Genomic DNA, 552,035 nt, shown 5'->3' on the forward strand with positions numbered 1-552,035 from the left:
ATGCATTTTGGGGGCTCTGACGTTTTTTGGTATTTCTGCATGCTTAATATGTATCTTTTTTGATTCAAATGCCAATGTTTTTAAATGTTAGTAAATTTCAACAAATTAAATTGTAAATCTAAATGTACAATTTTATTTTGAAAAATCGTGTTGTTGAAAGTGCAACAAATGTCTGATGATTGGGTTCAGATCCTTCTGGTTACTTACCAAGTGTGGTCTAGAATTTTAAAAATAAAGTCCTTTTTAAAGAGTGAGAGATATTTGTAAATAATGCCAAAGTTTAAGTTCAATAGAGATAAGCTGAAAGCCTGTAAATTAACAAAGGCTTATGAAAAAAATTTTTTTTCCTTTCTAATGAGAAGTTAATAATGGACAGAAGTTAAGATTTTTAGAGTTGGTATAAAACTTTATCAAGAAAAGAATATTTTAAGTAGCTTGTTTGAAATGGATGAAAATGTTGTCTGTTATGAGCATGAATTCAAGAAGCAAATCAGTTTAGTTTTCTTGAGTACTGAAATTCTTTAAATGACTTAGTTACACATGAGCATTTTCTGCCGTTGCTATCTCTAATCTCGAATATAATTTTGTATACCGTGTTTTGGTTTTCCTTAACAAGTCAGGAACCAAATTAAGTACTGCAATGATGATGATACTGAACATAGACTCTGCATCCTTCATAGGAGCACTTACTGTGAAAGATAACTGATTTTTTCTGAACTGCAGCACCTTTCTCCTCAAAACTCTTCAGTAATTGAATATTAAAAGGAAATAGATTAATTAGCTTGTGAATAAGTATTCCTCAGTCACTTTGGGAATCCCACTGCATGATTCTGGAAACTGGCATTCTGTACTAATCTACAAGAGCAAAGGTGGGTCTTAATTTTCTTCATTGTCTGTGGTGTTGAAGATTTTGTTCATTTCTGGAAACACTAAGACTTATATTGGAATACTCTTATTTGAAAACTACTACTACATTACGCTAACCTTGTTATTTTAAGTACACAACCGAATCAGTATAGTTTGTATTTATTTTAAAGTAAAGTGTAATAAGTGGGTTTTTTTTTCCTCCCCCCTGCTTCCACCTTCACTTAACAGTACTACTAATCAGTCTTTTCCAGCTGCATTTGCAGCTATGAAAATCAAGATGGCTAGGAGAACTTTGATATTTTAAGTGAAAGACAACTTCTTAATATATGTGAAGAAAACTGAAGTCAGTCCTTCCAAGTCAAGTATTCTGCATAGATACTGTTTGATCTGCAGGGTTATTTCCCTTGCTAGAGTTGCACCACATTGACTTAGGTGTGGTGCAACTTTCATATCATGCTTTTACAATATTCCACTATTGAAATAGCTAGGTTTACTGCTACAGCTTTCTATTCTTAAGTAGCATGAGTCTTGCACATCAGCCTTTGGAGTTGGTGCCCACGTCAGGGGAGGAATCCTTTTCATAATCCTAAGGTTTATGGGGGTTTTTCGTTTTGTTTTTGTTTTTTGTTTTTGTGTTTTGTTTTTGTTTTTTCCAGATGTATCCCATGTCTGTCACTCCCACTTGCATTGTTATGAAGCACCTCCATCCTGAGCAATTTTTGATGGGGGTAAATACTGACTAATAAACCATGAATGTGAGCCAGTTGCTACTATTTCTGTCTTATTTTTTCTTACGTTGTTTGAAGCTTATTGTACATTAATTCTTAAAGTAGTAACTCCTGTCAGTCAAATGTAATTTAAAAATAGTCACCCTTAACTCATTCATCATTAGTTAACTATGATAAAAAAGAATTTCATGTGCCTGTATGTAATTTTTTTCACTCATCTGTTTAGACAGCTGTTGTATGCTTAAAGTTTTTTTTCTAAAACATTGTAAACAATCGAGCTCCCTAAAGCAGTCCTGATAACTACTGGGTTTCTTGGTGGCTGCATTTACTTTAGGTTTCTGGGTTTTTTAACACTGTTCCTAACCCATCCAAGGAACCTTCCATTAATAATTGGAGTGGAAATGTGTAAGAATAAAGACTTGTCTGAATATCCGTTTGCTTCTGATTCAAGAATTTGTTTCAGGAACTGATGGAGTGACCCTGATTCAAAAATCAGCGTTGCACTTCACATGTATGAGCCACTTCTTGAGACCTCAGTGAAACAGTACCTGTCAGTTTACATACAATTGGGAAGTTCTGACTTATGTGCTCTGCCTGAACGTCGGCTATTTTGAAGAGTGTATCAGCAGACTGTAATTTCTATTACCTGATCTCCGTAATTGTTTTCTAGATTGTGTTTGTTTTGCATAGTGAGCTGTGATAGATAATAGGATAAACTCTGTTTTAACTCAAGGAAGATAAGAAGCCTGTAACTTGGTCTTTGCTCTTTTGTGGGCTGAATTTCTCAGGAGTTAACTCCGTGTGGCTTTTTTCCATTTTCTTAAATGGGTGGTACAGGTACCACATCTGTACCGTTTGCTGAGAGCGATGTCGCGGGTAACAGGGAGCCATTGTGACAGGCTTTCCTGTTCCCGTGTTCTGTCTTGCCTAACAAGTCTGCAGCTGCTACGCTCTGGATAGCCGTAATCTTCCAGTTCCAGCAGTAGCAGAGAAGATAGTGAAAGGAGAAGCATGTAAGGGGCAAAGCTAGAACCTTTAAATCTGCCTTGTTTTTCCCCATACTTGGAGAATGTTTCCTCTCTTCCCATTTCTCCCAAATAGCATTGCATTAGAATAGGTTTCCTGAAAACAAGGTTCAGTTTTGCTCCTTCTGACTTGTCCACTTAAGAAATAACTTCACACTTAAATCCCAAAGCAAGGTTTTTCTTTGGGACAGATAACATACTTGTATGATGTTCTACAGAACAGGTATGTTCTAACTGCAGGAAAGCATTCCACACTTAGCAGGAGTACAGAGAGAACAGCTTTGTCAAGGGGCAGTATCTGTATGAAATGCAGTCTTACTACTCTCTGTATGATACTTAGGAAAATGCGATTCTGCTCCCTTACCAATACTAAATATTTAAAGTAATCACTAGGTTTAAGCTACCTTAGCTACTAAATATGTATAGTAATTGGAAAAGATCCTTTAAAGGAACAGAAACAGATAGCAGCCAGGCAAACTCAGATACAGCAACTGGCAAAGCAGTCTTTAGGAATCAGTTTTGGGGTATAAAAACTCATCTCAACACCTGCTGCTAAGTTACTGTGGATGACTTAAGAAAAAAAATATTTAAAAATCCTGTTAAGTGGTTTTTATCAAAAGCATCTCATACTCTTCTAGTGTTAGAAAGACTGAATAATTCAATAAGCTAAGTTAGCTATCTCATAATTTTCCAAAGACTGTTGCTGCTTAAGCAGCAACAAATTGGCCTTAAACCTGGATTAAAATAGTTAGCTAAAAGTGATTAATTGTTTAACATGTTAAATAGCTAGCTCTAGGGTACTTTAAAGGAAGCAATTTTGGGGCTAATCTCTGTTTGAGGTGCCTCCAGTTAAGTTCTCTTAAGTGGCTAATTTCTTCAAAATCGGTAATTATTGCCCAATTTTATTTTATTTTTTTTTTTACTGGGTTGGGTATCCTTTTTAATGTGAGAAGATGGCAGTCCTGCTTTGTGCAGCAGTCTTCTGTGATGTTTGTTACAGACAGTAAATACAAAGTAAAAAATAAGTTTACTTATACACAACTACATATTCATTATTACTACTGGTTTTATTGCAGTAATGCTGCAAGGAGTAACTGGCACTCATCTTCTGTGGAACTGTGCGATTCTGATGTTCCATAGCATCGATTCAAGTGAGTATTGCAAGAAGTATTTTTATAGAAGAAACATAATTTTACTAGCAGGAAATTAAGGTTGCAACTTTGTCTTGGCTATCATTGAAAAATACTGAAAAACGTTACCGAGAAGGAAATATTCCACATGGGATTGATTAGTCCTGAAAAATACAGGAAACTTACCTTTTTCCTCAAAGCATGATCCCCATTTCCCTCTTTATGCATCTGTGAGAAATATACTTGTTGTTCCATCCCTGGTAGTGCATCTTGTTACTGTTTTACCTTGATTATAGATTCTTTTCCACTTTGGACTCCCCCTCCCCCAGCCAACAGTTTAAAATATTCTTGAAATCTGTAGAGGTTTTACATACTTACTATAGCAGGTAGACTAAAACAGTTAAAAGATTTGTCAGGCTGATAAGTTGCGCTCACACTAGAAGTTAATTTCGGTCATCTGAAATTGTGCATAAAGGGTCAGCCTACACACTCAGCTTGCATTTGATCCTTTGTCTCAAGAAGGCAGACTTCAGAGGTAACATTTTCAGATCCTGGTAAAAGGCTGTCTCTTGTTCCAAGAGTTATTGTAAAATGTTTCTGCAATATCTAGATGAATAAGGTATTCCGCTTTCAGGGTGTGTTTGTGTGCCTTTAAATCCTCTTGAGGGAGTAACATACAGGACAACCATAGTCATCTTTTTAGATTCTTCTAAACAAACTGCCAGATGGCTGATCTCTTACAAACTTGCTTCGAAACCTTTATAAAATCTTCAAAACTACTTCTGTTGTGCCTTGACCACCAAGGACCATGACATAACTGTTAATCTGAACTTTGGAGGTTGTATTTCTGTTAATGTGGGTTTCACATTCTCTATTTTGACATACATTCGATTCTCCCTGCTCAGATACTACTTTTCCTCAAGGCAGTCCTGTATGGCTCAGAAAAAGCAAGTTGTATCCCGGGATGAACTGTGGATTTGTACTCCTGTTGCTCTTAATTATCTAAAACACCAGCAAGTTTGTTCTATATTTTAGTTTCTTGGTTAGACCATGATATCTGTCCTAGAACTGAGACATGTCTTTCAAAAAATTCCGTCACTGAAAGCTGTTAAATAAAGCTGTGATGGGGTGAGTTTCTTATATGGAGCGGGAAAAAAAATGCAAGGAAGAGCAAATAGGAATTTAATACTCAGGGTAAGGGAGGGGAGAGGGGGTTGTCTCAGCTGTGATGTGGTTGATTTGCTAGTGGAGTCCCACTGTGATTTACACCTTAATGGAATCACAGGATGATGGGATGACTGAGATTAGGAAGAACCTCTGGAGATCATCCAGTCCAACCTTCCTCTTCCCCCCCCCCCCCCCCAACTCAAGCAGGGTCACTTGGTGCATGTTGCACAGGATTGTTTCCAGGCAGCTTTTGATTATTTCCGGAGAAGAAGACTACACAACGTCTCTGGGCAACCTGTTCCAGTGCTCTGTCACCCTTACAGGAAGGCTTCTCCTCATGGTCAGGTAGAACTTGCTGTGTTTCAATTTGTGCCCGCTGCTTCTTGTCCTATTGCTGAGCACCACTGAAAAGAGTCTGGCCCCCTTGTCTTGATGCTCTCCCTTCAGATACTTCTGTGCATTGCTAAGATCTTCCTCTCAATCTTCTCCAGGCAGAACAAGCCCAGCTCTCTCACGCTTTCCTCATCTTCATAGCCCTGTGCTGGGCTCTCTCCAGTAGCTCAGTGTCTCTCATATTGGGGAGCCTAGATGAGACCTCCCCAGGGCTGGGTAGAGGGACAGGATCGCCTGCCTCAACCTGCTGATGACACTCTTCCTCATGCAGCCCAGGATACCGTTGGCCTTCTTGGCCCCAAGAGCAAGTCGCTGGCTCATGGTCAACTTGCTGTCCATCTGTGCTCCCAGGTCCTTCTCTGCAGAGCTGCTTTCCAGCAGGTCAGCCCCCAGCTGTACTGGTGCATGGGGTTATTCCTCCCTAGGTGCAGGACCCTGCATGTGCCTTTGTTGAACTTCATGAGGTTCCTCTCTGCCCAGCTCCAGCCTGTCCAGGCAGCACAGCCTTCTGGTGTATCAGCCACCCCTCCCAGGTTGGTATCATCAGCAAACTTGCTGAGGAGGCACTCTGTCCCTTCATCCAGGTCACTGAGTAAGTTTGATAATACTGGAGCCAGTACTGACCCCTGAGGGACACTGCTTGCTACAGGCCTCCAACTAGACTCAGTGCCACTGATGACAACCCTCTGAGCTCTGCCTTTCAGCCAGTTCTCAGTCCACCTCGCTGTCCACTCATGTAAGCTGCGCTTCCTGAGCTTGCCTGTGAGGATGTTAAGGGAGATGGTGTCAAAAGCCTTGCTGAAGTCAAGGTAGACGACATCCACAGCTCTCCCCTCATCTACCCAGCCAGTCATCTCATCATAGAAGGCTATCAGATTGGTTAAACATGATTTCCCCTTGGTGAATCCTTTCTTGTCCTTATGTGGAGATGGCATCCAAGATGAGCTGCTCCGTTGCCTTTCCAGGGTTCAAGGTGAGGCTGTCAGGCCTGTAGTTTCTGGGGTCATCCTTCCTGCCCTTTTTGAAGACTAAAGTGACATTTGCTTTCCTTGATACGTCTCCCAAAGAGAAGTGTATAGTGAGACTACAGTGTATAGTGAGGCTACAAAACCTATTTGTGCTATGTTTCAGAGGAGTGAAAAACAAAAGGTCATTGAAGAGTCCCAGGGACATAACTAGAGTTTGGGAAAATATCCCTGTGTGTGTGTGTGTGTGTGTGTGTGTATATATATATATACACATATACATACATATATACATATGTATACATATATCTCCACCTTTCTCCCTCCCTGCCCCCCCCCTTTTTTTTTACCCTTATAACAACTGTTATTGATCACTGAAACAGGGTACTGGACTAGATGCACTGTTTGTTGTATCTGACAAACCCACTTCTTATTCTGTTCTCTTTCTGTGTTTTGGTTCTGGTCTGATCTTGGTCTAAAAGAAAGACCAAAAGTTCTGCTCTCATATATCATAGAAAAAAAAAGTAAAAAACCAACTGTAGGTATAAAAGTTTTAATGTAACCTGTATCTGGTATGTGAGCAATAGTGTACTATGTCTTGATAATTTTCACTTAGAAGGATTCTTTAGTATAATCTAAATTTCACAGCTTTAGTTCTTTACTCACTTTGGTTCATGAAGCAATTTGAAGTAATAAAATTGAGTACAAAAAGGCGTTTATGTTTAACCTTGCTAGCCATCACTAGTCACAGTTCATAATGACTATAAATGCCTTCATAATGAAAGATAATCAGTATGAAAATGTCATTGCATTTAATTAATTATGGATATTTTGATGGTAATGAGCTAGTCATTATGAGCTTTCAGATTTTGCATCACCAACTCAGCGTGTTTTAGAAAAAAGTGAAGTGACACCCAGCGAACTTAAAGCAAAACTGAAAGATACATCAGAAGCTCTTGTAAACTTCTTCATTCCAGTAAGTAAGTGTCATTTTTATCACTGCAGTATTTTTTCCCTCTTCCTTCTCCTTTCCTTCTGCTTCACCTCCAGTCCACACTTCCACATGTACCTGCCTGTATTTGAAATCCTCCATCCAGTATTGTAAAATTTGGTAGATTTCATAAAAGTCATTTTGTTAAATACCTGTTTGGAACAAATACAGTTTTCCAATTTGCTTCCGTTGTGTTTCTGCTGTCCTATAAAACCTTTTATTCTGAGTGAGGTTCTTGTGCTAGAAATGCTGGAGACTTTGGGGTAGGATTCACCTTATCTACCTTTGCTGCATCTGATGTGAACTATTTTTCTAGATTACTTCTATAAAGAAAAGAAGGAAAGAGCAATTCAGCACATCATAAATGGAGGAAGCGTTTTGCCCTGTAGTGATCCTGTTTTCCCGCTTCTCACTTCTCATTGGCTAAAAAGGGATCCAGCTTAGACTACACTGCTCACCTTTTAGGCTACCGAAGATAAATGACAAGAACTACATTATTTCAGAAAACCAAAGAAAAGGAAATAGCAATGGAATGCATTTGATAATATTGATATAAAAGATAATACCCATGAATGTGTAGAGGGCTTGCTGTATACAAAGGCTGCAAGCCTGGTTCCATAATTAGGTCAGAGATAAACAGAAGGAAAGACAGAGAAATTGGTCTTCCCGTGGTATGTTGTTGCATTACGTTAGTAAAAGCAGTGGAGAGGCACTGATGTTTGCCACTTAGCCGTAAGTAAATAAAGAGTTCTCATGAAGTGCCTATTCCTTCATTTAATTAAATGAATTTGGACTTTGACCAGCAGTTGTGTCTATGATAAAAGTGAGATTGAGAATGCAATCAGAGTGTGGTTGGAAGTAAATAATGTTTTGCAACTGCTATAAAAGCATAATAAAAGAGATACGACACCAGATTTTACAGGAAGTCGCAGATTCTATATGATATCTACTTATTTTACATATTTGGGCCCAACCCACAGAGTATCTCATGATTCCTGAAAAATCTATTATTAAATAGCGATTTTAAAGTACATATTTAAATATTACTATGTTCAGTTGGACTGAATGCCTTAAATTTTGTTACTGCCAGCTGAAAACTATCTGCTTGTAGAAATACACAGTACCAGATGGAGAAATATGTAGTTGCAATATACTGTAATAATTGTGTGTTGAGTCCTTCAAAAACTGAGAAATTTAAATTTTCTCGACTTCTGTGTTGGTGGTGATGTTTGAGTTTTTTCATTTGTTTTTGTTTTTATAATGAGAGACAGTCCAGTTAGATAACAGCTTTTCTTTTCTGATTATTTTGCAAACCTAAAAAAAAAGTGGCACAACAGTGTTTAGATTCTGTTTTTATTATTGTTTGTTACTGACACAATACTAGTTATTTCTGTATGTTTTATGACATGATTTTAGCTTTTCTCTTAGTTTTAATGTAAAGATGCTCAATTTTTGTGAAAGAACAGGCATGAGAGTCAGTGACACTTTCTATGAGCTTAGTCTATCAAAGTATCTTAGGGACACAAAAATGGTAACTTCCTTTTATTTGTTTGAACATTGGTCTTTCGAATGGAAATCTTACATTTCATTTCTTTTGTTGAAGCATGCCGTCACAAAGACAAGCAAGCCTTAATCCCTTGTCGCGTAGGAGAGAGCATTAACAGAACAGAATGCTTGGAAAATAAGTGTTGTCCTTCCAAAACCAGCCATGAACTGAAATGTTATACCCCATTGAAAGACAGTAAGTATGACTGTGTAAATTCTTGCCTCTTAGCTAAATGCTGCTTCTGGTCAGACAATGTGATTTTTCACTTCTGTTTCTTTCCTTAGTTTTTCAGGTCACTGCTCTCTTCAAAGCAAGTGAAAACTTGCATTTGTTTCTACATATATTTTAACACGGAAAACAGCTCATTGATTCAAAATGTCTCATTAGCTTGTCAACCTCAGCCTAAACAAAGAATGTATGATGCAATACAACTAAGTATAGTTGTGTACATTAGTACAAAGAATGTGGTGAAGGCTTTATTTGTAGGAAGGAGTAGTGACTCTGTGAAAGTGGTATGAAGAGAAGCTGAGCTCAGTGGCTGAAGAGAAGGCTAAATGATGATCTAATAGATACTGAAAACTATTTGAAGGGACATTACTAAGATGACAGAACCAAACTTTTCTTGGTAGTGACATGCAATGCAAAGGGGAATGGCTGATTATCAATGCTTGGAAGGTTCACAGGTATTAGGAGAAAAAAATAAAAAGGGTGGTGCAACTCTAAACCAAGTCATCAGAGGTGGGAGAGTCTCTGTTCCTTGGAGGTGTTCAGAACTTGGCTAGAAAAGGACATGGCTCACTTGACTTAATATTGGTGGTAGTTCTGTTTCAGGCAAGAAGTTGGACTGCCTGACCTACAGAGGTCCCTTACAACCAAAATTTCTATGATTTCATGTACTTGAATTCTAGCTTTAGCATTGTATTTTCTTTTCCTCCCCTTTGCCTTTTTTTTCCCTCCCCTTGCCCCTCTTTTTTTTGCCCCCTCCTATGAGCATAGACTTAGTGTGGATAAGTTTTCTGTTTCACGTATGGAAGAATGAAACCTTCTATTGTTATGCATTCCCCTCTGTACATAATTCTATGGTAAGTTCTCTTTTACCAGAAGAGTTGAATCAAATCTTATTTTTTATCATTATGTTTTCTTGTTTGCGCAGCTTTATAAAAACTGCTGTTGCTTTTCATTATGAAGATATTTCAACAAACTGAAAGAAGCAGAAACTTAGAAGCTTTTATTAGACACAATCTCATTGCTCCCTATCATGTACAATGTCAAAATATTAGAATGATTTGGGGATATTTGTGATAGAATTAAATAGGAGCAGAACAGAGCACTAGTTATGTTAGTTTTTTTTTTTCAACATAGCAGTTCCTGCTATATTGTATCTTATTTCACCAATAGTTAAGCCTTCTCAGACAAAGCCTAACATAGAAGTTAGTAAAAATAAACTGTAAGTATAACCTGATGGTCTAGGTCTTCAGCTGATGCAATTCAGTGTATTTTCATGGGTTTCAGAGATGATATCCAATTTTCAGGAAGAATTGGCTTAATATGAACATGAAGCCCAATGGGAATATTTGTAAGCTACCATGTATTACTCACTTTTCACTTATTTGCGCTTGCTCAGATGCAAGGCGAGATCAGGACCAAACTTTAAAATTTTTCTTGTTTCCATATTTCCAAACCACGTTTAAATGCTAGGATAGCCATTGATAATATATTAGTTGTGATAGAAGGAAGTCCCATTCAGCATGAGGCCATCAGAATCTATCCATTAATTAGGGGCATATTTTAGAAATAAAGTGTTTTAATAGTATTTGGTCCACAATTGGAGTTTTATATTATATATAAAGATATATCTGTAGCAAGAAGAAAAGCTTTGCAGTGAAAATTGTAGCTTTTTGCTCATTTTAGGACATACACTCAAGCAAATATTAAAATTAAATATGCTTATTCTGCTGAAACTGCTTGATTTCTCATTTCACTTAAGCTTTTATTGTTTGGAAGTAAAGCTCGAGGACCGACTATTTTACCAAATTATCTGTTCATAGATTAATTAGCTACTTTAGTGCTCCAGGATGTACAGCATATGTCCAAAGAAAATACACAAACTTACTGCGGTGGGAACACATACTGTTTGCCTCATAGCAATCTGTTGGCAAAACAGAAGCATTTAACAGGCATTAGGCTCATGGCACTTGGGTTTCCATAAAATGGTCCTAGGCTGCATGCTAGAATGGTTCTTGATCTGGGAGTTTTGTCTTTGACTTTAGTAAGAGTAAAATGAGGCTTTAAGAGAATGCTTCAAAAGTTACAAACTGAAATAGATGAATAGTGATCACTTGCATGATTTTTGTCTCCGTTTTTAAAAATGCTTTTAAAGGAAAATGATTTTCCTGCCTTGGGCTTAACCGAACACCAGTTGCTTCTGAAACTAACCAAATACGTGGGCTGCTTGAACTCAGGTCAAATTTAAGACCTGATCTTTCTCATCTGAGCTCATTTCTAACACCTGTTTTAGTCCATTGTGTTGCTGACTGAATTATGTAGATGTCTGTTTCAGAGGCTAGTCTCTGACATCCGTACCTCAATGTATACTTCAGGATCATTCATAACTAACACAAACTTCTACTGATTCTACAGATCTGCAGCTGACATTTCGATTGTTTGTGCTTGGAGCAGGAGGATTATTTATTTTGGGGTGTCTACCATTTTGTTGCTGTGCCTGTTTGCAGAGGAGGTAAGAATTAGTGAATGATCAGATCAAATTCATGATGCAGTGTTTCTAAATGTGGAAATTCTGGACAACTGACATGTTTAAAATCAGTGAGGAGAGAAAAGATTAGAAAGGCAAGAAATTACCATGCAAAGATGAAGAATGAGTCCTTTTGAAGCTACATAAAATGGCTTAAGTAAAAAAAGATGTGTGTTTAATACCCCAGTAGTCGTTGAAAGACTCAGCTATTAGGAACTTGGACTTAATTCTGCAGCTGTCCATTTGGGAAGTCATATGTAAAACTTAAAGACTGCCTCCAGGTTAGTAAAGAAGTCTGCACATTAAGCTCTGAGTGGGGCTTGAACAGTGGTGCCTAGACTCGAGTTGAGCTCTTGAAGTAGATCCTATGCTGGGCAAATATGCTGAGGTGTGGAAGACCAGATCTTTTGCGCAAGTGCTTCTGCAGTTTTCTTCCACCCACTCTACTCATGCTTCCCACGAGAGACTAAGTTGTCTTCAGTATCTTTCTGTGCCTCCTTATATGTTAATGCACTTCATCTCTATTTCTTTCCTCCTTGGCAGTAAGGTGATACCGTCAACTACCAATTGTGAGCAAAAGGTAGCAAATGAGTCTAAAACCAAATGAAGACAGAGGGCAGCCTGTAACACTGCATACACAGGGTACGCCTTGCGGTGTCGCAAAGCATACAGCATATTCTGTTCTATCCAGAATAGGGTTTTAGGACACAGTGAGCTGAGTGCAAAGAAAATCTGGAATTTCAGTAAAGAAGTAAAGGAACAATTTGGGGAAAGGTTCATCTCACTTTGTAACATAAGGTTAAACAGAAAAAAAAATTAAAACTTCCTGCCACTTGCCTTATTTCTCAAGATCACAGAGAGGGGAGAGACAAAATCTGTTCCTTCACCACTGCTTTGAAAGATGCTTGTACAAAAGGACAACATGAATTACTGCAAACAATTCTCACTGCTGCACGGGAAATGACATGTACAGCCAGAAATTACCTGAAAGATAATAGGGAACAAATAAATGAGAAAAAACAATGTGTAAAGAAGAACAGATAGAAATGTGTTTCTCTGTGGGGTATACCTGAAATTATTCAGTAAGACACAGCGCTGAACAGTAAAGTAGTAGGCCTGAAGAGAGTGAGAAAGATGGGCTAGGAGCATATGGAAAAAACTGAATGAATTACCCGTAATGCTGCTAATGTGCAGTGGGTTTTTGATGTGTGAAGCACATTAAAGCCTGTGAATGCGATGAAAGTAGTATATTGTTTGATACTACTACGAGTTTCAGCATGTGTATATACTGTTACGATAATGGGGAAAAATGAAAGGTCCACAATACCAAAATCATTAAACTAAGATAGAATATATTGATATAAATGTACTTTATTTTTCTGAGGTGATAGTTCATATTGATTAACCAATGCTCTAACTTGGTTAATATCACAGATTTTTTTGTTCTTGAAGGCTTTCCTTTTCTCTGAGTGTTAAACTTTTGCTTTACTAAGATAATAGCTATGTGGGATCATGTACATGTGCATGCACACACCCATACACTTCACTAATGTGGCTGTTTAGCAGATGGCCACTTGCTATGGAGTTCCACATTTAGACAAAACCTGCTGTGCAGTTCTCCACATTACATCTTACACTGTGCTCAGCAGCTGATGTTCAGCATACAGATAGCCTCACTGAGTCATCGGTGACTCTGAAAACAGGAGGCAAAGAATTAGCATGAAATTATCATAAATTTTCTGGAAAATGAATTAATATGTATTCATTTTGAGAGAATTCACATTAATGTTTAAATGATCATTTTGTGTTTTTTTCATAGCCAGTGAAACTAGGAATATTGTTGTTCTGCTATGACTTGGGTTTTTTTTTCCAATGCAGTGATTAACCAGATGCTAAGTGGTTTTGATTTCTAGGATTGTATATTTGTGTTCTAGGAAAGAAGCAATCCTATAACGTAGAACATAGTAACTTCAATTGAGTTTTACCAGTTTCAGGGACTGCTGATAAGAGTATATGGCTTTGAAAAGCATTCCTTTAATGAACCTAAGACCTCCTCTCTAGGAGGAAATTCTGTTGCTTTTATTAGTAGTATTGTATGTATGTAGCAGCATTGTATGTATGTGTTGTAGTAACATTGTGTGATGAACTCAAGCATGATGTCAAAACTGTACTGCAAAGAACATGCACAAAAGTAAGGATTGTTCTATAGAGCTGTCAAAAAGTGCGACAGCTTCTGCTGATGAAATTTGGGACAACTAGTGAGTTGTACTATGCTTCTTCTAGAACAAATTCCAAGATTTCCCATTATAGTCTGTAAAGAACCAGTCGAAAACCAGGCTACTAGCCATGGAAGGGCTTTGCAGGCATTTGTGCCATGTAGTTAGAGGTGGCTGTCTATGCTCAAGATGCCCAGGAATAAAATAGTAAAGGTAATTCCATAACGTGCCCAAACTATAAGGGTTACTGTCGTCATTTGTTACTTGCTACTTTCAGCATTTAGCTAGTTGCAGTTAAGAGCACCTATATGTAAGAGTCTGGAAATCCTGTAAAACTGATAGAAGGAGCTGTTTATTTCCTTTCCACAGGTTGAGTTACAGCAGCTCAATCTTATTCTGCATACTCTTCCCTTTGCCACACTTTAATTAGTACTAGTAATTGTCAGTCAGTGAGGGTTAGTTGCTTTACTTCCTCACCAATGAACTCTGTGTTTTGCTTTCTCTCTATAGAATTTTTCATGCAGGAAGCAGAATCTACTTATGTTAATTCTACCTGTTCCCTGTGAATCAGCAGCTCCTCTTGTGTGCTGTCACCATAGTGTCTCTCTTCTTGAGTTCCATTGTCCTTTGACTTTATGTCCATCACTGTGCTACCTTGCCTTCTTTCTCATACTGTTCCATCAGTGTCTTGTCTTCATTAACCACCCCATGCCAGGATGAGTGGGTAGGAAAGGTGTGCTATATTTGAATAGCATTGTGTAGATTTTTAAATAGAGCATAAACCAGGAAAGCCTTCATTTCATTCTGCTGAATTTCTAGTACTCTTGTGAGAAGCAGGCCACAGATTTTGGTTGACTGGCTCCTAGGGAATTTTGTGGTCACAGTTGTGTTGCTCAGAATCACCAAGTCTGCTGAAACTCATGAAGAGAATATAAGAGATGGGGAAGTGCTTATCCAAATGCTTTTCATAGCCTCAATCTATATTCTAGTGATGAAATCTTGTGATGCAGCTGTGCCCTTTTCTTCACTGGAGCTAAGATTTTTATGGCGAAAGTGCAGGTGAAAAATGCTCCTTTGGAAATCAGTCAATTTCAGCTGTTGTTTTAATGTGTTGCAGTCAATGCTTCAATCCTTTACGAAGTGCAAATAAAGAAGTAGAACGAATCGTGCAGAAGAAAAGAGCACAGAGTGAAAATAACCATGGCTTTTTATCGAATTTACTTAAGAAAACCTTCAAGGATCGTAAGAGCAAGAAAAAAGGTAAACTAAACTGTATCCATTTGTCCTTCCAGTTTAGTATTGTTGTTTTACCATCAATTCTATATAAAATACTAGACATATACAGTGCTAAATATCTCTTGACCCCCAGTCTGGCAGATTTTGTCAAAAGGCACTATTTATCAGGGATCACCCTCATTTTCAGTTATGGGAGACACAATGAGTCTGCAAGAACTTGATTCCTGAATGGCACCAGAGCAAGCTATGGCCAGTATTAATTTGGCAAAAATGTCCCTAAAGCTAATTAGACTCAGGTTTTGTTTTTGTTTTTTTTTTTCTCTTTGGTGTAGAGGGACATCCAGCTAATCTCGAAGACCTCAAGCAGAACCAGGACACAAGGCTTACTTAAGTACGCCCTAGAAAATGAGGTGTTTTTTTTTTTTCCTAGTGTCAAATGAATATAATGTTGTCACACTTTGATATTGTGATTGATTTTTGCACTAATAAGTTCTTCATTCTTAATTCTTCATACTTACACCATGTCTTCTGTAGAAGACTAGTATTGCTAAAAGGCAGAAATTGCTTTTGGCAATTCCTGATTGCTGGAGCCATTCTACTATTATTAATATAGCATCCCTGTAGAGGGCAAATAAGGATACCAGTTAAGTGACTGTCCCAATTAATAGATCAGTCTTAGAGTATTGTCTGGATTAAGAGAAGGTAGTTGTTATTCATCATATCAGTAGTGAGTAGCAAGCTTACTGAGGCAAACTTTAGTATTGGATGTCAGCAGAGTAATACTACTCCTAATGGGATGCGAATGGCTTATTCTTTACCAGGCTGCAGAGGATTTAGGCAATCTGTTGGGCAGTTGCTTTAGAAATATACTTAGAGATTGTCAATAGAAATCAGTATCGTTCATAACGATGCAATCACTGGTGGTTGTTCTTTGGTTCTGTAAAATCCATGTAGCCTAATTTTCAACAGTTAGAACTGGGAGGAAAGGAACTTTGCTGCTAACCTGGAGAATAAATACTGTGAGTGATTCTTAAAAACTCTGTACTTGCAGGATTCCCCGTTTAATAAAATTGTGTCTGAGTTACATCAATCCTAAAATAGGCATCACTTAAAATCCAAGTGTAATAGGGGTGGAGTATGCCTCATGAAATTTCCAGTGAAGTTACTGGTGGTCAAATGTAACTATATGCAGAAGCTTTAGAGCTCGACACTGAAATCATTGCCAGTACCATTGCATCAGAAATGATTTAGGTAATAATTTTGTAAGTAAAAGAATCTGATGTTTTTGATGTGAAAGAGCAGAATGATGGAGACTGAATAAGGCCGTTTGCCTTCCAAATCTGATGTATATTTGCTGGTGCTTGATGTTATTTTTATGAATTGTGAAGTGTGTCTATAGGCATTTTGACAAAGATGAAAACAATTTCCTGCTACATGAATTTGGGAGCACTGTCACAGCTGAAATGTGCATGCGACAAACCACATAGATCCTCATGGCTGGTGATAATAGAGAAAGAGTTGCGCTCTGAAGAAAGTTAGGTTTTCATATGGTGCTTCATGATTTTGACTGAAAGGTAATAAATTCCTTTTTTTTTTTTTTTTATTTATTTTTTTTTACGTGCCTTTGACAACACAACTACTTTCAATAGTGTGTAACATTCTGACCAAGGGAGACATGCTGATGAAGCAACTGTGTTTAACAGTAAGTAATCAATGCGTCTGCAGTAACAGTGGCAGCATCAGACAAAAATGAGCATAAGCAAAATACATGCACTGCAAGGAGAGAAGGAAAGATTGAAAACGCAGCGAGGCTTATGTTACCCTTACTGATGGAATAGTCAAGAGCATAATGCATTGACTAGGCCCTGTCCCTTTCCATGTAGCAGCTTCATTGTAAAGATGTTCTAAAAAGCTAGAAGTTTTCGTTTTGATTGGAGAAGTCAAAACCTCTCATTTTAAATCTTTAAGTTCTGTACTAATTTTACGGTTCATTGGATCAATACCTGTCCAGTATTGGTACTGCAAAATAACTGCTGGCTATGTCAAAAATGTCATAATGTCTGTTTCATTATTACTGAGGGTCAGGATTGTCACCTTAAGGACACATCACTGATATTCACAAGTCTGCGAATGATAGTATCTATTCTGACTTCATCATATAAAAGCAGGCCTTTTGATCAGCTGCTTACTCCTACTAGTCAATATTCAGCAAAATAAGTTTGACTACTCTTATTTCGTAATATAATACATCTGATTATGATTTTATTTTTTTGGTTTTGATCTCCTTGACCCCAGTCTTGACAGAACAATTTCAGTGTGGAGTTACTTCATACCTACCTAGAGCATATTTTTTCCCAAGTGCCTAAACTGCTAGTAAATATTTTGTGTACCAAGCTGCATGTTTCTGAGCAGTTTTGCTTTGTCTGTTCTGTCCCTTTGAAGAACTAGAGTAGGGACCAGGTAGCCCAGGAAAAGCATAAGCATCCTGACAAGACCCCCAAGGCCCCGCTTTGTCATTGGTGACAAAAGCTGTCTTGCACTGCATGCTGTTTCTCATCTAAATTTGTGGGCCAGGCCAGCAGAAAAGACCTTCCAGTCCCAGAGAACCTTCAGTACTAACATCAGGGACCACAAGATGGTGCTGCAGGAAAACATTTTTCCTTCAGTGGAGAACTTTATTGATTTTTATAGTGTGGTTCGTCAAGTCCAAAGAAGGCAGATACTGCACAACAGAGCATTGGTCACTCTGTTTTTTTTAAAAAAAAAAAAAAAAAAAAAAAAAAAAAAAAAAGAAGAAGAAGAAGAAACAGCATATGATGACAAGGCTTTAGAAAGGCTTTCACAAAATATACAAACCATTGTTTGTGGCTTTAAGTCTGCCCTTTCTTCTATTAAACTGATACAGAATGAAACAAAAGAGCTGTCAGTGAACATCACTCCTTATCTTCACAAAGATTAAACAAACACATAGCAAAACAGTCAGCCTCGTTGTAGCAGTGTCCAAGACTGGATGCAGTCATCATAGAGATGGGAGCTATGAGAGGGCTTGAGCACCAGTAAACTCTTTCATTGTGTCACCCAGAGCTTGCATCATATCTAATAGCAGAGGGTGGATCTCACATTCTGTTCACTCTGAAATCCACACTTGTAACCACAGCCTGTAATGTAAGGAGAGAGAATTGAGAAGATTTTTGAAAGCTTTAGAGTAAATGAAATGGATACATTACACCACAGGCAACTGTGGCAGTATCTGGTACTTTTTTTCTGTCTTTCAGAAAGCTTTCAAAGTCAATAGAATTGAACTTAAAAATAAATACAATGGAATGAAACCCAAGCTTCTCAGACTTATGGTGAGAAAACAGATTTGAACTATAAAGATCAAAAAAACTAAAGCTAAATACAAAGTTGTATTTAAGCAAAAATCCGTGTGATTAGGGAACTCATCTCATTTTTGAAGGCTTGATGTTTGGTTCTGAGATAATTTTTGTCTAGCTGAGCTTCATGCAAGGCCAGATAGAGTAGATAAAGCAGGAGAATGTACTTCATTGCTCAATAAATATTTTTTCTAGCTGTCTCTTTATAAGGAATGCAAATTTGAAGTGTTACGGGTTTTTTGATCCTTTTTGATCCTTGAGGCTTGGATGCACAGCTAAAATGAAGTGCAAAGGTCCACTTGGGAAAAAATGTTTCGTGTTCTGCACAGGCCCAGTAGTGTGAGTAGGTCTGTCCCACTCAATTTTGCTCCTTTTCTTTCTGCCTCAAGACTGTTTTTGTTTTCACAAAACTTTGGAAAAATAAAAAATGGTTCAGTCAGATGAAAGGAATAGAACTGTCCACAGTTATGCCCTTCTTGCTTTCTAAGTTTCAGTGTATTACTTACAACTCCTTTCACAAAAGGCAAGTTTCTTACTGCACTCCTTCCTCAGAAAATCCACTGTCCTGTGTATTTCTGTCATCCAAACTTGACGCATTATATGTATGTATTCACCTGTGTACAGGTTAGAGGAATAGAGCTTTATTTTTCAGGTGTGTTTTTTTTTGTTTGTTTGTTTTTGTATAGCATCAGCCATTAACACTATCCTGGTATTTTGCTGTCCTTGATGCAGCATGGCATATTTTGACAGTGTCAGCTGACAATCAAGCAGTGTGGGGAAGATGATGGTAATTCTACAAAGAGCTACCCTCTAAAAGAGAGCATGGTTATGTGTTTTACAGAGTCCTGCTGCATCCTGTCTCCCTGATTTCCAACTATTTGATTTTTCAGTCTGTAAGTCTAGAGCTGTTCAATATTCTACCTACGCTGATCATCAGCTGAGCTGAAGTGAAATGAATAAAACAAATTTCCTTTAGAAAAGATGTTTTGCCTGGCCTGCCATTTAGCACTGCACCCTTTCCTAGGCTGCTGTTACAATTTTTGTTGACTCTCTGAGCTTTTACCATTTACTTATTCAAGGTGCTCAGTCCAGCACTAACACAAAAGATCCAAAAGTGGGATGGAGAAACTAAGCCAACTAAAAGGAAAGGTAACATTCTGTGCTGAGGGTCCAGTGCACTGCTTGGAAATCTGGGGAGGTAATACACAGATGTAAAATGCTCTGGTGTGTGTTTCCTAATGGGAAAGTCCTGTTTCAGTGAAATGCACCTGGCAGGTAACAGCATTACTGAAAGACAATTTCTTAATTAAATGTGACCTTATGAATTGCAGTAGCTAAATGTACAAAAGAATGGTGGGTTGGCAATGTGCTGATAAATGGAGAGAAAGGAGGGAAGGCCTTTTCATATGAAAAGTTCTGCTAGGGAATGATATGAATAAAACTTGGGACCCCATCGGACTAGCCACCTTCAGAATAGCTAGGGCACTGCCTCTTTTTTGCCTTATCTTTACAAAACACAGAGGTGAAGACAATGGTGCTCTCATGAGAGGTGAGGAGGAATTTTTGCCTGCAGTCTGAGGGAGACGAGAATGCAGATGTGTCTTTCCCCATCATTTTCAAGGAAGGACTGGGAAAAGTTTATTTGTGTTCCTAAGACTGGGTATCCTTTACAGAGGTAGTGATATTTCAGGCTAGAAGACATTTTTTGAATATATTTTACTTTCTAAGCTCATAGAAAAGTGTGTTGGTTAGCCAGTCCTACTCTTAAGATTTAGATTTCTTAAAAATTCAGTTTTCCCAGATACCCAGCTGATAGTTTTAAAAAAACAACAGGTCTCAGTTTGAGGAGAGGGAACTCTTATCAAAGATGATTTTTATAAGCAACTATCAGAAGCAAGGAAACCTGAGAGCCTGGTGAAAAGCAGTTACGAGGTAGGTGTTGAACAGTTATTTTGATAATGCAGTAAGCGACTGAGAGCTAGCTCTTGAACAGAGAATGAGTATGGCAAATTACCGTTGTGCTCTCCCTAATCCAACACATTCCTAGAATACTATAAAATGAGTATGGCTGAACTGTGAAGCTTCTAGGGTGGGGCATATTAGCTGAAATCTGGGCTGTGGAGTTAGAAGGGAAGAGAAGGAAGATCCCTTGATCTCATGGAGGAGATGGTCTTGAGAAAAATGACCTTGGACATTTTTACCAGAATGAGGGAGAATCTCATTCCCATTTGGCTTTCACAATTTATTTTTAATATGTTCACATATGAAAGGCTGTCACATAACTACTAAAAGCATTTTTTTTTTATCATCGATTGGCTGGTTTAAAAAAAGCAGAACTACATTAATCATAGCTCATGACTGCAGCTAGCTAGGAAGCAAAAGGTTAACAACAAACTCTGTTTTAGTGGTTAAAAATGCTACTATAACAGCATTTGCTCAAATGGTTGTTTTACACATGCAGTGGCGTCATCCAGTTTAAATCCTGCTGTGTTTCTTTGCCAACAACTGCTAGTGAACATTTGCCCACCTTCCCTGCTGCTGAGTAGTATCAGGATTAGATGCAGGGAGGCAAGCAGGCTTACAACTTCATCTGTTGGCACCACAGGAATGCAGGAGCAGAACAGCATGGCAGTAGGGAAAACTTACAAAATCATCAATTTTAAGGTCTTGCCTCAAAATGGCTATTTCTTGGCTGGGGGAACAGATATCTTTCCCCACATGCAAAAAAGCAGGAACAATAAAATCTTCCTCAAATAAAGGCAGAGCGGGCATTTATTATCCACTCTAGTAGGTGGGTGGATGTTTGTAAAACTGTACCAGGAAGTAGATTTTGACATGGGAGGAGTGCCTGTCAAGAAAAAACTAAACTTATCTGGCTCTATTGAGAATTAAAATTTAGGGAGCTTTAGTACATCTTGGAATTTTTAAGATGATGGATAGCTTGTAGCAACAGGCATTTTCCTCCCCTCACCAAAGGAAGCCACTTTTCCCTCAGTACTTAACAAAAGTCCCTTTGAATGGCATGGTTAGAGATAATCCTGTTTTGAGCAAAGCAAATAGTAGAGGTAGAGCTGAGTTTTCTGAGCATTTATTAGCTTTTTGTCCATGCTTCAGATCAGTTGAAATTTGCTTTCTGAACTCCATGCGTTTCTTACCTGCAAAGTGAAGTCTCTATATGTACGTGTTGGTCAACCACTTGTCTGTATTTATGGGGCAGAGGAGAAGGAAGGTGAAGTACCAAAGGGCCAGAAATCAAGAAAAGGAAATGGTGACATCTTTCTTAATTGACTTCCTGTGCTGGAAACAGCTATTTAGAACCAAAGTTCTTGCTGCAATAAATGTGCAGCATTTGTTGTCCTTATTCACAACAGAGCTGTCTCCCTTGGCTAGCAGCAGTCAAACTGGGAAATGAGGTTAGCAAACAGATACGGATTTTTAACTATAAATGTTACCTTAATCGTTCCTCATATTTTTTTTTAACTAGCTAAGTACAGCGTTAAGCAGAGGAATAGTATGTCTCCAGTCCTATCTCTCCTTATTGTTTGTTCTCTCTAAAGACAACAAGTATTTCTATTACTAACTGATACGATTCCCCTATGATCCATCTGAAGATAGCAATGCCTTTGTAGTTGCTTTAGTCCTTCACCTCCTGTGCTCAAATAAGGCTGAACTATTGTATCAAACCATAAGCTTAAGTTGTTCAGTGGCAACTACAAAGTAGTTGGGGAAAGGGGGGTCAGATTAAAATAGGTTGTGGCAAACTAGACTGATGGTTCCAAAGTAGCTATTATGGTCTGTGGTGGCAGTGGTGCACACTGAAGAGCCCTTGACCACGTATTTATGCAATAGACCTAATATCTCTAAATAAGCTTATGATCTAGTAATTAATGTGCACAGCTAAAAATGCAAGGATAAACCTAAAGGAATTATTTTGATCTATTGCAGCAATTTTCATATTATATTACTTCAGGAAACATTTTTCTTGAAACGGTTGTTTTTTCTGTTTGTTTATGCTGTTAGAAAGCATATAGCTAACAGTGAATGACATAGTTAGAATTTTCAAAGTCTGCACAAAATATTGAAGTCAGTTTAAAACTTCATCTGTCACTCATTTTGACAAGTTAGAGTAGTTACTGCATTAATCTCACCTATATGCAATTACTTGAAACTGCAGCAAGAAAGGTAACAAGTAACACCAAATTTTCCTTGTTTTGTGAGTGTATGTACCATTCAGTGCAGTGTTTTTTACTCTGTGATTTCCTCGTGGTCTGATGTTTAATGCAGTAGCAGCTTTGTGAGTAGAGTAGCTACTCTAGCACTTACCTACATCAGTTGTTTAGCTGCTTTAGCAATGCTACTTTTGGAGCTGATATACTGCTACCTTGAAGATCTGTCCTTTGCTATACTGCAAGGAGAGGCTTCACCTTCCTGCTTTCCTTAAATATAATCTGCTGTAGTTTAATTCTCTCTCCATTTATCACTTCTCCATGCATAGGCATCCTAGTCACATAGGAAGGAATGATCAATGAGCCAGGTATATGATGACTTTTTCTTTCCCCTTGCTATAAAAGCCATTTACTCTTTGCTTTGTTACTAAGTCTGCTATAGGTACAGCAACTTGATGACCACCATGGAATAGGATGTGTGGGTCATAATTATTCTTAGTACACCATGCATTCAGACTTTCCTAAACCATTACAATCTGTGATAACGTTTCCTCGTTATTGCAGGGTAGGGAAGGTGCTCTCTGGTCTTGGCCTGAAGTTACTACAGTCAGTGGCAGTCTAGTTGTTTTCTCTTCTACTTTTTCACTCCTAGTTTAAGCAGAATTTGCTCATACTTCCCAATGAATGAGAATGACACTTTTTTGAGCCAGACGGTTGCTGGCAGGCATCTCACAGCTCTCTAACTAGTGCCTTCCATGTCCTCATCTAGTTATTAATTATCTTCTAAATTATCAAGCCGAAGGGACTACTAGATCATCTAGTCTGACTTCCTGTATCTCAGAGGTTGTTATACTCCTCCTAGATGTCTTGAATTCAATGACTTTAGTTAAATAAAACTCAGGTACTTAAGAGACCACTGTTTTTATATCATGAGCAAAACTGAAGAGAGGTTGAGATCTTCCTAAAACCAAGACTCCTCAGGTGGCAAGGCGCTGCCCAGACATGGTTTACCCACATTTCCTACTGCTGAGCAAGGGGGGAAATCTGCTAAACTAGCTAAATGTAATCTCAGTGAAAAAAATAATTACTTGATTCATTCAGACAACCAGCTGAAAAAGATAAAGCATTTGATTGTCTCTGTGCAAATGTTCTGGGCCTATTGAGAGCTGTACAGACAAACTAAGTATTAGTTCACTATTCTGAGTTTGTGACAGCCTTCTTCTGTGCAGGTTGTGGTTTTATAGACTGAAAAAGTACAGTTAGAAACTGGATCATTCTTTGGAGGAAAGGATACAACTTAACTCAATACTGGACTTATCTAGAGGTGGCAAGGCTTTATGGAATTTTAAGGAATTTTTGGATACTACTTATAATCCTAGGTTTTTCATTTTATGCTCCATTTTTGCATTTTGTTTGAATATAATAGACTTTGAGTTTTCTGTGTTAATCTTTGGTATTGTGTCTTTGAAGGTATGGTGGTTATATAAAAGTTTTCTTGAAAAAAGATTTTAAAACAGCTTGGAAAAAGAGATTGAGAGTGCTGCATGGAAAGTGTGGTGGTTGGTCCAGGTGAAGGAGATGAATCTAATGATTAGGCCACTGGGTCTGAGTGAAGAGAAGGTAAAGATAAGAGCAGAAACAGAATAGAATGTGCAAAATTTTCAAGGAATACAAGTAATGTGAAATGACATTCAAGGTAAGTGGAATAAAATACTTTATTTTGGGGTCTGAGAGCAGTATCTTCTGTATCTCCTTATCTTTGAGAACTTTGTTTAGGACCTGTAGGAATGGATGTAGTAAAGCTGATGAATTGGGGAGAGAATAGGGCTATGGCTGTCCCTCCTTCTTGATAACTGGACTGCGGTAGGGAGGAGAGTAAGTTGTGCAATCTCATATTGCTTAGTTTAACCATATGCTTCTCTGTAGTTTCTTTATTGTTTCTGGAATAGCATGTTACTTGCTTTATTCCTTCACTGCTTCACAAAGAGGCAGTTTGTTCAGTGTTTGCTAGTTTGTGTGTTTGGGCTTGTTGTTTTGATAGAGCAAATTACAGTGGGAAGAAAATAAACCCATGGTGGGAAAAGAAAGAGAACCCCCTCATTGAAGGATGTGGCAAGGGGAAAGCTCTAGTAAGAGATACAACGATGACGTGTTATTGTAGTGTAAACTCTTGCATGGGATAGATTGCTGGGGGAGGCTCTTCTGACTTGCTTATGTAGAAAGCTGGAGTGTTAGGTCTTTGCTGAAGAGGACTTCTATCTCATGGGTGAAAACGGAACTTAGATGGTATATTTGAGGAACAGCAAGGGCATCTGAGGGTGTTTAGGGCTCTGCTCTCGGGCTCTTGTATCAGGCAGTCAGCTCCATGGTGTAGCACAAACTAGTTTGTGATTGTGGCAAATGCGGATTAGGAAAATCTGCTGCTCTTATCTGTGACCTGATACTTTATACCATCTCTGTAAGTGGTCCTCCAAGTTTCTTGATGCTTTATGGATTGTGATGGGTAGCTCTGAAATTAAAATCAATTGAGGGAGAATCTGAGAAGATAGAATATGAGGTAGGAAATAAATATTTGTATTTCTACCATTATCCAAACAAGAGTATTATAAGTCATTTCCTGTCTCTTTTATGCCATACATAAGAGTTCGTGCATATCCGTTTCTGCTATCAGCTATTAGCATCAGTTGCTTTGCTTAAAGAGAAGGGGTCTGGGCTCCCAGACTACAATGGCCAGGGTTCAGACATTGCAGATGACTTGTCAGTAACATCCTGAAGTATAGCGTTCTGCAATAGAATATGTCATTCACCTAGCCTGGAGAGGATTTTTCAAATACAACTTTTACATACAATTCCACAGGGAAAAGAAAATAGAAATGTAGACCATCAAAGCTGTTGCAATTAGGATTTAACTCTTGGTCCAAAATATTTAGGAATTGACACGGATGTTGTAAGCCTGTTACAAAGCACTTATTCACAAGTTTGATTACTTAAAAAAAAAATGCCATTTACAGAAAAATAAGTTCTGAAGGCATCAAATTTTGTACAAGAAACCCTCAAAAACAAGACCACAAATGACAAAACATACTATTTAGAGCCCAGATGGCTGCATAAAATAAATAGCCATTTCCTCAGTGGAAGCATAGGCAATTTGGCTGTGTGAAGCTGCAATTCCAGCAGAGATCCTTGAAACAGATGTTGATATTGCTTATACATTGAAACCTTTACTTAAAAAAAAAAAAAAAAAAAAAAAAGGCAAGATGTTCAGGTAGCATGAATGTATTGACTGGCAACCTCAGATTTCTTTGTCTGTAGGAGACATGCACTGAAGACCAAAACGTGACCATTGTAGAGCTTAGAACATAAATATCCTTTTACATATTTGTTCCAGTAAGCTAATGTATTTTTAGTCTGGCTAGAATACTTGAGAAGTTTTGGTAATTTTCCTTTTATTGTAACTGATAGCCCAGTGGAATATTTTTAAACAAAGAAAAGTTCAAGCTGAACCTCAATATATAGATAGATAGGGAGATGTAGATATATAGGCATAGATAGCTGTAAGGGTATAATGTCTCTACCTGTATGTAAAAGAAAGAATAAATTAATCACTTCTGTCTTCTTCATGTCAGTTTAACTTAAGAACTGTCCTGGGTCAACTTGTTGTTTTTTAACAAGTTTTTGTCATCATTTCTGATATATGTGGTCAGCTTAAATAACCCCCCAATTTTATTAGGAGCAAGGCACTACTCATCTTTTCCTTAGCTGGATACATTCTTGATTCAAGTTGATCCAGAGAAATGTAAATGCCGAAAGTATGTTTTCTGCAAGCAGTTCTACGAGTTTCTCACTGATGCAAAATTGTCACTTTCATTGCTTACTATATGGAGAAAATATGTAAGAAGTGTGCTTCCAGTTCTTCAGAATTCCTAATGATTTACCATTAGTAAGTTTAGTACAACAGTTTGGTACAACAATCTTCTAATTAATTTGACAGCAGCAAGGCATGTGTTTTGTGGTTTGCAGTTGTGTAATGTTTTGCTGATTGTTCCAGTAGAATCATATTCAATGGAGACTGTGAATACAGAATTTAAGTAACAACTTATTGTGTTCTTGAGTGGCCAGTGGGAATATTGTCGTTTGTTCCATCAACAAGATCAGGTTGCAAGGTCCTTAAAGCAATAATGAGCTGCAGAGCTTACAGCACCTATGGAAAAGGCAAAATCTTAACATGGATGCGTTAATATTGCTTAAGGGAAAGACTGCCATTGATTCAGTAAACTTAATGGAGCCATTTTGGAGACCACTGGGTGGTAATAAAGCTTGACTTTGGTTTATTTCCCCCTCCCTGCCTTTGAAAATACATCCACAAGGAGAGCATGCAAGTTGAGCGCTTTACATAACAGCCAGAGGTCAGTGTGATCCAGAGGTGATCCAGCTCCCAGCAGGTTCTTCTGACACGTGAGTGTTCAGAGGAAGTCCATTTTTTGCACAGTTCTAATCACAATTTAATGAGGAAGCACTAGAGTTCATTGCAGTAGAGTCAGCATTTGCATTAGTGTTATTAAAATGTAGCCTACACCAAGGTTCAGTCAGTAAGAATTTTGTGTTCTTGGATGTGAAGAAAACAATTTATGCTGGAAGCTGTCAAATCCTTGTCAATAGCTCAGTATGCTCATTGTCATGGATGTCCTAGGCCTTCTGCCAACCTCCTAAGATCTGGACTGATCTCAAGAGGTCCCTGAGGCAAAGCAAATGCAAAGCATTTAGCAGTTTTCTGAATAAGAGAGGAGGTTTTGCCTTTTTTTTTTTTTTTTTTTTTTGTTCTTTTAGGTAAGGAATGTGAAATTCTAAATCCAAATTTTTATTTCATCTCCACTAGACCAATTTCAATAGGAAACGATCTTGTCCTTCCTATGTGGTTCAGAACAGTAGATCTGTCACCTGTGTATGTTCACTGACCTCAGGATACCATCATAATTTCTCACATCAGACTAACTTAACTTACTATATAGAAAAAAATTCTTTTCTGTTAATGTATCTTCAAGTACCAAGGTCCTTTCACCTTTAATCCAAATAGTGTACATAAAGCTATTGCAAGAGATAAAATGTATAGCAGAGAGCTACTTTCAGTTCCAGCTGAACTTGAAATTGCATCCTTTGTTGTTTATGCTGAAACATCTCTCCTCTGAACAAGCAGTAGGCATATGTTCTTTTGATACAGGAGATTCTGGATTCTGTCCCCCAGATTATAGTCTGATCCTGAGTCATCTTGTTGTTCAGCTCAGTAACAACTACTGAGCTCTAAAAGGATACCGTTTATTGGAATCCTAAAAGGCCTTTATTTTCTAAGACTTAGTGTCTCTTGGTTAGAGCAGGGAAATGAGAACAGAGCATCATAATTCAAAATTCTAAATCATTTACTTGGCCACTCTCCTGAATAGCTCCATCTCCACTATGTTTTCCCCATCTGTAATAACAGATATATACTTGTGCAGGAAACAGAAATCTTCATCTAAAAGACTAGTATAGAATATACATTTTCTAAGAAAGCATCAGAAATATTTCCGAAATGGAGTAGTTTTACTTCATGCTAAATTGCTGCAGTGCCTCTGCTATCGTACTCTACTGCTCCTCTAATACACCTAAGTTAGCTGAGTCAACAAGGTGAACACCACATGTGCTAGTATTAATTTCAGCGATCTTGACACCTCTGTGTCATAGTGTTACTCTTCTTACTTAGTTGTGAGCAGATAGTAAATATGATACTAAGCCCTGGTCTGTGTGGGCTGACAGTACCATCATAAGGACAGTATTTAGTATGTTCACTCTGGGCAATTCCATTTTTATGCTCTCTCTATGCTTATGATAATAGTGGGCTGGGTTTGCCACTTTTATCAGTTAATGCTTAATGCTAATACTGTAATAAACAAACATTGCTTTACTGATGTACCCTCTGTGAAGAATCCTTTTGTTTGATATAGAATGAGAAAGCTATTTCTTCAGCTTCGGAGGAGACGCATCTACTGGTGACTTCTGCAACTGGGATACCTGTTAGGCTGACCGATAAGACAATAAAATCAGACTCAAATTGCTTTACTCAGTAAACATAAGTAGATAAAACCACAGAAAATAAAGTCAGAGTAAAGTAAATTTTTGCTCCATTCACAGCTGTTAGTTTAATGGAATTGCCTTTCTCATGAAAAGCACAGCTGCTCCAGCCCTGCCTGCAGCACACCCATCTGTGTGGGCCGGGAGGGGGCTCTAGAGCTGCAGCAAGACTTCTCCTAAGCAGCCAGGGCAGCCTTCAAAAGTGATCCAAATTCAAATATGTATAAAGAACTGAAGCAAGCTACTGGGTGTTTTGACCAAACCAGGCAGATGCCCCAGCATTTGCTGACATAGGCTGTATTTGATCTTGTGGAACTTCCCATATTCTGCCCCTTAGTAACATCAATGTATTTCCTTTGCTGTAAGTGAGCATGTGTCCTGATAAGCAGATAGAGGTTTGCAAACTAGGCTGTTAACCTTGGTGCACAAGTGTTTTTGACATCTTGTGTTTGTAAATAATGCCCACTCATTGTAATTGTGTACAGAAATGCAATATTAGACGTTGATCTAATTCTCTGATACGTGAATGTGATCGGCAGCAAAACATATTGGGCTATTTTTTTTGCTGCCAGTACTCACTTGGCTTTTATTGTGGAGCCCCTCTGTAAGTTTATGCCACAAATACACAATAGGATCTGTACCTTAGTTTGCCCCTAAATGAGAATAATAAAATCCCTTGTCTCACAGGCAAACTGCTAGAATAAGTCAATTAGTGTGTTTGAAATGCTCTACAGTGGCAAACATGAAGAGACAATGCTGGTTTTAGAACTTGGTTTAAATAGTATACTAAAAATAAGGCCTCTAGACCAATAATGAACAGTGACAGAATGAGAAGTTATTCAATTGTTGCTCATTTGGTGAACATGATTCTTGCAGTGCAATGGATGAAACTGGGGGAATGGGAAAAATGGGGAGACTAACATAATTCTTATAAGCAGAAGAATGGCTTAGGGTTGCAGAGGCAACCTTAAATCTAGCATTTTCTCAGTTTTGAGTGATCAGGGTGGCCATTGAAAGATATCTCAGAAAACTGTGTCTGGGTATTTAATTTGGGTGATTTTCCTAGCTTTTGAAAACGGAACTGAAAATGTGGCAGTTCTGTCCTGAGGCATCGTGCTAATATCTAGCGGATGTGGAGTAGATTTCCATCACTTCAGCTAAGAGTAGCAGACTAGATGGTTTATTATCACTCTCTGTGTGGGGAAGTGTTACGGAGAAATATGTTTTGTCTTTGAAACTCCATTGGATTATGATACTAGAAGAGGGAGTCTACAGTGGAAGTTGTTGTATTCAGCTGGACAGTCAGTAGAATCTCCATCCTGTTTTTTTTTTTTTTTTTCCCCACTTGATGCAATCAAAGAATGAAGCTGAAAGACTTAGCACAGCTTTGATAAATAAATTGGAATGTGAAAAATAGAAGGGACTATAACTTCCTAAATGCAAATGGATTTTCAGAGGATCAATAAGTACGTTTCAAACCCAAAGTTTACCTTGTCTTAGATTTTCAAACCTTTTACAAAATGTGTTTCTGGAAGGAATGTATTTGGTTTTTAATGTTCAAGAAACAATTGCTAGAATTTCTTGACATGGATGAAATATTGTATTTTGCCTTATCTTGTCCTTGGAAAAGGCAAAAACACTTTGGCTGAAATTCTCTCAAATGCCCACTGTGAAAACTTCAGCCTAAGTATTTATAACTTAGATAAAATCATTCTTTCAATTGTTTAGAACTTATAACTAGAAGTGTCAAGGAATGTTAATAATACATGTTATTTCTAGCCATGCCTATTATAATACATGATAGGATATTTAAGGTAAAGAGCTGCAAAACCAAAGTGAGAGGCAAATGTATGCACTCAACTTTTACTGTTTAATGGAACTAATTAATGAGGCTGGCTTGCCTTTGAAAATACTTCAATTTATTCTTTTATTAAAAAGTAGAAGACTCATTAGTATAAAAATATCATTTCTGAGTTTTATACTTCTAGAGTGTATAAATTAGATCAGTGCTGATATAAACTGGGAATTTCAAAATTGTTTACATTGCACACTATTTTAGCACCATTCATTGTGGATTTACATCATAATTAGTTTGCTCTGTTTTCCCTGCAGTGAGCTTGACTTGAAATGATGAAACTATGAAACTCCTCTGGATTTAACTGCTTCACCTGATTACCTTCCCCCCCCCCCCCCCCCAGACATTGGCTGTAAGCCTTGTCTGTCTGTGTCTACCCTTCTCACAGAAGGGAAAAATCTGTTTGTGTTTGATTTATCACCTGACTTCAGTTTTATGTAAGATGATCTTTACATTTGTGGAATGGTATTTTGATTATAAAACACTGCTTTGGCTAGCTTACAGTTCTGTGCATATATCTTAATTTATGTTTTTCTCCTAGAGAGCTCACTTGAGGAAAAAGCATGTAGTATAGTAGTGTCTTTTTAATGCCAGGTTCTGTTATTAGTATCTTCCACCTACTTAATATTTTATCGAAATTGTGAGTAAATAGTGTGCAGAGGGAAGTTTCTTGCCAAAGTTGCATTCACGGAAATAGCAGGAAATGGCTCCAGAGGGGGAGTGTAGTTGCATCTTTGGATATATGCATGATCCTGAACTTAATTGCTTCACCCTGATGGATTAAATTCTCTCCAGGCCAGAGGGTTTAAGAGGTCTTTACATTAGCTTTAGCTCAGGATGTTTTAGTAAAATTCTACCACCTTCAAAAATTTCATCTAGATGATAAAGAATTCTAATGTCATATGTTGGTGTGAAGTGGTCCCATAGTTCCTACGTCAGCCTCTGCCCTTCTGTGTGCTGTTCTCACCTCCCAGACAGAGCAGGGCTGTTGTCCAGCCATGACTCCCTGTTTTTGCATTCTTACTGGCCAACGCTTGCATTTCTTTTCTGCCTGGTGTTTGCAAAGAAATGAGAAAGAAGTATCTTCTAGATGTAGGCAGAAGCATTCCTGCTTTCTGCCAGTCCACTGGGCTCTGCATGTTATCCTTTCTTGCATCCCTTGAAACCAGCAGAGAAGTGAAGGGGATAATGGAGTGGTTTCTTTCTGACTGCTGAGCTCAACCTCAAAGCAGCATTAACTGCTGCAACCTGGACAGGGGGTTATGGCTTTTAAGCAGTCCTTTTTCAGCTTTCTGCTTCAAAGGTTCAGGCTGTGAAGTGAAGTTGCAGCATTCCCCTCTCTTGCTTACCCTTGTAGTGTGACTGGGAAGATGTTTGCTGTAAGAGAGGAAAATCTTAGCTCTAGAAAGGTAGGATAAGATCCAGAGCATCTTGTTGACTAAGTAGAACAGATGGGAAGCATACCGCTTTGCCCTCCTCAGCAGGTTAGAATCTGGCTGCTTGTGTATTTGTATAGATTTAATGTGAATATGAATAAATAATAGAGAGGAGTGGGGAGTAGAGAGACAGAGAAATATTTACTCAAAAAAAGTTTACAGAATTATATGTTCTACTGATAAATCAGTCCAAAAATATTTCCTCATCAAGACTCATTTTTCAGCTCCTTTGACAGTAGCTTGTGCCCTACTTTGAAGGACTCCCTGCAGAATTTTACTCCCACTATCCCTCCCTTTCACTGCAATGTTACGTCTCCCAGTTTTACTAATACGGAGCTCTGCCTCTTGTGAGGAAAATAAATTAGCAATTTATAAAGGTTGACCAGAGATAACCCATCAAAGCAGAGTAGAGAGCTGTGTGAGTGGCAGCACTATCTTACAAGCTCCATAAATACTTGGTGTCACCCCATGCACATCTTTCTGGGACTTTGCATTTATTTCTCTCTGCATTATACACCAACATGGGTAGCAAAATATGAAAAGAAGAGACAGAGCAGAGATTAGGGCTGGAAACATTTTCACAGCAGTATCTTGTCAGCTTTCCAGCACACTCTGACTTATCGAGATCCAAACACTCACAGCTGGTGCATATTTTAATGCCAAATGACTGGCATGGCTGAAATTGGAATTCACAGTCTCTCAATGCACCATACTAGCTCATTTAGTCAGCACATTGCTTTTGTGCGACTCTTTTAAAGTTAAGTTACATTTCATTGAGGGCATTTTTATGGAGGCACTGTGAACTTGCATGGGAGAGTATGTGGCTTGGTGTGCCAAGTGGCTATATGTCTGATTAAAATTAGAAGTAAAACAACATGAAAAACCCTGCTAATTTACTGCCCTAAAATTGTCAATTAGAGCAGTGCCAAGCAGTCTGGCAAGAGCTTCATCTCTTCCAAAAGGCAGAAGAATGGTGCCAACTCCAAAGCAGAGGAAAGCGGAGGAAATATTTGTCAACTCTGTCCAATAACCGGTCACATAATAATTGGACAGTAAATTCTCCAACCTGAGTTGCTTGCCTGATAGTTGGAACAATGCCTGGTTTGGTTTTGTTTTGTTTTGTTTTTTTTTTTAATTTTCCAACAGTGCATTCTTTTTCATTGCTATTGTGATTTGATGCTGTGTAACTTAATGCTTAGCTTCATGTTCTACATTGCCATGTTTCATGAACTGCCCAGTATATAATGATGCATTGTATAGGAAATTTAAAATAATCATCCATTTCCTACAACGAGACTAGGGGGGAAGAAGTGTTTTGGGATACTTGGGACGCTTCAACAGGATGATATTCTCAGCTAGAGTAATTCAACCCTTTGAAATTCAGAAAAAAGACCATATCTCATTTAGAAAGCACAGTTCAATTCTGTAGTTAGATCTTGCCTTGATTTTGATTCCCCGAATACAGCTAAGTAGTCCCACCACAATGTGAGGGTCCACCTGAGAAGCTGTCTTTGGGATCATCCTTCTAATAGTGCTGGAAAGGGTTGCATCGTGCAATGCTGTGAAGTTTGGGAGCAGGCTCTAATAGGTTCCAAACTTAATGATGTTCCAAAGCCTGTCTTAAGTCATTCTGGAGTCATGGAGCAACTCACACTTCGTTAATTAAAATTCTTAAGACACTATGAAATGAACTGAATCTAATTCAATTCAATAGAAGCAAGATCACATGGTGAGAGGTGCTTTTAAACTCTCCAGACCTGCAAGAGTTTTCAGGGGTTTTTTCATAATATCCATGTGTTTGCAAGCAATTTTTATGCTGGGTAAGTTTGGCAGGGAGGGAGGCAACAAATAAGTCAGAACTTCTATTATAACCCTCATTTTTAGGGGCTCTTCTGTGACACAGAATACACAATCTGTCTGTGTGAGACACAGACGGTTACAAAACAAGGTATTTTATCTATCGGACTTGAAAAAAGTTTGTTAATTAAACATCTGAGCCAAAAAAAAAAAAAAAAGCATGGGAGGGAAAACAAAGCAGAAGGTAAGTTATGACTCTATCAAGAAGCAGAGCCATGTCTGGGCAATTATTGAAGAACATGTGGGAAACAAAATGAGCAACAGGTGGAATAGGGCATTAAGTGAGATAACAGAGGTACCCAGGCCAAAGATGTCACATGGACAGGGTGAATAATCCTGGCCATTAACTACTTTCCCTCCTTCTGCAAATCTGTGCCAGGACTGAAAAAGATGTTTCAATCAGTAACAGGAGGATATGGTCAAACCCTGAAGCAGGCAGGAAAAAGACAAAGAGAAGACTATAACTTGGGGAAAGCATAGTGAGGGGGGCAGTTCTTTTTCTTTTCTTTAATGGGCTGGGCCAGGAAGAATGAGAGTTCTTGTGTCAGGAACCAGTGTGGCTCATTCTCCCCCCCACCCCTTCGCAAGATTCAAAGCATTTGCACCTTCTAGTGGCCTTAAGAAGAGTTTCACTATTGCCTTACATGGAAGCAGAATGAGACTGAGAACAGTGTAGTTTACTGTTATTACAAAATATCCTGCATAAATACCATATGGAAGAGAGAAATGCCAGTCCTATAATAAGTGGCACTTAGCCTACATTGCAGGCTTATACTGCTGCTTTCCAGTATTATGGAAAAATTTGTTAAGGTATTAAATGGTAAGATGAAATTGTTTCATCATTTTTCACCCAGTAGTTGTAATTAAATATATATATATATATATATATATATCAATATAAATATATATATATATATATCAAGTTTGAGCTCTTTCACAGAGATGTCTCTGATTACGAAAAGCTGAGGTAACAGAAGGACAAAACTGTCCATGTTCTCTACTTGCAACCAGCATGTTTGTTTCTTGCAATCCCCAGCCTAGTTGAGTGCAGAAGTAATTATTTATGTTCAAAAGATCAGAGCTCTACCAAATAATCTGGGACAACTGTATGTTTTGGTATTAAATTCAATGAGAGCAAGAACAGGGCCATGATGGGTCAATACAAAGTGAAATCATGTTTTGGCTTAAGCTTTTGCATTTACCCTTCATTTCGTATTCATGTTGCCTTCGTAAAGTTCTCATTCGTGCACTGATTCAAAGATAGGATATATGCCAAATGCAGTTTTTTTGTATGTCTCTGGTATTGCAGGTATTTAATGAGTTTTAACATAATTTATTACCAGTAGAGAGCAGTCTGAGATTAGAATTAATATTGGGCTTTGCGTAACAAAAATATTCTGGTTGAACCATAAATGCAATACACAGTACAGAATTAAACTGATTAATTTAAGTAGGCATCATATATACTTGCAAGTAGCTTATTTTTGCTATTTGAGTCTTTAAAGAGCAAACATTTGAGACTTCTAGCTACAGTCTACAAATTAAAGAAAACATAGCAGTGTTCACTTAATGTAGTATAATTTTTAAAGATTTGACTCCTGGAGGTCATACTTCAGCTTTCCTCTTATGTCTTATTTAAAAATGGTTCTGTTGTAAGTAATATTCACAATTCATGGCTCTTCCTTTGTTTCTAAGCTTGAAACTTGCTTTGCTGAACAGTGAGTACAGCATTATTCTGTTGCCTATTTTTATTAACTTACAGATTGTAAAAATAAAGCCTGTTCTTTGTCAGTAACTTCATACAGCATTTCATTCATAGTGTTGAAAGATGTAAGAAATAGAAATCATTGCCAAAATTAATAAACTCAAGTATTGACTTTCAATCTTTTCCTGTTTAGAATACATTAATCTACATACTAAATCACATAATTGTTACAATTCTGTCCATCTAGCAGATTTCATCATTTTTCTTACCATGTCTTCCAATTGCACTAACCTTTTTGTATTTAAATTGCTTGTTTTCAAGTGCTGCTTTTTTGTTTGTTTGCTTCACACTATACCATAGTCAATGTATTTTTATTCTACTCTAACCAGCCCTCTGCATGCTGGAGGGTTCTACTTTCACTGTGTGATTCAGCAGACAGATGGGACTTTTAAGGATAAATCTCAATTTTTAACATCAGAGGTTTTTTCCAGAGGAAAAAGCAGCAGCTTATCTAGCCATACCCAAAGATATGTTTATGCTGTACAGTTAGCCCCAGTACTTGGAGCTGGTCTAAACAGTTTGATTTTGTTTGTTTGTTTTTTTCCCCTCCCAGGCCGCTGTTCTCTTACAAGTGCACCTCACCTCTTCTGCACTTTGTTGTGGTTGTGTGGTCACAGTAATGTCCCTGCAGTTCTCTGTGCCAGGATGCTCTGTCATCCTCTCCCAGCTGGGCAAGAACTCTCCTGCTTGCTGAGACCAAAGTGTGGACAAGACCTTGGAGGGTCAGGCTCAGCCTGTCTCTTCTATGCAAACGAGGGAGAGAGTGGATAAAGCTGAAATGCCTGAAACACAGCTGAGACTTAGAAACTTGGGAGGTTACTTGGGAGGTTTATGGATGGGTAGTCAGGTGATTTAGGTAAAAGAAAACATGTAGGAACAGAGCTGAACTGAGAGTATAGACATCTTTTGAGAGACATGAAAGGGTAGGTGTGAACTGTATATATTAATTATTGTATGAGCAAATAAGCATGTGACCCATCCCTCCGAATGCCTAATCCAAGTCAGTTCCTTTCATCACTGAAGAGCCTTTTAAGACCTCACCAACAAAGTTCAATATTGTTTTAACTTCACTAGGCATCAACAGACCAATGTGAGTCTACAGGAATCTTTCTTTCTAAGTGTAAAGACTTACTGATAATGACAACTCCATTAAAATGAAATCATTTAGCCCTAAAAGTCTTGGAATGTATGTGTGGTCTGCGCTGTGCCAGAGCACAGTTAGCTTACTCTGTGAGAGTGCTGTGAATGGGAGAGCAAGGCATTGAATTCACATACTTTATGATGTTAAAAAAGCAAGAGAAATCAAACATAAATAGGAATTTGATTTGTGCTGTGGCTGTCTGTAGACCGCAATTCACCAGTTAGAGAAATAGCATAGATTAGAGCCATGCTGAAGCTGTGTTTTTTAACTTTATATCATGGTGTCTATTGAGGAAAAAATACTTTGGAAGCTGCTTAATTTTAAGGGGGCAGTGAAGTGAAATACACTAAAGGAGTATAGTTCTAATGAAAAGAAATCCCAAATGTTAGAGGAACTAGCAGGGTTTTGATTTCAGAACGATTAGTTGCATTCTGAATCAAAATTCATAGTTTGGCCCAGCCATCATTTTGTACTTTGTTCCTGTACACCAGTGATGTACTATGCCTGATATTTGTGTTAAATTGGTAGCTATGCAAATAAGAGTTTCACATAGCAATATCTTTTTGCCTTACTACCAAACTGGTATCTCTGGGAGGCAGCGATACCAAGATTGAAAATTTTATACATTTTAACTGTGTCCACAGCCTTGCGCTAATGTGCTTATTAGCCTTTAATTAGAAAACTGGTTTTATCACTTTCTATAAGGAACATACATGGTATGCTATTTTTAAAATCTATACAGAGAATTAAAAAGATAATTGCTAACTACTTTTGATTCCAGACTTTTTGTTTGTTTATTAGTAGGTTTTCCTATTTGAGTGATACAAATAACCAAGGCAGAGACCCAGCTCACAGCAGCCTATCTGAGTCTTTATCACTGAACAGAAGCTGTCACTTCTTGGGTGTGGTTCACTTGTTTCTTTCATGTATTTCTTGCTCTAGCGTCAGCCAAGCCTCATCCCATGAGAACTTGTGGTTGCTGTTTTTCTCAGTGCTTCCTTATCTCAGGTTCCAGGATTGTCTTTTTTTAGCTCTCCTGTTGTGTTGCAGTCTCTCCATGGACTCCTTGAAACACAGTGCAATGGGGCATCTGGGGGGCGTTGTTTGACACTCCGTATCTTAGCTCGGATATGTTTTACCTCCCTGGCTTTGCGGGGGAATTGGTCATCAAAGACGAGGGGCTTGTCACTGTAGAGTAATGGAGGAACACTTTAAAATCAGAAAGCAAACATCACAGAACTCAAGAGGAAATGAAATTTCAAGAAAGTCCATAGTATTAATCACTCAATTTTTTTCTCTTTGTGACAAAAATAATCTATATTTTCTGTGGTTGCATATGAATATTTACATAAAATCAGTGTACTCCTTTAACATAATATCATTTTAATGGCACTGCTGTAAACTAGATATCTCTAAGATATCTCACCTTAGGAAAAAAGATTTATATCTAGATTTTCCAGCAGTAAAATAGGAATATCTGTTTGAAGAAATTTGCCTAAATTTGATGGGTGATCTGTAGATTATAAATTCTTAGAGATTGCCTGTTATTCTGTGCTGGTAGGGTACCTAGAGCAATAGTGTCATTACAAGTGACTGTAGGTGAATAGGTATTGAAAACTAGTACTTCAACAGCAAAGGCACTCAAAATATGTTTTGAAAGATGATGTATAAAGGCTCTATTGCAATCTATAGTTTGTAAATAATATAAAAATAAAAAATATGATATTTGTCTCTCTAGTACCTATACAGTGTTTTAAAAAAAATGAAGGGAAATAACAGCCTAAACCTAGGAAAACCGATGTTACAAAATACTCTCCTAACAAGAATTAGTGTGTCGTAACTTGGTTTCACTCTTGTGTATATATGTGTACCTTAATCCAGCCTTCAGTGAAGGCTGAATTTCACATTTTCTTATTCGTGCATGTGAGATAACATTGCAGTGTATGTTTACTATAGCTTTGTGTTGAATATGGAATGTAAATTGTGCATATAAAGGCAAAGTTAATGGCAGGAATTATTGTTCAGAGTTGGATAATAACACATTTTTGGAGATGTGGAATCTGACTCAGTTCTAAGGTCTGCTCTAGGATACAAATATTGTACCTGAAATAGCATCTAGCTGGAAAACGTGTAGTAAACTTGAATAACTCCTTTGCTGCTTTTGCTCCTTCAGTTAGCATCTCGTTTGCAAATCACTAATAAAAGCTTGGAGGAAAGCAGAAGAGAAAGAGCAAACAGGTTACAAAGGCGCTTCCATGGCAAAAACTTCCTCCCCCCATGTATCCACCTGAATATAAGCAGAAGCTCTAACCAGCTCCAGTGGTCATGTCAAGACTGAGCTGAAGAGCAGCTGCTACATGCAGCCTGCTCCTCTGGCAGCGTGGAGAAAGTCCAGGAAGAAACATGCCAGATTTATTGTAGCAACACTTCTGCTTCCCTTCTGTGGTATCTATCCTTGTCGAGGGTGGCCAGCCCCCTTCATGGTGATTGGCCACACGGGAGCTACTTGTCTCTGGAGAATCGCATCCGTCTCCTTCGTCTCCTTCGAGTCTCTCCAACTCACACTCATCTATTAGCATGCCAGTAAGTTTTTATCTTTACAGGATATCATCCTTACAGACTGCCCTTTTGTGTATGGTACTTCCCGCTTCCTTGGGCCATGCAGCCTTCCCCCCATGTATGCTTTTCCTTTCCTTCCTAAGGAGTTTCCCTAAACAATGAGTAGAAACAGGAAGCCACTTACGGCCTCTCTTCACTTCCCTTTCACTGAAAAGCATTAGGGCTCTTTACATGGTGACCTTGAAGTAGCCTTCCTTTCCCAGCTCAGACTGCCAGTGATTGATGTAGCTGTGTGTATGGGGAAAGGCAAAGAGGAGCTGAAATGCTGAAATTAAAAAAAAGAAGAGGGGGGAGGGAAAAGAGACTCAGAGGAATTCAGAAAAGAAAAGGGTTGGGGGGAGGGCAAGGAACCCAGCTCACCTGTATGGGATTGAATGGCTCTGAATAGCTACCCCATGGGGGTGTGATTGCTCTGTATTATGCTCTGTAGGTCAGAGTCACTGGGTGACTGAGAGCTTGCAGACAGATGCCTGGGGCTTCCTCTTCCCACAAAAGCAGTAGGGAAAGAAACAAGTTTTTTTAAAAACAGAAAATTACAGTTTTTTTCTATAGGCTTATCTTAAAATGTTACTCCTATCAGTATCAATGGAAGAGACTTGAGTAAATTATGGCCATTTTCAGGAGTGCACACTTATCCAAAGGTGTTCAGCTTCACTTTTTCGTTGAGTTCCTGCTGACAAAACTGCACTATGTAATGGCTGAGTGTCAATCACCAGCGGATGCTGTCATGTTCGGCAGAAAGTACTGAGCAGCACTCCAGAGAAAGTGTTAAAAACATAAGCAACCTCAAGGAATATACAGCGTATGTTCCTTGAGATTTTTGACTTTGGTTCCCTACTTTATTTGCATGTTAATTCCACCCTTAAATTGCATTATATAAAAAACTTTTTTAATGCATCTGTTGAAACGTTATGGTAATGAGCACATCATACAGTTTCAGAGCATGTCAAATATCAACATATAACTCAGTTTACTATGTCTTTGAGGCACTCAGTAATTAATCCACTTACACAGGTGAGGATGGTGCTATCTGAATGACTTTCCAATACAGGAATATAAGCAGCTTTTGCCCTCAGATGTTTCCCTCACAAGAGTTCTGCTTGTCTTGTAATCTACCTGTTCATCATCTTGACATGAATATGGGTTAAATACAGTCTTTTACATTTTCTATAGAGGATCTCATCTATACTTTCTTACTTTCATGGAACTGGGCTCTTTGGCTGGCTGGTTGGGTGGGTTTTTTTGGTTTTTTTTTTTTTGTTCCTCCCCCCCCCCCCTACAGTATCCTGCTTTGCTGGGTCTGTGAAGGCTCCTCTGTGCTTTCAAACAAACCACTGCATTCTGAAAGCAAACAAGGAAGGATCGGTCCTTTTTGCCCCCCAAGCCGCAGAGATACAGAATCAACTGCACTAAGAAGTTTACAAGCTAAGTGAAACACTTCTGATTTTCCCCTCCGTTCCTTTGCTATTCTAGACCTGACAGACAGCCTGCTCCATACTATTTTCATTAATTGTTCTGGATTCTTTATTTATCTGTTGTAACTCCTAGCTCTTTTATAGGGGAACTGTGGATGATGCTGCTAAGCTCTTGTTGGAAATACTTCTCTACAGTGCAGCCAGTAGGTTCAGCTCCATTCACACCTGGCTGGGAAGTCTCAGACCAGCACCGTGGATTTAAAAGCATGTAGGACCAGAGCCAAGAGAATATCCTCCTGAACTTAAATACAAATGAGGCTGTCCCCATGACAGCGTGAGAAGTTTATTTGAATCATTGAAACTGGCTCCTTTTGAAATGCAAAGAACATTCATGTGGCCATGAGGCATGCTCTTCTCTTTCCTTCACAGCTTGCGTTTTTTACATTTGCTTCATTCTGCATGCTTTGTGCAGAACCCTTTGGATAACAATTGTATGTTATCTGAGATGATATGACAAATGCTGGATAGAATAGCTTCTAACTCATAAAAAGCATAAATGCCTCTTTCATTGGTGCCTTGTATTTCTTGCAGCTTTACATCTGAATGGGTTTCCTCATTGTCACTGAACATTAAGTTCAAACCTGTAGGGATTTTTCCATCAGACTCCAAACTCTTTTTGGGTTAGTTTAGCAGCTGTTTTCCTTCTGCATCTTTCCTAATCACCAGAGGTATTTGTCCTTCATCACTCCTGCTAATTCAAATTCCTTCTATGGGACTCTAAGCAAACCAATTTTTGCTCTTTCAATTTTAGTCAGTCTACCCTTATAGTGAGGGCCTCCTCTGTTTCTTTTAATCTCCTACCCTCATTCTTGTGAAGGAGGGATGCTCTGGAAACTTTGAATACTTTCCACACTCATCAATATGGCAATGGAGATTTCTCCTCAGCAGAAGCAGTAAACTCTTACTGCATATAGTGATATTTTATTGGTATTCTTGTATGCATCTCACTTGTGGTGAAATGTTTACCTCATTTATGCCAGCCTGTTATAATAAAGACTTGAAGTCATCATCATCATCAGAGTTTCTCTATATGGTTACAGCATAGTGACGAATTATCCCTTTTCTTGCTTTTTCTTTCTTTTCTTTTATTTCTAAGACCATTGTTTCTCATCTCAGATATGACCCAGCAATTTCTAGCTATCAGAGTTTTTGTCTGTGAAATCCTAAGGCTCCTTTGCATCGCTTTCAATATATTTAAACGTTAGCCTATCACAATTTTCTCATTGCTAAAGTAGGCCAAGTGAGGCAACAAGGCAGTTTAAATATACTTCAGTGGTGTCAGAAGATGCTTTCCTGAAACAGGTGGTGAGCAGACCTCTCATCATTTTACAAAGAACAATGAATTCTTCTTCTGAACATCCCCCAGAGGCAAGAAAGCTTTATGCCAAAAAAAAAAGGGGGAATCTGGAGAGATTAATGGATTTGGATGGATTTGGTGAAGATTACAGGGGAAGTAGTGGCAGAGAGGTGCCAAAGCTCTGACTTCTTAGCTCCCAGTCCTGTGCTCACATAAAGAGTCATCTTGCCAGGAAAAATTGCTGTTTCTATTAGTAGCGGTAGGTTTGCTATTTAACACTGAATATAGCCCATGTGGCTTCCCATAGAGGAAAATAAGAAACAGACTGTTTAAGGCAAGTACAGAACTCAGTAGTAGATGTTGAGTGAGTATGAACTCTGAGTTCATCCTGCAAGTTATCTTGTAATAATGGACATATAGGTCAGTGGCCCAGACAGCACTGAGAGCTATCTATGTGGCGATTACTGCTCTACTAGCTCCTTGTTTTGGTATTGTATACAGTGGGCCAAATATTACATGCAAGTATAACACCTCCACCATGTTTTTTTGATTTGTGGGGATTGTTTTCATGCTCAGGATAAAGCTAAATTCTACCTGGCACCTGCATACCTTGAGCCAGTGGAAGGCAAGAGTCTTCCCTCCTCCCAGCTCATCAGGTTGTCCTGGGTAGGTACTCAGGCACATCAGAGGTGATTCCTATAGTAATACAGAGAAACAGTTCAAGTATTATTTATACATCTCTGAGATGTTTTATTCTAATGTATTTAAAAGTGCTTTTCTCTGTAAAAGGACTTTATCATTTCTCAACTACCACTATGCTGAATACAACTTAGTACCATGTACAGACAGGGAATAAGGGTTTAAAATAGTCTCTGGTTATAATCTGCTGTGATGTGTCAGTAAATCTTGTGACCCTCCTTATTTACACAGTATTGTTTCTTTTTGAGGGCTGAGGCATCATAGGAACACCTTTACCTTCCATGGATTTTGGAAGACAGGATTAGGCTCAAGTGATGCAGTCTACTTCATGGTAATTTTTAAATGACCTTTTCAAGAATATCCAATTAATGAAATTTATTTCAACTTATCCTGTATCACTGATTGAAGTGAAGAACTTTATTTTTGCCTTGAAGCTGGAATATGTACTAAACAGTCTTTGTTGAAAGTTTTAATCTAATTTGAATAGTATTGCCTTCCTTCTGTACTGGCATTTCTTTTTTAACCTTACAAATGTCCCTTGGGTGTTAACTTTTTGATTGCCCTTTTCTGGGGCCTCCTGGAAATTCTTGATATTGAGTGGCAGGTTACTGTGACATACTTTGGGCCATCTTTGCCAAGACAGGAATCTGTCAAACAAGTTAAAGACCCCACTGAATTCAAATGCAGAATTTAGAAATTAGTTATGTAAAGTTCAATTCCTCCTTGGCAATTTCAACAGTTGCAAAGAGGCAAAATTTCTCTATGCTTAGACTATAAAATAAATGACATTTGCTCTCTGGACTCTGCAAGTGACTGCTCCAGTATTGGTAATGTATCTAGTCAAATACAGCAAACAGATCAAGTCTTGTTTTATGTAATAGTGAATATCAAGTGTTAACTTTGCTGAGAGGTAGATATGAATGTAGATGTTCTCAACTGAAGATAGCATCAATTTCCCCTAGCTTTGCCCATCTCATTAAAAATTAGCAAAAACAAATGAGGCCTGTGTTCTGACAATACCTTCATTTCTGTAACTTTTTTGATGCTAGATGAGATCATTTATGATGTTCATATTATTATCCTATACAGTATTGCCTGAGTGAATTCTACAATATTCCTCTGTAATTCTTTCAACATTTAGGTTTTGATACTTTTACATGCAATGAATTCTTTCATCAGTTTATGCATTTCCTCCTCTGCATCTTACATCAGGGATACCAACCACCACCACATCCCTTAGTCTCCATACTCGCTGAGTTTTCTCATTTTATTTCTTCTACAATTTTGCTTTTCTCAGAATTTTCTAGGCAATTTTTTTTTTTTTTTTTTTGGGGGGGGGGGGGGGGGTCAGCTTAGTCAACTTGCCAAACTTTATTGTAGCTTATTTCAGTGTCAGCCTGATTCAGATGGAGCTTTCATTTACTAGCTCTGCTGTCCGGCAGTTAATTTCTCGGCCACGATCTTTACCTTCTTTTCAACTGAGGTTATGGACTTTTTTGTTTCCCCTCCAGGAAGTGCATCTTGCCCTGAAGTACTTCTGTACTTTACCTCCAGCTGTCTTCTGGTTTATTCCTATGCACTACTGTTGCTTCTTCCAAAAATGGCACAAGCAGATTGTGTTGTGGTCCTTGTGCCAGAACAGGGTGCAAAAAAGGATTATGATTTGATGTTTTCCCTCTGTTCTGTCTTCCTAACATTTCTTTCTTGTTTTTGTTCATTTTTCATCTTTGTTCAATGTTTTAGTTTTTTCAAATGCGTCTCACGACAGAAATGAAGAATGTGTTGTGTACACAAGGCCAAAAGCTGAACCGAGCTGGCCGGGTACTTGCCAAAACCACTGAGCGTTCGGGAGCAAGGCTGTTACTCGTCCGTATCCAGACCCCTTGCAAAGAATATTGAGGGTCAGGGGGATTAAAAAAAAAATAGCCGTGGTCTCCAGGGCTCGGCTGCGTCTAGCTGCGTGCTGGGCCGAGCGTCGCCCCCGCGCCGCGCAGCTGCCCCGCCGCCCCTCGGGCCCCGCGCGGCGGCGGGCGCTGGCCGAGGTGCTGAAGGCGCCGCCGCGCTCCGCGGGGCGCGCAGGCACCGCTCGCAGCGCGGGCGCGCACGGGGGGCCCCCGTGACGGGCCGTGAGTGGTGCCGCTGCCGTGCGGGAAGGGTCTTCCTCGTCTCCTACCACGTGTGACACTCTGCGCACCTGATTTAGCAGGGATTGGGGAAAGATCCTTAGGAAATTCAGGTGCTCCCTGGTGTATGAGCAAAAATGAAACACTCTTGTTTCTGGACCCATCTCCTAGTAGATGAAGTACCTGATTCTTTATTCTAGTATTCTGAAAGACATGATCATTGCTTGGTGAATGTCAAGTACAGTCTTATGCTATTAAAAGGTACTTTTAAATTATTTCATTCAGTAGAAAGTATGTATCTAAGATATAAGAAATACTAAGCTATTATCACCTTTTATCCTATTTTTTAACCTATTTAGAGAGATTTTTTCTGTAGGGAAGGAAGGGGAAAAGGTTGTGCATTAGTAAGTGTTTACCTAAAATATTTCTCATAACCTGTTTTTCAGACTCGATGAAATAATAAATCTTTTAAAATTTCTAAGCATATGACAATAGTCAGAAGGTGAAGCATTATAACTGACTATGAAAATGATCCATTTAGTTATTTTTAGAAAACCTTTATTATATATGGGTACCCTCTTTTTTTCAAATATCATGATACTATTGGTGCTAATATAAATCTGTAAGTAGGAAGCAGAAATCTAGCAGTAGAAAGTACCAGATTCAGTCATCCCACTGCCCTGTGAAATAGTTTTGTCTTCACATCTGATCATGGTGGTGTGATCTTGTAAATGCTTAATGTCGCAAAATAATTACATGATACTACAAAACAAGAACTCAACATCCTAAAGTATGTTGAATATTCAGAGGAATATTGACTCGCCATTCCTGTATATGTTGTATAAATGGGCCTTTCAATCCAGGAAGTTAATTATCAACTTGCCAACACTCAATTTATACCTTTCTCAGCCAGCTTGAGTGATTTGCTTTATTATACTGATCTTGCATGAAGATGTGATGGTGACAGAAGAGTGGTAAAATGACCTTCTTGTCAATCAGGGGTGCTAGAGGGGTTAGAACAGCTCTATTTTGGCCCTATCTTAGGTAATGTCACCTAATTACTTTAAAACATAGCACCTGTGATCGCAGTGCATCAGTAGCAAAATGGGAAATAGAAGCCTGACTCTGAGATTCTTCTGCTTTACTAATTGCATTTTCACTTTGTAATAAAAAATGTATATGAGGGAGCTGTAAATTTCCCAGTCTAGCCAATAATTTTTGATTCTCGATGAGTGTATTTATACAGCTATAATTCTGTCCTGAGCTTTGTAATTTTTATTTATCACTATGCTTATTTGTAAAAATGAGAAAATCAATCGAGTGTTGGGGGAGGGAGAGGAAAGGGAAAAAATAATCATTCAGAAGCACTACAGTAAATTTACTGCAGGATAGAAAACTCCAGAGACAAAAAATAGATAAATGCCTGATGATAAAGACTGAAGGCAAAATCTGAATCACTCTTTGATTCATTGGGTCTTTTCTTCAGTACTTATAGAGTGCCAAACAAATAAGATAAAGGGTAGAGATAATCCCAGTAGCCTAATGAGAATTTTACAATCATCATAAAGACCTATGTTCTGAGAACATACTGATGTGTTCCAAAGATTCATATTTAATAAGAGACAAGAGGGTGAGCCCATTGTAGACTCATCTGGGCATTAGATTAGTTTAACTATTTTGGAAAAAACTTATCAATTATAGCCTGAACCAACTCGACCATCTTGAGTTTTCTTTTATTTTGATTTTTTTTTAGCCTCATTTGTTTCAGAAATGACATGATGTGACCATTGTCATGGGAACCTCCAATTTTTTCCTTCTACAATTAGCTGAATGTATTGATTGTCTTAATGAAATGTAATAGAAAAATAGGCAATGAGACAAGTTTCAAATTTCATGAAAATTCATGCTGAGGAAGGCCATGTTGCTTACCTCACTGAAAAAGGGGTCTGGAATCTGACTTTGCCTTTATTTATATGCCATGATTTCTAGAAAGGAGGGATAAGACAGTTCTAGTTAAAGTCTACATCTTTGAAAGGATGACATATCCATAGGAAGTCAGTCTTCATTAGTTCTGCTAAGCTAACAGTTACAGTATTATTTGGGAAGACTTTGGGTTATTTTTGGTGGTTGTGTTAGAGGAACTTGTGTATTTTTGTTTTTTAGAACTAGCTTGTCACTTAGGGAATCATACTTTCCAAGAAGGTCAAAATTCAGTATGTATTTGTGCACATAGATTGGCATTCCTTTTTACTGAGGTGACATGTGTGATCATCAGAGTAGTAGACAATCCTTGTCTTGAAAAGCTTGCAGACTACAAAAACAGAAAACCAAAGTAAGGAGGAAAGGGTAGGCTCAAAGATACATGACCACTACAGTAACGATGGAGTTCTGTTGGTAGTTAGTTTTTTTCAGTGGAGCGTGGCCAAATTGCAGTTTTTGCTTGTGAACAAAACAGCAAGAAGGGACAAAATGTTACTGGCCAGTGCAAGGATAGGATTTTCCAAGGAGAAAACTGCTGGGAACACTCAAGTGAACACTCAAGTGAAGTTATCCATATTGTAAATCTCTTACTGGCTATTCTATTGCTGTTCTACTGGTTTCAGTCCCTTGTCATGCATTTTCATTTTCCCAAGTCCACAAGGAGTACCTCTAATGTCCTGGAAAATTAATGAATGGTGCTTCTGAGAGACACTGGTAAGCATAACTGTCTTTTGCTTTTGTTCTACATAAAATATGCTGCCATGCTAGCTTCACTGTGACATGCTAGCTCCCTATAGGTCCTGCCCCTAAGGAGTGTAGAAGGTGGGTGTGTCAGTTTCTCAGGAATGAGTACTGTTTTGCATGGAATAGTTAATAACATTGAGCAAACATCTTGCTCTCCCAAGGATTTTTTTTTCCTTATTCTTAACATACTCTTTTTCTCATTATCTGTGCTTGGCTTTTATTTAGTAAATTGTTACTAGTTTAGGGACTGGATCTAAGAGGCTCCTTATTTTCCTTGCTTATACACCCTGATTCTACAGCTGAACCAAAGCTCTTACTTTCCACAAGATTTAAATTGGATTTTTATTCAACAGTCAAATAATTTAGAGAGTTTCTTTAATCTCTGCTATTCTGGCTCATTAAGTGCAAAAGAATTGTCACTTCCACTCACCCTCATGGAAAACCAGCTTGTAGTAACTTTGCATATAGCTTGAAGGCTGTTTTTGTTCCCCTAAATGAGTTTATGTTTAGCCTATATTAGTTATTCCCCTAGATACCATGTCCCAGACAGCCCAGTATTCAAGAATCCTTGCAAATACAGAAGAATAAAACCAAAGACTCTCTACAAAGACTTCATTGTAAGACTAAAAGGATTTCCTGTGAATAAGGGCTACGCATGGACTTAACACTGCTGGGAGCAACAACATACAAGGAGAAACCAACTACATAGTGAAGCCAAGACATTACTGTTTTTAGTGATTTCTTTGTAGATAGGAAAAAGAGATCTTTTCCCAAGGAGCTCGTGATTATACAGTGTAGCCAAGAACACAAGGGTGAATGTTGTGAAGAAGGAGAAAAGAGAGCCTTGAAGGAAGAGAGGAAGCTCTGAAGTTTCTCCATCTTTCTGTTCTTTTCTACTCATTTAGAAGAGGTGTGAATGTTACTGATAGGCAATGCACATTGCATCTTCTGCAGAAAGGGATTCTAGCAAGATACAATTATTTCTTAGTCCTGTCTTGTGGTGCCAGTTCAAAATGGTAGCAGAGCACAACTTTAAGCAACATCATTCTTAGGTCTTATGCCATAGAACTACTCACTAGAGCACAGAAAACAGATGACTGTAAGAAATCTCTAGTAACTGTTTCTAGAATTCTAGAATGGAATGAACTTATATGAAATTTTCCTCAAGAAATGAAAAAAACAGTCTTCTTGATTTAGAACTTAAAAGTGTCTTTCCACAAAAAATCTATTTATCTAAAGCTTTATCCCTCAAGTATTTTCTCACATTAATGTTCTCCTACCTTGAACGGCTTTAAATAAACTCACGTTTTTCTTTACTGGAAACTTCATTGTTATCATACACCAGTGCAAGACAGCAGCCTGAAAATCTGTGAGGGAGAGGAGGCTGGGGTCAGTGTGCAATTTTGGAAAGGATTAGTCCTCATCTCAGTGCATCTGAGATGGTAGAGGGAAAGTGAGGTTCTTTCCATAGTGTTTTTAACATGAATTAAAAAATAATGTTGCATGTCCTGTTCAATACAGACTTAATTGCTCAGTTCTTCAAATAAGGGTTAGTCAAGTGTTGGTTTCTTATCCACAGAGTGTCCCGGAGTAGCCTATTACTTCTGAAGTACGACAGGAACTGATACTCACTTTGCTGAGTAAAGACCCAGAGCAGTGGGCTTGTTTGTCCTACTCTTACCTTCTCTTTTTGCAAAGTAATATAGAAACAGCTGTGTTGCTTCAGACCAAGGGCCAACTTGCCTTTTATCCTGTCTCTGACTATGAGCCGTAGGAGAAGCTTAGGAGGAGGAGTACAGCTATACTGTACTCTCTCACTTTCAACAATATGCAGCTTAGGGGTTTCTTGAAAGAGATGGCAGTGTCTACTAGCCTGCATTCGGATCATCTCTCTATTCCTCCTGATCAGTAGGGCCTTTGCTTCTGTTTTATCTCTGAACTTGTATTTGGCTAAAGCTAGCTCTAGAAGTAATGCTCTAGAGCGTGTAGGTATTTTTGCAATCAGCTAAGATTAGCTTTGTTTGTTATGTTTTATCTAATTACACCTTGTTTGTGTTTTCTCTTCCATAAACCCTTAGTGATGAATTCTGTTGGACCAACCAGGTTACACGCTGCACCACACTGATGTAATCTTGCTCTTTCTCTTTCCTTGACCTTTTCACCTTCTTTCTCTATGCGCTCATCCGACCATTTTTATAAGAAAACCCAAAAGCTACTCATACTCTAATCATAGTGACCTTGGAAATCTCAGCTGGTGAGAAACTGCTTCATTTTGCATTCTGAGCCACAATTAACGTCTGTCAATGTCAATGGCGTGAGAAACAGTAACGTGCAGGAAAGGTCAGAGACTGGCTGTTTCCTAGGCTCAGCACACAATGGGAATAGGTAGGTGTCCGTTAACTGAAACTTGTGTATGTGAGTAATCTAACAGGATACTCGACCTCACCATGTAGTTGCCAGGTACGATTTCAGATCATAGTTTTTTCACATTACAGTATTAGTTTTGATAACCATGCAGAGACAGATGGCATTTTGTCGGCTTTCCAAAGCACAGGAATAATTTGCCGAGCTGTAGCTAGTGTAATGAGAAGCCAAGTAAGTTGAAGATGAGGTAAAACCAAAGCATCTGTCGGTCCTTGTGTGCCAGCTTTTAGATGCCGCAGACAAACTAATATTTCCACACAAAAAGTAGTGACTATTATAAATTTGTGTGAAAAAGATGGCATTTGATAACAATGCCACAACAGATGTCGTTGAGTCCATGCTTGATTTTTACTACTGCTCTGTGCATTTTTGGAAGAGATGCTTGCTCTGCACAGCTTGTATGGAGTATGTTCATTATAAAATTTTATTTTTCAGGAAACAATGAGATGGAAAATTTGTAGCTAATCTGATATTGTCTCTCTTTATCATGCTTTCTTAGTGGTTAGGGAGGAAGAGTTTATTCTTATTTGATTCCTTCTCAATCCTTTTTATGTGAGAGAAGTGTCTATACATATAACTACATACTGTATATAATATAAAAATCTTAAAAGAGAACTCTCTCTTAAAATACAATGAAAATTTTGAGGTTACTTGCATTATCCAATATTACATTTTCCAGCATGTGTCATGGAAAATATGTAATTATATCTTCCCTATTCAAAGAAATCCATCTCTTCACCTTAATCCTATTCTTTCTCATCTTCTTTGATGAGAGAGAACAATGTTTCAAAAGTTCCCCTTTAAGAGCAAAGCTCGTAAAAGAAACCCATAGAATACTATAGCCTACTTGACTCTTTCTCCATGGTAATAGATGTGGCAATTTAATAAAAGGAGCTTCTATGTAGGTCAAAATTATTTAAGGCATGCATGCTTCTCCTACAACATATATTTTTATTAAATATCTCCTATGATGTAGTACCTTCTGCACAGTCTGCATTATGTATTGAGAGTGTGAGGGGCCCAGTAGGAGTGGAGGAAAGGGAAGCATTTACTCCACAAAGGAGGAGAAACAAACAAATCAAAGCATATATGTCCAAGCCCTCCTCAGAAGGAGAAGCAGCAGAGCCGTGGGACAGTGAGAGGGAGGCAGAGGAGGGAAAACCAATCACTTGGAAGAGGTGGAAAAGGAAAGCAGGTTGCCTCCAGGTGCCAGAATGTCCCACTATAACCTGCTGTGTGGTTGGGTGTAAACTGCAAACAGCTTTTGCATCAAAGGGATCCAAAGCTAAGCAGGTGTTTATTTTTGTTGTGTTCTTGCTGCTTGTTGTTTTACAGCTTGTGAGCAGTGGTGCAAATGTTGCTTTGCTGGGTGCAGGGGTGGGGAGGAGGGAACACAGGTGTAGCTTTGTGTTCAGCAGGCCACTTCCTCGGAGGAAGCTGCACTGGCCTTATCTTGCCAAAATCTGTAGGTAGAACTGAACCATAACTAAGAGTTCAAAATCTAGTTTGGGGCAAAAATAGCAACAAGTAAACTGGACAGAGATGTAATCTGAGGGGCAAAGACATAACCTGTTGGTTGGAGAAATGTATGACAGTTCTCAATAACTTCTTTCCACTACCTGAAATCCAGAAGTAGGGAAGAGTGAAACCTTGAGATTATGAAGTGCTTTAACCGTAGGTTAGCAGATGCTCTCAGCCAAGGGAATGCTCTTCGACCTTGCCAGTTCTTCAAATCATTTTCATTTGCCCATGACCATTACCTCTGCTTTATACATGTTGAACCAAAGTCTAACGTGCTTTCATCTACTACCCTGTTCTTGCCAAGTATTGTAACAGCAAACGTTTTTCTCAAAGTGAATTCAATTCACTCACTTTCTCCCCTTTGCATAGCATTTGAGAGGGTGCTTCAAATACCGGGTTAAAAATTAAAATACATTTATCATTGAATTTAAATAGATTATCATAATGGAAACTGCTGTTTCTAAAACTCTGACGTTCCAGTTTTATAGTGTCTTTTGTAGGTTACTGATGCACTACATCTCTTGCATATTCTGTTTTCACTGTGCTTTTTCCTTGTGAATGTGAAAGACTATCTCACATTGTTGGATGTTTAAACCAAACCCTCTGAAGGATTGTGTTCAGTAGTAAATATTAGTACATAGGAAGCCAACTAATGTGTAAGAAAGCAATAAATACATCTGAGCTAGAGAGAGAAAAAATAGCATCCATTTTTTTATGACTACATCTGTACAGGAAAATCTGGCTCATTCCACGTCCTTTATTTACTTGAATGTTCATTTATTCAATATGCCATCTTATTCAATATGTACATTGCTTCCTCCAGGATGCTCCACACAAAACTTTCATTTGCTAAAGGTAATGCTGCTAGTATCCTGGGATGTTATCCTTAGAGATGATTTGGGATTCTTTGTATGGAATAGTTTTAAATGTTTATATATGGCTAGAAATCACAGCAGGTTAGACACCTTGGGTCTTTGTGGTATGAGTAGAGGTGTTCGTGGTGATCTAGAGGAAGAAATGATCCTGTGTGCTGAGGCACAACAAATCTGGTTTCCAACTCTCAAGCTGTTCAAAGACTTCTTGTGGAATACTCAACATGTCTTTTATTTTGTCTATGGCTTTAGCTCTCTATGTGGATTTTTTTCTGTTGTTCATTTTGTTTAATTGGGAGACAAGTAATTTTTTTCAGTATGGTAGAATGAGATGCTTAAAAACAATTGATAGTTATGAAAGACTTGGATCCAATGTCAAAGACCAGGCTTTTACTATAACAAAATGCACTACAACCTCTGCCTTCCTGGAACTGTCAACAATGTAGGTCGAATATGAAAACAAATGACTAAAAGACATAAAGGCAAAACCAGCAAAATTAACTTACCATAACGGAAAAGAGTAATAATTGGAATCTTCAATACAGAAATTCTAGCAGATCAAAATACAGACTTTAGATTTGCAAGTTTAATCAGTGTAAGAATATTTTTAGAAGATAAGAAGATAAGCACATAAATATCATACTTTACATTTGGATCATTAAAGATGATCCAAGAAGCTAATAAAATTTTGTTCTGCATCACTTTCCTTAAGTGCTATTTTGCTTTAATACTGAGCATAATAGATGACTACACTTTGGGTATAGCATAGATTACATCTGTTAGAATAATATTCTGATGAGCCACTTGTACAGTGTCAGCTTGAAGTAGATTTAATTCTTTTTCTTGAACTGTCTGTTATTTTTCTGCATGTTCTCTGTGCTGTGGTTTCCACTGACCCCTGTTTGCTAATGATACATTTTATTAGTGCCAGTTAGAATAAATTGGTCTGTTAGGTTTAGTGCAAAGATGTTAAAGGTGTTTTCAACCTTAACACAATGAATATCATGCAAATCACTATGCATACTCTTCAGAATACAGGGTCACTTGAATCCATGCAGTTTCTGCAATTTATGAGTTTGGCGCAATATTTTATTAGAATACCACTTATAAATCATTTTGTCATGCAGAATGCATTATGTCCTTTTACAGCTGATGACTTTCAGTCACTGGAGCATCCTTAGTACAAGGACTGGTTTAAAACAACAACAGCAGCAGCAGCAAAGATTATAGTTATGGGCTGCAATGGTCTTCCCTTTGCTCCTGCAGATTCTTGAATTGCTACCAAAATAGCCATTTGCATAAGCAAAAAGAGCAATATCTGACATTCTGTTCTCATGTATTCATGCAGTTGAGAAGTAATATGTGAGGGTGAAGACTAGGCCTACATCTTGATTGACTCTGTATGACTCAGGGAAATTATATGCATTTGTACTAACTGAATCTATGGGCAGAATTTTCAGGCTATGTATCCAGAGATTTAAAATAAAAGGAGGAGGTCCCATTCTATAAAAAAACAAACAAACAAAACCTGAAAATCTCTTGTGTAGAGTATTGATTAAATTGCTAACTTCTCCCACCAAAACAGAAATTTGCTTGTGTCTGTTTTGCATTTTTTCTTTCCCCCAATGGACTATATTGCTTTTATTGGCACTATGGGAAGGTGTCATTGCATCTGATAGCTAATCAGTTAATAGTCTGAAGGATGTAAAGCTATTTCAAAGTACAGGGCCTAGCTTTCAGCAATGTAAGTTGGTAGCAGCTGAGTTTAGCAGCATGATGTTATTTACATGAAGTGATTTCTGACACATAGGTTGCAGTTCTACTGTTTTGAAGTATTCAGATTACAGTTCTTTCTAGTTCCAGGTGTAGTTCATGACATTCATATGAAATGTATTCAGCTAGGAAGCAGGCTAGGTTCTTGCATCTTCTCTACTGAGGTCTGCTGGTAAATCTTTCTGTGGATTCTGCTGGTGGACTGCACAGAATGCCAGAGAGCACTCTGGCTTGCTCTCCTTGCCCTGATTTCCCTCTCCTGACTTGTTAGGATCATGATCTCCCAGCACAGCAAACGACAGAGGATATCTTTAGATTTTCAAAGCTATTTTGGGCCTAAGGGTTGTGTGGTTGTGCACTTGGCATTTCTTATGCCTGGATGAGCCAGCAATGTGCCCTTGCTGCAAAGAAGACCAACAACATCCTGTGCTGCATTAGGTAGAGCATCACCAGCAGGTCAAGGGAGGTGATCCTTCTCTTCCAATCAGCACTGGTAAGACACATTTGGAGTGCTGTGTCCAGTTCTGGGCTCCCCAGTACAAGAGACATGAACATGCTGGAGTGAGTCCAGTGAAGGGCCATAAAGATGATTAACGGTTTGAAGCATCTGACATGTAAGGAGAAGCTAAGCAAGCTGGAACCATTCAGCCTAAAGAAGAGAAGACTCAGGGGGATTTTAGTGCTGTATATACACGATGAAGGAGGGTGAAGAAAATGGAGATAGGCTCCTCTTAGTGACACCCAGAGACAGGACAAGAGGCGATGGGCACAAATTGAACTACTGATAACTCTATTTAAACATAAAACTTTTTCACTGTGAGAGTGGTCAAACACTAGAGCAGGTTGCCCGGAAAGGTTGTGGAGTCTCCATCCTTGGAGATATTTAAAACCTGACTGGACATTGTCACGAGCAACCTGCTCTTGCTGACCCTGCTGGAGCAGAAGGTTGGACTAGACCATTTCTAGAGGGTCCTTCTGTGACCTTAGCCATTCTGTGATGACACCTCAGCCCCTGCTACTTTAAGTACACTGCACATGCAATACTAGATCTCTGGCATCCTCTCAGCTCTCATGCCCATCTGCTAGAATGGCATTATGCCCACTCAGAAGGTGCTCTGCCAGTTTCAACAAGGCACAGGTGCCAACCAAACATAGATTTAGAAAGATGCCCTGCAGAAGATCCTCCTGGTAGTAAGTAATGCCAAATTAGGCCCACATGCTTCATTACAAGGGATCACATCTGTTGAGGCTTGTGGGCATTGTACCATCAATTACAGCCTTTATCTTCCCTTTCTTTTTTTTCTGAAAGCTTTAGTGAATGGAAAGCAAAATTTATGATCCAGTCAGGGAATTTGAGAAAATCAGGGCTTTTCCATAGTGATCTCAGTTTTGAAATTTCAAATTTCAAACTGCTTCTGTTTATATCCCTCTGTTAGACACAATAAAGTATTCACCAGCTTTTTGTGAAGGCAGCAAAAGACATTGAAAACAGTATTCTCTATTGTCATTTTATGCCCTCGGAGAAGGTTTATATGCAATTCATTTGATACCTGTTACGCTCTGAAGCATTATTTGTTCTGGTATGTTCATTTAGTAAAAGAAAATATGCTACCTGGTTGTTATATTTACATTTTGCATCCTCAAATTCTCTGATACAGAGTAATTTCACTTAGGCATCCAAGATATCACAAGTCTCGATCTGCTGGTCAGAAGGGTTCTTGTTTTATGTTGTCTGTTGTTGTGTGCGAGACTTAAAGAGATTATATGGCCCAGTGCATACTCTGAGAAGAAATGTTAACCTAGGAGGAAGCTCTCTTACTTCAAGAAACTGAGCTGCGTAGACTGGTGGCGAAGTGCTAACATAGGGCTGGCTGGCTAGCTCAGGCTTGAGCCAAATTCTGAGAACACAGGAGCAATTGTCTGTGCTTTTGGTAATTTATAGGATATAGGTCCTTCATGGCCTGTAGGCTAACTTGGGCATTTGTTATGCCAGGAAGACGCTTTCTGAGGTTAGTTTGATCAATGTTTGGTGAATTTCCTTCAGGATCTCGCTGGAGTTTGTGATTTAGCATGAGTTAAATGAGTTAAGCAGGACTGAGTAATCCTGGAGTGCGGGTGGAGAACACAGTGCAAGAAACTGTCTAGAGCAGAGCAGATAACGTGATTAGGGTTGACAGTCTGGATGGCGGTGTTTTGCGACTTCCTCAAGGCGTAGCTGAGGGGAAGGGGGCTCTGCTCAGTACCTGTCTACACCTCACGCTTACCCTGATGTGAGCTGGCTTGCATTAATTGGCAGTCAGCTTAACCTGAGTTACGCCAGCAGTAAAAACACAAGCCCAGACAAAGCGCCGTGGTCTGTCAGTGTGTGCTTGCTCCTAGCTCAGCCAGGAAGCCGGCTAGAAAGCGAAGGGCTGCCTTCCACCCCGCCTCGGGAGGAAGCCCTGCCGGCAGCGTGTGGGGTCGCGGCAGCTGGAGGTCCAGGCGCCAAGCTGCCGAGTGGCGCTGCGTTGCGCGCGCTAACTCTGCCGCATGCCTCTCCGGATGATGGGCAAACCAGCTGTAAAGTGCACCGACTATAAAAAAACCCGTAATCTTTATAGTTTTTACTCCATGCTTACAACATTAAGAGAAGTAGTTTAAAATATTGGTGATTCTTACAGACTGAAATTTAATCTCATAATGATACAAATATTGATATCTGCACAGTCCATTATTTATGCACCGCTAGGTATTTCGGTTGCAGCCTTTTCCCTCATCTTTCCCTCTGAACCCGCAGAACATGCTCTGCCATATGATTCGGCTATTTATTCTTTAAGAGTTAAAACAATAAAAATAGCTCAGCAGGGCCTTGTCCATAAACAATGGAAACATTGCTCTAAATTCAGTACTATTTCTGTTTTTATTATGTGATCGCTTCTTTGTTGTTAATCACTTGCCCTACTTAATTCATTCATTATACTCAAAAGCTTTGAGATTAAACCCCCAGGCAGGATAGCTTTATATGAATCCTTTCTTTTTTTATCTGTTCCAAGTTAGATTAAGTCTAGGTCCTGTTTAATGAGGTGCCACTTGCTGGCTTTTCGTGCAGAAAGAATTCCTCATACTCAGCGGTATGTATATATCATATAAATTATAATGTATTTTACATTTTTTGCTGAATTTCTAACTAATATGTCCTGCAGAAAACACTATTATTACAAGTTTCCTGGGATATGGGTGGTTGGCTATTTTTGATTTGATTTTTTTTTTCCTTTAAGTGATGAATCTTGCTGTTCATTTTTGATTTATGTCATTTAGTTTTTATTTAAATTATGACATTTCATAGTGATTTTTTTATTAATGGTACTGTTAAGATTTCCTGTTCGTCTGTACCTTCAATTCAGGAACTCAATCACTGGAATGTCTCTACCTGCCGCAAGATGTTAAAAGCTTGCCCATGCTTAGTAATGTGTAAGGCCAATGTGGCTATGTCACGAAATGCTTTATTGGCAATAGCAGGTAGGGGCATGTGATAGGGCTCTCACTTCAGTCTAAATGATGAAGTTACTTTTATGTTACTCAGGTTGGCTGGGGTTAGGCATTATTTAAATGTCTTAATTGCTATACTGTTGTGCTCCTTCATGGCTTCTGTCCTGTAATTAACAAATCCATCCCATATTGGTGGCTTCCTGATATTAGTAGGATTTCATCTAGGGTGCATGGATGTGCTTCTACTGATCCACTTCTGACTATAAATTCCATGCTGGACCCATACTCATGTTTTTGGCTTCTGTGGATTCTGATTTTCTGACACCAAAAAAGTTGTTTGACTGAAAAGGTCGTGCTAAGCTGTAGTGTTATCTGATATCTGTATGTTCATGTGAGTTGCAGATGACATTTTTCCTTATGCTAACCATGAATGTTAATATATACAAGGAGAGTCTGCCTACGTTACCAAATTCCATCTTTCTGATAGCAGACCTATCTGTTTTCACATGTTTTCATTTCAAGACAAGGAAGCGGAAAACAGAAACAAAGTTTAACAATCTTTATAAAAGCCTGCTAAAAGTAAGCGGTAGGTTATGTTAACAATGAAACAGCAGCTTTGACCTGAGAGAACGCGATCACAAATAGTCCATGTGCTAGAAAGGCTTTTCTTTCCGAATTCGAGACTGGTGTCTCACAAAAATGGGAGGCAGTGGTGATGACGGGAAAGGACCATGTTCCACAGTCTCTGGAGAGTTCTTGTATTCACTTTTGCTGCTGAGTTAACTCCGGAATAAATCTACTATTGAAAGGTTATGTTAGTTTTGCTGAATTAAGCATTAGTTATGCAGACTAGTTATGCTGAATTAAGCCAGTTTAGGCAGTGATTTTGTGGAGTTTCTGAATGCTTCTACTCTGGCATAGGGAAGATATATTGTAAACCCAAACCTGGGTTTCTGATGACACTTGACCAGCTTGACTGGATAAATGTAGTCATAAAAGGTCTTGACTTCAGACCCACTTCAGTACTATTTTACCCTGAGCTGTTGTGAGGCTCTTAGAAGAACTCTTCTGAATACCTGTGTGTAAGTGGAAAGTATGGCTTCTTCATGTGTGCCACTCAGGTTCATCCATCTGTCTTGACATTTTTATTGATGCAAAATTTTTGATTATCTTAGCTTAGAGATGTTGGGAATCTAATGTTAAGGAATTCTTATATAGCAAAAATAATAGCCAATGAACAGAGAGGATTTTCTTTTAACTGAAATACAGAATAATTCTGCAGATAAGAGGGAAAATGAAAATGTTGTTATCAGGACTTCTGCTGATATTCCAAGACAGAATCAACATCAAGCTTGAAGATTTACATTCAGGAGATTAAGAGAAGAGGGACATCAAAAGGGTTTTCAGCAGGTGACCGGTTTTGAGTACAACACAGACAGATTCTTAGACAGGAGAGAATAAAAAACCGGACTTTGACTGTACCTAAATATTTGGCCTCTTGTGCAAGACAGCAATGGCTTACAGCTTATTCTTTCTTTTGGAGGAGTTGCCAGTCAAAAAGGATCAATATTAGCAGAGTAGAAAGGATATTTGACTTGGATGGAAGAGTAGACTTCTTATAGGTATATTTTTATTAATGCTTTCCAGAATGGAGCATTGCAAACTCCCTAATTCTCATTTTATGTAGATGCCTGTGCACATGTGTGCACCCCCACACACACACACACGCACACAAAGAATATGGCAGAAGCAAATGGCTCAACATAAGTAAAACTTAGAGCAAAAATTTTGCTTTTCTGCCATGCCTACAGATACACAAGAGAAGGCAAGCATTGTGAATGCAAATACTGATGTGCAAGCATAATCTCCTAGTAGAAAATCAGCGTAGCTCCATTTTGATTCAGTGTGAAGATTTATATGTGGACACTGTTGGCCTTAAAAAGTTCAAAGTAAGAAACAAATTAACCAGTTATTTTCTTCTTTCCTGTCCTCCCTTCCTAGATTGTACCTGTGAGACATCCAGACCTGGAATGGAAATAATAACAAAGGGAATTGCAGTGCTCTCAGTTCAGGGGATTGGTGGTGTTTCGCAGTAGGTTTGCTCCCCACAGCCAGCTTTAGAGAAGAGATCGGTAGCTTTTAAACTGCATAGTGTGATGTTATCAAATATTTTGAACTGTAATCTCTCAATTGCTATTAATGTTGCATTAAAAGATTATTTAATGAAGAAGATCATGCAGAGAACAAGCAATATAATGGCTCCAAGCAGCTTGCCTCCCACATACCTGGAAAAAAATCCCTACTGCTACAGAGGGAGGAAGAACAGCTAGTGCCAGTTCTAAACAATAGGTTTCACACTATATCTGTTGAGACCTGTTGCTTTTGGCAACAAAAAGTGACTCAAAGGCATGAATTTAAATTTTAAAAAGTGGTACTCGGTGATTAAAGACAAACAGAGAATATTCTAGTTTCTGCTGTGCATTGTTTAATATTCAAGGGTAGTTGCGGAGCTTTCCATTCTACCAGGTATTGTTTAACCTCTATGTGCATTTCGGGGCCTGATCTTGTTCTGTCAAAAACACTGGTAATTCAGCAGCAGTGACGCTGATGTAAAACACGTTTGAGTAACAGAAGAACCAAGGCTGTAGTTTTACTTTAGAACTGAAATATGTTTGATGTTTTAAAGGTATGTATCTGTTGCTTTAGTGGGCAGGATCTTAATATAGCATCTCACTTTGGTATCTATGAAAGTGACTGTATGGCTTTCCTTAAGCCTTTTCTTGATGTATCTGTTTTTCTCTTTCCAACATACTGAAAACTGAGTAAAGCGTGATGATGTTAATGCATATCTAAATTCAGACAAGCTGCTAGTTGCACTGGGAGTTCTAGATTGCAGATCTTTTCAGAAATTGGTGCACATTGAGGAGCACGTGAAAAGATACATTATAAACAAGGTAACAGTCCTGCAATGTTAAAAAAAAAATGTCAAAAGAAAAGGTTACTGGGTCTGGTGGAGCTAGAGCTATGATGATCTAGACTCAGGCAAGGAAGAGGATTTTGCTTTCTTTTTATCTGCTAGTGTAGCAGAAGTGGACAAATATTCCTTGTGTCATGTTTCACTGGTGTACTGAAGGAAAATCCTTTAATGAAATGGGTGTTGGAGCAGGTCAGTATATTTGTGGCTTAGCAGTAACCTTTCATTAGGGCTGTGAGGGTGTCTGGATTTCTTTCTGTAAACTAAAGAATGTCGCTAGGCTGTGACAACGTGAGAGTTTTTATATACGGATTGAATTCCTGCTGTGTTGCTTGTCAGTACTTTACTCTATAGACTGATCAGATATCTGAAAAATAGTGTCACAGCAATACAGCTGAGACTCTGCCTACTTTTAGATAGTCATCCCTCTCTGTTTTACAGCAGTTGCCTGTAAACATTAAATCATTAATATTTGGAGTTTCTCTGTTTGCTAATTGTGGTTTGCTTTGTCTTGCTTTTTAAATATTTGTGGGGTTATGGAATTCAGGGACAAGATATCCAGAACACCACGTTTCCGTCTATATACAGGATGAGCCAAGATTATAACTTGTCTTTAACTCTTCTTGACATAGCAGGAGGCTGTATCCACTCTGCTGGTGCACAAACAACAAGTCCAAACCTGGATTTCAGCCTCATGGATATCCATAGGGTTGGTGCTGAGCAGTCATCCTGTACAGCGTAAACAGAAAATCATTAAAAAAATATTGGCCTCTGTCACTTTTTTTCACATCAAGAATTTTTTTCAGTTTTATCTTGCACTCTGCTCTCTATTAGCAAAGATGAGCTATTTACACGTTTGTTACTAAGCAAAAGAAAATCTGACAAAACCTAATTGTTTCACTGGGGATATAAAATAATCTGTGATCATGTCCATTTCTTTCTACCTGTTTGAAGTTCAGTGCATCCATCCAATTGGTTGAACAGTAAGTCTGCTTTTCTTTCATCTGTATTCATGATTGCATTTATAAGCCATGAATAATTAGAAAAATATTTGAAACAAAGGCTTTTAGGGGCTATATTAATCAAGGAGAAAAGTGTTACTCATGAAAGTTTATAGGATGAGCACAGCTACCAACAGAATAGTATTTCTGCTACGCTATTATTCTTTTCTAGGACTCCTAAGTACTTTTGTAGAAATACAATATTTTCTCAATGCATTATATATATTTTTAAATGAAAATAATACTGCATTTAACTTCACAATGACTTTGGGAGATTAGTGTAATTCAGCTCTCTTACATATGTGGGAATTGCCTAAGTGATTTTCAGGGCATATGGCCTAGAAAGGGAACTACATTTCTTGAATGGGCTCCAGCAAATTTCTTCTCCTTTCACTGCGTCTTTGTTGATATGGAGTGCAAATTAATTCAGTCTTCCAAGTAAGTAAACTGCAGTAGATTGAAAGCCTACCTGCCTCTTCCTCTGCAATCATCATTTTCCATGGTACCTCTATTCCACGGGGCATCGAAACCCTCAAAAACAGCCAGAAGTTCATGAGCACAGGAGGGAATTTTTCTGAGAACTGGCCAAACCTTTGGAATACATTACTAGAGGGCAAAAAGAGTGATCATGGATTTCAGTATGTTGAAAATTATAATCCAATTTCTTCTCAATTTATTCTTTTCTATGGTAAGTTTTTTCTCAGTAAACCATTGCTGGCTGTACATCTGCCCTTTCCCTCTCTCACCTCTATAGATTAAATAAATGAAACAGAAGAAGGAAGTGGAAGAGGATAGCATGTTACAGAGGAAAAAAAGGCATAGAAATACATAGAGTTAGAGGAGAACACATAAGAAACCAGTAGCAGAAAAATAATTTTTACCATCTGTTTCCCAATTCTCAAGCTTAAACAGAACGCATAAAAAGTACATAGCAAAGAGTAGCGTTCTGTGAGTTTATGGTACTGCAGCATTTCTTTCTCTGATCAAGTCAACTAAGAGAAAGAGTTGGGCTTTTTAAGTAACTGTCTGTACAATACGTTCAACTTCAGGATGCCACATAGCCCTTGTTCCTAAGCACCATCTAAGCTCTTAAAGGCTTTTACGAATTAAGCTTGAATGTTATCATTCACTGCTATCTGAAGTGTAACATATTACTGCTAACAGTTCCTCCTCCTCTTTGGATTGTCACTCAGATTTTCTCTACTGTAATGATTAAAGATAGTCAAACAAAATAAGCAAATGAAACAACTGTTTCCAGCATGCAAACCTTGACAAATTTATCAGTTATAAATTCACAATACAAATTTATGTTTTAACCCTGTTTAATTAACTGTTTTAACCCTGTTGGTTATGTTACTGGGAATCTGAGTTAACTAATAAATGTTCCATTTAGAATTTATTTTCTAAGCACACTAAACTTTGTTGGAAAATTGTGACTGTATGACAGAGCTATTTTAATATGGCTGTGGGTATGTGAGTAATTTGTAACTATATTCACAGATTAGGCAAAAGAAATGAAAGTCCTAACACTGGTTCTTATTTGAGTAACACCTGTTTAAAAACATCACTTTCTCCATGAACCGGTTCAGAGGTAGACCGTAAATATTTTTCTATAAATGTTCATCTAAAATCCAAGTTCAAATTAAGTTGCTGAATCCAAAAGAAGTAAAAATAATCTTTCCTCCATTCTTTAAATAAAAATATGGTAATCATATGTTAATTAATCACATAAAATTTAAGAGGAATCATGAAATTATACTTCATAGATGCAAAATTATTAGCCAAATTTTCATTATTATATACAAGTGAAAACTAAACTAGTTATCATTATTTATTATTAGCTATCATGCAATACTTTGTTTCATAGTTTGCTTAACGTTGGAATGAATAAGGAAAATCTTTACATTCTATTGGTGTTTTAATCACTTTTCTGTATTTTCATCTGCAATCTGGGTATGTCTTCTGTTCTACACGGAGGCTTTGTTCTCAGTTTTTTGTTCTCAAGAGTTGTGGAGCTGAGATGCGTAACTTCCAGCTATTACTGAGAAGCAAAGCCAGGAAAGTGAGTTTCTTGAACTTTGGTACAATGTACTTATGTCAAAAGAAAGTATTTAGTATCCTTTAAGTTCAGGCACGCTGAACTGGAAATCTGATACGTGCACATGAATTTATACATACATATTCAACGTATGCTGCTGTCACTTCTACATTGAAGCCAAATGCAACAATCACAAATATTGTGCTCGGATCACCAGTATAATTATCAGTGGAATGGGAAGGAGTGCTTGACTGGAGGAGGAAAGTTTATGAATGATGTAAAACTAAGAACCACTGGAGTTTAGGTATATATCATGTTACTTTTGCCTTCTCCTTGTGGGTGTGGAAGCTACAAGCAGGTCAGATGACACGCATGGGATACCAGCTTGTTCAGATCAGCAGCTTGCTTTCAGCATGCTCTGAAATCCACAGATAGAGCTCTCTTGCAAATGGTTAAAATTAATTCAGCTACGGTCATTAAAAATAATGACTGTAAAACAGATTTGCTTCAAAAACCGCGTCTGTCTAGACTCAGACAGATCTTGCCATAGCATAACTCTGAAGCTTCACTATGTGTTCGGGTTCTGAGAATTTTGTACTCATGTAGTAGAGTGGGTGATCACTGGCAAGTTTGTTTTTCTTAGTTTGGCATGTCTTGCGCTTTTCTGTAAATGAGTGAGACTCTGAAGAATCACTGGCTGTAAGTATGAGCAAGTTTTTAAATGTGCATATTTAAACTGAGCGCTGAAACGTCTTACAATATGACTTTTGGAAAGATCTAGAAACTTCTGAGTGGAGTTCATTGCAGTCTTGGTTTTGGTGCGGTCAGTAAATACGAATGCTTTTCCCTCTGTGGATGGAGAGATAGCTGGAAAAGTCAAGTATTACTGCTCCGCTGGTTCTGCTTTCTGTTGGCACGCTCTACAGACCTTTGTCTTCTAAAGACCCTGTGTCCTTCACGGCCGATCCTTGAGTTGTTTGCGAGGGAACACGGACCCGAGTGGTGTGCAGGCGGGCTCCCCTGGTGTGTGAAGGCAGAGTAAGTTTGTAGAAAATTTTGTTTACCTTCTAAACAAACTTTCAGTATGGAGCACTAATTTTCCTGAGAAAGTGGGTCAAATTTGGCCTGAGAAGAGATCCAGCAACCGAAAACTGGAGTTTGGCCTTTCCTCTGTAGTCGTAGAGGAAGTTGTGAGATTTTTGGCTTATATTTACCAAGAGAAGAACCCTGGCGTAAGAGCATTTTACCCCCCGGCCTCGTCCGCACCCCAGCCGGTTCGGGCCCGAAGAGGGCCCTCGAAGCGCTGAACCGCGCTTTGCGAAATACTGACTGGCGGTCGCAGGCGTCGATCTCGCAGACGCCGAGTCCTGTAACGTGCCTGTTTTACGATCCTCCTTATTATGTCCGTCGTAAAAGATGCCTCTAAAGTTACGAGCTGCCTTTTTACCCCTTTTGTAGCTTGTGTGTACGGTATTTTATATGCTTCTCCTACTATTTCTTCACCACTTCAGTAGCCTAACCTGCATTTAATTGTAACCTAAGTAGCTTGCTTTCCCACTGCACACATTAAAGAGTAAATTCTGAATGACTGGACGTAACTAGTACTTATCATAGTAAATAGCATATTCATCTCTTTCACAGTGGGACAGTTTCAAGCTGTGAGGCTTTTCCGCTTTCTGAAATGTCACCACTTAAACTGTGGCATGGTTTTCCCATGAGGACACATTGAAAAGGCCTTTGCTGAAACACAGCTTGGAAATGTAACCTGCACGTTGTATTTAAGCCAATTTTATAGCACTCAAAATTGGATGAACACATACAATGCCCACACAATAGAGACACGGAATTTCTTTCTTTTTCTTTCTTTCTTTTTCTTAATTTCTTTCTTTCTTTCTTTGGGAACTGGTCCAGAGTTTGACAAGTTTCTTCGGGTTTGAATTTGGTTTAATTTAAAGTCATTTGCCTGTTTTGTGAAAGCATTTCTCTATTATTAGGCTTCACAACTGCAGATATCATTAGTTTTGCCTCTCTCTCTGAGGTGATATTCATCACAAGAAAAACTCAGGTACTGTATATATCATTTCCTAACCTTCAAGTGAATGATACTAAAGCCATCCTGAAGTTTAATAGTTTCTTGGATCCTGACTTTGCAGGAGGAAATCTCTTTTACAGGTAAAAGATTATGGAGTGTTCTTTTGGGGAAGAACTTTAAGAATACAGAAGAAAAGGAAAATAAATTATCGTATTTAATGTGTTCAATGCATTTATTTAAGTTCTGAAATAATGCATACCGCAGTGGGTCTGCAGGTAGACACATGCATCACTGTACGCAAAGGAGATATCCTGAAAAGCCTCCTTTCATCTGCAGTGCCGTATTTCATAAATCCCAGAGGAACTACCGGAAAGAATTCTGAAAAACTCACCAGGATGAAAAAAAATGATGAATTAATTAAAAAACATAGAATGAATTAAAAATATAAATTGTGCAATTTCTGTCAGCTTCTAATGTTGACATTGGACGGATGGGCAGCAGAGCCGGCAGCACGGCTGCTGGATCCCTCGCGGGGCCTGGGGAGATGCTAGCACAACCCTGGCTAAACGTGACCTCACCCGCTGCCAAGTAAGGCCAGGAGGGAATTTTTTTTAGAAATGCTAATGAATGCCAGATTGAGCCAATAAAGGATTTCAGTCTAGAACTATCCATCATATTTGGGCCTTTTTTGTTTGAAAAACACCTGACCATATTTCTTCTGTGTGATAAAACTCGGGAAGCAGACACTTTTCAACGATTTTTATTTGTAATCGATAGAATTTGAGTCACTATATTATTTTTCAATAGCATTAAAAAGGAGGAGGAATGAACCTGCTTTCTCTGTGGTATTTATAAACTTCAGCTAGATTAATGAGCAGCTACCAATTATTGCACACAAAAATATGACTTAGTTTGGACTGCTCTGTCAGCTTGTTGCTTTGGGGCTTGGTTTGGTTTGCTTTTATTGTGGTGGCAGACAATGGAAGAGTTATTTGTAAAATCGTGTATGAAGAGCTTATTCACTGTATGAAGACAGCAACATGTCATGTTACATTTAAGTGAAAAGGGAAAAAACTGTGCTTTTATGTTATGTACAGGCTGCAAAGGCATGGTTGAATAAGTGAATGTATTTCATAAAGCCTGAATTACACCTAACACATGGAGACCTGAAAAGGGCAAAACCATATGTACGTGTTTTGGATTGATGGTATTCCAATATACCTACACTGGTGCAAGTCAGTATACTAAAACCGGCAGGGGGCTGGTACTCGTGGATGCCACGCTGGGCAGAAAGCCCTGCCCAGGAGCGGGCTGCGCTGTGATGCTTTGAGCTGCGCCGGTGACATCTGCAGTGCCTGCCCGAACGGTCGATCCCTGCGTGACCGCGTCGGTGTCACCTGGGGTGGTTTGCACAGCGGTGCGTGCCCGGGCACCGGCAGCCAGGGCGGGCTGAGCGCCTTGGAGGAGCGCTGGGCTTCAGGCACCCTGCACCACCTGGGGCCAGCACTGGTTGAGCCTGTTCCCTTGGGTGGCTTGGAGCCCTTCATGCCTGACCTCCCCTGTTCAGCTTCTGTCTCCTCAGTAAAATCCAAGGAGAAGTCAGATTAATGACTTTTACTTGTTTGTCCATTTTTGGCAGGAAGCAATTACAGCTGGCAAATACTGCACGGCGTCAAACGTGCACTTTCACTTGGTGTTTATGGTTACCAGAGGAGATTTCCTCTGAGCACACTTCCTTTCACTAAAGGAAGAACAGTCTGACATACAGTTAGTCTTTGCTGTTTTACTCATTTAGTGTTGAAGCAAGCACTGCAATATAGCACTTATTCGTTTTATCTGGATTTATTTCTACTTTCCTTTGTGCCGATAACCGAATACCTCCAGTTGCATGGTTATGTTTCATTAACTGGAGTTCAAGCCTTTAGTGTTCATGGCTTTAATGGAGAATCCAGTACTGAAAACACAGAGGCCCCGATCTCCTTAGGAGCCTGGGAATCAGTGTGTTCAGAGCTTTTTTAAATTAAAAAAAAAAAAAGAAAAAATCTTCACAGAGGAATTCTTAGGGATGGCAGTTTAGCCACAGGGTTTGAAGGACGCCTGTATGCTCATGAAGTACAAATTATGGGTGAGGTTTCCAGAAACACTAAATCCCACTGTAAGTGAAAGGTGCTTATATTTTTGAGACTACCAGCCGTGAAAGCCATACAGCTATTGCCAGCATGACACTGAACCTGAATTAATAAGCCTTTCTCAGAGACTTGGGTGGCAATGAGCCCCAGTGCCAGTGGCTTGCCTGCTAAAGGTCACGATGACATGCTATGCTGTCCTGCACCCTCAGAAATCTTCCTGCTCTCTTGTAATGCCCATGGAAATTTGGCAGACTTGGCGCTGGCATGGCCTTGGTCTCATTCTCCAGAAAATGTACAGTTGTATTGAGAAGCAGTTTGCACTATGTTAAAAAAAATTAAATTATGCTATTCACCAAATAGTTTCATTAACCATCTTAGAAATTTGATGCTGAATTAAATCAAGGATAATGCTAGTTTCTGTATCTTTCAAGGTTAATCCGCCTAAGGAAGCGTGTTCTCTGTGGTGGTAGATAATGTGACTGAACTAGGTCTTTAGAGTCCAAGACTTGACTGTCACCTGCAAAATAGAGACAGATGCATAAACGCACCTCTGTGCCTATGTAAATGAGTGTCTGTGTGTGTACCTATATTCACATACAAAAGTGAGCCAAATTGTTGTGTTTTGAATGCATGAGTTGGGCTTGGAATGCAGATAACCAAGCCACAACTTAACAGTGATTGCACCGATTGCTGTAATCTAAACAGGCTCCCATTTTTTCCTTCACTCATCACTGTATTTTCATTTCCCTGCATATGAATAGGTTGACTAACTTGTGATAAAAGTCGTACTTCTTCACTTTCTTAAAAAAACTTTTTTTTAAAATGTATATTATTTTGCTTTTTTATTTTTTTCTTTTTAAGTTTGCTTGAATGATGTAATCAGTGTTCAAAACAGCAGCAATAGTTCCAGTTTACACTGGTTGCAAATCTAGTTGTGCAAACAATTGTGAACCTTTTTAACACAAAAAATATTTTTTCCTCTGAATCACAAAACAACACTCAGGAAAAAAAAGAGTAGAGGGTGGAAACATGTCGGCCTGATTCTGCTTTCGGTGTGACCCTTACCAAAATTTCTGTGCCAAAATCATCACGGAGCTTGATGCTGACAGCCAGCGTAAAGTATGCTGCATTTGAAGCAATTGAGTTAATGTTCAAGACTCTGACAATTGGAGAAGTAGGTTGGCATAATTACGTAAAGATATCTCAAAAAGTGTCATGTACTTTGCAAGATTGAATTTTAAACTGTTAATTTAAATTAATAAAGATTCAAGAGTTTATAATTTGTTTATTTATTGAAATCAAATGCAGCCCATGTTTCTAACTAATTGAAAAGTATACTTGCGATAGAGAAAGTATTTAATTTGGGCAGGCAAGCTACCAGACTTCCAAATAAAGATGATGAATTGCAAATTCTCAATCTTAATCCCTGTAGGCTGACAGTTACCCCTTTAAAAGCAGCATTTGAGTGATATACTATAGCTGGTAATAGCACACAGCTGCCGAGTAGGAAATCCCATTGCTATTTTGCAAAGCTTTTATTTTGCCTCATTCATTTATTTTTCAAAATGATACTTTCTTTATTTAGAATAAGAAAACTTTTTGCCGTTATGGGTGGACTGGATCTTTAACAAACAATTGCCTGTTCGTTTGTCAAATGCAAAAATTCATAGTGCTCAGTTCAGAATTTACTTTGCTGGCATATAGCATTTTCATGAGCATAAATTTATTTGCAGTTTTGCACTCTCTTCCCCCTCTAACTGTAAAGAACGCATTTCTGTTATATATCCTGGCATTCAGAATACAAGATCAAATGCAAAGAGGCTTTTTCTGTTTTTAATGTATAAAGCATGTGTCCAACAACAGCAACAAAATCAGTGCCAGAAGAAGCAGTCCATAGGGAGGCAGTAATTTGTGTGTCTGCACATTATTCTGTGTCTATGCACATATTAACCCTGGTATACAGTAAATTGTGTTACCATGGCAGCCCTCACATGGAAAGTTATATACTAGTAGGGTATCTCTAACAACCACCAACAGGGAATACGCATGTTCTGGCAAATGCAGAAGGGTGTAGGGCTTTTCTTTTCCTCGGAGGAAGCAATGCACTATAATTAAGGATGGGAAAATTGGGTTGTGGAAAGGAAGAAACAACCCATGTTTGCCCCAAACATAAGGCCATGGATCTCAAAAGCCCTCCCTCTCTCCCTTTTCCCATGCATAACCACCACCGTGACTCCCAAGGGCTGCAGTGCTGTCGCCTCTAGTCAGACAAAGCTGCCATTAAAATCCTGTCTTATGGTTTTCATTCTGTATATTTTCATTGAGGCATTTACAAGGCATTTCGCTTACGTTAGCTTTTGTGTCCAATTTTGAGATCGAACTTCTTTCTTTATGATGGAGCTAGTTTGTCAAGGGCGAGCTGTTATCAATGATGCTTACAGTTCCTCTGCGCTGCATGTTATCATATGCTATTTTATATTTATAGTTGTACATAAAACTTTGCCAAAATTCAGCTTTTGGGCTGACATTTTGAAACGCATACTGTTTGCCTTAAAAAATTTTTAAATATGTTTAAGCAAAAATGATTCAGCCGTTTAAGGGAGGCAATTAGAGGAAAAATTTTATTTAATCCCATTAGGAGAAAAAAATTCAACAGTTTACTGGGGTATTTAGCACCTGCTGTGTGAAATGGAGTCTTGACATTAGTGATAGGGAAATGATACCAACACTCAAAGAGAAAGTGCAACAGAAATGAGAGGAGATGGTGTTAATGTTTTACCATGCAAAAAGCAACACTCATGAGAGTGAATTAGGGTCGGCACTCTGGGTCAGGCATCAGAGGTTCAGAAAAGAAGAAGAAAAGAAAAAAGACAAGATAGACACTCCCAAGAGCTATAGGCTCATTGTATTGGCTGACGTTTAATGGAAAAGCAGTGCTCCTGTCAGCTGGTGTACTACATAATAATGTTAACACCACTACAAACAGGTTGTGGTTTATTGCTTCAATTTCTTATGTACTGGCAAGAGAATTAACAAGATTGATGCATTAGGATCTTAGATCTCAGTCAAATTAGGTGACTAAGAGGGTGATGAAAAAATGCTTGTTCTTTGAAGGAGCACAACTCCATCAGAAACTTGTTACATCCTAGCATCAGGCCATTTGATGAGCTGCTGATTTAACAGCACACTTAGCAGGCACTAGTTACATTGATAGGGGCAACTACTTAATCAGTCCTTTAAAGATATTACGTTTAGAGTGATTTAAAGGGATATTGTGCCTTAGTAAGTGTGCCGTGAGTATGAATATATTCTGCAGTGAAGTGAATGCAAAAATGAGGATGCGAGTGTCATGTATACTGTCAATGTCTTTCTTTGGGCGTATGTTTAAAAAAGGAAAAAAAGCTGGTAAATACAAAACAAATGCTAACATTTTGATTATGATATTTACTGGAAGGAAATAACAGTTAGTGGAAGTGCACAGGGAAAGAGAGTACTAGCTATCACAGTCTATGGATTTTCACTGCAGAGAAAGAGAAAGAATAATGAAGTGCAGTAAAATATAGGAGAGGATATTTTTGAAGATGCAACAGTGAGTAAAGTGCTTGATTTCCACTGTCTGCCTTCTATGACTTGGAGGATTTCTCTCATAATCACAGATGTATCCGGGAATGTTGACTGCTTTTCAATACCTGTCTCGTATAACAAGTGGCTTGAGGAATAAATCTTGCATATCACACCAAACAAGGGTAAGCCAGCTTGGTACAAAAGGATCTGTCAGTGCTTGTATATGTGATACTGCATTTTGTATCTGATAAATATCTGTGGAGGATCAGCATGGGAATTGCTTTCTAAAGTGTCAGAGACAACATATAAAATAATTAACAACAAAAAAGGGGGAGATGGTATTAATGTATTTGAAACATCTGATGTCAGAGGATGACTGAGGTACAGGGTGTTTTATGTCAGCTGGCTGATCCAACACTGAAATGACTGCAGCTCTCACATAGACGATGCCATTCATTCTGGGCTGGTATTTGTACTGCATAGCTTATCTGCCTCAGTTTACAAGGTTCTGCAGATTACATGGGGGCAGAGGATGAGGATATGCTCCATCTGGTAGTTTTGTCCTCCTCACTGAGGTTGCTGCCCTGTAGGGCTAACATGTGGTGTGAACATCTTTGTTGGCCCACGAGCACATCCCTCTCTCTCCCTGGCATTAAGATGTCTGAAATTCTCTTTCAGCTACCCACAAAATGCCACAGTTAGGCAAAGGGCCACCATTATTCTGGCTGGTTCTTTCCAGTAATACTCCAGTTGGTTGGTGGAGCAGTATAACGCAGTCAGTATAGCTAAGAGTCTGGTGTCCCCCTGGATAGCTGTGACGTTGTGGTGTCTCAAGCAGAAGGCATAGAGCTTTTCGCCAGCATAGAGTTTATTAACTTTTGAAAACAGCTAGATCTTTAGGGTCCATCACAGCAAGCACAAAAATAAAGGAGTGAAAATAAGAACAGGCTTTGCTTAGGGCATGGGAGCTATTCATTTTGTTCAGGAGAAAATGAGGCAAGGCAGAGTCATTAGGAGGGCTCCTTATGAAAGCAGGAGTTGCTTGGGAAATTACAGTGCCATTGACTAGAATATATCAAGTACAAAAGGGAGATATAATAAGAAGAAAGCAGTTATGCACCTAAGCCCTGAAATGTAGCATTACATTCATCCTGAGAGGTAACATTTCTGTCATTACTGAGCTGTAAGATCACTCAGTCCTAGCATGGTAGAAATCCAGGAGCTCAACACATCAGTCAGGTAACTTTTCATAACCCTCTGCTTCTGTGGAGCTGGAATTCAAAAAAAGCATATAGTGACGTTGAGGCAGTCAGTCATTCTTATGGTTTCTAGCAAACCTGATAAGTAATGACTCATAGGCCTCCTTAATTGAAATAAATTCAATTTTCTTTTCATTACTACTTTGAAGAGTCATCTGAAAGTGCAATGGTTCTTGCTCAGGAACAGACCTATTGGTACGTGCAGTTGTGGCTAAAGAACAGAAATTTTGGAGACACATGATAAATGTTTTGTCACATATTTCTAGCTTCTCTTGGGTCACTGCTGATCTCCCTCTTAATTGCTGCTATTGTGTTTCGTTTTATCTGAATATATGATCTATATCATATAACTAAGCCATGCTTATGCAATTAGTGTAACAGAAGTGGCAGGTATCACACTAACAGAGTGGTGATAAAAGTGGCCAGAGGTGATTGTTAATAGAGCAGTGTTAAGAGATACGACATACTGTCTATGCTAGAGTCACTGGCAGTACAGAAATGAAGAGTGCTCGGTGTCTGACCACCATGTGCGGCCACTAATGACTTTCCCAGGTTTAATCATCAACATCATGCCCTGCGCAGTGCTGTAGAGCCCATTCAGATTGTTCCTAGTGCTATCTTACAGATCGAGGACATGACAGCCTGACTTGGATAAAAGGTCCTGCACTCTATCTGTGAAGCAGCCAGAGAAATAGAAAAGTAAATGTTTGAGTTATTTACCACGAAGTTTGACAAAATACAGAACCTTCTGACATCTCTAGAGGATAAAACTCTGCCAATCCCTGCCAAAGAGACAGTCATGGAGAATGAGATGGAAAATTGTACGTTTCAATGAAAGATTCAAAGTGAAACCAAAACAGAAAAAATACTGCACAACGGTACAAATAATTGTGGATTTGTCACAAAAGATGCACAGATTCTTAAGATGATATTGAACCGTTCTAATGACCTTAAGATACCTGCACCACCAAGTCGCAGAATTTTCCTCATTCACTTCTGTGTCCTGTCCTTGCTCTCTGACTGTCCTAGAGCACATCCTGCACAGTCAGTCTATACCTGAAGAATTCGAGTGCTAGAGAATTCACTACAACTGTAGATATGTAGTCGTATTGCTCTATTATCCTCAGTATTTATTACCAAAAATGTAAAGGCTTCTTTCCTCTCTCCATTAAAACCTAATTTCTGTTTTCACTAATGCCTCTTTCTGTTAACTTGTCCCCATGTTCATAGTGAATATTCTTCCTTACTTATGTACCATGAGTAAATCACTTTTGACCTTCATGGCGACAGCCAGCGTTTAGTGAGTCTCCAACTGCAGGACAGGTTCTGCAGTCCTGAAATCTTTGCAAATCAGTTTCTGAATCATTTCCAGCTTGTCAACAAGTTCCTAAAATATGTAGGTTGAAAGTTAGGACTTATCACAGTGTCATAGGGCAATCTACTATTTTGTGTATATTCTCAGGGGAAGCATTAATAAATATCTTGGCTGTATCTGTCTTTATCTCCTGGGATGCACACAGTATAGTCCAAGCTCTCATTCACCACCACGTATAGATCAAGCATCTGCTCAAAACATGGAGTTTTTGTTCAGTCTTGGCAAGTGTACTCACGAACCTAGAAGTGCCTGCCCATCTGGTAATACACACATAGTGCCTGTTGCTTTCGAGTGCAAATCCTGTTCGTTTTATGCCTTATGCTAGAAAGAGAGAATTTAAATTTTGCTCGCATATTTGTAGACTGAAAATAGTGAGAAGCCTGCTCAGCTGGAGGAGGAAAAGCAACTGTACTGAAGCTTAACTCCATAAATGGGGTCATTCTTGGATGCTTGTCATCACTGCAGGTAGGTTTTAAGGGCTTGACTTTGCAAGTGGAATCTGTGACTGAATTACAAGCTTAGCCTGCTTTGCATGGGCACCTGAGAACGGAGTCTGCAACACCCAGGTCATTGAGCAAAAGTTTCCTATGGCAGCCCTCCACTGAAATCACAAAGAAAGTGTCTTAGCGTCTTAGCTCCCCAAAGTGATGGGATTTAACTCTATGCTTCAAGTAAGCCCCTATATCACTTTTTCTCTAACCTCTCCAAAGATAATCTGGTGTAAAATGTCTGAACATTTTTGGGAGTGTGGGCTAAAAGTGCTGCCCCACCTTAGGGTGACTAAGTTACGCATGATCTAGTTTTTTCCTCTGGAATAGAGATTTTTTTCTGCACAGTGGTGCAACTTCAATTTTAAGAGTGGAGAAACCCAGAACCCAGACTCACTGTTACATTTGCAAGATGAGAGAGAAGATTTTAAACTCCCTTTCCTGAAGGATCTTTAAGCCCAAACCTCCTACATTATGTGTAAGAGACTGAGCAGAGCCAGTATAGAAAATATGGGCACCACAACCCAGCTGAGTGAAAGTTGCCATCTCTACTACGGTTCTGTACAGAACTCATGTATGTCAGTAAATGCCAAGTTTGATTTAGGTGTCTTGGCGTGTGTGGAGATTTGGACTAGTCAGAGAGCCCCAAAACAGGTGAGGTGATGACTTGCTTTGCTATTCTGGTAGGGCAGCACTTCTGCACAGGCAAGTTAGATGCCTACAAACTTTAGAAATGCAAATTTAAATATCTAGGGACTCCATTCAGGCTTTACATTAGGCATTTTAGGAATTATGCTCTTGTATATAAGTGCCTATATTCTATCCATGCCCTACTTCATGTATATTAGTCCCTCTGCAAATTTAAGCTTGGGAAAATAAAAATCAGGATGCAAGAACCACTGGATTATACTTAATAATAAATCTCTGAGTAGAGAACACACAGGCTTTGATTTGAGAACCAGGCAAAACTGGAGTCAAATGAGAAGAGAATATGCATGTCTTTGGGGACTGCAAATCAGTGAATTGATGCTCAACAGAAAGAGAGCAATAGAAGAAGAACCTGGGACAGAAGAGGAGTCTGGAACTTAAACAAACCTGTCCACTCTCTCGAAAGGCTTGCCAAAATTTTCTGCAAATGTGGGCTATTAAAAACATGCACTCAAAGATGTTGTTTTGTTTAGTTTGGTAAAAATCTCAAAGTTGCAATTTTGGTGCATGATGAATGCTAAGTTAGAAATTATCATATAACATTGAAAACATTCCCACCTGCATTTCATGCACACCTCTTTATACAGCTGCTTTCCACCCAAAAGGTTAATGAGATGAAAACTTGGAGCCTCTTCTCTCGAGGAAGGAGCTTCCTATTTCAATGGAAAGACGGGGCCAAGGTCACAGCAAGGTCACTGGCTCTGGTCACCCACTGCTTGGCATGGAGTAGATCTAATCCAACCACATGTACCCACCTGAAGTTTTCCATTTGAAAGGAACTATCCAGTTTGTATTCTCTCTGTACAATCCTAAGCATTGTGGTCTATACCTCTGTCAACTGCCTGCTTAATTGGGACTGGGAACATCTCTCAGATCAAGAGTGACCTTCCCACCAATCCCCTTCTCCCCTTGCCTTTCAATGTAGTGAAATGGTAATAATAGTAATAATAATAAAATATATAGATAATCACCATACTAAGACCTCTGTTTATCTCTACATGTAAGTTTTCACTGTGTTTCTACTTCACACTGATCAGTGCTTTAAACTACAAATGGACTTAAATGAGAGTAATTGTACTGAAAGATATTGCTTAGACTGTAGGCCCAGTGGAACAGCTACTGTCTCTCCTCAGTTTCTGCACATCACTTAGATGCACTAAGGTCCGTGTGTCCTCTAGGGGATCACCATCTGTGCTGAGATAAACTCTAACTAATCAGTGAGGCTTAATGCCATCAGCACTATGGAGTCTGTTTTCTCTCCTCATTTCTCCTACTGCCATTTATTCAAGGATCTTAAGCAGTGACAGCAACAAGCGTATCAGGTTTTGCAGAGGAGCTCTTTGTTGGGTTTTTGAAGAGTTGACAAAAAGAGATCATCTTCAGCACTGTACTTTCAGTCCTCATCAGTTTTCTACAACTGGTTTCTTCCTGAGAGAACCTGGAATAACTAGGCAACTCTTTCCCACCATGACTCTGATGCTGGATTCTCAGAAATTTAAGAGATAAGAGAAATATGAGAGAAATAATTCCATTGCTAAGTTCTAAAAATCAGTCAGAATCATCAGAGATGTTTGAGGAAAAGAAATTGCTGGTTGTCCTGGTCACTGGAGAATCATTTAGAATTTCTTTCCTTCTTTTTCTTTCTTTTCTTTTTTTTTTTTTTTTTTCTTCTTCTTCTTCTTTTCTTTTTTATTGTGATGCCTGCCTGTTGTGTGTTTTTCAGTGATTGATAGAATAATTCTTTATGAGGAAGATATTGATTTTTCTCACCAAAGCAAGGCCACATTTCAGCCCTTTTAACCAGTGAAGAAGAGTGTGAATGTTGGAGGCATCATTTCCTTTCAGTGTTCAGGGTACTTCTCTATACAGGAATTAACATTGTACTTTGCAACTGTTCTATTATGGTCATAGATCCATGCTTTATTGCTGCAACACTGAAATTCAAAATCAGAGAAGTTTTGTTGTTGTCTTCATAAATACTTGAGTTACGGAACCACACACATGTTCTAGAAAGGACTGGAACTAAATTGTCTGGGTGCTGAACAAACATTGGATAGAGATGATTAAATTCTCATCCTCAATATGAGTCCATCTAAGGAGAGAATAGAAATAATTTCCTTTAAATGACCAAGTGACCAGCACAGCTTAAATCTCAGATATACTATTGTGGAACTGATCTTCACAATAATAGAATGTAAATAAGTAAATGTGTATAAATATGTATATATATAGTCAAGTTAATTCAATTGAATGATTGAAGAAAATCACAACCTGTTTACAAATATTCTATGAACAGAAAGTCAGGCTATATTAAATCATGTAAATTATTCTCTGAGAGCTGTTTACTCTTTCCCAGTAATGACGTTGTTTGTCACCCCAAGCCCCTGTATGTGGATGTAAACCAAAGCACATGTTAGGAAAAGGCAATAGCTATACACAACGTGAGCTTTTCCTCTGTAGAGAAGTCTTGTGCTGCCCATTTACATTGTGGCCTTAATTAAGCAGTGATTGATGCTTATTTAGAGAGGTGAAGATAATTGCTACCTTCTTCAGTATGAGCTAGCTGCTCATTTGACCTAAATATTTTAGTCAGAAAAGGTTGTGAGGAGTACACTTCTCTTTTTAATGGTAAACAAAAAACATTCTTTCCTGCTCATGTCTTTGGGAAGTTTTGCTTCTCAGGACAGGATTCCGTCTCCCTGCCTAGTGGGTGTATCCTGGGACTCAGCAGGAGGGAAAAGTGCTTTGGGATGGTACCTCCTTTATTATAAAGGAAGATCTGCCCTACAGCTGCTCCCCCTTCAAACAGCGACACAGTGGGAGAAAGAGGAAACAACCCCGTTGTTGCCTGTTGCTTCTGCCAAGTATCTGAAGTATCCTGAAGGTTGCCAGGGCATACACAGACTTAAAAGATAGAGTTTCCATTTCCTTTGAAGGAATATCCTTGAGCCACTTCACCATAGCTGGATTTTTTGCTTTAATATAGCTGGATTTTTTTGCTTTAATACAGAGTTATGTTAGCCTCCTGCTTTTATAACAAAAAGGGAATAAGTTAAAAATTAGGCGCGTGCCTTCTGCTCTCCACCTCTGAATGTCGATCTGTTCACTTGTTGTCAGCAAGAACTTAAACTCCTCTCAAACACAAGTTTTTCCTTTTTCCTCATTCTTTTCCTGTGTTGTTTTCCATACTGACACCTTCTGATGTCCTACAGTGGTGATCTCCAAAACTGTTGAGCTCCTTGGCTTGTCTTGATTTACATTACATATAGCTAGGCAGACTTTAAATTAAAACAGCCATCTGGAGAAATTTAACCACCTCCAGCAGGCTTGATGCTTCAAATAAAATATGGCAGATACCTGAGCCAATGATCTGATGGCACATTTTATCATTCCAGTGGGCATTTCCCATTCTGATAACAGCAACTTCACAGGCGCTATTGGGCCATTGAGAGTGAAGACAAAATTAATTTCCATTCTGTCCAAGACAGTGGAATGGGTTTTTTTGCACAAGCTATAAGCAGGTTAATTGGCTTCTGGATATCTTACAGACACATAAGAAACCTTCATGTTAGATATTTTATTCCAGCATGTGGTTTGCATACTCACTCCACAGTAGCACCTGCTTGCTTTTCTGCAGTGTTGTACTGACAATCTAAGAAAACACCTCTTTTCAAACCACCTTGGGAGATTTTAAACGGTGTGATAAAGCAACTGTGTGATAGAAATTAGAAGTCATGCAGTACTTAGAAGTACTCAACTGTGGGTGTTTAAAAAAACATGAAAGTGTGTGTGTATGTATATGGCATCATTATGAAATATCTGAGTCACTTTCAGATTTTCCTCATTTTTTTAAAGTACCACATTCCTCATTATATTCCTAAAATAAGCAAATGGGAGCAAGAGCAGCAGATCCCATCCACAGTTAAGGAACTGCCAATTGCAGCGCCATCTCACATAAGCAGAGGATGGCAATTGCTTTTTACAAGCAATTAGAGGAACTTCTGGAGTTTCCACATGCACTCTACAATTTAGCAGAATGGCAGAATCTGAGAGATTTTAATGTTAGTGCTGAAAGATTGTAAAATCATGCCTTGCGATGTAGAAAATGGAAGTTCCCTCGAAAGCTGCATTAATGAGCTCATTTTACTAAACTTCATTAAACCAGCCATATAATCTGTGCAAACTTAACCTGCTTCTCAATTACATGAAAATGGAGTGTGCTTTGAAGAGTTAGGAGCCAGTGGCCATTACTGATTGTGTCATGCCAGGGCTGCTGAACTATTGCAGATGTCTTCTTTTATGATTTTTTGAAGTCACAGGTGAAGAATTATTTGACTGAGAAATGTGGCATGTGGTCGTGGATTGATAAGAAACCTAGGGGGTACAAGGTTGTTACGTGTGGGGGAGGTGGAGACCAAACTGGCAAATATAAGCAGCTCCACATTCGTGTCAGCTGTCACGCTAGCTCACTGAGCCCTGCTTTTAGGGGTAAAGGTGCACATGGATGCTTCCACTGCGTATCAGAAATGAGCTCAGACCTGCGAGGGGACGAGTGAGATTCCCAAAGAGGATGGAACCATCCAGCCTACCTCTGAGAAAAACAAGACAAGACGTGCTCAAAATTCCTGTACAGCAAAAAAACAAAAACAAGAACAAACTCCCCCCCCCTTGATTTTCCACTCTTGCTCACAGGGAGAGGATGTGCAGCTAAAGCCAAAAAAGACCCTAAATCACACTACTGTGAGAACAGAACAGGAAACTCTGTTTTTAAATCCCCTCCTTCTTCCACGGGAAGTAATATAGTCCTGGCATGGTACACATTGGAGTATCTCCCTCCTGCCATAAATCCCTGCTGTCTTCTCCTTGCGTATTTGAGAGGAGGGAGTCTGTTCTTTGCACATCTCAGTGGGCGTGAAGAGCAGGAGAATCGGGGTCCCGCCAACATTGGACTCTGCTTTATGGTGAGCTCTATGGTATAGAATTTTCCCATAAAACGTTGTTTCATTTTGCATCCTTGGAAGCTGCAAGTCATCAAATCCAAAAGGTTTAGAAAAGAAGATCAGTTTTAGTGAATTTTCAGACTCAACATGCTCTTGTCAAACTCTGTGCTCTTCCATTAGTGTTAATGATGTTTTGTTGTGACATTTTGGGGATTAACTTAAATTTAAAAGTGGAAAGGGGGAGGTAAAGGGTGTAAAGGAAAAGGAAGGAGTGAAATCAAAATATTTAACTTGTCTGAACAAGTTTTGTGGCTTTCTATTTTTGGTTAGCAAACAATACTGACAATTTAATTTTTAATTCCATTTCAAGGATTTATTTGAAACCCATGATATGAAAAGCATCAGAAAGAAAGCACTGAAAAAATCAGGGACCTTAAGAGGAGTTGTGTAGCCCTGTACCAATTGGCTAAGCAAACTAAAATTTTGCATTGCACCTTTCCATGACTTTTGTGCAATTATCTGTTTATTCAATTTTTATTCCAAATCTGCTGTGTATATTTTAATTACTAGCCAAAGAGTCTATTTGTCAGAGCAGATGTGGCTCCTAGGCTGCTTTCCCTTTCATTGTATCAACCTGTCCTTCCAGTGTCCTGATGTTTTTCTTTTAATTATGTACCAGTGGTGTCATATTCTGTCTTGTGGGACGCAATGTGCTATAACAATTAAGACCAGAACATCAAAGCTGACTCAGCTTTTATTGGTGAGGGGAAAGTAATATAAATGATAAAACAGCAGATCTGGGATACCACAGACCTCTTCCAGCCACAGTCAGTGAAACCAGATAGAAAAAGAAGAGAGGTGTTGACTTACTCCTTTTCTCAATGTCTTTCAGTGTGACTTACAGGTCAGAATTTTAAACCTGATGCAAGTGCTTTAAATATATTAATAAGAGTGGTATTTAATGTGTATAAATCAGCTAACGATTTAGAAATCCTAACTTGTGACATTCAAAAGGGATATGGTTTTCAGAAAGTGTTAAGTATCCATCCTTCAAAAAATTTGCCATCACTACAGTACTTAGACAATTTGTGCCCTCGTGGTGGTAAGAAACATTGAACAGGGTCAGGTGATTTATAATCCTGGTAGACGCAGCGCCATTAGAAGCACTGAGAGATTTACTAGAATGCCACTAGTCAACACAAATGACATATTCCTGCAGGCCATGATCCCGCAATAATGTATTCAGGATGTGGCATAAAAAGCTCCCTATGAAGGTTTATTATTTCTGTCCTGCATATGGTCTCTCATAATATCACAAAAAAAAGGTGTAAATGTGGTTTGATGTGATGCGAATGTTTAAATGAGAGCTTGTGATGAGGTCGTGTAAATGAACTTGCTCTGCCTGTTCTGCCTGCATGTAGCCTGATTGGCTCTAGCCAGCTTTATTTCCGAAGGAAGGATCATGGCCTATGAAAAGGTTAAGAACAAGGATGTGTTTTAGGCCTGACTGCAAAATCTATGTTGTTCTGCAAGCCCACACGATGCGTAACACTGTAGTAGAGCTGTATGACATTGATCGTCACATTAATGCTAGGACAGTAACAGCAACATACTTTGTAAGTAACGCCACGACACTAATAGCACAAGAGGAACTACAAAATGTGCATACAGCACCATCTTAAAATCTTTCTGTAGCTGGGTTCCTGTGCACGGTTGTCTGTGGAGGAAGTACGGGAAGGCAGTCTAAGGGAAATGGATATACAGAAAGGCCGAGAGCAAGAGAGTGTAAATGGATAGCTTCTCAGTGAGGACAGCGTAAATGGAGCAACATCTATTCTTCCTTAAATGACTCAGGGTTGAGCTGGGCCTGGCACAGACAGGTGGATCAAATGAGGAAGCTCTAACTTGTTCCTGATGCTCCTCCAGGCTGAGTAGATCTTATTCAGAAAAGGTTCTGGCTGAGGCAGTAATTATCCAATAATTAAATGGTGCTGTTGCACATGGTAGATTTCCAAAGTGAGATTGTCCTGGATGAATATAAGCCTGTATGTGAAGAAGGTGAGAAAAATCCAGCCATAAGTCTTCTACATGTTTTTGTGTGTTTGTTTTCTGTAATATAAAGCCAAAGTTAAGTGAAACTACATAGTGAAACTATCCACTATCTGGCAGTTGTTCAGGCAAGAAATACTTTTTAAAAAAATTATATTAAAAGCATGAAACCTGCTCTCTAAGCAGTTGCATTAAGGGAAAAACAATAGCTATAAAGCTAATAGCAATTGCATAAGAGGCAAAATAGCACACAAAACTGAGTTCAGAGTGAATAAACTCTTCAGAAGCTGATACAGAGGTTGAGGAGTCATAACAAAATATTAAGACCCATCAGGAAAATCCTTCTACAATTTTCCAGTGCCCTCTTGGAATAAACTCTTTTTTTGCAGCAGCAAGACATGTTAAGATTCAGGCTAGCAATTATTTTTGAACACAGAAAATAAATTTTCTCAAAGCAATAAGATGTTCAAAAGCTGGTCTCAACCTGCCATTAGAGCATTTACTGGGTGCTTTGTGATTTTTGCTTTTGTATTGTAGAAAGAAAGTAAAGTTTACATTAAGTTTTCATAATATGTTCCATTTTGTGTCCTTTCTGCATAAATAATATACCCAACTAAATGTTACTAAATGTTCTTTATATATGTTTTTTTAAACATTTTAGGCTATAGTTTGTCTGTCACCCTAAAATACAGCAGGATTTTCCATCATTATTGAATCTTTTTATTACCTTTGAGAGAAAGTGTGTGCACGTGGTGATAGTGGGGGTGTGATCAGGAGAAGAGTTAAGTTATTCCACTGGTGGAGTCTGAGTCAATGTTTAGAAAATTCTGGTCCAATATGAGTATTTAAATGAAATGTTTTCCCTGAGACCAGAAGCTTTTCAATAATAGGGCAGTTCTAAGATGAGTCATTGGGGTTTAGAAAAGGCTGACTGAAGAGCATCCAAACCATGCTATGGATGTAAAAGTGTGCGTGTGTGTGTGGGGGGGGGGTGATGACAATATGGGTTTAGAAATAGAAGAACACACTTTTCTCCAATCCAATTTTATTCCCAAGAAACAACACTAAAATAAAAGCTTTCTCAAGAGGTTTATTTGTTGTTTCTATCCAAAACAAAGTGGATATATTGCTACTGAATAAAATTGCTACTTCTCCCTTTTTTACATTCTTCAGTAAGGTTTTAGTTTCTCAACCAGTACAGCCCACATTCAGTTAAGAGATCTTTTCTTCAAGTGTTGGCCATAGATGCTTTGCTCCTTATCATCCATGGATCTCCATCCTACTTCAAAGGGACGAAAACAGTTCCTCTCTAACCCATGGGATGCAGCCTTGCAGTTTCTTCTTTGTTGCCATGCAGAATTTGTGAAGGCCTGTTTTTTGTAGTCCAGTGTGATAGAATACAGAATATGCCATTTTGGGGGGTTTTCTGTGGCTCTCACCCTGAAAAGTGCCTATTGATATCCCGTTTTGGGTGAAATGGAGGGGAAACAGAATTGGGGCAGGAGGTGGCCTAGTTCTGCTCCAGGTGATCCTCCATAGAGAGCAAAACTCAGTCAGAACTCCAAAATCAGATTACATATGCCTGCCTTTTATATTCAAAATGTTGTTTAACTGAATGGCAGTAAAAATTTGATTGATTTTCTCTGAAAGCCTTCTCTTGATCCACCCCTCTTTCTAAAACTCCAAATGCTTGTCGTCTGGGTCCCAGAGGCTGGAGATTTGTCAGCATGCATACACACAGCTCAGGTAGGAGCAGGGTCGGTGGCCTCCAGGAGAACTTCCGTGGCTCCCCAGAGCGGTAGATGGAGGGTGGTGGGATGTGAATGGTAAAGAGGAGTGGGCTGTGAGTTTTGCTCAGCCCTCTGTTAGAGAAATGATGGTTTCCCTGGAGATTTAGGGAAATGAATTAAGCTTTCTGAATTCTGAACTTCATTTTAAGACTGCTTCCTGCTAGTTATTTTTGCTTGAAGAGTGAATCTGTACAATTAATTCTGGTGCAATATTTTTTGTTGCTGTATTTTCACTGGTGTAGCTTAAAAAATCTAGCCTTGTAATAAATAACAGCTCAGTAAGCCCTGAGCTCCATGTCAGTGAATCTCTTTTAGTGCCATCTGATTCATTTCTAAGGCTCCAGTTTCTCATTGTGGCTTATTATTACATTTTACTGTTCTGAAAGATGATGTAGGTAATTGCACTGGTCCCTTGGCTAACTGTAGATTCTTTTTAGTTACTTAATAATGATGAAATTGCCATAGATGCCTTATAATATTTTTTTTCAGAAATAAACATTTAAGTAGAGGTTCACACAAAGTAATCCTAGGCTGCCCTGTGGCAACAATTATAATTAAAATATAACTATTTGATTATATAATTGAAATTACTTCCATTTGATTAGTTTGGATCCTTTCCATAGCCATACCCCCTTTTTTTTAATAACTCAGCCTCTGTACTCTGTGCTGCAAGAACATTGACACAGATGCAGTCATGGGCTGAAAAATGGACATCTGTTTCAATCTACAAGTAAAGAAAACATTTGACTGTAATATTAATAATTGAAAATTTCTGGTTTGTATGTAATTACATAGTTGCACAATCCTTCTAGAAATCCAGGGCTAACACTAAAAAAGAAAAAGAAAAGGAAAAAGAAAACAAACAGCAAAGATCTGAATTCAGGTCTCCCCATTCCTTGGATGACCAATCTAACCACTGGCTTATGGAGTCATGCTCAGTCTTGTTTGTGGGTGTTCATTTTCTTGTGCATGTTTGTCATCAAAATAGGTCTAAAGAGGACCGTGAGAGCTCATCTTGTCCATTACTCTGTCCAAATGGCAGAAAATGTGGGGTCCCTTCCTGCAATTAAAGTAAGGAATTGGACTTGCACCTTCCTCGTTTTATGCTGAATATCTCAACCACTCCAGTGTACAGGAGAACTGCCTGGATTTCTTTCAAGTGTGCCCTGAGAATACCCTTTAGGGATGGGATGGGGTGGGATGGGACTTCCCCTGCCGTGGAGCCAGAGAGACAGCTGTCTGCTTTGTGCAGAGGAGGGAAGGGAGAAATATAAATATATTCCTTCTGGGAAGACTGAAGCATTTCTGGCTGCAGAGTGCTTTCCTGGTGAAGACTAAGTGGACATTACATTCCTCTTAAATAGTTGTAACTATGTGGTGGTGAAAGCATACATGTTTTAGATGTAGAGGCATGAAATGGCAATTAGGCCAATATAACTCACCAAAAGTATCCATGGGAGTAGCAGCAAAGAGCAATTGCTATTCTTTTATTACAGTATGTGTGAGCTTAGAAGCTGTGAAAGGGCATAGCACATATAAAGTAACTGATTATTTAATTTATACAGTTTGCAATCAAGATTGGTTTATCTGGTAGCAGAAACATAAAGCAGCTCTAAATATTCCTAGAAATGCACAGAAGAAACAAAATAAATTTGACAGTATAATTACAGCTTCCTTTTATGATTCCATCAATGCTATTTAAATGCACGTGAACCTGGGCTTTTAAAAAAAGCTCTATAAAAGTCCCAAATTGTATTGAAATTCAGGAGAATGAGAAAAGTCGCATTCCACATGTTTTGATTCATTCATAATGAATAAATGTGGAGCCCTATTGTAGTGCATTGCATACAAAGCATGACATTCAATTAAAGCATTGGTTAATGATTTCTTCATTTAGTGACAATCATGTAAACCGCAAAGTTAGAACAACAAATTAAGAAAAAGACTGTGGAATAAATTTCAACCCAGGTTGAAATGATTGAATTGAAATGTCAAGTCAATCATTTAAAAAATTAGAATTCAATAGTTTAAAATCATTTAATCATTTTTATAGTTACTTCATGACGTGGAAGGAGCAAAGGGTCAAAACACAAAGCTGTGAGCATATTTTGGCTAATGTGAATATTGGAATGAACAGTTTAGCTGTGTTTCACCTGGAGTACATTAGCAACTTTCACAATGATTATTTTTCTTGCTTTCAAGGAAATTAAATAATCAACCAGCCAAGACAGTTTTAAAATAAGCAAGTGACCTGTCACAGGATAAAGGGATTGATTATTCCATAGTCTTCATTTCACTTTACTAAATACACATCAGAGCAGAATTTCAGAAGTGTCTAAAAGTTAATTCAGCCATTTGGAGCCCCAGCCTGCAAGGCTGTGTCCGTTCAGCTCCCACTAAACTATATAAAAGTGAACCATGGCTAATTAAGTATCAAGCCCTTAATTCCCTTCAGCTGGCACATGCTACGTAATCCAGCTCTCTATGTTCAGGTGGGACAGGGTGACTGTGTCATGAGCACCTAAGTCCTTCACTTTAGAAACATGAATATTAACAGTTTACAGCCATGTTATGAACAAGCAAAACTGCTACAAGATTCACTTGGTTTCTTATTTATTGGTTACTGTCTTCCAAATACAAGAGGTGACTAATGGAGTGACAAAAGGGTTGGCTAATCTTCACCACAAGAGCATGGGAGAAATACCTTGTCAGCAGGTTGAACTCTTATTATGTGCTGATAGTTTCCCGATGTTAAGCTCAGTAATAGCTAGAGCTCTATTTTTAGCGAGGACATTGATAGTGCTGCAAAAGTCCTAGAAGCTTATTTGTGTTTTGTCAAAAGCACAGAGGGAATTTATTTCTGGTAGGTGCCTGTGTAAGAAAAAAGGGTCAGCCACAGTGAGATTTGTTCAATCTCTGCTCCTCATGCAGGACTCCCAGTGAATCCAGAGGGAGTCCTGTGAGGGACCAGGTGCCGAGCTGAGTTTTTTCAAGGGCTCCCTGGGCCCTCCAGTGTTTACAGAAGAAACACCAGAGTTAGGTACATCAAATGATGCTTTGGTTTTGTTATATCTTTTTTTTTTTTCCTTAGGAAAAAAGAAAATGCAATTGTTGTCTAAATAATGTGATTTCTGACTACAGCATTTAGTGCTGGTGGTGATACTGGGTTTCTGTTAACAGCAGACAGTTGGAAAATAGTCTGCTTGCTTCCTGGTACTGTACAATATAATTAAGGCTATAACCACACGAAATAATGGTCCTTGAGGACAACTGGGTAAAGCCAGACTGGTAGCATTAGTAGCCAAGCACAGGAGCTGACCATATGAGACAATAAATAGATGATTAGTCCAAGAGAGCCCATCAGATACTGCACCACATGCCATCCTTCAGCCCAAGAGATTCCCACTCCCAGGGGAAAGTTAAATACTGTTCTACAAAACCACACTGACCAACAGCCACAGAACTGCCTAAATTCATCTCAGTGTGCTCAGCTTTTGGTAATTCATGTATCTTCTGCAAATACTTATGACATGTGACAATTTACGAACTGCACCTAAGAATCACAGGGATTAAAGGTGGAAAGGTAGAGCTAGCCTTGGCCCTGCAGAACTGTTCTCCACTTCATATTTTGATGCAATGTGCTGCTGGCCCATTCCAGATGATCTGATAAAGATGTGACTGTTACTTTTCTTCTTAGTCAGAAGAGCTCATAATTGAAGGTGGAATAGATTATATTGCTGCCAATAAGAGAAGGACCTGCTGAAAATCTAAGCACAACTCTATATGTTCTTTTGGAGAAGAAATGGCTTAATTGTAAGGCTAGAAAATTACCATGGAATAATTAATATGCATGGTATTTACACTTTGGAAAGTGATTTTAATGCCTAAAATACAGTATTAAATTGGAATCAGCTACACTTATTTCAGTTACTAATATAGCCGCCCTCCACACCACCTCTTGTGGGACCTCTCCAACATCTGTTTGAAGAAATGAAACCAAATCAGCCCACAGTTTCTGCATGATCTAATTGTAAATCTCCAGTAACTTCTTGGGCTTCATCCAAAACAACATGAGTTCCAATTTTTCCAGTTATTCCTTATGCTGGGAAGTCAACCACTCATGTTATTACTGGGAAACATGACCCTGTGTTATGTTCCCTCACTGAGGTCTTTGAGTCAATAATCCCAGCAGTGCCTTAGCTTTTTTAGAAGTCCTGTTCTCTTCTTTCAACACACTTTATTCTCAACAGTGCCAAATGTTACAACAAGTTTTGAGAGGTGCCAGAGTTACAATAATTAATGCTAAGAGAATTGCAGAAAGGATATAAAAACTCATACCTCAGAGTTTCAAACACTTTCCCACTCTTACAGATTAAGATGAACCTATCAAGAAGGGTAGATTATTCCCTATTTGTCCAAAACAGGATTTCTTATGTTTTTTTTTCCAAGGCATCTGGTTGTGGCTGCTATTAAAGACAGGAAACTGGACTAGGTGGACCCTAGCTCTGATCAAGTCTAGCAATTCAGATTCTGGGGGACAAAAAAGAAAGAACAGGATTGTTATGCTGTTAGTTTGTTTTTTCCTGTAGCATAATCAAAGGGGAGATCAAGTTTTAAATACACACACTAGCACTGTGGTGGACATGGCAGCTGCTTCCACAGGGGGGAAACAGGGTCGAACAAGGGTGTACCGAGCCACCAAGATTTCCAAAACGAAACTGTGAAGCGTTCAGATCAGTACTTCTGAATTCCCATTTTAGCCACATGTTTTGCATATTTAAAAGGCTACACTAACAAGTCAGCAACTGAAAGTAATGCTATGAGAAAACAAAGCCTGGCTGGATTTTGCACAAGTGTAGATCCTGTACAGCTTGACCTGAGTCACAGCTGTGATGCTCTTTTTCTGAAGCCACTGGTGCCTGCTAGTACTGGCGTCAGGGTTGCGTGCTGGTGTGCACCCTCAGCGATAATTGCTCACTGTGAGTTTGCCTTCAGAAATAAAGCAAACATATATTTCCTGTTTGTATTTCTACTCTGTGTCTGTCTTTCCAAGTGTCAAGCCCCAAAGTAGCTTCTGGTGAGATGCAGCCGTTTGTATGGTTTTGATGAGAAAGCTGCAGCTGCCTTGTGTGGCCTCATGTCCATGTGCCAGTTTGGGCTTGCTGGCCCCAGTGCTGGCCCTCCAGACTGAGCTGGCCTTGGCAGCAGTGCATGGTGTGGAGCAGACCCTCCGTCTCGGGCTGGGGTGAGGGGAGTTAATATTTTTTGGAAGATTTTTATTTTATTCAAGGGTGAGTTCCAGCAGTTTTTCAGCATTGAGAGAAAGGCTGTGACCCTCTGACAAAATTTTGGCTGCAAAATGAAATTTCCTCTTCAAACAGGAAACCGCTGGAGAGAATATTTCTATAATACTTCCATTCAAATAAATCCAGGTATTCCAGTAATTGTATGGTCTCCAGTAAAAATATCAAATAAACCTGTCATAGACTTTTCTCCCAGATACTTAGATACTGTCTCCTTTCAGTGTGCACTCGTGTCCCACAGCCTGAAATGCTATGGGACATCCAAGGTTGTGCTGCTGTGGTTCAGCCACCACGGCTTGTCCCGAGAGGAGACAACGGTTTCACTGTGCTCTGGGGTCTGTGGTTCAAGAGCTCGCCCAGTAAATGAGGTCAGAGTGGCTCTGGCTCCTAACATCTTGGGGAACATGGCCTCTCAGAGAGTGCAGCTGGAATGTGATGCCATCAAAGCTTATAACTATTCAATTTATTAACTTGCTTTGTAAGGCAAAAAATTACATGACATAGAAAAGGTGTACTCAGTAAGGAATATACAGCAGCCACAACAGTGTAACTGTCTAATAAAATGTTTGTGCTGTTGCAAAGGTTTGCTGCAGAGAAAGATAAAAGACAAAGATCAATAAAATGTAAAAACCTTTGCTTGGAAGTCTTCCGTCTTAAGAGGAAGCAGGTCTGCTAAGCCAGTGCCCGGAGAGCTCGCGGTTCTCGGGGCTGCCTTTGTGCCGAGCCTCAGATCTGAGCGCTGCAAAAGCTTGTTGTCACCCATGCCAAGGCCTTCCACTGTCACCCCTTGATACAGCAGTCTTTGATACAGAAAGATTTAAGTGACTGTTGGTCATTCACTTCAATTTGCCTCTACAGCAAACCTTTGTGCTCATCCACCCAGATGCAGAAGGGCGCTTGCAGCCTTTTATATGCAGCTCACAGCCTCAGCACAGCACCATAGACTCAAGTTCCCCAAACATTTTAAACAAACCAGAGATGAAACGCTAACACAAGTAGTAAATCTCAAAGACAGCTCAGTGATAGCATGTGCCGCTTTAGCTATGACATACAGTAGCTTAAAAAATTAGAATTAGTTACGAATAGTAGATTTCTCACACTGCCAGACTGTATCGTTTATCTTGCATAATTTACTATATCATTTTCTCTTATAAACAGCTCAGAAGCCCAAGACTCAGTTAAAAAAAAAAAAACAAACAAAAAAAAAAACAAACCAGAAATGGATTTAATATTTAACTGTTCCCAGGGGACCAAATTCACTCCTGGTAGAGCAGAATGAGTTTGACCCATTCTGTGCAATTCCCATCAGCTTCGACAGACTTCCCTCATGGCTAGGCTCCTCCCAGTCTGGTTTTTTAAGTCTTCTCTGGATGACACTCTATTAAAATTAGAGTACCTTGACCTCCACTGGCAAGAGAAAAAAGCCCAATGTATTTTTCTTATTAATTGGTGCATACATTGTGACTTTCACTTTAATGCAAGCACTTTGGAAATATGAATTGACAGGTAGCAAAGCTCATCGATTAGAGCTTCTGCACAGGCGCCTTTCCTCTTGGTAGTTTTTGCACATACTCACTCAGTGGTAGCCAGTACTTGCTTATCAAAAAGAAATCCAGAAATGTAGGCTGAATATCTATATGCAGGAAACATTTATCCAACCACATAGTTGAGCATCAATTTTACATACAGGAAGAGGGATTTCCCTTTGAACGATGATAGTTCCTGTAACAAAGAGATGGATCGGTTTGAATAGTTTGTACTATTTATTATTATGAAATGGGCAGGAGAAATTGAGTGACCTTCTGGGTTAATAGGAATTTTGAGCAACGTTTTCATTGAGATATAATTCAGTGTTCAGGAAGCATAAGTCTTATATCTTAATTAATAATATATAGATATTTAAAAATAACATTTTAGGAGTATTAAATCTATTATCACAATAAGACACTTCAGTGTGTGAACTCCTCGTGTGAATTAATTCACACCTAGTTGTATGGATGGCCCTTACCCCTTTGGCCCCATACTTGACAATATGCTAGGCTTGAATTAATGCACTGTAATTCACAGCTTGTCATGTCTTATTGCTGAAGCGTATCCCTGAAGTGGCTTCACCAACAGATAGGCTGATTTCACACTTTCTCTCAGAAGAATGGCTTCCGTTCCTCCTAGCCACAGCTACTCCAATACCACACCCTCCGAGGAAGGTGTCACTGCCTTCCCACTGCCATCAGCCGGCATCCTTCATCTTCTCAGTGCCTCACACAGAGCACACAGCTCAGGCACGGGTCTTCACAGAGCAAAGCAAAGGAGCTTCACCTTCATCTCTTCTTATGTGCTGTTTGCAAAACCACAAACTTACTGAGAGAGAGAGCATCCTGTAACTTGGGTGAGATGTGGAGTAAAGTGCTGTATTGCATCAGCATGGTACTCAGCATATGAGAATCACATGGAGTGTAGAATAAGATTTTTCCTCCATTCTTGCTTGACAGACATAAAACTGAATAAATCATCCAAAACTCATAGTGACTCATCCAAGGCAGGAATTGCTTAAGAGAACTTCATTTCAATGCGTGGGAAAATATTACCCTTGTAATATTGTTACAGACTGCATCATCTTGATTTATCTTCATTCGAGAAGTGCAAACATTATTTGTTGCAACCACCTGGATGATGGCCTCATATAACCTGCTTAGTTTTTTGCTTATTCATTTGTTTGGTCAGTTGGCTGGTTGCTTTTCAGATGCCTATGATCCCATTTGGCATTCCTGTTTTAGAGCTTTATGTTGGAATCCCAGCGCTGCTCCAGCACCCCAAAAAATTATAAAGAGCCCCAGTTTACTGAGTCCTCAGAAAAGCAGCTCAGGAGATGAAGAGGCTTGGGGAGTCAAAAAGAAAAAAGAGCATATAAAAGAGAGAAGCGAGAGAAGCTTGATAGGTGTGGTGATAAATCTGAATAAATAAATGAGAGTTGCTGCAAGACACGGAGGTAGCAGTTTTGCTGAGCTGTGTTGGAAGAAAGCCCTGACTGTGTGCCAAAGCGAGAGAGCAGCTGCGAAACGCTGGGTGTGGGTACTCAGCAGTAATCTGCTTTAACCCTGTACATAATGATATAATGCAACGTCCAGCCCATGTTCAGTGAGTGGTAAAACACATTAAGTAGGTGCCACATAGGCATAAAATATGCATAACCTGCTTCTTTCTTTCTGCAGTAATCTATATAAAGTCGGTACTGATTCTTCTGTCCGTATTAGAAAGCATAAAAAGACGAGCAGAACTCTGAAGTCTTGGCATGATCGAACACTTCTCGACAGACCAGGCCACATGGCTGTATCCGTTCCTGTCGTCATCCTCGTGCTCTTGTCAACCTTTCCTTTGCATAAATTCCTACAGCAACTTTTCAATGGCAGACTGAAGACAGCTAGAAAGTAGTAAAATACAATAACAACAAAAAAGTAGTTTATTGAGCTGCAAATTCTTCAGAAATATGTGTTTCCCAGGAAAATCTGGATGATCTCAGTGGAATTATTCTAAAACAAGAGCATTCCTGAGGCTGTCAGCTGTTTTTTTTTTTTTTTTTTTTCGGGCATTAAGATAATGTTTTCAAATGTGGGTATCTAAAATAATTTATCAGCATGTTAATATGGATGATTTTTTTGTTTTGAAGGGCTGAGTACAGTTACATGCCATAGATGTCAAATGGAAGTAACTCTCCTCCTCAGGGAAAAAAAAAGACATATTTTGTTAAACAAATTAACTATACATTTAGGAAGATGGTATCAAGCATTTAAGTTTGAAAATACTGTCAACATTTTTTCTGTTTCGTGCTGTACCTTGGCTAATATAACATGCATATACAAAAGCTGGTAAGTAACTATATACATCATGTCTGAAAGTATACAGAAGTTCAATATTTCTATTTACTGAGTAAAGTAATGGAGTCAGTCTGATCTGAGAGAGGTTCGGTATGCAATTTAAAGGAATCTATGTTTAATTTAATAGGCCATGTATCTGTCTCAACTGGGGATTACAGTATCTGGTTTAAAGTGATCTACAGTATCAGGCTTATTATGCAGCTTTTATTTTTAGCAAGGAATGGATTTAACAGTTGACATTCCTACTTAAGTACAAAATAGATCAAATTTACTACCCAGGGCAGGTTCAGCCTGCTGGCTGAACTAGACACACTAGTTTACAAGCAACCTTGGGACCGTCACTCGCCGGGTAGTCAGGGGCATTGCGGAGTAGCGGGCTGGAGGTGTAAAACCACCATGATCTCGCAGCCGCCGGGACTGACCTGCGGAGCGGTGTTGTCGGCGAGGTGATAAAGCTGATTGGAGGGAGGGTTGATCACTGCACTGGGAAAAGTTATGGAGCAAAACAGAGTAAAGGGAATCGAGAGTGAACAATAGTTCATGCTTGAATGCTGTGGAAAAGTGCATCATATGCTCTGCTTTATATCTGATGAGCATGAATGGGGCTAGGTAGCGGCGCCAGCAGAGCTAGCCTTTAGTACAGGAAAAAAAACAAACAAGCAATAAAGAAATAACACGAATGTAAGATTTTTGAGGACTGAAGGGGACTATATAAAGGGTCGCAATTCAGGCTGAGGCAGCATGAGGGTTTTGGGGCAACATTTTTGCTGCTGATCACAGCGTTTAAATGATTTAGGTACACCTGAAGGTAAAAAAGATTAGCACATGTCCCAAGATGAGCAGCTATTCCCCTGATCTCTCCTTTTTTTCTCTGCACCTGCCCATTCTTCACTGCCTCCACCACTGAAGCTGCTTTCCAGTTAGAAACCAGTAGCAGGAAGCTGCGTGCTGGGAGTTTCTAGCATAATGGGACTTTCACTTTGCTTATGTATAAAGAATGGCAAAAAAAAAGAGAGAGAGAGATCATAATGAGCTCATCTATATTCAGATTAACTCAACTTTTGCTTCTGGCCTGGTCTGTAGGTTTTCTTGGCACTAGAATGAATCTTCTCTGGTGAGGAGAAAGAGAGGTGTAATCTCTAGTCGTCATAACCACACCAGCGGACGCTCCTATATAAACAGAATTGTTCCACTAAAACTGCACTTCTCCTAGGAAGTTTTACTTCTGCAGGTGGCTTTGCTGGAGTGATGCTAAACTTGTACAGCTTGATTTCACAAGGGCTGCTGTACTACAAAGCAGTACTAACATGCCTGTGTGAGCAAAAGGCTCCTACAGCAGAAATAGCTTTGGTCACTGAGATAAAGCTTGGGATTTTTTCCCCCCTTTATTTTAACTCATTTATATCTAGCTGTAAAATCAATATCTCATGACCAGAAGTACAGCTGTAAAAATTCCAATAAATCCATCTTCAGGTGCAAGTTTTACTCTTGAAAATGATGCTATAACACAGCCATCACATGGTGCCATGTCTATTGCCTCTCAGTAACCCCAGAACAAATCTGCTTCATTTGCAATTAAAAGTTACTTTTTCTAATTGCCAGCCCTAGCAGCTCTCCACCTGAGCCCTGGCAGCCCAGCTAGGGTCAGCCTTCCTCACACATCTTTACCAGCCTAATGACTTTGCAAGCTAAATTCTGCACTGTGCTACACTGAAAACTCCCACAGATGCACTGTAATGGTGAGCACGGATGGAGGCATAATTTGGACAGTAGAAATTATTTAAGTACAGAAGTGAGAGAACCTGGTTCAAGTGAGCGAATGCAGGTTGAGTTGGCCTCTCTGGCCTTTAAGATTTTTATTCACTTACATATTCACTCATGTACGCTCTCTGACTGCCGCTGACTCTTTGGGGTGCCAGAAACAAGGAGGCCTCGCTATGACCACAAAACGACCACGGGGTGGTCATTTTGACAAGGTCTGCAGTGGAAATCTGGAATCTTTGTTTCTTCTTCGACTTCTTCTTTCCTAGGGGTTACAGTCCTGAACTAAGCTCCAATTTCCCAGCCACTGAAGAGCAAGTTGGTTATTGCTATAGGTAAGGTGGCAGGCTAGTGGCAGGAGGACACTGCTAAGCAGTTGATGTCCAGGGAAGTTTAATTGGCTTCCCACAGGTCCTATATCGCTTTTGTAATAAATCCAAAGCGTCACTTGTTAAATAACCCAAGACCTTTCCTATAATCACACAGGATTACATTAGAACATTAAATCAGACATAATTGGACTGTCCCATTTAGACATAATTTTACGGTAAAAATAAAAAAAATCCGACAGTAGTGTATTATATGTAATGAGAAATTTATTGCAGTTCCAAAAATACCTTCATCAAAAGTATAAAAGAATTTATAGGCTAATTTTTTTTTATGGATATAAAAAGGACTAACTAGAGTGTTTTAATCTGCAGCCACTGAAGTAAGCACTCTTTCTCTGACACAAAGGGTTTGCTTTTACTAACAGTAATTAGATCTTAAGTCATGTGTAGGAGAAAATATTCAAAGACTGTTCTTTGCTGGTCTTGTTATCGCTTTAAATTACACTTTCTACTTGCTGTTGAATTAGCATCAACATAACTTCATTGGCTTGGGTATTGTGGCATACAATCAACCTCACAACTGATTTCTCAAATGAAGGGCTAAGAATTAAACTGGAATCTGTTGAAGCGAGATGTATAAAAATATTCATTTCCTTTCTGTAAGCTTTATTATTATTTGTAGTCAAATATATTCACGATCAGAATGCTTTGCTGCAAAAGAGACTGGAAAAAGTCAGAGCTACTATCCATAGCCACTTTCCAGGAAATTTATGTTCTGCAGATGTGTTCAGATAAGTTTTCACTGAGGTTTCCCATCCCAGAAAGTGAAGATGATCAGGCACAAGGAAACAGCCATGGCTGCACGCACATGCTGCCCGCAGGGCAACCCCGTGGCTCGTGCGCAGGCACGCAGGACGTGAACTAGTAAAGAGTCGTATGTGGGATGTACACAACCATTTCACGCCAGTGGTATTTCCTCCCAGGGCCAGTGCTCAGTGTCCGTGTATCAGGCTGGGGTAGGCCGGGTTTCCTGAGACGGTTCACACTGTCTAGCAGCGCAACTCCGCAGCCTGCGGGGGTTGCGCCTTTGCACAACAACGCAAAACCCATATGTGTACCGGGAGGTTTTGCTTAAGATTTGATGAAGGTTAAACATTATATTGGCATTTTTGTATGCCAGACAGTCTCTGGTTTTAAATGATTTTGCACAAATTAGCCTCTCAGAAAAAAAAATGCTTCAGGAAAGAAGGTTCAGTTTGAATATTTCAGTCTTCATTTCTCATACTAGCTTTTTTTGGTGTGCTTTGGGTGTGTTTTAAATGAGATGGATTGGAACTTATGGATAGTGTGCTCCCATCTGTGTTTTATGGTTCTAAATGCATACACTTCATATTTATGTCAGAGTGGACTCCAATAGCATTGTATTATTATCATTTATTTCATCTTGACATAAATCAGGAGCCAACTGAAAGAGAGGACAGGTTTTTCTGTGTTTAACTAGGTTGCTTCATGTTGCTTGACATTCTCCATGACTTTATTTAAAAGCTTCTCTCCAGCTTCATTAAACTGACTTTGACAGGCAGTAGCTTAATATACACACGCACACACGCATATGTATATGTGTATTCATTTGAATCTAGGCTCTTTCTTCTGGCCTTTGATAATTATGATTTCTGTCTGAAAGGATGAACTGTCTAAAAAATAATAAATTAGAAGCCAGGAGAATTGAAAACCAGTGTTCAGGTTCATCTAGAAAGAAATTAAGCAAATCAAGATCAGGTTTATAAAAGGAAGCAAATTACCCTAAGGTCTCTACACACTGGATCAGAACTGACTTGGCATACTTAATTATGTTGCAGGTTCCTGCCCTTCCAAAGAGAAAAGCAGCACTTTCACTACAAGCACATAGGGAGGTGACAACGAGGTGATCGGGCAGGCTAGAAATGCTGCAAGGGCTCCTTGAACTCACTGAGGCAGGGAGGGATCCTAGTGATAACAACACATCCTTATGCAAACAAATTAATGCCCAGCTGGCCAGTAACAACCTGACCCGGTCAATTGAAAGCTTCTGTCATTTGTAGATGTGAGTGGGAGGAAAGTGTTTTGTGAGGATACAAGGTAAGAAAAGATACTTGAGAGGCAGGAGGGTGGGAAGTTGTTGCTCATGTCAAACATGCCTTTGAGGTAAATGTGATAGCCTTCGTGGGATGGAGGAGACCACCTTTCCTTGCTCCTCTGGGTTGAGGTTACCAAGACTGCTGGATTTACAGTCCATTCGCTAACGCAGATCTTGGTATGCTGGGAATGATGCCTACACAGAGTTATGCAAAAGAGATGACTCAACACCACTATGATCATGATCCTACAAGCAGCTTGGGGATTTGGTCTTGCTGGCGAGCCAATTATTATTTTATCTCTTACCAAAATGCATAACTCACAGCAGTCAAATGTTTGCATGTTTTCTTTGTAAGCCACTCTTACTATGTCATTAGTAGCTGTGCAAAAAGAGAAAAACAAAACTATTTGTCCCACAAAACTATTTATTTCTCTTTCTTGCAGACTACTCTCAGTTCTGTCTATTCCTCTACAGGACCCCAAGCCTTCTTGAAGGGTTGCATTTTTGTAATCACTAAACAATCCATTTCAGCTGGATACAGAAAACCACCTTTGATTTCAACTTCCCCTTAAGTGATTTAACTAGATCCCCAGGCAAGAACAGACTTTGAGAGGGGTCTGGAGTGGTTTCTGAATTCAGCCACCCAGATGGGAAAACCAAATTTAAGGATGTTTATGTGTGCACAGGTCCCAAGGAACACAATGCACCTTGCACACCTGCAGCTAAAAGCTGAAATGAGAAGTCAATTGCCAATGCACCTGCAGGTGTGCTGCTCCTGATAGGCTCAGGAGCTTTGAAATCGCTCTCTCATGGTGTGCTAAAGCTTTGGGCTTGCTTTGGTAAGAGCTTTACTAGAATGAAGTAGGTAAGTGAGGTATTGGTGGCATATACTTTTGCAGTTACCTGGGGTGAAGTCCAGATTCTGGCTGCTTATGAGTTTGATTCTTACATGGCTTTTCTTGGGTGTTTTCAAATTATGGCATAATGTGTTACCTGAAACAACGAAAATATGAATACTCAGGTAAGAACTGATTTTCTTTGATTTGAATGGAAGGAGGAACCAGACAGAGTGTATGTCATGTTCTTTCTTTCGGTTACTGATTCTAACATCTGATGATAGCTTCTTTAGGCTGAGAATATATAAATTAATGGCTACTGGTACTTATTGCTTTCACAGTATTTACATGTGGTTATGGCCACCTAATGCTCAGTGGGGAAGTTTTTGTCCTGACCAAGTGTTTTGGTGCAAGACAGATTTTTGTTGTTGTTGCTGCAATTGTTGTTGGCTGTGTTAGTTCAGTAGCCAAATCAATAATAGTTCATAATTTTATCTCCAGAAGCATAGGCCTGAAATCTTATGGCTGTAGTACAGGTGGCAGAGCCTGTGCAAAGGGAGGGCTGGTGAAGACTCATGCCTGTTGATTTTGTTGTTGTTGCTGTTGTTTTTCTCCCCTCCCCCCTGCTCAACCACACACTTGATTTGTGGTCAAGTTCAGATAAGGTCAGGCCATATATGTAATTTTTGGATCACTGTTGCCTTCTCTGGCTTTTTGGTTAAACTGTGTTGTGATACCATATGTGCTGTGGGCTGCCTGGGGTAGAAATTAGGAGGCTTTTGCTTGTCTACTTAAATTTTGGATATTAAAGTTCCTTTTTTAAAAAAAAGTGCAAAAACAATCAAACAACTCCTCTGAGGTCATACATGACCTGCCTATTCAAGAAAATACACTGAAATGATTCTTCTAAAGCAAAACAGTAGAGTCCAGGGAGAACACAAGTTTCAAATGCCGTTCAGTAGCTCAGGGATGATCTTTCCAGTGTTGAAGGCTGAGTTTGGAGGAGCAGTCTGTAGCAAAGGGGCTAGGTCTGCAAGTGCGTGGTCAAGCCACTGACCCAGTGAAATGTTGCAGTTCCAGGAGACTAACCCAAGCCTGAGGCTTCACAGCTCCAATGCTCCTAAAAAATACTGTGGGTAGTATTGCCAGGTTAGCTGTGGGCAAGTGGGGATGAACAGGTGAATTCGAGAGGGTGCTTGTGGGAGGCCATGAACACCAGGTGCAGCAAAATCAGCCTTGTTGTCCTACAGAACAATTTTTTCTCTCTTGTGCCCACTCTTATTATTATCATTCTCGATTAAAAATTAATCGAGTGTGCTGACAGTAGTGCCCAAGTAATTGTACATTTGGAAGCATGAGCAGATGCCTTTACAGTGTTACCTAGAAACATGTGAATCGGCGTCGGCTCCCCAACCCACACAAAGTCTATCCCCTACAGCAACGAGCAGCAACAGAGCTGGCACCGGGATAATGCCGAAACCGCCAGGCGGGAGGTGCCGGAGCTAGAGGGAGAAGGGGAAGGGCAAATGCCGCTGGAGTAGCACGTCCTGACTACTGGGATACCCAGCGTGTGTTGCATGGTCCTGATGACAGGCCAAATCCTGCCCGCCCTGGGTGGTTAGGAGAGCGCAGGGGCAGGCGGGTGGGATGGGTCTGCCGTGAGCTATTAACGGAAACATCATTTGTCTGCCTGAGAACTCGGGAAAGCGGTGGTACAAATGCACCGACGGCCAGAGAGGGTGGAAACGCGCAGATCCTTCTGAGAATTAGCCTGCTCTTTCCATCCGCTGGCTGCCACCTCCAAACAGCTGCGAGTCCTGTGCCACTTCTTTTTGTGGGTTTGTTTTGGAAGAATAATTATATATTTGTTTCTTAAGAAATCAAAGCAGAGGTAAAATAGTTGTCTTCTCGGCAGTAAGAGCCAAATTCTGCCCGAATTAGTCTTTCAGCTAGTCCCCTAAACTTTATGGTTGCTGTATCCTCTGTCTTTTAAATTGTTCCTTTGGTTTTGGAAGGTAGGTTTTTTGGAGTGAGTTTGTTTTTTTTATATATATATTTTATTTTTGTTCTGAACATTGCATATTTTCACGCTCGTGGATAGTGACAGTTACTAGACGTTCCTCCTCTGCTAACAAGTGATGCTTTCACTTTCAAATTCTCTATCAAATTGTGCAATACGCTCTCTTTATGAGACACTGAGTTAGCAATTAAAAAAAAAAAAATTGGCAGTGGAAAGACCGTTATAGCTGTGTGACAAAATTCAAATTGGAAGGAAATAGCTCACAAAAGCATGAATTAAACATCTAATTAAAAGTGTTAAGTCTCATTTTAATTTTGTTTAAAACACCAATGACAGAAAGACATTCTCTGCCTGCCTGGAGAATGAAGTATGATAGGATCCAGTTGGGGTATGAACTGATATGGAGAGTTCAAGGAAATGAATTTATTTATGAAATTGTGGATTTGGGAGATCCTTGAAGAACTGATTTCTCAAAGGCTAGATCTTTGTAATAACTACTTATGAAACAGGATCTCGAAGTCAGAGTGACATGTGTGTGTTTATATGTATTTATATCTCATACATATATATGGGATATATATTTCTAGTTTGTGGTGAGCAAAATATTTTTAAATAGCTGCTTTTTTTCTTTTTTTTAATTAGTGGGTGATACTCCTATTCATCCTCTTATACCATGCCTCTAACTTTGAACTAATGGGTTCAGAGGGATCTAACATAAATGGACTTATATTTTTAAGTGACTACTTTGGAGAGATGCAGTTGTCTCAGCTCGAGGTTGCAGTGTCCCACAAGCAGTGGTTCAAAGATGTTAAGAAATACTTTGGCTCCTTTTCTAGCTAGAACTACAATTCTAAGTCAGAAAACTTTGATTAAAAAAAAAAAAAAAAAAAAAAGCCTTGTAATTTTAGAAGAATACTTCATCTTCAACACTACGTATCTATTTAAATAGAACATACAACATGACCTAGGATTTTTACCTATTGTCCAACTATGTAACTGGACAGTCTAGTATTTGTTCCACATATATAAAAATTGGAACATTAAATTGCTTGGGACACTTCATGTGATTACGGGGGAAAAAAGCTGCTCACCTAATTGCAATTGTAATTCAAATGGTGTTCTAAGATACTAAAAAGTTATCTGCACTTGCAAAACTCCTCCTAACCAGAAGGAAATGTGTCGCACTGGTGTCCCTCCCTGCAGGCCATCATCCATTGGGTGCAGTGCAGGGAAATCGCGTTCCAAGCAATGAGCCGTGAAGCTGCGCGACATGAAGCGCTTGCCTTGGCCCCAGACCTGCAGACAAGGTCCAGGAGTGGTTCTGGAAGCTGAAAGAATAGACTTGGCTCTGCCCTCAAAATTAGAGCGGCTTTATGTAAGAGTAACTGGTGTGATGGAGCTCCTGGCTTGCACCACTTGATAAGAATTAAGAGTGGGCTTAGAAGTCTGAGGTTTTTTCTTTTATTTTTGGGTCTGCCCTGATGCCGGGATGGCCCCGTGCACGGCTTCCTGCGGCGTAGCTGGTGCTCCGGAGGAAGCAGGCTCAGCAAGGGCTGTGCACGGCGCTACAGAGAGCCGAAGCCTGCGCGCAGGCTAACGTGGGAGCCGCTGCGCTTGTGTGCGGCCTTTCTGCGTGGTAGGCAGTTTCTTTTCTGATCTGAAAACACTTTTTGCTGCTTCTGTTTTGGGGAGGCTAAAAATGTTTACCACGAAAATGCTGGGCGGGTTGTTAGGCACATGCGGGGGAAGCAGTCTGATCTCGGCTTGTGTGAGCTTATTTGCTTTCATGTGATTAAAAGTTGTAGGCTTAAGTTTTTGTTTTTATTTTATCTCTGGAAAATATCTGGGGCCTGATTAAAGCACGCAGCTGTGGCACGATTGCAACAGCAGCTCTAGGTATAACTTCGGCTGGGTTTTCAGGCTCCGAAAGCCAGTGGACCGAGCTGTAGGGTTATCGCGTTGCGCGTCTGAGAAGCGGGGAGCAGTGCTGCCCCGGTTCCCCTCTCCCGGGGCCGGCGTGGCCGCGGAGCTGAGCAGCACTCGGGGCAGACGTGGCAGGTGGAGACGGTCAAAGCCGCTGCTTTCGCTATAGAGCCCCCGGGCGCTAGTCTGGACGGGTAGCGTTTGCGCGTTAAAATGCGTGTAACGTGGCTGCGGGCCGTTCTTGGGAAACGCGCTCCGATCGGTCCGGATCTGCGAGGACTGCCTTACGGCGGAGCTGGCCGTCGTCGCCCGTGCCGTGGATTTTGCGAGGAGGGAGGAGGATGGTGGTCTAAGAAAAAAAAAATCAGTGAAATATTTAAGCAGAAGAAAGTAATTTTGTCTCTTTGATTTCATCTCGTAGCAATTGAAAATACATCTTAGGAGTCTTAAAAGACATCTAGTTTCTCATTCAGAGCCAAAAAAAAAAAGAAATTTCTCTGCTATTCATAAATACAAGAGCAGAATGAAGTGGTTACTCATCTATTCAATATATTATTGCACAACAGTGTTGTAAAGTGAGAGGTTTAGAGGGGCTGCAAATACAAAGCATTGAAGTATAGCAATGGTAATATTAATTTGCAGAGGGCAGACGTATGCGACTGTAACAACTGAAAACTGGACAGGAGGAAACGGGGATTGGATTGGATAACAAGATTAGGAACCTGCAAACTAGAAGGGGGGGGAAAAATGGCATCAAGAAAAAGAAATTGGAGAAGGTGCAGCTGTTAATCCAAACTCTGAGCCATGACCAAGAAGGTGGGGAAGTCCCTCGGTCGTGGCTGGAGAAGGGGAAATGAGCTAGGAAACTATGGCAGGAACGTTCACACTGCAGTGAAACAGGATTTTCCAATTTTAAAAACAAATCGGAATCAGTAAGACTCTCCAACCCTCACCCCTAAGGCCCGGAAATATTCCTCTGTGTAAAAAGGATGCTCCTGCGCACGCCGAAGCCTCTTCCACGCGCAACGCGCACGAAGCCTGCCCCGACTCCTGCGGGGCCACGTCTGCCGCCGGCGCTGCGGCTCCCGAGTGCCAGTCCATCGGCATAAAGGCTCCCGTGTGCGGCTGACGGGGGGTTTTGCACGTGCCGCATTTAGGTAATGCCAGTTTTTGGCAGAATGGTAGTGTGTTGTGGAGGCAACTGGGGCAGGAGCAACGCAAGTAGCAGAGTGAATGAGGTGAGATTTCCGTAATGGTTCCCAAAATGAAGATGGCTGGTGACTGCTTGTACCTGGTTGGGAATTTACCTATTTATTTTTATATTGAAGTTAGATGATCCTGATAGGTCTGTGCTGCCCACCTTTGAAAAGAGTAGCAACTGGTCCCAGTTAATAAGTAGCTGGAGAAATGAAACAGATTGGAAGTGGTTAGCATCTGCTCTGTAGCCAGTGCTTTCCAAGGAACTTCACCTTTTTAAAGAAAGGCATAGGCGGCTCTGTACCATTTAGCACTCTTCTATACAAATAAGTGTAGTTGAGGATTGCGGTTATTAATGTATTCTTAATTGAGAATACATTGACTAGGCAGAAAGAACTGTTTTGCTCTACAACAACGCTACTGGCACTCTCTTCTCCACGGAGCATCAACCAAGAGGGAAAAATGGTGGCATAACAGTTCCATAACTTAAAGATTAAATTTTTGAAATAGACAATGAAATTCAGGACAGGGCAATGAAAGCAAAAGTTCCTGTTGTGTTGTCTTGCTCAGGGTGTCTTGAAGAGAATAGTGCAGGCGCTACCCAGGGAGCGGAAAACAGTCGAGCACAAAAATTGCCCAGCACTGTACTATATTTTGTCATACAGTTAGTTTCTGTTCTCCAGCAACAGCACATTGTTCTAGCTTTCTGCCTTCAATAATACACAAATATTCAAATATCCTACTCCCATGGAGAATGGGGTATGTAAAAGCTAGTCTGGACTTCTCTGCTCTGCTGCTTATTGCATGGTGCATGCACACCTGAGGTCAGATTTTTATGCCTGTGTAACTGAGAAAGGGATTTTTCTTTAGTCCTTCTAATTAAGGAATTACTTCAGTCAGTTTACGGAAATGTAAGTATTTTATATATTCCATTTTGACATCAATAGCTGTGAAAATAAACCTTGAAAATCATTCATCTTCTATGTGTCTCAAGTCTTGTCTCACATGAGAGAAGAAGTCTGTGTTGTTCTTTAAGAAAAGAATATACTTTAGAAATACAGATTACTTTGGATGGTTCTAGTTTTAAGTGGTGGGAGATTTGTAAGATCATATTTTTCCAGTCTGGAAAAAGGAGACGGTTGAGTTGTCCTTGGTACAAACTTAAGTTTCAGATAGGCCACCAAAAAGTGTTATTATTTTGCTTGAACTGTAGGGAATAGCAAAATTCCTGGCTAAGATCTGTGGGACTGGGTATAGGAAGAGGGAGAGGTGTAGGCTGGGCATTAGGATGTTTGGGTTTTTTTTCCCCATGTGTCAGATGGGCAGGAAGTAGATCTCTCGTAGAAGATATTTGTGCTTTCCCTTTCCCCTCCCACCAGTGAAACAAGTAATCACCTTGTGTACTTCAGAAATTAGGTTTCAAGTGAGACACCACAGTTGCAATATAAAAGCAGGGTAAATAATGGAAGGCAGGAAAAGGATAAGCTTTTCTTCTGTATTCCTGAGCTCTCCTCCAATCCTGTGTCCCCTACTGAGGCCACCGTGTCTTAGTATAGGGCTCTCGGTGGGCAGACTCGCTCTCCAGATAAGATACTTGAGCAAAATGCACGCTTCAAAAACAAACTGGTCCCACAATTCTTCAAAGGTGAAACTACCTACTGTGACCAAATCGCAGTATATGTGAGCAGCCCCTCAGCAGCTAGGTGCTCACCTCCAGAGGCCAGGACCTCTAGAAGCGGGTTGATCCAAATAATTAGCACTGGTTCTGTGTGCACAAACTGGTGAATCAGCCCATATAATTCTCATGAGAAAAACAGTTTCTCAGAAGGATAATTTCTGTGCTCGATCGTGCTGGGCATATGCAGAGTTGGCCATGAAGCGGGATGGGACAGAGTGCTTGATACAGTATGCCAGCTGTTCAACACTAAAAAGCTGTGCTAAAACTGAAAATGAATGCTTTGCTATGAATCACATGGCCCCAAATCAGAATAGCATGAAAAAGGAGTACTTAAGGGATACTTAAGTGGGACTTGAAGGAAGTAAATAACTCCAGCAATGGAATAAAACCTAATCAAGTGGAAGAGTTTTGCATCAATGTAAAGAATAGTTTCAAAATTGTCACAATATTTGTTTAAGTGAGAACAGGCCCATTAACACAAGAGAAGAGAAAACCCTGGGTTTGTTAATTAAATCACTAACTGGATGACTGGGGGGGGATGTTTGTTTTGCCAAAAGAGATTTGGGGAGATGTGGAGGGAGAGAAGGAAAATAGATTATGCCAGCCCACATCCACTGCAGAAAAGCAGTTTGTTTACTCTGTTCACCATTTGCTGCCTTAGTGTCGGACGTCTTAAATATAGCCATATCTGCCCTTCTTTTGGCTTTTACAAAGTGCCATCATTTCAATCTGCAATTCTGTTTTTAAGCAGCTTTCTGGGTTTTGTTTTTGTTTTTGTTTTTTTTTTTTTTTTTTTTTAACCAGCTGCTGCCCTCTGTTCTCCTGGAATTGATTCGTCCACTCTGATTCTGTAATTCTGTCAGAAAGGAATTTCATGCATATAACTTTTGGCCTAGGATTAACTCTGGGTTACTCTGATTTACAGGAAGGACAGCTAGCTTACCCACATCGGTCTAAAGGGAGCAGCGAGTAGCGTCTGTGTGTCTCGGCTTTCGAGGGCCCTGCTGAGAGCAGGGCGATCAGCAGCGTTGGTGATGGAGGGCTCTGGCAGGCCCCCCAAAACTTATTCCAGTGACAACTCCGCTGGCCAGCTGACCCCTGTTCTGACTCTTCTGGTAGTGCATGGGGATGCACTCAGTCACACGTGTCTTCATGACTCTTTTCACTGCTCTGTATCTATCTTCTGGCCTAAAACAGCAGAAGGTGAGATAAACAAGAGGTTGATCACCCTAGCCAGTGCTGCGGGACTGAGTAGCTAAGGGAGGTGCAGTGAGCTGATGCTCTTTGCTGGCCCGTTCTTTTCCATGAGGTGAAATTTAACATTATGCTCAGGTGTCTAAAGTCAATTTAGTAACTGAGGTACTGTTGGATGGTTCCAGAGGAGTCGGTGCTTTGAGAAGTTATGTGCAATTAAAAAAGCTCAAAATGCTGAGCAGACTGATGGGACAATGTTGCCTTGTAAAGAATCAGTTTTCTTCCCCATAATGCTAATCTGAAAATATTACCGGGGCTTATTTTTCATGCCATTATCCGTTACATTTAAAAAAAAAAAAAAAAAAAAAAAAAGGTTTTCTGAAGCAATAAAAGGGTAGTCATACGTTTGACAGTGGGAACACATGAAATGATGTGTCAATGCTTGCCAGAATGGTAAAATGCAAGTTGGCATCTCTAGCAGTGCTTTGTGTTCTATATGACAGGTAAAACTAGGCATGATGCTATGAAAACAATAAGCTGGCTTGCATTTTGCCATAAACTTCATCTGCAGCAGTTTTGCATCCTAAAAGATTACAGTGGAATTATGGAAAAAAATGTACTTCATACAGTGTGAATGGAACTACTAACATGACTAGGTAATGTAAAGTCACAGTCATAGTCTCCCGAGAAGCTGAAGTTTTAAGTCAAGAAGTAAGACACTTGAAAAGACTATCAAAATTAGGAAATTATAAATCGATCAATAATGTCCCCAAAATGTCTTGTTATGACTTCAGTTGCTACTTTGAGCATAAACAAGATAATCAGCTACATTTCCTGTCTAGAAATAAGATCATTGTCAATTAACTTAGGACTTAATTAACTGTCTAAGGTACTGAACTTTAGATGCATCATATACTGTGTCTTAACATTATTATTAGTTATTACAATGACTTTAGTACATTCTTGATTTATTGTTATTATTATATAACTATTACACTTACACTTATGATGCTATTAAAAAACAAAGCCCTCAATATTAAATTAAAGTTAATGCCAGATAAAGGACAGAGGCATTCAGTAAAAGTAGAATTAAACAGCCAAGTAAGTTTCTATTTGAAATCTACCAGTCCAACTTCTCTTCTTTGCTGGGAGGCATCAGGATAAGAGTTTATATGTTTGGAGGTATCAATTTTCCATTGCCCAGCTGTAATTGCTCTTTATTTCTGGTCATGAGGTATTGGATTTGCCAGCCCTTTGGCAGCTCAGAGAAATCACAGAATAGCACAATAACGTGATCTCTACCTCCTTTTGAAGATCCTCCCTATTTGTCCGTTCTATAACAAAACTCGGGATCATCATCTTGATGGGGTTTAGGGTTTTTTTTTTTTCCTCTTTCTCTCCATACAGCAAGACAGCAATTTCTCCTTTCTGACACCTTTGTGATCTAGTTTTCTTCTCTCTCTTCTTTTTCTTCTTTCTCTTTTTCTGTTCTAATAACTACAAGCTGCTCTTTTTTTCCAAGACTCTGAGAAGAATTTGTTCTGTGTTTGCTAGGAATAAACAGTCCCACGGAACAAGTGTTCTGTCTGCTGAAGGCAGGATTGAAGAGAGAAAAAGTTGGATACGCAGGGACATTTAAAGCTGTTCCTTTGCTCAAAGTGAGTGTTAACACTAATTGTTCAGCGGTGTATGATAAATGTCTCCAGAACACCAAGTGTCTGGAAATAAACCTACACTATAAGTAATATGCGAGTGTAGCTATCGCCTCACAAGCTGGCAGTAACAACACCAGCATGCGCCTTTTGTAAATGGGTATTTTGTCTTTTTTACGACCCTAAAAAAGCCACTACAAAAGTATTCCAATCTTTATTTCAAAAATACTTTCACCTTGTCTATAAGTCAAATCCTTTTTGGGTGCCTTTATGTGCTCCTTCCATCAGGTAGAAGAGTATGAGCTGGTCTGCACCTTCAGCTATGCCGCAGTTCTAGCTGGCATCTGGGAACTGGCTTCTTTAACATGTTATGACTGAACTGGACAAATAGGTCAAGGAAAGCCAGTATACAGAAAGAGTGGGCTAGCAGCAGTATTTTGTTTCATGAAATATTTTATTTCAACTTTAAGAAAAGGTCGCAGCTTCTGCGCATGTTGGCTTGGGGGGGTGGAGGTTTTGCTTGTCTGCTCTGCACCACCACCACCACCCCCCAGTGTCCAAACTCAGGAAGCAAAACAATCTGGTACCTGCTTTGAATCTGGTAACACAGACGAAAGTGAGTTTAGGATTTGCAGGGCTTAGTTTGGGAAAGAAACAAACTCGCTGAGGAGCCTTTGATAGGGCTGACCCCCCAATTCCGTTGTAGTATCTGCATATCAGGGACTTCCTTGTCCAGACACCCACCGGTACTTATTCTGTGACTGACTGGCTAGTGATATATGTGTATATGTGGTGGTATTACCAAAAGTCAACCTGAAGGTTTGTATGTCTCCATCCACTGCTCCTAGGGTGTGACTGCAGTTCAGATGTTAGACTCCTCAGCATTTCTCAGAGCGGGCTGCACATGCTTTTCAGTACTTTCTGCACAAGTTTTCTTCTAATTTTCTTCCAGATTGGTCATACGGGTTTAATATTTTACCTGGATGTAAGAATAAGCCCCCTACAACTAAGGGGGGTGTCCTGTGCAGTGGAGTTGATTTGGCTGTGATTTGTGATTTTAATTAACAGGTTAACTATTGTTTTTCAATAGGTTAAAGGAATCAAAAATGAGACACTTCTGGAATAGAAATATCCAACCTAGGAGTATCCTTTCTGGAAGTCAGCCAGGAGTAGCTCCCTAGAGTAACACACTGAGGACTAGCCCCTTGCTGCTTGATTTCCTTGAAAATGTATGAGGACAAAGTCTTAGTGTTATAGATAAAGATGTGACTGTTTTACCATAGAGTTCTTTTTCTCAGAATTGCTTTTAGATTTTGACTGCTGTATGAAAAGGAGTTGTGCTAGTAAGCACCATTTCATAAAACTCCTAGGTTATCCAAATTCACCTAAGTGCATTTTCCACGGAGGCCTTGTTACTGTTTCTTTGCAGGAAAAGAGCAAGGAATGAAGAACTCCCTTTAATATACCTTTTCCTTCTCAGATGTAGTCCTAGCCACCAAGGTTATATGCCCAAATAGAGTAATGCCATCACAAGACAAATGGTGCATTTCCCACACGTGCACCTGCATTGCTCTGTGTGCAGGCTGGTGGCAGACATGAGGTCGCAAGGAGATCAGAAGAGACTCGGTGCTGCTCCAGGCACCTTCTTGGCCTCCTAAGGCCCGAGCATGGTGAGCTCACCTGAGACTGAGCGAAGGGCAGGCCTGTAAAGCAATCCCCATAGGGAGCGGAAACGATGCTGAACTGGTTTCTTTAGTGCCAGGAGCTCTTTCTGTGGTGCCCATCGTTATGATGTCTTTGTCCCTTCCTCACCATTCATCGTTTCTATTTCCCGTGGTAAAACCCGGTCTAATTCCGGGATAACTTTGATCCTCGTAGATGCTGAGGATCGCATCACATCCCACCTCGTCTGTTCTTATCCTCTGCAGTTCAGCTACTACTTTGCTTCTGCTTCACCCAGAAGCTAAGCTGACGGGCTGCTCTCCGAGGTGCGAATCGCTGTGTTGGCTTGTCAATGGCTTCTGATGTATGGCGAGGGGTGGGAGGGGAAATGATGTTATTCCTGTGTCTGGGGTAGTGCAGAAGGACAAACATCTTCACAGGTACTGAAGAACTGAGTTGTGCTTGGGTGTTTGCTGGTTATGTACTTGCTCGTGGTTGAGCAAAGAGCCCGTCTGGAGCTGGAACAGGGCATGTCCCCTCTGCCTCCCTTTCCTGTGATTTAAAGGACACTCCTAATCATGACTTTATTATGCCTGCCACACACTGCTTAAAGTTCTGAAAGGAGCTTGACTGAGAGTACTGACATTTCTTAATGATATTTTGATCATTTTCCTGTAAATTATATTGTTAGAAAATTATATTGTGAGGAATACAGGAAGGAACAGAGAAGTCTACTTTCAACCAGACTTAGATGAGTAAACTTTACCATAGTCCTGAGTGAATCTGTTCATGATATTTCTCAGATGTGCTTAAGATATTAGGGGCTATGTTAAGCACTTCTATAGAATTTAAATATGCTTTGGGTTAGATCCCGATCATTTTATTTATTTATATTTAAATATAGCCTGTTACTATATTGCCTTTATAGCCTTTTTGTGGTTTCATGAACAACAGCTATGTCACAGTTCCTGTTACTCAGGAAAGATGATTGCAGTGGGTACAGCAGCACAGAGTTAGAAGGAGATTAACCTCGCTGTGTTGAGCGGAGAGGGAGGCAGCTGGTAACGGGAGGTCAGCATGGTGGCAATTAATGGCCTTTTCATCACATTCAGGTACTTTGCTATATTCTGGTAGCTGGTGGCTTAGGCAGGAGAGATTAAACTTCTGGGAGATAAAATATAAGGGAGGGGATGGGAAGGAGAGAGGGGGGAAGAAAAGAAATGTGTGACACATTGCAATGATGCGATTATCTTGGCAGCTCATGAATGACAGAAAATCCCAGGCACTACAAACAGTGTTAATTCTGCAGCTGTGATATAGACACCCGTGTTCAGCCTATCCAGATCAGAGGCTCCATCACCAGTAATTGTAGCAGACAGAAGCCTTTGCTGTTAAAAACAATCTGACAGCAATGGGAGGTATGAATGGGGCTTGCAGTGTCATGGGAAGGTTTTCTTTTTCATAGTCTGCTCCATGACGTTGTGTGGCACTGCACATGGCCGGGAGTTTAGGACTCCGTTCCTGGATTTTCCACCTCCCCAACCCAGCAGTCTAACCCTGGTGCAAAGTGGCTTCTGAGCTGGAGGGGAGGCAAATCCCCACTCGCTGGAGCAACCCCACAAATCGGAGGGAAGCGGCTAAGGGGTCCTGTATCAGTAGTACACACTGGATGTTAGCAAAAGTACAAACCTATCTGAAATAAGTAAAGATAATCTTTTTTTAAACCCTCCTTCAGCATCACCTTGAGACTGGGATTTTATTGTTAGCTTAATAAAACAGTCTTTTGTTTTCATGACATGATATACAGGACAGACTGCGCAAGCTTACCAGGGTTTTGGTTGCAGCCTGCACAGCCAAGTCTTCGCTGCTGCTAGCACTGGAGTAACCAGATTAAACCTGGCTCAGACAGGTTGATGCATGCTGCAGCCACGGTTCTGGCTGCTCTATGGGCCAGCACTCTGTAGCGTGGGAGGGTTTGATTTACCTAGTGTGTTCTTAAATCTAGTGGCAACAGTATAAACCTCACCGTTTACGTTCCACTTCTAGACACTTCTATAGAACTGTCCAGCTCAGGCGTTCCTACTAAAGCTGTGTCCTTTTGCGGGGCATTTAATTCAGCTTATTTTTGGTTTATATGTTTTCCCTTAAGCAAAATGCTAAACCTCTTAGTTTCCTCCAGGAGCGTGTTCTTGCAGAGCTCCTTTCTGAACTATGGACCACAAAACTCAGAGCCAACTGCAACTCTAACAACTAGCTGAAAATTACCGAATGTAACTCCTAATGGATAAGAATGGATATCACACCTGTTTCCTCTATCCTTAGTTAAAGTACCCATTGCCATTTGTAAATGTTAGTTTAGCCTTTCTGCTTATTAAAATTCCCCTGTGCTTCAAAAGTCTTCAAACAGACCACACAATCATAAATTGAGGTTATTTGAAATATCACCCCTCCGCTTTTTCCTCTAAAATCTTTAAAGATTTTAAATGCATGTAAAGTTGAGCTTAGCCGAATACATACAGTTATCAGTGACTAGAGCCAAGCCATCAATCTTGGAATCATCCCTGGAGTGCACTAGCATTTCCTTCAACATGGGTGCTTTCAGAAAGCTAGTAAATTACTTGTTTAGAGAGATTAAGTGAGCTAGTGTACTAACCTGCAAACTATAATTTAAAGGAGTCAGAAGCCTTTTTCTCCTCACCCCCTTTCACAGGAATTAACAACTCCAATAGCATAATATTTTTTTTATACAGCTGCTCTCTCTCCAGTAAAATATACTTTATTACTATTTAGAGGTTTTATCCCTTTATGACAACCAATATCAGGAGTATTATTACACCAGTAACTTGATTTGCTGAGTATTAATACAAGGGAAATTATGCTAAAAGCACTGTGTGAGTTTAATTGCAATTCACACTTTAATATTTTGATGCAACTGTAAAAATGTAGAATGAGAAACATTACAATTCTATTAGGTACTAATAAATTGTGTTGTGAAGGAGGATGTGAGCTGTACTCACCATAATGAAGCATGCTCTTCCATCTCTCTGTTTTGGTCTTGCATGTGTATGATTCCATAGAAAGGTTCAATAAAGGTGCTTCAGGACAAGAAAGAAATGAATGCTGGGTTATGTATTTTTATTTCCAATAATCAGGAACTAAGTGAAAGTAACGTAAATCCTCTTGCTCATGGAGTGTTTATGTCAAAGGCTTCATTTTCTTCATGTAAAATGTGATATTCCTCAGAATGAATCCTACCAGATTTTAATATTTTTTCTTTTGTAGTCTTAAGCTTTATGAGTTTGGATGTCTAATAAAATGGTATTCTGAAAGATATTCAGATACTGATCACCTTTCATTTCTTCCTAATAGAAATAATATTTTAAAATTTCTATCAATTTCTCTTATTTCTATTCATAAATGAAGGCTGTATTGTGGTAGCAATGCTTCCATGTGGCTAAATCTTGCTGGCCCAGTTAGTCCTGTAGCATTTCTCTAGGTACCCATTTGCCAAAAGCAAAGGTAGATTTGGCCCTGGGGTTGTAAGTTCAGCACATTTATCACAGTGTTATGTGCAAGATGTTTAACATTTGACACCCTCAGTGTCAAAACCAGCCTCGTGGTGGTGGTGGAGTGTTTTTGACATCTTTTTGGAATATAACTAGTTATACCTCAGTAACTCATGTGCTTTCAATCAGCAATCTATGCCCTAGATGAGTTGCTACAAAACACACCTGTACTCATGTTCAATAATTTTAGCTTTCAGAGAAGATGACCAGGATCAAGGATATTTGTACTAGACACAGCATATAATGATAAAAGTTATGGTTCCAAGTCAAAGAACTTCCAATTGGAGAAAATAAATGACACTCAAAGAGCCCTAATTTTCGTGTGTTGCATACTCTGAAGGAACTTGTGTGTGTTCAAACCTGTGGGTTTTTGTAATAGCAGCAGCAACTGAGAGGAGACAGAGATAAGACTTTTGTCTTATGCTCTAACGGCCTGATTAAAATGTGTAGATCTAGATGACTGGGCAAATCACTCAATCTCCTCCTGGCTTCTGTTTAAGTAGCTGAGAAGCAGAAGTAACAATATCAATCTCCATCTCAAATATATTGTCCTGATTAAATAAGAAGGTATTTACAAAAAGGAAGCTTAGTTATTTGAGTCCATTTTTCCTTGGACTCTGTTTTCAGTGACATGTGCATACAGATGGAAATGAATTTCTTAGGCACCTACTTCTATGCTATTGACACAGAGGGAGTGTTGCCTCCTACAGCAAAGCCTTCCTTGAGTTGTCAGTAGCAAGGAAAACCGTAGCCACAAAATATTTACGGATATGAGTGCTTTGGTGTCACACTGCTGGCTCTTTTGCAAGACCTCATGGCAGAGCTGATAAAGACATAGCTCGCATCCTCAGGCGAGGAGTGAGTAGAGATCTGCTGATCTCTGTCTGCTGACCAGCTGCTTGTACTTGATGTTTAAAAAAAGTTTTAATGTAATTTTCTCTTTGAATGTGTGAGAATCATTGCATTGCAGGTAAAGGCTGATGCCAAACTGCCTTTTAACTTGTGTTACCTATTCTTATCACGCTTGATTCTCAAAAGTCAGCGTAGCTTTCCATTGGCCTCGGTAGATTTTTTGGGGGGTGAGAACAGTTTTACCAACCTGGTCTTTGGAAACCACCTTGTCAGCTCAGGTAGCCTCACCAGCAAGTTATGTCCTTATATATTTCCTAACTTGTAACATCTCGCCCTCACTCGTACAATTCTTTATGGCTCTTCTGATCAGGATATTCTGCTGCATCTGATTCTTTGCCTTCTGCCTGCTCTTTGAGTCTGAGCACAGCCAACTGCGCATTTCCCTCATTCCTGAATCTAAACCCATCCATGTGTCTTGAGTGAGATGAGCAACTTACCCAGGGATCTTCTCAATTAAAATGTTCACAGAGTCATTAAACTAACTAATGGTGGAAACTTCAGTAGAAATAATGCTGTAATGAGACAAGCTTTCATCATGTCGCTGAGGAAAACATATTTCACTTGATTCAGATAAATTATATGCCCCGACACATTATGATCAATATTTTAACAAGACTTATCATTTAGCTATGTCATTTTTGAGTAATGAATAATCATATTCAGTATATGAAAAATGAGTAATGACAGATATCACTGGATGGGTACATTTTCTACTTCTCAAAACTATGTTTAAATTTTTACAAAAATATTGTATAAAGGATTCAATGACTCAAACTTGTTCCTTCTAATAGGTATCTATCATTTAATACTGTGACTGCTCTAAGTACAGTTTACCATAACTAACTCTAAAATACCTTAAAATAGTTGTATATTTTGACCTAGGAAAGCTGAACTCAATTGTCATGAAATGTGTATGAAAAAATCAGATTTCAGAAATTAAAGGCTGAGCAGGCCACTTAAATTCCTCAGTCATGTTGCATAATGACAGTAGTATTTAATAGTTCATGGCTATCTCATAAATGTGATACTTTAAAATACATGAGATGTAAATTATTTCTATTAAAATTATCTAAACTAACGATTTTTTAACATAATGTGCGGAAAACAGCAGCTGTCCTGACCTAGGTATGCTCCAGTTTGCCTTATCCATTTGCCTTTGTTTACTGTATCACATTTCTTTTATTGACAGTCTTCCCACCGGCTTCTGCCCTGATTTTAAGGTGTTTATGCTTAAAATTATTTTCTTAAATGCACACACCAGGACTAAAGGAACTGTTCTGATTTTCCTCTAAAAATGCCAGTGAGATTTCAAGTACCTACTTAAGAAAATCTTCATCTCTTCTAAGTACTGTTGAATGAACCATCAGTAAACGTGTGCAGATCTTTGAAAGATCAGCAAGTATTTTTCATTGTAATCCAAAAGGAAATCTCACTATGCATAGGATACTAATTTTTTCTCAGTCAAGTAATCAGTCACTTGATTACATTGATCTGTGGTTGGCTTTTTTTTCTTTTTCTGACTGATCTGCCATTCAGTTTTAAGGTTGCAATTGGGGTGATAGATATTGTTCTATACTTCCAATATCCTTAGGCTGTAGTTGGCTGTTCTGCTGTTGACTGACCTCCTTTTTCATGATGTCTAGTGAGTGCCTATAACTAATTTACAAGCATGACCATAGATACGGTGACTTGCATCTATAATTGGGTTCAGTGGTGCAATATTGTAATTCTTTTTCTTCTAAAAATACGTGGTAGCATTTATGAGTATGCAGTATTTCTATTCTGTTGAAGAGATATATCATTGGCCTCAATTGTTATTTTTGAGCCTTTAAGATGAGATAAAATAGAGTGAACAAGTAACAGAAGGGTCTGTGATCAGTTAAGTCAACTCTTGTGCTGAGTAGCTCCCTATACGGGTTTGCACTGATACCTGTAACAAGCACTGTTTGGTATTAGTCATCCTTAATTTTCAGGTATGTTTTTATTTCTAACATAAAGCTTTTCAGGTGTCCCCTCCGTGTAGCTGCCTGTGTGATTTCCTTTCAATGGTTGATTATTTTACTGTAGTCCAGATATATTTCTTATGTTTCTGCCATTTTAATGGAAGAATAATGTCAAAGACATCAGCTCTAATCTTTTCGTTATATTTGCATAAATACGAGGCTGCTTTTAAACTCCTTGCCAAACGCAGCTTTTTCGCTCAGGAAGTGAAATTCTCCCTTTATCAATATCAGTGTTTTCCTCAGGGATGACACAGCTAGTAATCTGTAGTATGTTATAAGAAAATTCACATTAATATCATCACAGGGATGATGATTACTGACTCTTATAGGACTAGTTTTTAGGACTGATAGAAAGGCGTTCTAAAATGCATTTTCATAAATTAGGTCATTTAAAGCTGTTCAATTTGGAAGTCACAGTAGCAAATTTTGTACTTGGCAGCTCTTCATTAGGTAGCATGGATTAATTCTGATTTAAGAATTCTGTTGAGTGGTTTGCTATTTTCTTTGCCTCAAAATCTCATTTTCAATAAAAGTGATGACATCAGAAAACAGCATGACATCACTTGGGGCCATGTACCTTTTCTAGCTGTGGCAATGACTTGTGGCACAGTCACTGTAAACAGCAGAATGACTACAAATGAAGCCAATAAGTGACAGGGCAAGAGTGGGGTTTTTTGTATGTGTTTTTTTTTTTTTTTTTTTTTTTTAACCAGGAATGAGGGTAAAAAAGTGGGAGTGCAATTGCACCGTAGACCCAACGCTGGAAGTAAATGGAAATTTTAGCACTAACTTCTGGAAATAGATTTTAGGCACATAAGTCATTTAACCACTTTTAAAGATTTTACTGCAGGGTGCCTCGGTGCTAGCACGGTATAAGCACATGGTAAAAGACAGCCTGTGCCCCAGGGAGCTTAATAGCCCCCGCGGTGTCCCCCCAGCAGTTCCATTCTGCTCTTGCTCTTGTAGGATGAAGGCCTCTGCCGCCTCCTCTTGATTCTTTTACCAGACCTCGAGTCAGTGCATGGAGTGAACCCCCTAGACTTTGCCATCAGCGCATCAATCCTTTCAAAGCTCACCTGGCAGGTTTCCCAGAAAAGCAAGACATGGTTGTTTAAGCTGGTTGCCAAGAAAAAGGCTGAATAATACTCATTCGAGCCATTTGTTTGGGATACAGGTTCTCACTTTATGAAATAAATATGCTACACATTCATCACTTGAATGAGAAGAAATTACTGCAATGGTCTTGTGCTGTTTGCAGCAGAACGCTTCTACAGGCTCCCAAAGGCATCTGATGGCCCATCTCAGACGCTCTGATCCTGACGCTATCTCTGTGCGGAGTATCTGTTTCGTTAGGTCTTCCACAGCTTAGGCGGAGTTTGAGCACTGAGACTTCTCCATCGTCGTCTCATAGCTGGGTCTGAATACCTTTATCCTCATGTCAAAATCATCTTTTACCTCTTGGAAAAAGCTGAGGTGGTGGTGGGGAACCACCCAAACCCGCTACCTGCTGTCGAATGCAGTATGTTTGCTGAAGGCTGGAAATGTGGGCTGGTATTGCTAGCATGTACAATATTTCGTAACATTCGTACAGCATAGCAAGCCAGAATGCAACCAGTTTATGGGATCTATCCATTAGCGTCCGAAGTATGTGGCTGGCTGGCTGTGTCTGTCCATGAAAAGCAGACGCTGCTGGTTTTCTCACAGCACAGCAAGGAAGACTCATGAGTCAATTTGTTCAGCCTCCCCAGACAACAGTAAAATGCTGCCTAAGCCCTGCAAAACTGATCAAATTTATGAACAAAAAATTCAGGTATCTTCAACCGGGTACATGTTTATAAAAACAGTGATCCTGCAAAATTTAGTTGAAGTACTATGTTAATTTTTTTTTTTTTTTTTTTTACTTTAAAAAGAAAAAAAGGAGTGTTTTGTTAGTATTTATCATCTTCCTTTTGGAGGAGTCTCTCCTTAAATATATTTAAATTTTGTCTGACCTCTTCACTGTATACGTGGACTATTTCATATATGTGGATGCTATTTGCCCTTTTTAATGCCTCGTATCATCAGATGTTTGGTATTGAGCATCCAGACAAATAGATGTTGCTTGGATGTTGTTTCCTTATAGTTAAACCTGAACAGCTACAGATTCTGCTCTCAAACAATAAATTTGTTAGAAATACAGTTTGTCATGTTCTAATATTAGTGGAAGACAGGAAAGGCTATTTTTCTGACACAGGAAGACCAGACAGTTGAGGCTCCAAAGTATGAGTCTAATAGAGCAATCTTATCAGAGAAATAGAAGTAACATGGAGATGGAATATCAGACACGAAAGTTGATCTCTTGTTCACTTTCTTCCCCATCACCCTCCTGTCTGCCATATATTAGTCTTTTCCATTCCTTCGTAGGAAGCTTTGCCTAGTCTTAAGTTTCTGAAAAATGCATTAGAGAATATCATCATAAAAATCACTGAAGACAAGACAACATTTTAGCAACTTTATATACAGATATTGCTGCTGTAAAGTGCTTCTGTCTTTTGAAAGCAACATGGCAGAAAGAAGGAAACTTGATGTGAAAAGCCTTTTTACCATGCTTTTGCGTTTCAATTTTCTGGATGTATTTGTTTCAAAATTGGTGCAGTAGTTTGGTTTTATGCTGCGTGTTAGCTTTGGTTCTACTTGTAAGGAACATATGGTCACGCAAGCGGTTAAAAACCTACTACGGGGATCGCGTCTGCGTGCCAGGCTGGAGACAGCAAGAGCCGCGGTAAGGCTGTAAGTGATTGGTTTGGTTAAAGGAATGGATTACGACAGATGGGCTACTGCTTCGTTGCTCGCTTTGGGCCATCGTTTACAGTCGGATGGTGGGCTCGAAATAAAATTTTGTTCCTTAAAACATGTAAGAAGATGGCCAGCTGCTTTAAAAACTCCAAAACGAAGTATCAGTAATAGATTTAAAGAAAAGAGGAGGAGGCCGAAGGAACAGATTATGATGAGTCGAGTTTTAGCCTAATGAAATATCTATTTGAGAACAAAATTGTTTTTTTCTTTCATAGAGCCTTTGTAATGCCAATCAAGATGCTTTCTAAGCTCCTCGTTCTGCAACCGTCCCTCATGACTTGTAAAAGTGATTTGCATCTGTTTTCCAACAGATCTTTTTGTTAACTTGTTTCTGAAAAGCAACTTTCTCATAACTTTTGCACATGCTGTGTCTGTCTTGCCTATTTTTGAAAGTTTAGAATATCCTAACAGGACAACAGCCACTTAGCGTGGCTAAGAGCAACAACAATAAATAGGAATGTCGTTATAATTGCCTTTCCTCCCTTCTCTTTATTTCTTCTGGCTGTAGAAAAACACCACGGTGAAGCTGTGCCTCAATCAGGTGGGGCCAGAGTGTCACAGCCTAAGCGCGGCAGTACTTCCAGCGCGATTGCTGGGTTACCTGCGCGCATCTCGGTCGAAAGCATTAGTCTGCAACGTGCGTTAGGAAGGGCTTTCTCACCTCCCTGACGGTATTCTTGTGGCTTTTGCTGACAGGGGTTCAACGTACGGAGAAAGGCACCAAAGGAGGGAATGGAAATCCCCTATGTCCAGCCCTCACCTGGCTATCGAGGGGCCTTACAACAACATCCCACAATAGCTGTAAATGTCATTCGGTGCAGATGGCAGAGACCAGTGAGCTAGGACCAGCTCCACAGTCCTAATATTAACTTATCACACTGCCCATCTCATACTAGCAAAGCTGGACAGTGTGACCAAACTCCCTGTGTCTTACAGTTAACTGTGGACACTTCTTACGGGATCTGCACAAAATTTAAGAGCTTACCATTGCAAACTGTGTCATAAAAATACAAACACAGTGTTTCCTAAATAAGTCTAGGAAAACTTACTGTATGAACAAATGTTCAGAAGGACGTGAAAATGTTTCCCCTTCTCACAGTGAGAACATTTGTCAATATATTTTCAGAAATGATTATTCTATTAAATATTTCTTGTTTCATAAAGCAGGAGAAACTAGAACAGAAGAACAGCTATGCTCAGTTAAATAAATCAGACGGCACAGAGATGATAATTACAATTGAAATAGCAGAAAAATGAAGATTACCTATACATACACACTGGAAACTTCCAGTAACTAAAACTCATACTTCCAAATGGAAAATTTAGCCACAGAGGTGGTGCTTGTTGGGTTCTTTCTTCATATACGCACATCTCAGTGGTGATGGTGTTTCCTGTTTAGCAGCTTTAGGATACATAGGATTTATGCAGCTGTGTCGATGGTATATTCTTACAGAGTAGGCCTAAACATTCTTGTGATAGCTTCAGATATATGCTAATGTTAAATTAATTTTCAATTTATTATGTAATTTGTGTCCTTCATTTAAGGCATTGTAAGTTTTTTCTGTATACATGTTTAGTGCTATATGAATGAGATACAGAAAGAAAAATCAATCATTGCTTCACATAGAAATATGAACTCTGTTAGCTTCATTTTTCACACTGTGAAAATGACTTGACCTTCCTTTCCTCAGAAATCCAAATATCTCCAATCTGTATTCAAGAGCATAGCTGGTCACAAATTTTCCATTAACATTTCTGGATAGAAATTTGTGACTTCATTTTTGTTGTTTCATGAAAAATAGGATTTTTCAGGTGAGGGGAATCAAATATTGAATATTTTTAATAGAAAGGGTTTCCATGCCACATCGCAAGCGCTGCAGCACGGTTGCTGCTCGGCTCTGTGGTCTCGGGCTGTTGGCCGGAGCCCCCTCTCCCACCGGCCGCCGCGGCCGGGGACCCGCTGCACCATCCCTAAGAGCGGGGACACGCGGCGCCCGTAGCGGCTGCGGCCCGACCACGCGCCTTGCCTCCGCGGGGGACGCAGACCGAGGTGCGCGCGCTCGCGCTTTCTCCACGTCTTCCTCGCTGCTTCCCCGCCTGCCTCTCCCGGACGCGCGTGCGGCATGGCCGTACCGTGCCTCGGGCCGATGAGGCTCCGTGGCTCCTGCAGCACGTCGGAGAGACGAGCAAACGGGCTCGGACGCTGCTGGTTGGGAAACCTGCTGGTTTCGGCACGGTGCTCTCCCCGCACGGCGCACGCTCCTGCCGTGGCTCTGGGCCCGCAGCTGCCCGGGGGGGCGGGCATGGGTCCCCCTCGAGGGGTGCTCTGCCAGACCTGCTCCTCTGAAAGCCCTGACCGGGGGAACTGCTGAGGAAGCCTATTTTCCTTGCATCCGGCCCCAAGGGCAGCTCGGGGTTTGCAGGGCAGAAGCAGCAGGAGTAGGAGGGCAGGGGAGCAGGGGCTGGCCTGGAGCAGAGGGTGAGCTCGCACTTGCAGCCTAGACGGCAAAAAGGGAGCCTGGCGCCGGCTGAACCAGCATTGCCTTCTGCAGGCGGCTGCAGGGCTGTGTGAGTGGGGCCAGGAAGCCTCCCTTATCTCCTCATCCCTGTCCCGCTCTACTGCAGGTGTTGGGAAGTGCAGCTGTATATCCAGTTGTAAATGTTAAAGCAGTTGTGCTGAGGATATTTTATCTTTCTATTCCTGGTAGGTCTAGTAAGCGAATCCGTAGCTATTTAAAGCCGGCGCCGGGATGGTTTCATGCTTGCAGCACCTACAGCACTCGTCTCTGAGCCTGCGGTTTGCAGAGCCTGTTGCTAGACGCCGAAAGGGGACCAGCAGCAAGGTCGGCCAAGGGAGCCCCGTCGCGCCCGCGCTGGCCGTTTGCTCCTTGCCCAGCGCTGCCTGCAGCCTGCGCGCTGCAGCGGGGGAGCGCGCTGGGGCAGGCTCGGCGCTCAGCCGGCCTCGCTCCTTCCTCCCCGCCGCTCCCCCCGACCCGCTGAGCCCCGGCGGCAGAGCGGCGCGGCGCAGGCAGCCGGGCTCCCCCCGGCACGCTCGGCCCCGCGGGACGCGCCGCGGCGGCCGCGCAGCCTCGGCTCGCTGCGCCCGGGCAGCAAGCGCCGGCGCTGGCGCCCACCCACGCGGTCCGGCGCGGCCGAGGCGCCGCGCGCTGGGGCTCGGGTGTCAGAAACGGAGGGTCTCCGGTGCTGCCCTTAGTGGGAACGGCAGGATGGCTTGCTCCCGTGAGGTTTCCCACCCTCACCTCCAACAACACCAGCTCTGAAAGCCTTTTCAGAGAGGGATTTGTGCTGGTTTTGTTGGTTTCTGAAGAATTCAAAGAGTTTAAGAAAGTGAAGTTGCTAATACTTGGGAAGTGTATTTTTTTTGTTTGTTTTGTTTTCTCTTCTTGTGTGTAATAATAGTTCTGTTCAAAAGATCCTGTCTGTGCTGGGGAGCGGAGGCAGCCGGGGCTGGACGTTGCTGGAGCCCTCTGCCTGAACGGCCAGCGAGCAGCACTGCTGACCCTTGCAAATCCCAGCCTCCGCAGTGCTCTCCCTGGCCGTTCAGTTCAGCCTGGTGGTTCAACAAGCTCCACACTCTGAAAGTAGGTGAGTTGCTGAATGTAGTGATGAGGTGGCAGCCTGGGCTTTTACTTTTATTACTATTAAAAAAAAAAAAGAAAAAAAGATAACTGTTACTGTTTTTTAGAGAAAATGTTTAGAAAAAGCAACCCAGCCTATCTAGCTGGGTCTGGGAGGAAAAAAAAAAGAAAGAAAAAAAAAGAAAAAAGAAAAAAGTGAGGCAGGCCTGAGTCATGATACTGTAAGCTTGGGGGCCAAGAGGAGTTCATAAGAGCCCGTTTGTGGAGGGGGGGGGCAGAAAAAGCAAGCAGATAGGTGGTTAGAAAGGAAATGCTGTGTGCACCTGCTTGCCCACAACGGGGGAGAACAGCAGCGCATTGGTTTTGCTGGGTAGAAGGGTAAATCATCAGCAGTCTAGCTTTCACTGAGCTCTTCCCTTTTGGGGTCTGCAAGACAGAGCTGATGTAAATGCTAATCTTCCAGCAAAGACCGAGTAAGACTTCAGAAGTCTCTGTCAAGTCTGACTTTCAATGATAACAGTTTCAGAGTCTTTCCTCAGCAGTATTTTAACCCACTAGTGCTTTTAAAACAACTGTACGCTCCTTAGGGAGGCAAAAATTGCAGGTTACATTAGCTGCTCTGCCATTGACGTGCCTTGTAGCTTTGGATTTGTCTCATAGCTCTCAAGAAGCCCATAAAGATATTTTAAAAACGTTTCAGGAGAGCACTGGGACGTTCTGGGAGTCCATCCTTGGGCCTGAGACCTGGCAGCACCGCTGGGGTGACCAGCCACTTTGGAGGACAAGAGGCGGTGGGCCAGCAGCCTCGGTCCGGGTGATGGTGGGTGATGGTTTGGCACCACGCATGCAGCAGGAGTGCTATGGGTTTGCTCGCCCGCTGTTAGCAGGCCAGCTGGGAGCCGGGGGGTGGGCGCCCTTCTGAGGAGCTTGGACCCCACCACAGGGAGCACCCACGTCCCATCCCAGCGCACAGGTAAGGTCAGGTGTGCGAGCGGCCCCATGGAAAATTGCAGTCCAAATGAATGTATCCTTGGTCTTATCCTTGCAAATACCCCTTTATGTACTTGTTTGCTCTGTGTGTGCGCATATGTACTTGGAAATTTATAGATTGGAGAAAAACAGATGTGGAAAGTCATAGGGTTCTGGTTACTGATTAGAAGGCCTCTGGGTACAGCAGTGCATGGGCCTGGGTAGGAGTGAGTTGATTTGGGGGACGGAGTGCCTGGAGGGACCAGTGCGGCCCCTCGGCCTCCCTTCGGCAGCGGGAGGGAGCTCGGGGCTCTCCTGCAGCAACTGTGGGGTGTGCAGGATGCTCTGGGCAGCGTGCCGGCAGCCTGGTGCCCACAGGGCAGCCTTGGGCTTGGCGCACCACGTCCCGTGTCCCGTGGCAAGCTGAGCGCGGGGGCAGCAGGAGGGGAGCCGGCGAAGCCGGTGCGCAGGGGCGACCCTCGCGCTGGGGCCTGCGCCCTCCTCTGCCCCGTCCCCTGCCCGCCGGCCTGCGCCCAGCCCAGGGCGCTGTCCCAGGCACCTCGCCGGCACTTCTCACCCAAGTGCGAGCCAGGTTTGTTTACTCGCAGGAGTCTGCCCGAACAATTAAACCACAGGCGCCTGTTTTTTATTTTTTTTTTCCTTTCACCCTACTTGTCTCCCCTTCCAAGTGCAGCCAGGACACTCATGTTCTTCCCTGGCGTGCACGGTGGGGAAGCCCGATTGCTCCCCTTCCTCCCTGCCTTCTCTCTCGCTCTTTTTTTGTTCTTTTTCTTTCTTTTTTTTTTCTTTCTTTCTTTCCTAGCAAAACTTCCCGTGCCCCCGGGGGGGGGGGGGGGGGCGGTGAGGCTCCGCCAGATCCCGGCGGTGCTGGCGCGGCGGCTCCATGCCGCGGCTTCGGGCCGCCCCGGCTCCTCCCCTCGCGGTGCGAGTGTGAGTGTGTGTGTGTGTGTGTGTGTGTGCGCGCGCGAGTGTGCGCGCGTGTGTGTGTGTGTGCGCGTGTGCGTGCGCCGGGGCCGCCGCCGCCGCCGCGCCTGCCTCTCGCAGCCAGCCGCGCCGCCCCGCGCCGCCCCGCGCTGCTGGCGGCGGCCGGAGCGGGCGGCGGCGGCGGCGGCGCTCCGCGAGCCCGGCTCGGCGCGGCTCGGCTCGGCGCGGCGCGGCGCGGCGGCGGCCGCCGCTCCCCGGGGCGGCGCTGCCCATGCCGGCCGGGCAGCCCTAGCCGCGCCGGCTCGGCTCGCCTCGGCGCGGCTCGGCGCGGCGCGGGGCGGGGAGGGGGCACCACTTCTCTGAGTCTCGCCACCACATCGTTATGGACCTATTCGACTTTTTCAGGGACTGGGACTTAGAGCAGCAGTGGTAGGTGCTTTTTTTTATTATTATCATTTTCACTCCCCTTTGCCCCCGGCCCCCTTTCCCCCTCCAGCCCTCTCCCTCTTTTAGCAGCGGTCTCCCCCGTCCCTCTCCTCCTGCGCGCTCCCCGCTGTTTAGCCTTTGTTAAGGGGGCGAAGCGGCCGGTGCCCGGCGCGGAGCGCGCCCGCGGGCAGCCGCCCCGCTCCGCTCCGCTCCGCGCCGCCCCGCTCCGCGCCGCCCCGCCGGGGAGCACCTCGCGCCCCGCCGGCCGCGGGGCGGGGTGGGGGGGAAGTTGGCCGGAGGGCGAGGAGAGGCGGGGGAAGCGCCGAGACCCGCCGCTGTGCCGGCAAACCCCGCCGCCCCCAGCGCACCCCCCTCCCGAAAAGGGGGCGATTGCAAGAGGCGACGTTGTCCGCGGGATCGCGGCTCGGCTCGCGCTGCGCTCGCGGCTGTCAGTGACAACGCTGCTCGCGCGGGGAGCAGCGCGGCCGTAGTTCCGCTGTGTTGCACAGTTCAGCCGTAGCCCTGTTCGGGGGTGGGGGGTGTGTGGCGGGGGTCTGTTGCTGTTTTTGCGGGTCTCCTATTCCGGATAAAGCGTTATTGAAGTTAGTCTTGGAAGCGGGAAGCTCAGTACCCCCGTGATACTATAACAGGTCCTTTCTGTCTGTCTGTCTTATTTCAAGAGTGGGGTTTTAGGTCTGTATCGGTCTGCAGATAGCACGGACCTTGAAAAGGTCCGTGCATCGGCTTAAGTATATTATAAACTTGTTACCAAAGTAAATGTTAAGGAATTTTCGGTGGGTGACAAGTAGCTAAGCAAGTTAGCATCTGGGTAGATATTTAGTTGCTTTGAGACTGGTTAATGAGGTTATGATTATTCATTATGACTGTTTTTATTGGTTCCTATTTTACTTTTCAATTTAGTAAAGATAGTAATAATTTTTTAAACTATGCACGGTAGAATTCAGATGTTGGTTACTACTTTATTGAATGCTTTGGGGCTAAAGTACAGTTTGCCAAGAAAGAAAGATTAAAATACTGTATTTTGCAGTCCTAATCTCTAAATGTCACACAGATTATATATGTGTGTATGCATGTGGATAGGGACCTCGTGTTTTGCAGAAGGGTTTACTTTGTTGGAAATATAAAGCTGTGTCTAGGAAAAAGATCATATATTTAGTTAATAACTATCGTTTTGCCAAATGCAGTGTAGCAGCTATGGTTGCAAATCCAAGATAATCAGAACCAAATACCTGTCACGTTTTATTTTACAGCAATTTAGAGTAAATCCTTGGAACCATAAATTAGACTGTATCAATATTAATCTGTAAGCAGGCGTTTTGGATCCTGTGTACATTTTATCAACTCTGCAGAAACCATCATATTACATCTTTTAATAACTATTCTGTTGTTATTTAAAAGTAATAATCACAATAAAATTAGTGCTCAGTTAAATATTGTGCTTCTACCACACTATCTTTACTCTGCTACACTAATTTATTTTGCAAACAACTGATAACCACTGTATTACTACTCAAATAATATTTGCATACAATTTGCCTAATTTATAGTGTGGGTAACATCATTAATTTAATAGAAGCTGTTACAACTGAATATGTGGGTGTAGTTCAAATACTAAGCACATTATAGGTATTGAGTTTTAATCTTTGCTTAATAACTTACTTTCATTTGACTCTGATTTTATACGAATTTAGAGGTGTGCATCAGAAAGAAGGGAACTCTTGTGCCTCTGTTTTTCCATAAAATATTAATATACTGCCACTTGTTCTGTGAATTCCACTCACTCAGTTTCTTAGGGTGAAATTTACTGTTTTTAATGTTTTTAGGGTCCATGAGGCAAGAACATGCTTTACTTTGTGACTGTTTCTAAGTGTTTGCTATCTACACAAACTCGCTATATGACACAGGCATTCATACATGGGTGGATTACTTCTTGCACAGATCATATTGGATTTAGTTTTGAATAATCCAATAGGTGTGTGCTCGTGCATATATGTACATGATATATAGGTATGCAATCTACACATATAAACAAACATTACTTAGATTTTTATTACATGTATAAAGATTTCTGCATTACTGCTTGTCTCTCCCAGGAGAAGTAATGGTTTTGCTTAGAAGAGATGAATTTGACTCATCTATTGGTAGATAGGTGCATGCATGTTTATATATGTAATTTATGTATGCATGCATAGTCTCTGCACACCCAGAGGGATGCGTGCTTACCCATCAAAATTTAAGTCATGTCCATGTATCCGATATGGTATATTTACTATATAATACTTACGAACAAGTGTATACAACATGATATGGGAATTTGTGCTTCGTAGTTTGAAATTGTGCTTCTGACTGTAAGCTGGCCTTTGTAAAACATGTGTTTCATAACCATTTATAAGGTAATTAGAGACCCTCTTCTGCATTCCTTGTAAACCTAAAACTTCTGCTAATCTGTGCTACAATCGGAAAGAAGGCAAGTTCAGGCCTACAGTATGTACGTGGGTGTTTGTATGTATTATCTGCATACAAAGTACAACAGAAACATAGTTAGCCTGAGATATATATATATATATATATATATATAATATATAAAATATATATTTATAGCTTGAGATTTTTATCCGATAAGAAGGTATAAGGGTAACACTTGCTATGAATTAGCATTATATCAGGAAATAACTCCCCAAAGGTTTTGGGGTGAGAGGAGAAATCCTGTTTAATTTTTTTCCCCTCTAAAGGAGGTAATACTTTGTGTTGTCTTCTTGAAACATATTTTGTCAAGAGCTGTCAAAGTTGCAGCGTGCGCTGCCACTACATATATTCTTAAATTCTCGCCTTGCATCAGGATGATTAGTGGGAGCTTTGTCTTGATACAAACTGCAGAACCAGCCCTTTAGTTTCCTCTGTGAGGAGTGATCACAACAGCAAAGGAATGAGGTGTTTTAATGAACCTTCATCAGGAAGGTTGTTGGGAGGGTATCCGAGGGAATTTCTTAATTTTTATGTGGTAACACTTGGGTTCGAGTTAGTGAAATGTGTAAAATAAGGCCACAAATACCTCTGTGGGTATTTTGCCATATTTGAAAATCTGCAAAAAACCAAAAACATTTTAAATGAATCTAAACTCTGGCCTAGGTTGAAGGGCTAAAGCTGAAGTCTGCATGAATAAAAACCAGTCGCTTGGCCTTGCATTTAGTACGAACCTTTCTAGGAGGGAGATGGATATAATGAAAAGCCGGAATGCCTGCGTGCACCGAGGGGACCACTTGCTGTTAAAAATCAAATTTTGTCTTTTAAATCGCTTTCTATGCTTGTCTGTGGTAACCAAGTAAATGAAATCCCAAAGCGTCCTGGGACCGTGCGGCTGGGTTTGAACCTGCTCCCTGAGTAAGGTGGGGCCATTAATCAACCCAATCCAACCCAACCCAACCCAACCCAGCGAATCCCAACCATCCCCGAACATACAGCTCCTCACAGCGCAAGCAACGGCGGAGAGATGCACGGTTTATGTTTTATTTATTGTTGTTGGCATTAATATCTTTTTTAAGTCCTCCAGTCTTTAAAAAAGCGGAAGGGGAGAAAATACGTAGCAGGAAAACATGTATAGAGGTATATAAAATAAAACCTGGCAAAGGGAAGTAAAATCAGCAGGTAACGCTGCCGTCAGAGCTGTGTGGTTGTGATAGGGGAGACTTCACACTGCAGGGGAACGAGCCTCTTGTTTTTACTTTTTATATTATGTATCACAAGTAGCCTAATTACAGCAAACCCAGCAAACTGCCAGTTATACAGGAAGAGGCTTAAACTCACTACACTGTTATATAAATAGAAAGTTCAAAGGTCTGTTTGTGGCTGACGAAGCTGAGAACAGGCCATCTGCGGGCCAGGTTTCTCCCCTGCGCGCGGGCGAAAGCGCGCCCGGGGCCCCACGGCGAGCCCCCGCCCGGGGGGCCCGGCCCCCCAGGCCGGGCTGGGCTGCGGGGCCCCCGCGCCGTCGGGCTCGCGCCCCGCGCTTTCGCCGCGTGCCGAGCGCGGAGTCTTCTGGGCACTGAAGCCGTGTTGCGTTCCTGATGGGAACGTGTGAAGTGGAGTAGCTAGACTCTTGCGAGCTACATATTTTTTATTATTATTACTATTAATAATTTTTCCTGGGGGTGGGGGGAGCATTTGAATAGGAGAAAGACAAAGTCTGAATGGATTTTTTTTTCTTTCTCCCTCTCCTTTATTTCTCCCTAGAAATAGTACAGTTGAATTGCAGTTATTTTTTGGATTTGTATTACAGACATCCCCAAGTAATTATTTGAAAGCGTTTCATGTTCAATTTGCTTTGGAAGTGTAAATGGAAGGATCGTGTGGCTGCTGGTGGGTGGGTGAGGGGAATTAGATGCTGTCAAAACAAGCAGCTGAGAAGGACCAAAAATATTCTTGGGCCAAAACCTGTACTTTAAGTACATCCTGATTTAGTAATTCTTCCCTGGCTTGTGTTGAACTCCATGGAGTGTAAATCTTGTAAGAATTTAGTCATTTGCAAACATTAAGCTCACATTTATCTGATGAGGCAAAATTACAATTAGTTTAACAGCATTTGAATTGTTTTTCTGATGATTCATTCAAGAATTTAATGACTTTTAAAATATACAGATTGATATGAAGAGTAGATACTTCAGATATTGTTCAGGTGTGCCGAAGCCAGGGAGGACTTTGGAGCATTTCAGCACTTTGTGCACAAATGCAGGTGACGTTGTTTGGGGACTTGTCCTTGAATAAGGATGGTGTCAGGATGCAGGTCCTTCAGCCGAGCAGAATGATTCCTTTTTTGCCTCCGACAGGTCTACCACTTCAACCTGGAATTTAACCAAATAACCACATTCTGTAAAGTGTTAATTTAAATATACTAAATGGTCTCTGAAAAATGGGTGGACGTTGCTGGTCTTTTCAGACTTCTTGAGAGTGCAGCGGAGTTCTCCAGGCTTTCAGAAAGGGTGTTGTGATGGTCTCTGTATTATGAAGCCCAAATGCTATTTCTGTTTGAGTCGAGAGTAAAACTCCCATCGTGTGAAATGTGACAAAATTGTCTCTAATCCTGAGAAAAAGCACAGGGTCTTAATATAACAGTGTCTGTAGGCAGGTATGTAGTTTTAAACACCCAAGCCTGTTGAACTCAGTGGTGTTACTCGTATGTTTCAAGTTAGGTGTGTATGTAAGTGTGTATTTACTACATTGGGTTCTTGATCACTCCCCAAATACTCAAAGCATTTTACCAGTGGACAAAACCCAGTTCTCATTACATTTGGTAATGGCAACTGATGTTATTTTAAACTGTGTAGTACACATCTATTTGCCTGAACTCTATCGACAGTCTTACATGACTGTATAAATGACTGGGCAGCCAGAACGAATGCAAATGTTAAAGCTCAGTTTTTATAAAAGATCCAGAAAAGCTGCAGGAAGCATTTTGCAGTCTGAACCTATGAATAATGTGGAGGAAGCACCTAAATAGATAAGTCCTAGCGTGTGTTTCCCTCCTGCCTTTAGTTTAAGATAATGGAGTTTCCTGGGGGAAAGAACTTGAAGGATCAGGCTCCTGGATGTTCATTAAATATGTGTAATCAATAAATACCTTAAACTACCTATGTCTTTCTCCAGCTTGGGTCTGAGCCGGTAGCTGGTGATGTCAGTGGAAATGCTCCCAACTGACTGCAGAGGATGCTGGGTTTGACCCTGTTATGGCCAAAAGGCATACTTTAGGAAAAGTGGAGCACTTCTCTAATGACTGGCATCAGCAATGCACTTTGTGTACACCTAATGCTGAGCATGGGAACAACTCAGTTGAGTCTGATTTTAAATCTGTCCAATTCAAATTTACTACCTTTCTTTTGAAAAGGGGAAAAAAAAAGAAAAAAATGGAGAGGAAAGCCTGAATCTTTTCTCTTAATTGCAGTTAACAAAACAGACTTTATAAAAACCATTCAACATCTATTAACACTGAAAGCTGTCAGTGTGGCACAACTCAAGTTTTGCAAAGTTACGAGTTCTTTCCTAATCGTTGAAAAAGCAGATAGCGAGTCCAGTATTATGCCAAGGTAGTGTAACCTTCCCAACCACTTGTAATGTAGTCAGGAACTCACAATAGTGACTTAAAATATAAGTGTTTCATTCTTTCACTATTACTGAATACTCTGTATTGATACTTCGTAATCAAAATCATTGTTTAAATTGTTGTAACAGCTCTTGATCCTAGGGGTCAGAGGATGTGTTACTCCTGACTAATGGACAACTGCAGAGATAAAGAGCAAACATAACTGAGAGGAAAGATGGTAACATGCATCTTGGTAGAGTTTTAAGCTCCACTTTGAATACCTTCTAACAATATTTGACCACAGATTCTCACATAGAGCATTTATTAAATCTGCATTTGTAGGGGAAGATTTGGGGAAATGAGCTGGGATATTTGTTTCAGAACACTCTATGCTAGACCCCAATCTTGCAAAAACTTAGACAAACGCGAGCTGCTTGATTTCAATAGAACTGCTGTTAAGTGCACTCAGTGTAATGGTTTTGCAAAGTTGGGCTCATTAATGCTGAAAAGTAATATGGAACTGGACAGCTGAGGTAAAGGAATAAACCAAAACTTCCTTCAGTGAACTTCCAAGCTATTACAAACTACGTTTTATCATGTGGAGGCTGTTTTTCAACTCATACATAGCAGATCCGCACCATAAATTATTACGACTGTTAAACAAAGGTCTAGCCATGAGTCTCTTCTGTAAAACTTTATATCACATTTTCATGACATTTTATCTACATGTTCAAATCAAACCACGTTGTTCTCCACTAAGAGAAGAAAACTCTCACTTGTGAAATTTCTTTTCTTTATGTGACCTCAACAACTAATCTGTGTCTACTTGCTGCAGATTGTTACCTATCCTTATTCGAAGTGATCTGCGATGGTGGGATTTAAGGAGAGCTGAAGGTGATATCACAGCTGGAAAGTGATTTTCATTGTGGGTAACACAGAGAATGGGGAAATGGCATTTACTATGTATGATGTGTCGGTCTGGTTTAATGAGGAGCTGGAGTCAGAGATTCAGATGGATTCCTGACTCAGATGCTGCATGGTGCTAGCAGTTATAGTAAGACATAAATAGCCTCCTCCAATTATATGTTTTTATAGAGGTGGGGTATTAACAATCAGTAAAGCAGAAAATGAGATAGAGCATCAAGTTAAAAGTCTCTCAGCTGTTCATTTGGCAAGTATTATAACAGCTATTTTTGTATGGCTGTGGGTGTATATGGTATTGTGGAATACGTAAATTCTGTAGCTCTACGTTGCTTTCAGTACTTGAGGCTCTAACCTGCACACATTCTTCTACTGAGAGTAGTGCTTTTCCCTTTGGATATGTCATGTGAGCTGTTGTCAGGATCAGACTCTAGCTTAAAAGTTTCCTTTTCAGTCACTCAGGTGGAGATTCTTACTGAAAATAGTACCTACAAGTTGCAAAGTGTGGTATCTAAAAGTAAGAGCAAGTGCTTGGTGGCATGTGGTCTGCACTGAGAAAGGAGGTTTCAGTATGGAATGTTTCCCATGTACAACGTTTTAAAGTTGAAGGGTAACAATCCGCTGTCTAAGATTTATGTATTCCTTTTTTACTCTTTATTACTGGTTTAGTGCATGATTTCACTTGCAAGAAAAAAAAAGAGAGAAAACTATCAGTAGAGAAAGCACATGCAAAGCTTCCGGAGATTGGGATTCCTTTAAATCTAAAATTAGGAAACAGAATGTTAACTTTGCAGTTCCCACTTATTTTTAACCTCTTGTCATGAGGGAAAGATGAGATCTTGCAGTAATATAGTGTTCAGATGATGCTGTTTCTGTGCAACTGTCAGTGGTTGTATTTGTGTTGGAGGATGTAATGGTCAAGATTTGGAGGGAAAAAAAAGATTGCTGATTATGGATATCTCTGTTTGCATAGAGGCCAGCTTGAGAGATGACTTTAGGGGGCTTAATTCAGAAAGTGAAGAGGCTGAACACCTTTTAGGTCCTTTTCTGGATTCTCAAGTGAGACACCCATAGCTCAGAGTAACCAACTCATGTCTAAAAACATTGGGCTGCTTTTTTCAAATGCTGGAATGATCCCCCCCCCCCCCATTTCTTTCCTTTAGAACAATGAATGACATTCTTCCTGGTGTTTCCTATGAAAAACAATGATGAGGAATTATCTTCTCTGTCTACAAGTGTTTAAAAACTCATTAGTTAGGGTCCCTGAAAGAATTCCAGTACAAGTCGGTGGGTGTGGTGGAGCTGATTGTAATGGGAGGTGGACCGGGCCCTGGGGCTGGTGGTCAGCAGGGAGGCAGCCTTGTAAAGAATACTGTGCATATGCTGTCGTAAGCATTTTCATAGATCTCCTCTGTGGGAAAGGACAATGGCTTTGGAGCTTATATTTACTCAAAAAGCAGCCCTTTGATTTTCATGGCTTTATGCTTCGTTGCACATTGGAAGGCCCATTTGTCTTCACCAAGCCTTTGAAGAGGGATAGGTGGATTGAGGCATTGACCAATGGCTGAGGGTAGCGGTTGCTTGGTGAAGGAGTTAAGTTGCATTGCATTTTGTTTTGGTAATGCTTGGCAGAGTTATGGTCGTTCTTTGCAAGTATGCTGAATCGAAATGAATATATATTTAGAAATACAACAGGGTTTCTGTTAGTGGCTCTGCCACTAGCCACTTTGCTGCCTTGGGAAAGCAGTTTCATACCTGTCAAAGGGGTGATGGTTTTTACATCTCTGGAAACTTGCCTGTTGTTGTTCAGGTGAAAAGCTGAGAGAGAGGCCAAGCATAGCTACCTTGTTCTGGTGTTTCTGATCACATTTTTGTCTTCTTGGGGGCTAGCTAGGAACTGCTTTTGTGATTTGTTGCATTGTGAGCTTCACTTTAGCTATGCAGTCCTTCACAGGCTTGCTTTTACTGTGTGAACTACAAGAGGATCAAATATTGTTGACCCAGGCTGTCTATGCATAGCTCATGCATTGAGGTCCTGTGTTGGATGCAACTTTTGTGCTGGTGATATCACAAACAAGTTTAGAAAATGGGGTGTCATTTCTGGCCACAGACCTTTCATGTAACCTTGATTTATATCTTGGTGCTTTGCCTCCTTTTTTAAATGGAGAATAATAGCATCTCATAATTTTGCTGGTAGACTTTGAGACATTTTGCAGGAAAGTCAGTGTCATTATCCTTTTTTATATATGAGGGAGTGGAAGGAGAGGTGAAGTGACTTGCTCAAGGTCTCTGTGTTGGTCACAGCTGCTATCTGCTGAGTTCTGGTTCACTGCCTGCCCCCTCAGATAGGTATATTTTCCTGTTCTGCAGGGGTGTGATGAGGTTAAGTCCTTTAATGTTTATGAATGTTTATGGTGATAGAGCAAGACAGGAACCTAGGCAGATATATTAGTAAGCGAAAAGCAAGCCCATAAAGAGAAGAGGTAGGATTTGGGCAGAGCATATCTACAAGAAAAAAAGAATCAAATCAGAGAAGCTAGACAGAAGAGCAGAGCACGTGCTGTATATTTGCAGCTTGCGTATTTAATGGAATTTGTCATGATCTGAGCTGCACAGTGAAGGCCATGGACCTGTTGGAGACAGAATGGTCTGGTTACTCCAGAAGACTTGTTATTTCACATTTACATCAAGGCCTTCTATATGCAGCTGTAGTTTAAGCAAACATTGCATCTTGGATGCTTGACTGGGTAGTACATCCTCATTCCTTCAGAAACATTTTCTCTTTGGGCCAGCTGCCTTTGCTTCTAGCAGACCACTGCTTTGTTGGTTAACCCTGGCCATGAGTTTTCTTCACATATATTATTAGACTGAACATATTTTCTATTTATACCACTTGAGGATGCAAATTACTGCATTATGTTTAGCAAGCACTACCAAGAGAACATCTTTGTGATGTAAAAAACACAGATGCAACATTTTATTCACCATATAAAAACTACTGGAAGGTCCCTCCTTTCAAGCTTCAAGGGAAAATATACAGCAAAAACAGTTCTACAGACTTTATTTTTATGTCTCAGAAACCAAGAGGAATTTGGACATACGCATTTTAATAGATTATATTGGTGGAATTTATTTCTGAAATTAATGATGGGCTTTTGAAGAAGGAAATGAATTTTTGATGTAATCAAATATATAGTTTTAAGGCAGTTAGAGATTATTAGTAGCATACATACTTAGAATTGTTTTCTTCATGGTTTTGATAATTGCCTGTGGGCCAGCAAAGTTGCACTAGAGATGTGAGCCAAAGGCTGTGCAGCCAGCCAGTTTTTCATTGATTGATTTAGTGAACTCTGAAACATCTTATCTTGCCAGAGCTTCCTTTGCTTTTTCACACCATTTCTGGAAAAGATGATCTTTACTTACGCTCCTGAAAGATTATACTATCTGTTTTAATATTTTGTTACTACCTTTTCTTCTCTCTCTAACCAGCTCTTGCCCAAACTGCCTGTTCTTCCATGTGCAGATGGAAGGGTCATGGATAAAATAGTGTAATAATTATATAGCATTTTTGGTGTGTGTAAGAAAACCTCTGTTTGCTCATTCAGAATATTCCAATGTTGTGTTTGCAGAGCATTCAGCACGTTTGGGTCACAGACCGTCACTAGGTGTTATCCTCGTCAAAATAATAAATAATACACTTTCCTGCCACTTCACTCTTCCTGTTTCTTTCATCATTACCCAAGACAAACTGTTGTGTGAGAATCTTGCCTGGTTATAGACTTCTCATGAATCTTGCAGTACATGACACACAGACATCTAAAAAACATGGCTAGAAACTGTCTAAAATAACAGACATAACACAGAAATAGTGTGTTTGAAAACACATTACAGCTCCATGAGTAACTTGACACCCCAAATTTTTTTTTTCTGTATATCTGTAAATGAAGTGTGTTTTGCTAGCTGCATTTCAACTACATCAGAGTTGTCTTAGGTTTTGTAATGATTTCTGCCTGCAAATTCAACTTCAATGATAAAAGGTCTCATCAAAAAAATGCGGCAGGCTAGAATGTTTGGTTAAGACTTAATATCTTCCTAACTAATTATAATGCAATGTCAATATGTGCTCTAATGTCTACGGAAAGCAAAAGGACATAAGTGATACAGTTCCATCGTAGCCAGTCTTTTGTAAACAATTAACCGCTAGGTGCAGGATTGAAGGAAAGGCTGGAGAACTGATAAACCTGCTCCAAAGGGCTTGAAAAGTTGAAGTGATTTCTAAATGTAGATTAGCAGCAAATGATGACAGCCAGGCCAGCATTACCTCAGTTGATTAATTTATAAGGATACTGGTCAATGATTTTAACCAACAGCTATGCATAGTACAATCCTAATGGGATCTGTCTGTTAAGATTACAGAAAGTAGAGCATTTGATTTATTTCATAGCTTTCCAATGCACCACTTTAACTTCATACAAATAATGCATTAGTCACACTGGATAAAATGGCGTATTGAATAAAGTTGTGATTTTGTCAGCTTCTCATAATCTGATTTTATAAAGGATTAAATCTGTTTCAGTAGTTTATTCATATCATAAAAGATATTGTCGATTGAATGAAATCTTTACATCTGCCACTTTCTATCTCATTAGAAAAGACAGTAACATAAAGTTCCTCATTTCCTTTCAGTCTGTTTTATCCCCTAGTGTGCCTGAGTGTGTGTATCTTTTGTACATGTTTGTATATTATAATGTCAGTGTCTTTTCAAAGTTTGGTTAAGACTGCATCATAATTTTCAGTTTAGGAGGGGTAATAACAGAGATTATAAACGTTCTGGTAAAGACAGTACCTGACCAGAAACAACCCAGGGAAAAGGGGGATGACTGTACACCGAAAATCTGAAAATTACGGCATTCAGGGACATGTATGTATTGTCAAAATCAGCAAGGTATTTAAGTACTTGCATTACTTTAACTGTAAGTATGCCCACTTCGGTGGACCCAAGTACATACCTACTGACAAGCACATGTTGACTTATGGCTGATTTAAGAGGACATAAAGGTTGGGCGTTCCTCTGTGAACTTCAGCGAGAATTGGCTGTTGCGATCAAACTGCCTTACTGTCCTAGTGCCTGGTGTTTTTCAAAACATTCCCCTACTTTAAATGCATTGGCTTTTGTTTTTATTAAACTAAGTATTTGATGCAAACTTGCAAGTTTAGACGTTACTTATGCGTTGTTGTTCTGTTGCTGGAATGTTGCTTATTGTTTGTCTGGGCGTTTCGCTCCCTCTGTTTAAATATGTGTTGTTGACAAAATGCTGCCACTGTGGCTGAGACGTGTTTTTACCTAGACCTTTAAAGTCAGAACAGATTATCTTTTCACTGATATTTTCTTCTTTGTATTTTAGATTCTTACCATTTGTATTTAATCCTATAAAGTTTTTAGGGCCAGATTTGGTTGGTCTGAAGCGCAGCTTTGCTGGATTTCTGCTGTTGAACAGGGACGTCGTCTCCAACTGTTTATTAGTTGCTTTTTTAGTCAGAAAAACAGATCGGAGCTCTGAGGACTTTCTGAGGCTGCAACTTCTTCATTCATGTTTTCGTTTGTTGGTGGATGTTGCAATTTTACTGGCTCCAGCTTTTCAGTCTTGGCTCCTTTTCCCACATACTTCGAATCAGTAGGAGTGTTTGGATTTAAAATGTGTAGTCAGCCCCTTCTGCAGAACAGGGAGCCACTTGAAAGCTTTGGTCGCGACCGCAGCAGAAGCGGTTGTGGCCCGTGGCCCGGTCCCACTCGCGCAGAGGTCCGGGGGCTGCGGGACGGCTAACGCGGGATCGTTCCCGTTTGACTCCCAGCATGGGACTGGGTCTGTGTCCCATTCCAAGCAAGCTTCCTGGGTAAGGCCTTATAAAAATCGTGTTCGTCAGCCCACTTTGCTTCCTTTAGGAGAAAGGACGACGGTAGCTAGCTTCTTGCTGCTGAGAGCTGGCCGTTTTTTTGAGACATGCACTCACTGACTGAGCGGTACAGTCACAGCTGAGTCATTTTTTGCTTCAAGTTTGTTCTGAAATTGAGAAGAAATCATTTACATGTCACAAAACTGGTTTTGGTAGCAAATATACTCCCATGACACAGAACGCTCCTAGGAAGAGCAGTTGTGTTCGCTGAAGCAGAGGTGCAGCCTGGGCTCGAGTTTTTGGGGCCGGATGTGTGAGGGGTATGAATGGGTTTGCTTGCTGTAGTTTCCATTTGGTGTTACTGAATGAACAGTGCCTCCTTTCTCAGCTCAATTTGAGTTGACTCTGCAGCAGGCTTGCATAAATATATTAAGCCACTGTAATATCTCTGACTTTGCTTTAAAAAAGGGTAGTGTAGCCCCGCTTTGAGCTGGGTGCGTAGGTGGGTGCCGCAGCGGTGCCGCGCGGCGCGGGAGCGCCTGCATCTGCTCGCGGCTGCAGACTGCCCCGGGCTGGGGCTCGCTGACCGGAGAACGCCCGAGCCTGGCGGTTTGCACGGGCACGACTCTATTTAACACGGCAAAGCGGAAAGCGTTTGCCAGTGTCCTCGTGGATGCCGCGCGCTTAGGGCCTGGGTGTCAGCGTGTGCCGACGAAGTTCGGTTCCAGCTGCTGTCCGGGGCGTGAGCAGGTCCTGGACCCACCACCCTGTGCCACGCTGGGGGCTGATGCTGCCTGCAGTGGCCAGCGGGCAAGCGGCCCCGCGCAGCCCTGTGAGATTGCAATAGGACAAGGCACGCGTATTTAAATACGAAAGAACAGTGCCACGCTGTTTTCTGCGAGGAGGACTGACTGTATCTCTGAATAAACAGACAGCAGGCTTTTATGGGAGATTTTTGTTGTATTTTTATTTGGCAGCTGTTTGTCTTAATAGGAATTCTTCAATAGTATTTATTGTATTTTGTGCTGGTGGGGGGGGGGGGGGAGAGCCAAAGCAGAATCTGAGCAGTTTTACTTGCTTTACTCATTGTGAACAATAAGAAAATATTGCTGTATTAATTACTGTTGTGCTTTATTGGCAAAAATAAAGAGATCCTATAATATGAAATTGCTAATATAAGAAAGGCTTTGATTTTCTCATTAGCACAGGATATTTTGCATCTGTTCTGGTTCACAAGTGCATTGTCGGCACTTAAATAATAATAATGACTCAGTAATGAATAAGAATAACATCAACAAATAGGCACGCGAGCATGCAGGCAGTCAGGCACCCTCCGGTGTTTATCAGTAGGTTGATTTTGGAGGTCTTGCAAAATGAGCTGTTCCCATATGCCCGTTCAGATTTTGGTCGATCACTGCATAACCCTCAGATTCATTTCACTGCTGGCCTGGGTGGGTTATCTGCAACCACTTTTTTCCTTGTGTGTCGAGAGTAAAGTGGTAAAGTTCTCACATGAAATGGGAAATTTCTGTTTCTTCCAGTCAGAATCATTTAAATCTTCTTTATTCCTCTCCTATTTTTTCTTCCTTTTTATGTGAATTGAGTCTTAAGTGTTTCATTGCTTTGATTTCATGAAAATACCAGAGCTTTGGGTTGTTCTGCTGCAGTCCTTGAAGCATGTTCTTGAACATGTAGCCTGAAAACACCTTTACTATAGTTCAACTCAGTTTGTAGCAAATTTTCCCCACTTCTGTAGTTTCTATTACAAAAACAGATGCTTTAAACTGATGTTAGGAATCTGTCTTGCACGTACAAAAGGAATCCAAAATCAAGGTTCAAAATCCAAATTGACCCTCAGTTCTTAACATGGTCTGTCACACCTTTATATCGCCTGTATGAGATGCTGTACAATACAGTTTAGGGATCTCAACTGCTTGCAGCTCCTATCCAATGTTGAATAGTTAAGAAGAGTGATAAGTGAAGAACAGCACAATGTTCTCTCTATTGTTAAAGCAGCAACTATTTTCATCAAAAAATGTTAACTTTTAGCCACATTCTTTAAAATAATGTGGACTTAGAAATGATTTGGCCTTAATGTTTCTAAATTTACTCTGAGAGAAGGTGAAAGAACCTATCTTGGGGGGAAAAAAGCAAATATGCTTTGAATTATGATTTTTTAAAAAACACCACTTTGTAATTTATACCATTGTGACCCTGAAGCTCAAGGGAAAAACACAGTATGTTTGGGTGTGTGTAAATAACAGTATAAAATTTGGCACTTCTGGTTGAACATTTAAGATTCTGGGCTGACTGGCTAGAGGACATCTTCTGTGTAAAAAGTCTAAATTTTACCTGCTATTTAATAGCATTAAAACAGACTAACTTTAAAACAAAGCAAAGCCTTACCAAAAGTGGCCTTATTTATTGATTGCTGCAACTGATTCTTGCTTTATTAAGTCTGCATGTGCTAATGTGCACCTTCATACTATCTGTGTATGGCAAAGGAAAGCAAAAGAGCATTTTGTTTTCTTTATGGATTAAAATTATTTCTTACTCTGACAGCCCTTAATTGTAATGGCACAAACCTTGCAACATGTGCATGGTTAAAATAAAACAGCAACGGGGGGAAAAATCCTTCCCCTCCAAGTTAAACAGTTTAGCCATGGATAAGCCAAAAGAAATTGGTAAAGCAAGTAGTTTATCAGCACATGACCCGTGAAGTACTTAAAGTGATCTGTGAATGGAAGCTACCCTAAGTCTGCTTCTTGTCACAGTAATTTGTCTGGCTTAAGGGGGAAGTAAGTGGGTCTCCTTGGCAGTACAAGAGTAAGTAGATCACCAGGTAAGATCAGATAGAGGTCTCTGGTGGTAACAACAGAACTACAACAAAGCTCTTCTTCTGACACTGTTTCTGCTGCAGCCGTTAATAAGTGTGCTAATTATCATGAACCTGTTAAGGCTTATATTAATTGACTGAACTAAATGCAAATTCTGGTTAAACAGAGACTAGCTTAATAGACTTGACAGGTGCTAGTTTGCTTAGCTGTTGTGTTCAGAATGCTTTAAAACAAAATAATGATCTGTGTGTTAAACCTTAGATTTTAGGGAGGCTTCAGATGTTCAGCCTTGACTTCTAAAAGGAAAAAGCTTAAACTTTACAGCATATCTGCTGCTGCTCTTTTGTGTCCTATGATACTTTATGCAAGGGAATTAGTTTTTAGTTTTTATATTACAATAAAATCCCTCTGTGGTCATTTGTCACACATTTGCATGGCACAGTAGTGTGGCCTGACTTGTTTGGTCTCTAGCTAATATTACAGTGGTAAACGTTAGATAATAAATAGCAAGAATAATCAGTCTGGTGATATAGACTAGATGTAGAGTTAGAGGGGACTCTAATTTTGGCTTTTGGCTACATCATCTCCATGCCTTGCTGTACACATATGCAAAATAGATACTGTACTATACACTTAACTACTTTGAGGTCTTTGACTGAAATATCTTTCATGTGTCCATGCAATAGTATCAGTATCAAAGTACTCCTCTTTCTGCCTAAGAGGAGTTTTTTCTGAGTTAAAAAAGAGGTGTTTAAATGCTCAGTAATGTGAGTATGGGCATGGAAATGGAGAAAACAAGCTTACTACCTCTGGTAGTAAATGTCACAGACATTCTTTGGAAATGCTGGAATATTTATAGTATATTTTATGTATTCCATAATTAGGCATTGCCATTAGTGCACACGACCTCTTCATTTTAATTGTCAGGAGAGCTGTCACACAGTAACACGTGCTGCAGCACACTGCCAGAGCAATCAGCTTTTCTCGTTTGTCAGCTACATTTTATTACTTTTAAAAATGTTTTAATTCTTTCCCCTCTCCCTCCTTGGCGGGTGTGATGTTCTTGTGTATGGCTGACAGCCTTGGTGACTGGTGTCCTGTGCTTGCTGACAGGCCTTGGCAGGGCAAGACTCTTCTGTGCTCCAGTCTGGCCACTTCCAGAATGAAGAGAGGGTCTTTCAGCCTCTCTTGTTCCCATGTTTGTTGCCCACTGGAATCTGAATCACGCTTGCTGGTGACTGGCTTCTACATTTATTTCTACTATGTAGTCCCTCCCTCATATGGAACATGACCTAGCTCCCCACCACGACCCAGCCAACGGCAAACCTGCCTGTTGCACCGCGAGGCCTGTGCAAAGGTCTGGACTCCATCACCTCCGTGGACCAAGGCTGGAGTGGTACCTCAGGGCCATTGGTGGTACCCATGGGACAAAATAGCCCTGTGCTTTTTGACTTTGCATGCCACCTGTTCCAACGAAAAGAGGAAGCCTTAGCTGCTTATAATAGACATGAAACTATCTGCATTTTACTGAGACCTCCAGGTGCATGTAACCCCCTATTTTAAAGTACGTAAAGTGATAGATTAGCTGTTGAGAAATTAGCATGCAGATGAGCTTATCTGCAGTGTGATGGTCATCATTTCTCTGGGTGCTCCCTTTTCTATCAGTGCATGGTAATTACAAGACATTAAACTTTATTTTGGATTACAAGATCATCTCATGCTTTTACTACATGTGTTGCTTTATTGAAACTATCCTGCATTACGACTACAAAGTTAAAAAAAAAAAAAAAAAAAGTGTTGATGAGAAAATTACAATTACTTCCTGCCAGAGGAACAGGCTGCAGGGTTTTTTTATTTTTTAGTTTTGTATTCACTAATTTACTGTTTGTTCTAGAGCAGCAGTGAGTGGGAGTTAAACTTTAAGTGCACATTTGGCTCTTTAAAAAGACATTTAGTGTACAATTACTGCTGTTTACCATCTTATAATTGTTGTGTGTTTCAGCATAGTCAGGCTTAGGAAGATGGGTATCTGTAATCTTTGAGGGCTACAACTCCCTGTCCTAGTTTTTGTAAAAGAGAAAGGAATTATGGATATTGAGATAAATATAAAGATAGCACAATGCTTGGTGCCCTGATGTTTCGGTGATTAGTGTAAAATAAGCACCTAGACAAAGAGAGAGTTGGTAGTAAATAGAGATGCCATATGTGGTTGCAGTTTTGGTCCAGCATATTCAACCTGAGGTGCAAACCTGATCTGGGAGTCACAACCACTCTTGAGAGTCCCCACATTTGCTGTCCTGTTGTTACACAGGAGCACTGTTTGCAGAACACTGGGTTTAGGTAAGTGGCCGTATTTGTAGTTACAACTATACGTTACAACAGATCAGGGTGAAACTAGCCAACTGCAGTCACCCTGCAAAGGGAGCCAGATGGATGAGGGTGCCAGCCACATCCAGTGGTGCAGAGCACAGATATCTCCATTGGCCCTTTCTGGGTGATGGAGTGGACATCTCTGTTAGTCGGGAAATAGCAGAGAGCTAATAGCTGATGGCTTGATGCATATGTGTCTGGGAAAATCCCAGCCCGATATTGGGCTCTTGACAGTGCTTAAAGGGCAGTTTATTGGAGCAGCCAAGGTCGGCGGTGCGAAGTGCCTAGTTCGAGGTCCGTCACGAGAAAAGGATTGTGACTGAGTAAAACCATTTGTCTTTCAACTAACACGGGAATGCACAGAGCAGCTGAGATACATGGCTGAATCCAGGTGTTAAATACGTAGGCATTAGTGTGCCTACTTTCCCGTTTCCCAGGCAAGGGCACTGAAATGTGGTTTTCGTGACTTGGCAGACACTGCTTGGCTAACCTAACTGTGTTGGTGGTGCTCTTCATGAGAGACTTCATCTCTGAGAAATGGATTGAGAAATGTTAATGTGTTTGGGATATGATCTCTAAAGTGGAAAATGTGAATTAAGTTGTATGGGTTGATTTGACTTTGAACTTAGGTTGGAAAAAGACAGTTGTGGGAAAACAAAATGTAACAAGTGTATAACTGAAAATGCCATGTTACATGAAAGGCATGAAAGAGGTAGTTTAAAAGGCTGATTAGCTAAAAAAGAAAAAGTATCTTTTCCCTTTAATTCAGTTTCATGACCTGCTGAAATCAGAAGATAACAGCTATGGTGAGGAGCTCCGCTGTATTTCTTTAAAGGGGAAAATATTACTGGATTTTAGGCTAGTCATTTGAAAGTTCACTTATAAACCTAATGAAGGCTTTCAGCTGTATTTGTAGGAAATGTATTTGTATTACAAACAGATACATTACAGAAACAAATCTACTTGAGGGCTATTTTGTAACTGAAAGCTTTTGAGAAAATGTAGCTATCATTCAAAAATCATCTGGTGCTATGAATACTTACTGTGACTGTCATGTTCATTTTTAAATTTGAAATAAAAGGGACAATTATTCATTTCCTCCTTAATAGGTTTCACATGCTATTAGTTTTGTTTTTTCTTCTTTATTTTCTTAATGTTATTTTAATGAAAGAGTGAATGTAGGTGGAAAAAGGTAGTTGCTTGTTCTGTTTCTTCTGATGTTACTGGGACAGGAGTTCAGCAGTGCTACTTCATTTTAAAAATAATGATGTATGTATTCTGTACATAAGCCTTTATTCTGTGTTTACTCCTGCTAGCTGAAACTAGGCTTTATCCACAGCCTTTAAAATCAACTGATATTTTTTAACAGATGGTAATAGCCTCTGGATTGAGACCACAAGGCTTGAGTACTTGGGCGTTGTGGAGGTGGAGCGTGGGGGGCCTGTGAAGATAAAATCCACCCTCCCGTTTAAAGGGTGGAGATAAAGGCTGATAGCATACCCCACCTCGCCTCGATAAGGCTGCTCGGTCGCCGTAAACTCCATTCCTCCTCGCCATGGTGAGCTTCACCCGCTGACATTAAATCCTCTCTTGTAAGCGACTGGTGTACTAGTCCGCTCTGTGATTTCCAGGCATATCAAGGGATTTAGCTCTGCAAGCTTTTTCTTGCATTTGAAGTGCAACTTCTGGATAGGAACAGGAAGCACAGGCCAAAATATGTGGTTCATCCTTTTTGTACCCATAAAATCCCATAACAACAATCAAGCAAATTAATTAATTTGTTCAGACCACTAACTCCAGTGAAAAATACCCCAAACCAACAATTCTAAGATACATTTACTTAAAAAAATGTATATATAAAAATCAATAAACCAAAACCAAAGATGGGTTGTGATCTCATAAGGGTCCAAATCTTTTTTTAAAAAAGATTGATCTTTTATATGAGAAAATGTTTTTCAGCTAAGGTGTAAAATTTCAGCAATTTTTTGTCAGTACTGGTGAAAAACTTTTAAAGAGGAGCTGTTTTTGCCAGTGGAGTAGAAAATATATTTCCCTTTAAGAAATAAATCCGAGTATCTATTAAGAAACACTAACATTACTATGTTTTTTTTTACCTGTATGTGCTCTCATAAAAGGTTCTTTTTAGTGCGATACACATTTGGTTAAATGGTTAAATCCTGCAATACCTTAATGCCTTTCATGCTACTGCATCCCAAGGCACTTTACAATCTGTAAAGTTAACATTAGAAATGCAGCACATAAAATTTCCGAAGACAATCCTTTTTAAAATGCTGAATAAAACATCTAAACTGTTAAGTTTGGATTAAATGGCCCAGCAGTTGGTGCATTTTTTCTTTCTGTGGAAAATGTTTGAAACAAACGACTGAAATGAATAAAAGCTCTGTAAATAATATGACTTGAAATGATATTCATGAAGGCCAAAATCTGCCGTTCTCCGGGAGGAAGCCTAGACGTGGACAAAGTTCAGCTCTGTTAATTAAGAGGGAGCAATACGCTGCAGTGAGTCAGAGCAATTTTATAATCCAAATGCTGCTAAAAGGGACTCTTGTCAACCTCAAAATCTTATTTGTTTTATAATCGCTGGGTGAGGAGACTCGCTGGCTGAGGAGATACGTGTCTTTCTCTTTGAGCTTTGAATCCAGTCCAGCCTGGTAGTGACCAAAAGCTGTTACCATCTGATAACTGTTTGTCAGACCATGCAAAATAATTGTAGTCTCCAAACAGTTCCCAGTGTCAATGTCACGGAAGCCACCCCCACGCTTGGCACTAATTATTGCCCTCGCTGGCAGCCCCAGCAAGGAGGCCGAGGCTGGAGTGTTACTTCCCTTTTCATGCTCGCAGTGGTCTTGCTGAGAGCGTGTGTTTGTTTTGTGGTTAAACGGTGTATGCTGTGTGCTTCTGCGGGCTTGCCAGCCTGGCATCTTCTATAAATACTGATTTTTATCATTAAGAAAGCAAGATCCTTTGTCGTTTTCTCACTCCACCTTTAGACCTGCAGTGAGCAGATATATTGCATTGGTGCAGTTTTTGAAAAACCAAACCCCCGACAAAACAACAGAGCAAAACGGAAGCAATGATGGGTATGAATTTGTTGTGTGGTGTCAGGTGAGAGGCCAGCAAGAGTTTGTGCTTCTTTGAAAAAATAAATAAATAAATAAACAACATGCGAGTTGAAAAATACAAGCAAGAATAACAGCCAGCTGATAGCAGTGCAGTACATAAGAGGGAAAAAACCCAGGATTATGCAGCCTCAGAAAGAGCCAACAGATGTTCAGGGCGGGTTAGAAAAACAACATGATCAACAGCATGAAAGCTGCGACAGATCTAAACAAAACCCCAGAATAGATGCAATTCTAGAATATGCCTGCAAAAGAGAAAATCATTGTAGGCTTTCCTCAGCACCACCAGTGGTGTCTGATAAAACACGATTGAAACTTCTCAAAAAGAAAATTTATACCAAGGGAGGTTTGCCACTCCATTGCCACAGGCTTTTCACGCACCTTTGCCAGCAAGTAAATTGGAAACCAGATAAAAATGAGTAGTCTCTTCCTCAGCCAGAAAAGGCACCTGAAGTAAGAGTTAATTGTTGACCTCTTAACGGATTGGGACTTTCTTAGGAGTGGGAATGTGGTTGTTATACCTCTTGAAATAGTTTCCTCCTTCAGTTGGAGGAGTTAAGCTGGAAGGGAGTCCGCAGAGACTGCGCCGTCCCATGAAGTAACCTCTCGGACCTTTGATGGCGCGGGGAATGTTGCCTTAAAATTAAGGAAATCTGAAGAGCTGGCGCAACCGGACGGCCTCGCCAGCGCCTGGGGACGGGCAGCGCCCGAGTCCCGGCGGAGGCGCGCGGCAGCCCGAGGCCTTTCCACTTGTGCTTCCCGTTGCTTTTCGCCCTCCGTGCCGCCGGGCAGAGCTGGCGTGAAGGCACCAGCCGAGGCGTCCCGTGGCGGTGGGGAGGCCGGCGCGGAGCAGGGGAACCCTGTTCGGGGCGGGGGGGGGGAGCGCTGCCTGAGGGTTTTTAAAGTTGCCCGTTTCTTCGTGGAAGCCCAACTCCCGTTGCAAGTCTGACAGGTTAAAACACTTTCGTGTTGCTCTGACTCACACCAGCCTTTTCTAGATTCCAGCAAACCGTGTGAAAATGATAATTATTGGATCTACATTAATTTGTAAAAATTATGCAAATTGAGTAGCAATTACACACTACTGTGGTTTAGGTGGATCTCATGCTATATTTAAAACTTAATGTTGGACTGACACAGATTTTATTCAGTAAAATAAATTGTTTTCTTATGGAGCGTTTGTGAAGCGGCTGATGACGGTAATGGGTTGTAGGTGACACTGTGCTGCACTTCGCTATTCTCCGGTGGAGAAACCCAGGACTCCGGTCACTGAACTTCATTCACGGACGGACGTGGCTAGAAACAGCAGTTCTCGGGCTATTTTGCTTTAGGGGGGTGTTTGTGAAGAAGACATTAAAGCAATCAAATGCCCTATTAAAAACCGATAATTTATTTGTCTTTTGTCGGGTTTAGCAAACTGTGAACTTAGGGTTTAATCATACAGAATCGGGTCCCTTTTCAGTGCCTGGGTACCTAGGTTTTGGGTTTTATCTCATTTTGGGACACCTCGCCCCAGTCTGCTCTCCCCTCCTCTCCTATAGCGAGGTGCGGTAGCTTTCTGTAGCACACTGCGCTCTTGACATATGTTTCTAGAAAGAATCCAGCTCTGTTTTTTCAGATGAAAAGGTTAAAGACTTTGACACAAGGTAATTATAAAAGGAAAATGAATCTTTTCTTGGATCAAAAATTATTGTGTAAAAGAGTGTGTAAATTATGGCGTGCAAGTTAAGTAATGGCTTTTGTACTGAAATCTGGAATTACTATGATGAAGGAGATGGTGTCACACTGTGGTAATTTATTTCATTTTGGTTTCTCAGATCTGCAATGAATTTAGGAAATTCAAATTTATGGCAAGTGGGTCACTGTAAAAATTTCTCTGAAAGAATGAGGATACTTTATGAGATTTCCATTGGGGTCATATTTATACCATTAGTCTAACTAGAACTTTCAGTTAAAAAGTTCCCACATATGATTTTTTTCTGCTGACTTCTGTGGATGGATTTTGCAAACTCTTTAAATAGTGCTTCCATTTTCTCGTTTAATTTGCATCAGTACTCTTCAGTCCTTGAACAGGCAAATAACGATGAGTATAGTGTGCTATTTTGCTAATAAATCACAAAACTTTCCAAGGACTGTTTGTCGTTTTCTGTAATAAGGTTTTGGAAGTTGGTGGGTTTCTTTCTGTACCATGCTTAATTCTAGTTTTTATTATTACATGACAACCCTAAGAGCCCAATTTTAAGCTTCCTTGGAAGGAAAGTTAGTTTTTTAAAGAACAGCTGTTTTTTTGGAAGCAGGCCAGATTAACTGCACAGACTCAATTTTATTCCCAATAGAGGATGGATATGAATTGGTCATAAGCGTAATTCACCTTTGAGTCACAGCACTTCACACAGAAAAGTCTTGTTGATGCTGCCGAGCATATACTCTGGCTTGCAGTAAATCAAAACCCAGGGTGCAGAGTCTTTCTGGGTATGTTTAAAGAAAGAACCGAGCAGACTATATATCTGCTGTATCTAAACTGTGCTCTTTTGTAAACAGAACAGCTATTTTTGAACCTCTAGCAGGGTGTTTCTGGCGAAGGGATAATGCAGATGGATCCTTGCATGCACACAGGCGCGCACACACTTTTATCGCTTAGTGAAAGGGGCTGTGTGTATCATTCATGTAACTGGCAATTCTTTTGTGGTGTCAGTATCATTTCCTAGAAAAATTGGCTAAAGGAATTATTTCAAACACAAAAGATGTTTTGAACTGACCTAATTACTTGCTTAAGAGCCAATAACTTTGGGAATTGTTTTCTATGTGAATTCTAGATACAAATTGGGATATCTTTCCACTTGTTTAAAAAAGATTAAGCCAATAGAAAAAAAAAATCTTTAGCCATTTTCACTGAGCAGTGAAGTTTGAATATACAGCTTGCAACAGAAACTCTTTTTTTTCCAAAGCCTTTGAGGGCTGTTTCTCAGTCTAGTGTAAACAATTTATTGTTAAAGTCCTAGAATATTTGCATTTTAATTAAAGACAATTTTAATTAAATACAAAACTTTAATCAGAAAAGCACAGTTTAGGCAGATAGTGTACTTGCATGCTAAGCAAGCTTTCTCTGAGGGGACCTGTGCTCTGTGTAAAACTTGTTGGTATGTCGTTTAAACAGGAAAGAGGCTCATGCATCTTTTTTCCTAACTTACCTGCAAATAGTAATCTTTCTTCTGCATCTCTTGCCTTGTAATGAGATATTCTTACTACAGGCAATTAAAGGGGAAGAGGGGACGATGCAGAAATCTTCAAGGGCAGGGAGCAGGAAGTTTACCTTGCACTCGTACAGATACCTGTAAATGTAAATGTTAAAATGACTGTGCTTTTTTTAAAAATGCCCCCTTTCAATGATGTGTTCAAAGTTAACTAACTAGTTAAATAAGCACAGACAGGAGTTTAACTATTTCGTGTTCTGGATGAAAGTCTTGAGAAATGTGCCATTCTGGGGATATTTTTGTTGTTTTTGGCTTAATTTCAGCGTGTGAGGGTAGAAGAGGAGGAAGGGAAGGAGAGAAAGGAACAGAAGAACAGAAGAGCAAAAAAAAAAAAAAAAAAAAACTTTTTCATTCAGCATCTCATCAGGGTCATAGAAACATTGAATGTGCTGCAGGCCAAACCATTAATGATAGCAAATCTATGTTGTTGTGTTGTTCTTTTTTGTTTGTTTGTTTGTTTTTGTTGTTGTTGTTCCTAGTCTGTTCCTAGATCAATGTTAAAACCGCGTCTTGTCCTGTTTTTGTCCTGCTTGGGATCAAGCCGTCCGTGGCCCAATCATAGAATTAATCAAGACCCTAATGGCACATAAGTAAGAAAAAACTGTTACCTGCCACAAAGCGCGTAAGCAAATCACAAGCTCTAACCAGCATTTGTATTCGTGGAGCTTTTGGTTTAGGCCAAGACTGCAGCCTGGGCATTGTGAGTAATTCCTCCACGATCAGCTATGATTTAAGAATTAATTTAAGAAATATATTAATGTAATTACTTAAATTAAGAAATATAATGGCAGCCCAACTTTGAGAGGCTTTGATTTATCATTGGTGTAAGAGTTTTTCTTTCTGTATAATATTTTATTGTTCTAAGGTAGAGAAGAAGTAGGTAGTCTTCTGTGCCCCTTCCATCTGTCTGTTGAAATTCACTTAATCCCCTCCAAAATAACAACTAGGAACTAAACTGAATAACAAGCATAATATGAGATGAAGATATGTTATTTTTACCATATTTTGAAGAGACTATTTCTCATGACAATCTCCTTATTGTCAAGCTACCCACTAAAAAAAAAAAAAGGAAAGCAAGTGTCACTCAAGGTCTGTTTAAGACGGTGACATCAGCTGTGACTTACCTTAGTATAATATCAACTTCATGTTTTAATTCAAAAAGGATGTATAGCACATGTACAAAAAATATTTTTTCTTAGGTTAGCCTAAGTTTCTTGCAGTAATGGCAAAACAGTTAATATATTACCTTTGCTAACAGGAGAAGTACTGCATATAAATATTTTTAGTCAATAACATATTTTAAAAAGGTGTCTCAGTGGGATCAGATTTATGTTGTCAGAAGGATTTATTCAGCTGACAGCTGCAGATGCCCGGCACCTCCTGCATTCTAAGATTTACAAAGCCGTTTCTTCCTGGACATCAGTTGGATGTGGCTATGGTAAGGCTATGCAGTGAGCCGGGGCATCAGTCCAGGAATCCCTTTGCTCAAAATCTGCCCTGAGATGGGAGTGATCCAATAAACCTCTGCCTCTGCTTGTCTGTAGCTTTTCTGGTATCGCTAGAGCCTCAGGTCAAGACGGGGCAGAACACCGGGGTCGGGATCTGTGGTATGGATCTGAGAGCGGAATTCTGCCTGAAGCATTTGAGATTCTCCTTGTATATTAAATGGGCCGGCTTTTTCCTTCTCTCTCTCTTGCTCGCTATTACTTGTGTGTTGCTGCCAGCTGCAGCTTGGCCAGGTAGATGTTGGAGCTTGCTCTTTTGGTTTCCACAGATTAAAAAATAGAGGATAACAGTAGTTATGCATTAGGTTTTGCCAAGGGTGCGTGTTTCGACCATTATTGTTACAGAGCCTGCGTATTGTTTGTTATGCAAAATATGTATGTGATGAGGAGAATATGCTTAAACAGAGGTTTCGTGTTGCACAGGGTAGCCAAACTGTATAATGAGTAAAAAAGAACAATGATGCTTATATCCAATTTAAAACTAATGATCAAAAAATAATTGAAATTCAACTCCTTCAAAAATGTAAAGCCTGTGAAGTATTAAAAGTCATAATTCCAGTTGCTTTTACAGTTTATAAGATCAGGCTGTAAACTTGTTGCATCAATCTTCATGCCTTTCAATGGAGTTGTATTCAGTTACACTGAGTTTGTTCCAAAAATTTTAATTGGTTCGGCGGGATCTTTTCACCTCAAAGAGATGTAGCTAAAGCCAGGGAGGTCTTTAGGCGCTTAATTAGGCGGTTTGCAAAATGATTTTGTCCAGGGGATGTCAAGAAGAATTTGACATGTCTGTGCTGACTTTGAGGTAATCCATCAATTTTATCAAATAAAGAGCTGGAATTTTTTTGATCAATAGGTATATAAGGTAAGGAGATTTTTTTTTCCCTCTTCATTGTATGTCTTTTCTGAGTAGCTATAGTTATCTAATCAGCATAAAATTTGCACTACAATTAAATAGCAATTCATGGTTATACCTGATGGTACACTTGTTGTTTAAAAGATAAAGGCTCTAATACACAGGAGTCCGTATTGATTGTGCTGCTAATTCTGCCTCATAGCACAGACTGGCAGAAGGCAGGTAGCTGAATTGTATTTAACGGTTTTATTGTGATGTGACTAAGATGGATGTGACATGGTCCTCTATTATTCGTTTGAGAGTGTGGACACTAATGAAGCCATTAGCTGAGCTAAGGCAAGTGAAGAAAATAGGGAAATTACCATTATTCTGAAGCCATTAAGTTGTAATCTGCCACTTTCTCTCCTTACTCAAAAAGGCATCTTCTTTTTAAGGCCTCCCTGACTGTCCTTTAAAGATTCATTAATTCATTAACTTTCCAAAGGAGATGGAGGAAACACAATTGAAATTTTAATCAGCTTGGCGTGTCATATTATTAACATTTTGAGTGTATCTGTATTCACTGTTGCACCACATCAGGTTAAGGTTAAATAAACTGGATTACAGCAAATAATGTTCTGTTTCATACCGTAAAACATAAAATGCTGAAGACAGAAATTGGTTTCATGGTTAAATTAAATTATGATACAGTGCTCATATTATAAATTCTGTTATTCAAATGTGTGTTCTTTGGAGGAAATGCAACACTATCTCCATAGTATTAACATGAATATTTTCAAAATATTCACTCTTAGTTTATCCGATGCTGGATAGAGGATATAAAGGATATCGAATCCTTTTGATCATGCTTTTATTTTAGCTTTTGTAAAGTGACTGTTATTTTATTCATGTTCTTATGGGTCATTCAGATATTATGTACAATTACAGCTGCAAAATATCCTCTTCGTTATTATGTTTGTTTAGACACTATAAAATGCTATTTTAATCTATCTTTACTTTCTTATATAAATATTCCCTTCCACCTCAATCAGTATCTGCTGTGCTTGAGTATAGCCGGTAGCTTTTGGGTTATAGGAGGTGATTGAGATACGGCCATGACAAAGTGGATGAATGGTTAAAATACCCCAAATGTACCGAAGGGGTAACTCCAAACCTGAATACAGAAACCCAATACTTGATTCCAGGTAGCCAAGAGTTACTTCTGAAATAAGTTTTTGTTTTGTTTGGGGCTTTCTAAGATTGGATTTATTGAGGTCTCAATTAAGAAAAGCCTAGGGTACAGATGCCTTCTGGAAGGTGTATGTGTTAAGGATTTGTTTGAAAACTTCTGAAAATGTTTCAGGTATAGGGCTTAAGCATGCGTGTGTATAGGGTGGAAAAAAAGGTGTAGAAACAATAAATGGAGGGTCAGTGGCCTGCGAGTCAGAGGTAGGATAAGGCGTGAAGAGAGGGTAATGGAGGCCTGAACGTGCTGTTTCTTGCCTGAACTTAAAGTGACTTTCTGTGTGACTTTTCATGTTTCTCTCGATTCCTGTGACTTTGCATTTGGAATCACTTCCCATTCCGTTGTGCACCATTTTGCCCTTGTGCTGTATCGCAGAACTTTTAAGCAGTGATATAGCCAAGTCTGCATAGCTTGATGTTAGTATTTATGCTAGGCAGGCAGGCCGTGTGTAAATCTGAGGTGTTTTTCTTTTCTTTTCTTTTTTTTTTTTGTTCCTAACTGTGATAGTGTCAGTTTGATATATCACCTTTCATGTTGTGTTTGTACTTGAGGTCAGGAAACTTCTGAGTTGTGGGTATCATCAGCATTGTAAATACAAAGTAGCCTTTGGCACCTTAGTGTGGTGCCTTGCAGTGGATTTGTCAAAACAAAACAAAATCCCCTCTCTCGTTCCCCCCGGAGTCAGGTACACTCAGGATGAAGCAATCGGTGACACCCGGGATGGTAGCTGAAGCATCGCGGGTTACCCTGGCTGTCACCGGCGTTTTGTCCGATCGCTGGCCGACCTTATTGGCACACTGAGACCTTTGGCTTTCACCAGACTTGTAAAACTGCTAAAATTTCATGGCGGATTAGGGGCTTCCAAAAAAAGTACACACCTAAATGAACCAATTTCACGGGGTCGGCAGTGGCAGTCTCTCAGGGCTGGACCTTCTCCCTTTTGCCAGTGAGCAAGGACTTTAAGGGGGAAGGTGGTGCGGTGGTCCTGACTTGCAGCCCCGTCCCACAAGCCATGCCCTAGGGACAGAGGAGCACGGACGCCAGCCCTGTGACTGTGCCCAGAGCCCGGCAGCTTTGGGAAGGCACCGGCCCGGCGAGTGCTGCCTGCGCTCTGCAGTTGTTGAGGACACCCCATGCACAAACAAGACATAAATGCATGTCAGGAAGTGCAAGACGTCTCTTGTTATTATGAACACATGCATATATATGCATGTACGTATACACGCTGTTTAGGCACTGATAATGTTTACATGCATATCCTGTGTTATCATGTCACGTAGCCTATGCTATGTATACACGTGCACACTGAATGGCATATACTCTATATGTGTGTGTATGGTATGCCTGTATGTTCTTAAGATGCTTCTCGAAGGCATTGCACAGGGTGATGCTGCAGTTGGTTTCTCTACATGTTTGGAAAATGGATGAGCAAGCTGTGTTTTCTCCTGGTTCAGTACAGTCATTGGATAGTCATTTAACAGCAATTGGTTTTCCATATCTTGGATTTAAAAACGGCCTTGCTTCCTGTGCTTGGGTAGATGTAGCTTTATAATATGAAATGCTGTAGAAAGACCATATTCTGAACAAGGCTTTTGCCTCTGCACAGAAAGAGTTTGTTTTGACTCCCTTCTAATATAGGTCAGCTCATTAATTTTGTCACAGCTGTGGTAGCATAGTAAATGTGGTTCAGATGCTCCCATACTGCAGTTGCATGCCAGAGGCAAGCTGGCCTCCGTAGGTAGTTTCAATATTTAGAATTAGATTTTGGCCATCTTCTGGAAGGGAGGTAAAAAAAAACAGCATCAAGATCCAAGGGAGAAAAACCTCAGAAGCAGCAGAATATGAGGCATGCATTGCTTGTTTTGATGATGAGATCAGTAGCTGTTCATTACGGAGGAGTAGAATAAGAAAGTGTCGTTGGATTGGGATAGGGCTTCCAGATCAGTTCTGCTGACAAATGAGATTTGGGTTCCAGTCACATCTGCTCTTGGGTTGAACATTTGTTCTTGGGTTGAACAAAGTTTTCTTCCCATCTCCTTTCACTGGCTGGAGATTAGCATAATATATTTGACTGTACAGTAAAAGGTTCAGATGTCCTGGCCAACAACCAAAATATGCATTGTACTTACTACTGCCTCAGATTTCTCATAAATGGTCTGTGATTGTTCCAGTCACAAATAAGATAGGCTTTGAGGCAGAATCTATGTCATATGGTTATGAGTTCTTTTGTAAATAAAGCCAGTTCTCAAGAAAGAGCATGAGTAATGGCTGATCCTAAAAGTGAGAGAGAGGACTGCATTTTGATGTTTTTTTTTTAAAAAAAAAAAAAAAAAAAAGATGCATATTGTAATTTATTTATTTCTATCACTGTGCTTCTTCAAGCTCTTGAGCACAATTAGAACATACAAAGCTATCACAGATCTGCAAAGTATTGTAGTGGGGACTTCTTAATTATTGTTACTGGTAGTAATAAATGAAATAAATATGACAACCTCGTACATCCCTCAGTCTGTGACTTCCCTAGTGGCCTCAAAAATAGATGCACTTTGTAGTGTGCCTGAGACGTTATCAGCAAACTCTGGGTCTGTAGAGTCAAGGGAAAGATCAGGTTTCAGTGTCCCATGTTTTTCATGGAAAATATTCCATCGTCATTAGCCCTCCTAAATTATTTTGGGGACTTCAGTCATGGTTGTTGCCATCTTCCATATGAGAAGCAGAAGGCTTTCTAATAGGTGGGATCTAAACTAGCAGGAGCAGAAGGGACCAAATCCAGTTTTTAAAACATTAACTAGTAGATTTTGTGCATATGTGAAGTGGGGCTGAGGAAACAGGTAGCCACGTTCTGCCTTAATTCACTCTCCAGAGTTAAACATCACCTTCAAGGTAGAGTAGACACCAGTAATCTCATTTTGGGGTGAGAAAGATGAAGCACTGCTGAATCTGCAATTGCAACTTTCAAGACACTTTTGTAGCATCCATCTAAAGGGTGAGACCTTGCTTGCCATCAAGTGGTGGGTCTCCTCTGACCCCTGCATTCCTGATCGTGATTTAGCATCCCTGGAGTGAGTTTTGGGGAGCTTTTTTGTTTGGGGTATTTTTTTTCTCCCTGACAAGTGTGTTCAGGCAGGGATCTCACTGCTATGAGATGCCTGAATATACTGAACTTGTGAAATGTTCTCCCTGTAAGCTTGGTTTGAAATAGAAATATATGTGAATAAACAATGCGTATGATTCAATTCTCCCTCTCGTGGTCAGATGAGGTCCTTCTCACAGCCTTCAAGTACAGACATATTAGATGTTTCTGTTTGTTTGATGTAACTTGTGTTTTTTGGATCATTATCATGTTTGTAGTACAGCCAGGGTTTAGCGAGGAAGTTACTGATAGTTCTTGAAATACATATATTGACTTTTTACCACGTTGTGAGCAGACAGATTCAAGATCAGAACTGAACTGCAGCAGTCTATGGAATTGTATTAACATTACTTATAAATACCTCCCTTCTCTAATTTGCCTCTGTGTAGATACTAAGGTACTTCTGAAGCATAGCTGGCACTGTGTTGCACCCGAAACATAATGGGCGCTTCTTACATTTGTTTATCACCCTTCTAGTGTTCCTGTTGACTTTGGTGGGTGAGCTGTGTTGCTGTTAAAGGATCCTGCGGTGCTGTTGTCTTTGATAGGAGTAGTCCTCTAAATAAGGCGAGCAGGATTTGCCTCTATTTGTTATAAATCCCACTGTTTGTTAAGAGAAATCTTGAGGATTTTGTTCAATGATATTAAAGTCTCTCCAGAAGGAAAAAAAAACCTAAAAAAATGTGCAAATATGCAGGATTAGGCATTCCAAAATCAATTTTTAATTATTGTTTAATTAATTTCAGATATAGAAAAAGAAACAAAACAGAAGAAAACTTTCAAAGACATTCTTTACATAGGGCTTATCAGGCACTTTCTGTCAGAGTAGGTGTTAGGACAATACCAAAATTCTCCCATGGACAACAAAGCACTATATACCAATAAGCTTTTTGCTTGGTTTTATTGCTGAGGAGCAGAAGTTTTACTTTATTAGTTTTTCTGTTTTATTTTACAAATATTTCCTGTTGCGTGGATCTTTTTCATTTTAAGTGCGGCTAACACATTTTTATCCACTACTGTGAGAAAATAATTGCCATTCTCTCTTAAATTCTGAAGCAATAAATTTAATTACTTATTATGTATTTCTAAGTAGTTAGTTTTCCTCTAAGAGTTGGCTAAAGATTTTCTTCTCTCAGATCTTGACTCAAAGATTGTACTTTAGCTAGCAAATATTGATTTGCCTTTGTTTAGCCCCTGTGGAGAGCACCTTATCTCTAAGACTGGGTTTTGTTACGATGAAAGTTGACAGAATTCAGATTTAGTCAGGTGAAGTCTGTCATGGTCAGTGAAAATGTTAAAGGATCGGAGTAATAAAATATGATATTAATCGTGTGGGTATTTCTTTTTTTTTTTTTTTTTTTAATAAAGACAGCTTTTAAGGATGTAGAGATTTGGGAGAGTTTGAGTTTAGTGAAATAATTCATGCTAATTGTCTCATCCACTTAGCATGTCATTTGTCTTCTGTGAATATCAATACCTACATGCATTTAATCCAAAATAATTAATAGCTCAAACAGTTAATAATGAAGGATAGAAAATGAATTGAAAAAAAATGTTGAGACATTTAAATATGTTCATAATTGCTTAGACAGAAGATAAATATTGCAATATGTTTAAAATGATTTCATCAGAAAAATTATGTGAAAGACTGTAATACAAAATCTTTTTTGTTATGCGTGTCAGAGTTTTATTGTTTCCTTATTGTGTATATTGTGGTAAGGCAGGAATCAGGCTTGCTTGTGGGCTGTGGTTTGGACATTGTGCTGGTTTAGTCGAAGGGCCCTGGCTGCAGAGGAACAGTCCAGACTATTTAAGTGAAATGCCTTGGCTCCCTAGCTGACGTAAGCAGAGGCATAGGTGCCTTTGAAGAGTGAGTCAGCAGCTCTGCATGCTGACTAATCACTAGATTTAGCCACTAGCAAACGCTAGCTCCGGAGTGATGTCTGAGCTCCTGCCTTTTAGGGCTGGCATCAGGCTCTGACTCAGGGCTGCATCTGCCTGCTACAGATCGAGTGCCTACAGCTCCCTTCTGATGCGAGATGTCTGAGCACATCACACTGCCTTAAAAAGTAGCAACGCCCCCAGCAAAGCATGTCTGCTGTGGTAGTCCCTTGTAGCGTCTCTGTAATGACGTGGTGATGGAGAGTCACCCAGGAAGCAGGCAGCAGGGCTTCGGGGCCCGTGGCACCCTGAGGGGCACAGCCCACTGCCTCTGTGCGTAGGGGTGCTCCTGGAGAAAGCAGCCTTCGTGCACCCACTGGAGGATGAGCTACCAAGTGACCAAAAATGCAGGAGTCGCAGCACCAGCAGTAAGTCTTATCTGGTAGTCTCTGGGATTCACCTGAGGGGGGTTGGTTGGGTCTTTGGTCTGGAACGCGTTTTCTGGAAGATAGGAATTGGACAAAGTAACCAGGATCACGTCTACTGATGTCGGCTGACAGGTGCGAGTTGCTGTTGTAATGTTAGAGCGTGTATGTTCTCTGTCAAGTTTGGTGGGACCATAGTGGCTCTGACTTCCTGCCATGTGGAAATGGTTTGGTTTTGAAGCCTTAGTTGCCTCCCACTGTCATTTGCTGCCTTTGGTTTTAACAGATCTTTCACTCTGCTGAGGAGAGAGCCATAAAAATGTGAAGGTGGATTAAGTAAATGTCTAGTTCCTAGCTGGGAACCTGTCTCTGGCTCACAAAACCTGCTGCACCGAGTTTTGCTCTCGAGCACGTTCATGACGTCTTGTTTCAGGGTTGCACGTGTAGTACTAGCAGTGGAGCATGACCTGCTGCACAACTTCAGCTCCTTGTCTCTTACCACCGAAGTCTTTAGTCAACACACAACAGTGCACCCTTGATAGCAACCCTTGTCCTAGTTGGTTTTCCTTGTAACAAGTGTGCCTGTGGGCTATAACCGAGGTGGCATGGTTTGGCCATTCCAGTTCTGTAGGAATAGTCTGACGTGCTGCCTAGCTTGCAAAAGACAAGGGGATAAAGAACCTTGGGTATTCTTTAAAAACCTGTAAAACTTCCTCTGTCTGGATAGTATCAATTGTAAGTGCAATTCCTCCTTCGCCATTGATCTGACACAAACGTGGATGGGCTACCAGCCCAAATGCTGTCTTGCCCTCCAGTTTTACCCCAGCCATGCATTTGATCCAGCTCCCTTGTGCCATTATTAATTTTTCGGAGGTCATGTTGTGAATCAGATCAAGATCAAGCATTCTCCTTTTTGGGGAAGGGGAGGGAAATTAGTTTGTGGTTATATTATTTTCTGGTCTATTTGCCTGAACAGTTGCATGAATGCCACTGACAACAGAAGGAGGGGAGCAAAATTATTGCTAAATTACAATGTGTGTGTTCCATCATCTTTATGCAAAGAATAAGTGTTGTGGACTTTGTTAATGTTTCTTTGCTCTAGGTTTTGAAAAACTATAGGTTTGAGCCATGTGTCTGTAATCATTATTCACTCTTAAAATGTAGAGCAGCCATGAGGCATGTTTTGTGGCTCCTGCGAGTATGTATGTGTATGTGTGTGTGTTGCAACATGCTTTGTTTACTAGATGAAATGTACTTATTGGTAGAAAACCATAACTTGGCTTTGCACCACAGTAGCCTTAGCATGAATGATTGTTACATCTGCTGTAATGAAAGCCCTGATGGTGTTAGTGACTTTTAAGCACATGTTCTTCTGAAGGTGTTTTAATCTATTTCTCAGAATGTTGCAAATCTGTTGCTTGCAAAGGGTGAAGAAGTTGAATAACTCAGTGGTCCGAGCTGGCCCAGCGGGCCTGCATTCTCATCTTGCTGTTGTCTTTTACTGTGCATTTTTATTAGTTTTCTGCATATAAATTTTCCCAGTACTAAACTGAAGATACTATAATTTTGCAGTGAGCAACATAAGTACAGTGTAACACATATGTATTAATAGTGCTACTATAGAAATTCTACTGTAGCATTCAAACTGCTCTTTAATCAATGACCTGTATAGCAAAAGTAAAGAATGACCTTTTTGGTATATTATATAATTTTGTATTGTAAACATAATCATGGTAGTTTGATCATGAAGTTTCTGAAGCAGGCTACTGACGTAGAAATAGCTTAGGTTGAAGTAAAGTGAACATGTTCTGAGTAGATCTCTATCCGTTATGAAGTACCAGCTTCAAATGGATATAGTGAAATAGTTAAATTCACTCTGTTTCCATATTTTATTAGTTGATTAAGGTGGTACTACTTCAGTGGCTGTGAGAGCAGTACAGAAAATTTTCTGTGTATGTGAATAAGCAGGTTTTCGGATAGGACACTTTTTTCTTCCTTAGTAGTGCGTATTTCAAAGTGTTAATTTATAAAATATTTAGTAACTTTTCAAGTACATTTAGTATTATATGTGTAAAATTCTACCTCTTCCTTTTTTTTTTTTTTTTAAAAAGGCTTTTGAATAGAATTTGCTCAGTTTACATGTATCTCTTTGCATAAATACCAATAATGCTGTAATTTATAGGTGTTTGCTGTTGGGCTTTGTTTAAATGAGTTCCATCCAGAAGGAATCAGAGCCTTCTATTCTTGCAGAAATGAATAAACCACATGAGGTGAATTTTCATACAACCCATTTCAAACCTGGAGTTTTCAGGGTATAATTTAGATATTGCATTGGTGGTTTATGACCATATAAAGTGTAGGTGTATAGGTAGGAGGTTAGATAGATGTACTTGTAAATGGCTAGAAGCAAGAAGGCTGAGTATGGTCTCCAGCAGTGCGTATTTCAGCTCACAGTTTCCCATCTCTATCCTAAGGCATTAGATGTTACTAATTCTCCCAAAGCCAAAGATTTGTTTTACAGAAGAAAATTCTGATTTGATTAAGATATTGCTTCAAAACCTAATGTTCCTTTAGCAAATCATGCCACGACTGGGAATGTACATGATTGGAAATAAACTGCATGTTTTCTGAGAAAGAGAGAAAGTGCCTCATGATTTGGAATGATCCTGCAGAAGCAGCATTTAGTGTAATGACAGTACACTTAGATTAATTATAGCGCTGCTCGCAGGCGCCACTGTGTAGTTACGGTTGTGTCAGCACTTTTGCTGTTAACCCTATGTTGCAAAAGTTAATAATTTGGCTCTAAAAAATGAATAAATCCTCTGGTTTAAATTTGGACTCTCTGCTGTATGCACAGAAACGGCTTTTATTTAGTGGTTGATTTTTTTTTAACCTTTAGCCCGTCAAAGTGTACAACTGTAGAAACAGTATCTACTTAAAATTGTGTATATTTTCTCCTCTGCCCACTTTTTATGAAAAGTTTAATTTCAGTAAATGCCTAGACTGTGTCATGATCACCTCAGATGGTCTGAAATAAAGCACTGAGATATATGACCTTGAAAATTGGATGCTGCGAATATCAAGATACCATTTTTCCTGAAGATTTCTACTCTGTACATGAGTTTAGCTTAAATTTGCCCTAATGTGTATTTATATGATTAGCTGTAATGGCTCTGAAAGATTGTTAAAGTCTGAAATAAGTGTTGAACATATCTTAAAAGGCTGTTTACTGAGAAGATTGGAAATACTCTAAAGAAGCTATTACAATTAGTCATGTAAACACTACTAAGTACTTTTTTTAAAAAATAAACATTCAAAATATATTATCATCATAGAAGCTTATAGTTATAGAAGCCACAGTAAAATTAAGTAACTTTTTGATCAAATCATCAGAATGCTCTTAATCCCGTTTTGCCGTTGATGAGACGGTAATAGACGCTGGGCAAATGAAGTTTGCTTGTACCTGGAACATTTTATTATAAATGTGCAAATACAGAAATCTGGGCAGACTTTTGTAGCCATTCTTACTCTCCTTTATCCTCCTTTTCTCTGGTTTCCCCTGTAAGATTGTATTTTACTTTTTCTGAGTAGTGCTGGCAAGTGGCTCTTATCAAGAACAAACGATGCCATAAATCAGGAGCAAAATCGATGATGCTGTGGGGCTGTGCAGCGAGACGCGGTTGTGTGGGCCCGGGTGCCGCTGAAGCCGAGAGCTAGGGCCCCAGCTACTGCTCCAGCCCTTGTCTGCTCGTTTACTGGCAAATACATATGCAGCTGCTTTGTCTCAGTCTTAGAGTGGAGATAGCCATAATAAGCTCCTGTTTTAATGTGATTTTTCTCATAATGGAAGCAGTAAAAAGCAAGAGGATATTCATATTCAAGTCAATATTTTTGAGCAGAGTTGCAGAGAAATACAGAAAACACTTAATCCCTCCACCCTTAATGCTAACAGAGTAGGATTTAGGAACGACAGGGCTGGCTGAGGTTTCTGGCAGCACGCTGTCTCAGGTCTTCTCCTTTCGAGCATGCATTCCCCACAGGTGCAGAGGATACCGGGTCTTCACATAACTTGTTCCTTCAGTCAGGGGAAGGTTTATCTGCCCAAAGCAGCAGGGTCCTTAGTGTCAGGGCTGGCCATTTTCGGCTGTAGTTACTGCTCTCCTCAGTGATAGGTGTTAGTATAAACAAGGAATGATTTGTGCAGCTGGAATAAGGCCACATATGTTATGCCAAATATAAAACGAGAGGGCTGATATGAGTGCCTCTTGGACATGTCTTTCATTACCTTTTACACTTCTTTTTCCTAATAGGATTTGGAGGAGCCAAACACCTACTGTATGCATGGTTTTATTAGAGTGCTTTGCCTCGGGCCTTTAACTCCTCTAGCTGGTCATTACCTGACCAGTAAAGACCTCTAAATGGGTCATTAATGCTTAAGTAATAAACTGTTTCACAAGACTATCTAGTACAGAACCTCTTCCATCATTTTTACAGTTACTGTTTTATAGATAAATCAATGACCAACAACTGGATATTCTTGTTTTGCTACATAATCTCGTAAGAGTGGCCGCAGCAAATAGGCCATGGTTTCATTTCGCTGTGTTCAGGAGAGCTAGTGTAGGAGCTGGGGTTACATGTGGGATGAACTAGATAAAAAGTGAAGAAAGAAGGCATATCCTAAGCAGGAGAGAGTGCCTGCTTTTGGGGGGATCTGTTTTTTCTTGTACAAGTTGTGTGATTTCAGCAGGTTAGCTTTTCTTCCCCCACTGGCCATGAGGCACCGGTAGCCCTCAAAGTAGTCTAATATTGGCAGAGAGATGCATTTCCTACTTTCACAGAGCTTTTCTGAAATGGCAATTTGGTTAATAATGTAAATCTTGTTCTCTTCTGTACCATTTATCTGTTGACTTTCTTAGTTTAGAATATATTAAATCTTTATGAGATACGACAGTAGAACTTAGCTGTAGCACATATTTTTCTTCTGGTTCTCAACATGAGATTTTTTTTTGAACCTTCTTTGACTAGCATATCCGTTAAATAGGTCTCTGTGCATGAAGTGCTACAGTGCTCTTTCTCCCTGGAGAAACAGAGAGAAAATGCACAGTAGGTACCACCATTTTTTGGCATATCACCAGGTATTTGCTATTTCAATCCTTGTTAATATCAGAATAACATTGACTGCTGAGCATTGAAATAAGCAACCCAGTTGTGTATATCTTTTCTCATGTTAGTCTTTGAGAAGGGCAGTCTGGGCTGAGGGTTTCCTGGTGTTGCCCTTTTTTTTTTTTTTTTTTTTTTTTTTTTTTTTTCCTGAGAGTGGATTTTTTGTAGTAATACATGAACATTCAAAAGAGGAATGAAATTTAATGCTGAAAATGGTTCTTTGTAGATGTACAATATTCTTCTGCGGATGTGATATGGAACAAAATCTCTGCAAATTGATAGCTACTGGTATGATTAGTGCCAATGGAGCAAGCACTTGGTAATTATTTTTCTAAGAAACTGAAAATATGTTAGTTAAGGAGCAAGATATCACTGACAATGCAAAACAATTAATATTGAGCAACTATTTCTATAATGGGACTAAATCTTTTGGAAGAAATATAATATTGCCATGTTTTCTTATTTAATTCTTATACAGTTTTGTAACCAGTTGTGCAGTCTGTTTCCTTTATAAATCGCTGTTATTCCCCAGCGTAGGTAAGGAAGTAGATAGTGAATTTCCATTCTAGAAAACTGCATACGAAATTTGAAATGGAGCAATGATAGATTGCAGGGGTAGAGCGTGGATGCGTAAACTGATTTGGAGGGTTAGGACTTGCTGTAGACAGTTTTACGTTTGGAGCTGCCATCTTGAATCTAACAAATTATTAAAAAGTATGAGACAGGTTATTCTATTTATCAAAAGAAACAATACAGTAAGTGGGGTTTTTTTCCCCCTTTGCATTCCCTTTTTGAGATTAATTCACATAAAAGTCTTAACCTGACCCACCAAGGGCTCTGGGATGACTTCATCCCTGCATGTTATCGGGCTAGATCCTCAAAGATGGCGATGGAAGTGATGACATTATATACAGTGATACAAGAATTATCTGTTGACTTACAGCGTAACTAGGGATGAATTTGACACAGCATTTTGTTCAGTTTACAACTCTCATAAAATTCTTAGCACCTGCAGCAGGAATTTAGTTCTTATACAGCAAAAATGCACCAAAACTCACATAGGATTAGGAAATAGCACTTCACAGACTGCAAGTCTGCAGTTACCCACTGTCATCTATGTTGATAAACAGACGGTGCTGAGGCCGTAGCAGCAACCGTCCTGCCCGGGTTTGTGCTCGGCGCGTCCCTCGGGCTCGCGGGCAGGAGCCGTCCCGTGCGTCGCTTTGCTGCGTTAGTGGCGTCAGGGATGGACTTGGCCTCATCTGCAATTGCCTGATGTTACCAGCCTCTACTCTGCCTACTTCAACTTACCAGCTACAGTAATTGATTTGTGTGTGCATGGGTATTAAACTTAGCAGGTAAACGCCTAAGAGTAAATGAGCTGACTGTAAAAGAAAGTTATTTATGTGCGCTGGAAATGAGCGCCCATTATTGTTTTTATAACAGAGCATTATATTGCATCATTACGGTGTGAATAGTGATTATTTCTTCCTCTTTCCCTGATAGGGGAGGACAGTAGACCCAAAATAACATATCTTTATATTGCTGGTTTTGTTTCTGGCCAATGTAGCCTCTGTTAGTGTGTTTGATGTAAATATTTTCTTCTCTCTTTTTTTAAGTCAAACTTCTGTTACAGAAATTTTTCATGGCTCTACAGTGCTTAGGTTCTGTTATATGACTGAGTGCGAGTGTGTTTGCCTAGTGATTACAACAAGGCAGATACAATATTTACAAGCCTTAGCAATTCCTGTGCAAATGCAGTCTCTAGAGAAGGGCACAATAACAAAGCAAGCAAACATCACAGTTATCTAAAGACTAAGAAACTACAGGCGTCGGGGTGGTGACTCACTGCACGGAGGGAACCCTGGAGTTTTAGAGTAATTTATGGGGACACTGAAGAGATGGATTTCATTTAAATACAGTAACTGCTCAAATATTTCTAAGTTAAAAAGTCAACTCGTGGTTAAGTAAATATCCTCTTGACCCCTTTTAACTCTTGTGATGTACCGTTGTTTTAAAGTATTTACTTTGAAATGCTTGAGTCATAAAATGACCCAGGAGAGATGGGTTGACCACAGATAGTTAATGCACAGGATTGTATTGCTTAAAATTTAAACCCCATACCCCATTTTTATCCAGTCTATTGTTCTTTAATTGGTTAAATGAGGTTATAAATAGAGAGCTGTTGAGGCTAATACAAAAAAAAAAAAGAAAGATTGGTTTCATATGGAACTGCAAAAAGCGTAAGGGGGGAAAAATTTAGAGAAGAACAGAGATTCCTTCTTGTTACTATAGAAACCAATAGTGATCAGGAGGGGAGAGGATTTCTTCCAAGTGTCCGTTTTAGTAAGGCTAGCTCAGCACACTGGAGGGCTCGTGCGGAAAGCCCCCGGCGGCGCGAGGCCCCGGCGCAGCCGCGGGCGAGCCGAGCTCCGCGCCCGCGCTGCCCGCGGAGCACGATCCCGGCTGCCGAGCGCCGCCGCCGCGGGGACGCGCGCGGTCGGGTGTTAGGAGAGGGGGGGAGATGCAGAAGTGTGGTGTTCTGTATCAAAATTAACTATGCTGGTTGTTTTGAGGCAATCATCTCCTTTGGTTTTATCAGGGCAGAATCAGGGCCACTGAAATCCTGCGTGTCCAAACGATTATGGCCAGGACTCAGTGACTTGGCTTTTGAATTATGATCTTCTTCCTAGTGTACCACATAGTACATAATCCCCTCAATAATGGAATTGTATTCTTAATTATGTTCTGTTTTCCTGGTATCACCAAGTGTCGCCATAAAGAGCAAGTCAGGCAAGGATTTGAAAACCAAATTCTGAGGAAAAAAAAATGTGCATCTTAATAAGGTACCCCTAAAATAATTGCAGGATTCTCCTAAATGAAGTTCAGGTCAAACACAATGTCAAAAATAAAGCAGTTTCAATTTGCTGCAACCTGAAAGGTCCAAGAAGTGACTGAGGAATATCAAGTAACTGGCAAAGACACCTCTGTTTGACATTTACTTTTGCATGTAAACAATAGAGCACTGTATATTAGGATGTGAATGTATTAGTTGGTAGTGATCCAACCCTGGTATGAATTTAGATGGTATTCCTTTCTGTTTATAAATACATAGCCTTGATAACAAGGGAACATTTACTGCAATCTTGCTCTGCAGTTGTCAGACCAGAATGAATCATTTTGAAACATAAACCTCCTCAGATCTCAGAAATATCAAGAAAAGCATAAAACATAAGGGAAGAGGATTATAAAATACAAATAAAAAAGGTTCTTAACATATTTAGAGGCCTATGGGCTGTAAACACTGTAGATTATCATTAATGAAACTCTCTGCCAAGCGCGCAAGCCGCTGTTCAGCAGCAGCTGTTAAGCAAGCATTGTTCAAAGCTGGATAATCCCTTGAACATTCTCCGTTGCGGCTCTGTACCGCTCCCTATTCGTAATCAGATAATTGCTTTGTATTTTCTGTTGCACATTTTTTTTTAATTGTTTCACTCCTCTTTGCTGTCGAAAGGCTTTATCTTGCAATAATCACTTAGGCAAAAATCTTGCAGAGGTCAACAGGCAGGGCTGCAATCTCCTTTATATACATCTGTAAATCTGGTGTAATACTGTTTAGTCCTATGGTGTTACTCTGGCTTTACACTGGCAAAACAGATAAGAATCGTGCTTTAAAACCAAGGTACTTGAATTAGGGCTGTAATTTACAGATAGGCTTTTCCTATAAAAATAAACCCTTCTTTCAAAATAATTTGGGAATTAATTAAAAAAAATACTTTATGTGGTTGTTTTTTACTTTAAACATAAGTTTGCTGTTAAATGTCAGGAGGAGGAGAAGGTGGGTGGTACAGACTTGCTGCAGACTTAATTTGTCCGACGGGTCAGGCCCTATAGGAAGACTTTCCTGGACACGTAAGGTGCAAGTCTCTTGCAGAAATTTGGAAATTATGGCAACTATTATTTTTCTGGATCAAAATATCCTTAAGTTGTAACAACACAGAAATAGTGAGCCATAGCCCTGGTAATTGCGAGTTCCCTTGAGCTCCACTGGCTATTATAGTTGAGCGGAGAGACGAGCTTATCTTGCACTTCTGGAATTTCTCATAACCCTACAACAAAGCACTATTGATTTTTCTCAGCCGGGCAGGAGGGAAGAGGGATTGAAGAAGGTCATATGTAAATGTGCTAAGTTTGATAAACAGCTGGACCAGATGTTACTGAGCCTAGAACCTAGACTATGTAGCTCCCTTCCGTGACCCCGCGTAGCGCATTTGCCGTTTCGGCCCCGTTAGCGCGTTGCGTCTCTGCAGCGGCGTGTTTAGGCTAACGGTACTTACTGACACGGTCCATTCGGTTTAAAACCACCGCATCTTTTTGATGGGGGCTGGCTCCAAAAACTGTTGGCACCAACTTTCTTAGTCCAAGCTCTGGTTCCAATCCCCAAAATCAAAGCAGATGGAGACATAATTCAGAGAGCAGAAAATATGATTCATCCTCAAATGTGCAGGGTTTCAGGGGCTGTTTCTGTCTCGGTGCTTAAAATCACACGGCGTAAGCAGAGGTTTGAGAGACGGTGCGTTGTATCCCTGTCCCCTTCCCCCCACCATGAATAGGGCATAATGGGTATTTTCTACCTAATCTATTTCTGTACACATGTAAGAAGAAGAAATTGCTTTTTTCTTCTTCTCCTTAATTGCAACATGTTGTTTTCAAGGGAATCCAGCTATTTCTGTTCAGTGCTGTAGCAGTATTATTAAATGCCAGGCAGCAGGAATAATTAGAAAAAGGATGGTCTACCACCAAAAAAAGTATTTTTCCCCCATTTTCCAAAAAATAAATTACCAATGAACCAAAAACTGCATTTAGGCAAGGTTTCAGGAGGCAGATTACATAGTAAAACTATTTCCTTATTTTAGTGAGAGGCAGTATTCATTAAAGAGAGGAATTCAGGAGTATTTCTAAGGAAAAAAGTCTTGCAGCAAAACTGTAAATTGAGCAGCGCTGTGAATAAAGCAGCTAACTCACTGATCCTCCCAGCAAAGTAATACCAATTAAAAAGGCATCTGTAACCAACAGAAAGTAAAAATGTACTGGTCTCAGTTGCTGAAAGGAAGACATGTATGAAACAATATTATCATTCTGAAGTGCAGCTAAAAGGTTTGCAGAAAGGGTTCCTCAGGAGCTTTGTTGTAAAAGCCCTACTCTATGCAGAGGATCTGCCATCAGATCTCCCCAAAGATGTGTGTTAATTTCTAGGATTTTCTTGGCAAAACAGCTATGCCAAAATTCTGAGTTTTAAGCAAATTTACGGATATTAGGAGGTTAATGCTGGGCATTTCCAACAAAGAACTTCAACCTTCAAGTAGTAAGAAGATTGCAAAAAGTGACAGTTATCAAGTTTGTATCCTTTTTGGATACAGATATTCAGCCAGTTGTGGTGTTTGGGGATCCTGGAACGATGCTCAGCTTTAGCTGAAAGATTTTTTTTTTTTCCCTTAATGATCTTTCCAGTTGCATAAAACTCTTGCATGCTCTTGGCAGTTGTGCACTGATTTGGATTTGCATTTCTTTAGCATGCAGAATGCGTAAGAATCTGCCAAACTCCTCTCAAAAGCGCTGCTACCAGGCAAGGCAAAATAGTCGGTGATTAACTCCAGATTTGCAGAGGGTTTAATGTGTCAGTGGTACGCAGCAGTGGGGACAGGCAGGTAACTGCTGGGTGCAGGACAGCAGCTCTTCTAGTGCCACCGGACATTCATTTCTGTTTTAATGGTAGAGATAATATAGGGCAACCTGCAGAGGTTGTCCTGTAATCTGGTGCTTTTGTTTTAAACATATAAGAGCGTATTAGACATAGGTAGTTCACATATTCTCTGAAGTTCACATAGATGGCCAATTTTGAGGATCATTACTCTTTGGATATTGGACATGACAGATAAAATAAACCACCTTGCTTCTATATTCACTCTATTAATTGTTGGCATTTTGCCTTTTATACAAGTGCAAAGGGAAGAAGAGGTATGGAAAACGGGGAAAGGAGAAGTTGGGAAAGAGTCAAAGCCTGTAACTAATCCTCTATAAACAGGCTGTAAGTTTTCAGAGAAGCTACAAGGAAATCAGAAGAATAAGGTGGAACAGTGTTTTCCCCGCCTCCTCCCACCCCCCTTTACCTGACCATACTCTGGGGTAAAACATTGCTCCCGAGAAGTCTGAAGCACGGCTGACCTGGCTGCCGGGCAGACGGAGATTCTGAGACTTCTCCTATATTTTAAAAGAAAACAAACCCCAACTGTTCGCAGTTCCCCTCTGGTGGAATTCAGGAATGCCTTTATCGTTTGGCTTCAGATGATGGAAGACTCGCAGCTTCTCCGAGGACCCAGTCAGCTCTCGCGTGCGAGTTTGGCGGTGTGTTTTGGAGGCAGTGAAAGGTTTGGAAATCCTCGTCTCGTTCGGAGCAAAAAGCCATTCTTGTCCTTGACCGCGCGCAGGGGCTCTGAGCATGGGCTCCTTAGCAAAGGCTCATTCAAATAAGGTAAACAGAGTCATCTGACTACTCTCTTGGAGAAAAAATTGCTTCCTGCAGAAGCAAATAGCAGTCATTGAGGCGGATGGAGTGTATGCCTTGGAAGTAAAAGTAAAACAGATCCACAATAAAATTAAAATATTGTTACAGAAGGGTACCATTACTTTAAAAAAAGAAATCTCTTGGAAAAGCGTAAATCCAAACTAAAAGGGAAGGGGAAAAAGCAGTTCATACCTACTGATTTCCCCCCTTTTTTTCTGTGTTTAATTTAGTAAAGCAGAGTCATAAACCTTGCTAAACAGTCAAAAAATTAAATGTTGCTGTATAATTTATGGTGGTTACGGGATACATGAGAGTGCACTTTAATTAGCAAATTGCATGTTTATTTTATTTGCTTAGCATATAATTTAGATTGGATAAATGCGCTTTGACTGGCTATGGCACCTTGGTATCCTCATTCAGTGTAATTTTTAATCACATTGTTTTGGAATTTTATTGCAACATTATACAGTTGCTATAACGGTACACAATTAAGTATGCTCAGTTCCCACCTTGCTCTTGAGGAAATTACTTTTTATCTGTATTTGGATGGAGCACTTTGTATGGCAAGTGAGAACTTGGGAGTAATAAAGAAGGCACACTGTGGGCACTAGAGCTGCAATCTGACTAGTAAATAATAGCAGTAATGATGGCACCCTCTTAGTGAAATATGTTTGGGAGGGGGGAAAAAATACAAAGATCCAGCCCAGCCAATCAAAAGTGGTGAGAATAGGAGGAGCACCCTAACGAGGCGGTGCGGTATGCTGGGAGGAGCATGTGCAGTCACCCGGCACGTGCCGGTGGTTCTACGACTTAGAAGTATTTCTGTGCTTTTTGGGTTGTGTGGTACTGTGTATTTGATCGCACTCAGCGTGTCAGCCTGGGATCAGTTCACAGCATCCTGCTTTCAGGGGGGTTTGACTCTGGAATTCTGTTCTTCCTGTTTGGGTTTTCCATGCAGTGTTAGGACTTAAATAATAATAATAATAATAAAAAAATAATCCATACTTCAGGGAAATTCAGATTCAGCTTACCAACCACATTTAAAACCCCACTTTGGATGTAGAGTTAGTACTCCATCAGGTAATATGTTTGGATATTCTACAGGTATTACTGGAGAATGTAATAGGGTTCTAGAAAGAAGGAAAAAATACAGATTCTTTTTTACAGGAAAAATATCCCCAAACCTTTAGAAATTAATAGGAAATAGTATTTTTACAGATAAGACGTAGAAGGAATATGGAGCATTTAATTGAAATTTAAAACAAATCTCAGTAGTAGAATTTTATATAGTAGTTTGACTTAGAAAATTCTACAGAAGAGCTATCATTTTCTATTACATTCGGTAGACCTTCTCCGTAAGGGAGGTCCGAGTGTAACGTGGTGCCGGTCTGCGGTCCCAAGTGGCTCTGTGTCGGGAAGATTGATGCCGGGCCAGATTATGCTTTCAGTCTCGCAGGTGTAAATCCGGGGCAACGCTAACGCCTCGCTCCGCTGAGGGCTGAATCCGGCCGCTCGCTCCCCGTCCCTGCTTCTGGGCCGCTGCCCCGGGCACGGCGCCCGTCGGGCGACCGGCACCCCGGCCGGCCGGGGCTGCCGCGGGCACCCGAGCCCGCGCCGGGCGCTCGGACGAGGCCGGCTGCGAAGAGCGTTCCTCACCCTGGTCGTGGTTATCAAAGCGCACAGAGATCAACAGATATGGCAAACAGATGCTTAGTCACAGCCGATGGGAGGAATTTGATTTAATGCAAGTTTTACAGTTTGAAACTACATCCTCTAGAAAAACACGGACAATTAATCCCTACTGCATGTAAGCTAGTTGACTTTGTTGAAAATAGGATTGTATTCAGATGATAAACAGAGACAACAATTAAATCATCTTTTTGAAGACTGTTGAAATACAGACTAAGAAAAGCAGAAGATGGCTTTTTAAATTTTTAAAAAATATTTTTTTACACTAATGTACTGGAATGTTTAATATTTATGGGCCTTATCGTATAGATGTCGTAGTGCTGTAAGAAAATATCTGTGGTATTTAGAGCCAGGCTTGCAGTCCTTTTAAATATCTGTATTGCTCTGTAAAGGCAGACAGTGCTTCCCAGCATTCCTTATGGAGCGCAGGGAGAAAGGCTTGGACCTCTTGAATAATTAATATGGTTTTCAGAGCAGTAGTCATGGAAACCCAGGCGGTGTCACATATATGGATTTCAGGAATTAGGCACGTTTTGAATTGCACATTTAGCCATAAATAAATAAATAAATAAATAAAAGCATGCTGAAGTCCTAAAGATCAGAAACATTTTCTGATCAGAGTGAGGCTCTTGTTTACACTGAAGAACATGCATATCTTACAGTTCTATATTTAAATAATATTTGGATTGTTAAAAATGTAAATGGTGGCTATCTGAAGGGCCATTAAAGGCGGTGAGTGCCCTAAGTCATCTTTTAGATGTCTTGCTCCTTTTCTTCCTCCCACCCCTGCCTTGTCCCAGACCCCTGAAGATATTAGGATGCAGGTTTTAAACTGTGTAGCCAATTGCTATTCACCTAAAGGACCACAGCTTTACCACTAAGTTGCTGGGTCCTTTCTATTAGCTCAGTTGTGCAGCTTTTCTTTCTGTCTCAAAAAATGTCTCTTCAGGATCAATATCGTCATTACCTTGGGTGTGTATGTGGAAGAAGTCAACCAGGCAGCAGTGAAAAGCTATCATCCAGTCCTCAGTAATACTGTACGTGTAAAGAATAAAAATACGTGGAAGTTATTTATAGACCATAAACCCTCTGGTTTCATAAACCATTTTATGCTATTATTTGTCCAAGTCTACAGAGTCTCTCCCGAGTTCACAGCATGCTCAAAAGCCTCTGTTCTTTATTTCTGGCTGTTTGAATGGAGAAATTAATTAGAAATACACTTAGCAATTTATGGACATGAAAAGGCCATTTGGCCCAGTAAGCTTGCTTGCTTTTACCTTTTTTTCATCCTCATTTTGTTTTGTCACTCTGTCTTTCAATCTACTCTCCACTAATAAAAATATCAATCTGTTTCATAAACTCATTGAGACTTTGTGGCAATAATATTACTTGGCAGCATAATATAGCATATTCATTACTCTGAGCGAAATGATTTTCCTTACGTTTTGTGATCCAGATTCCTCAATTAGATGCACGCTTGCAGCCTTCATTGAAGTCAGTGTGCGTTTCATAGCTGTCACTGATAGCAGATATTGGCTCATTATTTCCAAATGTGAAATGATATCTGTACTTTTGTTTTGCTTTTATTTTGGGTGTTTTTTTCTTAACTGCTGTTGAAGAGGTTCTCCCCCTCCTCCTGCTGCCTCTGCTGTATTCAAAGTGTTCCTAATAGGAAATGCAATAGTTCTGTTCAGTCATTTCAAAGTTATCTCTTTCCTAGCAAGAATAAATTCAGTCATGTTGGCCTGTCTTGATAACAAATCTTCTTAAAAACCTTGAACCACCTTGGGTACTCAAAGTGGCACCCCGTCTACAGTAAAACCAACTTACCTGTGTGGGGCTTAATACTGGGATTCTGGTTGTGAGGTGGTTATTACAGAAATAATCTCACTTCCTATGATTTGTATTCCAGCCCTTTGTTGAAGCCTCTCTGTGTCCTTGTTGCTTTTCCTTTTACTGCAGCCACACTCAGAGTGAACGGTTTTGAAGGTTTGTCTGCACTGAGCTCTGAACTCCTTCCCAGTCTCTCGGAGCACTGCTTGGCTCTTCCTTTTAATGTGCCTTCCCTTTCTCCTGGCTTGTTATGCTCCAGCACTCCAAGCTAGGTTGTCCATCTGCAGACCTTTGAGAAGATATGCATTGATGATGGAAACAGTCATAAACTTTGGAAGCCAGCTCAGAAAGATGTGTGAGTATCTGGCTGCCCAATGGAAATGACTCACAGTTACGTGAGGACTTTTCAAGACTTTCAGTGCTGGAATTCCCTGGCAGCTGATGGTCTGCTCAGCTGTAGGGTTTCCTGGGAGGAAGCTGGGAGCTGACTGAAGCGCCCAGTGTCTTTCAGGCTTTTGGAAGTGTTAGGGAAGTTAAAGGAAGACAAGGCCATGGTCCAGGACTGCAATCATGTGCAAGACAATTTACTGATGAGCCAAACTGATATCCCCACAAAAGTAATTAAGGTCACGCAGAGATTATATCCACTCCAAGAGCTTGTGTTCTGAGCATGTTTGGTTCTGCTCATTTCCTCCTGCCTTTCAGGTAGGACTTCAGTATATCATTGCCAAATACCTTCCTCCTTCCACTGTGAGCCGTGTTCATGGTAGCAGTGCTATCCTATCCTCATTCCCCTCAAGGTTGTTATGCTTCCCTAATTATGAAAAATTTAGAACTCTTGTTCTATTCCGTATGCCATAATCTTACGTTAATTCATTTCCTAACAAAAGTCCGGCTTATGATCCAACTCTTGAATTTTACTCCCTCATAGTTTTCATTAGCAAGTACCAGCATTAGTTCCACCTGTCGTTGCGCAGTAGTTTTTATCATTATTACTTTATCACAGAACTACTTTATCACTGAGGTGATTATCACTTTACCACAGTTCTTCATTATGAAATGATAATTCCATATTGCAAGTCAGCAAGGTTGGTTACATAGTTACTGGGCTTTGTAGATGATACAAGGTAATCAGGCCTGACTCTGTCCTGAGTACTGCACCCAGAAACGTAGGATACTTGTAGCATACCAAAGACTGTTCGCGTCAGTTGTATTGGTCTTCTGCTTCCTCTTTGTGTGCCAGCATTGCACTAGCTGTCTGCTTTTTAGTGCTTTAATAAAGTAAACCGATCTGAAGACATCTCAGTGACACCTTTTGCAAAATCCAGTTGTCTCCTGGTTTGCATAAAGTTGTTTAGCAGTTGTTTAGTTTTTTTCTCACAGGACTATATGTATATTTTTATATACAGACACACACATATACACACACACACGCACTTAATTTTATAGTCTCAAACAGTTGATACTGCTGTCATATCTGCAAGTAATCTGCAGTCCCATCATTGTTGTGACCTTTCAGGCCACTGAATGTAAATCAGATTCTTACCCTCCGGTGGTCTCTGTGGCAAACTAAAATTACTCACAGATTGTATTTGAGCAGTGCCCATCAAGTTGGATGACAACGCAAGGAGCATATCATCATTCTGGTTGCACTGGCATGTTTCCAACACTACCCCAACCGCAGTGCGTTACAATGCAATCTGTAGTTTGCCGAGGGACGTGTGCGTGCAGCTCCATTAGCTGTCACGTTCTTGCTCGAAACCATTGTGTTTTCTCTGACTTCTGTCACCTATTGATGGAAATCCCTATTCTGCTTCTTAAGCCACCAGATCTCTCTGAAAACATTATTGGCTTTGTGAATTTAGGCTTTTTTAGACTGACATGATACAGTAACATCATTCCAGGTAATTGGTGGAGGACAAGATGCAGACCATGTTCTGCCAAAATTTGCATCTTTCTTTATAGGAGTGTTCTGAAGTCCAGGCAGGTGTTTTGGTTCTTGGAAGTTGCAACTAGGATGCAACACAAGGCCGCTGGCAAGAAAACAGTGCAAAAAAGAAACAAATGCAGAGCAGCAGGGTAGTACTGGAAATTCTCCTAGTAGGCTATTAAAACCATCAGCTTATGGCATGATTCAGCAGAAAGATGTGTGCAGCCTAGTTCTTCCCTGTAGAAAGCAAAGTGAGCATCATCACAAGTTTCATTCACTGGTAAAGAAAAGCTATGATTAGACCGAGGGAATAAGAGGATCAATAAATATGATTTACCCAGGAATTGGTAGATAGATGAATGAATAGTGCTGTTCTTAGTTCATCCACTGGTGCTTGCTGTGAGACTCTAACAGCAGCAGTCTTATCATATCTTGGCTTTGTTAGACCTTTCAACTTTATAGTTTGTCACTTTTCACCAAAGATCAAACAAGGGGGAAAATATTTGTGTAAACCAGTCTAGGTCTGACCTGTGAAGCCCTGGCTGTCAGAGCGTTCACATGGAGCGGGTGGGCTTGCGCGGTACTTCTGAACAGAAATCACCCTGTCAGGCCTTCTCCTGAATCCCTCTCTCCTCTTAGATGTGCGCTGGAAAAACTCTGGGAGGAGACTGATAACCCTTGTATTCTCCTTGTGTGAAATTTTTGATTTAGGTGGCTACAGGAATATCAAAACTTAACGAGTTTCTTTCTGGCTTAATGGAAGAAGGAAAAATGTTTGTTTGGATATCTTGGTGTTCGTAGTCTGTTTTCATCATCTGTCCGGGGGTGTTTAAAAGGGACTGATATGAAGCTAGATTAAAGAGACTCAAAGCACAGCTGATCTGTCTTTTAATACATTGTTAGTAGAAAAGACCGTCTGAACGCGGCAACGGGCTTTAGATCTCGGTTCCCCCGGCTCGCGGTGGAGATCAGGTGAACCACTGTACCTCATGGAGCGCAGGAAACTGAAACCGTGGATCTTTGCCACATATCTACATGGCACATGGCCAGCTAAGAGCTGAAATTGGTTGGTATTAGCGGCAGGGAAGTCAGAAAATGCTCTAATCATACCTACCCCAGCAGGGCTCTTGGTGCAACGACAAGACGATCGTCTTAACGGACTCTGAGAACTTTCTTCTTTAAACACACACAAAATAGGGGAAGGGAAGGATGAAAAGGGAGGGAAAGACAGAGAGGAAAAGCTTTAACTCTGCTGATGTGGCTTCTTTAATTTGCTGTCAGTGATGCCACCGATGTTAATTCTGGCAGGGTTAATTATGAGAAATTAAAAAGCCGCTCAGAACAGACTGTACCCTTCGTACTCCAATAAAGAGGCAGCTCTGGCGTGAGAAAATTTCTTCATTAATATACATCCCCAAAGGGCTACTGCATACAGCTTTCTGAATATGAATCATAAACTCCCAGGGACCCTGCAGGAAGCAGGGGAGATAGGATTCAGAGGAGATTGACTGTGTTACTTCTACTGCTTCAGGAGAATGATGCTCAGGCTGGCAGGAAATCACCATGCTGGTGACATTTGGAAAGAAGAATTTATTAATTTGCATGTTGGCATGTTGCAGGCTTTGAAATACAGTTTTAAATACGTTACGTACAGTCATTGCTGTATCAATGTTGTGTATGTCAGTCTTTAATACATGTAGCTGTTAACATGGAGCTTAGCATAAGCATTGTAATTGTTTACCATTTAGTGCTTTGCGAAAATGGCTTTAGGGCATGCATTTATTTCTCAGGAAAATTTCACCGGCTTCTCACAAACTAGGTGCTACATATCCTTAACCTAATATGTTATACTAAATGGCAAGCCGGTTATACCATATTGTGGAAAGTAAACCGAGAAGAATACCACTTACAAATTGTGTAGCTCTAAAATATAAGCTGAAAAAAAAAGAATGTGTCCCAATACAATAATCTATAATTTATATTAGTATAACTTGGCAAAGCTGCATTACCAAGCAAATAAAAGTGCAAATGGAGCCAGATAAAACAACGAAATACGTCAGTGATATTAAGTTTCAGCAGAAATAAAGCCCTATTGTTAAAAAATCATGCACTTAGGCCATTTGCAGTGTAACTTTCCGATGCCGACAGGGTGTTCCAAAGTGCTGGTGCAGTTTTAAAGTCTCTTCCCAGGAAAGATATTACAGTCTGCAAGTCATTGCTGCAAAGAAAGCAGTTCGATGAAGTTACCTTACAGCACATACGTCTAAAAAGAGGCCAGAGAATAATTTTCACATGAAAATATGTCTTTTTTTTCTTCTCTTCTAATATACAATGAAACACTAATGTACAGTTTAGCACTTTTCATTCTAGAATCTCAACAGGCTTCACAAACATTAATTAATTAACCTTAATAACAGCTATGGTCCATGAGTGAGACTTATAAGTGGTCATTCAGAGGACTGGTAAAAATCAGTTGAGATGGACCGCTAATAAAAATGGAACCGATTATTTATAGCAGTTGAGAGTACTTGGGGACAACCTCTTGAGAGAAGAAGTTAGCTAAAGAGATTGCTTTCTCATGCAGGTTACATTGCATATTATTGTGATTAGCTGGGTAACTTTGTGCTGGAACAGTCTGGAGTACAGTGTTAGGGCTTGTGTGAAACTTCTGCACATCTGCAATTGCTTGTTGGCGTGCTAGGATCTCCAACCTGGCAGCTCTTTCAGTACCAAATCAGCCAGACTTACCAACATTCTTCTATTATTCTATTGCTTTGTCAGCTGGAGCTAGAGGTACAGGTGGACTAAGTGATAAGCCCAAGACCACCACAGGCTAAACGCAATGTGATGTAGTACCACTGTGACTGAGGAACAAAGTCAGAAAACCTTACTGCTGTTTTCTTGTTCTAATGTTAGAAACCTACTTGCTACCTGTGTAGCTAAAGATCTGCTATCAAAACTAAGGAAAAGATTAGGTATGTGCTATAAAAATGGCATTTCCTTTGCCACTGAAAAATTACTTTAACATTTCCAGGAATAAAAGACCTCCTTTGTTTTCTCTGATTCTAATCCCTGTCTCCAATTTTGCCTTAGAAGTGTGTGTCCCTCCCAAACCCTGAATCCCTGCTGTCACCAGCTGTGCATTTGTTGGCAGAGACCCACTTATCAATGTTAAGGATGAACTTTGAGGCTCATTGAATCATTCATTGTAATTCTCACATAACAAACATAACATTTCAGCAAGATTTCTAATTACCTTTTGACTATTTTTTCATAATGCCCTGTTGCTATTGGAATGGCTCTCATGGCATACACAGAAATAACACTAGACTGTAAATCTATTGACTGAAGCGGTGGTAGGAAGAAAAAGAAGTAGAAGGGGAGAAGGTCATTTTTATAATTAGTACAATATATCAGCATGCTAGGAAGCTGAACTGGAAGTTGTTAGATGGAAATTTGACTGAAAGTGAAAGTTCATCTGTGAGTCTCTTCTTCCCTCCTGTTACCTTACTCTGCAGAGCAGCTCTCCTGACAGCTCCTGGCTATGCTCTTCACTCTCAGTCTGACTCTGCAACCCAATACAAGGGCTGCATTAGCTGCTCATACCATCCTGCAAGATGACTGTCTTAAAATATTCACGTAGTGTAGATGGGCATTGTTCTCAAATGACTTCAAGGTATTGTTTCCAAAACTCTTGAGATGTGTAAAGCCGCAAACCGGTGCAGGACTGGGTTATGCAGTTGTCCTCACTATGTCCCCATCCAGGTCTCTGGAGATAAATTAGAAAGCCCTGTCATTTGTGCCCAAACTTTAGTGATCAGTGGACTGATCACTAAATGCTGGTGGTTCCCAGCATTAAAGAGAATAGTATATGCAAGTCTGTGAGATGCTTGGTGAGGCTGGTCAAGGTCTGGTCAGATGAGATAAGCCTCACATGCTGGCGTTGATAGGCACAGTATCAACATACAGACTACTGGGACTGGGAATGGCTGCCATAAAACCCCTTCAGAATCTTTTGATTTCAAACAGTCTTTCCCAGACATCAGAATATTATTTAGGCAAAAATCACGACAACTGCTCTGTTTTCAACTGGATTTTTCATCTAAAATGCAGCTCACTCGCAACTTGTTACTGTCTAAAGAGAATGCTAACACTGCCACATTTCCTCATTAGCTTTGCATAAGACAGACTCCTGTGTCACAGCTGATGGAGCCTTTATGAGCCTTTTAGCCAAATGACTGATGTTTCCCTCGTTATGTCAGATCTGAGGGCACTGCTGGCATCTTTCTTTATTCGCTGTCTAACACCATCAATCGAGCAGCTGCCATGCACCCATGATCAGGCTGATTATTAAAATGTGCTCAGGAGGCTGCCGACACCAATTTTCTTTCATCTGAAGAGGCCAATATACACCGGCTCAAGCCGACAGTTATGTACATGGAATATTTAGTGCTGGAACCAGCAGGTAAGACTGAGGGTGATTCCTCACAATCTGGATCCAGTCCACTGGGGTTATCATTAAGATGTTATAGAAATAATGGTTTGCTCTTCCTTTTGTTTGTTTGTTTTTTGTTTTTAAGAAAGAAACAGGGCAGCTGCTGTCTGTTTGTTGAGGAGTACTTTCTCTAAAATAGCCTTCCTTTTACCCCTGCTAATGAGATGTCACAGCCATAGAAGAGCTCATTCAACTTGAGCCCCACTAAAAGTAGACTCCTGTGTGGTTGGTCACTCCTAAGGTTTATAATACTAGTTTTCCTCTGCTGTCCCTTCCTTCATCGCTATGTGAGTCTTTTTCAAAGAAGCCCTTACCTTCTTTCTTGTGCTAATAGTGTTTTTTTTTTTTCTAAAAAAAAAAAAAAAAAAAAAAAAAAAAAAAAAAAAAAAAAAACAGCCTCTGCAAACAGTATAGTTGATATCTGTAGGCTGACCCAGCAAGTCTGGGATTGATCAGGGGATCAAGCTCACCTGGAGGCTCCTGACCAGCAGTAAATGAAATAACTTCACATCCAGGTGTACGGCTAGGAACTCTCCCTGTTAACCTATTTCTGCGTTGGAGGTGGTGTCTAATCTTGAATAATTTCTTCAACTCCAAATAGTCAGTTGAAATCATTATTTCTAATGCACTTATTTAATATTTAAGCATAGAGCTGTGAATGTTTGACTATTTTATTAGCTGGCAGTCATATGTTTTTAAAGGAATATTTTAAGTTTAATGGCTATCAGACACTGCTTCGCCATACGTACACCGAATAGTTGTCTGTAAATGAAAGGAGGAATTCCCAAACAAATTTCATAGGGAGATTTATATGTAGGTTCATATACATATTATAAGTAGAGATTAACATAAGAAAGAGGGGAAAAATACCTTCTCTGCATGCCTGTGGACAAAGCAGGCTGCAGAGCAAGCAGAGCTAAGATTGGCTTTCACCACGGCCGCCTTGTTGGAAAAAAGGAGTCAAAAGTTTTGTGCTGTGGTGGATCCTCTCCTCCCGCCCTTGTCCTGCCTGGTCTGTGAACCTGCTCAGGCCTCCCTTTCTCTACATCATCTCCTAAATAGATTGATAGGCTTCAGAAATGGACTCTGCCTCTGTGAGACAATTTGTTCTGTCCGGTTGCTAGAGCGTTTAGCCCCAATCTGAAAGCTGGCTGGTGAGAAATTGCAGCCGCATGCGTGCCTAACATTATCTGCTCTAGTTCTATACGAAATGCAAAACCAGGTGGCATGTGCTATATAATACACGTATTTTTCCGAAATTCACTTTGACCTTTTTCCGCATTTGTTTCTTAAAAAGAAAATATGAGACTGCATTCAAGTACTGTCTGTATTTCTTGGGGATGGGGACGAGATCCCTCACAGGCCCCAAGACATTCAAAACTGCTGTTAAAGCCTTAGAACTGGTATTGTGTGTCCCAGGTACACACCCAAGAGCTTCTTTCTCTTGAAGAACACCCTCTCCTTAGGGAGAGAGACGAGAAACGCTCAAAAAGACCAGAGGAGAGTGAGTGAATTATCAAGATGCTGAGAGCGAAGCCCTAGCTCCTTTGAAACGTGTTTTGTTCCTGATGGACCAGTAGGGTTTGCTGTGAGAGTCGGTGTAGGGACTCGTCATAAAGACGACAATCACAAAAAGAAGAATGTTTGATTTTGTTCTTAAGTCTCCAAACGACTGTGTTTCTGTGTTGGCTTTATGATAGTAATTTTATGTCACTGAGTACCTGTGTGCACACTGAAAGTTCAAAAAGCACAATCCTGAGAAGTTTTTAAACTCTTATTCCGTGAGCACTATAGAATCAACACAAATTCTAATGGTATGATATTCTATGGTATTAAGTGAATACATTTTTCATGGCCCACCTGCTAGTGTAACTAATTAACAGCTATTCTCATTAATTACATTGATCAGGATCATAAAATAATTTCAAATTGCTGAACATGATCAACAAGAGTAAAATGGTTTTACTTTAATCCCTTAATGATTTTTTCATGATTAATCAAACAAAATATATGTAGTTATTTGATCCAGTTTTTCGTCTTGGAACTGCAACTCGGCAACTCGGGGCAATTACGATAGACATAAAGTTGATGCAAACAGAACTGCATTTCATCTGGTAGCTAATTAAGCAATAAGGCAGGAAAGGATATAGGGTGTGTGTGTGATTACTGTGAGAAAATCACCCCCCAAGGAGCCTTAAAAAAAAAAAAAAAAAAAAAAAAAAAAAAAAAAAAAAAAGAAATGTACACATGAGGACCTTTGCTCCTCCAGGAATTCGATTATCTTCAGATAACCACATACCCTGCAATTGCCTTCTTGATAGCAGGAAATTTCTTTAAGACTTTATACAAAACTGAATTAAGGGAGAAAAAATGGTATCACACTGGTCAGAGAAATGGTGGGAGCTGTGGTCTTAGTGTCTTACTGTGAGGCTCACCAAATCAGATACTGTTTACCTGGTCACCAACTTCTCTTAATAAAACAAGGGTTTAGTGCCAATTCTTCATATGTTGTATAGATCTCTGTCTTTGATAGTAGGTGGATCTTTTTTGATGAGCAAGCAAGAATGGCCTTCATTCACAGTTGATAAACCATGAGCTCAGGCTACTGAACTGGTATGATGTTAAATGATGACGGTTAGACTACACAGGGCTACGAATGCCAGAAAAGGCTCAGAGTGATGTTGGTCATAAATTATTGTACTGTTAGTACTCCTCATTATCCCAAAGTACCAAGACATTAACAGTGTTTGGATAGTCACAGTGTTGAAATGGTTTACAGATGTACAGAGATACACAGCATGCTTCTGCACGTGGTAATTTACAGAAATTTTATACACATATATTTAAAAAATGTATATTTGTGTGGGGTATATCTATATAAATTTCTGTATGTGCATGAATATATATAATATAATATGTACATATGTATGTGTGATGGTATCAATTCTAATATTTAGTTTTGAATGTATGAGCTCAGTTGCCCATTCTAGGAGACCTCACAGAGACTGAAGATTGTCTTCCCTCACAGAGGTATGCCTAGTATCTCTCAGTCCTCACCGTATCCAGAGCAGATGTAGCAGGCTGCTGTCGCGCTCCCCAGGACAGAAGTAATCATGTGTAGGAGCACCTTGTGTGCTTGCTGTCTTCTCCAAGTGGGGGCTGTTACTCTTGGAGGTGAGACCAGCCAGGAGGTCCTCAGAGTGGTCCCCTAGCTGGGTGCTGCCAGGTGAGATGTCCTCAGCTCAGTGGTGCCCTCACTGCAGCCCAGCTCACTAAGAAAAATGAATGTGATGGACAAGCTTGTTACTGTTCTGAGCAGCAGAGTAAATTCAGGAATTGGTTCATGCAAAAACTTGACCAAGCCAACATTTTCTATTTAAGATTAGGATTTTTTCCTGATTTGATAGCTTGCAGTTGGACTGGCTGTGGTTTACCCGGCAATAGAAATACAATAATGTAGTCTGTCATGATAATGCTTTCTGTGTGGTCATAAAGATCCCCACAGTATTTAACCTAGTTCTGCATGAAATAACTAGATTTAGATCAATCACAGTCATTTTTGTAGAAGAGGAAGAATATTAACTTGGTCTTGAAATGTGATTAATTCCAATTTGCTGTTTTCAAAGATAAGCAGCACTCACAATCCTGTTAATTAAAAAATTTGAAGTTTTCCATTTTACTTCATGCACTATTTTTTTTAATGAAATAAGTTTGTCTTTTTGCATTTTATTATGACTGATGCCTGCCTCAACATGCCACAGGCTTCCTGAAGGAAAAGTAGCGTGTACTTGTTGTGACCCTATGAAATGAAGATAAATGGTCTCATGCAAGATACATTATGGACTTTATGACATGCATAAATATACAGCAGATTGTATCCTTTCCATAAAAATGTTCTTAGATTTCTAATATTGTGTTTTAATGTAATTTTGTTAACAGGATGACAAACAGTAAAAATATGTAGGTATTAAAAATAGAATCCCAGATTTGTGTGCTGTTCATTCAACTGTCAGCAATTGCTGCTTCTTAAAGAACAGTCTGACTTTGACCTTGCTAAATATTCATTTCATGTCTCCACCATTGCTTGATTAAGTCAAGTGACTTTCTGTGTGCATGAGTCTGACTGCCATGTGGAAACACTTTTTTTGGTCAAGGTTAGGAATTAGCAAGACCTTGTTAAAAACTAAACAAGCACGGGAGTTAGGAGATTTGCATGATCTAGAAACACTGGTTTCTTATGAGAACTACTGGTTTCACATCTTATCTTTAGCACACAGCAGTTGTCAGGCCTGCATTATGTATTAAGAAGAGGAAATGTCAGTTATTAACATACTGTAAGTGTTGTAGCTAGGAATACAAAATGACCTTTAAACTAAAAAAAAAAAAAAAAAAAAAAACTAAAAAAAAAAAAAAAAAAAAGGAGGGAGGGAATAAAATGTAGATTTGCTTTATAATTGGCTTTAGTGTTTTTATTGAGAGCATTTGGCATTTAGATTTTACAGCTTGCTTATGCTGCTAAACTCAACTACTAATAAGAACAATGATGACAAAAGCAATAATCAACATTTTAAAAAAGTTTTACTGTACTGTGGGTGTGTTGTCTGTTTGCACCCGCACTGCTCAGTCACTTCGTCTAAAGCCCAGATTTAAAAGCAGTGCTGCTAAGGAGCCACGCTGTGCTGCAACGTCAGTGACTCGTTCACCGACAGACTGCGGGTCGGATTCTGCATGTGCGGAAAGTCAGGCATCAGGTACTCAGCAGTGGGCAGCTGAGTCATGTTATTTAACATCAGCTTAGTATCTGATCCTGCATCTTTTGTGTGCCTTTGGAAAATAAATCTTGAATCACATTATGCATTTTTAAAATCAGATTGTCTATTACTATTATTATTATTATTCAACAAGGCAACAGGGTGTAAGAATGTTTACACCTGTAAATATCCCCCCCCCCTTTTTTTTTTAAGTAAGCAGCAGTCAGAGTTGATAAATGTCTTGGATGGAATTTAGCAACACAAAGAACCTCTGTATAGATATCCCACATGGTATCAATTGAAGCTTCATTTAAGACCTAATCGTTGGCCCATACAAGCAGAGGAAAGCTTGGCTAGACAGATGGAAAGAGCTGCTTTAAGAAGGGATCAGAAAAGGCATTGCTACTCGGCTGGCCTAAATCCACTAATCTGATGTTATTATTAGCGATAAGGAGCAGCGACCAGGATAAAATCTCATTCTCTGCAAATGTCATTTAAATAGGACTCTGATATTTTCCAGTCAAGTAGACAGGCTTTAGTCAAATAGTGAGCACTTTATTTGTAAATGCAGGAGGAAAAGAAAAGCTTTAGTTCAGCAAGTTCTTAAGATGTCAGCTTACCGGTATTGATTAATCGTTCAGCAGTGGCAGCTACTTCTTTATTAAAAGCGTAGCGCTCCATACAAAAGATATCAGATGTAGGAAATGTTTGTTGACAATTCACCTTTTCTTGCAACGCGGCAAGGGCTCAGTCTGTTGCACGTTCCCTGGCTTTCTGGCCCCGCGACCCAGGTAATGCGGGCGGAGGAACGTGTCAGTCCTCGTGGCCCGGGAGGCTCTGGCAGTGGGGCTCTGCGGGAAGCCCCGCTCTCTTTGAGACGGGCCCAGAGCTTCGGTTCATGTGATGGGAATGAATTTTGGGGAGCCAGGGCTATTTAGGAGAAACCTTTGGCTTGGTTGTGTATAGATGTGTTTAGAGCACACAAAAATACAGCCTGATGAAGATGGGAAGTGTGAGACAGATGCCTGAATTTCACACAGAGAGAAGCAAAGGAGCCGAGATGCATCGTTATCAATTTGTGTTTTGAATGTTTTAGAACCTTTGATTCCACCGACTGCTGCAGTAAATCTTTGGTCTCATAATGCAGACACCAAACAGGTACCTTCAGATGTGTATGGATGTGGAGATTTAGCAGCTATACACAGAAAGATGTTCCAAGATGTATACTTTCTTTTATCTCCTTTTTTGAATATGTTTCTTTTTAAGACAGGATTTGATTCTTGCTGATTTTTTTTGAATGTCTAGTGGGAAGAGCTAGATAGTTAGACACATTCAGGAGTCACCTTCAGATTCATCTATTTGTTTTTTCTTATAGGGGATGCCTACATGTTTGTTACTGACTGTAGTCACCTTGTTTTTCTGGGTGGGCAGAACTAATAAAGATGCATCCCACCATTAACTAATTGTAGAACAGTGTAGGTAAATATTGCACAAGCCAGGCTTGTCTTATGACTTATCTTCTTCCTTTGCCAAGAGCCTAGCTGAGAAAAGAGAGTATCTTTTCCAAGGAATTACAAGAGGTCTTAAGTCACATCATCACCCAGAATATCTTTTCTTAAAATGTCCATACAGATAATAACCAAATATCGTTCTGGAAATTGGAATACTCTCTTTGCTCGATCCTACCCTTGACTGAGTTCCCAGTCTTCTGTTTCCTCTTTTGGCTTCCTCTTCCAATCTGAGTTCTCTTGCCATGTTGTTCATGTTCTGTAAAGCAGTTTGTCCCATACCCTTTGCCTATATCATGTTTTCAACTTTCACAGAGGTAGGAAAATTAAACTAGGTTGAGAAAAAAAACTCATGCCTCATTTTCAGTAAAAATGTAGTTATAGAAAGAACAAAGAAAGGTACTTTTTAATCCCAGCAGTTATTGAATGCTGAGCTGTCCTGTTCTGATTTTGGACTAGTATACATTTTTTTATATGTCAAATGCGCATCAAGCTAGTGCATGCTTGATGTTTGTATCTCCAGCAGAACTGTCTGTCTTAAGTGGAGTTGAAAATATCAGTATCACAGCTATGGTTGAATAAACAAATTAAGGCCTTATCCAGATCTTCAATGTCACGTCCAAGTGAAGTCCTTAGGGTGCAAAAAAATTATTTGTTGCCTTGTCCTTTGTGCCTTGATAAAACAAGCCGGCTTCTAGTAGACACTGAATGCACATTCAGTGCATTCAGCTTACTCCTTGAAATCCAAATGTGTAGTTCTTAAGAGATTCTGTTGAGATGAAAACCTACGTTCATTTTTGGTCTCTGAGTTATTTACCTGTCGCTAATTGTCCTGAACAGTTTTACAGTAGATAGTGAACTGTTCTTTATTAGTCCCTGATCCCAATAACTGCAAATTTCCATAAAGATTCTGATTTCATTTATTTTTAGAAGGTTCCAAAAAAAATGAAGTGTCTGTGAAGTGTCATGCAAACCAGATTTTACTTGCTTTCTTTTGTTATTGAGACTATGACATTCTGCTTGTCTCAAATGCTTATAGGTGTAGTTTGGGATTTTAAGCGTTCTGAATTAGGAATTTTTGGAATCATCCAGCAGTAAATTCACTCATTGATCTTTTGTTCGTTCTATCTGACTATTTATGCTTAAGAACTCAAGAGGGACAATCTGGTGGATTAATGTATCTTACTGTTTGTCAGGTATTTCTTTTCATTTAGAAATCAAAATTCATTTGTAACTAGTGCTTGGAATCTTTCTACACTTACTAACTGCATTTATTTGCTAACCCTCATTTATGGAAACCTGTTATATAGAGATCAGTAGGTGAGTGCACCATTTATTTTTATTTGATTTATACTTTTAAATGAAAATTAATATAAATTAAAATGTCAATAAAACTGTTCACTGTTGATATTATGCTAAATTGAAGAAGAAATTCACTAGAGTTGACATTTCTTTATTTGTTATAGTGACTATTTGAAAAGTACATAGGGCTCATGGAAATCATGGCTTAATATAACTTGCGTGAGGTGGTTATGATCTAGCATTGACCATATAAATTTCGTATTTGTCTTGAAAATACTGTTGCTGTTTTATTGTGAGCTGCTTTTGAGCAGAAGCCATTTCTTAATCTCCTTGGTGGATATACAAAACCACTAGATAGAGTGGGACAGGCTGATCCAAAAGAATACAGTGTATTTTTACTTGTCATTTGCCATCTCCAGCCAGAGTAAAACTCCAGACTCCACAGATGAAAAACAGATTTCACTTAGCTCTACATTGTTCACATAGTCCTAACAAATTTACAATGACTTATTTAAAATGCCAAAGTTAGAAGAATCAAAGTTACTGTAAATTCCCATCTGTAAGTCGTGATGAGATAAAAGATCTAATTGTGGCTTTATGGGGAAGTCAGTAGGATTTGATGGTATTCAGTAGCATTTTAATGGTATAATGTAGAAAATGAACCAATCATTTGATCAGGACAATAGCATTTAGATCAACATTCTGTTCTCTGGCATATGCAAAAGTCCTTTGATTTCACTCCTAATACAAAGTGATAAGTTTTTAAGAACAATCATTCCCATGGACAAATACCAAATTTTAGATGTCTGATATTTTAAATATTAGGATAATGAGTGGGGTAGAAGAGGAGGGAAATGACAACAGAACTCCTGCCTATCATTTTTATGTGATGTCCCAAATATCATGTGTGAGCTTATCTTTAGTGTCTGAGGAGTCAAGAACTACTAATGTTTGAGGAATCTTCTCTTTCCTGTAATTAGGAAACAGCGTTTAGAAGATACAGTGTGAGGGCCACGTTTTAGTGGGTTAGGTACAATCTGACAAATACCCCCTGCCAGCTAGGACGTCTCTTTGCTGGAGGTGCCCAACGTGCCCGTGGCAAAAGAGCAAACGGTAGCAGGCTTAGACTGGACATGCGAATACAGAAGGTCCTTTGCCATCCTTGCTGATGGATTTTAAAGACTCTATTTAATATTACTTTCCACAGCACACCTAAAACATAGGAGGGTTTTGGTGTTCGCTCCCAGGGACCGTAGGAATGCAAATGGAGAGAGCTGTATTTATAAAATAAAAATAGGTGTTAGTCAGAAGTTGTCTGTTAGAGCAGAAATGAATTTTAAATTGTATGTGCCTGAGGCTTTACCTTATTTGCCGTGGGCAAGTCAGATCCAGAAGCCGTGGCACTCTATGCACAATTGTGCTAGTAACAAAACATTGCTTTGGGAATAACTGAACCCATACATTTTGTAAAGCTTTTCCTGCTGCTGAAAAAATATTACCAGATGATTTTTTTTGCCATCCTTCCTGAATTTTTACTCTGTCATGCTCAAGTTAATGCAGAGTTAAACACAAGGCTGAACTTCCACTCTGGCTGAAAGCAGAGCTCTGCTAATGCCGTTTATGAATCTGAAGCTATGAGCCAGATTAATGGAAATGAGATGTTCCACTTTCCAGCAGCCCTAAAAGTGATTCCCTGCCTGGCAGGGTGAGTGCAGAGGAGACTTGCTTTCTGCTGCTGTAATTATAAAATCCAACCAGACCAGCAGCATTTGAAAATATCAGCTTCCAGAATCAGCAGAATCAAAATATCAGCCCAATCCTGCAAATCCTACTTTTTATTTTTATTTTTTGGGAGCTCTTAGTGATGCTTGTATTTTTGAGAGGAGAACTAAAAAGAAGTTTTCGTACACTGACTATTTTTTTAATCAGTGGTCATATGTGGAAGCAGGAGAAAATATAAATTCTTTAAACAGTTTTGGTTATATGCTTTTTAACTCCTAGTGAGAAGTATCCCTGCTTAATTAGGAAAATGCTGCTGCAGCTGCCAAGTAGGGCTTTCAGCTTGCGTGGGATTGCTCATGTGAGTAAGGGCATGATCTGGCCTTTTTTTTTCTATTGCTCGAGCCACTGTTTCTTAGGAATATCAAATGTCTTTTGTCAATGGCAATATCAAATGATGAAACTAGCACTGGAGAGTTTAGCATTTACAAAAATTCAGTAAAATAAAGATCTCTGGAGATTTGATTCATAAGTCCTGAAAGCAAGTATAAAAAAACCCCACACATCCAGAATGCATTTTGAGCAGAAATGAAACATTTAGATTTTGCCTCTCTTTTTCTATTTGTGCCTTTAGGGGGCTGTAGTAGAAATGGAATACATAATGTATTGACAGGAGATATATATTCCACTTGTGAGTAAAGCTCTGAATCCTCTTGGCTTCCCTGTTTCTGAATCATCATGTCTTTCCTCACTGGAGAGATAAATATGGCATTCACTTCAACCCATTTAGCCCATTATTCATTTATATAAAGCAGGACCAATTAAGACATTCTTTTGTGTATTTGCAGATTCTACATATGGAGCAAAAGGGAGTTAAAAATATATGTTGCAGCAAATGTGACAGGATGCTCCATGAATACTGAATATGTTACTCCTGCAACTCCTTTGAGCACTAAACTGGTATTCTGCAACTGTGGAACTATACAAATAGACAATTGTCTGTTTTTTCCTTTGCTCCATTTCTAATTTATAAGATTCATAGTCACCTGCTTGCTTATCTAAAAAAGTCATTCCTTTCCATTTTCACAACTGCCCGCTACTGAGTAGACGGTGCATAGGCACAGCTCTAGAGTCATGAAGAGAAGCAAAAGAGACCAACTGGTTTCTGAGGCAGATGTCCATATTCCAGGAGGTATCCATTTTAGGTACGACGGGTATGTCAGTGTGAATTATTTTATTGATATTGCTTCTTGCTTTCAGAACATGTGTTTTGACTTTTTCTTCAATCTCAGAGTTTGAGGAGAGAATGAAGTTAAAAACAAAATAAAAAACCCAAAGAAATTCCTGCTATCGCAGGCTCAAGAAAATAAGCCAAAATATACATTTTCAATTCCAAAAACATTTCAGAGTGGTATAAGTCTCTGTTGGCTTAAGTGTTTCTTGGCATAAAATGCTGATTATATATGTCTCAAGGAGACAATCAGCGTGTTCATACAAAAGTCTCAGTCCCTAAAACACAATAACATGTGGTTGCCACTAAAGATTTGCTGTTGAAATAGATAAGAAAAGTTCTTCTGGATTACAATGTGGGGCTTTACATTGGGAAGCTTTATTTTGCATTAAAAGGTAGTTTGTGGCAATGTGAAGTGACGAAATGGTATGCAGCATGATAAGTTTTGAATGGAAAGGAAATATGGTGCGATATAAACCAGTTTGACTGTATTTTTCCCAGCAACTCGGTAATATTTAACTGTTGCTTTGCTGCCTGTAAGGAGTCAGAGCACTCCTTGCTGGGGAAGACTGGCCGGCGTGCAGAGCTGTTTGGCACGGCCTCGCGTCCTGGCGTCGGCCCCGTTGCGCGCGGGCAGCTGCAGCTTTTGCCTCGCACCTACGTCCAGGAGGAGCTGGCGGGAGGGCGGCAGCTGGCTGGCCCCCTGCGTTTAGGGGGTCAGAGCACGTGAATAACGCCCGTCTCGTGGGCTAGAATAGCGGTGGCGGTTTCGGGTGAGTCGCTGTGCATCTTTGGTGTCTGTCGGGCTGCGTTTGATGTTTTTCAGCTGGGATCCTTTCCAGATCTCTCCCTGTTGAAGCTCTGGGAAGTTGAGCGTCTTCCCATGTGTGAGCGTTAGCACGGATGTGCGCTGCAGCCTCTCAGGTGTGCGGTGAACCCGCTGCCTTTCCAGTTGTGTTGTTAAGAGTTAATTGTTTTGTCGCTGCTGAAAATGGACACTGCGTAAACTGGTTTGAGTTTGACTGCCTTCAGCTTGCAAGCGCTGGATCTCGTTACACCTTTTTCTGCTAGATTAAATACCCATCTGCTCCCAGAAATGTCCTTCCTGTGCAAGTATTCAGAGGCTGTGATCAGGTCGCCTCTTAACCTTCTCCTCTTTGAACTGAACAGATTGAGCTCTGGTCTCTCCTTGTAAGGAAAGTTCTTCCAGGCTCTCTAATCGCTCTTGTAGCTCTTGTCTGAATCCTTCCCAAGTGCTGGAGGTAGGGAATACAGGGGCTGAGCGGGGCGCCCGCTTTGTTTCAGTGTTTGTACTGCACTCCAGTGTTGTGCATCCCCGTTGAGAAGGTTGAGAGGCACCTCGTGACGAGGAAGAAAAGTAAAGCCGGCTGCTTCATCAGGAGATGGAGGGTGATTCAGGCTTTTATATCAAGTATCCTTTTTCCAGTGATCTCAAAAGAGCGATCTTTTGGTCATTAGCAGAAATTCACACTGAACCAGTGGTTGCTTCTCTTCCTTTTTCCCTCTGTTGTACGCTTCCCACGTGCCTTGGCGTTGACCTGTGTTGGCCAGGGCTTGTCGCCTCCGATCACGTCCAGCTGCTGGGTAAAGTTTCTATATTTGCATTCTGTGAAGCATGCTAAAATAAACAAATGTTGTTCCTAATAGAAGCACCAGTGGTTCCTGACAGAAGCACCTTGATAAATGAGTGATTTTTAACTGTTGTAAAGATTAAGAAGGATTTTTTTTTTTTAAATAGATATTTTTATGTGTTACTTAAAATATATGCAGTGGTGCAGGCTCACTGGTCTACTGCTTGTTTGTATCACTTCTGCAACAGCAGGCATCTGCCCGCTGAGCACAGCTGACCGGTTTGTATGGCTCTTTTGGCCATCTTGGGCCAAAACAAGGCAAGTGTCATATATCATTCGGTCTAACTGTAAAACGGCACGAGTTAAGAGAGATCGTCCCTCTTCCCCTGTTTCTCATTTTCTAAATAGCAGAAGAACTACCTATATGTAAATGCAAACAAATCCGTGTGCCATACAATTAAATACAATTTTATCATATTGATATCTGATGTAGTAAAAACAGCAGATGTGAATAATTGAAGATCTTGGTGAGGTCTTTATTTTGACAGTATTGCCAGTGGTTTGTTTGCAGTGAGCACTTGGTGTTGAATAGAAACATACTGTAAATATATTCTGCTTTAATGCTACTCACATTTAAATGTTAAGCATTGTTAGGATGAAATTTGAATTATTGAAGGATCAGAACCACTAATCCTTGATAAAACCAGAGTGCTTTAAAAATTTTAGGTGAATCCTTTGTCCTTTATGTTTTATGACCTAAAAATAAAAGTATGCAATAGGATTTAATAAAACATAGGCTACCCTCTGTGAGAGCTCTCTCAAGGCTTTTCAGGGTGTAAATGGTTACTGTTACCAGAGGTAATGTACTTCATTTGCTTTCCTTAGAAGCTGCTTTGATATTAAGAGAAACTCCTGAGCTGAGATTGGAATTTAAGCTCCTGTAGGGTATTTCATCTTGTGCCCTAACAGACCATCAGCTTGTTTGATTCGGAGGTCAACTGTATTACTGGGCATCAAACTGGCTTTAATAACTTCAGTGTTATTTCTCAAAGAAATTTCTTTTTAGTTTCTGCAGCCCCAGTAATGATTTTGAGCTGTTATGTGCCATGATTACAGAGTAGCTGATGATGACTCTGTTCAGTGTTTCCCATAAAATATCCTACATAGTTCGGTAACTTCTTTTTTTCTCACTAGTTCTGCATTTTAAGTGCAAAAAAATTTCTTTTTATTATACATACAAAACCATCTATGTTTTCTTTACAGCTGTAGTTGGCTCCCTAGAGGCTTTTCTGAACAGAATTTCCTGAGGGAGTAGTAATACATGGGTGCTTTTGACAGTGAAGTGGATCTTTTTCACTGTCTCTTAATAATGATTCGGTGGAAATGTCTATGTAAGGGAAGTCCCGTATCTGCATGTTTAAAAATGTAATTGTCTGTGTGCTACATTACATATTTTGCTGTGATTTTGATACATACTGTGTGTTTGCAAAGTAAAGCCATTGTTCATAAGCACCGGAGCATCTCCTGAAGTCAGTTGAGACTTCCAGTTCATTACAAAGGGATTTGGATCTGGTACATAAAGAGGGAAAGATGATTCTCAAGACTGTTGAGCTGTGCTTGGGTAGGTGCTTTTAAGAGCAGAAAGTGCATGCTAGAATGAATGTCCTTTTAGACAACTGAAACAGGTGGTGACACAGTGGAAGAAGAAACAAATGTATTCCTCGCTCTTACTGCTATTTTGATTTCCACATTGTATGAGAAAATTAAAGCCTATTAAACTCATTGGTGTATGAACCACTTTTCTTCTCCTTGCTTTAAAATACTGCAGCAGTTTTAACATAAAAGATACCTATTCATCTCCTGGATTTCTCAAGCATTTACATGCACCATTTTTACATGATATATTTCTGTATTTTTTCCTCACTGACCAAGTGGTGGGCAGTGTAACCTTGTTGCATTTAAGAAACTGGTGCAGTGTAGACACATCTACACAGGTATAGCCATCCTGAAGTCTGAATCAGTTTAACCAAAAAATAAATAAATAAAATAAAACCCTGGCAAAGACATCCTCTTTGGTGTTCGACACTGGAGCTTTGTGTTGACAACTGAAGTTATGAACAGTTAGTGCAAACATCACCTCCCCTTGCTTTTGGCACTGAGAAATACCATTGTCTTATTGTATAAAATTCTTATATTTGGCCCAGCAGATGAGTTTCATTTTGAGGCAGGATTTGGGCTGCTTTTTGTTACAGGCATACATTGTTTTCATTTATTTCTAAGTGTAAAACAGAGATTGGAATTTCAACGGGTACCCCAGCCCCTCGCGCTTGTTTAATTGGGCTTGCTGTGTGCAGAGGACTGGCAGGTAAATCCATTAGCATCGTTAAGCATTTGTACAGAACATGGGGAGTCAAATAGTTTTTGTTTTTAATTGACAAACCAATCTATTATGGACAAGCGTTATATAAGAAAACTCTCTGTAGTTTGTGAATGTGGGATTATATTTGTAGCTGCCTATGGGGAAGAGGTTATCTTTTCTTAGCTGACAGAGTAGCTATGCCCTAATTCACGTTATGCACTACTGCTCAAATAATAATAGTATTTCCAGTTCTCAAAAATTATGATTATTACCCAACTTCTCATGACTGTTTTTTTCTTCCTAGCCTCTTCCCTGGAAAGCTCTTTTGCTGTCGTAGGTCTCCACATGCTTCCCTGCCATCCTGCTGCCCTCCAAAAGGAGGGCACTCTGTCAATGCTCACTGGATTAGCAGGGGTGATTTTCTTTCCTGGTGTGTTTTGCTTGTCCACAGGGACAGGCTGCCCAAAGGAGGAGAGACCCAACCTGGTGCACCACTATGCAGAAACTAGTAACTACCATTAGCTGCGAGCTCCAACCTGCAGGTGCTGAGCTGCGCGGTCCTCGCGTGCAGCAAGATTGATGTGGCTGTTGCTGGTCAACAACACGAGTTAATGTGCTCACCCAGCCGACTCCGAAACCGAGCTGTAGCGCTGTTAGACATCAGGGACAGATATGTGCATCGTGGGCAATCTTTGACCTGCGTAAAATAAGTCAAAGGAAGACAGCAAAACTTCAGAGTGTGAAGGTGCCCAGCACTTTCCTGCTTATGAGAGCAATATACCATTAGCATCAGTATTGCTGTGATTTAATTACACATTATTGTAATTAGAAATCAGGCAATTTTTTCAGTTTTGGAGCTAGGATTTCTTTTCTTTCTTTTTTATCTTCTCTTAAATTAATCCTATCTTTTTTTTTTCCTTAACATTCTGCATATCACATACTCTAGTTTATCACAAAACTGTATGCTGCATACGTTACTAGTAAAGAGCGCTTGTGGTCCTGTTTTTGAAAGAACAAGTCTTTTAGCCAGCTGCCATAAAATTTTCCCGATTCAGGCTAACGATCAGACGACTGATTGTGAATTCCAGGATTTTCTAATGTAGGGAGCCAGCAACAGCAATAAACCCCCAAAGAAATGTATCCTAGAATGTACCTTGTTCATTTATTTCATACCATAAGGATACTTTTGTTTTAATTATTTATGATAGTAAACTTCTGAGTAAAGACATTCTGCTGTATTTTATAATGATAATGAAACTTGAGTGATGCAGGGCTTCTCCACAGCATCCTGATATTAAACGTGTCTTGCAAACAAAACAAGTTGCAAACAAATGGTCATATGCTCCTTTAGTTTCTTTATGCTATTCAAGGTTTTGAAAGCGTGTTCTGCTTCCCTCCTGTCGCTCCCTTCCCCTCAAGATAAAATGGGGGCTGTATGCTTGTTTCATGTATCGGAAACTCACAGTGTTAAAAAGAAGCTTGTAATTAAGGCTCAGTGTTATGTACTTTTTAATGTATGAGAGCGCATAGAGAACATCTTGGAGACTCTTCCAAACGTTCTCTGCAAGCTTCATCAACTTTGCCTAGTGGCTGACTTTATTTCCCTTTTAAGGGGGGAGAGGGGGAAGAGGAGTTGGAAATGCAATTAAAAAGGCCTTTGCGGTTCACCTGTAAAGTCTTTATGTGCAGATTATGGCATATGCAACTCAGCGAGGTTCCACACTAGTTCATTTCTAGTGGCGTGAGTTTTTTTTCTTCTCTCACTAGTGATCTATTTAAGCAAAAGCTATTGAAGCAAAAGGCATTTCCTGGGGAATTAATGATCAGATGGGAGGAGCTGATAACCCAAAGTACAAGTGAGGGCCATCTATCCCAGCCCATCATTAGTCTCCAGAAAATGCCCTGTAAGGTGGTCACTGATTTACTGTTTTTTGTTTGTTTATTTTTAGTAAAACTGATAGGAGCAGTAACACTGGCTGTCTGCATTTTTAATGACTCTCAAATAGGATGCTTGTATCTTATCTGCTTTAACTTGGTAGAGTGGTAAGGTGATGTACTGTCCAAAGCTTAAGAACTTGATGAATGGAGTGTATAGAGCATTTCTCAGGAATTAATACCTCTCTGCTAGCCAATTGGAGTACTGTAAGGATTCTTAGTATTCTATTTATTTGATAATTATTAGCCTACTGAGTGCTGAAATTGAAGTCTCACTTTGCTGCTGGTGGCTGTAGTGCTCTTACGGCTAGGAAAAGACAAACACTGTAAACAGAGTATTAATGGTAACGTGCAATTTAGGTTTTAGCCTCGCGACGTAGTACGTGGGGGGTAGATTTGCCGGCAGTTAGCACAACTGCCGGCAGGGAGACCAACCGATGTGCGGGTGACGGGGCCGAGGAGGGCAGTGGGGGTGGTCGCCTGCTCCTCGCTCGCCGGGGGCAGGCTCCTCTTCTCGCCCAGAAGAAGGCTCTTTCTGGTGATTTGTGTAAGTATTATAAGATGGGGGTCTGAAAAATGTTAAGTCTCCCCGATCAGATCTGGCTGCAAAATCCTGTTTAGCCTAATGCCCTGATGTGATCGTGCTGTAATCCCGTGAGTTAACAGGGAGGCTTTACAAAGCGCGCGAGCGCGTCTTAGCCAGCAGGAAGCCCCCGGCCAGAGCTCGTGCGGCGCGGAGGAGCGCGGCGGCTGGTGCGGCCGGGGCCGGGGCCGGGCAGCGCGGGGAAGGCTCTCGCCTCCGGCTGGATTCGCCTTGCCGGCGCGCGGCCGGCTGGGCCGCAAAGACCGGGCAGAGCCGGCAAGGCGCCTCCTTTTCGTCTTTCAGTCTTGTCGTAGCCATAGGAGGGTGTTAGGTGGCTACAAAACCCACTCTGCAGGGCGGTTTGCTTGGACAGATGTTACGCCGGGTTTAGAGCTGTAATTATTCCTTATTTATGTCTGGTTGCTTGAAGCTGACATTTAAAGAACGACAGGTTCCCTGGATAATACTCAATTTGTTTCTTTCTTTTCTTTTTTTTTTTTTTTTTTTTCCAGTCACATACAGTATGTTAAGTTAATATGAGGAGAATAATAATCTGCGTTCTAAAAATCAGAGAATCCATCCTAGAGCAGCAGTATTATACGTGTTTTTTAGGCTCTCACTGTAGCGGTGCAAGACTTTCAAGTGGAAAATTGTTAATTTACTATAATGAATTGAAACGTGAAAAAACAAATATTTAGTTAATTGCCTCATAAATCTGTCTGTTACTATCAGTGGAATTAAATTGATAAACAGTTCTTTAAAATTAATTTCCACATGGCAATGTGCAGATTGTATTTTATTTTATTCAAACCCCATTAGGTATTTCTATGAAAGAAAACATAAATTTGTATTTCTGTCACATTAAAGAGTGTGTGTAACAAAACACACATTTCCTGCCACGGATACTGAGGTTTTAATACACTTGGCATAACGAGGAGAGCTAAACGCTAGTTCCCTTCAGAGAGGATACCACCACCTCCTTGAAAAGGCAAAGTACCTCGTACGCCCGCGACTGTCTCGTGTCGCTCGACTGTCAGTACAGTTCGACTCGCGGTGCTTCTGCTCGTGGGAGCAGAGGATCGCCGACACGGCGCTCTGAACTCCCGTGAGGTTTCGGGCTTGTTGGCAGTGTTGCAAGTGCACCCGAGAGCTGAGAGGAGGCTGCACCCTTTCGAGAGGGGAGCTGAGGTGCCTGCCTTGGTGCTTGGTCCCTGCCAGGAAGGAGGTCCTACTGAGAGGAGGAGGAGGTCAGTATTTAACGTTACTGGACCCAACTTGTCTCCAGAGTCGCAGTTTCCAGTCTCAGGCCTGCTGTAGCAGTGCTTGTAGGCGCTTGCTATGAAAGCACCTGGAAACCTGAATGCTCTTGTACTTTAATCACTTAATGACATTACGCCCCGTACAGTATCAGTTTTTCAAAGTAAGTGGGGCACTAGACAAAATTAAATCATTTGATACTCTCCATCGTTCTAGCAAATGTAATAAGAACATCCTTGCAGAGCTGCTCTTGTGACGTTCAGCAAGAGAAAACTTGCCTTGCTGTGCGTGACACAGTGGTCTGCAAACTCGCGTAAAGATCATTCCTTCTTGTGATATGGTGTTGTTAGACGTACTTAAAATTCAACTTGATGGTTGTCATTTCAGAGTTTAGTAATGGATAAATGATTGCAAGTTACAGATGGTCTCATGATGACGATAACATCTGAGAGTGAGGACTCCTCAATTTTCTTCCCACGGTCCTCTCTCACTTGCGTCTTGAATGACCTTAGTCAACCTATCTGAACTTTTATTCCTTCAGCTATTTTGCTTGAAATCGGTAGTTACTCCTTCCCATGGGCATAGTTGGGCATAACTTGCTCTAATTTGTGAAGAGCTCTGAGATACTCAGAAAAGAAGCCAGCTAGAGGGACAGAGTATTAGTGGCAACCATGGGCTATAAGACTTTAGAGGAAGGAAATTGCAAACACATTTTTATTTAGCTTTAATAATACTTCAATAATCAAAAGAAGAAATGTAATGTTTAATACTTGAACAAAATTACACTCACTTTCTTCTCATGTTAAGTGAGTATTAAAGCAGGATGGAAGCTAGTTTACATATTTTTACACTAGACTTTTTTATTATTAAATAATGAAATGTTCTAGAGGGTTGGCCAGCTTCCAATGAATATGACTCAACTTACTAACATTGTATTTTAATATTTGCATGTTACATAGTATAATATTTCTATTAGGCAAATGGTTGAAGATAGGAATTTAAAGCAGGATGCACTTATTGAATAACATATTGTATTCATGTTATGAAAATAAGTAATATTATTTAGCTGCTGATTGACAGGAACAGGAACAAAATACTTATGCAAAAGATTGAGTGTAAATGACTGTTATTGAGGATGCAGTAATCCATGGGTCTAGGCTTGAAGATCCATGATATGGTGAATGCGGCGAGATATGCATCTGAGGCTCTTTGATACTGAAGAGAGCAGGAGCTTCTTGCCCAGCTGCCTGTAGCAAATGTGGGTGCCCAGAGAGGTGAATCCTCTTATCAACGATCCAATAAAATGCAAACAATTGTGCTAAATCAGTTAAGTTTTCAGACCTATATCCATGGTAAACTTAGTTTGGGATAAAGCAATGCGTCTCAGAAAGGCTGTAAAACTCCTCGCCCCAAGATATTCTGTTTGAAAGCATTCTTGTGAGAAAAATCTTTTAGATCTGTTAAATACAAAGATATCAATGCGTTTGTACTTCACGTATTTCATGAGCTAAAATCTTCTCAAGGCTAGGGCAGTAGTCTGGAAAGCACTCTGCTCTGTTCTCAGGGGCTTTACTGGGCATTTGCTATTGGCCATTGCCAGTGGCTGGGTGGGTTAAATGGAGGTTTGGTCTTACATTCTTCTGAGGATTTGGCTGTAAGTGACCCTATTTTCTTCGTTGTGATATTTCTGTCTTCATGAAATCAGTTACCCATTTGAGACATTCACAATGTAATTGGGAAAACAGATGTAGCTTGTGTTTGACTCTGGAAGCTGCAGTATCATACCCACCTTGGAGATTCAAATAATTTCAGACTTGAGTTGTAATTTCGATCAGTCTACATGAGATTGTGTTGTAATTTTGGTCTATCTAAAAAAGAGAAATAATTTTACTTTTTTTTAAAAAAAAAATAAAGTGATCTTTTTTAGCTTTCAAATCCCAGGGCAAATCTCAAATTTTGTGTCAGTATCACCTACCTGATGTGTCCCTAGTGGTCTACATTGAGATAGATTTAAGGTTTTGGGTTTTTTTAGGGAGCGTGATACATTAGCTTTACCGTTTCTGGGTGATATAAGCTCTGTGATCTACTCCCTGGTAAGTGCATGTGTCAATGCTTTGTACATGCATTGCCCAGTCACGTGGCTGGTATGCTGTGTGTGCAATCTACAGAATTGCTAAAACAAATAAAAATTCTCATTAGGTCAAAGTGATAATGGCCTGTGGGGTAGATTGGGAAGTTTATTGGATATCTTGTTTGTTTGTGGAAGAGATTCTTAAATTTCATTTGCATTTGTCAAACAGGAAATCTGTGCAATCAGTATCTGATGTAAATTATGGTGATAACATTTTGCATGTAACTATTAGGTCTGGCATGTATTGGTGAACACTTAAGACTTTTAAGCTTCGTGTGGTGCATAAGGAATTTCTGTTAGCATGAGGAATATAACATAAAAGCTCATTTGTTCCGATAAGTCGCTACTGCTTAGAAATGGTTGTGTTGTGAGTCCTGGTTGTTTTGTCATTATTAAGTGGCAAGGTCCCATCCAGCTCCCATTGAATTCACTGGGAAAATTGCCAGTAGCATCAGCTGAAGTTGAACTGTGCCCTTAGCGAGGTAAACCTCACCACCACTAATGAACTTTGTGCTGCTTTGGTTAAATTATTTTGTTATATTTTATACTTGGTTTGTAAATGAGCAATAAGCGTCATGTGCTTGCTGAAGATATGAACGGTATTTGTTATAGATTATCTTCCTCAGCAGAAGCTGATGATGATGGTAATCCACTGACCTCCTGACTCTATATCTACAAAGGAAAAAATAACTGCAAATTATTTATTATTCTTTCATAGTCTGTGTATAACAGACACCTTACTGCTGTGAGGCTTTTTAAGGTTTAGTGGAAGAAGGGTAAAAATTTGGAATTTGAAAGTCTAGGTTCTTTCCAAATTGATCACCATTATGAAACCACAAAATTATTATATCTCCTGCAATTTTCTAGTGCCTGTGAGATGGGCAATATATTTTATAGCAGCACTGAGAAGGAAATGCATGTTTACTTGAATTTGAAATGAGACTTGCATTTTTGATCATCTCTTTCCTTTTCAGTAGATATTACTACAATAAATGGAGGCAATTATGTAGGGTTTCAACTGAGAGAAGAATAATTTATTAGAAGATAATTTCTCTAGCCGTTGTAGTATCCTAAAAAACAATAAATTAAATTATATTAGGCCTAAAGTGCTATTTATCTGTGCTTTGGAGTCTCTGGATCAATGTGTATCTGTGTGCACTTTTCCTTCCATCTAAAACTGATGAATAAAATGGTCACCCTACAGAATTCTTTATTTTCCTGTGGTGGTGTTCTTCAGCACATGTTAACTTTAAGAACATGTGGTTAAAGAGCTGCACAGCATATGCATATATGCTCAAGGGAGTAGAGGCGCCTGTTAGTAAATGAGCACGTTTATTAGAGCAGTAGGAGTAGCACAGAAGTACTTCTGTGATAAAATACCTGAGCCGTTGTGTCTGCTGATTCATCTGTCTCCAAAAAGATGTGTTAATCAATGATTGTTTTGTGATGTTTTTTAAAAGGATGGATTTATTTCTGTTAGCTGTCTACTGCGCTTTATTGCCACTACTTCAGGAAAATACAAGTAAAATGGAGTGACTCATTTTTTTAAGAAAGTATCTAGGTTCCTAAAAAAGTTTCATGTGTCAATATGAAAAAAAAAGATTTCAATTATAAATCTGAGAAAAGTAAAGGTGAAAGACCTTTCAAAATGTGTTTCAGCTCAGATTTAGCAATGCAATCTGTACACATTAAATGATAATAAATTATGGATTTTGTATGTTTCCCTACATTAAAGTACACTTTAATCTTTTAAAAAGCCACATGTATAAAAAGAAGTAACTTAGAGGGGTGTTTTTAAGAACAGTTTTAATAACTTGAGATATCCATAAAGCAAAACAAATTGTAGCAAGCATTCTTCAGATCTTTTATTGCATCAAATAATTGCAATGCATAGGGAATAATATTTACACAGATACCTCTTTGTAACATTACCATGCCATGTTTACTGTTGATGTATATAAAGAGTAATACACAACATGCAACTAAACACAACTGGTATTTATCTGTAATATATTAATACAAAGAATGCTGTTGATGGACATCTCTGAAGTATGATGGTAGGAAGCCATTAGGAAGTATTCTCTGAAGTATATTTGAATTATAGTGCATGCTTTGGCTAAGGCTTAATGGCTTTGTTGCTCTTAGTGAATTTTGAAGGAACTTCAAATCCCAGATGAGATCAACAGAATTAAAAAAAAAAAAAAAAAAAAAAGCATAAAAATAAAACTGTCGTACTCAGTTAAACTTGTGAGGGCAATGAAATTTAGAATTTAGGTTGAACCGCCTTCCTTATCCAAACTAGTAATCAGGGTCCCTTTACAGTCACAGCACATTACCCATCAGATAGAGCTTCCCAGTCCAGAGCCTGAGTCCTGGAAGTAATTCATTTGGTGCTGAAAATGCTCATAAATTTCACATTTATGAAAGTTTGTTATGGTTTATTAGTGGATTAGTGTAAACCATAACTAGAATATTGGACTGTTTGTGGGAAGTTGATTATCAGTGCTCTTAATGTGCGTTCATTTATTAAAACGGAAAACAAAAAAGATGACAAGAAAACAAAAAAAGCCATAATGTTATCTAAATTTATTTACCTATCAGTTGTTGACTCTCTTATAGTATATTGGGAAGCTATTTTATGTGACTAATTTTCTAATGACTATTTGACTTTTAATGTGTTTTCACAGTTTTTTTTATTATAACCATTTTTCTCTTCAGTTTTCTTTTTTCTTAAGGTATTTTTCAGTTTTGCCTTTGTTTCCTATACTACAAATTTGAACTGACAAGAGGTTTGTAATAGGACTCCAAAACATATTGTGAACACACATTGTTAACCAAATTACAATCACTGATGTCATTTACACATGTTGCCTTTCAAAGGATGAATGTGTTCTTTTAATTTGCTTTTTAAATATCCATAACAGTGTCCCCAAGCATTTTAATAAAACAGAAACAGTTAATTATTGCTGAATAAGTGTATCCAAATATGATGGTCTGCAGCTTACATATAAATATTTCTGACAGCACTTCTCTCTTGAAGAGAAAATTGTGTAAATTGCTAGTTATTATCATTTTTAATAAATAAGTCTTATCTTGACTCTATTTCTCTTTTTTTCCTCCCTCTGCAATACTGTTCAACAACCATACTTTCAGTGGGACCATTTCTATTACAGAGTGATTGAGCTCTGATTTACACATCAATTACCCAACTTCATGGAGATTTTCATGCTCCCCTAGCTGACATCAATGAAGCATAACTGCGTAAGCGCTTTATTTCATCCCAGTTTTTGATAACTCAGACTGATAACTAATCATATCGAAAGACAATGTGCTATGATACAGGAAACAATAAATGCTCCCCTTTGAAACCTCCTCTATTCTTTATACACTTACTATTCGGGGGCTTATCTCTGCCATCCATTCCCTAGGATCTGTTCCTTCCAAATTCATGTTGAGGAATGGTTTGGGGCTACATAACACCAAAACCAGCAGAAATTGAGTGAAAATAGCATTTTCTAGGTACTTTGTGTGTCAGAGGGGGGATGGAAAGCAGCTAACAGGAATGAAGAATGTGACAAATATAAGCCAAACCCTTAGCCTTCTAGCTTAAATTTCCATAAATTGCCTAGGGGTCTCCTGGGTGTTATTTTTTTCAGGGACTTTAATCTTCTGTGTTCTCTATCAAACAAGCTACAGGAATGGCATTGTTTTTAATGCAAATTGCTAAGAGATTTGGCTCATACAGGTAGATAACCAATGACCATCTGAAGTGTTTCTGTACAGAACTGTTGAACATCAAAGACAGAATATTCTATATTTTAAAATAAATCATTTATCTTGAAGCGCGGTGATAGCGATATTCAGTGTTAGATACTTTCAGTAACTATTCATGCTATGAAGAATGCAACATTAAAGTAAATGTTTAAATAGGAAAGATAGTGAGAAGTTTAAAAGTTTTTTTTAATGAGCATATTCTATTGTGGCCTGATGGTCTCTGTGAAGTAGAAAAATTATCTGGACAAAGAAGCAAGGGCAGCGGTGATTAAGACATAAAGAGGAATTTTACTGTTTTAAGTGTGGTATGGCTCATGATGTTTATCAGTGAGAGAAAGACTTCAGATGGTCAGGGAAGATACGTTATGTTAAAAAATGGTTTTAGTTAAAGACCAAGTTTTGAAATCTCCTCATTTACTAAATATATTTTCAGAATTGCAATGAAATTTAAGACTTGAGGCTATACTGGAGAATCTGCATGGACCAAAAAAGCCTGTTCTCTCTTCCTTTTACAATATGCTAATATTCTGATTTTACATGAAATCAATGGATTTTTTGTAGGATAAATCTGAAGTAATGTAAAGGTGGATTACTAATGTAATGTTTTTGTTAGAAGTGGACTTCCACCTAGTTGGCTATTAGATGACATTGCTTTTTACTTTGTTTTTACTTGCTTTGAAAGGGAATTTCCCTGCTCTGGAAATCTTTTTAAGTGTAGGAGCAGCCGCATTGACCTGAGCTGGATTTCTCCCATATATCAGGTATTCAGGAGTGATTTTTGCTTTGGGATGTTTAAAACCTTGCTCAGGCTTACCAGGCGGTTTTTGAGGGAGTGCAGTTCTGGGTCTACCTCACCCGAATGCTCGTTACAGAACAAGAGTTTTGCCTTAAGTCAGAGCCACAAAGTAATAACCCTGGGTAAGGACTTTTGCTACTTAAATTTATACCATGTTATATATCTACTCTGTCTTGATTTAGAAGTCTGTGTTTATTTTGTGTTTCCACAAATGACTAACATTTTGGTTAGAGAACTTCTTTCATCGTTTAGGAGTATGCTTTATTTTAAGTGGAATAAAGAAAAACTAGTGCAATTTTGCATAGTGTGCATTTTCCTGAATTCAGGTACCTCTTTAAATATCGAGAACAGCAACTACTTCTCCCTAACTTGTGGACAAATACTGTTTTTCTTGAATACTGTTCATTTATCCTTCTGTGTGTAGTCTGTCACTTCTGTAAAGCCTCTCCAGCATTTTTAATTGATTCTTTCCCTGTTGGGCTTTTGTTGTTTTGACTGAATCAACAAAGCGGTGTTTTGTTCTCATTCATGATTTTTCTGCAACATTAGATATGGGATCATTTTCTCCTCTTCTGCTTTTTCTTCATGTCACAGTGACTGCTCCTTCAGACTTGTCTGCTCTGACTTCTTACTTCTGCTCCCTCTTCTGTCTGTCTTCCAGGCCCTTGTCTGTGTTTCCCAGTTTTCTACACTTCAGGAGACTACTGCTGCGGCTTTAGTTACCGCATCTCTGAAGATAAACCTCGAATGCTAGGTCTCAGCCTTTAGCTGCTCATCTTATCTTATTTTTTCAGCTTTCTCTCAAACTCTTCCTTCTAACCTCTTGCTCTGTTGCAATCTGTCCAAAAGGGTTTTTCGTGTCCCTCCCCCCCCCCCCCCCCCAGATCTTTTGTACCACACACTCGCTTTCACCACAGATGGCTGTACTGCCCTTTCCCATGCCAGAATTTTTATTCCACCTTCTGGTTCTCCCCTTTGTAGTCAGAACACGTCTGACTTCTTCCCTTATCACCAACCAGATCCACATCTTTAGCTTCCAGTCCCCAAATCTGCATTCCTGCCGGTCACCTTTGCCATGACACTGCAGCCTGTCCCTCTCTCCCAGCTCCTTGGGAGGTCCCCAGCGTGGCCCCGGCTCACGCGGGGCTGCAGCTGGGGCGCAGGGCTGTCACCCCACTAATCAGAGAGATTGCTCCGTGGCTGCATTAAGAGTTTCTGGAAAGCATCCCAATAGGTTCTCCATGTGCTAAGATCTAATCAGCGTCCTCCTTCAGATTACAAGGAATCCGAAGAAATTGTTATCCTAATCTGTGCATGATCTTACAACATCTGACTTCCTGTAGCCGCAATCAAAGCAGCGTCAATGTTTCCACAGCAAAAATGCATTTGAAGAGAAATAAGCAAAGTAATTCACTTGAAGTGATGAACAACCACTTCCTTTTCAGTAGATACTTTGTACACTTAAGTCTTCAATGTAATTATGTGAGTGAAAAGTTCAGAATGAACCATTAAATTGTTTTGTTCCCACAAGAACAGAAAGAGACCGAGCTTGGGAATGGTGTGGAGGTAGCTGTTCAGTTATAGCTTTGCTTGGGTCATAAAATGGACACTCGTGGTTTGATAGTCTGTAAACATCACTAGGGTCCAGGGCATGAGGTGCACATCTGTGCTTGTCTCTTGAGTGTAAGGAGCATGTATCTTTCATAAAGATGCCCACTAAAAGAGAAATACTTCAGAACATTTTGTTGAAAAATACTGAGTTTTTAACCTTTGCTGTTAACATTGTAAATACTCTCTTAGTTAAAGTTAATGGCTGTTAAAGTGATTATGCCATTGTGAATTACTGCTGTTTTCATTGATTTTGAATTTGTAGTTTTGTAATGTGTCATAAAATATATCTGAAGAGTCTTAGAGCCTTTGCCACTTTTTCTCAGATAGGATGTGGCATAATACCTCCACTCTAAAGTAGTTAGGGAACCAACCCTAAATACTTCGCATACTTAAAACCAGAGACAGGTTTTTAGATAACAGAGTATTGGAATCTCATGTTGTGGGTGAAATCCATTCCGGGCTGAAGTCAGTGGCCAGATTCAGTTTGGTTTGAATGAGCCCAGGATTTTAGCCAGAACCTCTGGGCCAGCGTGGTTGTTGTAAGGTTGAGCAATGCAGCTCTTATCTTCAGGAAAAAATTCTTTCTGAAGTGAATGCTGGCCATGCGTGAGCTGGAACTGCTCCGATAAGAAAAGATTACTTGTGCAGGATATAAAATCCTGCTTACGGTAGATCTGTTAACTTGAGTGACCCTGTTGTAGCCAAGATTGGGCTCATAACTTCATAGCGATCAGATCTTGATGCAAGAATTGCAGTCTGTAGGTCAAGGTGCCAAAGGAGCTGCTGGAAAGCTCTTCCGTGACAAGGCTGAACACAGTGTTTTCCCGTGGCTTCTGGGCTGGATTATGCTCTTGGCATCGTCCTGAGCAAGGACGGGCAGTGAAAAATACACCAAGGATAGCATTTTGCTTCAGGAGAGATTTTCCTGAGGCAATTTCCCTTATTCAGTGGGAGGCTGCTGCAATAATATATTACAGTCCCTTAGCAATGGTAGTCTGTGATGTTCCTGGGCCAAACCAGTCCCTTCTCCAGAATGCTTTTAGGGGGAGATGAAGACAACCTTGGTCTCATCTAGATGTACCAATTTGGGAAACGGTACTAATTTAAGTTGTAGGACTAATCCCATGTCTGTGAATTTTAATCTTGATGTAGAGACATGAAAGTAATGGGGTGGGGGGGGAGGCCCTTGCTCCCCCTTTTACCTTTCAGTAAGTAGCTTGTAGTTTGCAGTATTGTAGTAGCAGCATGTGATTGCATATGGTATGGTGAAGTGACCTTGGCTTACAACAACAGTTTATTTTCCCTGTCCTTTAGGAAACCAGTAAATACTACTATTACTTCTGCAAAAATATCAAGGATTATTATAGCAATGTTCTGGAGTTCGATACTGGTGGATGAATGTGAGCTGGTGATGTCACTACATCAAAAAGTGCTATATATAAAAGATATTTCAGCCTTCCAGCCTGTCAAAGGAAAATGTGGATGGAAATCATTTAGCTCAGCTTATGTAGGTGGCTTTACATTCTGTTTATGAGCCGTACTCAAGCCTTGTTCAATTCAAGCGTGAATGATCTTGAATTGCTTAAATCAATTATTAATTCATTTTTTTTGATTTAGGGATTTCACTGTGGCATTAGTCTTTCTTTTTTCTTTCCCTCTCTGTATGAAAACAAGTATGTGAGTCTAAGGATACATGGAATCACCAGGAAGCAGACATATGCTTTCCTGTGGTCTCTGCAGGGCTTACAGGTTCAAACACAACCTGCCTCAATCGTAAGAACTTTAATCGAGTAGATAAAGAGGTCCTCATAATTATAAACTGCAGTAGGTATAACAAGAGGCTAAATACATAGCTGTGGTTTTAATTAGCTGGTGCTTCAAATTAGTAATTGTGATTTCACTCAGAAATCAGTGACTTTATACACTGGTAAAGCGTCATCACTGTGCAGTTCATTCCTCATTATACCTCTCCATGTGAAGCTTTCAATACAACATCATGCTGAGCTAAAAAGGCAAAAGTTGTAGATATTTGGTTATCTTCCAAGTGCAGTGGAGCTCTATGAAGATTTAATTCATTCTCACCAGAGAGAAGAGAATTAACTGTTCTTTGTTACATATGTATGCCTGTGAATATATATGTATACATATAGGGTGTGCATGGATATGTGTGTTTATGTCTAGAATCTGTCAGGGAGATACTGTTTGCAACAGATAACATCAGTGCATATACTAAATCTGTTATTCAAGTTGTCATCTGGAATTTGGTAGCTAATTAACTGACACAAAGTAGAGCCAAAAGCCTCATAACAAATCAAATATGGGTTGAAAGCACAGAAGTGTCCCTTAATGCTTGTCACATGAGGGGTTGTCAGTGCAAGTTGAAGCACGCATCTTTTGCTTTCCTCTTTCCTCTCTCTCTCTTTTTTTTTTTTTCCACCCTCCTCCTTCAGGGTTTTAATTATATCGTTTCCCTCAGAGGAGCAGGAGGTAGTTTGCAAAGCCAAGAGACCAAAGTACTTCAGTGCTGCTCAGGAGAGAAGTGAATGTGATCTCTCAGCTTGTCATCTCGGTCTGGCAGGTGCACAAAGCAAACTGACACAGAGATACCTGACATCTTGCCATCGCTGCTCTGAGGCGATAGATCCGCTGCTGCTTGTTTGTGTGTAGCATTACCTGCCAGAGGAGTCAACTAACCTAAAGTCCCTTTTGGGAGACTGCTACAAAAACACTTTTTAAAACGCCCCTGACACCCACAATGAAACCTTACATAAATTCTAACAAGTGTGCGGGACAGCATTAGGTGTTGGAAGTCATGCTAGGCTGACGTGCAGCATTGGGATGGATGTAGACAAGTGTTATGCAGTTAAATGGGTTTGGAGATGGTGCTGCGCTCCCTTGGCTCCAGCTTGGCTTTCTCCACGTGTAGACATGTTCCTTGTGGGTCCATGTGCATGGTGTGTAAGCGGGTGCGCACGCATTCATGTATTGCGCTCACAGATACGTGTGTTATGTAGACACAAATGTGTCAAAATCTATTTTATTTTTCTGCATCATGCATCATGCTAATTTGAAAAGAACTTTTTTTTTCTGTTTTCATTTTGAAGTATACGGACCTTATCCACTTTCATATAGTAGTATGATTCCAAATTTACATTTGTGAAAATTATCCGGTGTTTTTTTTCTTGCAGAATTATACTCAACAGTTGCCTAGTTTCTGATGTTTTTCTTCTGTTATTGATAGTAATGAATATGTAACTAAATTATGGGAAAAAAAATGTATTGTGTTTTTTGTCCATTTCTCCTCTTCAGTCACTATGAGCAAGACCGGAGTGCACTTAAGCGGAAAGAATGGGAGAGAAGAAATCAAGAAGTCCAGCAAGATGAAGATCTCTTTGCTTCAGGTTTTAACCTGTTTGGAGAACCCTATAAGGTAAATTGTAGTGGGATAAAAGACATTCTAAAAATGTAAAGTATCTGAATGCATTTTACAAGTATAAATTAAGGTTCACGTCACCTCTGAAAAATGAAAGTGTCACATTTGCCTTGGTACTCACACTCTTAGATCCACTAATCTTCCAAATCAGCATATTGCAGCAGCGTCAAGTTGCATGCTGGCATTGGCAGAATCAGGAATTTTCCTTAAAGTCCATATCAAGATTTCTTCCTCTAAACATGCAGCGAAGTGTCTCAATAGAATCATGTGCAGCTAATATCTCTACAAGTAGAGTCATAAAAAAATAGCACTTAGTCCTTATATTTTTAAGCAAAAAATATATCTGAGTTGTTAAAACCACATTCTCCTCTATAAATAATGAGTCCATAAGCATTCTTTTGCAATCATAACTATCCAAAGAAGTCTTCAGGGAAAGTGTCTGAATCTTTGGGGAGCATAACAAGGCTATGAAAGGGACTTATGACAAGGCTTATTCTCTCTAAGGAGCTTTACTGCCTGAGAATTTCATCACCAAGGGATGTCCCCCTTTATGATTTCTTCTGCTTTGATTTTCAGTAAGACATTCCCTGAAGAATTCATCAGGATGTAAATTTCCATATCTCTTTCCCCTCCCAATCAGTGACATCCATTGAAAGGCCACCACTTCATCTTTCCATTTTACATTGTTAGCAGCTGGAGGGAGGATGAGGGCTCTTTGAAAATCACCAGAACAGGAGGAGGAAAGACTGGCATCATTATCAAATGGTTGCTAATAATTATACACTGGGAGATTTTTTCAGTCAAATAAGCACTATGCAGTGGGAGAATTTGTGGGTTTTTTGTTTTTGCAAAATCGAATCAAGTCACTGTTTTTGCATTGGTTCACATTTTACCACCCTTATTCATAGTAAATAATAACTTATGAAGAGTTGATTTTGTTGAGACTTCTTGCCAGTCATGTAAACATTCATAGTTCATGTGAGTGGTCATCAGGATTTCATTAGGTAAACTAATAAGCAAATTTGTGCAAAATTATGGGTCAGGAACTAGAGCTCCTCCATCTACTGTACCATAAGAGTGATAATTTCTGGTTTTAAACTGTTAAGCATGTATGAGTTCGCACTAATGAACAGAGCACATTATATATGTGGTGAAAAACTGAATGGACAACAATCAAAATATTATCCTGGTAGCTGTCTTGAGAAAATTAAGTTTTTTAAAGAATATTCCACCTGCTTGCTAGGGGAATTTGTGAAAACTACATCTATGGTTTTGAGCAAAACATGATGTATTACTATCCTAAAAAAAGTTGTAATTATAAATTGTGAAAGATAAAAATTTAGAGGAAAATGGCATGCAAAAGTAAGTTACAACTGTCTTTAATGTACAAAATGAAGAGAACCAAAGCTGAATACGAAAGGTAGATTTTACATCCGTTTCACACTATGGAACAAAAAAGGGCAATGTTGTAGACTGATATTTCCTTTATAAGTTCTCTATTGCTAGGAGCATAAAAGCACTGAATCTGACTCTTAATGGATACAGAGTGATTTATATTCTTAGGCAAGTGCAAAACTAAATTCAGGTTTTACTCATGTTTATTCTAGGCTAAAATAAAGAAGCTGTCAGGTGAGAATAAATGTACTGCACATTCAGTTTGAAACCCTCCTCCATTTTGAGCTGTTTCTGGGCCAGTGAGACTTGAGACCTGGTACACACAACCATCAGCACCCATCTGGTTACTCTCAATGGGAGCAGAATGTCCCCAGCAAGGTCAAGTGGCATGGCCTGCAGTGGGCACCTCCTCGGCCAAGCTAGCCAGGTTAGTGGACGTCCACTAGAGAGATGGCCAGTATGTTTCTGAAAGACCTGGGGAATGGGAGGCAAGATAAGAGCATAGAACAGCACAGGGAAGGCTGGGAATGTGTGGTATCAAGAATTAGAAAGCATCTTTTTCCCTTTCTTTGATTCCCAGACTTAGTAATCTTATTTGCTTATCATACCTTCCCCATTTACTTCAACAGTACCCAGGAAAAGGGGGAGGGAGTGCTGCCCCATTTTGCAGTTTTGGAGACTTAACAACTTGCAGTTGCTTGAAGGTTGGTCTAAAATTGGGGAAATTTAAGTTTAGTTTTAGAAAGGTGAGCTAGTAAGAACAAAAGCCCTAATAAATGAAACAGCTTTTTCCTTTCTCGCACGGATCTTACCACCATTTGTGTATCACAGGCAAACAGTCAGATCACACATCTTATCTCATGTATCCACCTCCATCAATGATCTCTTTGTGAGGATTTTCCTGGGAGAAGCCTTAATCTTATTAACCAGTTGTTGAGGTCTTTTAGTGTTTAGAATTAGTAAAGAGTTTCAGAGATAGTGAGTTTCTTAGAGAAAACAGTAGGAGTAGTTCTGTTACTTTTTCAAAGTTGCTTTTTCAAAGATTTGCCTTAGAAGAGTTCAAATTGAGAAATACAACCGAATAGGCAGAATTTCCATTGCAGAATCTTTGGAGAATCTTATTATTTATTACTTTTTTCTTTTTTTTTTTTTTTTTTTTTTTCAAGCTTAGCATTCAGCTTCTCATCCAGGGAGGTGAGTTTAACTGTGAAGCATGAGAAAGTGAATAAATTATGAAACCTCAAGTTTCATACAAATTTTCACAAAACCCTTGTAAATTGGGCCTATAAGTTTGAGTGCATTAGTTCTTTTCTTTGTAAAACTATAATGCAATAGCTAGCTAGCAAATTAGCCTTCCAATAGAATTCCATTACAGATCTTTCTTGAAAGCAATAGAAGTAAATGTAGGAAGGTGTACATTTCCTAAATTAACAAGAGCCTAGAATGAGGGGGATGGCTGCTAGCCATGAGTCACAAACCAGACATATAATTTATGCCTTGAAATATTCAGAAAATGCATTTCCTTGATAGCAGCAAAATTGTGATTCAACATGCTGTTCAGAAAATAAGATGTACAGAGGTTTCCTTTAAGAAATCAGCCAATTATCGAGAATATGAAGGCAGAAATTGTCCCCAATCTGGAAGTATCAAAGAACAACCAGAAATTATGACTGGATTTCACGTTTATCTTGCTGGCCAATACTCCGCTTCTCACGAGAGTCCTGAATTTGTTGAGGAAAAAAAATGTTACACTTCATGCCTTAAAGCCTGGGGTTTGCACCAGACTACACCACGTTGAGTCGTTGAGTCACTCAGGTTATATGATGTGCAAATCTGGTCTTAGTTGTGTGTGTTCTAGTTTTATTTCACTGTAAGGCAAATTACCATTCATATTCACTATGTCTTTGCACTCTGGTCCAAAACTCATTACAGACAGTAATAATCTTTCCATTGACTTCAATAACACTTGGATTAGAGGTTTAATGCAGTTAAAATAGGCTAAGAATGTCCAAATTAATTGTCTCTGTGCTTTTCAGAAAATGTTTTTATTAATGCTCTTGAAAAATTACTACAAATAATAATATATTATATTTATATAGTGTCTTTCATCCTCAGGATGTGAAAATGTTGGAGGAAACAAGGTTTAATATTAAGCAAAATGATATTTATCATTATGTGGCATCTTAAAGAAAATAATCTAAGAGAATCAGATGCTTCCAGCATAGAAATGATTGAAAAACTCTACATTCAAATTAAAATAGTGTTTCCCTCTATGAGGTGCTAGGCAAGAGCTCTTTAAAGTGTTTAAAGAGTGATAATATGTTTTCAGTCCTTTTTTTTCATTTCCCTTTTACTTTCTGGACAGTAAGCTAAATGTGTGCTGGAAGCATAGCTAAACCAGAGGGGAAAGTTAGTGGCCAGGCGTTTCCAGATGCTTGGTTGCTTCCCATGCATCCTTCCATGAAGGGTTAAACTGTTTGGCGGGGAAGGAGGAAACAGAACAAGTATGTGAGTGTTTAGAGCTCGCATCGTAATTCCTGCTGGGCCCTTCAGCACAATGGAATCTCCTTGTTTTAAATTTGGGGGTTGAGCAGAGAGCCTGGTTTTGGCTGCTGCCCAAATGGCTCATTGTGCAACGCAGTTGAAGGAGACTGCTCATATACAAAGAGCTTATTCTTGGCTTAGCTAGAATATAATTTTTGCCACTAAAATGACCAACCTAGGGACTTAGTCAGTGAATAAAAGTGATTCGTGGTCCTCCACAACTGGGATTATTAACTGTGTCAGTTAGGAGCACTGGCAAAATGTATATAGAGGAGAACAACATTGAACAGTTAATTTTTAAATCACTGCCTCAGCACAGTAGTAATATACATTACAATCCCTGAGAATGAGCAAAAGGAAATTTGCATTTATTATCCTTTTTTTTTCAACATTTTATACAGCATGAGAAGTGCTAAGGAAAAAAATCATGTGCAATGTTCATCTCGTCTCTTGACTAGTTCAGCAGTGAGTAAAATAATCACCTATTTCAAGAGGAATCCACACATGGATTTTCTTCCATCACTCAGTCTTTTGCTTAACATTTGATGGGCTCCATGGCATGGTAGGATCCCTGGTCAAGGAATGAAGTCCCAAGAGTGGAACTGCCTCTAACCAACCGCCAGTTCAGGCTGTTGCCTTTGCCTGTCTTCGTGTCCTGTTGTTTAGGTGTCTTTGGCCTGTGGTACTACTTGCTGTGTTGAACAAGAAACCAAACATGAAATAAAGCATACTTGGCTAAATTTGAAGTGTCACTGTATACTCTCCTATGTATATGGCAGTAACAGACTTTTACATCTGCTTGAATAAGAACTACATTTTTGTTTTGTTGTTATCCTTTCAGTCTTGTAAGGTAATAAGCCTGGGGAGTAGAATGCTTTAGTGCTGTGCTGGTTACTTCAATAGAATATAAAGATCAGTAAGAAGGCTCTGTGGGGTAACTTAGAACCAAGGAGAGGGAGGAAATTAGCTGCATATTAATTATAGCTTCCAGCTTATTTGCCCAGCTTTTTACAAGTGAAAAGGGAAGAAAAAAGCCCACTTCATGATTCAGAAGAAAAATTATAATAGCAGCGAAATGCAGATGAGTCAGTATTTATTTAATAATTCCTGGAATTTAAGGAAAAGCATGATTCACAAATACAGCAAGCCCTTAGACAACGGAAGAATTCTGATACTTAAGAATGTGGCAGTCATCTCTATTTATACTCTCCCATAAGAAAATATTTTTGAATGATCTTTTTATTTTGAAGCTACTACAGCATTTCAGTGGTTAGAAGCATTTGTTTTTCTAGATTCAAATGGCATGGGTCAAACTGAACCCTCCACAGAAAAGTAATTGAAATTACAACAGAAAAGAGTTTCGCCCCATATGTTTACTACAGACCGCCCTGCTTCGATTTGTGGTAGAACTATGGGTCAAGGGGGTGATAAAGCAATAACATACTTAAATAAAACGTGTGCTTACAATTCAGATGCTCAGTAACCAGTGGCTGTATGTTCATGTTGTGCAAGATACAAAATGTAGTAGCCCAACCTATCTGACATAAAGCCAGACTATTTTGCTCATAACATCCATAACTGATGTAGTTTAAACATTTCTCTGAGAGCATATTCAAGAAAATGGGAAGCAGTATACAAGCGTTACTCATGCAAGCCTGTTTCAAGAGATTCTTTGAACAGTTATTGATAGGTTTTTTTTACTTAACATATGCAAGATGTAATTGAAATTAAATTAAATGTCAGCATGACACCATTAAACAGCTAACATTTGCCATCTTCTGAGACAACTATTCCAAGCAATAACTTCTCAATCAGGAATTTATTCACTTTTTTCTTTTCTTTTTCTCTCTCTCTCTCTCTCTCTTTTTTTTTTTTTTTTTTTTTTTTTTTTTTATGTATTTTAGACAAATAAAGGTGATGCTCTTGCAAACCGTGTCCAGAACACATTGGGGAACTACGATGAGATGAAGGACTTGTTAACCAACCATTCCAACCAGAGCCACCTTGTTGGAATCCCAAAGAATTCTGTCCCACAGACTCCCATTGATAAAAATGAGCAGAACTTTTTCCCAGAACCAAGAAACAGGATGATCCCATCTCATCAGCTCAGTGGCCACTCATCTGCATCGATGCCTCCACCCTCTTCGTTGTCATCGAATTCTACTTTGCTACACAGTCACCAGAGCAGCAGGAAGTCCAGGACGGACTGGTCTCGTGGTGGTCACAACTCTAATGGGGCCCAGTCAAGCCAATCCAGCAGTCAACAGAATAGGACAAAGCATAGCTCTTCTCATGACCAGCCACAGGGCAGATATGAAGACCTTTATAGTTGTCAGAGTGAACAGCATAAAAGTGGAGGAACTGAGGAAGCAAATTCTATGGCAGCATCTTCACATTCGAGGAGGCACACTCATTCAAAGTCAACAACTGGAGAACACACTTACAAGGAAAACAGTCATTCGAAGTCGCCAGCAGAGCTTGAGTTTGTAGGTCATGGTCCTGGATCTCCACTTCCTTCCACGTCTTTGTTATCTGCAAACAACGGTCTTTCAACCCAGAATTTCCCACCAGGACTTCACTGTAAAACTAGTATGGGCCAGCAAAAGCCTACAGCTTATGTCAGGCCTATGGACGGTCAGGACCAGGTCCCTAATGACTCACCTGAACTCAAGCCTCCAATAGAAATTGAGAGTGGATATGGAAATCAGTCCTTTGGAACACTGTTAGAAGGAAAAGTGAACACACCTAGTTCGAAGAATAAAGTACCAAAGCTTAACATTCCTCCTGTTAGCGAAGTAAGTAGTTCAAAATATCTTCTTTCTCATACCTCTTGAGTATTTCATCCATTGAATATTTGTCCATGCAAATATGCAGTTCAATTTCCTGGAATTATGGTCTAAAACATTCTTTTTTTTTTTTTTTTTTTTTTTTTTTTTTTTTCCCTAGAATATGCATGATTAAATTTACTTTTGGCAAAGTTTTGCAATAGTCCCAGTAAGCAACCTTAAATGAAGTTTTAAAATCACAGTTTGGAATACTAACGTTGCTTGTTTTCCATTAATATTAAAAGGTTAAATCTCTGTTGGATATAATACATTTATACTAGCTAGAATTCTGAATAGAGAACTCTAAAATCTCAGTTCATCTGCAGTTTTCAGATTTTGCATATTCAGTTAGGAGCTAGTTTGATATAAAGCACACTGTTTTAAACATTTTAAGGAAAAATGGAAGGGCCCAAATGTCAGTGGTATAAAACAGTTCTACCAGTAACAGGTTTAATTGCAGAATTTGCTGAATTCCCATTGCTTTAATGGAATTAATGTGGCTTAAGTTCTGAGTAATGCTTATGAAAATGTGTCCCATTAAAGCTTTTATGCATTTTGAAGAGCTCTTAATGTTGGGATCCAGTGCCAATCTCTGCTACCAACAGTTTAAGCTGTTGAATTTTGTATCACTAGTCAGTACAGTAGTCCTGTGAGGAATATTTTGTTTGGTTCATATTCTTGTCCACTCCAAGCACAGATGTATTATACGGGTGCCAGTTGAACTATTTATGCTCTGTATACTTTTTTCCTACTCTGAGTTTCTCTAAAGCAGTAACCATTGCAAGGTAGGTTTACAGCGTGCATATGAGCAGAATTGCAATATGCGTTTTTCATAGCTTTCTGTTTTCCCCAAAATATTTCCCTGCTTGGTAATATTTTTATACTAGGAATGAGGAGTGATGCATTTTTAAGCCACTTTATTGCAAAAGGTCAGCTTTTTCTATTGGAATAATTGTTTCAAGCCAATAATTTGTTTGACTATTTAAAAACTTGATGTTATTTATTAACATTCCAGGCAGCAACAAAGACTGATGTGTTTTGCAGTAGAGCTTGGAATAATTTTCTGGGAACTGCATCTGAAAACAGTAAAAAGCCTATTTATATCAAGTGGAAGCTGAGGGTTCCTTGCAGATGGTGTTTTATTAGAAAATGTATTTGTTAATAAACGTAGCTTTGTACAAGATTACTTTACAGATGTTTCTGTTTATTTTTACCTTAGGTTAAAAATCTGCTGATGTAGATGGCTTCATAGTCTGTTGTGATTTGTCACTAGCGTTGTTTGACAAGTAAATAATTGCATGCAAAGGAAATAATGACGTTGCAAAAGTAAATACATTTATTCACTTTTGCCATCTATTAACACAATGAGTCAATAGACGCACTTTAAAGTGCAGCGTTAATATGAAGCATTTTTGTAATAGAATGTGCCTTTTACAACTTGCATCAACTATTAAAAGTGCTTTTATCTCTTTCCCTTTCTCTTTTTCTTCCTTCCCTTTCTCTCTCTCTGTCTCACTCACTCACTGTTTCTTGGTAAAATCCTGGTACTTCTGAAGTTAACGGAGCTCTTCATACTGGCTTTTGGGGGCAGGATTTCACTCACAAGTTTTTTGAAGGAAAAAATTAAGAATCTCTGATGTGAACTGTTGTTTTTGGAAAGTTTCCTAGGCAAACAGATGAAAAATTACATTGTGAATTTGTGACTATAGCTGCTTCTGTATATGTTCATTGTAGTGAAAAGTGTGCATGTATAATTAATTTCATTCAGAATCAGATAAATGATAAACTCTAATTGCTTTAGCAATGAATGCAGATGATAATCTTAAAATAGCCTCTGTGCTACAAAAGTGACCAATGATTTGGAGAGGGAAAGAAAACCAAGATTTGTCTTGAGGTGAAGATTAACTTTCCAATGTGATCTAGAATGTGTGACAAGGGCCAGACTGATGGACTCTTTTTTACAGGCAAAATCTCCTCCTGATTTTGGAGGATTGGATTTTTTATTTTCTCCTGTGTCAGGACTGTGAACTTTGGCCCTCTGTGTTTTTCTACAGATGTGTATCCTGAATTTGATTTACCCTGCGTTCAGCAATAAAACTCCTTCCAATCCAACGTTACAGATAACTGGTTTAGTTTAAGCTTAATCAGAACTGACAGTGCACACCTGTGAAACCCATAACCTTTTCAGAATGACTGCAGTGAGTGGCTCTGTTGTAATCTTTATACAATTGATGTGGAGGCTTATGATCCTTTGGTGGTGCTTATCAATTTATGAACCTTCCCTAGCCACCTCCAGCTGTAGTGATCTGCTTGAAACAATTCTGCTCCTGCTCCACGGGTTTCCATCTGAACACCATTCCAGGTAGTGGTAGTGGTGGTGATGGACGTAGCGGTAGGAAAGTTGCTTTTTGGGGCATTTCTCTGTCATTAGTTTGGTAGCTCCTGTGCATCTCTGAGTAATTTTTCAAGCTAAGTGTACACATCAAGTCTGCGAATCGTAGTTCTTTTCAGTGAATTTTCTCTAAATTTTGCGTGCTCTCAAGATAAGGAATTCTGTGGAGAAATAAAATTTGTATGTGAAGTTCATGGGGTAATGGCATCTATGAGATGTGTGAAAGTGGGAAAGCAGAAGACAATTTTCCATACCAAGATGGGTGGCTGGGAGGGAAATAAGTGACCAAATATTTGAACAAGCAGATTTAAAGGATGAGTTCAGACTGATGTGGAAATATTGTCCCATTTATCATGGCTTAATGGAATAGGATGTTGAGTGCCCTGGAAGCATTCTGCAATGTGTGAGGAAGTGATCAATTTTATAACATAATTTGTGTCACTTGAGGTGTTGCTCTAAGAATCTTTTCTCGTTGATGGGGCCCAATTCTGCCCTCGGAAATGCCCATCCATCTTCTAGCTTCTCTGCAATGGACAAGGTTGTTAATGCCTTGCTGCTGGCATGCCTTCACTCTGCAATGGATTGTGGTTTAGTGATTTCTGAGCTTGTAAAGATTCACGGTAAGTTCACGCACAGTTACCCAGCTGGGTCGAGATACAGTGGTGGCAGCAGTTATGCACCCGAGTAACAATCCTTGCTACTCAGTGGATGCTGCTGTTTGATGTCCAGGTCTTGCCTGACCCGCACAGGCTAATTCAGAGCTGTCAGCACCACACATCCATGTTCCTGGTCCAGAAATAGCAACGACAGAGCTATGTTCTTTAAGGACTTCTCTGTGATTGCTTGATCATTGAGATTTCTTTTTCCTTCCTGCATAATGTTTCTTGTTGGTACTGTTTTCCAATTGCTAAGATAAAAAAATTGTAGTGGATTCATGCCATGAGGTAAAATGCAATGTAACCACTAGCATCCAGGCTTGCCAGCCTCCGAGATTTGGAAATTATGAAGCAGACCTTTCTAAACTGGGTGGCCAAAAGACTGTCACGTGACTCTAGGGGGCTTGTAGAAATGAACCAGATATCACGACACAGAGTTGGTAACAGTGGCCCTGGAGCCGCAACATAAGGTTGTCAGAAATCTCAAGCTGTAAGCTTTATTTCCTGTTTCTTCTTTATTAACTCTTATCTCTTTATTCTATATTTAAATAAATATATATTTTTTTTGAGCTTTGCATTTAACATTTGGTAAATAGTAGCAAGCCTGGGACATCACAAAAGAGCTTTCAAGTTATATAGAATTCCACCTACTTAAATTATATGATGGCATATGATTGTTACTTACCACTCAGAGAACTGCATTGTTAAGTCCTGTGCATTTCTATGAAAAAGTAGAGGTTAGAGACCACAATAACAGCTGATCCTCTCTCTGCTGTATTAAAATCCAGAATCTTGATACACTTACATATGTCTAAACCTTTAGGAACCAAATGCTTATAAATTATTTAAAAATTACTAACTCAGCAAGAGATAGCTGAAAGAAAGCGTGTACATTTCAGATTGGACTTGAACACAAATTACTGAGTGTACAGAGTAAAGCAAGGCGTTTTAAGGTCTGTGGGAACATCAGAAGATACGCTCCTGGAAAACCTTATGCACAGTTCCCCAGAACAATGCACAGGATTTCCAAGGCATCTTTAGGGACAGGAAATGAAGAGCAATTAAGATAATGTTTGATTCTCAAGGCAGAGTTTTAAATCTCACTGCAGAGCTGGCCTCACTTTCCTGAAAATTAGTACATGATCATATACCAAATTTTCCCCAAAATACAAAGCTAGGAACCAGTCCAAAAGGCCTACAAAATCTATGTCACCACCCACTTAAATAATAAAAAATGGAGAACTTCTATTTTCGCTTTACTTCTAGGAAAATATTTTGACGGGTTCGGTATACTGCAAAGTGATAAGCTTCTGTTATGTGTTTCAAATCATTCTGTTATCGCTGCATGTATTGATTAGCTTAGTACTTTCTGAGCTGGCTATAAAAAAAGGCTGCTCTCTTTCTGCATTAAAGAGCAAGAAAAATTGACAGGTAGATAACCATATTGATTGAACCCAAATAGTAAATGCAAGAGGCTTATATAAGACTTACAAAACTCTTCATAGGAACCAAAATCAGTTTAATATCTTTTTTAAAAAAAATTAAATGGAAAGTAGATGCATTTAATTAACTGTCCCCACACCCACTGGATATACATTTTACTCTAGTTGCCAACTATAGTGCATTACCATGGTTGTGGGCAAATCACTTTTTCAAACGCAAGCTTTATCCATCCCCTAGACTTTGAGCTCCCAAGAAGAATGGACTGAATCAAGCATTAAGCTGAAATCCCTTTGCTTGGTTCATATTTCAAAAGTCTGAGGCCAAAAACAAACCCAAAGAGCAGTATTTCTTGCAGTATTACAGGTTACAGCCATATGTTTTTCATTTGTAAATACTGTGAGAAGTAATGTTCTTGTGATACTTCTAAATGAAGACCATATGACAGCACTAGAGTGAAGACCTCTTATTGTGGCCTTTCTGAGGCTACTGTCCGAGTGCTTGGACAATTGCAAGCAAGGCTACTTTGCACAGGTAGCGAAAGGACAGCTGACCTATTGCCAACTGAAAGTGCGACGATAATTATACATATCTAGGCCTGATTTTGAACCACTGTGACGAATGGGAATTTTGCATTTGACTTCAGTGACTGCAGAATAGGGCCTGTAAAAGTAAGTTGGTTGTGTAGACATGGCTAAAAGAACTGACCACATACATTTGGTTTGAAGAAAGAAGTTTTAGCTAGCTTTTTTCATACTGTGAGTTTGTTAGGGTGTGGTGGTGTTGTTTATAAGCTAAACCTACTGTTTTCTTGCTAGAAGGAAGAAGAAACCTCAGTGAAATTAGAGAATATCTCTTTCTGTGAAATGTCGGTCGCATGGTGGCTTGAAAATTGATTTTCTAACCTTTCTAAGATTCCTCAATATCAAAATAAATGCTGCTTGTAAGTGAATAGCTGTTGGTCCAATATTGGTGTGAGAAATACTGTTATTCAAATGATCTTTTATGAAATGTCACAAAATGAAATGACTTCAAAGGCTTTGGGTAGAGAAGTGGTAGAATTTATTTTACTCGAGCAAAGCTGGAGCATCTAGTGGCTGCAGAGGGGCTATAGGGTGTTTTCATAGCTCTGCCATAGACTCTGTTTGTGTCCCAATCATTTTGTTGGTACTTTTGAAACTCCTTGGAGGGGCAAAAACCAATTTAATTTGTTGAGGGTTTTCAATTGAGTGGAAGGCAGAAATGTTTAATCAATCTTCTCCCTCCTTTTGATGTATGGTTCTCTGTGTTTCAGTGCTTCTGACGTGGAAAGAGGGATATAACATTTACTTTCCACCTTTGGAGGGTTTTTTTCAGATTTCTGATGGAAAAGCATTGTATAAGTATACATTATTATGGCAGCTTTTCCTTTAACTCATTTTTTTTCCTACTTCCTCCTATTTAAGGAAAACATAACAAGTTGTATAGAAAGAGTTAAGTGTTGTGATAGTTTTCTTTGTGTTGACTACTAATGTATGCATTGAATAATGACCAGAATTTGGTAGAGCTGTTTTTTTAGCATCTGTTTCCATCTATCTGACATGCAAATCCATAACGAAGGGTGCTGTTGGGTCTTGATACTTTGCATAGTGGTCAGTGGTTCTTGTAGGACCACCCCAGCAGGTTTAATCAGGTCAGAAACTTTATACTGTCTGTTAATACTTTTGTGGAACATGACCAGCTTTAATAAATATATTATGTCTGTGAACTTTAAAACAAAGGCATAAAGGAATGCTTATGTAAGAAAAGATGAGATTGCATTTTCAAATATTTGAATTTTTTATGATGTATGTTTTCCCTCTGGGCTGTAATCAGTCCTCGGGTGAACCCTTGTGCTTCTTGCTTACGAGAGCAGAATCGGCACATATTCGGATATCAGTTTGGCCTTCTACATGATAGAATGAATGGAAATTTATAAAGTTTACCACGTGCTATATTAAGTATTATTTTATCTCACTCAAATCTTTAAGAGTAATACATAGCTAGTCTGAAAGAAGCTACTGTACATATCCATTGCCCTTTTGAGTCATGACTTTGGGGTATTTTTTCCACATATTCTTATGTTCCTTTCTTTGTAGAGAGCACAGAATTTTGGGTTTTAAAAAGTCTGAGAACACAAAAGTTGTTCTTTTTTTTTTTTTTTTTAAAAAAAAAAGTTCAATCACACATTTTTGCATGGGCAATGACAGCTGTTGGGAATCACTGCTGAGACTGAACGCATAAATTGTCAGGACAATTTCTGCTCCTTGAGCAGAGGAGTGACTCTTGCTAATAGTTGTAATAGGCTTTCTCCCAAGGCGAAGTGAACTTCTAATCACTAAGTGAATATGTTGAAAACATATTCAATACACATCTGTTAAATGTATAAAGAGAAACATAAAGAAAATACAAGAAAATCAGTGGGCATAAATATAGAAAAGAATGTTTTAAGCCTAATGAATATGCTAGTTAAGTAGAAAATAGGGCTTTGCTTTATCTAGTAAGTGTAGATGAGTAAGAAGCAACTGGAATGCTCCCTTACAAGTGTGGGGAATCTGGGCAGCCAAATGTTGCAGACTGTGTGGTTAGATATTGGTAGGAGGAAATCAAACAGAAACCACTGCTTCAGGTGCTGTGATAGCACTGGAGATGCAGATAGTGAAAGGTAAAGGAGGAGGGATACATTGTCATATATGGTCAAGATGCGTGAAGATTTACAAAGAATATTGCAACAACTAAATGTTATGCAAAAGGAAGGAGTAGGAAAAGAAAAAGGTTACTATGCAACAGAAATGTAGCAGATGCAAGGAAGTGTAGGCATGGTCTGAACATACAGGGAACATTTTGCTTCAGTTTTCAATAAGGACATGTTAACCATGAGGCAGAATGGAAGGTGGAAATGAGGGCATGGAAACTGGAGTTTCCCTAGGTGGGGAAGGAACTGGAGTGCTCAGGGTAGTAGAGTTTCCAGTGGGAGGAACAAGAGCTGAAGTACTTAACCGCACTTAAGCTCATCAAACTCCATTTTGTGAAAAGGTCTATGTGATATGCAAGCAATTACTCTAACGATCCAGAAGGTAGCTTCCTCCTGCTTTGTGTTTTTGTGTCTTTACATGCCCAAGATGCTTACTCATATCAGGGTATTTTGCATATTTAGTTCACTGACATGCAGAATTGTACTTAGCCTTTAAACCACTAAAGCAATACCGTATGAACATACCTTCATACCTTTGTAACCTACCTTCAAAGTGTGAAAATCAGAGGAGGGTCTTAAATGAGTGTTTCCAGCTTTATGGCTAGAGTCACCCCACTATAAGTTAGTTGTCTCTCGTTCAAGATGGAAAAGTATTTAGGAGCTGCAGGTGAAAACATCATATGGGAATACTTTAATAATAATAATAAAAAAAACAGAGGGAAAGAAAGTTGAACATATAACTTGGCAGCTCTCCATGAACTGCTGATATAGGTTAAAGTTATTTAGTTGGCAAGCAATTGCTAGTGTATTAGCAACATTGGAAAAAAATCTAATTTCTGTATTTTGGCTTGTGCAGTAAAGAAATTCCTCCCACATAAATATGTTCATTTCACCTTCTGGGAAGCAAAGAAAGGAAACTGTAGCTGCAGTCTGTTATTTAATCTTCCTGAAATTAGCATTTGGTGCTCAGGAAGATTGAAAGATTTAATGCCAATGCCTTCCTCAAAAGAAAGAAATGACACACCACATATGTTTTAGCGCTGGTTAGACTGTTAAATGGAATTAATCAAAATCCATGTTAAAATATTTCCATGTGTTAATTAGCAATGGTTTGGAACATTAAAATACATATTGGCTTGGGAATAAATTAGTGAAGAAATATCAGATTGAGTTTGCAGGCTTTTAATTGCAACATAATATATTGTGTGTTTTAAAAAGGTAGATGTAAATATGCTCCTACAAAATCCTACGGCAATGTGCTTTTAAAAACTGTGTAATAAAACAATCTGAAACAGGCTTTGGTTATGGCAGAGACCATGTTACCATTTCCTATTTTAAAAGAAACATTAAATCATTCCCTTATATAATAAAGCAAGAGCAAAATGGTTTAAAAATGCCAAGAGTTTCATCTCAGGCCAAAAGGAAGTTTTAAAATTTCTCCTTTGAAAATCATGATGATGTAGCAGCTCTCAACAACAGGTCTCCTGTTGTTGTAAGTAGACTGAATTCACGGTTGCCTCTTGGTTCCTTTCTGGTCAGCACAAACTTTATTTTCCACTCCTTCATGTTGATTTTGGAGAGCAGAGTCATCTGAGTTTCGTTAAATATATAAATAAGGCCAGACAAATGGATATTTTCATCCTCTTAAATTCATATGCACACAGGAGGTATGGATACCTACGGCAGTGTTTTGGAGACCTAACTCCCATCTGGATGTGGAGGCTGTGGTTGGCCAACAGCATAGCAAGGACAAATTTCTCCTCTTCTTCTCAAGTTGTCTTGCATAAAACATGTCTCAGGCAGTTGAGTCTTGCACCAAGGCCTCCTGTTTTGGGAAAGGGAGGCCCTGGCTCTGCTGGATTTGTTTGTCTCCCTTCACAGGGGCCTCTCGGCCGTGGGCGGCGGGCAGGAGAGGACACGTCCCGAGAGGAGATGACCCAAGGGCTCTGGCCCTGGGGCAGACATGTCCATCCCTTCGCTCTGGTGGTGGCAGGGAGGGAGCAGCACTGTCTACTGTGACAGAAGAATAAGTAGACATGACCTCCGAGTGTTTTCCTGAAGTTTTATCCCCATGGTGATCTCCCATGATAGAGCGTGTGTGTGTGATGGGAATGTCTTGCACATTCAGCCCAAGGAACTTTGGGAGAAGGCAGGTGTTGATTTTAATTTTGTCTATATTTGCTGTTTAAGCAGTCATTTGTAAAATAATAAGTATGAAGAAAAGAGTATGGGAGAAGAGAGAGGAAGAAGAGAGGATAAATACAGATTTAGTCACTTTCCTGGCTCGTGGGCCGATTTTTTGCTTGGATTTTTAAAGGTCTGTGAGAGGCCTCAGTGAGAAGAGGTGTAAACTTCAATCCCCATTAATATTGCCAGTCTAAACATATTTCAGTAAGTACATGCTGCTTTCCCTTGCACGCTTCCTCAGAATAATTTCACATTGTTATATCCCCCAGATGTGTAGACTTGTTGGGTTATATTTCACTGAGCTGCAAGCTGTGACACTTAAATCCACAAGACAAGCTGGCAATTACTTCTGCTGTTTGTACATATCCAGATACCCGCTTTGCCTGTGTTTAAACAGAAATGTTGAGATAATTCTTTTCTTAAATATGTAAATCAATTTAAGAAACACAGACACATGCCCTTTGTAAACTTAGAAAACTGTGAAGGTCCTCAGATCACTTGTAGGAGTCAGGATTCAGATTTATCTTAATTAGAGCTCTTTCTGAATGAAGGCTGAAAGACCTGGTCAACATCTCACACCTGCCTGTAGAGTTTAATCCTTTTTGCTGTCAAGAAGCTGAAACTCCTATGTCATCAGGAACTAAGAACGCTTTGAAAAACACATCATTTCTACTAGCATACGCTAGTGACATTTGAATACGGTTAATTTTGATCCTTTCTTCACAGCCAGGAGTAGCTTTCTTAAGCAGTTTCCCTGTGAAGTAAAACTTCACAGTGTATTTTGCACTGGGAGAAAAGAGAGATTGTAACATGTTCCCTTCCTGCCAACACTTACATGCTGATGTGAAAATGGAACAAACTTAGCTAGGGAAATATTAAAAAGATTAATTTTTTATTCAAAGCAGTTATGCTAGCAACCACGTCATTTGCTGTGCTGTACCATCTTCGCAAAGGTCATCATTTAACATGGTTTCATGGTGTGGACCACTCACTGTGGTATCATGGACCACAAATGATGTGCAGATCCAAGTTGGGGAGTCAGGGATTTAGAGCTTTGCCAATATTTCTGAAAACAAGACTTAACCGTTGAGGTTCCCTAGATCTGTAGAGTCACAAAAAGCCACTGAGGGGCTGTGCACTATCTGTGCCAATGGATGACATTTCTTTATTGGCATAAATTATTTATTCCACCACCAGATAGAAGGTGAGTTACTGTGCAGAATAGAATGGAGTCAGGGCTGCATTCAAGAAGTTTCTGCCTATGAATACAAAGAAATATATTTAAGTCTCATAGAATTTGTACTTATAACTGCTACAGCATTTTCCTCTCAGTGCAGTGATAAATTAGTTCTTCCTTAAAGCACAAATGATACCTGATTTGCTGTACTCCAGATATACAAAATAAAACAGAACGTCCTTCTCTGTAATATGTGAGGAAGTGATCTGTAACGTATAGCCAGGTTAGAAGTGTCTGACCCTTTTGTTTTGGCATTGCTGTGCAAAGTGGTTCCACGGATTTCAAATGCTTTCTTTTCTAAGACTTTCTGACCATGAATAGAAGCACCCAAATTGAACCATAAATGATCAGGCTGAATAAGACTTATCTGAGAGTAGGAGGAAGAATAAGATACAGCAGGAACATAGAGAATTATTGCTCTTCAGAGGAGAAGAAAAATTAGAGTTTGCAAATGGTGTTTTTGTAAACACATTTTATTAAGATGTTACTGCACCTGCATTTCATCAAGAAAATTGTTTGCTACAGTTTTTAATATACTTTGATGTATTGAATATATTCGATTTATTTTGATAATAACGTGGAGGTTTTGCTTTTATTAGTATTCCGCGTACTTTAAGTCCCTAGGCCCAAGCACCGGCGCTCTCGAGAAACGGCCTGTTTACGTGTGGCGCCCGCGGGCGCGTTCCCGCAAGCGTTCGAGGTTAGCTCGGGAGCGCGGAAGACTTTCCGTAGCGCCTTCCGGGCGGGGAGCCCGGCTGCTCGCTGCGCCCTGGCTGCGTCGGCCGCTCCCGGCCCGCAGGCCGCCCGCGGCGGGGGACCGGCCGTGAGCGGAGCAGGGTTTCCCCGTTCGCTCGCCGCAACGGGCGTGCGTGTTCAAGAACAAACGGCCGGAATAACGAGGCGTGCGGCTCTGATGCTGGAGGAGAGCCTGCTTGTGTCAAATACACAGGAAATATTGTTCGGACAAGCCGTTGTAAGACCCGTGCTCTGACGGGGCCGCGCTTTTGCACGTGAAGGGCCTGTGTTTCGCCCTTTCCCGTCGGCCAGCTTGGGGCACTGGATGGCGAGTACAGACACGGTCACAGTGAGCTGCGCTTTTAACCATTGCAGTGGAGTAGAGCACGTTTTTGCAAGCTGCCCTCGGCTTCTGGTGCTGCCAGAAATCCCTGTCGGGTGGGATTTCCATGTTCAAGGTCAGGAGCCAGGGGCAGAAAGAAGAGAGGCTATCTCGATAGCATGCCGTGAATAAGAAGTTTGCTTGAACCTAACTCCCTTACGATAGCAAGCCTGTGTGTAATGGAGGGCAGGATTTCCTCGGTGCTCTCCAGGGTTACCCAGTGTTTTGTTGTAATGATGCAGAGAGAGAAGTCCAGAGAGAAACCAAGCTGTGGAGCGCAGGCTGGGCGCTCCCGCGGGTGCCCCCGCCGGGCGCCTGCGCAGAGCCGTCGGGCGTAGAAACCGGTTTGCTTTTACCGACGGGCTTCGAGCCTGGTCCAAAGGCAACTCCGCAACTAAAAATGTGGCAGTTTTTATTTTTCTGGCAGTAGTATCATAGGTTTCTTTTCTCTGTGTGCCTATGTACAAATATGGATGTAAAATCATATATAGTAACACAGCTACTTACATCTACACCCACACGTGCAACGCAGAGGCTAAAGAGACTTTCCCTGGCAGAGCGCTGCAATTTCACAATAGATCAAATGAGTGACGAAAGTGGAAAGGAATTGCATATTTATTGCCTCCTCTCCTGTGACATAAAACCATTCTGGTTTCTGATTTTGGCCCCTAATTCAGGCACATATCACAAGCCCTAACCGCTGTCATTTCTTGTCCTCCCTTCAAAAGCGAGACCCCAGGGAAGTATTTTTAAGCTGAATACTCTCCGTTCAGTTAAGTGCCTAAAATTTACTGGCGTTGCTTGCTTGTCTCTTGCTGCACGGGATTATACAGCTACTTTTTAAATTTCCCTGTGTTCCCGCAGCTACTTGCACACTCAGAGGCAACTTCAGCCGGGTCCGCGCGCCGGCCGGCGGCGCCGAGGGCTGCGCTCGGGGCCGCGGCCGAGCCGGCGGCTCTCGCGGGGCCGGGAGGCTGCGCCTGGCCGCCCCTTCCCCCCGGAGGAGAGGGAGGCAGGCGGAGGGGCAGAGGAGAAGGGAAAAGCGGAGGGGGCTCCTGGAGCGGCGCGCGAGCCCTCGCCCCGCGCCCTCCGGTAAACCACGGCGGCGGCGCGAGGTGGCTGCCGGCTCCGCTCCCTTGTGCGCGGCTGGGGCGTCCTCCTCGGAGGGATCCCGAGCACTTTGGGCAGGGACCTGGCTCCTGGGAACCATCCAGCACCTCCTGTTAGGAAGCTCTGAGTTAGCACGGTGCTTTTTCACCTTACAGTGATGGCCGTGCAAGTGTACAAGATGTAGCACCAAAGTTTATGTGTTTTGGTGCGTATAAGGCGTGCAAACGCATTCTCCTACCGCTTCTCTTATACTTTGGTGGTGGTGATGGGTGGACATTGCACGTGGATCATTGTAATCCTATGCCCTTGCAGCAAAGCCCCACCTTGGACTGAGTGTCAGTGTGCAGAGACAGTGGCGAAGAACGCGGCAGGTGTTTTGGAACAGAGTTTCCCTCGGTGCACGACGGCTTTCTGTCTGCTCCGAGGGAAAAGGCAAGGCAGCCAGAGCGCTGCGTTTGCGCAGCTCCGTGCCTGAGCTAATAAACTCTGCTGAGAGCTTCAGCTCAGGCTCACGCATCTTTTTTCCAGCCTGAAACACAACTGGAGATTACTCTGGTCTGCCCACGACTGATAGCACAAGTACTCCTGAAAGGCTCCTGAGTTTTTTGGGCCTAGATAACTACAGCAAGGGTTTCTGTGTGCGCATAAAAATACGCAGCATGTAAGGTGCGTGTAAAGTCATTTGAAAATCAAGCAGAATACGAACATAGCTCTATCAGAATTGCCTTTGGAAAATAACAGAGTTCCTTTTTTCTTTTTGTTTAACTGGCATTTTTAAATGTGGCTGTTATGCAAGTCTCCTTAGGGATTACCTTTGACACTGGCTCTTAAAGTTGCAGCATGCTTGCATAACACGCTTGCACAACAGCTACTGCTCTTCATAAATAGCAGGTTTTGACCCAAGACAGCAGGCAGCAATCTTTACAAACGCAGCATTTGGTGAGAATGTTCTGAACCAGCCCAAAACCAAAGGACAGAAAATGGAGTAAAGGAGGCTGCTGGGAAAAAGAAAAAAGAACCTCACATGTTCTTGTATATTTGACTTTAAGTAAAAGAGATATAACTAATCATTTCAAAATGCGGTATCTCAGCCTTTGAGTTTATTTACTAAAAAGGAAAAATCAATGCATTTTGTCCAAGAGGATCAATTTTGCTCCTGCCAAACTCAGTGTAATTCTTATTTTCAGCTTCAGTTGAAACAGGTTTGGACCCTTTATAATGAAGGTTAATAGATGAAAAGTGTTTTCCAATTTCACTTTTCTGTCTCATACATCTATACTTTCTCCATAATGTGCCAAACAAGGAGACCCAAGCACAAGCCTACTCTTCTGTGGGGATTTAACTTTTAAGGACCTAATTCCAAACCCACTGTTGCCTACAGAGATCTAGTCATGGACTTCAGGGGTGTTTGTATTAAGACCTGTAAAAATAAATTCAAAAAGAACAGTTCTGAAATCAGCCTGTACCGATGATGACTGCGTTACAGGTTTAGCTGGACTTGGTGTTTGTACTGCTCACTTCTGCAGCACTTCGGAACACCACAACTTTCACTGAAACATGCTCTTGGGAAAATAAATGGAGAACTTTACAAATACTATAGCTGTTTCAGTATTCATACATAATAAACCCAGCTTCTGTAAATAACTCATTTTATCTGTCAAACATTGTAGGCACATATGCCACATTAACTGTCACTGGAGTCGTAAATAAACAATGTATCTGTCTACACATTACTTATGTCTGGGGGGAAATGAACAAGTACACAGGAAAAATAGTAGGGAACACGTTTTAATTGTAAACTAAAACAGTGTTGCTTTTGCTAATTATTTTAAATACATCTGAAATTAAAAGTATGGTTCATAATTCAGTGAAAGATTTTTTTAAAAAAAGGCAGTATTCAAGCAAAATTCAGTTAATGATGCTTCTGCGTGTTTCTTGAATACATTTCTGCTCCCAGTCGCTTGAGTATTCTGGGCAGCAAAATTTGACTCTTCATTCTTTAAAAATAAAAAACAACAAAAAGCAACCCCTCAAAAAGCATGTAAGCAGAGTTTGCACCTTGACAGTCTCTGTAACTGGTGCTTTAATGCTACCTGGCTTTGTAGCCAGAGACTTCTCTAAATAGCATTTGCAGATTTGCTTTAACTTCATCAGAATCAATGCTGTTTTCGGTGTTTAACCAAACGCAATTCAGATTTGGGTTTAGCCATGTGGGTCTGAACTCTCAGCTACTCTCTCTTGGTGAGCTGAACTTACTGGCATCCGTTTAGCATTGTCACAACGTGCTCTCCTTTCTCAGAGCCTGTATACATTTCCTCGTAACAGCCTGTGTCCTACTGGTTGTTTATAATCACATTTAGGCATCAGAGATTGTAGGAGACTTCTAGCAAGACGTCAAAATATTAGGAGTCTTGCTTTGACCGCTGGATTATCTTGACTGTTGAGATACATTTTGTATGCTTTTAATCTTGTTTTCTCTAAGCAGTACTGGTGCTTAAATGACCAATTTCTGACCCTATCTTTCTTAGAATAATTTGTTTCTTGATGTATATTTGAAAACAAATAAGAAAAGAAAATCCAAACCTAACAAAACCAAATTCCTTTCATCCCCATCTAAATTCTCTGTACTTTTGATGTAAAAAATGTTAATGTACCAATTGAGTATGGACAGAAACAGGCTTGTTGTTTATGATAGAGTAAAATTAAGTTAATTTCAGTCTGAGCCAAAAGTGAGAGTAGATCTTACATTCCTAGGCAATATTATCATTGTTAATTATAGAATTATTATGATTTAGTGTCTGTACTAACCAATCATATTGCAAGAGAGCTCATGTTTTAAAGCAAAACGAAAGTGTTTATAAATGCTGTTGATTGGCTAGGATACACCTTTGTATTAACAGTCTTTTGCCTAAGCTAATGAGCCAGAGTATTAAGATTTAAGGCATTAATGCTATTATTGCAATAGATAATAATGATGCAATTCAGTCTTTAGATATTTACACGAAGCTTTTGGAAAGATAAAAATGGGCATAATTTGACCTTATGTGAGCATCTATAAATTTGCTAAAATACCAAAATACCAAACAGAGGCTGAAGGTGCATTTAATGCTGGAATATATATGCAGTCACAAGGTAGTTATCACTTTGAAAAGAAATACCTTTACTTCTGGTTGGCATGCATGAAGCAAGAATCCATCACATGCCTCCCTGTTCTTTCCCTTTGACATTTTCTGTTAAATACCTGATAAGTTGCTTTTAACAACTCTTCCACCATCCAAATGTTGCAAATGGTATGCTGAACAGTGTATATGATCTCTAAGGAGCTCGTGTTGCTGGATTTAAACAGCAGAGCCACGAGGAGGATTCCAGTACAGGCGCCTCTTGTTAACAGCCTTTCCGTAGGTGCTTAAGTTCAAATTAACTGTTCTAAAACCCAAATTAGAGTCAAATCTGATGTGAGCCAATTTACTCTGCACAACAATCATGGGCAATGAAAAGTGTTCTGCTAGATTGCAGTGCAAATCGGATCACTGTAGCTCCCTCCGCGGGAAAGCAGAACAGAACAGCAATGGCCAGCAGCTAAATGTAATTTAATTATTAGGTTTACATGTTGGTTGCTTCTTGCATTGTTTAAAGAGAAACATTCTCTAGCCAGGTGTACAGATGGCCAATGTTAGAAATCATTATAAAAAGCTGGAAGAATAATAGACTGATGATCTAACACACATTTAAATTAAGCAAGGTCTGACTGTTGGATGTTGAGCTCCAGCAAAGGGTGGGGAGTTCATTTCCATCAGGGGCTGCCGTTTGGTCCTTTCTGCATATTGCATTGTTAGTGGTATAATGTGTACAGCAGTATAAAGGCTAGTTGATGAAAAGCCTGGGAGGCTGAAAATAAAGCTTCCTTGTGGTTGAGATATCTGTTGTTTCACACAGCAGCTTTTCTGGTTAAAATCACATGGTAGATTTGAGAACCTCCACTTAGTACTTACAAATGAAACAAAAAGAGGGATAATAAGATGTCAGTCCATTTTTATCTTTCATCTCTCTGTTGAGCTTTCTCATAACTGAAAAATACTTCAGATTGCTGAATGTAAGGTGATACAGGGTATCATTGCTCTGATACTACTCTGTTTTCCCCCAAGTTCCTTCTTCTGTATTGTAACAGCAAAATTCCATATCACATCACTGTTTGATATGAAATTGCTTGATAGGGTGTGATGACACATTCATATTATGTTAGCAGCATAATTTAACTGCTCCATTTTTTTTAACCATTTGCAAAAGTGCCTGAAATGTGTGCATTATAAAATAGGGTCATTACAGCTATGGTTGAATTGGCATTTCAGTAATAAACTCTTTGTAGATGGCTAGATGTTAATGCAAATCTTTTATCGTTATAAATATGAATCAGTCAGCAACAGTATGGAGTGACTTCAATAAATGGACACTGGAAAATCTGATCTGCTGAATGCCAGTATTGCAGCCATCAGTAGCCCCACATTATACCCCCAACAGTTGTGAGAAATGTTTCCATCCGGCAGCACAGGCTTGGTACAGGGTTTGTTGGTTGATCGAGGGCAGTGAGGAAGACTGCACCGGCTCCACGTGTCAGGAGCTGCAGGCATTGCTGCCTTTGCAGGGAAGGAGGTCGAAATGGGTTGCTGTCTCCTACGCGCAGCGTACTGTTGGGAGCTGGTTAGCTGATTCAGGCCCTTGTTGTATAACTATCAGTTACATTTTAAACTTGAGGTTTAAAATTTAGTGTGAGGTTCCCACGCTATAGTCCGTGCCTCGCAAGTGAAACACAAGCCCTTTCATTCAGGCACTAAAGCAAAGCCAGATAACAAAACCAGCAGCTCTCTTTCCATGCTTTCTTACAGGAGCTTGAAAAGGCTGTTTGTGTGACGTTGTCCATCATTTCACAGCCCAGCATAGAGTTGGAGGCTGCCTCTGCCTCCGCTTGCAAGGCAGTGGGTGAGATGGGAGGCACACCTATGGGACAGCGTAATTCCATGTTATGATGGTGCTATCTAAGCAGACTGAATTGGAGAGTCTCTGCTTTTCTCAGTTTTTCACTCTAGGAGAGGTTTGTAAAGCTGTGTCAGTGCCTTAAGATGCTGCCTTAAGACGCTGATCTGATTTCAGTGGGAGTCACGCACTGAAGCACTTCAGAAGATCTTATGTGGCTCTGTGGCACTGTGGATCCAGTCCCTATCTTTACTCAAGTATATGTTTCCTGCAATAGCTAGGGATGTCCCTCAGTGAAACTGATACAGCCCTTCATGCTCTGCTCTCCGTTTAAGGAAAGTGTATTTAATATTGTGTTGAGAGTAGAAATGTCAATTGCCTCTTGCATATAGAGCACTGAACAATGTCAGAGCTTCTTGTCTCATTTTCTGCTTGGCCTTTCTTTCCAAGAAAGTTCTCAGCTGTTCTCCTCTGAAGGATAAAAATGACCACATGGGGAACTGAGAGCATCTTCTGTTGAAAACAGGAGGCTAAATGCTCAGATGAGCTAAATGCTCATCTCTGGTTTGGATGTGAAATAGCTCAGCAGACACCTGAAGACCTTTCCGGGGGTGCCTCTCTAAGGGCAGCACCTCACATATACTTACATCAGCATTCAGCAGAGTATTTGCCTAGGCTTCGACTCCAAAACCTACGGTCCTTCTTGCTTAAGGATATTAGATAGCAGCATTGGTTTAGATTTTATCAGGATTTAGACTTTGAGGAGTATCCATCCTTTGGGGTACCAGTTATTAGCTGGTGAGGTCCACCAGCGTGGCCAGGGGCAGAGCTGAGCACAAGCTCACAAAAGGCATGGTGTGAATGGATTGGATGAAGTGGGTGGCCGTGGGTCCTGACTACGAAAGGTCACGAATGGAAAGCTCATAGACCTTGGTACTAGATTGGTCCTGGCGCTCCCTCCTTTAAGAGGTAGCATTACACATGTATGCCAGTCAGTAACTACATGACTTAAGCTGTTGTTTAGAGCTCCTTTTCTGAACAGTTTTACTAATTTTGTTGCATATTTTGTTGATAAAATCAGCTAGTAAACTTGCAAAAGCATGTTTTTAGTGCTGAGCTTTTTCTGTGCACTTCTTGGTGGGGCTTAGTAGGGCCGTTTATACACTGTGCCATAGCCTGCCCTCTGTGGTACGATACAGCGGCGCTGAGTGCGGTAACATTCGTGGGGCAAACTATTAATTTCTTCTGTGTATGCCTAGTCTGCTCACAGACTTAATGATTTTCTATATCTTTGTCAAACCGTGGCGTTATCGCCAGCTAAAAAGCAAACCAATAAATACGACTATTTACCATGTGATAAATTTAATGTCACTTGGTGTGTTGGGGCTATAGACAGTATTTATGAGTTAACCATGAACAGCAAGATTCCTTCCCTACTGTATGTCCATGGAAGAATGGTAGAATTTGGTCTGTTTGGGCAGTCTATAATTTGTAGAAAATTTAAGTTTAAAATATCTAGCTTTTATGATTAGACTCCTTGTGGAAGCACATGCCCTAAGTGGGGACCAGATGTCAATGCAAATGGTCTTTCTCAATTTCAGTTCATTTTGTTTAAATTTAGATTAGAGCTGGATGGATTTTTTTTAGTGTTTGTTCACTCAATGAACACATAAAAATCATACTTGCCTGCATGGTCTATTTACTTTTTAGGTCAGCTTTGACACGTATATGTGTTATTTCAGGAGTGTAATCACTCAACCTGTTGCCAGTTTCAGGAAATTCTTTTATATTTAGATTCTTATGGACTAAGTAGCTAAAAGATTCATTTTCTGGTGAAAATAAATCAATAGACTGATGGGTATTATGCCTATAATTAAACAGTGTGAACTGTAGAGATGGATCTTCATTGTATTTCTATCTGGAAGGCCAAATGTTCAAAGTGTTGGAGCCAGCTCTCACATCTTAAAATTCAAGAAGCTGAAATTAGTAAGGTCCTTCTAAAGTTGGCAGAGATATCTGTCTGACCTGTGAGGTATTTGCAGGCTGTGAATCAGTATTACTGAAACCAGTAGTTTAAATGCAATAATTTCTCATGTTGAAAAAGAACAGAGTATTTCCAAAATGATAATATTGTACTATGTATATGCAAAATCTATAGGTGTTCTTGATGAATAACAATGTACTCTGACAGCAAAGAATCAACACAGAAAAATTAGGTCACAGCAGCTTGCTTGCTCTTTACACTGTCATGGTTGATTGGTTATTCTCATCACCCTTTGTTTAAAATCATTTCAGAATTAATTGGCGTTCATTAACGCAAGTCTTTGTAGCAGAATTGCAGAAACAGTCATTAATGTAGCTAATAAACATAAAAAAGAAAAAAGGATCCTATTACCAGGTCCCTACAGGCTGTTAACTAACATTTTGAATAAGAATACATAAACATAAATTAAACATTTTTACAAACTGCTAAGAATGTGGGAATTTAGCATGGTGGTCTGTAGTAATGCTTTGAACCAATTTGTTATATTATGTTGATTTTTTTTATGTTTCTGCTATAAAGATAGGGGCTCTGATTAGAAGAGATTTTTGCTGCAGTCTTACAGGTTTCTTAAGAGGTCTCTACCTCTGCTAGCCACTACAGACGAAGTTGTGCTGCTGCTCCTCTGACTCCCCTTGAGTTCAGTGAGTATTTTTCTTGAGGACTGTGTAGGTTCAAATTCCTTGTGTGAGGTTTTGAGATACAACAGAGCAAACCTACTGGTCAGAAGTGTTGGTTCAGGGGCTGACGGCAGAGGTGCTTTTACTGCCTGGTGAAACCATCACTCGTTTCCTTTGTGTGGGTGAAGGTTTGTCGCCGACTCTGTCTGGGTACCCTACCATCTGGTTTTCGTGTTAGATTGAGCTGGGTCAGTTCACTGAAATGTGCTAATAAATTCACTGTGTGTTAGTTGCTGGATTTCCTGGCATGGGCTGTTGCCCTAGTTTGGTGGGATGTGCAATATAGAAGGCACCGCTGTATCTCCTGCATGCCTCCGCACCACCGCGTTTCTTCTAACAGATCTGTCGAGGTGTGTGTCACTAGTGGCAGAGTACCATATAGGTGTGTAACTCACCTGTACCCAGGTAGGCAAGCAAGGAGTGTGGATGTGCACATGCAGCAGTGCGTGCAGGAGCACCATTTTGGCTTGACCCTGTAGGGGTCTGCAGGCAGGTGGTGGCTCCATCAAGCTCCTGCTCGGTGTCAGGCGCGCAGCGAAAGCCCCCGGTGTGAATTCAGGCGTCTAACTGAGGATCGCATCCAGCTGCAGGCAGCTCCGTGCGCTGCCCCGCTGTTTGGCTGCAGTGAGGAGATGGGCTTCGGGAGCCGGGAAGACCAGCCAGGCTTTCCAAGTTTGCCCTCCCTTTCTGCACCTGCGATGGGCTGGCACAGATGCATCGCAGGCACAGTTTTGCCTCCCTGAGAGGCTGCAGGGCACCTGAGTCCCCAGTTTACAGGTGTGATGAGGTACCTGGACAGCTAAGTGAGCATGCCCTGGGAACAAATGAAAGAATATGCCGGATTATTTATCTTGAAATTTTGTAGACGTTGAAATGGAGCTCTAGTGAGGAGCAATTTGAAACTATGTCCATTATTATTTAATTTTCTAATATCTTTAGTACTGCTCACTGAATGTAAAGAAGGGTAATGTGAAGACCTTCCATCCAGTGTAGTTAGCTGGTGCATTTTGAGGGCACTGAAGTGTCTGAACACCACTGAGTGATGCACTTTTAACTTTGGATAAATGCAAAGTCTTCATGCAAATACAGTCTTGGCATATGCTGCAAGTTACAAAAACATTTCAAATATGAAATCAGCTAGACAAATATATTGCTTTGTACGTCTGACTCTTGATACACAGTGTCTATATACATTCTGACGTACACAGAGAAACATGAAGGTTTGCTGCTAATCCATATACATGACGTTTTATGGCATACAATTTCAAAGAATTCATGCCTTAAGTAGGTTACAGTTGGTAAAGGGACAAAGAAATATGTTTAGCCCAACAATTAAAATATAATAACAGAAAGACTAAAAAGTGTTTTAGTCCAACTTTTGTTTATTGACTAAAACATATACATGGCTTTAGGCACGACTAAACAATAAAAAAAAATGTGCCTCACTATTGGGTCTTTTATCCATTTTAATTTATTTTGATGCTGCATGCAGTTTCTGAATATCTTTTGTGGGTTGTAATAAAATAGCCGCAGTGCAATTTTGCATGTATGTCAAGCGGTGCGTGACCTGATATGCAAATTTAATACCAAGGTGCCAAAACTGAATTCATAATGTTTCACATCTACAGAGCTGTTTAAGGCAGTTTAGAAATCAATGAATATGTAATATGAAGGTGATAAGACCTAAATAAAAACCCTATTTATCTACTATGAAAAGTATTTATACACAGAATATTTAGCACAAGCAGAAAATGGACAGAGTTTCCAATTATATGGTTTGCATAAACAAATGTTGAACCATGTGCTCAGAATAGATAATAACATAGCTAGTTCCTTTGCATTATACTTTAAACTTTAGAAATGTTTACAGATGTGTCTCTCTTACTGTATATATAAAATGAAACACTAAACTGAAGCAGCTTTTGAAGAAAACCTCTTTGAGGTCTCTTATTTATTTTTAATTTACAGTATATGGGGTGCTTCATTATAGGTTTCTGTTACGGGTTTTCAGGTTATTAAAGATCAGTGAAATAAGATACACTTTTGTGAAGTCTTGTAGTTTATGGTGAAATAAAGGACATAAATTTAACTGGTAATAAATAAGAATCAAATGTTTTCCATCTGCTTTTGCAAAAGTCAAAAGTGTTTTGACTTTTGAGATATTTTTCTGAATCAATGAACTGATTATTTCTATTGGTTTGTCCAAAAAGTTAATCTAATAAAAGTTTCAGGAGTTTACCAAATGATACTAGTGAATTAGATTAGCCTTTCACTCAGCATACTTATATGTGGAGATGGACTGGAAATCCAAGCCTTGATTGATGGCAATCAATCCCAGCTATATTGTACTGAAAATATATGCCCTCTCCCCACGGAGGAAGAGGGAGTATGTGTCTCTGATTGGCTGGTTAGGTGGTTTTACAGCCCTCTGCTAGGCATCACAGCACAACATTTATATCTCTTGTCTCAAAATAAGTTGTTGCAGTAATGACTACCAATGGTTTGAGCAATCAAGTAAAATGTAGGGGTGCAGCAGGTTTTGAAAAACATCTATCATGCCATCTGTGTGTCACTGATATTTGGAAAAGATTTTGCACCCACCTTGCTAGAGATCGAAGATCATCAGAGGGAAAGTCAGAGCATTAGACTGACAGGTGAGGCGGTGTTTTCAGGTGATACTAGCTGGATCTTTGCTCTCGTTCTTGTTTAAGGAACTGTAGAAAATGCAGACACCAGAAGTGTGTGCTGGTTTTCTGCAGCCAGACCTTAAACCACCTCAGGTGCAGTTGTTCACTGTTGGTCAGCAACCTGTTGACTTAATGTCTTGAACCTTACCAGGGGTTTAAAGTTTGCAGTAAATTTGAATGTCCTGTTTCTCTGACCAGATACAGATGAGTTGAACTGGGGAGGTGGATAATAATGAAGAAAATCTTAGCTTCTGTCCGTCGTGTGGCTACTGCCCCGTGAAATTGCTGCCTCCCTCTGAGAAATGAATGATGGGGTCATTTTTTGTTTCTGCATGAGGGATCGCCTACATTTCTTCAGCAAGTGCTAGAACCATTCATTTTTATGAAGTTTTCTTTGGCTCATGCCACTATTTATTATGAAGAGATGGTATTAAAAAAAATAGTAGACAGTATGTTATGAGTGTAGAACTTTGCTGGGTCTCAACTGTGCAAAAGTCTCAGGTTAACTTTCCATACCAAATACATATTGATCACCTCTCTCAACTGAGGGGATGGTGCCACATTCCTTGGAGGGGACCCTATTAGAGTTTCTCTTGCCCAGAGGTCCCCTACTACATTTTTTTTCTTTATGGGCCTTAGAAAAGGGAAGATTCTTGAGGTTCCTCTCACAAAATTATTTTGGTATTGTCTTCCTGGTCCTGGCACTGCTGGGCTCTCATAGAAGACTGTGTCATTTTCAGTCTCAAAAGAAGCCTGCAGTAAGGGACTACATTCAGATGAACCCACGCTGTGTGGACCCACACAGCAGAGAGTTTTACCTTCCTCCTCTACTGGGACACAGTTGCTCTTGGGAGGAATCCTGCTGTTTTCCTCTTGGGTTATTCGTACATAGCCGTGGACTGCAGGCTGAAAACAAGACCTGGTTTGGTAAATAAAGGAACAAAAGTAGTATATCAGCACATGTTTCCATTGGAATATACTGTTTTTTCCAAACTGAAACAAAACACAGAGACTTTCTCAGAAAGGAATATTTCTGCTTCTTAAATCTTCTTTGGCACATAATTTTATACTATTTATGCATTTATATTTAAAATAAACAGACATCATTAAGATATGATTTATTTTTCAGAAATTTACCTTCAATCTTAGCTACTTTTCCCCTTCTGACTTGGAAATGATTTTATTTTCTTTTTCCATAGAATATAAATTATGGTTCCTAACCAGCTTTTGTAACAACATAGCAAAGACATAGATCACCTAAAGCCCGCATCATCACATGGAAATCAGGATGCAAAGCACAGAATAATGTTATACTCAGCACTTCCCCTCTTCAGCCTGTTTCACAGAGTGTGGAGGAGACAGGCAGGAAGAGTGGTGGTGCCCAAGGCGCCACCCTGCAATGGGGCAGGGCAGAGCCATTTTCCCTTGTGCAAATTCAGGGTTTCCACCAGAGCCTCTGCGCTGTAGCAGGGGCTTCTGGAGCTTGAACAGCTCGTTCCAGGATTCAGCTCCCAGGTTAGATGAAACCTCCATCCTCAGACTAAAATGGAGTGGTTTTGCATTGAACTAAGCTACCTTGTATTTCTTTATGCAGACCCTAAAGCCGCTGTGTTTTGTGTGGCTGCAGATTTTGCTGTTAGTTGGACTTGGACCTACAATTGTTGTATTACTCAGTGCCTTTAAGAATAAAATAGGAAGTCTCAATGCAGCAGTGAGAACTTGGCCCTTCTAAACTGACACTAGGCTTCCCCTGTGATTTCCTCTTGCGCAGAAAGGTAAAGCACCTTTATATTAATATTATCACAAAGATTCAAGTAACCTGAACTGGGAAGTCTACGTCGAGAAAATATATTCTGGTGAAATTTATTTTGTCATCCTGGATTGTGGTCTGCTTCATTATTCAGCTATTCCTTAGACTAAGAATTAGGGAGACTAACTAATCTCCCTTAATTCCTAAAATTGGGAGCATTTTTATATTATGGATTTATTTTTGTGACTTTTTTTTTTCTTTGGGAAATATCTGTTTGAGAACTTAATAAAGAAAGCACTTAGTACTTAAAAACCTAATTTCTTTGGCAGCTTAAATGTCTTTATTTGTGATATTTCTGTCCCTGTCTTTTAATCAGTGTCACGCTGTGAAATCTGCCATTTCTGCCATGACCAACCCATGAAATTTGTCGTTGATGTTTCTGTGATTTGCATGGGGCATGCTTTATGATTAGCAGTGTAGTTCACAAGTGCGTGCTTTTTTTGCATGTGTATTTGCTCTCCAGAAAACACATAGTCTCTCAGTCTGCCCCCCCCCCAAATTAGGACTGCAGCCCAAGGCTTACTATTTTTAATATTAAGTGATAGTTACTTCAAGCATGTTCTTTTCTGAAGTTGGATATTTGTCTGGGTGACGTGGTGCTGCCAGTGGGGCTTACCTGAAATGCTTTGGCTCATCGACCTTGTATTGCAGCTCGCTCGTATTCACTCAGCATGATGTATAGGTGGGGAAGCAATGCAAGCTTTCTGCAGAAGACAATTCAAACAGTCTAAAAGCGTATCATGCAGTAGAGGAGGTTACCCTCATAGGCTCAGCTAAGGGTTGCATCCCCTATTTGGAGTGCAAAATCTGTGGGAAAAAGTGAGGCTCCTTACTAAGAAAGTGAGATATTTGGATAAATTATACTTTTAGTGTTGAAGCACTGTCTTAGGAATTGTTTGGCCCAGCAAAAAATAGTGCATTTACTTTGAACAACGAGCTGATATTTTGAAATTTATTAAAAAAAAATGTTTGGCTTTATTTTAAGTGTGTGGTCAGAATGAATTCATTTGCTCTTACTGGAAGAATACTTATCATAATTGATTCATGTGGTATCCATGTGCTTGTCACATGTTCTTTTTTATACACATACCTCTCTAATTCTGTTTCAATTCCACTTTAATTTAGCATTAGTTAAGGGACTCCACATAAAAGTTGCTCATTTTTTATCTGGATTCCCCAACTAAATTTCTGGTATTTAAAACCACTAAGCTGGAAAGGAGAGCACTAAATATTACTAACAGCACTTTGAAAAATTAACAGAATTATCTTCCCTTTTGTCTGTTGATTAGTTTTTATTGCTTTACAAATTAGTGCACAAAACAATAAGGGTTGGAGATTAGTCATGAAAAATGAAATGTGTTTTTGGAAGAGAACAGGCATCTTACCTTCACAGAGCAGTCAATAACTTTTGGATGGCACTTGAAAATGTGCAAGTCTCCCACCTATGGGCATGGTAGAACAAGAATGAAGAGAGTCAGCAGTTTAATAAATGAAAAGTGCTTGCGCTGGGAGCCTGCCTCCACATGCTTGCTGTAGCTGACAGAAGTAACACTTTGCAAGGCTGATTCTAATTAGTAACTGTCCGAATTATGTGAATTCATTTCTGGAGACACCTGCTCGTCTTGGATGCCTAGTTAGAAAGCTAAGGGGGTGGTGGGAATATCTCCTAGTATTTGAAATCCACAGAGGTCCATGGGAGTTACACGGTGTAATTCAGTTGTAATCTAGGTTTTGCCCAGAGACTGAAGACCTGAAATTGTTGAGAAGTTTTTCCATTGACTTCACTAGATTTTGGCTTAGTCTAGATGGGCCCACAGTGTGGTGTAAGATAGCTCTACACAAGCCAAGGTAGAAAAGATCCATCATGATGGTCAGTCAGAAAAAGAAAATACTTCAATGAATAAATTGGCTGTAGTTGTTTATTATCTATTATTTATTATCCCATAAAAAGGCTTTATCCAATAAGACTGGAGCTGAATTTTCATAGGGCGTTTTAAACAAAAGTGGCTTCATGTCAAATTTATGCTGGAAAGGTCAACATTAGTTTACATCAAAGGTTTGGGTTGTTGAGAAACAATAACATAAGGTCATAATTTCAGCTTGTTTGAAGAGCTGCAGTGAGCTGTTTGCCAGAGATTCGATCTCTGGTAAACAGGCCCCTCTAGGCTCACTTGGAAAAGCTTGCAAATGCACTGACGCTCTTTGCCCATTAGGTTCAGGATGAAAAGCAAGTCTGAAAGCTGCCAGTGTTTATATACAGAATTTGGTTCTTGTTTCTTTTCGTTATATTTTTTAAATCTGCAGAGTGAAATCACTAAGAGAAAAACAACAAAAAGAAATAATGGAAAGTGGAAAGAAGGGGAGTAGGTAAAAGGAGAGGGTCGTGATGTTTATACCCTAGCTTAATCTGGCTTTACAAGTGCATGGTGCAGCTGAAAGTTGCAATAAAAGTTGATGCCCCTAGGGGGGCTTTTGTTAAAATACAATATAAATGACAAGCTGGAGCCCCTTTGCATCAGGTTGAGTGTGGGTCAGAACTGAAGCTTTCCCTCAGGAAGGAAGCCTCCACTTCCCATGTGGAGGGCTGGCTGGGCCAGCACCTTGGCCCAGAGCTAGGAAGAGCCAGCGTTGTCTTTCCTGAGGGCTGGCCAGGGCCAGGGCAGTTGCTGCAGCAACCCTTCGCCTGGAGGGGGCTTTGCTGCAGGTTTACCTCTGTGGTTTTATTCCTCGCAGGTTGCTGGACTGGGTGACCAGAGAGGTCAGGCATGAGCAGATGAAGGAACTGCCCTTTCTTCACATGGTCAAGGTCCTTTTTCACTCCCTGAAGAGTGTCATTTCCTTCCCCTCTGGTTAGCTCTCAAACGTACCTTTCAATTGCTTGGAGACCGTTAAAATGTTACAAAGGACCTTGCCCAGCACAAATACTGCAGCTCTTTGTAGGTCTTGGGGAGTCAATGCGTCCTTGCCCATTCGCTTATTGGAGTGATGTAATTTTCATGCATTCTTACACACATGGAAACTATAATACCTCATTGCAGATGGAGGAGCCCAGTGATTAACATACAAAAGAAGGTTGTCTAATTCCACACAGTTTAAGAACCAACTTTAGAAAAAGAAAGCAAGAACAATAGAGTTGTGCTGCTGCCTTAACTCTGCATGAACTTTGTGAGCCTCATTTACTGGGGGAGAATATGGGGCCTTGGAGGCTTGTTGAAACCATGGAGTCCCCTAGGATCAAGTGACAGACCTCATATTCGGAGTATCCAGCAATTACTCAAATCCTGTGCGTACTGTTACTCACAGTTCTGATTTTTACTCTAACATCGCTAGTGCTACTAATTTTTAAGTTTCTTCACAGACTTCTATTCATTGCCCCTCAGTGATGTGCTAATTAGAGCAGCTGAATGCTACAAATGAGTCTGTGTTTGCGATTTTTCAGGGACTGGAGTCTAATCATTTTCTCCACCACTACAAAGATGTCATGAGGTAATGTGTAAAGTTATTCTGTGGGAAACCAAACAGAGAGAGAGAGATAAAGCATTCAAGGGTGTCTGATTTAACTCCTCTGAATGCAGTTGCGCTAATTCACTCTGGGCTGGAATAGCTGATGGGCAGAGGGTGCTTCACAGCCTTGCACTTTTAGTTGCGTCTGTGTTTTCCTGTCCTAAGAAACAGACATACTTTAATACTCAAAAACATTTACTTAATCATTTGTATTCAGAAAGGGGCACCTCCTGAAAGACTCCGTGCAAATATCTGTTTTTCAGAATGGGCTGCTATTTGTCCAAAACCCCAAATCTAGTCAAAATTCTATGAGTAGTGAAAAGGCCAAAGAAAATACAAGGATCCAGTCTTTGTTCTCCCAAAATACTTTCTGTAATAATGCAACAATAACCAGTTTGCATTTGAAAACAAGCCCTCCAAGCAGAGACCTTTCTTGCATCCCAGGGGTGCTGTTTGGAAGTGGGCGAGTGCAGCGTGGTCCCAGTTGCATGGGAGTCCCTCCTCGGAGAAGGGTAAGATAGGGAGTTCCTGCTTTCTGAAGCTACATTTAAATCCATGAAGCCTGAGTCATCCTGCCAGATTTTAGTGACTTAAAATGTAGGCATTTAATCTAAGATTAGGTTGTCCTTTGTAATCAGTTGAGACAAGTAGGTGAGAGATCTCCCCTACGTTGTTAGTCTAGCTTGAAACCGCATTTATATAGTCACCTAGTACTGCACCTTCCAGTAACAGTTTAAAGTTTCAGGTGTTTACTAATGGGAAGGGACATCATCTTCCAGCAGATGCAGATACTTGTTCTGCATGAGGAAGGGTGGCAGAATCTGGCCCCCAGAACAGACTCTCTCTAACAATTTATTAGTTGGATTTATGTATAGTTAACTAATGGCACAGGACAGCATTGCATACATATTAATTTAAGTTTTGAATCTTTTAGCAGAGATATGATCTAATGCCTAAACACACTGTGCAGACTTCTTTTATGGCCATTATTTTTGATACATATAGAGGCTTGCCTAATTAAGTGCATTTACCCTATACTAGAGTATCACACCTAACACCCAGCAGAGAAAAATAAAAATATTTTCTTATCTACTCAAGAATTGAATAAAACCATTCTGAAAACGTGCTCCTGCTCTTGCTGAACATAGTGACAAAAATGCTCTCTTCAGCAGTTCAGGATTGAGCACTCTCCTCTCCACTGCCCTTTTTTGTGTATTCCTTGATTCTTATTAAAAGAGTTCAAAATCTGTTCTATAACACTATTTGACTGTATCTATGATGATGTATGCCAGAACATGTCAAAATAATTGTGTGGTGACTATTCCAGGTTAAGGAGAATCATATTTAATGTTACTAATTTTCACATTATTTCACCCATAAAAATCTTTCTAGCAGCAAAAGTTTTATTGCACTGTATTTCAGAGTCTCTAATTTATTCATGGGATAAATGTTTCATATAATGAATTTTCTCGTAAATGTATTCTGAAATTCATGCAGAAGCAGGACCACTGTAAAACTGAACACAGTTGTGTTAAAAGAAATGGATTTCCCCATTGGAAAGTTTGGAGGGCAAACCCTGCAGCTTTCTACTTTTGCAGCCATCGTTTCTTCTTTTATTAAGCTTTCCAGAGCTTTAACAATTTTATTGCAAAAACACTAATACCACATGAGATGCAAGTTAGATTTTTAGGTATTTTATACGTACAATTCTTTGCATAGCAGAATATTATTAACCTTGAGGCTTTTGTTGATCGTGGGACTTACCATATTTTTAGTGTTTATACTGCATTGTCTTCGTTCCTATTTCACATCTCAGCACTCACAGTTGGGGAGGAAAAAGCCTTGAAAGCTCATATTCTTTTCGCTAGAATAAGGCACTTTGGATATATACACATACAGGGTTTGAAGAAGAGGCACAAAAAAGCAGTCTAGACACTCTGATCTGATTAGTCTTTTACTAATGCCTTGTTTTTCTTATGTTAAAAATCCCACGTACAGGAGGTAACATGTAGAGAGTGGCACATAAGATCATAAGAGCATAACCACGCACAGTTACTGGTGACCTGAGGATTCTCACTCTCTGCGTCAGTGGAAAATCGCTTGCCTGTAGACTGCCTCTTGCTGCATACACCGAGTATCAAAATGAGTATTTGTAGCAACCCAAAATACTAGCACTGCTGCAGCAGAGGAGCAACAGATGTTCCTCAAATGCCTCACCCTTTGGCACCGTACAAAATGCCTTACAGTAGGAGATTAAGCCTCTCATCTGTTAATAACAAGGCATCCCTAACCATGTTGTACTATACTGGTGAAAAAGTTGTGATAAAAATGGTCTTGAATAATAAAATTATGTCACAGGTGTGTTTATCCTCAAGCTGAGTTGGTTTTGGGGACAAAGCCACTGCCTGTCAAATTGGTTACTAACAGCTTGCAGCAAAGCAGATCTGCTCTATGCCACACCACATGAATTACACACAGTGTTCATCGCTGAACTAATCATTAGCTAGTAGTTACCTCTCTACATAGATGCAACACCCACATATTTCTGATTCTGAGAAGGTACTGAAGTATCAGTTGTTTTAAATACTCTATATTTAACAGTGATCAAAATAGTGAAACATGAGGGACCAGATCCTACCTCCTAATGAACTGATGTTAGTGATACTAGTTCAGTTTACCTCCTAAAAGTCTACAGTCTGCTGTTCCTCGTTGGTTAGACAGTGCTGTACTATAATCTTCAATATGGTCAGGACAAACATTGGGCAGTAATAAGAAAAAAGTCGTTACCACTCTCTGGCTGGCTGGAGAGGACATCTGTAATCTGAATCTCATGGTGTCGTTTATTTAAGGCTTCTTAAATAAATGAGGTAATCTTAGCCCATTCCAGATTTCTGTTTTAATATTCTTTTCAGGGAATGGAAATCTTGGGATGTGAATCTCTGACTGACCAGATGCATAGAAGCAGGTATTAAGCTGCTACAGTCTAATTGATATATGCTTCCATCGGTTTTGACCCAGGTAATAGCACAGCTAAAACAATTTCAACTGGGTCGAAACATCCCTGGAGTACTTACTGCGGTGATATAAAAATCTTAAAGCAATGTGTCTTAAGTCCTGTAAATCATGTTAGACTTAATGAAACCTCCTGCAAGAGTATTCCGTATCTATGATGCATTTAACTGCAGGCTGTAGGTGTTTTGTATCTGGTTTTAAGAATTATGTAAACTTTTGATGAAGTGCTATCATAGTGTTGAAAAATTAGGATTGTTTTTAATGGCTTATTTTTGTGGAGATCCTAATAAGTATAAAGGAAATTCCTGAAATCCAATGTATTGCATCCTAATGTTTTGATTTCTTTTGCCAGGAGGAATTTTTCCTCATGAAGGCTTTGAAACCGCAGCTGCATCTATTGTGTCCACTATATCTGCTTCAGCTGCTTTGATACGATTGATTCAAACCAACTTTGTACTCATGTTGTTTTGGTACATAAAACTTATCTAGCTTATATTTACTAGTGAGCTATAAACATTGTCCTTTGGAAGGACAGTTGCTAGATAATCACAAGAGAAGGTAACAGGTGAGATGGCAGAACACCTGGGCGTACTTTCTTCCCTCTGGGTGCAGGCGTAAATCCTTTTGACGCTAATGAGGGTGACAGGCATGTACTGAAAAGCAGACAAGGCAATAATGGAGGTTGCACGATGTGGGAAACCCTAAAATGCTCAATCAGCCCCTCTGTTTTCTAATGTTTTCGTATCTTTATTCTTAGCTTCCTGTGCCTAACAAATACAAAGCCAGGTCTCCATTGCTTATAAATTCAAACTGTGCTGTGGACTTCCCTAATTTGTTCTTCTATAGTGATTTTATTGGTAGAAGTTTACTGTTGGAAGAGGAGGAAATTCTGCTGTGTTATTCCAGAATAAACTTGGGGAAAAGGGAGTCAGCAGCTCCAGGGAACGTTGCTTTGCCCGCAGAGTTTCACAGCTGTGAGTCTGAGGGGGTACCCCGCTCTGGCGCACGCTTGTGTTTAGTGCGTCAGGTCTCTGGTGTGTATTTGGGGTACGCTGGGCAATTTCAGCTGCTTTCAGGTTTCATGCTGGTTTGGGGAGGGAGTGGAACAAGTTAAGGGACACTGGTGAAAGCCTGAGTTTCAGTGAAAAGGCTCAGCAATGTTGTGCAAGTTGGACTTCTAATTAAGACACACAGACCAGTAATCATTTTAGAAAATACAGTTTTTAACGCCAAAAGTTTCAGCCTGCATTTGCAACCAGTGATTTATCAAACCAGACGTTGTAACTGAAAAGTACTTTAAAAAAAATAGTCCTTCAAAAAATCATGACACTGGTATAGCAATCATGACATTTAAAAAAGCAATAAGTTTTTATGTGCTCTTATTTGCTCTCTGGTTTCCAAGCCGATAAGGGTAACATTCTGAAGCTTTTCTCTGTGGCTATGTAAGCTGGAAAGCTTTTAAATAAACGAAAACTGAGTTTTTCGTGTGAATTAATGATGTAGTAGCTTAGAACTTAGGAAAAACACCAAGTGTGTCAAAACTCTGTAAATCTGGTGAGCTAGCACTTGCTTCTCTGCTAGTTTCTTCAAATTTGGTATACTTACTGTAACTCTTGCTGTGTAAAGGTATGTCCCCTTAAAAAAAAGTTGTTACTATCTTAAAACTTTAAAGGGTTCTGTAGGCTTGCTGATAGCGAACAGGTGCTGCTCTGTTCCATGAATAAGACGCTTTGTTTCAAAAAGGGTCTCAGAATGCATCTTTTCGTCTACGGTTATTTTAATCCTGGTGACCCTAGCGCCGCTTTGGAGCACATTACTCGGATGTTGTTGTATCCTGGGCTGTTCTATAAGGACCGGGCATGTACAGAGTGGACCGCAGAGGGCAAGAGATGGACAGAGGCTGCCATTTACTGAAAACAAGCGTTTCAAAGATAAGGCTTGCCACTCCTGTAGGTATTAACTTCCTAAAAGCAGAGCTCCTACTTACTACTTCGGCGTCTCATTGAATTGTGTCTTTCTAAACCTTTTTGAAACGTTAAACCAGTAGTCCACATATCTCTGGCTTGTCAGAAGTTTTTCTGCTGAGTTCTGCTGACAGGCTTTGGAAAGGCTGCCCTGGCTTTGCCCCCGACTCCAGCAGGGCCGGGGAGAAGCAGGAGGAGTGGAGGCCTCCTGGCCGTCCATGCTCCCTGCAGTTCCTTCCCCGGGTAGGCTTCCGGGTCGCGCTATCTTCGTTATTACTGTTAATCGAGTTGGTGAATTATTACAAACCTCAAACTACTAATCGTGGTTCAGAGGAGTCGGAGATGGAAGAGGTCTGCTTGGTTTCCGCTGTCAGCGGAGAGCCGATGGCCGGTGGCTTCCCCGTCGTGCGCCGCTGTGGCGAGAGCAGGCCGTGCCTCTGCCGCTCCGGGGGTCTCGCGTGGCCCCGTCCGCCCTTCTGCCCGCCCGCCCCACTCCCGGGGCGACGTCCCGCGGGGCTGTGGCGCGTGCTGGGCAGCTCCGTGCTCGCGTGGCAGCGTGGCAGAGTCGCGTCTGCCGCGGCGCTGTGAGGACAGTGATGAGGCAGCGCCTTCCTTGGGAAGCAGAAGTACGCTTTGTTTTAATAGTATGCCAAAATGCGTAGAAAGAGGGGATTTTAGAGCAATCCCCGCGCGTTTCCATCTCGCTGAAGGGCTCATTATCCCCTCGGAGCAATCCAGGCTGGCCTGATTCCTGTAGTCACCTCCTGTACATGTAAAAGTCGATGCAGAATCTGATTTCCCTGAGCAGTCCCCACTCTCCGAGGAGAAGGTCTCCTCCTAAGCAGCCATGGCTTTCTGTTCCCGGCCGTTCGGGGTGAAACCTGTCAAGTGTGCTTAGTAGAGGATGAAACCGTCGGCGCTCAGAGCATCAGCACACCCTACTGCCAGGCTGACCCCGAGCGTTTTCCCTTCGTCCTCGCTCAGCTGCGTGTTGCCATCCCCTTGTGAAGCTTGAGCCGCTGTGATCATAGCATAACAACTGCAGTTAAGCAAACCGGTCAACATCCTTTACGTTCCCTCAGGTTTCCACGTACCGCACGTGTTCTTGGGGTCAGGCCTTCCTGCAAGTCAGGCCATACTGGTCGCAGTGAGATTTGCTAACGCTGGATGCTCTCGACAGTCTGCCCCTTACCAGAAGGGCTGAGGCCCTCGGGCTGTGCTGCGCTGTGATCGCGTGTCCGTGCAGCCGCGAGCTGGGGTTCGGGTCTTGTCCAGGCCCATGGTTCACTGGCGAGCAGAGGAGTAACTGCCTTATTGCTGTCCTACGGGGCACCTGGTTAGCCATTGAATTTTACAGTTTCTGGTCCCAGCCAAATATAGAATATGTACAGAACAAAATTAGATATGAGAAAGGTGTGAACAACCATTGTAAAATACCTGTCTGAAAGCAGTGAGATTTTCTGGAGGAATTCAACCTTTTTTAGCTCTTTGTCAGTTCACGCTATTGATAGCTTAGGTTGCTCTCTAGGCTGTTCTTGCCCAAGGCAGCTATATCTGTTAATTAATAAGAGGGATTTACAAATCCTCCGGCCGCTCTGCTCGCAGTGCTGCTTCTTATCCATTGACACCCCCCCGCCTTGCCTGATGGAGCCCCAGCCGGGTGTTCAGTGGGGACCGAGGGGCCAGGCATCGTTCAGCACAAGGAAAGGGCAGGAAAACTGCCCTCTTCACAGACGTGCAAAGCATCTTGAATGTGCTGGTCTTGGGGATAACACTTTTCTTAAAACGTGACTGGACTCGACGAGTAACAGTGCTCACTCGTCCCTCGCAGGGGACGCCCGGCAGAGCGTAATCATGAGCAGTAAGAGCAGTCCTTCCCCAAAGCCCTGCCAGAGGAAGTCTCTCATGGTCGGACACTGTAAACGCTAACCTCCTTATCCTGGCCCTCTCCAGATACCCCCTCCGCATCTCTGTCCTCTTCTCCACTTACGATACCCATTTTTATCTTTTCTGTTACCTCACTCCCACCACACTGGATTGATCATCTGGCCACTATCACATTACACTTAATAAATGAACAAGATCTAATACAAAAATCCCTCCAAACCAGATGACTTAATACTCTTCCATGCTTAACTCTTTCTTTATTTTATTCCGTACATGTGTTGCAAACACTCATGAGCATTCTGCAGTGGATGAAATGCTTTTAACAAAGATCATTTAAAATATATGTAATTTCTATAAGCTATTTCAAATACCACTGTCCTTTGCTGTTTGATGGAATAGTATTTATCTGGTCTTTGTTTTAACAGGAGCGAAGAATTAGTAGGTTTGTATGTAAAAAAGAGCAAACTCCACTAAGGTTTAAACCTAGTTTTCCATGTGGCTGTATAGATCAGGGGATGTTAGATGCCTGGGGTGTGTGCTCAGAGCAGCCTGTGTCGGAGCAGGGACGGTCCCCGCTGTGCGCAGGGAAGGTCCCAGAGATCCAGCAGTACCGAGAAGCTCTATGCAGATGTTTTCTGTAGGCTGTTGCCCGTCACATGGGCTGCGTAGAAAAGTCATCTTGCTGTTACCTGCTCAGAAAAGAGAAGTAAGTTTTTTGTGAGCAGGACTTTGATAGGGTTATAAGAAATGGTTTAAAAAAACCCACTTAATCCCCTTTATTTACTAACAGAAGAATCTTTACTTGCATTATCAAGAAAGAGGAAGGTCATTTAAGAGACGCTCACAATTTTTCACTGTCTTAGGTTTGCCTGGGAAGCCCTCAGATTTGGCTTTGATTTACTAAAATAGTCGTAAAATTGTAACTTTCAAGTTGTAATTTGTTCACTCGCAAACATTCTACAGAACACATTAGATTTCTAAATTGAAATAGTAATGACCCTTGTATGACTGTGAAAGATTAAGTTCTGTGCACTTGGAACACATCAGAGGCTTCAAAACACTAGTAAGTAGGTATAGCATTAGGTAATTAAGAAAAGGAGGTTGAACTTTGCATCTGGTGTAGCTACCATACAGCTTTTCTGGCAAATGTAAACCAAATTCCCCTAGTACTGGAAAATTGTGTTTGAAAATAAGAGCGGTTTCATGTAATTTTGTTGTGCAGACTGACAGCTGGAGGAGACTCGGTCGGTTGCCGAACCCCCAAATCAACAAGTTTTGTCTCCTGACACACAGGGGTGGGAGAAGCTGCTCATTTCAGACCAGTGAACAGCCGCTGCTGTGAATTTCTAATCCTTTCATTAAGTCTGTGTCTCTGTGCTTGCTGGCTATGTTCACTTTCCTTTCTTTTAATTTGCTATCTCCCAAATTCTAATAATTGCAAACACATTAGGACCAAAAAGGGGCCTGGAAAAAGCTAAGTAGACAATCACCTTGTAAACATCTTGTGATGGTGATGGCTATTAAACAGGAACGTTCAGTACCAACTGAGGCACAGGCGAGCTTATCCAAGCAAATCAATGCAAGTTAATCTTTCAGTGTCAGCTGGCTGAGTTTTGGACTAGTGATGAATGCCTTGACTGGAAAGATGAAATGCTGGAATGCCAGGCAGGGCTCTGACAGCTACAGATGGTGCCAATTACTGCCAGTAGAGCCTGTCCTGCTGTGAGCCCAAGATGTCTGATTTGTGGTCACAGAAAAATGAAAAAGAGGTTTCCCAGCTGGGCTTGTCACCTGTCCTATATTGCTCCATAGCAAACCCGGTATTTGTGCTCTAAAATCAAATTTCTTTGTATATTTATGCTAATGATCCCACCATGCTAATTACCAGACATATGCCTTGGAAAGATGCAGGCGCTATTAGAAAACAGAATTTTCCTTTCCCTTGATTAAAATGAACTTCAGGAATTATACAAAAGTTAAATAAAATGTAATGTTGAGATAGGGGAAGGGAGGTGAAGGGAGGAGGAACAAGTAATTCAATAGTGCAGGCAGCCATTCTGTGTTTAATTTTTCTCCATGCAGTTGAAAGGGATTTACAGGCTGTAAATCAGAGCAGGATCTAGCCCATAGTCTCCAGTCTTATAATACTGAGTTTGAATGTTAGTATAAGCCTTAGTTTTTCCTTTGTACATTTGAGCCTTTCTGTATTTGTTTTCCATGAGCCCTCTTATTCCACCACTACCCGAGCTATACAAATTGTCATTTATTGCACTTTCACATTATTTCCTGCCTCCATGATATTTAAAAGGATTAGTCGAGACATCTGTGATCTGTAATTGGCTTTTTCCATGAAAGGGGATCAGCTGTAAGAACTTAAGCAACCCAGACTTATTTTACTTGTGATACTTGAAAGCCTTCTGGACAGAGCACCTTTACTGCAATGATTTAACACCAGCTTTCTCTGTGTGCAAATGCAGCTTCAGCCAGCCCTTTGCCATTGAATCCACTGTGATTTTGTTCACCTGAAAATAGCCTGTGTGTTTTAATTAAAAATATGTTTTGAAGTAACTGGTTCCAGGTTTGGCTTGCTGAAGCATTGGGCTGTGGAAGGGGATCTGATAGCACGCTCAAACTCTGAAATGTTTTTCCATTCTGGTAGTATTTATGTATTAAATTAACAATAGCATGGTAATTATCCTTGTTGGAGCACATAATACAAATTTGCCTCTATTTCCCCTGTTCTTGGTATTCGTTTACCACAATTTGCTATTTGCTTAGATTGTTAAGAGCTAGTAGATGGGGGTTAGGAGGCAGAGGATTTGTTTCTGTTTTATGAGACTCAACCTTTGCTAATGAAGCTATTTTTCCCTCAACTTCAAACACAAATGTTTAAGCAAATTTTAGAATCCATTTAACAATAGTAGTAAATCAGTAGACAAATTGTACTATAAAAAATAACTCCTACTGCAGCTGGGGAGTGGACTGGGCCAGAGTACCTCTAGGTCCTGGCTTAAATCACAGTGTGTTCAGTGCTTTCAGTCAGGCACTTGGCTGCCAGTTGTAATTCCACCATATAACTCGGGAGGACTGGCAATGTGAGTTCACGGTAGCCATGAATTAAATACAACAACTTTCAAGTGAGCATTTCTTTAAATATTTGGGAATTAATTGATGAGAAATGGGAAGAAACGAGATCTTAAGATCTGCATTATCTCCTTTTGTCAAGTGGTGAAAAAGATGAAGGCACCTGGGAGGTTTGGGATTTTGATAGCATCTTCCAGTAAATTTACATCTGTAAATTCTTGGGTCTGAGCCTCTTGTTTTAGCAGAAAGTACCTTATGCTCTGACCAGTGAAGTCATGTTCTCTTACTAGTTTCCTTATTCTGTGTAGGTTGCCTATACGTAAAGACATTATCATTAATATAAATGGAGAGAGAGTTATAAGCTGGACTTGTAATGGGAAGAAGCACGTTATCCGAGTGGGTAAGATCCGTAGCCTCATTCTCAGGTACTGCGGTAAAGCATCATCTAGCTATGGGGATTATAGACTTGATAACATAAAATAAAATTGTCTCTCAAGAACCCTTTTTTATCAGCAAAGCAAAAGTGGTAAAATAGAGAAATGCCACATACGAGGCTTAATCCTGCGGTGACTCCACGCACAGGAGCTCTGTGGCCGCCCGCTCTCGGTGCCCATGGCCGCAGGAGGCTGCTCGGCGCTGCGGGGAGCCTTGCACAGCGCGGGCAGCCCGGCGGGATCCCGTGGCTCCGCTGTCTGCAGGTGCCATCGGGTTGCGATACTCTGTTTGTTACTAGGTTTCTTCTACCTACCCCTAATTATTTTACAGTTAAAATCAAATATATGGCCTTGCTGCCAAGGGTCTCAGCTTCTCGGAGAGAAATATTTCGGTTGTCTTCTGAACTACTTTTTCATTTCCTGACTGCTGGGAGAAGAAGGATAAAACGAGTGAAAGCCACAGCAGTGGGCCCCTGAGTGCAGCGTTTTTGGGGGTAGATACACTGTTTTATGTAACATTAAACCTGGGGAGATACTTAACCACTTTGCCTCAGTTCAGCATGTCTAATACTTGGCACAAATCAGCGTATTCGTGTTTCATTCAGCTTGGCTAACAGCCAGCATAGAGACTCTATTTTCATTTTTGAATTTCACTTGGCAGATCCTTAAAAGTCACTGGAGAACTTTGCCTGGGTAATAAAAAGCAACTTTTTTATTGAAAACTAATTATTTTTTCAGCCCCATGTGCCAGCTGTTTAAAAATGTTGTGGTCACGTAAGTGCATACTTTAATTACAGAGTTCTAGAAAAATGCAGATCCTATTGTGAAATGTTCCTCACAGCAGTTAATAAGCCACTTATTTTTGGTCATGTTCAAACTGTTAAAATACATAGATAGGTTTTTCAGATGTAATTAACTATCAATTAACATTAAATGTGCAAATACCATTATAAAACATCTTGTCTGGTTTATGTGGAAAGTTGTGAGTTTATGGCTGGAAGACCAAACCTGTGCGTAAGGCTGCATAGTGAGGTTTTCAGAAATGTTTGGGGCTTTCCAGGTTGCTAGGAATACAGGGCTCAAGGTACTTTTGAAATTTCTTCTGTTCCTAAGTAAAATCCATGTAGGAACCTCTATGCTTCTTTAGGCAACTAAATGCTTTTACGAATCAGGTGTGAAAAGACTCCTGGGACCTTGTAAGGGGCTCTGCTAGCTCTGGACATGGCGTTTCACCTGCTGAGATGGATGGCTGTTCTCCGGGCTAGGGAGCCAGAAATCCGGTCTCTTGGCAGTTTTCTCCGTGAGCTGGACACGGTTGAGGTCTCAGGGCAAGAATGGGGAGCAGAGTAAGAGGCTCATCGGGGCTGGGAACCCCTGTATGAACCAAAGCTGTCTTGCTGTTCTTGTTGCTGTCCTTTGAGGCAGGTGCCGCAGGGATGCTGGGCGCCCGGGTCCCTCCGCAGCTGCGACTTGCTGCTCTCCCACCCTCATGCTTCCCGCGAGAGGCACCGTCCTCCTCGGAGAGAGCGTCTCTTCCAGCCTCTGTGATGTGGGAGACTTTTGTCTTTCATAGTGCCATGTTTGCACAGCATTTGGCCTGCCAGATGCTGCTTCAAATTAAGGATGGGTCTGAGCCAAAATCTTGGGTTCAAACACCTTTAGATTTTGGGAAAGTTTGCATCCTAAATTTATGGCTTAGCCCTATCCCTGCTTCATTTCAGTCTTACCTAGTTATAGTTTTTATATTCCTTTGCAATCAGAAGCTGCAAAGAAATGTAATGGGAACGGAGTGGGTGGATGTTCCATGGGAGAACACTAAAACTTTGATTGGCTGGAGGCATGTTCACTTTCCGTGGTCAATTTATTGAACATATAAAAACGACTATTCAATGGACAAGAACAGTCCTGCATCTCTAGCAGTTTTTATGCTCTACTTTTGGTCATACCTTTCATATAAAAATGAAGTACCTTTTGCCTATTATATTTGATTTGTTCCCATAAAAGCTAATGTGTTGCATATACATAAGCAGAATTTTTATATATGTATATAAACACTAAGGGAAAATGGCAAAACATATGGCAAGTAATAACATCATTTAAGGATACTGCTGGACATGTGATACCAGACATGTATGTTTCTTCTCCATAACTCTCTTAATTACCCTCTTTGAGTTCGGGTAGATTACATCTGAGATTGTTTTTCTTCTTGTTTTGAAATAGGTTGAATATCCCTTGCACTCCTGTTCCCACATTTTGAGTGTAAGCGTGCAGCGATGGAGTGTGTGTTACCACAGTGAACTGCATATCACAGTGTTAGCACATGCAAAGTTAGATCTAATTTGCTTCATGGAAGACAACTATAGCTGTTATAAGTAGCTGTCCTAGAAATAAGCAAAATAAAATGAAAATGACAAATCATTCTGAACATACGAATTTCCAAATGATTTCTTTGACCACAGAAAGTGTCAGAATAATGCAGCTAAGGATATGTTAAAAAAAAAGAAAAACCCAAACTAGAGTAGCTGTTTTAATACTGTGCAATTTGACATTTTCTCCCAGGAAGCAGTGAAAGCCAAGAAGAAGATGAACTAGTTTAAGGTAAAGAGGAAAGAAACAAAAAGTACATTTTAATGAGACATTTACAAATTGTTCTGCACAGAGACACACACATTATGCCATCACTTTGTCACTGTAAATATTGCAGATGTCGCTCCTCTGAGTCTGTCCTGGAGCATTATTAGAACAAAATATACAAACATACGGCCAAATCCTTTTGTGCCGATATTGATGCCTTTGCCTCAATCAGGCAAGAACAGGGAATCCAGATCTGCCCTGCGATAAGATATTCGATAGGGCCCAAGACTAATTGCCGTAACATTTAATTGCATGCAAACCACAGTCCTGCCGTAGCAGTTACAGTGTGGCTGCTGGTGGGTTTTGCTTGCAACATAGGGAATAAAAAGCAAGATCCCAGTGGAGCTGCAGTCCATGTTCGGCGCTCCTCTGATGTGCCTTACCCAGCGTGGTGATGCTACAAGCAGCAGGGAGAGCCACAAGCCACACGTGCCGGCTCGTCCCCGGGGAGCCCCTCCAGGGGACAGGCAGCTTGAGGGAGGGAAGCCACAGAGTCACCAAACGCGCTCTCCCCGCGCGGCGCTGGTATCGCTCGCGCCCCTGGGACTGCGCTGCACAGCTGACGCTGGCGGTCTGATCCAAAAGGAAGTTTCCGTATGTTCATCGTCAAACATCCCAGGCCGTCACTGCATGCGAACATCCCCGCCAGTGGTCCTCGCGCCGGAAGAGCGATGGCTTGAGCAAGCCGAGCTCGCTGGTCCTCGTGCTTCTCCGTGCTGTTGCTTCCCTTTGTACGCTTCTTGGGGAAGCCCTTTGAGGCGAATCCTTCTCTTGGTGGTGGTTGTGCAGCACCCAGCACGGTGGGGCCGTACCCGTGACTGGAGGGTCATAGGAGCCGCTTTGATTATAATAGCACTTACTAGAAAATTGCAATCACTTGAATTTTTGTAGGTGGCAACTGCTCTGAAGTGGGGAAATGGAAAATACCGGGTATTTTAGTTAAATAGCAGGAGCTATCTCTTTCCCCTACGCTCGCCCTGGCGGCACGTGCGCCCGAGGAGCCGTGGTGAGAGTGCCCCGGGTGCGTGCTGCTGCCCCCGCGGCGGGAGGCAGAGCTCCAGCTGCATTTTACAGTGGCGAGAAGGGCCTGTAGGAGGAAAACATGATGGTTTTGGTGTTACTGTTCTTCTGATCAGACATCTATGGTTTCAATGAGAGCTATCGAAGACAGTGCATTCCAGGGCATTTTGGGAGCTTTATTTTCTGGTTAAAATTCCGCCATATAGCTTCAATGCATAGAAAAGAACACTTATTTGTCTTCATAGTATATATAAAAAATGCGGTTGATCAAAAAGTTTGTCTTTTCTTAAAACTAGATCATTCCTTATAAATTACTAATGTTTAATATTTTTGGCTGCTAGATTTTTTTTTTTTTTTTTGGAAAACTGCCATCTTTTTAATGTATCAGTGTGTACATATGTACTGCCTACCAACAGTGAATGTAATTAGTGCTTCAAAATTGTGGCTTTCAGTCTTGCAAGCATAAAGAAATGTTTTAATTTGACAGTATGACTGAAAAAATACTAATTTGTTTTGGGACAAACCCTCACCTAGTTTCATGGAGACAAGTGGAAGCAGGAAGCAAAACCTTTCCAGAGTTTCCAGCAGGAATAAATATCAGATACCCTGTATTTCCAAAATATCTACATCCATTATAATTATGCATTTGTAATATTAGCAATTTCCAGTAGTATAATTTGATAAAACATTCATAGTACAATTAAATACTGGGAAAGAGAACTAAGATAAAGAACAACCTATGAGAAGCATTGGCTCCTGTTACTTAAGACTGTGGTGTGCCCACAAAAACTAAAAGGCTATTCCACTTAAAATGCAATGGGCAATAGTAGAAAGACTATGTAAGAACAAACAGAGAAAATTACAAATTTTATGAATAAGATATGATAGACTGCTTTCAGGAGTCAGGGTAATTGGAAAAGATCTATCTAGGCTAATGTGACTGCTTTATATTTTTGTCATGCCATTGTAGCATTGGAGATCATTAGGAATTGTCTCCAGGGAAAGGGACCTGTATCTAAAATCAGTTTGGGCCCATTATCTTCAGTAAGAAACTGTCTATACCCCAGGCATCTTGAATCCTCTATTTACTCAGTGAGGAAGCACATTATGTAATGGATATTAATACAGTGGGACCCCACATTTCTAGAGCTCATTAATCTGGATGACTTGGAGAGCCAAACGTCAGTCTGTTGCTGCCTCCGCTGTGCCTGCTGCTCTGGCTGCTGCGCTGCTCTTTGTGCTTCACACTCCCCTTTAGGTACTGTTCCTGCTCTTTTGTCTTGTCCTGAAGTAGTCGTTTGCCATGAGCAATCCTAAGTATGCAACTTAGAAGGACACATACTGGCACAAGCAGCTGCCACGGCATGAACTTTCGCCTGTCTGAAAGGTGGTAATATCCCCAGGTTTTTCTATTAATGAGGTTGCGCTGCTGTTGTACGCGTTACACGGAGGAAAGGCTGAATTTGATGAAGACACACACCGTCCTGATACGTCCAGCCAACAAGCTTGTTTAGGAGTTGATTGCCAGGTTTCCAGCAGTCTCGGTTGTGTTCACAGGGCCAAGCTTCCTCCTTTGCAGAAAGCTTTCTCTAAACACATTATTTTTTTAAAGACTTTTCTGTACTCTTAACTGTTCCTCTAAGCATAGTGGTAATGTTGAAATAAGTTGTAGTGGTCATGTTGAAATAACACAGATATATGCTCTAAGGTAACCTAAAGTAAAATATGAATCTTAGATGCTTATGTAAATATAAAGTTAATACCTTTTAAAGGTATTATTTTAAAATTCACATACATGTGAGGCTTTTTACTTCCCTCAAAATACAGTTCAGGCTTATAAATGATAAATGCTAGAGATGAATGTAATAGATAAGATTTTGGATTAACTGTTAGAAGTGCTGTGGTTTACAAAAAACTGAGTACATCTTTTGCTTTTCTTCTGAGGCTGAAAACGCTATGAATTACCGATTAAAATACTTACTAGTCCCTCGTTCACCAATCAAAATCGGTAAGAATTGGCACAGGATTATAGAATCAACATTTTAAAAATATTAACTTTGAAAGACTCTTTTTTTAAACAATATAAACATACTTCTATTTTATGTGCCTCTAAACAGTTTTTAGTAGCTGTGGAAATAGACCTTTAAATGTCATGATGTCTTTAAAACCACAAGTTACATCATCTGGCACATTAGGCGAAGGTGTGGATAACATTAAGCATATAAGCTTTATAATGACTATACAAATATGTACAAATGATACAACTTGAGATCACACAGAAATTATATGTATAAGCATTAGATAGATCTTATCTCTAGTCCAAAAATTATATTAAATCTGGTTAAACAGTTTTTCAGCAGAAGTACAATAAATAACTCCTCAATTTATCTTTTACAAAGATCTGCTCAGAGGTCATCTGTACAGACGTCTGTGCTTTCTCTTGTAATTTGATGACTGCATCTCCATAGGCGTAAGTCCTGGGAAGTCTTCGGTGCCCCTCTGACAGGTGGTGAGGAATTGTAGGATTAGTCCAACCATAGTAAATTGAAATGTTGGAAATGCTGATAAATTCACTTGTCCCCTGAACAAAAAAGAAATTATAAAACTAGTACTCACTTAGATCATTTTAATGCTTGAATATAACCCTATGTAATCATATTTCTTTCTTTAATTCTTTGTCAAGATGATCCCAATAGTAGGAAAATGAAAATAAAAAGATACAGGTGTCCATGTCCTAGGCAGGCAAGCATATTCTTATCCTTGTGAGATTTTAAATATTTTAATTAAACTGTTAAAAAAAGAGCTAGATCATGAAGTGCTGTCCAGCGAGCATTTGATCTCTGTTTTGCTAGAGCACAAGCTACAAAGCCAGATGCCACCCAGTCTTTGGATTATTGTTAGCCTGCACTAGCAATTACCTTACGGAAGAACAAGGGGCCTAAAAGAACATTCTGATTTCAGTCAGAGCTTAGTGTTTGTGTCTTCTACCCTGCACATGCATATAGGAAATATGAAGTCCGATCTTTAAAATTCACTATTCTGAGCTGATTTCCTTTCCTATTTCTTTTCTTTCTGCTGTACTCCAAGGAAGCAGGGCTCAATAACTTCTGTTTCTCTTCCTTAGCTTTCAGTTGAAATCTAAATAGAACTCAAACCTCAAAACTTGGACTTATTCCATACTACTGACCTCATGTCCATCTGCTCACATACCCTCTCCCAGCATGGCCACTTTGCTGTGACAGTTTTCCTGCTTGGCGTATTAGCTGCTGTGCTGCAGAGAGGTCATTTTTTTCTCTTGAGCTGCCTTATATCTATGGGACGTGGTCTTCCCACCCCCTTCAGCTGCAGAACAAGATCTCTTCTTTCAACACCATCCTCATTTTTCATGTTGTTTGCAGTTCTCTATCATTATCTCCCTTTTTCTTTCTCTAATGTGTTTGTGAGACTGTGTCTTCTGAAAGCTGTATGAAATAAATTGTATTGTATTGTAATGTTATAAGGAGAGCTGCTGCTTGAATGAGGTACTTCCCAAGGAGTAACAATATTTGTAGAGCAGATGTTATTCCACTCTGAATAATGGAAACCATTTGGTGTCCTTCAAAATCATCATGAGGGCAGTAGATGGAAATAAAAAAGACTCAGCAGAGACGTAACAGCTGGAGAATTCCTTCCCCCTCCCTCCACACCGCGAATAGCAGCTCTTGCAGATGTTTCAAAATGGCCGAGGTACCGTTCAGGAGAAAAGCTCCACAGCTTTCTGCTCCGTGTGAAACCACGCAACTGGCTCCTGCGCCCTGCTGAGCTATTCAGTAGAAAGCTCAGCTGGGTCAGGGAGTTCTTGCCAAGGGGCCAGAGGGCAATTCCTGTAGAGAGCATCAAAATCAGGGCAGGAAACTCTACTCCCTGCACTCCTCTGAGTCTAATGCAAAATGGCCCACAATGGGCAATTTTGTTTTTATTAGACAAAAAATTTTCTCTGTGCCAGGAGATCATCAGTTAGGTAATTTAGCAGGTATGGTTACACTTCGTTTACCGAGCTTATTAAAGGCAAAAAGAGTTTTGTTCCCTGCCATGGATCAGAGGAAATGCAATTTGCATTATTTTTACTTTAAGAAGCTCTTAAAATATTTAAGATTGCAGAGCTGATTGGCAGCTTTCTGCCAGCCAGATACTTGCATGATTTCCTAAACAAGTATTTATGAAATCTGGAGCGATTGGCCCAGCTTTTTAAGATACACTCTGAGGTTATGTCTAGCTCTAATGGAGAGGGATGAGAAAGTGCTATAAAGGAAATGGAGGCTGGTAGGTAGGGTGATCTGTGTCTGGAATCCCATAAGAATGGCTGGATCTGAACGCCCTGAATGTTCGTACACCAGCTGCATTTGCAAATAATAACTTGGTTATGTGTAATAAGCAATGTCTTTGCAAACCAACTTCGTACCTACAGCCTTCTGTTCATGAGTTTGACATATGTGTATATAGAGAAATCGTAATGAAAATTTGTGGGACCAACTGTTATATAGGGACCTTCTGGTCTCCTGCAATTCAGTTATCTAAAGAATTTCCAGGCTACAGGAGAGTGCATTGATTTTAGCCAAGTCATTTATGTTGTAAGGCAATACTGACATAAGCCAGTGTTTGCACACCCCTGACTAAATGATCGTGAAGTACTTTGTCCATTAAGAAAAGGCAGAGCAGCTGTAATGTGAGAAATATCAACCTTTAGGAGATAGTGTCAGAAGAAATAGCTGGTTTATTAGCAAAAAATTGATGATACTACAGCCACTCAAGTAGAATATTCATCTACTTTTAGATCTATTCTTAATTAATTCTTGAATACTTGACAGGCTTTTTCATTTAAAATTCTGTTTTCTCCCTTTGAATATCCATCCTTGTTTGTGCATTGGTACTTAAATTTCTCACAACTCAGCCTAACCTTTCTTTTCAGGCCTTTTTTTTTTTTTTAATGAATACTTTATGTCATGACTCTCACACAGAAGTTCCAGTTTGATTTGAAAGCAAAATAAGATGATGGTGCTTTACAGTGGAGAACAACATTTCTGCCACAGTTGCATCCACCAGACTGTAGAGATCCAGGTCATTTTCATATTAGGAAAAAAACCAACCATGGACAAGTATGATAGTTCTACAAAATCAGTTTTCCAATAGAATTTGAGAATTCCATTTCCAAGTCATGGTGGAAGAACTGGTTTAGGTAAGACCAAAAAATGGACTTAACCCAATCAAATTACGATATTTGGCAAAATTATGGATATATTGCTTTGTTTCCATAAGAGGAGTTGGTGGTGAAATGCTGTTGGTCTGCTGGAAAGGCCGACAGCATGCAGCAGCTGCATGTTGTGTTTGGTAGCATGCATTTGCTATAAGCAGCTCACCAGTACATACATGGCTCCAGTCTGGCCAGTGTGCAGTACCATATGGGCCCTGTCTGGGGTGGAGCATAGGGAGCTTGGGGAGAAATGGAGTGACCGCAGTGGGCAAGGGTGGGTCATAGATCTGGGCCTCATTATTTCCAAAGCCTGTGGAGCAACCCTCATCTGCTTGGAAACATTTTTGAACAGAGAAAGGACCAGAGAAAGGCTGGACATTGTTCAAAAATGCATCTGATTTTCTCTTTCTTCTGTCTTTGTTCACATATACATGACTCGCTAACATTCCCCGGACAATCTGTGTATTGAGAGATGCCAACACACCCACTGGGCAATTTACATTGCCCAGTCCCATAATTTGGTGTCTGAAAGGATAGGAGTCTCCTCCTCGGCTCCCAGGGAGCCAGGAGCAACCACAATGGGTGTCTGCAGCGGGACTTGGAGCGGCTGACCTGGACTCCTGGTCTGACTCACCGCAGGGGAGCTGCGCATGGTCTGCTGGGGCTCCTGGGGGGGACCCGGGGAGTGACAGTGCCCCGGTGCCACCTTGCAGCCCAGCACACAGCCCCCTGCGCTGTCTGTAGAGCCTCGTGTGCGCGTGTGGGTGAAGATGCCCTTCGAGAGGAAACAGTGTGCCGTGCGCATTGGCGGGAATTTGCGAGCTGTGCCCAGGGCTTTTGGGAAATCCCTGTTCTCAGCCAGGTGCACAGTGATTGGAGTTCACAGAAGGGCCCAATTTCAGCCTTGAACTAGCACAGCTACATAAACACAGCCTTAAGTTAAGTTCCCAGGTTTGTTCAGGGTAACTGTGCCTGACTCCATCCTGAAAGGTGACTGTTTGATTTTCTGATTTGTTCTTCCAAACACGAGAAAGTTTCCTTAATAATTCTTACCAAGTCTCGCAGCTCGTTGTTTATGGCTTTTGCTGTCATTTTCATTAACAGCAAATTGTTCAATATGATGCTAAACTGAGCTATATTAGATCAGCTAGAAATCTTTGTAGGCTCTCAAAGCATGGGCATTACATATTCAAAACAGGACCTAATGTTTCAGAGATTCATATTCTACTATAATTATATGGTTCAATGCAAGTGATTATATCTCTTCTTCAGTATCGGACTGAAAAGTTTTGGTTTGCTGGCTTCCTCATAATTTACTGCCGAGGCATAATAGGCTAGTCTTGCGGAAAAAAAGATGATAAATGACGCTGGCAAGGATTCATAGATTTATTAAATTTCTATCAAACAGTGCAACAAAAAAAATCTGCTTAAGTTAGAAATGGGCTCAAATTTTTTAATCAAAATTCATGAGTCCTGATGCTTGGTTCAGTAGGTCCAAGGAAGGCTTGAATTGAGGACTGATTAAAGAAAATAAAAGGCTTATTTGAAGTAATTTTTCAATGACGGCTTTTAATTGGATGTTAAATCAAATTCTTATCTGCTTTTCTGCAGATAGCACATTATATAAAATACAGTTAGTGGCACTACCACTGTAACTGATACACTGAATAACAATTGACTTCTTACTTTACACCAAGAGGATAGAAGGACTGCAGTTGTCAACCTGTCAGAAATTAAGTATGTAAATTAATGCTTAAGTATATGAATATGAATATGATTTACAAGAGGCTCTGAGTGATGTCGGCAAAAAATACTGATTTCCTCCCCCTCCAAGGTTAACAATTACTCACTGACCTTTATAAATTTGGTCTGTATTTTTCCTTTTTCTTTTTTTACTGATACATTGTTCTAGAGGGCTCAATAATGCTTAGATAATCTCAAGCAATCTGTCATGAACAAAGAGAAGTATCTTATGACTATCTATTACATTTCATGTATATAAATAAATGCATTGCTAAAGATAATTGACTTATTATTTAGTTCAATGACTACGGTATCTGTGAAATTTGTAACTAGCTTTCTTTGTAGGCTTAGTCATGGAATAGCACTATTTATGATGAAGATGTATTTTTAATAGGCTATTCATTAATTTTGTAATGTTTTACCACTCAGTATAACAGCTGATTTCTTAGGCTAAGGAAAAAAACCCTCTATCTCACCTGGACTAATCAGGACCTGTAAAGAAAAGTAAAATATGCTGTTGAATTTATGCAGTCTGGAGTGTGCGAGAAAGAGGAAAGCCAGCATGGTTTAAGTTTAAATGTTATATTTGCTTTTTCTTCCACAGAAGTGGTGCATGTGTGTAGGCTTTCCCTGCTGGAGTTTGCATTGCGTACAGTGTAATCACTATGCTGAACATTATGATTATTTGTACTGTTGGAATTTGCATCTACCTCTTATGTATTCCACTGCCTATTTCTTCATGGAAGTGTTCCCCCAGGAAATACAGCTCCATATTAGGAGATCTTCCATGAGATTTCATGGTACATTCAGAGAAACTGTTCTCCAAAAACAGATCAGAAGCTGAACAGCAAAGCTTTACAATGTATAACAGCATTTTTCCACAAAGAGGCAGTATCGAACACTAGGTAGCATCTGAATTGCTGGATTCTCAGGCCTAGACTGGAAAACTAGGTTTCATCCAAGGTTTCCTTGTGGTTTCTGATGGTGCCCCTACCTGAGATACCCAGCACACTGGGATCCCTGACTTGCATAGCTGGGAGAAGAGCACTAAGGAGGAAGGGAAAGCACACTGTGAAGTTATAGCACACTTCAATGAGGTTTTTTTTTTGGTTTTTTTTTTTTTGTTTGTTTGCTTTTTTTTTTTTTACAATTGCAGCTTCTCCCATTGCCTTTTAAAATGGACCCCCTGAGCAGACGCAAACCATCTTCAAAAGATTCTGAAATTTATGTTGGATAATCATTGAGAAATTCAGCCTATTCAAAGCTTTGAAGTCCCTTATTAGCTATGGCCCAGAGTACAGGGAGCTCCAGGGACTTGTGGGCTTCCACAGGTGCCTCCTAAACTGCAGTGCTGCTGGAACTGGCAGTAAGTGGAGCCAGGGCTCCATGCTGCTCCAGCATCATCCCATGCCATCCCTCCTGCCAGGAGGATGCACCATGTTTCCATCAGAAGTGACCACGCTTGGTTACTCTTCCTTCCTGTGTCAGTGCGACCTCGTGGTGCCGTTTCAGAGGGCATTTCTGAGGAGCAAGCAGAAAGGTCCTCTCAGAGGGCTGCTGCTGCTTGCAGTTTTGGAAGTCCCTGATCTAATTACTTGCTTACACACTTCTGCTAAGCCTTGCTGGTTCAGGGTCTGACAACTTCCAAATGAAATAGAGGTTTGTCCTGGTAGTAGTTTGCATCTGATTTTAAATGTTTTTCCTACTTGTCTTCCTGTTTTATGCAAACCCCTTGTTTAAGGCTTGCATTCAATAATTAGGAAGTGTAAACTTCATTTTTGAGGCAAATTCTTCTCATTTTACTACTTCCATGGTTTCAGCATCTTCACGTGTGATACACATGCCCATTTCACTTTCTACAGATGAAATTTGGGCTCCCTGTAGCACTTCTGGCAAGTTCTGCTTTAAGTTCTGGGCTATTCCTCAACTGGTGCAAATTAAGTGGTGCTGGTTTACACTGCACAGCAGTCTGACACCATAACAGGAGTACTCCTGAATTTGCAGAACAGGAAGGGGGACCTAGGCCATTGTCCCTGCAAAATATTGTAAATATATGGATACATAAGTCATTTCTGGGAAGTAAGTGATTATCAGAGAAAACTCAGGTACAAAGATATTTTTTCACTTAATCTATATGGCAGGAAAATTTGTCTTCTTACTACATCTGTATTATCTGGTAAATATAACAATAAGCACTGGCAACAGTTCATGGAGGATTTTTCTTTTAACAGCCTGGAACAAAAATAGTATGTTGCTCAACTCGATATGGTTCTAATTATAGCGTTTGCATTATACCGTTTTAATTGTCCTCTTAAATGTAATTTTTGACATCCTGCCAAGAACTTCTCAATGATTGCTTCATTGAATAGAGTCATCCACTACATTTCTTAAGGCTATAGTTTTCAACACCATTAAAATTCGTTTTTTCTTCCTTGCCTTGTGCTGCAGTTAATATCATTCATCTCAAGCACAATTGTCCTGACACCCATTTACCTGGGTAAAGCACAGTCTCTCTCTCTCTCTTTTTTTTTAGTCCACAAAAGGTAGAGATGGAGTAGTTTTGAGAATGAATAACTCTGCCATCTTGCTTGGCTTAAATCAGGGAGATGGTAGTGATATAGCTTTTTGCTCCTGGGATAATAAAGATTTAATAAGTAGGAAATCCACAAAATTCATTCATTTCCACAGTTTTTGTACTATGCATTTTTAATTATTTCTTGTATGCAGGAGTCAAAGTATTTTTTACTTCTTGTTTTATGAAAAGAGCTGCCTTAGGGTAACACTACTTTAAATTCTTGAGGAGAAACCGTGAGTAGTAACTGTTTTGATAGTTGGTTTAGCTCTGTGACTGCTCTGTAGTTTTGTGCTTTTTGCACAGAAAATTACACACTATGGGGTAAATTTTAAGTGTAGTTATAAATTGCCAGAGGAGACCACTGATGCAAATAATACGAATGAATTTAAGAGGCAACTCGGTAGTTCCAGGGCAGGAGGCAATGCTGCAGGATTAGGAAGAGGCATTTAAGGTCATAAAGAAGCAATCAACCTTTGTCAGCCTCAGATAGTTTTCACTTTTGTTCTGTTTCCTGCCCTCTTCCCCTCGAATATATTTATGAAGTAGGGGCAACATATCAGTGTTATTCCCATTACATTTGTATGAATCCAGAAGTACTCTTGAACAGAAGTGCCCACAATTGAAGTATGGGTTTAGAAGGGGCTCTGTAGAAAGCTGGATTTTATCTCCTTATACAAATTGACTATCATATTTGCTGATGCTTCAATTATTATTTATCTGTTCATGTTCTTAAAAAGCAAATATTTGCAAAATGAAAGAAAAACATGCTAGACCCCTCTCTACTGAAGCACTTGACATACAGGCTAACCGTGGAGTTTAAGCTATTGAATTGAACACAGGTGAACTATATTTTTGTTAGAATTCCACAAATACTTGCCCAAACAAGATCCCAACACAGAAATCACGTATTTTTGGAAGAACACTCAAGCCCGTGTTTAAGTGCTTTCCTGAATCAAGACCTTGTTTCTGAAGATTGTATTTTGTAAAGAATGAGCCTAACAAATTCTAATGGCCCTTCCCGACTAGGTGAGAACGTGGTGAGAACGGTTGAGTTTGCAGGAGAAGTTAGCGAGTGTCCTGAAGTTCTCATTTTTAATGATGTTTATAATGCTACAAAGATATTTCAGTTTGAAAATGTACATTATAAGTTTATGGTAGACATTTTTACTAATGTACTTCTCTTAAATACTAGTTCAATATTTTTATTGCGTGTTCTCCAGGAAAGCACGTGCTGCCAATATTTATCTGAAAATGGATGTAATCCAACCTATTTCAATAAGAATCATTTATTTATTAGAAATATTTGCACTTGTAGGTAGAGAATTTACAGTACGTATCTTCCCTATCTCTCCAGTCTCCAGAGTGATTTCTGGTAGCAGTAAGCACCTGACTGTTTTCGAAAGATTAGCTAAAACAAAATTAATAGGTAAAACTACCCTACTCCCAAACTGCTTCTGCAGTTCCCTTTTATGTGAAGTTTGTAATCCAGAAATAATCTGTTGTTGTTTGATAACTGAAGTACCACTGTTTGTGTGCACACACACATCCCCAACTGGATTATTTCAGTAATGAAAAATTAACTGGAGTTTGATCACTGAAATTCATTAATTGTCGCTAATTTGCCACTAGTCGAAGTTGGCAGAGCTCCGTTAGATCAGCATAGGTCTGGCAGTTTATACCAGCAGTGAATCTGACCCATTATCTTCTGTTGTTAAAGCTTTATTCCTTTTGAAGTAGTTGTATCCGTAGTTAATTATAATATTAAATTGCGGAGGAATGTTTCCTTTTTCTAAAACTGCCTAATCTGAGCCTTTGGTCTGACACATCAGATTAGCTGAGATTTAAACCAATGACCTCCTGGCTCTGGATAATGTCATGTTGGTTCCTACACAAAATAACAGGCTGTCCCTGTTTGGGTTACACTAAATCACAAGCTGATGAGAGGTGACGGGCTCTGCAGCAACTCTGAATCACGTGTTGTTTGATTTCTTCCTCTCTGGGCCAAATTCCTCCAGATAAAAGGTACAGAAGGTCACCCCCTGTCCAGAAATACCGTGCTGAGATCACAGCAATATTCCAGCAGTGTATTTTTGTTATGGCAAGTAGAACAGCAGTATTTTTATAAACAAAAGAATTGAAAAAGCAAAACTGTATAACAACCACAGCAAACAACGCATTGGTGTGAATCCCATCCCTCATTTATAAATACTGGAATGAATTGATGAGATGTTGGGTAAAACATTTTTAGCCATAGTTTTTTCAGAACACAGAATCCTCAGAAGATGCAATGAACACATCTTGAAGACAGTGGCCAGTCAGAAGTATTTACATGCCAGCTTGTAGTCTTGACATGCTCAGAAGTCAGCATTTAAGACAGCAGTTGGCACAGATCAAGTTGGAAGTCTAAATGTCAGTGAGTTGTAAGTGTCTTGATCTCTCAAGTCATTAGGTTGTTTATTTGAGTAGTCGCCCCCTGAAGTGGTCAGAAATGTCAGGAGAAAACTGTTCAAAGAGCTCTTGCGCCATGGATGCATTGGATAATAGTTAGCCTTGTTGAGTCTTGACCATAAAGTTACCGGAAGCATTTTTTTTTAATTTATTTTTCAAATTTATTTTTCCAGTGTTCAATTAAAAAATGACTTTTCTCATTTGTAATGAATCCTAGAGCTTTTATGTTTTGAAAATGAGACACAATCGTTTGTTCTTTGTGACTCTTAGAGCAGATAGGTGTGTTCCTGTTGAGAGAGAGGAGGGAACTGAGACCTGGAAGAAGACAGAGGCTTAGAGAATGAGGTAGGAACATGCTCAGGGTGGAAATCCAGACTTCTGCAAATGCAGAAAAGAACTGCCACAAAGTCTGCCTACTTCAGTAAAACCTTCAAAGTTTCAAGTCTTATGAATATAACTTGTTCAGGAAAGGTGGTATTCATATATGTGGTTGTGTCCTTATGTGTATCAAGGTTTTTGATTTGGTCGGGCAATTTCAGCCAAGTGTCAGTGAAGCTGTTAGATACTGTTAAAGTTGCTGTAAGCTTTCTGAAAGCAGCAGGATGAAAGAGAGGCAGTTTGCAAGCCCTGCTGACAGATGCGCTGGAACATGAGCTCAGCCTTTATTAGACATCAGAGAATTCGCGCCTGAGCTCTGCCTCGAGCCCAGCCAGCGAGGCCTCGCTGGGCATGCTCGCGGTGGAAGATGCCTCGCTCCAGAGCGCAGTGCAAGCAGGGCTACTTAGAAGAACTTCGTCAGAGCTGTGGCAGGCCAGTCCTGTCTCGTCATGGTCAAAGCAGGCTGTAGCCTGTCGGCTTGAAGAGCTCTGCAGGCTCTGCAAAACTCATAATTTAAGTAGTTTTAGAAGCCTATAAGTCTGAGACTTCACTCAAAATCTGGACAAATACAGCAGAATTACCCATCTGCTATTTATATCTTACTTTCTTCCCCAAATGCCCACATAGTGTTGATGTGCTTGATGACAGAAATCTCTCGAGACTATCCCCCAAATCTTGGCTTCTAGACAGGAAAATATCAGGGAGATATGTTCCATGTTAGTCAGAGATAAAATTATCTCTCTCTTCATGTTTAATCTCCTATTCCGCCTACGGGGTATCATTCAGTATTTTCAGTTTCCTTGGGTTCAAAGCCCATAAAGGTCATGTTTCCTTAGGAGCAAAGGGAGCAATTAGGGCAACAAGTTTTATTTCACTTGATAAAAGTTCACATACTTTTAATATTCAAGTAATAATTACAGTAATCTGTAAATTAGTCAGCTAAAATATTAATTCATTTGGCACCGTCCTAGTGTACAATGTCATAACAGTGCCTTACAGGCCCAGCTGAAATCCTGTAGTTACCTTTTTAAATACCACAGAATTTCTTCATTGTTGTGATAAAATACAGATGTGGCTTAGAACGAAACTTGCATAGTGAGCAGAAATAGAATATATAATTAGAACAAAGAGGGCTTAAATCAAATTAATCTTTATCTGACAGGAACATTTACATTTACATCACTGAGTGCAAAGTCATAGCCAAAATTGAAATTAGAAGCAGATAATTATGATAAGAGAGGACACTTATGCTGACTTTTCTCATGATAATTGGAAAGCACACAAAATGCAATGCTTGTTATAATTAGAATTAGTGTTAAAAATATGCCACTTCTGATGAACACTAGTTTGTTGCCATAAAAAGTTGCCCAAATTACTGTATAGTAGAAGCAAAAGTTGGGTTTGTTTAGAAGACCATAAAGAGGGCAGATGGTTTAATCACTTTTCAAAAACAATGACTTATTAAGCAATGAACTTATTAACCTTTCTGTATATTCCAGACCTTTGAACATGTAGATTTTGGATCAGCTACGCAGGGCCCAAGTCCATGCATCTATCTACTATCACTCAAAAGTTATAGCCATGGGTTAAGGACAGCTCAGCAATCGCAGAGCAAAGCATTTGCCACCCTGGGATCTGATCTTGAGAAGAGCTGGAGGAGCTTCCCTGTTGCCAGTTTGGAGTGGTAGATCAGAGGTACCCCGCACCTGGGAGCAGTGTCCCGCTCTCACACCCACGCAGCCCAGAGTTTACTTGTCAGTACGCGTACCGTGCAAGTATTTAACGTGCACAAATCTATCCACATTATGGGGCAGATGCTGCACATTGAAGACATGGGGAGTTTTGCCCTTGGCTTCCCTGTGAATGCAGGATTGGCTCCTTCTCAGGTCCTGCAGAAAAAAGTATGTTTTATTAGATTGCTATAAGAAAGAAATACCTTGAAACCACAGAGACTGTCAGTAACAGGACAAAAATCAATGTTAGGCATTTTTAATTCCTTGGTTTTTAACTATATCCTCGATCTATAGATCACTCCTTTTTTTATGTATGTTTGCAAACTCGAGGACTAAATCCTCAGTTGGTGTAAACCCAGTGTCACTCACCTGACGTCATCAAATTTTACTGATTTACCAGCCAGCTGAGCATCAGAGCCTGTGTATACCTAATGCTGCGGATACATACACATTTCTGGTGTTTGGAAACAGCAGTATAATTGCCCTCAGCTGTACAAAATCCAGATGCTTACGATTTTTAGATTTCAAAAGAGGTATAACTGGAGCTCTAATGATGTTTGTCTGCCTAACACCTTCTTGGCAAAAGGGAAGCCGTTTCCCTAACGCTGAGGATGAAGGGCCGAGCTAGGATATGAAGTTGAGCCTTTGGGTGGTTTCTCACAGACTTTGAGCAGTTCTTCCTTTGGCTTTCACTTGCAACTTCTATTAATGAAACAGATCCAGAGGATCTCAGGGAATTCATGAACATGATAGTTTAACATGCTGTCAGAAAGTAGCTTGTCAGATGCTTCTATTGTACTGGGATGTGATTTTTAGTAACATGTAGGATTAGGGAAGTGATTCATGTATTGTGCACTGTTGAAAAGAAGGGTAATTTGAGGTAGCAGAAAGGATTTTCAATGCCAAAACAATAATGATAATTCATCCTGTGGTAAGGAATTGTTATGACACGTTTTCTATTATTAATCTGGTTAGAGGGTCTAGGTTAAATGACTGCAGTCGATTAAAAGATATATAGATAGGAAAGCTTTATGTATTTATTACCTGCTTAAAGAAAAAGAAATTTATCAGAGAAAATTACATCATGGAAGAGTGCACAACTGTGATTTAATGAACTGCCTTTACATGAACATCTGGAATTCTTATTATTAATATTATTATTTTTTTACATAAAAACAAAACATTGACAACTTTGAATGAGAAGTATGTTTTTTTATGTTAGCTGTAATGAAAATAACCTGGGTGGTTAAAATAAATCTAAACTGTAGTATTGCTGTGAGCCTTGTGCTGCCAAAAATGCCTGTAAATTAGTGCTTTTTCTCTTGGGGAGTGTCCCACTTAATTCAGGGAGTGCAAAGGCACTTGGTGCAGTTTGTAGAATGTAGTTCCTAAATGACAGATCTGAGCTGCTATAATTTTTAAGTCCACATTGCTAAAGGAAATAATCTAGCAATGAAGAATTTCATTCAGCCCATGCCATAGGATAGTTTGTTTAAGGAAGTGAACTCAAAGTATTTACAGCATTATTATCTCACCTAAAGTCTGGCTTGTGTCAGGCTACAGTGAAGCATAGTCCTGGTGCTAGCCCTCCGCATAAAATCAAAATTTGCTCTTGTGTACAAACTTATTCGCTCAAAGTCTAGAAGCAACAACACGTAAATGTATATATTACTTGGAGAAGGGCTGTGCTCTCAAATAATGCTCATTTGATTTAATATCCAACAAATACTCATTAAGGAAAAATTATATGAATCTTTGTTACAGTATTTTGCAAATCAAATTAGCAACTCCACATTAATAGATTTTGATTGACATATCTAATATTAGCCATTAGTGTCTCCATCAACTCTAGCTCTGTTGTATTAAGTGAACTCTAAGATTCGACCCGTTGATGAGAAGAGTTTTCTCTGTGTTTTTCTGTGGGAACCAAGGACAGATCTTCAGCTGATGTCAATCAGCCCAGGTCTGCTAAAGCCAGCATAGGTACTCCACTTTACATTTACTTCAAGAGCAAACTCTTTTATTTCCAATGGAATTCATTTTGCAGAACAGGAATTCCCTGTAGGACAAGGGAAATTCTCAGGATTAAAGAAGATTGTAATTTATGTAGGCAATTGTGACAAACCAGAGAGTGTTTTCCTGCTTCCTCCACATCCCTGCTCCTTGGGCAGATTTTCACTGTTCAGGCTTTATTTCTTTTCAGAAGTCACTTACGAAACAGAAGGAACACAGAGAATGGTATTGGTATCATAATGACCGTATTAAATGTGTCTTGCTTAAAAGCCATGTCTGCAGGTAGAGGTACGCATAGGAATACAAGCAGTCGATACAGGGTTTCCTAAGTCTTCATTTTTCAGGGTTCTATGTTACACAAACTGTGTTTCCTTGAAGAAAATGTCTTTTTTCTTTTGATTTTTGACTTTTGATTTAGTTAGTGTTTGCCTAACGTCCTCACCTCTGTAGTGATTATGAAGGTGACTTACTCCCTTAGGAATAATATCTTATATGACACCTGATGTGTCTTACAAATTAAGGTAGATAAGTGGGCAATTTGTCTCCACAGATATCTCTGCAGAATCATTTTGCTTTACTGACCAGTACTTTAAATTTCTCCTGCACTGGGTGGGAGGCTTCTCAATTTCTTTTGCTGTGAGCAACATACCAGTTAACCCAAAACAAATGTATATGATAGATGAGGCTAATTCTCCAAAAAGGAGCTCTGCTTCGCACCTGCTGCAGACAGGTTTGTGGCCAACCTTCCTTGACAGAGCTGGTGTGAATTCAGATTCACCAAGGAGACTGGAACCTCTCTGTACCTCCTTTAATGACTGTTATTTTTAGAACAGTTAAAAGCCAGCTATGTAGCGTGAAGGATATAAAGGAGTATGGAGTATGGAGTATGTTAGATAAGAATAAAAATATAATAAATCTGAAGGGGAGAGAGGTGTTTCTAGTGTGTTACTTACAAAGCTGCCCAGGCCAGAGTGAAAGTATCTAAGTACAGATGGTTTTTCATGAATTGTACTTTCTTTTTCCCTGATGGATAACTTCATCAGATCATACTTTTAATAACATAAATGCTTTAAAAAATTAATGCTTTTGTGCAGATTGTCTCCCTAGAAGCCTGTGTTTTACACCATTGACTCCAGTGACATCCATTTCTCATGAATTATTCCTGCGTTATTTATATTGCAGCCCATTTCCATGCCCCCTCCATGGGTGAGACCCTTTACCGTGGTCATTTGGCCTCGCTCTGTTGCCATGACTGGAGTTAAGACCATTGACACAGTAGCTCTATGAATCATAAATCCCTGTAATTCCCACGCTGATGTTGTTACCATCCTCAGCACTTTAGCGAGGCTGTTTACAAGCCATCAGAGTTTGTCCTGTACACCTGTATCAATGCAATGCTTCTGTTTGAAAACTTGCAAGCTTAATTACGGATTCAAGTCTACTGGGATTGCCACTGAAGGACTCCAGTGACTTCCATTTACTTACTCCTGGTTAGAAATGGTGTAAGTGAAAGCAGAATCAAGCCCCGGATAGCCTGGAGGGGACAATGCCAGACCGCCTCGCAGTAAAACCTGTAGGTGTTAGTACGCAACATGGAGCTGATTTTTTTCGACACATTAGTTGCAGTGAGTACAAATGAGGTAAAATATAATCTAAACTGGTTAAATGAGGTCCTTCAAATATTAGAGGTGCTTACTTGAAAATAGAGTGGTTTAAATCAATCCAAAAGAACATCACTCAGAATTTAGTCACAGCTAACCAAAGTTGCATGCTAATTTTGGGGGTTTTTTTTATAACTTGAAGTTAGTGCTAGGAAATTTCACAGAAGAAGAATTTCAATACATTTACAAGATCTTTTATCATTCTCCATAGACAACAGGACCAGATCTTGAGTTGGGTCATTGAATCTAATGCAGATTTACCTTACTAAACATAGGGCACTTTGTAAGATGACAGAAAGACTAATTGCATTGTGAAATACCCAGGAGAGAGCAGGGGTGCAGTGCTGTTTGTGGATTTTACGTTGCTTGTTTTCTGCATCTTATTTGCTGTTTGACTGCTCACACGTACGGCGTTCTCCAGTACAATTCTGGAGACAGACATTTGTGTCTGCCATTTGTATTACATGTAAAGTAAACAGAGATACGAGGAAGGTAAGACAGTAACAACAAGGAAAAGAAAAGGATAGATTTCACATTTATTTGAAAAAGACACCTGCAGAATTCATGCTAGATTGGCCATAGCCATGAGCCTGTGGCCCTACAAATGTGTTTTTTGACCCATAATAGGCTACAGCTTGATTTAATGGGTCACATTTCGCTGCCTTTATGGACACCTTTACATCTTCTTTTCAGGGTAATTATCTTTACACCCATCTGATGTGGCAACGTAATTGACTCCTGCTTTTGTACCGCTATAGGTTAATGAACCAAACAGATAATTTTTTTAAAGAGAATAAATCACTTGTGTATTGTTTTTGAAGTGATAGCGAAGATGTACGTTTAGCAAGACCTCTTTGCAGACAGGCAGCTGCCATCTGGGGCTTTATGCAGCACAGTGCACGGTGCACTGAGTGTCCTGGAGTGACACTCCTGCCTCCTCCCATGGGCACCATCCTGCACAGGCTACAACCGTGAAAGCTGCTGTGGAGTCAATAAAAGTGCAGCAATTTGCATCCATGAAAATGCTGCCTTATAGAGTGGATAGGGGAAATTTTTTAAAATCAGAAATTCTTTTTTATAAAAAAGAAAACACTCCTAAACAAACAAATATGACCTTTCTACCCCAAAGCCATCATTTTTTCTTACAATATGCACAAATGTGACTTCAGTTCGTCTTGTAGTAAAGTGTACATAGATGGCAATTTACCATTTTGGATGCTGGCTTGTTTTCACATAATTAGAAAGAAATCTTTGATTAACAGTGGTCATTTGGCATGATTTCCTAGCTATTTTAAAAATCTAAGTAGGTGAGACATTAGAACAGGAAAAGTCAATTTTTTCAGGTGCCTTTAGCACCTTTCAGGATTTTTAATGGACACTACACAAATCCTAGCCTTTTTTTTTTTTTTTTTTTTGGCTATAGCCAGAAAGAATCTAGCAAGCCCTGGTTGTTTTTCACATGGGGGAAGGGAGGGAGAGGCTGTATTTGTGGAGGGGGAAAGAGCATGCTCTGGTATGAAAGTTTACTTGGCAGCTCTCTGAGAGTAGGCCCAGAGACTTGGGCGATGTCCAGGATTTTTCAACCTGTAAAATTTCCCTATACTTGCACATTGCTGTTCTTCATCTCCAGTTTAAGGTTCAGTTCTTCATCAACCACAGATCATGAGCTGGGCACTGAATATCAAAAAGCCATTTAAAACTGTGCTGATGGACTGTATTGCAGGTTCAGGTCTTTGTGGCATTTTTGCGGAGCTGTTCATGTTCACTAAGACAGTAGCTCTGTTTCTGCTCAAAGTGTTTTTTTAGGGGGCTGTTTGTACTGGGGAGCTGGAGAAAGGGAACTTGATGCTAGGAACCTGCTCTTACAAATGATTACTCACGTGAGTGCCTGTTAAGTTTAGGCTACCTGTGTGAAAAAAGACAACTCATGTGAGCAAGGACCCTGCTGAGGGCCCTGATTAGTTAACGTGTGAATGCATAAGATATGCTCTAGAAGCTCATTCTTGTTGCTATTCAGGACATGCTGGTCTATCTTAATGAAGATGTCACTTCCATTTTACTGTCCCTGATTTACTTTATTACTGATTAATAAATATCTGATAGAGGAGTTATACGTAGACTGCCAGCTCTTGTCTAGGCCTTTGCTCATTATGTGTCCAAAAGAAGATGCGAATGGTCGTAAACCTTCTGAATCTATCTAGCAGAGGACTTGTGCGTTAAGTGGAGATGTGGCCAGGAAGGCTGGGAGTCTTTACTGTCTTAATAGCCCTTGGGAGCTAGGGGCATCCAGGAGTTTTGAGCTTCTTTGAAGGTGAAAATGAACAAATGCCTCATTTACAGCTCTCCCAGCTACTTATAGGGGCATAGCTAAAAAGGTGGGCACCGATATGTTAAATCTGCTGAACAACTCATTTTTAAATTGTGCATATAGCTAAATCATCAAATTCCCATTAACTGCTGTTAGGAATGGCGCTTGTGCAGTTGTGAGGTTTCAGTACATCTGTTTGCCCCCCCACCCCCACCCCAGCACCTCTTGGCCAATTTCAGCTGAATTTGCTCAAGGTGGTAGCACTCACAAAGCTTCAAGTTTTGTGAAAACAAGCAGCCAGACAGGGGAGAGAAAGCCTAATGATGCACTGTTTGGAGAAGAGGGCATAGCACGAGCCTGGCTCTCATTAGACATTAGAGAATCCAGTCACAAGAGAGAGCAGGACGGACGGACGGATACACACATGCACTCAGAGCTGTGAGAAATCGGTCTGCCTTGTCTCCGCTGATCAAAGAGCTACTTGTTGAAGCTTTGAATAAGGGCTTCAGCCTTAGTTTTTGCATTTGTGGGACGTTTTTACATATGGGACTTAAGAAGAGCATACTGTAAAGCTGTGGTGCTTGATGAGGGCTTTCCAAAAGTGAATCTTGGAAAACATTCTGCAGAAAAAGTGTCTGAATGCAAATTGGGCCATATTCTGCAGTCCTCTTTCACACCCTGTTCTGTATTAAAATTCAGCTCTCTGAGCAGACACAGCAGTAAGCCAACAACTTCATGTACAAGAGCAGACCTGCTGAGTTCAAAGGAGCTAGGCATATATGTAAATGTTTGCCGGATCAGAATCCCAGATATTGCATGGAATTTGGCCTGGCTTTCTCCTTCCCTGTAGGATTTGACCTATTGTTTTTAAACACCACTGTAATCAGTGCATTTTAATATTGCTGTGATGTTATCCTGAAAGGCAACTGGGAATTAGCATACTGTATTTCATTATTTCATGACTTTTTATATATTCATATTTAGACTGAACAGTGTTAAAAAGAATATTTTATTTCATTATGCAATTTTTAGTGAGCTTATTATCAGTAATATGTTTAGCATAAAATTTATTAGTGACATGCCCTTTAATTTAGCCTGTCTAATTGGTGCTAATTTAGTTAGATTGCATTAAATTACACCCTTTAATGTAGCTATGTGTGGGTCAAGAAATCCATTCCAACAGGTTAGGTAATTTTTCATGCAGCTGAACAGTAAAAATGGTATTAAGGTAGCTGAAAAATGCAATCATGTTCCAAAATAATAGTTTTCCTGGATATGATTATCAGGGAAACAAGATTTCTGTTATAAGTGCTCTTCCTTTGAAGACTTACAAGGTTCGTCTTCCATCTAAACTCATGTCCTCGATCTCAACAACTAAAACAAAGGGTGGGAATTAAGATCATTACTCTTATGTGAGGTGGAATTATTAAGAACGGTCTTTATTTCAGCCTTCATTCTTTATCATGCTCAGCACAAAGACAACAGTGAAAAATATGTTGTCACTTCTTTTATCTGAGTTTCTGCTTTCTGGTCCATTAGAATTACTTTGGTCAGATGGTTGGAGTGGAAAGTAATTGATTTGATCTCAGCAGTCCACAAAGAAGCAATCTGAGCCTGACAAAACAAAACAAAAAATCTGACCTGTAAGAGTCATCGATCTCTAGCAGTAAGAGCAGAGGGCTATACGGCAGGACTCCTGGGGGCAGGTCTTCAGCTGGTGTAAATTGTTGTAGCTGTTATGAGTCAATGGTGTTTGAAGTCATTGGCAATTTTCACCAGTGGAGATGTCGGACCCTGGATTCAGTTCCCAGCTCCCTGTGCAACCTCACGAAAACTCCTGGTCCTTTCCGGTCCCTGCACTTGTAGCTGTCTCTGTTATACATACCAGTGATCCCTCCAGGCTCACCCCCTGGCTCAACTTGTCGGGAATTCAGTCCAAGCGTGAGGCAAATTTCCTAAGTATTTAGAGACATTTTAGTGCATGATTTCTGTGCATCAAGAAGCCCCTTTACTTCTGTGCTCTGTGTTGCAATGGTTCCAAGTGACATGCAGAATCATTGATCTCCCCATTTTTTTTTTCCCCAGAGGATATGAGTCTGGTATAAAAAGGTCCGACAAGTTCTAGGTATGCTTCCAGAAACAGCCTTGGTGGCATAATGGTTCCCTGACCTGACTTTGTGGGTGTTGGCTGAGGTTACGTTGTGCTGTTGTCATCGTTGCTGAAGGAGGTGTGTTGTTATGCTGCAATTTTTGGATTTGTTGTAATCTTCCTGTTCTTGTTGAGCTGGGTTTTACTACAGACAATGAGGCATTCTTGAGGATGAGCTGACTGAAAATGGAGTAACTCTTGCTCTATTTTCCCACATAACCCACACCTGAAAAAATCTGAAACCTTTACAAATCCTGCTATAGCCTTGCATAACTCGCATCCTCTGAGAGCAGCTGGGAACCCTGGGGAGCAGGAGCAGGAGCTGAGCTTGGGCATGAGGAAGCTACTAGGGCAGAAGAGCAGGGGTATCGTATAAGCGTCTTCCATTTGGTAGCATATATAGCACCACCACCACAGCTGAGTTGGACGTTACTTGGCTTTTGCAGGTAATCAGCAGCGTCTGTACAGGCATTGTGCAGACAATGTACATTGTTCATTCAGCTCCTGGCCTGTCCCGTATTGAAGTGGTTGCAGTTTTCTCCTCCAGCACCAACCAGAAAAATGACTTGGAGGAACAATACTGGAAGCAATTTTATCTTCCTACTAAGTGCTAAGTCTTAGGGTATCTGCTTGACAGAAAAGAGCCAGCTATACTGAAATACCAACCTGAATGTCATAACACAGCTGACTGATCATTGAGAACAAAGCTAAATGCCCAGTAGGTTTGGTACAGGACTCTCTTTAATTCCTTCGGAAAGGCTCCCACTTGCGTGCTAGGAAGGGCAGCCGTAAGGGAGTTAACCCCCTGGGAGTCTCAGGAAGAGCCCCTTCTTGGAGTAGGTTCTCTGGGCAAAGTTGATACCTGTTTTGATGTGGGGAGGATGTGGGATGGACTTTGCCTGACAACCCAGCTGTAAAACTGGCAGAAGAGAGAGCGGCAGCTCAATTGCAAACATCACAATGCGTATTAGGTTTTGGATAAATAAATATTTTCTAAAAAAGGGAAACCAGGCCTCTAATAGGAGGATGCATCAATGATACTGTAATTAGAACCACCATTATTCAACTTTAATAAAGTATTTATTTTACTGTGACTACTACAGTAGTTTATTCTTGGGATCTGTATCCAGATGCAGAATATCTGAACTGGAAAGGATACAGCAGCTGCCTAAGACAGGTTTCTTAAATCTGTGCACAGGGGCTCAGCCGATGCTCGTCCGCGGTGCCTAGAGACGCAGGAGGACGAGTGTGCCGGCCTGCGGGGCCCAGCACGGCCCGGCCCGCGGTTCCTGGGGTCCAGCGAAGCTGCAGCCCCAGCGCGGCGGCAGTGCAGCGCAGCACAGCTGCTCTGGACATTAGTCTTTCCAAGCACGGCAGCGCTCCTGCTGCCGGCCGTGTAGCGATGCTGGACGGAGTTCATCCTAGAAATGAAACTGAATAGTCTGGGTTGGTTTTCAGGGCTTGAAGGAGTAGAGTGCGTTTTTTAAAAAGATGTATGTTTATCCATTGGCTTTGGATTTAGAACAATAAACACGCTGGCTCGGAGAATCCTGCCAACTATTTAAATGTTCCCAAACTAAACAGATCAGTCCATTCCCGTGCTCTGTCATTAGGATAAAACGATGGGCTCTAGCGGCGGAGCCAGGGCTGGAGCCGGCCCGACGGGCCCTTCCGGCAGGGCGGCGGGGCCGGCGGCGCCCGGGAGCCCTGCCGGGGCGGGGGGCACGCGAGGCTCTCCGTTTCTGTTCTTTCTCTCCACATAGAAGTGACCGCTTGAATATTTTCAGATTGAATTCTGAATAGTTTATAAACGTAAATTTGGTGAAATTAGCGTGTGTCTGCCAAATGTTTTGCTGCTGCCAAATCTGTGCGTCCGTACCATCACTTTATACAGCGCTTGTATAGCTTATACAGAGGGTTTCCGCCCGGACCAGACCGCGACAGACTCCTAGTCCGGCCGTCTATACGGTGCAAACAGCTTCACGCGCTGCGTCCGCACCACGAGCCGAGTTTTTATCTTGGCTCCTCTTTTTCATTTCTTCCGCTGTAGTCGTCGTTTCTCGCTTCCCGGCAGCGCTTTCCCCGTCTCTTCGCCCGCCGGCAGGAGCCGAGAGCGGGCCGGTGGCTCGGGGCCGGGCGGTCCGCGGTCAGGGCGCCGCGGCGGCTGTGCCGGGCCTGCCGCCGCTCCTGACGGGCGCGGAGCCTGCTGCTAGGCCTGGCGCCGGCGCTCAGCTGCGCCACGGGGACACGGGGAGGTGAGGCAGGGCCGAGCTTCGCAGGCTGCGGAGGTCCAGGCCGCTGGTGTCGTCCTTGGGTCGCTCGTGGCTTTTGGTTTCTTGCTGAAAATCTTGAGCTCTCGCAAGGAAGTGTTTGGTGGCCTGCGGTGTGCGTGGGATCAAGGCTGCCGCGCGGCGAGGTGTCTGCAGCTCCCCGTCAGCGGGGAGGACGCCGAGTGCAGCGGTCTGCCCAGCTTCGCCCCGAGCGGGGAACTGAGCCCGGGTCGTCCAAGGTCTGGACGGAGCTCTAATTTCAGCATGAGGTCAGACGTTGGCCCAAGGTGTGAGCTGTCCTGAATTGGTCCCCATTTCTTGCAAGCAGCAGGCACTGACCGGCTCTGGCACTTGCTAGGTGTTTTGAGCGACGTTAGGTGGGACGCTGCCGGGGGACGCGAGCCAGCGCTTCGTATAATAATATTTAGAAAGAGAAAAGAAAAACCTGCTTCTCATCTTGTCTCATTCTCCCCTGCCAGCCTGTGATTTCTTTCAGCTCAGGAGACCAAAATCTTCTATTCTGTTGTAAAAAGACATCGCTCTGTGAGCAGAGGAGCTAATGAAGCCTGGCTTGTAATGCGTGCATCTCGTGTGGCTCCTCTGATCTCTTACAAAGGACGAGCTTTATTAGCGGCGCCTGCGATGGGGAGCAGTAGGATCTCTCTCCTGTCCCCCACAGCCACCTTTTCAGACTCTGAAGAGTTTCCTTATATTTTGACCTTGATGCTGGACAGTGGGAGTGAGACGAACACTGTTTTTGGACGAGAGCATGAACATGCACAGGCACACGCACAATTTCATATTCCTAGGACTAAACTCTGTAGATGTCTTATTTCTGTCAGGAATCAGGCTAAAAGAAAACAAACTGCAATATATAAAAAAAATCAATATTTAAATAACTTTTTCATATAAGCTGGAGATTAATCTAGAAAATTAAAACTCAGGGCTATACTGGCTAACCTGAAATCCACAGCAACAGTTGATGCTTTCTCAGAAGAGCAGGATGCTGCTTCCAAACTTATTTTCTGTCTGCTAACATATACACAGGACAACTCCTCATATGTCGTCTGGCTTCTCGTTTTAGTCTATGAGTCAGCTTTCGCTTTGCTTCTGGGTAGAATTGGTGGGGCAAAGAAAGAACATCTTATCTGTAAGATTTACCAGGCAGAGGGAGACCAAGGGAAGCTGGATAGGGTAAAATCAGTGTTGGAAACAGCCATCAGGTTTTCCATGTCAACTTACATCACAAATGCAACCATATTTTAAATTCGACTGCTTGGGTAACACCCAAAAGCTATCACTGCACTAATGCCATTATGGTAGTGCATCAGTTGCTGTAAATCACAGAGCTATAGATAAAGTGTAGTTGTCATGTTCATTGTGATTAAAAGATGTACAATCTCTAATCAGTACAGCGAGAGAGGCTGTCATCGATAACGGGAAGCTGGCACTGGAGAGCCCTATTGATCCGTGCGGAGGAGTCCACAAAGTCTGTATCACAGTTTTTGCATACTTTGAGCAGCCTTTCAAGATACATTATCAGCTTCACCTTAATATTAATAGGTTAATTTCTGCTTTGATCAAGTTCTCGTGCAAAAGGGTGCTCGGGAGATGCTATTTCTTTAGCAATTTCTTGTCCATGAAGGTATGCTATTTGGTGGCTCAAAGTTAGAAATGGTACCGTGTGTTTTCATCTTGGAAGCAGTAACGCCCGTTCCTGAACATGGTCAGGCATCGTGCCAGCAGTGGAAGTCTGGTTGCCCCTGTCGTCCTGGTGCCTCGTAGGTGTGGGCATCCCACAGCCGGCTGAGGCTGAGCACCACTAGCAACAGGGCACCTCAGCAGCCTTTACTTGTGGCATGGATGGGGATGGAGCTGGGGCTCCAGTCACTCAGCATGGTAGTGTTGTCCCCAAAGTGGCCCAAATGCCTTCAGGAACTTGGTTGCAAATGAGATAATTTTTCTACCTGTAGGTGAGAATCAGACTTTCCCTCACCCCCAGAAAATGTCAGTGCTTGTCATCTATGTTCTTCTCCTTTTAAAAATAACAAAATAATTTATGGCCAATATTCATAAATTATTTACGTTCAAACTGTGGAATTGTTGGCAAAAATGAATATTAAATGACCAAGTATGATGAAAATGGAAGGAGAGCCCTGGATTGCCAGGCTGATAGGGTGTCTTTCATGCATTTGTTTGTTTGTTTCTCCCCCAAGAATCTCCATGGCTCAACATAGAAAGAATTTATGTGATTTTTTATTAATATGTAGAAAATGGCTTGAAAGCTTTAATACATTTATAGCTTTCACCCATAATCACATAGTGTCTTGTATTTGTGTGTCTGCATCGAGATGTGTATATGTATACAATCTCTGTGTGTGCATGCGCTTAAACTAATATGCTTTGTATAGAAATCCTGTACCCTCGTGTTGCAGTTTCTCTGGTTTTCACCACTCTCTTCTTTATGCTTGGGTGGTCATATTTTGAAATTTCCCCAGGACCAGTTTTTCATGCAGTCACGTTTCTCATCACATCTGAAGGATGTTGTGCTTCGCATGGTAATTAGGTCCTCTTTGTTTCATCTGCTGAGCTGCTCCCTGTTACTTCCTGCAGCAGACTCACTACTGGAGGCTATTGCAGAAATGTTCGAGCAGGGGAGATTGTCTCGGAGTAAACAACTTCACATTAACTTGCCTTTTTTTTTTTTAATGCTGATTTACATCCTGTTTAAACCTTGTGCAATTATATTTATCCTCGTTGTTTTCTTAGAGTAATACCATTTATTGGAATAATTTATTATCGCTTTGTGTGGCTGGTGGGCGTGCAAGTAAATCATCTGTGTATTTACAAATATATATGACATTATACATAAAAACACGCAAGTATCTGTATCTACCTCAGGCCCAGAAATGCTGATGGCTTGGCTGGGAGAGCAGCCGCAGGCTTTACAGAGTTTCAGCTTTCGTGGCTTAGGGGAAAGCTCTGATGGCTAGGTTTGGCGGCCCTGCACGAGGGAAGGCAAAGGGTGGCTTTCGCGGGGCTGTGGGGCGCCCGCTGGGGGGCTGGGGCTGCCTGCTGCACCACGGCCTCCCGCAGCTGGTCCCCACCTTGTAGGGAGGTTCTTCCCGCAAAATTTATACCTGTTTTTAGCCTCCCTTCAAGCTGTCAAGTAGCAACAGAAAATCAAGCCCCATGTTTTTAGCCTCTGTTGTTTCGAAGGAAAGTTTCCAAGCCCGCACGGCCCCTTTTTGTGGTGCAGACGAGCCAGCTCCAGCATCTCGGTGTTCCCAGGTTGCTCAAGCGGGAGCAGAAGGAAAGTTGTTGGGTTTGGCCGCTGCGCCTGCGAACCCCGATGGCGCTGGGGACGCTGCCGAAATCCAGGCTGGGTTCACACTGAACCTGCTGGGGAAACCTCTGCAGGCGCAGGGCGGCCGGTTGGGGAGCAGGGCCAAAAAGCAGGAGAAATGGGAACAGATGCAGTACCTGCCCCTGCATTCCCTCGCGCAGGTAAGGAGGGCTGGAGCAGCTTCCGGCAAAAGATAAAACGACGTTGCTGTACTGGGGATCCATCCCATGTCATGTCACACCTGCCGGTGGGACCTGGGGGCCGAGGGAAGCAGCCGCTGTGTTTCTCACCCAAAAGTACCCTTCACCCAGCACCCGCGAGCTGGTACATGTTGCGTACACTGCCCGCCCGAGCAGTGCACGCGTCTGCACGTGCAAGTGCATGCATCCACCACGGAGGAGGAGAGGTAGCTGCAACGAGGATATAAAGCAACTGCTCTTGCCAGCACGTGGAATTCCTGCTGACTGTTTATCTATTTTTTTCCGATCATAATTAATAATGCTGTGATTAGCCTGATTATAATGATTGAATATCTCTCTAAGTGGCATCTAGATGAAGGTTTATGCTACATTTTTTCCTTGTTTGTGTGTTCTGCAAACATATTAAGAAAATCTCTTAAAATAATATTACAAAATGTCAAGTAAAATCCTGTCTCCTGAAGGACTGAAGAGATCGTATGCCTCTGACTGGGTGTTATCTTGTGGTGACACATGGAATTAAGTCTTGGACTCTGCTCACCTAGGAAGACATCATCCTGCCAGCGGTTTCTCTCTTCTGGCCATTTCAGATATGACAGCTTTTTCCCTTTTAGCCAATTAAAGCGTGGCTCTTCTCTACAGAAGCCAATGAGAAAATTTGGCAGTTTATTCATATCTGTGAGTCTTTTCATTTCATTTTATTGAACTTACTGGTAGCACGCAAAGAGACATTTATTTGTGTCCAAAAAAAAAAAAAAAAACACTCCTAGCTGTGCAACAGTTCAGCGATTTTAATGATCTGAGTTATATGTGGAAGGAAAACTGGATTTTCTGTTATCCCATTGCCAAAGCTGTGGGTGAGGGAATCTTGTAATTCAGGCACGCAGCTGTGCAGCATGGGATGTATAATCTCTTCAGTAGAAGTTGGGATTTAGCAGCACTGGCCCTTCTGTTAATATGTTTTGATTTTACTGGTTTATCTCCCCCACTCCACTCTAGTTCTAAAAATTCTGGAAAATGGTGAAAAATTAGAAACAGACAATTTAGGCCTTTCCCTGATTAGCATTTACCTTTTCCATAAAACAAATTCTACGTTTTTTTTTTTCTAAAGCCCCGACGTTGTTTTGTTTTGCCTTGTTAATGAGAGTGTTTCACTGGCTTGGAGCCTGTAGGAGAGGGATCCATTTTGTCAGAGTAACGTTTCTTAAATCACTCCCACATGAACAAATTTGAATTTTCAGCTTTCTGAAAAGTTTTTAAAACCTTTTGCGTCCAAATCAGAGCAGTTCCCCTTCCTACCTGAAGTTCATGTTACTGGCAGAGAGGAAGCCGCTGGGTGTCTGGCGTGACGAGAGCGGCTGGCGCTTGGGTGCCCGAGCCACCCGCTGACGGCGAGTTTGTCCCCACCTGCTGCCATCCCTGCACCGTGAGGGCAGCCTGGCCCGTGCGCTGCGGCGCCTGCGTGGGATTGCGGACTTTGTGATTCAGATTCATTTCACCTAACTTTGGGTCCCTGCCTGAGACACCCCTCGGAGGCAGGGGGGGCACCCCAGCCTCCCTCTCTAGCATGGAGGTGGGTACTCTCAGGTGGCTCAGCCCGTGGATGATCTCGATTAGGTGCCGAGAGAATAACCTCCCCAAAACAAGCTGCTATGTGCTGTAAGCGGTTCCACTAGAGGAAACCTCGTTGGCTGATAGAGACTCGCTGGTAACGGACTCGTCAGCTTGCTAGGTCAGGCAGCAGACCGATGCCCGGAGGTCCTCAGGGCTTAAGGACCAACACGAGGCAGCGCTGTGTTTCTGGGGAAGCTGTTGTGTTTCGAGGGTGCGATGTGAGACGCAAGGCTGCAAAGTCAACCCAAAGCTGCAGTTATTCCCCTGAAATGCTCCCTATGTCAGACCTGATTTCAGTTATAAAATGGAAATAATAGAAAAAAGGTCAGACCATTTATTGAGGATTGACATTTTGCAGCAGTCAGGAGTCTCCAGTTGTATACAGCTTTGTGTGTCTATGTCACTCCTGTGTGACACCACCCTGCTGACGATCTCCAAACTGCTCTTCTCTGCTCTTCTCCTCCTGTAGCTAGCAGGTGCCTAGGTTCATATTGCTTGTTGTATTTATAGGGATGGCAAACAAAGGCACCCAGAAGTTAATTAACTTGCCCAAGGTTGCAATACACCTCTGCAGCAAAACAAGAATACAGAATCCCACTCCTCTCTGTCTCAGTAGTTTCAGAGTTATTTTCTTTTGTACTTTAGTAAATTCTTTCAGAATATTAACTGTGAAGTTTGTAGAATAGAATAGGTTGAAATTAAAGGTTTCCTATGAAAGTTGACGTTAAAGGCTCGTGTCCTTGGTCCTGCGGTGGGCAGCGGGAGCTGCGCTTTGGGTCAGTGACGGTGTGTGCAGCCTGAGCGCAGCGCAGCGAGCTGCAGCTTGAAGGGCGCAGTCCAGATGCCCGAAGTGAAGAGGTGGTGGCACCTGTGCTGCGTCAGGCCTCGGATCCTGCAAGAGGTGTCCCTCTGCGTCAGCACCCACCCCTGCAGCAGTGCGTCTGCTCTGGCTTTAGCTGTGGACAGAGAGAGCCGAAGGGACCGTGCGTGTGCTCACGCTTGCATGCGTGCACCCGCGAGGTGACTCACCTGCTCAGGTCCCTTTAGCCTTCGTGGGAACTGTGTGGCTCAGTATTTGCCTCTTAGTTTCCACAGGTTTCATATTTCTATATTCTTCCTCTTGCTCATACATCATTGCCATGTTATTTCTCAGCATTTTGAATTTAGGGGCTAATATCCTAATGTTAGCGATTTAAAGGACCTTGTGCAGATACACACAGAATATAATTTATAAAGCAAATAAAATAGCTACTCTTGAAAATGTTGATAAAATAATGTATCATTGCGTAATACATATTAGATCTCCTCTTCTCTGTTCCCTCTTCCTACTCCCAAAAAGGAAACTTTTTAGCATCTTGATAAGATGCTGAGAATTACTAGCCATCTTCAACTGTAAAAACAAAGGAGAAAGACATTTAGGGCTTAATGAAACATGTCTTCCAAGTTGATTTAAATGCTTGTTTAGATAGCTTAATAATTAGTGCAAGCATAATAAATTTACCTCTAGAGAAATTCCTGGCCAAAGACCTCTGGTCAGCTCCAGAATACCAGAACAAAGGATTTACTGACTACCTAAAATAGTGAAATTATTTTCAGATTCAGAAGTCCTTTGGGCTTTACATTAACCTGTCTGTGAGGGGGAAAGGCCTCCTGCCAATTCTTAGCTTCTGGAGTTGCTCTGGATAGTGTAATGCGTATAGGTCAGTTTATTTACCTTGTGTTTGGAGCTTTTACGAATTCACATTACGTCTCCTGTACAAGTCTTGTTTTTCTGCTTATGGCGTCAGTCAGAATAAATGGAGGGAGCGGACCCGGCCCAGGCTGCCAAAGGGAACTCCCCTGGAGCATCCCCAGTCTCCTCATGTATCAGCATCTTTTCTAGCCCGTTTCTGAAGGGGTCCAGCAGCAGGTCAACGTCCTTAGGTAAAGAAAGGCTTCTGAAGTGAGCAGCAGTCACAGAAAGTAAATTAATAGGAGCTGGCATCCGCTTATCTCTTTGACAATAAGGAATTTTGCTGCCAACATTTAGAAACCATTGGAAATGGTCTCCATTGGAAACCAGATTTCGACTTTCTGCCCTGGGCTGCCAAAAGTATTTCAGCATAAAATGCTAAAGTAAGTTGAACTTTGAATTATAATTTCAATGACTGTCTAGTGAAATGGATTAATGCTCTGGCACTGCACCTTTGAGGCTTTGGCTCGAATCTTGTAGGATAAAAATCTGTCTGCTTTGACAGTTGAAAAGGTCAGAAGTGAAATAATGTCAGGTGGTCTTAGTCCAATTCAATGTCTCGATTAAGAAGTAGATGTAAAAGTTGTTGATGTGGGATATCATCTCAGATGCTTTGCAAAAATAGAAATCATTTTTACTTACATTTTTTCAGCAAAATTATAGCTAGACTGCTGCATTCTTGAGCCATGGTGCCTAGTTTGGGGTTTGAGAACATTGGATTTCAAAGTGAAGAATATGCAGGTATCTTTAAACATCAGTTCCCTACTCTCATTAATTGCGTTTTTTAACAAAGGTATTCCTAGTCATGCAAATGCAGTGGAATGTAGACTGGAGCTCAAAAGCTTGTATCCATCATGAAATTAATTCCCTGGTATTTGAGCATGTCAAACGTAGTTCTCATTTAAAAGTTCTTTAAAGATTAATTTGGAGATTTTTATTAGCTGAGGGAACATAGGAAGAGCATGTTTTTGTCACTATTTAGACAAGACGAGGGATCTCTTCAATTTACCCTTTGAAACTGCTTCTGTTCAATTTCTAAATTATTAAATAGGGTTGTGATTAAAGAACAAGATACAGTTATTTGCATAATATATTTTTCCCCTTGTTTGGATACATATGCATAAGATCTTATGTGATATTACTATAAACATGCAAGCAGCTTCCCCAGGCATCACTGCAAAAGGTCACTATGGCAAAACTTTTCAGTACCAGTAACAGGAATTTCATTGGGAAAAAAGAAACAGAGGGTTTGTGACAACAGGTCACGGTGACGGGGACACTTGCTAATAGAGTTGCAGGGCACTTTGGCTGTCTTTGAGTTGCCACAGCCTCACGTCTCGTGAGCGCTGCTCGGGTGTCAGGAGGTCCTGGCACTTCCCTTTCGAGTGAGGTTGCAGATTTTCTTTGCTTACTACAGTAAGCAACGTGCATGCAAGGTAGTGCAAACTGGAAGTCAGCTGTCATGGTAGGCTGCATAAATTACCCCGTTACAGTTGGTAATCTGCTGCAGACGTTCATAAGTGAGCACTCACGTCCTTCTCGGCACTGGCAGGCCTCTCTGTTTTATTCAATTCCTTCTCCTTCTGTGGGTGTGTGTATGTGTGTGTTGTGTAGGTTGTTTCAAGTTGCATTTCCTTCTTAAGGCAAATAAATCCCAGTCTCCAGGTGGCCACGATCTAGTACAAGCATGGATAGGGCTGTACGTATGTGGTGAAGATTAACCGTTTGGTTAGGCAGGGATGCCGCGCGTCATCCTCTGCTTTGCTTTATTTATTTATTTAATTATGATGAGATTAAAAAATTTTTAAAAAATAAGAACACCCTCAGTGCAAGAGCACTACTCTGCGGGTTGTTTTATTTTGCTGTGTGGTGGAGCAGTCCGGACGGCTGAGAGCCCAGCCGGGGAGGGGAAGCACCCTGCCTGAGAACCACTATTTATAGCAGAACAAAGTGGTAATTTTGCAACTATCACCACTCAAATATGGGACCATTTCCCTGGTAATAAAACTATTACTCTGTAACTGTTTACTTATCAGGAGACCATTATGTGATTGATGACCTGAAAATGGAGGTTATCTTTCAATTCATTTGAAATGCAAACTGACTAGAAAATCTATAGTTATTGCAGCATATTTTTAAGCAAAATCAGGCACCTACATTGACCTCCTATTTACATTTCCTTGAGAAGAAAAATCACATAAAAGCTATCAAGAAATACATTTCACAGCAGGCAAATTAATTGGTTTTACTGTATTTGAATGGAGGGTTTGTCAAATAAAACATGCCACGACAGTTAATAGTGTCATTTAGAGGCAGAAAATTATTGGCTTATTTGTTATTGGATAAAAGGAAGGCAAACACTTTGTATTAGGAAGTTTTAATGTGTTTAAAATCCTCATTAGGGATTTATGGACATTCTTGCTTAGCATAGCGCCTCATTAATTTGAGGCTAAACAGTTACTTCTGTGTTTCAATTCCAATTTTTTTTCTCCTTTTCTTTAATTAGATCTCGCATTAGAGTTTGGTCTCTACACCACTGGAGATGTAGAATTAATTAATGTGATTTATAAATCTAATGGAAGTGAGTTATTCTTAGATATCTTTTCATTTTAGTGAGCAGTTTAACTGCACGTAGCATAAGTGCACACAGATCTAAGAGATTTGGGGAGCTCAGGAAAAGTATGTGACTTCTGCATTGAATACATTTAGCAGCATCCCTTGACATTAATACATCAAAGCGTTTTAATTAGAAATGTAACTAAGAGGGAGACCATAAAGATCCCATTCAAAGTCAGATTTTCTTTGTTCTAAGTTCTGTTCTGTTCAAAAAGTGTTATTTTACTTCTCCTTTTGTATGATAACCGTGACATTCAGTGGCAGTTAGAATAATCATGTGCTTTACTATTTAATGAGTATAAGAACTGGCTTTTAATGTAGCCTGAATTTTGATCAGATCCCGATAAAGACGTAATCATTTATCTCACTATTTTGTGATTATTAGTAGGAGGAAAATAGCTTTTATTTCTTGGAGGATTTTTATTTATTTGTTTAAAGTTTATGTAAAAATGTATTTGTGCAGAAAAATTATGCTAACAAGTAGTGCTGGCACTTAAACTTCAATAAACTTCAGTATACGGGGGATTTTTTCCTCCGTAGATAGGACCGGGTCTCTCCTTTTGAATTCTGGCCCTCTATTTTGAAGAGACAATCCTCAAATGCAGTTTGCAAGTTGCTAACTCTCACAGAGGGACATATGAAAATGACTAATTTGCAAACAAGCTTTGAGCAATTAATTTGGAGCCCAGCATTGGCCTTGCAGCTGTGCAAACTCCTGTCAAATTAAACTGAGGAGTACATTTGTTTGTGGGGACATTCATACCTGCTCAAAAAAAAGTTTAAATAACCAGCACCACCACCCACTGTATTCTTGCAGGTACGTTAAAGATATTGTCAAACATAAATAAATGCTTAAAAACGTTCTTCTCTCAAAGTTCAAAAGAAATGTTATGGTCTGAGTTCATGAGGTCAAGCAATGCTTCAGGTTACACTGATGCCACTTCCCTGCCATCAGTGGAGGTTTAGTACTGTCACGAGGGCACAATTTGACCGGACGACTTTGCTGCTATTTTAGCAGGAACTTACACAACTCCTTCCTGATTCTGGTCTCTGCCTTGCTGGTATGTACTGGGAATAGGCACTAAATTACATTCATGTTAAATAGATTTGCATAAGATGCAATTCCAGGTTATTTTAAGTTTAGATGATCTCGTCTGTATGGTAAAGGGATTCTGAAGGATTTCCAAGAGGTTCTCCTCAAAGGGTTACACCAGGAATAAATTCAAGTTCTGATTTGCATTATTATAACTGAGAGCAAATGAGCTTGGGAGGCAAATTCACTTCATACTCGTTTTCTACTTATGCTGCTGCTTTATCTTCAGAGGAGTTAGATTTCATTCACACTGGTAAAAGTAACACAAGAAACAGCCACTTGATCTTTTTTTCTGCCACGCCGTATATCTCATGGCACCAGAGGGTTGCACAGTCTGTTAGTCAGGCTTTGATGTTTAACATGGACAAGCGCGCAGTGGCGTTTTAGGTCAGTGTGCCTTTTATCAGCAATTTAATGGAAAGACATAAGGTAACCTCTTCCAGAACAAGGTGAAAATACCAAGGCACATAAGTAAATGTACTTACTTTACATAAGTAAATAAGTACCTGTGATCACTGGGGGAAGAGATACAGGTACATAGATAGATAGATAGATAGAGAAGAAGAAAATACTGAAATTCAAATTTGCTTGCTCTTTGTCAATATTAAATGGGATGTAACAGCTTTTATTCAAGCAAGTCAATGGTTTGGACAAAAATTATTACTGCAAATGCTGCTTTCGTTGTCGCCTAGCTGAATGCTGACATCACCAGTTACTGTGGTATTATCATCATGGTGAGCTTCTAAAATACTGCATTCAGAATATTCCATAAGTAAAATGTGTAGCCTTACCTGCATTAAAAAACTCCCAGGAGACCTTGAAGTGAGAGATCACTTTATCAGGCTTTTCTCTCTAATAGAGTTTGGCAATTTGCTGCATGAAAATAATGGAGAACCATTGAGTTCAAATTGAACATCAGCATATTGTGCTTTCATGGAGACTGTTTCATGCTGATCAACATTGAAATGGTATTGTTAAAAGAAAACATCAAAGAAAAGAAAAATGGGGCTAAATACAGCATGCAGTGGGCAGAACAAGAAAAATACAATTGTCGCATCCAGGTCAGCCTGGTATAAGAGTTGCTGTAGCAGAACGAAATACCAGTTAAAAACACATTGTCCTTGCTGTTGGGATTGTTCTCACTAGGAGGTCGCTGTGAGCTGGGTTCACTGGAGGGAAGTTGAGCTGTAATCCCTCTCGAATTGCATGCTGGCGCCTACCTGCGTGCCGCATCGCACTGTCAGTACGCTGTTTTGAGTGTCTCACAGGTGACTGGAGAGGAATTTATTAGAGAAGCTGGCTACCGTGTGAAACTAAACCTATCTGTTTGGCTTCTGAATTAGAGACCTTTCGGAAGTTCACTGAAGTCGGTGGGAGTCTGATCCGGTCAGGCTTTGGATCACAGCAGTAAGCTGTTCTCCTAGCTAGTATGTGTTCCTCAAGGGAAGAGGCATACACTTCCCCAGGTAACCCTGCAAGAGCAGCACTGACTGCAGGCCAGGCTCTCTTAGTTTAATAGATGAAGTAACTTGGTTCACTCCTTAAAATCTTTTCTTGTTTTCCTGTAAATGTGTGTTTGGCACAACCTCTTCATAGTCTAGTGTTTTTCTTAAGGGGGAGCAGAGGAACAGCTGTCTGCATTTTGTTTTAGGCAATAGTTTTTCTTTCTTTCCTTATATGTATGTATGTATATAGGAGTATATATAATGTATATAAAAAAAATATATTCCTTATACACGTGTGTATATATATATATATATATATATATACACAGAGACTTTTTAATAAGCCCCTGGAGATATTTGGGGGGGGGGGAGTGAAATAATGTGAAATGTAGTCTTCTCATGGTGTTTTGGTTCCAGGATGGTGGAGGCACTATAAGAAAACAGTGAATCTACATTATTTGGGACCCTTAAATGGCTCCCTTGAGATCTGCTAGCCCTGTGAAAAACATATATATGCTTTTGGATACCAAGGGAAAAATTTCATCTGGATTTTTTTTGAATGCCACCACCATGTTTGACTTCATTCAGATTCCTCCAGGGCCTTAACACAGTCCTAATGTATGTTGGGAATAACCTCATGAATATCAAATACACCAGAAGAAATACCACTTAGGCTATAATATTCATTCCTTGCTCTTTTGCTGCCCCTATTCTTACCCATTTGCACTGAAGTTGGTAAGGAAAAGCCAGAATACTCCCAGCTGGTAAGATTAGCTTGACATCTATTTCAGATGTCTCTAATGTGAATGACCCTTTGGGGACAAAATGTTAGCAAGCTAGGAAAGAGACAAAAGCATGAATTGTAAAACAACCCAAAGGGATTAGAAAAGTAGGCTCTTTGCAGTGGTATGAAATTCATTCCCAATAAATGGGTGGCAGCCCTTCTTCAGAGGGGAAATACAGAGCCTGAATACCCACTGAGGGGCAGGCTGCTGTCTAGGAAGGGGCGAGTCTGGAAGGGGTGTAGGGAGTGACTGAAGAGGGAAAATGAACTGTGAACTTGCAACAAGTATTAGCAGAGATGAAAGGAAAGCTGGTGTCTGAAAGGCATAGGTGCAGACACCGTTCAAAAGCAAGTGAAGTATTGAAACTTACTAGGTTTTTAGTGAGAATATTGCAAAACTGGAATTACAGATTCCTCTGGGTTGGAAGGACATTCGAAGGTCATCTGGTCCAATCTTCTGCTCAAAGTAGGCCCAGTATTGCGGTTTGCCCAGTTGATTTGAGAACATCTCCAGGGATGGAAATTCCCCCACTTCTTAGTGTCCCCAGTCCTGTGTCTGACCACACTCATAGTAGAAAATTGTTTCATTATATTGATACAGAATTTCCTGTGTTCTTTGCTTCTCACCCCACCCCTGTGAATCTGTGGGAACAGTCTAACTCCATCTTCTTTGTACCCCACCATTACATGGTTGTGGACAACAGATCTCCTTCTTGCCTTCTCTTCTCTGGGCTGAACAGGCCCAGCTGTCTTGGCCTCTTTTTGTGTGCCATATGCTACCACCGTGGTAGCCCTCAGCTGGACCTCACTGCAGTTTGGCAGTGTCTTTCTTGTACTGGGGAGCCCAAAACCAAACAGAGTACTCCCAAAGGAGTACTAAATAGAGGGCAAGGATCACATCATTTGACCGTAATAGCTACATTCCTGCTGTTACAGCCCAGCATGTGATTGGCCTTTATGCCAGGGCATACTGCTGACACCTGTTTGACCTGTTGTCCACCCAGACCCCCAGGTCCTCATCTGCAAAGCAGCTTTCTAGATGGTCAGCCCTCAGACTGCACTACTATATTGGGTTTTTCCATCCCAAGAACAGGACTTTACATTTGCCTTCTTTGAACTTTGTGACATTCCTAAATGGAATGGAAAGAGGTTAATCAAAAATGCCAAGATAATATTAAGACATGACCTCAGAAATTTGTTCCTTACCTGTTTTAATCCCTACATTTACTGCTTTATTTATTTTTGTAACATCTAGCTGCACTAAATAGTCACATATTTTAGCTAGCACTATATCTTAACAAATCCGTCTGTCCTATTAGCAGCAGGGTGAGTGTGAGTCACCTGCACATTAAACTTGCATTGAGGAACTCTGCAGCAGGATGCTTACATTAAAGGCATTCAGAAAGGCATTAGAGAGAGTTGTGGATGATAGCCCCATAAATGGCTGTTAAACACAACGATCCATATGCAGCCACCACTAGCTACGACTATTTTGTGAACTATACTCTGGTTGAAGCTGGGAGGATGTCGCTCTATTGGAGTGACTTAGAGGATTCTGTATATGCTCAGTTCTTCTGGTCTTTCCTGAGCAGTTGCTCTTGGTCACTACAAGAGAGGACACCAGCCTTGGTAAAGTCTTTGGTCTGATCGAGTATGGCCAGTCATAATAGTCTCATGAGTCTAAGACTTATGAGGGAAGCTTCATTTTTCCACCATCTCTGGAAACCCTGCTATTCTTAGTATTGCCTAACCCATTTCCCACTTGCATTGATCAAAAAAGAAGTATCCTCCATTAATGGGAAGCCTGGCAGGAGCTGGAGGTGTTCATATGTCTAGGCTTCTGCTGACATTCCTGTTTTTGCTGCTTCTGGTTTTCCAACTGTTTTCCTCTTATCACTGTATAGTTCACACTGGAAATGATCAATCAAGGCTCATGCACAGAGTCTTTTCATGCTAGCAAGTGAGAAATCAATTTGTGTTCAAAGGAGTAAACAGTAGTATGAGCTTCATCTCCCCAGAGTCAAATTAGGTTCCTTGAAAAAGGATATGACAATGAAAGCTAAGCTGTTGATGTATACGCACGTAGGTGCTCATATGCAAGTGATGAAAGTAGGTCGCTATAATCATTTAATATGCTACATTTATCTTTCCAATAAGACAAAGACAGGAAAAAGAGAATACTTGTTGAATGCCAGTTGTGCATCAATAAAGCCAGAGAGTATTGTTCACGAATAGTTTATCCAGATGAAAACATAGTCAATCAGTTATGACTAAGAGATTATTTATTGCCCTCTTCTGCTTCCCAACACTTGAATTCTCAGGACTATTCTGATAAGTCTGTTGAAAGATTTTATTGTCAGTATTTCACAGAAATGCACACTGTCTGATGTTAATTACAGGGAAGGGGATTTTAGATGATATTGTTGTGCCATAAAAACAAAATCTGATCTTATGCAGGTTTTAAATTGTGTGGGAGGTAAGAGTGGTCAAGGAAGGGTTGAATGAAAAAATGGAAGGTTAGAGCAATGTAACTCATCAGATATTATAATCATTTGCCCAATGTCATTTTATCTGCGTAACAGTAAAGTTAGTGTTCCCTCATTCTTATATTTCTGCCCTCCTTTCCTCTCTTTAAAGTTTAACACTGAGCCATCCAAGCCATACATTAAACCTTTGGTTCCACGTCATTTAAGTTCTGTTCCTTCTCTTGTGAGACTGAAATGTGAAGACAGTCTTCTAATACTAGCTTTTTTTAGGTGGAATATTTTGACCATCTGACCTTCCCCTCCCCCCCCCTTTTTTTTTTCTTTGCCTGGAAGCAATATTTAAAAGTAAACATGAACCTTTTTGATGCAAAAGAGTTTTGCCAGATTAAAAGGGAACTGGAAGATAAGTTCAGTGTACCATGTAACTGTTGTGAAATCTTTTTGTTTTGATTGAAGTTACATTACCTCGGGACTTATGTCTGCAGCTTATGTAATATTAACTGTTCTTCAATCTGAACTTCATGAATACACTGCAGAATGAGAGAAGAGCTCATGACGTGAGCTGCAAATACTCGGTCTTACAGAAACAAAATTCCTGGAGTCTGTCCTTTCTGCTGAGTCTGAACATGTTGTTCTCAAAGGAAGAAAGGCACCAAAAGCGTGTACAAATGAAGTCTCTTTTCCTCCTTTTTAGAACCTGATTACTGAGGAAAGCTGAAAAAAGAGAGGGAGGTAGAGACTCACATAACAGTACCTCAACTACTTGATTTGTATTAGATTAGGAAAGTAGTAGTATGAGATGTCCAGTCTTGATTAAACTACTGGAGAAATGTGGTATTTTATTAATGGCAGTCCTAATAACAATTTGTTCTAGCACTAGTACGTAGGTAGCTGATGAATACTGCCTTTGCTGTGTATCACTCTGCCCTGATGAATCTACGCTTGGATCCCACGGTGTGTCATGTAGGCCCGCTTGCACTTGTTAGCTGAATGCAAATGTTTATCAACAATTAGCTTGCGGTTTTTGATTCATGGTTTGAAAGGTTGAGAGGTTGTTTTTTCTTTCTTTTCTTTATTTTTCCAGGATAGAATGTCTCTAATAGAGCTGTGCTTTTCAAGTCCCTTAGAATGTGCAACTATAGCATGAATTTAGAAAAATGCTCTCTTTAGAAATCCATTAATAGTAATGTACTAAAGACTCTTACATTGATCTTCTCTCTGATATCTGTGTTGTAATAATTATTCTTTTAATGTTTGCATTAATCTAAATGTTTTCCTCTTTGTGCCAGCTCCTACTTGGATCTCCCTATATGACAATCACAGCACTTTGACATCTTGCATTACTTTAATACGAGTGAGTCAAAACAAAGCAATGCCAAAGGGAACAAAAGTTCTGTCAAGCCATTAAAATCTTCTTTGCCATTAACACAATTAAATTGATGCATGAACATTTTAAGTTATTACCAAGTGCTGCTAGCAGAAGCTGGTTGTGATTGCATAATATATAGCAGGCTTTATTAAAGTAAAATGGCATGTTTATTATTATTATCATCATTAGTTTTAAAGTAACATAAACTTAAACAGGGCTGTGAATTGGGAGAGCCCTGAGAAACAAGAAAGAACATGCTTTGCCCTGTGTTAATAGTCTGTGGCACATTTAGAACATTTCCAGACAAAGGAATACACGCGGCACCGTGGCCAACCATCAGAACTGGCATGTGCAATGGCTAAATGAAGGGAGGACTCTGAATCCTCCTAGTCTGACCAGCTCGGCTGGAGTTACTGTGTATGAGTTTGTGTAGTTGATCGTAACTCTGCAGTTATAATTGCAGAGTTATTGAGGGAGATATTTATTTTGTTTTCTCTTATGCCAACATAACTAGCTATTCCATGAAAAAAATCAAGATTGTTTTAGAGACAGGTATTCCCACTATTAACCAGCGCATTGCAGTAATACCATTTTTGCTAATCTGAAGGGTGGTGGGTAGGTTAACTGGATTCCTCTCTGGCTGTGAAGTTGCTTATGAAGTGTGACAAACACAGATAAGCAAAGAACTTACAGGTCTTGAGAGGAAAAAATGACAGCAGTGAAAAGTAGGAGGATGACATAAGGGCAATGAAGCATTGGAAAAGCAAGCAATGTGATAGGAAGGTGGAATCGATGCCTATTGCAGTAAATGGTAACTGTCCATTGGAAATTTTCAGCCTAGGTTTGCTAAGTAGCATTTGAGTTAAGTGGAAAATGAGAACAAAGTTAAGGCTTTTTTTTTTTTTTTTTTTTTTTTTTGATTGGTTTGTTTTTCTTAAGTAAAATGATGGAAAATGATAATCTGTAGTTACTTAAGTAGATAAAGTCACTAATATTCCTCGCATGTAGTCATATTCACTTGAGTACCAACTCAGGTATCAAACTCAAATATCAATATCTTTACCCAGATATTGATGAATTGTTGGGAATTCAGAGAACAATGCTGAAATAAGATAAGAGGATGAAAAATCTTGTTTACCAGGAAAGAAGGTAAAAGTTGAACATACAGCATAGGAGAGAAGTGGAGTATAATGCTACATGTCTGTATATGCATGAAGGAAAATAATTAATTGCTTAGAGTACTGGGAAGAGCTCTACAAACAGAGGCTGAGGTGACACTAAAAGCAAAATCTAAGCTAATTGTCATAAAAAGAGCCAAATAAATTGAAACACCACTCCACATTTTATTAAGAGGGGGAATAGGAGACCCATTTCCCTAGAGTTCTTGAGTGAGACTAGTCAAAATACTAGAAGCTATGGGAAAATGCACTGCATTAGCAGGGAATGAATTTGGTGACCTAATAGGTCTTTCTGGTCTTTGACTTTTGTAGCTTTATGGATTTATTCTTGAAGCTTAGTGCTGGTTGAAATATAGGAGGAAAGCATGCTCAGTGCTTTCGGTCAGGCACTATAGCAGATTAGGGTGACAGGGATTAAAGTTAGTCATGAATGTCCCTTACCAAGTAGTTACCAAGGGCAATAAGGTAGAAGTATTGGACAGAAAAATCTCTCTGAATATTTATGGGTACCAAGCACTTACCTCCTGTAGCACCTCTCTGAGTCTTATCTCTTCCTCTTCTATTGCACCCCCATGATAAGAACCTGTCATCCGTATCTGCAAGTACAGCAAAATGGCTGTACATATGGGTCAGCTCTGCCTCTGGTTTACGTAATTGTTCATGGTATTTAGAGTTTTTGTGCTGTTTTATATACTTGGAATGAGAAATTGTGGTAAATGCACACAAATGTGGCAGATGCATTTAAACAAGTGTATTGTTCAATTAGAAGATGTTAAGGGCACCAGTGTGTGCGTGCGTGCATGCGTGTGTGCATAGATATAATGCGTCTTTCCCAGGAGAGGAGGAATAGCTGTCATGCCTCCCAGGATGGATTCGTGTGTGCTGTTCAGTCTTCAGAGGCTACTTAACCTGGAACAGGTCAAAGTGAGGGACAAGAGAATCAGCAACCACCCTTATAGTCTAACCAGTATTTTACTACAGTATATGTTTAAGTTTTAAGAGCTGTCTTGGCGGTTAGCGTATTAAGCTGTAGGATAAGATAGTTGATAACAGCTTTCTCCTAACTGCTATCACCTCTGTCCTTAGCTGCAGCAGGCTGTAAGTTAAACCAAGCCGCGTGCTCTCTCTGAAGGCTGCCGATAGGAATAACAGTGGGATCTTCTTCAATTATAGAAGTTTCAGGCAATTCTAGTGCCAGTTCTCAACTGTGAGGAAATCAGTGTACTTTATTGCTTCAGAAGTGCCGTTCCTAGCACAAAGCAGCGCAAAAGAAAAAAAAAAACCAACTTTTGACAAAATGAGTCCTGCTGATGATTTATGTTGATCTAAACTGGAAAATTCTGTAGGCAGCAAGCATGGATGCAGCAGTCTTCAGATGGAGGCAGTTTCTTGTTAGCTCTTCACCTGCGTAGTTACAGTCACTGAATTTTGCATCCACGGTCTGACTAAACATTTCTTTTTTTTCTTTAAACTTAGGTTACCCTTCCCAATGACTCCAGCTGTGTGGAAGAAATATTACGGGTGAGTAATACCCTTTGCTTTTGTATCTTTTTTATAATTGTAGTACTGTTATTTCACCTTTTGTGGAGAAGAGTTATAAGGCTGTCTTTAACATTGTAGTTAAGTAATAATACATCAGTGGGTCTATATTAAAGGGACACAGTCAAGTTTTGGAAGACCCAGGATGTTGCTTAATGGATAAGGTCAGTTCTCCTAATACTCCACATCTGCCTGCTTATCTCAGTCAGGATTTACAGCCTTTCCTGTTCTTTTTTAACCTCTCAGTCTCTGTAAGCCTCTTCAAGACTCATTTCTTTCCTACCCTGAGGCAGAGTCACCTTAATTCTCCTACTCACAGACTGGCCTTCCTTCTTCCCCAAACTATAGTTTCTTCACATTCACAATTATGTTACAGACTGCAGGCTTTTTTCCTGGGAGCTCTGGCCAGTAGCTGAATAGAGAGAGCCAAAACAGCCTTTCCAAATTTCATATGACTTAATCGCAACAAGAAAAAAATGGGGAGGTATGAGAATAAATGCAACAAGTTCTATAACTGTAAATCTGTCTTACTTTAAGTGTGAGAAGGGCTCTGTCCTAGAGACACCACCCTTGGCATCCTCTGTTGGCAGTGAGGTTTATCTGGGGGTAGGTTTGCACCCCACTAGACCCAGTCCATGATTTAGGGGTCTCTACATTATGGTTTCAGTTTCCCAATTCCCAGAGCAGCCTCCCTGAGATCACCAGCCAAACTGCTGCTTTCAGGACAGTGGGATAATGCTTCAGTGGGAACCGATGCTAGCCAAGCCCTTTCCACTAGCAGCAAGTAGAAGGCTCCTGGAAATGTTTGTCCGCATGCCTACCTTTGCATGATCTAACCCAGACCTGATTTCACATACAACATTCATGCATCAAACTTGCTCAGACAGAGGTGGAACGATACTGCTCATAAAACAGATTAGATTTTGCAGTATTCATTGCAATCCTCGGGGAAATTGTTTGGGTGGAAACTTGCTCCTGTTTTGTATGCACACATCATTTTTTGGATGATGTTGAAGTCCTTATGTGTTGTCAGGGTTTCCGTAGAAATAAGTTGAACCAGCAGGCAGGCATGCATGTGCAAACCTGCAATAATAGGTGAGTATGTGTCTGTGTGTGCAGCCAACAGCAACGAATGGAAGGAAATAAATAAAATTTAGTTTCAGCCTTCAAAGTGGGAAGAGGGTTATTATCTAAAGGACACTAAGGCAGCAAAAGCAAAGAAAATGTTGAAAGGCTCTGCAAAATACTTCGTACGTTTTAAATGTCTTCTTCCTCTGTTTATATATTTCAATTAGGTTCATTACTATAGTTTGGATGAATGATTTGCCAACTGAATAAAGCAGTTGTTTTCAGTAAACACCATCAAAAGGAAATGTGATGTAGCAGATTTCAAGGATCAATCATCCAGGTGACAGTTTTAATGTGGGAACAGTATGTATAAATCACAGGAAGCAGAAATGTCTTTTTCTAATCAAGATGAGGTGATCCTGTTTCCTACCTCATGTCTGTAATTTGAGTTAACAATTGGCCAGAATTTCCCAGGCTTGATGCTGAGCCCTGCCAAAATCGGTGCAGGACTTCCCACAGCTTTCAGTGAGTTTGGATCAACTGCAGACTCGTGGGAGATGCACTCTGCAGCCATACATAGTGTCTCATCCCAAGAGCAACCCCCTTAAATTCAGGGTGGTGGGAGCAGGCTGGGGATTTGGCACTAGTGCACAGGTACAGAGCTGGCACCTGAAAATGCCACCTGAAATGATATGACCTGGCAGGTCTTTCTCACCACAGCGTGCCACAGCCACCTTGAACTGGCCTTGCTGTGCCCTGGGGTGCAAATCGGTAAGCACTAACTGCAGGCATGGCCAGGAGGCACTCCCCAGGGTGCAAGGTAGTCCCTATGCCAGAGAGCATGACCCTCAGTCCCAGCCGGTGGCCTTCAGTGGCATGGCCTTAGGCTTTCAGCTTCATATGGTGCTGAGGCTCGAGGAGAAGGAGGAGCACCTGTTTTGTCAATGGCTTTGTTCACGTCAAATTTACAGTGCAGAACAAGCTGGTGGGCTACAGGTTTTGGCTATGCGCGGAGTATTGTGTTCTACTCGGTAGGCAGGGGAGAGAAGATAGGTGAGAGACCGTGATGCCTGGCAGCAGTCAAAATCCATCTCCCAGGCACCTGTGGGAGTCCCAGGGGGAGATTCAGGCTGACGGTGGCTCCAGGTGAAAGGGATGACCCATGGCTTCAAGCAGTGCCATGTGCTTTGAGGACCCAGAGCAGGTTCCCAGCTTGGACAGCCACTTTCAGGCTGTTGGGGGCCATGTAGTAGGGTGTGGGCTTAGCTGTCTCATGACAGCTTCTCGACATAAAAACTGCGTGTTAACGTTCTCATCCTTGTCAGGGATGTTGCAGAGATGAACACAAGAAGGATCGCAAGGCACTTGGGTCGCAGAGGGAGATAGATGGGGGTGTGACAGAGTGCGTTTTGCCCAACTGTTTGAGCTGGAAGTAAATGGAGCATGTTTTGCTCACTACTGCCTGAATCTGTCTTGCACAACAGGAATTGTAACAGAAAACACAGACAGAGTCTGGCCCAGGACATCTGGCTATATTGTGCACTTACAGAGGCAGCGTTAAATCCAAAGTGACACTGTTGCGCCCACATGTATCATTGCAGCTGCTTCGCAAAAAGTTTGTAAGAATTGGCAATTTGTGGGCAAGAGGTGCAGGCCTCCGGTGCTGCGGGACCAGCGGCAGGAGGCTGGCGTGCCATCTGCCTGCTCCTGGGCTGCCCTTGAGGGCATCTCATGCTTTTTAAGTTTCTTTTTTTTTTTAAGTCAGTAAATTAAGTGACTTAATTCAGTTTCACCCCTCAGAAAGACACAGTAACTCTTGCAGTTCGTTTTTCACTGGACTTCACCAGTAAGAGGGACCTAAGCTAAGATCTGTGACCTCTGATTTTACAGAGCTCTTTTTTCAAGCTGAACTTGATTAATGGTTTTGTAAATGTAGAGGTTTGTGATTCTTAATCTCTGTCTCAATTTTCTTTCTTAAAAAAAAAAAAAAAAAAAAAAAAAGATTTTGGTCAAAACTTTGCAGCCCAGGAGGGGGCAAGGTCCTGAGCCTGTTCAGACCTCTGAGTCTTCAGAGACAAAATTTCACGGTCCTTCAGATTTCCTGAAACATTTGCTGCCTTATGTCATCTTGTGTAAATGCCTCAAGAGCTGTTCATAATACTACAACCAAAGGTTAATGGCAGACCAGTCTCCTCTTGATTTTGCGTTTTTAACCAGGATGGCTGAGGAGGTTATTAAAAGTAAATAAAATGATAAAATCTGTGTTTTACAGCTAAGGCCAAGCTGTAAAAGTAGTATAGGGGATTTGCGTTTATGAGGAGTTACTAATCCCAAATCAAAAGATGGAGGTGAAAACACTGATGCTTAGTATGCTTTCTTCTGTTCCAATATGTGACTTACAGCCAACATAATAGCTTTGAAAGTGTGGATACAATGGAAGACAGACAGTCAACAGAGTGTGTGCGTGTGTGTGTGTGATTCACATTTTATTAATATGGATTTAAATTAAGTTGTCACTTGGTATGTGCAGCCATTGAAAAATGAATTCATTGAAATGTTATGATACAAACTGCAGATGGGGAGGAAGTGCTGACATTTTAAACCAATATTCTGAAGCTGATACTTGTTCCACTTATTTCAGTGCTTTCTATCAGTGTGCCTTGCTGTCACTGCATATTATTTGAAGCCGATGTGCTGGACCAAGTATTGGTGGGAGTAGGTATGACCCAGTGAGCGTGAGCTAGCAGCGATCCTTTTTCTGCTTATAGAGAGCGTGGAAGGGATCTCCCTTATCATTGGTTTTGGTTTTCTCTCTTGGAAAATCTTCCAGGCTCCGCAGGGGTCTCAGGCGATTCTGTTGAAGACAGTCATTTTGATTACCCCAGAAAACAGCCGCCTCTAGGTAAACAGATGATAAGCATACAATGTTAAATAGGGAGAGAAGCTTCACTTAAATAACTTTTCTTGAGGTTAAGTTAAAACTATGAGTCAAGTGTTCATCTAATTGGGTAGATGTAATCCTGCCGGTGCCAGATTCCAGTCCGAATACATAAAGCTCTGGGGTCTGTGTTGCCAAAAGGCTGGGTAGACACTTCTATCTAAAAATCTGTCCCTGTTCAGAGGAACAAAAGAATTCCTGTAGGTGTATATTTGCTGTAGTAAAACATCAAATAACTAAGTGGACTTCTGATATTATACAGACAGCTGTGATATTAATTAAAAGCTTTCTAGTCTGGAAGCAAAACAAATCCTAAATATAATTTAGTTTGTGATTAGTATAAATATGACTGGAGTTAAATGAGCGAAGTCTATAATTCGTATGGTCTTCTGTTCTTCTGATGATTAGCTCTTATCTAATGACATTGGAGAATATGTAAATTGATCAGCAGGTGAAAATGCCCTTGACTGGGTAAATTATGTGTAGTATTGCCTTCCTCATGACAATTGATAGCACTAATGGATTTAATATGTATCATCCATAGCTGAGGTGAGCTGTTCGCAGAGCAAAATTAGACTGTAACAGATATAGCCCATTATTTGCCCCTAAGTAATTGTTTTCTCTTCTAAAATACAAACCAGCATTGAAGAACGATGCTAAATCTAATTATAATAATTGTAATTTGAAAAATACAGGTACACTGTCCAGTGTGGTTACAAATGCACGTAGTAGCTGACAAGCAGTTTAAATATTTTCATGTGGAATCTGGGGGTTTGCTGGGGAGGACATGATGTGAATTTAAAATGATTATCCAGACGTCACTGGAGAAGTGAATAACGAGCTGACTGGCCTAGTAAATCATGTGAACCTGTCAAATGTGGGAACACGTTGGGGAGGAGATGATGTCAAGTAACAGTAACTTAGCAACCTGGCATTTAGCTGTCCAGAGAATGAGTAAGAGTAGCCACTTTTAAATAGCTGAGTAAATAAATGAATCCCTATATGTCTTAGGTGTGCTATAAAAATAGCCCAGCACCACATGTTTTGTGTCAAGCTGCTTCTTTCTCCTGGATAAGGTGATTTATTATTTCTATTGAAATGAAAACATGGATTGAAAAGTTAACCCATGTGTAAATGTGTATCGGTGGCCTTTGTCCGTTGTCTGGTGTGCAGCCTTTGGAAGCAAGCATGCAGTGAACAGGTAATAGCCTGCCTTGAAATAGGCAATGCGTTACAACCATAGGTGTTTTCCTTAGACCTTGCTTATGCACATGAAGATCTGGATGGAGAAGAACAATTAATTTCTTAGCAATATCCAAGCATTTTCGTCTCTTTATCAGCATTTTCTCAATGGAGGCAGAACAAATTTCTGCTCTCACATCAGAATAAATCAAGGGTAATTCCACTGACCCCGATCTCATCTGAGTTCATTGAATTCTTCTTCCTTCCACACTGGTATAAGTTGGCAGCAGCTCCACTTATGTTGCTGTTGTTGCTACTAAATAAAAAGGAGTTGCCCCTGCATAGCTTTGGGTATACATGAGAGCAGCAACTAGTCCTTTACTCTATGGACTCTCTAGGTGTAGTTTCACTCAAGAAATATGAAAATGCCTTGTAGTTTTTCAAGAGCAGGTCTCATCTGGTTTGGTAGGCGATCAGTTCAACTCTCACGTTAGGGCTACCAGAAGCATTCGGTAGCAATTTCAGGAAGGTTAAAAGAAGCCTTTTCCCAGCATTTTTTGTGTTGTCCAGCACGTACACACAGACATGTTTGGACCTATAGTTGCAGTCATTTGAGCATGGCCTGGCATAGGCTCTGAAGAGCAAAAGGCTCTTTGGGAGTTGGAGAAGACAGCTTTGGGTGTCCCAGACCCGCAGTACAGAGTCTCATTTTATGATGGTAACATGAGGGACCCAGCTGTGAGCCAGTGCTCTGCCAGACGTGGGGAGTGTTATCCCAAGGCTGTTGGTACTAACCTGAAGGTACATAAGCAGAAACCCCAAAGCTAACTTTGTTGGAGTAGGAAGTGGCCATGAGTCAGTGCTCAAGTACTGTCTTCTTCAATTGATTTCATGGCCCACAGTTGTGCTGCTTGCACAACACAGGTTAGGTATGCAAGGAGTATACTTGTGATGTAGATATATACCATAAATCTGCTTTGTGCTGCCAGATCAATGCAAGACAGGGTTCATGCCGTTGGGGAGGTGATGGGGAGAAAAGGTTGGCTGTCTGGTCTGACGAATGTGTGTGAGTGTACAGTGTCTCAGTGTTTGAAATGGGGTGTTTTGCACATGCCTGTTACAGCGATAAATGCCTCTTCAAGATGTAAGGCGGTAAAAGATTAGACCTCTGTGAGAATAGACAAGCAAGGTCAGATTCCAGCTTGTTGATACATTTGTCAAAAAAAAAGTTTTATTTTTGTAACAATATTAAACAAATTATTTGGTGAAAAACTTTGAAATGTAAAATCTGATTATTATATGGGTCTATTGCAGCTTGTCGACACTGCAACAATAAAAGAAAAGATTACAAAAGGTGTTCAGGAAAAGGGAGGAGGAGATTGCAGTGCACCTATTTCCAACTCACTATTCAGTTCTGTTTTCTTATCTCCCTAAGCATAAAATTTTAACATATGTTTCTGTAGTGCCAATTTGAAATGTTGCCGATTTCAGTAGTATTATATAATTCTGCTATCACTGCCAGATTTAGTATTACTACTAAAATTACTGTAAAGTGGACTGACATCATCACTAGAATTTGGACACACATTACTGCTCCTGAAGAGAATGAAAGGACTCCCACCTCTCTCTACTAAGTGAAAATGTGTTAATACTCTTCTGCTTTCCAAGCTCTTCAGCATCTCTTTTTCACAAAAACATGAACTTTCAGTTTCTCTTCCTTACCTACGGTCACCTCAAAAACAGTCTAATATGGTCTGTAACACATTGCATGCTTTGCTTCCTCACTCCTGATTCAGTATACTCATAACATCAGTTATGATAGAGAATGTAAAAAAAAAGAAAAAAAAAAGAAAAAAAAAGTGTTAAAAGGCCAGTTTTAAAATCTTTAAAGTGTTATGCTGCACCTCTCTTTGGCACTTAGAAGTTTGGGTCACTTCATGTACTTCTTTTTCAAATACTCCTGACCTTCCTAGTTCCTATCCAGTTCACTGGGAGTGAAAGAGGAAAAAAAAATGGAAAAAACAGTTGATGAAGTTTTGTAGTTGAATGGAAATCTGAAGAGTATCGTAAAACTGCGTAGCCATAAGACTGCTACTCCAGATTTGCAGACTCGCGGGATGTGATTTCCTGTCCCTTTTCGTCATTGTAAATAAGGAATAGCTCCCTTATCTTTAAGTGAAAGTGAGAGAGAAAACAGACCTGAGGAACGGCATGTTTCAGATGAACTTTGATCTTTTGTATACTTCCCTGGACAGAAATGGACCAAACTGCTGAACTCAATGACAAATTCTAAGCACTTCTGCATCGTTACAGTCTTTGGCTCTAGATGTACCAGATGTCCTTCCTCAAGGGCCTTGTGGGCTGTATGAATTGATGTTGTGTAAAAACATGATGAGGAACTTCTGAACCTGCCTTATGCCTGCCCTGAGGTATTGCTTCCGAATCCAACATGACTGGTAACAGCAACTACTCACAACACATCCAGTGCTGTCAAGCTGAAGAGCCACCTGAAGCTGGTGTGCTCCAGTTCTGCATCTCACTGCCAAAATGTTAAGCAAAAAAAGGTCGACATATTTTGAAATATAAGTAGTAGAATATTCCTCTGGTCTCAGATTAATCATTTCTGTTATTTCATCTTGTCCTGTCAAAATGAAACACTGTTAAATATGGGTATTGAGTGTTTAAGCTGCTAGCAATGTTACCTTTCATTTAAGTAGATTAATAATGTGTACTTTACATAACAAATTGCTTTAGGCACAGAATGAAGACATTGAAAACATATTAAAATAGAATTAGGCTTTCTGAAATGAGTGCATGCTTTAGAAACAAATCTGGTCTGAAATGACAAAACCTATAGTCTCTTCTATGAGCTCTGTTTCAGACAGAAGGGAAGGACTCCATGTTTTTCAGCTTGAAGGACAAGTATTTGGGGTTTAAAGCACTAAGCTCCTGCCTAAGATGTGATCCCTGTGGGAAGCCTCCCCAAAAGTCAACGAGGCTGAGGGAGCTAGCCCATGAAGTTGGCCAGGTGTGGTTAGCCAAGAGAAACCGAGACAGGATTAGGCTTGACAGACTTGCTGTGTTCAGGGGAAGGCAGGACTGGAGCATGAGACTAAATCAGGAAGCGTTTCAGGAGCTCTCATCTTTGACATCCTCCTCAGAGGTTGCAGCTGGGCATGATAGACAAAATCTAAAAAAACTTTGACAGATGGCTGAAAAATATACATATAAGGAAAGACCTTGAACTAGAGAAGTGAAGAAAAAGACCAAAGGGGACCTCATACTTGAGAGAAACTCAGTTTCACTGCTGTAAAACTATACTCAAGATATTGCAGTCTTGGATGCTTCACTGCCCTTGTACTCTAAGAAGGATAGTGAAGAAAGCAAGAAAGGAGAAGGAAGAAGATATCAGCAACAGACCTGGAGTTAGAGCTTTGAATCTCATTGTTGATCTTAGAGAAAATGGATGAAAATACTCTGTTATAACAAAGATATTTGCTTCCATTTCTTTATATATTGCAATCTGAATTTAACTGAAGTCACTCCTGATCTCTTCTTCTTAAGCTAATACATAGACACCAGCTGAGATACCAGCCAAGAAGTATTTCCTCCCAAGAGACCACCTGGATGAGCAGGTTCAGAGGAAGGTGACATGCTAATATTGGCCTTGCCAGCCTCCATGTGGGTGGTTAAAGTAGTCTAACATGAGAACACAGTCTTGAAGGTGTTACCTATCTTAAAACTGTTCTAGAAAACCGTCTTTTTGGTGGGAGCATCTCATATCTTTGCTTTTTGCTGTTAAGATTTAACACTTAAGTGTTAAGCTTTAACACTTTTGTATAGCATAGTCATTAGAGCCCTTCCTGAAGGTGTCTTCCTTCTGCTTACCCATTAAGATTGTTTCAGCTGGCAAAGTCTCCAGGATACACCACTTCACTCCTGCCAGTTAAACATTATCTGTCTTTCCATCTCTTTGAATATCCTCTCAAAAAACATATATAGGCTATATATGTTGAATTGGAGCCTATTGAATATATAGGCTCCAATAAAACATCCTATCTTTAAACTTCCTATATAACCTTGAGATGCTCCTTCACTCCACAGTGTCTCCATCTCTGGAATGGGAAAACAGAACCTACCCATATTACCATTGCACTGCAGAGTTAAATTAGTTGCTAGCAAAATGCACCGAGGTCCTCAGCTGGAATTATTGGTGTTATAATTGTGCAAAAGCAAGACTCAATCAAATATTTAAAAATATGCTGCATACTGTGGCTTATCCATTTCTATAGATTTCTAACATTTCTTTAAAGAAAGTGTGCCATTGAATTTAATGTTCTGAGAAACCTTATGAACTTCTAATCTATTTTAGCCATATATTTCGAATTGCGCTTATAATTGTGTTTTTTTATTGAATATGTAAGTTCCTTTCAATTTCTTAATACAGTTTTAATATGCATTTGAGAAGAATGCACACTCTGTAGATGGGAGACACTTCTGAGCATTTTCAAATTGTCACATTAAAATTGTCACATTTGTTTAATTAGCCTGTAGATCCTGCCACATTGATTTATGTCAGCTGCATAGCAATTTCTTTGGATAGCTGGTGAATCTGTCCAGAATACTTTTTTTTTTTTTTTTTTTTTTCTGGCCAAGGAATTTCTCACACTTCTTTGTGATTTAAAAGCAGTCATCCAGGCACCCAGCTTTGCAGAAGTCAGCTGAAGAAAATGTCAAGCTGTAGCATTAGAAGGGAAGATGGTTTTATTAGTTCAAGATGTTAAGGTTTTTGTTGAACATTGTTCAGTGGCAAGAGATAAAAACTGATTGCACACATGAATCTAGAGTTCAGACCTAAGTGCCCGGATTTATGTTTGTTCAGTGTTCTGCATGTGCTGTATATTCTGCCTCCTGCAAATGTTATCGTAGTGCCTACCCATGCTCGTAGGGCTAGGGCACCACTGTGGGTCTCACTCAAAACCTCTGTTTTCTGTAATTTACAACTCCTCTGTAAAGTTTTGCTCCGTTCCAAAAGGTCTGTGCAATATCTAAGTAAATACTCTTTTTTTTTCCTCCTAGGGAGATCAAAATAATGCCGTCAAGGCCTTCACAGGGCAAAACAAGGACAATATGGACATAGACTGACTAGGGAGGCTTGCATGGGTTGCTAATGGGAAAAAAAGGCCAAAGTAGTGTTCATTGTATCTGCTGTTGGCCTAGTGGGTGATTTAAGTCATGGACAGAATTTCACCTCTCTGGAGCCATGTTGGAAAATGAGGGTATTGATCTCCCGTGAGGATTGCCTTGAGAACTCTTGGTGGAATTTATTATACAAGCACTGAGTGTTACAAAGCCCCCTTAAGGCTTTGTAGTCCGTGAATTTCCTTGCCACATGAGTATTGCCTATTAAAGTATATGTTGTTTGCATCACACACCCCAAGGTACAACAACGCTTAAAAATATTCTTCTCAACCTCAGGAAAAAAAAATCATTTTTTGTTTGTAGCAGAACATTCCCAGTAGTGATAATTTTTTTAAATCAAGCCAATTAATCTTTTCCTATTTATTCACTTTTTTAAAAAATCATTTCTAACCTCTGGAGTCCCTAATTATTCAGTAAGAGGTCTGAGCTGCTAGTTTAACTGAAAAAGGAGTGTTGTACTAGACAAATACAAACTAGTGCTCAGATTTTTTTGAAGAGCAGTCCCTTGTTGTTCCTGAGTTCAGAGACAAAAAAAAAAAAAAAAAGAAAGAAAAAAAACAAGAGAACACAGCTTCAAGAGTGAAGTGTTCACTGAAGGTTTTTTTCCATGAAAACAGTTATCACTCTTCTTTTTTTCCTTGGGAATTGAGTCATTGTTACTTTTAAAAGAAGTTGTCATGATCTCCTCATTACCATTTTTCTTAATACGATAAGTGTAAACTACAAGAAAGCTATCATGTTTGAAAGGATGCAGCAACCCTTAGGAATGTTACACTAGCGGCTTGTGTTCTTTGAAAAGACTTAGACTGGGAATTTCGCTAAATGTATCATTCTGTCTCCTTTTGCAGCAGAGTTGTCATTTTATGGTGTCTTTCACTTATAACATAAGTTATCCTTCAAAAGAATGCCGTGTTACTGTGTCTAGCCTTTGTATCTCTCTGGCAAAGTGAGATCAACAGCTCCTTTTGGTAATTGCTCAAACATGATAATAAATTACATGTTATACTGTAAAAAAAAAAAAAAAAAAAAAAAAAAACTCTTTGGCAGGTTTATTCCTGTTCCACTTTGTATGATAACTGGTAATTGTCATTGCTTGACACTTGCTGGAGTTACGAACAGCACTAACTGCTTAGAGCTAACTAGCAACCATGCTTCTACAGGGTGGTCTTTTCTTGGGCTTGCTCCAGCTGTGATCCAAATTGCCCATATGACCCCTGATAAACTATTGCTCATGAGCAGTTTGCTATTCCTTTTTGACCAGCTAGAGGCAACAAAGACAATACATGTCATCATCTAGTAATGTAGATGCATCATTTCCAAGTGCTGGAGCACGAAGCTTCCTGCTTTTTAGTGCTGTGGCTTTTGCACCTTATTCATTGGTTTTCCTGGGGAAAAAGAACAATGTGTAATGTTTGGGTGAAGGGTGGCTAAGGCTTTGGCTGCTTTTAGCCCTGCTATTATGAGTTGGTTTGTTTCAATGTCATTTGTTGTCAGAAGGTTATGGAAAACCTAATCACAGAATATATACACCTGATGTGTGGTCTGAACGTGCTGATCTGAAACATTAGTACTACTCTGTGTGAGACCAAGCACCCTCAGCTGTCACACATCTTTGCAACCATTCTAAGTGTGTAATGTTTCCAACTTCAGACTCACTAGCTTTGTAAGAATGAGCTGGGAGATGAGGAATCAAATGCATACATGTGGCTGGGAATCTATCTACCAGAAATACTGTGGAACCCCTCCATACCCTAAGGGAGATCAAAAAAAGACCTCAGCTTGCTTTGGCTTTGGTTTTCTTTACTCTTTAAGCTGGTTTATTTGGGTAAGGCTGACATGCCAAAAAAAGCATTTGCTGCATTTGTTACACAACATTTTCTGCACACACACAATTTTTTTTTTTACACCCATTGGTTTAGCAGGAGAGAATCAAAGGATAATACTGGCATGAGTTACAGGACGCAGCAGTAGGCAGGACCAGACCTGCTTCATGGCACAAGTAAGGAAAAGGAAATCCAGACTGAAATATTTGTTCTTTTCCAAAGGCTAAAATTAATATTATGAATGCCAAGTCACATGGTGGGCTGCTTAGGTCTTCCAGGAAAAGAAGAGAGATAAATGGTTGGGTCTGAGTGATGGCATGGACTCTGCCTCTCTGTTACAGGGCCAGACCCATAGGTTGATCTTTGGCAAACACACCAGTCCCAAATTAGATGATCCAATGATTAGGCTTCAGTTGCAGGAGTTTTCTGGTCATCCAGGGCTTGCTGAGTGTTATTCAAGCTGGCTATGTCCAGTCAATATTCACTGTGATGTTCCACCACTGTCCTGGACATTGCATAAGGCAAAAAATGAGACAGTTTTTCCCCAAAAAGTTTGTGATCTCAGATTTAGGCACTGGGAAGATAATAGTGTGCTGTTGGGGAGACTGCATTTTTCACTTAGTAGGAAAGAAGCAAGTCTGGGACATATGGTGGGCTGATAGGGAGAGCAACAGATGATGAAGAAAAGGAACTGGTGAACAAGGATAGCTTCTGTAAGAGCAAGCTTGAGCTTTTCTGGGCGTCCATCTGCACATGAGCCTCAGATTACTGTTTTAATACCATTCCAGTTGAGGTGTTGATGAGACCTATGTAAAAGGGAAGCACTCGACATTGAAAAGAAATGCTGCCCTGGCACACTTACTCAGGAAAAACCCATGTTGCAATACTTCTTGTGTGGTAAGCAGAATAAGAGAGATCTGGCAGAAACTTGGTTTTGGAGGCAAAAAGCAGCTTTTATACAGGATTTCAAAGTGTATTGTACAGCAGTGTGTGGTAGCTTCATTTCTTTGTACTTGATGAGTAACAACTTCAAGTCCAATTTTAATGAAATCAAATCATGGCTTATGCAAAAGAATTTGGCTTTAAACTCAAATGAGTTGCCTAGCCTGGTTTATTAATTTCCCCCTTTATGCTATTTCAGACAATTGATGCTCCTGTTTTAAGATCAAAGCTAGTGTCTTCTGGCACAAGTTGGTTCTTCCAAATCCTTGGAGATTTTTAGACTCAGCTTCTTAATGTTGTCAGGATGTTGGTTATAAACTGGCTAGATGAGTCTAGAGCTTAGTGCACAGTGTAGAGCTTAAAACATTTCTGTGCTAATTCTACAGAATGGGATGTTTTGTAGCTTAGTGATTTAGCTTTGCCTGATAGTGAATTTGGAGATGTTATTTTTTCACTACATTAGCATAAAAGCTCCAGAAATTAAATGTGTTTTATAATAAATTATATGGATATGGTCTTGTCATGTGACTATATAACTCGTGGTACTTTGTGTGAAAAAAGCATGAACTGATTGCATCTGGCAATGTAAAGGAGATGGTGTAATGTATTGTATAAATGTGCACAGTGGAGTGCCTCAGGGTAGGTACAATCTTGTTTTGTAACTGTAAATTATAGTTCTGCTCTCTTCTTGGTGTGAACCCTAAGTTTTAGAGAAGAAAATAGGCGATTCAAGACATGCTTTTTTGCTTTTGAAGCGCAGGATGGATGGAACAAATTACCAGATTCCCTTAAACAAGTGCCAGCAGTGAATAGTTTCAAAACATAGTTGCTTATTTACTTGGAGAAACATTGCCAATGTTTTTTAAATTGAAGAGATGAAATTATATGTTGGTATTAGTAACTTTTTAAAGAATTAGCTTTTTATTACTTATTGTGCCTTTGTTTATACTATACTGTTACACTGCCAGAATGTTATGTTGTATTTAACAGTTCAATGCATACTTCCTATCTCTTGGGGCCATCATGAAAATTAGATGTGCAGTCCCTGGAGATGGTAACAAGCAAGTATCATTTTGAATGAATAAAATCAATGGGATATGGCTCTGCATCTCAGTGGGGATGAGAAACTGCTGAGAACAGGAGGTATTACATTGGCCTTACTGTCCACAGCAAAACTTGGGGACTATGTGTTGGGCAACAACATCATTAGTATAGTTACTGAGAGTGAGAGAGTAAAGGTGCTTGGCTTTCTGGAGACGGGTTTAGTACACATGGCTGCAAACACCTGGATATATATATGCCTATATATATATATAGGCATGCCATTAACTTTTAGGACTGTGATTTTTATAGTAGGACGCCAGGATGTTGTGTAGCGTGTTCTTGAAAATGCCAGGAGGGTGTGAGAAGGTGCCTGAGGGCAGAAAATCTGCTTGGGATAGTGTTGAAGGACTGTCCTGGGCAGCATGAACCAAATTCAGAATGTCCTATTATATATATTATATATATATATAATTATAACTTCCTGAGGCAGGCGCCAAAGAGAATCATCCTGAGCCATCTTGAAGGGAACTCTCTGACCTATTTCAGAGGGAAGCCTGGGAAGAGCTAGTGTATACACAGCATGGACCATTAGGTGCCCAGGACCCAGCAGGGAGTAAAGTCGTTTGACAGTGTAGAAACACTATCATTTAGACTGTGGTTACTTTTAGGGTTGTGTCAGACTTACTAAATTGGAAATTCAGTGGTGGGTTGATGGAAGTGGTGTAGCTTCATTATTTTCTCCCTAAAACAGTCTCCTGAGCTGAGATATCTTCTCACCGTAACGGAACATTGTTTTTCTTCACATGCACAAGATTGATTAGAGCAATAAGTACATCAATCATGATTTGCTATTTTTTATTGCCTTCTAAATGCTCTAAGCAAAGAATATGAGTGTTTTTAGTTATAAAAGCTACAGTATGTGGAAAATATATTGAAAAGTGTGAGCTATAGGGGAGGCAAAGAGTATCTGGAAGCTCAATAGAAAATGTTCGTATTACTATCACTTTCTTTCTGTAACTTGTTCCCAAATGTTAGCAAAATAGGAAAGGAAAACATATGCTGTAATGTTTATAGTCAATCCCTGTTAGCTTTTAAAACAATTTCTATATTCATTTTCACTGAATATCATTTTTGTCTGTCCTTTCCCTCTGTATTTCTGGAAAGGAACAGCAAGCCACTCAGTATGTGGAACGCATCCCATTCCCCAGTTGAGTAAAGGGAATTTATTTGTAGCCATGGAGAAAACCCACAAGGTAGATGCTATGTTTTTAGATTATGGTCAGGGAAATTGTTGCTTTTTGTAGAATAAACTCTAGCTTTTGAACAAGGAACGTGAATTGGTGTGCACTGTATTTTCAAATAGCTTTCTAGTAGTTCTGGGTACAGTAACAAGATAAATTTTAGGATAAAAAAAGCATTTTTGCAAATGCCGCCGCATTGTGTCTCCAAAAATATATACTGGACATGTCACTGATAATAAATTTGCTGAAATGCCTGCATGAATATAAAGTTTTCTGCCTTAAACCAGGAAACCTGACTTTCTCTTTGATGCCGTCAGACCATCACTGACATCATTTTTATAATTTTTTTTTCTTCCCTACAGGGAAAAAGATATGGTACCCTCTTGGTGCTGAGAAAAAAATTTAAATACTGAAACATAATAATCAAATACATATCCATGAACTTATCTATCATCTCCTTGCAAGTGTCTTAGATCGCTCCTTCAGGAAGCCTTTGGCCCAGGATAAAGCAGGCCAGATTACCAGTCAGGATATTCCCAAGTGCTAATGCAAATTCTCCATTCCTACATGAGAAATACGTATGAAAAACATCTCTTAGCTTTATTTCCTTTGTGTTCCTTTAGGCTGTAGCGTCATTTGCTTATACACATATATAAGTACATATATATCTTGCTTTAGCCTTTTTCATATAGATGAAATGACTAGGATGTTTTTTAATTCAGTATACATCACATATATAAAATGTGGCTGCCCCTCATGCATTACTGGCTTCCTAGCAGGGAGAGTTTGATCAGGTCTGTGTAAATGCAGAAAACAGAAAGATGCTGTGAAACAAGACACATTTTATACTAAGGTTGCACTGATAAATAGTTAATAAAAGGTTTATAAATCATTAATAGAGGCTTTAATAAATGGTGAATCAGTTGGTTATCTTTATTCCATCAAGGCAATGGGTTGCTTAGCACAAGCTGTAGCATCAAGTTTGTAACAAACTTAAAATATTTATTCATCCTGTATTAATTTTTTCCTGAATTCAACTTTAACATACGGTGTAACCAAGAATTTGGAGAAAGTTTAAGGCAAAAGATTTAGCTAAAAGTCAAAAGGACCGAGAGCAGACATGAAGATTACAAGAGATAAGGTACCTCTTTATAGCAGCCATGCCCTCAGGTTGCATTTATTGTTAGAAATCTGTCCAGCATGACTCTTCCTCCCCCCAGCTCCTCGGGCCTTCTCTCACAACACAGGCAAACTGTCAGTGCTGCAACTGTGCCTAAGTCTTTATAGACTCTAATGCCAGAGCAGGAGGAGAAATAGACCAGGATTGCTGCTTTCTTCTTCTATGGCTTTGTGGATCTGTCATCCACAAGTCACAGTAAGGGCAGCATTTGGCCAACGGAGATTTGTCACACTATGGAAAAGGAAAATGAGCAAGAAAGGGTCTGAGAGATTGCATCATCTTCTGTACCTCCCTGTCCTAGCACAGAAATCATTCTGCCTGAGCCTTTCCTGACTAGTGTGTGTTCATCTTGTCTTAAAGGTCTTCCTCCAAAGACAGAGCCTGTGTAGTTCCCCAAGCAATCTATTTCAGTTCTGGCACAGTCCTTACTATTAGAAAGCCTTTTCTTACATCTTACTGGAGTATCTCTGGCTGCAGTTTAAGTTCATATCCACCATAAAACTGGAGAACAGATTATTCTCTCCTTTTGCAACAGCCCTTTCTGTAATTGAAGACTGTTCTCTTGTCTCCCCTCAATTCTCCCAAGGGAAGCAGTGTGAGCCCTGTGTCTTGGGAGACTTCAAATTAGATCAGGCTAAGCAGTTTAATGTGCACTGGAGGAAGGGAAGCTGCCTCAGTAGAGACATAGAGCACATGGGCTAGCTGATTTTTTTCATAATGACCTCTTAGAGCTTGGCTCAATGCTTTTATCTGTATTTAAAAACATTGCACACACTTTGAGCGAGAAGGAAATGATGGAAAAATGAAATATGGAGAAAGGAAATAAATGTTGAAGGAGGCAATTAATTTTAGAGACTGGTTTTGTAAAGCTATTTTACCATCTGCCCCATATCTCCTGTGCTCAATTCTCTCATTCTGATCTGTTCCTTGGAAATATTCAAGCTTAAATCCTTCCTCAGTCCTCTCCTTTCACTTAAATCCTGATTTGGCCTTGAACCTATGCAGCCCTTGAACAGTTTACTCGCACAAGTTATATTTTTGGTGATTTGTTAGACTTCTTCTGCATGTGTACTTCTTAGTTACTTACCTGAGGGCTTTTACAGCTAAAAAAAGCAGCCGCAGCTGAAGAGACAAGCGTGCCTAGCCCTAATAAATAAAACACATGGATTCAATTAAAACAATGTTTAAATAATTTTCAGAAAGGAGGATGCTTGATGTAACTACATCAGAGGACCACAGTGACTTTTAAGCCAACAAACTGTGCAGGTTTACTTTCTCATTTAATCTTCAGGTCTATAAGAAATGCATACTTCCATAGCAGTCATCTTCCCACTCCTACAGTTAACATGATTTTGGAATTATTTTAAGTCCAAGCCATGTGAAAATAAATCCTAACTCGATTTTGTGGGCTTACTTTGTTTCCATTAAATTCCTCTTTAAAACATTTCATATGCTCAGTTTTGTTATCGTTACTTCCAGGAATTTCTAAATACTTCCAAATTTGGATTGATAAAACTTTAAACTTTTCCTAGAAAAAAGGAATGTGATTCCCTTCCTTCTTTCCCAGATATTTATAACCTGAGATGTTTACATGTATACCTTAACAGATGCACATACAACACTCACACTTCAAGTAAGTGATTCTTTACAGTCATAATTTATTAGAAGGTAGATATATCAGATTTCATAAATGAAACAGAATGGAGCTTATCAAGTACTTAATAATGAGGGACTGCCAAAAAAATCAGGGCATTGCAAAGAACAGCAGAGTCCTGCAGATAGTTAAACATTTCTCCTCAGGCCCCAATTCTCCAAAGCAATGAGCATGTGTTTCAGGGACAGCATGGAGGGGAGTTAAGGAGGCAATCGTGTCCCTGCGGGGTGTGGGGTTGAGGTTGTTTGGCATGTGTGATCCTCTCTGGAACTTCTATTCACTACTATGTCTTTCAGCAATGACTGAAGTGAAAAGATGCTTCCGTCATACCTAGCTTATTCCTTTGTCGTGCACCTCGATGCTCAGAAAGATGCTTCTATCTACCTGAATGGGTCAGTCCCAGCTTCATTCAAGCTGACTTTTGCCATTGACCTCAGTGGAATCAGGATTGCTTACATTGTAATAGAATTTCCTCAAATAAAAGCACACTCATTCTTCCTTTTTCCAGGAGTTTTATGTGTGGGTGTCCCCTAACAAGGAGATGAGGAGGTTTTCTTGCAATTCAGCCTGCTGAGTTAGTACTCAAGGACACTGGGTGCATTTAGACGGTGAATTTTCAGCAATGTTTGCTGGCATCCCCTTCCCATGAATCCTGGGGACTCTGTCCAGCCTTTTCTGCTTGGGCAGGGAGAGGCTGAGGTTAAGCCTCTAATGGCAGTGCTGGTGTATAGTTTGGTGCAGCCTTCAGTCAGGCTGTCTGTGTGTCCTTCTTTTAATTACATGATATAATCTCTGTTTCACCATTTTGCTCTGAAAAGATTTGCCACAAAACAACCTCTGTAACATAGGAGCTGGCACAGGCATACAGGATTTGGGTTATATTATCTCACAGAAAAGTTGACTAGATCTTTTCCCCTTTCCTCTGCGCTGCAGTCCGACAGCCAGTGCAGCGTGATGTCCTCATCGTGTCGGCGCCTGGGCTGCTGCCACCACCTCGCCCTCTGGGAAGGACAGGCTGCTCACAGCCGCCTCTTCCCTCCTCGCCAGCCCCTTTGGGGGCTTGGGCGGTGAGGACAGGTCTGAGCTCCACGGGCCAAGACCTGAAGCTGTTACAGGAGTGCGGAGACTTGTGTCCTCCCCTCTCCATGGCTCAAGCAACCGGCGAAGCTCACCCCCCGCCGCAGGAGCTGTGGCTGTGTGGCCTGTTAGCTCAGGCAGAGGCTTGCTGACTGGATCTTCAAAGAAATACATATTAGCAGGCAGCTGTAGCCACCCAAGCCATGTCTTAGCCCAGATGCTCCCACCACACTACCTTTTCAGCAAGAACCGTATTTTATGTGGTATTTAATCACATTAATTACGTGATGGTATATTTTCACTTGTGCAATGTTAGCAGTGGTTGTCAGGGCACCTGCGGAAACCTGTGTACTCATAAGCTTTGTCACGGCTGGCCCTGGGCTTTGAGGAGCATGAAGCTGCTGCTAGGACGTTCATTTTGATGCTGTCAGTATCAGGCCATTGCATGCAAACCTTTCCAGATCAGACTCTCTCTTTCTTTGTCTCCCCTGTCCCATAAAAAAGTCTTCTCCGAGCTTTGTAAGCAAAGAAAAACAACCAAGACAAAGATTGCCAGAGACAAGTATTACTGCCTGTCTGAATATTTATTAAATTAAAAACAAAGATAAGAGAGAATGCAGCAGCATCTACCATAAAATACACTCATTACAAGGGTATTTGTAAGCTTTGCCTAAAACAACACTTCTGCCGTTTCTCTATTTTAGCGATCTTTTCCCCTCTTCTGAAACTCATCCCAGCTTGCTCCCACAGAAGCCCCAGTTCTGGCCCTCAGTAAGAGCAGGCATGGTGTGAACTTTCTCTTCTTTTTGTATTCCATAGCCATGGGCAGGCGGGTAGTTTCTTCGAAGACAATTGGAACGGGGGTTTAAATGATGCTTCATCACATTGATACAGAGAATGAGCCTGTTGCTTAGATGGTCCAGTAGTGCAGGTCTTCACAAGAAGGTTAGATTTCCAACCCAACTGCAGGCTTTCTGTGTAACCTCGGGCAGTCACCTGATCTCTCAGTCCCTTATCATAAAATGGGATTTGTAACACTTCCTCACACTTGCAGAGTGCTCTGATACTTGATGTTGAGTGCCACAGTAAGTGCTGAGGGCCAGTGCTATGAGAAAACACTTTGGCCCGTAGGACACCCTCACTCCCTCGTCTACACCGGGCACTCATGCTCCAAGCCTACCCCAGCTTTTCAGAGCTGGCTCTGGCTTGTTCTGCCACTATGGAGATGCAATCCATAAAGGGTGCCTATGCAGTCCAGGAAGGATCCACTTCTTGCTTGGACTTTGCAGATAAAACCCCACTGTAAAACTCTTATGATGGCTTCATCCACATATAGCTCGACAGACTGACCGTGGAAGAGGAGGCAGCTGCCACCTGGTAAAAGCACATATAGTTGAAATTTTCATGAATAGAACCTATTGTCACCCTTTTTCCCAGGAAGTGTTGCGTACTGGGTAGTTAAGATGTTTATCTACCATGTAAGGATAGATGGTGATACTTCCTAAGCAGGGGCATCGTCCCAAGCTCTGTGGAGAGTATGTGATCACTTTCCCTCTCTTTCTTTTCTTTTTTACTTACATGAATTTGTTTTCAAAAACTTTTTTTTTCTTTCGTAGGAGATGACCCATTCTTGGCCTCCTCCTCTTACTGCTATTCACACTCCTGGCAAGGCTGAGCAGACCAAGTTTTCTATCCCAAGCAAGGTACAAGTAGGCTATTAACAGTGACCTGATTAACATGCTGTTCTGTTGAGTGTTCTTCGCTGGAGAGTTTATTTTTGTAATTGGTTCCAATTTCAGAAATTTCTAAGACTATTTTTAGTTGAAAATTCCCAATCAAACTGTTGTTAGTGGTAGGGCTGATTATTTAAAGCTGCAGAAGTTATAGCAAAGAGAAAGTGAACCTTATCTCTGTTTTTGTAAGAGTCTTTCTACACAAGTACAATATATTTTATTTATTTATTTTTCTTTCATCATTATTTGTCCAATGCAATGGCTAAATGGTCTTCTGTTCCCTCCAATGATTGATTGCATGATGAGGTTTAGGCTGCATGATCAAATTAGTTGGGCTTAAAAAGTTTCTCCTCATGAACTGAGCTATGGCATCTGCTTGTGTGCACACTCGAAGTACCAGCAGACAGAGAGCTGTACAAACACAAGCCCCAGGATTTGCCTTGTTAAAAGCATTGTACTCAAAATTTGCTGCACTAAAAGCCTGGAGAGTACCTGCAGTTCACCTGACGTGCAGTGAAGTGTTAAGCCACAGTAATTTGAACATGTCTTGAGCCCAAATTCTGTTGCTGCCTTCTGGCTACGAGTCGGGTAGTGCAGTTAGAGCTAGAGCTCCCACCCAAGGCAGTCGTCGCCAAACGTATCATTTGCTGGGATCTGAACAGCGATGAGCTGATGATGTTTGGGGAATGGAGAACTTCCCCAGGGTAGAAAATCTACACCACTCTGACATGAGGCTACATAAAAGTTTCTTTCTAGAGGCAGGGCCTTGGAAAACAGCTCATAAAGCTGTACTGGTACTGCTTGACATTATGGTTCAAGCAATCATACCTGTTTTAAAAGCTGGAATGTGATTTTCCCGTTAACTGATTTTATCTATTTGGCAGATATTCCCTTGTCTGAAATGCAGCCTCCATACTTAAGTGGAAATCATATGAAATTAGGAGCATCTATGGCTCCTTAAAAAACAAAGCCAGTGCCTACAATGCCTTATCTTAAGAGAATGCGATTGTTACTGCTCCAGCACTGCCAGCATCAGTTCAGTTAACTGCTTCTGCATTAAGCATCATAAGTCATAATCATACAAGGGTTTAATCCTCACTGTAAATCTGGTTCGAGTCAGTTGAACCCATTTAGGTGAAGGCAGATTCATACCTGTGTGAATACATCTATAAGTGACAGTTGAGTTTTGGCCCACTAGAAGCTTTATTTTTCTAATTTATACTATCTCTTAATTTAATGCTGTATTTTTTATAGGCTCTACATAAACAGGTCTATGTCCTGCGGACTGCCACTATCTCAAGTGAGAGCAATATAATCACAGGCTCAGAGAAACTAAAATCTTGTTTTGGTTTGGTTTTTTTCTGTTCTTATTAAGCTTTCTTTGAACTTTTAAGATCCACATCAAAGTTAATCATTTCTGGTCAGGTTAAATGTTGATCTTAAAATTGTTAACCATATGACTTTAATATAAAATATAAATTGGATTTTTTAAGCTAGCATTTCAGGAAATAGGCAAGCACATAAATGTTTCTGAGTTTGTTAGTTTTACTGTAAAAAAAAATGCAACAGAAATGTATCTCTTCAGAACATCACACTAAATCAATTATAGCTAGCCAAATTGTTGCATCTCAGACATAACATGGGTAGTTGTGCAGCCACAAAACCAAAGACAGGCTCTGTTAGAAGTTCTCAACTTCACTAAAACATATAAGTATCCTCATGAGAAATGTATGTTAAAAAGTGTGATAAAAAAGGTAGAACTTAACAGAACAATTTATCCTTCTGACATTCAAGTTTAAAGTGCCATTTTTACTCTTAAGGCATGATTTAGTTTACAAGGGACTGACTGACAGCACAGTACAATATTAGGAACTAATAATGCCCTGAGAGGAAGTGCAGTGAGGGTTTTAATGACTTTAACATCCTACAGAAGTAACACTACCAGCAAAGTAGTGCCTGGCTGTAAGACTAGGTTGTAAATAACACCTTAATTTCAAATCATCAAACTCTGCTTGGAAGGAAAGCTGATTATAATCACTCTGGACTGTAAAGCCTAGAGAAAAACTAAGCAAGGAAACATCATGACATTAAGGAGCAGTTTAGTTATTGTGAGTCAATGAGAATCCCAACATTAACACACTCAACGTTGCAGCCACATCCTTTGCTGGTGTAAAGTTGCTGCACTTCCATCGATTTCATTGGATTTGCTCAAATTTCCATGACGTGGAGATCAGCCTCCTATGTCTTTATCAACTCCTACATGTTGCAGCTCAAATAAAATTACTGACTATCAATGAAAGGTTACTGCATTTTCTAGCAACAAGACCAAAAAAGAAAGGCAGTGGTGCTGAATTTGATGCATAGCTACGTTCATGCGAAGGACTAAATTTTGCACAACAGACGCCCCACACACATGTCCATCGCCAAGATTTGAAAATGCTGGACCACTGCTGGTATAAATCTGTGCAGTGACTCCACGTAGCGAGTGTGTCGATTTACAGCAGCTGAGGACAAGCTCTTGTCTGAACTGTGAAAGCGTCCCTCAGTGGTGCTTTGTCTCCTCAGTTAATGTTTTTTTAAACTGATGTCACTGGTATTGCCTTAGCAGTCACATGAGCCCTTCCCTGTGCAAACTCCCTCCCTGTTTGTTTAATGCCATGTGCCCTTAATCTGCAAGCAAAAATGTATTTTACCTTCTTCATCTCATTTAACTAATGCTGACATGTCGTGTGTTCTTCTTTGTAGGACTCCCAACATCTGACCTCAGGATACAATGTACAAAGTAGGTCTTCGTCATCCTTAGTCCTAACAGTCAGGGTTGGATATATATATTTTTTTCTACTTAGCATCATTAAAACAAAGGCTGAAAAATTAATTTCTATGGTGCTAAAACAGATCAGTTCCGTTTTTTATTACATGTTATGCATTGTGGCATGTTGTGAAACCAAGTATAATTAGATGGGCTGACAGCTTTGGGTGCATTTTAATTCTACAGTAATCTTTTGACATTTGAAAATGTGTTTCCTTTGTTTGCAGAGTGGAGTGATCCAGCAGGGAAAGTTGCAACTAAGTCAGTGCCACAGAAGTCGTAAGTATTATTATTTCCAGCTTCAAGTCTTGATTTAAATTTATCATAAAGAAAGAGCTTATTTCTCCAAAGGTAACTAAAATCTAGCTCATTCATAATCTTGTCCTGGTGTTCAGGTGTTCTCAGTGGTGCTTAAAAATTAGCCATAAACCAGTTTTATGTTTTCACTGCTTATTACTGTTTCTTTTTAAGCATTAGCTAACAGAGATATGTATGAAAGATGAGTTTATTAAGCAGAAATAATGCTGATTTTAGCTGTACAGCTTGCCAAAATTAAATCACTTTTATGTTTCTCTCATCAGATACTAAACCTCTTACAATAGAAAATGCAACCCAATGAACAGATGATGCAAAAATTTTAGCATTTATATAGTGAAGGAGAGTAAAACACATCGTATGGAACGATTATACTTGCTGTTACTGAAAAGCAGGTCTTGAGTTTTATACACTTAGATGAAAATCACAGCTGATCTATAAATACAACAGTTGAAAATTGTGGAAGAGCTAATCCTCCACTGTGTTAAACCATTTTTCTTTGGTGCTACTCTGGTGTAAAACTGGAAAAATGTGGCAGTCAATTGAGACTGCATGGTTTTTCTTTACTTTTACCAAGGATTTCAAAGTAGTTTGTGAATATGAATTAAATAATCTTGAAAAGTAGGTGGTTGTTTTGATACTTCCTTGAGGCGTAAATGTCTTGGTCCAATTTCAGTTCAGAGCTGTGATTTTTTTTAGTGTTCAAATGGTGGTAAACTACTGAATACAGAACTGTAGTAGCTTAACTAAAGTTTATGTAAATACAAGGTGTTCATTTAAAACGACTTCAAAATGATTCTAGTGGGTCCCTTAATTTTGCTAAAGACACAATTTAAATTAAATTCATATAGGTGATGAAAAATCAATGCAGAGATACCTACGTAGCTTTTTTAAAAATAATTTAAATATGTTGATTTTTAAACTGCTGCAAATTTGTGAACAGCCTAGGACTTACTGGAGTTCGATGATTTGTCTGTGACTACAGAAGAAGCCAGTGGCAGAGCTGGGACAAGAATGTGGGTGTCCTAGCTCCGTTGCTTTAATCACCAGGCTCTGAAGGCCAAGTTAACAGAGTGTTAACATTCATTTTAAGAACATCTAAGTGGTCCAAACCTAACATCAAGCACATTCTCTACTAAAAAAAAAAGAAAAAAAATACATCTTAAAATGATTTTTCTCCTGAAGCAAGTGTATTTGGATTCCACTGTGAAAATTTTTTTAGTGAGTATACCATAAAATAAAATATTTCAATAGTTTGTAACCAACGGTAATAGACTTGTCAATCATGGTTTATAGTTATAAGCTGAATTTCAAAAGAACAGTGCTTCAGAGCTCAGTGGTATATAGTGCATTTAATGGGACCAAAGCTCTCTATAGGAAGCCTGATATAAAACCCGAAGACACTGAGTACATTTTATGAACCAGTTGCTCTCTATTCTGCTGCTTGATCTAAAGTTCCAGTACTATCAATCAGATTTCTGCTGCAATGAACTGCCTTCCTATGGTATGTGATAGATTTTACACATGAGAGATCAGAGCTGCAATAAAGCTACTTTTATTTTTAGCTTCCAAATGAAGATCAGCTAACCCATTACTATCACTTTTTCTCTTTTACTACAGAAAAATTGTTAAGGCAGCTTCCAAGGATTTCCATAGGGCTTTGGGAGGTTAGAAGGCAGTCCACTGTGAGACTTGGTGTTACAAGGCCAATTTGTTTCTTCAGATCTGTGTGTGCAGTTAGCACCACTTTCAGTGGGAATTACCTACTTGAGGACAAAGTTGAGCATAATGAAATTAAAGCAGAGATTGGGGAAGAAAAAAATAGTATTATTGAATAATTAGAGGTGTATAGTGCAATCCAAACAGACCCAGATAGATTTAGAGACCCTGCAGTCATTGTGTATTTTAAAAATATAATATTTATCAAATTGCAGTTGTATTACTGAAAATTCGTTCTTTCTAATACTGGGCAGTTTCAGGGATATTAGATTGTGTGAGTAAAATTACAGACCTACCTGTACCCCTCACCAATTCCTCATGTATTTTGTCAGAGACCTGCTATCGCTATTTCAGCTTGATCAAACCTGACTGGATTTGGGTTTCTTCATCTATACCCTTTGTTAGAGACCTTTTTAACCTGGAAAAGTTCCTAGAGAAAGTAAGGGTTATTTTCCAACTTCTTTAAGTTTACATGTAACTCACATGAAAGTTATGTTATGTTTTCCACTTATATTGCTCCAAGTGACAGTCGTACAGATCCCACTGGCATCATTAGAAAACCTTAGGAATTGGTACTAAGGTGCTGGCATTCACTATATCACAGAGTAGCACTATGGCTTTTTTAGAGATGTTTAGGGATGTTTAGGGACGGGTGCTTTGCCTCTATGATGTTGTATGCTGTGCCAGCGGTAAGGCTGCCTATATGTTATTACCAAATTCAGATGTAGAAACATTGGCATTGTGGAATATCAGACCAAAGGAATGTATGATCTTTGTAAGACAATATTTTGGGCATGTACTTCTAGGAGAAAGAACAGACACCACATGCTGCAAGGTGGATACATTTACCAATGTCTTGCTTTTGAAGGGTGATGCAATACATATGATTTGTGGTTGCCTAACTTGTCTCAAGTAAATCTTTTTGAAATATGAATTTCAATCCTTTTTACAGCTGAAATATATTTAATGTATAAACATTTAATATATTATGTCACATCCACATACTGGAGAAACCCAGCACCAAATGTTTTGCAGCAAGCAAAATAGTAGGCAGAGTATCACAGAATGGTAAGATTGGAAGGGACCTCTGGAGATCATCTAGTCCAACCCTCAGTGTAGCCCCAGTGGGGATTGAACCCGCGACCTTGGCATTAGCAGCACCATGCTCTAACCAACAGAGCTAAACCTAACCCCATAGTTGGGATCCTGTCTAAATTCTGTACCTACACTGTCCATGAGTGACCCTTACTGATTTAAATGATTCATTTAAATGAATCAGATCTTAATTTCTACTCAAAATTCTTGAAAATTAAATTTTGAACTCTGGGGAATGCGCATGTTTGTGTGTATTGTTGTGTGTTTTTATAGCTGACATCAGGCTATGTAAAACTATGGCAGCTGGCTTCCCATTTTGTCTTCAGACTCACTGTAAAACTCCATTGATTAGGTACCATGCAGTCAGTTTACAACCAGTCTACTCTGATTAGTGTGCTATGAAGCACAGTAAGGAGGAACAGATAAGGTGCAAGCAATTGCACTGAGAAGGATTTTCTGTCAGCTTCCATGAATTCAAGGGTACATTCTCAACTCTTGACTTGGGTTTCTGTTATATAATTACCACTGCAAGTATGTCATCCTCAGACATCCAGTTCTTTTGTTCTGTTTGGTTGTTAGTCTTTGGCCTCTCTCCAGCTGGAAACTACCCAGAACCTTTTTAATCAAGCACATCCTGTGTTTCGAAATCATACTGCAGAGTAGTCTTGGGTAGTTTCCATAAAAGCCTAGCTAAAAAAAAAAATGTAATCATAATAGTATTCTTTCCTTATCATAAAATGACTTCCTATACTTACTGTATTAATACAGTATTAAAAGGTCCTTCTCATGGGCTCAGTGAACTACCGGAAACTATTAAAAACTTAGAGCAGCAAATTTTTATGGATCAGACGAAAACAACTCATTTTATCAGATTTTTGTGATCCATCATGCTTAATGATATACAACCTGTGTGGGGGCTAGAGAATAGCTAAATACAGTGGGCTCAAAACCAACACAAGCAGTTAAAAACTCTTCATGTGTTACTTTCGCAAGGATTTTTCAAAAAGGGCTCACCACTGGTTTCAGCTGGGCCAGGATTTCACTTCGTAGTTATAAAAATATTTCAGTAAATGCCAGTATTTTTCTAGTCTTAGAGATTATCGTAGCACTTCATGGAAGCCTGTTTGAAAATGGAAATCTGCTTCTTGACTTCTAACTACTTTTCAGAAGTGTCTAATGGCTCTTTGGATGTTCTCCACTGTGTCAGGGACAGCCACCTGGGAGCATGGAAAACAAAATTTGGCAGCACGTTCAAGCTATGAATTAAAGGTAATTCACAGTTTGAAACGAATCAGCATGAGGTCCTTATGAAGAGTAATCAGACATCAAGGGGATTTTACACCAAGGATTGTATATTGGATAATGCGACAACAAGTAATGTTGTTATTCAGAACGTTCAAATCAAGAAGCACTGATGAATTCTAACCTTGAAAGGAATCTTTTTTTTTTGTTTGTTTGTTTTAAATGGGATTCATTCAATATAGACGCATGATTTCCAGTTTAATCATACGAAATAACAACTTGTAAAATTCAGCTTCAACTGGCATAAGAGGAGTGTTTCTAGATATGTATCCAACTCTATATCTGAGTTCCAGTCACAATCCAGCCCTGATATAATACACTGAAGAAGATGCAATTTTAGTTTATAATTACAGTTTTTGATGAGTGTCAATTGATTGTACAGTTTTGATAGCCTGTATTCTTTTCTAGTGTACACTTATTTTCTCTTAACAAGTGTGTGGCAAGCTTTAACCATTAAAAGTAAGTGCTGTCTGTTTGTTAGCCTCAGGAAGTCCCAAAGATATTCCCTCTGAGTAAACTGGGAAAGTCAGGGGTACAACGGACTTTTGCTGCCATGTACAAATTATGATAAGTGAAACAACAGTAGCATGTAATTGGAAGTCCATTAATCTTTAGAGAGTTCCAGTGCATCGTATGAAAGGGACAACTAGAAAATGAAGATAAAAAGGTCTGTTCTGATTATATGTCATTCATCTTCCATATTTATCGTTTTGTTTTGTTAATTAGAAGTTTGCTTTGCATCCTTTTGCCCACATATGTTCTTGGGTGTTATCATCTGGGATCTGGAGCAATGATAAGGAGTGGAGCTGGTATCCTTTTGTTCCTCAGTGCCGCAGGCTTCTCCTATTGAACAGAGTACTGAGCAATTGGGACTACAATACACAAGCATTTCCTATGGCCAGTTGCTTATAGAAGCAAACTAGCTAAACATTTCAGCTGCTGTTAAACATGCTAAAACCCAGTGTCGTAATTAAAAGCTCTGTATCCTTGAAGATAAGCCCATTATTCAAAATAATTTCTAAATTAGACTTTTAATTTGTTTTCATTTTTCAGCTGGCTCACATATAGTTTAACCTCCCTGTCAAAATGAAGTTATTTCCTAATACATTCTTTTCCAGGATCTTTTCTCCTGACATGTTTATAAATCATTTTAAAAGATTGTGTGAACAGAACTAAATTAATTCTCTTATATTTTGCTGATCAATGTTGAATAATTTTTCTTGCCTATCACAGACATATAATTACTGCCCTTAAGAATGCCTGAAACAAAGTAACCAAGTGCATTCTTGCCAGCCTTGCTGATTGGAACCTTAATAAGCATTGAAGCATTTAAATTTCCTCTGATACTATATAAAGCCCCATTAAAAATTCAACATTTATTTGCCCTAACTAACTGGTAGCAGTTGAAATACTTTGTACTCAGGCAAGATGCACTACTGCATCACAGGCAAACGCATGCTACTGCAGAGTGGTGATCACAGTATGTGCTGATATTAATATGGACAGGCACACAACGCACACTGATGTGTTTGGATTCAGGATGTATTTCCCTATCCACTCCATATCAGTTCCCTTTTTGTAAACCAGTAAGATTGCAAATCTGCCACTGGTTTCCCTGAATTTAAGGAGCTTTTCTACAGGCAGCCAGCAACACAGCAGCATATGTTGTGCCTTCATGGCTTCAGGCCAGTCTCCGACTGACCTCCCAATTTACATTTCTGTGGGATGGAATCACTTCCGAACTTTAGTATGACTTCAAACATTCATTTTGAAAAACAAATGTACTCTGGAAATCTGAAAATGTACAGCAGGGTAGAGCAGAGGAAGCCACCACAATCAGTACCTCTCCCACCCATTTGATTTCAGAGCTGTGGGCTGCGTGATAAAATGCCTGTAAACTAACCTCTCGCTTGCTTTCTGTTCGCTGTAGCTTCAACCTCAGCCCGCTCCCTTTGTGTTAACTCAGACCTGTCGGTAAACTTCAAATTCACAGCCAAGTCATTCCTTTCCTTTTCGTCCCGATGCTCTTTGCTCCAGACCTTTTTATTCTTACTCTCATATCTTACTAGCTCTGTGGACTTAAGTGGCTCAAGACAAACAGAGGAAGTTGTCACCCAGATTCATCTGTGTCACGCGGCAAAACAGTGATAATTTGAAATGGGTGATAAGCTTGAAAGAAGAATGGACTTTGCTAGGAAACATGGCATTCACAGTATCAGAATGGGCTCAAAAATTCCAATTTGTGTCCTAAATATTCTAGGTAAGGCTAACAGCCACTCTCCCTAATATCACAGCTTAATCCATTGCATCTTTCCTCTGAATCCCTCTGACAACCCCAATAATCCATCCCATTTTTCTCAGCTTTACACTTTCCATCCAGACAAACTTATATTGCTACCATTATCCTTTGGGCTGAGGACTCAGCAGGGCTCCAAAGACTATCAATTTTCTGGCGAGAAGGCTTATTTTTTATGAAGTGAAGTTCTCACAACACCCCATGGGGCTAGGCCACGGTCACTGCATTATCCTCTGTCTTGGATAGCCCTTGGAGCCAAAGATTTAAAATGTCTTTAGATTACAAATAGGTCTTCCCACATGATAAAAAGAAAAAATATTCCCCACTGCTGGGCTAATTACTGCTCCAAATTCTTGGAGGAAGAGCTCTTTCCCTCACTTGCTTCCATGCACCTTGGAAAAATACATTTTGAGACTTTCCTAATGCTGTAACCATGACTTCCCCAAAAAAAGATGCAGCCTCGGAGGAGGAGGGAGTTGTGTCTACCTTCCTCAGGCAGGTGCAAAGCGATTATGTAATTAACATCCACGTAGCAGAAAACACAGCAGGCTTCTAGAAGATTGGCAACTGCAAAGTTATTCCCTAATTTCCGCAGGAGCCTTTTGCCCTTGAAAATAAAAATAGTAAAGAAAATCTGAAGGTAGTTCAGCTTTCAAGAAATCGTCCCTTATTGAAAAGTCTAGTTTGGTCAAAATGCTTCACAGGAAGATCTTTACGGGTCTTGAAAGATCTACCTTATATTGACAAAATTTACCTTATATTGACAGGAGAGACTTGAATGCAGCTGCCAGGCTTGTCCGAGTCTGCAGAAGCAGCGAATATCTCCAGTAACAGGGATTGCTTTCACCGCTGTTTACCTGTTACACGCCGTTTAAGTATTTACTTTTTGTGTATCCCTGATAAGATGCATGCACTTAACTGTGCTTTAAGGACGTACCTGTGCTTTTCCAAGGAAGAAGAGGAATGTGAATCAGTACTGCCCATATTTGATTTAGTATGAATTTCAATAGTTCCAGACAAATTTGAAAGCCTATACAAATCATATAGTTTCAAGTCTGGCTGTATGCTAGATGGGAATTTTTTGTTAGGCCAGAGCTTTATCTCAGCTTCTTTTTGTGGCTTTTTATGGGGAGATTGAAGAGGAACTGAAACTGGTGACCTGTCTTGACCTTTAGTACTGGATTAAAATTCCAACTTGCTGCCATGGCAACGGTACCTTGAAAATTAGATCCTTACAGAAGCCCAGAGAAACTTAAAACTGCAACTGCTGCACTGAACTGAAGAAAGGTTGCTTACAGTTGTCAGTGACAGGCTCTTAATTGAAATAATCTGCCCTTCCCTCTACTTAAAAAAAGTAAGGAAGAGAGAAATGAAAAAACAGATTGTATCTTGACAGGCTTTTTTTTTAGGCAAAAATCTGCTGTGATTCAAACTGAAGTGCGTGCTGCAGCATGTGGTTCAAAATCAGCTTCAGTCGAATTTATAGCATTCAAGAAGGTCTCTGATATCAGAGGTGGTGGCAAGCGAACCTACATGGCAAGGAGGGGCTTAGCCATGCACTCGTACAGGTCCAAGCCCACAGCCCAGGCTGGTGGCAGGAGCCAGGCAGGGGCCGCAGTTAAATCACAAGTTAGCTTTCTATATTTTCTCCTTTAACTTGGCACCAGAGATCAAAAATGACACCACAGTGTTGTGTCTGACTCCCAGGATCCATGCAATTATCTGTGCTGTAACTGCAGAGGGGTAAACGTACACTGCACAGAACTATTTCAGATCAGGTGTGATAAAAGTTACTCATTTTCCAGTCTAATCGATGCAACAGTCAGGTGGAGATAACAGTGCAAGCCCTGCGCTGCTAGCAGAGGTTCTGCTGGCTTTTTTCCCATAGGCAGTGGAGATGCTGTTGTGTCTCAAAGGAGAAGGTGCTGAGGGGCACGCAAATGCTTTCCCGCGCCTTTCCCTTGATCCCCCTCATCCCAAAATCAAACAAACCATCTCTTACCTCAAGACCCAAAACTAAACAGAAGTCCCTCAAAGGCCATGATTCTGAGGGAAACATCAAATCCAGGAAGCCACAGGCCATGGATTAGCTGCAGTAACTTTGCCGTGTCTCTAGAGGCGGTTCTGACGCTGTGGTGAAGTGGGTAGGGAGCTCAGCAAGATGCAGGTTGTTCATCGCTCCATTGCTAGTGCGAGCATAAAATGCCACTGCTGCCCATCACCTAGAAAGTTAATAAGTTCTTCGTGCAGGTGAAATTAAAACATTGCAATCTTGTAGAGCAGGCTGTAACGGCTTCCCATGAATGCCCATGGGCCCTCGCACCCCTCAGAGGGTGCTGCTGCCTTTGGGGGGAGAGGAGGGACCGAGCCACCCCAGCACACAGCAGCTGCTCAACCTAGCAGCCATCAGCCCCTCTTCCTGCAGTGCCTGCAGGGAGTGCTACCTTCATCCCAGCTGCTCGCACCTCCTCCCCACCTGGTTGTGGAGTGTCTGAGGAGGACAATGAGGGTGATGGTTGCCACTCCTCCACCCTGCAAGGCACGGCCACTCTTCTGCAGGTGGCTGTTTCCTCTTGCAGCCCACTCTCAGTTCCAGAGAAGGAAGGAAATGGCTTGGGGCAGGATGGAAATTTATGAAATAAGAGCAATTCCTACACCAGTTTATTGAGCTTTACTCCCTTCCCTTTCATTTATGCTGTTTGCTCCTCTGGGAGAGGGGCACACGCAGTGCCACCAGCAACGAGGGCACTGCCACATGCAGTAGAAGGGCAGCTAGCAAAATGCCCCAAAAAGGAGATAATACTATCCAATACTATACCAAAAAGGTAGTAACACATTTTAAAACAGAGGTGTACATAACAACTTTCCTGACTAAGTTCATAAAACTATATAGGGTTTACATACCAGAGGAAGGAGGCCTCTGAATAGATTGATAGATACTGTTGAATTGGCTTAGATGCTCTGTGCAGCTAGATAACTACTGCAGAAACAGATTATAGGTACTATATATAGGTAGGTGGAAGTTTAACAATTGTAGGTAGATGGCATTAAATTCGTGGAAGAGAGAAAGTTTTGTCCAAGCTTTAGTGTCCAAACTTACTGCAAAATCTTCAGTCCATGTTTGGAGTCTGAGCCCAAGTAGAAGACATGCACAGAAAAGTATTTTCCTTGTGGTTTTTTTTGCACTGGATACTGATGTACTGGATTTCTTACATACTGTATTGTTGTATAATTATAGGATTGCAGGAAATTTTACAGAGGTGCACAAACACAAAATACTAGATTGTGTGTTTTGTATCACTCACTGCATGGTTCAGAGATATGGTTGTCCCTAATGCAGTCCATTACCAAGGGCAAGTAAACATTAGGCGAGCACAGGTTGCAGTGAAAAAATACATTTTATCATATTAAAAACTACTGAATTCTGGAGCTGAATGCTAACTTGATACACAGCAGAAAGTAGGTGAAGTAGATGTTCCATTTCCTAACCAAGGAAAATAAAATCCACTTAGCATTTCTTAGCCTCTTGAGTTAAATGCTTCAGTAGTGTCGGACAGTTAAAAATGGAGGCCATTCATTTGAAATTTCAAGTGTCAAATTAATCCCTAGAGTAAGTTAGTTCTTTCAGAGGACTTGCAGGCAGAGGGGAATTTGTCCCGTCCTGTTGTATACTTGCCACTGTTATCATTTCCTACAAAGGCACCACTAATTCTGCCTTTAATTACTGTCAGACTGGACTATGGAGCCCTGGAGTATCTGGCAATAAACTTGTGTTTTGCCAGGAGGGAAGGCAAAGGAACATTTAAATAGGTTTTACAAATAAGCATGAAATCTCTGAAGATGTACTGTTGTAGTGCATGCTGTATATCAAAATATATAAGCATCTAGTTGTAACAATGGCTTTGTAAACACATTACTGAGCAAACTATGAAAAGTAATCCACCAAGGGGCTGTTTCCCTAACTCATAAGCACTAAGTTAAGAGACCAGTGCCATAAAGTAGATATCTGCTGTTAAAAAATACTTCCTTTTTTGTGAGATTTTTTTTGTTTTAAGCCTGATAGATGATTCCTTTTTTATTTCCAGATGCATATCTTTTTATGCTTGAAAATAGCTACATTTAAGGCAAAAGTCAGCCCTCACTGAGGGAAAAAAAAATCTCTCATAATATGTGAACAGAGGGAAAACAGCGGTTAAGGGCGGGGGGCACGACAGTGCTACATGTGCCTCGTGTGGGCTGCACTTCAGTGGTGCCAGGCAGGGGTCTGTTGCGGTTATCCGCTAGCTCTTTGTGGAATTGCAATGTTGTAATGGATAACGGGAAAAGCCTCTGACACTGTCATTGCTTTTAGCTGCCTGCAGGCACTGGAGGCAGTGCAGTCTGAGCCCACCACCTGGGGCAGTTCCGAGCAGCTTGCTGCAGAACAGAAAAGGTGTGAGGGAAACCATCCCGTGGTACCAATATTTCTGATCTTCATTCGGCATCTTGCCTCACTCCTGGCTGAGTAGCTTTTCCACTACGCAGCATTTGTGGATAACGCCAGGAAGGGAAGGAAGATCACAACCAGAGTGTGATCTGAATTCTGGGTTGATAAGCTTTTCTGGAGCTACCTTCTGCATCTTCTTTCCGACAGGAGTGCTTCTGGTGACTATCATGAGAGTCTGCTCAGGGAGAGCGCAGCTCTCTCGCTAAGGGCATAGACTCAGGAAACTGCAAAACTTGCGTAAGAAAAGGTGTTAAGTGAATTATATACAAACTGGATATGGGATTAATCTGCCACAGCCAAAAACCTGCAAAAGCTCATGTCTTTCCAATTGCTGTCATTTTTTGCAATTTTGTAAATTGTGCAACTATGCAAACATTGACTTAAAAAGCCAATATTATCCTCCTTCTCTAAAATACAGAACTTTCTATGTTATATTACTTTAGCTGAAGTGCTACGTACTATTATTATTATTAATGGGCTCTAATGAATTAAAAAAACTACACAGGGGCTGATACCAGTTGGTTCCTTGCTAATGCAGGGTATACTGTTCAAACTGATGAATATCAGCGAGAGAACATTCATTGATTTAATTTGCTTTGTCCCAGCCAGTAGAAAAAGTAACTACTTAGGGGATTGATGGAAATTTGTGTAGTTGAAATTTGTGTAGTTGAAATCTCTGACATGACTGGACATATTATTCTTAGAAGTGGCAGGAATTTGAGACTTTTCACAAGAATGAGCATTATGCCTGGTAATGAAGATTTTGCAGGATTTGTTTATTAGTGTAACAACATGGTGTTTCAGCATTGCTGGTTTTTTAAAGACTATGAGCTTTAATAAGCAGCTGTTGTTTATGTGTAGTAACTTTTTAAAAAGTCTATTCTGATAGGTAAAATTATTTCACCTGTAGTCTACAGAATGCACCTCATGCATCATATTAAAAAAGAATAAAGCAAACACAATGAATCTGTTAAATCGTAATGGCTTCCAATCGTGACAAATTTGCGGATTAAAGCTCATTGAATACACATTTAAATGATAGATGATAATGGCTTGGAAAGAGCCATTATGATCTATTTCATCAATAATCCACATTTTTTTGTCTTGTAACTACACCAAGGATGAACATAATGAATACTGCCTGATGAAAAAAATATTTTGTTTATGAAAGAGAATCAGAGAAAAGAAATTCTCAGATTAACAAATTTAAATGGCTGTTACTGTTTGTTTATATTGTTTATGCATGACAGATTTTTCCCATTATTAATATTAATCATTTGCAGCACCAGAGCTCCTACACAGTAAAAAGCATGTTCAGCCTTAGTATCCATCAAACTGTATCTGAGTTTTGGAAAGATTAGGTATGTAGCATCAAAGAAAGGATGCAGAATCAAGCACTGAAGCTTTTCGACTGCAAATGGTTCAGTGCTTTGTGAGCAGCCAGTCCCACAAAGTATGTGAGCAGTGTTCAGTGGGTTTGTCAGAGACCTGCTGTATTTCCCATGCAGAAACATATGTGCATTTTTTGAATTCACTGTATCCTGGGATTTGCTGTGCCTGCTCAGGACAGCCTTTGGGGGCTTCTCAGCAGTTCCCCAGGGCATTCTGTTTGGTCCAGATGGTGCTGATGTGTTTTAGAGCTCATGGGCACGCTCGTGTAGAAGGCCTGAGAGGGATTAGTGAAGAAGATTCTCAACCTACACCGAAACAAAAATTTCCTGCTATGAAAAGAGAGATCAGAGTGGAGCCATGCATGTTGTCTCTAATGTTTAGGTGCATTGGCATGCGCTCACACAATCTGTTGGGTTAGGACTGCAGTGGTGAGCACCTTTTAGGACTGGGCTCCTGTTTATAAGGCAACAGCGAAGCTCAGTTTGGTGTGAGGGATGACAAGATCATCTTTGTTGGTCTAGTGTTGTTTACCCAGGGCATGGTACTAAAGGAAGAAGACTTTATCTAGCGTCTTGTCTATTGCTGTGAGTTCAGATGGGCCCATGAGGACCCAGCGAGGACACATAAGCCCTCTCTCCTTTTGTTGTCTGAGCAGAGAGAGGACTTGCATGTCTCTTTCAGCTTAGTGAGCCTCTGAGGCCCAACTGTCCCTTTATCCTGAGATGGTGGCTCAAGCCTACCCAGGCTTTAGCTTCAGATCACAGGCAGTGACAGTCCAATGGAGATTTAGATAGGAAATTAGCAGTTAATTTAAAGCTGATCTTTTTGAAATGGCATGTATATTTTCATGTGCACAGCACCCGAAAGCTAAATCTGATGTAAGCTTGAACTGTCGTGGATTCAGTTGCCTGACTTGTGTTGCTGGATAAATTGAATGACCAGTGGAGCTTGATCCTGGTATGCCTAGTCACAGTAAGTCATCTCAGTGAAGTTACCAGGGTTATTTATAGGAAGGATGCGAAGGTCCTTTTGAAGAACCGTGTTTACTAAGTATTGCTGGGCATCTTCTGTTTTCTCATAACATACCATTGCAGATTAGCACTGTGGAGGCATTTAGACTGTTGGTATGCGATTTGAGGAAAAAGAAGAGCAAGCACCAGTTGTTGGGCCTAGACAGCCCTTTTAAAAAATCCATAATTTAGGTAGCTCTCTTCAAAAAAAAAAAATACTTTTTATTTCTATCTTTGATGTCCTGTAACACAAAATCCTACCCTCTACCCTACATATTTTCACTGGGAGTTAAATGCTTCAAGCGACAAGTTGTCTCAGACATTCAGTATATGTAGCAATTGGGTAGTAATAATGTCTCTTACTACCACAGTGTTATGAATTACAGAAGAGAGAGTGGAGGACTTTCAATTTTGAACACATGGTTTATGTAAATAGTCAAGTCAAAGTTAAGTTTGCAGTGAATTTTCGTAGCCCTTCTCCTGAGGGCCAACGGCTGTGTCTGCACTGCTGACATTTAGGATGATGTTCAGCAGCGCCTGCAAGGGTCAGAATCGTCCATAACATTGTGATGTCCCCGTGTTTGAGGTCCCCAAGCAGGTGCTAGAGGCTGGTCCATCCATGTGGGTCACCATGGCATCACATTAGTGTCATGCTCTGTGTCTCTAAGGGGCTGGAGCCAGTTGGTGAAATGTCAGCAAAAAATCACTATACAACACAGCATGACACAGTGGGGACATGGCCATGGTTCCTCTGAGGCAGAAAGATGAGGTATCAGCGAAGCTGCTGCGCTGTTCTTGCCCCGCCGTTATGTGGACGCCACTCCCAGGGACTTCCCAGCATGCCCAGTGCAGGATCAGGCCCCACATGTTGATAACCTGGTTGCTTCATGTGTGGCCAACCCCGATCATCCACATCCATGCCGTCACATGAAATGCTGCTATAACCAGGCTAATGACTTAAGAACCTCTCTTCCTGCCAAAATTCGGTTCATAGATGCTTTGGGGGGATCCCATTGCAGGGAATGAGTGTCAGTCCAGAGCATTAAAAACACAGGTCTATTTTTAGGTCTTTTTGCATAATAAGATTTTGTCAAATGACTTACTGCAATAAATGAGTCTTTTTACATTTGAAAAGTTCAGTTCCAAGTTCAGAGGTAGCCCTCAGGCACTGCGGTGGAAGATCCATGTACATACTACAGAGCGATTATTGACAGAGTTTAACTTTATTGACCCTGCTTTCCTAATTCCTAACAAATTTTCTAAATCTGCTCTTTAAAATCCCTGCAGAGCACTGCAGACTTTGGGTAATTCCAGAGCTGCATCTGAGATTATTGCTTTATTACCTTCCTTCTTTCCATCCTCTTTCCCAGAGTGACTGGTCCTCTGACATTTCTTTGCTAATGGATTCCAAGCGCTGTACGTGTGTTTGTCCTCTCGGTATCTTTCTGCTTAGCATTTATCCAGCACATCTCATCCATTCTGTTGATTCAGGCACTTTCCCCTGCTGTTCTGATCCATCTCATCAATGGACTCGCCTATGCTAAAAAAGTTAGATTTTTTCCAAAATTTGATAGCTTTGCCATTGAGTTCAATAAAAAGAGACGGTATGTTTATGTCTGTATTGGGATGACTGAAAATGATCTGAAATTCTGACTTCCATGAGTAGACATACATCTCTCTCTTCCTAGCATTGACCATGATGTGCAGTGTCTTGGTGGATCGTTGACTTGACTCATTTTCCCCCACTGTCAAGCTTGAACAGCAGAGGGGTAAAAATCATACTTGAGTCAATAAAGAAAAACTGAATATTTAATTCCTGCACAGGACTCTGAGGTTGATAACTTATAGCTATGTATTATATAAATTAAGTACACTATGTGCTTAAGTGCTTTTGTATTAGGCACTGCTGAGATTGTTAATAGCAGTCACATTCCTTGGATTTTAGAGAACATTGCTTGCTCTGATGTGATTGAAAATCAAGGGATACATCTATCTCTAGACAGCAAATCATTCTGAAAATGAGAAAGATAATCTGTTCTTTATTTAATGCTTCCTTTTTTCTTGGCAATAACCATGTTGCATTGATATACACTCTGCCAAGAGGTTCACTGAAGCATTATCTTAATCTCACTTTTTAACTATGATTGCAAATTAGGAGTTTCTTTTTAAGAATTAACCTTAGGAAAAAATATACTTTATTTATACCAACTTTTAGATTTCTCTCGTAAGAGATCATACATCAGATGTGAGTTAATAGAAAAAGTATCATCTGTAAAGCATTTCAATTAAATGCATACAATTTTAATTTTTGTCATAAATTATAGTGAATTGAAAGCTTAGTAAGATTTGGAATAGTTGAGGATGAAAATAAAAATTTTCACAGAATGTATACCTGGTCAAAGAGATATTTTTCTTGCATATATGTCAGTGAAAAATGTAGGAATATTTTTCTCTTTGCATTGATTTTTTCCTCCATTTATGGATTTCTAACATATGAAATTTTTTTTATCTCTTTATATTTAATATATGTGAGGGCATAATTATGTAGTAATTGCAGAATCAATTTGTTTTGAGCTTTGAACTCTTTCATCTGCACTCTTCCACTAATGTATCACTTGGTGCCTGTTGCAACATTACAAACTTCTGAGCAATTTCAAACAACTACTAATTCAAAAACAAAAAAAAAATTACCTGAAAAAAGCTCCTCTTCCTCCTTCCAAAAGCATATTTTTTTCACAATACAGTTTGTTTTATCGTTGTGTGTATACTATGTGAATAGCACCATTTATAGTGAGGTTTTCTCAATATATCAGAGTAACAACCATCGTCTTAATTTCCATGTAAGTTCACAGAATTTAACTTAAATGTAGAAATTTTCAATTCTAGATGTTTGCCTGGGATTATGTTTCAGGTGAGTATTTTGGGCAAAACACTCCTTGTATTTCCTACAAAAAGAGCAGGGGGAAATGCATCTTCCCATTTCTTTCAGCGGCTGAACAGGATAATGCATAAAATAGTAACTTTGGGCTGCTCCACTGGCTTAAAGAGACCTGAACATCCAGAAATCTCAAGTTAATGCAAAAGTTTTCCCTTGTCCTGTCCAAACGGTATCTGTAGTTGGGCTAAGAGGCCGTGCCTGGAGGCAGCTTTACCTGCAGGGCCGGCCGCCTGCACGGTGCGACGCCGCGGAGGCGCCGGAGCGAGCGGGGAAGAAAACGGAGCGAAGTCAGCTTCGCTCTGCCCCCCGCCGAACCCGTGCTGGTCACAGGTTTGCTCCTCCACGTGTACGGTTTGCACGTGCTGTAATTTTGAGTAAAAACAGGTCCGAATCATGGCACTTACGGTTCGGCATAGACCTGTGTACATGGTTCGAGGGCGAGTGTGGATTGCAATAGATGAAGAAAGACACGGAGGGGGAGAGAAGATGAATTTGTTGTTAAGGCACTGGGTTGGGCCTGAGGAGAATTTGAATTTAATTTCAGCTCTGACAGGGACTTCCTGTATGACCTGTGGGAAACTATGTCTCGGTTCTCAGTCTGTAAATAGGAATAATATTTTTTCCTGTCCCCTTCATTTTCTGTTTAGATGGTGTAGTCGCTGGAACAAGGACTCTTTTGTACTATGTCTTTGTAACCTAACACAAGGGACCTTGTTCTCTCTGGGTACAAGTGTGTGTGTGCAGTGTGACACAAAGTTATGGGTAAGGGCAGGGAAGGAAGAAGTGTAAAACTGCAGAGTGGATGTACAGGCCATTGGTTAAGAACCTATGGAATTTAATAAGGGATGCTTGAGAAAAACCTAATGAAAACATTTCCTCTTATACACTAAGATTTTTATAATTTCTGCAAACGTCTGTTCTGTAAGAGGCTTCTGTAAAAAAGCTGTTAGTTTAATCTGTGTTAAACTCTAATAAGACTTTTCACTTAAGCTGTTTTTAGCATGCATTTGAGATGAGTGCATTACTCATAAGTAGTGAACTCACAAGTGAGTTATGCGGGTAATCCCAAACGAGTGCCAGTAAAACTTTTATAACACATCGCATCATTATGGAATTTGTTTATGCCACATTTTTTACGGGAGAAAAAACTATTTTAGACATATATTAGAGGGTTTATAAAAATTTTTTTGCCGGTGCTGTTTTTCTCCTTCCCTTGTCTCTAAAGCAAGGCCAAGTTAACACCAGCAATTCTAGAAGGAAGGGAAAATTAAAACAAACGCATATTTGAAATCTTTCTGAAAATAAAATGAAGCCAGATTCTAATCTCCTTACTCATATTGAATAGCACCTTACTCCTGGAATAGCCCCACGGATTTCAGTGGAACCATTTGTCAGCTGAAGTGTTATTTGACATGTGCGGCAGTACCCAGAATTGGCTCAATCTAAACTAGCTTTTCCCATTTAAGCCCTCCAAGTCTTGCTGTCTTCAGTGGCTAGTAACAAATAATTTTTTCATCCCATCAAAAAGAGGAATTCTCACACTGGTTAGTGCGCTAGTTTCAGCCTTTATTAACAGATTTGGGTGATATGAAGCAGAATCGCAGCACTTTTTAGAAAGGCAAGGCAGAGAAAAGCCCTCCGGAAAGGACGGCTGGCAGAGGGAGCGTGCTGCTCCTCACCCTGCTGGATAGCCACATTTGGGCAGCACAGATCCAGGAACTGGGGCATCTTCCTTTTTCACCAGCTGGCATGAGCAGCATTACAAACCACACCTCATACGGCTGAGACTGCAGAGGTAAAGCCTGTTACAGCAGCGTAAAACCCTTCTCCCTGTCTTTGGTCTGTTAGCTGTCCATGTCCCATATTCAGTTCTCCTTCTCTTGGGAGCAGTTATTCCACCTGATAGACTTGTATACTATATCCTTCTTAGTGTAAACACCGTGCGTTGTAAGAGAGAATTTTAATATATTTTTTTCATTTTATTTTTCTGCTGCTGTGTTAATTTTAGTGTTCATAGACACAAAGTTGGTAGATGCTGAGCTGGTAGGTGTAAGTCAGTGGCCGAAATCCACTTGACTTTATTGAGAGCAGGATCAGGCCATAAATGTCCTAGGTTTGTTCTTTTGTCTCACATAAAATAACTCGACAGATAAAATGCCTGGTTTGATGAGGGCTAATCAAGGCTTGCTGCTTAAAGCTCCACACGTAACCTAGCTATCTCCACATTAACCTCCTCCTTTCATTTCCTTGGTTATGTTGAATAGGAAACAGTTATTGAACGGCGTTTATGTTCATAGAAACCATTTGATTAATTGACTGTGCTTTGAACTCTTGTGACCTGAGGTTGAAATAATGCTCAGACAAAAGTGACAGAAGCCCTAGCGCTGGGATGGGGCTATAAAAGAGCACCAGTAAACTGTCAGTGGGCAGCCCGCGTTCAGGTTCATGTTTATCCTTGTGGAACTTGCTAAAAGTAAAGACAGATGTCCAGCTTATCTCACAGAGTCAATAGTAATAATATGTACGGATGCTTCTCACTGTGAGTTGAGCCTGTTCCTGCTGTCACTATGTCTTTATGTGCCTATAGGGAGAAAACCTGGAAGGCAGGGAAAAAAATATAAGTATTGCCAGAAATCCCTGTAGGCTATCTGAGAAGGAGCGGATGTGTAAAGCATTTCTTTCTGCATAAACATTTAGAAATCAAGCTCCCATAAGTCAGGGATCCACCAAATGTGGTGTGAAGAGGCAGATGAAGCCTGCCTTCTGGCATGCCAGCATTTGCTGATTGATTTGGAATGCAGAAGGGCCCTCTTTATTTTTATTTTTAAATTTGAACCACATCTTAATACAAATCAGGTGAAAAATAAATTGAAAAATAGCAAGCCTGAGATTACAGATGTGCCAGCTTCATACTGTTCAGTTTAGCTGAGGTCATAGTCAAACCCATCAAGTTCACATCGTTTAGTGTACGGCCACTGAGGTAATACTCAAACAAAAGGAAAGCAGGCAGAATACTGATACGCTCCTACTTTGCCAGCTGGCCTCATTCAGCTGTACAGAGCACACTGGCTTCAGCTGTGTAAGGAACTCTAAATCAGTAAGGACTACGGGTTTTTAAAAGGATATTCTGTTCCAAACAGCCCATTCATGCTCCAGCTCTCTGACTTTAGATCAGTCATAAAGAGGAATACCTCTCCTAATATGCAGTTTCATATTCTGAAATTTAAAATGTAAGAGCTATGCTAATGATGATATAGTTAATTTAGACAGAGGAATTTTTCAACAGAGGACATTTGTATGCTGCTCAGCGGTTTAGAAAAAGCTTGAATTTCCTAGAAAGCCTAAAGTAGAATTACTGGCATCCGTTCCTCCTCCATGCTGGTGATGTTACCATGCTGGTTCCCTGCACACAGGTATAGATTTGTGTAGATTAATTTGGTATAGTACAGTGAATTGCCACTATAATATATATTTTAGAATTACTTCCTAGCACAGCCTAATGGCTGGAATCAAATAAAACATAAAAGTAGATTTATATAGATTGCTGTATAAATCAGATAAAGCTTTATGTTACCTACCATTGATAATGGAAGCTTTTCCTGCAAATAATATAGAGGTTGTTCTTGTAATATTTTCATTATTTCTAGTGTGAGTAAAGCAACAAAAAAGAAGAAAAGAAATAAACAAGTCTATCAGGCTTAGCCACCATTAAACATCATTAACTATAATTTCGCCTGACAAGTTCTCTCATCTGATGATGGGTGAAATGGCAGAAAAGTAGACTGAACAATTGCATAAACCCAAATGAAATATGCCCTTGTATTCTAAGTGTGCACAGTTCAGTCAGTTAAAATAGAGCAATTTATTATGCTTTAGCAGCTAGAGCTTAATCTGGTTTTAAATAGATCTTTCTTTTGCCTTTTAACTTCTTGCTGAGATTTAACTGACTCAAAAGATGCATGACATTTTACTACGCAAGAGCTCTCTCTCACAAACTTTGAAATAGCTTTATTAGAGCACCGGTGATGCAAATAACTCACATTTACGGGAAATGTCGATGGGCCTTTAAACAACTCATGTATTTGTTTTGTTTGAAATGAGTGAATAAAGATGTGATGAAAAAGAGGTGAAAAGCAGGGAGGGGAGAGAGCTGAAGCCGGTGTCGGGCTTTATTGGGTCCTGCTGGGGTACCCAGAAGCTCGCCCCGGCGGTGGCCGAGCCGTGGGGCCTCCCCTTTCCAGGTGCACCTCAAGGCCAACAGCTTTTGGCCATGCTGGAGCAGCCCGTCAGTTCTCACTGGGCAGTGAGTTACTGAGAAGCAGCCTGAAAGCCTCCAGCTTGTTGGCCGCCCGTTGTCAAAGTGAGGTGGGAATGTTTGGTCAGAATACCCTTGAGCAGGTGTGTCAGCAGTGGGCCATGCTCTTGCTAGACGGATGGCCAGATGATCTCTGCTGCGGGCAATATTGTGACCTCCAGCACCGTGTTTGGCATTATGCTGCCCGTTTTCCACTTACTCACCGTCTCCCTCAGCCTCTGTGATTTTTTGCAGTATAATTCCATAATTAAACCTGCTATTAACAAATACTTTCTTCGAGTCTTACTTCTTGAAGACATCTGCCACAGTCTCTCTGCAGGTGAAAGGAAATAAACTCCCACATTGGTGTTTGCACCTTTGATAGGTATAAGGAGTCGTGCCAGGTGCGCGGGTACTTAGTTGTCATTTTAGATCCTGCCAAAGAGGAAGGGGGAAGGCTTTTCCGACAGGCAGAAGGGAGGTGAAGTTCAGCAGCCAAGTGACACCAGAGTCTTGGTGCCGTTGGTACCACTGGGGACTCATTAGCGCAGCAGGGGCCGGTTTCGCCTGCCGGTTACCCGTTCAGATTCAAGGCAGATCTGTAGCAAACCACAGTCATTTCTCTCGCAGAGCTATTGACCGGCCTTGTGAGATGAACTGAAGGTCTCAATCAGAGTCTATCTAATGGACGGGCGTCCAGATCCCAGCAGCTGTAATCTTAATTGGCACCGCTGTTGAAAGTGGCAGCACAGAGCCCAGGTTTGAGTAAATCCAAACCAACCAGATTTATGCTGCATGTTTGCAGCCGGATTAAGCCCGTAGAGCAGAGTGTTAGGAAGCCAGTGCTGCTGCTGCACGCAGTATACGTTTTGCTGATTGGGAAAGGTCTGCAACCTTCAAAAGCATTTGTGTAGTCTTGTATCTCCCTCAAACCCTGAACTAACTTTTTTCATCTAGAGCAAAAATTGTTAGCTGGCTGCAACTTTGAGGTGTCTTGAGTGAAAAAGTAAGGAAAAAATGTTTTAATTAAAAGGCACAATACCAGGACAATCAGTTGAGAAACTGTGTGTACTGTTCCTATGTATGAATGACTGTTTAAACAGAACCAGATTCTCTGGCCTTAAAAACATATTTTTCTAGAAGAAATTTGCTCTTTCCTAATAAAAAGAAAAAAAAGAACAGCCCTAAAAAAAAGAAGAATAAAAAGAATACCCACCCCAAGTGACTGCCTGCAGCAGCGCTATGACCACGAGCATGTATTGTGATCAGAGACCTTATATTGCTAAAACTCCTTGATGGAATGAGTTTTAATTTGGTTTAAGAAAGCTTTAGGGGATATGGCTCTCTACAAATTAGACCACAGGAGCTATAAAATGAAGGATGTCCTTCCTAATTAGAAACAGTGGAGAGGCCTGGTGTTCTTCCAAGTTACAGCCTCGCGGGTGCTCGCTCTTGTAAACTCTGGGCAGTAGATGCTTCTCTGGTAGCTCTTACCTGTCTTTTTACGGGCATTTATCTGTCGTCCCATTTTGTGTCTCCAGTTCTGGACAAACCTTTCTAGATAGTTGTGGTCAACTCTTAACAGAGGTATTAAATAGTTGCTGCAAAACAGTAATTAATTGCTTAATGATTAACCACTACTACCAGAGTAGCTTACTCACTCTAAATAAAACAAAATAATAAAACCCAGAAAATGCGTTTGAAACTAAGGTGAAGTCGATTTATTGGGGTTACTTTTGCAGTGTGCTGCTGTACTCACTCTGTTCTTGTCCCTCTACTGTTGAAGTTAATGAGAGCTTGAAGGAGAGGAATATAGAGGGACTGAAATAAGTTATGCTTTATGGTAGTCAAATTCTGTTTTTTCTGGCACAGTTTTTAACAAAAAAGCATTTATCAAACTGGGATCCAGGATTTTGGACAAGAAAATAATACAGTTCTAGACTATGTCTAGAAGAAGAATTGTCCCTGCAAATCTTGTAGTGGGATGTCTACAACTTGTCATTTGTGCCAAATGATATGATCGAATTTAGGCATAAATGTGAAAGAGGAACATAAATGCACCACAGAAAAGAAATCAGCTACAAATGTATTTACAGACTGCCTTTGACTGGGAAGCGGAGTGTGGTGCTGAGCTGAGAAGTGTTCAGATTCTGTGCTTAGGCAGCTGTAATTTCACTTTTTTAATTGTCAGCGAGGGAAGATATCCAGGCTCTTAATTCATCAACATCTTTTCATGTAGAGTTGTATGAAGTAGCGGCAATGACTGGTCCAGTGAAAGCTTTAATTTACTTGTGACATATTGTTTCCACTAGGAGTTGTTGTAGGTCAATTTGAGAACAATTACTAGGTGAATAAAAGAGAGAAAAAAGTCAAACATTGCATTGGAATGTAAGTGAAAAATGGAAATTTAAAATCAATCAAAATATTTATTTTGCTGCCCAGTGCAAGATATTGCTGACAGGAAAGGGCTGTATTTTTAAGCATGATTGCTGTTTAGATTTTGCCAGAATATATAACTGAACATGTCTCATGACCGTCTTATTTTTGTGTAGTATTTCATCCTCTGGCTTTGTAGGGGAACTTTATGCCAAGAGAACTCACTGGAGACTGAGTGACAGATCAGGCTGTTGTCCCACATTCCCTTTCTACTAAATCACAGTTTTCTTTAGATGGAAGGTGGCTATTGTGAAGCTGTCAAACTGAGGAAAGTTAAATGGGCTGAAGTGAAGGCTCCTGTTAACAATAGCAGCTATCTCTGTCAAATGAAAGCTCAGCAGACAGTTACAAGGCAATTCGGCACTGATGGGTGGTCGATTAAAAACAACAAAAGGCAAGATGAATAAAAGGGGAAAATCCCTATTACTTTGTGGTAGGAGCAAGGGGAAAACCAAAAATAAAATAAAAAGCCCACCCCACCCAGCCCCTTGGCAATTGGAGCAGGCTTGTAGTTAGCATGACCTCCATACTCTCAGAGATGGCACAATAAAACTGACAAGATTATTTTCTCTTCAAGCAGTACTGAAGTATTTTCATTGGCAAAATTCTGGAAGAGTAAAATAAATGCAGAGTTCAAGACAATTGAATAATTCTTGAATCTGATAACAGCTGAAACATAATACCACCAGGAAAAATAGCTAGGTTTTGTGCTAAAGAAATTATGACTTGATCTTTTCTTTATAGTGTCATATCTGTGTTTTTGAAGGTTACCCTATAGACAACCAGAAGAGGATTAGAGAGAAATTATCTTTGAGCTCAAGGGAGCACCAATTTAAATTGGATTTGAGATATAACTTTTGCATTACCTTAACAGATGAAAGGTAGTGTTCCACCCTTATAGTTACCCAGCTGCCTAACCATATGCATCAACTGGATTAGTCTCTAGATTAACAACTCGCACACCGAGTGCAAGGTGTATCGTGCAATTTCCTCTTCACGGGACTCATCGTGTTGCCATTGAACTAACATCAAAACTCAGCAAAAGTAGGGAATGCTGCCCATCAGAAAGAAGCTAAATGCATACTCTTGTTCCTCTGAAGATAATTTTTTCTAGGTCTTAGACTTTCAACAGCAGGTTCATAAAGTAAGACAGTAGAGTGCAATATTAATCACTTAGAAAAAAAGATACATTATGTCCTTGTAACTATCGTGATAGGAAATTAAGTACAGAAATCCTAACGAAATTCAGTAGGAGGCAAGTGCTTAGACCCACTTATATTCTTTGAAATTCCCACTGCTTTTCTTTAAATTTCTTCTAATTTAAATGCAAGGAGACATCCCATGCAAATTCAAAAAGCCAGGGAAAAAAAGTGTTCTTAAACGACACACAGTTAAGACTCAAGTTGCTCCAGGGTTCAATGAAATTGCAAAAAAAAAAAAAAAAAAAAAAAAAAAAAAAAAAAAATGGAATTTAGGAGATGTATGTACTCTGTGAGCATAAAGAACCAACACCTCTTTCCAATTAAATTTGGAAAAATTTGGAAAATTTTTGGAAGAAAAAATCAGTACTGAAAAGTTGCTCTTGAACCATCTCCTGAGAAAAGACAGATGTACCACAGCCCTGATCCAGTCTGACAATTTCTATATGTTATTATAACATTATTTGTCTCTGTAACATCATGATGTTATTAGATATTATCAATGAAAATTTAGTCTGCATCACCCCCAGTTTCTACCCTTTGAAGAAAAGATTTAGTATCCATTCATCAATTTTATATACTAATATCCTTGTTTATTTGTCTTATAATAACATCAAGATACTCTGGTCATGGACAAAGAAAACAATGTTCCAGGCCTAGTATAAAAATAGAAAAAAGAGAAAGCAAGAATATTCTGAATTTTTATTTTCTGAAGTATTTTATCACTGAGAACCATGATGTGATTTTCAAGGGTTTTAACTTAATGGTGTCATGTATTTCATATGATAACTAAGTGAATTTGGGAGTTGGGAAAACAACATTAACTTCTCTCAGGGAATCAATCAAAATGAGTTCCTCAGAGTCTTTGCAATAAGGAAAGGCTAGGCAATAAGGAAAGTCACAAGATGGCTTTGGGAAGAGGTGTCGTAAAACTAGTTGCTAATGGAGATCGTCTTTCTCTCCATCTTGGAAATGACAGCCTATGTGATATTCTTACACAGGTTAGGACCATGATGGTAACTTGCAGGGTTTGTCCTGAGTAATTTGGTATAAAATATGGCTGCAGGTATCTTCAACTCTTAAACTGGTAACTGAATATTCCTTTCTTGCTTCCTCCCTGCTTCATTCCTGTTCTGACATTGGAGAGGGCTCTGCTGGCACAAATTAGCAGGTAGCTCAAAAATAGCCACGGCTTCCTAGGGAATATACCGAATAGAGAATGTTTGTCTGTGTACTGTGTGTGCATGTGGGGAAATGCTAGCTTTTCCAGAGTCACACTATTTGAAATGATTCTGAAAAAAAATAACCTCTGTAGATTTCAGGCCAGTGTGTGGTTTAACCATGTGGTATAATTTATAGGGTAAACAAACTTTCAGCAAGAGCTAACTATATCAGAAAACTTGTTTAACATGCACAGAAGGCACTATTAAATTATTTCAGTGCCATAATTCAAAATGCTGAGGAAAATTCTCCTGTATTACAGCCAGTGCAAGATGGGGTCTGTAGCCAAGTACATCAACATAAATGTTGAACTGTCTGGGGAAATACAAGTCTTACACTGTTACTTAGGGGAAAATGTGCACAGACATGGTGGAGCCCCTTATGAAACAATCCTCATTTTGTTAAACAATAGGATCACATTTTCAATCAGGTTATCAAGCATATTGCATTCTTCAAGCTTGCCAAGCAAAGAGAAGTATCAGCATGAAGACTGATTTATTTTTACAGAATTAATGATGTATGAAACATGGAAGTGGAAACATACATTTTCATTTTATCCTCTAATTTTTCTTTTTACATTATAAGTGAAAGGAAATGCTTGGAAGTCTTTACAGTTATTCATATCTGTTTATCTTAGAGTGATTATTGGAGCAAACAGTGTCAGGCATCGTGTTTGGATCTGAGCCTGAAAAATTGTACTTGCAGGAGCAAGGATTACTTGCATGAGTCAGTATTTTGAGGCCTGTGCCTGGTACTTGATTTCCATCATGCATATTCAGTGCCTTATAAATCATCCAGATCGAGAAATCATTTAAGTCTTTTATTTCTTTATCCTCTTTATTTATATTACTTTTAGTACCTGCTTGGATTAATTCATTTTTATATTTTTAGATTGATCCACAGAATATTCATTTAAGGAAAGAAGTGAACTGTCTTACTGGAGATTAATTTATCTTTGCAAAGTTTGTATCAGATATATGGCATAGCTGTTGTGGATTCTGGATGTGAGAATTTGGAACTACAGGAGTCCTGATCTTAGAAACTCTTTGGAAGATTAGTGCAGGGAAAATTAAATTTGCCATCCCTGAAACCACTTTGCCCTTGCTTTCTATGGGAATCTTTTTCCTGACTGATCAGCCCGCAACTGCACTGCATACCAGACACAGTCTAGCGGTGTGTTTCCTAAAGGTGTAATGCCCTCGGTTGTGCCGAGACTCCCAGCCAGCTCTCCATGCCCTCGTAAGCCTGTGGCACTTGCTCATCTTCTCCGTGGCCACCTGCTACTTTCTGTTCACCATGCACCATGTTCACCACATTCACCTCTCTTCACTCATCCTGGAAATATGCTTCAGAAGCACAAACCTTGGAAATTTCTCTTTGAGACAAGCAATAAGTTTAAAGCAGCATTTTTAAAATCTACCATGTGCTGCTTTTCTCTCCATAAGCAAATACTGAATCCAAAGCTAAAGCTCCCGCCCTGCACAGTCCAACACTTCGTTGAAGCCATGGCATGGCTTCATTGTGTTGCTTTCTCAGTATCTGCCCCCTCTACAAGTCTGCATTAAGCACCTTGAGTCTTACTGTTGAACAAGCAAAGTACTTCACAGTTTTACGAAGTTATCGTACATTTGCGCTGAAAGGAAGCGGCCACCGCTTTATTGTGTTACAGGACACTCATCCTCAGCAGTTCCTTCATGAGGACAAATTGAGCCCAGGGATTCAAAAACCTCTTGATCTGAGATTGCTGTCAGAGGGTCTTTGTTTTCTTTCCTCCACTCATCTAATTAGTTAGGGTCCACTCTCACTGAACTATTTAAAATACAAACACATTTTTCACACAACAGCATTTTTAGAGGGCAGTGTTGTGAAAGAAGGGGCAGAGTTTTGCTCCAGCTTGCTCCTCACCAAATACCCTTCATCCTTTCTGCAAAGGGATGAGCAGATTCCAGCAGTGCCTGAGCCTTGGAGGATCTCTTGAAATCTTTTTAGGAGTTTGCAAAAATTCCCTCATGTTAGTGAAGACTATAATTTGAGTAAACTGTTTTTGCAATGGTCAGATCAAAAAAAGGTGTTCCAAAGAAAGTAAGGTCTGTTTTGAAAAAGGAAGAAGGGACAGTATATCTACTCCTTTCCTATCCATGTCGTTCTTCCTTCAGAGCAAACCTGGCCTGAGTATATATTCTACAAATGCATGGCAAGATATTTGTTTTTAGTTTGCCTTTGATACTTTTTTTCATTCTTTTCTTCCACCTCTCTCCTCTCTCTTTTCTACTTTTCTACTGCTGCTTTCTAATGGTTTATACTTTGTCTTTCAACACTTTGTTCCTTTTGTCCCTGTCTATTTAACCAAGGCATGACACTAATGACATCCACATTTGAGCTGGTAAACTCCAATGGCCTAATATGAGGCAGAAAATAGTTTTTCCCTGCTAGATGTGTTTAAGCTATGAAAACTGAGCAAAAAGCTCCCGCATCGTATTAGGGAACTGTGAACCCACAGGAGGTGATGTCTCTGCACTGGAGAAACATTAACTGAGCAGTGCCCTTTTGCAGAGCTGTGTTTGGTTTCAGGGCATAAACATATATTGGCTATGAACACTGTTCAAAGAGCTTGTTAAGGAAAGGAGACTAGGGAGGGAAATAGCTCTCACGTTAATTGTAGTCAAGAGGTTGTTGGGCCTTGTTATGGCTAAAAGAGTTTAAAGGAGAGAAGTGATTTGAGAACTGGGGATAAATTATTCTCTGTTGAACTATTGGGGTGAGTTATCCTCTCACTGTTTATTTACTTGACACCCTGCAACCAAGATCCAGGTAGCTGCTTTGATTTGCTTGCTCATAGACTCTTTTGGCTCTTAAAATCCATTAACCGCCGCTGAGGTGGGAGGGCTGTGGGTGCCATTGCGGCTCGCAAACTGGAACAGGCTAGAGGTCCTGGTGACCAGCCATGCAGCCTGCCCCGCAGCAGGATGAGCTTGCCTTCCTTGTCCCTCTGCTTGCCGACTCCACGTGGTCCCCAGTGCTCGTGCCGCCCCGGGGCAGAGGGCACTGCAGTCTGTGCCGCCCCTCCAAAGCGCTCTGCAGTCTCAGCGTCGCTCTTGTCATTGACGCTGAAGTGCAGGCTCTCCCCACTGCACTGAACTTTGTAGACAGCATTTTAGAAGTAGAGGCAAATACTTGGCGGAAAAAATGGCAGAAACAATTTTTTATTTTTTAGTAGAGTTCAAAATTGCAAAAAATACATCAGTGTAAAAGATAGTAATGAACACACATGAGCTGCCTCCACTCCAGACCAGGTTATTGAAGTTTAAGATTTACCAGATGCAACTCATTTCTAATCCACAGAAACAAAAGAATTCGGCTCTTCGGATAGGAGATTAGTCTATCTGAGGGGAAAGCAGTGCACAGAGAAAGATTTGAGAATGTCATTTTGGTACTGACATCTCATCAAACAGCTCCTTGAAGGACTCACTTCGCTACCAGATTGAAAATGGAATAAAATAAAAGATAAAATAATATAATCGATGAATAAAATTAATGTCTTTCCATATGCACTACAGGACATGGGATAGATGAGCCAGTCCTACGTTATTTGTTCCCTGTTGAACAACTCTTTTTAATATATTTTCTGGTATGATTTTTTAAAGTCACCTCTGCAAGTTGCTGTAGAATTATCAATCATTGTTTAACTGTGTGCTAAGTTCCCACAGCCTTTGTGTGTAAATATGCCAGCTGAACGCTTGTTTACCAGAGAAAATACTGGTGCTCTGGCTAGGAGACAATTTTAATCAAATATGGTTGCAGTAAGCAGGTGTTTTTCATGTGGAATGTATTGGAAATGAGTATGTATCACAGAAATACTATATACTGCTCTTGATAAATAGCAGAACCCAAAATTATATCCGCTTTTGAGCGGATCAAAGGGAAAATACTAGAAGCTTTGCGCACAATCTGGCAAAATCTGGTGGGCTTAGAGGTCCTCATTTTTATTCTACAAAAAGCAAAGTTAGTTTTACAATGGGGTTTTGTAGGAACCCCGATTTCTCTCTCCCTGCAGTTCCCCTGCACCCATGCTTTCCTTTGGTCTTCTCACTCGCGCACTCTCTCTTTTTTTTTCCCCTTTTCTTTTTTTTCTTTTTTTTAATTTGAATGATACTTCCTTTGAGATCTTGCCAGACAGGGCTATGTTGGACTGAGGAGTGATAGGAGAGTGAAGAAGACACATGCAATGTAATGGAGATTGCACTTTTCTTGACGTAAGACATAAATGATGATGTTATTATTTTTAGGACAAAATTATCAACTGATTAGCTTGAAATAAAAAGATACTGATTTTTTGACATATTAAACTACTTACCATACTATTAAAATAACTTGGATCGCATCCTGTTCTCGTTCTACTGGAAGTTTTCTTTGGGAGCAGGATTGGACCTCAATGTGGATGGGAGCCAACAAATTATTGGATTTGCTACAATATTTATCAAGGAAAGCATATACATTTCCATCTATGCTTATCATATAGACACAAAATTTGGCAGCAGGTTTCTCCATTATCCCAAAATCCTCGCCTCTGTCTCAGCTATAATGAAAAACAAAATGCCTGTCAATAGAGCAGTAGTTATAATGCACTTAGTAGCAACTAAAAATTTTGGTTGCCTTGAAGAGCTTTTGATACACAGAGATTAATGGATGGCAAGATAAAGAAATTCTTCTATTGAAAGAATTCATTTTGCTTAATCTTTTTGAAATTAAGAGATGGTATGGAGACATGAGTAATGAAGTGTCCTTGCTGACTGTGAGGTACCTAATAGATAACCACAGGGGTTACTTCTCTCTCTCCAGCTGTAATTACACTAATTACTGATATGGTGCCAGCAATGCTAAGGCAGACCGAGTGGGACAGCACGAAACTGAGGTTTTATGCATGTGGCATCCTTCTGCTGGCTGGCCGGGAGGGTGGTGAGCATGTCGGGAGGCTGCCGCCTGCCTCCCCAGTGGTCTCGGGCCAAGGCTGAGGACCTGCTCCTCAGAGAAGTTAGCCCCTTCCAGGCCTCTGAGACTCCTCAGAGGGGTCGAAGTTACTCGTGTGAGTAAGACTTTGCCAGACCATGCTTGCTGTTGCATGTAATGAAAGAAAATGGCAGAGGAGGAGAAGGAAAATTTAATAAACTATATTTAAGTGTGTATAAAATTGCTGGACAAGTGGCCCTGAGTATTAAGTTAAATGGTGCTTGTAAATTCCATTTAATCTTCTGAGGTTTTCTTTTACCATAACTCTTACAGTATCGCAGAGGAAATATTTTAAAGATGACTTGCACATTTCAGCAAAAGAATGAATATCAGCTTTCAAGATTTATAGACGGGATGTTTTAAAACAAAAGATCTTCTTTTTTCCTTTGGAATTACTCTACCATTTATTTTCATTTCCCCAGGTTTTTTGTCCATTCTATTATGAACTTCTCGAGGGAAATCTATTGTTAGATGTTTGCACACACGTAGGCCCCCTTCTTCCCCCTTGATAAATGATAAAATTGTGCTCCAGTGTGTGCAACACGTTCTGGAAATACATCTGACTTCCATTATACAGTTTGTCATTTGCATGACAACTTTTGAGTTACCACTCTCAGAGAAGTCTTACATACTACAGAGAAATGTGCTGGGAAAATGGAAACAAGTTCCATCTAAAGTCTATGGGGTAAACTATAGACACAAATGACCACTGCTTTTTCTTACCAGTGCTTTGCTGTGTTTTTGGTATTGCTAGGCATGGTTTCTTCCTTACCTTTTCTCTTTGGCCGTATTTAAGTAGTATGTCCTACCTCTTTGATGGAATAGAAGCATGCTTTGCCCATTGGCTTTGCAAAGACAATGTTACAGATTTACCAAAAAATTGACTAAATACTTCAAAAAGCAGGAATCTTATAAATGTATTCCCATCATGCCAGAGCCAAACCTGGCAGGAAGAGAATGCATATATTTGTCTGGTTAATGCACTTACCAGTCCTCCTCCTTCCTGCAGAAGTTACTCTCATGTTTGCTGTGGTATGACCCAGACATGATATGCCTTTTGTGCAAGCGTAGTTTGACGTGAGCGAGTTAATTTTCTGGGCGGCTCAAGATCACGAATTGCCCAGCAATCCCTCTGCCCTTTGCTCCATCCTTTCTCCTTTCCATTTCCATGTGAATGGAGTGAGTGGATTTGAACTGTTCCCAGAGCAATTTAGAGAGGCAGAACTTGAATCTGACTTAGGCAGCATTTTAAGCACCCCTTTGTTGATGAATCTGTCTCACCGAAGCTGCAGCATGGTGTTGCGAACACCATGTGCTCCAAACACTGCCCAGCACAACCCAGGCAGGAGGGGAAGCAGAATGTTCCTGGAAGCCTACTGGGGATCTGGACCTTACTCACTTGTAAAATATTTAAATACGCCACTGATGAGAACTATATGAAATCAAAGATTGGATGCTGAGCTGTGAAAATACTTCTTTAAGTTCAGGGACTTCTATAAAAATAATATTTGAAATTGACCATCATTTATTGTGATGGTACGTTTTCAGGAAGGAGATCATCTCGGTTGGATTCGCTCCCAGTCAAACCCTCACTTGCAAAGTTGCAGGATCCCAAACCAGCACTTCTGGTGTGCACAAAACACCTGCTGAACTCAGCAGCATGTTGCTAGTAGGGATGACTACATGTCTAGGGGATGGGTCCATGTCCAGTCACAACGTGAGGCTGGCGGCACCACAGCCAGGGCCAGCCCAGGCTGCAGGCTGAGTTCGAGGTCCTGCTGCCTCCGCTGCTCCATAGGCTGGCCTGTGGGAAACCCAGCTCAGAGAGCCAGCCCAAAAGCCTCATCCTCCTCCAGGTCATCTTGCTCTGCAGCTTTAGCCTCTCACTATTCATCGCTTCTGTGAACAATTGAAAAAAATTGCCTGGTCTTGCATTTTAACTGAGTAACTCCTGCTGTAACAACTGTTTGGAGTGGGTGAAGGGTCTCAGTGACTCACCCCCTTGCAACTTTGTGCTGAGCATGGAGAGGAATAAGGTTTAAAACAGAGAAACAGAAGCAGTGGTAGGACTGCATCATCTTTTGACATTGTTAAGAGAACAGATACAGAGGACTTTCTGATTATGTCTACATTGGTGTATTATAACTGCTTTTTTATGGTGTTTTTGAAAAATGTTTGAAGAATAGAAAAAAAGATAAAAATGTAGCTTGCAATGCCAAAATCCTAACAAACTCTTCTAAAAATAGCTCATTTTAGTTTCAGTCCATCTCATCTTTTCCTGAGGCCTGGTACAAGTTGAAGGCTCCTAAAAATAATATTTTGTTTTTGTTATTTCTAGAACAACTTATACAAAATGCCTGCTAATAGGGCTCTCATTCAATCATTTGTCTAGTTAAATTTGTAATGTAAGAGCATTTTGCTCTGGGAACTGATTCATCCCTGGAGGAAGTGGGTATTGTAGTCAGGCAATGAGATTGCCCCTGCTTACACCACAGATAAATGTGTCACTCTTTCACAACATTTCTGCTTTGGAGTAATTTCATACCGCAAATTATAAACCTCTGAAAATTGTAGATTATAATATGCTGAGACAACTTCAGCTGTCACAGTATATATAAATGGCATTGCTCTAATAATGCAATCAAAAATCCTGCTTAATCCCGCTCTTTCCCTAAAGTGGTGTAAAGCATTAGCTGTGGATGAAAAGACAAACAAGTACATGTATATTCAATAATAATGTCAGCTAGGTCAGACAAGAATAGTAAATAAAATGAATCCATAACACCTCTGAAGATAGCTTCCTGGTACAGGCAGTTTTCTCTTTGATTTGCCCTCATTGGCAGTATTCATTGCAACTTTAGCATGTCCACCAAATTGTCCTTTATTAATAGCTGGCCAGACCTTAATAACAAATACACACTGGAATCTCCAGTCTCGTTGTTCCTGCAGTTGACAGTTCCATGGAGCTGAATAGATCCTGTGCGTATATGCAGGGATCTCTCACTCAAGAGGGCCTAATTTCATGTTCAGTCTTACCAGATAGTGTTTGAGAAACCTGCAGATACGGAGCTCTTGTGTGTGTCAGTGCTTTGAAGACGAAATTGGTTACCTCTATAGATACGACGACAGTGAAACAGTCACCTTGGATTAAGGTTGCTGGCAATCTTTAAAAGCCCTTAAAGGGCTTTGAGTGTGATCAGATGCTACTTGCTTATAAATGAGAGTTAATAGAAACATTAAACAGTACAAGCCACTGTGACCCATGTCTTTAGAATATTAAGCACATTATAAAAATGTTGAAGACCATCTAGTCCTCTGCTTTCTGTAAAATATTACCTCTTCTAACCAATATCCTGTGGGAGCAGGTTATCTATCTGAACTCTCCAACGTTCCCCTTTCCATTGTGCATACTGTGTATTTTTAATTTATTCCTTCACTTCTCTCTCTACTATATATTTGATGTTGATACCATACTCAGTTTGTCTTTAATTATTACATCTGCCAGGAGTGTGATGCATTTTAGAATGTGTGGTTTAGTTGTTTAACCTTTGAGTTTTGTAACCGAATGAGATGACATATTCTTCATTTAGTGGAACAGGCTAAGAAGAATTATATACTCCAAGTGATAAGCTTGGAACTGCTAAAGAAATACCAAAATCCAATTTTTTTCCTCTCTGTAGTCTTTTAAACATCCATTAGTCTCTTGAAGGGAACTCATAAATCCTGCAAATTTAGTTTATCTGAAACCAACTCTAACAGTTGTCCTTCCTACTAATCATGTTTTATATCCATTTTATATTTTTCAATATTCAATAAACATGTCTTGCGCTTACTATACTTGTTAGAAAGTGTCTGCTGTATAGGCTGTATGAGGACAGTTATTAATCAGCCATTTCCCATGACTGTTTCGTTAGTTTAGTAAGTATACTCGTTTATCTTTTTTATGCTTTCTTCTTTGTTCCTTTCATTTATCTAATGTGGAATTTCCTTTGTCCTTTTTGGCTTATTTCTATCAGAATATGTCAAAAAGGAATTTAATATGTAAGAAAAAAAATGTGATAACTAGAAAGGAAAAAAAATAACCCTTTGGGCTTCATTCATGAAAAGATCCTTTGCATTATGTCTTAGATCTGCATTAAAAAATAATAATAGAGTGCATTATCTAGCAGTGCTGCTTTAAAGCAGTAGATAATTTACACATTAAAGTGAGATGTAGGTTTTAAAAGTAGGAGTGTAGAATTGAATTAGAGTTAAGAGTCAGAATGATATAGTCCTGTATTAAGATGGTCTGAGTTTCCTGGGGGTTTTGTCCTTCTGGTCGGTAATGAGACTTGCTGATAACAATCCCGGGCTGCGGCGAGATGGAGGTAGAGCGAGACGTTGTGAATGGCACAGCGAGCAATGACACTGGGGAAACAAATGAATGTGTCTGCTAGATAAACAACATAAAAAGTTCCTGCTCATCACCAAAATCCAGGCCTCTAAAGATTAATATTTCCTGAAGAAGTCTTACTTTTACAAGATTCTTTATCCATGCTATGGTCTTATTTTTATGGGTTCACGTATTACAGGGAGGCATCTGCCATTTATCAAGAGGTTAATGACTAGTAGTTTTGTGTCCAGATACTTTCTAACCACTGAGCTGCCCGACAACAGAGGTCACCAAAAGACAGATGACTTACAAACCAGTTTAAAGATCTCCTTGCACTTTCTCTTTTTAAGAGCACCAGCAAGGCTTGGAGCCTTCTGATATTTCACCACTGGGGATATTTGTCCCCTCCTTAAAATACCTTATACTAGGAGGCTTCTGTGATTTACTGGTAGTCTTCAAACAAAAAAACTTCCTAACGGAGCTTTCATTGATTGCTACAGTTATTTAAAGACTAACAATAAAAAATCATAGACTTCAGCTCTGTCAAAGCAAAAATGAAACAGTAATTGCAATTTGTGAGTCTCCTGCAGTGAGTAAGGGAGGTCAGACTAGGAGAAAGGAAGCCTACCAATTTCAGTGGCTGTCACCATGGGTCTTGGTGAGACTTGCAGATTCAGTCATATGTCATCTTGTGATATAAGAATTTGCCAAGGTGAAAGTGATGGGTGTAAGGCAGAAGTGTGTCCAAAAGGAACATTAGTTCTGAGGACAGCCACCAGACAAAATCATGAATATATGTGAAGCTGTAGGTGAATGTTTGTAGTCATATCTCTGTAGACACACAGACTTACAAAGAATGAGATCATCTCTGCAAAGATGTAATAACAAATAATATGGCATCTTACCCCATATGTTTTGACATATCCAAGTCTTCTATTAAAAAAAAAAAAAAAAAAAAAAAAAAAAAAGTTGTATAAGATGAGTGTTAGTAGAAGAGTATGCATTATGCCTCTCTTTCCACTGCCAAAGGAAAGGAAGGAGGTTTGGGGAAAATCTGATCTGTTAGAAGTTTCTTTCCCCATTTACCAGGGGCAGGGAGCAGTAATGTGACATTTCTCTGTAGAAGAGAAAGGAGTAAGAATCACAGATTCCTAGCTTGAAACACTTTTGTGCTTCCTGAAAGTCCTACTGTATCTCCTGCCAAAAGATCTATGATGTCCCATCAAACCTCAAACAGTCTTCTCCTCTTCTTGCTGTTCCCCACTCTGCATTGTATGTTCAGTATGACAGGGACTGGTAGAGGGCCTCCAAAAATACTGGCGATATCCTGGATCACGAATGAAACGTGGAGGCTTTTTCAGCTTTCAGCAGTCTCAGAGCTGTTTTCTTTCCCCTTCCTGGTTTAGAAACACAGACAGATGTATATGGACCAGTTGCTGTGTGACAGTGCACAGATAAAAGAGGGCATGAAAGAAGGGCTGACAGACAGACTTTATGATGGACAGGTTTGAAATCATTCGTCCTTACCTTGCATCATATAAGAGGACTGATACATGCCTACATATATAGAGTATTCATCAGTTTACTTGTAATAGGCCTGATTCTGATGTTGTTGAATTGAAAGGAGAAGGCTTCTGATTTTGCTGAAGATTAGATTCTGCCCATTATGTATAAAGTTAATTCAGTAAATGTAATTCTGTATTGCCTCTTTTTGTTTTTGCTTTTTTTTTAGAATGCTTGAGGATGATCTGAAACTCAGCAGTGATGAAGATGACAATGAACAGGTAAATTATACTTGATATAGATTTACAGAACATAGAATCAGACAGAGGTTTTGCATCAAAACGATTTTGGGGTGCTGCAGCATTCTTTATCTTAGATCTTGCTTGCACACAGAACCACTTCTGAATGTTTTACAATTATTCCTAAGTCCTTCTCCATGGGAGAAAACTTACTCTGAAACAAGAATGCATTTTTTCTTGCTAAATTTTTACTGAATTCACTTTGGAAAGTGGATTAAACTAAACCAAAGTACAACTTAATTGCCTTGGAATAAGAGACCAGACATGGCTTTATACAGGAATAGCTAATGGTCTCTGTGTTTCTGACCTCTCTTACAGTATATTAACTGTGGAGCTGCCTCTACTTATTTTCCACTCAATTTCTGAAATTGTTGACCTGTTGAAAGTGGAAGTAAAATGACCACATAAAACCACTATCATAACTGCAGAGTTGTTTTTGCACCTTGCACTCCTTTTCTACAATTGCAGCCATGGAGATTGGGTCCTGAAGTTTTGTTCCAGTCAGTGGGTAAAGAGATGGGAGTCCTTAGTCAGTAATCCAGTGATTCCTGTTTGTAGAGAAGTCAAAACTTCAGTACGTAGCTGTAAATCAGTGATGGAAGTCCTTCAGCCTACTTGGGACATTAATGAATGAATGAAAATGAAGAATCATTTTCAAAAAACTGGTCATTTCAAAAAGCTGATGTCATTGTTCATCCTTCCTACTTTATAAATATTTATGTCTAATGCTAGGAGTTGAAGCTGGTAGAATTCATATTCTCAACATGCTTATTAGAAAGAATTTGCTACTTTGGGTTAAATCCATCCTTCATTTTACTTCATATGTGTAAAAGAAACAAATGTGTGAATGGTTGCAGCAAAGAGGAAAGTAATGCTATAACTCAGCATATGATCATCTGTTCAGCCTTGGAAATGTTGATCATAAGTGATTCTTTCTTCCTCATTTATTTTTAAACCACTTGAATGTTCCTCTCCAACCCACCTAATCCCTCCTTTAGGGTTGTGCCAGGAAAGATTTACCTTCAAGTGTCAGTTGACCCCTTTAGTCCTACAAGTCAGTATTTTTTAGCACCAAGAAAGCCTTGCACACTCATCTGAAGCCAAAGGATCAAACGTCTGTACCTATGCAATGCACTGTTGTATCCTCATATGTGGTTTGTGTAACCAGCAGGTTTCCTGATTCATTGGAATCTTGCCCAAATAAGCCTAGAAAATGACACTGTGATACTGAGACGCCCAAAAATTTCAGAATGGTAATGTATTATTGGGCAGGATTTGATTTGGTTTCCTTACAGTGGTTGTATTCCACTGACTTCAGTAAAATTACTCCAGATTTACACAATTTACCCTATTAAGATGAAATTGGACATCAGTGCCGAACGAAGAAGTAAATGCATAGGCTTTTGCTTGCTGACATCAAAACCCAATAACTTGAACAAGTATCTCTGATGTTAGTCCCATGCAGGGAAGTCACCACAGGTGTATCTAAATGTCACAGTAGCCCCCAAGGGCTGATTTGGTAGCCCCCAAAACAGTGCTGTTGTGGTATGGGGTGTGACTGCTCCTACCCAGGGACAGCGTCATCCTGGAGAGCAGCGTTCTGCTGCGTCCGGTTCAAGAGCTTTGGCCCAAGGCCCTGTGTGATGGAGATGTACCTGAGCTATAGGAAGCCTCAGAGTGCATCACAGCTTCACATGGGACTTTCTAGTAATACCATTGGCCACATAAAGTTCAGGCAGACAAGAGAGCACAATAGGAGCATTCATGTAATTCCGCAAATTTTTATAATACATGTGTTTTATAATACATACTGTCTTTTGGCAGTGGGAGCTTCGTCTCACTCTGAGTAATTAGAATTGATTCAAACCTCATAAACTCTCCTAGATACCTTTTTAAGAAACAAATTATTGTCTGTGTGTTTAGGGATTCCAAACATGAACACTTCCAATCATGTAAAAAATAAATGGACTATATGGACAGGAAGCATGCTGAGCAGATTTCTTTAGTGTCCTGCTCTTCAAGGGAGACCTTCAGTTTTCCTATGTACAGCACAAATGTGTTGTTGTGTTTCTATTTGCATCATAAATAGAGGGTATAGACAATGTTATCTACATTGTAGGAAAGCATCCTATAGCTTTTTAGGTTTCCTGGATGAATGACTATATGTATCTGTCCTTTTAAATCTTTGTCGTGCGCTGCATCCCATATTAGGGCCTTGCAAAGTTGGGCAGCATAGCTCTGCGGCATCAGTCAAGCATTACACAGGCAATGCCTTCACACTTTAGTGATTTCTGCCATGTCGCTCTAAAGTGAAGACAGGAGCTTGGAATAGAGAGAAAGCTTCATCTAGCCCACTGGCCAGACACATAAGCATCAACAAAGCAGCTGCAATGGTTTTTGACTGCAAAAATGTTATTTTCCAAAATCATATAAAATGTTAGTTTGTAAGAGCTGGATCAAGGCAATTACACTATAAAAATTACAAGATACTGTGTGTTCAGCTGCAGGGCCGGGGTTGGAAATATACTTTTTTTTTTTTTTAACATAAAGACTTTACAGTCAAATGACCATTGTAATTCAGCTGTATATGTGTGCATATTCTGACAGGGACAGAAAAGATAAAAAATCTCAGCTTGGAAACTTTGCAACAGTTTGTGTAACGTTTCTGTAAGGAAGCAGTCTCTCTACAACTTTCTAATTTTTTTCTACAGGCTTGCAACCAATGCCAAGCATGAGCTACCATTTACTAATTTTTTATTAACAGAAACAAAATATTTAAACATGAACTATGTTATCTTTATCTTTTTTATTTGTATTTTAAGGAAAACGAAATTCTTTGAGAATAGTGTTGGATAGGGAGCCCTAGGAACCAAAGGCCTATATTTGTCCATTGAGAATAGCTAGCAGGGACCCTTCAGTCTTGCACAGCAGGCGCAGTAGTGACACTGATTCATAAACGCCTCTCGATCCTGACTTCCAGTGAACGTCTGTAGTATGCAGACAGAGTATTGTCTATCAGCCTTTCTTCTGAAGCTACCAGTAGTGCCATTTGTCATGGTGGAAAATTGTTAAAAACTTGTCTGCAGGAAACAAAACTCCCTTGTTGAGTTCTCTCACTCCTAAGAAAGAGCATTCTTATTTCTGGTCAGTATTGCATTCAGATAGGGGTGCAGGGACCTGGAGTTTGTACTTCTACACCTATTTATTGGCTCCTTCCTCTTGTCCCCACTGCTGAGGATAAACTCAACACATGAGATTACTCTGTTCAATCATATAATTAGGTTGAGTTCAATTTTTGGATAAGATGATGACTTACAGATTGAAGTTGCTGGATAGTATTCATTCTTTATACTGTATTATCAGGACAGCTGCTGAACATGCTGCCCACTTTTAGCATTCTCTCTTCGAACTGGAGAATACCTCTTAAATTAAGCAGTTAGGCCTTTTTGGTTTTGCCAGAAGAGCTTAAGAAGTGTGCATGATGACAGCCTACCAACATATCACCATGAAACAATTCCTGAGAGCAGGTGGTACGCTTCAGTTTCACCCCAAAGGACCAAACAGGTTCCAGCTAGTTGAGCTGACTAGAGATGAGAACTGCTAGTGCTAAACTGCTGCAGCTTGCATGGAAACCTTGTGGTTTCCTTCCTGTTAGATTCCAGTACTGAGAACTCTGGGAGTTGTGAGTTTGATGTAGAAGTTGTGGGATAAATTTCTTTGGACTGTAACATGCAGGAGGTCCAAGGAGATGATCATCATAGGTCCCTTCTGACTTCAAATCAGGAAATCTTTGGACCATATTGATCATTACAGTAGAGCATGAGTCAAGTTACAAGTAACTCCATCCCAGCTGCAAACTCAGTCACCATTTTCTGGGCCTTGCTTTAGCGACTACAGTCCTCGCCTACACCTAACACATATAAACATGTCCCACAGTATCTTCAGTGTTGGCACTTTGGAGCTTACCATATGACATGTTTGTCCTTTAGACAAATTGCTGATTCTTTTGTCTTTCATTGTGGGTGATTTGAGATTAAAGACACATAGAAAACGAAGGGTTAGATCTGGAATCAATTTTCATTTACAGCTGAGAAGCAGTTATTGATGCTGTGCTCACAGTTCAATAAAAGATCTAAAGATATAGACCTTGCGTTTCTCTTTCAATATAAGCAATATAATCAGTCTCAAATGTTTTTACAAAGAAAATTGTATTGACAGTTTTATTAAAATTGCTGTCTTTAAAGTTTTAAGTTATCCACAATTTGACCCACTTGAATTGTTTTTAATATGCACACTGACCAACCCAATAGATTTTTATGTCACATATTTATAATACCAGGTACACATCTGTTTAATGTATTATTTGAGAGGTATGGTTGTGTTTAATTTAAGCATTGCCTAGTTTTTAAACTTACATGTTACTGTCTCTGCAAGAAACTTTGGCATATGCATCAGTATTGCATTTAGAGATCCTATTACACAATATTTTCAGATTGGCTACAAGAGATACAGTCAAGGCAAGTGACAGACATGTTATTAATAAAACCATTAGATGGCAAGGCATTTCAGGGATACTAATGTTAACTGTTAACTAATGTTTCTTAAGGGAGGATGGAGCTTTTAGATAGCTTTGTTACTCAGTGGAAAAAAGAAATCAGAAATTAGGAAAGAGTAGTGAAGATTTTTAATTAGTTAGTTCAGCTAAAAGAGCTCAGATAAAACACAGGTTGGTATTTTTGTTCTTTAAAGCACTTCTGTATAATTCAAATTAGCTTTGAGCTCAAAGGCATCTAAATGAGTTGTGCCTGGATACAGTATTTTAAGTAGCTGTAGTGTACCTAATTTTCTTTAACCAGCTCCTCTTTGTTCTTCTGCCTAAGGAATAGTCCTGTTAACTTTTGAAATGCATACTTAATTTAAAGCACATTGCTGGCAATCTCTGTATTTTTGAACTACAGAAACTTTGATAATAGTTACAGACTTGCTCTATTACTTTCAATATTTTACATATATAGTGTTTTTGGCAGAACAATTCAATTAGATGTTTTTATCTATTTGTTTTTTTCTCCTTCACTTAATGATTGCCCTTTGTATGTACACTTTGGTGATAGCCATTCAAATACAAGACAGGTATATAATCCATGGCCCTGATATATCTGTTGTATTTTATCCAAACATACTTTTTTCCCCACTTGGCTGGTGTTAGGTAATTACGTACAAAATGTTTGACTTTGTAGTTAAGTCTAAAAATGACTTTAGCCATAGGCCGAACTTTGGATTCTTGTAATGCATACTAAACTTAAAAAGCTTTTATTCAAGTTAAATTTTTTAAAAGTTTATGAAATTCAAAGATACAGTATGCTTTCATCATGTAAACACCACTTTTTAAAATGATACAGTGACCAGTTTCACTGCAACAGTGGTTATCCCTCCTGTGGTAATTTCCCCTGTTTTTCAGCTGCATCCTGAGCAAGTTGTTTACCTCCCCAAGGTTTCTGTACATTTCCATTTACTTTGTTATCAGCAGAAAGGCTGAAGAACAGCTCTTCAGTAATGACATCAATACTGCACACACAGCAAGAGAGGTCGCCTTGTCAAAGCTATAGAAAAATCAGATGGATTAGGATGAAACTAGGTGCAAAATAACTTTGATAGAGTCTTTTAATGTAAACAGTTTATCTGTCATTGGTTCCACTGAAATCCCAGAGTGATGCAACATCGGTGGCTGCCACAGCAGAATGTGTTTTGATGAAGAGCCCACATTGTAGTGTTTAAGACCTACAGTTATGTTTTATAATAGTAAGGAAATGTTTTCATTCAGCCATTAATGAAAACAGAAGCTATTAGGATGATACATCCTCGTCAGTCTATAACCATGAAAAATCCTTGCATGAAGATATGTCTCTTCTTGCTACCTCAGTCCATTTTAATTGATACTCAAATTATTTTATTCTGTACAACACTAGTTGAAATAGCCATATATCACTGACTGTGTAAAATGAATACTGCAGCTTCTGTTAGACTAATCTTTGGTAATAAGAAATTTGATGGCTGACATTTCTAAGGTGGTAATTCACACAGTAATGACATAGGTTCATATCATAGTATTTGTTTATTATCAGCAGAAGTTTTCAGTATCTGCTGTGAGATCTGAGGTGAGCTTGCTGTGGTTATGAGTGAGTAGCATGGCACACACTAAAATATACAACGTTATCAGAGGCTTTCCAGTCTTTCAAATTCACAGAATTTCATGCAAGTACTTCCACACATATTGCTGTTGTGGAAGTTGTCCATCAGTGAGAAAGGGGATTAATATAGCCGCCAGGACAAGCAGTTGCTGTATGCAGCTCTGTGCTGCAAATTGACCAAATGAGGTTTGCCCTGAAGGTTGCAGCCATACTCCCACCAGGGCTCTGGGGCCTCAGCTGCCTCAACCGGCACGGCCAGCCCCTGAGTCGCAGCTTGCCTGGTACGCACCAGCAGCTCAGCGTCTGGAAAACCCTCTGCCACAGAAGGAGAAACAATGCAGGAAAAGAAAACACTGGCAGACAGGCAGTTCTAGCAAAGGGGGAATTAAATACTTGAAAAGATGGATAAACAGAGCTACAGGAAGTCCTCTCCTCACTGCCCCCAAGTAAGCAGGCACTTCATAGTTCCTCAGTGCTCTCTTATGCAGGTGCCTCTCTTTTGTTCAGCTCTTCAGGCCACCAGCCTGAGGCAGGCAGGCTCCCTCAGCCATGCCACAGGACATCATTCACCTGAAGCACAGGCATTAAATACAGATCTGGTGCCTCTGCCACCAATTAAGTAGAGGTGGAGAGGCTGGCAGTTCCTCAGCAGGGCGGTAAGGAACAGACACTGGAGATCTTGGGTAAGGGGGAGGAGGGAGGTGAAGCTTTCAGTCAGCAGGATGGATCATGTTGTGTCTGTGAGTGCATGCCTGTCCACCTGTGTTCATATAAAGGAGTTTTTGTTATAAATATAGACAAAATACATTTCTGCAGAGCCTTTTTCTATGTGTGCCACTTGTGCACAAGCGCTGTATTTTTTATTTTTTTTTGGCAGCAAGCAAAGGCAGCAGCAGCAGGTGAGATAATTAATTCACACCAGCGTTGTTGTTTTAAGAGAAAAGCCAGACTTGACCATACTGTCCTATAAAAAATAAATCTGAAGACTGTGGTATCTGCGGGCCATCTCAGTGCTCAGTACTCACTAATCCAACCACATAGGAAACATTTATCTCCCTTTTCTCCTCGAAAGGAGAATGTGATTTTTATCATGCATGCCTTGTGAAGCATTTTAGTAAAGAAATTGTCTGGCTTTCTTGTGCTGGCCATCTGCAGTGTGGTGCTTTTGTAAAAGCCTAAGCAACTGTCTGTGAACTTCAAAACCTAAATTCTTGGTTGTTTTTCACGCCGATGGAGTATGGTGCTAGTGCTGGCTTTAAGACTAGGGTTAGCAAATGTCGAGCAGAGCAGCTCATAGGTGGCCAGCAGGTGATGAAAGGTGATGAAAAGGTATGATAAACCCAGTAATTAGCTTCTGTCAGCCAGAATAAGAGGGAGAAGAAGTGAAAGTTAATCTCCCCTGGAAGAAGTCCGGGAGGATAACAATAATGAGAACTAAATGCCTTAATTTTTCTTACAGTGAATGCATCTGCCACTGAGAGGTTTGCTGGTGCTGGAGGTGCCCCATTCCGTACCAGCAGGATGAATCTTCCCAGAACAGACCTCCTGCGTCCTTGCAGGGACACAGAGAGATAGTGCAATGGATTTGGGCAGGGGTCCCTCCCCGGGGGCATTCCAGGTCAAGGCAGTAGTATTATGTACAGTTTTTGGAGCTGCACAGTTTAGGAACTGGCTAAGTCTTCTACGCAATGTACTAAACCAAGGTCAGCAAAGAGTTATTTCGTGTGTGTTTGCCTCTACCACTTCTGCTGCCTGTTTGTAATGAATTAAATATTCAGTATAGATTAAAATCCTTAAAATCATTAGTCCTGCATAGGAAGTAAATGGGAGGCATTAACAACAGCAACATCACATCTTCCCGGCACTGCCACTGCTGTTGTGGTTTGACTCTACCCTTTTACTTTGCCAGTCTGGAGAACTACTCATTAATTTAGAGTAGGGAAGAGGCTGAGAACAGGTTGGACTCCCCGAGAAATGAGATAGTGGCCTTTGCCACCAAGGAGACTCTGAGGGCATAAACTGCAAGTGAACAAGGGTAAGAGAGGCTGCCGCAGGGAGGCTTGCCAGTCCCCATTTCCATTTTGATACAGGAAATTTTAACCAATGTGAGTGCTGCAGAAATGAAAATTAGTAAGACATCGCACACTGAAAGCACCCCTCATTGTAAGATCTCAAAATATCAGCAGTATTCAGCTAAGTCTCAGGGATGTAGATACAAAGAATTACTCTCTGTATGTTAGAATTGAGGAAAATGAGCCAAACATATTATGGAGTTTGTCTGTAGCTGTACAGTGAAGTAGTAGGAAATTCTCAGGGTTTGAATCTAGCCTTTTGCTCCTCCTTTCTTGCTTTCTTGGAGTAGTGTAGAGAGGCTTCTTTTTCTTTTTTTTTCTTTTTTTTTCTTTTTTTTTTCCTTCTAATTGCTTCTTGACCTTTTCTCTCTGTTTCTTTTGCCTCCTCAGGATGTTTTAATGTGGGATTAACATGTAGAGAAGGGCTCTGGAGTAAACCTAGCAAATAATGGATTTTCTGATTTATTAGCCATTTGGAAGGTTGAACATAACACACATTTTAAAAAATAGACAGTAAAAAATAAGAAGATAAATGCTCGGTTTTATCACTAGCTAAATGTTTTATTTGTATATTTTCAAAATAAGATTTTCATCCTGTAGGCAGGCAACATTTGTAATGAATTTGTAACAAATCATTTGCAAGGAAATGATGTTTCAAACCAGAATTTCAATTTAGAACTTTTTTCTTAAAGATGGAACATTCAGTACAAGGATATATTCATTTTCCAAACAAAGCAGTTCTTATGAAAAATCAGGCATAGCTCTAATCAGGGGTTCTGGCCTGCAAATCTCTGACCAATGACGGACAAAATCAATTAACATCTTTCTGCCTCGATTCTGCAACAGTACAGTGGAGTGTATTTAAATCTACTGAACTTCACAAGAGATTGTGAGAGTTCATTAGCATTTGTAAAGTAACCTGAAAACATCCTGGAAAGTGAATCAGTAGAATTAGTAGTGCCAACTACAATTGCAATTCCAACTTCTTTGTTACAAGGAGAAGTCAAAAGTAGTACTACTTTTTGCAGCTTCAATCAAAAGCATTTTTGAGAGAATCCAAAATGTATCAAAATAAGTGGAGAAGGAAGGCAAGTGACTCTTGTGTCAAGGTACTTTGATACTACAATCCAAGTTGTGCCTAATACAAGCGTATGTGTATATGAGTTATCCTTAAAATCAGGCCATTTGGTGACAAATAGCCATAACTGTTTGTATTGTAAAGGTCACCACAGAGCTTGGATAAATTGAAGCTAGTGCCACAGAAGCAATAGTGTTCATCTTACCCACAGTAGGTAATCTAAAACCAGCTCAGGTATGTCTACACAAGCAACAAGCTCTCCTCTGAATGTAGTATGCACTCAGTAGCTCTCTTCTTCTTTTATGGAATAGGCTGTAAAGGATGGGAAGTGGCCATGTTTTTCATTACATGCTTCCTCAGTTTGATTTCCATCATTGGCCTGAAGTTAGCTTGGGGATTTGGGAAAAAATGACGGCAGAAGACCAAATATATCTGTGGTGTTGCTCAATTAAAAACAGTACACTTACATCAGGGATGAAGGTGACTCCTAATCCACAGATGGTCTGTTTTGGAGTTGGTCACTTAAAATTTGTTTTTCATTTTTCCTAGCCTCAATAGCACCAACTGAAATTAAATTTCCAACTTAGTAAAATTTAACCCTAAATGTTCTTGAACATCTCTCTGTAAAGCCATGAAGATTACAGCATTGCTCAAAGCAAAGATGAGAAGTTCTCTGTGTAGTTTCTCTGTGTAGTTTATACACAGCAAGAGACCAATGAACCATTTTGATTTGTAGATAGCACATGTGTAGTGACTTGGTCTTTCATAAAATTAATTGCAGCTGATTCCAACCTTACTGATTCTATGATTCTATGATTCATCCCTCCTATCTGGCTTCTGAAGAGAAAGTACTTATTTTATTAAAATACTACAGGATGTGGAAAGGATCTTCTTGCTCCATTGTTGTTGGTCCTAGATGCAGTAGCATTGGGCTTTTTGTCCTTGGCCTGAGACTGGCCGAGGAAAACACAGACAGAGTCTCAAATACGAAGTTGCCAACTTGATGTCAGTGGCGATTAGCAAGAAAGAAATACAGTCTCCCCTCTTGACATTAGGGGATAGCTAGAGGATAGTGTAACCAATGCAGTTTAAAAAAAGGGGGGGAGGGGGAGTACACCACACTTACACGTTATACGTGCATATATCGTCACATACTAATCCTCATATTTGGGCTTCCTAATTCCCGGTACAATTTTGGATAATTTCTTTCTTGCATGCTACGTTCTTCTCCTCCACAGGAAGTCATAGCTAAGACCAACTGTATAATATAGAGCCAGAGCACAGTACAGTACAGCACAGTCCATAATTAGTAGGTTTTGGTTCTTTATATAGGATCATAGGTGAGGTATTCTTTATAAGTGAAGGAGTATAGGATAACTTCCAAGACAAACAGTAATTAACAAAGAATCTGCTATAAGTCACTAATATGGAAAGTTTCTCTGCTTTTGTTGGAGTATTGAGTTGAATCACCAGGCATCTCTTTTCTTCCTGCAGGACAGGAGAACACCATGGTGGTTTATAACTTACTTATATGGAGTTGGTTAGCTATTGCCCCCAGAGTATGAGCTGATTAGAAATGGGGAGCTGAGCCCTGTGAGGTTCACAGCAGTTTTGGGGAAAGGTTAGAGCATGAAGGCTTGCTTCCTTCCACCTACAGGTTGGAGGACTTGAGGTTACATCTGTCTTAGCTGAAGAGACTCTGGGAGCCTCAGCAACTGACTTGTTGCCTGGCCGACCATGGTGGTTCTGAGTGAGAGGCATTTTTTTAAAAAAAATACAGACTTTTTGTCAAACGTCACTTCCTCAAAACCAAATAATTTTCCCTGAAAATCTTGTTTTCTCAGTTGTGCAATGGAAAAATTGAAATGCTTGTTCTCAAGGTCATTCTTTTGTGTAATAGTTAGATTTCCACTAATTAAATAAGTTTGTGGGTATATCCACACTGGGGATCAAATGAAGTACAGTGCAGGTGGTTCCAGAACTAGTGCCAAAGCAAATAGTGCCAAAATGAGGAGTAATACACCATAAGAGGCAAAAGTCTTTGGCCATTATAAAAACCATGGGAAAGCATCCCCTGGTAAATTCCCTTTGCTGGTTTTCCTGTATAGCTTACTACTTTTCATATATTCTTCATCTTCTTTCTTCTTATTCACCACTAGCCTCAGCTGAGGAGAGATGTTGGAGAGAGGTGGCACAATTACATGAAGGCCATAATTGTAAAAAAAAAAAAAAAACATCAGAAGGAAATTACAAATTAAAGTGGAATGATTGTCTAGTTCAGTCTGGCTTCCATTTTCTAATCATCCTAAATTATTTTAATGCACATTTTCAAGCTCAAAATTAGCAAAGGTCCCATGATGTAATTCTCCCAACACCCATTGAACATTACATTATACCAGTTCAATTTCATTCCAATCTTTTGCAGCATCATTTCCCACTCAGAGCACATGTATCGTGATTTGGGAACCTCCTACTTGCTCTATTTCTAGATAATACTTTTAATGCATGAAGTTTAGGAATCATTGTGGAGTAAAACCAGTTGCTTATTTGTAAAAACCCAGGAATATAAGGTAAACAAAATAACTCTTAAAACATGTTTGTCTTTGAAATATCTTAAATTAATAATCAAAAGCTCCCATCAAGTCTAAAACAAATCAAACTCAGTCATGAAGATGAGAAACAGGAATTATTAACTGAGTAGCGAGGTTGATGGAGGCTCAATGAGATCATTTTGTTCAAAGATTAAAGGCAATGAGCACCGAAATAGTTGAGGAGGATGGCTATGAACACATCTGACTAGAGCTGCTAAATTCAGTAATGATCAAAAGTTAATTATCAAAGCAGAGAGAACTACTCAACACAGACAATTTGAGTCAATAGCTAAGCAGCCCAGAAAAAAAGTAATTTGGAAGAAGTATTTTCCTATAATGAAGTTATATAAAAGACATGCATTTCAAAGAAACCTGCCTAAAACAAGATTGCATTCTTCCTGATCAGAGAAAAATAATTAGCTCTAATTGACAGACCTGCTGCACACCAAATATTTTCAAACAATATGTTTCTGCATCAAAGCTTAATGTGTAGAGTTACTCAATGTCACTTTGATTTTGCCTTTCTTTATCTTCTGCCACTGGGCATGCTCATGATATCGCAACAAATGCACTTTGAAAAATGAATGAGCAACACATACAAGACAAATAAAAGCAGAAGGCCAGATCCTGCATTTCTTTCTCAGAAGGAATTCCAGGCATTTATTCTGTGCTATGTTTAACACCACCATGTTCCCACTCAGTGGCAAACTGATTCATTTGCAATAGGAAATGTCCAGTTGCTTTATCATCCACCATGAAATTAGGCTGGTGTGTAGACTGACCTGCGAGCTGAGACCTGAGAGCTTACAATATTCTTTTAAAGCTATGTGTAAGTGAGTACATGTGTGAGGACGCTCTCCCCACAGTATGTGTCCTTTCTTAACAATTAGGGAAATGCCTTCTCCAAATAACATAGGAAAAAACTGAGGGGAATTCTCCAGCTAAAAATCTAAGAAGAAATATGTGCTAGATTCTTCATAACCCTAGAAAATAAAATGAATCTATAACTCTTTGTCCCGAAAACTACCACATTTCCCTCTGGGTGAACTGTTGCCATCACCATAGTCGAAAGTCAAATGCCCAGTTTAGACTCTGCTCTTTAATATTCCGTGTCTTTGACATTGCCAGTTCTCATGCTTTGAAATATCTTCATCTTCTTTAATCTTTCATGCAAACAGTTTAGCTCGCGCCATCACACACATACTCTACAGAATACCTTCTGCTTTACTGTGCATTAATCAGCTGCAGTGTTACTTCCGTGTGACCGCTGACACTTTACACTATTCTGTTTTCTCTTCTTTATATGTATTTTGAAAGTGGGGTTTTTAAATTGATTTTTAAATAATTTGGGGGAAGGGGGAAGGCCTGGATCTGAGATTTGGATACAGGTTTCACATGCCTGAACTCAGAGTTGTTATAGTCTAACTATTCGATATATAGAAGGATCAAGCAAAATAGCACTCTACAGTTAGAAAACCTTCTGCTGTAATGGAAGGCAGTTTATAAGGTTTAAAAATAATTTTAGTTCCCTGCAGGATGGGAGTGAAACTTGTCATTTAATGGGAGGCTGGGGTAACTTAAATGCCATTTTTAATGCTGTTTTAATCCATTTTAAATGAAGCATTTGCGTGTTGTTACATGTAGTTTATTACTCAGAAAGATTTCTTAGTAACACTCTTTTGAGTCTGCATGTGCATGTGGCAGCTGAAAAGGGCGGATTTGGGAGAGTATCATTGGAAGGAGGCAGAAGTCGCAGTATCTCACTAATGAGGCAGGGAGCCCATTTCATCATGGGCTGGTTGGAGAGGACAGGATTAGGCTTGGGTGTGTAACAGTGATTTGTGAAATCTTAACTGAGGTTTAATTGTTTTATGTAGCAACTGTACTGTACAATTAATGTAATTGTTTCATATCATGCATTGATTTATGCTTTAGATAGAAAATGTAATCCATGTAGAACAAAAGCATCCTTTCTTGCACACAGAGAGCCACCCCAGAAAGTTACTGTTGTCCTGCTTGAGCTCTCGCAAGCTTTAATTGCTTCTCTCAAATGAAAACTCAATATTAGGGATTTCTATGGACCTAAAACATAAATTTTATGTTTGCTATGGCTGGAAGCAAAAGTGCCAAAATGCCATGTATTTTGAAAAACTATTCCCATTGAGGAGCGTGCAGGAGAACTCATTCTGGAATTCTGTTTGGGATTCAAATGTGCAGGTCCCAGAGGTTTCCCAAATCTGGCAGTTTTCATATGGGATTTAATTCCGTAAGGGTTTATGTGAGCATTTTTTAAGGCCACTGATATTAGTAGTTGCTATGTGGGAGCCCTAAGCATACCAGAGTCTGAAGTCCCTCATCAAAACCCTTCAATTTTTGTAGGCTTTATAAAATATTTGTCGAGGTAATTAAGCACTAAGACTTTCCGTAGTATAATAGGTTTATGGATCAGTTATCTTAATTCTGCCTTTCTCTGCTGCCTGTGCTGGTAATCTCGCTAACCATCTGACCGCTTTCCACATTTAAATCTATTATGGTCAGGTTCTGTAAATACTAAAAGGAATTCTCCAAAATGATACGACAGCACGGGTTTCTCTTGAGGTGATATTTGCAGCCCTCCCGTGTTAAAACGTTACTATTTTTGAAAAATTCAGAGGGGCGGCGAGGTTCGTTCAGATTACATAATTATGCCACAGAAGCATTAAAAAAAAGAAAATCTGCACTAAAATCTGGAGCAGCTCAGCCCGTGTGGTAGACGGTGGCGGCTCTGCCATCGGTGCCCCCAGCTGCGTTGCTTAGCAACATTTTAATTCAAGAAGAATCGAAGGAGATGAAATCCCCGTGGAGAGGGAAACAGGAATAAGAGGGCCGTTGACAGATGATCTGAGTTGTTTCTTCTAATATACTGTGAAGATCACTGGCTCTTTTCATGAATGATAAATGGACTGTACACAGATCAATGGGTTCAGCAATAAACTGGAACCAGGCTCCGCGTCTGAGGCGCTGCGGGCCGAGGGGCCCCGAGACTTACTCGTTTAGGTGGTTTGGAGTGTGTTTTCTCAAAGGTTTCACGAGAGGAAATTGATCTGAACATTTGGTCATCCCTTGCCCTTTTCGGCTGGCAGACAAGAAGGGGTTTGGAGGGGAGGCAGGGCCCGTTCCTGCCGGCGCTGCCTCCCGCCGCGGCCGCCGTTCCGGCTGCGGGCGGGCGGGCGGGGAGGGTCGGTCCGGACCCCAGGGCGGCGGGTGAAGCCGTCACCCCCGACGAGCGGCTCCTAAGTGCCCAAACACCCACGGCCGTTAGCGATAAACAAACCGCGGCGGTACCGCGAGGCGTGGCGGGTGCACGGGGGCCGGCGGTGCGGCGGCGTCCCGCCGGGCCGGGCCGGGCCGGGCCGGGCCGGGCGGCAGCGCCCGCTGCCCGCCGCCCCCCGCAGCATGGGCTCGCAGGCCTTTCTGGCCTGCGCAGGTCGTTCCCGTTGCGGCGAGTTGTGCTTTAGGCATGTGGCTTAACTGTTTGTCTCCCCCGCCCCTCTTATGTTTACAGGCCGCTGAAAAGACAAAATTGAGAAACATTCCTGTGAAGTAAGTTGTTTTTATATCCGTTGGAAAATGTTACTTTAATGAGCTTCTTGCATACGGTCACAAAAAAGACTAAGGCAATAAGAAGGGCAGTAAAAGAGATGTGGGAATTCAGGTTACCCCTAATCATAGCTATAAAAAAGTCAGTATCGCTGAGGAAAGCTTCTGATTTTTCCATGTGTCCGTTATGATTGCACTCCCCAAGTTTCATGCAGTTTCCATAAATTAATGTATTGTCTATGAATAGCTGCCAAATAACATCCCAGTCATACTCAATACGTCGTGCTCCTACCCTTGGGGAGGTTTGTACATGCTAAAAAGATTACGATTTTTAATTGCAATCCTTGAGAAGGTCTGACAGGGGGAAATAACTAAGAATGTGCCAAACGATTTCTAAGCACATGGGAATATTTTGCACCTAAGTATCAAGGCTTTGCCACCCTGTTGGTTAAGAGCTCTTTCTCGCTCCGCATGTGCATCTCGCTGCTACCACACTCATACGTGTGTGTCTGCTCTTTACAGGAGGGTTTGATGAAGGATGAGCAAGTTACTAGGGAGCAATTTCCAGGGTATTTTACGAGAAGTTCTTAAATCTTAGGGCACTAGCGGCAACACTCAGCTATATATTATTGAATTAAGAACGTTGCTATATAGATGTCCTGGCTCTTTGAGAAAAGGCATTTTCAGTTAAAGCTATCAGCAATCAGTGGTTCTATTTAAATAATGAATACTGGAGTTTTAATGGGCTCTTATATACCAATAAAACACCTATTTTTAGCTTCAGTAGCTAGTCATTGCAGTTTAACTAAGTCCTAGTAACTGTATATTCTTGCTATGTACAGAGGAAATACTTCTGTTGTCATGTTAGTTTGTTGATCATGCAGACTTTTGAACTAGAGCGTTTCTGTATTTGTAGGAAGATGCACTGACAGGACTCACAAATCATTGTTTTTTAGGGTGCGTAACAACAGGATATGGTTCTACTTCTCACTTCCATCATGTACAGTCATTTACACCTTACAAAGTGAACGCAAAACATGTATAAACACTGCTTGGAATGATTAGGCAAGATACAATATAGTCATAAATCAGTCTCTATGTTTCATTTAATCTGATAAAAATTAAAAATGGGGATTTTAATAGGGGATCCAGTGGGGACCTGATAGCACATGAAACTTCTAATAAGACAAGGGACCTTTCATGCCTGTAGGGCTAGTTCAAATTCAGTGCAAGCTGAATTAAAGTCATTGTTACCTGTGGTTGTTTAGTAGTGTGAAATGAGCTGTGATTTCACCTCACTTCCTAAAAGATCCAGGAAAGGAAAACTGATGAAGGTCCTGGGGAACAACTCCAAAATAATAATGTATTTACTTTTTTTCATATTTGGATCAAATTCTCCAGAACAGCTCAAATGAATTGAGTTCCCCTGCATTTAACAGAGGTCTTGAGCCTAGCAGTCATTAAATAGCTTGTACTTGACACCAACATCCAATTACTCCACCAGAAGTGGGGAGAGAAGGGGCTAGGTTAAATCATTCCTTCCTGGGACTTGAGTAAGTGTTGTAACATTTTGGAATGGAAGAAGGCCAGACGGACAGTCTCACTCTTTCCACCTACATGTGTATATCTCGCCCTGTCATATTTTCCCCAACTAGTTGTTTAAGTTCTCTTTGACTACGTTCATAGTTGCAGCTTCAATTAGTACCCTAGGGAATCCATTATACATATTAATTACACTCTTCGTAACGAAGAGCTGACAAAAAATCTGCCTAGTATTTTTCAGTGAAATGTAAGTGCTTAATGTACCTGTACACAATTATGATTTTATGCTAAAATATTATCTCTCAGGGCAAGAATAAAATTAGTACCTTTAAGATGGCAGTAGTAGATAGCGATTGTATTTATATAAGCATCACAGCCACACTTAGTACAGCTCAGGCTTGTCTAGCTCTTTGTGCTATTGCTTTTGTAGCTCTCAAATGTCGAAGAGAATTTCACTTGAATTTTAATGTTCCTCAGCTATGCAAAATAAAGTTAGTAGCTTCTATTGTCATAAGGACTGAAAGCTGTACAGATTCCTTCTACCATATGTGGCTTATCACATACATTTTTAAAAACACATTTCTGTTATTAAGACATATGTGATAGTACACTTCTGCAAATGTGAATTGCTTTTGGCTAAAAGCCACGCACTAATAAGTTGAGTTGAATCTAACTGCATTTGACATCTGTTACAATACATATATACATACATATATATATATATATATATAAAAATATTCTCAGTTGTCATTAGCATAAAAAATGTCCTTGCTTGTATGCTGTGCTGACATGGTTCCTGTGTCCCAAAACTGGAATGAGGAATCATTCCCTTTTAAAGACTATAATTTATACATTGTCAGTGGACTGAGCGTGATATTTCCACTATTTGACACATCAGTTAAGGAGCATAACTTGAATTTCCATAGAAATGGTCTGTTTACTTCTGGTTGTTAAGTTTATTAATGTTGCCCTTTTCATGTTCAGGAGAAAATTTGCTATTTCTATTTGTTCTCTAGAAGCCCTCCAACAGTTAACTCTTCTGGAGGGAATAAAGAGGAAGTTTCCTTACTACAGCTTAATAAGCCAGCCAAGGATCTGACTTGTTAATATCCAGATGTTTGTCAGTGCTTAGACTAACGGATGTGAACTTAACCAGGGCTGAGGTGGATGCAGGTGGTGTTTGGCTCCTTCAGAGCACTTAGTCTCAATTCCATGTTGCTTGCAGCACTGTGAGGAAATGTAGCGCACCCAGAGGAATCCCTCTTGTTGCATTGGTAGCATCACCTGACACAATGTTGTTATAGATAACCATATATAAAATGGTAAATTGATTTTTTCAGTGCAATATTTCAGTTAGTATTCCAAAAACGTAAGACCATCTAAAGACCATGTCTTTGTGAGGTGCCAATATGGCCTGCATAACTACAGCATCTGAACATCTCATCTCATTTATCCTGCCCTGTCCATGTCTTATAACGAGCACTTACCATCCCCATTGGCTCTGTCCATATTTACACTGAGAATCTGTAGTAGAGAAGGATGCTGATTCCAGGATGCAAAGTCCTAGATACTTTCTCCCTTACTTGGGAGAGAAGTAGGCCCATGCTTGTCATACTGTTCCCATTCCTGAACCTGAAAGAGATGCCACGACTTACCCAAGTTTACTCTATGTAAGGTTTCCAATTTCTAAAGAGCTGTAACATAAGCAATGAGTTCAAATCAGGACACATCCAAGGGAAATAATCATCTATATACTCTGTGGTTCAATGGAGAAGGAGGAGGACAGAGATCTCCATAGGAATCAATAGCAACGTTTTTTATGAAACCCAGCTGATGATCACAGTTCCCACACATTTCCAGACTTGAGTAGGCAATGGAAGCCCAAACCAGCTGAGGAGTAAAGCCTAGCATCTAGAGGAATCATATCTATGCTGACTTGGACCACATCACTTGGCTTGGCTTGTGGTTCAAGCTGCGGGATCCCCTCAGATCCAGGCAGTCAGGGTTAGACACATAGGGCCTCACCCTCATGTACAAATACACTTCACTTGGCAACCTATAGCTTAACATAGACTGAAGGTCCACTAGCCAAGTAATTCATAGCTACCAATGGCAGAAAGTGGAGGAAGAACTATTATTGAGTCATCCTCCACAAGGAGCATTTGCCCATTGATCTGCTCATGGCAGGTTACTCTACCATTGCTGCACAGCATGTGTTTAGGAACTACCAAAGGAATTATCCTCTATGCAGAATCTTTTTGAAATCTGTTCATGCTTCTTGCCCCTACAACATTCTGTGGCATGACACCATAGTGTGTGCAACAGTATTGTCTTTTGTTTGTTTTAAACCCTTCTCCCAATATATTCACTGGAATTCATGCAAGTGGTTATGAGAATCAGTAAATGATTACTGACTATCCCTTATTTGTTGTATTACAGATCTCTGTCATATAGACCAAGGAGATACTTCCTACTCAAAAAATACTAATAAAGCAGTTTTCCCTCCAAGCAAGTGACTGTACCAGTGAGCTAATATAAGCCCAAGCCTACTCTGTCTGAGATTGGAAAGGAAAGGATGTGTATCTCCTAATCAGGCAGAGGCAGCTGTTATAAAGATAACTAGCTTCTTTTTTTCTCTTTTCTGTATGAGAGAAAGGATATCTTTGCATGGAAACATCCTTCTGAATAGGAACTGGATATATTCTGACTCTAAACAAATGCCCCAGAGTGCAGTCCTGCATGAAAGTGGTCGGAGGGATTCCTTGGGAAAATGTTGGCAGGTAAAAGAATAATTCAGATAAGTCCTGATGTCATCCAACAGTGGAGACTAGAACAGTTTTGTTGGAGAAATTAGATTTTTAAAATTGAAAAATAATGTTTTTAAGAGTGGTCTATGTATTCCATTAACTGCTGTAGAACCGTGAGAACATTTGAATTGACTTCTTGCTCTGGGGAAGAAAACATTGACTTCCTTGAGTGTCCTGTGTCCTCTCTTCTTTTACAGTCCCTTTAAAATTCTTCAGTAGAAAGCAATGGCATTTTCCCCAAACACCTGCATATGTTTAAATTTGCTGTGGACTTAATGACTTCCAGACATATGTTCTTGAATTATAGCTGGTGTTAAGATCCCACTGCTTCTTGTATTTTCAAAATATATTTGTTTTCCATCGTTGACCAGACTAACCATAGGCTTGTTAACCAGAAAAACCTCTGATGTTTATTGTCTTTTCCTCCATAAAACTCATCTTCTCCTCAGAAGGGCATTCGACTGGACATGGTACGGTTTTCTGTCCCAACCATCACTAGAATTGCAATCCATTAACATTTGATGTCTTGACATTTCAATTGACCTCTCATTTGCAAAGCGCAGTGGTATTTTTCATGGCCTTTTCATCCTTGATTATACATGGAATGGGAGTGACTGTTTCTACTGACTATACTTTAAAAATACCTTTGTTTTACCAGCTGGAGTGGCACCTCACTTTTCCCTTTCTGGGCAGACCTTGCTCTGCATGGCAGGGCTGAGGTCTGTGCGAGTCACACAGAGCCAGAGGATTTTTTTGTTGCCTCGCTAAGCGGGAGGGCAAGCAAGTCAGCCTCCAAAGGTCAGCTAATGTATGCTGTAGTAGCAGTAGCCATAAACAGATCTTTTGCCCCGGTTGGCATAAGTGCAGGCCCCAGGGCTAGGTCCGAAAGTGTGTTTGTTTTTAACCAGGCAATGTAGGCAGCTGTAAACAAAAGAGGTGCACCAAAAGTAGCTCTCATTTTCAGTATAACTCCTAAGCAGTTTTCACAGCACCACGTTACACTCGGCTTCTGAACCTTTCTGCCCATTGTTTCTCTCTTGACTGTTTTTGGCTAACTACTAAATCAGCTAGCATCAATTAAAATAGTTCTAAAAATCCATTACAACACAGTGCCTGGACAGCCTGCCCTTATTCATTTCTCAGAGAAATCCATTCATATTTATGTTTTAATACTTTAAGTCTAGCATGCAAAAGCATTCAAATCCTCTGTGAAAATCCAGGAAAAAGCCTGCTTACAGGCAGTTATAGACACTGTTCTTTAGTCCTTGATCCTCCTAGTCTGTCCACTTAGGCATCTACACAGGTACAGAGTTCTGGCAATGGGATCAATTTATTGTACTAGCAGTAAAGTCCCTCCAAAAATTCAGCAAACCCAAAATGCTATTAATTCTACAGGTAGGACCATGCAGTTGAATCTGTGTTCACATGCAATACTTGCTACAGGATTGGCACCTAAAGTATCATTCTGAAAACCAATATATGTATGCTACTGTTGGTTTCCTGCAAGTTTTATTTAACGGACTACATTTCCTCAGCGGAATGTGAACTCTAGAAATGTTGCAAAGGATTATCTCACTCCTACAAGTTAAAGGTTAGTGTTGGAAATGGATTATAAAACTGCTGCTTTTAAACTGTTTGCAAAGAAACGCAGATATTAAATCCTTTTTGATGATATCTCACAAATCCCTAAATACTGATTTTTATGTAAATTTTGACTCTTGCAAAGCTCTGACAATTCAGCCGTCCCCATGTGGGTTTATCAGAGCTCAATTGCTCCGTTAGATCTTTTTTCCTTCTTACAGTACCTTTTGCTTTATTCCAAAGTCATCACAGCAGCTGGAAGATGTAGTACTTTAGACGTAAAATAATAACTCTATTTAATATTTTACCTTTATTTTCTGAATTTGCTCCTCTGACACATCTTGCTAGATATATTTTTATCAGTCCAGAGGATAACCACAGTAGGGCTATTTTTATTTCTAGGGAAATGATGCATGATAACTACTGGCAGGGCCCAAAACAGTAAATCAGTCCTCTTCCAGCCACAGGATGTATTAGAAGTCTGTAGCCTGTGGTAATAAGTTATAATTTAGTTGACTAGCAGTTTGTTTGGACTTAAAACTGCGCAAATGAGTCACATTGGCTAAGTCCTGAAATATAAAATAGTTTGTGCTTGTATTTGTATTAAGGTTTTCAGCTACCACCACAACGGGAACCTAGAGAGAGCACACATTTTTCAAATGAGCGCAATACATTTTTATAGTGAAATGCTTCCGACTTGATTGTATAATTTATAGTGGATGGTTAAATTACCACACGTCCTATGTAGTGCACAATGTTTGCTTACAAGACAATGAGATGAACAGACTCTGAGAGCTCATTCATCTAATCTCTTGCAAATCTGAGCACGCACCATCAATACCAAGCACCGCGAGCTGCATCCAGCTACGAGGCACCGCTCAGCGCCCCAGCCAAGTGTGTTACTCAGTAGCCATCATGGAATTGCAGACAGCTAAATAAACTTTTGTTTGTGTATTTTTATTTGCAGAAAACGTGTATTACTGTTGACCAAAGCTAGTCACGCATTTGTGTCAAATTTGCCAAGACTCTTGCAGCTAGATAAAAATAAGTCTTTTGGTTATAAGTGGATCAGTTTTGTTATTTTTCAGAACAACATTTTTACACTTTCATTGTGCTGCAGTTTGTCAAAATTAAATTTAGGTCAATTTTTAAAAGTTGAAAAGAAAAGCAAACAAAACCTTTTTAGCCCACATTCTCTTTTCTAAAAAAAAATTAGTTCGAGTTGGTACTTATCTTCCAGTTTTGGCCGGTATCTGCCAGGATCAATATCAAAGGAGGATATATTCTTCTCTCCTCACTCATGCTGTGTTTGAGCAATATGATCATTTTAGACTTGAATTTGTCTTTCTGGTAATTATTTTTAATTTTTAGTCACTTAGAATTTATTCAAATAGTCTAAGTGTTTGTTTTGGACAGTGTAGTAAATAACAGTTTTCTAACTACCTATGATCTCTTATAAAGTAATGCTTTAAAAAGCTTGAATATTTCTGTACAGTTAAAATATTGCAGCCAAGCAACAAATGCCAGCAAAACTGAGTGAAAGGCCTGATGCTGGTGTAAACTCCGGTGCCGCTTTTGCTGCTGTCAGCTCAGCTAACTGCATCCAGCCAAGGAACCAGCCCACAGAGCTCATTCTCCCTCATTTCACTGTTAAGATAAGAAACTAAAGCCAAACGTTTAAGTAGTGCTAGGGTACTTAAATGAATGTGTGGTTTATTTAGAGTCCAACACATTCTAGACACTCTCCAAGCAAAAATCGCAGCCTTGGAGAGCCTGTGCTGATAAGAGGCAATTGGTGGAGCTACCCTGTGGCGTAGACCAAGGCTATCAGCAACTCTGAGACCTGTAGGTCTCATTTAGGCCATGAAACTCCTCTGGTTTCACTGCCTTAACTTTTCTTTTCTTTTTTTTTTTTTTTTTAACCTTGATGTGAGAGGGGAGAATGAAGCTTCCTGGACCTTGCTGGCTTGAAGCCTCCTGTTAATATGTCTAGTGGGTTTCCTTTACTTTGTGGGTTCATTAAAATAGTACAGAATAAAAGCGGCCCTCCCTTGCTGTCACCTTTCAGCTAAGAAAAAGTGCCTGCCATAGAGCAAACACAGACCTTTACTTTGGCGGTAATATAAGCGAATTAGAAGGAAAAACAGGTGTCTTTCATGCATTTATTGTTTTTAATACAAGTACAAAAAATAATGATCTTTTGCTAAGTGAGAGAAGTAAGAAAAAAATCCATTCATTTAGGATCGATGAATACAAAAGAAAGGCAAAAGCTAGATAATGTTTCAGGAAATAACACTGCTACAAGGTTAATTTTGCCTAGTACAACATTTCCTAGTATTGAATTGCCTGATATGCTCCCTCAGGGATTGCTCCTGCGCTTGCAATAATCGAGGCTGATTTTATTGGAAAATCACCTCTGGATGAGAGACATACTCTAGAGAGAACTTTGTATGGGTACAAATAGGTTTTTGGTGCCAGTGCCATGTTGCCCAGGCCAGCACAGTTATAGTTCCCAATCTGTCTGTGCATTCAAGCAGCAAATTCATTAGCAACCCTTCTGGCAGGATAGAAAAATAGACATATTAGGGAAATTTACTTTGAATTGTTTTCAGGATTTGTTGGATAACAGTTCAGTAATCAAATTGCGCCTCCTAACAAGAGCATTAAATATTTTTATTAATAGTGGCAGGGAGGCTGCGGTTATTACTTTAAGTGCAGAGCAGTTCACCGTAATGCTCTGCGACTTGAAAAGATCATGGATGAAAGAAGAGATGAGCGTAGTGGGAGCGGGGCCACTCACCGTGCCTGCGCTGATTTTTGTTTTGCGCTGCGTGTCGAGGTCGCGTGGAGCTGTGCAGCTCCCGCGGAGCTGCTGTCACGCAGGGGCGCATCCCTTGCGCCCCGCCGGCTGCTGGCTCTTCGCAGACGCGGCCCTGCCTTGCCGCCGTGGTGCTCTCCCTAACCGTGGCACCCACGTTTGGATACACACGCTGGCTCGTAGGCTCTGTCAAGTGGAAAAGGAGCATATTGCAAACGGAGTGCGTTCGCCTCCGGCAGCAGCAGGGACCCGCGGGAGTGCAGGGATTCGGGTCCTCCGCTGACCTTGGGACGACTTTGGCTGGGGAGAGGCTGGAGGAGTGCTCAGAAAAGGCTGATTCAGAGAGACAGGTGAGCGAGGAAGAAAAATCAAGGAGATTGGCACAAGGTCAGGGGGAAAAATAAACTTGCTAAAGAAAGGGAAAAATTTTACACTCAAGGCCAGCACTAAGCCCTTATAATCAAGCTCTTCTGGCCACACACCAATAGTCGTTGAGAGCAAAAGCCTTCTGAATGCAGCTTTCAAGATAAAATCTGCAAAAGCTGGTATTCTGCTGGAAAAAAAAATAAGCATGAAGTGAATTTGTTAAAGGGAGGAGTAACTTAAATTGAGCTCCAGGAACAGACAGGGTTAAAAATTAGGATTGTAAAAAATAATTTGTATATTCTGTTTCCTAATTCTTGTTGTCTTGATTATCGTTTCTCTATGAAGAGAAGAGCCGTCCTCAGTATCAATCATAGTAAGCTATTTAGACACAGAAATAAGTGGCATATGGCTTAGCACTTTGGGGTCTAGCAATCAAGTGGCAACCTTCTGCAATGCAACGGTAGTGCAGTTCCCAATGGGCTTCACTTTGATGATTAGATATATTGAGTTCCCTGTGTCATTCAAAGACAGCAGAATTTCATACACGTTGGTGTTAGCTTCCTTGCACTTCATTTCAATTTTCAATAACCAGTGTCATCACATGCAACAGTTTCTTCACAGTGGAACTTCATGTCGAATCAGATTTGGCTCTCAAGTGAACGAGCATTGTGAAAAGTCCTCTGAAATACTGTGGAAGAATTTTTACCACAATGAAAATGGGGAGGACTTATTTATTTCTGTTAAAGATGCTTGGGTTCCCAATCCCAAGGCAGAATCATTCAGGAAGACTCAGAAAGGAAAGACTTAGCGTTACGTTTGGGGATGGTATTAGCGTTCTTTACAGGACTTAGCGCAGCTCCCAACTGAAGGCGTTGTTGTGGTAAGTAGACAGAAAATCCTTGTTCAGTCATACTCAAAAGCGAAACTGTGGTATTTAAAGACAAATTCTTCATAAGGGGCATTGCAGCAAAGGCGAGTTTGGCCTTCGGATATTAGTCCATTGCCGTGTATGTGGGTATGGCAGTTGCTGAGTATTAGCATGTGGCGCCGGTGCAGAGCTCCTGCTTCCCCCATCCTTGTCCTCTCTCCTGCTGTGGTCACAGGACCTTCCTCATGCTCCTTGGGGCCTTTTCATTTCCTCCCCATTAAAATTCCCCTAGCAGCATACCAGATACCACCAGATACCTCCCGCATGCCTGTACGCGTATCGGTGACAGCAGATAGAATGGCAGTGCGAGCTCTGTTTTTAAAAAGTAAACTCTGTATCACACAGGTAATTCACAATTCAGGGTAATTCACAGTAAGTCTTAACATGCGGCAAGACTTGCATACCAATGTGTCATGGTTTTATAAGCCCAGCGTTTACCAAGCTGCAAAGACAAAATGGCTCTCTGTATCGCATACCCAAGACTGCCTATCCCATAGTTTTATTTCTTGGCAGTTTCCTACAATTTTGCGATTTTTTTTTAATGTGGCAAAGTCACTCCAATTACACAGTCATTATAACTTTTGCCAAGGTTGACTATGGATCGTTTTGTGTTCATTAGAGCACAAAATTAGAATTTTCATTGCAGCAACTGTAAATAGTATTGGCTCGAAGGATTCAAGCTTTTTTCCCCCTATAAAATGTTGGATAAACTATAATTGAGGACTTCCATGATTTTTGACAGATTTTAGTTTTTTTCCTTAACTGCCTTCTGGGTGGTTGGGTTTTTTCTTCTTCTTCATTGATACATTTCTTTTGGCCTAGAGACTGAATAAGTGGTTCCTTTCTAAATGATGACATTGCCACTCTGTGCATGAACAAGCAGGTGCAGGTAGTGTCTTTCTAAGGCTGAATATGTAATTTCTCCAGCTTCTTCAGTGTTATTGCATGGCACTTGTTTGTTTAGACCCAGTCAAGTTGTCCATAAATTAGCCATAAATGTTCTTCAGGAGGGTATCGCTGTTTCAAAAAATGCTTTATCAGGTCCTTTAGTCCCATTGAGTCCCATTAAATTTTCCCTTCAGTAATTATGGAGTTGTAATTTTTGGAGTTGTTGAAGTAATAATCAAAGTTTCTATTTAATAGTCTCATGAGTTTAGGGATAGAATAGGTTTGAGTCTGCTGTTCATGCTAATGTAAATATAGAGAAATCGCATCACAAACGATCATTTTATATATACAAAAATTAAGCAAATAGGAAGTAAATCCAGCACAGAGTGTTTCAAGCCACAGAGAAAAAAAATGCAAGGGTTTTCAGTAAAGTCCAAGCACTCAAAGCTGGCTGGAACAGATAAAGAATTAGACTATGTCTGCTTTTTTGTGTTTAGACAAATAAATAAGATCCAAAAAAGCATCTTGGAGTGAAGCAGATTATATTTTTCTGCCTGATTTTTCTAGTAAATTTTTTTAGGTTAATTTAACCTTTTTATTGCTGGGTTAGCTCAGTAAAAACAATACAATATTAAACAGTGGGAGACTGCGCAATAGAAAATATAAGCGCCATGTCTCATCTGCTAGTTGTGTGAGCTCCAGGTGAACCTGTGCTGCCCTGCCTTCCTTCTCTGTCTCTGAGTTTGTGCAGCTCCTCAGTTGTGGTTCACTCAGAGGAATTTCCAGGCTTTGTTCTCAGCCTAATGTATATTTACAAGCAAGGAGAGGAGACTGTTAAGAGAGGCTATTAAGAAGGTAGCAGTGAAGTTCAGCAGACATGCCTGCCAGCACCTGTGCAGCAGCAATCCTCTGCCCTGCTTTTGCACATCCATGGAGTGTGCATGTCTCTTGGCATGTGGCATGCTCAGCCTTTTTTTTTTTTTTTTTTTATAACATGTAATGTCATTCAGGATCAGATATGTCAGGAAATGCACCAACAGGCTTTATCAGCTTATACCTCTTAGCAAAACCTGGAGCTACAGTGAATAGGGACGGCAGACATAGCAAAGGCATACCTCTTTCTTTTAGGAGAAGTGTATTTAACAAGATTATGTACAATTTTGCATTCCAAATTTGCAACTGGCACCCAATAAACACATAATGAAATCATCCGAGGGGCAAAGAATGTGTTAGATATATGTTGGTAGACTTTTGTAGATTAAAGATACTAGTTGGTATGGGGTAGCACAGCTACAATGATAAACTTTATGGAAATCAATGTAATCTCAATACTATGAGTGCTCATTGAAATATGGTTCTCTTATTAAACCTGTGAAGTATGTATGTTTGTGAAAGTGCATGTGTGTGTCTGCAGGCATTACTAAATGGAAAGATTAGCAAATTGTGGATTGGGGAAGTTTTACTCTATATAGCAGAAAATTTTCCTTCAAAGCATGTATAAAGGTTTGATTCTGCAACTTTATTCCCAACCCTATAATTTTACACTAGCTGGCATAAATTAGCAAGCTAAAATCTAAATATATGTGTCTGAAATGACTCTCAAAAGAAATAAACAAGATGAGTACACACAGTGAAAAAGGAGTAGTGTGTGAAAAATAACTATATGCTTTTCTGCACACAGGTTAAATGTAAGTCAAGGAAAGCAAAGAAAAATCCTTCAACTTTAATGGTCTATCTGTGTTGTTCGTAGTCTAGAGCTCTCTGGATATATTTCTTTTTAACTTCAAGGACTTTCAATCTGTAAATTGGCAATGCCAAGCATTTCTTTTCTACCAAATGTGATCATTTCTGAATCCAGACTGTGGCTTACTTGCATCAGTGTGCTCAGTGGTCTGGTGGAAATCAGTAAAACGATGAGGCGGGGTGAAGGGGGAAGGCGGACCTTCCACATTTATTTATTCTGGATAAATGGTGCCCATTAATCTATCATGAAAATATGGAATTAGCAGGGAAGAAACCACAGTTGCAAATTTGGCAGTTGCTAGCAGGCACAGATGGTCTTTCAGTGTTTTAAGATTTTCCAGTCTTTTGATACTGATACCAACACTGAAAAGTAGCCTGGGTATTGCTAATGTTTATCTAGAGTATCCATAGAAAAATAGTCATGTATATTTTGGATTGTTCAATCTCCTCTCAGAATATTTGCATAAAATTTTTAATATTAAAGGTAAAGTTTCTATGCTCTGTCTGTCTTTGCTGAGTTTAAGAATTATAGTTGGAGGGAGATTTCCTAAAATAAGAAAGACTTCATCTAGCCAGTATATCCAGACAAAGGCATGAGGAAGAAAGACTCTCATACATGAATGATGTTGAACAAAGTTTGCAAATTGATAGTCAGCATGGATTTCCTGCTGTTACAGATGGTATGGATCTTGGTAAAGCACCAGGATGTCGAGTCCCTCTTTGGTACAGTGTAGAGGGTTGTTTATTATGTAATTTGGGTGGATTTTCAGTCACTGTTACTCACCATAGCTTTGCTGAAGCTGGAAACCAACCCTGGCAAAGTCTCCACTCCTAGGAGCTCTGGGCACAAAGTCAAGTGGGAAGGGATACTATCTGCTGTCTGATCGGCTTTGGAAATATTGGTTGAGTCTTTAAAGACCTTGCAGAAATATTTCACAGAGGAAATCACAAAATAGCTGTTGCTAACTTTACTTTGAATTTATTCTCTGCTGATCCAGAGGACTCGTTTCATGTTGTCTGTTAATGACAGTGGTCTGAAATATGCCGTGTGAAGCACTGTAACTGTGTACACAGCCCACAGATGCACAGGAGAAAGGCACCTCTTAGCACAAGCAGCCTAAGGTGCTTTGTACTAAAAATCACTCAGATCTATTGGGGGAAGAAAAATTGCCTCAGCAGCACAGCAAATTTCAATACAAACTTTCATTCTGGTGAAAAAAGATCTGAAAGGTGAAACTAAGGTGAAAGTTTTAGATGTGTGACAGAAAGGAATTGGATATCAAGAGTCTGCTATCTCCAGTGTATCCAAATGTAAGGGCCCATTCATATAGATTTGTATGAAGATAGACAGATAGATAGATATGGATATTTAGATACAGATATGGCAAACTTACAGGATATTAGAAGATACAGATATGCTTCTAAAGCTTTTTGTGAAAAAATGAGGCTAGAGAATTCTGTCTTGCTAATATCTACCCATGAAAGAAATATTTCTGAAGAATTAAATATTAGTTGCTAATGACAAATTTTTCTAATGACTGTTCAGCAGAATTACTCCTCAGTATACATGTGGATACTATGGAACAGTCCTAGAAGCACCTTGCTGCTTCAGGCAGCAGTTCCCATCTTTGACACACATGGCCAGATTTCATGTACCACTTGGGAAACAACTTAGTTTGGTTTGATAAGCAGGGATGCAAAACAGAGTTATCTCCCAGTTTGCCAACAACCGTCCCAGGCACTCTGATATTTTAGTTCAGGTCGTACCTGCCACACAGGGCAGGAGAATTATCATTTGTTTCACAAAGTACAATTCTATTTATTCATCCTAATACACTGTTTGCCTTTTCTGCAGCCACCTGGCACTGTGGACTAATGTTCATTTTGTGATCCATTACAACCATCCAGTCTTTTCCTAGAAAACTGCCTAGCTGGTGATTCTCTATCTTATATTTATGCTGTTGAGTCATCCTGCCGAAGTGTAGTACCTTGCACTTGTCCACAATGAATTTCATCCTAGTTTTTCAGACTCTCTTTCCAGTTAATCAGAATCATTTTTTATTCTACCCCATCTTCCAGCATACTTGCAGACCTTCTCACACAGATGTTATTTGCTAATTTAACATATATACTTACTATTCCGTCATCCAGACTGCTAATAGTATTCTAAAATGTCCGGTTATATCACATAGCTACTGTGACAGTAGTTAGGCTCCAGTCTTGACTGCTGTTTCTTGCCAGATCTATAATAAAACTGAGATATAATAATGATGATGATTTGGACGATTTATGTGATCTATAATGGATAGCTTACCGAAATGGATCAACCCTTTAAAATCTGGAAATGACTATGCATCTTGCAGGGCTTCTGAGTGAAGTCTGAAGATCCTTGAGGGTATGAACTTTCCAGTTTTTTGCACGCGTGTGAAGCTTTCACTTAGCAAGCCACAAAAATGCACAAAAAACTCACCGCAACACATTTCAAAGTCCCTTAGCAGCAATTAAAAGCCCTGCAGGTCTGATTGTCTTTTTGCTAACCGACTGTATATGAATTTCACTGTCTGCCATCAATGTTCTTGCAGCACTGGCAATTGTTTTGTGTGTCCCTATTTTGTCATGAAAATTATGCTGAGGAAAATGCCCAAATTTCATCCTAGTCTACCTGACATTTAGAAGAGTAGTGCAGATCCTACACCACTATTGGGAGAGAGATGCAAAACCAAAACAAAGCAAAAAAATAGCAGTAGCTGAAAGCAAGAAGTCAGATGTCAAGCTAGACTTAAAAATGAGCATACATACTTGTTTTTGTGTAAGCTAAAGCTGACCCTGGTCAGCTTTAACTAGTGTTATCCTCACTTATTTCAGATATTGCTAGAGGAATTTCTTCATTTGTTTAATATCAACAAGCAATTTGTCTAGACTTCACTCAGCAGTCATATGCAATCATATCATCACTCATGCACATACTCCAAAATTCATCTGCACATTTCAAGAGTAAAGCCATATATCTCATATGCAGGAGATTGGTCAAGACATATTCTTAGGCATTATTTATTTGAGTTTCTCTTCTAAAAGAATTCAAATTATCTTCATTTTTTAACATTCAGTTGTGTTATAGTCAAATGATCTTTTATTTGCTGCTCTAGATCTTGGTTACAAGGTAAGGATTCTCCAGTTCTTTTGTCCTGTATCATACACTACAGTGAATTTCTTAGTTCAGCTCCCTAACTTTTCCATGTATGGGCCACACTGCAGCCCAAATACTGCCTTCTTTCCAGAATGTGTCTCAGACCCTCACTTGCGTGTTTTTGTACCATCTTACAGGAGTTTGCCAGCATTTGGGCGCAGTGGCACAATAGTAATCAGATGGCCATAGGTACAATCCTGTTCACAGTCAGAGCTTTAACTTTACTCCCTCTTTTTCCCTGAACAAAATATCCTGGAACTCAGCTCCCGGGATCTCTCCAGGCAATCCCCTGCTCTTTATGAGCTCCTCACTGCAAAACAAGGAGAAAGAAGTAGCTGTGTGTGCCTCGTTGTTTTATTCTACTTCTCTTCAGTTATAGGTATGGGCTCCGCTGAGGGCTGGACTAGATGATCTCCAGAGGTCCCTTCCAACCTTACCATTCTATGATTACCTATGTCCATCTATTAATTTCACGTTTGGCAGAGTAGAGGCAGAATTATGGCCTTGTGATTTGACCCAATTGTATTGTTCTCCATGAGGAGTATTGTTCTCCATGTGAAAGTATTTCTTTGTACTTTAACTTTACGCTGTAACTCAATAAAAGATCCTTTCTTGGCCTCCAAGCATTGTACAATAATCATTCTTTTAAAGGCAAGTCCATATCTCCAACACTGAAGCTGAGAGAAGTTAGTTTTGCTGACAGTTTTCTAGCAGTGTGCATAGGAGAAAACCTATCCTCCCAAGTGAGAACACAGGGAATATTTTCACATGCATTTTTCAGTTTGGATTCCCAAGTGCCTTTGCATATTTTTTTGACCTTATGTTGGGAAGAGTTACAAAGTGGCTTAGCAGTCATCTTCTCCATATTTTTCTGTGACCATAATTCAGACATTCCAAGACAATTAGAGCTGCAGTCCATATAGCATCATGCACTCAAAAATACAGCATAAACACTAACCTACTTTAGAGAGGCAAACACCATCAATAAGATGGGATTATTGAGAGTCCTGAATCTGTTCTTCATAAGCTTTACACTTTGTTCATATACTAGACTGCATCTTAAATAGAAACCTATCATCAGGTTTAGCAAATCAATACCGTAAGAGTGTGAAATGGTCCCCAGAAATCTCCAGAATGCCATTTCACAGTAAAAGCAATTGAAAAAGAAGCTGCAGTGGAATATCTTATGAGATAGCCATTTAGATCACAAAAGGATCATAAAAGTCAGAAGCAGTTTGTTTGAAGCAAGGTTCATAATATAACCATACAGGGCTTGCTGGGAAGAAAGAAGAAAATTGCAAACCAATTTGTGGTTACGGCTTTTTCTGTCAGTTCTACAGGGATTTAAAACTTGTGAAAGGTAGAACTTCTGCCATCTTACATTGCTGAACTGGAAAGAGATAGCTATGATCATAGGAGCGAACCAAACACTGATTATTGGAAACCAGTATAGTCTTTATTAACTTCAAAGCAATTAGCCCTTCTTTAGTTCATTTACTATTGAGCAAGGTGGTGTCAGACAGTGGCATTTGTCCATAGTAAGCTGGGCATCTTTTGAGGCTTGCCTTCCTATTTTCTTACCATATTTTGTCAGTGAAGTTTTGATACTTTATGTGTGATAAAGGCACTAATGAAAGCACTGAACGGAGCGTTTCTGTGAGCAAATGCCACCTGAGCATGCCACCCTCTTTCAAACCTTTTGTGACCCACAACTATATATGTCTTTCTTTAAAGATCATTCTGTCCCAGTACAGGAAAACAGGAGCAGAACATTCTGGGTGAAGTGGTATGTCACAAAGCAAAAAATATCATAAATAACTCCATTAATTTCGTCATTCCTATTCAATTCTATAAGGGTCTTGTATACACCCCGTGAATTAATATGTAACTTTTGCTTTTCACTAAGAGCTAACAGATTCCCTGACTAACTAACATGTCTAGGGTCAGATTTAAATGAATCCCTCCAATGGCTGGAAACTTAATTAGGTTGTATTTATAAGTCCCTTAAAAATTTTTTTTTAAATCTCTTATGATTCATGGTTGATTACAAGCTAATATGGAGCCAGTCTACCTTCTTCCTTGCCTGCTTCCTTTTTTTTTTTTTTTAATCTAGACTATAAAAATAGATTCTGTTTTTTCTTCTGCTAACATTTCTCTTTGAAGAGCAGCGCTGCTTTAATAAAGATATAGGAAATGAAATTCCAGCTATGTTACACTCAATCAGATTACCTTGGACAAATGAAAAGTAATACTGCCTCCTTTAATACCATTAGAAGAATTGATTTTGTGGGATTCTCGGTAGATCGCAGCGCACCGACGATTAGAGGCCTGATGTCGTTCACCCGCACCTGCCACGGGGAAATCTCTGGGCAGGGAGGCACGGATGTGGCGGCGGCCGGCGTGCCACGATGTACCGAGGGGCTGCCGGGTGGAGGTGACCTGCCGGCACCGACCCGGGCGCCGGGCTGGTATCTCGCCCCTACTGCTGGCTCGACAGCAGCTCACTCCGGGGCAGCAGAGTGCTACAGACCTGCTGGAAGTGGTTAGGTGCCACAGTGCATTTCCTTTGTGTCACCATCAGTCGCTGCACGTCTTGGGAAAGTTTCTGGGCTCTTTGGGTGATTTCTGTTGCAGAACATGAGTGTGGTGGGTTTTTGTCTTACATAACTCTCCATTTTTCTCGCAGTGCCTGCTTTCTGGATCACCATGTTTTTTTCAGTTTTGCATGTGTTCTTCAATCTGAAAGAATGAGAAAAAGTGAACGTTAAAAAATCTGTTCTGATGCATTTATCAAAGAGGAACAATTACATGTAGCATTTTACCTATTAGATAGTAATCTTATTCATTGTATAAACTCAGACAGTGCTAAATCAGCTTCTCTTCCTTTGCATGATTTGCACCCATTTTGTCATCCTCTAGGACTGGCTGCTGAAATAAATTTCTCAACATGGCTCAGAAAGACAAAGGCAAATTATCTCTTTCCGCGAGTGAGTGTTACTGAACAGGAGGCTCGAGTGCATCATTTCTCCTACTTCTTACAGGGTCCCTTGTTGCAGGCTGAAAAAGGAAAAAAGGAACCCTAGTAATTTAATGCCTTTAGAAGATCCTGTGTCCCAGCTGCTGATAGCCAGAGCACTCTCCAGCACGGGGCTGTTGGTCTCTATTAACCGCATCAGGAGGTGATCACTGCACTGCCACAGTCGGTGGGCTGGCGGGGCTGACCAGCCGGCAGGAGGACTTCACACTGTTTAAGAGCAGCAGCAAGTACACCTGGCAGCTTAAACTCATCTGCAGGCTGGAAGCAAAGGGACACAGAGGCCAATGATAGCCAGTCCGTCGTTACAAATGTAATGCACAGCCCTCAGCCAGTGGAAAGTAGCGTATCTCCATTTACTTCATTAGGTCATCATCATTTTATACCACTGAAGGGCTTATCCCATGAATCAAAATATCTTCTGGCACATGTAGCCATGCTGATTTCTTTGGAGTTACCTCAGCAGAGAATTTGGCTCAAAAAACAGGGCAGAATTAGAGCAAGCTGATAGATGAGAAGAGGGGCTAATAGCTTAGGCCATGAGCAATGAGACGTAGAAAGAAGACAGGCAGTTTGATGTTTTTGGCTATGCAAGCTAATTTTCAAGATATAAGATTTTTTTTTAATGCCTCTTATTTAATAGTTTTAAGTAAAAGTTGATCTTATGTAGCTAAGCTTATCATAGCATTAGATTCTCTGAATAGGGCCAGGTTCACTTCTGAGCAATTAGTATAAATCCCAAACAATTCAACGTTAGTAGAGGAAATATCTTTTAAATAGAAAGAAATACTTTTTCTTTCTAGCATACTGTTAGGACTTACAGTCAAAATAGACTTTTCATTACTGGTGTTTGCTTTGAAAAACAGTATCAGCAATGAGATATGGGATTAAGAGACCATATTAGTGACACAGTTTATGCTAGTGTTTAGGAGTCTAAACTGAGCCACCAGAATGTTTTGGGGAGATCTTATCATAAAACTGTGAATACTTTCAGTAAAACTGAACATAAACAAGGAAGAAGAGTATGGTGCTTCCCTATGAAATTGTGGAAATTTGGTGCTTTTTCATTACATTTTTTTTAATTTATAGCAGTACCGCTTTGGGGGGGTTGGTTTAGGATCAGCTCCAGCTCTCAGTCAAGTTGGATCAGTTCCTGCAAAATACGACTGAAGTATATGATGATATGAAAATATGATGAAGTAACTGAAGTTGAATTCAATGTGGAAGCAAGCAGATGTGGTTGAACACATGCCTCGACATGCCATGTGTCCCCAGCAGCTAGCTGAAGGACCTTTACACTTTGCATTTTCCAAAATGCATCTCTTCAACAGCCATGTGAAAAAAAGTCTTTAAAATGTGAAGCAATTATAACTGATATGGAAGTTTCTGTCTGGCTTCTGAAGAGCCTTAAACTACTCTTTAGTGATGCAAACTCTACTGTATATTGTAACACGGGCTGCTAGTGATGAGAATAAGGCTGTTTCCAGGATGAACACCATCCATGGTCATCTGACCATGGTCAGAAAGAAGGGAGCATTTCTTGAGGAGATAGTGCGGACATTTATAGGGTAAATTCCACTTGTGTTGTGGGAAATAGTCTGTGAAGAACTACCAGTATGGAGGGTGTTTGCGGGAGAGTTAGCCATGAACATATGCAGGTATTTAGCAAGGTGTAAGTGATGTCACGGGTGCCCCAGTGCCATTTTACTGAAGCAGCTTTCTGCGTTTAGAAAGCTGGAGAAACTGCTCCAGTGCAGGATAGACCAGTGGCATAAGAACAGAACCTTGAAATAAGAATTCTGATTTTCCGTATTTGCCTTTTTTCCCAAAATCTCTGTAATATTGACCAGGCAATGCCAAACTTTCTAGTCTGTGCACCAAGAGTTAGATATTTTACAAATCCTTATAGGAACATGAAGTACTAAGCTATTTGCTTAGGATTGGGCTAATTGTTGGGGGAAATGCACAAGAATTTGGAGCAAGACATTTTATTGCAGTCTTCATATATTGAATAAATATATTAGATGTTTTCGTATCTGCATAATGATTCTTTACAGAAAAAAAACGTTCTCCTAATTACATCAGTACAAAATCTAGATGTAGAGAAGAGCTTAGAAACCCTTAGCACATTCTCTTTGGTTTTTTTGTAAATGTATGTGAAAAAACAGGTAACTTCTGGTTCCTCATTCATTGAGGAATGAGGAAAATTCTAGTGTAGTCTAAAACATTGACAATTTTTTACAGAGAAAAAATGGAAAATTATTAATTCAGCTATTTTAAGTGTTTTTTCATAAATATTTCCAGTCACATAACCGATTTTGACAAACTTGAAAACAACATGCTTTATTAAACTGATGGAGAGGTTCCACTGGCTAATTGCACTGCGCCGTGGGAGACTCATCCCTCATGAACAGGATGCAACCAACTTAAAGCTCTCAGGAGGGACTGCACTTTGAGCTTAACTGATTTCATAAAGCATTTTAAGTCAATTTAATAAAACAAAATATTTCATTTTGGATGAAACTAACTCAAAATAATTTGTATTTTCCCAGCTGAAAGGTATAGCTTTGGAGGAGAGGTTGAAATTTTCTTGAAGATAATGATTATTTTTTTGTCTGATGATTAATTTGGAGAATTTCTCAAAGCTCTGGTAGATACTGCATACAGGAGCCAATTAGGGCTGTGCTTCTCAAGTCCTGTTGAGGGGAAGATCTTTGTTACAACCTTCTGCATTACCACTGGAACATCAGACCCTCAAATAAGTTGGACTAGATTGCAATATCAGTGAGACAGGATCAGGCTGTTGGACTCCATGGGGCTTTAGCAGGAGTGCTACCTTGGGAAGAGTTAGCTGTGCCAGCAGTGGAGGGGTGAAGGGCATCGCAGGCGCCCAGCTGCTGTGCAGCAAAATCAGTGATGTGACTGAGTAAAGAGGATTTCTTTCAAGTCCATTGGGCCAATGGTGATTACTGAACACTACAGTCAGGGTCTTTTTTTTTTTTTTTTTTTTTTTTTTTTTTTTTTTTTAAGTTTGATTGCCCTCGCATGAGATGGAAGGCAGAGAAGGGGCTGTGGCAGTGCAGATTCCTGTGATCTCCCCTTGCCGTGCAATCAGAAGAGCTCTGCAATTGAATATTTCACAATAATCACTGCATTTTCAATAGAGATGGTATAAAAGCAAATATCAAGGCCTCTGGCTGACAAAAGCAGAATACAGAGGGAAAATATGAAAATAGCAACTTACTTCAGCAATAAAGAGAGTATATTTTATACTGCAGTTTTTCTTTTTGTTAAATCATGACTTTCTAGTAAATGACATCCCAGAAGATATTTATCAAAGCAGGAAAGCACTAGAAAGGAGCACCCTGCATTCACTTTAATATTTCTCCTTTTCTTCTGACATTTTCTTGCCTAGAGATCTAATTCCATTAAATATGTACATTTTTGACTGGAAGACTTCTTCATGTATCTTTCAGATGAATCTTAAAAGTACATAAGGTCTGTAGGGCAGGTTTTTTTAAGTGCAAATGAGGTGCACAGTAGAATATTGTCTATGAGGCTTTTCAAATTATTTATATTCCTGCAGTGCTTTACCTTTCTCTTTCTGTGATAATGATAAGGAAGAAGTGAAACTCCAATGCACCTTCTGTGGAGCACTGTCAAACAACATTAGTCATATTTAATATCTGACATATAGGAACTTATTTTGGCTGATCTCCATTTTTATTGGATTTATTAGATGTTATCGCATCTGTAACTTTCTCTGATCCACATAGCGCATCGCAGTGTTAAAACCCGTTAGGCCCATGATTGTTCAGTGTTAGAGCCCTGTCATGCTATTGTGAATGGATATATAAATTAACATTCATTCATTAAACCTGCTTTGCAACACATGTGAATCTAGGGTAGGGATAATGACAGTTAAATGCTCTGCTGGCCCCTAGCCGTGCCAATCATCTGCACTATTCTCCTGTAAACGTTCTAAGGTAGGTAGAGTTGGCTACGTTGGTGCTGGGCTAGACCTCCTCTTCAGGCCACTTGGGCGCTGTATAAAGTGGTGTGGGGGCCGTTAGGTGACCGGTTTAGCCCGCCAGCATTGAGGCAAAGACATGACATTGTGTTAGGGGCTACTGTGCAGTAAGAGGTGCTGCTTCAGGCTGGTATAAATCCAAAGTCCTAGCCATTTGCAATCATTAAAGATTTCATTGCTCTCTCATAAGAATTTGAGTTTAAGGCGTTAATCCTAGTGTCCTGGCCAAATTGCCACTTGAGTAATTATAACCTGCCTAAATGTCTGCCATTCTGCTCCTGCTGCTGCTAATGTCACCCTCCTCTCATCATTGCTGAGCATCTCATGCCTTATTTCACATTCCACATTCAATACCTTATCCTCATAGTCATGCAGTGGTCATAGCCATGCTTACCAAGAAATATTTAGAGCTATCCTGATATAAAGACCAAGAGGGTAAGACTTTGCTTCCCCTGGTTATGTGGAGATGATGTTCAGTGAGCTAAACTTGTGCAGAAAACGGAGGTCTTCAGCACAAATGAGGAATGACAGAATGATCTATTATGTCTCTTTAGTAGGAATTTGAGACCTGAGCAAGTCTTTCTGAAGTTTTTGCTGGGCCATATGTTTACATCCCCCAAAGTGTTACCTGGCTGTAATACCAAAAAAAAAATATATATATATATTATGTGGTCAAAGCCTATATGAAGTATAAGGCCATGTTCAGCCCACAAATTCGTGCCCCCTCATTCCTATCCTAATCAAAATGGAACTTTTTTAAGCAGAGCCTCTCTCTGCTGTCTAGCTCCAGTTGATCACCTGCTCCAGTACTGTTGACAGTTCTTCCGTCTTATTCCAGGACTGTGGTGATGAGTCTGAGACCTGGTATAGAGCCCCAGGCCTGTGGAGCTAGCCCCTACAAAAAGGCAAGGGCTCACACTTATCTCCTTTTAAAGGATAGAGTCTGTCTCACCTCATTCTGGTGCTGGCATCACCAGAAAGAAAGAAAGAAAGGATTGTTGCAAGCTATCTTGCCTATCACTCCTGACATCTCTACTGCCTCAGATGACCAGCAGCTCCCCTTTTTGTGAGTAGCAGCTATCAAAGCTGAGCAAGGTCAACAGAAAGTACCTTATTCCTGATTCTCTGTTACTTACTGTCTTGCAGAAGTGCTGGGAAGGGCTGGGGGGGCATAGCTGCACTAAAAGATTATATACAAATTGAACAAGATACAAAAAAAAAATTAGGATTGCACCTACTCCCAGAGACTTGCTATTTTTCTCCCAGAGACTTGCAATATTTTTCTCAGAGCTGATACTTACCTCTTTCCAGGAATTTAGTTTACTGTTAGCTTACAAATTGCAGAATATAAATAAGCCTCATTTAGAGTCACCACTAAAACAAGCCTAAACCCCAAATACTTGACACTAGTGTATTAAAACGTGGCACACTCCAAATGACAAACTGTACCTGTGTACAAACTCTGAAGCTTTGTGGTTGCTCTTGGAGATCAGCTCCTTATTTGACTTGGATCTTGAAAACATGACTACAATTTTGGTGTCTACCTTCCCCAGCAAAACTTCTCGTGTTTTTCATTCTTGCATGTACTGGTTTTGCTGTTGAACCTCATTCAGTTTAGTCTGCTATAATAATGTTGTCTTTGCCTGAATTTCTGGGAGTGTTTTTGGATTGATGTGTATGCTTTTCAGTTTTCCTTCTCCTTCCCTTCCCTTCTCTATCTGTGGCTAATTGCTCCCACATGTATAAGGAAATATCTTTCTGTACTGGATTCCTTTGGTTCCCTGGCTAAGCAGGACTCTGCCATTCAGCAGTGAAGAGGGACACTGTGAATATGGTTGTTCCCTTTGTCCCTCACTGCCAGTTCAAGCCCTCCCTAGAACTCCTTGGGCTCTTCCTATTAAGTGTGGTCTTCTCTAGTGTTTCTCCTGGGAGCCCGAGGTGCCAGCCAGTTCCTAATGTAATGAACTTTGCAGCGCTGCAGCCCACTGCTACGCTGGCCTTCTTATAGGCTTGTTTTTTCTGAAATTCAGGAAAGCGGTTGGCTTTGTGTAATTGTTGCTGTGTTGTGTGAAATTATTTCCCTTTTCTGAGTCTTAGTTTGGCTTTCAACCAGCATTCAACCAGCACTAAAATCTGCTGTAATAACTGCACTTAACTTTTGAGAGGGCTGAATTCAAAGAGTAAGTCATCTAACTTTGTTTGCTACGACAAGTTATGATAAATTATAGTGCAGATGTTGAATTATATCTGAATCTTTTACCTGCTCAAGTAGTTTCTGTGCCTGCTGGCCTCTGCAATGTGTTGTCTGACAGCATCTTGCATCAGCTTGCTGTATTCCCAAAAGTACTTGAACTGGTGCATTTGTAGCTGCACAGCAATCAGTGTCAGAAAAAGTCTTTCAATTTAACACTGCAAGAGACAAGAACTACCCCTCCATGTTTTCTTCGCATGGGCTGTTCGGCTGCTATCCTTTTCCACACAAACACACCCCCATCTTCAGATATTTTGATAACATCTCTGCTGATAAGTACTAGAAATGCATCAATAAATAAAAGTGCAAAGTAAATAATCACTGTCAGCAGTAATATATAGTAGAGACAGAAGCTTTTGAAATATGCAGAGGTGAGCGTTTGTGATCCCTTGAAGAACCAGGACACTATGCCATATGGCTACAGACACCTATGGGATCTAATAAGACTGTCAGCAGTTTTTCATTTACACTCACGTAGCAGGATACAAGTTGCACATATCTCTTCATGTCTACGTGTAAAACATCTATAGACAATAGGTGAGACATTAGCAAGATAAATATATGGCCAAGCCCCAAAGAGAGGATACAGATTGGTGCTAGGAAAAAATAAAAATCTATTTTGTTTTTCACAGTCTGACACAGGAAACTGGCTAGGAGAAGGAATAAAGCTAAGTATGAGAGTCAGTTTCTTCTTTTCTCACAAGATATTCCTTGCCTGAATCTCAACAAGCCAAAAAGCTTCTGTAAAGCTTCTCTTGTCCCCACTCTATTAGATAATCGTTAAATCCTTGTTTTCTTTTGTTCGTATTTCTTGATAACAGCCTGAGGGAAGAGGGGTGGGGAAATATGTTGCTCCTGCAAAATCATTGCAGAAAGTATAGCCAGGACCTAAATGATACTGTTTTGGCTTCAAAAGGGTAAGCAGGTGTCTTAGGAGTCCCGGAAGAGCGATGTGCAAGCTTGTACAAACAACCTCAGAATCATGCCTGTTTGTTATTCACACAAACAGAGTTGAAACCAGCTGAATTCCTCAGTTCCCAGAATTCAGACGGTGCACAATGGCCCATAATGAAGAGCACCTGTGCTTACCTCAATTACTATACAGAGCCGAACAACAGCAAGAAGGGCTTTCAAGAATATATTTTCAATAATAGATTTAGTTATGTCTTTTATAATTGGATTCAAAAGCTCAAAATTTCATTTTGCAACTTGTTCATGAAATTTGTATGAAAAAGTCTGGCATTTATTCAAAGAAATACTCTACGAACAAGAAATTGCAAAACAGCCAACTGCTGGTAACTAAGCAGCCAAATTATAGTCCAAGCACTTGGCAAATACACCGTCTTTTTTATTATTTCAGTAATTGAATTTCTGTTAAAACGTGGAGCATAATTTAACATCAGGAATTTATGTATAATACAATAGTGTTTCAGTAATAAATGCATTATTATTGTCACTTTTAATGGAGTCTTGTGTATTCCCTCGGAGACTTTGTGGCAGACTCTGAGACAACCACTGCATCAGTGTTGTTTGTAGACAATTGAATTAATTGGAGACAGGGTCATTAACTCGACCTGAATACCTCTGATTGCTTCTGTAAATAAGGTTAGAGAGCAAATGGCTAATCTTTGTTGTCATTATAGATTCTTTTTACATTTTCACACTGCCTTGTATATTAAGATCATTTTGCTAAGCAGCTTTTTAGGCTGTCGTCATGTTTACAGTATTGCCTTGCATGGCGTACAACCATAATTGTATCAGACTTGCATTTCATTTCCCATATCTATATAAAACATGATACTAGAGAGAGACCTATTCTGAATTGCAGCACATAAAAACCATTGGACCAACAAATTAATAAAGCAGAATGAATAAACTGTAGCATTAAAAAATAATCAAATCACAAAACAAAAGTTGATTTTGTTTGCTTTTGTTTGAAAATTCCAACCTGCGAGACTTGCCAGTGATAATAGAGTGAGTCCATTACTCGGCTGGGAACATGACCCACAAGGCCAACTCTGGGTATACCAGTCTGTAAGTTAAATGTTATCTGGACTTCTGGCATGGATTTTCTTGGAAAATGAGCAGCAGGCTGTTACTTAAGTACAGATAGAACACAGATATTTTTCAAGGGGAGATCCAAAAAAGGTTGTGAGCACACTGTTCTGTTTTTCAACAAACCTAATAAAGAGTGAGGCCTGAAAGGCCTAGGCAGGCAGGCGTCAGGAACAAGAGACATCCTAAACAAGAACGAGGTCAGGTTCACATTGAACTTGGCGATACCAGCTTGTCATCACTCCTGTATTCCACCATATACTAAAAAAAAAAAAATGATTGCTTTCTCAGAAACATTCTTGTAAGTGGAAGAAAACAGCTGGCAGTGTCTTGTAATATGCCTGGTATTTGCATGTATTTCTTTCATTCTAAATTTATATTCAAGATGGGCCTGAACCCAAGCCCCAGAAATGCAGTAAGAGTTATTCAGACTCTGGAGCCAAGTGTGGGATTCTGAGTCCATCTGTAACCAAGACAATAAGTGATGTTTTATGAATTCAGATTCAAAAATAACAGCCTATCCACTTCAAAAGTAGCAAGTATAGTTTTCAGCTCCAAAACTCTGCCCATGTCAAACTCCTATTGACAGTCTGTTGGTGCAGGAATCCAGCCTGACTTCGGTGTGGTAGGAGGAACATGCTGCCACTCTGTTTTCTTTCAGCAGCCTTTGCACAACTCACAGGAACATTTAAGGATGTTATTTCATCTGAAAGGCAGAGAAAGAGATGAAGTATTGGATAGGATACTAAATTGTTCCAGGGTTTCGAAGGCATCATGTGGTTTTACATAGCAAAAGAGTCTGCAGGATCAGTATCTCCAGTAAACAAGGAAATATTTCCATAAAGTCAAGAAGTTTACACTGGCATTGGTATGTGTAAATCTACAGCCTGGCTCTCCCAGCCGTGTAGATTTTGCTCTGAAAAAGAAGAGAGGGATCAGCCAGGTAGTCTTCTTACTCCAGCACAGTATTGATCTGAAATTCGGAGTGAGCCTTTTTATAGGTCTGAGCCCCAGTCTCTGCATCTCTCCCTGTGTGTTTCTGGCTGTGTTATCACTGGTGAGGCTTAACTTTGAGGCTTGCTACAGAAGCAGTCAGTTCTGCTCAGCCTCTTGGACCAATTCTGCTCTCTGCCACTACAGGGCTAGCTTTGGAGCTCTACCCTTGGTTAATTTAGATGCATTATCCATGGTATCCCAAATACTAGAGGAAAAATTAGAGACAATTTTGTAGAAAATAAATAGGTAAATACTTCTCTACTTCCCTGCTGGTAGAATGACATGTTGTCCCTGATTTTTGTCATTAAAGAGCAAGAGAGCTTCAGGTCTCCTATAACAGGGTATTACCCACCATGCTACACCAGAGAATGGAGAGGCTGAGGCTGCCTGGGCAGCTGTGTGAAGAGCACATTTGCACTTTGCGAAAGGAATGATTATCAAGTTTAAAACAATAAAAAGTTCAAAGGAGAATGAACTTTGCTTATTTACTTATGTATTCATGTAGGGTTTGGGCCTTCCTGATGCTGGCTTGTCAGCAGACCTTGGACAAATCATAGCTGATGATACAAGAACCGTTCATTGGTTTGAGGAAAAAGAGATGGCGCTAATGTTGAAAAATCCATTTTTTTTCAATTCAGGAACATGAGTATACAGAATAAAAGCCTCTTAGCTGGAAGGTTTTTTTAAACAGCTGAAATAAGTAAACAAGTAATTTAACTAATCCTAAAGCCTGATATAGATTATTTTGTTCTTATTGAAAAAAATAGATAAAATTTTGCCTCTCTTAGTACCTTACTGACAAAATGTACTTTGTCCTCAGATTTACAGTCACTCCACTGCTCTTGTCCTGGCTGTCTCTCAGGGAATACATCTGTTTGTTCACAGCTCTCCCAGGTCAGGTTGTAGCTGGCTCTACCTTTGCTCATGCAGGGGAACCGGCATCCCTGTTTCTCCCAAACTGGATTAAAAAGGTAGATAGTGTTACAAAGGAGAAGAGCACCCAAGCAACACTTCTGGAAGGTGTCCAGTGCTGCAAGTGCTCCTCCTGGCAATCCCAACTAGTTTGTTCCGTTTAAATCAAGCTGGCTTCAAACTTGCCCTCAGCTTGCATGCAGGAGGGGCAATGCTTTCGCGCGCCTGGTTTCGACATGGCACCATGGAGGTGACCCAGGAGCAGCAGCAGCTCCTGGTTCCCAACGCGCTCTCAAGAAGGAGGTGCCGAGGATCTTGTCTTTATGTTGATGTTGATGAAAAAGGCTGATTTTAGCCAGATAAGGTTAAAAAATTAAAGGTTCTGTATTTCCTTTTGCTGTCAGTCAAAATAACAGGCATAGAAGATTCAGTTTAAAATAGCTGAGCCTTTTGACTTAAAGGGTTTTCATGTAGAAGATTTAAGATGTCAGGTTTAAACATGACACTGATAGTATTAGGCAAAGTATAGGAGCAGATTCTTGTAGTAACTGTCATTTTTTCTGACTGTTTATTAATGGCCTTTTGTGATTTATAGTGAATGTTGTGAAGGATCTTCAGGCCTATTTATCACTGAAAGAAGCACCTTTTTTTCTTAACATGAATGTAGGTCATAATTAGCAGCGGATGCTGCTTAAAGATTTAGCTCTATCCTTAACATAAGATCCTTCAAGACAATATTTAATCCTAAATTGATTGAATACTTTTTTCATCAATCAAGCAGTGTATTACACAACCAGCAAAAATCAACAGCAGTAGAAGGAGCTCACATTAGACAGAGGAATAGAGAGTCTAAATTTTTACTTCTTGTGTTTTCTTCTATCGGTTGCTTAGGATGTTAGAATTATATTTTCTTGGCTATCAGACAAGGCTGGAGATACTGAGACTTTGGAGGCTTTATGTGGTCCCATCTCCACCAATTTGTCTTGGTCCCATAGCTCCCAGGCCTGTTCCACTGGACCCCCTAAGGTAAATCCTATTCCTGTTAGAACTGAACTACAGCTGAGTCAGACCTGAATAGTATAGTTAATTTACAGTGTTATGTATCCAAGTTCCTGCCATTCATGATCAGGAAAAAAGGCCAATGCTTTACTTTTAGAGGTTCACTTCAGAGAAGAAGAAAGCATTTTTATCATGAGCACATGTGGATTTTTTGTTGAAACAAGTAAAATCAAAGTGCAAATAAGTGACTCATCAAAAAATATTTTATGTTCACTTTAAATTATGGATTACTAGAGGGGTAAATATGTACCTGTTTGCTAAGTTTCACAGAAGATCCACAAAACATTCTGAAAGATGCAGTATTCCACATTTCCTTTGTGGAAAATAAATCCGTTTCTATGTATCAATACTCATAACCAGCTTGATTCAGTATGGCAATATTGATATAATAAAATGGTTCCATTTACATCACATGGGGCCCTTTGGAGTCTCTAAGTAACAGATTGTATTCTTGTTCTTCTGGATGCCAAACAAACTGTAGCACATCAGGCCATAGTACAAGTAATACTCTCTGACACTTGAATCCATTCACCAAAATACTGTATATCAAAAAGTCTACATACATTGCATTCTCTGCATAATATCATGCTCGCAAAATTGTTTCCAAAGTCTGAGGTGGGCAGGGTGATGCATGCACAAATCATGGATACAAAATTGCTTTTAATATGCAAAATTCCCTTCCATGTCAAGCGCACATAAGAACACTGTGAAATTGGAAGGAGAGCTATTACCATACCAATAGTTCAGAAAGTTTTTTATGTGCACCGTTAGGGATGTGCCATTAAAATTCCTCCTCTTCCACTATTTGTTTTTTATAATTTCACAGGCAGTTTGATGTGTTACGCTTTAACATAGGTGTGATTAAGAGTCAGAGCTTACTGTAGCCTAGCAGTAAAACCAGGAAAAAGGTCAGAATAAAATTCAACAGTAGAAACAGTACCATGCTTAAAGTCACATTGCAGATGTATATGCACAGTTCCACCTAGGATTTGTGGCTAATGTAATTCTTTATTGGAAGGCTTTGACCTTGTTACGGATTCTTGGCAGCTTTTCCCCACTCTATTCATTACTAATGCAAGCTGTCAATCACTTTAGTTCTGCTTTGACATAGATTGTGGCTCATAGGAGTTAGCTCTGTCATTCTTTTTATTTCTTTCATCTTTACTATCCTTTTTTATGGTCTTTAAAGCTGGAAGTATAAAAGAGTTGTATGTATGTGGAAAAAAATCTGTTTCAGTAACTCTATCAACCTAGTTATAAACAGTCTTTGATTAAAACAGTTACTTTTGAACACTATAAAACGACAATGTGGCTTTTTACATACAACGTCTTGTAAATTACCCTCCTCCTCAAAATAAATCAGAACTCATATTTGCATTACACGTGTTCAGGATTGATGCAGGCTTCCACATCCTGAATAGCATATTATAGAGGTTTTCCTTCTCCATGTGTTTTGACATGACAGAGCCGTCAGAGGTGATGTCTTATTATGAGCACTAATGTTAGCTAAAGTAACAATTTCCACACCTTATTTCATTTCATTGTACCTGGGTGCTGGTTAATATTTTAAAAAGGCTTGATACTGGTTTTCAGTTCCTGTGTCAACCTGATCTTTGAAAGTTTAGATTTGAATCCTACCAGCCCGGTGATAAATAATTTAATACTAACCAATGGAAAGACAGTGAACAAATCATTCAGAGCAATCATTTTCTTTAAAATGCAATCTAATGGCAGTCATATATAAGTTTAAAGATATAGACATGAACAATTCATTACAAAAAAAAAAGACAGCTCTCTTTCAAATTAAAGGAGAATATTACTTCCTGATAATGGAGTAAGGAGAGAAGAGAAATAAAACTTCGTTATTGAGCAGTTATGGTATTAAATTCTGACACTAAATATTAATCTGCAAGGTGCTGCTCTATTATTCTCTACTAGAATAATGAAGCAGCTTTTGAACATTTACACAGAATGCAGCCGCCCCAGTGACTCCTGCTCATGTCCTTCATGTTCATACTGTTTCTCTCTAGAAATGAGCTTCCTGGAGGAGAAATTGGGCTAGATTCTGAAAAGCTGCAGCAGAATAAAGTGTAGTGAGAGGGAGAACAATAGCCTCCCCCAAGACCGAGGTTACAATGTACTTTTGTAGATGATGTAGCATGGTTGTAGTGCACATAAATCTTAGCACTGGGTCCCCATTTTTAGGTTCCCTGTGCAATCAGAGACTTTGTTCTGAAATTTTACAGTTTAAATAGGCAAGTCAGATAAAGGTAGGCAACATAATCCCCCTTTTACTCAGCAGGAACTGATGCACAGAAATATTTCTTCTCAGACACAAAGCAAAATTCATCCGAGCCCCAATCCAGTGCCTTAGCAGGAAGACCAACCATCCTCTTTAGTCTGCAGCCTCTTTTTGAGTACAGACCTTCCTCCTTCCCTATTTCATTTGGTTGAACTTTCCCTACAATTAGACGTGTTCAGTAAAGCAGCCTTTGTAGAACACAGCTTCTTGTGAAAATACATTGCCAGCATTGATATACTGTTGACTCACTGGTCAGTTCCCATATACATTTTCCCACTGCCCAGCAGTGCCCTGCTTTCTCAAAGTTTACATTTCGATTTCTGGGTAGAGCAATGGAACAAGTGGCCAATTCATCATTACCCTAAAAAGGAAGGGTTGGGATGAATAAACCTATTGTGGGAGAGCACAGCCAATTTGCCAAATTCTCTTCACAGCAATTAACCTGGCTGCATCTAATTGGTGACAAGTTCAGGCAGCTATCTAAGGACTTATTATGAATTTTCTGTTCTTTGAGGAGTTTTCCTGTAGTTTTCTGAATTACACATTTCTTTTACACATATATTTACAGAGTAAAAAGTTTATTATTTTTCTTACTAGAGGGAAATGAGTTTTAGTATCTCACATTATCTTTGTTGTAACTACCAGGTCTAATCTTGAAAACCATTTATTACAGTATTAGAGTAAACGATGTGTTGAAAATAATATAATAACAGTCTAGATGACAACAACAACAACAAAAAGTGTAAATCGTGTATTGGGCTTCACTTTCCTCTGTGGCCTAATAATCCAGACACATAATAACGCCATGTCTGCTTTAGTCGGCATTGGAAAAGGAGTCCATGAGTTACAAAAACAGATGAAGTGAAAGGAGACACTTAAATTTAAGCGGATCACCCACATCTGTGAACCGCAGCCAAAGAAAGATTACTGGTGTGTTTGATAAGCTTGATACATTCCCCACGAGGAACTGTCAGCAGTTGGCTCTGATGCCTGCTCTTGACAGATGCCACACACCTGCAACTCTCGGCAGCTCTGCACTTCAAAACGTTGAACTGAAAAATGCAGAAAACCACTGCTAGATACTGGTGGTACTTGTGTTTGTCCTCTCCAAGACATTTCTCATCTTGCACTTTGTGCCCATGCTGTGCGTAGTAACGCTGCCGAGCAGCAAGTGTCACACACTGCAGAAGCAGGAAGAAGGGTGGTAGGTGACCACAGCAGAACGGCTTCCTTCCAGCTCGCTCCCTGATGCGCAGGTCTGTGGTATCTACTGCACTTGCCCAATACCAGTCAGGCAACCAGAAATGCTTACTCATCTGCCTGCGGGCAGCTGGAGGCATTGCCATGGTGGGCTTTGCTGGCGACAGAGATCTGTTTCTCCTCCCGCTTACAGCAGAGGTGTCACTCCAGTGGCTCCCATCCTACCACAGTAGAGGAGAGCCAGATCTGGGGAGGATCTGGTGAGCAGCTGCTCATTCAGCTAGCATGGAGGGTGGGAAGCCTTGCTGCTGTGTCGTGTGGGTTTTTTTCTCCCATATAGCACTCATGTAGTCCCTGTTGTGAGTCAAGGTAGATCATGCATGACTATAGTGCAGGACTCAGCTCAGGTGGAGCACGCAGGGTGTAGGAAATATGGAGAAAGAATAAAAAATTGGACCAAATTGATGTTCCCGTTAATGGCAGAAAGGCCTTGCAGTTACAGAGTTTGCCAGGCCTGCCCTGAGTATGAGGATGATCATAATACCTCTAATGTTTGTTTTGTGTGTTTGGATTGCAAGCTCTTTGGCTCAAGGACTGTGTCTCATCATGTGTTTACACAGATCCCAGCACAGCAGGTCACTGGTCTTGGTAGGGGCCTCTCATCCCAAGTGATAATAATGAACTGGCTTTCTTCTGGCCATTATTTACCCAAATAATGCTGTGTTCCGTTGTGCAGTATTGTTTTTATTAATTTTTTTTCGGTTCAAATGAAATAAAAACATTGTCCGTGCAAACACTGAGGAACAATATGAGTGCTCATCTCCTGCTGGGAAATAAAAATTCAGGAGTTTCATATATCAGTGCTTCCTACCCCCTTTCGTCACTTTGAGGACTTGTGTCTGATGATAAAATGCTTTAAATCCATTTTAAACCTTGTCTGGGCTGGCATTCCTTGCCAGGATCTTAGCAACACAACAAAGCTTGCTTTGAAAGTCTCTTAGAGAGGCAACCCCCAGTTCATGTAGTTGATACTGATGTGAAGAAGTCCCATTTTGTTTGTGTAACAGCTGCTTGAATGTGTGTTTGCAGAATCTGTCCCAGAATCTTTGAAAACACATGATTTAAGTTTAAAGCTGAGGAAGCCTTTGGTGCAAACCAACAAGTTCTTTTTAACTACTATATGCTTTTCATTTAAGAAAAAAAGCAGAAGACCTGTAATCTCTCCATTAAACTTATTTTCTTCTTGGAAACAAGGATTCTTTCCCATGTGCTTGTCTCGTGTGGTAGGAAAGGTCTGTATATTTTCTTCTGCTGAACAGCATTATTAGAAATTGATTGTGCATGTAGCTGTATGCAGGATCTGTCTATCTTTAGCTTTGTGAGATGCTGGGAAAGGCATTTCAGGTCTTACCTGACTGCATTGCAATGCATACAAACAGAATTATGCTCAAACTACATGATGAAAAGTAAATACTTCTACTTTAAAAATCCAGTTCAACAATGATGTCTGCAGCATGAAACCGCCCTGTGTAGCCAAGGCATAATTTTATTATCCCAGATGAAAGACAAATATGACCTCATTGTGTTTTGTATGAAAAACATTATTTTGAGTCTGTCTGGTTCCTGCAAGCTTGCTGAGCTGTGTTACTCAGTAATGTTTGGCATATGATAACTTTTCCAAGGCTGGTGTGCAGCAAGATAGAAAACAAGGCCAGGTTGGAGCTGCCGTCTATTTGCAGCGTTTGTACTTGCTCTCGGAGCTCTGTGTCGGACACTTACAGCCTGCTACAGGACAAATCCTGTTGTGCATGTGGGCCCGTCCCGGTCACGGGGCAGGTTCGCCTCCAGCGTGCCGAGGGCCGAGGCTGTAGTTAAAGGCTGGAGAGGTCTGCACCCTTGCTGCAGGGGGGCTGGCTTCTCTGCTGAGCCGCTGTGAGAGCTGGTATTCCTGAAGTCAGATACCTTAACGAGAGCAAATTTCATAGCACTGGACACAGCGCATTTTTTTAGGCGGAATAACCTTATTCTGCCTTTAGGTAGAGTAACGCGTGCTCTCTAGGGGCTGGCTCGTACCACGGGGCTGGGTGCTCCGAGGGCCGGGGGCAGCTGAGCACCTCCCTGCCTGCGGAGCTCGCTGCTCGCGAGGGCGACCGCGGGAAGTGGATTTGCAGCGAGGAGGAGGAAACATCAGGGTTGCAGTGTTCGCTTCCCTACCATTCTGGGGTGAAAACAGAAAACAGGAATGAAACCGGCGAAGCTCACAGAATTAAGAAAAAATATTCTGATGTTTCCATATTGTAGCTGCATTGTTCTGATCATTCCCTGTATAACAGTTTTTTCAAGGGTGGTGTTTCAGTTTGATTTTTCGGAATGGAAATGCTATGTTTTCCAACTCAGTTTGAAAATCTTTGAAGATTTATCTCTTTTTTTCCCTGCTCGTCCTTCCTACAGAGGAGTGTAATAGAGTAGGAAAACTCAGATTTCATCAATTTTTAGGGTTTTCTCTATAGAAAATACAAGGACAAAATAGCAAGATAATAAATTAAAATTCAAATTGCCACTCACACACACACTTCTCCACTGTTCTGGCTCTATATTTTTGATTTAAAAAGTTGAAAATATATTTCCCTACACATTCTTCCATTTCACTAAAAAGGAGGGATAAAACAAAAAAAAAGAAAAAAAAGAAAAAAAAGAGAGTGGAAAAATGGTTTCTAAACATTGTGATTAAATAAGAATTGTAGGATCCTTGTTTTAATTCAGCAATATATATTTTTCCATAATACTTTAGGAAATTTTCATTTTTTTAAATCGTGCCTTCCTTTGATTTACCTTTTCCTTCCAACTGAAATTTTGTAACCAGCTGCATCAGAGTCAGTTGAGTGAAGAACCTCTAGAAGAAGAAAAAAAAGTGTATGCATCTAATGAGCAACAAAGTTAGTGGTCTGTAGCAATTACCCAAGTGAGTAATTTTCGTTCATTAATGCACCCTGAAGCACCAAGCTGTTTTGGCAATGGGCACTGCAGGGCCATTGCAATGCTCAAAGAGACAGTTATGGTACCAACCACCGGGTAAGGGATAGGTTTACCGGGAAGGAGGGAGAGAGAAAGTAGCTTAGCATAAGAAGAAATTAAAAACCATATATTAGTGTCACGGAAGCCAATGGCAATGCTTCTAAAGGCTGTAGTGGAGCAGGATCAGACTCTAGTTTTTTTTCTGGCCTTCCCAGCTTCCAGTTTCTTGGTTAGTGTGTTTTTCAAGCGAGCATTTTGATGTGCTTATCATTTTGCTTGGAAGGATGAAGGAGTGCATGTACACAGGTCATTTGAATCCTTCTTGGGGAAAAGTAGAAAAGCAAATAGTAGCAATGAAGGCAAAGCAGTTTTATAATTAACTCCTAGGCTTCTCCTGATGATTCAGTGCAGGACACACACATGCTATGATATATTAAGGTGAAGTATTGAATATCCATAAAGGAGAACTAGCAAATGGTGTCAATTTTCAAACACTTTGCTTTGTCAGCTTCGCAAATTTAAAATCAATCATCAAAAAGACTCTGTATAGATCAGCTGAAGAGACATAAAACCTTATGGCTAGCTCCCTGACAAAAAAATAAAATTAAACATTAGTTTATAAAGACTCTGACCAGAAAAAATCCATAATACCAAAAACAGGGGTCATCCAACCTCACAGTCTTGAAATAAATGTTGAGGGAAAACAATGACACGCAGTGCTCTGCTAATAAGTACATCTTGGAGGATGACTGAACACATTGAAAAATAGGTTTTGTAGAGAGGCGTATTTTTAACACGAACTCCATTTTCTCACTGCATTATCATAAACATGAGAGAAAAAGCTGCTGCAAGTAAAAAATTTTCTTGGGCAGTCCCTAGAGAGTTGTCAAAAATATGTAGTTTCAGTACACCACAGTGTAAAAGTATTCATTAAAATTAATTTTTAAAGTGTCCTGTCCGATATGAGTTACCTCATATGTCCTTCCTTTGATCATAAATTATAGATGAACTGGTAAAAAATGAAGAAACCATGTTTCCACTAATAAATTATTTAAATGTGATTGTTAGCTTTTGCAGTCATTGGGCTAATAAGCTCCAGCTTGTGGCACTAGAGCATTTCTCCTTTGGCGACGACGAAGATGATGGTGATGATGGTATTATCAATGCCATGGTCAGTGTGTCCCATGAAGCGTAAACCCAGCCAGTTCCTTTGGTCCATAGACAGCAAAGTGGCCCCTTGGGATGGTGCGGAGGGATTTGCGGTTGAGGAAGGCCGGTGCGAACGAGGTTCACCGGGTAGCTTTCCCGAAGGGAACGCTTAAAAAACACGTACTGAAGCGATGGGCTCTTCTTCCCGCAGCGGCCTGCCGGTGCCAGCAGCGCACGCGGCCAGCTTGGCCCATTCCAGCGGCGGCTCCGGGAGCTCCAGCGAGTCGGAGAGCAGCTCCGAGTCCGACTCGGACAGCGAGAGCAGCTCCAGCGACAGCGAGTGCAACGAGGAGTCGCGCAGTGCCACGCCGGAGGTGAGGCCACCCTCTCAGCTCCTCCTCGGCAGGGTGGGCAGGGACATGCAGAGAAACCACCTCCTGCTCCCCCTTAGCAAAAGGCTGAAGTTCGGCGCTCTATGGGGCTGTTTACTTCTTTCTGCCTTTACAGTTTTACATGTATGACCCACATAGTCATTCTAGCTTTTGGAAGAATCCTTCTGGCCTGCATTTGAATGGCTTTAAAGAAATATTTAGATTTTTGCCAGTAGCTAGAAAGGATTTTATTGACATAGTATTCAGCTGGGACTAAGGAAAGGCAACATGACAAAACTGTATCTTCAGGGACCAGCTAAACTTTTTAGTTGTATTGAATTTCTCCAGGGCCACATTGTAAACCAGATAAGGAAGCCTAATTAACCATAAATACTCCATAAATACTCCCATAAAACTAGCAGTCACCACTAGTTCGCTGAAATAAAAGGGTTTGTTAAAAACACCCTCATTTAAAGGGAAAAGCATTGCTTCTGTCTGAGATTTGCTCCTTCCAACTGCAGCCTGAACCCCCCTCAACAAACAAATGGCAGCTGGATAAATGGCTAAATAAAGTGAACCCCCACAACAAGACCATCATCAACAGCCAGAATGAGGCACACTGCGAGGCCAGCTCTCAGCCGCAAAGCAACCAGCAGACCGAAGGGCAAAGCAAAGGGAAGCTCAACAGCAGCCTGCCCCCGACCGATTCCAAAGACCGGGCGATCCTTAGTCCCATCCGAGAGAAAGCCAAACCACGGGTTGCCCAGAAAACCCCAGAGGCAAAAAGCTCCAAGCAGAAGTCACCAGCTCATAATGAGCCAACTTCACAAAGGACTACTGGGAAAAAGCAACCCAAAAAGGTAGAAAGGACTTCCAGTGTAGAAGAGTATAACTGGCCCAAACCAAATAATACCAGCAACACTCCCAAAGAAAAAGACACGCAGGAACCCCCTGAGCAGCCAAAGGTTCGAACTAAAGCAGCAGTTGGGAAGACCGCTCCAAGGAAAGAACCACGGACCAACACAGGACTCGCTTCTGAGAAGAAGAAGTACAGAGGCCCCAGCAAAATTGTACCTAAATCCCGGGAATTCATTGAAACCGATTCATCTACTTCTGACTCAAATACAGACCAGGAGGAGAGCTTGCAGGCTAAGGTACTGCCAGCTTGCAATGGGCCCACCAATGGCATCAAAGTGAAGGACTCTGGCAGCAACATCCTCAGCGTAAGTAGTTTAACTAGCAATGGCAGTAACACTTCCATCGACCAGACCAGCAATGATTTGGAGGAGCAGCTCTTTTCTCCTATCCCAATCGTACAAAATGAACTCCTGTCCCCACTGAGAGAATACGAAGAAGTCAAATCTCTTTGGGTGAAAATAGACCTTAGTTTACTCTCTAGGATACCTGGACAAGAGCCTTTTGAGACTACGTCTGTGAAAAGTGAACCAAGGGAGGCAAATGTGAAACACAGACGACCGTCTCGAGAGTCCCCTACCCCAGCACCTGAAAAACCATCCACGAAATCAAAAAGGAAACACAAGGTAAGTCATTTCCATTACTCAAAGGAAAACACTGGATTACTGTATGTCCTCGAGGTCGGAGCTGCAGTCAGTGGTTCCTGGCTGCACGTGCAGCAGGGCTCAGCTGTAGTCACAGGGCTCTTAGGGGCACCATAGCACTGAGGCTTTATGGTTTCTACGAGGGACATACATTTACAAGTACCATACGAATTAACGTCAGAAACTATTAAGAAACAAACTCCAACTGTCAAAGTCAGTGGATAGTAAATTTTCTGAGATTTACCTTACAAGCTTTTCCATTGTGTTTGCACACTTACCCGTTAATCTGCAGAAGGACTCCCAATGACTTGTGCGGATTACTAAGGTTCAACCATACTCAGAAAATGTGACTACTATTAGGAAGGCAGGATTTTATTGTCTGTAGAATTAAGGCTTTCTCACCATTGGCTTAAACAGATGTAGTTTCATTAAAGTCAGTGGAATGCTGCTTGCTTATGCTCCTGGTGAATTTAGTCTTTATACTGTTTTGTTATATAAACGAACGTGATTCACAGAAATATCATTTGCTTAACTAGCTGCTCTCTCTGTGCAGCTACCTGAGAAAGCAAGCATGTTTTGACTTGAGGCATTATGTTTTATCATGAGTTTTATGTTATTTATGCCCAAGGGTATCCTATCTTGTGGGATATGACAGTGCACTTCAAACTAAATGTGTTTTCAGAGAAGAAACTGAGGTTTTATATCGTAAATGAATTTTTGTAGTTGTTTTTTCCACTTGAAATGGTTGTGCTCTGGCCTCCCTGTGAGAAGTCATCATAGCATATTTTTATACCCCAAATTTTATAAATCATTGTGAATGGGACTTCAGCTGTCAGTTATAGTAGACTTCTCAACTGTATAAAAATGCTGAGTTAGAGCAATCCAGGCAAGAGAGAGTTACTACAAGACAAAAACAGACTATGCTAGGCAGACAGAGGGTCGGCAGCCCCTACCCACATGAGTCACTGCACTGACTCCTTCCCTCTTGAATTAAGTGGAAATAATCACGAGTCAACTCAGCAGGCTTTTATCCAATTTATATTATAGCTGTACACTAAAGCCCAAGAGGGAAAAAGGAGGAGAAAGGAGGGAAAGAAAGCAAAAAGGGATGTATACATGTCAGTGTTTATGTATATCTGTAAGTGCACCAGGGTTCATATTAATTATATGAAAATGCTTATTAGGTAACTTAGTGGAGTGTCAGTATGATGGAGTAGGAATCCTGAGGAAGAGTGTGGTATTGGTAACTAAACTTTGGGCTTCCAGGATTATTTGAAAACTGAAAGCTCAACTTCAATAACTGAGACTACATCAGAAGCTAACAAAATAAAAGGAATCTCTCCCTGAAATTGCACAAGCATAAGCTAAGCTCTAAAACAGCCTGTTCAGTTGCTGTATGCAGCTGTATGTGTTGCTACCCAAGAGGAAACAAGCCAATTAGGATGACTTCAGGGTATATCAACAGTTAAAACAGGGTAGGAAGAGCCTGATTTGTGTTTCTAAATCGTGCTATTAAAAGATTTATTTTAGCCATATAGTAGTGGGCTTGAAAGATGATATGGAGGTTCCAGTGACAGAGCCGTAATCAGCTTTGCTTGTATCATCCCAGTTCAGGCGCAGAAGTCATGCATCAGGGAATCTTTCAAATCAAATATTAAACCAGCTATCTCTCTTACTGACTACCACCTTAGAGTTCACTCCTGTAGCCTTTTATTCCTGTGAGGAATATTTACTTAGGGAAGTTTTCCCATCGACTTCCATTAAGTCAATGAATAAAAGCTATTTACTTGCATAAGAGTTGGTGCTATCAAGTCATTCCATCTGAATTATTAATTAAATTCCATTGCACTACAGAAGATAACTATAGAACATGAGGCATTTTGCTTCCTAATTATCTGGCTATGCCACTTATTATATAACTTCATGTCATGTGTTTGGAACACGTTTAGCCCTGATTTCAGGTGACTTTCACTTCTCTTAGATCAGTATTTTAACTACTGCTACTGTAAAGGAAATTCACTGAGATTCCTGAGCTCCTCTTAATGACAAGAGAAATTGTGTGTAGATGCTGTATTTTTCAAGTTCTATATTTTTTGTTAAAGCAGTCTGAAGGCCTGGATACCTTTGTTGAAAGTAAGAAACAGCGCCTGGAGGACCCTTCAGCTTCATGCCTGCTCCCACCTTGTATCTCTCCGATACCGAATCACAGATTAACCAGCACTAAAGAGTAAGTTCCTTCTTTTTCCCATAACATTCATAAGGTAGTGTTCTACAAATGTCTTTGTTTAGAGCCAGATGGGAAAGTGTGAGTGACCTGGCGTTGTTATTGCTGTCCATTGGGAAGTGGATCCACATGGTTTTAAATGAGCTTCATTCATCCTTCTGATGGACTACTGGAAATCAGAGTGCCACCACAATCCTACAGTATTCATCTCCCCCCATCCTTCATTCCTTCAAGGTCCTTTCTTGCTCCCATCATTCTTCATCTTTATGGCGAGAGAATCCTACTAGGAGTGGGCTTTATTTGATTGCCTGGAAATTATTTTTTAAATCATTTTCTGAAGAGATAATTCTTAGTTTTATTGAAATAAATAGTGGCTTTACCATTCACTTCAGGGGCCCTTATTCTTTAACTGTATATATAGCAATGCCAGGGGTGACTATCTTGATGTTTTAGACATACATACTTTATATTTCAGCAGACATATAATCAAATAGTTGTGCCTTTCAAAATGTCTTTGAGAGATAGCTATAATGCTTCAGCAAACAGGCACCACGTAAATAATGATTCTGATTATTATAATCACAAGATTAACATTCTATAAATAACCAAAGAGCCCAATTCCCTTCTGTCATCAATTTTGTGCTTTTACAGTTTTGAGATGAGGCACTTCTTTCTGCTTCACACAAGGACAAACAAAGAATAAAATTCACAATGTGCTTGTGAAACCATTTCATTGCAGTAGTATTAGAATTTAGATAAAGTTCAAAAATCATTTATAAAATAGCACATGGATTTTAAAATCCATAAAAATGGTTATCATTTTATTTATACTGGTGTAGTGACAGAGTAACTTCAGTTCTTGAATTAACCCTTTATTACACCACTGGGAATAAGATCAGAGTGGGAGTCTAGAAAAGGCAGAGGATAGGTAAGTTATGGTGTGGTGTGTAACATGTTGCACATTTAATAAACATCGTGATGGGTGTTGCCTGATTGTCATTCCTAGAAATACAATGAGCAAAGATATATTGCAGAGGGAATCAAAGATCATCCATCCCCAACACCTCCTCAGTCCATTAAAAAAATCTTTCAATTCTTGTCTCCAGTAAGCCCTAAGGAGCCACCCCCAACCTGATGTTTCTTAATTTGGGCTTGTTTTCCAGGTCATTAATCTGATTCCTTAGAGCTTTCAAGCCTTTGGTATTCTCTGTTAAAATATAATTGTGTCCATCAATAGTTATTTCCATATGCTAGCTTTTCCTCTCATCTGCCTCAAGTTGTGAAACAGAAATTTCCTACTTCTTTCCCACTGCAGTGATTGAGATCTGGATCACACACAAATGCAATGTTATTTGATAATTCAGGTCTGCAATGTGCAGTGACACTCAACTGAATGTAGACCAACCCATTTCCCAAAGTTTAGGGAGCTGATTGAACTGTGTGATGACAAATTTCTGGAGAGACTCAGATTATTTTTAAGTATTAAGGGAAGGAGAAGAAAGGGGAAGCTGAAGCTATAAATTATTCAAAGGGATGGGGGGAAATAACACATCAGTGGTAAAATGTTAAAAAACAGCCTTTGCCATTTAAACATCTTTTATTCCAAATCTCAGCATTTTCATTCAGGAGAACTCCTAAGTCTGTACTTGAGGACTTTGAGAAATGCTGATGATCCAGCCCCCAGTGGGAAGATGCTGTTCACCAGTTAAGAACGTGTTCAACCCCATGGTGATGTTCTCATTCAGGAGTAACAGTAGATCTGTCCAGCTAGAAATTAATCCCAATGCTGGCAAGGCAAGTTCCCCAAGGCAGACTTTAACTAGGCCCTTTTATAGATGCAAGAATTCATCGACACTTCTTTCACTGAAAGATCATGATCTCTGGGCCAATCTTTGAAAGCATTCAGTTGTCTGAAGAAATCAGTCACATCTATGCTTTTGCAGCTCCTACTAAGTGCCTGTCTAGGGTTTAGGCATTTAAATGCCTTTCTCTCATAATCTGACCCTAAATGTATGGGCTCAATAAAGTAAGCAAAGATACACAATTAATTTTTAAAGGATTTTTAAAGGGTTACATGTCTAATATGGGTAATTAGATGCCTAATTTCCACAAGTTTTCTCTATGACCACATGTGCAATTTGGTTATAGACATGTCAAACAGTCAGTTCTGAACTTAAAAGCCATTTGCACAGTCAAGTAGCCATTTTGTGTTATGCAGTCAGTAATTGCATAAACATCTAGTTATCCCTGTCTTTGTTCCTTCTGTCACATGATCTGGGGCTCTTGCTTTTTCCTAAATGTGGCGTGACACTTAAAATACAATTACTCAAACGATTATCACTTAATTTTTCTTACTTCTAGTATTTCACAACATACTAAGGAATAGATAGCATTATGTTGTGTTCAAATAATTCATAAAAATAACTTGAAATGTCCCTGTAAAATTTTTGGTCAAATCAGCTGCCTATTTTGCAGCAGATTTTTTTTATTATTTATTTGCTTGGCAGAGCAGTTTTGTTAGCATCATTAGTTGTGTGTACTGGTGAAGACTATTAATATCTAAATACCCGATCAGTAGACAGAGTCCAGACAGAGCACTATTTGCTGATATTTGGAAATATATAACAACACAGAGAGTTATTTGCAGATGCAAACTCTGAGTCTAAATTTCAAACTAGACTCCTACAAGTGAAACATGCACAATGTCTAGCAGGCATGATAGATGTCTGTCTGAAGCAAACTTTTGGGGCATTTTTCAAGGCTCTCTATTCACTTTCATTTGACCTTTAACTAAAAGACGCACCTGTACTTGGTGATGTATCTTTGCCGATCCCTTGGGTAGTCGCAATGGCATTCGTTAGGGTGTTGTTCACAGCAGAGTTTGCGTTCTACCTCTACAACAATGACAACAGCTTCATTCGGATGCTCCCATATGGTCCCAGCTAAGGCGAGGGTGACCTTTCCCTGCTAACCCCCTGCAGAAAATCAGATAGATCGTCAATGCGCGGTGTTTCATTGTGGATAGGGAAAGCAGAGGCAGAGCAAAGCCAAGCGATGGGTAGAGACAACGGGTTTGTCTCGTTGTAGGCCAGAGCTACCACTGCATACCATGCAGAGTGGATAAAGAAAGGACAAAGAATGGCAGCTTGAAATGTGAGAGTAGAGGAAAAGGCCCTCTCCTTTGCACCCTGACCTCTTGTTGCTTGCTTAGTTGCTTGCTTCCTGCTCTAAAAGAAACCAAGCTGAAAAAAGCAGATGGGGAGTCTTCTCGTTTCTTGATAATTGGCCTTCTCAGACACAAAGATTAAACCCTGCAGCCACAAGACCATCAGTTCTGCTTGTATTTTTTCCTTGCACTTTTACTGTGTTTCTCCCTAGATTTTAAATATAGTTTAACTAACAATCATGTCAGCAAATTAAACCATTGTGTCTTGGTAATTATTGCAATAAATTCATTCAAAATTAGCGATTACTGCAATCAAAGACCAGTTTCTTAGCCCATTAACAGCCCAAAGCAAAGTAACAATCTGGTTAACTGCTGGTAACAACCTATTTCATGGAAGTTATTGTTAACATAAATGCTTTAGCACAAATCTGTGGGAGATAACATTGCTAAATAAATTATCAGTTTAATTCCTGTGAAAACTTGCAGGATTAAGTGGGAAATTGGGAAAAAAAACAGAATTATAACTGTAAAGATTTGTTGTTGGGTTTTGAATTTCAGTTATGCAGAGAAAAACGATCCTCAAGTGCCTTTTCATTTCTAGTGAGGTCTTCCCACCCACAGAACAGTTTGTGTGCCAAAGCTGAGTAGCTTCACCTATATCTTGGTTTGTTCCACCATGTATTTGAGCCCAAAAGAGAACTGAACAGGCAAAATTTTAAGCAGCACCCAAAAGGCTGGTTAGGTCTCTGAAAATGATCCCACTTCTGGAATATATAAAATTTCACTCGTAAGTTAGAAAATAGGCTGCTACCATGGTACCTGCAGCCTTCTTCATTTTTCTCTTGTGCTGCTCTCTTAGTCCCTCCACCTCAGAGTAGCAACTGAGGAATGCTGTGGTTGTTGTACATGTGCCTTAGATTGCCTCATGCCATGATACACTCCTGGCAACTGAGGATTAGCAGAACTCATGGAAATCGCCAGGGATGTCACATGTGTACCTTCTCTGGACAATTCTTAGTTTCCTTTGAAAAACTTTGCTGTGGCAATAGTTTTGTGTATGAAGGTGCTATAGATGGGGTAACTTGTCAGAGATCCCAAGTGCAATGTGGTGGTGAGAAGCCCCTAACTAACAGGGCTTCAGGCGAGAACACTTTGGAGGATGTTTGCAGGACTGCATGTGCATAAAACCAGCCCCAGTCTTCTCCAAGAACTGCCAGACTCCTCCAACCAGCTTGCTTTCCTTTGATCTTCCTCAGGCCCACATGTTTTCTGAGCACGACAGCATCCATGTCCTTCCTACTATAAGGCAACAGGAACACTGTGCTAGTTTTATTTCTTCAGGCTGAAGATCTTTAATAACAGTGAGTTTCAAATAAGATAGTTTTAATTCCTCTTCAGCTGAATTAAAGGGTTTTGAGTGGAAGAGCTATAAAACCTCAAATATAGGGGATTCATTTGTTTTGACTCTGCTATGATCACAGATAGGCTGAAATACTATGTATCACCAAAGGCCCCAAGTAGGGGAATGACCAAAGCAAGAGTAGATATTGATACAGTTGGTAAAATTGTGCTGCAGAGGCCAGACTGGAATTAGTGCTGCTCTACTGAATGTTGCCAGGATGAGGAGTAAGGAAGCTCAAGTTGTGTTCCCCTCTTTCACTGATTACTTCTAGGTATTGCAAATCTATAATTTCTGACAGTGACTGAAAGTGACCAGGAATGAAACATAAATTCTTGTTGACTTAATTTGTTATTGAAATTGTAGTCAATAATCTTGAAAAGTAAATGATTATGTAGTGCAATATTAGTTGTCTAACAAAAGATTAAAATTCAGGTAATCTTCATTGACTGAGCTAGGACAGTAGCTAAAATAAAAATCTATGGGTAGATTAACATGTTAAACAGTCAGTAGGGTTTTTATTTTCTGACGGATTTGAGAGGAGATAGGTCTAGCAGGTTTTTTTGTTTTTACTGTGTATCACAGCTGCCATTTCTAGCCAGCTAACCATTTCTGTACATAAAACAGACAATAGATTATCATATTACTTGAGCTTTCATGTCAAAACCACATTCATTTTCTGAATCAGGTTCAATTCATCAACCAATATTTGCTCAAGGGCTTTAGCCAACTACAGTGTATCATTTTAATATAGTGTTGAGCATTGGTTTTATTCTAGAGGTCAAATAATTATTATCTTGTTATTGTTATGGTTATTATTTTGTAGTTGTTATAAATTATTTTTTTGTTCACATGTCATATGCTATTGTGGATGTTTGCAGAGGTTGCTTATGTAGGCCTTAATCCACCTCTTAAAAAGATGTCTAATGTTAAACATAAATAGCCACGCTTTATGTCAGAGGCGCTAACCCTGTGCTTAAAACTTTCCAGCACTTTGCTGATTCTGAACCTCTGTGCCCTCTCAAATGAAGACTGACTCAAATTAGCATTTAAAGTGGGTGCAATTTGTGCTAATGTGCTGGAAGTCATCCTCCAAGGCAGAAGGTTTCTCCAACCGTTGAAAAGGCAGGGATAGCTCTTTTATTTTCAGTGCCTGTTCCCTTCTTGGCTTTGTTCCTAAAATGAAAAAAAATGTCCCCTAAAATGGGGATTACTGCACATATTTGAGGGGAGAGCTGGCTTCTCAGTATATAGTATCTAGAGCCTTGTGCTATAGAGAGGTAACCAAGGATCTTGCAATGCAACTGGTTCTTATCTATGTCTCAGGAGTAGCAGTAGCTCAGTGAAGAAGGTGGCAAAGAAAAGAGAAGAGAAGCTGTTCCCTCCTCCCCTATCCCCTCTCTTGGATGAGCCGGTGCACAGGCGACACAGCAGCGACAACAGCTCCTTCAGCCAGGAGACCAACATCACTAACACCTCTCAGACCAGCAGCTCGTCCAGCTCTGTTTCTAAACACAGAAAGAATGAGAATAAATCCTCTTCAAACCCCAAAGGAATCTGTGTAAGTAACTGACCTCAGTGGCTCAAAGAGAGCAAAGATAAAATAAAATTAACTCAGCTTTGTTCTATTTGATTTTTTTCCAATATCTATTTTTAAATCCTTGTGTAGCTCCACTCAAGAGCAGCAAGGAGTGGATCTTTACAGAGCTGTTGTAAGCAACTCTTGCAAATTCCATTTTTAGACCAGTATTAGACATCTCCCCAGATTCAGATGAATCTTTACTAAAAATGCATGAAAAAGAGCCAAAACTAGAAGCTGCATAGCAAGTTGATTTCAAAAAAACTAAAATTTCACACCAATTGGCCACATTCGTGCAGAGAAAACTGGGAAACTTCAATTTTGGGGCCCATTTTAGAAAGCAATCCTCCTTCTAGGTTTCAAATTTATTGCTTAGTATAGAAGTGTGTCTTAGTATCACTGTCAAAATTAACAGACAAGAAGAAAATTCTGACACAAAAAAAAGGACATATGTAGCCCAATTTTTCACAGTTCACCACTTCATGAGAGGTTGCTAGGCCTGCACGGGAATGGTAAAACTCACAAGTTGAGCGGGAATGCAAGTGACAAATCACTTCACCTTATTCATTCATCCCTGTTGCTTTCTGATATCATTGTGTCACTTCAAGCTGCGAGAGTAATATACACGCCTTCCGCTGAAATCAATGCCAAAATGAACTGCGTATGTCAGCAAATAAACAATGCTATGTAAACAGCAGGGCCACTGCCCCTCACTCCCAGCATCTCCAGTCAGATTCATCCTTGGTCTATCTGTTATCCTGGTATCTGAAGTATTTGTCTACTAAAATATGTTAGAAGTCTTTCCTTAGTTCATTGCTCCACCTGTAGTTTCATTTCTCTGATTGTAGACCTAGCAGGTTACAATTGCCTGAATTAAATGCTTCTGTTATGCTTCTATTTTTAATCAATGCAAAGTCACAACTCCTGAGCTCTTCTTTCCGTACTTCTCTCTGTTTTTTATCACAAGGGAGGAAACTATCCCTTGCTCAAATCTGAGTAGACTTTTCAGGCACATTAAAGTCATCTGGTAATAACATAGAAAAAAAGTTACATTAGTATGGTCCATCTCAAATGATTGAGTCTATATCCAGCCCCTCCACATTCAATTTCCCCACCCTTGCTTTAGAGAATGTCTCTAGTCAGTAATACTGTGGTATCCAGGCTGACTTTTCATTGAAGAGTTAATGAATTCAGGTGAGGAATCAGCAAAGTAATGATAATGCTTAATTAACCTAACAGGCTTATTATATGAGAGAATGGAAGGTGATTTGATGAGGATGCAGTTGGGTATATGAATGTTGCTTTGTGTCATTGCTGGGGGCATGGGCACTGTTGGAGGGTGTTTACTGGAACTACAAAGAAATAACAGGAGCCTTTTTCTCCAGGAGGAAGAATCCCACAATGCACCAACAGCCAATGCTCTCCTTGACACCAGCCATCTAGAAACAGACATCTGGTCTGCAATGCCAGCGCTTTCCAATGGCAACTCTGAGCCCCGAAGGCCTAAAATAACATTTGATGATGTGTAAGTACTATTGGATGTCTCTGTGCCAACTCTATGTTTTATGGCTTGGATCTTTGCACAAGCAGAGCTCCCAAAGAGCTCTTTGCTCCCTCTGCTATAAAGCTAGCATTGGGCACCTGTGTAGGTAGTGCTGTGTGATGACATGCAGAATTTCATGTTTTACAAATGAACTGTTGTCACTGGAAAATGAAGGCCCTTTTGATAAATGTTTTTGGATCATAAATGTTGGAATCATGGGTAATGTGTTGTCTTCTTTTTTTATTATTATTATTATTATTTTCTTTTAGCTCCACTAATGGAAGCTTCTTAGACTTAATTGATTTGAATTATTTTTCCTTTTCTTCTCTTCAATGCACATTAATGGCCCAATTGGGCAGCCAGTTTCCACAGCTAGCTATTTTGCATTCTGGTCACCCCTTGTTTCTCTGCATTTATCAGCTTCAGATTAATATCAGGATAAGATTTAAAGGGATACATGGGTGTATATGTCTAAATTGTTCTTGGAAGCAGTCAGTGCTTTTTGCAGACAATGTTTGTCCAACTGTGTGAAAACAGACTTGAAATAACTAATTTTGTCTCTTTAGGCTTCACAATGCAGATTATTACATGCAAGAGGCCAAGAAGCTAAAGCATAAAGCTGATGCACTGGTATGTTTTGTGGCTTTTTGCCCATTTCTGCTATGGAGTTGTGTGTTACAAAAAATATACCTCCTCTAAAGCCTTAGGAATCAAGAGGAACCCTGCTACTGACTAAAGTGTGCTTCAGGTTGTGTTCCATAAACTCTGTGCCCACCACAAGCCAAAGCCTGAGCACTGTTCTTGGACTTCAGTGCATCATTCCACAAGAAGTGATGCTTCAAGGAAAGAAAAGTAGTTCCACTGTAGTAGCTGCTATCTCTTCTGGGGGGAAGCAACAGTCATACTGTGTGTTCAGAAAGTAAGACCAGTTTCATGAAAGATGACATGTCTTTGAAGTTTACCCACACACTGATTTTGAGCCCAAAATTGAAATTTGTTGAAATATTCCATAATGGAAAGCTAAGAAAGGCTGGTCACCCTCTACCCTATTATTATGTGGAAAAAAATGTTTACTATTTTAATTCCAATTATTTAAATTTTGCAAAAATTGTTTTTTAAATAATGCATTCATTTTTATTGTGGGCTTTTAGGTTGGTAAATAATGATTCAACGCTCTTCTTTCCAAAAAGTCTTGTAATGAGATAGCTTGATACTGAGAAAGCCTTTTTTTTTTTTTTTTTTTTTTTTTCAGTTTTTTCCCCAGGTGAAATTCTGTTAAAGTTGACCTGATTTCATAAAGTGTTTAGATTTGAATAACTGCATAATCTGACAGATTACAGTTCTATCATAGTTTGTCCAATCCAGTCTATTGCCAGCCCTAAAGTGCCTTTAGTGGTCATTTGCTTTGTAGGATAGACTGTATGCTATGTAGAGTGTAGAAAAACAGCTTATTTAAAGCCTAGTGTTACTTGACTCATTTATTTTAAGACATCTAAAATAGACTGGCCATTCACTTCGCCCCTCCAAGTTACAGCTAAAATGGAACTGAGTGATTATCTGCCTCATTTTATTCTGGATTTTTTGCATGCATTTAAATCATTCAACACTGGAGCTTTTGCACCTAGAAATAAATGTTTCCCAAAAAAGGGAGGGGCAAGGAATAAAGACATCATGGGTTTAGAAGTCCTGCTGTCCCTCTGCCCTGGGTGAGCTAGAGGAATGAAGGAGAGCTGATGTGTCAAGCTTTCATCTCTCCTTACTCCCCTTGTGATTTCAGATACAGTTATTGAGTGAGTCTGTGAGACATGGGCGCTGGTTTTCTGGCAGCCTCCTGTAAGGTAGCGTCATCTCTGCCAATGTGCTCATTCCTGGGATGCCCCACTGGCTCCTGCCATCAGCTCAGGAGAGCGCGCGCAGGGAGGGCTGTGACGTGCTCGCAGGAGCTGCCTGACAGCACCTCCTGCAGCTGACTGACCTTTGCAGAAAGCGCACATGCTCTGGCACAGGCTGCCTGCTCCGCACTAGCAAATATTTGCAGACTGAAGCTCCTGATGATCTCAACATGCTATGTCAATCCACTGCTCTCCACAGCCTGATTCACTTGGAAAGCGTTGACCTGTCTTTGTCTTCTTAAACCTTGAGTATGCCTGCCAGCTTGGGGGTGTTTCTCGAGCAGAACTAAGAGGTAGAGGCAGGGCGCATCACACCGCTGCCTGTGGGCAGGCAGGCATTCCCTGTCGTGTGCAGTTTGGCACCTGAGTGGTGTTCTTGGCATGGGAAGCATCTGCTACAAGGCAACCTGTTGGCAGACACAAATGCCCACAAAAACAGTATCATGCTTTTTCTTTCCACTATTTCCACTTTTCTCCACTTAACACAGCTGCATGCAAATTATCTCCATTTAACACATTTGCAGTGCAGTCTCATAGTGTTAGTTGTCCTTCAGAAGTGATTGCTTCTGGTTACTTGGTGCTGACGTGAGAAAGCATAGGGGAATTGGGAGATGCACTGCAGTAGCTGGAAGGATAACGGGGGTTACCTCTGGATATGTCAGCAGGCGGTAATGAGGTGAATGGCAATGCCACGCCTGAGCTTATGCAGGAAGGGGTCCACTTGGTCTCATGCAGGTATGACCCCGAGTGAACCTATCGCTGCTTGGAGCGGGAGGAAGGAATCAACTGATGGGGCGTGCTGTCCCAGCGGAAGCTGCTTGTGCCATGTGGAAGAGATTTTTGGAGGCCTCTTTCCATTCTTGTCAGCACAGGGCTGAATGGAGCAGTCCCACTCCTCTTGCTGGGGTCAGCATGCCTGTGCTGTGGGCAGGAGGGCAGGATTAGATCCCACTGCTGGAGCACCACCTGCTCAGAAGGTGTGTCCTTGCTAAGTCAGCTCACAGCCATGTTAGTTAGGCTTCACCACCACGAAGTCTTCCTAGGAAGACTTAAACCAAACAAACTTATAGCATATGCTAAGGAATAACCAATGGAATACAGTGAAAACATAGAATATCTCCCCTTTTTTTGATCCATCAAGTAATACTGATCAATCATACAAACAAAGGTTTTGTATGTAGTTGTATGCAAGAGCAGAACTCAAAATTAAAAAGCCCCTTATGAATGCAGGGAGAGCTAGCCATAAGGAGAGCTTAGGAACAGCCATAAAGCCACATCTATTGTTACCTTGCACCAATATTAAACATTCTACTAAATACGTTGCTAGAATAGGCTTCCATTTTGTGCAAGGAAAACATATGCTGATGCATCAATAATATTTTGATAGAGGAATTTTTTAATGATTTAAAGTATATTGGTTCTCTTATATTAAATGCTGCATTAGTGGAATCCATACATCCAGCTATCAAAAATTGAAAATGTTAAATACTATTATAAAATACTTACTATAAAAATGTCATATATAATATTCATTACACATAAAAAAGAAATCAGTATGTCTAAGTCAGTTTAATCACAACCATTATCAGGGCTAAAACCTTTTGCAATAAAATCATACTAAAATAAAATATTTAGCAGTGCTGTATTTTCTCCCTTTTTCCCCCCCCCCCCCATTGTTTCAGTCATCGCATAAGTGATGAGGTTTTTTGGGCGGGTTTTTTGTCAACAGTCACCGCAGAATATGATATGTGACAGGTGACAGGGAATTGTTACTTAACCCTTGCACAGTGCTATTCAGACCTAGTTTGCACTGAGGAGCAATAGGGATCTCATGTTTAAACATGCTGAATATCCTTCATTGCCTTTGTAAATCCACAGATGTCGATGAATGTACATTGATTTACTTCTGTGGAGCATCTGGCCTTACGTTATCTGAAAAGATTTGGTAAAAACATAGACCTTGCTTTAATTCCTTTATGCATTCACACTTAACTACCAGCCTCGTTTTGCTTTTATTTTTATGTCAGTGCTGCTTTGTATTATGATCTGTCTACCTAGAAATTAAAGCTGAAGCATTTTCTTGATGGTGCCATTCCTATTTCAGCTGGAGAAGTTTGGCAAAGCAGTGAATTATGCTGATGCTGCCCTCTCCTTCATCGAGTGTGGGAACGCTATGGAGCGAGATCCATTAGAAGCTAAATCTCCATACACCATGTATTCAGAGACTGTGGAACTCATCAGGTTAATGTCCTTTCTGTGATCATTTTCGTAATCTCATTTCAGTCATAATTAGAACCTGCTATGTTTTAAAAAATATCGTTTCAATGTATTAATGATTTGTCCAAGGCATCTTCATCCAGAAGTCATCATAATTAGTTCTTGCCATTTTATTAATGTCATGGAAAATTTATAATTGATGGACACTGCTTTTATAAATTATCCCCTTTAGAGGTTATAATGTGAGTGTTATAATTTGCAATATTCATAAAATTAAAATTGAAATGTAGTGGGTGGAAGTAAAGTATAGTAATTTCAGTGTTTGGCAATGACACTTGTCTTTAAAAGGTATAGTTTTATAATATAAAACATTAAAGTGAGTCTATCAGGATTTCTATTACAAACCTTGTTTTTAGAGGCTTATAACTTGACTGTAAAAAAAAAAAAAAAGAAAGAAAAAAATGTTCCAAGCTGAAACTTGGCACATAAGATCATAGCCAGAGAGGAAGTTTTTTGCATGTGTTACATTTCCAAAGTATACTGTCTAATGTTAAGGGAATGTGAACCAGCTGAAGTCCACTGAGTTAGTTTTAATGCAGTTTTGCAGACTCTTAGACCAGATTATAGATGAGAGAGCTTTTGCTTAGTAATAAAATGTCTGAACTGGTGTTTGAAAATCTGCTTCTGTTACGTATAGCTGTTTGAAAGTGTGGGCTCCATAGAAAGAATGGTCTCCTGAGTAACTAATGAGCTTGTTTGCTTTACTCACACAAATTATCAAAGCAAAATCAAGCAGGATTAAATTTACCTGTGAGTAGCACAACAGGATGTTTTCTCTCTCCTTTTGCTTTTCCCAGTGTACACTGGAAATATCACCATTAATGTCAGTACAATTACAGCAGTTTACACAAGATAAAAGGAGAAGAATCACACAAAAAGTGTTTGTTTTTAATAGGGCAGAGGTGGGGACTTTTTAATGCATAGAATTTTAACATGCCAGATTAGCATTAAGAGACTGTCAAAAATAATGCATATTTTACATTTTAAATAGTTATTTACATAATAAAATGTATCAGATCTTAAGAGCTCTTACTCTCAGATAAATAATATGCTTGTTAAATGTTTAAAAACATATGTTTATGTTCTATACTTGTTAAGGAGAAAGACTAAAGAGATTACTCAATGCAAATGATGTTCACTCAACATTTAGGATCTAAGTTAAGCCTTCAAAAGCAGTGGGGTTATGAACAGGAGCCCTCTATCTCTGCTTCACTGTGCTGAAATTCCTGCGGCATCGCAGCGGATAACTCAATGCTTTCTGTGTGTGAAACTACACAAGTACAGTCATACAGCAGCATAAATTGTAGGAACTTTCTTCTTTAAAGAAGTGAGTGTTTCTTCATAAGGAACCCTCATTTATTTACATATTTAGTTCAGAAAACCGCAAAGCAAAGTTGAATAATTTTGTCCCTGAGTCCAGCAGCCTGTCTGCTCAGAAGTTTTGGCAGTGGAGGAATCTGAACAACTTCAGTAGGGTAGATGTCCTATTTCTAAAAAGCTGAAGTCAGGTGAGATTAATTCCACCGCTTACCATCTAAGTACTTAAAATAGAGCTTCATTTACAAAATCATATATTCAACATCTCATAGGTAACCAGTGGGAGACTGATTTGACTATATAATCGCTGGTAGTGGACAGACACACACACAAAAAGGTGATTGTCCAGGCAAGCAGTAGGCTGATATGGATTCAGTAAACTCCTTGGACAAATACCAAATTCCTGCAGGCTGTAGTGGCTGCTGAATGCGCAAATAAAGCAAGTGGTTGTGCACACACCCTTTCTTTTTGTGGCTGCTGATGTTAACATAAGTTATCATTGTAGGATACAAAGTAGAAGAAATTTTTCTCACTTTTCACTCCTCTCTCTCTTGGAGGCCTCATTTCTCTTCTGTTAGCTATGGCTGCCCTGAGCATCTGGCTCAGATGCCTATTTGTGAAAGCAGGTGGAGCATCAAAGACATTGGGAATATCAGGCATCTGACTACCGAAGGTGTTGAGGTTAACTGTAATGCTAGAATTCCCTAGTCTGATGCTGAAAATCCTGAAGAGATGCTTTGTGTTTGGGATTCATTCAGTGTAACCAGGACAATGAAAACAAAGAGTAATTGAGGTGGGAAGCAGAGGAAGAGCATCAGGTGTTGTGCTACCAGTGCAGGCTGGGGACTGATGATGGGGATGGTGGGATGAAGGCAGCATGAGAGCAGCACAGCCTACGTGCACTCTATTACCTGCTTGCAAATGAGAACTCATCAAGGCTGCCTGGATACCTTAAAACTTTCTTATGCAACACTGAACCCTATTACTTATCGTAACACAAGTACCTGTGAAAATTGCATTAAGTCTCAGAACAATGATTTTACGCGATGAATTGATTTTCAAGAGACTAAATGCATAGAATGGAATGTGCTCAGTTATAGGGAAAAAAGAGGGAGGAGGTAGGAATACTCAAAGATCACCCAATCACCCAAATGCTGGACAGCAGCAATTAAATAGGGAAGAGAAAGTATACAAGCCTCACAAATTAATGGACCTAAAAACTTAAAAAGCTTTGAACATGACCTTTTCTGTATTTAAACCCATTTTTGGTATAAAACATTTTAAAAGCTCTGAAGAAGCATTTATGAGAAGGATTTTGAAGGTATTATTCAAGCCCAAAGTATTGTACATAAAACCTTGTCATATATTACTCTACTCTTCAATACACACAGGGCTGAGATCTTATGCCTCCAGCACTCATCACAAAGGTTGCTAGACTCAGCTTAGATGGCTGGATGTAACATCATTAACACTCTCAGAAATAGTTCACCTCATTGGCCCAGAAAATGAGTTGATGATTTACTTTAGTCCTCCAGATTTTAAGTGGTGCTTTCTGTTGAATGTTACATTGATTTCATCGTTATAGAACAATGTGATCATTAACTGTTGTGCTTGGAGAGGCGTATCTGTGTGCGGTTGTTGTTTCTCAGTGTCACCAGTTCTCCTGAAAACACCTTAACTCCCAATTTCTTCTCTCCTTACCTTTCTGACAAGGTATGCAATGAGACTCAAGAATTTCACAGGCTCTTCTGCCACAGAAGGGGACAAGAAACTAGCAGTTTTATGGTGAGTGCCACTGCAACAATGAGAGAAGCAGCTGAAATCTTAAGGAGGACTTTTGAAGCACTGAATTACTTAAGCAGCTTACAGAAGATCATTATTCTTGTTTTCCATTAAACTATTAAAGGATAACTAATGGATTTCTTCAGCAGCTGACTAAACATTTATTCTTCTAATTTATACTCTTACCAAGATGGGTTTTTAATGCTTCTGACCATTTTTTTTTATTATTTTTCTCCATTTGCTTATGTTTCACAATCTAACCTTAGAACAGAAACTGCAAAATATAGAATATAGGTCAGCTTTTTTTTATAACAGTTTATAGGTTTCATTAAGCAATGGAATTAACATAATCCTTTCCTAATTACCACAGCTACCGATGCTTATCACTTCTCTACTTGAGAATGTTTAAACTAAAGAAGGACCATGCTATGAAGTACTCCAGATCTCTGATGGAATATTTTAAGGTAATCTTTATTCTATTTAATTTATTCGTGCAAAATGAAATTCATACTAGCACTGAGGGCTCTCACAAGTATAACTGCATGACTTAAAAGTCCCACATTTAACCTCTCCCCTGGGAAATGCAGGCAGGAGGGCTGCAAGGGAGTGGAGACAGAAGTGAACTGGGGGATTTTTGGATTAACCATTTGATTCAGAAGACCATACTCAGTAATTCTACTAAAATAACATTATTCTCAATGCCGTGTAATGTTTATGCAAGTTTCTGTAAAGGAAATCATGATTCTTCCAGGATTTCAATGTGCAAGTGATTATGAAATGGCCCCAAGAAAACCATAGTAAAGCAGTTATTTAAGCTTTTGGTTAAATTTAGATTTTAAATTCAGCTAAACTTGCTGAAGCTTATTACAAATTCATTCAGAGATTTCTTGGACTCTTCTTTAGTCAAGTTCAGCTGTCTCCAGCATAACAGTCTGGTGCCTTGCAACCTGGGTGCAAAAGGAGCAGCCTTTAGTGCTCTCCTTTATTTCTGTGGAACTTCAAATTACCTCATCTACATCTTAAAAGTTTTGCTTTACCTTGAACCAAGTGGAGATCAGCCGAGCATCAAGAAGGTGTTTTACTTCACCTTGTCAAATGCTGTTTATCTAGTTCAAGAATACCAGGTGCTGTTCCTAAATTGAGAGAAACAGAATCTTTCTTCAGCTTTCCACAGTTTTGGTATTTATATTATACAAATTAATGCTGTGTTTGAATCATGCATCAATTCTTGTATTTGATTAGTGCATATTATTCTATAATTGTATAATTACACAGGTTGTCAGCACAACAGAGGCTTTTCGTATTTTTTCAGCCTCTGCAAGTTCAATTCAGGCTTTCGCATATTAGTACAAGGAAACTGTGAAGCTTTTAATGCTGCTTTTTTATGTATATTTTTTCATGAAAAATGGTAATAAAATGGTTGTTCTGCTGTAGAGTTCTGGTACTATATTGCCAGCTACCCACATCAGCCTTGACCTCATTTCTCTGGGTGTGTATATGTGTGAATATGCAACCGTGTGTGTATCTGAGTAACTTCAGTAACATTACTGCTGGTCTTCTGCTTAAATTCTGCTCTTTTGAAGTTACCAGTAGTATCTGTTGACCTAAGTAGGTTTCAGTCAGGGCTTTGCACAGTGATAAGTCTAACTTGTTTTAGACACATTTATAGCCTCAGCATTTTCAAAAAATGTATTCTGTTTACTTCAGATTTAATCCAAGATGAATGCAAATAATCTTTTATAACAATAACTATTAGACAAATCATCTGGTTAACTTCATGCAGAAAGCAATGATTTCTTAAAAATGTCTGTCTTAAAAAACAGATTTAAAAAAGTGAGGTGTGATTTCGCTCTTCCATTAAAGCTGCTTTACTCTCTCAAGCTGTGTAAAGTGAAGAACATATCGCATGTAATGAAGAACTTATTACTGCTCCTAGCAAAAGACCATTTTACTGTGTCTGCACAGAAAACATGTTTTAATGTAAATGAAAATACGGACAAATTTTTAAAAACAGACAAATTAGAAATGCTATTTGTGTATATGGATTATATGTTCAGGATCTCTTCATAGTAAAGGCTTGGGGCAGGAGTAGAAAAGAATGGGAGCTATTAACTGCATGTTAGTTTTCTCTTGCTGCATAATCTTCTCTGTGTTTGCTAGCAAGAATCTGCTAGCAACAAATGAAATGGATTAACTGTTTTAATAGAGCTGTTACTCAAAGTTTTGCAAATTTCAACTATGAAAGCCAACCTACTGTTCACAGCAGAGCTAGAGAAGAATCTTTTAGTATAATTGTGTTTCATGTTTTTCCTCACAAATGTCACTTAGTTCAAATTGAAACCATTCATGGGACAGGACTGGTTTTGATTGATTTCCAAGTTTAAGATTGATATTTTTGACATTTTGCAATAAAAACTAACCTTTTGATCATAAAAATAGCTTTGAAGTTTAGAGACAACTTGGAATAAAATATAACCAAAAAGGTAAATGTTTCAATTTCTTAAAATTAGCAAAAATGACATCTCTTGATTCACTTCACCTATAAGTTTGAGGAATATGTATATTTTTTTCAAAAATATGCTGTCAATTTAACTTTGGCAGAAGGAAAACAAAAAAATACAATATTCTCATGGTCATGTATCTACCTCTGGTGAAGATCTAGTCGTCAGATACTGGAACAAACTGCAGACAGTGACAGCCAACATCGACTTGATGTTGCTACTTTTTCATCCCTAAAGACCTTCCAGATGTTTAATATCTCCTTCCTTCTTACATATCAGTATGTGCCAGAAATACACCCTACACATGCTGTCTACTCCAAAACTTTCCAGTTTATGTTCACTTTAATGAAAGAGTGATGTAGTGTATAGGAACATACAGGCAAGGCCACTGTTAGGGTTTGGGCAGTGTTTTCTACTTTGGTCAATACTGTTTGGCAATTTTAGCTGTACATTAAATGTCAAGGGTAGGGTTTTACTGCCCAAGTTGGCTGCATGACCTTGTCCGTGCTCCACTAAATCTCTGTGCCTGGCATGCAAAACATCGATCACAGTAGTCAAATGAATTCTGTAATAATAGTAATACTGTGCAGAGAACTTGTAAAATTAGATTGAATTTTCACTGTGCGTGCTGACGTCTTTGCAATAGAGCTCAGACTGATTGTTTTTGGAAAAGACCCACAGATAGCTTTGGCCTTAATACTGCCGTCTTTTATGGAAAACGTCAGCAAATAAGACACCGTCTAGCTTGAGCAAGACTAAAAAATTCTGGGCCATATCACTGGTGGGCAGTCTTTTTGTACAAGCTGATACAAGATGATACACAGGCCTGAAAGGTAGAATGAGTAAGCAGGTAAGGAGAGTCTGTTTGTGCAAATAAAATACTTGAGAAAAAGAGAATTCAGGCAGATTCTTACATGAAATTTTTTCCCCTGTTATCAGAATTGCAAGTGACCTTCCCAGGCAACTTGAGACAAATGCATTTTATTTGAGGCATCAGCTCTTAGTCTTTTGTTTTCTAGTTAAAAATGTGCAGGTCTCCCTGAAGTCGGAAAGTCACCTACAGTGTGAAGAATTTAAAGAAGGGTAATTAAACCACTTATTTGTGAATCATGTCTGATTTTATTGGGGATTTGTTGTATTCTCTTTTGTCAAGTGACTTTCATGCAACTGGTTGGAACCTAGCAATTACCCACCAGCAAGTCTGTTAGGAGCCTCTAGTGCTGGGCTGTACATGCTGCAGCTCTTACAGCTGAAACAGGGTGTGTTGAGCCTTACATAGGCAGTATTCATGTACTTCCTGTTTTACTTGCATCTCCTTTATTTATCCTTCGGTTTTGTACTTGCAGAACTCTTCAAAAGCCTCGCAGGCCCCCTCACCTTGGGGCGGCAATGGAAAGTGAGTATTTTCTGCTGAACACTTCTATCTGGGAACGGGCGGTCCCAAGTGGTGGAACGAAATGTTTTAGTGCTTTTAAAGGCAAAGGCCTGGCCATAACAGAGTGATGTGGGAGCTACAGGTGTGTTTCAGTTAGGTAGCAAGTAGAAAATGTTCTTTTGGGCTTCAGAATTGATTTTAAGGGTCTGTGGTCAATACAGCTGCCTTGGGCTTGTGGGGATGAGGGGTTCTTGCCAGAGTAACTTAGGTACCCATGTGAGCCATTTGGTGTGGAGGTGGGAAAGAAGAGTTGAAACACACCTTCGTCTTTATGCAGAGCCCCCACAAGCCTGAAATGAGATCCTGGTGGGTCCATGCTGAATTCTTGGACAGTTTGCATCTCAGGCCAAATGAAGGCCATAAAAATATCTGTTAATTAGCTAGCGAGTACCATGTCATTGCAGGAAGCCAAAGTAAAGTTAACCTTCGTTGCAATGATTTTTCAATGATTCGTTCAGTAATGAAAGACCAATGAATATTTCATTGATACATGGTAAGTGCAGTTTAATAAAACTGAAGGCGTAATAGTGGTGAAAATATGAAGGCACTTAGTCAACCAATTATCAGAGGCTTTATACTAATGCTAAAACACCCTCACCTCAAATACAAAATTGGAAGAATTGGAAGAATGTAATTATGATCTACTTTCAATTGAGGTGAGTCGCTGCTACATCCTTGCTTTTATCTGACCACATCTGTGGCCATCTAACACATCTTTCTTGATCCTTTCTTCTGGCCACACATATAGATAAAACAAAGCAGAGGAATTTTACCTATCTTTCCTTCTTTGAGTAGGCTAAATTCTAAGTGAAAATGACCATTACTGTTTAGGTGATCTGTAATAAGAAATGACTATATGACTTCTGAGGAACCTAATAAGGAAAAAAGTTAATAGAGCAGTAGAAGGGAGTAGATGTTTAGCACAAAAAGAACTTAAGTTTTTAAACAGAACTTGTTCTGAGTAATTGCAAAACCAGAAATTCTAGTATTTTGTTTAAGGAAAATTCTTCACAAATACTATCTTTGGTTCAAAATATTTTGTTTCAGTGTGCTTTTTTTATGCGATTAAGTGTAGATTATTACACAAACTAAAGCATTTAAGTAAAAAACCCTTCTGAACAAAAACAAACAGAAAGATGTTTTAACATTGGAAAAATAAATCCTAAATTAAAAGACCCAATATTATGCCAGATTTTCAGTGAAACATTGTATTGCAATAGCATATTATATCTCTCCAGCAAGGCCTGCATAAAGTTCCCATGCCAGAGTAGACCACTGGTGCATTATAACTCTTTTCTTTTTCCATAAGAAATGGCTTATACCTCACATTGTCATGGAAAGCAAGTTATCTTTTTAGTCCCATCATGAAATGCAGCCCTACAGAGTATGGGCTCTGCAAGTAACAACTTCTCCCCTGTGTTACTCAAAGGAACTGGTAAGGTGCCCAGGATTTAAAATCAGTGAGTGTTGGCCGAAGGAGAAAATTCTTATCCAGCCACAAAGAAAGCAGCTGAAACCCAGCATTTGGGTTAGCATCACTTCTACATGATACCTGCAGTGTCTTTCTGTATGCTTGGGAGAAAAGCAAGTAAAGGTCTAACAGCCTGGAAGTGTACATCTCAGAGGATATAAGAGTAACTGACTATGACAAGGCCTTATTATTATAAGAGTATTATTGTGACACCTGTGAACCCACATGCAAAGACCGCAGCCCATGCGTAGGCCTTCTGTTGCCTCTATCTGGATTCTCAAGAAAAACTCCCCAGCTGGCTCAGAGAGCTGACAGTCAGTGTTTCCTGGTGCCCTCAAGGATTGCCATGAGCCTGGTGCTGCAGTGGGGAGCATGTGTGCTGTAGTCCCCAGGGCTACTAGGTCTAGAGTTTCCTCATAACACCCCTGTAGATTCACACTAGTTGGTAAGAGAAGTCACACCACAGAGAAAAGACCAAACGCCACCAGGGTATCGCCCCACTGGAGACAGATCAGCAGTAGTCCAGGATGGGGCAACATCAGGATATTCTCAAATTTTTTTTGAACAAAGCAAAATTTATCCATTGCTATGAAGTGTCATCTGGCTCAGGATCTCATATCATCAAAAATCTCAGCTTGGCTTCCTGGAATTTCTGGCCATTTTTGTTTGAAAGGGTTGTGAACCTCTATGAAGTTGGCCTGAGTTCCAGGCTGGCAATGAAACAAATTTTCCTTGGTTTCATTACAGAAATGTTTCCCACCTCTAGTGACAGAAAGCACAAAATAGAGAGATTTAATAGACTCACCGCAGTAATAATGGCTGTGCACAACAGGGTAAATCCAATGAACAATGTGCTTTATTTGGCAGAAGCGTCTCAGCTTGTTGTAAGTGGTTCTAACAAAATACTCTTGGTCCCCTCAGATACTTTATGATTTTTAACTGCTCCCAGACCTAATCAAGTATAGCTCAGCTTTTCTGTGCATTAAAGACACTGTGGCATGCCAAGCAACCAGGATGTTCTGAGACTTAAAAATAAAACGTTTGTGCCATAGGATATGCTTCAACTATAACACATAAGCTGTATGAAAAAGGTACAAGCTGCTGAACTAACTTGGACCTTTAGCTCCAGAAAAAGGCTGTATCTCATCTTGAGGAGCCTGTTTTTGAGCACAGAGAAGAGTAGGAAAACAGTTGGAAAATGTGCAGCAAAAGCTAATGTCAGAAATGTCCTTTAACCCAGGGCTATGCCACATGTGGCAGGCTTCTTGTTGTACAGCATCTACGCAATGTCACATCACAGCTCTGTTCCCATGTTTCATGTCTATGACCATCGACAGTATTTATCAAGCCAAGAGGAGCCATTGCATTCTGGGGTTTGCTTAGGGCCACTAATGAGACTGGGTGAGCTGTGTGCTGTTTTCCAGCATGGAGCATCAGTGACCGCCCATCTCGAGAAGGGTCTGGACATTCCTGTCTGGGGAGTTTGGGCATCTCTGTTTCATGCAAAGAGTGCCAGGAGCACCTTGGCCCAAGTGTATGTCATAGCAAATCAAATTTATTTGTTTAGTTAAGTGGCTCTAAATAAGGGCAAGAGAAGAAATTTTTGGAACCCATAATCTTGTTGGCTGAAACGAGTTTTCAAAGAGAGCAGCTGTACGTGAGCATTCAGCACTGTACAGCTCTAAACATAAGAGATTGCTGTGCTGACCTCCATGCTGCCTGAAGCCAGCAGGTGATTCCTAATTGCTGATGTTAGAATTAAAGGAAAATCTGTATTAGAACATTAGTGCTGCAGTAAGTAGGTAACTTAAAACACAGCTCTGTATAAAGCTGTGCAGATGAACTTTAGGCAATTATAAACAAATCTCCATAGCCAGTCTTAGAGAATCCGATAGACATACTCATAATCCTACAGTACCTTCAGCTCCTAATACTGCTCTGCAGGGTGCTTTTAAGATTTGCACTTTGCTTATTGTGTTGACTGCATTTGGAGCAAACTGTCATTGTGGTTTCCACAAAATGTTTTGATGATAAGCCAATATTGCACATTGAGTGTTTTCTAACTGCCATAGCAGCTTCTGGCAGCAGGTAGAAAAATCATTACAGCTATGAGATACTTCTTTCTCTGAAAGATTGTTCAGTTTTTATGATAGATGTATATTTTTTTAAATAACAAGTTCATTTGTAGGGAGAATTAAATCTCTTTTATTTTCAGTCAGCCCCAGTTTATAAGCTGTCCTCTGTCATAAAATGAGGAGATACAACTGCATGTTCTCCTACAGCTGGGATGTGGAGTTTTTTTCGCAAGTTCAGGGTAAGCGGTGTGCCTGAGTGGGACTCACTCTGCTTTCGCCTCTTGCAGGAGCACAGAAACGCCGTCACCCATGTCCCTCAGCCCATCCCCAGCCAGCTCTGCCGGGAGCAGTGCAGGCACCAGCGGCTCTTCCTCAGCAGGGACCATCACCATCCCTCAGCGCATCCACCACATGGCTGCCAGCCACGTCAACATCACCAACAACGTCCTGCGGAGCTATGAGCACTGGGACATGGCTGATAAGCTCACTAAGGAGAACAAAGGTGCCCTGCGCCACTGCGTCCTTGTCCTGTTTCACTCATCAGCATTAGATTTCTTTTTGTCCTAACAGGAATTGTTGGGGGTTGAACCTAGAACCGCCCCATCTAAGAGCACAGCTGTGACAGCTTGAGCAAACAGACCAAATCTGCTCATTGGTCACCATAGCCAATTTATGTCTTCCCTTGTCAAGCACAGGGGGAGATATGTGTAACATGCTGAATGCAGGGTTGTCAGAGCAGCTGGCAAATAATTTAGCAGACATGAGCCCCAAGTGATGAGGGCTTTGGAGTCTGAAAATTTGTTCACAGTTTCAGCTTCTCTTGGAGCACAGAAGTTATTTCCAGACTGCTCTCTCATCCAGTTTAAGACTATTAAAATGCTAGATAGGGTAATAAGCAAACATCAGATGTTACGTTTATGCAGGGAGTCTGATTATGACATGTCTACTGAAAACTGTGGCCTTGGCTGCCCTGATTGGATTGCAAATCCATTTATTTATTTCTAACAGCAAAACGTAAGTCTTTACCATGATTGTTCCAAGGAGTTTTGGCAAGTGGTTTGTGACTGGGTTATATTGACTAGAGTGGAGTTGCAGAGATGTAACTAAAGCACAAATTTGCCCTATTGCTGGCCAGCTGTGAACTGCCCCCATGGTAATGTAATTATTGAGGTTCCAGCGCGGGCTTGCGCAAATCATTGACAAAGCTTTCTTTGATACTGGAGGTGCAGAGCCTAACTGGGAAATAGTCTCTTTGTGAATTGGCTCATTCTCTTAAATTATACTGAAACTTCAGATGGCTGACTTTTCCCGACAAACGTGTTCACTGTATGCAGTTTGATCTTACTCCCATTAATGTCAGTGGCAAATTTCCACTGATTTAGAGAAACCAAGCTTGAGATTTATAGGGTTTTATGTCTGAATAGTAGGTCATAATGATCTATCCCTGGATGAGGAACAATAATAGAAGTTCTGTCCAGTCCTCCCCACTGCTTCTTGTCTTTGTTCACATTCGTTAATTTAGTAGCAGTGCAGTCATTTTGGATTTTTTCCATAGATGCATCCATTTTCATAAAATGTAAAAGTGAAATGTACTGCAGAATATTATAGTGAAAATGCAAGAGGATGCTCTGACAGGAGAATGAGATGGTGATAATCTTGTAATTAGCCCTGTGTGTTGTGGAGTTGTTAAATGTTCTGCTTGATAGTGAATCAAAATAGCTCAGGCATTCAGCCAGCAGACAGCAAACATACCCAGACACTACTGTTATCAATCCTGGAGCTGGATGAGATAAAAAATACTGAATCTTTTTCTGAATTTTTCCCCTCTATACTCTTCTTTTTCTCATTTAGATTTACAATCAAATAAACCCAATTCTACAAAGTCATATAGGAGTAATCTTTATTCAGATGAGCAGTCCCTTTGATTTTAGTGGGATTGGATATATGAATAAGGGTTTCTCATGTGAGCCGGACACCTAGGATTGTGCCCTATTTGGTCATATCTTTACTTGTTTCATAAACTACGCTGTACTCACAGTGAATGGAAAGTTTGTGTTGCTTCAAATCTCATTTAAATATAACTATAATCTCGTAAGTCATTGGAAAGAGAAATCAGATGTTCATACATGTTATTGCATGCCTGTCTTTACAGTCTATCTGGAAAGACATTTCATTCCTAATTAAATTTTAGATTTAAAGTTGCACACTTAAACTACAATTTGAAAAAAGCATGGTGTAACAAAACAGAAGTACATAAGAACAGCTGCCGTAGTCTGCAGGTTTCATCATATCACATGATGGATTTCATTACGTGAGGATATATTTAAGACCTTTTGACAAGAGAAATAACGTACTATTTTATGAAATCTAACTGTAATGGTAGTTTGTAGCAGTTTCCACTTGCATCTCTGAAATCACTCAAAACACATGCATCTTAGTTGCTGGGACAGGGCTCACTCCTTACTCCACAGCTACCTCTAAGCCACCTTTACCGGCTGGACTGGCAGCAAACAGGACAGGTGCAAACCATATCCTCTGCCCTAAGTCCCAACAATGTATAAATCTCTTGGTCTCTGTTTATTTAGGTTTACGCTTTCAGTTTAGGCATTCAGGTCGTTATAAAAAATGAGATTTTTTTCCCTTGGAAATTGGAGTCTTTTTTTGAAAAAGCCTGTTTAACTGAAAACCCAATATTCAGTCAAAAATCAGACCTAGTGACTTATTTTTTGGTGGTAAGCTCACAATATTTCCTCTTGTCCTCTGAATCACAGGGGGTGTCCTGCTCAAGAACATGTCCCTGATGAGCTATTAGAGCTTGAGGTAAAAATGTGGCCCAAGCATTCTAATATATAACAGCCTAGCAGGCTGCTCCTGCTACCATAGTTGTTTCTTAGGTTATGCCCATGCAGACACAAGAGACCTCTTCTGCATCACAGGAGCTACATAGCCACATCAGTGAGTCTGTAGCGCACCCTCCCTGTGTGCATGGCTGCCACCTTTGGTTTTGTGCTCCTCTGAGTATGCCAGCAGACCTGCAGCTTGGACTTGACTCATGTCCGGCTGGCTAAGAGCAGGAGGCAGATCCCTTTCTTGTGAGCCTCCTATAAACATGTACCATTAAAGTAAAAAAGCATAGCAAGAAAGAGAGCAGCACAACTATGACCTACCAAGCTGATCTGGATTGAAAAACAGAGGAACACACAGCAAAGTACCTTTGGTTGAATTTTCCATAGTTGGTGGAGTTTAGGGCATGCCGGGGAATGGGAGTAAGTCATAAAATGTGCCTCCGTAGCAGAGCAGCCTAAACTTCACCCTTCCCAAAGCCAACCCATGTGCTAGTCTGTGCTGGATGACTGTCAGAGCTGTTCACCCATTATAGCATCAAACTCTCCACTGATTTTACAAAATCGAATTTTTTTTAAAGCTTCTAAAGATAGCAGCACTTTTGCTCTGCAGTAGAAAACCATCAGCTCTGTAGTGATGAAGGCCTGTTATTTCACATATAACTTAAATAAGTGGCTTTAGCGTTCATAGCTTTTTCAAGAAATAATTTCAGATCGGCAAACTGAAATTAGTCTTCAAGCTGAATTCCCAGTGTTTAAAGCAATTATTGTTTATTTGAGCCTAGAATTAGATCGCTAGAACGCAAGCAAGACAGTACATTATTTCACTTCTAAATGTATTGATTTCACACTAGAGGAGGGGAATAAAAGACAGAGGAAGGAAGATTAAAAGTAACTGCTGGCTACAGAATCATAACATGACTAGTGATATCCCTAAGCTTTCTTTATGCTTGCCTCCAGCCATATCACTTTGTGCTGTGATACAGTTGTAGCTCCCAAGCTGACCAGGGTCAGGCTGTCAATACTTGGATAGAAGACATAGAAGACATAGAAGATGGTTCAAAGCAGAACTTACATGCAGAAGTACTGATAATGATTTTGTATCCAGCATCTGCTCTTCAAGACTGCAGCCAAGACAGTGTTAGCTGGCTGAGTGCTGAGAGGACTAGATTTTAGATGGGATGCAAGTGTAGGGGCTCAGCCACTGGTTGTCATGATAGTTGGTTGCCATCTATACTCTGAGGGGCTTCCAGTTGAGGAGGGTTCCCATCTCCTAGTTGTCATTTTTCTGCCATGTTCCCTCTCTCCCTTTCTTCCTCCCCCCATCCCCTGGGGCTTCTGAAGCTGTTACAGGATGAGCAGATGGCCAAAGCTGCTGCAATGGCAGTAACAGAAAGTGGAGGATCTCTTTAGGATCCAGACCAACTCTTCATGCCCAGGAGGGAGTACAGCATGAAGAAAATAAGTGTCATAGTTCATTGCCAGCTATTCAAATCATACGGTCAGCAAGTCTAGACTACTCTTAAAAAAAATTGAAAATGAAGATCATCAGAACTAAAGTAAGACCGTTGGTAACCACGCATACCATGTTTTGGTTGACTTCCAGCCTGGATAATCTAATTTGGTCTATTTAAGAAGTACATTGTTGCCTTTGTTTAAATTCTTCAATTTTAAAATCCAGTACAAAATGAGTTACAGGATATCAATTTTAAATTTTAGAGTTTGACCCTAAAGAAGATTATAAGGTGAAGTATTCTGTGACAGATTTCTGTGATGAGGTGATTTCTGTGATGTGAGGGCAATTGATTCTTGGACAACTTACCTAGAAATGTCCTTTCCATCACTTGCAATCTTTAGGATGAGCCAGGAGATATTTCTAAATGATAGGGATGGGTTCAAAGTCATAGACTGAATGGAGAAGTTGCTGGGGAGGTTCTTTGCAGTGTTTTAAACAAGACTTTAGACAAGATGTCACCATATAACCTTCTGACCTTGACACTAGGAGCCACCTTAATGCAGGCCTTGTGTATGAGGAGTCTTTTCTACAGACCATGTGCTCGTGTGTACAAGGTCTTGACAGCTCACTAACTGCAGTGCTGCTAGTGAGTACGAAATTGTCATAATACATGTATTTCTGTACGGTTGCCTGAAACAATGACTTCTGTTTCCTGTGTATTGCAGAATTCTTTGTAGACCTGGACTCAGTGATGGGACCCTTAACACAACACAGCAGTATGACCAATCTGGTCCGTTATGTTCGCCAAGGACTCCACTGGCTCCGCATTGAGGCTCATTTATTGTAGTGACTGCTGCCCTGTTCATAACATCCCCATTGCTCTACCTCTACCAGCGCACAGACGATCACTGGTGGAACTCCACTCATTTCTGGAAATTTATTCATGTAACTTCATTTTTATTGCCTTTTTTAATATCCTATCTATTGGAAGTAGAAGTCACCAGAAATGGAACTTCTGACTCTAGCAGTATGTGTTGTACCATCTACTCATTTTTGACAATTTTCTATGCCTTGTGTCTCCTGGATCCTGCCATCCTTATGTGCTTTATGGAACGGTACATTTCCTGCAGTATTGTTTTAAGTCCATGCTGCCTTCAAGTGAAAACAAAAAAGCACTTTGAGAAGATACGGATTCCTGAGAAATAGTACAAAGCATCTTAAATATTTGAGGATATATAAGAGAAGTCCCTTCTGAAATAAATTAGTAGAAGTTATAGCTATTCACTCAAAATCGCCTTCTGAATCTGAACCAAGCTTTTCAGCACTTAATACTGGCATCATTACGTGACACAGTACATCATTGCTAAGATTTCATACTTTCTATAGGCTTAATCTCTAAAAGAGAACATTGAATATCTTACAGGTACATAGTGTAAGATCACCAAAGGTGTTAGGAGGTAAAAGGTGAAGGAATGCCTCATTTAAGAAACATGACACACTATGCAATGAGGTTTTGATATTCTATTCTACCTGTTTATTGTCATCTTCATAATTTCAGTAGGCAGCACAATGCAGTTTTTAGACAATTTCAAAATATTAGCTTTCATAGTCTCCTCTACCATTCCGATGCTAATCTGTAAATTTTCTTTCAGTTTTACTGTTTAATCTCAAAGGTTTTTCTTCACAGAACAATCTCTTCTTGCATAGTGACTCAGTGAAAGCAGATGTTATCAGGAGCACTACACTTTAAGCATCAATATTGTATGTAAAAGTCCATTAATAACTGTATGCACATTTTTCATGAAATTCTCTGGAAGTTTAACTAACCAGCTACTGTTGAAAAATTATAATTCCATATGGCATCAATTTACACCTGTTTTGTTCATTTCAGAGCATTAGAAACAAACAGTATTATATTGCTATCTTGAAAACAATGACAAATTAAATAAAATCACCAGATTTACCCAAAAGAAATATAACATTTGTTTAATAATGGCAATGAATTCTTCAGTCAAATTACCTACTTTCCAAGCTCTGCATCTATTTACCCATGCTGTCATGTTTCAGACTATTATTCTAATGTATGAATAATAATGAGACAAATCAGATAGAATTTCAAAGCAATTGTGAATAAATTAGACCATTTCACATTTGCTCTTTCCTCCTCTTCTTTTCCCCTGTTATAAACTGCACTGCTGTTTTGGTACCACTGCAAGATGCACTGGTGCATGAAACAAAGCAAAATGAATTTTTATCAATATTTCACAAGACTTTAAATGGTCTCATCTCATCCTTGGTGTAATGCCTGCATACCTTACTAAACTGTAAATTCCATTTCTATAAACTGAAAATGCTCACAGCAATGTAAATATTATTCTGTCTCATCTCATTGAAATAATACAATATGTGTATTAAATGCTATCCAGATATTAGTTAATTGCAATTACCTTCTGCTATATAATCCTGTATGTCCTTTAATCTGGTGAGTTATTGGATTCTGCTCACTGGGTTGTGACCAGATAAATAGGACAAATTTCCATTTAAAAGGTTCAGACTGTTAGGATTTTTAGAGCAGGCCTTGCATATTTGCAATAAGAGCAGCTTAAGGACTATGCCCAGTGCACATTTAAGGCAAACATCACTGTAGCAGTTGTATGTTAGTTTCCTTTAATACTGGCTTCCCTTAAAAATCAATAATTCCTAATACTTTGTTCCACAAGGGTGTATTGTAAATGCAGCCAAGGGCTCATTAGAGAAATCATCCAGTTTGGGGTTGTCTGCAAAGGACATTTGCAGAATGTGCACATCCTGGGTTATCTGCACATTCCTGTTCCTACAGCGATCGATATATATACCCTTATCTATTCTTTGAGGGTTTTGGTAACCTGGCTGAAACATGAATCGACAGCATTTGTCACGCTGATCCTGGCCCCAGTAGCTAATGAACAAAACCACAACAGTGAAACTATTCAGAAATGTAGAATAAAGGGGGGGGGCGTTCTTCTTTCTTTTTTTAAAAAAAAAAAAAAAAAAAAAAAAGGAGAAAAGAAAGTACTTGCAGAAGGTTTTCTTTTTATTTAAGCAGAGTGACTATTTGAGATGAAGTAGTGGTGGAGTGGTTTTGTCATAAGCCAAAGTTTTCCATTCCTTTTACAAGATCCCACTAACGGGATTCAGTAACTATTTAGTATAATTAAGTGCATTGCCTTCACTTTTTTCTTTAATGTAGACTGAAATCCTAGACAGCTGTGAATTTATGAAGATAGGTACATCTTGAAATACCATCTTCAGAGACAAGACTGTTCAAGGAGTTAGCTGCACTCAGTCAGTGAAGTCAGTGTATTATTTTTTCCCTGTTGCTTGTAGTAAACAAACTCCTATCTCTAAATTCAGCGTATGCTCACAATCTTTTGCTTAAACAGCTTAAGGAATTAGCCCACCTGATTTTGCATCCTGCGACTTAGTTTGAAATGTATGCGGAATCAATGGCATGATAAGTCCAGCAGTCTAGCCTAGGATCACAAGCCAACTTACTATTTAGCAGTCTTGTTTCAAAAGCAGCCTAGGAACAAATTAAATATAGGGAGTGAATTACCTTCTTATCCCTGGGGATGATGTTTCTTTTGGGTTAGTTATTGAGGATTATTGCACTTTTACAGGCACTATATTCATCTCATTTCAAATGCCAACATGTCATCTTTGTGGAATTGTTTTACCCCTTAAAATATTATTTCAAACAGAGTTAATCAAATAAGATTGTTTGTTTGTTGTGAGCCACGGGGAAACCACTTGCATTTGCTTCAGCATTTTCTGTGTCTGCTCTTAACATTGCCCACTGCAGACATTCACAGTCGTGAACCAAGCACCAAAAATTAGAGGACTGGCTTCAAATCATGCCTTTCCTTTAAATAAACTTTTTAGGTTCCTATATTTGCCCTCTGGATCATGGGGCTTTGAGGATGAATTCAAGACATGTTTTCAGGCATTTCTCAAGCATGCTGAGGGCCAGAAAATGACACATTTATTTTGAATGATGATAAACTGAGACACTGATGCAATTGCTTGATTTCTGCAGCTGGGCTTTAAGAAGGACTCTAAGCTCCATTTAAAATTGCCAGAGCTGACAAGACTGTCATTTGTGTCCTGTGCTTCAGGAGGTTTGGAGCAATAACCATAGCTCAGCAGTGAAGACAGCATGCAAAGCAAAGGGCTAAACACAAACATTTGGGAGCTCCATTAGTACAAGATCCTAGGGCAGCAAAGTCCTAAGTGCTTGAGTGAGGCATTTACATAGCACTTAACCTCCATGTCAAGAGCTACAGTAGGTCTTAAGTGAAGCATTTTACCATGTGCAGGCGGAATATCCTGCTTTTAGTGCAGTGAGCTCCTCCAGCCATGTGATGTGCACTTGGAAACACAGTCCACAAGAGCAGGGCTCAAAAGCTTGAAATGATGTATCCCATACGGGCGATGTTCCACTGGACCATGTCCCATTGGTTGCTAGCCTCAGCTGTGCTCAGGCAGCTGCTTTGGAAGGACCAACTGCGCTTCCCACTCTAGAAAACTAACAGCAGGGAAAGTTCACACTGAGCTTAGCTAGCCAGGTTTGGCCCAGTATTTGTGGGTTTATTTTATTTTATTTTATTTTATTTTATTTTATTTTATGTACTTAGCCTTTTTTTTAGTCATTCAGGTTTAGCTTGCAGCCTTTGTTTTTTGATAGTTTGATTGTACTTCCCAGCTTGCTTCTCATAGCTTAATTTCAGATTTTTTTACATGGGCTTTGGGCTTTTAATCATTTAAATAGCCTCTCTGTGAATATATTGATTGTCTCATTTATAGATGACCACCTTTGAAAGATAGGGACAGGTCTGATTTCAGTGGTACTTTTTTTTTTTTAAGAATAAAGGTTAAGGATTTTTATTCCTTCTAATGAAACAAAATCTGAGAAATTGAATCTAGATCTTAATTTCTATGATTTTTTAATTTCACAGATTTTATGATGTTCTTCCATTATAATGGTTTAGATTCACAGACAAGTTCTTAGGTACTTTGGAGGAAGTGTTTTCATTGTGTTTTTATTAATACGTAGTGCTATCTAAATCCAGTGATTAGTTTTGTGAGTGCGGCTTAAAAGATTGAAAAAATGGGACCCTTCAAAGATTCTGACTTGGGTATTAATATACTTTGCTTTGAGATGGGGAGAAACGGCGCTACAGACAGTATTGCAGAGTGTATGCGCGCGTGTGTGTATGTGAATGGATTTGCAACAGCAAGTTTGTGCTCATTTGTCATAGCAAAGGAAAAAAGAGGTGGTAGCCTTAAAGAGAACACACTCTTAACACTGCTAAGTGGTATCAGAGTTATTAATGTGTTCCTCTGTAGTACATGCATAGTCACCTTTGCATCCGTTGTCTCTTTGCAAGCAAAGCAGATATGACAGAAAGTAATAACTCTATCATCTTGGTCCTGTGGTCACTGAAGTCAATGTAAAAACTGAAAACAATGTCAACATACTGTTAGGGCTGTTGTTTTTCAGAAGGTTAACGCATTTGTAGCAGTCCACTGTCTTGAACTTTTAAGAAATACTAAATATTTTGCAGGTCACCAAAGAAAATTAATTTGTCATTTTGAAACAAGTTTAGAGAGAGATGCCCATTACATGAGTGGCACACAGCTCAAGGTGTGCCTTTGCCTCACCTAGCATCTCCCTGACTTCAGTGGAGTGCAGTAGGGGGTTGACAGAAGGGTGCACACAAAAAAAACAGTCCACCATCTTTATGACATCTTCTAGTTTTATTTTACGTAGTATTTTATAAATACAAATAGAACAGGTCTTGTTAATATTGGTAGGGCTCAGTTACCCTGATACTCCTCCTGTACGTCTGTGATATAACCAGACCACTGGACACAACAATGCATACAGACACTCTGCATTGTCTAGTGATATATATATATATATATATATATATATATGTATATATACACATATAGAATCATAGAATCAGTAAGTTTGGAAGAGACCTCATGCTTGCTTGATTATCCTCTCTCTTACTATCTAAATCTCCCGGAGACTGAATATGAAATGTTTCTACCTGACATAGAGTAGTTGTCATTGCCACAGTGCCACTCCCTTTCTGAATTACTTGGTAGTTTTACTGTAGATACTCCTTTTCAAAGATATTTGGTCTATTTATTTTGTCTTCCAATATCAGTGATTCTGACCATCTCACACCAGCTTGTTGTACTGCATACAACTGATGTTAGATGAGAATCAACCTTGACCATGTCAGGGGGCACTTGAGAAACACTATGAAGATAAGCTGTGCTCAGAGTAACAGGGTACATATAGGAGCATCTCAGACAGCTCATCACATTAGGCAATGGTAAAGATGTGAAAAATCATCTAAAGAAACAGGGGTGAGTTCATGCGGGGTGGCCTTATGAGTTTAACTTGTGAGTGCTTCTTGTTGCTATGTCCTGCAAAATAACACCTGTGACTTGGTATCATACAAAATCCTAATACGGCACCACCTCATCCAATTCATTAATTCGCCTCATGCTACCACCACATATCATAAAGAGCTGAAGCTTATCACTGCCCTGAAGTCATCACAGAGCTAAATCATTTTTCTCTCACGACATTTCCAAGGATCAAACCCAGGGACTTAGTGGTCAGCTCAAGTAGCAATGTATGTGCTCCCCTTTGGAGAGGGGCCACCAAGAGGACATTGGACTGCCAGAGCCCTCAAGCTGCTCGAGGTGTTGGACCAAGTGCCTGAGCACTGTGGATCCACCACATAGCCCTGGCCGCTGTCCTGGTGTGGAGGAGACACCGGGTGGGGGGAGGCAATGCCCAGCAGGCTCAAGTGACCTCAGCTCACTGCCTGCATGTGGCAGGCGCACTAGTCTTAGCTTTGGTCCTCTGTGGCTGCAGATGGGACTTGGATTTGAGCACTCACTTCTACCTGCTCTGCATGTAGAAACACTGAACAGGTCGACAGGAGCATTGCATGCTGTAACATAATAAAACTATGGCAATAGTCACTGTGTGCAGAATTGCAGTTTGAATTGTGGTGTCCACAGGACCACTTGTGCTAACAGGACTCTTGTTGAGGACTGCTGATGCCAGTGGTATAAGCCATGCGAGCGGATGTTGCAGCTGTTTGAGACTTGTTTTCATCTTTGACTTTACCTGAGTTCCCCTCTATGCAAGTTCTCTAAGCTGGATATGGTTTTAGACACAACTGTGCAAGTATCACTCTGTTGTAATTCCATTGAAATACATTAAGTAGTTAATGAAGTTAATCTTTATTTCTACTCAGTTATCTCCTTCTCTGAGTTAGAAGGAAAATCGGGCTCTGAATTTTATTGTTTTAATGAACAACATTAAAACGGACCAAATTTTGATCCAAACAAATGTAGAGTAACTTGGCTCGGTCCATGGAAGTCATTGGGCCAAATGCTGTTGTCATACAGCAGTCAAGCAAGTCCTACTGAGCTTGCTGAGTACTGTTTATCAAGGGAGAAGCTCACTAATAAATCTGGCATAATATTGCTAGAGTTCAACTTATTGGACCAGAAATTCACTTGCATTAAACCAATTAATTCCATGGAATTGCACCAGTTTTGTTCTAGCTGAGCCCTCACTCCACCGAAAGTAGTTGACGTTCTCTGGCTCGGTGCTGGAGCGACTGTGCACAGACTTGCTCTTCAACCAGACCATGTGTTGACTCAGCCCTTGCTCAGGGAAACCACTACTGACTTCAGTGACACATAATGTGGAGTTATGGACTCCACATGAAGAAGTTTTGACCCAGTGGCAGGAGGCATTTACCACTGAATTTGTGAAGGAACTGAATTGTGGATAAGAATAAACATGCTTTATTTGTGACAGAGATGATATAGAGTACAAGTTCCTCAGCTGGTATAAACTGGTATAGGAGTACTGATTTCAGTGGAGTTAATCCAATATGCACATGCTGAGGATCAGCCCGTTTAACCCCAACTAATTTTTGCCAATATATCTCTATGCAGATAAACTCCCAAAGCTTTTATCATCATTCCTTTTCTACTGATCATGCCAATGAAATGATTAATGTACATAATCCTTGCCTGCAAGGAAATACCGTACTTTGCAAAGCTATGCAGTATGGAGCACATCGTAAAACTGCTTTAGACCACAGAGAATGGAAAAGCATTATCAGAAACTAGATGACCAGAGTAGCTTTTTATCTGAAGTCGATTACACTTTCACTCCCACCTCTGAGATTTTTACATATGGAGTGAATGATCGTTGCATGTTTCTGATGACTGTGGGCCAAAGCTTTGGCTGTGCCTCTAAGTAGCTCCATAGATGTCAGTGCTGATTTACACCAGCTGAAAAACTAGTCCTCTCCCTTTACAGGCTGTGTTATATGGCCTAATGCAGCTTTATAAATATATACTCAAGCTGAGTATATATTGACCTCTTTTGATTGAGTACCAGATAATCTCTGCTAAAAGAATTGGAGGGTAACTTCTGCCTTCTGTCTAGGCTTGCATATGTTTTGTTTTTAACTAAAAGGCATGTTGCAATTTCATTACCTTTGAGTTTAAATATTTACTGGCATCAGCATTAGCTTGCATAGAAAAATGGCAAATAAATTTAAATGTGTCATAAATGCTGTCAGTCTTGAGATGGAATCTGTTACTTTAGTTCAAAGACATTACAGCAGGCTAAAGTGTGTTTTCTAAGCCAAATGGGTTTTGTACACTCAGAAGCCATGGCAAATATTTATCCAGGCCCAATTCTGCCCTTCTTCCCTTGAGCATCTTAACCTGCAGGTTGCTCCACTGAAATCCATGGGAGTAGCTCCATGTACCGTAGTGCTCAGCACCCAGATCGCAGAATCGGGCACTGCCTTAGTTAAGTTGATGCAATCAGGAGTTTAATTTTAGCCATATGTATCATTTGAGGACGTTCAAAGCTACGTACATTTTATCTAAACTGGCAGTCCTTGTAATTCCATAAAATATTGTACAATTTATTCCTGTCTGTATTTCTGACATCTCTGGATTGCGTATTTTCTACTGAATCTTAAATGCCGGGTTTTTTTTAAACCCATATTGAAAAGGCCTAGTACACAGCATCACAATGTATGACAAGTCAAAAGATCTGCTTTTTTTGTTTGTTTGTTTGTTTTTTGCTTTAATTTTGGGCTATCTGGTTTGTGTTTTGTCTTTGGTGTAGCGCTCCCAGTATTTTTTAAAAGGCTCAATTGAAATTAAATTGTTTCCTGTCTTCTGAAGAAGAAAAAAATGCGACTAAAATTCAGGAAAAGGAACTCTGGCAAACTAAACAAATGTTTGCTCTTGCTAGTTGTCCTGTTTTTTTAACCTAGCAGTGTTGGAAGTCTAGCATTTGCGTGCTCTTGCCTACCATTTCTGGCTGGTTTAGTAAATACCTTTTCTTTGGCACGTGCGCGCATGCGCGCGCGTGTGTGTGTGTGTGAAAGTAACCAAAATATCAGAAAAATTTACATATGCTTTCTTCTGGTTCCTGGAAATAGAGCAACATGATGACCTTTTGGTCTTCCAGCAAAAGTCAGATTTAATTTCTACATTGCAGTGCAACTTAATTAGCTATTGGAATTAGATTACAGTTTACTAAGTGGCCCTTTACCTTGCATTCTTACGTTTTATTTACTATTGAACTAGCTTTTTTTTTTCCCTCGTGTGCAAATACCATATCAATAATCATTGCAATTCCACAAGGTGTCTTTGTTCTGAACAAGCATGTTATTCTTGTAAAGTTTTAAGTATAAGTTGTTTTGTACAGACCAAGGTAACTGTTAAAATGTCAAGCAATTACTGAAATGTTGTATAGTTATAAAAGTTTGATTTCTTTTGCTTTATATGTATAAAATTGTATCTTGCCTGTTTTGCTTTGTATTTCCTACGTGTTGCACAATTATGCATTTTGTTTACATTTGTTCCTTCTTCAAAAAAAAACGCAGTAATACTTTATGTACAAACATTTTAAATGTACTTTTGTTGTTTTTAAACACAATGTCTCTGTATAAATAATATTGGTTGAACTGGTACATTTGTGTCTCTCATAGAGGGATTAATTATACTGCCAGTGCATTGAATTATTTAAAAAAAGTAAAAATAAAATTTTTATGAAAATGTAACCCATTTTATCATTACAAATTATTCTGTCTTCTGCTATTTTCTGATTCTCTTCCCAGGATGCATGAAGTACAGTACAGTAAGTACTGTCTGTGGGAGAGCTGCCGTTGGTCTGAATTTTTAATGGATGTGTTTGTGTTTGTAGCATTACGGAGACTTAAACTGACTTAATGTTAGAAAATGACATCGCTGATACCAGCGGCGAGGTAACAGGATCAATAACGTGGAAGTGGGCTGAGACCTGGCTGCAGTCCGTGCTGGCCCCTGCGAGCCGCGGCCAGCGGTGGCCCTCGGAGAGAAGGGTGATGGGTCGCGTAGCTGCTCCCTGGGCTTCCCGCAGCAGCTACCATCCCTCAACCAGCTGGGATGGTTTAGCTGCATGTCTCCTGCAGGAATGGATTTGGCCCATGCCAAGAAGCTGCTCTAGAGCACGGGACCTTTTGCTGGCAACTTGAAAGACATGGAGGTGGTGAAGACTTGCTTATCTCTGAAAGGTCTGGCTCGTGCTTCTTGTGGCCCACAGAGCCTAGAGTAGGACGTGTAACCGAAAGCCTTTCACGAATGTGCTGAGACGCTCTCAGCCCCTCCTCCATGGGCCAAAAGGAAAATAACACAGTATTGCTTTCACGTGATGATAGAGATTTCACTTACCAGCTGCATTTCAAAGTGAATTTAGGTATCCTTTTATCCCTTTGATTAAAAAAGCCACATGTGCACAGGGATTTCCAGTGCTCTTTTCCCCCATACTGTGTCCTTGAGGTTGGAAGGACTTTCTGATAGCTATTGTGAATGTGTTCAGCACACAAACCACATGTGAGGCTAATGTTCAACAGAAGCTCTTGGTCACATGCACTATGGAAAAGTCCCTGTTGTATTTTTCAGTCATGTATGTAGACTGTCCTTCTGAAAATGAGACATGTTCACTTATTTGCTGGGGAACTGGACCTCTAAGCACATGAAAAAAAAAAAAAAGGCTAAACACAAAGGATGAATAAGTAGGTTAGACTTCAGGAACTGAACTGCAGGAGAAAAGATACTACCTGACAGCGCTGGCCTTTTTCCTAGGCCAGAAATACTTAGCAAAGCCTGGCAATAATCTTTAGGGTCAATCTGCCTTCGTATTACGTCATCTGTCTGTGAAACCAACGGTGGAGCTGTTCTCAACTACTTCCTGATCATATTCCTCAGACACAAGTTTGTTCACGGCTTTCAGGCATATTGTGTCTTTTGAGGGGCTCGGCAGTGATTTACAGCGGCTGGCGTGCAGCTGCCCACAAATGCAGCTGCTGGTATTTGCAGTATCACATAAGACTTTGTTCAAGATTTTATATTTTGAAGAAAAAAATCTGAGTGGAAAAGGAAAAAAAAAAGAAAAAAAAACACCCCCCTGCTATTCGCTCCCCACTTCCCAGCCAACTCCACACAGCTGGAATTCAGCTGAAGGGCATTTGGCTGGAGGATGCCGTGAGCAATGGATGCAGTGGGAGGCAAGGAAGCCACACGACAAATGCTCCATCTTCTACTTTTTACAAGAGCTAAATTTTGCTTTCTGTGCACCAGGTCATTGGATCCCTTTCTGCCATCCAACCCACCTGGAAACCTCGGTGCCAGCAGCTCTCACGCAGCACTGGAGCTCCAAAGCCGGTGTAACACGACAGCCATTGAGGATAAAGCCCCATGTCGCATTTAAAGGGTGACTGCCACCCGTGCCGGGCTGCCGCAGGGCACCCCGCCTGTGCCTTAGTGCCGTACGTGGGCATTGGGGAGCACAGGGAGCCCTGCTTACCTCTCCGTCCCAGCCCCACAGTGCTGGAACAGAGAGCAAATCCTGCAATTTTTTTCTTTTTTTTTTCCTTTTTTTTTCTTTCCTCTCTTTTTCTTTTTCTTTTTTTTTTTTTTTTTTGGCAACTCTACATTCTCTGCCTACCAAGCAGGAACTAAATAAAAAGGCTGTTATTGTGCTTCAAGCCGTCAATTTAAGAGCAATCACCTCGCGTTCGGGATGTGCTGGCAGGGAATTACCGGCAATGAGACGCTGCTTGCAGGCGGCGTTACAAACGCCCGGCGGCGTTCGCTGCACCCACAAGCGCCTGCGACTCCTTCTGCTACGCGGCGCGCTGGGCGGGCGACCGTCCGCCGTGGGCTGGGCGCTGACGAGCCCCCGGGCGCCGCTGCCCGCAGGGAGCTGCCGGCAAGCCCAGCGCCCGCCGCCCCGCACGGCCAAGATGTCTCAGGCTTGGCTTGAGTGGTGGAGGAGAGCCACCGTGCCCCCGGCGGAGCCGGACCTGCTCCTACGGGCTCCCGCGACTGACGGGCACGCGTGTCCGGAGGCTGGACATGGATGCGTTTTGGCCGAGGGCTCTTTTCCATGGCATTCAAAAACCTTCCTGGCGCAGCAGAGCTGGTGTCAGGCGGAGACACATTTCCCCCAGCTGCCCCGACGTGCCGGGGCTCGGGGAGCAGCCTCGCACACCAGCTAGTTTTGCTCCTTGCAGGCATCGTCTGCACGTCGCTCGGCTCAGGGGTTGCTCCCTCCTCCATAAGCAGCGTCTCTGCAGCTGGGGCGGTTGGGACCCCGGCCCAGGGCATGGTGGTGGGGCCGCTCTGCTGGTGAAGGAACCAGCCTGGCCAGCCACTAAAGACACGCTTGCAACACGACTTAGTAGATGATTAAATTTAGTAGCCTGTTGATAATCAGGAGGCCAGACCATAAGGGCTTTTGGAATGAGACAGGTGCTGAGCCTAATTCTAAGATATTTCACACTAGGTTAACTGGACAAACACCAAGGTAAGTAAGTGAATCAGATTCAGGCCTCCAGATTTGTTACACCTCCATGAAAAATAGTGCGGCTCCACTGACTGCTCTGGGTTTACATGGGCATAACTAGGATTTCTCTGTCAAATCTGGCATCTCCTGCAGTGATCACTGGACTCCCTTGGCCTAAGGAAATGTAACCTCTGTGTCTCAAGGAGGCATTTCAACCTCAGTCTTCTCTTAATCAATGAAAACAGCACATCTGTTTTAATAACGAACACCATGAGCCAGCACACAAAACACTCATATCTTGCATTGGAATGGCCTATGCACTGTCAGCCCATGGCTCAAAACCCAGTTCGCTGAACACCTCTGCCAGCGCTGTCTGAACAGGCCCCAAAACTCCTGTTTGCTTTGTAATGCTGGGAGGGTAATTTATTACCTGAGGAGCCCGACTCTTCTCGCAGAGCTGTTGCCCCGCGCCTCTGGGTTGCACGATGATTACGTTAGCATAAGTGTTCCTCAGAGAGGACGTCAATAAATGCTGGAGACAAAAGCAGCACCGACACCAACACCAACAAAAAGCCCAACTGCTAAATAATTCCTAGAATGAGTTGTCAGAAACCTTTTATTTACTGATTTCACGCATTTCATTTATTCCTGGCAGCGGGCCAACCTTTCTGACAGTTAAGATTTATTGATTTAATTGCCTAGGGTAACCATGCAATAAAATCATCTCAAAGATAAATTTTCATGGCACTGTGCAGCATTGAAGTAATTTTTCAAGTGCTATGGCTATATTTCTGCAGGTTACAGGTGCAAAATTTGCTTAAAGCAGAAATGTCTCATTATTGTAACCCCAGCGCATCAGTGTGGTCCCTTCTGTGAAACGCCTTCTTTCCTTTTTTCCCCTCTCCTAATTTCTTTCTCTTTCTTTCTCTCACTCTCTCCCCATTTCCTTTATTTTTTTTTCTTTCTTTCTTCTAAAAGAAGGATAGTGCAGGTCTCTGAGAAAAAATGATATTTTCTTAATTGGTTCATATATTCAATGCCCAAGAGAAGTGAAGCTTCAGTTTAATTAGTAGTGGGCTTAGAGGTTATTTACAATGTTACACAGAAGCATTTGTTTCCAGCTGTGAGGTGCCTCTGTAAGCAGAGGCCTCACACGCGAGACGATTGCCATTTGTGACATTATAGTTTATTGAATCTTTAGATCTTTTTATTTATACAGTTAAAGGACTCATTACAGTTCAGAACTAGGAGTAAATGAAAAGCTCTGATTAAGTAAGTCCCAGGTTAACAACGGCAACATTTCTGAAGTCAGAGATGATAGTATAAACTTTTAACAATACGTGAAACGGTTTCTATCATCTCCTATATTTTGTGAGGGGCGGAGGGGGATGTTGTTTGGTCTGAGTGCGGTATTTAATGGCGTATTAATCCGGCAGCCTTGGCACTTCGCTTGCCACCGGGCGCCCAGCTCGCTGCCGGCGGCCCCGCGCCGCCAGAGCCGTGCCGAGGTGAGTGCAGCCCCCCGCACGGCGGCAGAAAACAACACTGGAGTTTCACTTTTTGCCAAAAATCTCGGGCGATGCTGAGCACGTCTCTGGGACGCAGGTCCCCAGCTGAAACACGGGGCCTTCGGGCTCCCCGTGCCTGCAGGGACGCAGAAAGGAGAGGTGCAGCAAGCTAGGGACCCAGGAGCAGGGTAGCACACGTTCTTCAGGGAAACGGAGTACGCACCCCTTAAGGGTCCAGTTTTGGCCGACACGGGCTAAGAGCCCGAAGCACAGTGACCTTGCTCTTTCAGAGAAGCATTCCTCTGCCTTGGGTGATGCTCAAAGGAAAAATGCTTCTCTGGTGCACGCACTTGGCCACAGAGCAGCAAATGTGACCAAGCTATTGCTATCACACTATTAACAACCACATATTTCTCATTTTGCTCTATTTTATTGTAGACCAGCCTAAGTCTGTTGAGGGGGAAAACTCTGTGTAGTTTTCTGGCCTTGCAGATGGGGCTTGCTGCAGTCCCAGCAGCCCTCTGGTTCCTGGCAGCTTCAGTCCTGGGTCACTGCAGAGCAACCCAGCAAGAGGTCTCTAACATCAGCCCTTTTCTTACCACAGTCCGTGTTGCACTTTAATGCTAGCAGGGACCTGGCCTAAGCAAATCTTTTCCCCTCTGGAAGTGTGTTAGTGACTCCATCTGAGACACTATGTGACTTTAAGCAGAAGCAATCCTCAGCCGGTGCTTTCGCCACAGATCTGCCTCAGGCAGGACTCTGGTACTTCCCAGCACGTGTTTCTGAGGTTAGCCCTGAGAAGCTGGCAGGGCTGAGCAGCAGCGCTGCTCCCCAGCCCTCCCCGGGCTCGTCCGCCGTGCCGTGGCCCACGGCCCACCACGCCAGGCTGGAATGAATGAGCTGTGGCCTCCTCGCTGCACCCAGGAGCCAGTGGGCAGCTGGGGCCACCGGCGACCATGGCAGCAGTGTCTAGGCTGGCAACTCTGCTGGGCCATGCTGACCACCCCGACATGGAGATACGCTGAGGACAGGAGACACCTGCGTGGTGCAGCTGGAGGTCGCCAGGCACCTTTCTGGGGTGATGCTCTCTCACTTGAGAATTGCTCTCCCCAGCCTCGTGCTGCCGGGGCCTGTGGTGCTCCCCAGCACTCCCAGTGCTTCTTTCCAACAAGTGTGTTTGCTCTGATCACTACAAGAAAAAAGGTCCTTCCTTCTTTAATGCTTTTTCTGGCAGTAGGACATCCTATCTTTAACCAGGACACCCTTTATGTGCTATTTTTCTCAGAAATGTATTAAAAAAACAGCACGACCTAGCACAGCTTTTGCTGTACAACTTCTTTTCCTCATCCAAAGTCATAGTTTGCTGTCCCCATGGCAAACCATTAGTTTGGCAAACCAACACACATCGAGTACCCAGCCCTCAGCACCTCAATGTGAGCTTACGGCTGTCCTGCAGAGCAGTCCTCTCTGGGGCTGCTCTGGTGGAGCCTCCTCTGAACACCTGCCCTGGCTGGTTGGTGTCCTGCCTCTGTGCAACAGCTCTGCACCCCTCAGCAGGGAGTGAGGCTGGTGCGCCCGGAGCAGGGCACCTTCCTGACCCAGCCCACAGGAGAGGCTTTGCTTGGCACTTGTGCTTCCATGCCGCTAGAAAGTTAGGCAACATATTAAAAACTGCCCAACCGATTACAAAAAAAAAACTAAATAAAGAAAATATACAAATGACCTATTAAAGTTTGCAATCAAGAGAAGTACAACTTTGGGCTGCTAATTTGAGTTAATGTCAAGGCGAACATCACTTGGCGTGTTCATATCTGCGAGGGAAATTTTGCTCCCTACTCTCAAAACCGAACTGTCTGAGATGATAGGCACATAGGGTTTGTGTTGTCATTGCTATCCTATGAATGAATCAGATCAAGGGCTTTGCAAAACAAGCTTAGTTTAATTCTAATTATCATTAATAAAATGTGAAAGTGGCTTGATGGATTACTTTCCTTCAGCAGGGAAGCTGCAGCTCTGCTCTGTTGACAAGATCATAGGTCTCACCTACCAAACACTGCCTCTAAAGCCCAGGACCTTTACGCCTGCAATTTACCCTCTTTGACCTCTACTCCTCTGACTTCAGACTTTCATTAGGTGAAATACCAAGGCAGGTTGGATACATTACAAAGAGTATTAGTGAGAAGAGAGGCAGCTGAATCAATAATGTCAGTAAAGGTAGACCTATTTATAGAGAAACAATGTCAGCGTATGATAAACCTGTGAGCAAATTGGCTGCAAGCCCAGAGCTTTGTACTGGTTTGGAGACCTGGAAGGGGGCTGAGCAGCAACACGCATGAGCCGTAATCCTGGGGCGCAGAGACGTCAGCTCTGCCACCCAGTGAGCAGCAAACCAAAGGTGTTTGGCCATGGGGAGGTGCACAGGAGGAAGGAAGAGGGCCAGCAGGTGTTTGACAAGTATTTGCAAATGGAAACACCAACCCCTCTTAAAGCTGGGCTGCAACAGCGAAGACAGAGGTCCATGTTCATGCTTTTTAAAACAGGGAGCTGAGCAGGCTTAGAGCCATGCAGACCACCCAGCCAGCAAACACACATAAGCCTTAAGGCACCTAAAATCAATAGAAACCGCCAAACTCAAGATCAAACCTGTCCAGGTATTCAGAATAAACATCTCACATATGCTGATAGACACTCCACTGCTCACCAAGATAAGAAATTGTGGCAGCTTCACAGAAAGTCTGAATTGCTCTATCCAATATGATTTTTTTTTCAGATAAGAAACCACTTAAAACAATCTGAGTACAGTCTTAAGTCTATACTAATAAACAACTATAGCAGGGCTACTAGGTTTGTCATATGATTTCTTTTCATTGACTCCGTAGGAAGTCAAGGGAGATGAGCTTCACTAAGGTGAAGCTGGTGTTTTAAGTATCAGTCCTAAGGGTCATTGCATCCTTCAGTGAAGAACTAGAGTTTGAATATACTCTTGGTAATTCCTATGAGAGTTACTTGGAAAATGTTTGAACGAACAACATTTCTGTTGCATGTGAATATTTGAACAACCTTTGTTTCAGTTCCAAAGCAAAATAACCTTTCTTTCCAACTGCCAAAATCCTCCCCCCTCACTGCAAGCCCCAGTTCTGGCCAACTCCTCTAGGTTTTTCCACAGAGCAGTCAGCAAACTTCATTTTATGATATTATCCTGGGTTACAAAGTGTGATGCTTTTTTAGGTCCTCAGATCACTGAAGTAGGATGCACCAGATGCATCCTGTGAGTGGTTACATTTCTGCTTAACTAACTCTCAAACCTTTTAATGTTGCTTTTAACTGCTAATGCAAGGAGGCTGAGGACCCAGGAATGCTTTACTTGAAACAAGATAGACTTGCATCTGTCAGAAATAGCATCCAAACTGAGGAGCCTTCAAACAGACAAATACCCATTCAGAAAAGCAACCGATGAGATGAAGCCTCTGCTCTGAGCACTGGAAATAAAAAGGAGATGTGTGGAACCAAGTGTGGCACATATAAATGCATCAACATCATAGCATAGGTACTCTGTATGTTCCCAATAAGCAAACATGGGGAAGACAACCCCAGGGACAGGCCTCCATCAGAGCATATGAATCACTTGAGCCCCACCAAAGACCCACCATGACTTACTGCTCGCTGCAGTGATTGCAGGCGGGAGCTGTGGCTATACCATGGGACTACCCACGTCCTCACCGGGCGTAGGAGTTGCTGGACGTGCATCACATTGTGCGGGTTTAGAGGGCCTTATGAGCAGTTCTGTCTGAGAGCCACGTACTGAATCTTGCTAGAGGTTGTTGTTTTATTTAAATACACCCAACATTCAGTCTAGAACCATGTTAGTCCAGTTCTCATCCCAGAGTAAATGTGCGCTAGATGTCCCAAATAGAACATAAATACAGAGGGAAATAGCTATAAATCATCTTCAGATCCTCTACTGATGCATACTGCGTTCACATACACAGCATAAACACCTTTAAAAAGCTCATTTTTGAAGAACTGGCACTGCAAGCTGTTTCAAAGCCCCTGTACTTTATTAACATTGAGAATGTGTCCTTTGATATAAACTCTTCTAGAAATGATTCAGATGAATTAGCACAGGAAAATCTTGCTGAGTTGGAAAGCGCTGAATCGGAAGCAGTGCAGGCAGTGAATAATGAAGGTAAACCATCATTCTGAAGTATGACTAATGGTGACACGGCCTGTCTAGAAGAACAAATAACCAAAAGACATACCGCTTGGCCCCAAAACTGGGCTGAACTATTTTTGAAATGACTTCACTGCTGTATGAAGACTATTAACAAAACAGGAAACTCTGCCAACTTCTGGACTACAAGTCCAAAGAGGGAGAATTTCATTTGTCCACATGAGAGATAGATGATTCACTTTGTAAAAAAGCAAGACTTATTACTCTTAAAGGCAATTTTAATAGATCCATCCAAAATCACCCATGGAACAGATCTATCGACAGTGCCAAAGATCCTTAGCTGAAAAATGTGCAGAGAAACTTGAATCTGCAATGTAGAAAGCTGCAGCGAAGTGATTACATTTTGTGGCACCTAAAATGTTTTTATCAAAGGATGACTTGACAAGATATCATGATAGCTAAATTCTTCAGACTGAATGTCAATCAAAAACTTACATGTATTATTCAAGGGGCAGACTGAGATTCAGCTGAAGAAAGGGAAAATACTAACTGAGGCTTATGGAGAGTGTGTTTGGGAATAGATAGGAGCTATCTTTTGCAGTCTGAGTACACTTACTGTGCAGCTTGGACTAGATGCACCCAGAGTGTGACTTCAGTAACTGCACGGCGAACGCATTTGACCTGCGGTGTCCCATTTAGGAATCCACAGGTAAGTTGCACAGACATGGGGTGGCCCCAGGACAGAGTGATGGCTGCAGACTTTTTTGTTTCAGGGCTGCTAATCCAGCAGATGATAGCTGCCAGGTGTAATCATGCAATAAAAGAAATAGCTGCAACCAAGAAAACATCTTTTCTTTCCAACAAGAAGACTGGCACATTTGAGCTCAGATTCAAATTTAGCACCATGACATCCGTTTGAAAATGCCAAGGCAGGGATAATTCTCTATCAGTAGGAAGGTATCCCTACATATTTTTAAAACTCTAACACAAACCTAGAGCAGTCCTCAGAGAACTAGTGAAGCTTGTTTTAAAGACTAACTTGGTGCAAACAGACATGGCTGCTGACCACAGCAATGTTCACGGGGAACAACGCGAGTCTGCTCTGGAGTGGCTGTGGCTGAAACCTCCCCTGAAATTTTTCGGGCCTCGGAGCGGTACAAAAGGCATGAGCGTTAAGCTCGCTCCTGCGAAACACCAGGACAACAACCACCCTCTAACTTAAACTGCAAAACAGCCTTCCTACAACAACTGAACAAACTAGAAGAAATAATATGTCTAATACTATGTAATGTAATACTATGTCTTTACGCGTGTACCCATATTTATGCTTTCTAACAGTGTCAGTCTCATAAGGTTACATGGATAAGAAGCAGGTCTGGGACTTCATGTAGTCCCAGACCGGCCATTATAGAATTCCCAGTCATCCCTTTGAAATTGTCTTCTACAGATCCCTCTGAGCATCTGACAAACCCTGGGAATTTTCCTCTCTATGGAAGTGATCAAAGTAGAGGCCATAGCGTCAGGAAAGGTATCAGTCACAGCATCAGGCTCAGGCCCGCGAATACCCGGTCGCTGGGCACTGACAGCGCGGTTACATTGAGGGGAGGAACACACACTGTCCTTCCCTCTGCACAGCCTGGCTGGAATAAGGGGCATCACCTGAGAAAAAGATCGGGTCGAATTATTGCACTGTTTAAAGTAGGAGTGAAATGAAGGTAAACAAAGCCTCATGCTGGATCTGCTGTCTTCTTGCAACTGTCTAATTGCCTTCCGTGCCCAAAGGCTTTGCAAAACGTGAGTGGGAGCAGAATGAAAGCAAACTGCCTGAAAAATGTTAAATATACCTATCAAGAGGAAAAAGTAAATTTTCCTATAGGGCATGTATATCAATCAAACCTTTCAGTGGGGAGATGTCCCTTGTGCTCCCAGAATTAGCACAGGCTATACTACGCAACTTTATTTACTCCTTTTGTTAATATAAATGAGCAGTTACCATAGGGATTATTACATTTTTAGTAGCTACATAAAGTTTCTGATAAAGTTAAGAGATGGGGTCAGTGTTCAAGCTTAGCTCAACGTTTAGCAAGCCCTCCTTCCGGGATGTTTTGATTACTTAGTAAAGCTTTAACCAGTACAACACAGCGAAGGACTGGAAAGTTGCAGGGTAATTTGCAGTAGAAGGGGGGAGGGCTGTTTGTGAGGATATACGCATTATTATAAAGCTCAATAAATAATCAAGTGAAATCACTGGCATTTAGGGCCCTCCAGAGAGGAGTTTTCCCAGCCAGCTGCTGATCCCTCATACCCTGAGTAATTCCAGATTAAATCCGTTGACTTTGTAGAGTGTACATGACATCAGAAACCCACCATGTATTTCCAAAGTGCATATTAATTGGCTCCAGACAGCAGCAAGGAGTTTCAACATCGCTTCAACTGCAGGTCTAAGCTCTTAGGATCTTCTGCAGGAGCTCCTGCATCACCATGCGGCGCAGAGGGAAAGCAGTACAGTGCACAAATGGTCGAGCTCTGGGAATGATGTAAGATGTCTTCTACTTGCATTTTATTGAAAGAGCCCATAAAATTCAAAATCCAGCTGTGCACACTGGTTCAGCCTGCCTATTAAAGGAGCAGCATTTTTTCATGCCTATGATTGATATGGTTTTATGCACATCTGCGTACTTACTTAACCCCTTCCCTCCACCCTCTCCATCTCAAGCCACTGCCTAGACATGAAAAGTGGGAATTTTTCTTTTGTACGTGAGGGTATAAAAGGTTTCCGGACTTCCACTGACGGACAACAAGTGGTGGTTCGCTTTGGTTCCTCTTCACTGCTAATTTTACCCTGGTATTACTGAGGAAAACCCTGAGGTCCAGAACCAGGGTAATCAGCCTCTTTCTTTCTCCACCTTTGAGGCATAGAGAAGGGGCACCTTGGTAAAGTGGCCCAGGCACATTTGACAATAGATAATCCAAGGCTTTAGTAAAATGCCTGAGAAAGCATTTCAAGCCTCCATTTCAGTAAACATTCTCCAGAATTTGTGGCTATTTATCAAATATGAATGTGTTTTTCAGGATGAGGATCTCATTTCCCCCTGGTGTTTTTGTTCTAAAAATAATTGGAAGTGACAATACAGAGAAAGACGATATTTCAACTCCACATTTAAAATAAATATAAGGCTGTCATCAGAGCCGAGCTGTCTTGTGAAGATCCCTCTCATAGGAGTCAACAGGCAGCTCTACTGATAGAGAATCGTGTTCCATTATTGATTAGCTTTTAAGTTCTTGTTACATATTAGATTAGGATCGCTGTATGCATAGGGAATGAATAGCCCAATTACAGTTTAAAATAGCTCATCTCAAAGTGGTTTCAAATTTTGATATTATAGCAAGAATTTTAAGGAAATTACAGGGTTTATTAAGAAAGCCTTGAAGGCAGATATTTACATTTTTATTGCACATCTTTTCATCGTGGGGAGGGCAACATAGCCATCCCATATTACACACGAGGCTAGTCTTAGCTCCTGCCCAATTACCTTTAAAAATTTGGGAGCTGAAAGTTTGCTATATTAGGGGAGAGAGGGGGTAGGTTTCTGCATAGAAAGTACTGGACAAGAACGTCCACATATCCCAAACACTACACGTCTGGACTCGTTTGTTTTAAAGGGGAGTCCCCTGCACCGGAACGGGCAGCAGGTCCTGCTCTCCACGATGCTGCAGTGACTTACTGCAACAGCAGTGATGCTTCTCGGCACAATCTGGCAGTTAGACGCTCAGGACCTGTTACTGCCTACTCTTCTGTGCAGGACAAAAATCCAAGAATGATGTTAAAATAGATGCTGCTCCCAGACACAGACACTCAAGGGCATTAAGTGCTGGCCAAAGGCAACCCAGAGCACATTCAGGGCTGCTCTAGCACGTACTAGTCACAGCAAAGGGACCTGTCCCAGTGATGAGGCCTCATGTGGACCTGGGAACTGCACTATCATGATACAGTGTTCAGGAGAGGGCAAGTTAATCTGCTGTTGTGCCACCTATTTTTATATGACCGAAGCAATGCTAGGGATCTATGCTTTTTTTTTTTTTTTTTTTTTTTTTTTTTGCTAAAATCAGGCAGCCTAAACTCTCAAGGCCCAGGTGTTTGCAAGACTAGATAGTAGACAAATCTAAAGCTGATGTAGTCTAAGATTGACGATATCCCACTTCAGGCAGGAGGTTGGGCTTCAGACCTTCAGAGTTTCCTCTCAACAAACACGTTTGTATTTTGGTATCCTCCAAGACACCATGGACAGATGCACCACAGCAGCTGTCCTAGGGCGAGGAAAAGGCTGCTGCACATAGCAGCACGGAGGAAAAGCTTCCCCTCCCTCCCCCAGCACCTGTGGCCAGCAGGTCCAGAGTGTGCCAGCCAGCTGCATCAGCAATGCCAGAGACATTGGTCTAGCTGCAGGGGAACATGAAGCAGGAGTCAATGGTGTGCATCACACTCAGCATGCAAGTCCTGACAGGTTGGACTGCTGGCAAAATTTAGGGCCACCTGAGCTACATCTGAGAAATTCCAGCCTGGGGACAGGAGGAAGGTGAAACACCTCCTCACTGCTTGCAGGGATACACACACACCACTGCAGTCCCTCACAGCTGGAGCTTCAGCACCAGCTTCCAGGCTCCCAGAGCTATGCTTGGTTTTGCCTTTGATGACGATTGTCACAGACGAAACCCAGAGGGCCAGGTCTGGACAACACAGACTGCAAGGCAGCCCTGACTTCTGCCCACATAGATGAGGCATACCTTTAAAATAACACTGCAACGATCACTGGAAATTATGCCTGCACTGGATGGAGGCACAAATTCTGCTTTGAACAGGGGCATCCACCTGAAATGGGCTCACTGCTACTGCAGGGTTGCCCTGTCCTCTAGCACATCCTGCACGTGCTGTGAATGAAACTTCACCTTCTGGTCCCCAAAACACATATATGGCATGCTTGCTACCAGCCAACAGACACGCTCTCGCATTTAAATCCCTGCTGATGAGAAACATCCTCTGCACACAGCGAGAGAGCCCATGGCTCAGCAGTATCTCCATCAGCATTCCCAGCAGCCCTGGGACATGCATAGCATCAATTGAAAAGGTCTAGGCTCATATTCAGACCAATAGTGGTGACGGCTTGTGTCGAGGCTGCTGCAAAGGTGTTGGCATCTGCACACGGTCCAACACGTTGGCTCGCAGCGTTGCTTGGGAGTACGACCTTCCCTGCTGGGAGCTTGTGGCTATATGTTGGAGGCAAAAATATCACGCATGGGGCATCAAAGGCAAACCTAGGCTGGGCCCAGAGCCAGGCGCTTACAACCTTGCCTTTTCCCCTACTTCACTGGTGGAGATTTCCTAACTGAGATCCGATCACAAGTTAAAGCTTGACTTTGAGCTACTCCAGCTCTGACTGGTTAGAACAGGATGGGAAGCGATTTCCTGGCCTATGTTTGAGAATTCAGAGGTATTTTTATTCCTGTTTCAGGTCGAAGAATCAAAGTTTAAAAAAATTTCAGAACTGAAGATTGGGAAGGGAGGAGATTAAACTGGCTCTGTCAGAACTTTTTAATTTTGACATTTTTTCTTTAAAATTTGCCTAAAATATAAAGACCTTCAAATTTCACACACACACACACACACACACACACACACACACACACACACACACACACACACAAAAGGAATTTTTTACTTAGAGGGAGGAGATGGGGAAGCCCAAACCCAAGCCTTAACTCTCAGAAGTTGCTCAACAAAACGCCAGCAATGTTGCATTTCAGTTTTCATTCCATGCAATAACTAAGAATATTTCAGCATAGAAAATAGCCATTCTTTCTACAGAGAATTTCCAGCCTTCATCAGCATGGAAACAACTTTAAAAGTTCATCTGACTTTCCCTCAAATTTGCCTAATTAATCACTCCTCTTGTAGGTTAATCTCCCATGTGATGCTACTGTTTACCATATCTCCAGCAAAGCATGGAGGTCACCAGACAGATTTCCAAGGCCTTAAAGTGACTCTGTGGGCAAAGCGACTCTGTTACCATTATCTGATACTGCAAAAAGTGTGATTAAAGGTAGAGGGCAGAACCAAGTGGGAGAGTTGCATGACCCTAGGATCCATGCCAAAGAGAGCCACAGAGAAAACAGTAAGTACTCCAGGCCCACTGACTTTTTGGAAGGTATTAAACGTAATCTTCAGAGAAAGGTTCTGTACTTAAGTTTTATAGTGCTAATAGACTCATAGTCTTCATATTAGTCCACCACAAGATCAGCCCAAATTTCCTTATTTTTGAATGGCAGCAAGCAGTTTAAGCAGCCAGAAGACTGTTATTCAAATAGGTGCTTGAGTGTCACAGAAGTACATCCAGCTCATCATACACATCCATGTGCACAACTTCACCCTGGCTGCACAAGTTAGATCTCTCTTTCTTACCTCCTCTAAATTGTATACAAAACTTTCCATGTGATTATACATTCCCTCCCCAAATAAGGATTAATTTTGTGAGGTGCTGAGTACAGTAGTTAATCCAGGAAAATATTTTTTGAACTGACGCTGCCCGCACATGTTTAGTATTAAGTATATACTTTCTGGGCTCAGGACAAATGGCCTTATGCCCTCTAGATGAGTACTTGCTGGCTGCAAATCCCAGACAGAGTCTTAGTAGACGTCTGCTCCACTTTGCACATCTGCAGTCTAACGGGGAAATCCACAGCTTCATGCAGGAAAAGTCCAGTTGAACCCGGGAGGAAAGCAAACTCGTTAAAGCCCATTAGCTGGTTAAATGCTGTTTATTGCACCTGGGGACACTACAGCCTTGAGTTCACGGGTTGGCTGCAGATCCCTCTGAATGGGTAGCGGACATGCCCAGAGTCAAAATAAATCACATGGGCTAAAACAGGAATGAAAAACTGGGTCCACATCTTCTTCTGAAACTCTGTAGCTTTAAAACGATCCTTGGTCTGGGATATTGTGTGAGCGAATGTCTTCAAAAGCGCACAGGGTTTACCTACCTGCGTCCCGCTCTCCAAATAGCCCTGCAGTTAGCCTACAGCGACGATTATTTCGGTTAGCAAATAAAACTTTCAGAAGCAAACAGACCAAGCTGACAAATGCATAATGGATGGGCTGAATTCTCATTACAGCAGAGTTTTTTTGACAGGCTGCACGGTCCATCATCTACTTTAAATAACTTTCTTTAATTAAACACATGCACAATGCTTACCTGTCTATGCGGGTAGTTACCGAGCAGATAGTATGCACTTCATTCCTAACTGCACAGTTTGCAGCCTTTAAGAAAGACCAGAGTGCTCTCTTTAAAAAAAATCATTATTATTACTATTACTACCTTATACTTTTAAATGTTTCTTTGCTTTCCTTTACCTCGATAAAACAAAAGCAACTATGCAGGTTCATCTGTTTCTCTGAAGGTGTATGAAGAAATGCTGTTTTCAAGAAAGAAATGTTAATTATTAAAAAATACATAAAATGAATACTGAAGGCATTTTGAGAGGCATTCTCACACATTGTTGAAATTACACACAATGTGTGAAAATTTGCATAACAAATGTGACAAGATGGTTACTTAAGGGACTGAAACAGAAGGAATAAAATATATATTAGATACTTCGGCTCTCATTAATTATTATTCTGAATGAGATGCCAGGAGCAAGACGGGTGCCAGAAAAAGCAATAGGGAAATATATTATCATGTATTTAAAAACCTTTAAAAGGTATAATAATAATTACAAAATTATTGTACTACTGATCTTTTTTAGTAGCAGAGCAACCACCTGTTCACACTTGTATTAATCATTTGCTTTCCTCTTACTTAAAGACAGCCTGTGAAGATCATTAAAGGGAAAGCTACCTGAGCAGGAAGTAGAAGAAAGAATTCATGTAACGCAGGAAAAAAAAAAGACTATAAAATTCATAATTTTGATTAAGAACCACAAGTGAAAAGGCAGTTATACTTTAAGACTGGTTTATAGCAAAGCGTAATCTGACTTCAGGTAACAGCAGTGGAAGGTGGCGATTATTATTATTGATTTTGTTAATTCGCTCCCGATGCCCTGTCTCGCCCAGCTTTGTCTTCGCAGTGCTTCCTGACACGTTGCTGCGGCAGGCGCGTCGCTGAGGCAGCTCCGTGGGGTCTCCTCAGCGCCGAACGCCGCTGCGCTGCGGCTGCGCGAGCCCTCGTGTCGGCGCGAGCCTCGCGGAGCGGCGCCGTGCTCCTGCCTCGGGCAATATCCCCCAGGGCCAAATCCGTGCTAAGCCGGGAAACTGCAGCCTTCCTAATTTGGGAGAAAATGCCAGTTAATGCATGTTTGTTGTCAGGCACACACTCGTCTCCTGGCTTACGCCGCCTCCCGCTCGTGAGTGCTGCTCAGGCCCCTGCTGCTCACCTCGTTCCTCCGCCTACTGCTGGAAACACAGAGGTGTCCTAATGCTGGGCTCACCCCTTCCCGACCACTGCCAGCAGGTGCAGAATCACTGTGTGCATTTGGGCATAGTTATCCTCCAAAATCACGGCTGTTTAGCAAGCATTTCTCCTCGTTCCCTCCTTGAGGCTTAGTAACATTTATGCCTCATCTGCCACAAAACAGCTAAATCTGTTTTCCTGTCAACCTCTTTCCTTCAAGCTTCCCGTGGAATCAGCACAGAATTTCCTATTTACTCCTTCCTCTAGTTAAATCTTGTGCTTCCTTGAAGGTTTGGCCTTCTCTGAACCACCATCTCACACAAAAGTAACATTGCTTAAATGCCAAAACTCAAATGTATTTTTCCCATTAGTCTCACATTTCTCTTTTCTCTCTCTTGAATCTCTCTGCCTCAGAGTCACAGCTTCCAGGCTACCTCCACGTTGTCCTGCCTTGTGAAACATTTTGGAGGGTTACTCCTCTGTGCATGTGCTCCGTCCGGGAGGTGCTAGACTCAAACACAAGCCCAGAGCGCCAGGGTATAGGTATCGCCACCATGCTGTGTCCCGAACCATCCACTTAGTCCACCCTCACGTAGCACATGACAAAGCAAGCTCAGCACGGACAGAAATAGGTGGGAGAAGGAAAGCTTCTCCACGTTGGCACTCCTGGTTTGGCAAACGTCTCTGTTAGTGTTCCCCGTCCTCTTGGAAATAACTCCATTCCTTGGCACCTACTTCTACTCCCAACCCTGGGGGCAGGCAAGCTGGAAGGTGAAGGAGGTGGGGAAACCCAGGCAGTTTGCACCAAAGCCTCTGCTAGTGAAGGCCAAAGCCTGCCAGTTCGTTATACCCCGGCATGATTCCTCTGTGAGAGGGTCAGTGCCCCCACTTTGGGCTCTGTGGCACGGCTGTGCGCACTCGCCTCCTGCCAAGGCCAGTGCTGCACTTGCCACTCACGCCTGTGTGAATTATCAGCAGACTCACTTGTGGGGCAGCAGTTTGCCCACTGCAACACAAGAGCCACATGACTCCATGTCATGGCGCTAGAAACGGAGTTTCATTGCATCTGCTCCCCATGCTGTATGTCAGTTCAGCAGTTACTAAAAGCAAAATCCATTTCAAATCATTTTAAGAGGGAGAAGAAGGCCCTTTCTGGGGTTATTATTTCTAAGTCATGTTTTACTCTCTCATTAATATACTTTTGGAATGCATGAGAGCTCCTTGCACCCAAGGCAGGTAATAATTGCCTATTAAAAGACATCATCTCTGTTTCCTAATTCTATATCAAAGGTTCATTGATGAAAATAGTTATCTGAATGCTCTCATCAGCTTTAAGGAATTCCATAAAAGCATGAAATACGCTTTCCGCATAATTGCTTTTGTCTGAGATTTATGACAATATAAGTAATGGATAAACCAGGCACTTGCTGAACAAGGCTCAGACTTAAGGTGGGCCAACACTAAGAAGGAAGTGTCCAAGTACGGTGCATTTCATGGGAGAAATTTTAAAGTATCTGCAAGAGTCACAAGTTAGCACATACACCTGGCTAAAGTCCCTGCTGCTATAAACATGTACAGCTCCAGTAAGCCCAGAAGTACTGCATTGCCTTGCCCTAGTCGCAAACTTGAGTCTTATAGGCTAGTTGTTTGAACAGCTTACAGCTGACAAGAGGAACTTGACAGCATCTGGAAGATGTCCTGGGTGTAAGTATATAGCTGGATAGCAGTAGCATGTTTTATGCCACCTGCACCTGATGAGGCTCAATGTGTAAAGAACATCACATGCCTGGAAAAAAAAATAACAGCCTCTTAATGCCTGGCAGCATTGCTCATACTCCTGCCAACAGTAAAAGTAACGTCAGTGGGAATGGACTGTGTGATTAGTATTGTAGGATAATTAAAACCCATTTGCCAGCTATTCATCTGGTTTAAACAGTCAGAGGTGCAAGAGTCGTTGCTGTGCCTCTTTACCATTATAGCAATAATACGGCCCAAAAAGCCTTTGGCTCCAAGATTACCCAAAGCACAGGATTGACACTAAGGAGATTATAGGTCTATTTCCAGCTCTACTCTGATTTTTAGGGTAGCCTTTTTGTCCTCATCTTTTCTATCTCCAAAACAAGGAAAATGATTCTTTGCTCAATGCCATTGCACTCTAGGAGGTGAACAGGTAGTACTGATACAAATATCATTCAAATATTTGCAAACATGCCTGTGTCACTTTCTGTGGTAAAGTAATCACTACACTCTCGCTGAATGCAAAGGTTCTATTCAGTCACATTCAGTGAGGGTCTACAGTCGTTAATACATGCACATTTCTGAGATTTCTCCAGCTCTTTAAACATTCTCATATGCCCACCTCTACGTCCACAGACCCAATTCTACCATAAATGAATGAGATCGAAGTCAGGCACTCTGAAGTTAAGAAATGCCTTCGAGAAGGTTGGCCAGATAAAGGACAACCAGGCAGTGAAGGATTTGAACCATGCACTACACGTCTTCCTATCAATTTCTGTGCCCAATCAGTACTAATCTCCCTTTCCCACTCATCAGCGTCTAACCTCATTCTTCTCAATCAGCCTGTCAAAATTTCCTTCTCCCAAGTCCCAAATTTCAGCAGACTCTTTGTGTCAATCTGATCTCTTCTTTATCCTCAGGCCTCCCTTTTGTTCCTCTGCACTCAGCATCAGATATTCTCCTCATCACAGAGCATACAGAGGACTGGCTCCCATACTCAAATTCAATTCCAGTCTACACCGTTTGGGGAAAACAGCCCTACAGGAAACTCAGAGAAAGGCCAGGGGTAGCCCAGTCCCACATAGAGGAGAAGAGGTGGTGGGCACCAGCTGGTCAGCCCTTGATGATGTGAAGGATATGTGTGTTCAAAGAGGACAGATGCTTTCTAGACTCTGAGCTGCCAAAATCCAAGCCTGTAAAAATATGCACACGCTCTCGAGCACTGCTTCTCTTTCTCTCTTTACACATATACACATTTTAAGACTTTCAGCATGCCCATATTCAGGTATTATTTTCACCAGAAAAAGTCAATAACCAACATGCAATATTTTACAGCAAAGATTTGAAGCTTGTCAGAGCTGTAAGTGAGAGCAAATTATAACAGGGAAAGTATCAGCCATCTTAGTAACAGGCAGATCTACAGCCACACTTTTAATACTGCAGTTATTCATTCAGCTTTTCCATTTTTTGGCTAATTATATTAAGAAGATATTATGGAAAGTGTTGTCAAATATTTAAAATTAGAGCAGTTACATTATTTCAGTCCTAGGTTACTATGGTAAAGTATACATGCTCGCCTTGTGCATTCATTTGTGAACATTTGACATATCAGTGATTAATTAATATTAATGGCAGAAATCACCACAAACCTGCTCCATGCTAGAAATCACACACAATCCTGGCTCTAATCACTAGGCACATAAAGGAACTTTAATTGATAACCCAGGTTAATATCCATCAGGAACGGATTCTGTAGGAGGAACAGAGCAATGTTCCCTGTAATCATCCTACAGGAGATAGAAAGCTTGTTCTACCAAACATCAAAGAAGATTAGGCAGCAGAAGCCTGATAGTAAAGTAGCAATTAGAGAGGGTTTTTTTATTTCTGTGCACCTGCTTCATCAAAATAATAGGCATCTTTTAGCAAAATAACCTGAAACTCAGTTCACTGACTTTCAATTATCTGATGCTGGGAAATGCATCTGGAGAGACATGAAAAAAGGTGATAGACATACAGAGAAAGAAAGAAAAGGGGGAAATTAGAATGAGGGAAAATATGAAGACCAATGTAAGTGGCTGTTATAAATATCTTATGCCTCAGGCTGATTATAGAAAGGGAATATTTTTGCTAAGGACTGTGGCATCAGGCACATTTGACCAATAAGTCCCTAGTGTAGCACCTCTGACTACAGCAAAGAGCTTACACCAGGGATGGAGTTGGATCATTGCTTTTAAGAGGAAATTTAGGCATCAAACCTTAAGGTGCGCAAGATAAGCTTGTTGTAGCTTTAGCTTTCCATAGGTATTTCAGATAGTACAACTCAAAGCAAGAATGACTATCCTCAGATTCCCTTTTACTAGAGTTTCTTGCTATGCAAAACTAAGAATGCCGACATAATTTTGTTTCCAAAGGTGAGTCTAAGATTAGACCACAGAGACAACATTCCCTGAACCTGGGAAGGGAAAGAGAGATCAGATGCAGTCTTGGTTTTACTTTGGGGATTCCATCCCCATTTGTAGAAGAGCACCAGGCACACCCCCGAACCCAGACTGAGGAGCCCTTTGTGGGGCTTGAGTCCACTTTCCTGTTAAGATCCATGGGGTTTGTTTGTTTTTTAATAAGCAGTCTTGTGGGGTCTTGTCACGGCTTTCAATAATAGCCAGGAGCTAGCCACTTAAACGACACTTAAAGCAGTGGGCAATTCACTCAAATATTTCATGATCAGTTGCCCAGGAGCCTCCACAGAGCACATCAGATTTTTTAAGGAAAAATAGCATTATCAACCTCATCAACCAAGGTTGATGATGAGTTCTCACCAGGCTCAGGACAAAATCAAGGACTGCGCTTTTCCTCTATTTTTTTCATCTTTACGTCCTCATTGACTTTATGCCCACCCATGCACATTTCGTTCCCTCCTCCAAGGCATATGATCAGCCCCATCTCTTTCTATCAGTCTGAGAAATAATCACCCCATTAATCTTCAACAGGAGAACTCCTTCTCCATATTTTACCTCCTAAGCCTGTGTGGCTTTTGCCTGAGCTGTGATGTCCCAAGCCAGGAGACCCAAGGCAGAGAGAACTCACCGCCATGTTCTCTTCTGCACACCTCAGTCTGGCTTTGCAAATCCTTCTGTGTAATCATGGCCTCGTCTTTAGAGTGGCATCTAGCAGGCCATCCCTAAACAGACAAGCCTTGTGAGAAAACTTTGCAGATAAATACGGGTTGAGTACAAGCTTTGGCATGTACATAACAGTGTGAAAAATGAGCTTGCTGTGGGACAGAGTGGTTGCATTTCCTGCAGCAGCGCTGCATCCTGGCACATCACCTTCCAGAAGATTTTGGTCCGTTTCCTGAAGGCTGAAGTACAGAGGATCTAGGCACAAACTGATCCATCAGCAAGAATCACGGCCATACACCACCTTGTGTGTACAAAGCAGAAGTAATTCCATTGTAATTAAATAGGAATTATTGTGTAAATTCCAAATGAACCTTTGTAACATTATCATTAGTTTTCAGTACACCCCTTATTTTACCTCATTAGAATTATTGGTAATAAATGGTCATAACTAGTTTGTAATTAAATAGGAATTAAAATATGACTTCCTAATGAACTACAGCAAAGCAATCACTATTTCAATATACATTAATTGCAGTTCTGTTAGGAATACAGGCAACTTATTTTTAATGAATTACTACAAATTATTATGAATATATGGCCTGAGTCTACAGAATATTCTCACATCAGTAACTCTGCCTGGTAGATGCCAGCCAGCTGTGCAGTGAGTAGATCTGCTCAAGGAACTTGGGATCTGCAGGATGCTAATGCCAGTAGAGGAAAGGCTGAGTTATGACATTTCCACGATAAACTCTTTTCTCAGGAGGTTGCAATTAATTCACAAAAATACCAGAGGAGATGCCATTAGGGGTGCCATTAGAAAGAGTGGACTAAAAGGCATGAGAATTCAATACCAGTAATACATGAGACTAGTGCATTTTTAGGTTGTCAGCTCCTATTTGATTATAATAAAAGTACTTTGTAATTTGTACTAAGGTGGTAAACCACATATGACAAGCCTCATTTTATTTATTCATATGTACTGATACATATATATACACACACACACAGAAATACATATAAATTATATACATAGTTGGCCTGTATAGCTTCTTATATAGTTTTTATATATCCATATCTGTATGTAGATACATCATATATGTAGGAAATTTCATTTCTATCACTGGTCTCGTTTTAAAAGCCAAAGATACTATGTGCACTGTTTTGTATTTTACTGTTGAAGATGTGAGAGGCATTTGGTATGAGAACTCGCAAGCTATGAGAGACTTGTGCTGGAAGTACTGACTACCTAACAGAAGTGTTGTATCAGTGATCAGTGCATGCATTCAAGGTTATTCTGGCTTGTTGGGTTGGGTGGGGGAATGATCCCAAATCCTGCAAGTAACTGCTGAAAATCAGCTTTCTGTTTGCACATTCAAACCTCTAAGTCACACAGCAAAGCTGGTAGCATGTGTCCCACCAAACAGCCTCCCGGGTACATGCTACCATCACACACTGCCTCCAGAAGGACTACTGTCGGGCTGACCTCCCCCGGCTGTAGGAGGGTGCTAGTCCCCCGGTGTAATTACTGGGGATTTCATTCCACCTGGGCTCCTTGGTTTTGGCCCATCATCATGATGGCCCAGTCATCCACCATATACAGGGCACAGCAGTTCTCCCCAACCTGGTGCAAGCAGTCCACAGAGGTCTGACCGCAAGCCCTGTCCCAATAGGGTTTTATTGAAACCCTAAAATATCTTGATTTCTCCATTTATTCTCAATCTCTGTTTTTCTACCTCTCATTATACATCAGGTCACTGCAAAGTCAGCATCTAACCTTGACATTTGCAATCCCACTGGATTTCCTGACCCAACAAAGGAAATTCTATATCCGTTTTGGGACAGGCCTGGGAGCACCACAGCGGCACTTGTGAGCTGTCGGTGGGCTCCCGGGAGCTGAAGCGCTGGGGCTTGGGAGAGGGCAGCCTGCTTCTTAGACATGCTTGTTATATCCAAATTTAAATCACAAAAATCGAATGGGGGAAGCAAACGCACTTTTTCAATTTTGTTACCTAATCAGAACTCTAAAGCTTTCTAGTGTGGGAGAGTGTTCACATATCATCCACTTTCCATATCCAACGCTGACAAAACAATAAGGCAGGAATAACGTAAGTCGTGAGAAAACTAGTCTGTCTCATAAATCTTCACAGGAAAGTGGCTGCTGTTTTATGTTATTGCAGTGTGTTGTTTCCAATGAAGTGATTACTGTTAGATGTATTTTTAAATTGCTTTTGGTATTTTTAAAAATACATGACTTTGAGAGTGATAGAAACGAGATTGAGTGGCGCTAGACAGTGCCTACAGTATGATTAACTTTTCCCCAGACCAGCTACTACTGAAATTAAGGTTACTAACACAGCTGTTGTCAACTTTTACCCATCTGAAAAAGGCTCACTGGAGTCTATGAAATATATGCAGCTATCCAATGGGCCACTGAAACTTTCCTCTTGCTTCAGATACTACATAGGCTTTTTTTCTGCTTCAAGATGTTTGATTAATAACGGCCACTGTTATTTTAAGTGTGAACATGTTTGTTTAGTCACTAAAACTCAGTAACACAGAGCCTCCAGTTTCATCCCACTGTGACTGCAAAGTTGCAGCTCCTATCCATGGAGGTGAGGAACATCTTTGGGTGTTAATGGGTTCAACCAAGGTGTGCACCTGCACTCAAAAAGGCTGAGCTAGATTTGCTCCGCTCCAAATCCATGTTAACCTTTTTTAGGTGAGATAAAGTTCATTTGGAAGATGTTCAAAGCTATAAATATCAAGTGAGAAGTTTTCTCAGGGAGTTACAAGTCATTAAAACTCCAGTTAGATTTCACCTATCAAGGCTTCACATGCAGGTTCCTGAGCTCACACAGCCATTTTCCTGGATATTGTCTTCTCACTTCCAGTGGCTAATAAACCTCTAACTAGCCCAGGACCCACCAATAGAGCCCCTCAGATCACTGTGTGTTGTGCAGATCAGGCACTCCAGGGTTAAACTTACCCAGACAAGAGGAGACTCAATAAGAGGCAAAAGGAAAATGAATTAGAGGAAAATCAACAGGCAGCAAAGGAAAAACTAAATTACATTTCATGTACACACATGCACTCCTTTGGCTGGAGGGGCAGAAAACCCAGCCAAAACTGAGCTGTTTTTATTCTAAACAGTGTATCAATCCATTGATTAATTTTACACTTTGTTCCTTATGAACCTGGGCTGGGGCCATGAATGCTGCTATGAAAAGAAGAATATAGCCAAAAAGGAACTCTTAAAAAGTTGGCAGCCGTTTCAAGGCAATGTGTCTGGCCAGCAGGAAGGAGATGGCTCCTCCAGGGAAGTGTATGGAGCTGTAAAATCATTTGTGAACCGGCCCTGTTCAGTTTATAAGGTGTGTGACTGAGTTAAAGTCAAGTTTCTTGCACAAATTTGTGACTTGTAAATCAAATGATAAAAGTAGTCTCAAGTATCATTTTTCCAAAAGGGTATTACAAGATTGGTTAAGAATGACTGTATTTCCTCACTAATGCTATTAACTTCAGAATTGTTTCCATCCATTACTGAGCCGAACAAGCAGAGTTTACTGTAAATTGCTACATGCTGTATGGTTCAACCGGTCAGTTTTATGGTATAGGAAACAGAAATAAAATAAAATAAAACAAAATAAATGAATACAATAAAACACCATGAATCAACTTCAACCTTGCTGTAATCAAATGCAAGTGGAAATTAATAGAGATGCACTCGCTCACACCAATGCCGATGCATCCCCTGGCCACAGAACAAATGGAGGCAGCTACCCTCATCTCTCCACGCTGCTTCCCAGGAACTGCTAAGGTGTGCAGGAGCAGCCTGCTAATTCATCGTTTTCTAGTTACTTGCTGCTCAAAAGTTCTCTGAAAAGCTTAATTTACCTTAGGATTTCCATTCCATAAGTGTGCATTTCTTTCAGTGGGTTGAAAGGTTAAGGAACAATTTAGGAAATACTCCTAAAGCCTCTCAAAGATAAGCCAAGCTTGACTTTAAGTAAGTGGAGGTCTTCAGAGGATCTCAGTAAAATGGGACAGAAGCAAGTAAAATTCTGTCTGTGATATTTCTCATCCAGACCACATTGCTTAGCTGGGGATAGGACCGGGAGTTTCTAGTTACAGGAGGTTCAGAGATCTCATGATGCTGCTTATCTTGTTTGCATCAGGCTAGAGACAGCATGAATCATACTTACTGACAATGAAGCTCATCCCTCTGCAGAAGACTAACGCAAAGCCAGGACACTGCTTAAATGCCTTGAAATAGGGTTCTGCAAAGGCCCAGGGCAGGAATGAATTTCACCCAGGCAATCTAATTTTTCCCTTGAATCTACATACAGCACTCCACCATCAACATGCATCCTGGCACGTGTCTGAGGGAAGCAAGAATTTGGCTCAATAGCGAATTTGACTACATATTCAAATTTTTCAGTTGAAATGAAAAAATGATATTTAGGTGAGTTTCTAAACCACTGCACATCTAAGCCTCAAAATTGAACCTGCTTGAGTTATTTAACTATCCAACTTTGAGAACTACTAAGTGCCCACAATGACCACATAGTAATTTCTTAGCAAATGAGGGATTCAAAAATTTCTGCACAGATCTAATTCTTTCCCTTCTCACTGAATTTCAATATTGTTAGTTGCTAACTAGTCACAGATATTACACCTCCCTGTCCCCCAAGTTTTATGGCTAAAGTTTTGTTTGAACTATGCTTCACCCAGCAGAACAATGTTTGAGGGTCAGCACAGCTATGCAATGTGCTATGAAAAGTGATGCTTCTTTTAAGAGGCCTTGTTATTGAAATAACTTTTGAGTTAATGCTTGGAAAAAACTTTGAAATGAGGGCTTGCACAGATTTGTTTTCTTAGTGCAGCAATCAACTTCATGAGCAGTGACTGGCTGCAGTACCTTCTGCCATGTCTGACACATTAAATAAATTATTCACTCTTAGTTCATTAGTTGGAAATGCAGTTCCTAATACCTGCCGAGTTACAGGACAAGCAGCATTGCCACAGATCATCTGAAGTAGAGAAATGAAGTCAGGTTTTGCCGCTCTCACGTAAGCGAAACAAGGATGGAAAAAGGTAAATAAAATGTTGTTTTTCCTACCATGTGGCTCAATTAATTCCTTTCAGAAAACTGCCCCCCTGCCCTGTTTCCTTCTTAATGATCAGATTATGATTCTCTCCTTCCCACCGAGTTGGACAGCCTCAGCAAAATCTCCCATTGCCTCTGGTGGAAATATCCTCAGGGTTGGTCACTTTTTAATGAAAGTACAATGTCACAGCCTCAAGAAATAGCTTATTATTTTTACTGCCAGTCCAGCTCTCTGTTGCAAGCAACATCTTTGTAAGAAGTCTGTTCCTTAGGTTTACATGGGCAGGCAGCAGCAAACACCTACTTGAAAAGGTGGAAGCTGAGGCGAGGAAAGGTGTGGGTTGTCCATCACGCTTGCTGCTCTCCAGCTGGCACCCTGGGCCTGGTTCAGTGCCCAAGATGGTCCCATGTAGATGTAGAAAGCTATGTTAATAGCACCTATTGATCTACTAGCTTCCCACTTCCCTGGGCCTGTACACAAACTCATGCAGTCAGTCCACACTACCACAACTGGATCTGAAGCAATGAGGTATGGATGGAGACACATCCACTGCTGCTGCTCTGAGCTGCAGCACCCAGATACAGCCCTTGGTGAGCCACGTCTCACCACAGAAAATGGAGCTGGACCCAGCTGTAGGCACATTCTAGCATCAAAATAGGTCACAATTTTCCAGACATGCTAAGCAGTGATGGAAACCAAGGCACCAAGGTGGACCTCTGTACATGTTGCAACCATGCATTCGCCTCTGGCAGAGCTGCCATCCTGAAGCAGGCCTTGGGTGATTCCCATAGGCAGCATTAAAAGATTTAGCCGCTGTAGTTCAGTTGCACACTTCCCAATCACATATCCATGGACAACACAGGTCTGCTATGCAAAACTTTGGTGTTCATTTTTAAATAAGAAGAAAGAAAAAGGAGAAAATAAGTCTAATAAATATCCCATTCTTTCAAGTGCACATTATGCAAAATTTGGCACGAAATCTTTATCTCACATAAATGTGAAGGTCACTTATTTGTTCATTAAATTCTCCTCAGTCTACATCATTATGCTCATAGTTTTTCTTATACTTAACGTAGTAAGCGTCTGCCAAACTCATTAGACATCAGCTGATAAATGGATTTGAACTCACAATCTGTTAAATATCACATAGGCACATTAGAGCAATATTTCCAGGGCTTAGAGACTGTATACATTTAAATCTTCCCAGAGAGTATTTTGAGCATTTTTGATCCAGTGCAGCGGACTCAACACATAATTCAAGTCTGCTTGCTATAAAAATTTACAGGATGAGATCTTAGTATCACTAGTAATAAATCAAAGCTGCATGCTTAAAAATGTGGTAGTGGCAAAACTATTGGATAGGGTGTAAACATCGTATCAAGCTCATCATCATGCAATACTTGCAACAGAACAATAGAAGCAGATCATTAAATGTTGCATATATTTTCTCTCCTGTGGCAGAACTGGTATGTGTACTCTATAATTTCCAGCATGGGTAAATCTCTGGATGAGAAAGAGCCCCAGATTCTCACCCTAGTGTCATGGCTTCAATTTAGCTTTTAAATGAAACATGGACAGAGGAGAACATGGGGCATGTTTATACCATAGTTTATGTTTCACTTACTCTTGCTCTTTATTGTAATTTCCCCCAACTGATGATAAAATGCTTATAAAGCACTGGGCTGATAATTTGCAGGCTCTCCTGCTGCTCTGTTTGTTATAAAGCTACTCATGTCTCCAGGAGAGTCTTTCTTCCTTTTGAATTTATGAGCCTAATGAACCACTGTTATTCTCCATCACAGGAGCCAGCGATGCTGTGACATTATAGCAGGAAGATTTGAAAACTTATGAGAAAGCACTTGAAACAAACTGCTGTTCTTAATAAGTGCCTCTTGTCTTCAGTGTGGTCTGAGGAAGATATAAGTGAGCTACCGAATGAATGAACAAACTCACCTCTGCAGTAGCCCTACAAAACTTTGCAATGGAGTAAATAGTGCTAGCGAGACAAATGCTGTGCTGGTATGAACAGTACTTATCAGTAAGCTGACAAGTAGCTCCACAGAAGGGTCCACTCAGGCAAAGAGCCTGAGTCCTCAGGACTGCTTAGAATTTCCAAATCAGAGTTTCTGCATGAGACTAAATACAATTAAATTGAACTGCAATTAAACTTCCACCTTTCTGAAGCCCCTCTCACAGGAGCTGAGCTGGCTCACTGAACAGCTCTTTGCCCCCTGGGGGCATACATTTCTAGATTCATTCAAACACATCATTTCTGGAACCAGCCTTCACAGTCACCGAATTAATTTCAAACCAGAGAGTAGAGATGTGGGAGAAGAGACAGGTTCTTGAAGACTGGATACAAGCTACTAGCCATCTTGCTACTTCCATAAACAAGTACACTTCTGCCTTCTACTTTATGGCAGTATGAATAAAGAGAAAGGCCAGCCTCAGGCTATTTCGGAAGTTATAGGTCATAACCTACACCTTTGTCTCCACCTGGAGACCATTAAGAAGCCCATGTACAGCCTGAAGCACAGGGTTCATTGGCTCCCATTGAGATGCCCAGAGTTAAAAGTACATCCTGCTCAGAGCCCCACTGTGTAAATTGTTTTATGTCAAACACAGTCTTGGACCCCATAACTGACTTCACCTAGACAAAGTGTGAGGAGCAAGACAGAAGTGAATTGCCCAATGTTAAGTAGGAAGTCAACAGCAGAGCCAGAAGTAGAACCCTGGCCTCTTGGCTGGGTGCACAAGCGAGGCACTGGTATGCTCTGGCAATGTCTCCGCTGCCTTTGGCGGCCGTGCTGGATTCCCTGAGACGAGACGGTTGAGCCAGCCGAGCCATGCTGCCTGTTGGGGCAGAGCTTGAGATGGTGCCAGTCCCTTCCCACCCTAAATGTCCTGCCTGCAGAGCCAGCTGGCTCCCACTAGGCTCAAATCAGAGTGTCAGACAACACGTAGGCAGTGTGTCTGATGAGAGCGCCTGCCTGAAAGGTAACCTTGAGCCACGAGCTAAGATGACGGTATAGACATACCCTCTGCTGCTACGAGGGAATGCTAGAACTGGCTGGAAGTTACAAGTTCAGGTGAGCAGTCTTACCAAAAAAACTGAGATCCTCCACCACAGACTATGTTTAAATATGTTGTCAACTCTGCATATTATTTATAAAAGCTCTGTTGTCTTCTGTTAATCTGTAATCATCACATCTTTCATCATGGCATACATATCTCAGCAATTGTACTCATTACAAAACCATCATTGCATAATAGGAAACAATGAGATGTTCTTTCTTTTTCCTGTGATACAGTGGGGTTGGGAATTCAGTGCAATATAGGTCATTTAGCTGGTAAAATATTAGTGGAAGACATATGGCAACATGCCAATCACTGCTTTGAAAAGCTCAACCTAGGTGACTGTGTTTGTTAAAAAGTATTCAAAAGCCCCAATTACAATCAGTTAAAAGCAATAAGCATGCAAATTATTTTAAAACAAACTTTAATTAATTTCAGCATATGTTTCACTTAGGCTGATTAGTCAAATCTGATTTTCAGAAAAGAAACAATAAACATCTGCTAATGATGATTTACATGTTACCACTCACACGGCGTGCAGTGTGCTCTGTGGCAACAAAGGTTCGGCACAGCACACAGAAGAGGCCTCCTCTGTGCCAGCCACCCCCATCCTGCAGTCACCACGTACCAAGAGCAACTGGCAAAAATAATCCTTTGCTAAAATGTTTAGACATGTCATAAGAACATGACTGTGTCTGCCTGAACAACTGTCCTAGTTACAGCTTTCCTTCTCATTAGACAATCTGGACTAGAAACAGGTAAAGAAGTGGGAAGCCTGGGCTCATAGGACAACTCTGCACAGCCTGACTCAGGTGCAGAGTTGACGTTCCACGCGCTCCTTCTGCTTCTTGCACTCCCGAGTACTGTGTCCCCTCCAGAACCCCCCTGCTATGACTTCAATACACTTCTGTGTCTGGTCAACAGAAAACCAATCAAAGGAATCCTAAAAAAAGGTTGCTATCACACTTGCCCATCAATACTCAGATGCCGAATGTGAAGCTACTCAGCCAGCTGCATTCGGAATAGCAAGAAGGGTTTAACCTACTGTTCAGATCCTGCTTCCCTCTAATACCAGTGGAAAAAAATTATCAGTTGCTGTAAGCACCTAACTTAGCCAACACAATCACTTACTCTCTGCTCATTATATAGGGAGACAGGATGTGATAATCCTGCATAGTCAGGAGGATAAATCCCCCTTTACGCCTGAGACTCCACTGTGGGAGGCCTGAATACAGCCCCCTCATACCTTTGGGGCTGTAGCTCACTGTAATGTAAATATTTAAAAGTCCATGGCATTTTACATTCACAAGGCTGATAATGGGAGAGCTTTAATATCCTTACAATGCCAAATCCAGATTAACACGATAATCGTGGCTCCCAAACAGTTTATTAGCTCTCATACCCAATATGTAGTAATCCTGGAAAGAGGGCAAAAAAAAAAAAAGTCCTACCAATGTGTACCGTACACCAGGGCTGCAGGATACAGTATTCCCATTTTTTTTTTTTTTTTTATCAGTTGTAGAAACCACATGGCTTCACTGCTTGGCATGAAGAGAGGATGATGAAAGAATAGTCTATGACAGGTGCTGTTTTAAGTATTTTGGAGATAAGCATCAGGTATAGTTCATAAAAGTGCTTCTAAAGTAGCTCTTACGCCCACTGGGTTTGGCAGTCCTCACTCTTAAAAAACATGAACCTGGCACAGTAGACTCCTAAATCTTTTAAAGTAGCTTAATCCTCCCAGTAGTGAAACATGCACTCAGTTAAATGGGTGCATTTATCTAAAACTCACTTATTTACAAGCAACTAAAACATGAAATTAGCTGGTCCCAGAAGGCAACTTCATACTACCCAACTCTTCTGCTTTCAAAAATCAACCCACTCAAGAGGGTGCCACGTTTGTTTTTCCCATTCTCACATTCCGCATGAACAATCATTCCCCATTTAATGTCCAAGATGATTCTCTGGAGATGTCTCTGCATGATTCTGTGATTTCTAGCTTCTGTGGGACTAAATTGTGTGTGTGTTGGCAGACTCCAGCAGGTTTGCAAAATCTGGAGTTCTGGGAATGTTTCAGAGGAGGTTCCTTTACCAAACAATGCTTCTACTGTGTGAGTGTCTAATGCGAGTGATGACAGTAGGATCACCACATTTCCACCTATTTTTTTGCTGCAGCGAGTGTAACATAGCAAGCAGGAAATAGAGCTGCACCTGAACTATATGCTCTTTACGTACCCATGCTGTTGTGGCTTATGCAGGCTTAAGTGCCCAGACAGATAGGCAGACACACTCATTACAAACACTATCACACTCATCACAAGCACCTTGGCCATTTAAAAAAGAAAAAATACTATTTCTGGGCATACTACTTCTGCAGAAGGTTCTTACATCTCCTCTGCAGGGAGTGAGAGACATCTTAATTTATCAGAGGTAAAGAATTCGTCCTCCAATGTGAGGGACTTCTTCCCAGTTTGGTGAAATAAATGAAGGATTTTTCCAGGATTCCTCATCAACATATTCACTGGTGTATTCTTACTACACTACACTATTTCTGCATAACAAAGTGTATAGTGATCAAGTAACACCTTCTGCTTAAGAATACAAACTAATGAAATTTCTTCCTGAAATAGCACCAGCCATTTCTGAACCAACCATTCCAGAAATGCTCCAGCAGACATCACTGGATCATGAATGCAGAGACATAGTACACCCTGGAAGGAGGAAAGACCAGAGCCACAAGAGATCAAGGCCACAACTGCTGACCAAGACCACCACTGAACCAGTCAGATCCTGGGCAATCACAGAGTTTCTCCATGTTTCATCCACAATTTGCAGAAAATGCCAGCTGGCTTCTATCAAAAGAAGTAAGTAGCTATTGCAAGGTTAAATCAGTTCATGCAGAGCATTCTAAAGATCAGAATTTGCCTTGTATTGTTCTTTTATAATGTGGCATGTGAAAGCCAGTAAAAAAAGAAGGTGTTTTCTCTCATTTTCCTCAGAGTGGCATATTCACAAATACACCTTCATTTGCCTCCTGCCAGCCGATCATTTCAGTCCCAGAACTACTATAGGGATGTACCTTCAGCAATGGAACATTTTCAGGTAGTGGATTTAAAACAGCACAAAAAGAGCAGCACCAGGCTTGAGAATGCAACCAGGCCCACAGAAACAGGAAAGAATTCGTTTCCACAGGAACTCTGAGAAAAGGAAAAGCAACTATTCATTAATTCCTGTATCCTCTTTGAGGCCTGGAGTAAAGATTTACTGAGAAAATGAGTTACATGTGAATATATCAGATGACAATTCTGAAAAGCTCTGGGCAAGAATTCAGTAAACCTCAGTTTTACCAGTGTTCACATGTTTCCAAAACAAGAACCTGAGCAGCTTGCTGGTAGGCACTGGAGAAACTGGGTATGCTGGATATGTGGCTTTTGTCAGTCAGCAAACTGAATACATGTATGAGATGGATGTGGATTCTCACAGATCCTGCTCCCTCCTAAATACAGTGGTCCCCAAATTTCATTGGCATTGGAACAGCTGCAAACAAAAAACATTCTGCCAGCACCTCAGACTTTTTTTCATCCTGTCTGCCTCAGCTCGAGCTTTTTAATTCTCTGTTGATCAGGCAACACTGGAGGGTCTCAAAGGTGACACAAGAACCCTGTGTTGTAAAAGATGGGCCCTTTCCTGACAGATATCAAATAACACCTCCAACCTTCACTGGAAAAAGTGAAAGAGAGGAACAGAATAAAATATACAATGTGATAGCAAAGCTCCCTGTCTTTGAGAGCAAAACTCCCATCCTGTGCAAGGAATATGAAGGAAACAGATGTTCCCATGTGGACTTTAATGGCTAGATTCTTAAAGGTATAATATAATTCTCCTATCTGTACCTGCCTTGCTCAGACTAGCACAGCGAAACTTCATCCTCCCAAATCAGTGATTCTTGTTTAAAGACCAGATTTGCACTGGTACCAAGGTAAATGAACAGAAATACCTCCGTGGCACTTCTGCCAGTGTCCTGCATTAGAAGCCGAAAAACTGGTCCATATGCCCCAGGGAGCACAGACGCATCTTCTTCTGCAGGTTTCTGGAGGATATAGCTAATCTACCATGGCTAGAACAGAGATGAAGAGGGTCCACATTTTCTTTCAGCAGCCTCACTCCCAGACTAGTGACTCTACAACCAGTTGCATTTTGGGGTTCACAGTCTCACCTCACTTCAGTTGTGCAATTGAATTTCTACTCATCTGACTTGAAAATGTTCTGATCTCAAATAGGTTTTCAATCCTTAGCTTTGAAAGCCAAGACTGCAAATCTTACTCTTACTGACCCCTTGAAAGTGAAAAGTGTACAGCACTGAACCCCTTTGGTTGTGCCATGTTTTCCTCACTGATCTGTGACACATTAAAGGACAGACTTTGGTCTCTAGAATTTCAGAATTCAGACTTTACCACAAGGCTGCACTCCCTCTCTTTTTCCCTTTACGTTTTGAGCAATTGTACTGGGTAGTTTTCCAGTCAGTTCCTTTACTCTCAAGTTAACCTTGATTTCTATCTTTAAACAAAAACAGAGCACACGCAGTACCTTGTTGGGAAAGTCAGCTGTTAAGAACCACCTACATGACCACTCTATGTCCATGAGAGCTCCTAGAAAAAAAGGTCACACCGTATTTGTCTGGCTGCACACTCGGTAGGAAGGGTGCTCTATAAGAAGTGCTTTTAGCAACAGTTAACATTTTCAAGACAGTATGTCAGCTAATGCTAACCTTTGAAAGGAGGGTTCGAAGAAAGGTTAAGGGAAGTTAACCTAAATAGCTTGGAGAAATAAAGTGAAGTGTTGGAGGTAATTAATACTTGAGAGGAAATAATGTAAAGGAGAGGAAAGACTTATTTGAGGTTGGCTAAGAGCAATGTGCTACAAGAGGTAATGGCTTTAAATTAAAGAAGGGCAAGTTTAGATTAGATAACAAGGAAAAACTTTTTAACAGTAACAGTAATTCAACAGCATGGCAGCCTGGAGAGAGGAGCAGGGCGAGCATTATCAACAGACACATTCCAGCAGACGCCAGCTAGCACTCTCAGAGGGAAAATACCTGGGATAAACTGCAAGAGATCCTGGTGATTTGACTCTGTAATCTATAAATACCATTCCAAACCCAGCATCTATGATCCTGCGATTAACACACACATCACCTATTAATCTTATATGTTTCAGTGGCTACCACTTCCCATTTAGGGCATACCCACCTGACACAGATGGATGGTGGATTGGAGAGTCATAACGTAACTGTACAATGGATTATAGGTCTGATCCTCCCCTTAGCCATGCATCATGTCTCACCTCATATATGTTATTCCCCATACAGTAAATTTCCAAAGACCAGCCTCCTCCCCTAGAAAAGTCTGCCGCAAGAACCAAGTTTGAAAAGTTAAAAAGTGTTTCAGATATGGATTTATCTGCAACATCCTTTTCTGACCATAGTTTGTAAATGTGCTGAAATGGTCCACAATGAAAACGACTAGACTTTGTAGCATGGCATCAGCTCTTCTTTTATGAGTTTATTTGCCATGGTCCTTATAACTCTGAAAGACTAATATTTCCTTCCTCAACCATACTGTTCCTCTTTTTCTTCAGCCGACAGTATCATCTGTTAGCCTCTTCTTTGTTTGCAAGGGCAGTGGTTGAACTGAATTTCAGAAAAGTTTGATGGCTTCTGGCAGAAAAGAGAGAATACAACATGTTGCAGAGTCTGAAAGAAGAAACAACTTTGGACCTCATCTATCACACATTACATCATATAATTAGCAAAAGTATTATTTCATTCTGATTAAAGCCATACTCCTAACAGAAGAGCTGTCCTGCTGTGCATGTCTCTAAACCCAGACATTGCCTCAAGATTAAAACTTCTCAAGAAAGTAAGGCGGAGTGGAAGACATCCCACAGGAAACGGGTACATGGCTGTAAAAGTACAATGGCTGCACTGAGTGAGGTTACCAACGAGATAAAGCACTGCAGCATCAGGTGCAGATTAGGGTGACATGTAGGTGCTTAGCCGCCATTGAAATCTGAGACACTGTTCCCTGCTGCACTAGAAAGCCATAGTCAGAAACAGAGTTGTAGAGCTAAGGGCTCCTGGATTTCCTTCTCTCCTTCATCCTGACTTCCCAAAAGGTTGTATCCATAATAATTTAGCGCAGACTTGTAAGAGTTAACTTATGGACTTAGGGCTAGGTTACGTCTCTACTGCAGCTGCAAGAACAGGTAGAACCAAGCTTTGAAGTTTCCTTGGGCTCGGGAAGCGTTCTAACTGCAGAATCACAGTTTCTCACAGGCTAATTTAGCCTGCTGAAAATAGAGGTTGGACATCTGAAATGACTAGTAACCAAATGATGAGCTACTAACAAAACTAAGGTTTCTGATGGTCACCTATCCTTAGATGCCTTCCCATGGTTGTGTAAGTCATTACATACACAAAGTCTGTGTCAGGTCTTCCTCCCTCATTCTCACCTCAAGACCTGTTCCCCAAGGACATTATGATGAGTACAGACTCCTCGCTTTCAGGAAAATTCTGCGATGGGGCAGAGAGAGAACCACTTTGGAGTTAACTGTAATGGGAATAGTTACAGTTTGCTTTACAAAATGAATTCTGTTTAAAAAATTAATAATATTAATATACTTAGATTGTCAGACAAGCAAGTAAAAAACATTCTTTACTACATTTTTCTGTGCTACTTTAATCCTGCTTGCTGTTGTATATACATTACTACAGATCTTATCTGAATGGCCTCATAGAATATAGCCAATGAACAGTATGTGGTCTATAAATCCATATCCATCATTAGTCTGAGGTGGATAAAGAAACAAGAAAAAGATTGGATATCCAAAGATTGACTTTCGTGAATTCATCATTGGAAGTCAGATATCTCTGTATCATTGTTCACACACATTTCCTACATAATATCCTATTATTATACATAGAAAAAGGTTTTAAGGGTAAATGGTCAAATACAATTCTGCTATTTTTCAGCAAAAGTATTCTCTTAAAAGAGGTTTTAGAGGTGACATCTATAAATCCTCAAAAAGTTTCCAAATATATTGTCAAAAATAGTTCTTCATAATGTATTTATCACACAGTCTTCTTACTTCTCAGCTTATCAGATCTATATATGATTTCCATCACTGAAAGGTCTGAGTAGTATATATCCCACTATATTAGTCAGACAGGAAGATTAGTGGCAGAAAATTGTCCAGGGTTCAACAGCAGCATTTAATCTTATAGCTGCAATGAAAGATTCTTCCATCCTTCCTCTCAACAGGTTAACTCATGAAGGTTTATTGATGGCTGCAGTGATGGAGGGCTCAGAAGAAGTAATACAATAAAAAAGAGACTCCAAAGAGGAACTTTAAGAGAAAAGGAAGAGAAAACAATCAATTCATGCAGGTCTTCAGATAGACCCAGGTATAGTTAAATAGAATTCAACTTGGGGCGGGGGGGGGGGGGGAGCTAAGTGGAATAAATTTGGATAAAAAGTAAGTTTCATTTCTGTGAAGAAACTCATAGATCAATGTTACTGAGCAAGAATACCCCAACATAGCACCTCATCACCTATCTCTGCCAAAGAAATTGTTGCCTTTAGAACTCATAGTGCCTTAGAGCGGCTGTCACAGCGGCAGCTGCACCCCAGCCCCATCAATCCCTGCGCAGAATTTCCCACGCGCCGTTTGTCCTTAGAGTAACTAGAAGCCTTCACAGGAAAACATAAGAAAAAAAAAAATCTCAGCTCTGTGCTCCTGTGGCAGAAACAGATGCACTCTCTGATCTGTCTAGAGAATCAGAAATCAGTTCTGAAACACAAGATTCTCTCTGTAAGTTAAATTATCTCTCTTTTGAGACAAAAGCACTGCACAGAATAGCGTTAAATATGGTTATGCAACACTCATGCCCACCAGCAAGCACATTCATGCTGTTTCTCCCGGCCGACCGTTGCTGGCACTAAGCAGACCCTCTCCCTGTGACCGTATCAGCAATTGGCTTCAGCTCTTCCTTCCCAACAAAACGCTGGCAGTGGCACAACTCGCGGGCCCGCCCTTCCAGCTGTACAGTCGGAGTTGGGGTGTACCCGGCGTCCGCCCCGGTGACGTCGGCGGAGCACAGCCTGGGGGTTCGCGCCTGTCCCTGTGGCTCGCAGAGCGCGACCGTGGCATTGCAATAGCATGCTGCTAGGACGCAAACGAGCAGCAGAACTCTTCCCTTCAGCCGCGGGGCGCGATCGTTCGCGGCAGGTATGCACGTGCTATTCTTGCACCCGAGCGTGCCGCGCGGCCGGCACGACGGCGTGAGCCCCCGCATCCCCGCTCCGGGCGGCGGGCTCCGAGCCCTCCCTTAGCACGGCACGCTTCCTGGGCGACGCGGAGCGCTCGGCTTCCAGCTTGCTGTCCTACAGTTCACAGGGGCTTATTATTAATGGCCCTGTAAAACAAAATACAGCCTGTTGTATTTTAAGTCAATAGTCAGTAATGACCAACTTAGAGAAATCATTTTAGACCTACAAGTTTTCTAAGACCTTTTGAAGGTAATGGCAGTAAAATATGCATATTTTAATGTTACTTGTGGAAGGAAGAATATAGTGGCAGTATAAGCAATAATACAGCGCTGTGTAATAAAAACTGAAAATTCTTTTCCCTAAGTGTAAATATAAAATACCTCTGGGGGACATATCTAAAGGAAGAGTGTTTCAATAACACATAGTTAAACTCAGAATTATATTTTTCAAAGCTATCCAAGTACAGTCTAATAAATAAACCATAAAATAAAACAACATTTTACAAGGAAGACTCATACTGTATTTCAAGCTTTTTGTCACTCTTAAAATCATTATTTAATGTGGACAGTTTTAGTCACAAAATTTCAAGAGTTTATTCAATATCTTTTATGTGCTTTACAAGGTTATTAGAGAATTTATTTTCTCTTTCCCTTACAGATTGGAAGGTGGGCAGTGATATATGAGCTTTCACATTTTATTTATTCACCAAACTGTTCCAGATGTGATCCCATCATTTATCCACTGACACATCAAACCTGCTGTGTGACCTTTACAGTGACCTCTTTACAACATTTGCTTTCATGCTCTTAAAGTTATAGCAGCTTAACAGCGCTTGCTTCAGTGGGAAGACAAGAGAACTGATATTGGGGGGGGGGTAATCTAAAAATAATAAAAATTTAATTCCTCTCCTACAATATGAAAACTAAGTCCAGGTGGTAAACTAGCTGGTGGAGTTATATTCCCAGAAATGTTTCAATCATATTTTACTCCAAACAGTATTTCACTCCATGGACTTGGAATGTACTGGATTTGCACAGGCTAAATTTAGCAGGCACCAAGTCTCTCTCTGCTTTTTGTGATTTGTCACAGCAATAAGCATTCTTGGGAAGATATGCCTTTCATTACTACACAGCAGCGAATAGAATAAGGGTCCATCCACCTGCAGTTTTCCTTTTGAAAGGGAAAAATTATTTACAGTGCATCCAAACTTTCCATTAACTAAAAAATTCTACTTCATTATGACCTTAATGTTATACAAAAAAAAAAATTCTGGCGTCATGTCTCAGGGAGTCAGTGAGTATGAAAAATTATTTCAGGTACAGATCATTCATTCCAGTCAACTCCCAAAGCTCAGACCTGGCCAGCTGGGAGTTTCTACAAGTCTGGTGAACTTTTCCTTAGTATTTTTTTGTTTTATGTACTTCCACATTTGGGCTGATCCAGCAGCAGACATGCCTCCGTTGTGGTTTGTGCAGAATTTATGGCCCAAGAGGTAACAGGAAATATCAAGAAGCAAGCCCACATGCATGTACACATACATACACACACAGTCAGATGCATGAGAGCACCAGGCAAAGGTGGAAGCCTTGGTGCCGCACACCAAACAACAACTCCCCCAGCCTTTACGGAGAAAAATTCCCACCAACTTAAACAGGAGTGTTTCTGCACGATGTATAAGAAACACGTAAACCCTAGAAGAAGCAGTATGAGAGCTTCCAGAGGCCACTTGGCTTCCATGTGCTGAGCTCTGCTCTACCCATTCCTGCTTCAGATTCATCTCACAAGAATGGCTAAATCTGGGGCTCTTATCAAAGCAAAGGTTGAATTCTGAAGCCCTGCAGAAACCCCCACTTTATCTCCTGTCCTCTTCTCCCTCCGTCCCTGCCTCAGCCCCACTGGTGCCCCACAGTGGGCTGCCTCCAGCCTCCCTCCGCTCTGCACTCCTCGAGGTGCAACGCAGGCGCTCGCTCCAGCATGGAGGAACGCACAGCCCCAGCCTGTGCCGATGTCCATGTTAACATCCGAGGTGGATCAGGACGTGCAGCACTGCAGGGCAGATGCAGGCGCGCTGGAGGTGCCACCTCACCCACGAAAGCAACCCCACCTGTGCCACTAAACACCAAGGCCTGGGCTGAGCCCAAGGCCGGTCCCCGTGACTTTTAAACACTGAGCTGAAGTCAAGCATATTAAGATTTACACTCAGAATAGAAATCGGTAGAAATGCCCCTCCCCTCCTGGTACACAATGTTCTGAAACTGGGAATTTTTTTTATAGAAATAATGAGATTTCAGAATAAGATCTTAAACAGCCTTTTTTGGGGAATATTAGCTCATCAATAATGGAAAAATGACATCAAAGAAAACATGCTTGTTTCTTTAGGTATAAATCAAAACACAAAGCTAAGCCAGTAAAAACGAAACAATGCATTAACCTAATGTGCCTTGAAAACAGATGAACAGTACAAATAGTAGATCTGAAGACACCAACAAGAGAATATTACGAAGGTATCTGGAAGCACAGCTTCCAGGTTAAGTGATCACACAAAGATTACAGCAACACACCACAACCAAGTGATTAATGCTCTGAAAAAAGAATGGTGGAGCCCTGTTTTGATCACTTTTCTAGTTCACATACTTGCATTTCAGCTGGAGTCATACTTCAAATAAACAGAGCTGAGATTTGGATCTTTTTAATTAACCCTCACAAATAAAATTCAAGTGAGCTCCTCCACTCATTTTCTACTGCTCATTCCTGCTGGCAAAGGAAATGCAACTGTTGTTCTTTGAAAGCCACAAATTTGCAAGGGTCTGGGGTGCAAGTTGGCAGGAGGATCAGGCTCCTAGATGTTTGTAATTGAAAAGGACATGAAGTAATGAAGTAATTTCCCTGTCCCTGTTCTCCATGTTTATCAGAGGCCTGTCTGCAGTGGAGGAAGGGTGACAGAGTAATCTGAGCCTCCACAGAAAACCTGCTTTTTCTCCAAAGTTATTTAGATTTCCATGAGCGCTGGCAGAATTTTGGAAGGAATCCAGGAGAATGAAGGAATTTGGCTGCTCTGAAAATATCATACAGGAACTTTAAAAATTGAACTGATTTATGCCCTGTAATGTTTTCAATACTGTATAAATTAGGTCTGAGTTCCTAGACTGGATTTTAAGTAGAAATTTTATATGTTATGAGCCATGAAAGAACTAGAGAAAAAAATCTTATTGTATGATAATTCTACCTCTCCTGTAAGAAGTGCTAGACTTTGCATATATAATGTGTTCAAAGGAATATATGGAAAATGCATTACTTTGTAGTATCAAAGGATGTTCCAGAATACCTTGAGGTCCTGACAGCTATTTGGAGTTTGCCAATATCTTACAGCACTGTGAAATATATTAGCAATATAAAGTTTATATGTTCTGTTCACTATTGACTGAATGTAGAGCTGGTCTTGCGAACACTGTAGGCTTCTGAAGCTAGAAAGTGTATCCTAATGAAGAAAGGAAATTAGCTCCCACAGAGAACTGCTTTAAGCCACCTTTAGTCTTTCATGTGCAGATGGTTACATCTGGGTTTTCCTCCTTGTGGACACGCTAGCCTATGTCAAACACCCTGAGCACCGAGTTCCACCAAACGGTCTCAGGAAGTCCTCCAGCATTAATAAACTGCCATGCGCTTGCTGAGGCTTTCCTGTAAACTGTGAGGTTTTCAGAGGAACCACAATTTGCACATCTGACAAACAAACACGTTTATCCATGCTGCCTTGTCCTCAGCTGGAGGGAGATACAGCTGTAAGTAGCTAAATATATTTTCCTCTTTTAATCATCCACGGACACAACCTCAGCTGGTGATCTAAAGGTTGAGTCACAGTTGATCCCTTATTTGATTAATCACCAGCCTCCTCGGAGATTTGAGTCATGTTCCTGGTTCAGAGGTCAGCGCATACAAAAGGCCATTACCAGTGAGCCGTTCACATCTACACTAACGAACATCTAGCACGTACCACTGCTGCAGCTGCAAAGGGGAGAGCTGCAGAATACGTGTCCCTAACTCAGGCCCCTGAGAGAAACATCAACAGTCTGAGAACAGGTGATTGCCATTTAGAAATGTGATCAGTGGAAACTTAGGTGAAGATCACTTACTTCCGGAGCCTGAAAGAATAATAACCAGGAAATGCGCAGAAAACAACAAAGTTGGTGGAGAGTCACCAGAGAAGTGAAATGGTAAAATGCAAGCTGAGCAGATTGCCAAATGGCCCTCTGTGAGTTTAGGAGAGTGATGTAGGTGAAGAGCCACTCACCAGGCAACTAGAAAAAGAGCTGTTCAGGAGGCAATTCTTTCATAAGTAGAACCTTCTGCATATAGATATACTGTGGCATTACTGGTATTTTTTAGTACGCCAAATACTTAAAAAGAGGGAAGAGAGACTATTGTTCTTATCTACTGTTATGTACTGTGGTTCTTCTGTTTTGTCACCATTTCACAAAAGAGCTCTGCATTTTCTGACTGTAGTTTTCAATCCATGATTTCTTGTACCGAGCGTCATCACAAGCACATATTTGCACAGAAGCTTTCAACTCTGTGCCTTTCCATGTGCAGCTGAGATCATCAGACGATTAACCATTGGTACAAACGATTGTGCATAGGTTTAGTAAAGTAAAATGAAAAAAAAGTAAGTAACAAAAAAACTATACTCTTCCTCTCTCTATCATGTCATTCATAGTGTATAAGATACATATTATCACAGTCCTTTGAATCTAGGCAACAGTATCTTTCTTCCTGCCTTTTGTGACATTTATAGCTTCAACCTCAATTTGCCAGCTGGGATAAGCAACAATCTCACCCTTTCAGCAAACCATCATCCTAAGAACGTATCTTCTTCTTTTTCCAAAACGTACATGCCTTTAATCTTGGCATGTCTAGGGCATGAACATGAACTAACAGACCAATACCACCTTCTCTAGTCGTGAGAACATAACAGCCATAAAAATGAACAGTCCTTAGTTCTGTGGAGAAACCTGGAAAATTAACCCATTGGGAATGGGCGGTTCCATGGATACTCCCAGCAGAGTGGAAAAAGCTCCAGATTTACAATGCAATCAAAATTATATTTTCAGATATATTTTCCATTGTGTGGCTTTTTTTTTTTTTTCCTCTCTCTCTGCTAAAGTATTCTGCAGGCCTTAAAGTGTCCTGTATCTTAGCACAGCAACAGAATTCAGAGGTCTTGGGATATTATTTGAAAAGAGTACACCAAGAGGAAATTGTGCAATCAATTTCATGAGAATGCCTCCCTCAGCAATAAACACTGCCTGTGCCAAATAAATGGGTGATGTGCGTCATAAATTTCCTTTTCCTGTCACAGCAGCCACAAGAAATAGATGAAGTTATGCACATTTGTATAAAAATAAAAACGTGTTATTTGCTCTCCAGTATACTGTGGACAGACAATTCCCAGCACTGAGGAGTTGCTGAGTGCCTGCTCAGGCTCCTCGCACCGAGCAAAGGTGCGCTACCACGCTATCTGCCCTTGCACCCAGTGGAAAGCAAATTCAGTTTTCTTCATAGCCTTATTACACTGGTCCCAGCGTGACTGCTTGAAATACAAGAACGCCTTAATTTTTGCAAACAATTTAAGCCCCTATCAATGAAGTCTTATTTTTAAAGAGGAAGTGTTTGCCACTTGCCAAAAAATAGAGTTAGGCACAGGGTCTCAGCTGAACAACTCAAGCTTGATAGTCCAAGACCAGTAGCTGCTGGAGCAAAAAGTCAGAATCTTTTATTCTTTTTTTTTTTCTAGGTAGTATTTTCCCCACTGACAACACTTACAGAGTCAAGAAACTAACCCCACTACCCTTGCACACAAAGTTCAGCTCCCCGTCTGAGGTAAATGGGTACAGGTCACTGACTTTAATGCTGCTCCGGAAGCTTACCCAATATGGGGGTTGAGACAACAACAAAATTCAATACAGTTTTACTCTAAGAAGGTGCCATTCCAGTGGGATTACTAACTGGAGAAAAGCAGTACTCACTGCAACCAAGGGTGAGACCATCTGATCCAGAGCCCCTCCGTTTGCCCGTGGAGTAATGCCATGAAGGTCCCCTTGCACCTCTCCAGAGCAGTCCTGTCCAGGGCAGGCACAGACGCACAGAGATACTGTCTCTGCCTCTTCGTCAGCTCTGCTCGTATCCCCTCCTCATGAAATAACTTGTCTTTACCAACCACTTCCATAGGATTCCTGGCTCAACTAGGAGAAAAGAGAGAGCTGTCAACACTGATATATTAGAAATACAATTCAAGCAGCTGCTATTTGTGTTTTATTTTTAGATGTCTTTATTTTTTCCTTCAGACTGATCTCAATCTCTATAATATTATTCTTTCTCCTAGGTCAAACATCTGTTGTATAAAAAGGAAAATAAATTCATTTGCATTATCAAGTTTACTTCCTTCCATTTATACTTTACCACAGTTGCCTCACCAGGAATTGTCCTGCTCTGCTCTCTGGCACTTCATGAATTACAGGGTCCTTAAGCAGATCTTGGCACAACTTTAGTGTCAATAATCTCTAAGCAGGCCTTAACATGATAAACCACAACTGCTCCAGAGCAGGGTTTACGGGCGGTGTCCATGCTGCCCTGAGACGCAGGGAGCAGAGCAGCTGGTGGTATGGCACCTCATCTGGTACTTGGCAGGTGCAATAGGTGGCACCAACCACCAGTGGCAAGGGCTCGCTCTGGCCAGGACAGAAGTCATTGCTAGCTGTCTTTAACAGACAGCAGAGACACAACTACAGCCTGTCACAAAATGTACAAAGACACAATGTCAGCAACAGTAAACTAGTGTAACTTTAAAGTACACTGTCAACTGCAGTAGCTGGATACAGGGCCCCTGGGCTGGCACCAGTGAGCCGTGGCACTTTGTCCTGTGTCCTGTTAGCACTCACCAACACTCAGCCAAACCAATCCAAAAAGCAAGAAGCAAGTTCAACGCCCGAATCTGATTTAAGCTAGCAAGAGCAAAACTATTTGAACTCAAGGAGGGCTCTGCAGTTCTGGCTCTGGCCTTTGTGCCCGAGGACCACTGGCAAGACTCAGCGCCTTTGTTTTGCTCTTTTACTTCCCAAAGAATAGAGCCAGAGGAAAAAAAATGAAAGAAAAAACCCTAGTTCTTTGAGGCACATATGAAATCAATGGCAGTGAATTGATTTGATCCCAGCTGGCTTTTCATACACTGAAATGCCAATCTCTGTTCCTCTGTGTCAAAAGGAGCAGACAGCTGGAGCAATGGGAATAGAGGAAGATAATAGCAGTTACCCAGATACGTTTCTCACAAGGAAAGATGTTACTCTCATGTTTGGTCACTTCCAAGAAGACCAATTGGTTCAGCTGTCAGAGGACAGATCCATACAAGGGTCAATGAGGAAAGAACTGTCTCTCTTCCCCAGAAGGGCAGGTAGGTTCCTCAGGAAATCAAAGAAATCTCTGGTGAGGCCTGATTATTTTTCCCGCAGCTCATACTTGATCTTTGGATGCTTACTTTTCTCCTCTGCTGCTACTTCTGCTTTTCAAGCAATAAAGAGGATTAGAGCTGTAATAGTTTTCTGCCATGTCCTTCACAAAAGACCTTTACTTTTCTGTCAGATTTTGCTCTAACAAAATGACAATTTACAAACATGAAAAATTTTGCTGATATTTCCTAAGGCTAAGAATAAAAAAAAAGCTATCTCCATGCGCTCACATTTGGTCTTTAAGGTCTTTAAGGCATGTTTCTTGTAATTCTACTTAAATACTAGGATATGATGGATTTCCACAACAGTCTTCTTTTCCCCCAAACAGAGTATGAAAAGGCCTCATGCACAGATAAGAGAACATACTATGAACAACTGTGTGCAGAATGGATTTTCACCTTGATCTGGACCTATCATGTATTTCTAAGCAGCAACAAAGCCTCTATTTGCTGATCATCAAAGCGGTAATTTTGCTACCACATAGCTGGCCACAGGAACATCCTCTCCAGTTGCCTGTTTATGTTTTTTGCTGAGGATGCGATCTTAGAGCAGCACATGGACATCCCGCTGAGCACCCTTCCTCCCAGGTGTGGCTCACATGGGAATACATACCCAGCCTAGCCAGCCTACCTTCTCTTCCAGACAGGCCAGAGGTGACATCAGGACTTGCTCCTGCTGACACACTGCAAAAGTTGCTGCTCATGCCAAGACAAGACAGAACTAAAATAGGCCCTGCCTGCCAGGCTGCAATCCACCTGCCATCTTGCTGAATCACAGTGGCTGTAAATGGTAGGACTGGGGTGATCACACAAGCTCTCATGCTCAAAGATTGCTGGCCAACCCACCAAACTGATTTATACCCAGATAGGTGAAGTCCTGAGGGTCTTTAGTCAGCATATACTCCAAAGGTCATCTGCAAAGGTGATACCCTCCCACCTTCACCTTCTTGTTTTAACTTGCAGGGGAGCAGACACTTTTGCTGCAAATAGTAACAACCAGAGCACCCTTTGTCTGGCGCACACCCCATTGCTCCACCATCATCTTCACCTCAAGGCTCCTGGCAACACACAGACCTCCAGGCACTGTTGTATCCAAAGTCACCCCCCAGTGAGACATCCCAGAAATCAACGGGGTATTACCAAGAGAGGTCATGGACTTCAGTCTATAGCCTAGAATTGTCGTGCTGCTGGTCTAGAAAAAACTGCTGAGAGTCATGAAAGAGCACGGTTTTGTACAATGGTTTGAACGGCTGGTGGTTCCAGCCCAGTCAGAAAGCCTCACAAGAAGGGCCTTATTCTGGAACTCAAAGAAAGGGCACCAGGGTATGGCAAATCATGCCACAGTTTTTATGGTTAACTGAACATTTCTTTTTAGTCTCTGAAGGGCTGGAGGGTGTTTGAATTGTGAATGATGGCCCATGTCCCAGCTCTCTGTGTGACATACTCCTCTAGTGACAAAGTTCACGCATTGAGCCTCAGTCAAGAATCCACACATAGCCTGAAACTTGCTGGCACCCACAGTATATAATTAAGAACGTATGAGGCTCAGCATTTCTTTTCCTTTGCCCACCTACATCCAAGAAAAGGGCCAAATGACTCTTTTTGACCTTAGGATTTGGAAGATAAATCCTATCATTCGGTTTTTACTTATGCCTTCATTTCTAGCTAAAATTTATAATAAAATGTTTCTTCACATTCTTTACACCAAGCAGTGCCATGGTACATTATGGCATGACCATTTCCCACAAGACAGCAAAGGAACATTTTCAAAAGCAGCTTAAAGAGTTAAAAGCACAAGTTCCCTGTGAAAATCTTACCCAAAATGGTTCTATGACCAGAGAAGTTATGTGAGCAGCAGAACATGAATCCTCACCTCAGAGGTGCCAAGAGATTATTTTGGCAAGTTATTTAAAGACATGAAATTAAAGGGATAAAAGGCTGGTTGGCAACTTGAAATAGCAAGGATAATTCCATGGATTTCACAGCACAGCTAGTTCTGCTCCAGGGGATTTAAACAGCAAAAATAATAATAATGAGTTTTCGTATTAGACAGCTATTCTGTCAGCCTTTTCATTTTTCTATCAGTTAATGAACAGGAAAAAGTATCATTTTAGTGAAATATTAATTGCTGTCATTTAAGCTTCTGTGTTGATTGGGACTAGTAATTAATAGTTTAAGGTGCATACAAATCTACAACACTCAGCATTCCTCCAGGGGTTGTGGATGGCTTCAAATCTTAGCTCGCCAACCCACAACGTATCTGTCACTGGTCAGGACTGGGGAAGAGAGAAGCAGAAGAAACGGGTATTATGACAGTTTGTCAAGTGTATTTCTTACCTGGCATAACTGTGTTGTGTTGACTGCTTCTGGGCATTGATTGACAAGCTTACCGTAATCCTAGGGAAAGCAAAATAAGATTGTCTCTTGTACAGCTCAAATGAAATAGCTGTCTTCTACAGCTGGGTAAATTCAGAGTAACTTACTGAACTTACTGTGAATTTACACCAGTGAAAACAAAGGATGATTTTTGATCTGGAATTTGATTAGTATTCAAATTAGATTAGATTAGAAGCAACCATACTATTTCTTGATAGAAACAGCCGTACTATTGTGAACTCTGCTGAGTGTGGAAGAAAAGCTATAGCTAAGAGTTTCAATGGTCAGTTTGTGCCCGCTCTGCCTTCAGTTTGGTTGCTTAGTTTCTCCTCAAACACAGTAATGGCCTCAATTTCTTTTTATCCCATTCAGTGAGGGGAAAAAATAATGCTTATTCCTCTGAACAGTCTGTAAAACTTGTATTACTTAAGGTAACAATCCCTACATTGGAGACTGGTCTTCTGCAGTATTCAGAGGAGACAAGGTGACTAAATAGTGACTAATGGGGGGAGGAGAAGCAATATATTATGGAAAGATAAACCAAGAGGAGAAGGAAGGAAGGAAGGAAAACTAACAGAGAGGAAAGTTGAAGGCAAGTGAGAAACATGGAGAGAGAAATATTCTGGATAAAAATGTAGATGACTTCAAAATTCCTAACCTCTGTTAGAGCTTAAAGGGAAACTCTCTGTGCTACTCAGATTTCCTGTTCAAATGATGAATGAATGGGGTGGGTGGAAGCCTGCAGAGGACAAGCCCAGTGCCTCACCTTTGTTCATGTGTTCGATTCCTGAGAGCTGCTCGGCATCGCCATGCACTACAGCATGTTGTGGTACAGCAGCCAACACCACTGACAATATTCCAGATGGGATCTAATGCCTATCACAGTAAAAGGCATGTCATCTCTTTTCTTTTATATCCTGTCTCTCTGCTAAGAGAGCCTTGTCTCTCACTTGCCCTTTTACTACAACTGTGATCTAGGCTGATCATATCAATGACTTTTCCAAAACTATCCTCCCAACTCCTTACCAAATACTTCTCTTAAACCCTCTGCTGAATGCTTGCTCTGTTTAGCACTGTCACCCCCTCCGGTTCCTTGCTTGCAGATTAATTATTTCACATTTGTCTGCACTGAACTTAATTTTGCCATTTGCTGGCAGGGTTACTGAAGAGCTCTGGTCTTGGTGAATCTGCTTGAATTGTGCCTTGCCCTTGGGAGATCTTAGTCCAAATTCTCACTGCCTTTAACCCACCTCAAACCTGGAGTAACTTCCCATCAGACATCAGCAGCTTCACACTTACATGATGCTGCTGAGGTGCAGGCTTACTCTTTTCAAAGACATAAACCAAAAAATAAACACATTGTCTTCTCTAGACAATATGGCAGGGTGGTGGCAGCACCTCACAACAGACCCAGAGATACCAGTGACTCCAGACTCCTGATGACAACAGCATCCATTCAACACAGGTGCAACAAGCTCCTTGTTGATCAGGCTAGGACTTTCTGACTAGAAAATGGTCAGCTAGGAGGCTTTGTTGCTGTCAGTGCCAAGCCTGGGCTGCCTTATCGACATGAGCATGGCAGGACATCTTTGTGCTGTCTGGATTATGCATTACAGAGGTCCTGAAACAGTCCCATGAACAGCCTTCTGCCAGCTTGAAAAGTTTTCATCTGTGCTTATTGTCTCATACCTGCCCTTGAGCTAGTTTTGATCCAACAGCCTCTATTACCTCCTCTTCCTTTACCTTTTGCCTTAGCTATTAATCTCTGATGTGGAACTTTGTGAAATGCTCTTTGAAACTCTAAGCGCACTGCTGAATTTCCCTTATCTAGCCTGGCAGTAATATCTTCAAAGAACTCCAGGAGGTTAGTTAAGTATGACCTCCTCTAGCTTCAAGCTCAGCTTCCCAGCAAGCTCTTCACTTCATTGCTAGAGATGAGAGGAAGAGGACAGGGAACTCTGGGACAAAGAGGCACATCGACATTACAATAAAACCAGCAGCAGATATGGCAATGCTCCCACTGCCCAACTCTTTTTAAAATTACATTGGTGACACTCTACCCCCTGACTGTACCTTTGTGTTTTACAAGGGCCCAATGCAAATCTTGTCAGGCCAGCTGTCACTATCCACAGAGGGGAGGGCCTTCAGCACCAGAAATTTCTGAAAAAAGCTGAGGACTCAACTGCAACTTTAGGTATCCCCTTAAACCACATTAACAACTGCCTGTTGTTAGGTTCTCAACTGTAACGTCTTCCATCCATGGATTCATATTAGACTATTATTACAGGAAATGTTTTTGCCATGGAGCTAGTCAAACACTGGAACAGGTCTCCCAGAATGGCTGTGAAATATCCATTCCTGGAGATACCTGAAAATCAGCTGGACGAGGTTCTGAGCAACATGGTCTAAGTTTGAAGTTGGTCTAACTTCAAAGTTGGCCTTGCTTTGAGCAGGAGGCTGGACCACAGACTTCTAGAGGTCACGTCAAACCTAAATTATTTTTATAATAAGGGTTATCTGTGTTTATCATCTTCCTTTTGGGCCCAACCTCATCTTCCAGGTCCTAATCGGTGAGTCCAGGAAGTCAAACCACACTTCAAATCTAATTATGACTTCTATGTTGCCCTTCCAGAACATAAGCTGGGATTACATACATCTTGGTGAGTTCCCCCCTTCTCAGCAGCCCAAGCAGTATTTAAAGTTTTTATCTACAATGAAGTAGTGAGTCCATATTTTAATTCTAGTTCCACTTGCAATGTGCAGAATTTCCCTTTGCGCTGTGCTTTCTCTGCTCCCTAGCAGAGCACCTTGCTGTGTTTCCATTCACACATCATCTCTTGCTGGTTTCTCATTTACATCATAATACCCGGAGCTGCTGTTTACACTGAGCTGCACAAAGGTATGTTTTACATCTTACTGTGGTGTGATCATTAACATCACACTGCTGGCCCCAGGGAGTTTCATGACTGGATTCAGATCCATCTGTCCTGTGTTCCCAACAGGGGTTCCTCCTGCAGGCCTGAATATTTTGGCAGGATACAATTCAGAACGTGCAAAACACTATGTCAGGCAGAATGTGTTACCTTAAATGATGATCTATTATATGAACATGTCTATTGTTTTGCATTTTACCTCTTTAAAGAGCAGCCACTTCAGAAATCATGGTGCAATCTATGTTCCCTGAGAACAAAAGTGTTAATGACATTTGCAATGAGGTAAATATTCTTAACATTCTCAATTTATAGATAAACTCACTCAAAAAAAGATAAAAAGGATTCAAGATTGATTCCCTTATTTACAAATGATATGGTGTTAGTAGGTTTTGGTGGGTTCTCTTCATAGGTTTGTATCTCAAAGATCTACGTAATGCTTTCACTATCGGTATCAGTGTAGCCCAGCTGGAAACCAAAGTAAGGACACACATCATGATGCTTCAAATTTAACCAACAAAGCCACAGACTGCTATTGCTCTGAGTGTTAGGCTGCAGGGGAGGCATGAACCAAGCATTTCAAATGTGATAAAGAGCCATACTGTCCACAGGCAGTGGAACGCAGGTGAGAAAGACACAGGGAATAGCTGCAAATCTACTTTGGAAGTGAAGTTCACCTAGCAATCTAGACAAAAACGGGAGCTATAAATTCAAAATGAGGATGATTAACGTGCCTTTTCCTGACAGGAAGTTTTGTAGATATTCTGTCACTTTGAGGGTTGGTTCAGTAGAAGATACAGACAGTCTTCTTTTTCCTCAGTTGTTTTCCACATCTAGGTCTTATTGCAGCTGCCCTTGATTCCCTTCCACTATGTCTGTCTACTGTTCGCTCAAGTACATTAGACTAGATCCTTCAAGATCAGATGTTAAGGAAGATGTGCAGATGGACTAAAACCAGCATTTTTTTTTTTTTTTTTTTTTTTTACCTTCAGGTGTGAGAACACCATTTAACTCACATTCTGCCCTCTACTGCTATGTCCTTAGGGGGAAGAGACACCTTCATCTGCACTGGTGGGAAATGTTTCTTCAGGTCTGAGAACAGAAGTCTTTCCTGACACTTCGCACAGAGTAGGCTCAAAAGTGCAGCCTGAAAATGACTGGGTTCTGTGAAGAAAATATGAAAAAAGAGAAAAAAATATCACTAGTGGAATAATAAATATGACAGAGCTTACCTTAAACAAAAGCAATCTCTGTAAGCTTCTCAGAAGTTGCAATGCATGCACTTGCCAACAAAAGTGCCCTCAGGAGAGATCCACAACACAAACTGGGCCCCTAGGCTGGCTTTGGGCTGTGTCCTTTCATCAGTAACACACAGCTCAGGCTGACCTTTAACTAGGAAAACTAAAAAGGGAGGTGGCTGTTACTGAGTCACTCAGAGTGAAAAAAAAATAAGGTGTTAATTACAATAGGAAAGAATGGAGAATATTTAGAAAATTCTGAGAGGTAGAATATTTTGAGAACGTTTATGGATGGGGTAGACAAGAGGACAAATTTGCAGAAACACTTGCTTTGGTGCAGGTTTATTACTGGCTTTTCCCAGGTTTTCTCAGGATGTATGCCTGAGATTTCAAAATCCGTGGGCACTTTGAAAAGCCTTGGTTCCTTAAACGCTCCTACAGCTGTAGGAGCATGCTCCAACAGCTGTAGAGCCTTGAATTTACTCAGCATTAAGTGTTGCTACAAAAGTCAAGGCAGGCATCTTACAAGGAAGTTACAGAGCCCAGACATGGCAGATTCAGTCTGCAGGATTTGGCAGACAATTTGGCTGGGAAACTCCATCTCCCCCCTCTACCTCCACTGCAGGTAAAAAGCTCAGAGAGACAAGGAGACTCTCCTCAGCCCCCACCCAACACTTGAAGGTGAAAAGGAATTAAAAGAATCTCAGGATCATTCTTTTGCCCTCAGCATAGGGCTACAAAGTCAATACAACTGTATTGTACAGATACTCCAGTTGGCTTTAAACAAGTTAGCTGTGGTACAGCCAACAACACAGCGGTTATAGTATCACATTTTCCAGCATCAGCTGGAATATGATCATCACCAATTTATTCACTTTCTCAAGAGAGTTTTGCAGTCTGTGCAGCGTAGCCTTTGCTACCCTGCTCACAGGGCACAAGGTAGGGAGCCTGCAGCTAGTTCAGCTACAGCTGTATCTACACGTGTCTATGGGAGGATTGGAAAATCCCTCCCAGCTGACTTACCTCCACACATATCCCTTTGGCAAACTGGCACCAGACCCAGGATCTCTGCCCTCTCCAGCAAGCCAAAAGCTGCCTTTACTTGGAGCTGCAGGGCAGAGCTCAAGACTGCAACTGCCGCAACACAACTTTATGCCAGTCAGAAAAGTCATGAGGAGGAAAGGGGAGGGGGGAGAATGAGAATTAATCAAGCCATCATCAGTGGCTCCAGGTGCAATAGCTGTACAAGAAAAACAAATAAATCAACCCACGGTTAAAAATAGCCCTTTTGATTACTGTCTTCAGTCTTCGTCTAAAGACAGCATAACGACATAGCGTTCTCTCAGGAACTAACCCTTGTCCAATATTTTACTGCTGCTGCCCTTAGAGTGAGTCAATATTGCAGAAGATAGGGAGGTAGATTGATTGGAGGAGAAAGATACCTGTCCAGTACACGTTTCCTCTTGCTGTCCCCACAGGGCTCATGGGAGGGATCCCCAGCAAACGTCCTGCAGTCTGTCTGACTGCCATGCACAAGCTTGCGCAGCCAGATGGCCACACCAAGCGACTCCAGTGGTCGCGCAGCCAGTCAAAATGCAGTTAATGCTCTTCTTGGACAAGTGACCTCTGTATCTGACAACAGTTACATTGAGGCCTTGGTCTCGCAGCAGGCCTGCCGCCCTGCACCCCTTGGAGTCCATGCCTGCCTAGCCACCAACGAGCACGTAGGAAATATAACTCCAGCAAGCTCTGTAGTCCCCGAGTCAACCGTCATTACTGGTAATCTCTGGTAACTTTCAGATTCCAACAGCATTCATAAAATAGGAGAACTGCTAAAAGTATAGAACAGGAGCACAACTAATACATTGTTAATTCCTTTGGATTTATTTTTAAATGTTTAATGCCTCCGTAAGAAAAAATCACTTTCATTGGTTTATCATTTCAGATGCTGTACCAAATCTAGTAGGCTAAAGAGAAAATATAAATTTAACATATTAAAAGAAAAAAAAAAAAAAAAACTAACAGATACAAAAACATTTACACTCCCCATCGTTTTACTTCCTTGATCTGTTGGCACAAATTATCTATACAAAGGGCTTTCTGAGGTCCATTGCTGCAGATAACGAAATTCACCGTGAATGCGATGGAAGCAGAATCGAGCCCACAGTCCGTGCCAGGAGGGACACCCGCCTCCACGCAGCGAGCGCCCTTTGCGGCCGGGTCCCACACGCCGGGTCCCCGGCTCTCCAGCGCGCATCGCCCCGGGCACCTCTCCCCGGAGCTGGGCTCCCGGGAGAGCGGGACTGCAGCGCCCGCCCCCGCGCAGCGCCGCGCCCGCCCCCGCGCAGCGCCGCGCATCCCCAGCTCCGCGGCGGCAGCGGCCGCCACCTGCTGCCGAGGCCCCGCGCTGCACGGGCCGCGCTCCCCCCTCGCCTTTGCTCGCTATTCCTGCACTGCAGCAGAGTTGTTTATGGTGGGTTGATGCTAAAACTGTGTAAAGGGTCTGTAAAGTCCATTTCAAATGTTGATAGCAAGCGCTTTAAATAAATAGCCCCAATTATTCAGTAAATGTGATATAACTAAGTTAAGCAGTATTATAATTTTGGATGTTCCCATTGTCCACATAAATGCCTAATTCTTTCTGGAACCCTACTAAGCTCTTGGCCTCAATTAAATCTTGAGGCAGTAAATGTGATAGGTTAATCATGCGGCTTGTTTTTAAAAACCCAAGCGTCCTCAGTTAATTTTGAATGTGGCATCTTCCCCCTTCAATACCGTCTTGAGAAAGGGCAAACAAGAGCACCCAGTGTTTGCCTTCACACTGTTCATTATGTAGATACACTCTTTATTATAGTTCCTTTATTAATCATCCCGGTTATTTGTTGCCCCAGTCCTTTCTGTCTGTCCTCACATTAAAGTTTTGCCCTGAATCCAGCCCGTGGATAACAAACCCCCACCTTAAGTGAAGCGTCCATCATATTTAGCCTCGTCTCACTCATGCCGGCAATCAGCAAAGTTCTTCATCCTCACCTAGCTGAACACTTTCACTGCCAGGCCTTACGTCTCCCATATGGTCAGCTCAGATGTGCAGCCTTTTCTTTCCTGCATTTTTCTGAGCAACATAATCATCTTTGCACCGATACCCAGAATCATACAAACACCATTTTAAGTGTAATGCAGGGCCAGTTCCTCCTTTTATTTAACACAGAGTAAAATCACTCTGATTATGCTCTTCACATGCACTTTTTGTTTGGCTGCTCCAGCATTCATTGGCAGCTCAACGTTGATCTAATATATACAACCAGGACATCTAAAGTTTGATTATACAGAAAGACATTCCAGAAATAGATGGCCCCAGTGCAGCCTGATTTATCCAGACTATTTTTTCAGACTGCTGACCTCATGTCTTTTGCCCAAAAACGTTCTCATCAGTCCAAGTATCGTCAGCATTGACAACAAGAAGTCCTCATCCCAAAACTTCACATCCTCCTAGCTGCCACGGCTCGAGGAGGCTAGGACAAATTGGAAGAGTGAGGGCTGGAATGGCCCTGAGCCTGCAGGAGGCAGATGCCTGGGTCCTGCTGCAAAGCCCCGCGAGTGAGGCAGCTCTTCTGAAGCCCTATACAGCAAGTCACTGACCTGACCACCCAGGAGAATGCTGAATCACAATCCCTCATTCAACGGCTCCATACAGCACAGCTCCTGTCAACAACCACAGGCAGCCAGAAATTCACTGTCCAAGAACCTCTAGATCTACACAGTACTGGTTCCTCCCTTAAACAAAGTGAGTCATAACTATGAATGGGGTTCTGCCTCCCTGCCATGCTCATCCACCACGACAGCATGTGCTCCTGGCCACCCCTGAATAATTTGGTCAAAGTGCCAAACTCAGTCCTTCCATTAACTAATGGAAGGAATTTAACTGCAATATTTAGGTATTTCCACAAAGCGATAATCACTAGTGATAGTGCATCACAGTGACACACCAACTCCGAGAATGAGATGGACCATGGGTGAGTTTGCTTGCCAAAAAATCAGCTTGTAACAAGTAGCAATAAACACATAGCTTGACGTAACATAACAATGAAGCCCTAATATCACTGGGTTACTTCTTTCTTCTTTGGTCTGTGTAAGTCAGCATAACCCACCTCTACTGTACATATCCACAGATATGGCATGTTCCTCCAACTGCTTGTGGGATTGACATCTCTACATGCCTCTACTGTTGAAAAATAGACACGAAAAGAAGGTTGGTGGAGATATGATTCAAGTCCTTGAAAACTACTGGGCAAAAGATATCAGGCAATATTTCCAGAAATATTTACATGACACAGGGACATATGAGTTAAACCAACAAGGAACCTGGCTCAGACCTTTTGCCTTCTCCCAGAGGGGAATCTATGTCATTTAATGGGCCACGCTCTGCCTGCAAAGCCATTTTCGCAAGCCTTCAGTAGCTTTCATCTTTCTTGTATATTTTAAATTAGAATTTGGACCATTTAGCTTGTGAAGGAATTGACTGGGGCACAGACTAAGGCAGCACCATCTCCCCAGTTCTGCAGACAAATGACTCCTAGAAGTCCTGCAAAAACACAATCTCACTGGGCTTTGCCAAATTAGAAGAATTTTTTGCAGCAACCTTCCTTTGCCTGGATTATCTGTTATGCCAACAGCAATACTCTATTTCTAATGAGATTATATTTTATCTTCAAATTCACATAACTTTGCTTTTTGATCTGCTATGTCAATCGGCAGTTAACGTCTTCCAGCAAAACCCTGCCTGCTCCATGTGGTTTCCTGTAGATCACACAGCAGACCTGAAACATTGGAATGCCGCTATCTAAGGGTACAGGCCTCATTAAAAAGAATGGACCAACAATGAGAAATGTAGCAACAGACTTGCAAAGTGTTAGTTAAAGCCCATGATCTGCTAAATATAGTGCTGGAGAAGTTACCAAACTCCAGAGTTTTCATGTAATGAATGGTGCAGCTAAGTCCCACCTGGGATTTGCAAAAGTATCGAGGTTCCTGTTTGAAAAAATCTCTCTTACCTTTTCTGTGACTGCATTCTCCAATCGTAAAAATGAAGATAAAGGCCTTTCCCCACCTCATGCAGCTACTGTGAAGAGAAATCAACTAAAAAATTATGACACTGTGGTAATGGAGATTCTTTTGATTTTAGCTATTTCCTTCACTGCTGGGTTTATTACTGTGATGATAGATTCATGATAGAATGAAAATAAAATATTTATCAATAGATTTCCATTACAAATGCAGATCAGCACTATTATTTTTGGCTATGTTAAAAACAGTTTATTTCAGAGTGGGATCGCTTCTCCTTCTTTATTAATAATCCCTATTGTGAACAAGAAGAGTATCATTTTCTCTCCACCTTTAGGGAACAAATAATTTTCCCATTTTCTACAACACTAATACTTTTAATGGCTGTAAATTGTGCACACATAACAAATGAAAGATCCCTATCATTTCAATCTGCATGAAAAAGTTTCAGCTGCTGCACTTATCTTATTCTGACTCACTGGTTTTAAAATTACAGGAATGCCCCCACAGATCTTTTGAATTAAAATAAGATAGAGCTTCTGCTTGAAACAGTGAAGTTAGCCTCCTGAGGTGGGCAAATTAATACCATACAAATCCAGCATTCAACCTAATACTGAATTTCTTGTGATGCTCTCAAGAAATTATTTCCGGAACTTTGTTTTGCATCTCTATACAGCCTCAGCCTTCAAATTTACATCCGTTGGAGTCCAGAAGAGACAACATGTACCGACCTGAGATGATTCCTGCAGAACTCCTCACTTGAATCTGGGACAACCAAACGATCCAGCATTTGTTCCACACTAAAGCCAGCATTTCTGGAAACAGTTTGAGTTTTACCCTCACTCCAAATGACCCAATCTGCAGCTGGGCTTTGACACATCACCATATGAGGCAGCAAGAGTGTCCTTGTTCCACACCAGGAACATTGGTAGCTGAATCAGAAACAAGGGTTGAGCAAACTCACCAAGGCAACAAAAGGAAAGCAGCAGCTGCGATGAGATTCGCGTTCCTCTTAAAACCACTGTTCTGCCACAGTTCATAACCTGCACCCTCTGCCAGGATTCACCCAGCAGCTAAAGATCAGTCTCGTGTTACAATATTTGTACACGATCTATTACCACAGTCTACAATCCATCACTAGCACATGGGCCTCTGATAGCTGCCCGTACATGCCCACTGTGTCCTAATGGTGATACTGCTACTAGTCAAATTACTACAGATGGAATAAATGCACAGAAATGGCCTACCCCAGGATTTTTCAGGCAGAAAGACCTTGTTGGAAAAGGGAACATGCAATTGTGTGAGCAATTACAACAGTGTGGACAGTGCATCGCTACAGAGTCTCAGGTCTGTAGATTCCAAATCCTCCCTCCAAACCTGCTTGCAGCCTCCACATTGTGGTGTAACAGGTATCCAGAACTAGGAATGCAGGCACAGGCTGTTTGCACTCAATGCTTGAAGACTATGCTTCCTTATTGAACCTATGTCCTTTTATTAAAGGTCATACGTAACGTGCAATGTCAAAATAGAATTTGTCTTTTGAGCTGGTGGTGGAACATGTCCCAGATGTACCTAGGAAACCTCCCAATAACCAGTGAAGGGGGAGAACATGTTCCATTTTGTAGGGGAATAAAGAGAGAGACAGAGGCAGATGTCACCACGTAACAGATAAATGCAGAAAGTATGGCTTCTAGAGAAGAACAAAACATCCATAATACAATTACGGTAGAATGGGAAGACGACTGATAAACTAAATGGCCTTAACTCACTCCCCAAGTTCTAAGTGGCGATGTGTTCACTGGTTTAACTTTCCACCAAGATTACAGCTGTGTGACTTTGGAGCCTATGAATTTAGATAGCTCATTGGTTGTAGGAGACTAAACACGTACCCATATCAAGTATGTTTTCAGATCCTTCAAACATGAAGGGAATTCAGGTAGATTATCATGTGCTACTGCCACCCGGAGTCTCTGACACAACTCTGAATTTCTATTACAGTTTTTATATATAACTTTCAGACTTCATTAATTCTAGCAGAATTATGATTCGTCTTTCACTTTTTTTAAGGTTATGTGTGACAAAAAAATTATGCTTTCAATTTGTAAAACCAAATACCTACATGGGACCTGTCACCACCAACAGAAGCTCCAAACAATCACAATGATGGGGTTAATTGGCATTTTAAAATAAATCACTGCCTCCAGATTGATTTATTCCCCCCCCCCCCCTTTACACAACATTACTGCGTTTCTCTATAATTATTCAATGCTAAGTTCATGGTTTTGAAGCAGACGACTGCAGACTTAGGAAATGGTGTTTGATTTGTTGCCATGGAAACATCTTGCTGTAGATGTACTCTAATCCCATGACAACTCTGTCTCTTAAGAACCATTTTTTCTGACATAATAAAAATCTGATCAAGGTCAGATTTAATAACAATCTCAGTTCCCAGACTTTATTTCGTAAAGGTTTAGCAGAGGGTTGTGGGTTTTTTGTTTTTTTTTTTTTTCTTTTTTCCAAAGGGATTCTCTAGAAACTTTATTTGTTTTCTTAGCTGGATTGGAATTTATTCCCTAAAATACACAAACCTGGTGTGGTGTCACATTAATTTACAATGCACCTTTTGTTATTGTATAATTGCATCATTAAAAGAAAGTTACTTGTAATTGTTTATATTGTCTTGACAGATGTTAACATTTTACATAACATTGTTTCTGCTAATACATACGTTTGGGATATCAATAATGCTTATCGTTTCCTAACAACTGGTGTTTACATAGTAGCAAATGCCAGTGTAACTTAACTCTCATTTTATACCGTAATATGTGTCTGAACTGTTTATCATAGCACATTCAAACCTGGAGGACTGGAAACAAATGCAAATGCTTTGTGTGTTCCACCATAAAATAAAACCGATATATATACTAGAGAGTTGTATTAACATAAAAAAAGAAACTTAGCAATAAGGAACTTGCCAAGAACTCATGTACAAGTTTGGGGTAGAGCTTTTTTCCCCCCTCTTTGACACATCACCTTCAGCAGTTAGGTAACCACTGAGGGCTTTTGAACAGTAATAGCTACACAAAGAGAGAGGCTTGGCTAACACAACTCACAACTGACTTAAGGTTGGACTTTCAAAAGAGAGTTCCTGACAATGCTGACAGACACACACACAGATTTCAGGAATACCATTTCATCAATTTCAGTCCAATCTTTGGCCAAATGTGTCCTCAGGAACATATGGCCCTAATTCTTTCACTTTCAAAGCAGTGAAACAAATTCATGTCAAACCCAGTCATTGAGCGAAATCCTGGTTGCACCAGAGTCAATGACAAAACTTCCATCCACTTCACTTGGAGGTGTTACCTTTGCTGTTCGATGGGGGACAGAAGAGGAAATGAACTTAAATCTACAGTGGGAACATCTCCAGCTGTGCTACTTGTTTAAGGTCTCTTTACAGCCCACAGAGAGGCATTACCATGTCCTAGACTAGGCACAAAAAGATCAGACATCACATCAATTTAGTCTAATGCTTATCAATTGCTCTGTCAGATAAGGTGTCTGTGGCTTTTGATTATCACAACATAATTACCTCATTCTGCCAACATGAGTAATGGCCCTGGAATTCTTTAGTATGTTGCATCATAATTTGCAGCATCCGCCTGTATTTCTTTTTACTTCCACAGCACAGCTTTATAGTTAGAAGCACTTTCATCCATATCTTCTTAGCCATCCAACACTGGATCATTTGATCTGCTCTGGAAATTGTTACCACATCCTTGTCATTGATCCTCATCCACCTGTATTACAGTAGGATTTTGGATCCTCTCACCGACTGCAGCGGACTAAACAAGACATTCTGCAGGATACTCCTTACCTCAGAAGGATGCACAGTGGTCTCTTGCCAGGATGGTCTCTGTTGCTCTCCGGTACAGTCACCGTCAAGTTCAACCATTGAAAATACCATAGCAAAAACTGTTTAGGGGAGTGTTGTAAAAACATAAGGAGTTTGTACCACAAAAGTTTGCATATTGTCATGCACTATCACTGAAATTTATGAAATCAAAGAAATTGTCATTTAAAATAAGAATCAGGACATTTTGTATGTTATTAACTTGTTCATAAACAACAGCTTTGCCATTCTGATTTTCAAGTGTGATGCAGCAAGCAGAGTATAAGCTCTTCTTACAGTCTGGAAAGAACTGAGCTACATCTGTTCTTTGACATTACAGGTGATAAAGCATCACTTTGATGGCCCAACTGAGATCAGAACACATCCTAGTACCACACAGACACACACTAAGATACAGTCTCTGCCCTGCAGAGCTTTCATTTTAAGTGTCATAAGACAGAGAAAGATGAATTCTTCATATTCCCATATGGAAATTCAGGGAGTAGAACCTAGGGTTTTAAGTACAGGATTGTCCTTCTTTTTGCATTTATCAGTATAAATAAGAATTTGAATGAACAGTATGATTGTGACCAAGAATAAAAAGCTGAAATAGCTTCAGTGAGATTATACTGTGGCATGCAAATTATTCAAAGCACAGACCTATGGCCCACAGGCACAGACAGAGAACACTTACTGATATTGGGGCTGCAAAACTTTAAGGTTCTGAGCACAAACTGTGTGCCTTATGCTGTAAACAAGCATACATTTACACACGCCAAAAGATGGTTTCTGCCCTAGAAAGCAAAGGGTCCCATGAGGATTCAGCTGCAAGGCCTATGTGTCAGTAAATACAGCACCGTTGTACTGTCAGTCTTTCAGCATTCAATCGCCAGGTGAAAATGCAATATAACAGAAAAGGCCACCCCTCAGGACAAGTCAGTCATGCACTCCACAGCAGAGAGAGCAGCAAATCCCATTTATTCAGGCTGCCCTGTCCTCTCCTTCAATAGAGTCAGCTTGAGTGTCTGAGCTTTTCTCCATGCTTACCGTCAAGCCAAAGGAAAGAGGGTTTTACTGACTTATCACAGTGTGTAGGCCAATATTTTACAATAGCTAAGGGGTACACAAGCACAGAACAAAAGGACCACTATCAAAACCAAAGAGCTTAGAACTTGCTTCTGCATTAAAGATGATCAATGCCTATTTTTCTTTTTTGCTTACTCCATGCAGACTCCCTAATCTGCCCTGTTAAATACCAGACCTTGATCACTAACTACCAAGGATAAGTTACAGACAGGAACATCAATTCCAGGTATTGGCTGATTTTCTATTATTTTCTTTTGGAAAGAATGTCAATGCTTGGCTATTTTTACTCAATCACCTTCTATTGAAAAGTAAAAACGACCTCAAAAACTCCAGCTTTGGGGCTGGGGGGAGGGCAGGGCAGGGGGAGGAGAGGGGGTATTGGTAAGGATTTAAGAGCCCGTATTTGGAACACTAAGAAAAGCAAAGTTGCCTTGACAACTGGAGCCATGTTTGGATATTAATTCTTTTCGCAGAGCACATGGCTGCTTTAATTCCTCATCTTCTCTCTCTGTGTACAAAATCCCTTCCCAGTCCCAGGTAAGGTTCTGCCATGTATATACGGCATTTTTGTTTGGTGTATGCCTAAGGTGTAGCCTGATTTTGTTGATGAAATCTGAAGTTTTATTAGATGTTATTTGATTTTAAAAAGCATTTCATATTAAAATTTTTAGATTTAATTGACAGATATTCAATTTCAAAGACCTACTCTCCTCTTCATAAATTGCTAATAGTATTTTATTTGAAACAGAGCTAACCTAATAAACAGATGAAACTTTGTTGTCATTTCAACTGCTCAGAGCTCTGGGCTGTATATAATTGCTCTCTTCATTTTACAGTTCTTCTGCTTCAGATTAAACTTTTTCAGGATGTCGCAACGCCAAAACATGCATTCTAACAGGAAATCAGCATCAAAGGTAATGGGCTCACATACATCTTTGATGCTTTGAAACTAGAGGAAGAGAAGTAACTGTTTAATTTACAACAGTTACTGTAGAGGAACAGAGGAGGGGAAGAAACCGAAAAATGTGAATAACGGATACAAAGAAGAATTTAGCACTAATATTACAATGCATTATTTAAGCCAGCAGCAAGCTCTGGCTGCGCCGTGCCCTGGCCTAGCGTGTGATCGAGACTCCCTCTAGCGCTGGCCTGGTGGCTCTTGCCTGCTGCGGGACTTCAAGACAAGCTTCAAACCTGCATGATGCACAGGAGGGTTTTGGTCCCCTCTGTTTTGAGCCTCCTTTTCTGTGGCATGGGCTCCCTTGTAGCCTGTGGGGACCACAGGCATCAAAGGGAAATGCTGGCCTTAGAATGATATCCTACACAGCGAAGACCTGTCCGCTGGTATTCAATGATATCCTACACAGCGAAGACCTGTCTGAGGCACAAACCCAGCACGCTGTTAAACTGGGTTACTAACTCTACAACTTCCTAATGGAGAGTTTGACATCATCACCAACAGTAAATTGTTACAAAGCTTCATTTAGTAAACCTGCCAAGATATGAACGGAAAAGACATTAGCACGAGGCCTGGGTGGAAAGCAATTTTCCTTCGCTGTGTGATACTCTGAACATTGCTCATATTGAAAAGATAGGAAATGAGGGGAATTGTTTTCAGTAACAAAACAAAATACTCGTCAAATAGAATAATCCTCTATGATAAAAATGTGTTAATAAGGGGGGGAGTCCAATAAAGAACTGGAAATTTTCAGAGGACAGACATTTTTCACCAATCTTTTTACTGCAATTTTCCATTTAGTAAAAAGGATTTCATGGATTTTTTTTAATAGCTCTAGTTATAACAACAGGCAGCACACATATGCCTCCGTGCTCACCTTTATGGAAATCAAAGTATAAATTTGTGACAAAGGCATTGTAGAGAAATACGTTAAATATATTAAATCATGGAGACGCCACTCATCCTGCCCATTGTCAAGAACAGGGCTTATTACATACGTATAGTCCTTTACACAAAAAGCCAGAGCCTGGATTTTGATACGTGGGTACAAACTTGCTTCCTCCTCCACCTCCAATGTCCAGCAGGATGGCTCTGAAAAAAATTCATGCAAGATCTGATTTCTATTCACCTCAATATTCAGAACTAGCAATTTTCATTTTCTCAAGGTTTAAGTGCCTTGTAGATTAGTCAGGGAAACTAGTGGCAGATAAGGTCAGAATGGATCCTCCCATCATAAGCAAGAGCACACATTGGCCATCTAAAGTAAAATTCACCTGTTAGGGGTACTGCTGGATCCCTATATCATGTTAGAAAAAAGTTATGCATCAAGGGCTTGGAGTGAAGCCAAAGAAGATAAATGCATGTGTGTGTGTGCACATGCATAAACACAGAGGTAAAGACATGCAGACACAAAGGCTAAGCAAATAGACTTAAAATATAGTTTTAAAAGGCTCATGAAGAATTCTAAATTATCCTAGTCACATACCACTCTAGCTCAATGAAATATTTTATTCCCAAATTCAAAACTCGAACAAGAAACAGGAATTTATTCATGGTATTTTTTCATAAGGTAAGAATTTAATGGCAAATGTTCCATTTCCCCACTTAAAAAAGTGGCTACTGTTTATTTTCATGGATATTATTATTCATAGTAAATAATACAAAAATATACAGATTTTGATAATCTTTTTTAACAATACTTTGAAATGCTTAAATAAAGACTGGTTTCTTCTGACCTGGAAAATAACAAAATTTTTTCTTAAAAACAAAAAAATGTTTTGGTTGGGTCCATTCTTCCGTCAATTGGTCCAGTGTAATCTTTAGGATAGGTTAAGACATCGTGATCTACTGGAGCTCTAGCTCCAATATGTTGTGTAACCTCCTGCAAGATACCTATCACTGAGCCTCAGTTTCTCTTGTTGTAAAAAGGGACAATGATACTCCATCTATCTTGGAAAAGCACTCTAAAGTCAGTGGATGAAGTAAACCATATGGTAATTGCCATCAATAAGAGCTGCATCCAAGCAACTAACAGCAAAATGTGGCTCATCTCCCAGATTAGTATTTGGATAAACATACATAGCAACAAATAATCAGACAAGAGAAACCTGTTTTCATAGGAATCATGTGTAATTACAAGTATATTTGTTATACTTTTTGGAGGATAAAAGAAAAAGAAGATGAGTGGACACATCTAACTTCTCTTAGAGAGTTGTATTTTGTTTGCAAAGTCAACTGGCCCCCATTCCTCCTACTCAGAGGAATCTTTGATAATTCACTTGTGAAATTAAAGGCATCTTATTTATTCAGTTATTTATTATTCTCTGTAAAATGAGTTAGGAATTTGTCCCTGTGAATAATGTTAGCCATAATAGTTAATTTACTCCTATTCATTGGCAGTAATAAAAATGTACAAGGGGATGCAGAAACATTATTATTTCTTGCTTGAAGTGCAATTTCATGTGGTGAGAAAAACATGCTAATATGCTGCAAAGTGCTACAGGAATTTAGTTCTCAAAGGAATGGTGGTATTAAATGTATTCTGACAAGAAGGGGCTTTGGAAGGGAAACATTTATCTTCATAAAGTCATTAAATTTACTGAGCAGCACCGCATTCTTACTGCAATCTGCTCACTCCATTAAAGGCAGAGCTGTGGAACGGTCTCTGCTGTATTAGGAGCATCTACGTTTTTGAAAATTGTAATAATGGGGGAAAGAAGGCTGGAAGAGGGGGGAATAATATATTCTTTAAAAGAAACCTCCTGTGTTTTTTTTTTTTTTTAAAAAGAAAAAAAAGCTTCAGACAGCACCACTCAAAAAGAACAAGTTTCACTGCCTATCTCTGCAAAGGAGCATATTAAAGAGTAAATTTGGAAGATAAGATTTTTAAAACACTAAAATGAGACCTAGTGGCTTTGAAGATTTTGGCAACACATTACTGACATGTGAGGTATCCTCAAGGCAAAGGAGTAGGAGGAGCAGCTTTGCACATTTGTATATTTGTCCTGTAACAACCAGCTCATGTTTGAGCATATGCCAATAAAATGGGATTATAATGAGTAGTCAGCTCTTGAAATTGGAGATACCCTTCTCAGTGTCTTTTCTCCTGCAGTTGGTTACTTTATTTCTCTTCCTCCTTGATAGCTAGACATGTTTCAAGTAAAAAGACAAACACTTTGTGCATATTGCAGTGCTCCAGTGATATTTTCAATGGGGTCTACTATGCCAGGTCATTCAACCCAAGCCAAGGGCCTGGGTCAACAGCACAACCGAAGAGGAAGCTCTTTCAGAAGCAGCAGGGGAATTCCTACAGTCAGGAGAAGACTAGAAAGGTTATTTTTTTCTAGAGAATGTAACACTAACTCCAAAAGAAAATAGTCCTGAAGTAAGTTCCCCCTTTACCGGATTTCCCTTAGATACAAAACCCATTGCATAGAAGGCACAAGAACAATGACACAAATAACATTCTTTTCCAGCCCTATCACAACCTCTTTAATGACTTCTTATACGCCTATTGGAGAAGCAAACTACTGATTTGTAATGAGCGTGCTCCAATGACAGCAAATGTCAAGAACAAAGCTGAACAACTACCAGTGAAATATGACAATAACATTGCAAAACCATACTTCTGAACAGCAGCCAGGACCATCAACAGTCTTTACCACACACTTCTAACATCAATTTCACAAGACACCAAAGCTCTCCAGCAACTTGTTTCAGAAAAAAAAGGTAGAAAACCATAGTATTAACAACATAAAAAGGCACCCGCTCTCCTAACAGCAATAGAATATGGCACACAACTAGCCTGACTAGAAAAACAACTATTTGAGCATCAGAACCTAAGCCTCACACATGGCATGATTTGGTTTACTTTAAGCAAATGAAGAGCACACTATTCACATCACTAACCTCCACAATAGGAAATATCATTATTTCCATCTTTAACTGATTTTGGTTTTACTACATCCACGGAAATCCTGAAAACTGAGATGTTTGGCCTGATAATTACGAAAAAGACCTTCTCATCTGGCTCATGAAAGCACAAGAATGGCATTGTTCATAATGACAAAACTGACCAGCACCCTTTTCAGGGAGATGGAGTACAGCAGGTTTCAAGGGTTGGTCAAGTGGTGTGTATGAGTTTCTCTTTGGGCCTTTCCTCTGTGAGGAGACAATTACCATCAAGGTTCAGAAGACTAAGTATTCACCAATTTCTGGACCTAGTAGATCTGAACTTTCTAATGGCTTTAGACTATAAGTGTATCAGGTCTCCAGATTAGTGTTCTCCCACACTTTAACAAAACTTTGGTTAAGATTTGAATGTTCTGTACTTGGTCTCATCTCTCGATGTACCAGATAAGTAGCTTAGGTGGAACTTAAATTGCCTGCAGAATAATTGTACAATCATACCAATTTCTAATATACTTGTAGTCAGTTGCAATCTTGCTGTAACAGAGAAGGAAAAAAAAATCTACATCAGGAAACCACAGACTTCCCTAATGGGTTACAGTGCATAATTGAGTATAAAGAATAGTTATTGCTTGAACTACAGTTGAACTGAAATTTCCAGCTTCCAAGCAAATGTTCTGCTACTGCTGCTAAGCTATAGTAATAATTTCTAATTGTGTGGGTTTTAAGTGAAAACACTAAGAAATGTTGTTCGATTGGTTACAGTAAACTATTCCTTCCAACATTACCAGGTCAGTGGATGAAGTCCTGGAAATCCAAAGTCTTTTACCTAAGCAATAATAGCAGAAGCTGGAAACTAATGAAGCAATGCTGCAGTAGCATCACGCCTATTACACAATTAGATGGACAGCATTGGACACCATGAGACTGTCACACACCTTGCTAATGAACCATGTTTTACACATATTTAATTAATTAATTATGGCTGAAGTCACTCACTGCTATCTAGCAACTGCTTTATTATACACAAACCTGACCACCTTACAAATACCACACTGAAGTGCTAATGAGCTATTAAGTAGGATTGCATGTTACCAGCAATTTTGTGGGAAATCAAGTAATAAGAGATCAAATATCAAATAAAAGAGCTTTTAATCCAAGTGAGATAATTAATTGCACCTCCTGTCTCACAGCTTTTCTTGTACTTTATGAGAAAAAAAGAGCTTTCTCATGAAGATAATTTGATCCTATTGACAAAAACTTCTTAAATTATGAGTGCCACTTAGCAAGTATGACAGGAGTTATTATTATTTACACAGTGGTTTCTCCTTGGGATTCCAGTATACCCCAGAGACATCATTCAAATATCTAGGGAAGGACAGTCACAAAGCCCAAAGAATTCATCAGCTAAAGAGACAGGGTATTAGGGAAGACAGGGAGGGGGAGGTTACAGCTACTCCATGGCAGCCAACTCTCTGCAACTTTCCTAGATCTCATTCATTTTGCGGCTCGCCATTTGCTTCTCAGACCCGTGCAGCAAATAAGCAGGGTGCGCAGAACATCAAGCACACTTTGTCAAAGGCCGGGAAGAACTTAAGGCAGCATTCAAAGGAGGGTGAGGCAGGAAAGTAGGGTTACTTCCCCAGAAAAGTCAGCAACCACTCGACTGTCCTGATGCCCTCCTATACCTGGACCACTCAGTTTAGCCCCAGGACTTGTTGCACAGCATGTTCCAGCCTTGTATCCAAACTATTAATCGTGCATTCCCTCACACATCAGGCACATTTGAAAAGAAGCTACTAGCAATACTATCCAATCTAATTTTAGGTGCTCCCAGACTAAACAGGAGTACAGTCTGCCCTGCCTTTATTTTTCCTCAGTTATCATTCAAGTTTTCATAAGACAGTTCAGAAGATGACCAAAACATTAGACGATTTGGTGTTCAAACGCCTTCTCAGCTATTGATTTGTTTTACTTGTGAAGGACCACTGGCTCTGTGCTGCATCAGGAATTTCTGCTTTCATGGCAAATGATGGGAGAACAGCTGACTGCTTGGAGGTGGCCACTCCTTAGACCCAGAGCATCTACCTAAAAAGCCATTCCACACTCTGCAAGTCTTTTGTTGCCGACTTCAGCAGCTGGCCTGTAGCTGAAGACACAATCTCTTCTGCTATAATGTTAGTTTAGGATTTAGACACCACAAAAGTTTCTGCTTTCCTTATTAAAGGCTCCAAAAATGAATATTGCAAACTAGTCAGCTGAGAGAATGTTATTTAGGTTGTGAAAAAGAGAAGAAAATTTCTAAATGCCAGAGCTAGAATCATTGGTGCAACCTTAATTTTGTTCCCTGTGAATTTCCGCCTAATCTTTATTTTCCCGATAGTTTATTGTGAGACATCTGCATTATTTAGTGAATAGGCTAGGCCTGCAAAGGGGCAAGCTTAAGGTCACAAGGACAGCTATAAATCTGGCAGCCCCAGCTTGATTTCATAACCTAAATAACACTCCTCTGTAGTAAGGTTCTTTGGTGCATGTATGCATATGTGCAAATTATTACAAAAGCCTGGGGCTTTGACAGAGCTTTTCTTCTACTAGTCTATTTAGTTAAACATAGACTGGCCATGACTTCCATAGCTCCTATAAAGTGTCTAAAGTAACATAATGAAAGCATATTTCATTTCTCCCTGGATTCAGAATTAAATGTTCACTACACTTAAAAGTCTTATTATTTTTTAGTTCACTGGCTCATACCATCATATATGTTATCTAATTATTTCCCTTCCTACGTGATTTCATTTATTCCTTAAACCTAGTCCTTCAGCATTCTACTGCCCATCGTTAGTTAATTCCTGTTGACTTTTATCATTTGTACTCTCCCTAATTGGTTTGTCACATTCTTATTTCCTCTTCATTTCCTTTCCATTTTTATTTTCCTTCATTCTAGCCTCCTTCCTCAAATTTATTTTCCTCCTACATAAACTATGATTTTTATTGATGCTGAATGCAGCCCGTAGGCCAAAAATAATAGTCAGTCCAAAACGAAGTGACCACAGTGCTTCAGTTTTTCACAGATTCATTTCAGAGGAAAGAGGTTCCATTTGGTTAAATTTCCTTTGCTATATTTCTAACTACTGAAGAAGCTGCACATACAATAAATATTTAATAGGAAATCCCCTCCAGCTGAATTCAGGCCCCACAGCATCTCATTACCATGTCTTGGAATAGCATCCTCATTGTCACTTGCTTAATTATGCTAAGAAAGAGTTGAATTGTGTGGCTGTTGGGATCAGAAAGTGATTAAATTCACTTGGCAAGACTCTGGATATCTCATTATGATCCTCATTTAGCACTTCTAATTGAGTTCATTTTTTTTTTATTTTTTAGTTTTTTACAATCCTGATTTGGAAAGAGCTTCCCAACACCACAAATATTTCCTTAACTTTTTCCTTTTTAATAAAACTTTCCACCATGAAAAAAATGATTGAAAGTAATTTGATGCCCTAGTGCACCACTTATCTTTCTGAACCCTTGTCACCCTTACAGCAAAAGGAAGTGAAACTCCCTGGAGTAGACACTTCATTTCTGATGGAGTTCTTTTTTCTGTGCACTAACACTTGCTGAGCATATCGGTCTCTATTAATGATTGTAAATGACAGCTTGCTCCCAAGCAATTCTCCTGACCACTCTTCTCTTCTTCACTAGGTTTTTTTTTTTTTTTTTTTTTTTTTTTTTTTTTTGAGAGAGCTTGTCAGGTGGGAGCATCAGCATACTGAAGGTGAAGATGATGCTGCTGGAGAGGAGGGGTTTCTGCTTTTAAGAGTGGCTACCTTGTTTGCAAGAAATTCATTTCTGTGAAGTAAACCAGTAGAAGAGCTAGGCATCATTTCAATCACAATTAAGACCTCAAAAGAAGACTCAAGTGATGCACAACTGTCTGATATCTGCACAGGGGATTAATTTCATCGTAAGAAATCAGATGACAGAAAGTGCTCTAAAAATCAACACACACATATAGTTTACCAGCATATATTTAGCTCTCACATTGATATTGGGAAATCATCTTAATAGCACCATAAGACAAACTCTCATGGCAATGAACACATGCAGAAGGAAATAAAGACACTCACGTTCCCTGATTTGGCATGAGACTTCCCAAAACAGCCTCAGGCAAAAATAACTTTGACAAACTATGAGGACTGTCCGCACTAATTGAGTTCCATCTCAATGCAGAAACAGTGACAAAAATCTCTTCCTCACAATGAAATACCTACATAGCCTCACAAATTATCTGTCATTAAAGTGCAGTGATTATGAATGGCAGAAATAAAGTTTGTGTATCCTAGGACTTTTCCCACCAAAAAGAAGGAAAAAAAAAACTTCTTATGAACATCCACAGGAGTCTTTACAACCAACAGCTATAGCTGAAGAATGGTTGCTATAACTTTATTCTGTGGAGATGTAGGCAGGAAGGAAGGTACTTTAAGAATCCCTGGAGCAATTCTGCTGTAAGAATAACAGAAAAAGAAATAAGAGATAGGAAATCATGAATCATCTCAACATAAAATAAAGCAGGTACATAAGAAATAATCGCTGCTTTAGACATGCAAAAAGTGAGATGGAAAAAAAGGCTATGTGCCTTCTTCAAGCTTTCACAAAAAGGTCAGTATGATCTGAGAAATACATCCCTTAATGGGAACCTTGTCCATGCAGAGCCCTGCTAGGAGACACAAGCTCAGATTCAGCACAGTACCACCACCTCCAGTCTGCTGCACCCAGCACACTAAAAATGACCAGCCAGCCCTTCTCAAGTCCCACCTAGAAAAGCACGTAAAGAAGAATATTTGATTTTTCCAAAACCAAATCATATTTTTTATTTCTTATTCCTGTATTAAGACTCCTTTTTTTGGATAACCTCTGAAGCAATGTCCCTTTTTTCAAGTTAGAAAGGAGTTTTAGGGCTTCCTTCTTTGCAGGTGTGAACTCATTCTGACAGAGTCAGGGCCTGTCAGCCACATCTAAGGATTTGAACCATTACTTTTAACATATTGATTGCCACAGATTTATCCACAAAAGTTGCATAAGGACATCCTGAAGATATTCTTAGCTACTCAAAGTCCAGATTTTGGTGGTCTGTCTTAATTTTATGAAGTACTGTAAACATTTGCTGGCACAAACACACATCTCTTCTCCCTGTTGTTTAAAGTTAATTCATGCAAAGGTTAAAAAAAAAGAAAGAAAAAAAAAGAAAAAAAAGGAAAAAAAAAGAAAAAAAAGAAAAAAAAGAAAAAAAAAGAAAAAGAGAAAAACTAAAAGCCCCAAGGCTACCACCAGCCCTAGAATTTTGTGAATCTCTCACATGCATTTTTTTAGTGTCTCTGTTCAAGCTGGTACAGGAGATTGACTTTTAAGGTTGATGGTATCGATCTAATTCACAGCCTTATACTCATTTATCATGATTCTTTAATCAATAGTCCAGCTACTTAAGATAGTAGGACTTTGGGTCCTTATTTATCTAGAAGACATTTTGATAGCACCTATCTCCTCAGGGGCTCTTGTCTTTTAGGTCAGCACTTCATTTCACCTCATTTTTTCCCAAGGTGTGTAAGCAGTGGGAAGACATTAATGTCACTTGCCCCAGTGTGCGTTTGGGTGTGGCAAGACCATGTTTCAGACTCCTCAGCAGGTTTTACTACCATAAATGCATATAGATCAGGTGCTGAGCTAGTAAAAATTGACATTCTTTCAGCAGAGCCACAGTGCTTTTCCCCAGCCTCAGCTCTCTCCTTCACAATTCATGCAGGCACCTTTGCTTTATTTTTAACAAGACAAAAGGAGCTATTAAGCTTAAACAAATATGATTCCAAGTACAAAAAGCCTCAGCAGTCTGTCTCCACACCTGTTCCTTCCTTAGCATCGAAAGTAAGCAAATGGAGAATGCTTCTTATCTACTCAACAAGAGGCTCAGATGCTCCAGGATGAACTAGCCTGTCTGGAGCACTCAGTTATCTAACTGCTTTAGAGTAAATGCTCTCCAGTAAAAGCTCTCTGAAGTTCTCACACCTAAATACATGCTGGCAATGAGATTACCACAAAACCACACTTATGTATTTAAGTACAATTCCTAGTTCAGCTATTCATTTTAAATGATCACTCTTACTTTGTTTTTTTTTTTTTGTTGTTTTTTTTTTTTTTTTTTTTTTTTTTTGTTAGGGTGGAAGGGTTCTTTCATTCTGGGAAGAGGCAAAGGTTAGTCAATACCTGCCTGTCACTGCAAAAGGCTTGGGTAATGCAACTATGCTGAAGATGACCACTGCGCATTCCAGTAAAGGCAAGCTAAGAGTAGGAAGGGATAACTTGGGGTTAGGCATTGGGTTACCCTTGATGCCGAACAATAGACTGCCTCCAGCTTTGAGGCATGAAAGAGTTGTAACACTACAGCCCCAGGGTGGAGGTGAGGTCATGGAAGCTACTTTCAGTTTAACAGCTAAACATCTGGTCCCTTGAAAATAGGATTTTATTAGAAAAGTTAAATTTCTTTGTTATTACACAAGAAGATAAAGAACACAAAGGAGAGAAGCTTGAACCTTGAACGTGAATCTGGCTACAGCACAAACAGCCTTCAACCTTTGATTGCTCCAAAACTGAATGTAAGCATTTAAGGTTTCACATGCCTCAGAATAACTGATACACAAGTATCTGCCATTTTTTTTTTCATAGCTAGGCTCCACCTTACCAGCGGTAACCTAAGCAGTTCTCTGACCAATTGCGTGCAGAGCTCTGTTAAAAATTCCTGGTCCCAAATCTTTTACAAGACTAGTGAGGAACAGAGCAGCTTCCCCAAAAAACAGAATCTACAGCCTTCCACAGCATGGCAAATGCTGGAAGTTGAAGGGAGGAGGTTTCTGGAAAGGAGCTAAAAGTCTAGTCTCTAAGAGACAATGTATTTTTTGGGTCTATGAAAATTCATTTGATAAAACTTATGCTATGGTTTACGCTGAACTACTGCTATCTGACCTCCCCCCCCCCCCCCAAAAGAAAAAATCCATAGTTCACTTTGATTTGACAAGTCTTGAATAATTATAATTTACAAGTGTAAATGCATGCATATGGACAAATTAGAATTCGCTGCTCTTGCTTTCATACAGATCGCTACTTTGTGTTGGAAGTAATTCTATTTATTTCAGCAAGGCTCAGGTTTCCTTGGGAAGCAGTTTTACATAATCCAGGGCCATAGGATCTCTCCAGTTTCTTCTGCTACAGAAGTGTCTCCTCACTAGAGTGTGGCTACTTTATATTATTAAAATATGAGTGACTTTTACTAAGTTTTCAGTATGTCACTGTATTGGCTATGTTCTCTGTGCGGCACCACAAGGCTTGTCTGCAAAATCTTTCCACGTTATTTCTCTGTCACTACAAAGCCTTCCTATTCCATAAACTTGCTCATTCAGCCTCAATGTTCATTATAATCTCTTCTCACAGCACTGGAATACTGGGGATTATCTCCACTGAGGTCAGTAAAGTTGAAGTGCCACAGTATGGTCATGCTACGTCCATTCCTCATATGACTATGATCTTCTAGTGAGTTGCATCAGAAAACATGCATCTTCCATTGTTTTGGAAAGATGAGCAAACATCCAATCCTCACTTCCACTCTCCCTGATAGATTTTTCTCTAAGCCCACTGCAACTCTCTGTGGATGAAATCCATCCTTGTACTCAGGTTTCACAATCACTTCAGCCCTGCAGATAAGCTTAACTAGATCAGAAGTGGTGCTTGAACCTTCTGCCAGGCCTCTATGTGGAGGGGTGAATCTCACCCAGTCTATTTACCAAATTTATTGCTTCCCAAATCAATGTTAACAACTACAGTTGTTCCCTGACATGCAGAGAAGTGTTGCCTTTAAGATGGTCTGCAGCAGGTTGTATCTCAAAGGCAGAATAAGTAATGTGGGCTGACAGATGCTTTCATAGCTGTTTTTGCATTGTAGTACTCACACAGCACATACATAAATATATCTACCACATGTGCAAGAAATACTTCATTTACACATCTCCTTCTTGTCATATTTAATTCACACACACACACACAGTCTCCTGTGTTCCAACTTGGCTAAATCCATGTTCACCAAACTATCTTCCCTCAGCACTGCAACATCCTAAGGGCACATAAATGAGCGGAGAGAGAAAGCCTATTAAGTGATGAGGATGCAGTGTTTACAAAAACTGTGTGTCGGATATTTGGGAAAGAATGAAAAAATTTCAAGTGCTGCATTGAAGTGTGCTGAATAATTTTAAAATATTAAATCAAGGCCTTAATTATGATGTCTCTAATCTCATACAGTCACACTTCACTTTGAGGCAATTTGTGATTAAATAATAATACTTTAAGGCAAATAACAACACTTGGCACTTTTATAGTGCCTTTTGCCTAATTAGTTTGGGATTAGTTCCTTCACATTGGGTATGGGGCTTTGAAGATATAAAGTGCTAAGTATCATTATGACCTGAGGATCTCAAAACGTTTTACCCATATGCATTAATTAAGCCTCCAAGAACTGCTATGAGGCAGGTAAGTATTTTTGTATCCCTTTGTGTTCAGGCATGCCCAAATGCAGAGAAGAACGGCCAGTGTTTTCAAACTTGCAGGCTCATTCTGCAAGCACTTATGCACACAAACTGCCTTCCTTAACTGCCTTTTCATTGCTTGGGAAAAACACACATAAAAGTCCATTACCATCAGAGGAGCCCAAGTTGGAAAGCCATCTCCTCATTTTCTTGGACAAAGTTTAACAGAAGCAACAGTGAAGCTGAAGCATTCCATCACCTCAAATTCAAGGATTTAAGTGGCAAAGTCAGACATAAAATTATAGGCCATGCTCCAGGTTGAATGGCCCTCAGGCCTTCTCCAGAAACATGAGTTCCCTTTCTTTTGTTTTCTGCGAACATCAGAAGTCAGAGGCAATGTAGAGATCATGGGCTGTTACCAAAGCAAAGAAAGGAAACTTATTCCTTTTTCGTTCATCCATTATGAAAACATAAATCAGCAATAAGAGACTACAGCATCTTCATTCTATTTATAATTAATATTGTACCTGAAGCAGTCACCTGCAGAAGAAAGAGGTATGAAAAGATTTCAACTTACTTTGATAATTAAGGGTATTTAGTGTCCTTTAAACATAAAGTTTAAAAAAGAGGAAATCCATAATCTGCCTGAATGTTCTTAGTTCAACAAAGTCTTTGAGTTGACAGCTAATAATTAATTAACAATGAATGGTGTCTTTCAGCCTGTCACCATGATTGACACTATCATCTTCTGAAAAGTGAAAGATTTGTTAATGTGGCAGACTACAGTCTGGGAAACATTAAAGCTTCACAATTCCCACTGCTTTCAGCTAAATGCTTGACATGACAGGTTAGCTCGCTTAAAAAGAATAGGAGGTGAAGAGAACAGCAGCAGCCTCTGCTGGTAGAAGCACAGTTTCCTCTTAGAATAGTGGTTTCACTAAAGATGGAAGAAATTAGGGATCAAAGGACCTGACTGGCTCAGAAAATTTGGGAGCTACAAATTGCTGGAGGCTAGGTCAGCAGACTGGGAAGCATTAAACTGTGTGCTTGCCCTTTGCTCATAGCCTCCTGCAAGCCTTCCCTGGCCTCCGTCAGAGGCAGGACAAGGGGTGAGATAGGCCCTGGGCAGTTCTCAGCAGGAAAGGCTGCTGCAATCCCTCAGCCAGGATTACTGAGCTCAGTAGTGCTGCTCCTGCTTTATCCCAACACAGTCTCCAATAAAATACAAAACAGCTGTCTAGCACTCAGTTAACTAGGAGCTCATTTTCAATTATACATATTTGTTGATTTTTTTAAATCCTATTTCACAAATGCTGCCAAGTACTATGAAGTATGTGTTCCAACTTAAAATAACTGACCTAACTGAACTAATTAAGCAGCAGAAAGATACTTCATTCCAGTAAACAATGAATCTTGCCATCTTGCCCCCTCAATACTGCTACTGTCTACTGTGGACCCAGTTTGTCCTCATGAATCTTTCTCTCCGGCTTTGACTCTTGACTCTCTTTCAGTTTCACCTCAATTACCTCAACTTTCATATTGATGGGCTGTCTCAGCTCTTGGCTACCTATCTCCCTGGTCTCACATCTTCAGGTCTGGCTTGACCTTCCTGCAGAGGTCCTGTTTTCTGACTATCCTTATTAGCGTTGCCCACTTTCTTCATCTCATTCCCTCATTATGTCAGTCAGCTTCCCTACAACTCAATTGCATTGGAAAGCCTGCACTTGGAAAGTTTGTTTGCCTTAAGTTCTGCTTACTACCTTCTTTTCTATCTCTTCTATTAATAAGCAGTTGATTTTCCTCGGTCTCTTCAACTCTTGTCTCCTTTTCCCTTTCTCCTATGACAATGTCCAATTTTCCATCCCTCCATCTATGATTGTCTTCATTTTCACCACTTCTGCTCACTCACTGAGGAAAGCAACTCCAGGAGAATTGTGAAGATGAGAATTACTTCCTCCATTAATAGCCCATTCTCTGTCATTTCTGCAATAAAATAAGTTTGCTTCTCCGATTAAAATAAATGCACATCCGTAATCTATTCTGTCCCTTATTCTTTATCCACATAAGATTTTGCCAACTTTCTTCCAAGACTTTTGGACTTCGACCATGCTCTAATCTTCCCCCTCTTTTTCCTCCTTCTTTTCCAGTAGGTATAGAAATGAATTTGCTTCTGCCAACTCCTTTTCTTCTCCATGAAGCTTTCTCATCTTCATTTTATATTCTCCTCTATGATATTCATCAGGCTCTGCTTCTACCTATAGTCTATTCAGTCTCTACCACCTCAGAAAGTCCCCACACTGACTCTTCTTGCCTTTTTACCTGTTGACCCATTCATACTTCAGTCTTGACATGCACATTTTGCTGATTCTGTCTGTGTAACTTCTTACCTGCCTTTCACACAAACTGATCCATCCTACTGTCACATCAACATTCTTCTCTTTGGCCTTGCCAATATAAACTTCTCCCACTACTGTTCCTCCCAGAATGATTCTTCAAATATTTTTTTCTTAGCTCATCTCCTTGATCATGTGTTGCTGTTTCTCCCCTTCCTCCTTGGACTCTTCCTTCTCAATTATTTATGAGTTGTTTGCCTTGACTTTTGAGGCCGTATATGATTTATTGATGCTTCCTATTTCCTCTCCTATTTCCATCTGCTCCCAAGATGTCAATTCTTGCCTACAATCAGCCCTAAGCACCAAACTTCTCCATTTTGTACCTTTTAAAATTAGGACTTCCTTGCTTTCTTTCCTTCCTACCGTGTTGTTCCCTTACACAGGAAACAGCCTAAAAATTAATTCATTCTGTTCTTCAAAACTCTCCAGTAGTGTCTACAAAGAAATCAACAATAACAGGTCAATTTTAGCTCAGACCTCTTCCCTAGCGTACTTGTTCCTTATACTATTCACTCTACTGCTCAGAATGGTCAAAACCCCTGACTGGGCCTTCTAGTTGCTATAGAAATGTAAGTACTAAAAACCAAAAAGAACTTGTAATCAAATTAGGCAAGGTACATACAATCCACATCATTTTCTCCTTGCAGAAAAACTTCAGAAAACACCTGCAAATAAAGTAACAGCGCCAAAACCCTAGAAGGATTACATGCCAATATTGATGATGGAAGCTATTCAAGCTCTGTACACTAGTTTCTCTGCTCAGAGACCAGCTTCCTTCAAGAATTCTGTTTTTCTTTCTTGTTATAAAGAAATAAGGGGGAGAGACAGTGAAGGGAAAGTATACTACCTCCCCAAAATTCAGATCCTCTGAGGATGAAACTTAGAGAACTTTGTACTAACTATATTAACAGCATAAGCTAACAGATGCACAAGAGTACAGCTTGACTTCAGTAGGACTCCTGCAAGCACAGTCTGCTTAGTAAAGGCCTTAATTAACAACTTCGCAAAGGACAATAAGATTATAACAATTATTCACTGCAGGCAGCCTGTTTATTCCTCCTCCAGTCTCCAATATTTGCTTCAGCCTGCATTCTAGATAAATATTTTATTCTGTACAGGCAGAAGGTTCATTATGTAAGTGACAGAAAGAATGCATCAGCTGCCACATATACAGATCCTAATGTACCTGGTAAATGTAGTTATAATATGTAATTGCAAAGCATCTTGTCGGCATTTTGTAATTAAAAAAGAAAAGCTATTGCAATAATAAAGGCAATGCATTTAACAGAGACAAATATCACATACAAGATGATCTTTCAATGCAAAAATAGACATTTTCAAAGTAAAGCCTTGATAACCTTACCCTACATACTTCAGTAACCCTCAGTGCTTTCTTTGGATGAATAAAGTGCCCTTTTCCTCTCTCTAATAGCACTGTTCAGATAAGTAACAGTGACCAGTCTAAAGGGCTGCAACATTTTTCAGAGGACAAAAAGCATCTCTTTCCCATTGAGTCAGCAGGATATTTATTTCCTTGTAACAAAGAGTTTGTGAACTGCTGAGAGATTTGTCAAAACGAAATCACAAGTGATACATTAAACAACCAGAAGGGGAAAACTTATTATTAAGCATTAGAAGAGAAAGTTGCAAATTTACAAATAAGAATGGGACTGTGTACTTGACTTTGTAAATTCTCAGCTAATGAGAAATCAATCGTGAAAGGCAAATATTCAATCTAGAGTAAATTTAGTCATCTAAATCACAGCTACTCACAATCCTGCTGTCTTACACTTCATAATACACAGTGAAGGGCAACTAGCAGGATATAAGCATGTGCCTGCTTAGTGCTCTGAAATATGTCACAGTTATTTACACACGAGTTATTAAACCTCCAGAAAAAACTTGATATTAACAAAAGGCCAGCTCCTTCATTTGTCAACTAGCCCCTCAATAAAAGACAGGCCACTGAACCACCTTTAGTGGTTCCTGGAGCAGGAACACACCTGCCCTTGTCCAAGCACATGCCATGGTCACAGCTTATGGATGGGGAGGAAGGTTAGGACATCAAGACTGTTATGCTTCTTGATTTGGACAGTTCCTTTTTAATCATCATTAAAAATGGACTCACCCCATCACTTCAGAATTGCAGTCTCCTGGGCTGAATGATGTCTTGGACTGTAGTGTGCTGACACAATTATCCTGCAGTCAAACACAGGTTTTCCTATCCTTTCGTGTTCATTTTTCATGCACATACATGAGCATGCATGGTGTTCCTCCTTGAGTTAGTAACCTCCAGCAAAACAGTTCATCTGTTACCACAATCAAGGCTGGTGCTGGAGGATAAAACAGAGAAAGAAAAAACAATACTGAAACTCTAGAACATAGACTGGCCTATGCTGTGAGCTCATATCAAACAACAGGAGCAATATAATGGTATTTACTGCAATCTGCCAATGGTTAGAACAGCTGAACAGTCCTCATTATATGTGTATTTTCAATGTCTTATAATTTTAGAAAGAGTATTAATAAGAATATATAGAGGATCCAACCCACCAAATATTCACCTAATAACACATTAGGATGTGACCCTTGGAAACATTCCCCTGCTAGGAACTCCCTCTTTCATAGGTGCTTTACTTACTCCAATAATATTTCCTATAAGGAACCCACTTGTTTTCTTCACAGACCTTTTTTTAAAAAATCTAATACATCTCCATAGCAGCAGAAAGTTCATCTTTAATTGATGAATGCAAAAGCTCAGACAAACCACAAACACACTATTCAGCATGTCAGGCTTACAAAGGAAGTTCTGGTTCTATCAGGTTTCCACACCACATAGAGCTGCAACATTGGCTTATATTACTAATCACTTACAGTATTTGTGTCTTGGGTTGTAACAGATGGTGTTTGTGAGGCATGCAAAAGCTTCAGAGAGCCAAATGGTATAGCAGTTGAGATAAGGAAAAAAATCCTCAAAACAAAATACCCATCCCTACTATGGAGGCTGGAATGTGAGCAGTGTTTAAATTACCCCTAGTCTCTGCAAACACATTACATTTACAGACTCTTAACCCTAGACAGGACTAGATTTAATCTTTCATATTTCGTTACCCTAGTAAATCAGCACTATACTGGCTAATAGACCTGAAGCACAGCAAAATAAGACAAACCACAAGAGGTTTGTTTACCTAAGACTTTGAGAGGTCTAGGCTCCAGATTACACCACTGTCACTCAGGTGTAGCTCTCAGATGTGGCAGTACCATCTCAGTTCTGACAACAAGAGGTTGTACTCCATATATCAAAGGACTTGAAAATCAACACCATACACCATGAATTCGGCCTGGTCTTCAGTAGGCAGACAGTTACTCGGCTGTGGGCAGAGGCAACCTATAGCAGATGGCAATTTTCATGGCCTACGTTTTCTTGTCTGCAAAGTAAAAGCACAGCAAGGATCAACCTGGCCAAGATGGATCTATTCATGGCAAGAGGCATCTGGTTGTAGTTATTGGGCTCTTTACCATCGGACAAGGTATCTGGAAGGTGCTCAGGAGTCTGCAGTAGTCTGGTAAGTTGCAATTCCTAGCACTACATTGTTGGCAGGTAATTTTTAAGGGAATCCTCTAAGTCTCTATCTCTGAAAGATCTTTTTCAGATATAAGTTTTTTGCCCACATACTAACCTAGCTTAATAGGCATGGAATGGATGAGGGACACAATGTTCATCCTCATACGGGCTTACTGATGTTTCAGAATACCTCACAGCAGTTTTACATATGCTTAAAGAAAGAAGGATGTTAGAGCCCAGTGCAGCTGCCAGTCAAGATTTCCTAGGCTTGTCTTGAGGGCTAAGAATAGAGATAACAGAACTAAAATCTGTCAATTCCTTACTGGATTAAAGTAATAGCTGGACTCTCTAAAAGCATTGTTGCAATAATAAAATTATGACTTTTTGTCTCTCACCTTTGGTTAAGTAAAGGTCATTCAGCAACATAATGGGGGTACTAGATGGAAAAAAAATAATTGTTACTAAAAAAAAAAAAGGAGCTAATATTGTACTTTTTTTTGAAGAAAATAGCTTTTTTCCCCCCAGTTTCTACCGTTCATTCTTTTTCTTAATTTTTCATTAAAAATGAAAAGAAAGTATGTTTTTTCCCATTTCAATTGAAAAAAAGAGAGAGAATGTCAGGTCTTTAAAATAATTTGGAAAAAGTCCTTTTTTAAAATAAAACTTTTAGAAGAGACTGGCCACTGCTAGATACCATTACACAGAGCTGCATCCTATTATACTGAACACAGCTGGGTGCACTTTTAATTCTCTATTTCTAGGGGTTGTTAGCACTGAAAAACAATCTGTGTTGTTTTTAAAACCCTTCCAACACATAGGCTTTAGATTCTCTCACTGCTGGCTAGTGTGTTTAATTTTATGGTGATATTCATGCTGCCTTTGCTTTTAAAGCTGCCTGGTTTTGTATAAATGATAATATTTAAGCACAATGCTATCTGAACAGGCCTCACTACAGGTTTACATGACCTTGACGTTTATTGCCCGTGGAAGCTGGGTAGTATTTTGATGTCCTATCATCAAATTCTGAACAACTGAAGAGAGAAAGATTTTGCTACTACTCTTCACTGGAGCAGGGCTGGCGCCATAGAGGGAAATCTCCAAACATCAGCATGAAATCTTGTTCCTGCAGTAGACAAAGCAGAGAAAATTAATATAGCATAAAATATAGAAATATGTACTTGCCTGGACCATTTTAGTTAATGCACCAGCTGAAGAGGAATGCACCATTCACCCAGGAGGCATACTAACACCCCAAAACCACCTCTCATCATGTCCTTCTGTTGTAGCAAAACAACAGCCACCTGCCCAGACAATCAGCACTTCCCTTTCTTCCTGGGCCCTCAGTATGATGCTTCTCTGAGCATTTTCAAAGAGTCTGATCCTAAAGCAGCCAAGTGCTTTCTTATATCTTCTTTCACAGAAGGCAAAAGAGAGTTGAGAGAAACCTCAACACTTCTCATGACAGGTACATGACTGTTCTATGTGCTCCTGCTACACCACAAAATTATGAGGAGATCAATGCAAGTGGGAAAAAAAAGTGGCTCAGCACATATAGGCAACAAAAAGGCACTCAGGAAACCCAGTATTTACTCCTTACTGTACCAGTGACCTCATGGAAAATCCCCAAAAGGTCACCACTCTTTTTTACATCTTCAGTTTGTCTTACTGTAAAATGATAACACTAGACATCAGCATGATTCCTATTTTTTGTTTGCTTTTGGGGAGATTTTTTTAAGCCATCATCAGTATCCCGACACCTTGCTAAAACTTTCTTGCTCCCTCCCAATGCACAATAGAGCCATGGGCAGAGAATTTGGAGGCAGTGCTCTCTCAGACATGCAGAGGGACAGCATTAGAGATAACTAGTCCTGCAGCTCTCTATACCGGGCTTCAATACATGCGTTTAATTGGTCACTCTCTCATCTAGCTCCTTCCTGATCTTTTCCTTCCACTTCAGTCTGAACACTTTCATGGTTGATCAGACAACACTTGTCAGTCATGCCCTTTACTGCTGTCATTAACAACCAAGTGAGCATTTCAAATCTGGGTCAAAGATCCAAAGATACTTGTGGAGTTGTATCTGGAACTTTCTGCTGTAGGTTTATACCAGATATTGAACTTGAGGTTGCTGGTACTAAAAGCAGAAGGTCATAACTAAAGGGCCTCCCTGTCTAGCAACCATGTTGCAGTAGACATATCAACCTCTTGCGTATACTAGCCACTAGAGATGCAAAATCACATGCTACAGTAATGCAAGCTACACTGATTTTTAGTATTACTAGGCAAAATTCTGGATCACTTGATTCTTATTAATGATTAAAGAGGAAACAGTTCCTGCAAAAGGCAATCAGTCTTGCTTAAGAATGTGAGTACAAACTGAATCAGAGCTTCAGAAACTCACTATCATTTTATGTAAAAATAGAAAAAGCAATATATGCAATAGAGCATTAAAATCCATGTCCTTTTGTATGCAAGTTCTCTTTCTTCTCTTCCTTTCCTTCCTCCTAGCCTGATAAGTATATTGTTGATAGGAATAAAATATCAGCCTCTCCTTGTACACATAGCCGCGATCTTGTAAGTCATTACAACGTGTTTTTGAGATTTGCCACTTCACTGCTCTATAAAAAGCTTCCTGAAAAAGTATTAACAGATGGCCTCTTACTCTCCGAGACTGTTCACAATACACCAGATGGCAACCTGAAAGAGAAAATCCAACTTAACATTTTCAAAACTGAAAGAAATGTGACAATATCCTCACAATAAATATACAGCATGAAGGTAGCAATAAACGATCCGTTTGAAGCAAACTAGTTTTCTTCATTTAAGTAGTGAATCCAGCCCTCATTTTATAGCATATTGCAGAATGTTTCATATCCAATGCTGGAAGTGATTTCTGATGCAAGCAGAAAGTTTGCTTTAAATGAGTAACAGATTTATGAGAGGCAAGGTTATTTGAAAGAGTGAAAAATGGGCCAAAATAGCCTCGAGGGTTAAGACTTTGCATACTGGATCCTGGATATCTGGCTGCGAACTATCTGAGAACTAGTCAGTAGGTGGCAGTATTTTTGCTGTTAATGTTAGAAGTTTTAAACTCAGCTTGCCAGTCAAGATTTTCATGAGGGAAACTGTTCCAGACACTTACTGCTTCTTAGCTTTCTGATTCACCTGCTAGACAACAGCTTAGTTCATCTGAGTTGGAGAGCTCTGCTAAGTAAAATCATTCATTCTGAATGTTGTCAAAACACAGAAAAACACTGTGAAAGGTGCTTAGAAGTCTAAAACCCACTGGAGACTATTCCTCCTGCCCAAAGAGGAGTCACTAGTCCATTGCTGCATGTGCAAACCTTCACCAAGCACACTTCTGAACCTGTACTCAGCTAGTCTGCAATAAAACAGAGAATTATTTTTCTTACCTTGCTCTTTGTTCACCATTCTGATTTCTGTGTGTTCTATGTGTTCTTTGGGGTAGTAACTGTCACTTACATTAAGCAGAATATCCTTTAGATAGAAAGAGTAATGCCCATGCCTCAAGAAATCCCACTAAAATGCAAGGACTAATAGTGCAGCTTAGAGATGTTTCACCACACAGGTCAAGAGCTTGAGAAACAGACCCTTGGTACACCTACACTATTTGCATGACAGGGCCTCTTTCTGGATAAAGCTTTGAGGTGTTGACACCATTTCAGTAATATTCAGCTAAATTGTGATCCTATTCCCAATAGCAAAGTCGCAAAGGATTCTGAAGAGGGTAAGCAGAATTTTTAAGGAGGGGACAGGTAGTTTTCCAACTATCTCACACCATAATTCAATACAGTTGGTCCTAGCAAGTCCATCTTTTACATGCAGGAAACACCTGGAAAACCTAACAACTTCTTCCTCCCAAACCTCTCCAAATAGGTACCTAGAGACTGGCAGTAGAAATAAAAATGCCTATGCCATCCTTCAGCCAAAAATATGAGGTTATCTATTGTGCCATCAGGTTTTAAGCAGAATTCCCTATTGAAGTCAATATGCCATTAGCATAAAATAGCCTGTAGGAGAAACTATAAAATTACAAACTAGACAGCTGTCCTATCATGGCACAGGAAAGGAAACTATTTCTGTAAAACTGCTATTCATTATTAATTGTATAAAGTATTTATAATAGTACCAGATGTATGAAAATTATCACAAGGAGAGTTTTCCCCTTTGCTTTCTCCTTGGCACTGAGCCCAATTTCACCAACTATAAACAACAACAAAATAACTCTACAGAGATAGACAATAAGTGGACTATGCTGGGCCTTCTGTGCAAGTGTACCACCATGTAGCTAAAAGACCCTTTTTATTGTCCAAGAGAGCAGATTGTATAAGCCACTTGGAGAGTTTCAGGGAAGAGGGAAGGAAATTCGCTAAATTCCAGCCTCTTTAAAGCCAGTTGTGATATGGCCATTGATGTCACCTGGAGCTGAAATAACCCATTTTTTGCAAAACAAACATTGTATTAGTTGCTAGCTACTACTGTAGAACTTAACACTTTGTAAATGCTTATACTATAGATCCATACTATTAAAAACAACACTGTACAAACATTAATCTGCAAAAGAACATAGAAAAAAGCAGTATCACATGCTACTGTGGTTTTTTTTTTTTAATATCTGTTCAGTCATTAACCAAGCAAAAGACACCAATATGATACTCAACTAGCAGTATTTAAATGGTCTTTTCTGGCTAGAAGGTCAGTGTTTTAGGATCCTGAGTCTGCCTCTTAGGAAACTGAAAGCATCAGATTCCCCTGGTTTTATTACTCATTAAATGCCTGTTCTTGATACACTCACCTCATGCAGTTCCCACTTGGTGGTGTCATGCCAGACTGCCACCTTCTTCCCTTGCAACAACATGCTAACGCACATCCCTTCATTGGATTACTGCCTCGATCCAGCTACTACACTACCTGCAAAACCCCTTGAAAAGTTTGAGTATATTGCTTGCAAAGGGACTGGTATTGTATTACTTGCATCTGTCTTATTCTTGTAGGTAACTAAGTTCTGCACAGCAGGAGTTCTCTCTCAGGTCACACGCTGCTTCCTTTGCTCTGGCACTCCTCTAACTTCTTGGTGGGCTAAATCAGCAGAAAAAATGACAAGATTTTGTTAGGTCAGCAAGTTGAACAAGCTCCCAGGGAATCAGGCAAGCGCTGACAGAAGGGCGAGGGCAGAGCCAGCCAGTTGCCAACAGCAGTGGGGAGGTGGGACCTTCCCTGCTACTGGCACCTAGCTCGCCATAATACAAAACCTCCCCCTTACAATGACTTGTGCAGCATCTAGCACAACTGGGCCCTTATCCAGTCAGTGTCTCTAGACCCAGCTGAGAACTGGCTATTTGAAACACAGAATATTTTCTGGTACAGAAACTACATGACACTTCTTAAACTAGACATCTACCTTTGCCATTTGAGAGAAATCATTCAAGGAAATCTGCTAATCGCAGCCGTTTTGATGCAGTCACACCAGCAAAGAGCTTGATTTCCTTTATGAAAGGGGTAAAATAGGAATTCTCATTGCATTTCTTTTTCTTCATCCTTTCTGTGATTAAATGCATGAAAGTCCTTGTTTCTTCCCCATAAGCTCAGGTTTTAAAGCTGATTGAGTGACAGGGGATAACAGATGATGACAACCTGTCACCATTCACTTCTGGAGCTGGCAGGCTGGAGCTGAGTGCCATGCCAACGTGCTTGCACAAGAAACAGAGATGCCAGATCCTAAAAGATGACTGCACTAGACTCTAAAAGCAGCTGTCCTGTTCTACCTCCAACCACTGACTGCTGTCTACAAACACCTTTTTTGCCTTGCTGGTGCTAAAAATGGAGATGCTGGTATCATACCAAAACATCGACCTGTTTTGGTGTACTAATCACAAAGAGACCAAGTCCAAGTTGGTCACAAGAGTTTAGCAGTTCCGAAGCTTGAAGGTTTGTCAGAGAAGGCAAAGAAAAAAGAGAGATTTTTTTCTTTTAAAAGGATACCATTTTTCGTCCTGATCACAGTTCCAAATGTAATGTTAAACATCCTTACAAAGTACAATCCCTAAACTTATTTCCCTTGTCCAGCCTGTAGCATTTCCAAGGCATAGGAATTCTCATTAAAATTCTCTCTTAAAACTAGTCAGTTTTAAACTAATGCATTTTGCTGCTCCAACACACACACACACAAAAGTCTCCTGTGTCTGCAGTTCACATCAGGAGCCTTACTGATCTGGTTTTATAGTGTTTTTAGCTCAAATTACAGTGCAAGTTCCTTCACGCAAACATTACGTTCCACCCCCCCATAAAAGAGGTTCCCTAAGAATTTTTCTGTAGAGTCAGTAACTGACCTGCCCTCTGAGAAAACTCAAGCAAGTCATAGAGATTTTACTTTATTCTTTCTTATGCTTCTCCTAAAATTTAAAGCAAAAGTCATCCAGAGCCAAAGTGCAAAATTCAGAAAATTAACTCCTTGGCTCAGTTTTAAGTCATCCCCATGCAAAAACTGTTTTAGATAGTGTAATCACCATCTTATTCAAAGCAGAGATTTTCAGAGTCCAACAAGTTTGGCCAAGTCTTAGGGTTCTGAATGAATAGCAGGACTGTCACTCTCTGTCGTTATTACATTGTAAAAGGCTTGGACCTCTCATAGAATTGGTAAGGTTGGAAGGGACCTCTGGAGATCATCTAGTCCAACCTCCCTGCTCAGCAGGGTCACCTAGAGCATGTTAGACAGGGTTGCATCCAGGCAGGCCTTGAATCTCTCCAGAGAAGGAGACTCCACAACCTCTCTGGGTAACCTGTTCCAGTGCTCCGTCACTCGCACAGTGAAGAAATTCCCCCTCACAGTCAGATGGAACTTCCTGTGCTTCAGTTTTTGCCCATTGCCTCTTGTCCTGTCGCATAGGACAACTGAGAAGAGTTTAGCCCCATCCCCTTGACACCTTCCCTTCAGTTACTTATACACATTGATCAGATCCCCCCTCAGTCTTCTCTTCCCCAGGCTGAAGAGGCCCAGCTCTCGCAGCCGTTCCTCATAGGGCAGGTGCTCCAGCCCTCTGATCATCTCATCCTGGTATTACTTACTAGAATTACATTACGATTCTCTATTACTAAGAATACTTTACAATTTTGAGACAGCAGATTTGGTTCCACTATCACTTTTTCCAATATAAATCAAAAGATAGCTTGCAAGCATAAAACTGGTGTGGGGAAAGGAAATAGACCTAATATTTAGAGCTCATATAAGGCCATCAAAACATCTTGTCCTGCATTTCTTCATGCACCAGAGTGAACTTAAGCTGAGATGAGAAAGTGCTGGGAACCAGCAATTTCCCCTTCATAAAGAATTAGAGCATAGCTCTGAGGAGTGCAGCATTCAAATAAGAATCAGCATTTTAGCCAAAGACAAATGCACTAATCATGGTCATGAAAACAGCTGAACTAAATGTCTCAGCAAAACCACTCAGTAATGGCATTAGTCATGATAAAGGAAATGCGTATTTTCAGGATAGGACACACTCAAAGAATACAAACAGAGTCCTTTGTGCTTGCTTCTATGGAGGGATGATTCAGAGTATATATTTGAACAACTTGCTACTAAAATAACAGCACAATTCAAGACATCATTTAAAGAAATGTGTCTGGAACAAAAAGCTGCTCCATAAATTGTTTTCTAATTGCACAGATGACCAATTCCTCTATCAGTGAGCATGGCGCAATTCAAAAGAGTTGAATGATTAAAGAAACAAAAAGAATTATTTAAAAAGTAAATAAAAAAAAACTATACTACTTCTCAGTATTTCTTAACTTGCTCTTGAAATTCAAGATCAACTGATCTATTCTATACCCTATGAAGCTGTAAGAACATGACAAACAGGACTTTGAGCCGATTTGTAAAGCAATCTACTTTTAACCACCTCTGCTTCACAAACAGATCTTCTCTTCCAAGCAGATTAGCTATAACCATGTAAAGAAAATACCAATGCAACCAAAAAGATTATATGCACAGATACAGCAGCAAAAATTTCTAGAAATCATTTATTTTTTAAAACCACATATCAGATGGAAACATATGACATCATTATGTAAGGAAAAAAATATATCAAAAGGTGACTTTTTTTTATTGTTTAAATTTTGCAGTCACTACTCTCAACACATTTCTAATAACAAAAAAATAGACCAGGAAGCATTCCAGTATCCTGGGTCACGTATCTCAGTGAATTACATCTGATAGCGATTAACCGTATCAAAAGGCTGCATTTCAAATACAAAATAAAATATATAATTGTAGCTAATATCCTTCAGTTTGTGGTTTGCTGTCTCATCTGTTCTTTGATGCATTAGTGACCTCTAGTTGAGGAGCTCTGGAATTACAGGGCTTAGCCTGTAATTCCTGCCTATGCAGCCAGCTGAAGAATGATTACAAAGTCCTAACAAAGAAGCAAAAAGCTGAAGGAACTTGCCTCCTTTCAGCTGTGGTCATAAACCAAAGGCCAAAGACAATTCAAGTCAGAGATATGTAAACAAGCATCTTCTATAAATCAAATGGATGTTTTATATTAGGTTTGTGTGTGAGATTTGGTATGGAAACATCATGTGGTTTTGCTTCATAGTTTTTAGTTTTAATGCCTTGTGACTCAGTTAAATCTCTCAAGTGAAATAAAATGTTTATCATCTTCAATCAAGGGTAGGGGAAATATCATGAGAATGATGAAATGAATGATGATGAAAATATCGTCACATGGCTACTATTTCAAACCAAGAACTGTAGGTGAGAGAAGGGAGATGTGGGAGCCTTATAAAGCCAGAGTACAGAAATTCAAATATTTCTATGCTCCTGAAGAGTCCAAAAACGTAGGAGTCCTTACATGAATAACTGACTTAAAAACATGGTGAGCCAAGATATTTCTCCTAGGAAAAGTCTCAGTAACACTCAGTTTGTCACTGAGTAAACACTCGGTTTACAGCAGGTAAATTTGACTCCTTCAAAGTCACTAAATTTTTACTTCTTCTGTTAAAGAGGGTCTGAAGTTCAGACCAAACCAAAGAATAACAGGACACATTGGCATTCCAACAACAGCTGCATCTAAATTCAGCACAAAACATACATGTGAAGTTGTACTTCCCGTAAAACGTGGAATAAAAACTTTTAGGTATAGACTGAGTGGTAGCAATCAGCAGTCTGTACGTCAGAGGCGCACGGGTGATGCGCTACCTTTCTTCGGTAGCGCTTGCACTGGGATGAACGTGCCATGTTATTGTAGCAGTGTGCTTGGCAGCAGTCTTCGGGCACTGACTGAGCAAAGTACTTTAAGTGTGTTTGCTAGGTATGCATTTAAGTCTTTTATTGAATAGGAACGTACTTAAGCACATGGTTAAGTGCTTTGCTAGGTTGGAGCTTATCTGTATTTAATGAAGGTAATAGATGATAATACATACTTATTTCTTTCACAATGTGAACATTAAAATAATCCCTAGACAAATCATTACTTACAAAGAAAAATTCTCGTTTCAATTGCACAGGTCTAAATCAGCAACAGTGTTGCTTTCGTGGAGCAACATGGAACAAGTATACAACATACTCAGAGTGTTTCCAGAGTGATAACAGAAAAGAATAAGTAAAGAGTAACATTTGCAAAAACAATCACCCTCAAAAGAGGAGATGTAGCAAATTCTTAAATTACGAAGACATTTTTAAAGCAAACCTATCAGAGCTTCCCTGCCCAGAGTGCTACACCTCCAAAATAAATAGCTTTAATCTGTGCTAATCTTATTTCAGCAAAGAAGAACTAAAGCTGGTGACAACAAAATGATTATACTATCAAGTTCAATCAGCCAATCTGTTTGTTTTTAATATCCCTGAACTTGATTTTATTTAGTAAAACAAGGTTTTCGAACTTTCCAGTACAGCAGATAAAGGAAAAAGATGAGTATCCCACAGCTGCATGTAATGAGGGCTCCGTAAGTACTGGATCATATCCTTCTTGCTGTGAAATATTTGAGAGGGCTCGAGTAAAGAGCGTAGTTTCCTTCAGCACAAGATCAAACTTGCTTTGAAAACAAGAAAATACATGGAAAGTATTAGGACAGTCTGTGGGTTGAATCAAGGATAGATATTATATACTTTATACCTGCCAAATTTTGTCTTTTAGGATTTATGTCCTAATTCTATTACCAGGAAAATAGTTCAGAAGAGGCTCTGTCCTCTAAAGCCAGAGCAGCAAACACAGAGATCAAAAGAAACTTTTTCCAGATATGCGATTAATACTTGCCCTTTTATTAAGCAATTTGTTGTGAGAGAAAGCCCTGCTTTGAACTGCCTGCAGCTCCCCGGGCAGGGAGGCATTTCTTTGGCTCCAGGGGGCTGCGTGGCCGGGCAGCCTTCCCGCAGCAGCATCCCCGGAGCCTCGAGGCAGCACAACAAAGCACTACCTTTGGAAAAGCAAGGACAGCCTTGGGTTAAAAGCACCAGATGAGGATCTAAAAGGACACCCATTCCTTATTGGTACACGATTCTTGGCTGACCTTGAGTAAAAGCACTTCAGTTCTCTAGGCTGAAGTCTCCTACCCATAAAGTGGGACTAACCTTCCCTGACTGCCACACTCTGCTTGTTAAGTCTGAGTTGAGGCACAGATATCACTGTATTTCTAGAGCACTGAAAACATAACACAACTAAAATCATCTCAGGAACACTAAAACATTCAATAATTACTAATGGATGTAAAAATCTGAATTTTAATATGAAGTGAAGCTGCACTGTTTGGGATTTTCCCCCTCACTTCCTTTTAGCCAAAACTTTGAAATTCTCCTTTAAGAAAATTATGAAAAAATCTACTTCAGAAATTTGAATTGACATTAGTGAATTGTCTCATTTCTTTGACAAATTTGAATATTTGCCTTCTATAAGATCAAAATGTTTTGCCTTGACTACTATTTTGACAAAGTAATTGCATTATCACTTGCTATAAAACCCTTCTATATTACATCGGTTATGTAATATAATAAAAATTGAAATGATAAAACTGAAGTGAGGGTCCATGATCTTATCAAAGTAAAAGTTTTCATTAAAACCCAACAAAACAATGCCCCTACACGTAAGTTTGATTTAATCAAATGTTTTCTTGAGAAAAAATGCAGTCAATGATATTTAGCCAGCTTAGCAGTTTGTACAGAAGATGGGCAAAGCTTTGTTCACAAGATTTGCAGCTAAGTTTCAACTGCACTTGCAGCCCAATACAAGTATGGTTTCAACACCAACATACCCAACACAGGTATGTTTTCAAAAGTGTTTCAGAGGTGAATTCAGAGAATGTGTGTATTCAGTCATGACATGCATACAAAGCTTACAGATATTATCCCAAAACTGAGAAATAAATTAGAGCAGAAGCAGGAAGATCTGATTAACTATTGATTTCTGTGTCTAAAACCATAGAAAAAAAATTACCTCCCTTTTCTATTCCTGCTCTCTTTAGACTTCTGTTCTATTTTCTTGCTGGATCTTAACCTTTCAGATTGTGACTTTACATCTGATTTCATTGTTAGCTATGTCTTACCATTCCTTTCCTCTCTGCTGCTTCAGCTGGACTATTACCCCCACTCCATGTCCAACAGGCCTACAGAAATATCACAAACTTTGTCTTTTCCTCTTGCTTACTCAAAGCTCCTTTACAGTTCATCTTGGGTCCTTCACACACTGCTGGATAAAAATGTTCTACTACTCAGCATTCAACCAGGTGTTAATGATAGAAGGCAAAAGACTCTTTGCTGTTTCATATGGTGGATCCCAACATTGGCAGTCT

The 552,035-nt window shown here is 40.4% G+C and overlaps 2 protein-coding genes across 2 annotated transcripts; both read left to right on the forward strand.

The window, feature by feature from the left end:
* Nucleotides 1-3,698: 3,698 nt before the first annotated feature.
* FMR1NB (FMR1 neighbor) lies at nt 3,699-15,407 on the forward strand. Its single transcript, XM_062585041.1, has 6 exons — nt 3,699-3,771; nt 7,142-7,255; nt 8,870-9,007; nt 11,453-11,549; nt 14,898-15,040; nt 15,349-15,407. Exons 1-6 carry the CDS (start codon nt 3,699-3,701, stop codon nt 15,405-15,407), a joined length of 624 nt encoding a protein of 207 aa, XP_062441025.1.
* A 109,354-nt stretch (nt 15,408-124,761) lies between these two features.
* AFF2 (ALF transcription elongation factor 2) lies at nt 124,762-450,696 on the forward strand. Its single transcript, XM_062584442.1, has 21 exons — nt 124,762-124,858; nt 209,925-210,045; nt 215,892-216,782; nt 303,237-303,281; nt 324,267-324,353; nt 327,129-327,165; nt 327,420-327,471; nt 364,007-364,058; nt 379,550-379,587; nt 417,659-417,821; nt 418,340-419,359; nt 421,480-421,604; nt 427,493-427,727; nt 429,131-429,270; nt 429,855-429,918; nt 433,285-433,421; nt 436,488-436,559; nt 436,927-437,020; nt 440,404-440,453; nt 444,326-444,540; nt 449,063-450,696. Exons 1-21 carry the CDS (start codon nt 124,812-124,814, stop codon nt 449,182-449,184), a joined length of 3,807 nt encoding a protein of 1,268 aa, XP_062440426.1. The 5' UTR covers nt 124,762-124,811; the 3' UTR covers nt 449,185-450,696.
* Nucleotides 450,697-552,035: the final 101,339 nt, after the last annotated feature.

The sequence above is a fragment of the Rhea pennata genome, chromosome 11 (genome assembly GCF_028389875.1).
Source record: "Rhea pennata isolate bPtePen1 chromosome 11, bPtePen1.pri, whole genome shotgun sequence".
In the NCBI taxonomy this organism is placed as follows: domain Eukaryota; kingdom Metazoa; phylum Chordata; class Aves; order Rheiformes; family Rheidae; genus Rhea; species Rhea pennata.

What these genes read in the sequence shown, in the direction of transcription:
- AFF2 (XM_062584442.1), top strand. Translation starts at nt 124,812, where the DNA reads ATGGACCTATTCGACTTTTTCAGGGACTGGGACTTAGAGCAGCAGTG. An exon ending in AAGTCAGTGCCACAGAAGTC is followed by an intron (nt 327,472 to 364,006) that starts GTAAGTATTATT and finishes CTTTTTTTTTAG; the next exon opens with AATGCTTGAGGATGATCTGA. An exon ending in AAGAAACTAGCAGTTTTATG is followed by an intron (nt 436,560 to 436,926) that starts GTGAGTGCCACT and finishes TAATTACCACAG; the next exon opens with CTACCGATGCTTATCACTTC.
- FMR1NB (XM_062585041.1), top strand. Translation starts at nt 3,699, where the DNA reads ATGCTGCAAGGAGTAACTGGCACTCATCTTCTGTGGAACTGTGCGATT. An exon ending in AAACTTCTTCATTCCAGTAA is followed by an intron (nt 7,256 to 8,869) that starts GTAAGTGTCATT and finishes CTTTTGTTGAAG; the next exon opens with CATGCCGTCACAAAGACAAG. An exon ending in TCGTAAGAGCAAGAAAAAAG is followed by an intron (nt 15,041 to 15,348) that starts GTAAACTAAACT and finishes TCTTTGGTGTAG; the next exon opens with AGGGACATCCAGCTAATCTC.